The 576,716-nt window shown below is 39.9% G+C and overlaps 1 protein-coding gene and 1 long non-coding RNA gene across 3 annotated transcripts; one reads left to right on the forward strand and one right to left on the reverse strand.

Moving 5' to 3' along the window:
- Window positions 1-10,071: 10,071 nt before the first annotated feature.
- DOK6 (docking protein 6) lies at window positions 10,072-427,011 on the reverse strand. Its single transcript, XM_002697666.6, has 8 exons — window positions 426,810-427,011; window positions 284,207-284,314; window positions 252,578-252,692; window positions 181,091-181,210; window positions 164,893-165,082; window positions 108,919-109,057; window positions 93,800-93,917; window positions 10,072-17,759 (listed from the first exon to the last, which is right to left on the reverse strand). The coding sequence occupies exons 1-8, from the start codon at window positions 426,873-426,875 to the stop codon at window positions 17,620-17,622; spliced, it is 996 nt and encodes a 331-aa protein (XP_002697712.1). The 5' UTR covers window positions 426,876-427,011; the 3' UTR covers window positions 10,072-17,619.
- On the forward strand, window positions 17,615-24,044 carry LOC101907606 (uncharacterized). 2 transcript variants are annotated; one of them, XR_009492694.1, is made up of 2 exons: window positions 17,615-17,719; window positions 22,979-24,044. It is a non-coding gene; the product is annotated as an uncharacterized lncRNA (long non-coding RNA). The 2 variants fall into 2 exon arrangements; XR_239770.5 differs by lacking the exon at window positions 17,615-17,719 and adding an exon at window positions 17,734-17,802.
- Window positions 427,012-576,716: the final 149,705 nt, after the last annotated feature.

The following is a 576,716-nucleotide window of genomic DNA, read 5'->3' on the forward strand; positions in this document are numbered from 1 at the left end:
TCCTCTGAGACACACTGGATATTTAGACAATCTTGTCTTCCTAGACCAGAACCTTGACCTGGGCTGATAAACAGTGGTTATAAGCACAAGTTATGACTGCATAACTGTCATCCCGACATCTCTCTTCATCCAGGATAATAGTGGAGAGAGGACCATACAAGCTGGAATTGATTCTACAAAATTTCCCAGTTGGGCTGCTATCCAAAAGTCTACAAGCAATAAATGCTGGAGAGGGTGTGGAGAAAAGGGAACTCTCTTACACTGTTGGTGGGAATGCAAACTAGTACAGCCACTATGGAGAACAGTGTGGAGATTCCTTAAAAAACTGGAAATAGAACTGCCTTATGACCCAGCAATCCCACTGCTGGGCATACACACCGAGGAAACCAGAATTGAAAGAGACACATGTACCCCAATGTTCATCGCAGCACTGTTTATAATAGCCAGGACATGGAAGCAACCTAGATGTCCATCAGCAGATGAATGGATAAGAAAGCAGTGGTACATATACACAATGGAGTATTACTCAGCCATTAAAAACAATACATTTGAATCAGTTCTAATGAGGTGGATGAAACTGGAGCCTATTATACAGAGTGAAGTAAGCCAGAAAGGAAAACACCGATACAGTATATTAACGCATATACATGGAATTTAGAAAGATGGTAACAATAACCCTGTATGCGAGACAGCAAAAGAGACACAGATGTATAGAACAGTCTTTTGGACTCTGTGGGAGAGGGCCAGGGTGGAATGATTTGGGAGAATGGCATTGAAACATGTATATTATCGTATGTGAAATGAATCGCCAGTCCAGGTTTGATGCCTGATACAGGATGCTCAGGGCTGGTGCACTGGGATGACCCAGAGGGATGGTATGGGGAGGGAGGTGGGAGGTGGGGTTCAGGATGGGGAACACATGTACACCCGTGGTGGATTCATGTTGATGTATGGCAAAACCAATACAATATTGTAAAGTAATTAGCCTCCAGTTAAAATAAATAAATTTATATTAAAAATAAAAGGATATGAGGTGGCAGATTACAGATTTTTAATCAGTGCCCAGAACATGGCAGGATAAGAAGGCTGTTATGTTTGGGTTTGTGTCTGTAAAAGTTGAGGGTATTGGTTTTAAGCATTAGAAGCAGATGCTGACTGTGTTATAGGGAAAAAAAAAAAACAACCACAAAAACCAATTAATTTATTTGAGTGATACAGACTCATAGCAGTTCCAGGATGTTGATGGAATAAGTTTGGAAAACAGAAAATAAGAGGCAACTCCAGGGGTCCATAAGCAGGAAACCACTTTGAGCTATGGTAACTTTCTTTACTCACTCCAAAATTTGATCTCAACTGATTCTGTATCTTTCTGCAAATTCAGTCTTAAGATGATCTTCTTCTTATTTAATCATTTATTCATAACAGCATTTATTCCAGATATTTAAAAATGCTTATAGTGAATAAGACCATTATCCTTTAAGGGCTTCCTTGGTAGCTCAGTTGGTACAGAATCTGCCTGCAATGCAGGAGACCCCGGTTAGATTCCTGGATCTGGAAGGTCCGCTGGAGAAGAGACAGGCTATACACGCCAGTATTCTTGGGCTTCCCTTGTGGCTCAGCTGGTAAAGAATCTGCCTGCAATGCTGGAGACTTGGGTTTGATCCCTGAGTTGGGAAGATCCCCTGGAGAAGGGAAAGGCTACCCATTCCAGTGTTCTGGCCTACAGAATACCATGGACTGTATTTTTTAATATCTGGGATATTAAATTAAATTAATATCCCAGATATTAAAAAATACAGTGAATAAGACCATTACCCCTTAATCTCATGACTGAATAAGACTGAGCTCTCCAATTTACTCTCAATATTATTAAAATTTCTTGCTACAGTTTTTGATGTGGCTTCAGTTGAACTAATTTATCTTACTTTGAAATTTTATCATTTCTAATGAAGATCTTCAGAAGCAAATTTGAATTTCTTCAGCTCACGTGGTAAAAGGACAAAGAGATACAATGGCTCAGTAGTTTGTAGAGACATACAAACTTCTTCGAGCCTTTTTATAATCTTGGATGTCTGTTTGATCATCATTTCAATGGTTAATGAATAGCAAGCTATTATAAATTTGGTTTATTGACAAAAATATCATTATATTCTTTTGCTGTGCACTGTCATTCTCAAAGCACTTTCTTACGTTATTCCATTTAATTTTTAAACAACTCTAAGATGTAGGCAAGATAAATATTATTATCCCAATTGACAATTAAGGCAAAAAAATCCAGAGACACTGTGTGCCCAATTGTGTTCTGTCAGTTGGTTTAACTGAGGAACTCTTACATCCCAGAATCTCCTCTTTTAATGCGGTTATGGGTTAGAATCGGCCTACATGGAGCTTTAATGAGATGTGGGCCACTGCACGTTGCTCTCTGTAGGTCATTTTGGGCAATGTTGATGAACAGCTGGAGACGGTCTAGCAAGTTCTGGTTTGCCTTTGCCCGCCTCTATTGTATGTCTTATTTTTCTTATCTTTTCAAAGAATCAAATTTTGGTTCCATTGATTTTTTTTCTATTATTTTCAATTGCATTGATTTCTGCTCTGTTTTTAAAATTATTTTCTTTATTCTGCTTGCTTTCGGTTTATTTTGTTCTTTTTCCTCTGGTTACCTAAGGTGTAAGCTTAAGTTATTGATTTTAGATTCTTCTTCCTTTTCAGTCTTGGCGTGTGTGTGTGTGTGTGTGTGTGTGTGTGTGTGAGTTGCTCAGTCATGTCTGATTCTTTGCAACCCCATGGACCACAGCCCACCAGGCTCCCCTGTCTATGGGATTCTCCAGGCAAGAACACTGGAGTGACCTGCTATTCCATTCTCCATCAGACTTGGCATATAATTCTATAAATTTCACTTCATCCCCCAAGTTCTCTGTGTGTGTTAGTGACTCAGTTGTGTCCAACTCTTTGAGAACCCATGGACTGTAGCCTATGAGGCTCCATGGAATTCTCCAGGCAAGAACACTGGAGTGGGCAGCCATTTCCTTCTCCAGGGAATCTTTTCTACCCAGGGATCAAACCCAGGTCCTCTACATTGCAGGAAGATTCTTTACCAGCTGAGCCACTCTGGTAAGCTACAATTTTATTTTTATCAAATTGAAAAATTTTGGATTTCTCTTGAGGCTTCTTGGGTTATTCAAAAATGTGTTTTTAAAATCTCTCTATATTTTTGGATTTCTCTGCTATATTTCTCTTATGGAACTCTAATTTAATTTTATTGTAGCCTGAAAACATTATTTGTATGATTTCTCTTCTTTTAGATTTATTAAGGTGTGTTTTATGGTCCAGAATATGGCCTACCATGGGGAATATTTCATGTGAGCTTGGGAAGAATGTACATTCTGCTGTTGGATGTAAAATCCTGTAAGTGATCAGTAGATCAAACTGACTGATAGCGCTGTTCAGGTCACCATACTCTTTCTGATTTTCTCCCCGTTTGATGGATCACATGTGGATAGAGGCAGGTTGCAGTCTCCAACGATAGCTATGGATTCGCCTGTGTCACCTCGCATATAAGAATTTATAAATGTCACACAGACATCTTATCAGCTTTTGCCTCATGGATTTTGATATTTTGTTATTAGGAACATATGCTTTCAGGACTGTCAATTTTTTTTTTTTTTTTTTGAAGAATTGACAACCTTATCACATATGATGTGCTTTTTATCCCTGGTAACATTCCTTGTTCTGAAGTCTGCCTTGTCTGAAGTCAAATAGTCGCTCTGGCTTTCCTTTGAATAGTGGCGGCATGTTCTGTCCACCTCCAGCTGCAGACTGAATCATGGCAAACACCCGCCAGGAGCCCTCACAGTGGCCTGGATGCTATGCTCTGGACATGTGCATCCATGTCCCCCGCTTGGCTGTGGTCATTCCTGCCCCTGCATGTCCTTTGGCCTAGAGCCTGGTCCCCACAGCTGGCTGTGCCTTCGAGGTGAGACTTCAGGGCTCCGTGATTCTGACCAAGGGTTGGGAGGCCTTGGCATTGACGGGGGCTTGCTTGAAAGATGGCGTGAACCAGCTCCCGTACTGACAAGTCTAGAATGAGGGCCTCTGGCAACTGGTGGGGTGCCCTGGTGTTTCTCATCCAAGGGCTCTCATTCTCACCCCACCCCTCACCCCACCCAGGAGCTCCTGGGATCAGGAGACATGGGCCTCCATCTGGGATGAATGTTACTGGCATTGACTTGGGCCTTTTCTGGGTTCCCCTTCACTGCCCTGACCCTCTGCACATCCCAGCTTGTTCTCTACCTGAGCTTCTACGTGGACCTGCCTTTTACTCCCCACCAGTACACAACCATGGTCACAAAGTGTGCCCTCCTTCCCTTCCTGGGGGGCTTCACAAAGAAGAAAAAAGACAAAAGTGTACTGAGTACTCCTGGGTGCTCCTCAGAGAGATTGCCTCCTCCTAGCTCTGTTATCTGCGGTCAGCTGTGGTTACACTGGATCCCTGCTGGTGCGATGGTACATGGTGGGGAAGGGGGTTTCTACCATCGTATGATTAAGTCTCCATCTTTCAGTCACCCTGTGACTTTGTAAGGTTCACAGCTATCTCCCCAGTGGAATCTCTTGCCCTCTACCCCAGGTCCTGGCTGCAGAGTTTCCAATCTATTTGCATGATGGCCTGGCACCTGCTGACTAGGTTATTACGATTATGATCTTTATTTCTCTCCCTTAGGTGAGACAGGAAGACTGCAGGAGCTGGGAGTAGGCTTGAGAATTGGGCTCTGATTGTGTCCTTTCCTCTGGAGTGTTGTTGTTCAGTTGTTAAATCATGTCTGACTCTGCGACCCCCATGGACTGCAGCATTCCAGGCTTCCCTGTCCTCAACTCTCTCCCGGAGTTTCCTCAAATTCATGTCCATTGAGGTGGTGATAATATCTAACCATCTCATCCTGAGTTGCCCTCTTCTCCTCCTGCCTTCAGTCTTTCCCAGCATCAAGGTCTTTTCTAATGAATCAGCTCTTCGCATCAAGGGGTCAGAGTATTGGAGCTTCAGCTTTGGCATCTTTCCTTCCAGTGAATATTCCTTTGGAGTGTAGGTCTTTGTTACAGAGAAGGCTCTCAGCTTATTTCCCAGTTTGATCCTGTTCTTTCCTGAATAGATCTGTGAGGGGGTCTTGGATCCTCTTGGTGAGAATTTGGTGGCTTTTGGGTCCCTCTCAGACTGTGGTCCCCATGAGTTTCTCACACTCATATTAGTCCACAGCTGTATCCAGCAATTCGTCCAGCTGACGAGGTGTCCCTGTTAGTTCTCTGCCACAGCACTCTGTGTGAGGAGATGCTGCTTGCTGTAGGTCTCTGGATGTGTCTCTCTTGGCAGATTTTGGGGCGGAGGTTTGCCTTGGAACCTCAGTTTTCTGATAGGTTCAAGAAAAAAGAGATTTTAGTTTGTTCAGCTTTTTCTTATTGTCGTCATGGCCATTGCCAAGTGCTTTCTATGTTGGCATTAAAGCCAAAGTCCTTACCTGAGTGCTTTTAATACGTATGTTTCCTGCTATCTTGGTTTCTGACCTGTTTTTCCATCCTGATCTTGTGATGCTTCAGTAGGGTGGTCCACACTTCTGACTTTCTCTGTTCCATACTGATTTCTGGCTTCCTTTCATAAGCTACAGATCTAGCTGACAAAAATTTTTATGGCATATTAAAATTGAACACAAATAAAACATAGAATATAATCGGAAGGTTCGTGTGGATCATATGGTCATACTCAGTTTCCCTGACTATTCACATCAACATCAGGCCTCCTAAATTTTTAGTCCAAAAAGAATCAAAAGGGGAGGGAGATTCAAGAGGGAGGGGATGCATGTATACCTATTGCTGATTCATGTTGATGTATGGCAGAAACCAACACAATATTGTTAAGCAATTATCCTCCAATTAAAGATAAATTAAAAAGAAACAAAAGGTAGTAAAGAGACAGTCTATCTCAAGTCACAAAAAGACAGTAACATGTCAAGTCTACCAGGCAGCAAAAACTAGGTCAGAGGCCCTGTCAGTAACACCTACCCAGAGAACACAGCCTGTCTGAGGCACCAGACTTAATGATTTTTTTTTTTTTTTGGATTCTACTAAAATGAATGAAATGTGAGTCAGGAAAGTGTTTCCCTGGTTACATGTATTAAGTATTAATTTATTTTAAAGATTAGTTGCACAAAAGGTAAACGAGAGTCAGAAGAATGCCTGGCTAAGAAAAAAGAAGGCAGTCACAGCGTGATCGGGGTGTATCTATGAACATTAGGTGTTCATGCAAGAAACACACAATGGAAGGCAAGGCAAACAAAACAGAATGGCAACCTGAGAAAGTCCATACATCTGGAGTTACACAGTCCTAGTTAGTTATATGCTTTTATAAATGGGTGAGAGAGTCACTTTAACATGAACAATAGACCCATCACAGTTGCCTTATAGCTTCTTCACTCCATAGGGCCATAAACCAAAACACTGCAAAGATTTTTCTCAATAGATTACTGAACAATTTCTTCTAAAACGTTACCCTCTTTCTCTTTACATGTTAATGGAGTGGTATTGAAGTTGAACATTTCTATTAGACTGAAAAACAGACAACCCACTACTGCCCAAGTCCTGTTACCATCACTTCCTGATCAGAGAACAACATTAATAATGACCACCAGTGGTTACTGTAAGAATCACATGTCATTTAAGCTTTAGGAAGAGATGGTGTCTAGACAGGAAATAAAAAGACAAAGATGATGTCTTTTACTCAAGAGTCATCAGCAATGACCTAAATTATTTGAGAGCTCACAGTGTTCTGACTCATTCAAAATAATGCTCCCACCTCTACCCATCAGCCCAACTTAAACACTCAGTTAAATATAGCATATAAATATTATTGCTTAAAATATCACACATCATAATATAAAGTCTCTTTGGGGCTACAGTGCCTCTTGGATAAATATACATCTTACGTCTATATTGAAGAGCTGGGAAGGACAAATGTAGCACAAAGGATGGAATTTCTACATTTTGTTCATGTATGTAGTGAACAGTTTGTACTATAGGCAATGTTGATTTTACCTGAGATATCAAATATCACCCCGTCTAAGTTGTGCACAGTGTTAAAAGTAGCAGTGGACAAGCTTTCCTGTGTCATACCTAGTCCTACCATTTACTATTTCTAAATTTACGATGGTTTATTTTAGTTACATTCCTTAGAACTCTCAGTGGTCCATGCAATTTAAAATTTAGCATGTCGTTCCCTGTCAGCATTCAGGAAGAGGGACCAATGGTGAGGAAGGGGGTGGGGGTGGGCAGCTGAGCAGAACATTTCCAATAGCTCCTTTGTGGCATTGTTACTTTAGATTATATCCTGACAGTGAGGTGGCTGTAGTTAGAGTGAGCGAAATGGATTATTTCTGGCTAATGGACCTAATAGGCTTCCCTGATGGCTCAGAAGTAAAGAATTCACCTGGAATACAGGAGACGCAGGAGACGTGGGTTCAATCCTTGCGCTGGAAAGATCTCCTGGAGGAAGACTTGGCAACCCACTCCAGGATTCTTGCTGGGAAAATCCCATGGATGGAAGATCCTGGCAGGCTACAGTCCATGGGATCGCAGAGTCAGACGTGACTGAAGCAACTGAGCCCAATGGCCCTAATATTTATCATTTTGGATATCAAACTCTACTTACGTCTCTGAAATAAAAATGTATTTGTTAAAAAACTATAAACTTCAAAAATAGCAAGGTACTTAAAACATTTTTTTAATGAATATTGAAACAAGGAAGGATCAAGGGACATTAGCTGAACAGCGCTAAACTGAATATACCTGCTTCATGACTTGAAATGCATCCATTTCCTTAAATAATGAGTTCCTTAAAGGAGGATCCAAGTCTTATTCTCTTTTGAATACCCAGCTCTTAGAAGATTCAGTTAATGTTTCTTAAAATTAAATTTTGAGATAGTAGGTTTTTTTTTTCTTTTAGCTACCTTATAATCAAAGTTTGCAAATATTCAGAAGAGTATTAGGTATGTAGAACAGGTCTCTGTAAAATTCACACAAACATAGAAAGTGATGGAGAGTGTGTATTTGTCTTATGTACATATTTGCGTCAGGAGGAATAGGGAATTTTAGAAAAAGTGGTTTAACAAAATTTATATGACTGAAATAGCAAGAAGTAATTTTGGAGTTATGTTAGACTATGTTGCTTAATAATTTCCTGTGATTAAAAAAAAAGGTGGGTCTAAATATTTAGAGAGAGAGGGATAGAAAAGAAGGAAGAGGAGGCGGGGGAAGAGGGAGGGAGAGGAGGGGAAAGGTGGGAAGGGAAGGAGAAGAAAAGAGGGTGGAAAAGGAGGGGGAGGAGGAGAGGGTGGGAAAGAAGGGGGAGGAGGGAGAGGGTGGGAAAGAAGGGGGAGGAGGGGGAGGGTGGGTAAGGAGGGGGAGGATGGGAAGGGAGGGGCAGGGTGGGAAAGGAGGGGGAGGAGGGGGAGGGTGGGAAAGGAAGGGGAGGAGGGGGAGGGTGGGAAAGGAGGGGGAGGAGGGGGAGAGGATGGCAAAGGAGGGGAAGGAAGGTGGAAAAGGAGGGGAAGGAGGGGGAGGGTGGGGGAGGAGGAAATGCAGAGAAACAGTTTAGAGAAAGGGATTTGGGGAGCCTGATGAGGCTGGTCCTTCTTCCTTTCCCTGTGCCCTTATTTCTAGTCATCTCAGGTTTTCTGTGGAAGCCACACGCTTTGCCATCAGAGCTCACACCTGGCACTGATGTGTATCAAGAGTATTTTCAAAGGAGGCGAGAACAAGAGCCAAGAGGTAGGGGCTGCCCTGTACTCACGTTCTGTTGGTAGCAAGTGTTCAGGAAGTACTTACCCACTGACTGGCCTTTGCGATTATACAAATCAAGCCTGACTTCCTAAAATACCTAGATATTAGGATAATTCATGTTTCCATGAATATTTAAATACTCTAGTTCTTGCTCAAACACTGATTTTAAAAATTACCATATGGATATCAAAATTAGGTATATTGGTCTAACATTTTTCTTGCATACTTGGAAATAAAGATAGCAGTTTTTCCATCTTGGGAGAATTACCAGATTTGGTTTTTGGTACATTACAAAAATAGCATAGTAATTGCTTTGGGGCTGTACCCTCTGACCTGCATTTATTCAATGTCTTATGTTGGCTCTAAACTTATACAAGCTTTTGTAATTTTCATACACTTTCCCCAGTAAACATGATCCCCATGATTTTAATAGTGACAGAAAGGGAAAGAAAACTCCATCAAGTTCACATCAGTTTGTTCTGAAAGCACATGGAAGTCATAGACAGAAGAAGCTGTTTCGTTCAGCATTTAGAAAGAAGGAGTGTTTGCACCACCATCACCCTCCTAAGCGTTTGCCAGCCTTCTACTGGCTGCACAGAATTGAAAACAATCATACATTTTTCATTGCTTTCCTCCAATTCATGACCTTGTCCAGACCTGCTTGGAGCAGGACATTTCAGCACTATGACTGACCTCGTAATTCAAGCTTCCTCTCCCATTTTGATTTCTATGATATTATGGAAGCTTCACTTTCTCTCTATAAAGCCGACTCTATAAAAGGACAAAAATATTCCTAACTAATTTGGTAATAGCGAATAAGAAATGCCCAGCTAATATTTAAAGATTAAGTTTGAGAAAGAGATTCTGCAAGTCTAAATCCAAGTCACAAAGGATTCTGTGTTGCGAGAGAGAAAGTAGTAAAGAAAGCCACTGATGTCTAGCACAGTCATGACCACACACATTTCACTTTGGATATTCAATCCTTTTCTACCACATGCTCGTTTTCAATAATTTTCTTTATTTATTAGAGAATGAGCATAGTTCTGGAGGAAAGCTGTTTTCTAGTTGTCTGACACTGTGAAAGCCACTTAAAAATTCTGGATATGGCTTCACTAGTAAATGTGTTGATTGCCAGTGTCATTTTCAACATTAATATTCTATGATTCTGTCAAACCAGAGTCAACCTAATAAAAATTATATTATACCAGAGTTAGGAAAACACTGGAAATGCATAATAAATTCTCAGTAACCTTACATTTAATAAAGGCCTTCTTTTACTTTATTTTGAAAATAGCAAGCCAGTAAGTGAAGGAATAAGTGACATTTTAAAGGTCAGCAGAATGTGATTGTCAAAATTCTGTTTAATTACATAGTTACAGCTCACCACACAATAACAAAAATTAAGGAAATCATATACTATTACAGTTCCAGCAATATCAAATACTTTGTGAGTAAAAACCATCAATTTAGATGTTCAAAATCTTGATCATGCAAAATTGTATTCTTGAACTGCTTTTTCTTTTTTACAGTGGGGTGGGGGAAATTTTAATACTGTGCAACTATAACATCTTCCTGGTAGTCATATCTTTTGTAAATTTCTTAAAATTATGAGTAAGATGTTAATAAGTTTTCTCTATTAAGAATTGAGATATAGAAACTATGAATTCAGAAAGTGGTAATTCTTGAGCTATGCATTTCATGTATTTTCAAGGGGAATAATCACACAGACAGATTTTTAAATAATTTAATTTCCTAATTTTATTATTGCCGCATTATAATAATATTTTCTGTTCTGCCAGAAATTCACATTTAGTTTCCAGGGACAGCTCTTTATTTGCGTTCCTTTTCCAAAGGTGGCCCAATGTTAAGTACAGATGTCCCCAAACTGTTATCTGGGATAAATTGTGATTCAAGATAAAGGATGTCAAATCACATATTTTCCAATAGAAGCAAATTTGCAATGGATATTTTATTTCTTAACAAGGGCCTAGTGTCCAGTTATTTACCAAAATGCTCATAAACAGTAAATGGAATCAATGACAAATGACATATGTTTACAATGTACAGTATAAAACTTCACAAAGTATATATAAATTAATTTAAAAGAGTTTTACATAAAGGAAACATATAGCACATAATTTAATATAGTTTGAAGATTCATAGGGGTGAGGAATTTACAAGATGGGATAATTCTGTGTGGACCTAAGAAAAAGATCATTGTAGTGGAACATAGAGAGTAGGTAAAAAGTCAAAACTGTGTGTGTGTGGAGAGAGTAAGAGGTTCTCTGCAGGTCCCAGGAGGTCTCCTGTCATCTTCAGTAAAGATGATACTGGCTTTCATGCATTATTTATTGTCAAGGGGTAGGCTGATTCGTTGCTATGATTTATATACTGCCTGCTATAACTAAAATAATTGTATCATAACTGTAAAGAAATTCTATTCAGGCTGTCACACAAAGTGGGAGCTCCATTTTGCTCCACTCTGCCCACTGATACAGCCATATATATTTTTGATAAAAGAAAGCATTGTTCCTTGAATTATACAATATATATGTAAATCTAAATTTTATTAATCAAATTATTTATCAACCTATATCAATCATACTAATTTCTAATTCATATTTAATATTAAGATACCCCTGTCATTTTCACTTTTCCTGACTTTTCAGCTTCTGTCAAATAGTTAACGATATTGAAACACCATAAAAACCCTCTCATAATTTTTTTGAGAGAAATCCTACAGTGACTTTAAAAAAAACAAGTTTTCTTTTTCTCCTGATTTAGGTTTTAAATGTCAGATTCCTGAAAATAAGCAACTCTTATCTTATGTGGATCATTTGAGTGTTAAGATAGTAATTAAGTTCCAGCATGAACACAACTACAGAGATAGCATGGAGACCTTGTGCCATTTGACTCACAATTCTGTGTCTACAAAAAGGGTTGAATTTATGTTCCTTAAAACCATCCTAAAATCAGAGCATGGACTGAAAAAGCTAACTGTGTCAGCTACTAAACCTACCAAAATAACTATTAGAAAATTTAAATCCAGTCATTTTTCTTCAAACCACAATAGCAGGCAGAGAAAACAAAGCAAAATAAAAACTTACTAGGTAGAATTAGTAGAATAAAGTTGGTGTATTTTGATTACAAATGTATTTTTCCTCTCCTTTAAGTGTATACAAGATGTTAAAATCTTCAACAAGAGAAAAGTGTATGAAAATCACAAGTAAAATGTGTTTTTCATATTATGTAATAATTTAACTTATTTACTTATCTAAAGTTAATTTAAATAATTGCCTACTGAAGTGTGTAAGAAAAAGCTTGATATGTAAGGTATTTTAATGTAAAAAAATGCCATTCCCCAAATTTCAGTTGAAAATGGAAGCTTTTTGAGTTCCCAGGAAAAAAATGTAGCCTGGATATTATTATCTAACAAAGATGTGACAAAGTGCTACAGAGTGATAAAGATGCCCAAAACAATAATCATAAATATATATGATGAACTAGTAGGAATACAAAACATAGACATCTACTTAATTTTTTTTTGTTTAACTATCACATTAGGATAAGTAAATCTGGATTTCCAACAAAGAACTCAGTGATAATATAAAAGTAATAAAACTTATCCTAATCACTCATGACCTACAACCAGTCTAATGAATTGCCTCATCAAGCCTTTCTATTGAACTAGTGGTGATGGGTTCAGGAAGAGTTAGAAACATCTGAAAAACAGGGAGAGACACTTACACGTGCAAGGGCCTATTTACTTAGAGGCCACGCAGCATTTCTCAGCTCCCACCATGTCTAACTGGGAGACGCCATGGAGCCAAGGAAGCATTCCTGGATTAGAAGCCTGGAACGAGGCAGAACTGTTCCTGACCATTTCTTTGCCTTTACATGAATTACAATACCAACAGGTTTGGGTTTTCTCCTGAGCAGAGCATAAAGTGGAAATGTTCTTCTACGTGATTGCTTTCAGAGCTGGCTAGCATTCCATCTATCTAGAAAGGACATCTAACATCTAACGATACTTCCCCAAGAAGTATCCTGTGTCTCCACTAAGTTGTAATAGTTGTAGAAATGTACAACAAAGATCCACATTCTCAGGTAAGAAAGGGAGGATTTGTGGTCATTTCAGAGAGCAAAAGTGGGTGACTCTTTCCAATACACTATAGGGAACACACACGTGAGGCTACTGACCTTTTAATTAGCCCCCAGGCAGTGTCGTGGCTAATACACCTTCGTGTTGAAACTCAAATGAGGTTGACAGTACAGAGATGATCCTTGTGTTACTGAAGAGACGTTTAACCATGGGTGTTTTGTGATACACATTCTTTTGTGTGCAATAATTTTCACTAAACCAAAGGAAGCACACTTGATACGTGTTGTCTTTCTGTGGTAACTTCAAAACCTGATAAACCGAAGTCTTCTTTCAATTGCATACTTAGTGTGAGGTGACACTAGTAAAGGCCACATCTGTGACACAGAACTGAGGTCAGAATGTGAAGACAGAAGTCCTGGGGTCATGCTGGACACTTCCTTGCAGTCTTTGTCATTTTGTCTGAACTGTGGCTCTCCTGACTCGTCCCGCCATCTTGTTCTGCCCGCCTCTAGCCGACACTGCACTCCACACATTACATGGGCTAGAAGTGCATTCATGTGGCATATCACCTACTGTAATTATTAACACAGGTCCAGGGGCACATTTTTATCTATTTTGAGGAGGCCAAGGTCAGGGGATTGTAAAGTATATTAATGATTGGTAAAGTAATTTAAAATTGCAAGGTATTCAAAGTCATGTTCGATTTGGAGAAAATGTCTAATTTTCACTTTGAGCAGTTTTCAGTATATTTGCTATAAGACACAAAGTGTTAGAGGCCTAAGTTCAGCCCCACTGAATGTAGACTGCACATATATTGCGCTGTGTTTAAAAATAAAATCTGGACTATAATTTTGTTTACAAGAATATAATTTTCTCAGCTTCTTTTCACTGTAGCATTAGTGATCCATTTTAGTAAATGGCTAAAATAATCTAGGGAGGAAGGTACTCATGCTTTTTACTGATTTTCTGAGATTCTGGCCAAAGAATGAGGGGCAGACATCAATTTTTATGTTTTTAATATCTACTCTAAAGATACCACATGCAATAAATTGGATTTGTAAAAACTACTAACAGTGTAAAGTTATTTATCCATCCACTGCTTCTATGCTGGACAAAAAGAATACGTGGTTAATCATTTTATAGGTGATAAATTATTTTCAAAACATAACTGCCCAGTGAAGACAGAGGAAAACTGTACAAGATACAAGGACTAGCACTTTTTCACTACTTGGTGAAAAAGGTGAGGTTTACTTTTAATAAATACATTTCACTTTATTTCACATGCTCTATCAAACAGCATCTTCCCTAACATATAAGTAAATAGGTATTTCTTATTTCATTAAGTTCAAATGGCGGTAGTGGCCAAAACCTACTCGTTCATAAGTATTTATTGCATAAACAATTTAGTTCTGAGTGCCTAGTATCATTTGATGAATAAGTGAAAGGAATGTTTTCTTTTCACTCCCACCAGGATAGAAAACCATCGGGTCACAGTTATTTTGTACTTTTCTGAATAAATATAACCTCATGGCTTGGTCGTGTGTACAGCAATTAATATTATCAGAAGAAAAAACAGGGACATAAAAAAATAAATCCCTTCAGATAATCTTTCCATGAAGTATGTGTGTCTTCCAGGCTTTCTCTGAGCTCAGAAGAGCCTTTGTGACTTGTGTTGGGTTCCTTGACCATGGGTTTCTTCCAACCCAATGTGGGACTTCTGACCACCTTCACCCACCTGTCTACAACTGGATGGAAAGCCATCTGAGTTTCAGAAGGAGTCAAAAGATGTTTTTGGTTCGTAACTGTCACTACCTCACGATGAAAAAGTCACATGTATATTAAAGAAGAAGATAGTTTCTGAAGGCAGAGAAATGCAAAATGTAGAGGCATCTTCAGTCAAAAACCTACAACCTCGAGTGAGCTGGATACACGCCTATGACCCCTCTTCTGACTGCTATGGTTCTGGCTTTACAAAGTTCCAGCAGACTGGTTCAGTAACTTTTCATCTTTGGTTTGTGTAGAACATTTATCTGCTTGTCATGTTGATTACAATGTGCATTGCCTTATGCCAAGTATATTAGGTTAATATAAATTGTTCTATCTGTTCATTTAACAGTTTTGACTTAGCTACAATTTTAAGTATAGCTAGAGGAGTAGGCTAGAATAAGTCTCCAAAAATTTACCATGAAATCTTTTATAGCATTATTCTCGTGATGAGATTGAGTTAACGACACAGGAAGGAAATTTCTCTCTCACTGACTCTTTATGACATGATTCTCTGAATGAACTGGCCCAAGGTTATGCCTGATCTTTGGGACTCCCCTGTTACACTCACTGGTAATGATCACAAGCAAATGGTGTTCTGGAAACTACTTCATGCAGGTATCATGTCTCCCGCCAAACAGACACAAGGGCAGACTCGTCTAATCAGCAGAATCTCCCCCTCCCGCCCGCCTCCCCAGACCTGCTTTCTGTACTGCTGGCACATTAATAAAGCTGAGACGTAAACCAGGACCTCTGAGGGTCTCCCCTAAGTCCCTTGTAGAAACTTGGGGTCTCTAGGCAACAGCTCGACCGAGTGAGCCGCAGGAGGCTTGCTGTGAACGCGGCACCACTAGGAGCTGGGCTCAAATGGTCTCAGCCAGGAGTCGTTCTGATGTGTTTCTTTAATGGCATTTCCAATGCAAATGCCACGTGCTCAAGTAATTAGGAGGTGTTCAACCCTGGAAGCTGGGACTTCAGGGAAGGCTGTATGAACATCAGCAACCAGTCTTCTGCTCTTCTGCTGTGTCAGCAAAAGTCACAGCGCAGAGCGTTTGAGTAATTTTCTTTTTACCCCTGAAAGCTTAGGATAATTATTTTTCACAGCCACATTAACTCTTATGATTAGCATCTTGATGGCATTTTCAAACTCATCTGAGAGATGTGGAGAGCCTAGGTAGTGGCTATAAGTGTGAAATTTATCAAGGAGGGACTGGATACTGCTTTTATCTAGTAGTAACTGTCTATAATGAACTGTCAATCTGCATTCAAGCTATGGCCATGGATGAAAAAGTCTTATCACAGGTCAGCAAATCAGGTACCCTTTCAATAGACTAACTCTGAAAGCTTAAACAATTTTGATATTGAAAAAAACATCAGGTTTTCATCTTACAAGACTAGGATCATGGTTCTTTAAATCCACCTTGGAATGTTGGGAGCTGACCATCTTAGGCATGTGGCATCAGACAATTCAGGCAGAATGATTTTTATTTTTACTTAAGTAAACTCCAAACTAGAAAAAAATATCTATGTTGACTTGAATTAGCCAAACTTCCCCAGTTCATGTGGGAATCACCACTTCCTTTTAAACCTTATAGGTCTGTCATTAGTCTCAGGGATGAAAAAACTTTTTGTTGTTGTTGGATACATTTTCTCTTATAATCCCAGCCAACCCATATCCAGTCAAATGAGAGTAAAACCCAGCCAATTCTGGTTATGTAGTAATTACAAGCCCCTGATGGCTCTCTGAGAATAGCATCTCTGACACTTAAGAATGATACCTACCATCCTTTCCATGCTCTTCTTCTTTTGACTGCAAAATGTCTGAGTTCTTTTAAAGTGTATTTTTATCCCTTAATCAGATTGTCATTTAGAGTCCTTCATTTCCTCCAGGTTAAATGGAAGCTGATTGGGGATCACACCCTATCTTCCCATGTAGCTCAGAGGGGGCCCAAGGGAGAAACATCATCAACAACAAGGGGTACTTAAACGGAAAGACAGGGCCGTGACGTGATGTGCAGGACAGCCAGACCGGTCCCTTCGCTTCCAGAGTAGTTTCCCGTTCTCACATTGTCGCCTCCGTTTGTCATAGGAGCAGACGTGAATACATAAATACTTTGCTAATAAGAAGCCTTTTTTTTTTTTTACAGGACTATTTTAAAAATAGTTATTCAACATAACAATCTTAATTTTAATGCACCAAATTACAGTTTTCAACAATTTAAGTGAGCATATCCTGTCACTCTCGGCACACATGGATATATACGTGTTAGATATAGATGGATACAGCAATATCCATATCTGTATTTGTCTACAGACACACACGCACACACACAGCACACACACAGAATAGAGCTACAAGGCCCTGGGTAATAGTGTTCTAAATTTCGTGTTCCCTTAATTGTCACTGGGCTTACTTATATGGAGAGTTGTGGTACCATTTGTAGAGCTTACTGAATTTGTCCCTGTTGAAACTCTCCGAGCCACACAGCTTGTGGCAGGTCACCTTTCTGCCCAAAGACAGACCTCTCATCAGATGGGGGGACTGAGCCCAGAGTAATAATGCCAGGGGTAATGCCCTCACCCAGGTCCAGTGCAGTCCAGCTTGGCAACTTCTCACCCTGCCCAGGTTCCTGCTGCTGTCAGACCCAAAGAATTTTATTTAAATGACTGTTCAGACGATTTGGATTCTATTTTTGTAAAACACCGACCCCCCCCCCCACCCCCACCCCAAGAAACTCAATAAATAAAGGACTTAGCCACAGAATCAAGGAAGCAGAACTCCAGTTTTGAACCTTCTACCGGGACTGGGGCCAGACCCGACCCAGGTCAATGTTCCCTGCGGTTGGTCCTCCGGGAGGCAGAGGGCGCGCGCCCCGCAGGCAGGCAGGCGGTCCGGACAGACGGTCTCTCTGGTCTCAGCCTCGCCCTGGGTGTCACTGGATGAGGCTGGAGCTGTAGCTGAAGCCGTAGCTGCTGGAGCGCGACAGGGCCGGTTGCGTCTCCTCGCTCTGCTCCGAGGCGTAGCTGGGGAAGGTCTGCGCACGTGACATCTTTGAGGGCCCGAACCCGTGACCTGGAGGGGCACAGAAGGAGAGCTGTACCGGAGGGCTGGCTCGGTACTGGGGGGCTGGCTCGGCACCAGGGGCTGGCTCCGAGGGGCAGCGAGTGCCCAGCGGCTGGTTCCTGGCGGGTGGCTAGGATGTGGTCTTAAGGGCCCAGTTTTGGACCCGGGTGCTATCAGAAATTCTGGATGCCGGAGAGCTAGGGAGAACTTTCCAGGGATCTCAGACTTCTACTGTCCTTCAATCTTGGAACAAAAGCACAGAATCTCCCCCCACGACCAAAAGCTGCTTTTGGTGGAGAACCTGTAAACGCTTTCTTTTCTTTGATGGTCCCTTTTCAGCATACAGGAACGAATGACACACTCCTTAAAACCTTTTTGAGCAGTCAACTTCATTTTATCCTAACCAGTGTCAGTTATCAGGAAAAAATACACAGGGGGATAGCGTTTCAGTACCCCGGGTTTGTGAGTAATGGTACCCACTTCATGATGCAGTTATTAACCCAAATGATAAACCTCCATGGTTATTCAGTTCGGTTCAGTCGCTCAGTCGTGTCCGACTCTTTGCGACCCCATGAATCTAGAGTGGTCTAAAAGCTAACTCTTGCAGAAAATTTATTAAAAAAAAATTATAACTACGATTGTATAGCACAGATGTACCCCTGCAGTGAGAACTTTGTTTAATGCAAAATCCAAAGGTAATTACTGGAAAACTAGTGGAATGCTAACATCAGGAGAAAGGATGCGTTCTCGGGCCTCTCGTGGACTTCCCAGGTGTGTGTTCTAAATGAGTTAGGATTGTTCTTCCCACGTGAGGATGAGTATCTGATGGATGAGCTCAGTGTGCAGAGAAGATGGAATAGAGGTGGTGTGCTGTGCTCTCGGAGCTTCTGCGTCACACAAAGCAAGAAACGTGCTGAGTCTGGTTTATACGTTTTCTGGTCTCTGTGGCGAGAAACCCAGGGAAGACGGTCTGTTAACACAGAAAGAGCAAAATCTGCTCACTCCCAGGTGGGGCTGTCCTTTGCAAGCTTCCGTGCTTAAAGCCAGTCTCATCATCGTCGGGTGTGTCTGACGACTCAGAACCCTATCCTTGTTGAGATCTGGGGAGGAAATGCGGGTGCATCGGGTAATAATAAAAAGCTAATTAAAGTTGCAGAATCTCCTAACATTAAGAAAAATCGTGAGAGTGGAGCCTTCCGTTCTAGATAAATACCCTTTTAGGGGCACTGTTAGCCTGGTTCTCTGGGTGAGCCTCAGAGCGGGGCAGGGCGGAGAGGGCCCCACCGCCCCTGCCAGCCTGCGCGTCTCCCGGCGTCCAGATCTTCCCACTCCCTCCCCTGCCTCTCCGGGTCCAGAAACCCCGTCTCCTCTCTCTGCTCCTTCAGGCCCGAGGGTGGCGGGGTGCCTTGCTCCTGCCTGTCGCTCACACGTCCTCATCGGCTCAGTACCTGGATCCACAGCTCATTTGTGGGTCCCGTCGTTACATTCCCATAAAACCTCAGCTGAGCGTGTCTTCTCTTTCCTGTCGGACCGTGAAGATGCCGTGAGGAAAGGGAAGCCGGGTGTAGGGGGTAAGATGGAGCCACCAGAGGCGAGGTCAGGAGTAGGGGCTAGGGAGCTGGCCCCGCGTGACCAGCTGTAACTGCTTTTGAGAGACTACTGGTGTCTGGGTATGTCGGTTCCTTCTCTGCACGGTCTGTATGACAGCAGTGGTATAATATGGCTTTTTGAGTCTGAAATCAGTGTGTATCAATTAAATTCATACATGTTAAATGCATCGTCCCCGGTGGCTCAGTGGTAAAGAGTCTGCCTGCCACTGTAGGAGATGTAGGTTCCATCCCTGGGATGGGAAGATCCCCTGGAGAAGGAGTTGGCAGCCCACTCCAGTAGTCTTGCCTAGAGAATCCCATGGACAGAGGAGCCTGGTGGGCTACAGTCCATAGGGCCGCAGAGTCAGGCATGACTTAGCGACTAGACAATAACAAGTCTGTCATCATAGCAAGAAACAGATGCCATGAGGGCCCTCCTCCAGTAGGGCCACCATAGGGGCAGTCAGTGAAGACTTCCCTAAGGAGGTGGCCTTTTTACATGCTGCTTGTATGACAGGGTTAGGATACACTGACCTGATATTGGAAACTTCGCTTAAAATTTTACAGTTTGCTTCCTTATCTCACCATTGACTTGCTGGATGATAATTCATAGTTCTTGTAGGAGGCGAGACTGGCATTCATGAGCAAAAACCAATTGGAAGCCCTAATGTTAAGACATGTTACTGGCCTTGGTTTTACACTGTTACTTAAAAAAAATAGAAATATCTGAAAGAGAGCAGTGTGAGAGCACACCTTTAATTCACATTACCTGTGGCCTGAAGGCCAAGGTTGGAGTTGTGAAGATAGAAGCGTCTTTGCCCACGCATTCCGGGTTTTGACCCTGGAATCTTGGTGTAAAACTTCAGTCATTTAAGAAACATTTGCCAAGCAGCTACTAAAACAGTTCAAGATTCCACAGGGAAGACAAAGTAGTGGAAACCACGGTCCCTGAGTTTCTGGGGTCCACCAGCTGCTTTGGGACGCTCCTTAGACAGGGACAGGCAGCAGCAGACATCCAGGGCAGGGTGTGTGCAGCCAGTGTGGCCTGGGAGCGAGGCAGGATGCCAGCGCGGCCCACGGGCTTGGTTCCAGGGCTGTACACGTCAGTCCAGCCGTCACAGTGACCCCTGCCCCAGACTGTGCAGACCCGCCGTCCCCTCAACGGAAACATACAGCCCTGAGTTCAAATCCAGCCCTACTGTCCCTTTTGGAGCCTCATTTTCTTGCACAGACAGAACACACTTTCCTAAGGTATTTTTTTTTGGGGGGTCACGCCATGTGGCATGCACGATCTTCATTCCCCAACCAGGGATCGAACCCCAACCCTTGCCCCCTGCAGTGGAAGCACAGAGTCTTAACCACTGGATCACCGGGGAAGTCCCTTTCCTAAGGCATTTTGAGGGTTAAACAAAACAACATGGGCTTCCCAGGTGGCACAATGGGAAAAGAATCTGTCTGCAATGCAGGAGACCCGGGTTAGATCCCTGGGTCGGGACGATCCCCTGGAGGAGGAAATGGCAACCCACTCCAGTATTCCTGCCTGGAAAATGCCATGGACAGAGGAGCCTGGCAGGGGTCCTGCGATCACAAACAGTTGGACATGACTGAATACACACATATACTTTCAAACAAAACAACATACAGGAAGACACCTGGGGTGGTAGGTGCCTAATAGTTTCCCCCCTTCTTTCTATGCTGAGTGTATCCACACTTCTGTTTGACTTCCTATTCAGTGTCTATACTTTCTCCATCATCGCAGTGTGCTGTCCTTATTATGACAGGCTTTGAATATTCTCATTCAGTCATCTTGAAGATTTCTTCATCTCCTCTACAGTTTCTAGTCTAATTGGAAATGAAATGGTGAATTTTTCTTACCTCAATCATGTCTTTACAGACAGTTGATAACTGATGTTATTTAATACTTATCACAAAAATAATATACCTCAATCCGAGCTGAACTTATGCTTAATAAATGCTGTTTGATTTTGGCAACAATGAGTATGAGAAGAAAAGAGAGAAATAATTAATCATTTTCTCAACATTCATTTGAATTCTGCCCCTAGACACTGTTGATGAAAACAAAACAAAAAACAGAAATCAACTTTGTGGCTTAAATTAAAAACTTGCTGGAATAGACCTGTTCACTCCACTCAACAGAGACTCTATTTCAGTTCTTCCTAAACTTCCCCTCCGGTGCCTTGTGCTCAGTCGTGTCTGACTCTGTGCGACCCCAAGGACTGTAGCCTACTAGCCTCCAGGCAAAAACACTGGAGTGGGTTGCCGTGCCCTCCTCCAGGGGATCAGGGATTATTATTCTCTTGACTTTTTCTCTGGGAGGTATTTGTACTTGCTACCGAAATTCTTTAAGATTACATAAAATGATTAAATATAACGTGTAATTTTTCATCTTCAATTATCAAAAAAGGAAAATTTTAAAGGTTTCATGTCACCATGTTTCTGATATAAACTGTCAATTTGCATTACACTAATTTACATTCCCACCTAGAGGGTATTAAAATACTTTTTATCCTAATGTTAGATAGATCTGGATTATTAGATTAAAAACTTTTGCCAACCTGAAGGATAAAAAATTGCATCTTGTTTAATTTCTTTTTGCTACAATTAAGTGTTTAAATTTTGTAGTCAAGTGTTTGTGGTTTCTGGTTTTGTGTCTTGAAATAAGTCTTTCTTTATCACATTATTAAAATATTTTCTTACAAGTTGTTTTTACATTTTCATAAATTTCCTCTACTATCTTCAGCTTTTTAATTCACTGTGAATCTCTCTTGGTTCATGCCCTGAGGATCCTGTGTTGTGCGATGGTTGATCGTGTTAGCTCTGACGGAAGAGGACGTGGCTTTGAGTTCTCGCTCTGTTCCTCGACTCTTCTGTCCCTCAAGTGTATAATGGCAGTTGTAATAGTTTCTGTCAATAGGATCATGTTTTAACTGTGTTAATTCATGATAGCACAGTCTCATAGTGTATTACATTCGTGTGTGTGTAACACAGGATTAACACTGAGAGCAGGGTATTCTGTGGTACACACATGCAGCCCACCAGTTCAGTCTTCACAGCCGGCTACTGAGGAGAAGCAAAGCCTTTGCAGTAACACCTGCCACTGATCCATTGTTATGAGGTTCATGAGTCTCAGTGTGAGTATTTTTCCAAAGGCTTTATGAGATTTTTTTTCAATCAAGGAACAAAGGTGTCTCATTTCTGGGAAATACTTCTGAATTATTATTATAATTTTTGTTAATTATTTCCCTCCCACCATTTTTCTCTGCTCTCTCTCCCACCTTTGTTCTTTTTCTAACCTTCTATTATTTATATGTTATAGTACTGTTCTGACAATTTCCCAGTCTTTTCCATCTTCACTCTCTTTTCTGCTGCTTTATTTTGTGGATTTGAGGTTTACTTTACCTTCCAAGCTTACTAAATTATAAAAAAGATTCTGCTGCTCTAATTTTAATTTGAAAAACCTTTCTTTTCCCTTTGTCCTTCCCTGTCTTGTTCTCTTTTCTTTAGTATACATTCATATTTTTTGTTATTCATAATGGCACTTTCACTCCCAAAACGATGGACCTTTTTGGCTTATTTCATAAGTAGATATTTAAATATTCTTTTTTTTTTTTTTTTTAGGTTCTCAGCCTTTTAATGCATTTAGCATCTGAGGGATGTAGACTTCTCTGAAGATTTTGGGAACCAAAACACCTGGATTCTAGAGGCTCGTGCCAATGGTTATCTCAGACACTCCCTCTCCCTCTGTCTCTGTCTCTGAGAAGCGGCACACGGCTGTTCATTTCCTGACGGACAGCTCCCGGGACTTGGATGTTTGTGATGGATGCCCTTTATCTTTGGAATCCCTTCCTTCCCACACTGGCAGAATCCAAATCTCTGGGCCTTCCACAACTCATCTCTTTAAAGATTAGAAAATTTTGAATGGAAAAATGCATAGTATTTAATCCTATGTAGTACCCTCCTCCAGTTATGAGAAACTGATGAGTTAGCAGCTGCATTCTCATGCTGGGGAAAAAAAAAAAATCAAACACAATATCCTTCTAATACTTTAATTTGCTTTAAAGATGGTTTAATTTGATTCATACAGAATTATGTTTTTTAATACCCATTTCATAAATTTTCTAGACCAAAAATAGTCTTCTGTTATTTTGGTTGATGTACCATTTATTTATTCCTGTTGCATACATTTTATTTCTCTTGTATTCTAATTACCTACTGGGATCTAATTTTATACAGCTGTGATATTAATTTTCTACAACAGTAAAATTTAGTTGAACTCTGTCAGCAGACTGCATTTGAGTAGCTGTGGAATTTGTAAGCAATCTGTGGCAGCTAATAAAATGGTAAATATTAACATGGGATAATCAAAGTTGAAACAGTAGAGAATATGTGAAAAAAATGTATTAATGGTGCTCAAAAAGGAATGGGACAATATTATAAAAATAAAAGTAGATATATTTAGTTTTTGAGCTATAAATTTTTCATTGCTATTTTCAAGAGTTTAGGTATAAATTTTTAATATAATGTTAATATAAATTTGTTTAGTTGCTAAGTTGTGTCCAACTCTTTTATGACCCCATGAACTGTAGCTTGCCAGGCTCCTCTGTCCATGGAATTTCCCAGGCAAGAATATTGGAGTGGGATGCCATCTTCTTCTCTCTTAATATAAATGAGTTACATATTGATACACCTTTGTTTCCATTTTGAACGTATTTATAGAAAGTTTTAGCAATCAAAGAACTATTAAGGATCATGAAGTAGGGTGTGCCCAGTTTAAGCTGAGATCTGCAGAACTAGTATCTGAAGCATTTTAACACATTTACTATCTAGTCACATTAATTGCCTGCAAAGTAATTACAAGAATACATATCAGCTGATCATCCTTAAGATGACATCTTAAGGAGAAGAAGGAGAATTTCATTTGCTGTAATTCTTCTCTAAAGATTTTAAACGAATGCATAGAAACACTTTTCCAAGAGAGTGGTGCTTTCCTATATAGTATATGAGATTTATTATGAGAGTTATAAATTAGAGATTTGATTTACGACAGAAATATTATAGAAAAAATTGAATGTCACATAAGTTTATGCAGGAGGAAGTTTGCAAAAAAAAAAAAAAAGACTAGATTGAGGGCAATAAACAAGTTGATTGAAAATTTACTGTCAGGTTTTCATAGAATGCAGTGCAGTTTTATTCTGCAGTGGATACACACTGAGCTTATGTTTAGTCTGAGGACTCTGAGATGAGTTTGAGGGTGTGTGTCCAGAAACCTGCTTAGCACTCAACACATCTGATTTCTCATCTCATCCTATGAAGAAATTTGCCTTGAACTTCTCCTTTTAGTAAGGATTAGGTTGATTTTTCAGAGCTCTGGGAAACATTCTGATAACCACAAACAAAATTATGTCTTCTTAGATTTTCTAAAAATACTTATTTGACAGCGTTGGGTCTTAGTTGCGGCCCCTTAGTTCCCTGACTAGGGATCGAACCCACAGCCCCTCTATTGGAAGGCAGATTCTTAGTCACCAGACTACCAGGGATGTCCCTGTCTTCTTAGATTTGTAAATATTTTGTTTGTCTGCATTAGACCACAGTACCCAAATAGTCATGGCTTTCAGACTCTGTATCTCCTCATTAGGAATCAGGCCCTGGTGATGCTCATGATGAAAGATAAAGCTCTAGATGGTGAGTTGTAGCAGGTGAGATGGAAGCATGGAGAGAGCACACCCTGGGGAGTTTGTTACATCTTATGAAGCCGACTGGATATTTTTTCTAAAGGATGAGGAAGACTTTTGAATGATTTAAAGATGAGCGAGTGGATCAGAGTTGCTGGCTTACTCAATGAGACTACAGAGGAGCTGTTCGTAATCCTTTCCCACCATCATGCAACTGAGAGATAAAATTTAGCCCCAGAGAAAACAATTTCTCAGAGAAGGTGTTTCGAAGGTAGAAAGAAAGAAGCCTCTGATTTTATGTACATTTCCTTCGGTTTACTTATCATTCTTCCTTATTATCTCCAGCTAATCAGCATTCCTCCAAGTCCAATAACAGAGATGAAAACTGCTGGTACCAACTTGCACAAGAATGAGGCCAAAATGGGTGGGAGTGGTGAGAAGTGAGGATGCTTATTCTTGCTGAGAAAGACCTACGAGTACCTCTCAGGATAATTATATTCACTATTTTAAGTTTCCTCATGTAGTCAATAAACTGTGAGAATTTCAGAACCTGGAAATCTGAAGCCTAGAGTTTCCGGTTAGCAGCGCTTCCTGGTAGGTCGATATTGCAGTGATTTCTCTAGTTGTTTTGAAAATAGCCAGATAAATAGAGAATAGGAGATCTGTGATCCATGAAAATGGAGTTAGGGAGTACAGAGCAAAGGAGGTGACGTGGACATTTCTTCTCTTTTATGAAAAAGTACTGCAAACATTTCAAAGTACTTTTCTAGGCAGGCTGAAAAATTCTTGGTATGCATTTTACCATCAGTGTACCCAGCAGACAGCAATGAAAGCCATCTTAATTCCCAGTTAGTTTTTAATTTTTTTTTATTTTTAAACTTTACAAAATTGTATTAGTTTTGCCAAATATCAAAATGAATCTGCCACAGGTATACATGTGTTCCCCATCCTGAACCCTCCTCCCTCCTCCCTCCCCATTCCATCCCTCTGGGTCGTCCCAATGCACTAGCCCCAAGCATCCAGTATCATGCATTGAACCTGGACTGGCAACTCGTTTCATACATGATATTTTACATGTTTCAATGCCATTCTCCCAAATCTTCCCACCTTCTCCCTCTCCCACAGAGTCCATAAGACTGTTCTATACATCAGACACACCATACACCATACACAAAAATAAACTCAAAATGGATTAAAGATCTAAACGTAAGACCAGAAACTATAAAACTCCTAGAGGAGAACATAGGCAAAACACTCTCTGACATACATCACAGCAGGATCCTCTATGACCCACCTCCCAGAATATTGTAAATAAAAACAAAAATAAACAAATGGGACCTAATTAACCTTAAAAGCTTCTGCACATCAAAGGAAACTGTTAGCAAGGTGAAAAGACAGCCTTCAGAATGGGAGAAAATAATAGCAAATGAAGCAACTGACAAACAACTAATCTCAAAAATATACAAGCAACTCCTACAGCTCAACTCCAGAAAAAGTTTTTAATTTTTTAAAAATGAATTTTATTGTGTTTTTTGGCTGTGCTGAGTCTTTGTTGCTGTGCCGGGTTTCTCTGTTTAGGGTGAGCGGGGGCTACTCCCTCGTTGCGGGACCTCCTGTGATACTGGTTGCAGAGCACCAGCCCCCGGGCATACGGTCTTCAGTAGCTGTGGCTCCGAGGCTCGGTAGTTGTGGCGCATGGGCTCAGTTGCCCCGGAACGTGGGATCTTCCCAGACCAAGGAGTAAACCCACGTCCCCAGCACTGGCAGGTGGATTCCCAACTACTGGACCACCAGGGAAGCCCTTTTAATTTTTAATTAGTTATCTTTAACTCTGTGAGAGATTGAAATATATTTTAATCAGTTTTTTTTTTTTTTTTTTACTATTAAGTACTCATGTCAAAAGGCTGAACGATGCTTGTGGAATTATTGCCATTGTATAATGTCATGTTGCCTGTAGTCATGTCACTGAAAACAGGCCAGGACAGGGAAGGGTGGGGAGCACAGCCTCTGAGGCTGGTACTGGCCTCAGCGGGTGACCTTGGGTTGGATACAATCGGGCATTAAGTAGCCGAGTGCTCGGGTCATGATATTACTGATCATTAATACTGATCACTAATTGTGTCCCAACAAAGGTCCTTCTAGTCAAGGGTATGGTTTTTCCAGTGGTCATGTATGGATGTGAGAGTTGGACTGTGAAGAAAGCTGAGCACTGAAGAATTGATGCTTTTGAACTGTGGTGTTGGAGAAGACTCTTGAGAGTCCCTTGGACTGCAAGGAGAACCAACCAGTCCATCCTAAAGGAGATCAGCCCTGGGTGTTCTTTGGAAGGAATGCTAAAGCTGAAACTCCAGTACTTTGGCCACCTCATGCGAAGAGTTGACTCATTGGAAAAGGCTCTGATGCTGGGAGGGATTAGGGGCAGGAGGAGAAGGGGATGACAGAGGATGAGATGGCTGGATGGCATCACCGACTTGATGGACGTGAGTTTGAGTGAACTCCGGGAGTTGGTGATGGACAGGGAGGCCTGGTGTGCTGTGATTCATGGGGTCGCAAAGAGTCGGACACGACTGAGCTACTGAACTGAACTGAACTGAACTTAATTATGTCCCAGGAAGCAGCAGAGGTTTCACTTGCACTGATTAACTTAATCCATCTGGTAGCCCTGCAGGACTGACCCTCTTGCCCTCTGCTGGCTCTAAACTCTTCACTGACCCCAGAAGTTTGTCTACCTCACAGTTAGCACAACAACCAGAGAAAAGAGTATGCTTTTGCAAACAAAAACATATTTTAGAGGCAAGAGAGCAAGCAGACCTCATGCCTTTTTTTTTTCCCTTTTAATTTCTCTCCATCATATTCATTTTCTAAAGAGCACAGGATAATCTGAATTACTTGTATTTCATGTTTCTTGACAATAAGAATATGGAGATTCACTTTTTTTCCCCCAAGAGTCTATATTTCTTTATATGTTTTACTTCAATTTTATAATTGTAGAAATCAGAAATGTTAGTTTTTATCAATTTAAAAAATACATATATATTTAACAATCACTTACTAGAATAGGCTCAATGGTAGAGAATCTGCCTGCAGAGTGGTCAGGATGCAGTTTCGATCCCCAGGTTGGGAAGATCTTCTGGAGAAGGAAATGGCAACCCACTCCAGTATTCTTGTCTGGGGAATCTCATGGACAGAATAGCCTGGTGGGCTGTAGTCCATGGGGTCCCAAAGAGTTGGACATGACTGAAGTGACTCAGCAGCAGTAGCAGCTTCTAGAAATAGGATGCTAAATCTTATAAAATTATCAGTAACCCCTTCGGATTGATCTTGGATTATGTTCACAATGGTGAATTGGTCATTGTTACTGAATTCACTCATTTTCACTACTGCTGTGGAACATAATATTTTAATGAAAACCATTTATGTTTACATAATTAATAACACTGACTTAGTATAAATTGATAAACCATGTAAAAATTAAAATTTTCTAATTAAGTCAGAGACAGAACAGCTTTATGGTTGCTTAAGTCTTCATACCTCTATGTCTATTCTAACTCTTATCATTTTCAAAAAATTTCTAGTTCTGGGAAATTTGGCCAACTCTTTAAGGAAGCATACTAGTTTATATTCTTTCCTCCATGATAGATAAAAGTAAATTACAAAGACCTTGAAAAGAAGTGAAAAAATAAGCATTGAAAATCATTGGAAAGAAATTTAGGAAAATAGTTCAAATTGGGAGATTTTTCTAAGTACAAAAGCAGTTGAAGTTCAAATACAGGATCATTTGTCACTGTTTGATACCACATCTAAAAGGATTAAATTTTGAGTTTAACCCCTCAGAAGCTGGACAGCATTCAGTTCTTTGAAGCCTCAATTTTAATGACTTTCCCAGGAAAGCATTCGTTAGCTACTATTTACATGTCAAAAATTAAAAGACACTTACTCCTTGGAAGGAAAGTTATGACCAACCTAGACAGCACGCTAAAAAGCAGAGACAGTACTTTGTCAACAAAGGTCCATCTAGTCAAGGCTACGGTTTTTTCAGTAGTTAGGTGGGTGTGAGAGTTGGACTGTGAAGCAAGCTGAGCACCAAAGAATTGATGCTTTTGAACTGTGGTGTTGGAGAAGACTCTTGAGAGTCCCTTGGACTGCAAGGAGATCCAACCAGTCCACCGTAAAGGAGATCAATCCTGGGTGTTCATTGGAAGGACTGATGTTGAAGCTGAAACTCCAATACTTTGGCCACCTGATGCGAAGAACTGACTCATTTGAAAAGACCCTGATGCTGGGAAAGATTGAGGGCAGGAAGAGAAGGGGTCAACAGAGGATGAGATGGTTGGATGGCATCATCAACTCAATGGACATGAGTTTGGGTAGACTCCAGGAGTTGGTGATGGACAGGGAGGCCTGGCATGTTGGGGTTGCAAAGAGTCAGACATGACTGAGCAACTGAAATGAACATGTCAGAAAACATTTCAGCTGGGTTGATTCACTGAGGGGTCCTGACAATGGTGGTGAGTAGCCTTGAAGTGGTCAGAAAACTATTTTTGTTAAAAAATTTATAGGAAGTTACTTTTTTACCTAAGACAAGTCTACCCAATGTGAGTGCATTGTCTACTTTCTTTGCTTTGTGTGGGTATATAAGTATAAATTTATATGGGCTTCCCTAGTTTTGCTAGTGGTAAAGAATCTGCCTACCAGTGCAGAAGATGCAAGAGACATGGGTTCAAGCACTGGGTCGGAAAGATCCCCTGAAGGGGGGAATGGCAACCCACTCCAGTATTCTTGCCTTGGAAATCCCATGGACAGAGAGCCTGGCGGGTTACAGTCCATGGAGTCACAAAGAGTTGGACATGATTGAGCAACTGAGCCCATACACACATAAATTTATATTTGTGTATATATACATATATACACACAAATGTATATATATATATATGTGTATATATATATATATATATTTCAGGCTGGTAATACTGTTTTCTGACGATTATAACTTTGGGTCTTAAGTCACGTGTATTTTTAAAACACTTTTTTTCTGGTAGACAACTCATTCCAAACATGAATCCAATGAAATGATAATGAAAGAATCAGGGAAGATGTGTGTAGCAACTAAGACAAAGAACAGGTATCTCGCAGGAGCTGGAAACGGAATCATAGACCAGGGACCAGGAGGACGCTGAACAAAGAGAAAGGAGAGCATTTCCACTCGACCCCGTGAATTCCATGCAGTATTGTGTGAATTCAGCCACAGCAAACAGGCCCTCCTGTTTCCTTTCATCAGGAGGAGAGTAGAAATTGTAATTCTTAGAAAGAAAATGAAGCCGAGAAGTTTAGCTGCGTAAGAAACATATTCCTCTCAGCCTGGGAGACGGGAGCTGGGACCTTGAGAACTGCTGCTTTGGGCAGAGCAGCAGCCTCTCCCTGGTGTGCGCCTCGAGCAGAGTTATCGGACAGCAGTGAAAATGGTTTCGGCAGGCTTAGAAACACGACTGAGATGGCAGAGTACTACACCTTTTAGAAACTCTGAGGAGAAACTGGATGGGGCACACGGGAACGTTAAATAATCCGGGTGTGATAGACTTGAGCTCAGCATCCTGACTGTAACTGAAGCCTGAGGTTCCTCTTTATCTGTGGGATGAGAAGCGTCCTAGAAACCCCGAGAGCCTTGAAGCAGAAGTGAGACAGTGTAACTAAACCAGCAAAGGGGGTAGATCCCCACATGTTGCGTTAATGCCTTCATTTCTGCTTCCCTTTTATTTGAAATGTGTTTCTAGATATCGTTGAATTGACTAAATAACTAGGCTCTGATACATTGAAGAGATAATTTTTTTTCTAAAAATGGAGGAGGGAAAGGTGAGTTGCTTTGGGGGTTCTTGTCTGGAAAAGCCCAACAGCTGGAGGTCTGATGGCTGCAAGTTCTCTGTCACCTACGGACAAAGAATGAGAGGCTTTAAAAATGAAGAAAACGTTCGTGCCTCTTCATCTTGGCATTGGTCGCTGAAACAGGAGAGCGTGGCCAGGAGACAAAAGCTTGTCTGCTACTGAGAAAGGGTGTTTCAATACTGAACCCAGCATTCTTGCCCGATTTTCTGTACTCCTGCACTTGCTGTTTCAGTGAGCGGCACCCATCAACCCGACAGCCCGGGTCAGCGAGCTGCAGCCCGTCTAGTCTGCGGGCTCTGCCACCGTCAGCCACTGAGTCCTGCAGCTTCTTCCTCCCCAAAGCCTCGTGAATCCACGTGCTTTCTTCATGCTCATTCCCTTTACCCTAAATTTCCCACCATGTTTATGGCTGCAGCCGCCCAGCTGGTCTTCCTGACAGCAGTGTCCCGCTTCTCGGTTCTGTTCTTTGCGGGGGTGACTGTGAGCATCGGGCGGCCCCTCCCCTCCACACCTGTCCGGGATAAAGGCAGACTCCCCTGTGCAGCACCTACGTCCTCAGGGTCCTCAGTGCTGGTGACACGGGCGTGATTAGAGGGCTCTGTACTCAATCCCCACGTGCAAAATCCATCAGTTCCTCCCCTTTCCAGTAAAACTCCTTGTAAAAAACATTGTTTGGTTTATAATTAAGCTCTAGACTTCCTCTAGGGCTTCCTTTTCGGGGAGGGGGGATGTATTTCCCTTTTATTTATTTATTTAAATTAATTTTTACAGGCGTGTAGTTGGGATGAGGCTGGGAGAGCAGGCGTGGAGGTGGAGATTGGGAAAAGTTGAAGCTGGAGAAGTGAGTGTGGCTCAAATTGCGTGAATATACGTGGAACCCAGGGCTTTCTTTTAGCCAGACTGTTAACCCTCAGACTCTCTCTTATGTAACATATGTTTATACACGTCGGAACTTCCCCTGATGACTCTCTGATTTCAGCCGTCCTCCACCCCACCTCGGCTCGCCAGCCCCTTTCAAAAGGACACACAGTTCCCCAGGAAGGCAGCTCCCGGCCCTGTGGCCTGAGCTCCTTCCCTCTGTGGCAGCGCACCCCCTCACCCTCCTTTGCACCGACTCTTTCAAACTCGTTTCTGTTTTTCTTGAAGAATTCACGTAGGAAGCCTCCGAGAGTCCTGCACACCATCTCACCTGGCCTGATCCTGAGCCGCTGTATGGTACTCTTACCCTCTCCTGTGTACCCAGCTCACCTCTTAACTCTTTGCCTTGGTATCTCCTCTGTGAGCTTATCCTGAACGTGAGGAAAGAAGGTCTATTTACCTTTGTGTCTGTGGAGCCTTGTGAAAGGCCAGACTCACAGAGGGCACTCAGTAAATGTTAATGCATAAAACTGTGAGAAATGCATGCCACAGCTCTATGCAGAGAAGGCAGACTCATATCTCATGGATCTCCTTGCACATGTTTGGTGGTCCATAATTACTTTGTTGAATCAGAATAATTGAACGATGTGGCCTGGTTCTGGCCAATGGGGAAATGATAATCCTTTTAAAAATGAGAATTCAAATAATAGTGTAAGACTAAATATGATTGTCAAATGTATGCTATAGGTGTATAGGAGAATGAGGAAATGATTATTTTTAGCTGCCTCATAATATACTGATCCCAACAAATGTACCAGTTTAAAAGGTTTTTCACAATCCAAACAGATGTGAGTTGAGTGGAAAAATGAGCAAAGTGAGAGTTTGCTGGTAGACAGTCCTCCCTGAGCCTCCTGCCCCTCTGCGTGTTTTGTGAGCAAAGGCAGGGAGGGCCCTTGTTATGAAAGATGGAGCAAGCATCTCCCTGTGGAGAAGAGGGAAGATTATGTCCCTCGCAGTAAGGATGTCTCCCTCTGGGACAAAGGGTGGGCTGGATCATAAAATATTAGGGTTCCCTATGCTGTGGTTCCTCTCCTGTAACACAATGTTCTTCATATGTGGGTGTCACCTGGCCCTCTCTGCACCTCCCTGTGAGAAATGGGACTCAGGAAACCAACAGAAATGCCAACGCACTGGCTAATACTATTGCTCTAAGTAATAAAGCTTCCTGGCTCTCTGATCCAGGCAGCTTTCCTCTTCTTCCGACATCCATGGAACTGCGGCAGGCCGACTGGGTAGCTGGTGCAGGGGGTGAAATCTTAGACCCTCACAGTTCTCGACAGTGTTAATAAATAGTGATGCTTAATGCTTTTTTACCGTAAGGGTGGGCTTCCCTGGTGGCTTAGATGGTAAAGAATCTGCCTGCAATGCGGGAGACCTGGGTTCAATCCCTGGGTTGGGAAGATACCCTGGAGGGCATGGCAACCCACTCCAGTGTGGTTGGATTCTCCAGCCTGGAGAATCCGCATGGACAGAGGAGGCTGGCAGGCTACAGTCCACAGGGTCACAATGAGTCAGACACGACTGAGCGACTAAGCAGAGCACAGTATAAGGGCAGTGGCTCCCAGTTTCTGTTAGATTTTTACATTGACTTATTATTTAGTAAGACTTTGCTAAGTTTCAGTGAAATTCTTCCTCTTGTGAAATCATCATGGCTTTGTGAAGTAATTTCATGATAGTGACCAGCAGGACAGTTTCAGAGAAAGAGCTGACTAACTCCTTGACATGTGAGGGAGAAAGAACAAATATGGATATGTTGGAATTCTTACTGGAGAACAGAAAAGTAGCTGAGTGGTTCGCTTACCACTCAAATTCATGGGACAGAAATAATTATTCATGAAAATTCATTTCCAATAAAGGTAGTCCAGTCACCTAAGAAGAATTATCCAAACTGTTTCTTATAAGGCACATAGATTTTTGTTGCTGCTACTGCTTTGATGCAGGGAATCTCTTTTTCAGATAATTTTTTTAAACAATAGTATACTCTCAATGTAAAAATAAAATGGGGGATAAAAATCAGAGTGCTTATTTGATTTTCCCAGTGAAAAAAGAAATACTTGTTTTAGGACAAACACAAAGCAGAGAAAATGAATGATTCCTGCAGTTTTAGAATGAAGCTTTTATCTTGTTAGAGCCTTTGTTAGGAGCAGCGAAAAGCAAGTTTAAATTCTGAATATGGAAAATTGTTCTCGAAGATTTTCTGCCCTTTAAAATTGCTCTAAAAGATGATTGCTACATCACAATAGGGAGCTTTAAAGATAGAAAATAAAGAGAATACAGGGTAAATAGCCTGCAAGCTGTGATGGTTAACGTTCAGGGGATGAGTCACTGGTGAATATATCACTTATCAGAGTTCTTTGGTGAATATAGTTTCCTTTGTTTCCTTGACAGTCAAACTGAACTGAGACGATGCAGCCAGTATATTTCAGAATGTCCTGTTAACCACTGTCAGAATGTGGAGCGGACAGCAGAGAAACGTGGCCCACACAGGAAGCATGGAGCAGGGGTTGTGAGAAGCTGGTTGACAATCAGACAGCTCTGTCTATTGATAACTTTCAGTTAGCGACTCAGTTCATAATTCTTGAGCATTTTAACCACTACGTGTCATTTTCACAGGATGGTTGACATGTGAGTCGATTGAAAAAATTTGATCCTATAATAAGTGAATGGTCGATGATTGTCATTCTGATATTCACAAACTTTTGAATGATTTTCTCTTTCGTTTAATAACAAAAGGTCCTGGCAGTGTTTATGTATTGCATCTGTATGTTTAAATTTAAATTTACCAGTTAAAGTTAGCACAGGCTTCCCTTGTGGCTCAGCTGGTAAAGAATCCGCCTGCAATGCAGGAGACTTAGGTTCGATCCCTGGGTTGGGAAGATCCCCTGGAGAAGGGAAAGGCTACACACTGTAGTATTCTTGCCTGGAGAATTCCATGGACTGTATAGTCCATGGGGTCACAAAGAGTCGGACATGACTGAGCAACTTTCAAAGTCAGCACAACTTTAAATTTCTTGAGTAGAAAGAGATATGGTATAAAAACAGTAATCAGTGTGTGTTCAGTGGCTCGGTCACGTCTGACTCTTTGTGACCCCGTGGACTGTAGCCCACTGGCTCCTCCATCCGCTCCTGGTGGTTCTGCCAGACACCCGTGTGTACTTTGTAAGAATATTTTTTGCTTCTGTAAATACAGGCAGACATTCTCTGATACCAGTGCCAATGACAGTAAAACCAAAACTCTTGTATGTGTGCAAAATGTTTCTTTTCGGTCTCTTTTCACGTTGTTTCATGAAGCCTGCCCGGTAGAGAACTACTTGTCGGTGTCCTTGGGGTTGTGCTGCGGTGTCTGGCAGCCTTGCAGGAAGGGGGCACCTGCAGGCTGGGTGGTCTTTCCCGAGTGTGAACCTGGCTGGGCCACAGCCCTGGTTTCAATCAAACACTAACTTAGGTGCTGCTCAGAGGAGTTTCGCAGGTGTGATTAGAGTCCACAAGGAAGGAGATGATCCCAGAGAATCTGGTGGAGCTGATTCCATCAGGCGAAAGATCAGCACCGAGGGTTTTAGTCCTGCCTGTTAACAGCGGCTTCACATTTGATAGTCAATAAAAAAGTGATACTCACAAACTTTTGAATGATTTGCCTTTTTGTTTGACAACAGAAGGTCCTAGATGTGTTTACATATTGCATCTATGTGTTTAAATTTAAATTTACCAGTTAAAGTAAGCACAACTTTAAATCTCTGGGTGGAGAGAAATATGATATAAAAACAGGAATCAATATATGCTCAGTTGCTAAGTTGTGTCCGACTCTTTGCGACCCTCTGGACTGCAGCCTGCCAGGCTCCTCCGTCCGTGGGAGTTTGCCGGCAAGAATACTGGAGTGGGTTGCCATTTCCTTCTCCAGGGGATCTTCACATCCTGGAGTCCCTACCTGCTCTTCCTGAGGTTGTGGTCTGTGGGTCTGTTTTAAAAATAATTCTATTGTTTGTTTATTTTGGCTGTGCTGGGTCTTCGCTGCTGCAGGCGGCCTTTCTCAAGTTGTGGTGAGAGGGGCTATTCATGGACCGGCAGCAGGACGGTCACTGTGCATGAGCTTGTGATGGTCGGGGCGCTGGACTGAACTCAGCGGTTACAGGACTGTGGTGGACTGAACTGTGTCCTGCTAGATTCACTGGCTGAAGCTCTAACCTTTATTGTGACTGATTTGGAGATAAAGCTTTTAGGATGTAAGTTAGTTGAATGAGCTCATAAAAGTGAGTCCTAATCAGATAGCACTGGTGACTTCACGAGAAGAGGAAGCAGTCTCTCTATCTCCACTCACTGAGGAAAGGTCATGGGAGTTCACAGCAAGAGAGCAGCCGTCTACAAGCCAGGAAGAAAGCTCTCACCAAAATCTGACGCTGCCGATGCCCTGATGTTGGACTTCCTGCCTCTTCCTGCCTCCTTCCTGCCTCTCTCACACCAGAAGTGTGAGAGAATCAATTTCTCATGTTTAACCACTCAGTCTACAGTATTTGGTTATGGCAGCATCAGTAAATTGTGGAGGGATTGATTTTAGGGCCAAACATCCTCAAGGACCATTTTCATTATTGTCTCATTTATTAAGAAGAAAACTGAAGTTTTTTCACTTAACAAAGAGTTAACACATCTGAACTGATCAGCAGTAGTGATCAGCAGTGATTGCTGACTGGCTACTGGAGGTGTACAAGGCGTTTCAGGAAAGAATAAGAAAGAAACAGATAGGTTGGGCTCAAAGAACAAACACCTACTGTGCAGGAACAGTCAAAATGTAACACCGTTAAAAGTTTAGTCTGCACATCCTTCTGATGCTTGTCGAAGCTGTGGGTCTTCTGTCTGGTCACGGGGACGTGCGAGGATTGTCTCCTCCACAAATAACATGCCAAATGCACGATGTTTTCCTTCGGGGTTTTCTTCAGGCTCACGCTGGTGGACGCAGCTGTCACTTTTGCTGCAGTGGCCTCCTGCAGCCCTCACTGGGGCCTCTGCTGTGGCCCTGGCCATCTCTTCCTTTCCATGGTCCTCATGGCCTAGCTTTCAAAGGTCAGGAACAATTCCTAAACCAGCGGCTCCAGAGACCTCCTCTACAGTGGACAAATTCTCAGACCAAGGGCAGGATTTGCTGATCTGGATTTAAATCCTGTTTGCCTGTAACTGGAAGTCACTGAAAGGCCCCAGGTTTTGCATTTTTTAAGCGGGGGTAATATCTACCTTGTGGCTTAGGTGAAGTAGAAAGTGTTTTAAACAGAGTAACCCATGTGAGGGCTTCCCAGGGGGCACTAGTGATAAAGAATCCACCTGCCACTGCAGGAGACTTGGGTTTGGTCCCTGGGTCGGGAAGATCCCCCCAGGGAGGAAATGGCAATCCGCTCCAGTATTCTTACCTGGAGAATCCCATGGACAGGGGAGTCTCGTGGGCTATAGTCCAAGGGACTTCAGAGAGTCAGATGCAACTGAGCACATGCATAACCCATGAGAAGTTCTTTGCACAGCACTTACTCCTGTAAGTGTTGCAAACACATTAGCTGGTTATGTTTATGACCATGGAATAAGATACCCCAGAGCAGCAGATCTCCAACCTTCCTGGTCACAAAACATCCGTTCACTGCAAATCGGCTTTACGGCTGTGGAGTTAATTTGCTAATTTGCTCATGGGGAATGGGTCTAATTATTGTGATATGTGTGGCCACTGTGTATTATTATGCACAGTTCTTGTTTTTTTCGAAAAGGAGCACACTGCACTGGAAGTGGAAAATGGTCAGTTCTGTTGGCTGAGAGACATGTAGGAGCGGCTACTGTCATCCAATGTCCAGCATGTCAGACTGGACAGGGGCCGGGCAGTGCCCAGGGTGTTCACTGCTGCAATTTGATTCTTCAGCAACACAAAGTAGGAGCAATGGGATTACCAAGGGCCTCCTAATGTATTCAGGAGGTTGTTTTATGTTTTAAAAATTATCACTGGATGGAGGATATGAATTAGGATGTTTGATCTGTCTCTAAAACTGCTATTTGTTGTTGTTCAGTTGATAAGTCATGTCTGACTCTGTGACCCCATGGACTGCAGCATGCCAGGCTTCCCTATCCTTCACCATCTCCAAGTGTTTGCTTAAACTCGTGTCCACTGAGTCAGTGATGACATCCAACCATCTCATCCTCTGTCACCCCCTTCTCCGCTTGCCCTCAGTCTTTCCCAGCATCAGGATCTTTTCCAATGAGTTAAATCTTCACATTAGGTGGACTAAGTATTGTAGTTTTAGTTTTAATATCAGTCCTTCCAGTGAATACTCAGGGTTGATTTTCTTTGATTGACTGGTTTGATCTCCTTACAGTCCAAGGGACTCTCAAGAGTCTTTTCCAGCATCATAGTTCAAAAACATCAGTTCTTTGGTGCTCAGCCTTTTTTATGGTCCAACTCTAACATCCATACATGACTACTGGAAAAACCATAGTTTTGGCTATATGCACCTTTGTCAGCAAAGTGACGTCTCTGATTTTTAATATACTGTCTAGTTTGGTCATAGCTTTTCTTCCAAGGGGCAAGTGTCTTTTAATTTCATGACTGCAGTCACCACCCAAAGTGATTTTGGAGCCCTCTCCCCAAAATAAAATCTGTCCCTGTTTCCACTTTTTCCCCATCTATTTGCCATGAAGTGCTGGGACTGGATGCCATGATCTTAGTTTTTTGAATGTTGAGTTTTAAGCCAGTTTTTCAGCCTCTCACTTTTATCAAGAAGTTCTTTAGTTCTTCTTCGCTTTTCGCCATTAAAGTGGTATCATCTACATATCTGAGGTTGGTGATATATATCCCGGCAGTCTTGATTCCAACTTGTGAGTCATCCAGCCCAGCATTTCACATGATGTTCTCTGCACATAAGTTAAAGAAGCAGGGTGACAATATATAGCCTTGACATACTCCTGTCCCAATTTTGAACCAGTCCGTTGTTCCATGTCTTATTCTAACTGTTGCTTCTTGTCCTGCATACAGGTTTCTCAGGAGGAAGGTAATCTGGTCTAGTATTCCCTTCTCTTTAAGAATTTTCTATAATTTGTTGTGATCTACACAATCAAAAGCGTTCAGTTCAGTCACTCAGTCATGTCCGACTCTTTGCGACCCCATGAACTGCAGCACAGCAGGCCTCCCTGTCCATCACCAACTCCCAGAGCCTACCCAAACTCATGTCCACTGAGTTGGTGATGCCATCCAACCATTTCATCCTCTGTCACCACCTTCTCCTCCTGCCTTCAATCTTTCCCACCATCAGGGTCTTTTCCAGTGAGTCAGCTTTTCGCATCAGGTGGACAAAGTACTGGAGTTTCAGCTTCAACATCAGTCCTTCCAATGAACACCCAGGACTGATCTCCTTTAGGATGGACTGGTTGGTTCTCCTTGCAGTCCAAGGGACTCTCAAGAGTCTTCTCCAAAACCACAGTTCAAAACCATCAATTCTTCAGTGCTCAGCTTTCTTTATGTTCCAACTCACACCTCCATATATGACTACTGGAAAAAACCATAGCCTTGACTAGACAGACTTTTGTTGGCAAGATAACGTCTCTGGTTTTTATGCTGTTTAGGTTGGTCATGACTTTCCTTCTAAGGAGTAAGCATCTTTTAATTTCATGGCTGCAATCACAATCTGCAGTGATTTTGGAGCTCCCCCCTCAAATAAAAGCCACTGTTTCCCCATCTATTTGCCATAAAGTGATGGGACTGGATGCCATGATCTTAATGTTGAGCTTTAAGTCAACTTTTTCACTCTTCTGTTTCACTTTCTTCAAGAGGCTCTTTAGTTCTTCACTTTCTGCCATAAGGGTGGTGTCATCTGCATATTTGAGGTTATTGATATTTCTCCCGGCAATCTTGATTCCGGCTTGTGCTTCATCCAGCCCAGTGTTTCTCATGATGTACTCTGCATATAGGTTAATTTAGCATAGTCTATGAAGCATAAGTAGATGGTTTTTTTGAATTCCCTTGCTTTTTCTATGATCCAGCAGATGTTGGGATTTGACCTCTGGCTCCTCTGCCTTTTTAAATCCACCTTGTACATCTGGAAGTTCTTAGTGCACATACTGCTGAAACATAGCTTGAAGGATTTTGAGCATAATTTTGCTAGCATGTGAAATGAGTCCAACTGTACGATAATTTGAACATTCTTTGGCATTGCCTTTCTTTGGGATTGGAATGAAAATTGACCTTTTCCAGTCCTGTGGCCACTGCTGAGTTTTCTTCATTTGCTGGCATATTGAGTGTAACACTTTAATAGCATCAAGATATTTGATGATGACTTTTCTTAAGTCATAGTGTTTTATTTTTGGATAGCATAATCATATCCATAGAAAATAGCATTTTTCAGAAATCCTAGAGGACATAAAATGTAGGAGAAAATACAGTTGTATGAATTGACACCTGTGGAGATTATTTTTCATGCAAATATGTTTAATCAGTGAAATGAAAATGAAACCAAAAAAGAGAATTTTAACCAAATACTGATACATCTCAAGGCATATTATCTATTCAATAGAAAGATAGGATTGAATCCTATAATATTTCAGTTTTTAGGTTATGAACTGTAAAATATCAGAATTTCATGGCATACAAGCCTAAAATACATACATTCAGATTTTTAAAATGTGATTATTACAAAGTTCTTTTGGTCATCTGTCAAACTTGGTTTGCTTTCATTTGCATGATTTATTCCTGTAACCATATTCTTACATCAGAGCATGGCCGTCATGTAGGAGCTGCAGCGCTGATCATATTAACTCTGCAGATGCTTAGACCTTCTTCCTGGTCCCAGGTAATGGCTTCAGTGCCAATTTTAGCACACAGCTCCATAATACAGTATTGTTTATATTGATTTCTCTGTCTAAGGAATCCCTAGTGGCTCAATAAAGAAATCTTCCTGTCAATGAAAGAGATGCGGGTTCGATCCCTCGGTTGGAATATCCCCTGGAGAAGGAAATGGCAACGTGCTTTCCCGGAGAATCTCATGGACAGAGGAACCTGGCGGGCGACAGTCATGGGGTGGCAGAGAGTCTGACAGGACTCAGCGACTGAATCACCACAGCTGTCTGTCTGGCTGCCTCTTAGTTGCGGCACAGGGACTCTCTAGTTCTAACCCGCGGGCTTAGTAATATCAGCACCCAGGCAGAGTTGCACCTCGTCACTTGGAATCTTAGTTCCCAGGGACTGAACCTGCGTCCCCTGCATTGGAAGGTGGATTCTTAAACGCTGGGCCGCCAGGGAGGTCCCTACGGTACTGTTTTTTATTCACATTTCTTTTCTCTGATGCGTTTCCAATCACAGAAGGAATGCCTGTTCACTTCAGGCTGAGAGACCAAACGATATGAAGCCCACCTTCCCGTCATCCTCCATTTCCCTGCTGAGGTGCGGCCTGTCTCTGTGCAGGTCTCCCTCAGGGCCTCCGACCACACCTGCCCCTCGGCCTCCCTCCCTCCTGGAGCTTCGCTTTCCTGCCCCCTCGGCGGCTTCCCCAGGTGCACCAGGCCCGGGTGTGCCCCCGCTCCTTTCTGCTCTGGTCACAGTGCCGGGCACCCGGGGACCAGCCCGTTTCCCCTTTCATTCTTACAGAGGTCAGACTTTCAGACTGCCTGCAGTGATTTCAGAATTATCGAAGAGAAATGAAAATCCAGCCCCGACTCCACTGTACCTTTCCCCCTTATGCGGCCACTCTGGCTCTGCTGGTCTCGTGCCCCCTAAGGGGCTGTGGCTTCATTTCTCACAGCACCCCTCCCCCTTGTCTAATGTAGTTTTTATTATTATTATTATTATTTTTTCCTTTACAATATTGTATTGGTTTTGCCAGCTTTTAAAACACGTATTTGTTGTTGAGGTGCCGCTTTGCCATCAGGAACTTCTCCTTCTGCTCACCGCTTTCACTTCTCTTCCTGGTTGGTACTAGTTTCTGATTGCCGGCTCTTATATTTTTAATCAGCTCTTCTAATTGCTTTTCTCAAGGCCACCCAGCTCTAGGCCAGGGTCTGTCCCTTCCTCTCTCCTGGGGCGCCGCCCATCACTACCCCAGTACCTGCTCCCATCACTTCCGGGTTACATCCTGTCCCCTCCTCTCTCCTGGGGGCCCTCCCATCACTCCCCCTGCCCCTGCTCCCATCACTTCCGGGTTACACCCTGTTGGCCACAGGTCTCAGTTTTGATCAAAGTAGGAAAATGTTTATATGTGGTTTTCAGGCTTCAGATATTTTCACAGATAATTACTTTTTAAACTCTAAAACCAGTACTGAGAAGTACGAGGGAAGGAGTTGTCACTTGGTACTTGGAGTGACACCCTGGGGGCTGGTGTGAACATGGCTAAGGTCTGTCCGGTGCCCGTGAGCCCACAGCCCAGATTGCCGAATTCCTGGTTGTGTGTCTGCTCCCTCGCATCACGCTCTAGGTGTCCTCTGAGCTCCGCTTCGTGGCGGCTGGAATGTCAGATGTTTAACGACAAAGCTCTGCTTAGTCCCCTTCCTGCATTTTACTCCCCAAATGAGGTCCAGTTCTGCCACTCAAAAAGATGCAGTCATCTTTGTGAATGGTACAGGATATTCTCTGGGAAGTCAGGAGATCTGAGAGTCCTTCTGACTTTATTGTCCAGTGATTGGTGTCGACCTGCCATTCAAAAAATGGAACAAAATGGGATGGGGTTGTTTGGGATTTAAGCATTCATCAGAGTCACCTGAAGGTTTGCTGCACATGGTCTCCTGGGCTCCATCCCTAGAATTTCTGACTCAGTAGGTCTGGACTTGCATTGCTGACAAGTTGCCTGATGTGAATGCTGCCGACTTGGGGAAAACACTGTAAGAACTACTTTGTTTGTTGTTTAGTCGCTTTGGTCGTGTTCCACTCTTTTGTGATCCCATGGACTGTAGCCCACAGGCCTCTCTGTCCATGGGGTTCTCCAGGCAAGAATACTGGAGTGGGTTGCCATTCCCTTCTCTAGGGGATCTTCTGGACCTAGGGACTGAATCCCCTTTTCCGGCATTGGCGTCATGTTCTTCACCACTGAGCCACTTGGGAAGAACTGCCCATGTAAATTCTAAATTCCCTTAAATACCAACCAGTTGTGATTGGGAGTGACAGCGCTCACCATCAGTGAGCTGCTGATGACACTGCGTCCCTTGGCACTTTTGATGATGGTCAACTGGAGGCTGGAGATAGAGGATGTGTTAATGACACCCCCAGCACTTTCTGCAGGTCTGCCTGAAGCTGGGTGTGAATCCAGTATTGGTTCTCTTTTCCATTTGAATGTATGATGAACTTGGATGGCTAGTGTTTGTTTTAGAAATTTGTAGAGACATAAAAGCCAGTCTGCATGCAATCTGATTCCTGAATGAGCTTGTCACTTAGCATAATAGTGTCATATAATAACCTGCCTGGTGGTGTAAGTCTCCAGTTACCTTGCCTGCCTTGTACAATACTGATCCTTAAGGTTGATGGTAATGGGACTACAGTGACTGATGAGTGGGATTTTATTCTGTAATTCTGGGTCTCAGAAAATTAAACAGAAAAGGAATTTATTTGGGTTCTGTAGCTGGTTTCTAGTCAGGGCAGGAGCTGCAAAATTTATGTTTCTTATCTATGATTCTGCTAGGTTCATGGGTTCTGAGGGAAATAATCCTATTTTCCTGCTTAATAAATACAGGGTAAACTCATTAATTACACTGAGATTAATCTGGCATTTAGCACAGACACTAAAAAGAGCACTGCATTGAGTATTTGACCTTTTACAATATTAACAGTTGGAATGGGCTAAAATTTAACATACAGCACAAGTCCAAAAATAGAATTAGCAGCAGGCTCCAGAGAATTTTTGTATTTCATTCAGCTGTCTTCCTGTAAGAAATTACAGGCAGTGAAACCATCTAAGAAGACATAAATAAAACTGATTTTCTAAACTGTGTGGATACTATTAAATATATCATTTATTATACTAATTATATAATAGTAATTCTCTTTGATGTTTACTAGGTTAGAGAACTAAAAAGAGGCCAGATAAGAAAGACATTTAAATGGGTGTAATGCAAATTTCAATTTATAACTTTGAAATACATCCAAGAAATTTTGAAGGAAAAGTAAACAGTAAGGCTACACAACCTTTTTGTTTGGTTGTGTTTGTTTTTTTAGTACACACATCCACACAACATAAACCAAATAATAATTAAGGGAAATTATTATAATACCATGTCCTTTAATAATAAAATGAAAAACCTTGTTTGAAAGGACAAATACAATTAATGACTTTTCTTCAGAGTTTATTCATGTATTTGTACCCTAAGAAGTTTCAGTTAAGCCTGTGAACCTTTGGCTAAAGTTCAAGAAAATGTTTATTGCTTGTTAATGGACAGTGCTCAAATGTTATCATGTATGTGCTTTCTATCAGATCTGGATTTGTTTGGGAGAAGATCTGTTTGGAAATATTCTGGCCTGTCTGACTTTTTTCTTCCTGTGTGTAAGAGAGCCATCTTAATAGTGCTGTGGTTTATCTGGAAAACTGAATGAAGATGACTGAACTGTAGAAACAAGTTCAGTCCAAATTATAGCACCAGCTATTTTGCATGCGGCTTCGTGTATTGAAAAAGAGCCATCTCTGTTTTTTGCATGGATTTTGCATGGATTATTTCATCAATATTATTATTATGTCTTCCTCATCGCTCACTTCTTTCATGGAAACTCTCAGTGGGCTTCATACCCCTCTTCTCCTATCCTCATCCTCCCCTCACAGGACATAACAGGTGAAATAAGACCACTGTCGAGGTGCTCATGAACTTCCCTCCTCTGAGGTGGAAGTACGTCCCTCGGTGATGAGTTTTAATGTCTCACCAGCATGTACGCCTCCCTTTAGATTATAAACCATAGGTGCAGGAGCCGTGTCTCTTTATGTGCTGTCCATGTTCTCACTTGTGATGGCACTTAATCATAAGAATTGTCAAATGAGCGAGTTTGAAAGTGCTCTTCCAAATGCCTCAATCTTGGCAGTAAAAGGATTAACTAGAGCTTGCCCTGCAATGTCGCCCTGATGTGCTTCCAGGGTGTAAGGAGTCCCCTTACCTTCTGAGCAGAAATGTATTTTGACCCTTCCCCTATTGCTAAACTTCTCCATTCTTTATTTTTATCCAGCCCTGCAGAGACTCCATTTGGTAGATACCCTGCACCAAAGTCAAAGTTAGAAAAAATTTATGACACAGAAAACGCCAATACCAGTTGGCAGTCTGTGTTAATATCTAAGGTGGCAGAGCAAGCATATGTGAGACTAAGGAAATTCGTGGCCTACGATTTGCTGAGGAAGCTTAAGAGGTAGTTTGGGTCTAGTAATAAGATACCTAAGTTATGGGGATATGAAGTGCAGCATGGTGACTGTCACTAACAATACTGGATTGTATTTTGGAGGTGCTAAAAGGGAGATGTTAAGGGTCTCATCACAGGAAAGATACTGTGGTGTTTAACAGCAAAATAAACAGAAAACCAAACCAAAAACCATAAACACGAAACAGTCTAAATGTCTGACAGTGGGAGTTGTTTATATGGATTAATCTACAGACCTACTGCTTGGAATATCAGTTAGCTATTGTAAGTGATGATGTACAAAGATATTAATGATGTGGCATTAATATCAGCCATGGCACACTGTTAAGGAAAAGGCTGATTAAAAAGTAGTATTGAAGGTAAGATGCACTGAGTAAAAAAATCAAACTAAACAAAAAGACTGGATATATCTTTATACACAAATACAACATGATAGTCTCTGGGAGATGGTTTCAAACATTTTATTTTATTCCCATTTCTCATTTTTTTCTCAGTGCTTTATTCTTTCCCCAAATTTTCAATTCCCATACTTTGTTTTAATCAGAAGTATTTGTACTTACAGATAGATGTAAAATAGTAACTTGCTTGAATAAATATTCTTGGAGAGTTTATAATTTTGTAATTGTATTGCCCTAAAATATGCCAGCTACTGTTTACTGCCTAGACAACTGCCCATTTTGCCTTTTCTCCTTGTGGTAAGAAGCCAGGGTGGAAATATTTTGATCTCAGGGAAGTCAGGATTTTGCTTCAGCCAAGGAGGTAAATAGTGACTATGATTAGTAAGCTCATCACAGCAGTTCTTTCCTCTTGGCCCAGTTACTAACTTTCCTAGCCTCCCTTGTCCACAGAGATGCCCAAAATGTCAGAATTCTGGCCCATTAAATGGAAGATGTCTGCATGGAAATTTGGAGAGATTTCCTTCACTGATTAAAAAATTAATAAGCCTCATAATAGAAAAGCTTCTTGTTTCTTCCTTTTGCATTTTGAAAGTGAATGTGATGCCTGGAGCTCTGGCAGTCATCTTGTGAGCAAGAGTAACAAGCGTGAAGGTGAAAGGAAACTGGCTAAGCACAACAGAACAGAAGCGTTGAAAGAGACTGGATCCCCAATGTCATCACTGAGCAGCTAAACCCTCTAAACTAAGAGCCTCCAAATGACCAGGCCTTTTTATATGATAAATGAACTATTGGTGTAAACGTTAGTTAGTTTTTAACTTACTTGCAGCAAAAACTTTCCTAAGTATTACATGAGGTCCACTAGCAAAATTAGATGGTGGGATTGTAGCTAACTCCCCCCTTATAAACACATTTTTTGAAAATGTATTTGAAAAGAGAGAATGTTGTAAACAATGTATTTGTTATAGTACAGTCTGGAGTTGTTTTTCTTTCTAATGTGTTTGAGATCATGGCATCTGGTCCCATCACTTCATGGCAAATAGATGGGGAAACAATGGAAACAGTGACAGACTTTATTTTTTTGGGCTCCAAAATCACTGCAGATGGTGACTGCAGTCATGAAATGAAAAGACGCTTGCTCCTTGGAAGGAAAGTTATGACCAACCTAGATAACATATTCAAAAGCAGAGACATTACTTTGCCAACAAAGGTCCATCTAGTCAAAGTTATGGTTTTTTCCAGTGGTCATGTATGGATGTGAGAGTTGGACTATAAAGCTGAGTGCTGAAGACTTGATGCTTTTGAACTGTGGTGTTGGAGAAGACTCTTGAGAGTCCCTTGGACTGCAAAGAGATCCAACCAGTCCATCCTAAAGGAGATCAGTCCTGGGTGTTCATTGGAAGGACTGATGCTGAAGCTGAAACTCCAATACTTTGGCCACCTGATGTGAAGAGCTGACTCATTTGAAAAGACCCTGATGCTGGGAAAGATTGAGGGTAGGAGGAGAAGGGGTCAACGGAGGATGAGATGGTTGGATGGCATCACTGACTCAATGGACACGAGTTTGAGTAAACTTGGGGAGTTGGTGATGGACAGGGAGGCCTGGTGTGTTGCAGCCCATGGGGTCGCAAAGAGTCAGACATGACTGAGGTGAACTGAATGTGTGTGTTAGTCGCTCAGCTGTGTCCAGCTCTTTGTGGACACAGCCCATAGACTACAGCCCATAGACCGTAGCCCACCAGGCTTCTGTGTCCACGGGATTCTCCGGGCAAGAGTACTGGAGTGGGTTACCATTGCCTTCTCCATCTTTCCTAGTAGTGGTCCCTAAAATGTTGTTCCCCTTGAGATCCAGCCAACTGGGGGCTACTCTGTGTTTGTGAGGGGACAGAGGTGGGCGGCGGCTTCCTGCTGTCCTCGGGTACCTGGTGTGGGAGATACTGATGCACCTTGCAGTAGCACAGTAAGTCTCGGGGCAGCGCTGGCCCGACAGGCTGCCTGCTCCAGGCTCAGCGGCCAGCCTTCATCTCAGGATTCACCTTTCAGCTCACATGAATACTACAAATGTTGGTTTTGAAAAGTAAAAAGAAAAAAAAACTTAAGTGGCCTTTAAAAAAATTTTATTTTTGGCTGTGCAGGGTTTTGTCTACTTGTGATGAGCAGGGGCTACGCTAGCTCTGTCACTGCAGTGGCCTCTCTTATTGCTCAGCACCGGCTCTGGGCACACAGGCTCCAGTAGCTGCGGCACGCGGGCTCAATAGTTGGGGTGCACGGGCTTAGTTGCTCCGTGGCATGTGGGATCTTTCTGGATCAGGGACTAAACCTGCGTCTCCTGCTTGGCAAGTGGATTCTTTACCACAGAGCCACCAGGGAAGCCCCAGTGGCTTCTTAAAACTATGGAGAAATAGTTGTCTTTTTTGAATTTTGTTTTTTACTGGAGTATACACTGCTTTCCAATGTTGTGTTAGTTTCTGCTGCACAGTGGAGTGAATCGGTCACATGCATACATATATCCCCTCAAGAGGGAGGGGGCAGACACGTAGAGCACGGAGCTGAGCACCTGTGTACACAGCAGCCTCCCACTAGCCATCTGTCTTACATACGAGGGGGTGTGTATGTCAGTCCTGCTCTCCCTGAGTTTTCATCTTTGATAGTTTTTCGACAGTTAAACAAATTCCCAACTATGTGGTAGTGAAACAAGAGTCCAGTATTCTCTAGCACAGCTGCTGCTGCTGCTGCTAAGTCGCTTCAGTTGTGTCCGACTCTGCGACCCCATGGACTGCAGCCTACCAGGCTCCTCCATCCATGGGATTTTCCAGGCAAGAGTACTGGAGTAGGGTGCCATTGCCTTCTCCGTCTCTAGCACAGAGGTGACCTCAAATGGGCAGTGTTCTCTGTGGATTAGCCTAACATGTGATGAAAAGTTTAACAGCCAGAGTCAGAGATGCGGTGATAGTTCTTGTATCCACTCGGGCGACTGTTTTCCTACTGCTGCTTAATGAATGGGCACAGACTTAATGGCTTTAAAAGCATTGACTATTGTAGCAGTCCTGGAGGTGGTCTGAAGGGCATGTCCCTGCACAGAAAGGCCAGCAGGTGGCGCCAGCTCCAGCCTGTTTCCTTGCCTCGGCCTGCTCCTCACTGGAAGCTTGTGACCCCAGAACCTCATCTTCCCCACCTCTGCTCCCACAGTCAGCTCACCTTGCTCCTCTTCTGTAGCCACATCGGGTCTCACCAGTTCATATCCTTAACTGAGTGGCCCCTGCAGAGTCCCTCTGTCATGTCAGGTCCTGGGGATTTGGACATGATGGGTGTCTTTGGGGAACCATTATCCAGCCAACCACAACAGTCAGATCATTAAGTAAAAATAATACTGACAACTGAGCCCATATTGTTTTCCATGCATTATTCTAAGACCTTGAAAATGGTTAAAGTGAATATTTAGGAGAAAAATATTAACGCACTTTAATACTTGTGTCTTTATGTGATTAAGTACTATAATTATTCTCATTTGACAGATGAAGATAATAAAGTATAGAGACACTAACTAGTTTACCTGAGATCATAATGCTAAAAGAGGCAGAGTGGTTCTTCAGTCCTAAACAAGAATCCCTACTCCTTCTCTCTGTACCACATGCCACCTTGACCTCCTGTGACTGGAGTTTCATGGGGTGATGGGAGGGTTAGTAGAACTAGATAAGCTCTGTATTTCAGGTTCTAATGGATTCTTTCCAACCCAAGGTCATAAATACATTTTGCCCAGTGAGAAAAATTCTAACAGTATCTTATTGTAGCAACAAAGTCATTAAAGCATTCATTATATTCTTTGGAAAGAGTGTAGTGTAGGGGGAAAGTCACATTTTTTGAAATACAGACTTCACTGAAATGTTAATAATGACATGTCTAAGCTGGCCCAGAGTGAGCTTTTCACAGGTGGGGTCTGAGAGGCCAGATTATGTATCAGATAGCTGATGACGAGTCACTGCAAAAAAGAAACTCCATGTTTTTCAGAGGCCATGTTCATAAATGAATTTTAAAAATCTAGCATTCTGAAACTATTATGAAGCCAACAAAGGAAAAGTCTGGAGAAAATAAAACACATGAACTTTTTTTTTATAAAATTATCAATTGAGAAAATAAAGTAAAAACACTTTTTGTGTTAAGGCAAGCCTATTTAGATATGTATACAGATAGAGTGCATATGTTTAATAATAGCACTTAATATCTTTCCCAGAAACATAATGGGCAATTTCTGAAAAGAGGAACTAAACAGAGGAAAAATAAATGTAGATATAATTTAACTTCTTTGTTATAAGCAATTTGAAAATATAATGGTGGAGAGCAGAATGTAATTGTAATGTAGAATGTATTTTAAAATCCCATTTATTGAGAAGCCATTTGGTAAGTGGTGTACCTAAAGGAAAATATTCACATACTTTGAAATTAGGGAAATTCATAGATTAGTGGCTTTAGAGTTCATTTACTGTTTCAATGCAATACAAAAAGGAAGCCAAATTGGCTCCAAATGTTGTGTTTTTATAGCACATGTGGAGATAAAGAAAAACTAAGACTAGTAAAAATAACTCCATAAAGATAAGCTGAATGTTTCTTTCCTGCTGATTTCAGTTTGTTGCCTTAAAATTGTAATAGGCTGGGGACGGACTCCCACCCCTTGAAAGATGGCTGTTATAATTACTCCTCTTTGCTTTTACATTCAAGTCACGGGGCTTGGGGACTGAAGCTGTGCAGCTCAGTTTAGCGGATTTCTCAGCTGACGATAGCTAAGATCCAAGCAGTCAAGTGTGAAGAAACTGTAACAGAGGCTAGGTCGTCAGGCCGGCATGGATGCAGATGAGATGGGCTCTCGGCGGAGAACCACACCTCGGGTTTACTACACTGTGTCCTCCGCAGATGATGGAAGCAGCCTCGTTACTCAGGACGGTGATTCTTCGTGATCAAACCATTATATTTCAATGCCATGGCCAAAACTTGTTACAGTAGTTTCGTTTGGAGAGCTAACGCACTTGTTAGGGGCACTTCCTGAGCTTGGATGCTCATCAGGAAAATATCAGAGGTGCTCAAGCAATGCTAAGGAAGTATAGGTATCTTTCCTTTAATATGGAAATTGACCGAAGAACACATCATACCTTTTATGACCTTTTTCAGAATGAACAGTTTCAGTGACTTTAGAATGGTGCTTTTCAAAGCCCATTTGTTGCCTTTTGGGTCATAGGCAAGCCAAAGTTAATGACTTCATTTATGTATGAAACAAGGTTAGGTGTTTCCAGATTTTAAAATATTGAATCTTTTTCACATATTGCTGCTGACAAAAATTTTTCTAAAAAAAAGAACTGCTAATTTTGAAATACCTTAATGAATTTTGAAAGAATATGATTAAAGTATTTAAAATTCAAGTGAGGATTTCAGTCCTAAGATGGTGGAGGAATAGGACGAGGAGACCACTTTCTCCCCCACAAATTCATCAAAAGAACATTTAAACGCTGAGTAAATTCTACAAAACAACTTCTGAATGCCAGCAGAGGACATCAGGCACCCAGAAAAACAGCTCATTGTCTTCGAAAGGAGGTAGGAAAAAATATAAAAGACAAAAAAAGAGACAAAAGAGGTAGGGACGGAGGTCCGTCCCAGGGAAGGGAATCTTAAAAAGAGAGAAGTTTCCAAATACCAGGAAACACTCTCACTGCCGAGTCTGTGGCGAGCCTTGCAAGCACAGAGGGCAACATAACAGGGAGGAAAAATAAATAAATGATCAAAACCCACAGATTATGAACCCAATGGTAACTCCCCCAGTGGAGAAGTACCGCAGACGCCTGCACCCGCCACGAGCAAGCGGGGGCTGGGCAGGGAGGCGCGGGCTGCATTGCTTAGAGTAAGGACCGGGCCTGAATGCCCCAAGGGAAATCTGAGGGAACTAACTTGGGCTAGCAAACCAGACTGTGGGATAGCTACCACGCGAAAAGCCCTACCTAAGAAACTGCCAGGCCCACACATAGAACAAAGGACTGAACAAAACTAGATGGCTGCAGACCATCCCCCTCCTGTGACAGGCAGCCAGAGCCAGAAGGGGGCAATCGCAGCCCCAGAGAGACATTATCTACCAAACTGCAAGCAGGCTTCTTTGCTAACTAAGACTTCTTGGGGTTCTGGACAGTCAACATCCACCTGAGAAGGTGCGCCGGTCGTACACCCAGAAAACCGAGTGGCAGGGATGGGGGAGGCGATAAGTCGTAGTGACTGCGCTCGCCAAACATCTCATCACCTGAGCTGCTCGGACCTGGGAAGGGCACAAAATGCAGGCCCAATGGAGTCTGCGCCTCTGAGGACTACCTGAGTGCCTGAACCTGAGTGGCTTAGACCTGGGAGGTGCATGTAGCTCAGGGCAGGCCTCGGACGGTTCCTGGCAGAGCAACCTAGAGCCTGAGCAGTCTGGGTAGGGAGGGCACGTGCTCTGTGAGTGGGGGCAGGCCCAGTGTGGCTGAGACACTGTGAGCGCATGCAAGTGTTATTTGTTTGCAGTGTCCCTCCCTCCCCACAGCGCGACTGAACAAGTGAGCCTAAAAAAGTGTCCACCACCGCCCCCTTGTGTCAGGGCGGAAATCAGACACTGAAGAGACCAGCAAACAGAAGAAGCTAAAACAGAGGGAACTGCCTTGGAAGTGACAGGTGCAATAGATTAAATCCCTGTAGTTAGTACTGACTACATAGGAAGGGGCCTATAGATCTTGAGAAACATAAATCAGAACAAGGAACTATCCGAAAATGAACTGACCCCACAGTGCCCACAACACCAGAGAAAGTCCCAGATATATTTTTACTATTTTTACGATCATTATTTTTTTTTTAATTTTTAAAAAATTTTAAGTCCTCTATTACTCCTTTAATTTTCATTTTTATAAACTACTATTACTTTGCAAAAAAAAAAGACCCTATTTTTTAAAGCAAACTTCATATACATATTTTTAAAATAATTTTTGTGACTTTGATTTTTTTTTCTTCTTCTTTTCTTTAATATTGTATTTTTGAAAATCCAAACTCTACTCTAGATTTTTAATCTTCGCTTTTTGGTATTTGTCATCAATTTTGTACCTTTAAGAACCCAATCTTTACTTGGGAGTGAGATTACTGGCTTGACTGCTATCTCCCCCTTTGGACTCTTCTTTTTCTCCACCAGGTTGCCTCTGTCTCCACCCTCCCCCTTCTCTTCTCTACTCAACTCTGTGAATCTCTGTGTGTTCCAGACGGTGGAGAACACTTAGGGAACTGATTACTGGCTGGATCTGTCTCTCTCCTTTTGATTCCCCCCTTTTATCCTCCTGGCCACCTCTGTCTCCTTCCTCCCTCTTCTCTTCTCTCTATAACTCCGTGAACATCTCTGAGTGGTCCAGACTGTGGACCGCACATAAGGAAATGATTACTGGCTAGCTTGCTCTCTCCTCTTTTGATTCCACCTCATCTCATTCGGGTCATCTCTAACTCCCACCTCCCTCTTCTCTTCTCCACATAACTCTGTGAACCTCTCTGGGTGTCCCTCACTGTGGAGAAACTTTTCATCTTTAACCTAGATGTTTTATCAACGATGCTGTATAGACGGAGAATTCTTGAGACTACTGTAAAAATAAGACTGAAAACCAGAAGCAGGAGGCTTAAATCCAAATCCTGAGAACACCAGAGAACTCCTGACTCCAGGGAACATTAATTGACAGAAGCTTATCAAACACCTCCATACTTACACTGAAACCAAGCACCACCCAAAGGCCAACAAGTTCCAGAGCAAGACATACCATGCAAATTCTCCAGCAACACAGGAACACAGCTCTGAGCTTCAATATACAGGCTGCCCAAAGTTACTCCAAACCCACGGACATCTCATAACTCATTACTGGACACTTTATTGCACTCCAGAGAGAAAAAATCCAGCTCCACCCACCAGAACACTGACACAAGCTTCCCTAACCAAGAAACCTTGACAAGCCTCCCGTACAACCTCACCCACAGTGAGGAAACTCCACAGTAAAGAAAACTCCACAAACTGCCAGAATACAGAAAGGCCACCCCAAACTCAGCAATATAAACAAGATGAAGAGACAGAGGAATACCCAGCAGCTAAAGGAACAAGATAAATGTCCACCAAACCAAACAAAAGAGGAAGAGATAGGGAATCTACCTGATAAAGAATTCCGAATAATGATAGTGAAAATGATCCAAAACCTTGAAATCAAAATGGAATCAAGATAAATAGCCTAGAGACAAGGAAAAGGTTTAACAAGGACCTGGAAGAAATAAATGATACAATTAATGAATAATGCAATAAATGAGATCAAAAACACTCTGGAGGGAACCAACAGTAGAATAACGGAGGCAGAAGATAGGATTAGTGAAGTAGAAGATAGAATGGTAGAAATTAATGAATCAGAGAGGAAAAAAGAAAAAGGAATTAAAAGAAATGAGGACAATCTCAGAGACCTCCAGGACAATATTAAATGCCACAATATTCGAATCATAGGAGTCCCAGAAGAAGAAGACAAAAAGAAAAACCATGAGAAAATACTTGAGGAGATAATCGTTGAAAACTTCCCTAAAATGGGGAAGGAAATAATCACCCAAGTCCAAGAAACCCAGAGAGTCCTGAACAGGATAAACCCAAGGCGAAACACCCCAAGACACATATTAATCAAATTAACAAAGATCAAACACAAAGAACAAATATTAAAAGCAGCAAGGGAAAAACAACAAATAACACACAAGGGGATTCCCATCAGGATAACAGCTGATCTTTCAATAGAAACTCTTCAGGCCAGGAGGGAATGGCAGGACATACTTAAAGTGATGAAAGAAAATAACCTACAGCCCAGATTACTGTACCCAGCAAGGATCTCATTCAAATACGAAGGAGAAATCAAAAGCTTTACAGACAAGCAAAAGCTAAGAGAATTCAGCACCACGAAACCAGCTCTCCAACAAATGCAAAAGGATCTTCTCTAGACAGGAAACACAAAAAAGGTGTATAAACTTGAACCCAAAACAATAAAGCAAATGGCAATGGGATCATACTTATCAATAATTACCTTAAAATTAAATGGGTTGAATGCCCCAACCAAAAGACAAAGACGGGGTGAATGGATACAAAAACAAGACCCCTACATATGTTGTCTACAAGAGACCCACCTCAAAAAAGGGGACACATACAGACTGAAAGTGAAGGACTGGAAAAAGATATTCCACGCAAATAGAGACCAAAAGAAAGCAGGAGTAGCAATACTCATATCAGATAAAATAGACTTTAAAACAAAGGCTGTGAAAAGAGGCAAAGAAGGACACTGCATAATGATCAAAGGATCAATCCAAGAAGAAGATATAACAATTATAAATATCTATGCACCCAACATAGGGGCACTGCAATATGTAAGACAAATGCTAACAAGTATGAAAGGGGAAATTAACAATAACACAATGATAGTGGGAGACTTTAATACCCCACTCACATCTATGGATAGATCAACTAAACAGAAAATTAACAAGGAAACACAAACTTTAAATGATACAATAGACCTAATTGATATCTATAGGACATTTCACCCCCAAATAATGAATTTCACCTTTTTCTCAAGCGCACATGGAACCTTCTCCAGGATAGATCACATCCTGGGCCATAAATCTAGCTTTGGTAAATTCAAAAAAATTGAAATCATTCCAAGCATCTTTTCTGACCACAATGCAGTAAGATTAGATCTCAATTACAGGAGAAAAACTATTAAAAATTCCAACATATGGAGGCTGAACAACATGCTGCTGAATAATCAACAAATCACAGAAGAAATCAAAAAAGAAATCAAAATATGCATAGAAACGAATGCACAACCCAAAACCTGTTCAGTTCAGGTCAGTTCAATACAGTCGCTCAGTCGTGTCCAACTCTTTGTGACCCCATGAATTGCAGCACGCCAGGCCTCCCTGTCCATCACTAACTCCTGGAGTTCACTCAGTCTCACGTCCATCGAGTCAGTGATGCCATACAGCCATCTCATCCTCTGTCGTCCCCTTCTCCTCCTGCCCCCAATCCCTCCCAGCATCAGAGTCTTTTCCAATGAGTCAACTCTTCACATGAGGTGGCCAAAGTACTGGAGTTTCAGCTTTAGCATCATTCCCTCCAAAGAAATCCCAGGGCTGATCTCCTTCAGAATGGACTGGTTGGATCTCCTTGCAGTCCAAGGGACTCTCAAGAGTCTTCTCCAACACCACAGTTCAAAAGCATCAATTCTTTGGCGCTCAGTCTTCTTCACAGTCCAACTCTCACATCCATACATGACCACTGGAAAAACCATAGCCTTGACTAGACGGAACTTTGTTGGCAAAGTAATGTCTTTGCTTTTGAATATGCTATCTAGGTTGGACATAACTTTCCTTCCAAGGAGTAAGTGTCTTTTAATTTCATGGCTGCAGTCACCATCTGTAGTGATTTTGGAGCCCAGAAAAATAAAGTCTGACACTGTTTCCACTGTTTCCCTATCTATTTCCCATGAAGTGATGGGACCAGATGCTGTGATCTTCATTTTCTGAATGTTGAGCTTTAAGCCAACTTTTTCAGTCTCCTCTTTCACTTTCATCAAGAGGCTTTTTAGTTCTTCTTCACCTTCTGCCATAAGGATGGTGTCATCTGCATATCTGAGGTTATTGATATTTCTCCCGGCAATCTTGATTCCAGCTTGTGCTTCTTCCAGCCCAGGGTTTCTCATGATGTACTCTGCATATAAGTTAAATAAGCAGGATGACAGTATACAGCCTTGACGAACTCCTTTTCCTATTTGGAACCAGTCTGTTGTTCCATGTCTAGTTCTAACTGTTGCTTCCTGACCTGCATACAGATTTCTCAAGAGGCAGGTCTGGTGGTCTGGTATTCCCATCTCTTTCAGAATTTCCCACAGTTTATTGTGATCCACACAGTCAAAGGCTTTGGCATAGTCAATAAAGCAGAAATAGATGTTTTTCTGGAACTCTCTTGCTTTTTCTATCATCCAGCAGATGTTGGCAATTTGATCTCTGGTTCCTCTGTCTTTTCTAAAACCAGCTTGAACATCGGGAAGCTGGTTCATGGTTCACATATTGCTGAAGCCTGGCTTGGAGAATTTTGAGCTTGACTTTACTAACATGTGAGATGAGTGCAATTGTGTGTTAGTTTGAGCATTCTTTGTGGGACACTGTAAAAGCAGTGCTAAGGGGAAAGTTCATAGCAATACAGGCATTCTTCAAGAAACAAGAAAAAAGTCAAATAGATAACCTAACTCTACACCTAAAGCAACTAGAAAAGGAAGAAATGAAGAACCCCAGGGTTAGCAGAAGGAAAGAAATCTAAAAAATTAGGGTAGAAATAAATGCAAAAGAAACAAAAGAGACCATAGCAAAAATCAACAAAGCCAAAAGCTGGTTCTTTGAAAGGATAAATAAAATTGACAAACCATTAGCCAGACTCATCAAGAAACAAAGGGAGAAAAATCAAATCAATAAAATTAGAAATGAAAATGGAGAGATCACAACAGATAACACAGAAATACAAAGGATCATAAGAGACTATTATCAGCAATTACATGCCATGAAAATGGACAACGTGGAAGAAATGGACAAATTCTTAGAAAAGTACAACTTTCCAAAACTGAACCAGGAAGAAATAGAAAATCTTAACAGACCCATCACAAGCAGAGAAATTGAAACTGTAATCAGAAATATTCCATCAAACAAAAGCCCAGGTCCAGACGGCTTCACAGCTGAATTCTACCAAAAGTTTAGAGAAGAGCTAACAGCTATCCTACTCAAACTCTTCCAGAAAATTGCAGAGGAGGGTAAACTTCCAAACTCATTCTATGAGGCTACCATCACCCTAATACCCAAACCTGACAAAGATGCCACAGAAAAAGAAAACTACAGGCCAATATCACTGATGAACATAGATGCAAAAATCCTTAACAAAATTCTAGCAATCAGAATCCAACAACACATTAAAAAGATCATACACCATGGCCAAGTGGGCTTTATCCCAGGGATGCAAGGATTCTTCAATATCCACAAATCAATCATCAATATAATAAATATCAATATAATAAAAGAACATTAACAAATTGAAAAATAAAAGCCATATGATTATCTCAATAGATGCAGAGAAAGCCTTTGACAAAATTCAACATCCATTTATGATAAAAACTCTCCAGAAAGCAGGAATAGAAGGAACATACCTCAACATAATAAAAGCTATATATGACAAACCCACAGCAAGCATTATCCTCAATGGTGAAAAATTGAAAGCATTTCCCCTAAAGTCAGGAACAAGACAAGGGTGCCCACTTTCACCACTAGTATTCAACATAGTTTTGGAAGTTTTGGCCACAGCAATCAGAGCAGAAAAAGAAATAAATGGAATCCAAATTGGAAAAGAAGAAGTAAATCTCTCACTGTTTGCAGATGACATGATCGTCTACATAGAAAACCCTAAAGACTCCACCAGAAAATTACTAGAGCTAATCAATGAGTATAGTAAAGTTGCAGAATATAAAATCAACACGCAGAAATCCCTTGTATTCCTATACACTAATAATGAGAAAATAGAAAGAGAAATTAAGGAAACGATTCTATTCACCATTGCAACGAAAAGAATACAATACTTAGGAATATATCTACCTAAAGAAACTAAAGACCTATATATAGAAAACTATAAAACACTGGTGAAAGAAATCAAAGAAGACTCTAATAGATGGAGAAACATACCATGTTCATGCATCGGAAGAATCAATTTAGTGAAAATGAGTATACTACCCAAAGCAATCTATAGATTCAATGCAATCCCTATCAAGCTATCAATGGTATTTTTCACAGAGCTAGAACAAATAATTTCACAACAAATAATTGTATGGAAATACAGAAAACCTCAAATAGCCAAAGCAATCTTGAGAAAGAAGAATGAAACTGGAGGAATCAACCTGCCTGACTTTAGGCTCTACCACAAAGCCACAGTCATCAAGACAGTATGGTACTGGCCCAAAGACAGAAATATAGATCAATGGAACAAAATAGAAAGCCCAGAGATAAATCCACGCACCTATGGACACCTTATCTTTGACAAAGGAGGCAAGAATATACTATGGATCAAGGACAATCTCTTTAACAAGTGGTGCTGGGAAAACTGGTCAACCACTTGCAAAAGAATGAAACTACAACACTTTCTAATACCATACACAAAAATAAACTCAAAATGGATTAAAGATCTAAACATAAGACCAGAAACTATAGAACTGCTAGAGGAGAACATCAGATCAGATCAGATCAGTCGCTCAGTCATGTCCGACTCTTTGCGACTCCGTGAATCGCAGCACACCAGGCCTCCCTGTCCAACACCAACTCCCGGAGTTCACTGAGACTCATGTTCATCAAGTCAGTGATGCCTCCGACATACATCACAGCAGGATCCTCTATGACCCACCTTCCAGAATATTGGAAATAAAAGCAAAAATAAACAAATGGGACCTGCAGCAAGCCAGGCTTTCTTCCTGCAAACTTATCATATGCAAAAGCTTAGGTGATTTGCATCATCTTCTGGCCCGGAGGCCTGTTAACATTTTAAGACCCTTTCTTCAGAAAACTTATTTTTCTCTAAAGGTGATTGGTCAGGAGCCACCCTCCAAAAGCATTAGATAAAGTTGCATTCCTACAGAGCAAAGGTGTGGTGGGCTATAACAAGAAAAAGAATTAACTCAAGGGTCCCAGGTTACAAACATTAAAGCTACTACTTACACTAATTCTATTAATCAATACACTGCCAGGGACACAGCAGGTAAGGGATATGGAAACTTAGCAGCAAACATTGGCCCAACAAGTGAAAATCCCTTCACCAATACAATTTTTAATCAATCTTTTAACTGCTCAAAGGAATCTGTGTTTAGACAGTTTAGAACATCTCCTGCCTCTCACAGTTGGGAGGCTCTGAACAATCACATGTGGCCGGAAAAACCTATTCAGGCAGGCTAGAGGATTTCCAAAGGAGTTTGTAGGTTAAACACTGTCACACGCAGGAATTATTAACTGGAGCTGTAAGCTAACTCTTTTTTCAGAGAGAGGTAGTGGGGGACAGCCCCCCATAAAGTCAGAGGTATAGTTGAAAGCACAAAGCAGAAAGTAGGCAGACTCTGGTTTTTGGGGGTAGATGGGGGACTCCTGAGGCTCGATCCCACCTTTGCGTATGCCGAGCCTCCTTCCTCATGACCTTTGTCATGGGTGGGGTTCCTCACGCTGGCTCCCGGCAGTGATAGAATTCCAGTTGAGCTATTCCAGATCCTGAAAGATAATGCTGTGGAAAGTGCTGCACTCAATATGCAATATGCAATATGCACTCATTATGCAATATGCCGGCTCCCGGCAGGGACCTAATTAAAATTAAAAGCTTCTGCACAACAAAGGAAACTATAAGCAAGGTGAAAAGATAGCCTTCAGAATGGGAGAAAATAATAGCAAATGAAGCAACTGACAAACAACTAATCTCAAAAATATACAAGCAACTCCTGCAGCTCAATTCCAGAAAAATAAACGACCCAATCAAAAAATGGGCCAAAGAACTAGACATTTCTCCAAAGAAGACATACAGATGGCTAACAAACACATGAAAAGATGCTCAACATCACTCATTATCAGAGAAATGCAAATCAAAACCACAATGAGGTACCATTTCATGCCAGTCAGAATGGCTGCGATCCAAAAGTCTACAAGCAATAAATGTTGGAGAGGGTGTGGAGAAAAGGGAACCGTCTTACACTGTTGGTGGGAATGCAAACTAGTACAGCCACTATGGAGAACAGTGTGGAGATTCCTTAAAAAACTGGAAATAGAACTGCCTTATGACCCAGCAATCCCACTGCTGGGCATTCACACCGAGGAAACCAGAATTGAAAGAGACACGTGTACCCCAATGTTCATCGTAGCACTGCTTATAACAGCCCTGACATGGAAGCAACCTAGATGTCCATCAGCAGATGAATGGATACGAAAGCTGTGGTACATATACACAATGGAGTATTACTCAGCCATTAAAAACAATACATTTGAATCAGGTCTAATGAGGTGGATGAAACTGGAGCCTATTATACAGAGTGAAGTAAGCCAGAAAGAAAAACACCAATATAGTATACTAACGCATATATATGGAATTTAGAAAGATGGTAACGATAACCCTGTATGCGAGACAGCAAAAGAGACACAGATGTATAGAACAGTTTTTTGGATTCTGTGGGAGAAGGAGAGGGTGGGATGATTTGGGAGAATGGCATTGAAACATGTATAATGTCATATAAGAAACAAATCGCCAGTCCAGGTTCAATGCAGGATACAGGATGCTTGGGGCTGGTGCACTGGGATGACCCAGAGGGATGGTACGGGGAGGGAGGTAGGAGGGGGGATCAGGATGGGAAACATGTGTACACCTGTGGCAGATTCATGTTGATGTATGGCAAAACCAATACAATATTGTAAAGTATTTAACCTCCAATTAAAATAAATAAATTAAAAAAAAGAATTAAAAAAAAATTCAAGTGAAAAAGTTTCCTTTTAGCTCACAACTCCATTTTCTTGCTTCTTGGTCAGAATATTAGGATTACGAGTAGCAGTTAGCAGTAACAGTAGAAGAATGATCATAGCACTGATTTTAAGTTTATGATGTGCTAGGATTTATGGTTTCTATAAGCATATTAAATTCTGTTTACAAGCCAGTGACTTGCTAAAAAGATTTTTAGTTCTATTTTGCACGTTAGCAAACAGATTTATGGTAGGTATGTTTTCCGCCCATGACTGCAGAACTAGTACTCCAGTAAGGTCGGTTTGGCCTCAAAACCAATGCCCTCATTCCCTCCAAAATGCTAAAAACACATGAATTGAAAATGGTTGTCTCTGTAAACTGAAAACTTAGGGGAAAAAAACAATAAGCAGGGTGTTTCTTTCTAAATTTTATAATATTAATAATAATATCAATGAGTAACACAGTATTGTTTCAGTTTATTAAAGAGATTCCAAAAGTATACAAAACAGAAAATAAAAAAATTCTGTTCTCCTCAAATCTGGTAAGATCAACTTATGGCATTTTTGATAATCAAATTTTCACAAAGATTTGAAGACATTCTAATATGTAAACATTATGTAATTAATAGTTAATTTTTTAAATTATGATTTTATTTTTTGAGTCATTTTAACATCACAGCAAAATTGAAAGTGCAGAGATCTCCGATGCTCACTGCCCCTACACAAGCGTAGCTTCCCCTGTTATCAACACCATCCACCAGATGTTACGTTTGTCACAGTGGATTAGCCTAATTTATTTTAGGGTTCACTCACAGTGTTGTACATTCTGTGAGTTTGAACAAATGTATAAAGACATTTATCTACAACTATGGTATCATACTGGAGAAGGAAATGGCAACCCACTCCAGTGTTCTTGCCTGGAGAATCCCAGGGACGGGGGAGCCTGGTTGGATGCCATCTATGGGGTTGTACAGAGTCGGACACCACTGAAGCGACTTAGCAGCAGCAGCAGCAGCAGCAGCAGCAGCAGCAGCAGCATGGTATCATACAGAGTATCTTTACTGACCTAAAAATCCTCCTTGCTCTGTCTGTAAACCTCCCCTCGACTGACCTTGGCAACCACTGATCTTTTTGCTGTCTCTATAGTTTTGCTTTTCTCAGAATATCATATAGTTGGAATCATAATTACATAGAAAGCATAGTTTAGTGAATTACTATAAAGAGAACACAATTAAAACCATCATTCAGGTTAGGTAACGTAACTGTGTCTTCCGGTCCCGAACCATTCAATTAGCCCATTCTCCTCACAGTCCTTTCCCTCCAAAATACCCCCTGTCCTGACATTTATAGTCACCACTTCCCTATGTTTCTCCACAGTGTTACCACTCAAGCGTGCATTCCTAGACACTGCAGTTCATTCTTGCCCATTTTAAAAAGCTTGACTATATCTTTTATGTCTCTTTCGGTCCACAGGTTCTCTTTCTCGCTTTATTCACCTCACCATTTATCCGTTAAAGACCCTGGACTGACTGACCTGTGGGGCTGAGGGGCCCACAGGCTGGACTCCCGGTGTCACATTTATGTATGTGCGGGTCAGCATATTCTGCTCCTCTTTGTTTGTGGAAAATTAGCTGTATATGGAAACGTGATCAGATATATAAGATTGACAGCTTATAAGTGATTTTTGATCAAGATGCCAAATCAATTCAGTGGGGGAAAATGAAATCTGTTTGATTTTTGAACAGCTTGTACTAGAACAACTTAGTATCTATAGAGATTTGAAAAAAAAAAATCCTCTTCCTACTTCACTCTCTGTAGAAAAGTCAATTTGATGTGAATCAAAGGCCTAATTGTAATAGTGAGACCACGGAGCTGCTGGAAGAAAACCAGAAGACAGTCCTTGTGTTCTTGAGGTGAGCAGTTTATTCTCAGACAGGACTTAGCACAAAGCACAGGAGAAAATGGTGTGAAACGGAGCTTTCCAAAGTTAAAAACTTCTGCTCCACAAAGGACCACAGTCAGAAAGTACAGAAGCAAGCCACAGTAAGGGAGAGAGTTTGCAATATTTATACTTGACAGACCGGAGAAGGCAATGGCACCCCACTCCAGTACTCTTGTCTCGAGAATCCCATGGACGGAGGAGCCTGGTAGGCTGCAGTCTATGGGGTCGCTATGAGTCGGACGACTGAGTGACTTCACTTTCACTTTTCACTTTCATGCTTTGGAGAAGGAAATGGCAACCCACTCCAGTGTTCTTGCCTGGAGAATCTCATGCACAGAGGAGCCTGGTGGGCTACAGTCCACAGGATCACAGAGCTGGACATGACTGAAGTGACTGAGCACGCATAGTCTACCAATGATTTTCAAAACAAGTCTTGATAATTTATTGTCCTGCCAATAATGTAGAAGATATGTGTTTGATAAAGTTCAGTATTCTCATTCTTTTGATTTTTGGCAGTCTAAGAGTCGGACATGACTGAGCGACTTTACTTTCAGTTTTCACTTTCATGCACTGGAGAAGGAAATGGCAACCCACTCCAGTGTTCTTGCCTGGAGAATCCCAGGGACTGCGGAGCCTGGTGGGCTGCCGTCTATGGGGTCGCACAGAGTCGGACACGACTGAAGAGACTTAGCAGCATACTTGACAGACAACTTCTATCAGGAAAATACAGAGAACACCTACAAATCAAAAATAACGAGACCTAAAACCCAGGGTTGAAAGAAGCAAAAGGCTTGAACAGAAGTGGGCACAGGGAAGGATGTTCAGCTAAACACTCATGTCACTGCAGATAAAACACAGATCTAGAGCAGCACACCCAAGGAGAATCACTGAAGGTGAAATCTTGAAACACCAAGACGGGATGGGAAACTGCTGTAACTCCACGCCCACCTGAACGACTGATATAGGAGAGACGGACAACATCAGATGTGGAAGAGCAGCTGGAACTCTCCCAAGTGGCTGGTGGGAATGTAAAGTAACAAAGCTTGGGGGTTTCCTACAAAGTTAAACACACATCCAACTTATTACCTAGTGATTCCTCCCCGATTATTTACCCAAGAGCAATGAAAACATATGTCCAGAAAGACTTGTACAAGACTGTTTTTCAGTTTCACTCATGATAATGAAAACTGGGAATCATTCACAAGATGATCAGCAAGAGGATTAACAGATTGTGCACTGGACAATGATGGGACAATAGTCAACTAAAAAAAAAAAAAACAAAACAAAACACTACACCGCATGGCACTCTAAGTGTCAGAGCCGTGTTGTGAGGGTGAAGCCAGAGACCATGATATACACTGTCTAATTACATTGTTAGAAGTCTAAGGACAAGTTAAATTTCCATGGTGATCGAGGTCTGAAAGGAGTTGTTTTGCGGTGGGGAATTTGACTGGAAAGATACACAAATGAACTTTATGAGGTGATAGAAATGTTCTGTGTTTAGATGGTGGTTATGTGAGTGTAATTTCAAACCTCAAAGATCTGAACTTAACCATCTGTTTATTGTATGTAAATTATGACTATAAAAAATTGTATGGGAAAACAAGTCAATCAAGTTGGTTTATTGTAAGAGCCTGTATCGAAGTCCAGAGTGTAAGCTGTGATTAAAATCTGCATCAAGAATCATGTTGAAAGAGGAAAATTGTATGGAGGCAACACCTTATTTTTCAGGCTTAAAGAGTAATAGGTAATTAAAGGTAATAGATAATTAATGAAGGAATGAACAGAAAGAAGAAATGAATATAAGACAGTGATAGGTGAGGAAATAAAAAGATACTCCTGGCTACCTTCCAGAGAAAATAAACTATGTAATACTATTTGTAATACAAAGTATGAAATAGTGTCACCAAAGAAAAAGAAACATTATGGCAGTTCAACAGGGAAAAATGCTGTATTCAGCTAGGGGGATCTGTGATAGAGAAAGCCTTAGTAGAAGAAGTAGAAGATAACTTACCTATGGAAATTTGCATTAACAACTAACCTGTATTGTATATTTTAAACATTAGTATATTAAAAATTTTGAGCTATCTTTCCCCTAGCACTAAAAAATAGAAGATTCTGGCCCTACCTTGATGTATAAGGGTATTTTTTAAAGGTTAATGTCATCTCAAGATGTTAGCATCCTGAGGTGACATTCTGACATTTTTATAGGCATCCTGAATGGAAATAATAAAGCTAAAAGGCAACTCAGAAAATGAGACATGGCTTATCTAGTATGTGGTAAATAATTTTCAGGTAACAAAAATGTGACAAAAATGAAAGTAAAGCAAACAGTGATACAGACTTTCCTAATTGTTCTATTTTTTTCACATTTAATATGCATTTGGTGAGTGACATTTTCTGACTCCAGTGATGGTGGCATTTTATTCCCATAAAAAGGATACAGCTGTTTTCTTAAAGAATTCTAGAAGAATTATGCCACAATGAATTTCTACATCATTTGTCTTCTTCCTTTCAGTTAGTGAGAAGACTGATCCCTCAGGCTAGGTTTTGTGCAGGAGTAAATCACTGGTTTCTAATTCATTTCTCTAAAGTATAGGCAGTGGCCACAGGACTGGAAAAGGTCAGTTTTCATTTCAATACTAAAGAAAGGCAATGCCAAAGATTGCTCAACCTACTGCACAATTGCACTCATCTCACATGCTAGTAAAGTAATACTCAAAATTCTCCAAGCCAGGCTTCAACAGTACGTGAACCATGAACTTCCAGATGTTCAAGCTGGATTTAGAAAAGGCAGAGGAACCAGAGATCAAATTGCCAACATCTGCTGGATGATAGAAAAAGCAAGACAGTTCCAGAAAAACATCTATTTCTGCTTTATTGACTGTCTGAAAGCCTTTGACTGTATGGATCACAACAAGCTGTGGAAAATTCTGAAAGAGATGGGAATACCAGATCACCTGACCTACCTCTCGAGGAATCTGTATGCAGGTTAGGAAGCAACAGTTAGAACTGGACATGAAACAACAGACTGGTTCCAAATAGGGTACGTCAAGGCTGCATATTGTCAACCTGCTTATTTAATTTATATGTGGAGTACATCGTGCGAAATGCCAGGCTGGATGAAGCACAAGCTGGAATCAAGATTGCTGGGAGAAACATCAATAATCTCAGATATGCAGATGACACCACCCTAATGGCAGAAAGCAAAGAACTAAAGAGCCTCTTGATGAAAGTGAAAGAAGAGAGTGAAAAAGATAGCTTAAAACTTAACATTCAGAAAACTAAGATCATGGCATCCAGTCCCATCACTTTATGGCACATAGATGGGGAAACAATGGAAATAGAGAGTTTATTATTTTGGGCCCCAAAATCACCACAGTTGGTGACTGTAGCCATGAAATTAAAAAGATGCTTACTCCTTGGAAGAAAAGTCATGACCAACCCAGATAGCATATTAAAAAGCAGAGACAAAAATAAATAAATAAAAAGTAAAAAGCAGAGACATTACTTTGCCAACAAAGGTCCATCTAGTCAAAGCCATGGTTTTTCCAGTAGTCATGTATGGATATGAGAGTTGGACTATAAATAAAGCTGAGCACCAAAGAATTGATGCTTTTGAACTGTGGTGTTGGAGAAGACTCTTGAGAGTCCTTGGACTGCAAGGAGATCCAACCAGTCCATCCTAAAGGAAATCAGTCCTGAATATTCATTGGAAGGACTGATGCTGAAGCTGAAACTCCAATACTTTGGCCACCTGATGTGAAGAACTGACTCACTGGAAAAGACCCTGATGCTGGGAAAGATTGAAAGCAGGAAGAGAAAGGGAAGACAGAGGATGAGATGGTTGGATGGCATCACTGACTCAATGGACATGCGTTTGAGCAAGCTCTGAGAGTTGGTGATGGACAGAGAAGCCTGGTATATTGCAGTCCATGGGGATGCAAAGAGTTGGACACGACTGAGCGACTGAACTGATTGCCAGTTTCCAGAAAATAATTTCCAGAACTGACTGCCAGTTTCCAGAAAACTCAGCCATAGCGAGGCTGAGTTGTCATGAGACATGAGCTGATTTCAAGAATCTTCCTAAAAAATATTCACATGGACCTAGGGTGCTTTTAACCCAAAGTGTACCCTCTGCACAGGATACCACCCTCTGCAGGAATCACGCAACAGCAAATAGCTTCCTTATCCTAGGCTGCCCCAAAAGTAGGCCATGAGGATCAGAAGCCATGGCCACCTACAGCCTTGTCGCTGGCTTGACAGTTGGGGGTTCTGACTACACTCCCTTCTCTGGAACAATGCTGAGCCCCTAACTGGACACATACATTTCCTACATTCATTCATGGCAGGAAATTTCAACGAGTTGCCAGTGACTTTTAAAATTTTTCTGTAAACTATTTAGGAGCGAGATTTGGTCTCTTTTGAAATGTATCGAGCTCAGTAAATTCTACTTCTAAGGATACGTGCGTTCAGACGTTAGATCCTCCCAAGCTGACAGCGTTCCCTCCAAGACAGTGGTCTTAGGCTCTAAGAAGGCTAACATTTTGGGTTGGCCAAAATGTTTGTTTGAGATTTCCTGCAACATCTCACAGAAAAACCTGAACTTTTTGGCCAACCCAGTATACACATGAGAGCCGACAAAAAAGATGTCATTTCTGCCAAATCCATGTGTTAGACTTACACGCAGCCTTCCCAGCTGGCTCAGTGGTAAAGAATCTGCCTACTGATTCAGGACATGCAGGAGACACGGGTTTGACCCCTGGGTCAGGATGATCCCCTGGAGAAGAAAATAGCAACCCACTTGAGTGTTCTTGGCTGGAAATTTCCATGGACAGAGGAGCCTGGCGGGCTACAATCCATGGGGTCTCAGAGTAGGACAGGACTGAATGACTGAGCACCATGTCTGTGCGCTCAGTCCTGTCTGACTCCTTGTGACCCCATGGACTGTAGCCTCCCGGGCTCCTCTGTCCGTGGAATTCCCCAGGCAAGAACACTGGAGTGGGTTGCCATTTCCTCCTCCAGGGGGTCTTCCTGACCCAGGGATAGAAGCTGTGTCTCCTGCATTGACAGGCGGTTTCTTTACTGCTCAGCCGCCAAGCCCCTCTTAGACTTACAAAGAGTACAGTGATTAGAACTGAGGCCAGGTGTAAATATCCCTGGAGGCAGATTCACAGTGACAACTTTTCCATTGTGTGGAAAGGCAGAGTTAAGGTTAGAGGAACTGGGACCGTGGGTCCCAAACATCCTGAAAAGCAAGTCAGGCTCACTGGTGTTTCCAGGGCCTTTCTCCGGGTTTCTTCTCCGCTTCCCGTCATCCTGTCATGAGGCCCACCGGAAGTGCCAGGGACCCACAGCTGTCTAAGCCACTACTGGGACTTCCCCTCACTGCCCACCACCCAGGTCACTGCTGTGACATCTCATTTCTCCTCTCTCAGAGACACTCAGGCAGAAAGTTCATTCTTCTAGAAAGTGCCCCAAGCCCTGAGTTACAGGACAACTGTGGTTCACAGGGATGTGACCAGCTCTGTCTCTACATGGTCGGATTACTCAGAGGAAGAATAAGCCTGGACAGATACACAGAGCTGTTTCTCCCTGCTTTCCCACTTATCAGCAGGTAGTTAAAAGGGGATTAAACTTCTCGTTAAAGACGCTTACTTTGAGTGCAGCAAAACTTTCTATTTATCCTGCCTGCCAAATGAGTAAAATTCCCAAACTGTGGTCTCATTGAGTGAGTCCATTTGTATAGAAGGAACTTGGTCATACAGAAGACCGGGCCCTTTGCGTGGGGTACAGTCAGCACTCGGGAAACATGTTACATAGACACAGCATCAGAACTGGACCCCTCTTCTTACATTACACAGTGTTTTCTGAGCTTTTTAATCTTTATCTCTGCTTTCTCTGATGCTCAGCTCACACCATCTTTCAGTGGACTGTTATTAAATCTTGCAAACTGTTTGTACCTGCTGTTTCATAGTTCAAAATAAATAAATTCTTAGCTTTACAGAACTATCCCCACATCCTTCATCACACGTTTAAAGAGACTGAAGGATTTCTACAACCACTGTGAAACATATACTGAGTGAGGTAGATTGAAGGGCTGAGCATACCAAGCTCACTGAACCTCAGCTACACCTGGTCCACATTTTACAAGAGAACTGTACAGTTCCGAGAGGTGGTCAACTTGTCTAGGGTTGTGTGAGAAGCTAATGACAGAAGCGAGACGAAAACCCAGGTCTCTCAGCATCTGGAATAACTGTCAATAGGATCTGAAGACCACAGGGTCAGGGAGTATAGCGTTGCTCTAGTCATTCGGCCCGCCTGTTCTGAAATCCTGAGCTTCTATCTTGATCTGCAAACGAGGATGTGTTGTCACTGCTCCTACGGCCAGTGATCTTAAGCCAAAGTCGTGCTTCATTTGACGAAATGATATCGCTGGGTTTTAAAGCTGAAAAATCAAAATGCTGGGGAAAAAGCACATTTTTGTGCATTTGAAAAATAGATATTCATTTTCCATAGAATTACTTTCTCCTTTACCTTCCCTGGTGGCTCAGAGGGTAAAGTGTCTGCCTGCAATGTGGGAGATTGGGTTCGAATCCGGGGTCAGCAAGACCCCCCTGGAGAAGGAAATGGAAAGCCACTTCAGTACTCTTGCCTGGAAAATTCCATGGATGGAGAAGCCTGAGAAGCTATGGTCCATGGGATTGCCAAGAGTCACACATGACTGAGAACTTCACTTTACCTATCTACATTAATACATACCTCTGCTAGGGAGGTAACACGTAGCCCAGAACACCACAAAATATTTTGCAGAAACCAGGCTAAAATGTTTTGGATATCTGGTAGATCTACATGCTGTTGAATAGTCCTATACAATAGTGCTGTCACTGAATAGCCACACTGGTGTGCTAGCAATGATGATGGGACCCAAGTGATACGGAAAGTGGGCGGGATCCAATGACCATGAGACAAAAACCTTCTAAGACTTGTTTCAATAGACCATACTCATTTTCAGTGAAGACTACTCCTATTTTTCTATAATTTGCATCATGTAAAATTTATTTCCTAAAGGATTATTTACCAAAATGATCATGGACGACAAAACCTAAGTGAGCTGTGATGTGTTGTCATTACAAAGCTCAAGAACTGACTGTTTTTATTCTTGATGGGTGAGATTCACTCACACACCAGGATCTGGTTCAGCTCCGTGTGACTGCACATATGCTAAATATAGACAACTGAGATCTAAGTATCTTCCATAGAGTTTAAAAGGAATTGCAAACATTCTTATGTAGAATGTTGGCTTCAGCTACGCGGCACAATCAGTTATAAACATGGTCTAGATTTTGTCATGTGATTCTCAAAAACAGCACATTTTAAATGGCAGAGATGCCCAGTGCCTCTTTGGCCAAATGAGAAGACATCCTCTCCTTTGAGAAGATCCCTGACCACAGGTAACAGAGGGCTAGGGGTTTAACCTGCGCTCTGTTCAGCTGTGAGGACGTGGGGCTTGTCATCCGCTGCGGCCACAAAGGGAAATTGGTGGTGCTTTTCAGGAACAGGCATGTGACTATGTCACAGAGGAGAGGTGTTTTTGCCTCTCAGACACAGTATCTCCTCAGACTCGCCGCATTGCAGCTTCTGCTCACGTGCTCACAGCTGTGTAGGGACCTTCATGGCAGAATGCCTGCTGGATATTCAAATTAAGAAGAAAAAGTGTTTAAAAATTTATGCTGAACATGAGACTCAGATAGTCCCAGCTGAAATCTTAGGGGTTACTCACAGTTACATTTGGAATAAAACTAAGTTTAATATATTTAATCTGGTTGGATATGACTAGTAAATTGATACATATTTCAGGAAAAGTATTGCAAAGTATACCTGTGTTAATGTTCCTTAAAATGTTATTTTTAGCAACTCTGAAAATCACAACCATAGTCGCAGTTACACTCAGTTATTAAAGAATAAATCTAGGGGGTCTGATGAGCATAGGGATTGCAGTTGACTGTATTATGTACTTGCAAGCTGCTAAGACAGTAGATTTTGAATGTTTTTTGTGCAAAAAAGGGTAATTATGTAAGGTGGTGGTGGCGTTAAGAAATGCTATGGGAATAATCATTTCTCAGTACAAAGTATATCAAATTAACACATACACCTTAAACTTTCACAATAGTATATCTCATATATAAAGTTTTTAAAATTAAAAACAGATGTACAGTTAAAATGGGTGATTTTGTATTTGGGGTTACTGGAGCCTACCAGGCTCCTCTGTCCATGGGAGTTTCCAGGCAAGAGTACTGGAGTGGGGTGCCATTGCCTTCTCTGCAACAATATAAGAGATGATAATTTCGTTTTTAAAAGTTTTTTAGTTACAGACACACACACATCTTACCAAATGGTCACACATCTGTTTATAGTGTATTTTGTGAAAATTTGAGGAACTCTACCAATGTCTTGGGCTGGCCAAAAAGTTTGTTCGGTTTTAAGTAAAAGATATTTTTCATTTTCACCAAGAACTTTATCCATCAACATATTCCCTAATGGGATGAACTTTTTGGCCAACCCAATCACTTAAGCATTTTTAGGATAGAGAAATTTAAATGGGGAACAAAAGAAAACTAAGATATATCCTATCTATATCTATACCTAAGATGAACGGTTTACTTGTAAAACCAGTTTATATAAATGTTATTTATTTGACATAATAATTTACATAAATTCTATCAATAAGTACTAATTACTCTAGTGAAAAGAATTCAGAATTGGGGTGAAAACTGTACTGCCTTCATTTTTCACAAATCAGCATACACACTTGGACTTTTATGATGTCTGTAAACAAAATATATGGGCTTGGTTTTGATTTGGCAACTTTTTAAAGTAGCAAAACATTATTTACCTTTAAGAATGGCATCGAATGTCGCTCTTCTCTTTCCTATTGTAAGATATATTGGGCATGCCAAGCAGGTTGAAGTGAGCGGAAGAGAGGGACTCCATTGTGTTGTAATGTAATAATGAAGTACATTATTTCTGTACTTACGAATGCCTTGCCAGAAGTGAAAACACAGGGAAGCGAAACCAATTTTTTATCCTCCTAATTTACAGAGTGGGACATTTTACAGAAGTAAAGGAGACAGCCATTTCTGATCAAGTGCTCCACCCTCGTTACCTGGCAGTGACTGTTGCTAACATGGGTGTGTTTAGGAGGCGTGGTGACCACAATCAACCCTCTGACTGCACTCGGCGTGGTGTTTTACAAGCCAGCTCCTCTGGCCAGTGTTCCAGATGATCAGTGAGGACCTCTTGGACGGCTTTATTCAGAAGCGCCAAGCTTAAATGGATCCCATGCTTCACGTGGCTTTAATGCTGGCATCTCCACCTACTCCTTCATTTCTATTTGCTGCAGAACACTGGAAACTTCCCTCCTGCCCCTCTGTTCCCCCACATGGCGTAAATGGAATGGAGCCCTCTAATCTCTTCTCATCACAAGGAGCCGTTTATGCTCCTCAGCTGGGCCCACCCCCACAGGAGTCCGTCATTACTCTGAGTGTCTGAGCTAGGCGGTTGCTCAGGGGTGAGGAGGGCGCCAGAGACCCCTACGTTCCTGCTGACACAGGTGCGCCCCCTGGTCCAGTGTGGTTCTGCTCCCTGGAGGGCTGGTTAATTAACCTGCTCTGTGAAGAGAACTTCACGACCCTCAGTTCAGGGGAGACTCACATCACCTTCAGTTTTTCTAAAACTCGTTAGCACTTAAGAGAAAACTGAAGTACAAGACAAGGTGTTGATCTTTAGAGATTTGAGGGTTGCAGACAGGGTCCTCTCCTGTTTAACCAGTGTCTACTGAGTGGGTTCAGGAAGACTGTGCCATTGGAGGGTTTCCTAGAAGTGCCAGTGACTCAGCACTTCCTTCAGAAACACTCTAACAGAGGCTCACAGACTTAGAGAACGAACTTCTGGTGGTCGGGGGAAAGGAAAGGATAGTTAGGGAGTTTGGGATGGACATGTACATACTGCTGTATTTAAAGTGGATCAGCAACAAGGCCCTACTGCATAGCACGGGGAACTCCGCTCAATGTTATGTGGCAGCCTGGATGGGAGGGGAGTTTGGGGGAGAATGGATACGTGTATATGTACAGCCGAGTCCCTTCACTGTGCACTTGAAACTGTCACAATGCTGTTTCTTGGCTATGCTCCAATACAAAATAAAAAGCTTAAAAAAATACTCTTACGGATGTTAATAAGTAAACAGGAACCAGGGTATGGATACCCTCAGAAGCAAGTGTAACTTTGAAGTTGAATGTATTTAAAATACACGTGGACAGAAAAGGGAGGAGACTAGAGATGAGTTATAACTTTTCAAGGTGAGACTAGAAAGATCCTTTGCTCCTCTGTTGGGCTGACTTGGGTTTCCCCAGACCCTGTAGGGACCCAGACCCCCTTGCCTCTGCTCACGGGACCGCCTTCTGCATAAGAGTTTGACAACAGGTTCTGAGTGATACTGGAACCACCTTTTTTATGGCCACTGTAGAGCAGCCTAGGGTCCCACTGCTGGCAGTGATGGAGGAATGGGCTGAATTTACTTGCTGATGGTGCTGTGCATGCTTAGTCGCCCAGTTGTGTCAGACTCTTATGACCCCGTGGACTGTAGCCCACCAGGCACCTCCGTCCATGGAGATTCTCTAAGCAAGAATGCTGGAGTGGGTTGCCGTGCCCTCCTCCAGGGGATCCTCCAAATCCAGGGATTGAACCCAGGTCTCCTGCTTTGTAGGCAGATTCTTTACCATCTGAGCTACAAGGGAAGCCCAAGAATACTGGAATGGGTAGCCTTTCCCTTCTCCAGGGGATCTTCCCAACCCAGGAATCAATCCAGAGTCTCCTGTATTGCAGGAGGATTCTTTACCAGCTGAGCTACCAGGGAAGTCCACTTCCTGATTCAGTTCAGTTCAGTTCAGTCACTCAGTCGTGTCTGACTCTTTGTGACCCCATGAATTGCAGCACGCCAGGCCTCCCTGTCCATCACCAACTCCCAGAGTTTACTTAAACTCATGTCCATCGAGTTGGTGATGCCATCCAACCATCTCATCCTCTGTCATGCCCTTCTCCTCCTGCCCCCAATCCCTCCCAGCATCAGGGTCTTTTCCAATGAGTCAACTCTTTGCATGAGGTGGCCAAAGTACTGGAGTTTCAGCTTTAGTATCAGTCCTTCCAATGAACACCGAGGACTGATCTCCTTTAGGATGGACTGGTTGGATCTCCTTGCAGTCCAAGGGACTCTCAAGAGTCTTCTGCAACATCACAGTTCAAAAGCATCAATTCTTTGGCGCTCAGCTTTCTTCACAGTCCAACTCTCATATCCATACATGACTACTGGAAAAACCATAGCCTTAGACTAGATGGACCTTTGTTGGCAAAGTAATGTCTCTGCTATAAGCAACTAAAAAAGTAGATACAGTATATGAAACAACTGACTTTGGACAGTAGGTCACATGAGAATGTGACCCCAGACAGAAGTAGAACCCGTGAGGTCCGCGTGAATCCTCCTCTTTGCACACGGATTCCCTGGCCTTTCTCGTCGCCACATGGACAAGGGTAAGAGTGTGAATGGAGGCCCACAGCTCACTTCTAAATGTTCATGTGTTATAAATAAAGCCAGCACATTGTCAAAGCACAGACGCTGTAGCCCCTGATCTTGACAAATAAACATTATGACAAACCAAGTGTATTGATCTTGCTGCGGAGAAGGCACCCCACTCCAGTACTATTGCCTGGAAAATCCCATGGACGGAGGAGCCTGGTAGGCTGCAGTCCGTGGGGTCGCTGAGGGTTGGACACGACTGAGCAACTTCACTTTCACTTTTCACTTTCATGCATTGGAGAAGGAAATGGCAACCCACTCCAGTGTTCTTGTCTAGAGAATCCCAGGGATGGGGGAGCCTGGTGGGCTGCTGTCTATGGGGTTGCACAGAGTCGGACACGACTGAAGTGACTTAGCAGCAGTAGCAGCAGCAGCTGGTTACAGTTATTTGAGAAATCGGATCTCGGTAGTTTTCTAATTCGGTTGATTCATATGAAATTGCTTTGGGACTACAAAAATGGTCATCACGTGGCTCAACTTTGTATATATTAATATATGGTTTTTATATGAATAAATGTCTGCAAAGTATCAAAGTTTACTGATTTTAATGATTGAAATAATCCCAAGTACTTATTTATTTTTTTTAGCACAAGGAAACTAGATATAATAAGGTAATGAAAATGGAAAATTTACAAACATGAAAATAGTAACAAACTCTTAAGGAGTGTGAGAATGAATAACAAGCTTGTTTTTTAAAATCATTTGTGACCTATTGTAGTATTTTCTTAAAAATAGGAATGGTTCAATAAAATAGAACTTGCTCTTTCCTCCTGGTGCAGCTTCTTCAGGGAGATGAATGAAGCTTTAGAAAATATTAAACACATGAAATTTCCAGATAGCTCTAGGTTTAAAAAATTTTCTCTAGACATAGAGAGAAAAAGAGGAGCTCACTTCTTCAAAATATCTATTCTTTATTTGGTCTCTACGTGCATTGATTCTATGCTCACATGCTCACTCATGTCTGACTCTTTGCGACCCCATGGACTGTAACCCGCCAGGCTCCTCTGTCCATGGATTCTCCAAGCAAGAATACTGGAGTAGCCGTTTTCTTCTCCAAGAGATCTTCCCCACCCAGGGATTGAACCTGGGTCTCCTGCTTTGCAGGTGGATTGTTTACCAACACAGCCACCAGAGAGAAGCCATTCTCTCTATAATGTTTCCATTTTTTTTCCCTTTGTAATTAAGATGCTTTATTAATTCTGGACCATAATAAAACAGCTACATTATTCTTTCTGATCTCTTATTCATCCTAAGCAAATTCCATATCACAAATGTGAATAATGGACTGTCCAATTTTGCAAAGAACTCCTTTTCTTTAATGAAATCTCTCTCTTCTGTTAGAAAACATGTTACTTTGGACTTTACAGGTGGTCTAGTGGAGAAGGCAATGGCAACCCACTCCAATACTCTTGCCTGGAAAATCCCAGGACAGAGGAGCCTGGTAGGCTACAGTCCATGGGGTTGCAAAGAGTCGGACACGACTGAGAGACTTCACTTTCACTTTTCACTTTCATGCATTGGAGAAGGAAATGGCAACCCACTCCAGTGTTCTTGCCTGGAGAATCCCAGGGACGGGGGAGCCTGGTGGGCTGCCGTGTGTGGGGTCGCACAGAGTTGGACACGACTGAAGCGACTTAGTAGTAGTAGTAGTAGTAATAGTAGTAGTAGTAGTAGTGGTTAAGAATCCACCTTCCAGTGCAGGGGGAAGGGGTTCGATCCCTGTTCAGGGAACTAAGATTTCACAGGCCATGGGGCAACTAAGCCTCAGTGCCGTAACTAGAGAAGCCCTTATACCACAACTAAGACCAACACAGTCAAACAAATAAATAAGAGAAAAAAGTAGAGCACGGGGGAGCATGGCTACCATGACCACCTCTTCTAACGGTGGGGCCCGGTCACCTCTCTATAAAACAAGAAAGAAAAGAAAATATGTAATTTTAGTTGTTTACAACAAAGTTTTCTTTCAAAGGTAAATACCATGTCAAGGTAGTCATTTAGATGAAAAGGTCATTTTTACTTTGATAAGTTTGCTTTTGACGGAGGAAATGTCACCATCTTGGAAATTTATCTTCCAAACTATTTCCTTTTGTATAACTCAACATGATGATTTTAATCATACAAAATTCAACTAAAATGATCGTTATTGTATAATCACATTGATTATCATGTTAAGTGTACTTTTTAGCCTAGCTTACCCATCTGTAGTGGAGACATTTATCTGCATAATATAAAAAATATCTATTTAGTTACACTGATAATGGAGTGTTTTTCATAATTTTACCAATATCTATATAGGTATACAATATACCTATGTGTTATATAGGTAAAAACCTTTGTTATATATAGGTATCCTATATATCTATATATATATAGGTATATTGCTGTGCTGTGCTTAGTCACTCAGTTGTGTCTGACTCTGTGACTCCATGGCCTGTAGATTGCCAGGCTCCTCTGTTCATGGGGATTCTCCAGGCAAGAATACTGGAGCGGGTTGCAGGCCCTCCTTCAGGGGGTCTTCCCAACCCAGAGATTGAACTGGAGTCTCCTGCATTGCAGGTGGATTCTTCACCAGTTGAGCTAACAGGGAAGCCCATAGGTATATTATATAGCTAAAAATCTATATTATAGTTTTGCCTTCTCTGCATAATCATAAGTTTAGATAAGTAAATCATAACATCACTAACATTTACTTCTGACCACATGCAATGTATCTCTGATTAGCACTGATAAAACTGAGCTAGTTTACTTCAAGTTAATAATAATTTTGCAAGTAAAAGTATCCTGTGAACAGACGGTGGGTGACAACTTCCATATTTTGTTCAAGACATCTAGAGAAAGTCACAGGGGAAAACATCACAGTCAAGCTTACCCACCAAGACTATGTGCTTCACTCTTCTCTTGGAAAACACTTTTTTTAAATAGCACTAAAGAATGATTTCTCTCATTTAAGAGTGCAAATTATTTAAGTTAAGGAAAATAATCTTCTGACATCCTCTGAACATTCTAAAGAAAACAAGCAAATGGAAGTTGGAATTTGGAAACTGTTCACAAAGTATTTGCTCTTGTTAGCCAAGTGCCTGCAGGTATAGCAGAGACACAGTGCACAGCATACTATTTCCAACAGATGGCCACCTGCCACTCTGTGAGCAGAGAAATCCACAGAAACCTCGCCAGGCTAAACTAAGGAATCCCACAGTGACCACATGTGACTCTACAGGAGACAGACCACGGATATCCACACCTTTGGGGCCAGTGAAAAACTAGCTGACCCCAAACACAGAACTTTCCCCATTCTATACGCTTTCAGAAATCTACAACGTGATTGCCTGGTTTTCACTTAAAGTCCTAGCCCTATTTTATAATTTGCCCTGATCATGGAGTCAGTTGTACAATGAACTCTCGTACACAGCAGGAGATATTGTGTACTGTTCTGTGTTGTATGCAAATAGGTTGTGTCTGCCCCAGTTTTTTATTCTATGTTAGTGACACATAACCTTCATTCCTAATTATAATTTTAGAATTACATATTTATGTTTAAATATATTAAGTAATATATTGATATTAAAATATAATATCATATATAGGATACTATATGTTATATTAACATATATTAATGTATTATAGTGTATTGTGTTAATATATTATAATTAATATATTAATATGCTTCATATATTATTATTTATTCATATGTAAAGGTGGGCCCACACTTTCATGTCCTATTGTTTATACAATTATACAATCATTTATATAATTCAGATAAAAATAAGATATTTTCTTTCTCCAGTAATAGTACAGTAAACAAAATGCTTTGGCTTTGCAGGTGGCTCTAATGGTAAAGAACACACCTGCTAACGCAGGTAGACATAAGAGATGCGGGTTCAATCCCTGGGTTGGGAAGATCCCCTGAGGAGGGCACGGCAACCCACTCCAGTATTCTTGCTGGAGAACCCCATGGAGGGAGGAGCCCGACAGGTTGCAGTCCATAGGGCTGCACAGAGTCAGACATGACTGAAGTGACTTAGCATGCACGTAAGGCCTCATTATAGCTAGTGTGAAAGGGAAATGACTTAAAAATATTTCCCTGTGTAAGCAAAAGCTGATTCTATTACAAGTAGCAAACTTGGGTTGACTTGACTCCTATCATTAGCTGGGAGTAGTGGGCCCAGCTGCAGCTAGGGAGCTGGCCGACCACAAACAGGATGCTAACACTGGATTCAGATGATTTTTTTTACAAATGTGAAAATATGAAAAATATGTCAAATGTAGATTCACAAGACAGAAAAGGTCAGGTTCAGGTTTGAAGGACTTTGAAGGCAGAAGTTGCCGGGACACTAACATCATTTACCAGAAAGAAAACCAAGGAAGAACTTCCTAAATATGAAGTCAAGTGAATTATGGTACAATGGCAGGTTAAACACACACACACACACAGGGCGGGGAGATGGAGAGGGAAACCGAGCAGGACCCTGTAGGGCTCCTGGGCACAGACTCTGTGTCCCCTATTTCTCGTTTGTTGAAAACAGACCCCAATCTCTTGACCTTCCCTGAGTATCAAAGGGCAGATGTGAACAGTTGCTAATCAGGGGAGGGAGAGGATGCAGAGACAAGGAAGAGCAGTCAGGAAACAGCAGTGCCGCCTTGGGACAGGTCCCTGCTCTGCCTCAAGGGACACACATAATGGTATCTTCAAGCTCTTTATAGCACTAATGAGGGTGAAAGGGGAGAGTGAAAAAGCTGGCTTAAAACTTAACATTCAAAAAACAAGGATCATGGCATCCAGTCCCATCACTTCATGGCAAGTAGATGGGGAAAGGGTGGAAAAAGTGTCAGACTTATTTTCTTGGGCTCCAAAATCACTGAAGACAGTGACTGTAGCCATGAAGTTAAGAGACGCTTGCTCCTTGGAAGAAAAGCTATGACAAACCTAGACAGTGTATTAAAAAGCAGAGACATTACTTTGCTGACAAAGGCCCATAAAATCACAAGATGGCAGAGTAGAAGGATGTGCGCTCATTTCTCAGGTGAGAACTCCAAAATTACAACTTGCTGCTGAAACCATCTACAGGAGATTGTTGGATACCACCAAAAAAAGATACCCCATGTCCAAGGGCAGAGGAGAAACCCCAGCAAGATGGTAGGAGGGGCGAAATCTCATTTAGAATCAAACACCATACCTGCCAGAGAAGTTCAGAGGGCTCAAACAAAACCTGTGTGCACCAGGAGACCCCACAGAGACTGAGCCAGACCTGCCTTTGAGTGTTTGAGTGTCTCCTGCGTAGGCACAGGTCAGCAGTGGTCCGCTGCAGGGGCAGGGGCTCTGGGTACAGCAGTCCTGGGTGTGGCATAAGACCTCTTGGAGGAGGTCGCCAATAACCCCACAAAAGAGCCACCAGAACTTACACAGGACTTGGGGAAACAGACTCTTGGAGGGCACAAACAAAACCTTGTGCACACCAAGACCCAGGGAAAGGAGCAGGGACTGCACAGGAGACTGACCCAGACTTGCCTGTGAGTGTCCAGGAGTCTCCGGCAGAGGCCTGAGTTGGCAGTTTTGGCCCTCTGCAGGGTTGGGGGCATGTAGTGTAGCAGTACCTGCATGGGACCTTTTGAAGGAGGTCACCATTATCTTCATTACCTCCACCATAGTTTGGTCTCAGGTTAAACAGCAGGGAGGGCCACAGCCCTGCTCATCAGCAGAAAATCTGATTAAAGATTTACTGAGCATGGCCCCGCTCATCAGAACAAGACCCAGTTTCTCCTACAGGCAGTCTCTCCCATCAGGAAGCTTCCATAAGCCTCTTATCCTTATCCCTGTCAGAGAGAAGGCAGACTGAAAACCACAATCACAGAAACCTAACCAATCTGATCACATCGACCACAGCCTTGTCTAACTCAATGACTATGAGCCATGCTGTGTAGGGCCACCTAAGATGAACGGGAAATGGTGGAGAGTTCTGACAAAGTGTGGTCCACTGGAGAAGGGAATGGCAAACCACTTCAGTATTCTTGCCTTGAGAACCCCATGAACAGTATGAAAAGGCAAAAAGATAGGACACTGAAAGATGAACTCCCCAGGTCAGTAGGTGTCCAATATGCTACTGGAGAAGAGGGGAGAAATAACTCCAGAAAGAATGAAGAGACGGAACCAAAGCAACAACACCACCCAGTTGTGGATGTGACTGGGGATGGAAGTAAAGTCCGATGCTGTAAAGAACAATATTGCATAGGAACCTGGAATGTTAGGTCCATGAATCAAGGCAAATTGGAACTGGTCAAACAGGAGATGGCAAGAGTGAAGATCAACATTTTAGGAATCAGTGAAGTAAAATGGACTGGAATGGACGAATTTAACTCAGATGGCGATTATATCTACTACTGTGGGTAGGAATCCCTTAGAAGAAATGGAATAGCCATCATGGTCAACAAGAGTCCGAAATGCAGTACTTGGATGCAACCTCAAAAATGACAGAATTATCTCTTCATTTCCAAGGCAAACCATTCAGCATCACAGTAATCTAAGTCTATGCCCCAACCAGAAATGCTGAAGAAGCTGAAGTTGAACGGTTCTATGAAGACCTACAAGAACTTCTAGAACTAACACTAAAAGAAGATGTCCTTTTCATTACAGGGGACTGGTATGCAAAAGTAGGAAGTCAAGAGCTACATGGAGTAACAGGCAAGTTTGGCCTTGGAGTATAAAATGAAGCAGGGCAAAGGCTAATAGAGTTTTGCCAAGAGAACTCACCGATCATAGCAAACACCCTCTTCCAACAACACAAGAGAAGATTTTACACATGGACATCACCAGATGGTCAATACCAAAATCAGATTGTTTATATTCTTTGCAGCCAAAGATGGAGAAGCTCTAAACAGTCAGCAAAAAGAAGACCAGAAGCTGACTGTGGGTCATATCATGAACTCCTTATTGCCAAATTCAGACTTAAATTGAAGAAAGTAGGGAAAACCACTAGACAGTTCAGGTATGACCTAAATCAAATTACTTATGATTATACAGTGGAAGTGACAAATAGATTCGAGGGATTAGATCTGATAGAGTGCCTGAAGAACTATGGATGGAGGTTTGTGACACTGTATAGGAGACAGTGATCAAGATCATCTCCAAGAAAAAGAAATGCAAATGGTTGTGTGAGGAGGCCTCACAATGAGCTGAGAAAAGAAGAGAAGCAAAAGGCAAAGGAGAAAAGGAAAGATATACCCATTTGAATGCAGAGTTCCAAAGAATAGCAAGGAAAGATAAGAAAGCCTTCCTCAATGATCAATGCCAAGAAATAGAGGAAAACAATAGAATGGGAAAGTCTAGAGATCTCTTCAAGAAAATTAGAGATACCAAGGGAACATTTCATGCAAAGATGGGCCCAATAAAGAAATTGTATGGACCTAACTGAAGCAGAAGATTTAAGAGGTGGCAAGAATATATACAAGAACTATACAAAAAAGATCTTTATGACTCAGATAACCTCGAAGGTGTGATCATGCACCTTGAGCCAGACATTCTGGAATGCGAAGTCAAATGGACCTTAGGAAGCATCACTACCAACAAAACTAGTGGAGGTGATGGAATTCCAGTTGACCTATTTCAAATCCTAAAAGATAATGCTGTGAAAGTGCTGCACTCAATATGCCAGCAAATTTGGAAAACTCAGCAGTGGCCATGGAATGGAAAAGTCAGTCTTCATTCCAATCCCAAAGAAAGGCAATGCCAAAGAATGTTCAAACTACTGCACAATTGCACTCATCTCACACGCTAGCAAAGTAATGCTCAAAATTCTCCAAGCCAGGCTTCAACAATATGTGAACCATGAACTTACTTCCAGATGTTCAAGCTAGATTTAGAAAAGGCAGAGTAACCAGAGATCAAATTGCCAACATCCGCTGAATCATTGAAAAAGCATCCAGAAAAACATCTATTTCTGCTTTATTGACTATGCCAAAGCCTTTGACTGTGTGGATCACAACAGACTCTGGAAAATATTTAGAGATGGGATTACCAGACGACCTTACCTGACTCCTGAGAAATCTGTATGCAGGTTAAGAACCAGCAGTTAGAACTGGACATGGAACAACAGACTGGTTTCAAATCGGGAAAGGAGTACGTCAAGGCTGTACACTGTCACCCTGTTTATTTAACTTATATGCAGAGTACATCATACAAAATGCTGGGCTGGATGAAACGCAAGGTGGAATCAAGATTGCCAGGAAAAATATCAGTAATCTCAGATATGCAGATGACACCACCCTTATGGAAGAAAGCAAAGAGGCACTAAAAAGCCTCTTGATGAAAGTGAAAGTAGGAGAGTGAAAAAGTTGGCTTAAAACTCAACATTCAGAAAACTAAGATCATGGCATCCAGTCTCATCACTTCATGGCAAATAGATGGGGAAACAATGGAAACAGTGAGAGACTTATTTTGGGGGCTCCAAAATCCCTGTAGATGGTGACTGCAGCCATGAAATTAAAAGGCATTTGCTCCTTGGGAGAAAAATTATGCCAAACTAGACAGCATATTAAAAAGTAGAGACATTACTTTGCCGACAAAAGCCCATCTAGTCAAAGCTACAGTTTTTCCAGTAGTCATGTCTGGATGTGAGAATTGGACTATATAGAAAGCTGAGCACAGAAGAATTGATGCTTTTGAACTGTGGTGCTGGAGAAGACTCTTGAGGGTCCCTTGGACTGCAAGGAGATCCAACCAGTCCATCCTATAGGAAATCAGTCCAGAATATTCATTGGAAGGACTAATGCTGAAGCTGAAACTCTAATCCTTTGGCCACCTGATGCAAAGAACTGACTCATTGGAAAAGACCCTGATGCTGGGAAAGACTGAAGGCAGGAGAAGGGGACAACAGAGGATGAGATGGTTGGATGGCATCACTGACTCGATGGACATGAGTGTGAGCAAGCTCCGGGAGTTGGTGATGAACAGGGAAGCCTGGTGTGTTGCAGTCCATGGGGTGCAAAGAGTTGGAGATGACTGAGCGACTGGACTGAACTGAACAGATGGTTTTCAGTAGTCATGTATGGATGTGAGAGTTGGTCCATAAAGAAGATTGAGCACCAAAGAATTGACGCTTCTGAACTGTGGTGTTGGAGAAGACTCTTGAGAGCCTTGGACAGCAAGAAGATCAAACCAGTCAATCCTAAAGTTAATCAACCCTGAATATTCACTGCAGGGACTGACACTGAAGCTCCAATACTTTGGCCACCTGATGTGAAGAGCTGACTCATTGGAAAAGACCTTGATGCTGGGAAAGACTGAGAGCAGAAGGAGAAGGGGTGCCAGAGATGAGATGGTTAGACATCATCACTGACTCAGTGGACATGAGGTTGAGCAAACTCTGGGACACAGTGAACGGCAGGGAAGACTGGCGTGCTGCAGTCCATGGTGGGCACAAAGAGTCGGACGTGACTTAGTGACTGAAAACAAGAACAACAACAAAACTTATGCAACCACAGTTTAAAGTTTTAAAATATTGGATATTTGCAGTTTGAAGTAGTAAACTTTGAATTAGCATCTATTATTTATAGAGCAGTGGGGTAAGTGCCAGAACTTTACTGAAGGCCAAATTCCAGCTTAAATTTATATTAACTCTGCAGTATAATTTTAACATCCATTGAGGAGGGCATGGAACTCACTCCAGTGTTCTTGCCTGGAGAATCCCCCGGACAGAGCCTGGTGGGCTACAGTCATTAGGGTTGCACAGAGTCGAACATGACTGAAGTGACTTAGCATGCACGCATAATTTTAATGATGTGATTTTCCTGATGTTTCTTATTTTTTCTTATTACCCAATCATTATCAAGTCTCCAGATGTCATGTTGTCTGGCAGACAAAAGAAAACAAGGGGAGAGGGGATACTTGAAAAACAAGTATTAATGTTAAATCTAGAATTAGGGGTGGGGTACATTTAGTTGAAGGGTAAGAGGTAGAGATGAGGTTAAAAAAAACAGAACAGAAAACAGAATCAGGAAGAAAAATACAAGTGAACTGTTTTTCCTCTCAAGATTCTTCTATGTCGTTTCTGGTTTGTGAGGCATAGCTTAATAGGTACATTTTCAAGGGAAGTGATAAACAGTGGACAGCAATGAGCCAAATGGTCCTGTGTGTGTGTAGACGTGTGTGTGTGTGTGTGTGTGTGTGTGTGTGTGTGTGTGTGTGTACATGTTTGAGCATATGCACCCAAATCCATGACAGAGACAGCTGACCTTCTGTCATGGTTGTGTTAACCTTTCCTTGAGCTAATATTATGTACCAATTTTATTCCCTACAGAATAAAATGGAATATATTTTTTCCATAAAAGTTTGATCAATATAGAACTACATGTGTTACCTATTATGTTTTAGAATATTTCACGGTGGAAGCTTGATGGAGGAAAATCAAGTAGAGAGATCAAGTTTCAGGTTTAATTCAAGTCTGAAACTAAAGTTTCAATTCCAGGTTTGAATTAGAGAGTAAAGCAGTCTGTTTGAATAAGGCCCTTGCTAGATCATCCCAATCCAATATACTATCTGGAAGCTCTACGCCTTTTAGTAACTACTTTTTATACCTAATAGACCAGGATTAAGTGGCTGACTGTTGTATTTCACACTGAGTTATATTCCGATTTCACTGTGCTAGACTTAATTAACTAAATCTTGCCTTTCACCTGTGGTCCAGCCAATAGAATGTACCCCGTGATGAACCCAACTTGGTAATAATGGGATCAAGCAAAGCTGGTCTACCTGGGGAGAGAGGCTGTGCCTGGGGCAGGAACCAAGTGCTCAGAGAGGTTCTCAGGAGACTGGACGGTGAATCATCAAGAATGGATCTTGGGTAGGAGGGTGGGCTGTGGTGGGTTCACCTCTTCGTCACCGAGCTAGATAAAGTCCTTCAGGAGTTTTTAACTCCCCAGCCTGGAAAACAGAGTTCAGTTTTCCTCAGGCTACATGGACTGTGTGATGCAAACTTGGGAGGAGTGTCACCTCCTTAGAGGGTAAGAGCTGGTTTATACTGACGAGGGAAAGAAAAAACCAATGAAGACTTAAGTCTGACTTTGTCTCTTTTCCTCTTGCATCAAAAACTTAGGGTTAGGTTAGAGTTAGATTTAGTTTTTCTCAAATTTCAGAAGCTGAAAATGTATTTCTTTTTTTAATTTTTAATTTTACCTTCTTTTTAAAAATTTTTTCTCTAATTGGAGGATAACTGCTTTACAATGTTTTGTTGGTTTCTTCTGTGTGACAGCGTGAATCAGCCATAAGTATACATATATCCTCTCCCTCTTGAGCCTCCCACTCCCGGAATACTATTACTTAAAGCTAGATTTTTATAATGTCCTTAGAACAAAACAGAATTCTTCATGCATAGTGGAAATTCTATAATAACATTTTAAAGTAAAAAAGTGGAATAAACTGGAGTAGGATAGCATGCTTCTCTTTGTCTGGGAAAGAAACTTCTTAGCGTGAATTTAATTTACTTCAATATATTGACAACTGTTAACGACTAGGGAACCTTTACACCTCATGTGGACAATCTCATTTAAGCACCGTAATAAGGCACTATTATCCTTGGTTTAGAGATGAAGACAGTGACGCTTAGAAAGATTACGTAAATGGCCCCAAGACACACAACTTAGCTCTGGTAAATATTCAAACTCCGATTAACTTAGCTTCCAAACTCAAGATTGTAGCTTCTGCAGGTAGAGCCTCTTCATCATGACTGAGCCCCCTTTGGTGGCGCCATGGGGATAAAAAAAAAAAAAATCAAACTTGCTACCTCACAACCAAGTGGAAGAAGCAGGTTTGTAAACAAATGCATTGATGTATGAAATTTAGACCTAAACGTCTGGGAGCCTGGAAGAGCGAGTGATGGGCTGCGCGTGCAGTGAGGACAGTTCACTCTGGGACTATTTGGAGCATTTTCATCTGATGTCTATTTTGGGGGTGCAGATCCCCAGCAGTGGATCTCACCCTTCGCAAGGTAAGGCCATGCGGCAGGTGTTCATGTGCTGCACTCAGTTGTGCCCGATTCTTTGCGACCCCGTGGACTGCAGCCCACCAGGCTCCTCTGTCCATGGGATTCTCCGGGCAAGAATACTGAGTGGGTTGCTGTTTCCTCCTCCAGGGGAAGCTTCCTGACTTGGGGATCGAACCCACATATCTTACATGGGCAAGCAGATTCTTGACCGCTGAGCCATAGGGGAAGCCCAACATAAATGTCCACATAGATGAAAACTGATGATTCTAAAAACTGGCTCTTGTTTGTGGTAGAATCTCCAAAGCCAGGCTCGGGCCCTAGGGAAGATGTGTGATGTATTTGGCTGCCCTGGACCCATCGTGACTGACTCACCTGACAACGTGCAGATCACATTCTGGGAAGACAGAACGTGGCTCAGGCAAGTTCCTTTCTACCACTGGTGCAGATGTCTCTGTGTGTTTTACTTGCTGCAGGAGGCTTTCATTAACTTTGCAATTTGGAAAACATCATATCATGAAAATTTAAACAGAAGACCTCGATGGAAGCAATTTAAAAACCACGCGAACTCGAAATTGAATGGGCAGTAAAGGAGGACAGAGGGTCAGAGTCGACGAAGAGTAAGTAAATCCTTTGATTTACCTCCCTCGTCTCGGCCAGAACTCTATTTACTGTCTTCCGAAGGTTATCTCTAATTCTAATTGCCTGTTTGCATCCTGTCCTTGGGAGAAATTGGCGCCGCGGATGCCCTTTCGGCGAACATAAACTGCCTTCGTGTAACCAGGTGCGCTGCTGTGCTGACACTGGAGGTCTGGAGCTAATTACAGACTGGGGGCGGGCGGGAGCAGGGGGGACGCCATTCAGCACTGGCACGTGAGTATTAATCAGTGTTAATGAAAGCAGAACTCCAAAGTTATCACCTCTACAAATGGCACCTCCAATGGTCCTTAATTCAAAGAGCAAAGCTGTTCAGGCTGTTCAAAAATGAGTCCCAGCCTATCTCATAAAAACTGGTGCAAAAAAAGGAGTTATTAAATGTATCAGGGAACGTTGACGGGTAACACCGAGTGCCCTAAGCCGGCGCATGGGGCTCATTTCGGGCCCATATTCTCGAGGCCCCTTCCATCACTGTGGCGTGTGGGAGAACTCACCCCGGAAGGCAGCGGCAGGTGGAGACAGAAACCTGGCTACCAGGGGCAGGAGCCTCAGCATCTCCTGGCGCCTCCGGGGCCACCTAAGTGAGGACCAGCAGCTGCGAGCATCGGTGTCCAGTGAAAATGGCAGTCCTGAAGCAAGCAGCAGACATGCCAACTGCTCAGGCAGGCAACCTGACTGTGCTGGACAAGGGCTGAGAACTGTCCTCGGAGAGCGGTATTTACGCCACCCAGCCCAATAGCTTTTCAAATGCATCTTCTATGGCAACCCGCTCCTGTATTCTTGCCTGGAGAATCCCATGAACAGAGAACCCTGGCAGGCTGCAGTCCGTGGGGCCGCAAATAGTTGGATATAACCGAGCGACTAACACTACTACTACTAAGTTTAAAGTGGGAACACTTTTAATAAGAGGTGTAAGTAAAGATGACATCAGCTTCATGTCTGATGCAAACTTAATTCCTCCCAGAATCTACTTTAAATTTGTACTTATGGCAAGTTTCTTTGTTAAATGCTGCATTGTATGTTAAATGCTGCTGCTTTTTTGTTAAATGCAGCATTTCACCATTGACCTACAGGTTTCAGACTTTCCCCAAAGCTCTGTGCTCCAGAGCTCTGAGTGATGAAAGCCCCAAACCATTTGACATTCTCTGGGCGTCTCTGGTGGCTCAGATGGTAAAGAAACTGCCTGCAAGGCAGGAGACCCGGGTTCAAACCCTGGGCCAGGAAAATCCCTTGGAGAAGGGAATGGCAACCCACTCCAGTATTCTTGCCTGGAGAATCCCACAGACAGAAGAGCCTGGTGGGCTATAGTCCACGGGATCACAAAGAGTCAGATACGACTGAAGCAACTGACTCTGCTCCATAATCTGTTGTGTACGTAAGTAGAATGGTGATTAAAAGTCATGTTGATATATGGCAAAAACCATCACAATATTGTAAATAATAGAGTAAGGGAAACTCTGACCCCCTTATTGGAAGCAGCTTCCTTGTCCCTTTTGTTTGTTCATCCCTGTTTTCCTTAGACTTTAATCATAAAGACTAGATTGTTAGGCAACATTTAATGTAGCTCCTGATTTCTGCTTTCCTAAATATATACCTTAGGGCTTCCCAGGTGGGCAGTGGTAAAGAATTCATCTGCTAATACAGGAAACTATGGTTTGATCCCTGGGTTAGGAAGATCCCCTGGAGAAGAAATTGGCAACCCACTCTAGAATTCTTGCCTGGAAAATCCCATGGACAGAGGAGTCCATGGGGGCTAGAATCCATGGGGTCACAAAGAGTAGGACACGACTGAGCACACACACACGAGTGTACACTTAATCTAGCCTGTTCATTCCTTTCCTAGATTAGAAGGAATAATTAAGTAGTTAAAGAAGCTAGGTCTCTACCCTTAGCTGCTTCTCCTTTGCAAATCTGCAGGCCGGCTGTACTGGCAAGACAGCATCCCAAGGATGATGGGGAGAAGTCAGCAGGCCTGTAGGCAAGAGAAAATGATGAATAATCTGACCTCCTGCCTCGATGATTAACTGAGATTGTTCCCCCTCTTTTCCCTTTAAAAGCTGTCATGGCTGAGCAGAATCTTGAGAGTTGTTTTCCAGACATGAGGCCACCATCTCCCCAGATCACCAGCTTTTCTGAATAAAGTTCTTCTCTACCGAATTTTTCTCCTCGATTTACTGGCTGTTGAGTGGTGAGCAGCTGAACCTGTGCTCGCTTACATTATGGACTTTTTTTTCTTTTCCTCCCTCCCTTTCTTATTGCTCCTCTGAGTGTTTCTCATCTTTCCAACACATTTTCTGCTGAAGGCCTTAGAATTAAAATCACAGTTCTGATACGAGTGAAACAAATGGTGTGTTTTAAGCCTTCATTTTTAACCAAGAGTTCCTTGAGACTAGAAAGAGCATCATGAGAAGGTGTTGTGACATAAATGTTTTTCATAAATGCAGAAGTTAGAGACATAGAAAAACTACCTTCTAATAAGAATCAATCATCCTGATTGCCCACTAAAAATAGAGAAAAGTCTTTATTAACACCCTCTGCAGGAAGGGGAGTCAGAACCCATCACAGCCGTTTAGGGGCAGAGATTTTCAACAGAAGCAGCCTTGGACTTAGCTACTTAAAGCTGAATTATTCTGTTTGTCAATTTTTTTTTTTTTTGACTCCAGAGAGCAGTCCAACAGGAGAGCCGTAAGAGCCCACTCTTTCTGAGCGCCTAGTGGGAGATCTGGAAGATTACATTGCACCTCTTTTCCAGACATTAGCATAAACACAGGATGTCAGTATTGATATGTCAATCTTTTAAGTCTATCTTGCCTCTATGGTTATAGAGTAGATGACAGAAATGAATACAGTAAAACCAAAGAGAGTGCAGTTTTGAGGGTGACAGGCAGCTGAAGTTATAGGTAAGTCCTGTAGAGAATGGATTTGTTTTCACCAGGATTTTTTTCCCCACTTCCAGTACATGTGCTGTTTATTAATGAATTCCAATCTATTAAACTTTCAGCATATTAACTTTCTCCCTGTTACCTTCTGAATGAAAGCCTGACGCATTTAATTCATGTTGACCTCAGCTTCACACTGAGAATGCTAACAGTATGGTGGAAAGGTTCTAATGATATTTTTATTCCTCGATGATGTGTCACCCACCAGTGCCAGAGGTGTCCTCTGACTCTGGACGGTCAGTGATGACAGCTGCTTGACTACGTTCCCCTCCTTGTAAAGAGGTGGTACCACTTTAAGGAGCACCAGTGAGGAGTGAGGTGCCAAAAACCACACTTGTATATGTAGTTTAGTGGGATGAGGGGTGATGAGATTGTTTCTATTTTCCTTCTCTCTCTTTTTAAACAACACTTTAGTTGGTAAAGAATCTGCCTGTACTGCAGGAGACCTCGGTTCAATTCCTGGGTTGGGAAGATCCACTGGAGAAGAGATAGGCTACTCACTCCAGTATTCTTGGGCTTCCCTGGTGGCTCAGCTAGTAAAGAATCCACCTGTAATGCAGGAGACCTGGGTTCGTTCTCTGGGTTGGAAAGATCTCCTGGAGAAGGGCATGACAACCCACTCCAGCACTCCAGTATTCTGGCCTGGAGAATTCCATGGGCTGTATACGGGGTCACAAAGAGTCGGACGCAACTGAGCAACTTTTTTCACTTTTACTTTATTTGGGCTTCCCAGCTGGTGCAACAGTAAAGAATCCGCCTGCCAATACAGGAGATGCAAGAGACATGGGTTCGATACCTGGGTCAGGAAGATCCACTTCCTGAGGTGGTGGATGAGAAGGAAATGGCAACTCATTCCACAATATTTTTGCCTGGAAAACTCCATGGACAGAGAAGCCTGGTGGGTTACAGTCCATGATGTTGCAGAGTTGGACACAACTGAACACACAGGCAAGAGGTATGCAACACAAAAATAAATGCCCAGCAGAGTGAACTGTACTCTGCATTGAATGCATTCTATAGTTATCTGATTTACAGTAATTACCTTCATCAATGCATTTTTTTTTTTTTTTGTTAGCCACAAACAACAACCAGAGAAGAATGTGACATTGAGAGTGAAGGAGTTCAGAACGAGCCTCTCCAAAACGTGCCACTTTGGCAAGTGGATTATTTTGAGCCAAAGACAATCAAGGCCCAGAAGACTCAGGAAGAGTTTTTAACCTCCCGCTTAATTGCCTAAAAGAATCCAGACTGAGCGCCTGGCTCAGATGCAGAGCTGTTACCAGAGATAACTTTTATCAGAAGGACCAATCTGTGTGGCAGAGCAAACATCTAATTACCAAACACCTGCTGTTCTTGTCGCCTGTGTCCTGCCACCCGCCTCTGCCCTTGGAAGCCCTAGGCCCTGTCCCTTCCCTTAGCTTAGAACACCGTATAAGCCTCAGCCACCATTCTTGGCTTTGGGTCTCATGGGAATCCCTAATGTATACCATTACATTTATTTTTCTCCTGTTAATTTCACATCAATTTAATTATTAGACCAGCCAAAGAACCCTGAAGGGTAGAAAGTACATTTTTTCCTCCCCAACACAATCATCTAAATAGATCATAACTAATAAGGCATTTGAAACCCTTAACTGGAAATATTAGTGAGATAAATCATAGAGTATCTAATCACTTATTGATTCTGTTTTATTGTGTAAATCACCGCTGTCCTCCAACAAGTCTCATTGCAATGTTTTCAGCAATTTCACTGCCTTTTGGTATTTTTTGTTGGGCGCTTATGACATTATTTTGGAAGTTATCCACCTAAATCTTAATACTACCTTCAGAGAAAAGTTTTCTATGTTACCATGAAAACCACATTCTTTTATTTGCTGGAATTATAGACCAAAACCTTGTTAGAACCCAAAGTTATCAGTAGAGTTGTTCCAACCCATTTCCAACTTATTTGTAGTAGTATTTCTACAACTTATTTGTAGTAGCTTAGAAATTTAATTGTTTTTATTTTCTTTGAATATTCCATACTTTTAGCTTTCTTCTATTGAATATTTACAGATATATGATTACATTTAAATAAAAATAACTTTATATTAAAAGCATATTTTCTAGTTATTTCTAACCACAGGAACAAGCAAGATGGATTTTACAAGATCACGACTCTGGCAATTTAAGTGTGTAGTGCTGGCATTTCTGGAGGGAACCAACGGAATGAGAAGCATGTCTTCTCTGATTCATGAACTGTCAAAGCAGTTTCCCCTCCCTTTCCCAGTCCTCTAATCCTTATCCTATTAAAGATCTTCTCATACAAATACATAGTACAAAAAATAATCACGACCTGTTAAATACAGTAGTCAAGTTGGTGGTAAGACAGTTCATTGAAAATATCAAATGCAATTATCTTCCATAAATGACTAAAATGGTTCTGCTTTTTCCTGCAGAATGTATCTTAATCATTCATCCCCACTCATTGAATCTCATTATCCTAGGTTTGAAACTCTGGCAAGCAAATATTGCTTAAAAAATAACACTATTTCAGGTTGCTTGCTACCATTTTTTTTTCCTCTCAAAACATTTAGTGTTGTTAATATGAGCAAAAGTTAATGCATAAAAAGAAGAATATTCTGAGTGCCTAATTACGCTGAAGGTTATAACGGTCATTCCTTCACCTGATATTTACTGGGTAGCTCCTACATTCAAGCCTCTTGTGCTCAAAAAAAAGGTTTGTCTGATGAGAGCTTTCAGTTGTGTGTGTTTGGTTTTGTTTTAAGCCTTATTTTCCCTAGTTCGCGCTTCCTCCTGTCTTGGTCAGTTATTAGTTTCTTGCAGCTGAATATTTTATTTGAAGGATAAGTTTAATGCATTAAAGACAGAAGGGAAGAAACAGGAAGAGAACCGTGGAAGCAGAGTTCTGCTGTTATTGATTAAATACCTTCTGTTATTTATTATTATACTGTTATAATTATAAAAAATATATTTATTAATACACTGTTGATCTGATTCATCTGCTAAGCCATGTCTATGCAGTCAGTCAACCATTTACCATTAGGAAAAATACAGAAGCAACGGACTTACGCTCCTCTCCTCCTGCCCTGCTCCCTCCCAAATGGTTTCCATGTCAAGGATTCGGCTAAACCTTAAAACTATGAGAGTTCATGGAGCATTTCATGACGGAGCCAGTAGTCAGCCTCCTGAACAGAGAGTCAACCCTCTTATGGCAAAAAGATGCTAAGAGGGAAACCCTTTGTAAGACTCAGCAGGAAACAGATCCTGCTAGTAGCCACTTTTAGCTTCTGACAATGTTTTGTATCATTTTTTCAGTCCAACTCCTTCGCCAAAGCGGCTCCTCGGCCCTTGGTTAGCTTTGGGATAATTTTTACCGTGAGTCTATGAAATAATAACTTTAGAAAAGCCACGGTAAGTCTCAGAGCTCCCACTGTGGCTGGGGACAGCAGATAAATGGAAATGGAGGAGAAGCAAGCAGGGCAAATACAAAGCAAACTTCGTGGCTCCTGGTTTCACCCCCAGGAAGCCCACTTGCCTTGCAAACTGTAGATTTCTCCAACGCTGCTCTGCCGGGTGATGTGGTGCCAGTAGGCACTGCGAGGAAGAGAGATCGATTTGGATAACGTCATGGGTTCCGTCAAGCTTGTCTGAAGCTAAAAGAAAAAGAAACTGTGTCTCAGGCTTTACTTAAAATATTCAATTGAAATCGGCTCTTGAAAAAGTTCAGGGTTAAACATGAGTGACATATAATAGACTCTGTTACAGGTTCCTGCATAACATGCTGTTTCAAGATATCACTTTTGCGGGGGGGGGGGGAGTGGGGGGAGGGGCTGCGCTGGGCGGGCTTGAAGGATCTTAGTTCCCTGACCGGGGATTGAATCTGGGGCCACCGCAGTGAAAACGCTGAGTCCTAACCACTGGATCGCCAGGGAAGTCCCAAGATCATCATTTTTAAGTAAGGAAAGTCGTGACTTAAAAAAAGATGAAATGAACACTTGTAAACAATTAATCTCATTAATTCAGAAAGGAATGAAAAGATGAAAGACCGATTCCAAGAATTCAAGGAGCTTACAGTCTGTCAGGAACGCGGGTGAAGAACCACAGTGATGATCCATTCTATTCCACCAGACAAGTTTATCTGCATTTCTATAAGCAAGAACTACCGGCATGACTATCAGCGCTCTACAGTTTACTGGACTGTAAAATAACTCAACAAATGGAGGTGCAACCCCTGTCAGAAACAGGTGCCCAAAATAGCGGCAAACGCAAGACAGCATTTCCTTTTCACCCGTTTGAGTGTCTGTTGGGCTGCACCCCCAGAGCTATTCTAGGCTGAAGAAAGAGCCCGGAGTCAGAGACATCAGTGGTTTAAAGGCCACGGTCCCCAACCTTTTTGGCACCAGGACCAATTTCCTGGAAGAGAATTTTCCCACAGATGGGGTGGGGCGGATGGTTTGGGGATGGTTCAAATACATTTATTGTGCACTTTATTTCTATAGTTATTACGACAGCTCCATCTCAGAGCATCAGGCATTTGATCCCAGAGGTTGGGGGGCCCTGGTTTAATGGATGGGGAAGCTCACATGCTGGAAGCAAGGTCCTGGAGCGAGGCCCCACCGTGTGTGGTGAACACAGCAGCAGTGTTTGCTGGGGAGGGGGCGGAGGTCGCCAGTTACAGTGGGATGGATGTCAGGAGGGCTCGTTAGTTACCAGGGCAACCAGCAGAGGCTCCAGAGGCTTCTTAGCACCCCTTTGATTAGAGCAAGCACGGGGCGGGGGGGGGGGGCCGCTGGGGGGAGTGTCCCAGTTGACTCTAGTGGTAAAGAACCCATCTGCCAAGGCAGGAGACTCAGGTTCCATCCCTGGATTGGGAAGATTCCCTGGAGGGCATGGTAACCCACTCCAGTATTCTTCCCTGGTGAATTTCCACCCTCCATAGGGTCACAAAGGGTCGGACAAAACTGAAGTGACTTAGCACGGGGCCTGGGGCAAGTGCTTAGGCAGGTCAGTTATGCGAGCAGGTTGTAGGTGAAGCAGACACCAGCCAGGCAGGGGACGGACAGAGAGCAAGAGGACAGCCATGCTGAGGGGCCTGACCACACAGCATTGTACGTTGTTCCTGACACCCGCTCCCAGCCTCGCCCGATGGCTCCTTCCTCAAACAGACCTTATTCCTCACTCTTTCAATAGAAAAAGTGCTTTCCCTGAGAAGTTCTGTGATACAAGGGTGGTGCCTGCCTGGGTGCTCAGTTGCTTCAGTCGTATCTGACTCTTTGTGACCCCATGGACTGTAGCCCACCAGGCTCCTCTGTCCATGTGATTTTCCAGGCAAGAATACTGGAGTGGGTTGCCCTGCCCTCCTCAAAGGGGTGGTTTCTTTTCTTATTTGAAAGATAAACTTCAGGTTAGCGACAGAGATCCACACAACATCACATCAAGTGATGCTCAGACACATGATTATTTCAAAGAGAATGATACTTTATATTGCATTTTTAAGAAGAAATTCATTGTTATTGATTCACAGTATTTTCTTTAGAAGTCCTAGAAATGGTTTTGTTTGGCCTTGGTGCACATTTCTCTGATGTAATCTGAGCCAATGTGCACTTTCTGACAATGGGTGATCCTCTAATTAATAACACGGCACATGTCCCCTTTATTTAGTGACTGACTCCTGGCAAAACTGGGAGTCATAAGGTCACCTTGGAGTCTCATTTGCTCGCTGGTGGGGGACCCTGCCCCGTGCGGCTCGTATGTCTGCATCCAGAGTTGCTGCCCTTCCAAGAAGGTGCCGTCCAGGGTCCCTGATATGATGTTAATAATAGGGCCTTAAAGCTACATAAAACTAGGAGGGTTTTAAATTTTAACTAAAGATGAAGCCATAGGATTGGAACGTATTTGTTTGATTTCACTTTTTAGTAGGGAGGCATTTCTAGAACTGCTGTATCTTGCCACAGAAGTGCCCTACTTGGTGAATCTGAGAGTCTAACTCTCTTGAAGGTCTTTTTCTTTTTTTTAAAGGATGGTTCCAAACATAGCAACACTGCAGCCAATTTTTCAAAATTTGCTCTATTTCAAAATTTTTCTTTTTTATTATGAAATGGGTATACTAACACACTGACACCCCACGGTTGGTAGACAGGGGGTGTAAGTGCCGTGCTAAGTCCCTTCAGTCGTGTCCGACTCTTTGCGACCCCATGGGCTTCCCTGGTGACTCAAATGGTAAAGAATTTGAAGCAGCTGCCATGTGGGAGACCCGGGTTCGATCCCTGGGTTGGGAAGATCCCCTGGAGAAGGGAATGGCAACCCACTCCAGTATTCATGCCTGGAGAATCCCATGGACAGAGGAGCCTGGCGGGTCACAGTCCATGGGGTTGCAGAGTCGGATACGACTGAAGCACTTGAAAGTGAAAGTGTTAGTCCCTCAGCCGTGTCCGACTCTTTTGGGACCCCGTGGACTATACCCGCCAGGCTCCTCCATCCATGGGATTCTCAAGGCAAGAATACTAGAATGGGCTGCCATGTGCTTCTCCAGGGCATCTTCCCAACCCAGAGATTGAACCCCTGTTTCTTAAGTCTCCTGCAGTGACAGGCGGGTTCTTTACCACTAACGCCACCTGGGCTGTTAGGGAGAAGCCAAAATGTCTGGGTTGCAGAAGGGCAGGGGAGGACTGAAGACCAGTGCATATTATTGGAAAGCCTGCATTCAGAAACGGGGCTTCTAGGTTCCAATCTTATGCCTGGGCTGGCTGGCGACTGCTCTGACTGATAAGGTCTGGTCCTGTGACACTGTCTGTTTCCAGCATGCCCTTTAAGACCCTGAAGGCAGCCTCTTCTTGCCTCCTTTGTTCTGAGTCACCAGGTGAGCATCACTGCTCTGAGGCTGCCATGGGCTGAGGAAGCCCCGGCTCACTGTGTCCCAGGCCATGTAAATCGAGGTTTGATTCCCAGAAATCCAACCATTTTCCTGGACTGGAAAATCCAAGTCCAGGAGAATTCAGGGATTTGCTTGAGGTAAAATCCTGCATGCAGAACCCACAACAGAAAACAGTTCTCCAGACTTCTGAGTCCACTGCTCTTTATCCTATTTACATGCTGATCTCTCCTGGGAAGGCGAGCTTCCTCCTGCACGAATGACAACATGTGACAACACAGCCTTGTGCTTTGAGAGGATCTTTGCTGCCAAGAAGCAGCAGGAAGGGCCTGACCACTGATGTGATTTTTGTGAACGTACAGGCTCCCAGCACCTCTTCCCATTTTACTAACAATATTATCCAGCTTACGCCACTGCCTCCTGCAATTTCCCTTCACTGTTCTGGGACCCTTCTGGCCCTTGTGATAAAACTTAATGTTTATTTGTGTTCACCTACATAAAATTTATGTGTATTTTTTTAAAAAACTGTTAAAAATCAATTTTCCTTTTGTGCTGACTCTCTCTAATTATTGCCTTGAACTTAAAAAATCATATTAGGACTCGAGACACAAATCTATGTGATTGGGAGAGAAGAAAGTCACCATTTATAGACGAGCAGTTAGGAGTCATTCTCTATGTGCCTTGACCTATGCAAATTGGTTTCACAGGTTATCTCCACATAAATTATCAACAAATGTGCCATCTGACTTTTATAGATAAGGGAAATGGGGCTCTGGAAGGTCATGGGACTTGTTCACGGTGCCAGCCAGTGGGCGATGCCCCTGGGGCTTGGAGCCCATGACGTCCTGCCCTCTTTACCACAGTTCATTGTAAAATTATTGATTGGAAACTTCCTATTCAAAAAGCAGGTAAGATGAGAATTACACCAGTTGGGTCAATTCCACTGGACTGAGGTAGGAATGTTAGTACCTCTCTCCTATGTTCAAAAATAGAAGACCATGATTTGTGCAGCAGAGTCACAGAGCTAAGTCTACTGGCTTTGTGGTCCACAACTTGTTATCAAAGATCAACACCACAGTTGCCTAGCCATTTGATTTCAGGCAAGGTATGTAAACTTTTTTTTTCCCCCAAGATTCAATTTTTCTTTATCTCTAAATTAAAGATAAGACACATTAATATAATGTGCCTTCAGTGTTGTGAATATCTTATAAGATGATGCTTTTAGTATGAAAAGCACACTCATGTCCAAAGTGCTCAGAAAAGACGACCGATCTAAGAGCTCAATAGAAGTAAAAAAACTCATTCTACCCTCTCCTTCCCCTGCTCTATTTGTAAGTCCATAGACATGCAGCTTATCAGAAACACATAACCCAATCAAAAAATGGGTGTAAGACCTAAACAGACATTTCTCCAACAAAGACATACAGATGGCCAACATACATAAAAAAAGATGCTCAACATCGCTCATTATTCGAGAACTGCAAATCAAAACTACAGTGAGGTATCACCTCACACCCATGAAAATGGTCATCATCAAAAAATGACAAACAATACATGCTGGGAAGGGTGTGGAGATAAAGGGAAAACCATCTTGCACAGTTGGTAGGAATGGAAATTGATACAGCCACTCTGGAGGATCCTTAAAATACTAGGAATAAAGCTACCATATGACCCAGTAATCCCACTACTGGGCATGTACCCCGAGAAAACCAGTCTTCAAAAAGACACAGCTTCTCTGTATGATGAAGAGAGTTAAAACATGCCTCACATGGGCAGATATGCAGACCAGGGCCTGGTTTGTCTGAGACAAGGGGAATGGGTGCGGAAACCCTGTAGATGAGATGCACAGAAGATATCCAGGTGGTGGGGCAGAGTGTTCATGTGACATGGGACATGCAGGTCAGCATAAGAAAAAAACACGCTGCTTCATAAGGAAAAGCTCAACACCAGGGCACTCCCTCAAGAACAGTTAGTTTTATTTGTTCTTGGAAAAGAGCTCATGAAACTCGAAAGCTGCACAGAAATCGAAGCCCAGGAGACCATACGCCAGCCAAGCTTGGAACTGTTAGGATTCGTTCAGACAGTCCTCTGAAGTTGGAAAGTTTATGGATGATTGGTTTCTCACAGACTTGACTTAATTCTCAATAGGGGACACTCTTAATCTTCCATTTTATTCAACATAAATGGGGAAAAAATAGAATATACCTTGCTGAGTATAAATGCTCACAAATAAAATGTAGTTTCTATGGTCATGTATTGGAAGTTGTTAGGTGACGTTTAAAATTGGACTTTGTGAGATAGTATTTTCATTAACTTGAAACAAAATAGATGTCATCAGTACATATTTTAAACTGCATATTGACCAAAATACTTTCACAGAATGTGAAAAAAAGCTGGACTTTGGAGTAACATCAGAAATTATTACAAACATCTACATAAATACTTTGAATGCCACTCTAACCTGTACTCATTAAAGTTCTTTTTTTTTTTAATGTTTATCAGCTTGCATCTTCTGCCTCCTTTTTTTTTTTTTTATGGCATTTTGTTGTTGTGTTTTATTTTATCTGTTTATCTTTAGGCCATGCCATGCAGCACATGAGATCTTAGTTCCCCAACAGGGATGGGATCCGTGCTCCTGCAGTGGGAGCGCCCAGTCTTAATCTCAGGCCCACCAGGGAAGTCTCAGTAATGATTTTAAGAATATATATTCTTTATCTATCTATCATCTGCAAGCAGATACATTTACAGAGCTACCCTTTGAATCTAAGGAATATGATGAATAAATTAAATTAAAACATTAATTAAACATTAAATTTCATAGGTGTTTTAAATAAAAGTTTTGCTGTCATTTGATTTTGACGTATATAGAGGCTGTAATATGTGTATGTAATTAATTTCCAGTGTATGCATACAGTGAATTCTGGGATGAACTTTAGTGGTGGTTATAAAATTTTACCCATTTAAAATGAAAGGTTTTCCTTTTGCCATGTTATGAATTACCTCATAATTATTGAGCTTTCACTAAAGACCAGGTGGTAGTCTAACCCTCTGAAGTGGATATTATTGCTCCTCCTTCCTTCTTTTAAGAAGAGGTAGCCAAGGCACAGGAGAGCCTAGAGGAGCTACTACACGTTCAAGGTCAGGACGGGCAGCGATGAGGAGACACCCCTCATCCAAGGTAAGAGAAACCCAAGTAAGACGGTAGGTGTTGAAAGAGGGAATCAGAGGGCAGACACACTGAAACCATAATCACAGAAAACTAGTCAATCTAATCACACTAGGACCACAGCCTTGTCTAACTCAATGAAACTAAGCCATGCCCTGTGGGGCCACCCAAGACGGGTGAGTCATGGTGGAGAGGTCTGACAGAATGTGGTCCACTGGGGAAGGGAATGGCAAACTACTTCAGTATTCTTGCCTTGAGAACCCCATGAACAGTATGAAAAGGCAAATGATACGATACTGAAAGAGGAACTCCCCAGGTCAGCAGGTGCCCAATATGCTACTGGAGATCAGTGGAGAAATAACTCCAGAAAGAATGAAGGGATGGAGCCAAAGCAAAAACAATACCCAGTTGTGAATGTGACTGGTAATGGAAGCAAGGTCTGATGCTGTAAAGAGCAATATTGCATAGGAACCCGGAGTGTTAGGTCCATGAATCAAGGTAAATTGGAAGTGGTCAAACAGGAGATGGCAAGAGTAAACATCAACATTCTAGGAATCAGCGAACTAAAATGGATGGGAATGGGTGAATTTAACTCAGATGACCATTATATCTACTACTGCAGGCAGAAATCCCTTAGAAGAAATGGACTAGCCATCATGGTCAACAAAAGAGTCCGAAATGCAGTGAGTGAGTGAGTGAGTGAAGTCGCTCAGTCGTGTCCGACTCTTTGTGACCCCGTGGACTGCAGCCCCCCAGGCTCCTCCATCCATGGAATTCTCCAGGCAAGAATACTGGAGTGGGCTGCCATTTCCTTCTCCAGAGGATCTTACTAACCCAGGGATCGAACCCAAGTCTCCTGCATTACAGGCAGATGCTTTAACCTCAGAGCCATCAGAGTGGGTACTTTGAATATATTCAATTAAATTATATTATTTGAATATATATTGAATATATTCAATCAAGAATATATTCAGTGAAGAATAGCAAGAAGAGATAAGAAAGGCTTCCTCAGCAATCAATGCAAAGAAATAGAGGAAAACAACAGAATGGGAAAGACTAGAGATCTCTTCAAGAAAATTAGAGATACCAAGGGAACATTTCATGCAAAGATGGGCTCTATAAGGGACAGAAATGGAATGGACCTAACAGAAGCAGAAGATATTAAGAAGAGGTGGCAAGAATACACAGAAGAACTGTACAAAAAAGATCTTCACGACCAAGATAATCACGATGGTATGATCACTCACCTAGAGCCAGACATCCTGGAATGTGAAGTCAAGTGGGCCTTAGAAAGCATCACTATGAACAAAGCTAGTGGAGGTGATGGAATTCCAGTGGAGCTCTTTCAAATCCTGAAAGATGATGCTGTGAAAGTGCTGCACTCAATATGCCAGCAAATTTGGAAAACTCAGCAGTGGCCACAGGACTGGAAAAGGTCAGTTTTCATTCCAATCCCAAAGAAAGGCAATGCCAAAGAATGCTCAAACTACCGTACAATTGCACTCATCTCACACGCTAGTAAAGTAATGCTCAAAATTCTCCAAGCCAGGCTTCAGCAATACGTGAACCGTGAACTTCCAGATGTTTAAGCTGGATTTAGAAAAGAAAGAGGAACCAGACATCAAATTGCCAACATCCACTGTATTATCGAAAAAGCAAGAGAGTTCCAGAAAAACATCTATTTCTGCTTTATTGACTATGCCAAAGTCTTTGACTGTGTGGATCATAATAAACTGTGGAAAATTCTGAAAGAGATGGGAATACCAGACCACCTGACTTGCCTCCCGAGAAACCTGTATGCAGGTCAGGAAGCAACAGTTAGAACTGGGCATGGAACAACAGACTGGTTCAAAATAGGAAAAGGAGTACGTCAAGGCTGTATATTGTCACCCTGCTTATTTAACTTATATGCAGAGTACATCATGAGAAATGCTGGGCTGGAAGAAGCCCAAGCTGGAATCAAGATTGCCGGGAGAAATATCAATAACCTCAGATATGCAGATGACACCATCCTTATGGCAGAAAGTGAAGAGGAACTAAAAAGCCTCTTGATGGAAGTGAAAGAAGAGAGTGAAAAAGTTGGCTTAAAGCTCAACATTCAGAAAACAAAGATCATGGCATCTGGTCCCATCACTTCATGGCAAATAGATGGGGAAACAGTGGAAACAGTGTCAGGCTTTATCTTTTTGGGCTCCAAAATCACTGCAGATGGTGATTGCAGCCATGAAATTAAAAGACGCTTACTCCTTGGAAGGAAAGTTGTGACCAACCTAGATAGCATATTGAAAAACAGAGACATTACTTTGTCAACAAAGGTCTGTCTAGTCAAGGCTATGGTTTTTCCAGTGGTCATGTATGGATGCGAGAGCTGGACTGTGAAGAAAGCTGAGTGCCGAAGAATTGATGCTTTTGAACTGTGGTGTTGGCGAAGACTCTTGAGAGTCCCTTGGACTGCAAGGAGATCCAACCAGTCCATTCTAAAGGAGATCAGCCCTGGGTGTTGTTTGGAAGGAATGATGCTAAAGCTGAAACTCCAGTACTTTGGCCACCTCATGTGAAGAGTTGACTCATTGGAAAAGACTCTGATGCTGGGAGGGATTGGGGGCAGGAGGAGAAGGGGATGACAGAGGATGAGATGGCTGTATGGCATCACTGACTCGATGGACGTGAGTTTGAGTGAACTCTGGGAGTTGGTGATGGACAGGGAGGCCTGGCATGCTGCGATTCATGGGGTTGCAAAGAGTCAGACATGACTGAGTGACTGAAATGAACTGAACTGAAATGAAACTGAGCCAAGGCACAGAGAAGGTAAGTGACTTGCAGGAGGTCACACAGCTCTGCTGGTCTTTCCCTAGAGTCTCCCTGGTTACCAACCATGCTGTGCAGCTTCCACATAGTGTGTGTGCATCCAGGGATTGACAACTACGCTCACATTCTTTAAATGTAGCCTTAAAGATCTTCTCATGAAATTCTTACATCAATTTCTTAGATTTTAGTTTGTCCCTACTGGCCTACTCCCCCATACCCATTTTATAGCATTGTCTCAAAGAGGACTTCGTCTGATTCTTTGGGTTGTATGCATATATGTCATATATGTCTGTATGCTGAGTCATTTTGACTGACTTTTGAAATCTGTTTTTTTTTTTTTTTTCCTCTTTTAAGGAAATTACTCTTGTAATTCAGCTTTCCTGGTGGCTCACTGGTAAAGAATCTGCCTGTCAATCAGGAGACTTGGGTTCGATCCCTGGGTTGCAAAGATCTGGAGAAGGAAATGGCAACCCACTCCAGTATTCTTGCTTGGAGAATCCCGTGGACAAGAGGAGCCTGGTGGGCTACAGTCCCCAGGCTCGAAAAGAGTTGGACATGACTCAGTGATGAAACAACAACACCACTCCTTAATTGCCAAGAGCAGATTGTATGCCTCTGAATAAGTAAGAGTACTATCGTTTAAAGAAATGAAAAAAGAACGATATTTGTAGATTTCTCTGCTGCTGCTGCTGCTAAGTCGCTTCAGTTGTGTCCCACTCTAGCGACCCCATGGACTGCAGCCTACCAGGCTCCTCTGTGCACGGGATTTTCTAGGCAAAAGTACTGGAGTGGGATGCCATTGTCTTCTCCAAGATTTCTCTACTATTGTTCTATTCTAGCAATATAAATAAAAGAAACAAAATTGTGTCTTTTAAACACAGTTGAACTTTTTAATGTTAGACATTAATTTTCCTTATACCTTATCAATTGTAATCAAGTTGATTATATGTTATATACATATATATGATATATAATATATTTTTTGAAGTGACATCTAGAGTCATAGCAACTTCTAAAGAAAACAAAAACACACAATCTAAATAAAATTTTGACCATCACACTATGTCTCAGCATGATGTATTAGAAAAATTACATACTGCCTTCCTGTCATTTCCATCTCATTTGTGTATTTATTGCAGATATAAATTAGTATTTTCTTTGTTTTTGTTTAGAAACTAATTTTCCTTTAGTGTTTTGAAACATCAGGAACGCAGGCCCATGTTAGTTATCAACTATAATAATTTGTCCTAACTGAGCTTGTGTTAGTTTAATCAGTGTCAGCCAATCAGTAAAAGCAAATTTCACAAAAATGCAAACAGCCTTTCCCAGCAGGGAACTGGTCATTGTCAGTAATAATGAAGGCTCTTTTCTGCTGGTTAATAATTGATAATACTGAGCAAGAGAGTCAAGAATAGAACTTTGAAGAAAGAATTCATAAGCAGATATTCCTATATTTTGGTAGTAACATACCATTTGCCATCATAAATCACACATTATAGAATTTCATAGCCTACTATGACTAAACCTAGAAAAGAGATTGCAAAAAATGTTAACATTTTCCTGTCTATAGCTCATAAGATTATTTTGCTTCCAAATTCTTCACCTTTTCAGTATGGGAGAACTAGTTTTTTTTTTTTTTCTCCATAGCTGATAGAGATTCACATAAAATGTGGGTATGAAGAATGCTGTCACTCAAAAGAAAGCCAAACTGCCCAGGACAGGTCCCATTCTGGAAGCTTTCCTATTTCTTCAAAATTTATAAATGGGCACATGGTACTCCTCGCCTTGTTAGACAGGGACTCGAAAGGAACTGAAAGATGTAATTTAGTGACAGTTGGGAATAACAGCTTAGAGTCTTCAGAATACTTACGACAAGTATTATGGTATTTTATACACTCCAGGATGCCATCATTAGAAAGACACATGATTTTATGGAGCACTAGGGAAGAACAGAGCTGCTAATTAAACCGTTAACTCTCATCTGACTTGAGAGACACTAAACTGTGGAAAAGATACCCAGCTTGGAATTCATGCCATGGAATAGCATTTCCTTGGTCATAGAGCTATTTAGATAAGAACTATTTCATAGGCTGGTAGCAGTCAATACTTGGGTAAGATCTGTGATCATGTATAAATCTGGAAGGGCAAATACACTAACTTTGAATCGGAGTCTAAGTCAGTTGTACGTGAAACCAGCTTCGTTCTCCCCTCTCCCTTTGCCCTCCTCTGAGGCAGGCGGCATTAGACCTAGTACCTGCCAATGGGGTGGCTGGAGAGGCAGACAGTGCTGCCTTCTCACCAGAAATTTCTTTTCATCTTACATTATAAAATGGAAATAAGATGATTTGTTTTTAAATGCTTACTGTTCAAAAGGCTTACTGTTTGGGGAACGGTAAAAGTTTCCAGTTTGTTAAATGTGTGACTTTAACTCTCTTTTATTTCTAGTAACAAATCAAGTAAAATGACAGATCTTAGAGAAAGAAAACTATTTGTTTTCTAGGAAGGACATTCTACTTGAGGCTTTTGTTGTTTTTCTCCATCCACTGGAGCTTCGGAAGACCACAGAAGTGACAGTTTTGGACAGCAGCCCCTTTAAGCCTGCCCGTGGTGTGTTTTAGGCATTACCTGTGGTTTGCTATCTTGCTCGTATTTCAACAGCACCGATGCTGTTTGTCCTTAAATTGTGCACAGAGCTTTTCAGGTGACGAGGAAGCAAGAATGACTGAGAACAGGAGCATTCCAGACACTATGTTTTTAAAGGACAAACTGTAACTTTTGTTATAGGGGGTTCTTTGCTTTTAAATCACTTACATTGTTATGAAGTTAGAAATGACTGAGGATAATCCCCCCTTCCTTCTCTTAGTTTTGATAAAGTATAAGGGAAAACCTGTATTTTAAAAATTCCATTTATGTCTTCTCATCACGTCCCTGTGGACATTTCATAGCACTTGTAAAGCTTAAGAACATACAAAGCAAATTAAAACAAGTTTCTTTTACATTATTTGTGTTTGTGTGCGTAGTATTGTATGTGTATGTGTGTAACAGATCCATTGAAATCCAAAAGTAAATTATTTCAGGGCCTTTAAGGTCTTGTCGATGATGAAATCAGCCCACACTCACCCTCCACGGGCAGGGCCACGCAAGCACCTTTGAGATGTGTGTTCTGATGAATGGTTGTTATCACCGAAACAATGAAAACTTTCCGAAAATGTTGCACATGCAAAGTAGAGCACCTTTGTTTTTGACAACAGACTTAGAAGAACTTGGAGTGTTTTATCTAAGATTATGACCTCCATAAAACAGAAACAAATTCGAGAGGTGCCATTGGTTTAAATACGTAGCTTTAATAATTTTCCCTGCATTCTCAAATAATTTGAAAGTTGGTAGTCACACTTTTTCACCCGATTTAAGCCACTGCATGATCAAAGATGCCCTGAGCCTGCTATTTTAATATCTGTCCCCTTCCCCTTCCATCTTCGAGCACCCAGATCTATGGTGTACCCCGATCCTGGTTTCCACTGCCTGAGATCTCAGTCAGTGGACCTTCCATCTGTACCATCCCTGTCAGAGCAATAGCCTCCCTCCTCTCCCCTTGCTTGTCAGTGTTACAGGATAAGACAAAGTACAACCGCATCAAAGGCAAAGGTGAATTACATTTGGTGTTGCAAATCTTTTGGCACAAGGTACAGGTGTGCTTGAAAGGGATGAACATATACTGAGCTGCTGCTGCTGCTGCTGAGTCGCAGCAGTCATGTCCGACTCTGTGCGACCCCATAGACGGCAGCCCACCAGGCTCTGCCATCCCTGGGATTCTCCAGGCAAGAACACTGGAGTGGGTTGCCATTTCCTTCTCCAATGCATGAAAGTGAAAAGTGAAAGTGACGTCTCTCAGTCGAGTCTGACTCTTAGCGACCCCATGGACTGCAGCCTACCAGGCTCCTCCATCCATGGGATTTTCCAGGCAAGAATATTGGAGTGGGGTGCCATTGCCTTCTCCTGGGAACAAAAATATCGTGTCTTCACCACCACTGCAGATCTTGAAATTACTCAACATCACCATCATAATAATGAACCTTTCACAGTACCTCCTGTGTGCCAGGTCTGTTCTCAGCACTTTGTATGTATTAATGCACAGATACCTCATTACAACCAAATCAGTAGAACAATTCTATACTCATTCTACAGACAGAGGAAAATGAGACATTTAGAGGTTAAATGAGCTGCTCAAGATTACACAGCCCATGAGTAGGAGAACCAGAATGGGAAGCCAGTACACTGAGTGCTGTCCTTACTGCAGACAATTATGGTTGCCTGGAAGAGTGCTTGGACTCTCCTTTGTGAAAATACTGTCTAAGAGCCTCTACTTAGGAGCATTTTGCCTGCTCAGAACAACCAGAAGTAAAGAAGAACTACACCTGTTGATGAATAGCAAATGACCTCACAGTTGTTAATTTTAGCTGAAAATGATCACTAGCAGATTATAAATATGGGCTGAAAATGATTATGCAAGCTACTCAAATAATTTGAAATTTGGCAGTTACATTTTTTTCTCAAAATTTAAGCCATTAGAAAAATGTCATATTAATTAGATAATTATTAAAATAATTTAAATTTAACTTAAATCTTTCTAGAGACTAAATCCTACCAACCTCCTGGTGGTGCTTCATCAATTAATCCCATAGTCTCATATTAATAATCCTCTTTATGTTCTTGCTACTCTTTTACCTCCCACTGAAGGCCAAGTGGAAGCGTGACTTGCACTTGCCACCCTTAGATATTAGGAAGGCTCTTTAAACCATATCTTGGATAGAGAGACAAAAATGTATATGTAGTATTGACAAAATTTGAAATGTATTATGAATAATGTAAAATCATTTCTTAAGCCACTTTGTTTTCTTACATTTAAAAGATAATTTTACATTTCAAGTTATTATGTATTTGAAATTTTTTAAAGTCCAAATAAAATAATACTAGCTAGAAAGCCCCATAGTCTTTTAATGGAATAGAATTATGAGTATTTTTCTGGGTAGTTACCCACCTATTTCTCAAAACTCCACTTTTGTCTTTTCATAGATGGGTTCTAATGCATCCCTATCAATTCTGCAGTAAGACAATATTGATCTCTTTTGATGATCAATGACCAATAATAATTCTTTTGTTTGCTTTTCAAAGAAGTTAGTAGTAAAGCTTATATTGTTTTTCAGATACTTGTAAATTTTGCTATTTCAGATTCTTTATGAAATTATTTCTAAGCTTCACCTCAAAAGTACAGCATAGTTCCAGGACAGGATAACAGATACCTGGTAAACAGTATAAGTGCCTTCTGCAAACATTTTAGTATTGGCTCTGAAACATGGACAGAAAGAGCTAGAAGTTTCAGAGAATCTAAAATAAATACAAAGAGAGAAAGAAAAATTGAATGCTTTCTGGTAGAAACCTATTTTCCTTGTTCTTGTGGGTCCACATTCGCATCTCTGATTGTCTGGCTATGTGTGGAGATATGCAGACGGCACCACTCCCTGTTTGACTCTTTGAGCACTCCATCCCTCTTTGGGTAACCATGGCAACAGGTCATAGGTACATACACAAAGTGCATGGCTCCCTGCAGCGGCCACAAACAGCTTCTTTTGTCATAAGCTGAATCGAATATTTGAGAGATGAGGTTCGGTAATTGGGACAAGCTCTCAGCGCCACGGGTGGGAGTGAACACTGAGGCGCTGTCCTGAATGGACCCACATATACACGATGTGCATTGGAGCTCAGTGACATTCATTTCCAAGCTGTTAGGTTACCAAGGAAGGGGCCTTACCCGGGCCTTCTGCTCCATTTCTAGCATTAATCTCTCATGCTGCTCAGCTATGGCCAGTGTCGCAGAATGGACCTTCTGATAGATCATTTCTCCTTCCCTTGTTTGAAAAGTGAACAGGCCTTCTCCTGTGTCACACATTCTGTGAGGACAGAGACAGGGAAACAGATGGGTCTTCATGTGCTCAAGTGCGCAACAGTTCTCCTCGCCCTGTAACCCCCTCCGCCTTGACCCACACAGACATGAGTGAAGCAGATTCATCCTGGACCAAACCAACCAACCAACCAGCCGGCTAACCAACTGATGCATCTATAAATGGTGCACGAGGATGAAGCTAAGGGTGAATATCCATGCACATTTGGAATTTTAAAGATGAAGTGTTCACAGCAGTGTAAAAGCAATTTCAGTTATGACAGTGCATGTCTTACCAATATTTAAAGAATAAAAACAAACTGTTAAGAACCTTCACATTGATATCATAGCACTATCTCCTATGACTTGATAGCTCTTGAAATGTTAAGAACAAAAATCTGCAATTTTATACTCATTGCAGCAGGAACCAAGAAGCAGACTTTAAGGACTTGCATACATAGGTTGAAGCTTTTATTCAAACTGAAGAATCCTTACGTAAATCTCAGTATACACTAAGAGACAACATGGAAGAGAGGAGATTCAACATGGATGTAGGAACATTTGTTTGAACCTTGGCTCAGCCACTTACCAGCAGTGTGACCTTGAGAAAGATAACCCTCCTTTCAAAATCTCCAGCAGGAAAAAATTATAATACACATGTCATAAGATCATTATGACAGTTAAGAGATGATACAATATTTTTAGTGTCATTTAGCATGTATTAAGTGCTCAAAAATGTTGGTTATTATTATTTTCATCATAGAGAAAATATGAAACTAATCTCAATATCCACCATAGAGAATCTGTTGGTTTAAATATAATATTTTTATCTGATGGACTATTACAAGCTATTATCATGTCATTTTTGAGAGCACATAACATTGAAACTCTTTTTCTCCTTTCAGCCATGCCGCATGGCTTGTGAGATCTCAGTTCCCTAACCAGAGATTCAACCTGGACCACAGCAGTGAAAGCACAGGATCCTAACCACCTGGCCACCAGGGAACTGCCTAAAATTCTTACAATGTAAATTCAAGAGGAAAAAAAAATCAGAATACAAATTCCTTTTCAATTATTTAACTATGAGTACTTTTTAAAATGGGGTTTCCTAGGTGGTGCTAGTGGTAAAGAACCCACTTGCCAATGCAGGAGACTTAAGAGACACGAGTTGGATCCCTGGGTCAGGAAGATCCCCTGGAGGAGGAAATGGCAACCCACTCCAGTATTCTTGGCTGGGAAATCACATGGAGAGAGGAGCCTGGCAGGCTACAGTCCCTGGCGTTGCAAAGAGTAGGACATGACTGAAACAGCTTAGCACTCATGCACCTTTAAAACAATTTTTTCTTGGAATAAAACCACTGACAGTTTCTCAGCAGCAAGATTATGGATATATTTTACTAACCAAGACTAATTCGACTTTATTTTTTTGGGCTCCAAAATCACTGCAGATGGTGACTGCAGCCATGAAATTAAAAGACGCTTACCCCTTGGAAGGAAAGTTATGACCAACCTAGATAGCATATTCAAAAGCAGAGACATTACTTTGCCAACAAAGTTTCGTCTAGTCAAGGCTATGGTTTTTCCTGTGGTCATGTATGGATGTGAGAGTTGGACTGTGAAGAAGGCTGAGCGCCGAAGAATTGATGCTTTTGAACTGTGGTGTTGGAGAAGACTCTTGAGAATCCCTTGGACTGCAAGGAGATCCAACCAGTCTATCCTAAAGGAGATCAGTCCTGGGTGTTCTTTGGAAGGACTGATGTTGAAACTCCAATACTTTGGCCACCTGATGCGAAGAGCTGACTCATTGGAAAAGACCCTGATGCTGGGAAGGATTGGGGGCAGGAGGAAAAGGGGATGACAGAGGATGAGATGGCTGGATGGCATCACTGACTCGATGGACATGGGTTTGGGTAAACTCCGGGAGTTGGTGATGGACAGGAGGCCTAGTGTGCTGAGGTTCATGGGGTCTCAAAGAGTCAGACACGACTGAGAAACTGAATTGAACTGAATTCTAAAATAAAAAAATTAATTAATATTTTAAACCAGCTTTTAAAAATAGTTGGAGGCCTTCAGGAAGAGGCACTGAGTATCATTATGATGTTCCCATTCAGACTGGATATTAACAGGACTGCCGTGTTGTTGTTTTCAGGCTGTAACACCAAAAGATTTGCATGAAATACTCATGAGGCCAACTCCCATCTTCCAGCACCAAAGAGATTTTAGATTCTTCTCTGTGATTCTCTGAGGAGTTTCCGTAGAAAATAAATGTCTCAAGAGGCTTTAGAAATTACAGAGGCTGCGACTGCCAGCCCTTAGGGCCCCATAGAGCCAGCACTTAGCTTCTGTCAAAGAGATCTTAATAAAATTCACACAGCGTGAAATGGAAAGTCTGAGGGAAAAATGAAGAGTTTTCACAAAGTGAAACAAATGAGCTTTCTTTGTTGATTCCGAGGAGTAAAGAACTCCAACAGGAAGAGCAGGCAAAGCATTGATAAGTGGTGAGCCCATCTCGTTTGAGGTTGAGTTTCGTTCATTGTCACTGGAAAAACACTGCTTATTAGCCTTTGGAAATCGGATAATGAAGATACAAATTATTATTTTATACCCAGTCACTGAGATGCACAGGTCTAACTCTTTGCCACTTCCTGGGACTTAACTATGCCTAGTGGGGATGTCTGAAGGCATACAGAAGGGATTGTGTTTTTTTGCCCCCAAACTCTGAAATAAAAATTTCATCCATTGGTCAAGAAACCAGGAATTTGAACACACTGGCTTAAAAAAAACAGAGAACTTTTGGGTAGAAGATGCTGTTTTCTCAACATAGATACCCAAAGCCAAGCTGAAATTACACTTCTTCAGTACAATTGGCTTAGATTTATGACTTTTGTCAGCAGTGTTGGAATAAACAGTTTACGTTTTTCCTAGTTACTATTTAAAACATTTACTCTTGGGAGTGGTAAGGAACAGATAAGATCTTTTTCTTATATGTCTAAACAGTTTTGTGGTAGCAAGCTAGTGCTAGAGAGGACAAGATGAGACATGAAATCATTGTGATGACCGATGCCTTGCTCCTCAACGTGGATCAGCATCACTGGGAGCTGTTCAGAGTGCTGAAGTGGAACGTTCATTTTGACATTTTTATTTTGTTTTGCTTTTTTTTTTTTAATTGAAATATAATTGCTATGACAAAGGATGCAAGAAGATACAATGGAGAAAAGAGAGCCTCTTCAATAAGAGGTGCTGGGAAATCTGGACAGCTGCATGTAAAAGACTGAAATTAGAACAGTATCTAACACTATACACAAAAATAAACTCAAATGGGATTAAAGATGTAAATGTAAGACTGGACACTATAAAACTCTTAGAGGAAAACACAAGAAAAACACTCTTTAACATAAGCCACAGAAAGATCTTTTATGATCCACTTCCTAGAGTAATGAAAACAAAACAAAAATAAACAAATAGGAACTAATTAAACTTAAAAGCTTTTTGTACAGCAAAGGAAATCATAAACAAGATGACAGCCCTCAGAATGGGAGAAAACATCTGCAAATGAAGCAGTGGGCAAAAGATTAATCTCTAAAATATACAAGCAGCTCATGAAGCTTGATAAGAACAAGCCAATCAGAACCTGCATTGTGACAATATGCTTTGCACACACATTATAGTTTGAAAAGCATATAGAACTCTTTCCATAGGTCACCATGTCATCCAAGGGAGTGGGGGATGATATTTGGGACACATAAGAGGAAAAATTAGGAGTGATATTTGTGCAGTTTAAGACTGTGACCCATGGACCTGAAAGAAAGGAAGAAGTATGACAAAATAAACAAAAAGCATAACAGAACACTTTCCTTAACTTGGGAAGAATTAAGATAGAGGAGTAGCCCACATAGTCAACAAAAGAGTCTGAAATGCAGTACTTGGGTGCAATCTCAAAAATGACTGAATGATTTCTGTTCATTTCCAAGGGAAACCATTCAATATCACAGTAATCCAAGTTTATGCCCCAACTAGTAATGCTGAAGAAGCTGAAGTTGAACAGTTCTATGAAGACCTATAGGATCTTCTAGAACTAACACCCGAAAAAGATGTCTTTTTCATTATATGGGACTGAAATGCAAAAGCAGGAAGTCAAGAGATACCTGCAGTAACAGGCAAATTTTACCTTGGAGTACAGAATGAAGCAGGGGGAAAGGCTAACAGAGTTTTGCCAAGAGAATGCACTGGTCATAGCAAACACACTCTTCCAGGAATAAAAGATAAGACTGTACACATGGACATCACCAGATGGTCAATGCTGGAATCAGACTGATTATATTTTTTGCAGACAAAGATGGAGAAGCTCTATACAGTCAGCAAAAACAAGTCCGGGAACTGACTGTGACTCAGATCATGAACTCCCTATTGCAAAATTCAGACTTCAATTGAAGAAAGTAGAGAAAACCACTAGACCATTCAGGTATGACCTAAATCAAATTCCTTACAATTATACAGTGGAAGTGACAAATAGATTCAAGGGATTAGACCTGATAGAGTGCCTGAAGAACTATGGACAGAGGTTCATGACACTGTACAGGAGGCAGTGATTAAGACCATCCCCAAGAAAAAGAAATGCAAAAAGACAAATGTTTGTCTGAGGAGGCCTTACAAATAGCTGAGAAAAGAAGAGAAGTGAAAGGCAAAGGAGAAAAGGAAAGATATATCCATTTGAATGCAGAGTTCCAAAGAATAGCAAGGAGGGATAAGAAAGCCTTCTTCAGTGATTAATGCAAAGAAATAAAGGAAAACAATAGAATGGGAAAGACTAGAGATCTCATCAAGAAAATTAGTGATACCAAGGGAACATTTCATGCAAAGATGCACACAATAAGGGAAAGAAATGGTATGGACTAACAGAAGCAGAAGATATTAAGAAGAGGTGGCAAGAATACACAGAAAAACTAGACAAAAAAGATTGTCATGATCCAGATAACCAGGATGGTGTTATCATTCAACTAGAGCCAGACATCCTGGAATACAAAGTCAAGTGGGCCTTAGAAAGCATCACTATGAACAAAGCTAGTGGAGGTGATGGAATTCCAGCTGAGCTATTCCAAATCCTGAAAGATGATGCTGTGAAAGTGCTGCACTCAATATGCCAGCAAATTTGGAAAACTCAGCAGTGGCCACAGGACTGGAAAAGGTCAGTTTTCATTCTAATCCCAAAGAAGGGCAATGCCAAAGAATGTTCCAACTACCACACAATTGCAGTCATCTCACATGCTAGCAAAGTAATGCTCAGAATTCTCCAAGCCAGGTTTCAACAGTACATGAACTATGAACTTCCAGATGTTCAAGCTGGATTTAGAAAAGGCAGAGGAATGAGAGATCAACTGCAAACATCTGTTGAGTCATCAAAAGAGCAAGAGAGTTCCAGAAAACATCTACTTCTTTATTGACTACACCAATGCCTTTGACTGTGTGGATCAGAACGAACTGTGGAAAATTCTTCAAGAGATGGGAATACCAGACCACCTGACCTGCCTCCTGAGAAATCTGTATGCAGATAAGGAAACAACAGTTAGAACTGGAGATGGAACAACAGACTGGTTTCAAATTGGGAAAGGAGTACGTCAAGGCTGTACATTGTTACCCTGCTTATTTAACTTATATGCAGAGTACATCATGAGAAATGCCAGGCTGGATGTAGCACAAGCTGGAATCAAGATTGCTGGGAGAAATATCAATAACCTCAGATATGCAGATGACATGACCCTTACAGCAGAAAGCGAAGGAGAACTAAAGAGCCTCTTGATGAAAGTGAAAGGAGTGAAAAAGTTGGCTTAAAACTCAACATTCAGAAAACTACAATCATGGCATCCAGTCCCATCACTTCAAAGCAAATAGATGGGGAAACAATGGAAACAGTGAGAGACTTTATTTTTTGGGGCTCCAAAATCACTGCAAATGGACTATAGCCATGAAACTAAAAGACACTTGCTCCTTGGAAGAAAAATTATGCCAACTTAGCATATTAAAAAGCAGAGACGTTACTTTGCCGACAAAGGTCCATCTAGTCAGAGCTATGGTTTTTCCAGTAGTCATGTCTGGATGTGAGAGTTGGACTATAAAGAAAGCTGAGCACCGAAGAACTGATGCTTTTGAACTGTGGTGTTGGAGAAAACTCTTGAGAGTCCCCTGGACTGCAAGGAGATCCAACTAGTCCATCCTAAAGGAAATCAGTCCTGAATATTCATTGGAAGGACTGATGCTGAAGCTGCAACTCCAATACTTTGGCCACTTGATGCGAAGAACTGACTCACTGGAAAAGACCCTGGTGCTGGGAAAGACTGAAGGCAGGAGGAGAAGGGGACGACAGAGGATGAGATGGTTGGATGGCATCACCAACTTGATGGACATGAGTTTGAGCAAGTTCTGGGAGTTGGTGATGAACAGGGAAGCCTGGCATGCTGCAGTCCATGCAGTCGCAGAGAGTCAGACAAGACTGAGCAACTGAACTCAACTGAATTGAAAATAGAGGTGCTAGTTACATCTGAATATCCTAGTTCCCACCAGTAACACGCACATTCCTCAACTGCACTGATGTGAAGAATAAGTGACAATAGGGACTATGCGTGTGTGTCCCGACTGCGAACTTGAATTCTTTTGAAATGTATAAACAATGATGAATGTTCTCTCTCTTTATACTTAACAAGGTAGTTGCACCAAATTAATACTTCGTATCTAAAATAAAAGGTTAAAGAGTAGAATCTCTAAGATCACTTTCAGCTTTAAAACAGTCTGGGGCCACATAAAAATTCTCAGAAATAAATAGCAATGGGCTTAGTTGCTCAGCCACGTCTGACTCTGCCTGCCAGGCTCCTCTGTCCATGGGATTCTCCAGGCAAGAATACTGGAGTGGGTTGCCATGTTCTCCTCCAGGGGATCTTCCTGACCCAGAGATTGAACCTGCATCTCTTACATCTCCTGCATTTCAGGCAGGTTCTTTACTTACCACTAGCACTATGTGGGGAGCCTAAAGATATAGATGAACTGACAGCTCTGGGATTCAAATCGATGACCCCGAAGAGACTGGAGCCTTAATCCAGCACCTTAGACTGCTTGGCCATGCTACCCTGCTTGTGGTAGATTGTTAATATATTCTGATGTAACAAGAATAAAAACAATCTTAGTCTTTTCGTTAAATGGCTCTTTTCCAAATTCCATTCCTCTAGGGATTTAAGAGGGCATGCTCCCTTTAGCTCACCTCACCACTCTAGTCCAGAACCCCTTGACATGGCAGTGCTGTCAGTCTTGTCTCCACTGTGTTCTCCTGTGGCACTATTTACAGCAGCCCTAATGTGTGAGCAGCCTAAAGGTGCTGACCGATGGATAGGGAAGTTGTGGTACAGATGTACACTGGAATATTCCTCAGCCATAAAGGGAATGAAATTGGGTCATTTGTAGAGACATGGGTGGGCCTAGAGTCTGCCATACAGAGTTAAGTAAGTCAGAAAAACAAATATCATGTATTAACAAATACATGTGGAATCTAGAAAAGTAATACAGGTGAATCTATTCGCAGGGTAAGACTAAAGACACAGACACAGAGAACACGTGGACGTGTGGACATGGTGCGGGAAAGGAGAGGGCGGGATGAATGGGGAGAGCAGCTCCGACAAATGCCCACTACCAGGTGTGAAGCAGGTAACTAGTGGGAAGCTGCTCTCTGGTACAGGGGGCTCAGCTTGGTGCTCCGTGGTCACCCAGAAGGTGAGATGGGAGTGAGAGGGAAGGAGATTCAGGAGGGAGAGTATATATGTATACAGTGACTGAGCCACTTCCTTGTACAGCAAAAACTAACACAACATTGTAAAGCAATTACATGCCAACAAGAAAGAGAGAGAGAACCAGAGTTCACTGTGAAGGTCTGTAGTCACAGGAAACTGAACTCCAGGGAGACATCCTGCTATGGATGGGTTCAAAGTTCCCTTCAAGGGGAGAAACAACCCTAAAAGACGGTGCCATGGAGGCAATCTCACTTGAGAAAAAGCCCCTGTCATGTAATCACTACACCACTGCCCTCCTTTTCTTGTCCTTGGGTCTCAAAATCAGCTCTTTATTATTTTTTTTCCACTTTTCCCCTCTTTTTAGTTTATTTTTTTTATTGAAGGATAATTGCTTTACAGAATTTTGCAAACCTCAGCATGAATCAGCCATAGGTATACATATATCCCCTCCCTTTTGAACCTCCCTCCCATCTCCCTCCCCACCCCACCCCTCTAGGTTGATACAGAGCCCCTCCTTGAGTTTCATGAGCCATAGAGCAAATCCCATCGGCTCTCTATTTTACTTATGGTAATGTGGTTTCCATGCTACTCTTTCCATACATCTCACCCTCTCCTCCTCTCTCCCCATTTCCATAAGTCTGTTCTCTATGTCTGTTTCTCCATTGCTGCCCTGTAAATAAATTCTTCAGTACCATTTTTCTAGATTCTGTATATATACATTAGAATATGATATTTATCTTTCTCTTTCTGACTCACATCACTCTGTATAATAGGTTCTAGGTTCATCCACCTCATCCGAACTGACTCAAATGCACTCCTTTTTATGCCTGAGTAATATTCCATTGTGTATATGCACCACAACTTTATCCATTCTTCTGTCGATGGACATCTAGGTTGCTTCCATGTTCTAGCTATTGTAAATAGTGCTGCAATGAACAATGGGATACATGTGTCTTTTTCAATTTTGGTTCCCTCAGGGTATATGCCGAGGAGTGGAATTCCTGAGTCATATGGTGGTTTTTCTCCATACAGTCTTCCATAGTGGCTGTACCAGTTTACATTCCCACCAACAGTGCAAAAGCGTTCCCCTTTCTCCACACCGTCTCCAGCACTTATTGTTTGTAGACTTTTTTTTATCATGGCCATTGTGACTGGTGTGAGGTGGTATCTCATTGTAGCTTTCATTTGCATTTCTTTAATAATGAGCGATGTTGAGCATCTTTTCATGTGTTTGTTAGCCATCTGTATGTCTTCTTTGGAGAAATGTGTTTAGGTCTTTCTCCCACATTTTGATTGGGTTGTTTGTTTTTCTGGCATTGAGTTGTATGAGCTGCTTGTATATTTTGGGAATAATCCTTTGTTAGTTGTTTCATTTGCTATTATTTTTTCCCATTCTGATGGTTGTCTTTTCAGCTTGCTTATAGTTTCCTTTGCTGTGCAAAAGCCTTTAAGTTTAATCAGGTCTCACTTGTTTACTTTTGTTTTTATTTCCATTACTCTAGGAGGTGGGTCATAGAGGATCTTGCTTTGACTTATGTCACCGAGTGTTCTGCCTATGTTTTCCCCTAAAAGTTTTATAGTTTCTGGTCTTATATTTAGGTCTTTAATCCATTTTGAGTTTATCTTTGTGTGTGGTGTTAGGAAGTGTTCTAATTTCATTCTTTTACATGTAGCTGTCCAGTTTTCCCAGCACCACTTATTGAAGAAGCTGTCTTTGCCCCATTGTATATTCTTGAATCCTTTGTAAAAAACAAGGTACTCCTAGGTGCATGGGTTTATTTCTGGGCTTTCTAACTTGTTCCATTGGTCTATATTTCTGTTTTTGTGCCAGTACCATACTGTCTTGATGACTGTAGCTTTGTAGTATAATCTGAAGTCAGGCAGGTTGATTCCTCCAGATCCATTCTTCTTTTTCAAGACTGCTTTGGCTTTTTGGGGTCTTTTGTGTTTCCATACGAATTGTGAAATTTTTTGTTCTAGTTCTGTGAAAAATTCCATTGGTAATTTGATAGGGATCAAATTGAATCTGTAGATTGCATTTGGTAGTACAGTCACTTTCACAATATTGATTCTTCCTATCCAGGAACACGGAACATCTCTCCATCTGTTTATGTCATCTTTGATTTCTTTCATCAGTATTATAATTTTCTGTGTACAGTTCTTTTGTCTCCTTAGGTAAGTTTATTCCTAGATATTTGATTCTTTTTGTGCGATGGTGAATCGGGTTGATTCCTTAATTTCTCTTTCTGATTTTTCATTGTTAGTATGTAGAAATGCAACTGATTTTGTGTATTAATTTTCTATCCTGCGACTTTGCTAAATTCACTGATTAGCTCCAGTAATTTTCTGATACTATCTGTATGGTTTTCTATGTACAGTATCACATCACCTGCAGTGAGAGCTTTACTTCTTTTCTGATCTAGATTCCTTTTATTTCATTTTCTTCTTCATAGCTAGGACTTCCAGAACTATGTTGAATAATAGTGGTGAAAGTGGACACCCTTGTCTTGTTCCTGATCTTAGGGGGAATGCTTTCAGCTTTTCACAACTGAGAATAATGTTTGCTATAGCGTTAGTTCCTCAGTCGTGTCTGACTCTTTGTGACCCCATGGACTGTGAGTCACCAGGCTCCTCTGTCCATGGGATTCTCCAGGCAAGAATCATGGAGTGGATTGCCATTCTCTTCTCCAAATGTTTGCTGTAGGTTTATCATATATGGCCTTTACTATGTTGAGGTCGGTTCCTTCTATGCCTATTTTTGAAGAGTTTTAATCATAAATGGGTGCTGAATTTTATCAAAGGCTTTTTCTGCATCTATTGAGATGATCATATGGTTTTTATCTTTCAACTTGTTAATATGGTGTACCACATTGATTTGTATGTTGAAGAATCCATGCATTCCTGGAATAAACCCAGCTTGATCATGGTGTATGAGCTTTTTGAAGTGCTGCTGAATTCTGTTTGCTAAAATTTTGTTGAGGATTTTTGCATCTATGTTCATCAGTGATATTGGCCTGTAGTTTTCTTTTCTTCTCTTGTTTTTTTTTTTTTTTGCATTGTTTTTGTGTGGTTTTGGTATTAGGGTGATGGTGGCCTTGTAGAATGAGTTTGGAAGTGTTCCTTCCTCTGAAATTTTTTGAAAGAGTTTTAGAAGGATAGCTATTAGCTCCTCACTAAATGTTTGATAGAATTCTCCTCTGAAGCCATCTGGTCCTGGGCTTTTGTTTTTTGGGAGATTTTTGATCACAGCTTCAATTACAGTGCTTGTCATTGGGTTGTTCATAGTTTCTATTTCTTCCTGGTTCAGTCTTGAAAGATTGAACTTTTCTAAGAATCTGTCCATTTCTTCCAGGTTATCCATTTTATTGCCATATAGTCTCTTACAATCCTTTGTGTTTCTGCATTGTCTGTTGTAACTTCTCCTTTTTCATTTCTAATTTTGTTGATTTGACTCTTCTCTCTCTCTCTTTTTTTTTTTTTTTTTGATGAGTCTGGCTAAAGGTTTGTCAATTTTGTTTATTTTCTCAAAGAACCAGCTTTTAGTTTTATTAATTTTTACTAGTGTTTTTTCATTTCTTTTTTATTTATTTCTGCTTGGATCTTTACGATTTATTTCCTTCTAATTTTTTTTGTGTGTGTTTCCTTTTCCAATTGTTTTACATGTAAAGTTAGGTTGTCTATTTGATGTTTTTCTTTTTTCTTTAGGTAGGATTTGTATTGCTATAAACTTACTGTTAGACCTGCTTTTGCTGCATCCCATAGGTTTTGAGTTGTCGTGTTTTGTCATTTGTTTCTAGAAATTTTTTGATTTCCCTTTTGATTTCTTCAGTAACCTGTTGGTTATTTAGAAATGTGTTGTTTAATCTCCATGTGTTTGTATTTCTCACGGTTTTTTTTCATGTAATTGATATCTAGTCTCATAGTGTTGTGGTCAGAGAAGATGCTTGAGATGATTTCCATTTTCTTAAATTTACCGAGGTTTGATTTGTGACCCAAGATGTAATCTATCCTGGAGAATGTTCCATGTGCACTTGAGAAGAAGGTGTATTCTTCTGCATTTGGATGGAATGTCCTGAGGATATCAATGAGATTCATCTCATCTAATGTATCATTTAAGACTTGTACTTAATTATTAATTTTCTGTCTTATTGGTGTGAGTGGGGTGTTAAAGTCTCCTTCTATTATTGTGTTACTGTCTGTTTCTCCTTTTAAGTCTGGTAGTGTTTGACTTATGTATTGAGGTGCTCCTATGTTGGGTGCATAGATATTTACAATTGTTATGTCTTCCTCTTGGATCAATCCCTTGATCATTATGTAGTGTTCTTCCTTATCTCCTGTAATCTTCTTTATTTAAGGTCTATTTTGTCTGACATGAGGATTGCTACTCCAGCTCTTTTGCTTCCCATCTGCATGGAATATATTTTTCCATCCTCTCGCTTTCAGTCTCTGTGTGTCATGAGGTCTGAAAGTGGGTTTCTTGTAGACACCATATCTGTGGGTCTTGTTTTTGTAACCATTCAGCCAGTCTGTGTCTTTTGGTTGGAGCATTTAATCCATTTATATTTAAAGTAATTATTGATATATATGTTCCTATTGCCATTTTCTTAATTGTTTGGTGTTGATTTTGTAGATCTTTTTTCTTCTCTTGTATTTCTTGACTACATAAGTCTCTTTTACATTTGCTGTAAAGCTGGTTTGGTGGTACTGAATTCTCTTAACTTTTGCTTGTCTGAGAAGCTTTTTATTTCTCCATCAATTTTGAATGAGATCCTTGCCAGGTACTGTAATCTTGGTTGTAGATTTTCCCCTTTCAGTTACTTTAAATATCCTGCCATTCCCTTCTGGCCTGCAGAGTTTCTGCTGAAAGATCAGCTGTTAAATGTCTGGGGTTTCCCTTGTACGTTATTTGTTGCTTTTTCCTTGCTGCTTCTAATATTCTTTCTTTGTGTTTAGTCTTTGTTAGTTTGATTAGTATGTGCCTTGGTGTGTTTCTCCTTGCGTTTATCCTGTATGGGACTCTTTGTGCCTCTTGGACTTGATTGATTATTTCCTTTTCCATGTTGGGGAAATTTTCAAGTAAAATTTCTTCAAAAATTTTCTCATACCCTTTCCTTTTCTCTTCTTCTTCTGGGACCCATATAATTTGAATGTTGGTGCATTTGATATGGAGACTGAAGTGACTTAGCAGCAGCAGCAGCAGCAGCAGCAGCAGAGGTCTCTGAGACTGTCCTCAGCTCTTTTCATTCTTTTTACATTATTCTGCTCTTCAGAAGTTATTTCCACCATTTTATCTTCCAGCTCACTGATTTGTTCTTTTGCTTTTGATTTCTTCTGGAGTATTTTTAATTTCTGTCATTGTGTTGTTTGTCTCTGAGTATTTATTCTTTAATTATTCTAGGTCTTTGTTGATTGTTGCACTTTCTCCATTCTGTTTTCAAGATTTTTGATCATCTTTGCTATCATTATTCTGAATTCTTTTTTGGGTAGTTTGCCTATTTCCTCTTCATTTATTTGGACTTCGGTGTTTCTAGTTTGTTCCTTCATTTGTATAGTATTTCTCTGCCTTTTAATTATTGTTTTTTTAAACTTATTGTGCTTGAGGTCTCCTTTCCCTTAAAGGTTGAATTCTTTCTTCCTCTTGGTTTCTGCCCTTCTAAAAGGCCCAGTGGTTTCTGTAAGCTTTGTATAGGATGAGATTTGTGCTAAGTTTTTGTTTGTTTGTTTTTCCTCTTATGGGCAAGGCTGAGTGAGGTGGTAATCCTTCTGCTGATGATTGGGTTTGTATTTTTGTTTTGTTTGTTGTTTAGATGAGGCCTCCTGCACAGGGTGCTACTGGTGATTGGGTGATGCTGGGTCTTGTGTTCAAGTGGTTTCCTTTGTGTGAGTTCTCACTATCTGATGATCCCTAGGGTTAGTTCTCTGATAGTCTAGGGTCTTGGAGTTAGTGCTCTTTCTCCAAAGGCTCAGGGCTTGATGTCTGGTCAGGAACAAAAATTCCACAAGTGGTTTGTTATGGCATTAACTGAGAGTAAGACAAATATCCAAAAATTAGAAACCAATGATGAATCCTTGACAAATGGCAGTTACAAAATCAGGCAAATAATATTTAAAATAATGGAATATACACATATACACATACACTCTTGAGCAAAGTCAAAACAGTCCAGCAAACAGAGGAAATAAAAAATTATATTTACCAGTTAAGAACAAAACTAACTAAAGCACAAACTGGAAAACAAAACTAAAGCAAGGTGCCAAGTGGGGAATAAAGCAATGAAAACAAAACTAATAAGTATGTTGACAGAAAAGGAAAGAAAGAATAATATGTAAAGTTAAATAGAGGTAGATAAAGATTTATATATATTAAAGATTAACTGCAAAGGGAAAAGAACAGTAGGAAAAGCAAACAAAGGAATAAATGTAGAAAAAATAAAAATAGGTTTAAAAAAATTAAAAATTAAAATTAAAAAACAAGAGAGAGGAAAAAAAGGAAAACTCCACAGAATTGAAAAAGCCCAACATAGAAGCCGAGGTTTATAACAACAATAAAAAATGTGACTGAGGAAAAAAAAAAGCTCAAAAGTTTAATTAGATTTCATAGTGCCAATAAAATCGACAACTACTACAGAGGGGGAATAAAAAGGAAAGAAGAAATCCAAAAGAATCTACATAACAAGTCAAAACATAAGAATAACAAATGTTTTTCTTAAGTCACCGCTGTCAGAGTCCTTTCCCGCGCTGGGAGTCACAGGCCACCTCATCTCCCTAGGATGCCCTCCAACACTGTGCTGGTCTCTGGACCTGCTGCAGGGGCAGCCCAGGTTCTAATCTGGTTCTACTCCTCTGTGTTCTTGACTCCAACATCCACAGCTAACAGAACTAGTGTGTTTTCTTTTGTGTGAGCTCTCAATGACCTTTTATATATTCCATAGACACAGTCTGCCTAGTTGATCGTGTGGATTTAATCTGCAGCTTGTACAGCTGGTGGGAAGGTTTTGGGTCTTCTTCCTTAGACACACTGAACCTGGGTTTCAATTGTGGTTTTATTTCCACCTCTGCATGTGGGTGTCCACTGGGGTTTGTTCCTGAGGCTGCTCTGGAGGGCTTGGGTCTGCTCCAGTGAGGGCCAGGTGTGGAAGTTTTGCAGCTGCTTGGGTCGCAGGGGCTCTGGCAGCACCAGGAACTCAGGGGAGTTGGCGGCTAGGGCAGCAGGAAATATAGTGCTCTAGAAGGGTATGGCAACCAGTATTGGCCAATACGCTCCAGTTTTCTTGCCTGGAGAACCCCCATGACAGAGAAGCCTGGCAGGCCACAGTCTACAGGGTCACAAAGAGTTGGACACAACCAAAGGAACCCTGTGTGCATGGACACAAGACTTTTTTCCCTGCGGCAGCACTGCCCCAGTGAGAGCTGAGCTTGAAGGTGGTGCAGCTGCTTGGCTTGTGGGGACCCTGGCAATGCCAAGTGTGCAGGGACACAGACTGCTTCCGTGGCAGGAGTTATGGCCCTACCAGAGTCTTTTTTCGGCCTCTTGTAGCTGGTGATCAGAAGGCCTCTTTGGCCAGACTTTCTCTGTAGCTCCTCTGGATCAGGCACTTAGAGGGCTCCCTTGCCTGGGGTCTTTCTCTGTTGTTTGGCGCATCCAGCACATAGACAGGCCCCTCTGGCTGGGGTCCTATTCTGTAGATCGGTGCATCAGGCACTTAAAGGGGCACCTGCGTGGGGTCCTGCTCTGTAGTTCAGTGCATCAGGCTTTTGATGGGCCAGGCTCTCTATTGTTCAGCTGTTGATGCTGGCATGTGAGGAGAGAGAGGCTATGGTGATGGCTCCATCCACTACACGTGATTCAGCAGTATCGTCTTGCTTCCATGGCTGCCCAGCGTTCCTCCACAGGCATTTCCAACCACGGTCTCCTCCCTCACATCGCCTCCATCCCATCTCTCCACAGTCAACAGTAGCCCTCACCCTGGGACTGCTCCACAATCCCTAAACTCCAGCTCCCAGCCGCTGCACCTTCCAAGGGATCTGCATCCCTGTCTGGGGTATGTATGGTTGCAGCAAGGACTGTCTGATTCTCATTCCATTTAGGCTGCCACAGGTCAGCTCTTTCACTCTAAGCCTCAAATGTTTCTCCTCTGATTCAGACAATTGCCCTGATGTGCAGATCAGACCCCTGCTTCAGTTCCCCACCCACCGAGGGCAGGTCCAGTCCTTCTAACACTCCTGTTTTCCCCCCTAGTTTCTTCATTCTACCGAGTTTCATGTGGGTCTATATATTCCTTTCCACTGGTCAGGTCCTCCTGTCCGCTTTCAGGTGGTATTCTGCATGCACTTCTGTGTCTGAAGCTATATTCCTGATGTATTTGTGGAGAGAAATGTACTCCACGTCCACCTACTCCTCTGCCATCCTGTTCTCTCCAAACTCAGCTCTTTATGAATGAGTGATGTCAGAACTCCAGCCTTTCTTCCAAACGACAAGCAAAAGAATGTTGCCAAGAAGGAAACAGTTTAAGAAGTGAAAATGGATGCTTTTAAAATAATTCTCTATGGGTCTTTAGATAAAATTTTGCTACAGGTGAATCTGTAGACCTCTGGCAATTCTGTCCATCTTCACACTGTGTCATTTCATTCCTGCAGTATGTTTTGTGATTTTGAATCTATATTTAGTTACTAGATATTTATTCTCTGTTCACACAGAAATCCTAAACTCTCGACAATGGTGTTAAAACAGGAGCACTTTCCTGAAAACCCAGTGGTGCTTCTTTCATTATTGAAAATTTAATGTTTAATTATGGAAAGGAATGAAATTTTTAAAAGCACAGCTCTTCTGGAGAACAGTGCAAACCAATTAACACTTTTCCCTGATAACAGTTTAATCTTTATTGTCACTCAACAATGCTAGCATTTTACTTCTTCTTCTTCTTTTTTTTTTAGCAGCTATGAAAAAGGTTGAAGTTTCTGTCTAAACCTTTGGTGAGTCAGATATTGCTTTATGGTAAGAAATTATAAGCAATATTGACAAACAGACGAAAGCAAGAGTAAGGAAAGTCTAGAAACAGACTCAATTCATACGAGAGTTAAACATGTGGTACAGTGTCATCTCATGTCTGTGGGGGAAAGCTGGACTGGTTAATAAACTGTGTTTGGACAACAGCCATTTGGAAAAATATTTCAATCCATATTTCTGCTTCCACTGATATAAATTCCAGAAAAAACAACAACAAAAAAGTAAGAGAAAAAAGTAGGAAAGAATTCCTATTTAAAGTTAGAAGATAGCAGGGTTTCAAGCTACAACCCAGTGCAATAAGTGACAAAAGACTGATAAATCTGCCTGTGAAAGAAATCATGAGCTAGCAAATGGCAAATTAAATACTACAAAAAATATTTGAAATTCACAACACTGGTAACTTCTGATGCCTGTAAGTTAGGTATACTATCAGTAAGTACTTTGTTCACAGGGTTTGTTTGATCATTAAATGAACGAATACAGGTAAATTTTAAAACAGTGTTTATAATTTATTGTAACTCATGAAATAGTACTTCTATTATTATTATTATTACTACTACCCAAAAGGATATGTAAAACATTGCTAAATTAGTGGAAAAAAAAAGGTGACTATAATGTTTATAGTGTGCTAACAGTTTTGTAAAAAAAAGTACACGGGGAAGAATTTATATAAATCTTCGGTTATATGTACATTAAACTGGGGAAGAATGCACAAGAACTGTCTTATTAGTCCGGGATGAAATGAACATGACTGGCAGTCCATGAGTATGGGAGACACACTTTCCACTGATTCTTCTTTATGCAAACTGTCATATTAAATAAAGGAATGCTATCAATTTATTAATTTAATTAAATTAAAATTAGACCACATTAAAATTTAAATCAAAGGTCCAAAGACCCTCCCTCACAGGGTTTTTGTGCAGATGTGGTGCTTACAATGTTCTCAGCTCAGTCCTTTGGCAAATAACAGGCTGCCCTTGGCAGTCATGGGGGACTGGCTCCAAGGGTGGATACCCAAATCTAAGGATGCTCAAGCTCCTTATATAATGTGATGCAGTACACTCAGCCCTCAGTATCAGCGGTTCCCCATCTGCGGATCAATGCTCAGTTGGTTAAATTTGTGGATGTGGAACCCGCAGATAATAAGTGCCAACTGTGCACTTTACAGTTAAATTTGTACAATACTGTAGTAGTGACTTAAAGGCCTCCCTTCCAGCTTAAACACACACACCATATATACATTTATATGCACATTTACTCTCCTTCCAGTGAGCACAGGCATCTCATCTGATTTTCAAGGGGACCAAGATTATGCAGAGTTCTGGCTTATAAATGGGCTTCCGTGGTGGCTCAAACAGTAAAGAATCTGCCTGCAATGTGGGAGACTCGGGTTCGATCCCTGGGTCGGGAAGATCCCCTGGAGAAGGGAATGGCTACCTACTCCAGTGTTCTTGCCTGGAGAATCCCACGGAGAGAGGAGCCTGGAGGGCTGCAGTCCATGGGATCTCAAAGCGTCGGACACGACTGAGTGACTAATACCACCACCTGGGTTGTAAAGCACTGAGACAATACCCACTACCCATAGCAATGCTGCTGCTGCTGCTGCTAAGTTGCTTCAGTCGTGTCTGACTCTGTGCGACCCCACAGACGGTAGCCCACCAGGCTCCCCCTTCCCTGGGATTCTCCAGGCAAGAACACTGGAGTGGGTTGCCAGTTCCTTCTCCAATTTATGAAAGTGAAAAGAGAAAGTGAAGACGCTCAGTCGTGTCCGACTCTTCACAACCTCATGGACTGCAGCCTACCAGGCTCCTCCGTCCATGGGATTTTCCAGGCAAGAGTACTGGAGTGGGGTGCCATTGCCTTCTCTGACCCATAGCAATGAGAGGAAATGATAATAGCCGGCTTTTGGGGAACACCTATAGCGCCAGGCATGGTGATAAATGCTGTGTGTCCATTACCTCGTTGAGCTTCACAACACTCTACAAGGCTCTCACCATTCTGTTTTACAGAAAAACACCATGCTACGGAGGCTAAGAAATTTGCCCAAGGTCACTAAAACCGAGGTGGCTGAGCCATGATCTGAACCCAGCCATATGATTTTGGAGTCTAGGCTTACTACCACTTAGCTCGGTTTCATTCATTCAAGATGAGCAGCAGAAAAGCATGCACAGTTCTTTCATCATGACACTTTTCATAGTGTCATGACAGACCATAGGACAGGGCTTGGGATAAAACATCTTGAAAGCACTCTCCTTCTTTGCTGCAGTTCCATTTCTATCAAATCAGGTTTTCAAGACACATACCTCAACGGCATGGAGGAGGCCATGGCAACTTACTCCAGTACTCTTGCCTCAAGAATCCCATGGACAGAGGAGCCTGGAAGGCTACAGTCCATAGTGTTGCAAAGAGTTGGACACGACTGAAGTGACTAAGCACACACTCACACACATCTCAAAGGCATATGTGCACCAGGAAAATGCACACTAAGGTAAATTGATCAGAACTGTTAAATTGGACTCAAACATGCCCTGGACTCCCAGCTTCTTGTCAAGTCCTTTGTAAGGAGGAAAATATAATAGAACATCTGCCATCTGTCTCCTGACTGGAGACATGTTTAATGCATACAGTGGCTCTTCCTGCTTTTATCACTGTTAGTACCTTAGGGCTACAAAGCTGTCTATCACACAAGCTGAGAAACTCAGTCCTACAAGGAGATCTAGATTTTAGCCCAGGCTCTGTTGCAAATTAGCCTGAAATGACATTTTTGATCCTTTATAAAACTAGGTTACAGTGAAAGAGTTGATATAAATGATCTCTAAGGTACGAATTTCTTCCAATATTCTACAACTCCTCCACCCGTGTACTCAGTGATGACCAAATTATAATCACACTAATTAAAATATCTCCACCTGTACACATATTTTCAAAATTTTCCTACTATTCTATTCTATTTACTTTTTCTTATTGCCAAATGTTCTCTCTTGGTTTTTCATCTCCATGAAAAAGCTAGCTGAGTCTCCCCGAAGCAGTCTGAAGTTCTGGCTTCATAAAATCCTTAAGAAGATACACATATAAGATGTTCTTTTTCTTACTTTCCCTCCTACCTCCACAATTGAGAACTGAAAAGTCCACCAGGTGAGGATGTAAATAAGCCATAACACTTTAGTTGCTATTTAGAACCTCAAAATATAATCCTAGGGCTTCCCTAGTGATTCAGTGGTAAAGAATCTGCCTGCCAATGCAGGATGGAAGTGGAAGTGTCAGTCGCTCAGTTGTGTCCGACTCTGCAGCCCCAGGGACTGTAGCCCTCCATGCTTCTTGCCTGGGGCTCTCCAGGCAGGTGGATTGCAGGTGGATTCTTTACCACTGAGCCACTAGGGAATACTGATAACTGTATTCCCTTAGAGCAAAAGAACAAGTAATCAGCATTTAGAAATTATATTTTATTCTCTTTGCTCCAAGTGTAGTTAATTAAAATAATTTTTTAAATTATTTGAAAGATACTTTCACTGTTTCAAGTGACTATGGAGGAAAGTGCTTAAATTATAGCTAAAAGAGAAAAAAAATCAAGATTATACTTGATTTATGTTGGTAATATTGCCTTTTCTTCCTTGCTTATATTTGGTGATGGTTTAGTCGCTAAGTCATGTCCAACTCTTGTGACCTCATGGGTTGTAGCCCACCAGGCTCCTCTGTCTATGGGGCTCTCCAGGCAGAACAATGGAGTGGGTTGCCATTTCCTTCTCCAGGGGATCTTCCTGACCCAGGGACTGAGCCCAGGTCTCCTGCACTGCAGGCAGATTCTTTATTGACTGAGTTACCTGCTGCTGCTGCTGCTAAGTTGCTTCAGTTGTGTCCGACTCTGTGTGACCCCATGGACTGCAGCCCACCAGGCTCCCGGTCCCTGGGATTCTCCAGGCAGGAACACTGGAGTGGGTTGCCATTTCCTTCTCCAATGCGTGAAAATGAAAAGTGAAAGTGAAGTCGCTCAGTCGTGCCTGACTCTTCGAGACCCCATGGACTGCAGCCTACCAGGCTCCTCTGTCCATGGCATTTTCCAGGCAAGAGTACTGGGGTGGGGTGCCACTGCCTTCTCCAGACTGAGTTACCATGGAAGCCCAATTGCTTATATTTATTCACTTGATGGCACTTTTTGAGGAGCATCAGTTAATAATGTGTCAGGTTCTGTATTAGCTTCTAGGTAGTATTTTATAAATGATATTTAAAAAATAAGTAAATAATAAACATTAACTCATGAACTGCATTTGCTTTCATTATCTATCTATCTACCCACCTCCCTACCTACCTATCTTTCTGTGTGTTTACTTTTTCATTTAAAAACTCAGCAATTGAGTAGATGGCAATATGAAATACATGACACAATAATAGATTTTGAAGAACTGAACTAGTTATCAAATTGCCAACATCCACTGGATCATAAAAAAGGCAAGAGAATTCCAGAAAACCATCTGCTTCTGCTTTATTGACTATGCCAAAGCCTTTGATTGTGTGGATCACAACCAACTGTGGAAAATTCTGAAAGAGATGGGAATACCAGACCACCTGACCTGCCTCCTGAGAAATCTGTATGCACGTCAAGAAGCAATAGCTAGAACCAGACATGGAGCAACAGACTGGTTCCAAATCAGGAAAGGAGTACGTCAAGGCTGTGTATATTGTCACCCTGTTTATTTAACTTCTATGCAGAGCACATCATGAGAAACACTGGGCTAGATGAAGCACAAGTTGAAATCAAGATTGCTGGGAGAAATATCAATAACCTCAGATATGTAGATGATACCACCCTTATGGCAGAAAGTGAAGAGGTACTAAAGAGCCTCTAGATGAAAGTGAAAGAGGAGCATGAAAATGTTGGCTTAAAATTCAACATTCAGAAAACTAAGATCATGGCATCTGGTCCCATCACTTCATGGCAAATAGATGGGGAAACAATGGAAGCAGTGAGCAACTTTGGTTTTTTTTAGCTCCAAAATCACTCCTGATGGTGACTGCAGCCATGAAATCAAAAGACACTTGCTTCTTGGAAGACAAGCTATGACCAAGCTAGACAACATATTAAAAAGCAGAGACATTACTTTGTCAACAAAGGTCCATTTAGTCAAAGCTATGGTTTTTCTAGTAGTCATGTATAGATGTGAGAGTTGGTCTATAAAGAAAGCTGAGCACCAAAGAATCGATACTTTTGAACTGTGGTGTTGGAGAAGACTCATGAGAGTCCCTTGAACTGCAAGGAGATCCAAGCAGTCCAACCTAAAGGAAATCAGTCCTGAATATTCATTGGAAGGACTGATGCTGAAGCTGCAACTCCAATACTTTGGCCACTTGATGCGAAGAACTGACTCACTGGAAAAGACCCTGGTGCTGGGAAAGACTGAAGGCGGGAGGAGAAGGGGACAATGGAGGATGAGATGGTTGGATGGCATCATCACTGGATGGACGTGAGTTTGAGTGAGCTCCGGGAGTCGGAGATGGACAGGGAAGCCTGGCATGCTGCAGTCCATGGGGTCGCAAAGAGTTGGACACGACTGAGCGACTGAACTGAACTGAACTGGTTATTCTTATTGTGTTAAAGTTTTCTCTAGAGGCTTTTAGTTGATAGATCACTGATGCAGTATAACTTTTAGACTTTTACTGCCACTATCAAAACAAGCCACCCAGTCAAATGGTACAACACATATCATTCTAAGACACTGAGGGAGAATACTGACTGGTATTACAAAGGATGTGGGCATATCTGTAAACTACAGCTTTTTCATTGGTTTAAAAACAGAAATTAAAATTAATACCCTTTACAAAAATGAAACTACTAAAATTTTTAAAATTAAAGAATTTCAAATGTAGACACTTAGATTTTTTAAAATAATTTCTGATGCCATCATTCCAGGTCAGTAAACTTTAAAGCTTAATTTGAAACTTCCTTTATAGCTTAAATTGCATTCTTTAAAAGTATCTGAAGTGAACATATGGTGAGCAGATAATCTAAATTACCTTCAAAGTAGAAGTTAAAAAGTGAAATCAGTATTTCCCCTCAAATAAAAATATCAATTATTTTATATCTCTTGATATCATTAATCTTAGGTACAAGATTTTAGTGCTCATTAAGGTTCAGATTGAGGGTAGCCCCAGTGGCTCAGTGGTAAAGTATCCACCTGAAATTCAGGAGATGTGGGTTTGATCCCTGGGTCAGGAAGATCCCCTGGAGGAGGGCAGGGCAACCCACTCTAGTGTTCTTGCTGGGAAAATCCTATGGACAGGGGAGCCTGGCGGGCTGCAGGGCGTGGGGTCACGAAGAGTCAGACATGACTGAGTGATGAGCACACACTAGTATTAAAGAAGCTTTTGTCATTGTCAGAAAACCACAGGAAGAGCCCAAACCTAAGAGGTATTCTCAGATGTTGAGCGTAGAGGTTAGATGTGCTAGAAGAAGCCCCAGTGACCCAGATTTCAGACACTTCAGAGAAGAGTCCACCTGGAGGAGGATTGGGGGGCAGGCGTATTCGGGCGCTGCAGTCCTTTCTGCTGTGACTGTTCACGCTGGGAATAGGGGAGGATGAATTAGTAAGCTACAAGCGATCTCTCGGATGAGATTCAGGCTTGGTAAGAAACAGGAGAAATAGTATGGGGGGAGAGAGAGCAGCGAATCAACAAAAAATTAAAGAAGAAAAAAGATGCTCAGGAAAGGTCAGTGAGTCAACTGGTGATAAACATCCACAAGGAGTGCGTGGAAATATGATTATTTAAGCGGGAGCGTCCTTCAGTGAACAAGCTGGCTAAATCCTGAGGACACAGAAGGTTCCGAGAGCCAGAGAGGAGGGAGTGCGGATCAGAACGAGCCAAGGAAGTAGCCAGCTTTAAAATGTAAGCATTATTTTCAGAGTTCCATCATCAGAGAATATTCTGGATTCTCCCGGCTGGTCCTGTCCACAGCCCTGGCTGATGTACTGACTGCATTGCCCTGATATTTTAAGGAAGTGGGTGCGTGAGACCATCCAAGTCTCCTTGTTTATTAACAACTTCAGCTACGAAACCCGGAGGGTAATGACATCAGGGTTAGATGCTCAGGTGTGAAATGAGAGACTTGGCGAAAAGGTGAACAGATCTGGGTGAAGGTGTGCAGCCTCTTCCTGAATTTTTAGCTCTGCTTCATTTTGTCTGACTCCAGGTATACTTTGTTTCATGTGTTCAGGATAATGGGGACTGATTCTATACATTAAATAAATACTATAGGTGATACTTTGCACATTTCAGCTTGAAACTATTTCTTTTAGAGCACGTCATGATGGTTTCCTGCTCCACCAGATGGAGACGAGAACTAAGGGCCCCACAGAACCTTCTCACAGGACCAAATGCTCATTAGCTTGTTTATTCAATCAACAAACACTTATTTGTCCATCACTGTATGCAACGCATACAGTGCCTGACTCTTCACCCGACTCTGCAAATGGTTGTGTAGAGCTGGGTGGTGATTTGGAAAAGAAGCCCAAATGAATGAGATTCTGGAACTTTATATGAGTACTTTATACTCTATCTGCCACCTCCAGTTCACTAATGTCTCCAGGCCTGGACCCAAATACATTCCCTTCATGTTTCCAGAAATATCTTCAATCATTAATTAAACATCTTCAGGGAATTTGGAGGTCTGGTGGTAGGAATGAATTAATCACTTAGAGTAACTGAGACGTATTTATAGAAATAGAGATATGATTTTTCTGGAAAGGGCAATTTCAAGTCTTTAGTGGTAGAAACCACTGGTTTTAACTAGCCAGGGGGCTGCCTGAAGATATCGGTGTCCTAGTGGGTCAGGTGGAGGAAAGGAGCAGACACAAAAAATCCCAGGTAACGGATGATGCCATCTTAACATTCCTCATGATTCTGGCAGGAGCTGGTTAAGGCGCCTCATGTAGATGACTGAACAATTGGACCTTTCGTAGGTTCTTTGGATTCTCTGTAGCAGAAGGGGCGGGCAGAGATGGGAGAACGCAGAGGAGCTGACTGCCAGTATCCTCTTCTCTAGCTGCCAGCCCCACTCAAGATGAAATACCAGGAAATGTCAAGGAGGTGGGAGTTTACTGGACTGTTTTCACTGTTCTCAGTCCAGCCCCAACTGCTGTAAAGAAATGGAATAAAAATGCCACAGGGCAAAGCAGTTGAGAGAAATTTACTCTTTCACCCTTGAGATCTAATGGGAATTCAAACAGTATACATTTTATTTCATTTTTTTAATGGTCAAAGCCCTTGGCTACTTCTTGTAAATATCTATCATGAATGGAGGCAATCATAGTGAAAAATATCCCTTTCTGCTTTGCTAGTAGCTCAAGCTCCATGAAGCTCTCATTTGAAATGCCACCTTCTCTATGGACAAAAATCATTTGTTGCTAAGGAATAGCTATATGATTTCCCTTTTCTTATCACATAAAAGGATGTTGCATGTGTGTGTGCTAAGTTGCTTCAGTTGTGTCCGACTCTTTGTGACTCTATGGACTGTAGTCCGCCAGGTTCCTCTGTCTATGGGATTCTCCAGGCAAGAATACTGGAGTGGGTTACCATGCCCTCCTCCAGGGGATCTTCCCAACCCAGGGATAGAACTCATGTCTCTTATGTCTTCTGCATTGGCAAGTGAGTTCTTTACCACTGGCACCACTTGGGAAGCCCCATGAAAGATGTTACAGAATCTCAACATTCTGTGTTGCTTTGTTGTCTACCATTCTAGATGCATGAGCTGTAAAGTTATCTTATGTTTATAGTATAGTATACTATGAATTATATAAACATAGGATATGTTATTCAATTATATAAACGCATTTACATAACTCATTTTTTTTCTATCTAGGGATTGATCCCTGGTTTTAACTCCCAAGGACTGTTCATCTCGCTGTTTTCATTAGGTTTACCTACAGATTAAAGGCAAGAGGAATTTGCAAGGTAGTGAACAAAGGAGCGCTGGAAAACACAACTCTTCCAATTCGTGTTTGTGTCAGAGGAAGCAGTCAAGGTTTGGGGACCAGGGATAAGAGTCAGAGCAGCGCTGGGTTGCATGGGCAGCGGTGGGTGGAAGCCACAGGGATAAGACAAAGCCTGGAGCAGATACCCAACATCCCAAGAGAACACACAGAGGAGCCAAGCAGCTCAGGCTCAGCCTGGAGGCCTTGGGAAAGTCAGCTGACTTCAAAGTCAGGTGCTCGTCAATAAAAACCATGTCTTTTTTTTTCTTGTTGATAGCAACTTTCTTCATAATTGCCAAAGAAGGCAATGGCAACCCACTCCAGTACTCTTGCATGGAAAATCCCATGGTCGGAGGAGCCTGGCAGGTTGCAGTCCATGGGGTTACACAGAGTCGGACATGACTGAAGTGACTTAGCAGCAGCAGCAGTCTTCATAATTGCTAAATCTTGAATGCAATGAAAATATCCTTCATTAGGTGAATGGATAGATGAACAGTGTAAAACCATTTGTCACACATTCTAAAGGTTTGCTATGAGGATCAAAATGCGGAAGCATCAGGGAAACTGTCAAGGACTATGAAACGAAGGGCATTATTATCAACAGTGTGATTCTGCGAGAAGGTTCGGCCAGGGCACTCCTGCATCTGGGGAGCCCCTGCTTCCTCCTTGGCGATGTCTTCTGGCTGCTCTGGAACAGCACCTGCCTCTTCTGCACCTCCCGGTGAGGCTGCATTGTGAATGTTTGGAGATGATGCTTCCTGTTCTCAAACTGACGCTCGCAAGGCCTCTGGCAGGCTCGATCGCACCCTGATGAATACTCTGTCCAACTAGCAATTCTCCCCGTCAGAGAATTTGCCTGTGAAAAACAGTTTCCTCTGGTAAAGGGGCAGCTTCCCACTGCGGAAACACGCCACTTGCTCCACCAACACAGACAACATTGGAGAAGGGAACAGAAAGCGCTTTGCTGCTTCCCCAGCTCATGTAAGGGTCATTTCTCAACCCGTTTCGCCTGCAGTGGAAGGTTTGATTTGTATGGCTCTAACAGTGTTGCCTTTTTGGAAATTCAGCATTTCTCAAGGGCTGTGCTGTCTTCCCCCTACACCAAGTTTCATTATGTTTAGTGCAGAATGTGTAAATGATGTAGTTAGAATTGCAGGCAAAATAACCTATTCCCAACCCGCGGATTTCCAACCCAGGGATTGAACCCAGGTCTCCGGCATTGCAGGCAGATTCTTTACCAGCTGAGCCACAAGGGAAGCCCTAAATAACCCATTACCACACCTATTGTCAACTTTCTGCGTATTTAATAGAAATGCAGGCTGTAAAACTATGGTCATCAGGACTGGCCTGAATAAAACAGCTTGGTTTCTGACTGTGGATTTGGGCGACTTTATATATTTTTCTCTGGGGTTCTATTTAAAATATGGTAATTCACCTTGGCACGAAGAGTAAGAAAACAATTTCTCTTAGTGAGAATGATTTCTTAGTGTTCCTGTTACTGTGAGTTCACTCTGAAGCAGGTTTACAGGTAAGGGGAGTGATGGGGCATACTTCCTCAGGATGGTGTGTTTTTATTTTAGATTTTGGTGCCAAATACTTGTCATTAATATTTTAAATTAACATTAATGTGATAGAATCTAACTTTATGAGGCATGACTGCCTGGGGAGCATGCCCTCAACAATGTGGATCCTTCAGAAAACTGTGATAATGATCAGAGAAATTCTGGAGCTGCGATTTAAAAACTGGATGCTCAGTACATTCGAAACGTCATGACTGTCCAGTCCCTGCCAAGTCTGAGAGGTGCTGAGAAGATGGGCATTTTGGGGAGAAGACATGGCAGTTGTCACTAAAGCTGAGTCACCGGTGTCCTCTGAGGTTTAGATCAAAGGCTGGGACCCGAGGCTGGCATCTGATGCTGGTGTCTCTACATCAAGGGGGAGTTGCTAGACTCCTTGAGGGCACTCATTTGAAGTTAAGAATAATAACTTACTTGGAAAGCACTCTCTCCTATAAATATGAATGGAAATTTCAAAGGTATAAATGTGAATATGTTCCTAAAGAACATATTCAGGGTAGCACTGCTTTTCAGCAGTGACCCAGACCCAAATATATGATTTCGTTTTACTGTTGTTTTTCAGTTGCTAAGTCATGTCCAATTCTGTGGCCCCATGGGTTGCAGTAAGCCAGGGTTCCCTGTCTTTTACTATCTCCCAGAGTTTGCTCAAACTCACGTCCATTGAGTCGGTAATTGATGCCATCCAACAATCTCATCCTCTGCTGCCCTCTTCTTCACCTGCCCTCAATCTTTCCCAACATCAGGGTCTTTTCCAGTGAGTCTGCTCTTCACATCACGTGGCCAAAATACTGGAGCTTCAGCTTCAATCCTTCCAGTGAATATTCAGGGTTGACTTCCTTTAGGATGGACTAGTTTGATCTCCTTACAGTCCAGAGGACTCTCAAGAGGCTTCTCCAACACTGTATTTGAGAGCATCTTCCAGTAAAGAATCCGCCTGCCAGGAGATGTGGGTTCAATCCCTGGGTTAAGAAGATCCTCTGGAGAAGGAAATGGCAGCCTATACCAGTATTCTTGCCTGGAGAATTCCATGGACAGAGGAGCCTGGCAGGCTACAGTTCATGGGTCGCAAGGAGTCCCACATGACTGAGTGACTTAACACTTCATTTTATTACTTGGAATTAAATTAAGATCTTCACTGAAAAGAGATATAAGATAACACTGCATCTTCTCTGAGGGAGCTTTTAATTCCCTCCCAAGTTACCATGACATTCCAAACCGATGGATACCCTTGAAATGACCATTTTTTAAAATTTATTTTTAATTGGAGGATAACTGCTTTACAATACTGTGCTGGTTTCTACCATCCTGTTTTTATTCTAAAAGCTCTCTCACAATTTAAGACTCTTTGTTTAAAGACAGGTCAAGCAGGTTTTACCCAGTAGCTCTCACTAGAGAGGATAAACTTTCAATGATCCTTTGACTTCATTCTACTTAAAAAGACAACACTGTTTATATTGTTTATATTTTTATGCTGTCTTTTGTAACCTCAAGAAAAATCACTCTTTGGTATTTATTTTCTCTGTTTTTATTGTTCTCATCAATAAATGTATGAAATACATACTTTAAGTAAATTTATAATAATGCCTCCGCTGCATTTAAAAAATTCTTTCCAAGGGAGCTGGCTTAGGAAAGAACTAATATAATTAGCATTTTTTGATGGATGGCTCGTGTCAAGACAGAGAGATGAAAATGCTTGCTGCAGTGAGAGAATACACCTGAACGTGCCCTGCATGCAACGGAACAAAGTGACTGAAGACAGTGAATTAAGCTTATTTTTTTTTTGTTTTACATAACCGAAGAATTATTTTTCCTGGTTTTAGAATTTATATTGTCATAAACACATTTTTATTGAAAAACCTCATCTTTATTTCTATGTTAAGTTTTGGCTAGATCTATACCTAGTTACTCTGGTGAGTACTTCATGGAGCGCCTGCCATTGGAAGAGGAGGTAAGTTAAAACAAAACAAAACAAAAACCTCACTCCTCAAGTAAATATTGAACTTAGGCCACAAACATCTTCAAATAATTAAGCAAATATTTTTTGTGTATCAGCTATGTCCCAGGAATATATATGCTTGTTGGCCAAAGGAAAAGTAGGGATATATTTTACAACACTTACTAAAGTGATCTTCTGAAAGAACATTTTAATCTAGACATTTGTGTAATATCCTAGGTACGTGGCGATAGGCTCTTCTTATTTATGGCCTGATGGAGGCAAGCTTCGAAATTTATGTGCAGTTTTTATGGTGGTGAACACAAACAACATTAAGATGAAAATTATAAGAAAGTCAAGATTGAATCTCAAATACATTTTTGGGGCAAGCTGTCCATGGGGCATTTCTAAGATATACAAGTCATTCTTTTAGGTTGTATTTACTCTTTTATATAGAAATTCATGCTTTAGATTTTAAAGTATGTTCATTTGATTACAGCTGTCACTCTCGATGAACTGTCTTACAGGAAATCTTCTGAAGTTTTGATTTTGATTCCAAGGGAATGAGATAATAAAATCACCATGTTAACTATATTTTAAAAACCAGAACACAGCAATTGTGAAATTTTGGAGCTATATGAAGAAATAAATGAATTAAGTATTGTGTGTCTGTGTTAAGACGCTTCAGTCGTGTCCGACTCTTTGCGACTCTATGGACTGTAGCCTGCCAAGTTCCTGTGTCCCTGGGGTTCCCCATGCAAGAATACTGGAGTGGGTTGCCATGCTCTCCTCCAGGGGATCTTCCTGACCCAGAGATTGAACCTGTGCCTCTTATGTCTCCTGCATTGGCAGGTGGGTTCTTTACCACTAGCGCTACCTGGGAAGCCTGAATTTAAATATTCTGAAATAGAATTCAGAAACATTTGAATATGAAATACATTTCTTAAAAGTAAAGGTTTAATATTTTCATACTAAGCTTTTATTAATAATTGCAAACAACATGTATACAGAAAATGTGATGAAACAAAATATAATTGTGGTGCTCAATAATACATCCAAAAGCAAATGCCAGTATAACTACCACCCAGTCAAAATTTAAAACATAGTTAATTAGCATCCTAGGTGTTTGTCCCTCCCAATTCCTACACCTTCCGTGTTACACTATGATTTAACCAGATGTTTATGGCAACAGTGTTTGGGATTGTCTTTAGTTTTTCATGTAATTACGCATCATAAACATCGTAGGTTGGCTTTCCAGGCGGCGCTCAAGGTAAAGAATCCGCCTGCCAATGCAGGAGACATGAGATGAAAGAGAGGTGGGTTCAGTCCCTGGGTTGTGAAGATTCCCCTGGAGGAGGAAATGGCAACCCACTCCAGTATTCTTGCCTGGAGAATCCCACGGACAGAGGAGCTGGGAGGGGCTGGCAAAGAGTCAGACATGACTGAGCACAAACGTTGTCGGTTAGCACTGATGATTTTCCAATTTCATTCTTTTGTGTTTAGCTTCTGCTTACTCAAAATGATATTTTTAATCTATGTAGGCATGTAGACTGTTGAATGTTCATTGTTTCTGAATTATCCTATTTAATTACATAAACTACTTCTCCATTCTAGCGCTAAAGCACAGTCAGGTTATTTTCATGTTGTGGTTCTTACCACATATATAAACACTTGAATCCATGTCTCTTGGCGGACACGTGCAACATTTCTATTTGGTACATAACTAGAAGTGGAATTGCTTGGTTGTGGAGTATGCGTATGTTCCCGGTAAAACAGATAAACTCGTGATTGTGCAAATCTCACTTACTACAAAGATTAAGAGTTCCAGTTGCTTCACATCCTTACCAATGCTTGGCATTGTCTTTTTTCACTTTAGCCATTACTAAGCGTGTTCAGTCTTATCTCATTGAAATCTGAATCTGTAACTCCCAATAACACTGCGGAATGACTGTACTGTTTTTATTAACTATTTGGATATCCTCTTTTGTCTAGTGCTTATTCAAAATACTTGTCTGTTTTTGTACTGACTTGTCTTTTCCTCACTGCTCTTTTATTATATTGTCTGGATAAGAGCGCCTTATCAATTATATATATTGCAACCAATTCTTTTCACACTATGACTAATTTTCATGCCTTTAATGATCTTTTGATGAACAGCATTAATATTCTTAATTTTAATATGGTCCAAACTATTAATTGTTTTGTTAGTATTTTCATTTTATTTAAACAAGTATATCTCCTTTGAGTACATGAAGATATTATCCACTGGTTCTAAAAATTATATTAACTTTTTCTCTCATATTTTAAACACAATTTGTCTGTAATTAATATTATTAGTGTTTATATATGTGAGGCTGGATCAAGTTACTTTTTAGTCCCTATAGTTATCCAGTTGACTCAGCACCATTTATTTAAAACACTGCCTATTCTCCAGTGTTCTCTACTACTACCTTTGTTATAAAACAAAAATCTATATAAGGGTTTGTATGCTTCTTCCAATGGGCAAACATGTATTCCTCTGCTAATGCTACACTGCTAAAAATAATTTAACTTTATAATAGGTCTAAATATCTGATAGGACTTGCCTTCTCAGCTTGTTCTTCAAGAATGAATTGGAAAATTCATACAACTTGTCCATTTTCATTTCCAGATATCTTTTAGAATCAGCTTTTAAAGTTTCACATCTTCACTTATTTCATTTATCTTTATTCAATATTTCATTTCTAATCTTCTATCTGTGAATAGTTTCCTTTGGCATGAAGTCTATCTTTTTGTATGTTTATATTTCCTTTGGCAAAAGGTCTGCTATCTGAGTTGGTTTGCATGAAACATTTTAATGTTGCATTTATTCTTGAATAATTTTTTCCCAAGAATAGAATTTTGAGTGACAGTTATTTCTCTTTAGTACTTCATAGGTATCATTCCATTTTTTTCTGGCTTTCATAATTTCTGTTGAGCTGTTAGCTATAAATCACACTGCAACCTATTACTTTAGAAAGAAAGTAACCTATTTCTTTCTAAAGGCAGTGATCTTTTTATTTATCTATCTTAGGTTTAGTAGAAATTCTTCACTCTATGATATGATGCTTTTTATTTTTGAAAATTCTCGGCCATTATATCTTCAAATTTTGCATGTGTCCGATTTTTCCTGCTCCCTTACTCTAGAACTCCAATAAAGTAAAGGATCTGCCTGGGAATGCAGGGTGACATGGGTTTGAGCCCTGGTCTGGGAGGATTCCACATGCTGCGGAGCAAACAAGCCTGTGTGCCACAACTATTGAGTCTGTGCTCTAGAACCTGGGAGCCATACCCCCTGAAGCCCCTGCACCCCAGGACCTGTGCTCCAAACAAGAGGCCATGGCAATGAGAAGCGGGAGCACCACAGCTAGAGAGGAGCCGGTGCAGCAGTGAACACCCGGCACAGCCAAAAATAAATAAGTAAAATTATAAATAGAACATGGAATAAAGGCTTTAACATTAATAGAAGTAGTTTGCTGCACTAGGAGAGTGCTGGAAGGCTTGGGTCACAATGAAGGAGTTACCTGTAGAGAGGGATGGGGAGGGAAAAACGCATGCTGCATGGAAATTGCCCATTTTCCTCAGTTTTCAGACAGCTGCTGCGTGCTCCTACTCCAAGAGTACTTACTTCAAGAGTATCTACTCTTTCTCTATATATATGTAAGCAGATATATCCCTATCTATTTATCTATCAAGAGATCATTCATAAGTATAACACCATAACATCTTGTGAAGCCAGTAGCTACTATGCTTAAAAATGCAAGTCAGATGATAAAGTACATAAATACCACCAATAAAGTCTTCTGTTTGCTAACTCATGGTTCCATGCTTAATCTTTAAAGCATGTTTTGCTCATGAGAATTAATGTTAATGTAAACCACTCATCACCCACACGGAGCCCAGGATTTCAGATGTTGATTACATTTTGCTTTCAACAATTTAGTTCTATTCTTTGCTCTTCTAAGACTATATAATTATTAAGGTGCAGAATATAGTAAACCATTATTTTGTACTCCCTATGTCTTAGCTCTTTAGGTTTTGAGCAGACTCCAGTTTTCTTTTTTGTCAGAGTCTAGTATGTTCATGCATCACTTTGGATGGTTATCCTGGTTCTCTTTCCCAGTACTGACCCAGGTCAATGCTATCTTTGATCTCATTAAAAATTAGAGGTAAATAGAGCACTAGTGCGCTGGAGATGAAGTAAGTGTCCATACTGAATACTGCTGAACTTATCTGACAGGTGGAACTCGTGCCTACTATAAAACACCAGGCAAGTTCTCCTCTGTTTATGAGAAGTAAAGACATTAAAGGGCTTCCCAAGTGGCGCCAGTGGTAAAGAACTGCCTGCCAATGCAGGAGACAGAGGAGACATGGGTTTGATCGACAATCCCCTGGAGGAGGGCATGGCAACCCACTCCAGTATTCTTGCCTGGAGAATCTCATGGGCAGAGGACCCTGGCGGGCTACAGTCCCTGGGGTCGCAAAGGATTGGACACGACTGAAGTGAGTTAGCATGCACGCACAAAGCCATTAGTACAATGGAAAGTGATTACTCACCCCACGAGCATGGCATAAAACATGCTTCCTTTTTAAAACTAAATAGGGGCCTCATCATAGTAGTGGAGAAACAATTTCTGTAACAATTTAAAAATCTTGTTCTTTCCAAACCCTGCCTCAGTTCCTTCCTTGATAAAACGTACTCTATTGTTAATCCCAATTCACAGAAGAGTTCCTGCTTTCTGAATAGTGACTCAAACAACTCAACACTTCCTCTGGCTGCGTGGAAACTGCCTGCTTCCCTCAGCTGTCACACAGCTGCTGTGTACCCTTCCTTCCCTTCTGTCCACCCCAGACCACTTCAAATGCACCAACATGCAAATCTACTCCTCATGTTTCCAAGGCTCCATGTGAACGCCTCAGATTCCTTTGTTCTTATTCCCATCTGCTGGGGTGACAAGGATTCTACAACTTCCTACTGATTGTAAATACATTCTTTCTGATTGTAAAGAAAGAATTACACTTCTCAAAGGAATAAACCTTAAAATATATTACTGTATTAACTATATATTTTCTTGTTCTGATGCTTTGATTGTTATTATACAGTCTTTAAGTCATGCCTGACTCTTTGCAACCCCATGGACTGCAGCACGCCAGGCTTCCCTATCCTTCACTATCTCCTGGAGTTTGCTCAAATTCATGTCCATTGAGTCAGTGATGCTCTCTCTCCATCTCATCCTCTGTTGCCCCCTTTTCCTTTTGCCTTCAATCTTTCCCAGCATCAGGGTCTTTTCCAATGAGTTGGCTCTTTGCATCAGGTGGCCAAAGTATTGGAGCTTCAGCTTTAGCATCAGTCTTTCCAATGAATATTCAGGACTGATTTCCTTTAGGATTGGCTGATCTTGCTGTCCAAGGGACTCTCAAGAGTTTTCTCCAGCACCACAATTTGAAAGCATCAATTCTTCAGTGGTCAGCCTTCTTTGTCATCCATACATGACTACTGGGAAAACCATAGCTTTGACTATATGGACCTTCATGGGCAAAGTGATGTCTCTCCTTTTTAATATGCTGTCTAGGTTTTTCATAACTTTCCTTTCAAAGAGCAAACGTCTTTTAATTTCATGAGTGCAGTCATGATCTGTAGTGATTCTGGAGCCCAGCAAAATAAAACATTTAGGGTTTTGCAAACCCTAGAGGGACAGCCCCTCCCAGGGTTGGCTGATTCCTAGAGATGGCAAACCACCTGTAAGGACACTTCTCAAATGCAAACCAACCAACCCAGAGTCCACATCCCCAACCACTTTCTCTATGGGGCTCTCACACCTGGGCCACTACTCACCTGCCCTAACAAGCCCAGGGTCAGTACGAACACCTGGGACAGCTCCCCACTGAACTGATTCAAACCAACCAACCCCAATCCTGCTCACGCTGTCTTACCAGTCTAACAGTCAAGACACTTGCCTCACCTTCCTTTTCTCCCCCTGCCTCCTGGTACTTTCCTTGTGCTCCCCTTGGCATGGTGTGTCCCCTCCTCTGGGGAACTGTCAGTTCAGTTGCTCAGTCGTGTCTGACTCTATGTGACCTCATGGACTGCAGCATACCAGGCCTCCCTGTCCATCACCAACTCTCGGAGTTTACTCAAACTCATGTCCATTGAGTCAGTGATGCCATCCAACCATCTCATCCTCTGTCGTCCCCTTCTCCTCCTGACTTCAATCTTTCCCAGCATCAGGGTCTTTACCAATGAGTCAGTTCTTTGCATCAGGTGGCCAAAGGATTGGAGTTTCAGCTTCAGCATCAATCCTTCCAATGAATATTGAGGACTGGATTTCTTTTAGGATGGACTGGATGGATCTCCTTGCAAGTCCAAGGGACTCTCAAAAGTCTTCTCAAACACCACAGTTCAAAAGCATCAGTTCTTTGGTGCTCAGCTTTCTTTATAGTCCAACTCTCACATCCATACATGACCACTGGAAAAACCATAGCCTTGACTAGATGGACCTTTGTTGGCAAAGTAATGTCTCTGCTTTTTAATAAGCTGTCTAGGTTGGTCATAACTTTTCTTCCAAGGAGCAAGCGTCTTTTAATTTCATGGCTGCAGTCACCGTCTGCAGTGGTTTTAGAGTCCCCCCAAAATAAAGTCTGTCACTGTTTTCATTCTTTCCCCATCTATTTGCCATGAAGTGATGTGACCAGATGCCATGATCTTAGTTTTCTGAATCTTGAGTTTTAAGCCAATTTTTTCACTCTCCTCTTTCACTTTCACCAAGAGGCTCTTTAGTTCCTCTTTACTTTTTGCCATAAGGGTGGTGTCATCTGCATATCTGAGGTTATTGATATTTCTTGGGAACCATCAGTGACCAATTATCTTTTCAGTGGCATTCATCTCCTGATCTGTAGGCCTCACCATGCTGTGTTGTGCTTAGTCACTCAGTCTGAACCTATTCTTTGTGACCCCATGGACTGTAGCCCACCAAGCTCCCCTGTCCATGGAATTTTCCAGGCAAGATACTGGAGTGGGTTGCCAAGCCCTCTGCTGGGGGATCTTCCCAACCCCTTCCCAACCAGGGATCAAACCCAGGTCTTCCACAATGCAGGTGGATTCTTTACCATATGAGCCACCAGGGAAGCCCAAGAATATTGGTGTGGTTAGCCTATCCCTTCTGCATGGGAGCTTCCCAACCCAGGGATTGAACCGGGGTCTCCTGCATTGCAGGAGGACTCTTTACCAATTGAGCTATCTGTGAAGCCCAGGCCTCACCATATTTAGATATTAATAAAACCCACTAAAATGATTACCCATGTACTCCGATTCTTTTGTTTATGAGAACTTCTTGGGTACAATATGAAATACATTTCCCATTTTTTCCTATCATTTTTATAAAATATTTATTTTTTAAAGCTTATGTTTTATTCACAGACAAATAGATTTTTAAATGTGTTTTAATAAATACTTCTGCATATTATTGTTTGTATTTCAAAAGCTTTTTGTCATAAGATAATGTATCACATGGGGCTCCCCAGGTGGTGCTAGTGATAAAGAACCCACCTGCCAATGCAGGAGACATAAGAGATGCAGTTTCGATCCCTGGGTTGGGAAGATCCCCTGGAGGAGGGCATGGCAACCCACTCCAGTATTTTTGCCTGGAGAATCCCAAGGACAGAGGAGCCTGGCAGGCTATAGTCTGTAGGGCTGTAAAGAGTTGGACTCGACTGAAACGACTGAGCATGTGTGCACTGTATTTTTTTGTATAGGGTTTCAAATTTAGTAATATGTCTATATTTGGAGTCCAGAAATTCATGGAATCAAATGAATCAGTCTCTGACTGTGATGCAGAAAGTGTGAGAGAACGTTCCTTAAAAGCAGAGCTCACTGGTATATGTGAAACAAGAAACTACAATATGTTTAAACTTCTGAAACTGGTATATAGATAAAAGAACTGTAGTAGATTCACACCAACTCCACTCTCGGGTATATATTCACAGAAACACATGGTCTGAAAGGATAGATGTACCCCAGTGTTCATTGCAGCACTTTTTAAATAGCCAAGGCATAGAAGCAACCTAATTGGCCACTGACAGGGGAATGGACAAAGAAGATGTGTTTTATATATATATATATATATATATATATTGGAATATTATTGAGTCATTAAAAAGAATGAAGGGCTTCCCAGGTGGCTCAGGGGTAAAGAACACACCTGCCAATGTAGGGGATGCGGGTTTGATCCCTGGGTCAGGAAGAGCCCCTGGAGAAGGAAATGGAAATCACTCCAGTACCCTTGCTTGGGAAATCTCACACAGAGGAGCCTGGCAGGCTACAGACCATGGGGCCACAAAGGAGTCAGACACGACTGAGAGACTGAACAACAACAAAGATGGAGTAATTCCATTTGAAACAACACGGATGGACCTAGAGATTATCATACTGAATGAAGTCAGACAGAGAAAGAGAAACATTGTATGATATAGCTTTTATGTGGAATCTAAAAAGAAATGATAGAAATGAACTTATCTACAAAACAGACTCACAGACTTAGAGAACAAACCTATGGTTATGGGGAGAGGAGAGGGATAGTTAGGGAGTTTGGAACGAACATGAACACTCTGCTATATTGAAAATGGATAATGAACAGGGACCTACTCCATAGCACATGTAAAACTGCTCAGTGTTGCGTGGCAGCCTGGATGGGAGGGGAGTTTGGGGGAGAATGGATATATGTGTTTGCATAGCTGAGTCCCTTTGCTGTCCACCTGAAATATCACCACATTGTTAACTGGCTAGACCCCAATATAAAATAAAAATCAAGGAAGAAAGGAATAGACTCGTGTATATGAAGCACTGTGCGTATGTGTTAGTTGCTCAGCTATGTTCGACTCTTTGTGACCCCATGGACTGTAGCCCACCAGGCTCCTTTCATGGGATTCTCCAGGCACAAATACTGGAGTGGGTTGCCATTTCCTTCTCCAGGGGTGAAACACGATGGAAGAATCTAAAAAGTCATTACGCTACGTGAAAGTAGCCAGACATATATTGAAATGATATTCTGGAAAAAAAAAAAAACAAAAAAACTTTAAGGATAGCAATCAGGGGATGGGGATGAGGTGGGTGGTTTTGCTTGCTTGGTATTCATTTGGAAATTAGAAATAATTCACAAATGATTCTTAGCAAAAATAGAAGAATTTAAAATGCCACTGTAGTGCAGGAGCTGTAAGTAACCAGGGGAGAGTAGTTCTGTCAATTTTGCAGAGCCTGTCATGGTAAAGCAACTCTGAACAACTGAAGCATCTGAGAATGTTCTTGAAACAACACAGGGACATTTTAAAGGCGGACACTTATAGGAAAAGAATTGTAAGGGTGTATAGCAGAATCAGCAAAACCTGTACAAATAAAGACAGAAAACAAAACTTGAGTAGGTTGAGATTTTCACCATTTCTATAGTAAAGAGGAAACAGAAAGATCTATATTATTAATAGAACTTCACTGTGACACATTTGTATTAACAGTTTGTCATTTACAACTGTAATCAAAGTCAGTGATCTACTGAAGCACCCCCCGTTTCTCATTACATGGTGCCATTGTGCCCCAAAATTTTCAGTGAACTCCTCCAAGTGGAGCTTTGTAGAATAATATGGACTAAGTGGGCTTCAAATAAGGAATCCCCTCAATATTCAGGTAGGTAGAAAAAGAGACAGAGTTTTATCTGGAAGAGTTCTCTGTTCACTCTGACCCCCTGCCCCCCCCCTCCAAGAAGAGAGAAACTAGTTTTTACCCTGCTATGTAATGAATCCATTTGAATAGTTGGGATTTGACTGCTGAAATGATGTTGCTGAAGAATTCCTTTTCCTTTCTTTAGACTTTATATTCACAAAAGTGAAAGTGTTAGTCTCTCAGTTGTGTGTGACTCTTTGTGACCCCTAGGACTGTAGCCTGCCAGACTCTGTCCATGGGATTCTCCGGGCAAGAATATGTCTCCAGGGGATCTTCCAGATCCAGGTATCGAACCCGGGTCTCCCACATTGCAGGCAGATTCTTTACTATCTGGGCCACTAGGGAAGCCCATATTCCCAAATAAAGTAGCTAATTCCAGCAGAATTACGAATGGTTTATCTTCTGACTCTTGCTGAGTGAACCAGTTTCTGCAGACTGTTTTAATAGCAATACAGTGAATGCAAACATAGTCACCAGAGAACGCATAAGTAGAGCGGGTTCAGAGTGGTAACAGGGAAACAAATAGCCAGTCAGTGGGGACTTCCAATGCCTACATGGCCCATCTGACTTGTTTGAAACACAATCCCTTGACAGAGCAGCAGGGTGTGTCGTTCAAATGTAACATTAGAGACAGGCTTTTATTTCAAAGGCTGTAAAATTGGAAGAATTCATTCATCTGCAGAGCCTAATGTCAAAAGTTGTGCTTCTCATTCCCCACCAGCCCTGTGGTTAACAATGCACTTGACTGACAGTTCTGCCATGCAGAACAGGGTGTGCGTGTGCATGGGGGTGGGTGGGGGCAAACTGACGCCTCGGCTTGAAAAGCTGTCAGTCCCCACACTGCCTCATCTGTTAGCATGTGTGCACAGCAAGCTGGGGTCCGACTCCTAATTTCTCTTTTAAAATAGAAAACTCTAGTGTCTGTTAAGTTCAGATATTGCCTTAAAAACTTAAAAGACACAATTGATCTAATTATTAATAACTGGGGCTCCTGCATACTGCATAGCATTTAATGCTAAAAATGACCCTACGGCCTCGGCAAAATTCATCTCCAGTTTTCAGATGAGAATCTGACATTTAAAGGAGTTGACGCACAAGAGAATTTTAATCCAGAATCGATTGCCTGAGATTTCATATTCTAGTCTAAACCACTTTCTTACATGAACTTAATGTGAGAAATTTATAATGCCACGGTGCCAAAGTTGGTCAGATAAAAAGGTTCTTTCAGTCTAGTGCTTTTTCCTAGGGAACAAGTTTTCCAAATTACATTGATCACAACAAATATAACAAATAAAAATAAATATACAGAATGAATTTGTGGCAAGATTTGATTTATGCACATACATATTATTCATATCCAATCCTTCTTGATTCATATACCCTTGGAATAATTCTGTAAGCCAATGAAAACATAATTCAACTTACCTAAGTTCTTTACATGTTGACAAATATACTCATCATGTCTTGGAGAATGTCACTGCATTCATAAAATATTTATTACATAAAAATATTGCTAAATATTTAATAATCAAGATGAATTGCCCTTCAAAACCTCCTTCTCAGCTCTTTTTATCTAACTAAGATGGTATATTGGTATTCACATCTATTTGAAACATCTTTTTTATTTTTCTTCTGATGCATGTGTGTGCTTAGTCATGTCTGACTCTTTGTGATTCCATGGACTGTAATCTGCCAGGCTCCTCTGTCCATGGGATTCTCCTCCAGGCAAGAATACTGGATACTGGAGTTGGTTGCCATTTCCTTCTTCAGGGAATCTTCCTGACCCAGGGATCAAACCTGCCTCTCTTACGTCTTTTGCATTGGCAGGTGGGTTCTTTACCTCTAGCACCACCTAGGAAGCCATATATATTGCTAAACATATGTACATTTAGGGATTGATCATTTATAAGAAGTATTAATGAATCATAATGTCTTTCTGAATGTATCTGACTTATTCCCTGTCAACCATCTTTGAGCATATTGGGGATGAGCTAATCCAAAGGATCAGACCATCAAGAGATTTTACTGAAAATAAAATCTTACCCCAACCAAGAGGCACAGCCAAGGCAGGAGAAGTGGTTGAGCCACTCTGCACCACTGAGAAGCTCCTCAGGACCTCCCCCCAGTGCTGACGTGCACAGTCTGCTTCAGACTATGTGAGTTCTTGGAGTGATGTGTGCGGCAGGCATACCCAACAGGGAGGTAGGAAAGGCGCAGCTCTATTTTCTACCCCAAATATGTAGTTCAGGTGGTATTTAGCCTAGTGAGCACTGACTCAAGTCCACTGGTTGTAGGACTGTTGACTACAGGCAGCCTTAAACCAGGAGCATCCTGCTAAAAGCATCCTACAGATAGAGATATCCTTAGTCTATTTACTAGCAGGTCACTAAGCATGCTTGGGGTTTCCCAGGGAGTGCTGGTGGTAAAGAATCCTCCTGCTGATGCAAGAGATGTAAGAGACAGGGGGTTTGATCTGTGGGTTGGGAAGATGCCCCAGAGAAGGCAATGGCAACCCACTACAGTATTCGTACCTGGAGAATCCCATGGACAGAGGAGCCCGGTGGGCTACAGTTCATGGGGTCACAAAGAGTCAGACACGACTGAAGTGATTCAGCACGCACGCACACACAGTAACCAAGTATACAAGACTAGACTGGACTGGACCATTTGCTTTCCTTCTGTCCCCCGGACGTTCCTTCAGTGTTACTCAGGAGAGAAACGGATCCCAGACCAGGAGCTTTATTAACTCCTCTCTCCACAGTGGGATACATTGTTGAATCTGTAATTTTTTTAAATTATTTTTCTTGGACCCTTGTCTCCTGCATCAGCAGGTGAATTCTTTACTGCTAAACACCAGGGAAGCCAAATAATATTTATGAATTTTAGATCTCATTAAATTAGAGTCATGGGCTTCCCCAGGAAGCTCAGTGGTTAAGAATCTGCCTGCCAATACAGGTGACGTGGGTTTGATCCCTGCGTTGGGAATATCCTCTGGAGAAGGAAACGGCTACCCACTCCAGTACTCTTGCCTGGAGAATTCCATGGGAAGAGGGGCCTGGTGGGCTATACAGTCCACAAGGTTGCAAAGAGTTGGACACGACTGAGCACAATCCATTTTTATGCTTTTTATTTGTCAGGCTTTTCTCAAACCAGGTAACACATTCTAGGGATAGATTGTGAGCTAGGTATACTATATATCCCTTCAAAGAGTAAGGGACTCAGTGACATTTTTTGTGTAAGAAAGAATAACAGACACATTTTAGTCTATATAACCTGGCATGTAAAGTATTTTGAAATTTCTAAATTAAAATTTTAGTAAATGTAGGACCCTGTGGCTTCATATATAAATTGATGTTATACATTCTTCTGTTTCAGAGTTCTAAGAGATTGTTTTTTTTTTTTTAAGTTCATGAGTGGTTTATTTGACTTAAATTTTTTTAGATAGAAATGCTTTATTTATCAAGATACACATGCCTTATGTGGTCTTCCCAGGTGGCACTAGTGGTAAAGAACCCGGCTGCCAGTGCAGGAGACAGAAGAAACCCAGGTTCAATCCCTGGGTTGGGAAGATCCCCTGAAGAAGGACTTGGCAACCCACTCCAGTATTCTTGGCTGGAGAATCCCCATGGACAGAGGAGCCTGACAGGCTACAGTCCACGGGGTAGCAAAGAGTCGGACACGACTGAGCGACTGTTTATTTACATTTATGCTTTATATGCTTTTGCTGCACTGCATGCAGGATCTTTGGTTCCCTGACCAGGGATGGAACTGTGCCCTCTGCAGTGGAAGCGCGGAGTCTTAACCACTGGACCGCCAGGGAAGTCAGAGACTGTATGCTTAGGGAGACTGACTTCACGTGAAATTTTAACAAGTTTTAGGAGGGAAGAGCTTGGAGAGAGTTTGACATTTTGGAGGGGCTGGATCAGGACGTGTCAGGTAGAAAAGAGACAGGGACAGCAAAACAGATGCAAAAGTGGATAATATTCATTCAAGAGAAGGGAGAGAAAGGGGAGAGGTGTGGCGAGGGAAGGAGGGAGGGGAGGGGAGAAGGCAGAGGTGCAGAGGGAACCTTCTGTGAACGCAGAAAGGCAGGAGGAGTCCCACACGGCGGGGAGTGTAATAATGAAAGGAGGACACAGGAACAGCCTTCCTTTCTGCCCAATTCACCATCACTTCACGAAACAGGAATATGTTTTGACCGTATCTGGAGACTAATACACTTGTTATTTAAGTCACGGGCAACTTAGACACCAAAGGAATGAAAATAATACTCTTTCTTCATCTCTGTTAACTCTTACCATGATTTGTGGCACAGCTTATTTGTCAGATTTTGTTGTAATAGGATCCTTCGTTCCTATTAAGTGAAGAAAACACCTGACAATTGAAAACAATAACTGAGGTTTTGTTCTCACCTCCTGAAGTAGCGGAACTGTCAGTACTATCTCTGCTGTCTCACTAGAGTCAAAAAAGCCTGCCTTAGAGATTTCTTATTCCCTGCTTAACTAGAGTGATCCAGAGAGTCCCAGAAGCGGAGCCGGGCTTCGGGTCTTGCACGCGACACTGCCCTGCTGTCCAGGGATGGCCACTGCCCTGGCTCACCCCGCTGACTTTGATGGCAGACCCCCGGCTCGTTGCTAGAAGCAGCCTCTCCTCTGACAGCGGGGAGGTTGACAGGCTGTGCGGGACTTTGTCATCCGTGTTCAGTCTATGGGATAGAGGATCTGTGTGGGTCACTGTGGGAGCATCCAGGTCAAACGACTGTGTGTGTGTGTTAGAGAGAGAGAGAGATGTGGAAGGTAGGTTAGGAGGCGGGCAATTCCAGGGGGACAAGGCGACAGGGACAGAAGTGAAAGTGAGCCGGATCGCAGAGGGTATGACAGGCGCCCAGGACGCGTGCTGGAAGGAGGGGCGCCCAGCTCCTTACGGAGCCCGAGAACGTGCCAAAGAGGAGGCGCACAGCAGAGGAGGGCTGCGGCCGTCCAGGGGAGCCCCGAGGCCCCCTGTACGGCCACTCTGAGAACAGGACACGAGCGACGGCAGAAGCGGGGTCTGAAGCGGACGGGCCCCGAGCTGGAGCACCGCCTGGCTCGGCGTGGGGCCGGCGGGGCCCTGAGCCCGCGGAGACCCGACGGGCAGGAGCCGGGCCGCGTGCAGGAGAGCGGCCGAGGTGCGGCTGATGGTAACCGGGCGCCGCGTGCTCACCGGCGTCCTCCCTTCCTGCTGCGCTGGGTTCTCTCGCTCTCTTCAAAAACTGTATCCCACCTTCTCCTGCATCAAGTCTTGACTACCTTTCTCTAGCCTCACAGTCAGTTACCTTGCTTCCTATTTGACCGAGAAAACAGACACGATCAGAAGTCCACTTCCACACGCCTCTATCCGATCCTCAAATGCCTGCCTCCCCTTATTCCTTCATTATATCAGCCTCCATCACACTTTCCTGTTTGAAATGATTTTTTTTTTAACTGTAGCCACTCACTCGTTCAGTTCACTAGATCCCGTTTCCTCTCAACTCAAAGATACTGGCTAGTGATGTTTCCCTCTTTCTTCTATTATTTTTTTCCTCTTCATAATATGACTCCATGTGCATGCAGATGTTTTTTAAAAAATATAGCTTGCCTTCAAAAAATTTTAACGTCACATTCTTTTCCAGCTACTTCTGTTTCTGTTATCTTCACAATAAAATTTCTTGTGGCGTTGTCCTTGCTGACTCCACTTTCTCTCCTCTCATTTTCTTTGGAACCCACTCCAATCTTCTTTCCCCACGACTCCACTGAAATAGGTCTTTCCAAGGCCACCAGTGGCCTCTGATTTGCAAAATCAACATAACACTTCTCAAGCTTCATCTTACTCATCCTGTCTGCAGCACTTAACATGGTTAATATTATCTACTTCTTGAGGCACTTTTGCTTCCAGAGTAAGTAATAGATGTTTGTATCTTCTCTTCTCAAAAGTGAGGCATCCAGGTATATAACTTAAAAGCCATCTACATGCTGGGGATTCTTTCCTGATATACAGACACATATATACAGCCACTTTCTGAAATTCCCCCTGGAGGTCCACAAGGTATCTCCAACTTACCAAGTCAGAAAACAAACAAGACTCAGGCTGACTTGTCATGGATTATTATGTTATCTTTTAAATGCATAGAAAGAAAATGTAAGTAAAATCAGGTAGCCAAGGAATTTATAAACCCTTTGTGCACATACTTGGTCCAACTCTTCTGAATCAACCCAGAATTATCAGTGTCCTTTGCTTTTCTTTTTTTCACAAAATATTATTCCATTTGTCACCAGCAAGTTAGTGATACACATTTCTTCATTAAAGAGTATGCTGCTTTTGACTTTAAAATTTTCTTCCAAACCTCTGACACCTACTCTACAAGTTTTATGCTGCCTGGTGGATATTTTGTCTACCAGATGGTGTTCACAGTAAGTTTTGTTTTTCTCAAATGGCCCTAAAGGTTTCTTGAGTGAAACGTTGGAGAGCTGACATGGAACTGAAATATAATTAAACTCAAGAAGTGAAGCACCAACATTACACATAGGTTCAAGAGAAGGGATGAAAACTCTGGCATCCATGACTAAGGCTGTGAACCTGCGACAGTGGCAACTGTATCACTTCCGCCCCCTGCTGGCCACCATCGGATGATGCCATTCAGTGTAAGGTGCAGTAGTAGCTGGGGCTTCCCAAGTGGCTCAAGGGTAGAGAACCTGCCTGGCAATGCAGGAACTGTAGGACACGTGGGTTCGATCCCTGGGTTGGGAAGATCCCTGGTGAAGGAATGACAACCTACTCCAGTATTCTTGCCTGGGAAATCCCATGGACAGAGGGGCCTGGCGGGCTACAACACATAGGGTTGCAAAGAGTCAGACACGACTGAGCTGGCCATGAGCACACCGTGAGCACACATGGAATTCTCCAGGCAAGAATACTTGAGTGGGTAGCCAGTCCCTTCTGCAGGGGATCTTCTCGACCCAGGGATAGAACCTGGGGTCTCCTGAATTGCTGGCAGATTCTTTACCGTCCGAACCACCAGAGAAGCCCAGTAGTAACTACACATATCTCAATTCCAGACATGTGAAAATAAGTGCATCTTTTGAATGAAGGAATCAATAAGCAATAAAAGAATGGTCCAACTGTTCTAAAGAAGCTAGCCTGTGTCTCCTGTGAGATGTAAATCTCATTGGTGGGATGTGGAGATGTGCCACCATCCAAAGAGATCAAACCGGAACTTCTCAATGATTTTCTTCCTCTTGATTCCAGCAATCATTCCTTGATTGAATGACTATTATTAAAGTTTAGGAACTTTCTAAGGAGAATTAAAAAACCTAAAAGGAAGGCCAAACCTGTCATTGGAATCTCTATAGACCAATTAATGAAAAGCAATTCACACTAAAGCATGTGTGGGTTCAATAAAAATGTACTGAACTTTAAAGTTAATGGAGCAAAAACTAAGATCAGAGCCTCCATTTCTTGATAAGAACAGTTTCCTAAGTAATTTAATTAATGCTTTATCCTAGGGGGAAAAAATTAGTCCCAGTGTTGTAGTGACAAGAGATTTAGCAAATTAGACACACACACAGAAGACACCAGCATCCTCAAAGTCTTTGTCTTGGCTTTACTTCTCTGGAATTAAAGAAGAGCTTATATAGACATGTGAATTTTAACATCACATATATCCTTGATGTAAATTTTCCAAGAAGGAGACCTTTCTTCCCTCTGCTCTAATAGTTAAAACTCAATTGAATACGATAACTTAATCTTTTTGTGACATCGAAAATCCCATTAATTTTCTAAGATGCTTCCAATCATTTGTCAAATACCATAATGTTTTAGAGAAACAGAGATGAGTAACACATACTCCCTGTCTTTAGTGAGCTCATAGGGTTCTTGGAGAGACCAATGGACCAATGGCTATAATATAAAGTAGGAATTGTAATAAAAGGTTTAGTGAGTAGGTATTGAAATCACAAAAAAGTTGTGGATTAGGAAAATAAACCACACATTCCATAGGGTCACAGAGAGTCAGACACAGCAGAAGCAACTTAGCACAGATGCTCTCACAGGCTGTGTAATAATAATAAAGCTAACTTCAAACCTCAATGCCTTAATACAACAAATGCTTACTTCCTCATTCAAGCTATGTCTTATACATCTCTGGGCAAATCACCAGGGCACAGTGGATTCAGAAACTCAGGTGGCTGAGATCCTATGGTTAAGACATCTCAACACTAGACCATTTCAGCTGCACAGTGGGTAAAAGGGATGGGTGACCCCATGGACTGCAGCACACCAGGCTTCCCTGACTTCACTATCTCCCAGAGTTTGCTCACACCCATGTCCACTGAATTGATGATTCTATTCAACCATCTCATCTCAACCACCTCGTCTATCTTGTCCCCTTCTCCTCCTGCTTTCAATCTTTCTGGCATCAGGGTCTTTTCCAATGAGTCAGCTCTTCACATCAAGTGGCCCAAAGTATTGGAGCTTCAGCATCTTTTGAATGAAGTGCATCTTTTGAATGAAGATGAACATTCAGGGAATGATGTCTCACGTGGCTCCACCTAATTGCAAGGGCAAAAGTAAATACAGGGGAGGAGGTGGAAATTAAAAGACACTTGCTCCTTGGAAGAAAAGTTATGACCAACCTAGATAGCATATAAAAAGAAGAGACATTACTTTGTCAACAAAGGTCTGTCTAGTCAAAGCTATTGTTTTTCCAGTAGTCATGTATGGATGTGAGAGTCAGACCATAAAGAAGGCTGAGAGCCAAAGAATTGATGCTTTCAAACTGTAGTACTGGAGAAGACTCTTGAGAGTCCCTTGGACTGTAAGCAGATCAAACTAGTCTATCTTAAAGGAAATCAATCCTGAATATTCATTGGAAGGACTGATGCTGAAGCTGAAACTCCAATGTTGTGGTCACCTGATGCAAAGAGCTGATTCAATGCAAAAGACCCTGATTTTGGGAAAGTTTGAGGGCAGGATGAAAAGCGGGTGACAAAGGATGAGATGGTTGGATGGTATCATCAACTCAATGGACATCATGAATTTAAGCAAACTTTGGGAGATAGTCAAGGACAGGGGAGGCTGCTGTGCTGCAGTCCATGGGGTTGCAAAGAGTCGGACACAGTTTAGCGACTGAACAACAACAAACAATAATATTGGAGACTGTACACTTAATCTCTTCTTTTCTTTTGGCTGTTTTAACTTACTCTTGTCACTTAAAAGACTTCCTTAACTTTATCTCTTACTCTTTTGTGACTCACCATACTTATCTTTTCAATGTTGCAGGGTTTTAATTTTTTTCAAATCCCTTTCATCTTCGCTTGCAAGTTCTCAAATTATCCCTGAGATCCTTTCTTTGTAGTATCCTGACAGCCAACAAACATTTTGTTTTCTAACTTCTTCCCCTCAATACTGTTGGGAAATACAATTAGAAACAAAATCTTCCAATCTAGAAATCCTCTCCACAAAAGAAAGAAAACATCCTTGTTATTGTTTTCATGTTAAACCAGAATATGATACACATCTCAGGCAATCTGCTGAGAGTTGGCAAAGACAAAAAGACATCTCGCCCTTTTTATAGTCAAAAGCAGATAGAAGGCTCTATGTACATGTTCTCAAGATAAACGACACTGGTCTTAAGGGATGAGAGGGCTTCATAGCACCATTTTCCAGACAGAGTTCATCCTCAATTCACCTGGTAACTGCAGTGACAACCCAGACTAGCTAACTGGCTTTATCTAGAGGAAAAACAAACTTTTCACACCTTTATGAGAGAAGGGGGTTTTGCAATGTGGAGTCAAGTGCCAATGCAGTTAGGTTCCTCCCCTCCCACAGCAACTGGGGGTTAGGGGCGTTCCCTTCTTCAATGTTTAACTTTCACAGGTGTGGCTCCTGAGTCCCTGAAATAAAGGCACTCCCAGTTCTTAAAGCTGACAAAAACCTATTGTTTTCAAAAGGATTTATATACATTTCAAAGAGAGAAAACTTAGGGCTTCCCTGGTGGCTCAGACAGTAGGAGAGACCAGGGTTCGATCCCTAAGTTGGGAAGATCCCCAAGGAAATGATAACTCACTGCAGTATTCTTGTGTGTGAAACCCCTGGACAGAGGAGCCTGGAGGGCTGCAGTCCACAGGATCACAGAGTCTGACATGACTGAGTGACTAACAGCACTTCAAAGAGGGAAGAAAGTACTAACAATTTTACATTTTCTAAAGTAAAGGTTTTAAGAAAAAGGGAGGGGATAGCAATCTTTCCCCCATTTTTAACAGAGGATGACACTCCCTAATTTTTAGGTTTTGTTTTTTTTTTTGAGGAACTGCCCTACTGCTTCCCATAGGGGCTCTACAAACCTTACCTTCCCACCAACAGTGCACAAGGATTCCAAGTTTTCTACAATCGCACCAACTCATTGCTATTGCTGTGATTATTATTATTTTGATCGTAGCCCTCCTACTGTGTGAGGAGGCATCTCATCATAGTTTTAATTTGCATTTTCCTAAAAGTTTCTTTTAGGTGCTTTTAGGACTTTCTTTTCAGGTGCTATTGTCTGTCTGCATATCTTTGGAGAAATGCCTACTTAAGTCGTTTGTGCATTTATCTTTTGTGTTGTTTGTTTTTGTTGTATGAACTTTTTGAAGTTCTCCCTATATTCAGACATTAACCCCTTATCAGATATAAGACTTGTAAATATTTTCTCCCATTTTGTGAGTTGCCTCTTTACTCCATTGATATTGTCTTCTGATGCACAAATTCCTTAAACTGTTAATAAGTTCCAACTTGTCTATTTTTTCTTTTGTTGCCTTTTGTGTCATATTCAAGAAATCACTGCCCAATCCGAAGCTGTAAAGTTCTGCTCTATATTTTCTTCGAGGAGTTTTATAGTTTCAGATGTTAAATGTAAGTCTTCGATTTGTTTTGACTTAATGTTTGTCATACACAGTGGTGATGGGCCAACTTCATCCTTTTGCATGTTGATATACAGTTTTTCCAGCTATTTGTTGAAAAGACTTTCACCATTGAATTTTGGCAGCCTTGCCAAAAATCATTTGAGCATATATGTGAAACTCTTCCCTTCTTTAAAATTTATTTTTAAATTAAAACATTTCCACCTAGCAGCATTCACTCTTTGTGCTAGACAGTTCTCTGGGGTTTGATAGATGTATAGCATGACATATCCACCACCACCATCAGGATACATTTCAGTTCCACCGTCGCCCTGACATTGCCCTTCTGTCGTTTCCTCATCAGGTTGTTTCCCTCCCTCTGCACAGCACCCTCTCCATGGCGATCACTGGTCTCCCTCCTGACCTTGTAGCTTATCCCCCATGCACGTGGCATCATACAGTAGGCGGTTTGCTGGATCTGGCCTCTCACTTAGAACAAGGCATCTTTGATGCACTCATTGTATATGTCATTCACTCCTTTTTGACGCTGAGTAGCTCTTGCCTGGAAAATCCCATGGATGGAGGAGCCTGGTGGGCTTCAGTCCATGGGGTTGTGAAGAGTCACACACAACTGAGCGACTTCCTTTTCACTTTTCGCTTTCCTGCATTGGAGAAGGAAATGGCAATCCACTCCAGTGTTCTTGCCTGGAGAATCCCAGCGACGGCGGAGCCTGGTGGGCTGCCATCTATGGGGTCGCACAGAGTTGGACATGACTGAAGCGACTTAGCAGCAGCAGCAGCAGCAGCTCTCTATAGATTTATCATAGTTTGTTTACCCATTCAGTGAAGGATATTTGGTTTGTCTAGTTTTGGTCAATCAATGATGAATAAAATGGCTAGCAACATTCATGTACAGGTTTTGATATGAGCATGTATTTTTATTTTTTGTGAGATAATATCAAGAAGTAGGACCCTGCATCAGATCTTCAGGCAATGTTGAGTTTTTTTTTTTTTTTTTTAAACTTCAAAGTTTCTTTCCAAATCACTGTAGCATGCTACATTCCCACCAAATATGTGTTCCATCTGCTGTGCATCGTTGTCTGCATTTGGCATTGTCAGATTTTCCTTTTTAACTTTAGCCAATATAATAGATATGCAGTTGTATCTCATAGTAGTTTTAATTTGCATTTCCCTAATGAATAATTGGAGAAGGAACTGGTAACCCACTCCAGGAGTTTTGCCTGGAGAATCCCAAGGACAGAGGAGTCTGGTGGGCTAGAGTCCATGGGGTCCCAAAAAGTCAGACACGACAGAGCAATTAACACACACACACACAATGAACAATTAGGTTCGGCATCTTTTAGTGTGATTATTGATCAATCATATGTCTTTTTGGTGAAGTATATGCTTACACTTTTTGCCTGTTTTTAAAGCTGGGTTGCATTTTTTCTTATTTTTGACTTGGAAATTCTTTGTATATTTCGTATTTTGGATACAAGTGCATTGTCTAATATGTGACTTCTGAATATCTTCTCTAGATCAGTGTCTGGACTTTCAGTCCCTTAAAAGTGTCTCTTGCAGAGACAAGTTTTTAATTTTGATACAGTCTAATTTATCTTTTGTGGGGAGGGTAATAATGCTTTGGTATCCTATTTAAAAACTCTCTGCCTTACCTTTTATTTTAACTGAGTGGTCATACATAAGAGGAGGAGGGTTTCTCTCTGCATGACTGATGGAAAAGCTTTTTAAGGACTGAACGAGCCTCTATGACATCAGGGAATCCTTGATTATAGCACATAGAGCATTTGCTTCCATTCACCATCTTCCTGTGGGAATTGTACTGCTTCTTATCTCCAATTGTTAAAAATCTGTAACCAGATTGTCCCCAGGCTTCTCAATAGAGACAATACTATCAGAGTTAGTAAGATATATATTTTAAGCACCAATTGTTATATTAAGTGTTTTGCTGAATAGGGAGGTTATGTTTTGAACAATAATTTTATAAAAATGGATTTGGGGATCTTTTGAATCTTGTTCTGCAGGCCTTTGAGCTCATCCTGAATTTTGCTTACAATATTTATGAAGTTTCATGAAGTGAAAAAGCCTCATCAGCAAATAAAAAAAGTGGTTTTATCTTCCGTGCACATTGTCATGACTCCTGTGACGTCCTCTGCAGGTCTGGATATCTTGTTTTGATTTTTTGATTAAATAAACTTGCATGGTAAACTGGGTTGCTTTTCACTTTTAAAGTGCTCTTTTATGAGTAGCTAGCAATTACTCTAAGCAGTCAGGAGGCTGTGACTTCCTCTCCCCAGGCCACGCCCTCTGAGTGAGGACAGTTCCCAGCGAAAGCTCCCTGGTCCTCCTCTCCCGTCCTCACCCGCATGGGTGTATGATTACAACTGTTGGGATGCGTGAGGTGTGTTCCTCCAGGAAGAATGATCTTGCTCCATTTCTACTGTTCATGCTTATATTTTATTGGTACAGTAGAATTTAAAATGCATTGTTTTTTTTTTTTTTTTTTTTTGTGGGAGAGCAGGTTGTACTTTCTTTTTTTAAAAATATAAATTTATTTATTTTAATTGGAGGCTAATTACTTTACAATATTGTATTGGTTTTGCCATACATCAACATGAATCCGCCACGGGTGTACATGTGTTCCCCATCCGGAACCCCCCTCCCACCTCCCTCCCCATACTAGGATGCTCTGGGTCATCCCAGCGCACCAGCCCTGAGCATGCTGTATCAGGCATCGAACCTGGACTGGCAATTCGTTTCACATATGATATTATACATGTTTCAATGCCATTCTCCCAAATCATCCCACCCTCGCCCCAAAGCTCGTCAGTAGGGAGCCCAGAGCCTGGGCTCTACAACAAGAGAAGCCACTGCAGTAAGCCCGTGCATTGCTGCCAAGGGCGCTCCCGCTCACAGCAACCGGAGAAAGCGTGGGCAGCAACAAAGACCCAGCGCGGCCGAGCAAATAGGCAAAGTTGTAAAGGCCTGTTGATAGAAAAAAGGCCAGTTCGACACCCAGTTTTATCACTTTCCAGTACATGCGGTAGTACAAGTCAACGGCTAGAAACTGCCTCCAGATGCTGTGCCGCGTGCAGACAGGAACAAATAAAACACAGAAGATGGAGATCTTGAGCTCAAGGTCTACTGTGTTGACAGCACAAAGCTGACCTGCCAGTTTCTCCTTTAAATTGTCCCGTGTCATCACCCATGCCCCCCACACCCCTTCTCCCAGTCCTGACTCGGGGAACTGGGTCGAACATGGACAAAACCTTCTGCTCTTGGTTACCTTTAACAGGAGTGAGATCCTCTGGAGTTTACAAAACAGATGCACAGAACAATGGTCAATATTCCAGGGGCAAGGGACACCCAAAACTCAGAGAAGGAAAAACATACAAATGAGCAGTACCCACAAGGACAAACCTTTAAACGTAAGGAAGCAAAGGAGAAAAGAAAAAAAATTTAACAAGATATCCAAGTCCTCTCTTAAAATAGAAACATCTTAAATCATCTTTTTAATGCCTGTAGTTATGGGGTCAAGAACGCTCTTTGCACCATTAGAGGGTGTGTGAATTGAAATTGCTTTGAAAGCAATTTGCTATACTGTGAAGAACCTTGAAAATGTTCACAGCTTTTGACCCAGGAATTCTGCTTTTAAAAGGCTCTGCTAAGAAAATAATCAGATATTTGCACATCTTTTCACAGATGGTCAGTGTGGCTTTATTTATAATAGTTCATTTTGGGAACACCCTAGTGTTAAATTAATGACAGTACAGCCATATGTTCAGATACCATATGGTCACAAAAATATTGACCTTATAGAACTTTATAGAAGATTACTTCTCAGTATAATATTAAATGAAAATGCATTGATTTTAAAATACATTGGAAGGAAGTACAGCAAAATATTAAAAGCCATTTTCTCAAGATACAGAAATAGTAAGTGATTTTAAGCTTTTCTTTCCAACTACTCCCTCAAAAGCCTGGCTTGACTTTTAAAATCAGATGATATAAAGTATTTTTTAAAAAATATTCATGTATTTCTTTGGCTGTGTCAGGTCTCAGCTGCCTCACGGGGCTTTGGTTATGTGTGCTGGCTCTCTGTCCGTGACACATGCAGCTGTGTCAAGCAGGCTCAGTTGCCCATGACATGTGGGATTTTAGTTCCCCAAACAGGCATCAAACCTGCGCTCCCAGCATGGCATGGAGGATTCTTAACTACCCGGTGGAGCCAGTGGTAAAGAACCTGTCTGCCAATGCAGGAGACGAGAGACACGGATTCAGTCCCTGAGTCGGGAAGATCCTCTGGAGGAGGGCATGGCAACCCGCTCCAGTATTCTTGCCTGGAGAATCCCATGGACACAGGAACTTGGCAGGTTACAGTCCATAGAGTCGCAAAGAGTCGGACACCACTGAACCGACTTAGCATGCAGACCACTAAGGAAGTCCCAATGTCAAGTATTAAAACATCTCAATACTAAGGAAAAAGGGAGACCCTCAAGGAAAACCTAAAAAGTGCAAGGCCTGCCTCAGGTTACAAGAACAGGCTTCTTCCCTTACTGTACCTACCTAGGAATCAAGGCCCGCCGTCGCACACAGCTTCAAGGACCACCCTCAAAACCCCGTCCAGAAATGCTCACAGCTGTCTCCCCTTCCTTGGCCTCATTCCTCCCAGGGGGAGTGTTTTGTTGTAAAAGTGACAAATGCTCACTGTCAAACCTCAAACAGTGTAAAAGTATATAAAATAAGAAGAGTAAATGCCCTCCTGCTTTCCCCCCAATTTTTTCCATGTTAAAAGCACTGAAGGATAATTTGCATGTAACGATATGCACTGATAGTGAGTAGACAGCTCCATAGCTCTCGACAAATGTCAGGATACAGGGCACAGTCACCCCCCCACAGGTCCTGTGTGTTCCCTAGAGTCCATTCTCTCCCGACCCGAGGCAACCATTCATTTGCTTTCTGTCGCTATATATCAGTTTTGTCTGTTGCAGGATTTCCTACCAATGTTACAACAATGATTTTGAGATTCATCCGTGCTGTGTGTGTCATGGTAGGTAGAATCCTGTTGCATAACTATCTTAATTTGTCTACTCAGTCACATGGTGACTTCATAATTACCTTATAAGACCACCGATTCATTTTTAGAACGTGATCAATCATATCCCCAAGTGTGAATACATTAAACACTTCTTATATAGAATCCCCAAACCTAAGTCTTATCTTGGATGAATGACAACAATGTCACAAAGGGGTCACAACATGATGACTTGATACAGTTGATTGAAGCTCATGTCTGAATCCATATCTGTGAATAATGATTGCGAAGCAAGCATTTATTTTAAGACATTTATGGATTCCGACCATATGCTGTGATCAAGAAACCAGTGTATCTGTCTTGACATACTACGTTTAAAATCTGAGTCACACATTCCATAAATTATGGATTTGCCAACTTTCTTTTCAGTCATTCTGAATTAATATCAATATTTATACTTGACTAATGCTATTAACATAAACATCTGGATAAATGAATATTGCATTAAATTATCTCAAACTTAAAAAGTAATATTTAAGCAATTTTATATAAGACTCCTTTCAACATTTTTCCCTTAAAAAATAATCCACAAAAGTAATGCCAGCCAAGGACATGTTGACTTTTATGGAAATCCTACTGCACCAAAAATATAGGAGGATGCACCCAAAATCTCACAAATATACTACATGATAAAAAATAACTATGAAACTAGTTTGATGCCAGCACAAGAGACTGAAGTTATTTTGAATGGGGTAATTAACCTGCCATAGAATTAACACAGTTTCATCCAGATTATCAACAAGGATCTGAAGAAATTATATTTTTGGTGACCTCTAACCTTTACGAAAACAACCATCTACCTGAGCACAGAACCTTGGTCCCAGGCCCCTCCTGCATGTTGCTTCTGCCCTCAGAGCTTACCTGCCCGACTCAAATGTGAACCACGTCGAGTCCCGCCCATATCTCCTCAGTGAGCTGAGGGGCCACATCACCAGCTTGACCTTGGCATTGTGGATATCCCAGAGATAGATATTCTCGTGCGTGATCTGCATTGTGCATTCGCCATAAATGTCCAGATTTGGCGTAGGCATAAGGTACACATTGAATCGTTCTGCAAAGAAACAAGGAACGGAGACAATGAAGTGAGAGGAGGTGTGACTTTTACAGTAGCGCTCTGTTAACCTGTATACCTACCCACAGCCTGCAGAAAGGGTCACCACGTTCCTTGGTGACACTGATATACATTGTGAAACACTCTCTTTTTCCATGTTGTGGGAAAAGGGATTAAATGTATTCTTAATCATTCAGTCGTTTACTCATTCTTCAACTTCTTGTGGCCTGCATCCTGTGTGTGTGTGTGTGTGTGTGTGTGTGTGTGTGTCTGTGTGTGTGTGCATGTGCATGTGCTCAGTTGTGCTTAACTCTTTGAGATGCCATGGACTGTAGCCCACCACACTCCTTTGTCATGGGATTTCCTGGGCAAGAATACTGCCATTTCCTTCTCCATGCATCCTCTATGGTGGGGATTAAACGGTTAAATTGTACCATGGGAACATAAGGGCAAAAAGCTAATTGGAGTCTCTGCCCAAACGGTGTTACTGTCTGCTTCTTCACGCAATCTTAAGTGGATATCATATAAACAATTCCAGGGAGGAATGCCTTATCTAATTTACACAAGAACTTACTCAATTTTACGTCTGCGGCATGAAGTGTTTAATGCCCCCTCAGACTGATTCTCCAAGCACAGAGTACTCATGATCAAATTCAGCATATGATAAATGCAGATATTCATGACTGCCTTCTGCAGAACTTCAGCCATTGTTTCAGTAAGCAAAATAAAGCCACATAAATGCTTTCATTCCTGGATATTATGTAGTTGAAAATCTATTAGGCAATGATTCCAAACCCTTTATAAATGTCTGTGTATGTCAAACACCACTGCAAAATTCTGCAGCCCTCGATTCCCATTTAAATGCATTAGAATATACTTTATTTTGAAAGATAAGGTCAGTTGGTAAGTTCCAGGAAGTAAAGAACTTGGTATGACCTACAAAGTGTCTTTATAAAATATCCTTAATTCCTAGCATCTTATCTTTGGTGTATAGTAAGTGATCAATAAATATTAATTAACTAATAGTTGAATGAACTAATAAAATGTTAACTAATAAAATAAGTGAAATAAATATATCCCATGATGAAATAAATATATCCTTGTCAATCTTAAAGAAAGATAAACTCTGAATATTCATTGAAAAGATTGATGCTGAAGAGGAAGCTCCAATACTTTGGCCACCTGATGCAAAGAGCTGACTCCTTGGAAAAGATCCTGATGCTGGGAAAGACTGAAGGCAGGAGGAGAAGGGGCAACAGAGGATGAGATGGTTGAATGGTATCACCGACTCAATGGACATGCGTTTGAGCAAACTCAGGGAGATATAGAAAGACAGGGGAAGCCTGGCATGCTATAGTCCATGGGGTATCAAAGAGCGGACACGACTTAGCGACTGAGCAACAATATGAAGAATATCAGGACTTCCCAGGTGGCTCAGTGGTAAAGAATCCGCCTGCCAATGCAGGAGACGCAGGTTCAATCTCTGGATCGGGAAGATCCCCTGGAGTAGGAAATGGCAACTCACTTCGACATTCTTGCCTGGGAAATTCCATGAACAGAGGAGCCTGGCAGACTACAGTCCTTGGAGTCGAAAAGAGTCAGACAGGACTGAGCTACTAAACAATGATGAATATGGGCTGCAAGGATTGAGGAATTACAAAAAAATGAGTCATGACAACAAAAAGTTTAAGAATTACTAGCAGATACATCTTCGTGAGTTTGAATTTAATTGTGAACAGTGCTTTAAAGGCAGAGCTGTCGCATGAATTATTTGGAGAGGCATAATTGTGCAGCTGCAGTTGGTCAAGTACTGAGATATTTTCGAATATGCTGCCATCCATCAGGATGCTACGGTCTTAAACACTGTATGTTTGCTGGTCCTGAGCTGCAACTGTCTATATAATGGAAAGAATTGTTCCAGTTGCAGCTATTTTGTAAAGCAAAGATTTTCTGGTGCCAAGTTGGTTATATTTAACTTAAGCACAATAGTTTGAAATTTAGTAACTATATGGACACTATTTATGTTCAAGTGTCTAAATATTTTGGGACCAAAAATAATGATTCAATATTTTACTTAGATTGTTTCTCATGAAAGTATTATGGATATATATTTCATATAATAATTATTTGAAATATAATTATTTCAAATAATTACAATTATTTCCTAAAGAAAAAGGCAAAATGAGGTAAGTTCTATAGCTGAGAAATGAAGAAAGAACACTGTCCCATCAGTTATTTTCAATGAAAGCCTGTATCTGTAGCCCCATGTTGTTACTGTTCATGCCTGACTGTTAGAGTCAGGCCTGACTCTTTGCGACCTCATGGACTGCAGCACGCCAGGCTTCCTTGTCCTCCACTTTGTCCTGAACTTTTCTCAAATTCATGTCCATTGAGTCGGTGATGCCATCTAACTATCTCATCCGCAATTGTCCCCTTCTCCTTTTGCCTTCAGTCTTTCCCAGCATCAGGGTCTTCTCCAATGAGTCAGTTCTTCGCATCAGGTGGCCAATGTATTGGAGCTTCCGCTTCAGCATCAGTCCTTCCAATGAATATTCAGGTCTAATTTCCTTTGGAATTGACTGGTTTGATCTCCTTGCTGTCCAAGGGACTCTCAAGAGAGTCGTCTCCAGCACCACAATTTGAAAGCATCAATTTTTTGGTGCTCAGCCTTTTTTATGGTCCAGCTCTCACATCCAAATATGACTACTGGGAAAACCATAGCTTTGACTAGACAGACCTTTGTCAGCAAAGTGATGTCTCTGTTTTTTAATACGCTCTCTAGGTTTGCATAGCTTTTCTTCCAAGGAGCAAGTAAGTGTTTTTTAAGTTCATGGCTGCAGTCACTGTCTGCAGTGACTTTGGAGCCCAAGAAAATAAAATCTGTCACTGTTTCCATTCTTTTTTCCCATCTATTTGCCATGAAGTGATGGGATGGGATGCCATGATCTTAGTTTTCTGAATGCTGAGTTTCAAGCCAACTTTTTCATGAATGATATCTGCCTGCAATTTTCTTACACTGACTTTTTCTGGCTTCAGTATCTGGTTATAGTGGCTTCATAAAATGAATTGTGAAATAATCCTTCCTCTTCTGCTTTCTGAAAAAGTTGCATAGGACTAAAATTATTTCTGGAATCAAGAGTGCACAGTATGTGACTGGAGTTTGTGTATGGGATGTTGTACATTTTTCATTTTAATTTCTTGAATGGATACAGGGATCTTTAGGTTTTTAATTTTTTTTCTTGAATCGTTTGGGTAATTTGAATCTCTATTAAGCAATAAAAGTTTTATTTACAAAGTCTATAATCAGAGATAATATTTTCAATTTTTCTTTCATGGCAGATGGAAATTAAAAACATTTTTTCCCATTTTCTGCTCTGATTTTAACATTTATTATAATCTGAGCTCTGAGAATGTTATTACTACAATTAGGATTTTAAACTATGCTCAAAGAAAAATGCAGAACTTTACAAAATATATTTTAAAAGTGAAAGGCTGAAAATTAATGATCTAAACATCTGCCTAAAAGATTTGAAAAAGAATCCTGCAATTAAACCCAAAATGGTGGAGCAACTAACAGTGATTAGACATAGTGAGTGAGAGCAGAAATTAATACATTTTAAATTATACTGAAAAAAGTTTTAATAAATAAGTTAATATCTGATGATGCCAATTAAGAGGGAAAAAAGCCATAAATAACCCACAGGAAGTATAAAAGGAGCTAACACTACAGTATAGACAGATATTAAGAAGGTATTACAAGGATGTTGTTATTAAATTTATGTCAGTAATTTTGAAACTTTGTAAGAAATGCAAGAAACTGTGCAAGAAATCATTCAATCATTTTAGGAATGATTTTCCTAAAATCACTGGTAGATGTTCTGAAGCTAATTATAATCAATAGTTTATTACCCTGAGTTTTCAAACTTTAGTGCATATTAGGGTTCCTGGGGTTATTAAATTACAGACATCTGGCCCCACATCCCAGAGATATTTATTTTAAAGGTGTGGGTGGGGCCCAGAATTCTCTTGTTTAACACACACTTGATGTGAATGAATTGAAGACATTCACAATATGCTAAAGAAATACGGACTTTCCTGGTGGACATTGTGTTACTTGCTTTCAGTTCAGTTCAGTTCAGTTCAGTCGCTCAGTCGTGTCTGACTCTTTGAGACCCCATGAATCGCAGCATGCCAGGCCTCCCTGTCCATCACCAACTCCCGGAGTTCACTCAAACTCATGTCCATCGAGTCAGTGATGCCATCCAGCCATCTCATCCTCTGTCGTCCCCTTCTCCTCCTGCCCCCAATCCCTCCCAGCATCAGAGTCTTTTCCAATGAGTCAACTCTTCACATGAGGTGGCCAAAGTACTGGAGTTTCAGCTTTAGCATCATTCCTTCAAAGAAATCCCAGGGCTGATCTCCTTCAGAATGGACTGGTTGGATCTCCTCGCAGTCCAAGGGACTCTCAAGAGTCTTCTCCAACACCACAGTTCAAAAGCATCAATTCTTCGGCGCTCAGCCTTCTTCATAGTCCAACTCTCACATCCATACATGACCACTGGAAAAACCATAGCCTTGACTAGACGGAACTTTGTTGGCAAAGTAATGTCTCTGCTTTTGAATATGCTATCTAGGTTGGTCATAACTTTCCTTCCAAGGAGTAAGTGTCTTTTAATTTCATGGCTGCAGTCACCATCTGCAGTGATTTTGGAGCCCCAAAAATAAAGTCTGACACTGTTTCCACTGTTTCCATCTATTTCCCATGAAGTGATGGGACCAGATGCCATGATCTTCGTTTTCTGAATGTTGAGCTTTAAGCCAACTTTTTCACTCTCCTCTTTCACCTTCATCAAGAGGCTTTTTAGTTCCTCTTCACTTTCTGCCATAAGGGTGGTGTCATCTGCATATCTGAGGTTATTGATATTTCTCCTGGCAATCTTGATTCCAGCTTGTGCTTCATCCAGCCCAGTTTCTCATGATGTACTCTGCATATGTTAAATAAGCAGGGTGACAATATACAGCCTTGACATACTCCTTTTCCTATTTGGAACCAGTCTGTTGTTCCATGTCCAGTTCTAACTGTCGCTTCCTGACCTGCATATAGGTTTCTCGGGAGGCAAGTCAGGTGGTCTGGTATTCCCATCTCTTTCAGAATTTTCCACAGTTTATTGTGATCCACACAATCAAAGGCTTTGGCATAGTCAATAAAGCAGAAATAGATGTTTTTCTGGAATTCTCTTGCTTTTTCGATGATCCAGCAGATGTTGGCAATTTCATCTCTGGTTCCTCTGCCTTTTCTTAAACCAGCTTGAACATCTGGAAGTTCACAGTTCACGTATGCTTAAGCCTGGCTTGGAGAATTTTGAGCATTACTTTACTAGCGTGTGAGATGAGTACAATTGTTTTACAAGCGGTATTAATCCTTACTACCATCCTGTGGGATGTGTACCAACAGTATCATCCTCAAGGGCAGGAATCTGAGATTTAGAGCACTTTAGTTCCTTGACCCTGGCCCCAGAGCTCATGAGAAGTGGACAAGAACTTGATGATGTACTAAGCTTGGCCACTTATGTTCCTCAGGCTAAGGGTCTGACTTTCAAGCTTTACATGATAGTTTTACTGTAGCAGGAAAATAACAAATCATCAAAAGTTGTATATATCCAAAATGATATTAGTGAACACTGATATTTCTTTTCCTTTCTCTTTTTTTGTGTGTGTATGTTTGCGCTTGTTTTCTGTGAAATGAGGGGTCATTTAACCTGGTTTCTCATCATAGTTCAATCAATCAAGCTTTCTTTGTGTGACCAAGAACACAGCATACGTATGGCTGTTTCACGTTGATGTATGACAGAAACCAACACAGTATTGTAAAGCAATCATCCTCCAATTAAAAATAAATTAACTAATTTTTAAAAGATTTAAGAAACACAGAAAAATAAACAATGATTGATACACCTTGTGGGTGTGAGTTTGTCTCGCTTACTACTCTGTGAGCTTCTTAAAAGTAATGGCCCTACTTTGTATGAAGGGAATGGCAACCCACGCCAGTATTCTTTCCTGGAGAACCCCATGGACAGAGGAGCCTGGTGGGCTACAGTCCATGGTCGCAAGAGTGGGACACGACTTAGTGACTAAACCTCCACCACATTTCCTCAGCTTAGTTCTCACACAGCATAGCCTCAAAATTCTTTGATGAATGAATAATGAATGAGTGAATGACATACAAGAGTGTCTGAGTGGAATGTAGGGAGCATGGTTACTAGGGTAACCAAAGTAAATAATTTACAAACAACACTGGAATACTGTTTTGCTCCCGGAGAAAGGTTATACACATATTCTTTGGCTCAAAGTAGGAATTCATGAGAATTCTAGCCCATTTCTAAGCAGGGACTCTTGGTCCTGGGGAAAAAAAAAAAAAAAAACCAAACCCTCAAATCTGACTCTGAATTAACCAGATGTAGTCTGAGGTCATTTCTTCATTTTGTTCTAGAGGGTGATCTCTTGCATGAACAACAAAACAGATCCTTGAATCCACTTGCAACTGTAACAGTAGGAACTTCCTATAAGTGCTGGCTTCTTGGTTGTGATACTTACCTCTGTTACTAGTGATTAGTACGTTACATTTGTTTCCTAGGATTGCTATTATGTATTGTGAGACTCCTTTCTAAATAAATATGACTGTAACACTGCACTGCAATATTTCTAAGGTCAGCATAAAAAAAAAAAAAAGTCGCTCAGTCGTGTCCGACTCTTGCGACCCCATGGACTATATACAGTCTATGGAATTCTCCAAGCCAGAATACTGCAGTGGGTAGCCTTTCCCTTCTCCAGGGGATCTTCCTAACCCAGGGATCGAACCCAAGCCTCCAGCATTGCAGGCGGATTCTTTACCAGCTGAGCCACAAGGGAAGTCGTGAGGTCAGCCACAAGGTCAGCACAGGCTATCTTAAATACAGCTGAAAGATGTGAAGATTGTGAAAGCTGTAAGAAGTTAAAAGCTCAGATTGTCCACTTAATATGCACTCTTCTGTGTTATCTGAAATCTAAGAATAAGTGCGTGTGTGTGTCTGTGTGTGGGTAGTTGGCTGTGGCGTGCTAGCCTCCCTTACTTTCCCGTATACTGTGCCAGATTCTGAATCAATAGGAAAACAGCTGACAACACTAGATAAAGATGATTAATGCAAAGAATTTAATCAATAACCACTTTTATCTTAGCAACACACGTTATACCTTTAAAAATTATTTGCAGGGTATATGGTGGTGGTTTAGTCGCTAAGTCGTGTCCGACGCTTGCGACCCCATGGATACAAGAACCCACCAGGCTCCTCTGTCCGTGGGATTCTCCAGGCAAGAGTACTGGAGTGGATTGCCATTTCCTTCTCCAGAGGAACTTCCTGACCCAGGGATCAAAACCAGGTTTCCTGCATTGCTGCTGCTGCTAAGTTGCTTCAGTCGTGTCCGATTCTGTGTGACCCCATAGACGTCAGCCCACCAGGCTCCCCCGTCCCTGGGATTCTCCTAGCAAGAACACTGGAGTGGGTTGCCATTTCCTTCTCCAATGCATGAAAGTGAAAAGTGAAAGTGAAGTCGATCAGTCATGTCTGACCTTAGTGACCCCATGGACTGCAGCCCACCAGGCTCCTCGGTCCATGGGATTTTCTAGGCAAGAGTATTGGAGTGGGGTGCCATTGCCTTCTCCCTCCTGCATTGCAGGCAGATTCTTTACCAACTGAGCTACAAGAGAAGCCCCTGCAGGGTATATGAACTGGGCAAACTCCAGGATGATGAGGGATAGGGGAGCCTGTCGAGCTGCAGTCCATGGAGTTGCAAAGGGTCAGACATGATTTGGAGACTGAACAAAACCATGCCCAGTATGTTAACAATGCATATATATGGCACCTAGAAAAATGGTATTAATGAACCCATTTGCAGGGAAGGGATGGAGATGCAGACAGAGAATGGCTTTGTGGATACAGTAGGGGAAGGAAAGAACCGAACATGGAGAAAGAAGCATGGACATATATACACCACAATGCGGGAAACAGATAGCTGGTGAGAAGTTGCTGCGTAACACAGGGAGCCCAGATAGGCGCCCTGTGACGGTCTGGAGGGGTGGAGTGGGGAGGGGAGGGTGGCTCAGCAGCGATGATATATGTGTAATTACGGCTGAACTGTGCTGTTGTACTGCAGCAAGCATGACAACATTGTAAAGCAATTTTCCTCCAATTAAAGAATAAATAAACAATTCACACAAATGTTTATTCTTAGCTAGTCTCAGAGTAAATAAGACCAAGCTGTTTGAAGAGTCAGGAAAACCTTCAAGGACAAGTAGCAATTTTGAATGTCAAGATATATGCTGTGGTCGGGACTGAGCAGTGGGTCTTCTCTAGGTGATGGGACCCCATAAGACCACCATGAGCCACGAACGATACAGTAATTTATGACATCAATTCTGCACACATGTGTGTCTCATTGCTTAGGAGTAATTTCAAACTGAATCCAAGCCCATCATTGATAACATATTAAAATAATGTTTCTGATGAAAAAGAAATGGTAGAATTTAACTCTGAAATGCCTTAAGGAGAAACCCCTGAATCTGTAATAACAAATTGTTCATAAAGGAATGATTCTAACCTGAATGTATTAATGACTTCATGCATGTATCAGGAGGTTAAAGTTTTGTTTATATGAAGAGGTGTTATGATTGAAAACTGTGGAAGGACAGTTTTACAAGATAACATTGTTTTAAAAAAACACTTGCATTAGCTAAACCAACAAACACTTTCCCTGCATGCAGTAAAATGAACAGGTGTCCTGTCTAAGAAACAGGTGTGTCCCTAAAGCAGTTCTAGGGCTCAAGGGAGAGGGTTCACGTTGACTAACAAGCACTCTTAGTCTTCAGCATGAGATTTTACAGATTACTTCTAGTTATTTCAGGGCGGATCTTGAAATGGAATTATCATATTTATGGAAGAAGTCCATTGATTAGGAAGTGACAAAACTGGGGAATGCCAGTAACAACCTGTGCCGATCTGTGTGTGTGTGTGTGTCTTGGCAGCATGTATACACATATTCACTGGGATTTTTGAGCTACCAATAGTTGAGGCTGCAATTTTGACATTCTGTTGAGGTTTATGCCTTCCGCATTGTCCTGTGGTATAAATCACTATCTTACAAAGTTGTAGCTAGACTTCAATGGGCCAACAGAAATGGAGGAAAAGTGCTGTTATCTGGACTTGACAAAGCATTTTAAAGAAAGTGTATATAGACTGGAAGAGATGGAAGGAATGGCTATGTCCACAGCCTTGGGAGTCAGGGAGAAATTCACCCATGTGGAAGGTGTTTCCTGGGGAAAAGAAATCCTCCCAGCTAAGATTTTCCTTTGAAAGCTAAATATGGAAGAGTCTCAATGTGTGTGTATGTGAGCGTGTGTGTGAGTGTGTATGTGAGCATGTGTGTGAGTGTGTGTGTGAGGGAGTGAGTGTGTGTATGTGTGGGTGTGATGTCTGCCAGTTTCCTTTAGGGTATCATGTACTTTCAGGAAGTCATTTAAATGGATCAAACACTACCTTCTCTAACTAAATGTTACTATATACTAAAAGCACATATTACCCTTTGTATGAATTTAGGATTATTTAAAAAGCACTGGATGACATTATAACTTTCAGTTCAGTTCAGTCGCTCAGTAATGTCCAACTCTTTGTGACCCCATGAATCGAAGCATGCCAGGCCTCCCTGTCCATCACCAACTCCCGGAGTTCACTCAGACTCACGTCCATCGAGTTGGTGATGCCATCCAGCCATCTCATCCTCTGTCGTTCCCTTCTCCTCCTGCCCCCAATCCCTCCCAGCATCAGAGTCTTTTCCAATGAGTCAACTCTTCGCATGAGGTGGCCAAAGTACTGGAGTTTCAGCTTTAGCATCATTCCTTCCAAAGAACACCCAGGACTGATCTCCTTTAGAATGGACTGGTTATAACTTTAGGTCTTCTCTAAACTATATGCAGGAATTAATTTTTGATTTCTTTATTTTTACTTGGACTTAAACAAACATACTTGTGCTTTTTTTTTTAAATCTAAGCATGAGTTAGTCTTTATTTTATATTATCTCCTATAACCATCATGATAACACCATAAATCAGTATTAGTTTATTTTCACATAGTAGCAAACTGAAATTAGAAGTGACTAAGGAACCTGATCTATTTAAGGGGTGTAGCCCACATTCAAGTTGCATCCTAAAGAGTTTACTTACTAGGCTAAATCTGCTTGTGCTTCTTACACAGCTCTGGCTATTTAATTCTGTGTTTATCCTATTCTAAAACATTTATATTAAAATTTTACCTTTATATAGTAGGTAAACTACTTTGACATTATTATCAAATCAGCAATAAAAATTATAATAACCAAAAGAGTACATTATCTATTTGGATAGGAACCATATACAACCCCAGGTTTTTAAGGTAAAAGTGTATAATTCACACCAAACAAGTTGCACACAGCAATGACTCCACCCACAGGCCAAATTTATTCACTTTCTTCATATTTTCTGTATGTAGTACTTGATGAATGTTTATTGGTAAAGGGTTTTTTCCTTCTTCTCTCAAACTGAGAGTGAGCAGAATATTTTAAGCAATATGATTATGGATGTTCTGTACTTAGCACAGTTCTCAGAAAATAAGTCAGAGAGATGAAATCCAAAAAAGTGTGGGAAAGAAACTGAAATATCAAAAGGAAGCTAGAAAAAGAGTCACAGGAATGCCTTCGTGACTTTCTGAAACTAGTAACATGGGCAAAATTTGCGCCTGTATATGTTCATGATTAGTTAGTAGGGGAAAAACATTTTTTTCAGTTCAGCAAAAACACAAAAAGCAATGATTTTTAATGGTCTATGCTGGGAGGGATTGGGGGCAGGAGGAGAAGGGGATGACAGAGGATGAGATGGCTGGATGGCATCACTGACTCGATGGACGTGAGTCTGAGTGAACTCCAGGAGTTGGTGATGGACAGGGAGGCCTGGCGTGCTGCGATTCATGGGGTCGCAAAGAGTCGGACATGACTGAGTGACTGATCTGATCTGATCTGATCTGATGAGATAGTGATGGTTATCAGAATATTATTGTTTATAACGAAATCACCATCCGTGTTATAGTGATGCATTTTCACCTGTGCTGTCCAGTGTATAACCACAGACTATTCCAGCATTTCTTTTAACAACTAGTGTCAAGCTTCACCAATATCCCTCATTATTTTTAAAAACACTAGTCATTAGAAATTAAAAACACTGGAAAGTTTCTATTTTCATACCACTAGATATTCCAGTGATGATAGTTAGTTTTAAAAATGGAGGGGAAAAAGCTCATTACACTATTCTGATTTCATTATTCAGAGGCTTTGGACGAGAAGATGCAGCATAAATTATTAAGAGACATCAGAAAAGTTAAATTAGAGAACAGTGCAGTAATATGTCATATAGACCTCAATTCTGTTATCTACACTCTGAGTTTTCAAGCATTCTACTTCCTCAGGTGTAGCACAGACTTCCCTTGTGGCTCAGCTGGTAAAGAATCCGCCTGCAAGGCCGGAGACCTGGGTTCAATCTCTGGGTTGGGAAGATCCCCTGGAGAAGGGAAAGGCTACCCATTGCAGTATTCTGGCCTGGAGAATTCCACGGACTGTATAGGCCACAGGGTCGAAAGAGTCAGACACAACTAAGGGTCTTTCACTTTCACTTTCAGTTGTAGTATGCAAGTGTATAGGCAAGAACACTGGAGTGGGTTGCCATTTCCTTCTCCAATGCATGAGAGTGAAAATTGAAAGTGAAGTCGCTCAGTTGTGTCCAACTCTTAGGGACCCCATGGACTGTAGCCCATAGGCTCCTCCATCCATGGGATTTTCCAGGCAGGAGTACTGGAGTGGGGTGCCATTGCCTTCTCCGAGTATGAAATTAGAAGTGATCAAATAGGAGATGGCAAGAGTGAACATCGACATTTTAGGAATCAATGAACTAAAATGGGCTGGAATGGCTGAATTTAACTCAGATGACTATTATATCTACTACTGTGGTCAAGAATCCCTTAGAAGAAATGGAGTAGCCATTATAGTCAACAAAGGAGTCCAAAATACACTACTGGATGCAATCTCAAAAACAATAAAATGATCTGTTTCCAAGGCAAGCTATTCAATATCTACATGGTAATCCAAGTCTATGCCGCAACCAGTAATGCTGAAGAAGCTGAAGCTGAATGGTTCTATGAAGACCTACAAGACCTTCTAGAACGAACACCCAAAAAAGATATCCTTTTTATTATAGGGGACTGTAATGCAAAAGTAGGAAGTCAAGAAATACGTGGAATAACAGGCAAATTTGGCCTTGGAGTACAGAATGAAGCAGGGCAAAAGCTAACAGAGTTTTTCCAAGAGAATGCACTGGTCATAGCAAATACCCTCTTCCAACAACACAAGAGAAGACTCTACACATGGACATCACCAGATGGTCAATACTAAAATCAGATTTATAATATTCTTTGCAGCCAAAGATAGAGAAGTTATATAGAGTCAGCAAAAACAAGACTGGGAGCTGACTGTGGCTCAGATCATGAGCTCCTTATTGCCCAAATCAGACTTAAATTGAAGAAAGTAGGAAAAACCACTTGATCACTTGGGTATGACATAAATCAAATCCCTTACAACTATACAGTGGAAGTGACAAATAGATTCAAAGGATTAAATATTATAGAGTGCCTGAAGAACTATGGATGGAGGTTCCTGACACTGTACAGAAGGCAGTGATCAAGACCATCACCAAGAAAAAGAAATGCAAAAAGGCAAAATGGTTGTCTGAGGATGCCTCACAATTAGCTGAGAAAAGAAGAGAAGCAAAAGGCAAAGAAGAAAAGGAAAGATATATCCATTTAAATGCAGAGTTCCAAAGAATAGCAAGGAGAGATAAAGCCTTCCTCAGTGATCAATGCAAACAAATAGAGGAAAACAATAGAATGAGAAAGACTAGAGATCTCTTCAAGAAAATTAGAGATACCAAGGGAACATTTCATGCAAAGATGGGCACAATAAAGGACAGAAATGGTATGGACCTAACAGAAGCAGAAGATATTAAGAAGAGGTGGCAAGAATACACAGAAGAACTGTACAAAAAAGATCTTCACGACCCAGATAATCACAATGGTGTGATCACTCACCTAGAGCCAGACTTCCTGGAATGCAAAGTCAAGTGGGCCTTAGGAAGCATCACTACGAACAAAGCTAGTGGAGGTGATGGAATTCCAGTGGAGCTATTTCAAATCCTGAAAGATGATGCTGTGAAATTGCTGTACTTAATATGCCAGCAAATTTGGAAAACTCAGCAGTGGCCACAGGACTGGAAAAGGTCAGTTTTCATTTCAATCCCAAAGAAAGGCAATGCCAAAGAATGCTCAAACTACTGCACAACTGAACTCACTTCACACGTTAGCAAAGTAATGCTCAAAATTCTCCAAGCCAGGCTTCAACAGTACATGAACTATGAACTTGCAGATGTTCAAGCTGGATTTAGAAAAGGCAGAGGAACCAGAGATCAAATTGCCAATATCCGCTGGATCACTGAAAAAGCAAGAGAATTCCAGAAAATCATCTATTTCTGCTTTATTGACTATGCCAGAGCCTTTGACTGGATCACAACAAACAGAAAATTCTGAAAGAGATGGGAATACCAGACCACCTGATCTTCCTCCTGAGAAATCTGTATGCAGGTCAAGAAGCAACAGTTAGAACTGGACATGGAACAACAGACTGGTTCCAAACTGGGAAAGGAATAGGTCAAGGCTGTATATTGCCACCCTACTTATTTTACTTAAAAGCAGAGTACATCATGAAAAATGCTGGACTGGATGAAGCACAATCTGGAATCAAGATTGCCAGGAAAAATATCAATAACCTCAAATATGCAGATGACACCACCCTTCTGACAAAGCAAAGAACTAAAGGGCCTCTTGATGAAAGTGGAAGAGGAGAGTGAAAAAGTTCCTTAAAACTCAACATTCAGAAAACTAAGATCATGGCATCTAGTCCCATTACTTCATCAAATAGATGGGGAAACTGGAAACAGTGAGAGACTTTATTTTTTGGTCTCCAAAATCACTGCAGATGGTGACTGCAGCCATGAAATCAAAAGATGCTTGCTCCTTGGAAGAAAAGTTATGACCAACCTAGACAGCTTATTACAAAGCAGAGACATTACTTTGCCAACAAAGGTCCGTCTAGTCAAAGCTATGGTTTTTCCAGTGGTCATGTATGGATGTGAGAGTTGGACTATAAAGAAAGCTGAGTACCAAAGAATTGATGCTTTTGAACTGTGGTGTTGGAGAAGACCCTGGGACTGCAAGGAGATCCAACCAGTCCATCCTAAAGGAAATCAGTCCTGAATATTCATTGGAAGGACTGATTCTGAAGCTGAAACTCCAAAACTTTGGTAACCTGATGCGAAGAACTGACTTGTTGGAAAAGACTATGATGCTGGGAAAGATTGAAGGTGGGAGGAGAAGGGGATGACAGAGGATGAGATGGTTGGATGGCATCACCAACTCAAAGGACATGAATGAGTAAACTCTAGGAGTTGTTGATGAACAGGGAGGCCTGGTGTGCTATACAGTCTATGGGGTTGCAAAGAGTTGGACACGACTGAGCAACTGAACTGAAATGAACTGTTGCTATAGACTGAACTATGTCTCCCTAAATTCATAGGTTTAAGCCCTAACTCCCAAGGTGGTAGGATAGGAGATGGAGGCTTTGGGAGTAATTAAGTTTAGAGGAAGTCATGAGGATGGGACCCTCATAATGAATTAGCACCCTTGTAAGGAAGGACAGGAGACAGCTTGTTCTTCTCTCCCTCTCCCACATGGGTCCACAGCAAGAACTTGGCCTCCAAAGCTGTGAGGAATTAACTCCTGTTGTCCAAGCCACCCAATCTGTGGTATGTTGTTATGGCAGCCTGAGCAAAGATATAATATTCTCCCCATTCCCTAAAATATACTGAAAAACAACATAAGCCAAGATTGTTTATTTAGACTCCAAATCTATGACAATGCTTTAAGAAGAAATGTAGGACTACTACTGTTCATTCAAAACCTTATGTACAGTGAGTTAATGTATTGATTGTTTATTGAAATAAATGGCAATGTCACAGAGCAAGAATGTAGGGGACCTGGGCTTTACCTTAGCATTTTTCTAGGTGGTATGCAGTCTTGAGACAGATCCTTAATAGCTGAGGTTGATCAGTATACTTTCCTCTAAAGTATTGGTCTGATGTACCCCAGTGTTCATAGCAGCACTATTTACACAGCTAGGATATAGCAGCAACCTCAATGTCCAACAAACACGAATGGATAAAGAAGCTATGGCACATATATACAATGGAATATTACTTAGCAATAAAAAGGAAGGCACTTGAGTCAGTTCTAGTGAGGTGGATGAACCTCAAACCTGTTACACAGAATGAAGTAAGTCAGAAAGAGAAAAACAAATTTAGTATATTAACGGATACCTATGCAATCTAGAAAGATAGTAATGATGAACATATTTGCAGGGCAGGAACAGAGACATAGAGAACAGACTTTGCACACAGTGGGGGATGGAGGGGGTGGAGCAAATTGAGAGACTAGCATTTAAACATATTCATCACCATAAGTAAAACAGAGAGCTAATGGGAAGTTGCTGTATAATACGGGTGCTTGTCCCCAAACTCAACCTGGTGCTTTGGGACAACCTGAAGGGGTGGGATGGAGTGGGGGCTGGAAGGGAGGTTCAAGAGAGAGGGGGCACATGTATACTAGTGGCTGATTCGCGTTGCTGCATGGCAGTAGCCAACAGAATATTGTAAAGCAATTATCCTCCAATTAAAACTGATTTTTTTTTAAAAAAAAAGGATTGGTCCAAAACATTTCTGAAGTCCTTTCAGTTCCAAAGTTCGACAACTCCCCGTGCACTTTAAAGGGAAGGACGGAGCCGCACACTTACCGTTCTGCTCCCTCTGCACGCCTGCCGCCAGGAGATCGGGCTCCCCGAGGCTGATGTCATTGAGCCGGGTCCCCAGACACTCCATGCAGAGGTGTTTGCACCACTCCTCAGCTTCCAGCTCTGAAAAGAAGCACAGGCCATCAGAGTCAGCCAAGGCTGCCTGGGAAGAATGAAGAGGACTGCTTCCTGAACCAACTACCCCGGCAAGTGGTGAGCCTTAAAAATCCACTTTAAGAAAGCTAGAAAGCTGTATTCAAGAAGTGAAATAAAAGTCTCCATGACTGTTGCCCATGATTTGACATTATAACATTGTATCTATTGTATATTAAAGATATTTTAAGTTATCCCTATGTAATTTATCTTATTTATAAAGAATAGACTGAGAAGATTTGTTTACTATCCAGTATACTTAAGATTGATTTAGTTTGGGGAGAGAACGTACTTAATTTAAATATTAAATATAAAAATTATGAAATATATAATATTTAATTAAATATAAAGTAAAAATACTTAAGTGAATAGCTGGAAAACGTCAAACTAAACACACGAATGTCTTCCTGAATGTAACGTTGGTTTGTGCAGACAGAAGGTCTGATCCTCGAGCCATTCTGAACTGCCGTGGATCACAGATCAACAAAAGAACGTAACCATTTTTTTTTCTACAAACATCAGAAGTTTTTAAAGTAAGGGCCATCCTTACTTTAAAAAATTAGGGATAGGATATTGAAAATAACTTTCCCCTTTAGAAAGCTCCAATTGCCTAAAGATATTAATTAGATCACTCTCTTTTTACTGCCGTTACTCTGCAACTTCTTTGTATCTGTGTTTTTCCTTTGCTGAAAACATAAGAGTATCTCACACCTCACAGAGTCTTGTAGTATCAAATGCTTCCACAAACATGGATGAATTTGAACTTAATATAAGACCTAGGTGGGCGAGATGGTTAAGGATATCCTAGCATGGGTCAGCACCAAGACAGAATTGGAGGCAAAGAGTTCTAACTATTTTTGTATCCAAAGGAGTATGAGGTTAGAAATTTGGGGCCAAGCCCCCAAATCGATTCACAGAAATTGAATAAGAGCTTTCTATTGACATCTGACCAGAGAATAGAACTCTGTGGGAGACTGTGGGTTCTTTTTACTTTCTAACAATATTCCATGGTCTTGATAAAAGAGGAATTTCTGACTTTTCATGTAGCATAATTCTGTACTAGAGCCATTTAATATAGCTTTCCTTTAAAGTTCTTGCTGTTCTCTGTGGATGACACTCCAGCCCTTGCCTTGGCATTTTAAATCCCCATAACAACGTCATCTGTGACAAGGTTTCTTGACTCTAGGGATTTGAGCACCAACTTCTCTGCTCCATGGCCAATGCCATCAAACCTGGCTAACACTTCCTTCCTGTGCTGGGTCACTCTGCCTTAGCATCAAGAACGAGTTTGATCAATGAGATGGCAAGCCAAATTTGTCATTTATTTTTACTTTATGAAGAGCATGGAATATTGTTAGAAAATAAAAAGAACACACAATCTCCCACAGAGCACTATTCTCCTAAAAACAACAGTTCCCATGTTCCAATCACAAAAGTGGTTTTTCTTTGCAAAAGGAATGGTTAGAATCCTTCAGGGATGGTTCTCTGTGATGTTAGTCACTGCGCCTGCATACATCGAGGAGAGAGTAGATTCTCATGCGGCCTGGTTTGGGTGGTGGGCTTTTCCTCAGGAATCTAGAAATAAATCTAGAAAATGAACCTTCCCATTCACTCTATGATGTTGTTTAGTTGCTAAATTGTGTCTGACTCTGCAACTTCATGGGCTGTAGCCCACCAGGCTCCACTGTCCACGGAATTCTCAGGCAAGAATTCTGGTGTGGGTTGCCATTTCCTTCTCCAGGGGATCTTCCCAACCCAGGGATTGAACCTGCGACTTCTGCATTGGCAGGCAGATTCTCTACCACTGAGCCACCAGGGAAGCCCAGGGCTACTATAATGACAAAAAAGCATTGCTGAGACTCACAGCTTTCTTAAAAAAAACCCTTTTCTTCTAGAAACAGAATGCCAGCATTCATAGAAAAAATGTATGGAAGCAACAACAGCATATATTGAAAATAATTTTTATTAGGTATATGAGTTTCGACATATAATTTATGAAAGTTTTGAAAGCTTTCCTAACAACGATCAGAATCTCAAGCCAATTTCCATGACATGTCTCTAGAAGTCCTTGACATTTCTGGGAAGGGACACAACATGACTCCAGCTTTTGCTTTTTACATTTCAATGTTTTGAATGTTTCTCAGAACTACAATACTTTAAATCACCAGTGAAGTCACATGCAGGTAACACCCCATCTGCAGGACTACCTGCTAATATTTCCAGGACCCCAAAGATGGAAAGAAGAGTATCTACTATGCCATTTGAGGTGAAAATAAAAGTGTTAAATATGACAAAGCATCTTTGCACCAACGTTCCTTTTAACTGTTTCTGGTCTCATGGTCCAGTGGTTCACACGGCATGGTCCTAGGATTCTCATTATCAAGATTTCCTGGGAGTTTATTGAAACTGGAGATCTGCCCATCCCAGCCCTTGCTTGTTTGTTTAGTCCCTCAGCTGCGTCTGAATCTTTGCAACTCTATGAGGGCAGGAGGAGAAGGGGACGGCAGAGGATGAGATGGTTGGATGGCATCACCGACTCATGGACGTGAGTCTGAGTAGGCTCTGGGAGTTGGTGATGGACAGGGAAGCCTGGCGTGTTGCAGGCTATGGAGTTGAAAAGAGTCGGACACGACTGAGTGACTGAACTGAACTGAACTGAATTGAGGGCTGTGGCTGAGCCTGGAGGAGCCGGGGCTCCAGGACCTGGGCTGAGCAGTGAGCAGGGAACCTGTTCAGGGACTTGCAGGGCAAGCAGCAAAGGGAGGGTGTGTGTGAGTGTGTGTATTGGTGTGTGTCTTTGTGTGAGTGTGTATCAGTGCATGTGAGTGTGTCTAAGTGTCTATCAGTGCACGTGAGTGTGTATATGAGTGTGTCAGTGTGTGAGTATTTGTGAGACTGTGAGTGATGAGTGAGTCCGTGGGTCTGTGTATCAGTATGTGAGTCCGTGAGGCATTTGTGTCAGAGTATGAGTAAGCATTGTGTGTCTGTGTGAGTGTGTGTCTGCACCGATGTGCTGGAGGAACCAGGCTGCATGGAGGGTGGCCAGGACTGAAATGGGGAGGCAGGTCTAGGGGCCACACCGCTGCCCGTGACCAGTGCGGGTCAGCCCTGAGGTCACGGTGAAGTCTGAGAAGCAGTCGGCACTCCGGCCGTCCTCTTCCAGGTTGTGTCTGGTTCAGTTAGATCAGCCCCAAATGTGCACGTCACGTCAAAAGTATTCACTTTTGTAGTCTGCACACTTGATCTAACAGTCTTGTTGCAGACAAGTACATTTGTTTGAGAATTATACAAGGCTTTGTGGTTTAAAACCTGTTTTTGATGGTCACCTTTCAAATAATTAGAGCTGTGCTTTTTATTTGTTCTTTCTTAGGCAAATGCTCTGTATTGAAGTCCTTTAATATCTTTTATTGCACGTTAGTTTACTTTGTCCCATCCTTATTTAATTAGCGTTTTTCTCCCAGTTAACCTTACATCTTTCACCTTTCTATTTTCACAGAACTGAGCAGATTAAACACAAAGGCAATAATCTCAACCCACTGCATTTTTAAATAATTATTTTCCCATAAATTCAGTGCCTTTTGTCTTCATTTTATCTTTCAAATGTCTATCTTGCTCTATACATAGTGTGTAAATAATGAAATTTCTTTGTGGAGAAATAAAGGCAGAAAATGTTCTACAACGTTTTCTGCATTTTCCTCTTCATGGTGGAAGTGCTTTTTCATTTACATGTCTTTTTCGGGTAGCCTGCAGCTATGCTCAAATTCTTAATTCAGATAAATAACTTTTCTCTGGCACAGAAACCTAAATAACATTTTCATTATGTATAGGATTCGTTAAATGGAGAAATCTGGCAATTTCCAAAAGAGAAAAGCTGAAAGATGTTTATGAATAACAAGACAAATAGTAGAGAAGGGAGACTAAACTAACTGAGTGAATTATGAGACAAATGGGCTTATTGATTGTAGGGAGAATGACCATCAGCAGTCCTGCAGAGGAGAGATACAGTCATAGATGGATGGCCACTCCTGAGTGTCTTCCCATCACTTCTTTTTAGAATTCTGGGGAAAGTACAGTTATATTCCTCTGCATAAGAGGAGGTCTTTATACCAGACTCTTAATAAATACTTACTGAACAAATGATTAAATTTAAGTTTTATCACTTTCACTAAATTTAGGCCTTAGGATAAAGACATGAGGGTTAAATGATCCAAAAGGAGCTTTGAAAACAGTGAAAAATTTTCTCCCATGTATACAGAAAACAGGCTGTCAGCTAAAATCATATAGCAGAATTAAAAATAGCACCAACTCAGTTTCATGGTAATTTATTGTAAGATGCAGGCAAGACTAGCTTTATGTGGAAATAATAATTTAGTCCTCATTAAATTTGGCTTTTATTGAAAATCTTATCAAAATTTAGGTAAAATAATACTGCTTTGTCTTCAGCAAAATCAGGAATTTTTAAGTATATGTAATTTTTATCTGCTGGGCAGATTTGCTATAATTTGGTGATAAATGTTGTTTTTGTGGTATTAAAGTCTTCTTAGATACATGCTTTTCTGGAAAATGAAGAAAAAAATTGTCTCCTGATGTAGACTGTTGCTTAAAGACTACAAAGAACTCTCTTATTGTTATTTGAAATTTATAGAGCCATTAAAGTATACATTTTGATGATACTTTTCATTCTTAAAAATTGGCACCTACTTGTTACTAAGCAGGAATCCCTTAGAAGAAATGGAGTAGCCATCATGGTCAACAAAAGAGTCTGAAATGCAGTACTTGGATGCAATCTCAAAGACGACAGAATGATCTCTGTTTGTTTCCAAGGCAAACCATTCAATAGCACAGTAATCCAAGTCTATGCCCCAACCAGTAATGCTGAAGAAGCTGAAATTGAACGGTTCTATGAAGACCTACAAGACCTTTTAGAATTAACACCCAAAAAAGATGTCCTTTTCATTATAAGGGACTGGAATGCAAAAGTAGGAAGTCAAGAAACACCTGGAGTAACAGGCAAATTTGGCCTTGGATATGGAATGAAGCAGGGCAAAGACTAATAGAGTTTTGTCCAAGAGAATGCACTGGTCATAGCAAACACCCTCTTCCAACAACACAAGAGAAGACTCTATACATGGACATCACCAGATGGTCAACATCGAAATCAGATTGATTATATTCTTTGCAGCCAAAGATGGAGAAGCTCTATACAGTCAACAAAAACAAGACCAGGAGCTGACTGTGGCTCAGATCATGAACTCCTTATTGCCAAATTCACACTTAAATTGAAGAAAGTAGGGAAAACCACTAGACCATTCAGGTATGACCTAAATCAAATCCCTTATGATTATACAGTGGAAGTGAGAAATAGATTTAAGGGACTAGATCTGATAGATAGAGTGCCTGATGAACTATGGACTGAGGTTCATGACACTGTACAGGAGACAGGGATCAAGACCATCCCCATGGGAAAGAAATGCAAAAAAGGAAAATGGCTGTCTGGGGAGGCCTTACAAATAGCTGTGAAAAGAATGGAAATGAAAGCAAAGGAGAAAAGGAAAGATATAAGCATATCTGAATGCAGAGTTCTAAAGAATAGCAAGAAGAGATAAGAAAGCCTTCCTCAGCAATCAATGCAAAGAAATAGAGGAAAACAACAGAATGGGAAAGACTAGAGATCTCTTCAAGAAAATTAGAGATACCAAGGGAATATTTCATGCAAAGATCGGCTCGATAAAGGACAGAAATGGTATGGACCTAACAGAAGCAGAAGATATTAAGAAGAGGTGGCAAGAATACACAGAAAAACTATACAAAAAAGATCTTCATGACCCAGATAATCACGATGGTGTGATCACTCACCTAGAGCCAGACATCCTGGAATTTGAAGTCAAGTGGGCCTTAGAAAGCATCACTACGAACAAAGCTAGTGGAGGTGATGGAATTCCAGTGGAGCTATTTCAAATCCTGAAAGATGATGCTGTGAAAGTGCTGCACTCAATATGCCAGCAAATTTGGAAAACTCAGCAGTGGCCACAGGACTGGAAAAGATCAGTTTTCATTCCAATCCCAAAGAAAGGCAATGCCAAAGAATGCTCCAACTACCACACAATTGCACTCATATCACACGCTAGTAAAGTAATGCTCAAAATTCTCCAAGCCAGGCTTCAGCAATATGTTAACCGTGAACTTCCTGATGTTCAAGCTGGTTTTAGAAAAGGCAGAGGAACCAGAGATCAAATTGCCAACATCCGCTGGATCATGGAAAAAGCAAGAGAGTTCCAGAAAAACATCTTTTTCTGCTTTATTGACTATGCCAAAGCCTTTGACTGCGTGGATCACAATCAACTGTGGAAAATCCTGAAGGAGATAGGAATACCAGACCACCTGACCTGCCTCTTGAGAAACCTGTATGCAGGTCAGGAAGCAACAGTTAGAACTGGACATGGAACAACAGACTGGTTCCAAACAGGAAAAGGAGTACGTCAAGGCTGTATATTGTCACCCTGCTTATTTAACTTCTATGCAGAGTACATCATGAGAAATGCTGGGCTGGAAGAAACACAAGCTGGAATCAAGATTGCTGGGAGAAATATCAATAACCTCAGATATGCAGATGACACCACCCTTATGGCAGAAAGTGAAGAGGAACTCAAAAGCCTCTTGATGAAAGTGAAAGTGGAGAGTGAAAAAGTTGGCTTAAAGCTCAACATTCAGAAAACGAAGATCATGGCATCTGGTCCCATTACTTCATGGGAAATAGATGGGGAAATAGTGGAAACAGTGTCAGACTTTATTTTTTTGGGCTCCAAAATCACTGCAGATGGTGACTGCAGCCATGAAAGTAAAAGACGCTTGCTTACTGGAAGAAAAGTTATGACCAACCTAGATAGCATATTGAAAAGCAGAGACATTACTTTGCTAACAAAGGTCCGTCTAGTCAAGGCTATGGTTTTTCCAGTGGTCATGTATGGATGTGAGAGTTGGACTGTGAAGAAAGCTGAGCACCGAAGAATTGATGCTTTTCAACTGTGGTGTTGGAGAAGACTCTTGAGAGTCCCTTGGACTACAAGGAGATCCAACCAGTCCATTCTGAAGGAGATCAGCCCTGGGATTTCTTTGGAAGGAATGATGCTGAAGCTGAAACTCCAGTACTTTGGCCACCTCATGAGAAGAGTTGACTCACTGGAAAAGACTGATGCTGGGAGGGATTGGGGGCAGGAGGAGAAGGGGACGGACGACAGAGGATGAGATGGCTGGATGGCATCACTGACTTGGTGGACGTGACTCTGAGTGAACTCCGGGCGTTGGTGATGGACAGGGAGGCCTGGCGTGCTGTGATTCATGGGGTCACAAAGAGTCAGACACGACTGAGCGACTAAACTGAACAGAACTGTTACTTAACTGGCCTTGTGGATGCATTATGGACTTTTCTGTTTCTCTTACTTTTTCTGTAGTAGGAAGACAAGAAGCCAGTGACAACCGACCTGCTCGCTTCAGTAAAGACAAGAAGCAGGTTGAGCTCACAGAAATGAGCCCTGTCTGCTGAAGTCCAACCTAGGATTGATCAGTTTGGAGATGCAGAACTTTCCATTTTCTAAGAGATCCCTCTTTGTTTGGTTCCTTCAGACCCAATTTTGGATTTCACATCTTTCCTCTACATCTCCATTTCATTCTGTGTTTACTGTTATCATAGCGTTTATGAGGTGGTATAGTGGTTTAGTCATTCTGTCATGTCTGACTCTGCGACCCCGTGGATCCTAGCACGCCAGGCTCCTCTGTCCATGGGATTTTCCAGGCAGGAATACTGGAGTGAGTTGCCATTCCCTACTCCAAGGGGAACTTCCCGGCACAGGGATCGAACCTGGGCCTCTTGTATTTCAGGCAGTCTCCTGTCTTGCAGGCAGATTCTTTACTGACTGAGTCACATGGGAAGCCCCATAGCCTTTATACTACTGAGCTATTTGTCTGTCCTTCCAACCAATATATTCTGAGATTGGAGTGAGGGAGACACTGATATAGTCTAGAGTGGGTGCAGCACCTGGATATGGAAACTAATAAATAAATGTGGAGGGACTTCCCTGGTAGTCCAGTGGTTGAGAATCTGCCTTCCAGTGCAAGGAAAATAGTTTGATCCCTGGTCCTGAAACATTCCACATGTCATGAAGCAACTGAGCCTGTGCGCTTTAACTACTGAGCCCATGCTCACTAGAGCTGGCGCTCTGAGACTCGAGAAGCCACTGCAACAGAAGTCCATGGACTGCAACCAGAGAAAGCCCATGCGCAGCATGAAGACTCAGCACAGCCACAATGAATAAATGAATGAGTAGATAATTTTAAAAAGACAGCACAGCCAAAAACAAATAAATGAATGATTCAATAATAATTTTTTTTTGTTCTAAAAAAGAGCTTTTGTCTTAGTCACGTTCTCAAAAGGCCCAAAAGCAATTCCTTTCTATGCAGCAAACATGAAGTACTTGGGAGCAGAAAGGAAAACATTTAAGAGGAGAATTGTGTGTTGGAATACAGAAATGTGGCCAGTGCTGTGATCAGCTCTGGAAGACTGTGACAGAAACCACACAGCGCTCTGAGACAGTTTCTCTTGGCGGAGCGCAATTTATTACAGGAAGCCTTGATAGCGTCTCAGAGTATGGAATGGTACTTGGTCAACAGCCCCAGTGAACCTGGGCTTGTGTTATCCTCAGAGCTCCCAGAAAGGAATGCAGCCTTGCCGGCCCTTCAGTTTCTGCCCAGTGAGCCTGCTGTTAGACTTCTGTCCTTCAGAATTCTAAGATGATGAATCTGTGTTGGTTTAAGCTGCTACATGTGGTGTCCTTTTTAATGTAAGAAACTGAACAACAAAACAAACAACAAAGGCCAATTAGTCTCTTCCTTTCTACCAGGAAATCCTCCAAGCAAGCAAATTAATTTAAGGGGATGTGATCTGTGAAAAATTAGGAGGGTATGTAGATCTGGATGGAACATGATGTGATTACATCTGCTTGAAGCTTAAGAAATAAAATAATGAGGAAAGATTTGCTGCTCAACAGTGGGGTCAGGAAGTCTCAAAATAGAGAATGCAAGAACTGCCAAGAATTAACCAAGAAAAAGCAGGGGGGTTGGGGGAGGGCTGCTGAAAGAGGACGGAGGTGAGGTGGAGCAATCACTGGAAAGATGAAACTCAGCTAGAGCCTGAAGGTTTAAGAAAGGACAGGGTAACTGGGTACATGATCTACAGGGAAGGGATGTAAAGAATGAAGAGACATCATATAAAAGGTTAATGTGACTTAAAGGGACACACTGGGTTTAGAGGATCAACAGTGGTTTTTGTGGACAGTCTTCCAATTATGTAGCCTTTCAGGGAGGGAAAAAAAGGCCAAAAAGAAGAAGTAGCCTTCAGCAACTGGGTGGGGGAGAGGAAAAGAAGAAAAAGTAGGAAATGTACATAAGTGATACCGTGCAGTATTTGTCTCTCTCCGTCTGGCTTATGTCATTTACCACAATGCCTTCAAGGTCCATGTTTTCACAAATGGCAGGCCTTCCTTCTTTTTAAAGGCTGAATAATATCCCATCACACATGTACCACATTTTCTTTATCTGTTCAACTGTCGATGGACATTTAGGTGTTTCCATACCTTGGCTTGTGTGAATAATGCTGTCATGAATAGGGGAATACATATATCTCTTTGAGATAATGATATCTTTTTCTTTAGATATATAACCAGAAGTAGGAAATGGCAACCCGTTCCAGTATTCTTGCCTGGATAATCCCATGGACAGAGGAGCCTGGTAGGCTACAGTCCGTAGGGTCACACAGAGTCAGACATGACTAAGTGACTGAGCACCAGCAGGCAGGAATATAGATCATGTGATGGCTCTATTTTTGATTCCTTGAGGAACTTCCACACTATTTTCCATAGTGTGTGCACTAAGTTGTATTCCTGCCAACAGTGTACAAGGGTTCCCTTTTCTCCACATCCTGGCCAGCGGAGAATTTGTTATCCCTTGCCTATTGCATATATGGTCAGTTAATTTTCTAAAAAGGCACCAAAAATACACAAAAAGTTCTTCTTTATTGAAGTAAACTTTATAATACCAGTGAATGAGATTGAAAATCCTCTTATGCTTAGATTCAGCTAAAGCTACCAACTCAAAATAGTTAAATATCCTCACATTCTGAAAACATTCTGAAGAGATCCATGACTCTCTCATCCATTCACTCATGATCTAGAGGTAGAAATGTAAGACCAAGTGGCCGCCTTTGCTTGCAATGCCTCCTGATACCCATGCTGGAGTAAACCACCACTACAGAGACTAAGGGCAACGATCTGAGTACAGATTTGGCAGCCTAGAGAGAGGACCATGGAGATTCCTCTAATTCTGAAAGGGAGGCGCCACACACCCGATTCCTCACTCAAGCCGAGGGAGGGTGTGCTTCTGTGCATCTCTGGGTGTATGTATCAGGGGAGGCTGTATATCCGTGGTGATACAACCTCTCCTACATATTAGTGGCTAAAGCTGCTATTTTCACTCCTGGGCTCGGAATCTCCTTATTGAATTTTCTGTTCTACATACTTGTCAATTGTATGAGGAGAAGGACTGGAAAGAGACCCAAAGCCGGCATTGGAGGCCGACAGACATTCTCAGACAATGGACAGCAAAGATAAAACTTTAGTGTGTCCCAAGTGGACCCTGCTGAGCCCTAAGAGGGCTGCCCACTGGCTAGACAGGAGATCCAGGGACAGGAAGCTCTGCACACACCCTGGTGGTGGTCGCTGGCAGGGGTCAGCAAGGGACACTTGGCGGTGGAGTGCAGGAAGGTGGCCATCTGCTCGAAGAACTCCCAAGACCCACCCGAACAGACCCTGCAGCTCAGAGACCATGCGTGTCCACAGCTCCCATGCTGGCCGATCAAACAGGCAGCGGGGTCCCTGCTTCCATCCTTCTTCTCTGGACCCAACACTACAGTGAAGCCAGAATGTGGGGGCGAGGAGACCACGGAGAGGTTACGCCCCATCTTCCCTGAAGCCTGAGCGGGGAGAGGGAGCTGCGATCTAAGTCAAAGTCTGGCAGGCCTGGATTTTAAGACCAAAGTGACCTGGGAAGGAGATGGGAAGGGCAACCTGACAAGAGACAGCGGAAGCTACACTGAGAGAAAACACCAACCCCCCTGAATGCGGACTCTTCACTCTTCTGGTTCCATGCAGGTTCCCCAGTCACATTCTGATCAAAAAAGGAAATATCCTTGCTTAAAGTAATTTCCTTAATAGGGAGCAAGAAAATATAATAAAATGGTGCTTTAAACTATGAAGAGTTTAAAGAGAGTTTATATAAGAATAGAGAGGCTTAACAGACAAAATTGATCAGGAAATATTCTCTGACATTAAGATTGGGATTTATTAAAAGCTCCACTTCAGTCAGTACAAAACACATGACTGTTTCAGGGGGGAAAGGATAGCAAAACTCCCAATTCTTTTTGGAAATATTGTTGTTTAGCTGCTAGGTCCTGTCTGACTCTTTGCGACCTCATGAACTGTTGCACGCCAGTCTCCCCTGTTCTCCACTACCTCCCAGAGTTTGCTCAAATTCACGATCAATTTGTTGGTGATGCTATCTAACCATCTCATCCTCTGCCACCCTCTTCTCCTTTTGCCTTTAATCTTTCCCAGCATCAGGGTCCAAGGGACTCTCAAGGGTCTTCTATACATCTTCAGAATGTCTTAGTTAAACATTTTCCAAACAGCAGTGCTCCACAATGTGTCTGTACTGTCATAATCAACCTGAGGATAACACAGGGACCATCGGTTATTATCTCTCACTGGTGTCTGTTTTCACATCCCAGGTGGATTTTAGATTGAAGAGACTTCCTATGCTCAACTGACTTGTGAATTTTAAATTCTCTTGCGGGATCTTAAAATAAAACTAGGGAAGGCATGGCCCCAGAGCATAGCAGGACTTGGAGGATGGGGTGAATGCAAAATTGCTTCTGAGTACAGCGTGGTTTAGGGATTTCCCTGTGGCCAAAGGGATTGGCTGAATCCATTCCACTTTTTAGCCAAGTCCCGAAGGGCGACATTGCCCAGCGTATCTGCAGGTACAAGTTGGCTTTCACTTTCTTGTCTTTGTTAATAACTGCACTATCTTTTAAGTGACTTGAGAACCGAAACACTGTTCCAAGGAGATAGCGTGAAATAATTTCCGAGCGGCTTAGGGATGTTTCCCAAAAAAACATTCATTCTTTCATTTTCTTCATTAGCTTTGAACTAAGATGAAAAATGTCACCTTGAAAGCTGGATCCACCCTACTGCTTAAATTCATTTGTCCCCAGTAAGTATTTCTATGAAAGCAACTATTTTAACTCTGCTGAAGGTCAGTTTTGTAGCAATATGTTTAGTATGGCTGTTTGATTATTGTAGAGTTGGTGAGAGAACAATGCTACGTTGACATGGCACAAGAAAATGCTTATTTATGGATCACAGTTGATTTTTTCCCTAAAGTACAGATTTTCCACCTGATGATAAAAAGTTTCAAGTCAACTGATGCACACTCATGGAAAATTTGGTTTGGTTAGAATGAATCAATGTGAAACTGTGTACACAAATATTTTCTATTCTAAAGAAATCATCTCTCAACAAAGACTGGAAGATAAAAGACCCAAATAAACAAGAAGGAGAGTACTTAAAATTTGGAGAATATAGTTAAATTAGAAGAAAAACATTTTCAAGGAAAGACTCTCTTTACAGGAAATGACAGTAAAGAAAGCAGTAAGTTGTATCAGGATCAAGCATTTAACAAGTACCTAAAAGTACATGCTGAATAAAACATGAGTCTCAAGTCAGAGTGTGGGAGAAAGGAGAGAAGAAAACAGATCTGCTCCTGGAATTCTGAATCAAAATGCTTCGGGGGGATTCAATCCTGAGTTTATTTAGAACTAGGCTGAAAATAGGCTAGCTATTTCTCTTCCTATTACTGTTTGTCTCTGTGCTAAGTCCAGAAGTCAGCTTCTCAGAGTAGTCACGAGGTGAATGCAATTCTGATTCGGACAAACAAGTAAGAAGACATCTGTAATGTGCATTTACAGCCTGGCGTGATTGATGACCATCTATCGTGTATTTTATGAACTCTTTCTAGCTTCCTTCACACTAAATCTGTGTTTTTATTCAGTTTTAAAAGTTAACCCAGTAAATTAAGGTTATAATTTAATAAACAATTATTTTAGGCAAGAAAACCAAAATTAACCAGATGATCACTAATTATATTACATTTTGATATTTTCTGATAAAAACGAGCTAAATTTTACAACCATTATCCCAACGACTGCACAGAGAGAATTTTGACTTGTTATCCAGAGTGTAATGGGAAGGGGCTCCACTTTCTGTTCTTTTACCTTTTCACCCCCTCAACCAACCTGGACGTCTAGCACCGTGAATCTGTTCTCTCTCTCTACAAGCCTGCTTTGGTTTTTTTTGTGTTTTGTTTTTAGATTTTACATATAAGAGATCATAAGGTGTTTGTCTTTTTCTGCCTGACTTATTTCACCCAGCACAATGTCCTTTTTTTTTTTTCCCTTATATCCTACTAGTTTATTGCTTTATTTTTTTGTTGAAATATAATTGCTGTACAATTTTACATGCATTACAGGTATACAATGCAGTGATTCATATTTTAAAGGTTATACTCCATTTATAGATATTATAAAATACTGGCTATATGTCCCATGTTATACAATATATCCCTGTAGCTTTGCCCCTCCCCCATTCTTTTTTTTTTAATTTTATTTTATTTTTAAACTTTACATAATTGTATTAGTTTTGCCAAATATTAAAATGAATCCGCCATGGGTATACATGTGTCCCCCATCCTGAACCCTCCTCCCTCCTCCCTCCCCATACCATCCCTCTGGATCATCCCAGTGCACTAGCCCCAAGCATCCAGTATCGTGCATCGAACCTGGACTGGCAACTCGTTTCTTACATGATATTTTACATGTTTCAATGTCATTCTCCCAAATCTTCGCACCCTCTCCCTCTCCCATAGAGTCCATAAGACTGTTCTATACATCAGTGTCTCTTTAGAGCAGAAATAAATGCAAAAGAAACAAAAGAGACCATAGCAAAAATCAACAAAACCAAAAGCTGGTTCTTTGAAAGGATAAATAAAATTGACAAACCATTAGCCAGACTCATCAAGAAACAAAGGGAGAAAAATCAAATCAACAAAATTAGAAACGAAAATGGAAAGATCACAACAGACAACACAGAAATACAAAGGATCATAAGAGACTATTATCAACAATTATATGCCAATAAAATGGACAACATGGAAGAAATGGACAAATTCTTAGAAAAGTACAACTTTCCAAAACTCGACCAGGAAGAAATAGAAAATCTTAACAGACCCATCACAAGCATGGAAATTGAAACTGTAATAAAAAATCTTCCAGCAAACAAAAGCCCCGGTCCAGACGGCTTCACAGCTGAATTCTACCAAAAATTTAGAGAAGAGCTAACATCTATCCTGCTCAAACTCTTCCAAAAAATTGCAGAGGAAGGTAAACTTCCAAACTCATTCTATGAGGCCACCATCACCTTAATACCAAAACCTGACAAAGATCCCACAAAAAAAGAAAACTATAGGCCAATATCACTGATGAACACAGATGCAAAAATCCTTAACAAAATTCTAGCAATCAGAATCCAACAACACATTAAAAAGATCATACACCATGACCAAGTGGGCTTTATCCCAGGGATGCAAGGATTCTTCAATATCCGCAAATCAATCAATGTAATACACCACATTAACAAATTGAAAAATAAAAACCATATGATTATCTCAATAGATGCAGAGAAAGCCTTTGACAAAATTCAACATCCATTTATGATAAGAACTCTCCAGAAAGCAGGAATAGAAGGAACATACCTCAACATAATAAAAGCTATATATGACAAACCCACAGCAAACATTATCCTCAATGGTGAAAAATTGAAAGCATTTCCTCTAAAGTCAGGAACAAGGCAAGGGTGCCCACTTTCACCATTACTATTCAACATAGTTTTGGAAGTTTTGGCCACAGCAATCAGAGCAGAAAAAGAAATAAAAGGAATCCAAATTGGAAAAGAAGAAGTAAAACTCTCACTATTTGCAGATGACATGATCCTCTACATAGAAAACCCTAAAGACTCCACCAGAAAATTACTAGAAACTAATCAATGACTATAGTAAAGTTGCAGGATATAAAATCAACACACAGAAATCCCTTGCATTCCTATACACTAATAATGAGAAAACTGAAAGAGAAATTAAGGAAACAATTCCATTCACCATTGCAACGGAAAGAATAAAATACTTAGGAATATATCTACCTAAAGAAACTAAAGACCTATATATAGAAAACTATAAAACACTGGTGAAAGAAATCAAAGAGGACACTAATAGATGGAGAAATATACCATGTTCATGGATTGGAAGAATCAATATAGTGAAAATGAGTATACTACCCAAAGCAATTTATAGATTCAATGCAATCCCTATTAAGCTACCAACAGTATTCTTCACAGAGCTAGAACACAATGTCCTTGAGATCCATTCACACTATTGCAAATGGCAGGATTTTATTATTTTTTATGGCTGAATAATATTTACACACACACATATACACACACATATATACATATGTGTATATATATATATATATATATATATATATATAGCTGTCCAGTCTTCCTAAAATCATCTATTGAAGAGACTATTCTTTCCTAATTAGAGGGGGTTCTTCCTGAAATTTTAGTTCTGATGATTGTATCATTTGAGAGAGAAACATGAAATTATTTTAGTGATTGCATTAGGATCAAACTCCCCACGAACGTCAGCCTCCTGCATTGGTTTGCTCCATCCTAAAACAGACAACGAGAGAGCGAGGATTCCAGCCTCTGAGATTTGTATTTCGGAGTCAAAACTTACAAGCCGGTGTTAATCTTCCATTCATTAATTTTTATTCAGGTAGACAGAGACACTGCATCCTACTCCTCTTACCCTACAAAGCAACACATTTAACTGCTGATTCAAGTCCACATCCCCAGATATGAACAACTGGTTTCCCTTCACGCACAGTGTCTGTCTCAGAAGCGCAGAAAACATCCAGAAGAGATTTAAAAGTGGCCTTCAGGGCTGCCCCGGTGGCTCAGATGGAAAAGAATCCACCTGTAGTGCAGGAGACTGGGATTTGATTCCTGAGTCAGGAAGATCCCCCAGAGAAGACAATGCAACCCACTCCAGCATTCTTGCCCGGAGAATCCCAAGGACAGAGGAGCCTGGCAGGCAGAGTCGGACCCAGCTGAATCACTATCAGTTTCAGGAAGGAAGTCCATTGGGGCCTTTCCTGTCGGCCACCAGCACATCTATTTCTCACACACGGAACAGCCGCTCCCAAGTGGACCTGGGGATGTGCTGAGGGTGAAGAGACTCCACAGCAGAGGCACCTCCCTCCCCTCTTCACATGTCAGGGATACACCCCGAGCCTCCACATCAGCTGACTCAGTTCTACCCTTCACTGCTTATAACGCAACATGGGATTTCTGACTGTTCATCCAACTATGCTTAAAATCTGGTACTTACTCAATGTCCAGAAAGATAGTCTCCTAGCAAGTAATTGCAGGTCCACCCAGATTGAGGTCCCTTTAGCCATTTCCAAGATACGCCCAGACACACCAGGGCTGTAAAGCTCAAGGCAGTGCGTGTTACTGTTGTCTGAGGCTCTTACTATGGTCACTGAATTTAACGGTTGCCCTGCTCCTGTCCACAGTGCCATTGACTTTATCTCAGGTGGCAACTGACAAAATTCCACTGGTAAATGTGAGCACTGTGCATAGTTTCTCAGGGAATTGACTCTTAAATAAAAACACAAAGGAATGCATCGTGCAGAAACACGTACCATTATGTGATTATCTTCTTTTGCAAAATAACAGCATGTATAACCTTCTTTCTCCTGTGTTCCTGATCACTTCATCTCCTTCTTATGGACCCTATTTTTTAATACTTTACCCTGCCTCCTTTTTAAAACAATCACCTTTTGTAATAGGAAAGCCTGGATGTTGCTAGTTTCTTCTGAAAAGTCAGAAGCAGAGAAAGTGGAGGTGGACCCATGGTGTTAGGAGCTGGAGTGGTGGGAGCCCAGGCTGCCAGGAGGCCCCTTTCTGTGTGAATTCCAGGGCAGCAGAACCAGATGTGGTGATTGCACGTGTACAGAGTTCTACCATTCGACTGCAGAGTATGAAGGAAGTTTTCAAACTCTGTGTATTTGCTTTTAATATGTTTTCAAATGTTCAGAGTAGGAAAAAGTATCCCCTTAAGGGAACTAGAGGGCATTGGAAAGACTGATGCTGAAGCTGAAACTCCAATACTTTGGCCACCTGATGTGAAGAGCTGACTCATTGGAAAAGACGCAGATGCTGGGAAACATTGAAGGCAGGAGGAGAAGGGGATGACAGAGGATGAGATGGTTGGATGGCATCACCGACTTGATGGACATGAGTTTGAGTAAGCTCTTGGAGATGGTAAGCCTGGCAAGCTACAATCCATGGGATCGCAAAGAGTTGGACACGACTTAGTGACTGAACAAGGCACAATTCATCTTTTCTCATTCCTTTTGTTTCTATCACCTGGGACCTAACTTTTGTGTGTGTTTATCTTATAAGCAGCACATAACCAGATTTTTCAAACCAATGTGATATCTCTTTAAAAAAAGAGGTAGATATTTACATTTATTTGGATTTTTATCAACCATTTCAAGTTTTCCACTTGTAACTCCCCCCTCGCCACCCACCATTCCTTGCTCTCTTCTCTACCAAAGGTTCTCAGACTTTGCTGAGCCTTCGAGTCACCTGGACAGCTTGTTCAGTGGATTCCTGGACCCCCACTCACAGAGTGAGTTCTGAAGTGGAGCCTGAGAACCTGCACTTCTTACAAGTTCCCTACTACACTGCTGGTGTGGAGATCACACCATCCGACAGCATTAGCTGCATTTTCTTTATTTTCCACCCTTCTCGTGTAGAAGAAAAAAGTGATCTTAAAACAGTTCAATAATTTCCTCTCCTCTTTGAACCATATTATTTTCCAACATTTGTAATTTAAGTCTCTTACCTTTAAAGTCCTAAAATAGTGATTATTTTTAGCATTTTATGTCGAAGTTACTCCAAACTTAGCAATTATTTATATTCTTAGTCAACATTTATTGGACTTGTATTAATACTATTAACATGTGAAAGTGCTTTGCAAGTATCGACTTGTTTCCCTCTTGTAAGAAACTCGTGATGCAATTGCTATGATCACTTTCATGTTTATTTTATATGTAGGAACTGAAGCACAGAGAGGTGAGTGAGTTTTCTCTTAGCCACGCAGCACGGCTGGCTCTGGCACCTACGTCCTTAGCCACCCTCATCACTGAGCCATGCGACCTTCTGTTTTCAGTTCCCTTCTTCCTAAAGAATACATTTTCAGTACTTCTTTCTGTGAAGTGTCAGGTTAATACATTTCCTCAGTTTTCATATTTCTGAAAATGTCTCTCTACCTTCACTCTTGAATGACATTTTGACAGTTATTTTTCTCCAGCATTTAAAAAATATTTTTCTGGTGTCTTGCTGCTGACATTGAGGTCATGTATTCATCTGCCATTTCTTGCTAAAGGTAGTGTGATTTTTTTGGGGGTGTTGCTATTAAGATTTTTTTGCTTTATATTTAATCTTGCATAAGTTGGTCTGATGTCAACGCTTGAAGACACATATCTTTCTTCAGCTCTGAGATTTTTTTTTCAGCTATTTTGAGTTTTGGCTCTCTCCTGTTTCTTTCTTGGAAATCTTGTCAGATGTATGTTTAGCATATTTTGGATATTCGCCTTCTCTTTCAAAGAAAGTTATGTCCCATAACCTAATATTTCTGTCTCTTTGTATTTTGTGCTGCATTCTTAACTTCCTCAGATTCATCTTCTAATTAACTTGTAATCTCTTCAGTCTATTTTTTCAGTCCTTTCTATTTCAGTGACTTAAAAAATATCTAGAAATTCTAGTGGTTTATTTTGTCTACATCCTGTTTTTATATTACTATGTTCTTCTGATGTGATGTATATTTGTTTATCATACTTACTTATTTTAAATGCAAGTATAATATTTAAGACTCTTTTTAAACGTTTCCTATTATTTCTGGTTCTTAGGGTGCTAATATACCTTTTTTCAATCAGCTGACTTTTTTTCATTGTGACTTTTTCATATGGTTTGTACTGTTTTATTGTAATTTCATCTTCAGAAAGTTTTTCTCTCCTCTGGAAATCTTATAAGCCTGCTATTCTTAAAATGTCTGAACAAAAAACACTGTTTCAGTTTTGCCTCCTTCAAAATCCTACAGCAGTAAGCACTTCTGGATAAACTCTGAGTCTAATCCCAGCTTGGGATTCTTTCCTTATGCAAGTAGCTTATATTAATACATTATATTCATCCGTGGGGCGAGCTCTCATTTCTGTGATTCATTTCCACCTCACCTCTGAGATGAGTGCCAGCCCTTCTCACTGCCTTCTCAATCCTTTGTTGATCAACAAAGGAATCTCTGTCCTACTTCACAGAGGAAGTTGAAGTCATCATTACAGAAGACTTCCCATTACAAAATGTACAAACATCTGCACTCGTCTTTTCTACGAAGCCCCCTGCTAACAACAGAGGAGCCAAGAACAGCAGAGGTGAAAGAACAACGAAGGGGCTGGAAGGCACAACAGAGCCCGTCAACACCTTACAGACAGTAAAACAAACTGGCCGAGAGGCAGAGTTAGAAGCTGCGGAAATAATTAGACTATCAATCAGTGGCGTGAGAAAAATACCAGAAGACACTGTCAAATAATATTTAAAGACTTCCAGTGATGAAAGGCAGGAATCAAGCTCCCTTTTTGAGTACCAAATATAAAGAGATGACTCAGAGATCTTTCAGTGAGAGAAAAAAGTATGCCACAAGCAACAATCACCTATCAAAAATGGCTATTTCAGCTGTGGCATCACAAGCAAGAATGCAGTGGAAAAATGTCTTCAGAATTATAAGATAAATTATTGTCAATCTAGAATCCAATGCCTAGATAAATTATAGATTAAACATTAAAGTAAAATCAACAGCTTTTCCTCATATATATCCTCAACCAAGTTCCAAATACTCATGTATCTTTTCTGGACTGTTCCTTCTGGCCCTCTCTGACACTGGTGTGTTTGTCTACTCCATCACTCCCAAAACATAGTTATAATAACCATGGCTTCTTAATATGTTTTGCTATTGAGTGGAACAAGTCTCTTCTTCTCCCCTGTCTTTATCCAAAATTTTCTTATTTTTTAGTATTTTCCTTTTTTAATTTTGGTAAGAGCACTCACTGTGTTCTTATTAAGAGGTCTGTCCTCTTAATTTTTCAAGTGTACAACACAGTATCATGAACTGCAGTCACGCTGTTGTACAGATCTGTACAAGTTATTACCTTACTTGACTGAAACTTTATACTCCTTGGATAACAAGGGTTTCTCCCCTTCACTGGATATGGTCATTTTTGATCCGTTTATACCGAAGTATCACTGAAAATTTGAGAAGCAAAGACACAAACTTGTGAAAGTCTTTTCAGTTTTCTATTATTCCATATTAAAGGCATAGCAAGTAACTTCCAGACATTTTCTGCACGGCTCCTTTCTGTTTAGGGCTGGCGTGGCTCAGCCGGGATGGGGAAAAGATGACTGGACTGCTGTCCACTCCCTGGGGCAGACGCTCTGTTAACAGAACAGGAGTCCATGATTGGGGCAGGCGGTATCCTGACCTTTGTCACTTCCCTTACTCTCCTTTGTGAGTGTACTATGGTCCACAACACACCCAGAAGCAGGACTCCCTGTATTTTATTCACAGATATATAAAATCAACAGTGCTTTCTTTCTTCCTTTTTTTTTTTTTTTAACAAGAAGGGAACTTTATAAGGAATTTTCAGAAATTCTTGTCTTACATGTGCCTGTCTCATTGTCTTACTTTACTTAAGAACAAGACAGGGGACACAGAGTGTTAATCCTAGGTACTTTTTCTTGGAAAGGAAATCCATTCCTTGGTGGTTTGGGGGCATCTAAACAGGGGACTCTTAACGGGTGTCTCTTGAAAGATCTATGTTAGAATCAGTGCTTTTTTTTTAATTGTGATTATTAGGGTTCCAGTGCACAAACAGATGAATATAGGAAGACTAAACATAATTTGAACTTCCAGATGTTCAAGCTGGTTTTAGAAAAGGTAGAGGAACCAGAGATCAAATTGCCAACATCCGCTGGATCATCGAAAAAGCAAGAGAGTTCCAGAAAAACATCCCTTTCTGCTTTATTGACTATGCCAAAGCCTTTGACTGTGTGGATCACAACAAACTGTGGAAAATTCTGAAAGAGATGGGAATACCAGACCACCTGATCTGCCTCTTGAGAAACCTGTATGCAGGTCAGAAAACAACAGTTAGAACTGGACATGGAACAACAGACTGATTCCAAATAGGAAAAGGAGTATGTCAAGGCTGTATATCGTCACCCTGCTTATTTAACTTATATGCAGAGTACATCATGAGAAACGCTGGGCTGGATGAAGCACAAGCTGGAATCAAGATTGCCAGGAGAAATATCAATAACCTCAGATATGCAGATGACACCACCCTTATGGCAGAAAGTGAAGAGGAACTAAAAAGCCTCTTGATGAAAGTGAAAGAGCAGAGTAAAAAAGTTGGCTTAAAGCTCAACATTCCCTAGTGCACTGGGACGACCCGGAGGGATGGTATGGGGAGGGAGGAGGGAGGAGGGTTCAGGATGGGGAACACATGTATACCTGTGGTGGATTCATTTTGATATTTGGCAAAACTAATACAATTATGTAAAGTTTAAAAATTAAATAAAATTAAAAAAAAAAGAATTATGCTAGCTACACAGCTATTTAAAGCAACTAAATTTTGGGGTTGTTTTTTTTTTTGGCAAAAAAAAAAAAGCTCAACATTCAGAAAACAAAGATCATGGCATCCGGTCCCATCACTTCATGGGAAATAGATGGGGAAACAGTGGAAACAGTGTCAGATTTCATTTTTTTGGACTCCAAAATCACTGCAGATGGTGATTGCAGCCATGAAATTAAAAGACACTTACTCCTTGGAAGGAACGTTATGACCAACCTAGACAGCATATTAAAAAGCAGAGATATTACTTTGCCAACAAAGGTCCGTCTAGTCAAGGCTATGGTTTTTCCAGTGGTCATGTATGGATGTGAGAGTTGGACTGTAAAGAAAGCTGAATGCCGAAGAATTGATGCTTTTGAACTGTGGTATTGGAGAAGACTCTTGAGAGTCCCTTGGACTGCAAGGAGATCCAACCAGTCCATTCTGAGGGAGATCAGCCCTGGGATTTCTTTGGAAGGAATGACACTAAAGCTGAAACTCCAGTACTTTGGACACCTCATGTGAAGAGTTGACTCATTGGAAAAGACTCTGATGCTGGGAGGGTTTGGGGGCGGGAGGAGAAGGGGATGACAGAGGATGAGATGGTTGGATGGCATCACTGACTCAATGGATGTGAGTCTGAGTGAATTCCGGGAGTTGGTGATGGACAGGGAGGCCTGGCGTGCTGCATTTCATGGGGTTGCAAAGAGTCGGACACGACTGAGAGACTGAATTGAACTGACTGAAAACGTAATTTACATTCTATAAAGACTTACATAATTTACATTCTATAGAGACTTACATATTTTTATTCAGGTCTTGTATGTTTCTCAAATTGTTTACTTTGAGGAATATGATGAGAGTGTCATTTCAAATAAGTAAATTTGTTTTTATTACCTTTTATAAATACGTATTGCTTCTTTGTAAGTCTTTAATTTCCATGTATTGATTTTTTATCAAGCCACTTTACTAAACTCATTAAATACATTTTGATTGATTTTATTTTGCACTTTCTAATTCTATAGTCAGGATTTTCTGTGACTCAACTATTTAAAAAAGATAGTCATGCAGAAGAATTTCCTCATTGCAACATAAATTAATTGCCAAGCTCTGAAAGTATCTATTGAGGTTGACAAGTTTCTTCATCTTAAAAGAAGTGGGCAAACTCCTGCCAGTGAAAGGGATGCAAACACAGGACATGTCCCAGACGAACGACCCCTTTCTCATCATTACTGTGGATTTGTGCAAATTCAGGCCATTCAATGAAGAGCATCAGTTTTTAGAGCTCTGACCAGGGATTTGGTTTATATCGTCACTAAGTATTTCTGTGACAGCTTTGTTGTGATTATTTTTAAAACAAATATAAAGTTACTATTTCTCTTTTCTACATGTAGACGAGCCTTTTAAATATAATGAGTTGACAAGTATTGAAAAAGTACTAACCTCCCTCTCATGCCTGAGGTTTGCCTGTATTCCTAAAGAGAGACACAGTCACAGACCCTCAAATGGGGAGTTGTATGGATAATGAGAAAAGTTAGGGGCACTCTGGTGCCAGGAAATGATTAGGCTATGCCATCTGGATAACGCTATGCTCCAATAATATCATATCCAGTGGGACTGTGTGCTTAACAGCGTAAACTTTGTCTCTCTCTCTTTTAGTAAATTCAGCTCATGTTCTCTCTCAATTTATTAGGTTTTAAAAAATACTGTACATCTGAAATTGGCCAGGGATTTGACCTCCTGCATAGAAACCAAGAAAGAAAAAAGAATTTACTACTGTTTCCAATTGCTGATGGGAATAGGAGGCTGTTCTGATTACTTTCCACGGCCCAGGTCTAGGTACAAGCAGACGTGTATTGGCACTCAGTCAAGGAAAACGTGCATGCTCCAGACTGCAGAATCCCAGGCACCGAGGTGCTTACTACCAGTTACTATGGGATATTCAATGCACTCATTCCCACACCCTCACACTGCCTAATTCTTAGTCCTTATTCTGAAGATACTAGAGCATCACGGCAGCATGAGATGCTCCTTTTGTCTCTTCCTTTCAATCAACAATTAGTAAGGCCTCCATAAAGTAACAAAGGTGCCTCTATCCAACATACCAGGATGCTGGAAAACTTCACCCACCTGCGCATCTGAAGGTGGGTGACCGGGAACACACGGAGGAGGCGGAACCGTGGGAACAGGGGATGAGGTGCCTCCAGTGCTGGACCCCAGCAGCAGCAGCTGAGCCCACAGCCCCAGAGAATCTGGAGCAGCAAGGGAGGCAGTGCCCCCGACTTCAGCCTTCTGGCTGCGGCAGCACACGGCACGGGGAGATGGCAGCAGTGGCTGTGGCGCCTATGACCCCTTCCTACGGCTGCAGAGGCTCTAGCAACTCTGCCCCCTATTCCTCCAGGGACAGCTCCTATGGACCTGATAACCTCACCACAGAGGACACATGTATGACCCAGCACCCCCTCGCCCCTTTCTTCCCCTGTAGCAGCAGAGCCTATGACACAGGAGACCCCAAACGTAGTGTAGGTGCCTGCCATCCCTGTGCCCCAGGTGACAACCCCGGTGACACCTGTGGCATCAAGGTACCAACTACCCAGAGGCACAAGCAGTGACAAGATGCTCCAACGCCACCAGAAGCAGCCCAGGTAAGGGACACCAAACACTTGCCCCTAGCGCCGCATACTGGAAAAGAAGAGAAAGGACCCTAACTACTAACCTGCTGAATCGTTATGTGTGTATGCAGACTCAGTCACTCAGTTGTGTCCGACTCTTTGCAACCCCGTGGACAGTAGCCTACCAGGCTCTTCTGTCCATGGAATTCTCTTATAATCAGGTTATAAAAGCTTCAGTTAAAGAAGAATGGTGTTTGCTATTTCAAAGAGGAACAGCAAGAAGAAAAACTCTTCAGGACTTTTTAGAACCTCAGTAACATGGCATCCGGAGAAGGCAATGGCACCCCACTCCAGTACTCTTGCCTGGAAAATCCCATGGACGGAGGAGCCTAGTAGGCTGCAGTCCATGGGGTCGCTAAGAGTCAGACACTACTGAGTGACTTCACTTTTACTTTTCACTTTCATGCATTGGAGAAGGAAATGGCAACCCACTCCAGTGTTCTTGCCTGGAGAATCCCAGGGATGGTGGAGCCTGCTGGGCTGCTGTCTATGGGGTTGCACAGAGTCGGACATGGCTGACGTGACTTAGCAGCAGCAGCAGCAACATGGCATCACAAAAAGAAAATGACAATTCTTCAGAAACCAAAATAAAAGTCATGGAATACTGCGATCTGATAGAGAATTCAAAATCCCGACCCTGAAGAAACAATGAGCTACAAGAAAACTCAGAAAGGCAGTTTCATGGGCTCAGGAATAAAATTGGTGAACAGAAGAAATACTTTACTAAAGATACTGAGACTTTAAAAAAAGAACCAAAGAAATTCTGGAACTAAATAACTCAATGAGATGAAGAATGCATTAGAAAGCATTGGAAGTAGAGAAGACCATATGGAAGAGAGAATTCGTGAGCTTGAAGACAGAAATCTAGAAATAATACTGATAGAAGAAGAAAGAGAATTAAGAGCTAACAAAATGAAAAAAAATTACAACTCTCTCCAACTCTATTAAGAAGAGCAACATTAAGATAACAGGTATTCAGAAGGAGAAGAAAGGAGAGCTGTGTGTTTATCTAAAGAAATAATAGCAGAGAACTTCACAGACCTGGGGAAGAAACTGGATATACGAGTCCACTGAGCTAAAAGAACACTCTCAGAAGTCCATGACAGAGAATTTTAAAGGTAACCAGGAGAAAAAAAGGATGGTAAATGCAAAGAAATCACCCTAGAGATTTCTCAGTAGAAGCCCTACAGGCCAGGGGGGAGTGGAATGACATTCTCAAATATTGAAAGATAAAAACTGTCATCTAAGAATACTCTATAAACATGATCTAGATACAGGCTTTTGTAAACAAACAAAAACTGACAGAGATCATCAACACCAGACCTGCCTTAGAAGAAATGTTGAAAGGAGCTCTTCTATTTGAAACAAAAGGCAAAAGCACACGAAGCTTTGAGTAATACGAAAACAGACAGAATCGGAAAACTGCAACACTATCCCAGATTTAGTTGCTAAGTACTTAACTATAGCATAACTGTTAAAATAACTACAGCTACCTTAGTAAAAATAACTATAGCCACCCAGGCAAGAATACTGGAGTGGGTTGCCATTTCCTTCTCCAGGTAATCTTTCCAACACAAGGATCGAACCTGTGTTTCCAGCATTGGCAGGCAGATTCTTAAGCAGTGAACCACCAGAGAGGTCCTATAGCTATTTCAACTTGGTAACAAATTCCCGACAAAAAAGAGGAAAGAATATTTCTTAACTCATTTTAAGAGGCCAACACTACCCAATACCAAGAGCAGACAAGGACAACACACACAAAAAGGAAACTACAGGTCAATATCTATGATGAACAAAGATGCAAAAATCCTGAACGAAATAGTGGCAAAGTGAATGAAATAACAATTCCAAAGATCACACACCATGATCAAATGGGTTTCACTCCAGGGACGCAAGGATGGTTCAACATCCACAAATCAGTGTGACAACACATTAACAAAATGAAAGATAAAATGCATATGGTCATCTCAACAGATGCAGAAAAAAAGATTCTGATCAAGTTCAGCATCCCTTTAGGATAATAAATTCTCAATAAAATGGGTATAGAAGGAATGTACTCCAACAGAATAAAGGCCAAATATGATAAACCCTTAGTGAGCATCATACTCAGTGTTAGATAGTGAATTTATCCTTTCAATCCTTTATTTTCTCGACAGAAAAGATAAAGAAAATGTGCTTTGGTTTTGTTTGTTTGCTTGTTTTCAGGAGCAAACACACTGTTACCCCGGTTTGCACTTAACTTACAAATATTCTGAAATTCAGCACAATATCATTTTGAATTTAGTTTTTAAATAGTTACCTCAGCTATTATAGTACAAAACTGTAGGAAACTAACATCCTTATGAAGATGTGAATGTGGTCATAGTTTTCCTTTCTAGGTGTATGGAGACAAAGGTAAAACAAAAATTTGAAAGTGCTTTTCAACAAGAAAAAGAGAAAAAAATGGAGGTCCCAAGTTTCGTGATGATTCTAAACTTAAGGATCTCATGGCCTCTAAGTCACTGTATACTGGTTCTAAAACAAAGCCGCACATGCACAAACGGATAAAGACGAGCTCATTCTCACTCTCCTGGGTGGTTCAAACCACTGCCTTTACAAGCAGGCTCCAGTTCGCACTGTCCCTGTCTGCGGTCAGAGGAGGCACTTTCTGTGGCCCGTTCATCCCATTTTCTACCTTGTGGTCGCACTGCTTCTACTGCCACATGCTATTACCCTGAAGGCATGGAGCTGGTTTCCAACACTTCTGTTTTCAGACACGTCTTTTAAACATGTAGGATGTAAGCTTCCATGTCACCGAAGTCTCCCTAATGCATTTGAATCCTCTTTTCCATACCTTCACCTAAAAGTTTATAGGAACACAGGAAGCACTTGGGCTAAGTGGGGAGTAGTGTGTTGAAGAAACAAGATCATACTGTGTGTGTGTCTCTCTCTCTCTCACACACACACACACACACGCACACCTTTCTCCAAAGTCTTAGGTGTCTTACTCCCCGTTGTGATATTCATCTAGCTTCGAATCTCATTTCTCTGTTTGTACATTCATATAACAATATCATTAACTATGAAGGAACTAAGATTTAGCTTCTTTATTTAGATGCTATATATAAAAAGCAGGGACATTACTTTGCCAACAAAGGTCCATCTAATCAAGGCTATGGTTTTTCCAGTGGTCACGTATGGAAGGAGAGTTGGACCATAAAGAAAACTGAGTGCTGAAGAATTGATGCTTTTGAACTGTGGTGTTGGAGAAGACTCTTGAGAGTCCCTTGGACTGCAAGGAGATCCAACCAGTCCATCCTAAAGGAAATCACTCCTGAATATTCACTGAAAGGACTGATGCTGAAACTGCAATACTTTGGCCACCTGATGCAAAGAACTGACTCACTGAAAAAGATTGAAGAGACTGAATCTTTCCCTGATGCTGGGAAAGATTGAAGGCAGGAGGAAAAGGGGACAACAGAGGATGAGATGGTTGAATGGCATCACTGACTCAATGGTCATGAGTCTGAGTAAGCTCCGGGAGTTGGTGATGGATGGGGAAGCCTGGCACGCTGCAGTCCATGGGGTCGCAAAGATTCGGACATGACTGAGTGACTGAACTGAACTGATATCAATTCCACCTGTTACCCTTTCATGGATCCTGGCTGATGACCAGAAATGCTTGGGTCAGAGAAAAAGGACTTTACTACTGAAGACATAGCAGTCAGCATCAGTATCAGGAGGTTTTGAGTAGCTAAAACACTTTTAACAAAGAATAATAACATCGACAGATTCACTCCATTCAACATTAAGGCTTATGATGTAACTATAGTAATCAACGGTACAGTCTTAGCAGGAGGTAGATCATGGCTCATGGACTTACAAGTAAAAAGCAAAACTATAAAACTAAATAAAAAGCAGAAAAAATCTTGAACAAAGACTAGACAAAGAATTCTTAGGTTTGATGTCAAAAGCATGACTCATAAAAAGAAAAAGTGGATACACTGGGCCTCGTCAAAGTGAAAAGCTTTTTTCTCTTTAAAAGTTCATGTAAAGATGATGAAAATAAAAGCTACCCACTGGGAGAAAAAATTTATAAACCACTTATCTAACAAAGCACTAATATCTAAACAGTATAAAGAACATTCAAAACTTAACAGTAAAAATATTTTAAAAATCTAGTTAGAAAATGGGCAAAAGATGCAAACAGATATATGAATGCATGAATGACAGATAAGAACATGACAATGTGTTCAGCATCCCTTGCAATTAAGGAAATATAAATTATGAACACAATGAGGTATCACTACACACCTATCAAAACGGCTAAAATAAATAACTGTGACAACAATAGATGCTGGGGGGCATGTAAAATGGGACAGGCATTATAAAAAACGTGCATCTACTATTTTAACCAGCAGTTGATCTCTTGAGCATTTATCCTAGGTAAACGAAAACTTATGCCCATGCAAAAAGTTATACATGAGTACCTATATCAGCTTCATTGTCAAGGCTCCAAACTGGAAACAACCCATAGGTCCTTCCGCAGGTGAATGAGTAACATATTTCAATAAAATCACATAGTGAACCACCCAGGAGCAAACGACTGACACATGCAGGGAGGGATCGTTCTACCTGTTACATGAATATAACAAGATATTTTCAAAGGGACCGTGTTGAGTGACAAAAGACAGTCTCTAAAAGTCACATACTGTACGATTCCATTTAGGTAACACTTTGAAAGTGAAAATTTAGAGATGGAGGTCAATTACTTTGGGTTAGAGGCAGGGGTGGGGTGGGGTAGGATAAGAGATGGGTGTGGTCATAAAAGAGTAACAGGAGAAATCCTTGTGATGTTGGAGCGGGTCGATATCTTGATTGTGATGGTGGATACACAAACCTACCCAGGTGACAAGTGTATAAAACTACACATACACACACACACACAGAGGAGAAAAATCTGAATAGACTGGTGGATTATAATGATGTCAGTATCCTGGTTGTGATATTACACTACAGTTTTACAAAATGCTCTCATATTTATTTCAACTGCACATGAATGTGCAATAATGTTAATAAAAATTTCAATTAAAATAATATAAATGGTTTATAACATTGAATATAAAAGGAATCCATGAGACCATAATGCTACTAAGATCAGAAAGCAATCAAATAAAAATACATAAATAATAAGGAAAAATTCTTCTTTACATACTGAGGCCACCTAAAGATAGAAGTCATAGTCAAATCTCTGTTTTGAGGTTATCAGTGTGATATTTGATTCAGACAATGATCACCGATGGATATTTAATCCACTGGGCTCCTGTTTGTGAGGAAAACATATTAATTACAAAGGGAAAGAGTTACTTTTACAGAAGGGAAATTTGTCAAAGTCTACCATCTCCAAGGGACAACAGCTGTAAACTCCCATAAGGGGACAAGCTGACATTGTGCACCTTCTAATGACAGGCTGCGAGAAAGAAGTCAGATCACTTACACAATTATTCTTGAAAACATGTTTAACCTGAGGGAAAGATGCAACAAATCCAGGTTGAGGGGTATTGTAAAAGACAAGTTCCTGTTCTCTTCCATCATCTCAATATCTTGGAAGACAAAAAGGAAAAATGAAAAAAGGCAGGGAGATTAAATAAAGGAGATTAAAGATGACAACCAATGCAATGAGTCAGTTTTGGGAGAACAGAATACGAAACAGGGACTGTATTATTTTATCAGTATCAAATGTCTTGTATATGATAATGCACTGTTGTTTAGTCGCTAAGTCGTGTCTGCCTATATTGTGACCCCATGGACTGCAGCCTGCCAGGCTCTTCCGTCCATGGGATTCTCCAGGCAAGAATACTGGCGAGGGTTGTCATTTCCTTCTCTGGGGGATCTTCCCAACCCAGGGACAGAACCTTCATTTCCTGCATTGGCAGGCGGATTCTTCACAGCTGAGCAACGTGGGAAGCCCTGGATAACACACTGTACTCACATAACTTTTTTTTTTTTTTTTAATATTGAAGTATACAGAGTGGGTATGATGATGTCTACAATCCTCTTTCAAAAATTCAGTTGAAAAATTCAGAGAGGTACACAGAGACAGGGAAAGGGAAAAGAAGTCAGTTAATATTGTAAACCCACGGCCACTGGGCTCAAGTGTAAATTCTATTTCTCCAATTTTCCTCAAGTTTGCAATTTTTCAAAACACAAAAATCCAGGGGCTATTAAATTCCCCTAAATAAAAATTTAAAATATATTGGCATTCTTGCTCTCGACAGAGTAAAGGAGGGTGGCTGGGAAGGAAGAGAACAGAATACATAATTTCACATCTCGGGTAATTATTCTGCAGAACACTTTTTATGTTTTCCATGCTATTGCTGTGCATGGCAAGATGGCTATGATAGCAGTTGGCTGTTTGGAGATTTAGGATCCTATGTCATTAAACACTGATATTTAAGGAGCTAGTTGAAAATTCAAGTCAAGAAACCATATTTTAAAATAATAGTCATAAACACGTACCCTAATGTTCACAGTAGCATTGTTTACAACTGTCAAGATATGGAAGCAACCTAAGTGTCCATCAACAGACAATGAATACATATATCTTCAGTCAGTCAGTCAGTTCAGTCACTCAGTTGTGTCTGACTCTTTGCGGCACCATGGACTGCAGCATGCCAGCCTTCCCTGTCCATCACCAACTCCTGGAGCTTGCTCAAACTCATGTCCATTGAGTTGGTGATATCATCCAACCATCTCATCCTCTGTCATCCCCTTTTCCTCTTTGCCTTCAATCTTTCCCAGCATTAGGATCTTTTCTAATGAGTTAGCTCTTCGCATCTGGTGGCCAAAGTATTGGAACTTCAGCTTCAACATCAGTCCTTCCAATGAATATTCAGGGTTGATTTCCTTTAGTATTGACTGGTTTGGTCTCTTTGCAGTCCCACGGACTTTCAAGAGTCTTCTCCAACACCACAGTTCAAAAGCATCAATTCTTCAGTGCTCAGTTTTCTTTATGGTCCACATCTTACTCACATACATATACAATGGGATACTACTGAGCCATAAAAATAATTAAATTTTCTCATTTGCAGCAACATGGATGGCATTGGAAGATATTATACTAAGTGAAATAAGTGAGATAGAGAAAGACAAGTACTGTATGATATCACTTATAAAGTGAAATCTGAAATAAAACAAACTAGTGAATATGACAAAAAATAAAATAATAGTCACTTTGGGGTAGTGTTCTTATTGTAGAGATTCTAACGTAACAGAATTACCATGGGCAGCTGAAATCTAGCTCACAAGACAAATCATGATGATACAAATATACAATAATAACAAGTTTGAAGTACTTTCACGGTTTATCATCTGTTTCTTTAAACAGTTTCTAAGCCTCGTTTCAAACTTACTGAATTAAAAACTCTGTGGGTAGCTCTGGACTCTAAAATTTAATCTAATTCTTCAATAACATTAATCAGCTGAGGTCTGTGAACCACTGGCATAAGGTGTTATTGCTATTGTTCAAATATAAAAATAAATGCAGTTACGTTGCCCATTACATATTTTTGTATTCCATCTAGTCAATGGTTTAATTGAAAACTGTTCATGGAATAACTTTGGCACTACTTCCTGTTTGTTTTATCATTAAACATGTGTTTAGTTTTTTATGGAGATAAGCAGAAAACACGTATTTTAAAGCACACAGAGGGACTTTCTTGGTGGTTCAATGGTTAAGACTCGGCTTCCACTGCAGGGGGCGCTGGTTCGATCCCTGGTTGGGGAACTGAGATCCCACAGGCCCTGTGGCACAGCCGAAAAAAATTCTTAAAAAGTGTTTAAGAATAGCTATGAGATATATTTCACATCTGTTAAATTGGCTAAAATAAAAAAGAAATAAAAGCCAGTGGAAAGCATGTAATTTTACTAATCTGTTACTGGGCAGCCAACATTGTTTAGAACAGGTGAAGGAGAATAATGCACAGCATTCTGAAAGAGATGTCGGATGGTTAAATGGTTGTATCTTTTTATGCTCTTGAAATAAGACTGCATTTTTTCACGTCTTGTTAGCCACTCATTAAACACAGACACTTGGCCATTTTCTTTAGTAAAGTTTGAGTCCTGATTCTACAACTATGATAGCCCACCTACAATCCAATGGTCCCTTCCATTCCCCTCCTTGGTCTCCTCCTCTCTTTGTTCCCAAAGTATGTTGTTGTTACTTCTGTCACTCAGCTAAGAGGTGACTAAGCTGCTCTGAGCAGGGAGGTTTTTCAGTTGTTGCTGGCCATGCAAAAATGAACTGCCGTGCCGTGTTCTCCATTCATCAATATACACTACCATATGTAAAGTAGATAGTGTGGATTTGTTACATAACTCAGGGAGCTCACACCCTGTGCTCTGTGAGAACCTGGAGGGGTGGGATTGGGTGGGAGGTGGGAGGCAGGGGCCATAGGCACACCTATGCCTGATTCCTGTTGATGTATGGCAGAAACCAACACAATACTGGAAAGCAATCATCCTTAAGTTTAAAATAAATAAGACAAAGAAACAAAGCTGAGCTATCACACTGCTGTAGAAACCATGCTGCCAGCTTGGAAACAGAGACTCTGAATGGCTGGGCATTTTATCTGGTGGCATGGAGTGGAATACAGCAGTCTTTCTGACTCCAGAGTGCTCTTACACTTTGCCTCTACAAGGTAGCTGTTGTTTGGTCACTAAGTTGTGTCTGACTCTTTGTGACCTCATGGACTGTAACCCACCAGGCTCCTCTGTATGGGATTTCCCAGGCAAGAATACTGGAATGGGTTGCCATTTCCCTCTCCAGGGATCTTCCCAACCCAGGGAATCACACTCGTGTCTCCTGCATTGGCAAGCAGATTCTTTACCTCTGAGCCACCAGAATGAGATAAACATTGCTTATCAGGAAAACTCAAACTGATGAGGAAGCTTAAAGACAGTCAGATTCTCTTTGAGATAAAATCTGAGAACACTTTTCAAAGAATAGATAGAGAATTGACAAGGAAAAGAGTGGGAATACCAGACTGGGCATGTCTGTGAACAGCAATTTCTCAGGCAGCTGGCAATAAGACAGTAGCCCTCAGTAGGGCCAGAGAGTGAGTCTAGCTTGGCATGCAAAGGGCTTGGGGACCAGCCAGATTATTCAGATTTTACTAGGCAATATGGAAACATCAAAGGCTTTTTACTAGAACTATGCTGTAGGTTAATCAAACATTTTCATTTGCAACAAATTGAGCAGAGATGCCGGTATCAGGAGAACTAGATAAAAATCACCAAGAAACATTTGCTCAGTGCACTCATGGTCACCTGGAAACCAACTGTTGACCCTCATCATCAATTAATAGGGCCATGATCTAGCTACAAAAATCAGAAAAGGACGAGAGACATTGTGGGAGATCATTCTCCTCTAGGTTAGGGACAGGAAAGGAACAGTAATGTAAGGCGTGGAGAAACTCAGATATTTCTTGGCCAATTAATAATGATGTCATGTCTCATGTGTTCTGTTGACAGTCACGTTTTTCTCTTTTTTTTCTTTCTGTCTCTCCTTCCCCTCCCCACACCCACCCCCTTTCTTCCTTTTTTCTTGAATTCATTCAGTCCCCTCCAAGCATTAGAAGCCGTGCTTTGGTTAGTCCCTAACTGGTAAGGAGTAAAACAGTAAATAAGGCATCTCATTAGGATCCTGTTGTGTCTTACAGCAGAATTAGAAAAGTGTTAATGAAGACCAGCATTCACAGAGATGCAAAGGTGTTGGCCAGGTTGTCAGAAATCTGTACGAGAACAGCTGGGAAAGACTTTATAGAGGAGACAGGTGAGGAGTCAGTTCCACTGACTTCACAGGAACCCCTTTACCAGATTCTCCCCAGCCCCTTCCCTCATCCCCATGAAGCATGGGCTCTTGGCCTGGTTTTCTTAAGTTACAGAAAGGGTTCTTCACGGCTGCAAAGTGTCTGCACTACAGCAGTTACAGGATTGGAAGATACTTAGACTTTTTGCAAATCTGTTTCTTGAAGTGGCTCTTAAGGGTCTTGCATTTCCTTCTGTTCACACACTACTGGAGAAATGGACTCCCTGATGAAGTTTTTTCTTGGTTCATATATGCTTCTAGCTTCTGTTATTACCTTTCTTTTACTCCTCTCTCCTCGACTGTAGGAGAAAGGGCACAGAATTTGACATTTAAAAATCCCAGTTTCATTTACCAGCTGTGTGACTTGAGCCTGTTTTTTTCAGCTACAGAATAAGGACAAAAGACCTACCTCCCAGGATGGCAAATATCAAGTGAGAATCATGGATCCTGTCAGTGGTGCAGCAGCACATTAATTCTTATTACTATTTAACAGCTTTATAGAACCTCATTTCTAATTAGCCATCATCTCTCTTGTAATATCACATATACATCACCTGTATGTACGTATATATATGTGTGTGTGTGTGTGTGTGTGTGTATATATATATATATATATATATATACTTATCATTTACATTTTCTTAAGCAGGCATCTGGTCCTTTAGAGCAGGGGCCCCCAACCTCCAGGATCTAATGCCTGATGATCTGAGGTGGAGGTGATATAATAATAATAGGAATAAAGTGCACAATAAGTGCAATGTGCCTGAATCATTCTGAAACCACTGCCCTCTCGCCAGTCTGTGGAAAAACTGTCTTCCATAAAACCCGTCCCTGGTGCCAAAAAGGTTGGGACCGTTGCTTTAGAGGATGAGCCTGCATCTTTCTTTGAGCTACTCTAATAAATAGCTAAAGAACCAGGAATAAATCATTTAAGAGTTCACATAGCAACCAGGAACATAAACTGAACCACAAATCAATAATATAAATCATATTAATCTGCTAAATCAAATCGAAGCCAAACACTAAAGTCCTCTTGACTCAACCTTGACCTGACATGTTTGGGAAAAGTCATTATTAATCAGTTAAACCTGATTTATTTATGGAAATAAACATTTGTGGTTTCCTAATATTACAAAGCAAGATAATTATACCCTAGGCCAGTGTTTCGCCAACTTGTCCCTTGGCCAAAAAATAACCTGATATATTTGTAAAGAATGAAGATTCCTGGGCTTCACCCTATATTAGAATCAGAAAGAAAGGAGATAACAGAATCTATGGAAAAGTGAAAGTGTTAGTTCCTCAGTCTTGCCCATGCTTTGCAATCCCATGGACTGTTGCCTGCCAAGCTCCTCTGTCCATGGAATTCTCCAGGCAAGAATACTGGAGTGGGTTGCCATTCCCTTTTCCAGGGGATCTTCCCAACCCAGGGATCAAAGCCAGGTCACCTGCATTGTGACAGATTCTTTACTGTCTGAGCCACCAGAGAAATGCACCAGTTCATCCCAAAGGCCAGGTGATTCTTATAACTCGGGAGATATATGACAGAGTGCATTAGAGAAGCAGTTGGCCAACTATAGCTTGGAGGCCAAATCCAGATTGTTCCATGCTTTTGTAAATAAAGTTTTATTGGAACAGAGTCACATTCATTTGTATTGTCAATTGCTGCTTTCACGCAGCAATAGCAAAGTTGAGCAGTGTCAACAGAGACTGTATGACTCACAAAGCCTAAAACATTACTGGCTCCTTATAAAAATGGTTTGCCAACCCCTACTCTAGAGAAACATCTAAGGCAATAGGAAGATCATGGATTAGGGAATTAGGAACTGTAAGTTTATAGTTTACAGTTCTACAAAAACCAGTGGGCCCTAGGTAGGACATTCAGTCTTTGAGAAACCAAAGCTTGTGATCTGAAAATAGCTGAGCACAGGTAAAATGTAGATCTGCCCTTAGGAGATCACAGAAAGAAGTCTTTTCTTTTTTTTCCTGAAAATTTAGAAGTTTTCCAACTAAAATATCAAGATTCTTTGATATTTTGCTGCAAGTACTACTAAACCACCAAAATAAATATGTAACTCAATCAAAGGCTCTGAGAGGTAGCTCTATAACCCTTTGCTGAATAAAAAAGGAGAAATCATTTATTGAGTGATTGATAGGATACTTCTCTCAAGACATGTAAATATGGGAAGAAGTTAAAAATTTTTTTGTGATAAAATGTTTAAGAACTACCAAATTAGATGTTCTCTAATGTCCCTCTGAATTCTTAAATGCCATGAACACAAACACACCGCATGGATACTTCAAAGGTATCATGATCACTTTTTTTCTTCCTGAATGATGAGAAGGCCAAGGCACTGGGGAGGGAAGTGGGTGAATGGTTAAAACAAAGATTAAATGGAGTTATGTAGGCACATAAGTCTGGTAACTGCTGAACTGAATAAGGATAAAAGTGTCTTTCATTGCTTTTCTACTCTCTTTTTGAAGCTTTAATATGTAAATGTGCCTGATGAATCTTCAAAAGGGGAGACAGTATATTGTATTTCCCAAACTCATATAACCATGAAGACTCATTTTTCTGAACATCTCTTATGACCTCTTTTCTACAGAAAACACTGCTTTAAATAATGATGATCAGTGGGCTCTTACGTTGATTTATGATAGAATAAAGCTGAGTGGCAAGAGCAATTTGGTTGTAAGATCAAGAGGATGGGGGGCAGTGGGGAGAGGTTGGGGGTTTCTATCCTGAAGGCTCCAGGTAATGCCTCTGGTGCCAGGCAGTTGGTGCGGCATTGGCGTGAGGCAGGGGCTCTGCATTCAGGACGGAAAAATAAAGTCTTTTAAGTCTACACACACACCCAATCATCACAGAAACCCATACTATGTGCTACACTGGTCACTCCACCTACTTACACCCTCACTTCCCAGGCTGTATTTTTGCCTCTCTGACCTTATTTTGGCTTTTAAAATGACTATGAACATCTCTGAACTGGACTTCATTTGCATAAGTGCACGTGCTTTGCAGTTGTTCAGGCGCTAAATTGTGTCTGACTCTATCGCGACCCTATTGACTCTATTGTAGCCTGCCAGGTTCCTCTGTCCAAGACATTCTCCAGGCAAGAATATTGGACTGGGTTAGCCATTTCCTTCTGGGGGAATCTTCCCAACCCAGGGATTGAACCCTTGCCCCCTGCAATGGCAAGCAGATTCTTTACCATGAGCCACCAGGGAAGCCCCGAGAATTGGGCAGTTAAAGCTTTAAGGATATTTCAGCTTTGGATCACCTGATGTGGGCGGGCATGTTAGGAAATCAATACAAAATGAATCAGCAGTAAGGCTCCAGCTGAAGTTAGAGTCACTTTAGTGTGATTCTTTGACTCTTCTCAGCATTATGCCCTTGGCAGAGAACAGATTAAGCTGTTACTGTGGGAAAGATAGATTTTATTGCTGGTACAGCGCACACAGCATACAGAAGGTCAGTAGGATGAGGGGCCGAGAGAGCTTGGATCTTGAACCTTGGTGGTTCAAGAAAACCAAAGTGACGCTGATAAAAAGAACATCAGAAGGCTTACACTACCTGATTTCAAGACTTACTATAAATAAAACCCTAAGTAATTAAGACAGAGTGGCTTTGGCATAAATACAGACAGATAACATCAAAGAGGAAGAGAGAACCCATAAAGAGACCCATACATGGATGACTGATGGTTTTATTTTAAAGCATTAATATATTTCAAAGAGTAAGACAGTCCATTTAAAGCATGGTGTTGGAACAACTGCGTATCTATATAGAAAAATGAACCTCAACTCCTTTCTCACTCCATACACTAAAATTTGAATGGATGATGGCCCTACAAGTGAAAGCCTTGAGTCCACACCACCAACTCCACACTGGTGTCCACACTGACTCTTCCCCTCACTCACTCCTCTCCAGCCACACTGCCCATCTTGGTGCCTAGGCATGCGCTTCCCTCTGTCTGGAATCTCCAGGTCTGCTCGCTCATAGCTTATTCCTTGCCCAAGTCAGGTCTTTGCTCAGTTGTCACCATTTCAGGTAGACCTTTTCTGAATGGGCAATGTGGGAGACCCAGGTTCAGTCCCTGGGTTGGGAAGATCCCCTGGAGGAGGGCATGGCAACCCACTCCAGTATTCTTGCCTAGAGAATCCCATGGACAGAGGAGTCTGGTAGGCTACAATCCATGGGGTCACAAAGAATCGGACCCAACTGAGCGACTTACACTTTCCCAAATACCTCACTGAAAACTGTCTCTGTACCCTTGGTCACCTCCCAGTCTCTAACCCTGCCATGTTTGTGTTCATTGCCCTTATTATTACCTGGAATTACATGTTCATTTTTTGACTTGTCTGTTGTCTGTCTTCCCATCCAGAATGTTTTCTCTGGGTCTGAATTTTATCTGCCTTGATCATTTCTCAAACCCCAAGCAAAGAGTAGGCAACCCGTAACTATCTACTGAATTAGTAACAGTAGCTGCTATCTGCTGAGTCGTGTCCTACTCTTTGTGGTCCCATGGACTACAGACCACCAGACTCCTCTGTCCATGGGATTCTCTAGGCAAGAATACTAGAAGGGGTTGCCATGCCCTCCTCCAGGGGATCTTCCCAACCCAGGGATCGAACCGGCATCTCTCATGTCTCCTGCATTGGGAGATGGGTTCTTTACCAGTAGCATCACCTGGGAATCCAGTTCACCCAAGGCCACACTACAATTCTGTGTAGGACATAGTACTGAACTCAAGTTATCTAACTCCCCGTTCAGATATTTCATTCTTGAATTTGTTTTTCAAGAGGAGAAAATATGGAACCACACTGCACCTTTTTGGCTGGAAGATAGCTGTCAGATATTCCTCTAGTTGAACTTTTGAACTGTGGTGTTTTTGAACTGCAGTGTTGTAGAAGACTCTTGAGAGTCCCTTGGACTACAGGGAGATCAAGCCAGTCAATACTAAAGGAAATCAACCCTGAATATTCATTGGAAGGACTGATGCTGAAGCTGAAACTCCAATACTTTTGCCACCTAATGTGAAGAACTGACTCATTGGAAAAGACCCTGATGCTGGGAAAGACTGAAGGCGGGAGGAAAAGGGGACGACAGAGGACAAGATGCTTGGAGGGCATCACTGACTCAATGGACATGAGTTTGAGCAGGCTCCAGGAGTTGGTGATGGACAGGGAAGCCTGATGTGCTATAGTCCATGGGGTTGCAGAGTTGGACACGACTGAGTGATGGAACTGAACTGATTCCTCTACTCATGATTAGAACAAAGTCACTGCTAAATTAATAGCCTATTTTTCTTCTGTATTCTCATGTAAGTTTTTCAGTATTGTTTTCTCTTATTTATTCTTTTCTTTTTTCCTAAAGACTAGAACTGGTGAGCCAATGACAGCCATTCAAAAATGTTCCCATATTCATTATTTGATACAGAAGTTTATGTTTTGTCTTGAGTTAAAATACTTGTTACATGGTCTCACAAACATCCTCCAATACAAACTACTCATTGTACCATGTCTCCACTTTTGCCAGAATTCAAGAGTGGAAATGGCAACCTGGGTATCACTGAGTGATGAGTTATATGGCTTTCTTTAATCCAATAAGTAAATAGCTATGTTTTATGAGTAAAAACATTTATTTAGATATAATCTGCTTCATCTAAAATAGATTTGAAAGAAAAATATTAATTTTTTTAAATTTAAAATTCCTGGTCAGTAAATATTTGGCATATAATTCTAAACTGAGGCCAAAATAATCTACAAGCTAGAACTTGGCTGCAGAATTGATTATAAGAGAAGATAAATGGAAACCTACGGGGAAAAATACACTCTGCAAGACAAAATGAGCTACAGTCTCAAGAAGTTTAGCTTCATGGTTAGCAGTATAAGTTTTGCAAGGAGTCTTTGGGCTTATATTCTAGCTCTGTCAGTTATAAAATGTATGAGTCTGAGCAATTTCTTAAACTGCCTTACCAACATTTCCTTGTCTGTAAAATGTGAGTGTTCATTGCAGGTGAGTAGTGTGAGGAAAAGTAAGTTGAAAGTGAAAGTGTGAGTCGTTCAGTCGTGTCCGACTCTTTGGGACCTCATGGACTGTAGCCCGCCAGGCCCCTCTGGCCATAGGATTTTCCAGACAAGAATACTGGAGTGGGTTTCCATTTCCTTCTCCAGGGGATCTTCCTGACCCAGGGATCGAACCCGGGGTTCGATCATGCTATTCTAAACTGTCATGCTATTCACTGAAGGCCTCCAGTCACATATTATCTGTCAGTGCCTCAAATTCCATTTACAAATTACTGTCAGGATTCTGTTGGCCAGCCATTTGCTGGAGGTATCCATCAGTCTCAGAAGATACTGGGCTTAGACATTAACAATTACATCTTCTGTAAATCCATAGTGATTGGATTTTCTCATCCATGGGGACAATTAGCAAGCATGCTTTTCCAGATAATCTCTTTTTGGTGTATCCATGGTTGATGCTTGATTGAGGAGAAATACTGAAAGGCATTTTTAAAAGTCAAGACAAGAGTTGCTTTTTCAAAGCAGATTTAGCTAGAGGAAACTTATTAGAAAAGAATAATTCCCTGGCAAAGAAATGCATCCTAATTCAACAATGAATACCACATTGGATGTTGCTTATTTAACGATTTTAGTTGACTCCTTCAGACTGCAAAATAACCCTCAGTTACTGGCATTTTTAAACATTAAAAGTTACTTGGGGGCATCTACTTTTTACAGCTTTAAGAAATTATCTGAAGAAAAGGCCTACAAATTTACATTTTCCTGAATAACACACAGTATTCAGCAATACCCAAAACATTTTGCAGAAGCATTTCATGGGAATTTGACAAAGATTTGTAATGTACAAGGCAATACATGCAGTCAGAGTATAATTTGACCATTCAGCAGAGAATAAAAAAAAAAAATCCAAAATAATGCCTGGAGCTTTGAAAAGAGAAATGGATATAATGATTAATGCTCTGTGAGACTTGGGGGACATTTCCTCAGGAAGAATCATATATCTACCCCCCATTATTATGATTTCAATTTTTTATGGCACTTTACATGGTAACAGCGAGGCTCTTAGTCTAAATTCAGCCCTTTGGCTATCTTCTGACAGTCTATTTGTGTTCTGATTTCATGAATAATAAATGACTGAATGTGAAGAAATATATAGCCTTACTCACGCAAAAAGTTTTAAGATAAAATACATTTAAACACTTTGCGTGTTGTTTAGTCACTAAGTCATGTCCAACTCTTTTGCAACCCCATGGGCTGTAGCCTGCCAAGGCTCCTCTGTCCATGGGATTTCCCAGGCAAGCATCCTAGAGTAGGCTTCCATTTTCTTCTCCATTTAAACATAAATGCTACTAATTTTTTTTTTTCTAAATCCAAAGGAATAAAATTTGACAAAGTGAGCCATTTTCCACCCTCTCCCCACACCATCCCAAAGAAGCATGGTGTAATAAAAAGAGCAACGGAGTCAAGAAGTCATTTTCCAGCTGGTCTTGGAAACACCATTAAAATGATCAGAGTTGGGCTGGATCTTTCAGGCATTTCTTGAGTGCTTTACTGTTCACTAGTAGAGATATGCCAGGGGGATATGTGTTCAGGGTAGACTTGCCTTGTTGTCGTTCAGTTGCCAAGTTGTGTCTGACACTTTCTGACCCCATGGATTGCAACACGCCAGGCTTCTCTGTCCCTCACCACCTCCCTAATAGGTTGTCAACAGGAACTAAAAAATTATTAAAACATGACAAATGCAGAGTTGACTGTATATTACAGTTTCTCTCGGAATTGTGCTGGAAAGCCAAAGGTAATTAAGATCTGGGGCTGAAGGAAGGTTTGAATTGGGGTGCAGCATCCTCAGGACCCATATGTCATCCCAGAATCAGTCTTTCAAGATAGAAATGATGGCTTCCAGCCCTTAACTACACGGGGATGGGCTTCAACAAGGAATGATGGATTTCAGCCCGTAAGTACACGGGGCAGGCTTCAACAAGAAATGATGGATTCCAGCCCTTAATTATATGGAGACAGGCTTCAACAACCTCCATTTAAATGTATCGGTTTCTCTTCTTACTTCCATGTTGACATGATTTATCTAGTTTTTTGTTGTTGCTCAGTTGCTAAGTCATATCCGACTCTTTGTGACCCCATGGACTGCAGCACGCCAGACTTCTCTGTCCCTCACTATCTCCTGGAGCATGTTCAAATTCATGTCCACTGAGTCAGTGATGCTATTTAACTTTCTCATCTTCTGCTGCCCTCTTTTCCTGCCCACAATCTTTCCCAGCATCAGGGTCTTTTCCAATGAGTTGCCTCTTCACATCAGATGGTCAAATTATTGGAGCTTCAGCTTCAGCATCAGTCCTTCCAATGAATATTCAGGGTTGATTTGCTTCAGGATTTACTAATTCGATTCTAGTTCCATAGAAATTGTCAATTCAAGTCTCTAGCTAATGGGAACAATGTTGTCCCCATTGAGCGATCCAAATGGAAACTTGTATAGGACCATGAATCTATTGTGGTTGGCAGTTATAAAAGAAAAATATTAACTAGCTCCTCAATGCCAACTTCAGATGATGGTTTTTATCCCACTTCTAAGTAAATTAATAGCACAATAAAATTATATTGCTAATTTCTCTCTCAAAAAGAATGACAGATGCTGGGAGAAAGATGAAGGAAAGGAGTCTGTCAGGCTGCCACTCTTCTAATTAGGTACAGAATGTGGGATGCAAAATACGTCAGGAACAAGTTTAATATGTGACCATGTAGTATGATAGGGAAAAATATATCAGAGGTGAGCAATAATCATTTCTGACATCTTATTCTGAAGCTCAGCGAGCCTCCATCTGAGCTTTTGTTCACTGAGATTACAGAAAGACTGCCACTTGCTGTGTCTCTGAAGACCATAACACTCTGCTGCATTGCTCCAGGGGAAGCAGGCTATAAAGACCATAAAATGAAGCTACTGGATAGGTTTGGAGTTGCCCCAAAACTCTCAGAACAGCTGCCGGGTTAATTTGGCAGGAACCATAATCCTCAAACTGGCAGACCCTCAACATTCCCTCTGATTATCTAGGAGACCCTAAAATATTTCAGCCTTTGTGAATAAATTAGCAGTTGTTTTCCTACTATAGGATCATTTTTTTCCAGCCAAGGAATAGGTGCCCTCTGGTGCTGTGATTAAGCACTTAACCTTGATGCCTGACAAAGCATTTTTTTTTTTAACTTTATGTCCTATATACTCATTTAAAAATTTTTATTTTTAACTTTTTATTTTGCATTGGGGTATAGCCAGTTAACGATGTTGTGATAGTTTCAGGTGAACAGCAAAGGGGCTCAGTCATACACACTCATGTATCCATTCTCCCCCAAATTCCCCTCCCATCCAGGCTGCCACATAACATTGAGCAGAGTTCCCTGTGCTCTACAGTAAACTGTTTGTTACCCATTTGAAATATAGCAGTGTGTACACGTGTTTGCCAAGAAAATGCACTGGTCATAACAAACACCCTCTTCCAACAACACAAGAGAACACTCTACACATGGACATCACCAGATGGTCAACACCGAAATCAGATTGATTATACTCTTTGCAGCCAAAGATGGAGAAGCTCTATACAGTCAGCAAAAACAAGACCAGGAGCTGACTGTGGCTCAGACCATGAACTCCTTATTGCCAAATTCACACTTAAATTGAAGAAAGTAGGGAAAACCACTAGACCATTCAGGTATGACCTAAATCAAATCCCCTACAATTATACAGTGGAAGTGAGGAATAGATTTAAGGGCCTAGATCTGATAGATAGAGTGTCTGATGAACTATGGAATGAGGTTCGTGACACTGTACAGGAGACAGGGATCAAGACCATCCCCATGGGAAAGAAATGCAAAAAAGCAAAATGGCTGTCTGGGGAGGCCTTACAAATAGCTGTGAAAAGACGAGAAGCAAAAAGCAAAGGAGAAAAGGAAAGATATAAGCATCTGAATGCAGACTTCCAAAGAACAGCAAGAAGAGGTAAGAAAGCCTTCCTCAGAGATCAATGCAAAGAAATAGAGGAAAACAACAGAATGGGAAAGACTAGAGATCTCTTCAAGAAAATTAGAGAAAAAAAAAAAAAAGAGAGAGAAAAAAAAAAAAAGAAGAAAATTAGAGATACCAAGGGAACATTTCATGCAAAGATGGGCTCGATAAAGGACAGAAATGGTATAGACCTAACAGAAGCAGAAGATATTAAGAAGAGATGGCAAGAATACACAGAAGAATTGTACAAAAAAGATCTTCATGACCCATATAATCACGATGATGTGATCACTTACCTAGAGCCAGACATCCTGGAATGTGAAGTCAAGTGGGCCTTAGAAAGCATCACTACAAACAAAGCTAGTGGAGGTGATGGAATTCCAGTGGAGCTATTTCAAATCCTGAAAGATGATGCTGTGAAAATGCTGCACTCAATATGCCAGCAAATTTGGAAAACTCAGCAGTGGCCACAGGACTGGAAAAGGTCAGTTTTCATTTCAATCCCAAAGAAAGACAATGCCAAAGAATGCTCAAACTACCGCACAATTGCACTCATATCACACGCTAGTAAAGTAATGCTCAAAATTCTCCAAGCCAGGCTTCAGCAATATGCGAACCGTGAACTTCCTGATGTTCAAGCTGGTTTTAGAAAAGGCAGAGGAACCAGAGATCAAATTGCCAACATCCGCTGGATCATGGAAAAAGCAAGCAAGTTCCAGAAAAACATCTCTTTCTGCTTTATTGACTATGCCAAAGCCTTTGACTGTGTGGATCACAATAAACTGTGGAAAATTCTGAAAGAGATGGGAATACCAGATCACCTGACCTGCCTGTTGAGAAACCTCTATGCAGGTCAGGAAGCAACAGTTAGAACTGGACATGGAACAACAGACTGGTTCCAAATAGGAAAAGGAGTACATCAAGGCTGTATGTTGTCACCCTGCTTATTTAACTTCTATGCAGAGTACATCATGAGAAATGCTGGGCTGGAAGAAGTACAAGCTTGAATCAAGATTGCTGGGAGAAATATCAATAACCTCAGATATGCAGATGATACCACCCTTATGGCAGAAAGTGAAGAGGAACTAAAAAGCCTCTTGTTGAAAGTGAAAGAGGAGAGTGAAAAAGTTGGCTTAAAGCTCAACATTCAGAAAATGAAGATCATCGCATCTGGTCCCATCACTTCATGGGAACTAGATGGGGAAACAGTGGAAACAGTGTCAGGCTTTATCTTTTTGGGCTCCAAAATCACTGCAGACGGTGATTGCAGCCATGAAATTAAAAGATTCTTACTCCTTGGAAGGAAAGTTATGACCAAACTAGACAGCATATTGAAAAGCAGAGACATTACTTTGTCAACAAAGGTTCGTCTAGTCAAGGCTATGGTTTTCCCAGTGGTCATGTATGGATGTGAGAGTTGGACTGTGAAGAAGGCTGAATGCTGAAGAATTGATGCTTTTGCACTGTGGTGTTGGAGAAGACTCTTGAGAGTCCCTTGGACTGCAAGGAGATCCAACCAGTCCATTCTGAGGGAGATCAGCCCTGGGTGTTCTTTGGAAGGAATGATGCTAAAGCTGAAACTCCAGTACTTTGGCCACCTCATGCGAAGAGTTGACTCATTGGAAAAGACTCTGATGCTGGGAGGGATTGGGGGCAGGAGGAGAAGGGGACGACAGAGGATGAGATGGCTGGATGGCATCACTGACTCGATGGACGTGAGTCTGGGTGAACTCCGGGAGTTGGTGATGGACAGGGAGGCCTGGCGTGCTGCGATTCATGGGGTCGCAAAGAGTCGGACACGACTGAGCGACTGAACTGAACTGAACTGTACATGTCCATCCCCAACCCCCTAAATATCCCTTCCCCCCAGCCCAGCAACATAAGTTCATTCTCTAGGTCTGTGACTCTCTTTCTGTTTTGTAAGTTCATTTCTATCATTTCTTTTTTAGATTCCACATGTAAGGGATGTCATATGATATTTCACCTTCTCTGTCTGACTTCACTCAGTTTGACGCTCTGTAGGTCCATCCATGTTGCTGCAAGTGGCGTTATTTCATTCTTTTTAATGTCTGAGTAATATTCCATTGTATAAATGTATCATATCTTCTTTATCCATTCCTCTGATCAAGCATCTTAATGTTCCCCTCAGCTGGACTCTAGGCCTCTGTTATCTTGCTTTCCATACCCTGATTACAGAATCCAGATGGCCTAAGCACAGAGGTCCTTCTCTCCCTTTTCATAGAGCATTCACTTTGTCCTTTTATAGGAGTTAAGTCTTTTTAAGAGTGTGATTGCTGGTTTTACTCACCAAAATTATTTGACAGAATCTGTTTGAGATGGAACCACCTCCTCGTGTCTGTGAGAGGGAAACAGCCTCTCTTCCCTGGACTCTTGCTCCAAGTTGCACTACCACCTCCCAGAGATGAGTACGTTTACTTTTCCTCTGGGTTAGACCAGTTCTTCCTGATTCTTGGTGGTTTTCTCAATAGCACTTATCACCAACCTATTAAATATTTTACTTATTTGTTGTGATTATTTTTTTTAGCCTCCTTCAACTAGATTATGAGCTTCCCTAGTGGTTCAGACAGTGAAGAATCTGCCTGCCAATGCAGGAGACCTGGCTTTGATCCCTGGGTGGGGAAGATCCCCTGGAGAAGGGAATGGATACCCACTCTGGTTTTCTTGCTGGAGAATCCCATGGACAGAGAAGCCTGGCAGGCTATAGTCCATGGGGTTGCAAAGAGTTGGACGACTAAGCATATGCACATGTCAGGATGTCAACTAGATTAAAAGCTCTTTGCAGACATGAATTTCCCTCTGCTTGTTCACAGCTGTATCCTTAATGTCTGGAATCAAGCCTTTACGTGGCATACATTTAATAAATAAATTATTTTTGAATTAATGAAGGAAGAAATGTAGAAAGGTGCACATATTCTTTTCATTGTTGTCAACTAACTTTACACCTAAAACAACTGGAAAAAAGAGATTAAAAAACCCTCAAAATTAGCAGAAGGAAAGGAATCATAAAGTTCTGAGCAGAAATAAATAAAAAGAAATGAAAGAAACAATAGTAAAGATTAATAAAACTAAAAGCTGGTTCTTTGAGAAGATAAGCAAAATTGACAAACCTTTAGCCAGACTCATCAAGAAAAAAAGAGAGAAGAATCAAATCAACAAAATTAGAAATGAAAAAGGAGAGGTTACAACAGACAATGCAGAAACACAAAGGATTATAAGAGACCATTATGAACAATTAACTATATGGCAATAAAATGGATAATCTGGAAGAAATGGACAGATTCTTAGCAAAGTTCAATCTTTCAAGACTGAACCAGGAAGAAATAGAAATCATGAACAATCCAATAACAAGCACTGAAATTGAAGCTGTGATAAAAAAAAAATCTCCCATGCCATATATGCCATATATGATAAGCCAACAGCAAACATTATTCTCAATGGTGAAAAACTGAAAGCATTCCCCCTAAGATCAGGAACAAAACAAGGGTGTCCACTTTCACCACTATTATTCAACATAGTTTTGGAAGTCCTAGCTACAGCAATCAGAGAAGAAAAAGAAATAAAAGGAATCCAGATTGGAAAAGAAGAAGTAAAGCTCTCACTGTTTGCAGGTGACATGATAAAGACAGTATCAGAAAAATACTAGAGCTAATCAGTGAATTTAGCAAAGTTGCAGGATACAAAATCAATACACAGAAATCACTTGCATTTTTAAATACTAACAATGAAAAATCAGAAAGAGAAATTAAGGAATCAATCCCATTCACCATTTCAACAAAGAGAATAAAACATTTAGGAATAAACTTACCTAAGGAGACAAAAGAACTGTACACAGAAAATTATAAGACACTTATGAAAGAAATCAAAGATGACATAAACAGATGGAGAGATATCCCATGTTCCTGGGTAGGAAGAATCAATACTATGAAAATGACTATACTACCAAAGCAATCCATAGATTCAATGTGATCCCTATCAAATTACCAATGGCATTTTAGACAGAACTAGAACAAAAAAATTTCACAATTCAAATGGAAACACAAAAGACCCCGAATAGCCAAAGCAGTCTTGAGAAAGAAGAATGGAACTAGAGGAATCAGCCTTCCAGACTTCAGATTATACTACAAAGCTACAGTCATCAAGACAGTATGGTACTGGCACAAAAACAGAAATATAGACCAATGGAACAAGATATAAAACCAAGAAATAAATCCATGCACCTATGGGTACCTTGTTTTTGACAAAGTAGGCAAGAATATACAATGGGGCAAAGACAGCCTCTTCAATAAATGATGCTGGGAAAACTGGACAGCTACATGTGAAAGAATGAAATTAGAACACTTCCTAACATTATACATAAAGATAAACTTAAAATGGATTAAAGACCTAAATGTATGACCAGAAACTATAAAACTTTTAGAGGAAAACATAGGGAGAACACTTGATGACATAAATCAAAGCAATATCCTCTATGACCCAAGTCCTAGAGTAATGGAAATAAAAGGAAAAATAAATAAGTGGGACCTGATTTAACTTAAAAGCTTTTGCATACCAAAGGAAACTATAAGCAAGGTGAAAAGACAACCCTCAGAATGGGAGAAAATAATAGCAAATGAAACAACTGACAAAGGATTAATTTCCAAAATATACAAGCAGCTCATACAACTTAGGACCAGAAAAACAAACAACCCAATCAAAAAGTGGGAGAATGACCTAAACAGACATTTCTCCAAAGAAGTCACTAGATGGCTAACAAACACATGAAATGATGCTCAACATCACTCATTATTAAAGAAAGGCAAATTGAAACTACAATGAGATATCACCTCACACTGGTCAGAATAGCCATCACCAAAATGTCTACAAATAATAAATGCTGGAGAGCGTGTGGAGAAAAAGGAATGCTCTTGCACTCTTCGTGGGAATGTAAATTGATACACCCACTATGAAGGATGGTATGGAGATTCCTTTAAAAACTAGGAATAAAACCATCATATGACCCAGAAATCCCACTCCTAGGCATATACCCTGAGTGTTAGTTGCTTAGTCGTGTCCAACTCTTTGCGACCCCATGGACTGTAGCCCACCAGGCTGCTCTGTCCATGGCATTTTCCAGGCAAGTGTACTGGAGTGGTTTGTCATTCCCTTCTCCAAGGCATATACCCTGAGGAAACCAAAATTGAAACAGACACATGTATCCCATTGTTCACTGCAGCACTATTTACAAGAGCTAGAACATGGAAGCAACCTAGATGTCCATCAACAGATGGGATAAAGAAGTAGTGGTACATAAACACAATGCAATATTACTCAGCCATAAAAAGGAACACATTTGAGTCAGTTCTAATGTGGTAGGTGAAACTAGAGCCTATTATACAGAGTGAAGTGAGTCAGAAAGAGAAAGATAAATATTGTATGCTGCTGCTGCTGCTGCTAAGTCGCTTCAGTCGTGTCTGACTCTGTGCGACCCATAGATGGCAGCCCACCAGGCTGCCCCGTCCCTGGGATTCTCCAGGCAAGAATATTGGAGTAGGTTGCCATTTCCTTCTCCAATGCATGAAAGTGAAAAGTGAAAGTAAATATTGTATACTAATGCATATATACGGAATCTAGAAAAATGGTACTGAACAACTCATTTGCAGGGCAACAAAGGAGAAATAGTAATAGAGAATATACTTATGGACATGGGGAGAGGGGAGGAGAGGGCGAGATGTATGAAAGAGTAACATGGAAACTTACATTACCATATGTAAAACAGATAGCCAATGGGAATTTGCTGTATGGCTCAGGAAACTCAAACAGGGTCTCTGTATCAACCTAGAGGGGTGGGATGGGGACGGAGATGGGAGGGAGTTTCAAAGGGAGGGGATATATGTATACCTATGGCTGATTCATGTTGAGATTTGACAGAAAACAGCAAATTCTGTAAAGCAATTATCCTTCAATTAAAAAATAAATAAATTTTAAAAAAGAGTCAATGTGGATGGATTGGGGGGGTTAAAGTTATAAGGTGAGAGGGCAAAGGGCAGAGGTTATGTTAACCAGTTTTTCAAATCAGGAGTGAACGGTGGAATTGGGTGTTATCTGAAGTCAAGGGTGTTAGCAGCATCTTTGATGTGAAAGTGAATAGAGGTATGGGGCCAAGAAAAGAGGTATGGGGCCACATTTCCCTACTCCAAGTCTCAGAATTCACTTAGTTCAAGTCATGAAAATACTTCCCTGGTGGGTCAGATGGTAAAAGCGTCTGCCTGCAATGTGGGAGACCCAGGTTCAATCCCTGGGTTGGGAAGATCCCTTGGAGAAGGAAAAGGCAACCCACTCCAGTATTCTTGCCTGGAAAATGCCAAGGATGGGGGAGCTTTGTAGGCTACAGCCCATGGGGTTGCAAAGAGTCGGAAACAACTGAACAACTTCACTTTCACTTTTCATGAAAATACTTAACATTTTAGTGACTTTGTTTTCACAGAAATCATATTTATGAAATCAAATTTTGAAACAAAAATTAAATAGGCTTCAACATAATAGAGCCTGAGTATGTGAACATTTTCTCATAGAGAGCCAATATTTGAGGTGATCACTGAGTCCTGGTCCAAAGAAAGCATATGAAAATGATAACAGTGCTGCTGTTACTGTCATAGAAAAGAGCTAAATGATCTGCATCTTTTCTGAAGCTAATTTAAGACACCTTGGGGGAAAAATACTTCTTAAGCTTTGACTACTTCTTTCTATCTTCAGGATTTGAACTTTTACATAGGAGCATGTCCACTTGATGTTAAACTTATGAAACAAATATAAATATTTATTATCAATAACAGACATAAGGAGTCTGGGGCAGGGTTGGCTGATGTTGACGGGCCCTTGTCATGTGTAGGACCTGCTGTAAAATTTATTCTTAAAAGCAGAGTCTCAACCAAGACAACTGAAGGTGAGTCGCCCTTCTGAGAAACACTATCAGAGAACTGGATCAAGCCATAGATTTTTATTTCCCTGACAAATTATAAAACAAACTTACTCTCTGGCCATAAAACATGCTCCTCTTAGGATTTTGACTCATGAAAAATGTAATAAAACCACTCCAACTTGTGACCTTAAAGTGAATTCTAATTTGGTCTTGACACTAATAAAGAGTTTACTGCATCCTTAGGTCACCTACTCACACTGCTTTATAGCCTTTTAAGTGGCACTTGGGGTATTACCTATGTGATAAGGACATGGACAATGGTAGGGAAAAAAATAGAAGAAAACTAGTTTTCAGATCTTCTGTAGAGTTGCCTTGTCGAGTTGTTCTAGAATGCATTTCAGCCTTCAGTATATTTTAGTAATGACTTTAAGAGCAGTACTTAAAAGATAAAAATTTATAGGTGATACCCAGTAGAATGAGATGTAGGGAAGCTTTAAAAAAGTACTGACCTTCAAAAAAGTTTGGAAAAGCAGATAGGAGGAAAAAGGACCATATTTATAAAATTAGGTATAACTCCTGCAGCATAAAGTAAAAAAATGCACAGAATACTATTTTTTATGTGCAAGTTGGGAAGAAATTGGCTTCTAGTATGTAATCTAAAGTGATTCAAAAATCAAGATTCATTATAAAATGAAGAGCAAATGAAATGGCATAAGAGAAATAAATACTTAGTGATAATTAATTTAAAACTATGGCCCCTAAAAATAATCAGCAATTCTCTCATGAAATTCATGGCTAAGCTTTTGTTTGGTTAATTGGATATGGTTTAGGTGAAACAGAGCAAGACTCTATGGTTCTTGTCCCCCACATCCTCCACCTGCCTTTTTTCCTGTGGAAAAACTTTAGCAAAGAACAAGTTTAATCAGAGAAACGAGAACATGCAGACACAAAGGAAAACAGTCAAAGGAGACCGAATAATAATAGTTTAGTCATTAAGCATAGTCAAGGACCTTTAGTTCCTTCTCAAGGGCCATACATAATATTCTGAGCCATATCCTATGAGGTATCTTATAGACACTGAAATCCCCACCAGGTGGAAGAAGTTAATGACATGATGACCAGACTGTAGCTATGACATAAGCTGCTGCAATTCTGAGAATTGGTCTCAAAGATATGAGAACAAACTGCCCTGGAGGTTGACTATACTTAAAACAATCAAGATGATGCAGGTCAGACCACTGATAACCAATTTCAAGATGACTGTCAGAGCTGAATGTGCTGTTTCCACATGTAGCTTCCTCCTCAGCTTATAAATCTCTTGCTCATTGATTGTCAGTGATGGGGGAGTTGACAGGAGAGTTGTCCGCCCCATTCCATTGCCGGCATCCAAAATAAAGCTAACTTTCCAACTTACCTTTGCAACAATTTGGCCTCTTTACTGGTTTCTGAGTGGCGAGCAGTGGACCTGGGTTTGTAACACAAGAATCTAATGGAAGGTCAAAGATTAAAGGGAGAGATTTAACATTTCCCTGGGTTCCTATCTGGTTTTAGATTACCAATGAATAAAGCTTGCAATACAATCCTGCTGCTGGCATTTGCTATAAGAAAAGCTTGCTATATTTTAAACCTATGTTAGGTCATTGTCTTTCTCAGCTGATCGGTGAGAGGAGTAAAAGTCATAATGATTTACTAAATCTTCTGGCACCAAAAGGGATGATGACATAGCTTTAAACTAACCTTTTTAAGGATAGATTTCAGAAAGGGGGAGAGAATTTCAGGGGCCAAAAATTAAAGCAAATCCACTTCTAAACTGTCTTTAGATTTATCTAAAAACATCACTTTTCCAACAAAGGTCCATCTAGTCAAGGCTATGGCTTTTCCAGTAGTCATGTACGGATGTGAGAGTTGGACTACAAAGAAAGCTGAGCGCTGAAGAATTAATGCTTTTGAACTGTGGTGTTTGAGAAGACTGTTGAGAGTCCCTTGGACTGCAAGGAGATCTAACCAGTCCATCCTAAAGGAAATCAGTCCTGAATATGCATTGGGAGGACTGATGTTGAAGCTGAAGCTCTAATACTTTGGCCACCAGATTCGACTCATTAGAAAAGATCCTAATGCTGGGAAAGATTGAAGGCGGGAGGAGAAGGGGACAACAGAGGATGAGATGGTTGGATGGCATCACCGACTCAATGGTCATGAGTTTTAGCAAACTCCAGGAGATGGTGAAGGATAGGGAAGCCTGGTGTGCTACAGTCCATGGGGTCACAAAGATTCAGACACACCTGAGTGACTGAACAACAAAAAATAACTCCCCAAATAACGAAATGACACTGGTTCCTTAGTCTACAGCAAAAATTGAGAGAAAATTGAGCCAAAAGTGGTGTAGTTACCAGAACGGGCTTACTCTATGCTAAGGACTATATATCTACGACATCTTTCTGTATATGTGTGTTTGTGTGTGTGTTCTAATACATTTATTAGAACCCAGTCTAATATTCTTGCCTGGAAAATTCTATGGACAGAGGAGCCTGGCAGGTGACAGTCCATGAGGTCACAAAGAGTTGGACATGACTGAGTGACTAACACACACACACATACACATATACTTTATATCTATGCTGCTATTCGTTAGCAGCACTCTAAATTATTCCTTTTTGCAGATGCTGACATCAAATTTAAAATATATGTAATGTAGCAACTAGGACTATAGTTTCCTAATTCACAAACTGGCTCTGCTGCTGCTGCTAAGTCACTTCAGTCGTGTCCGACTCTGTGCGACCCCATAGACAGCAGCCCACCAGGCTCCCCCGTCCCTGGGATTCTCCAGGTAAGAACACTGGAGTGGGTTGCCATTTCCTTCTCCAATGCATGAAAGTGAAAAGTGAAAGGGAAGTCGCTCAGTCGTGTCCAACTCTTTGCGACCCCATGGACTGCAGCCTACCAGGCTCCTCCATCCATGGGATTTGCCAGGCAAGAGTACTGGAGTGGGGTGCCATTGCCTTCTCCACAAACTGGCTCTGCTGCTGCTGCTGCTGCTGCTAAGATGCTTCAGTTGTGTCCGACTCTGTGTGACCCCATAGACAGCAGCCCACTAGGCTCCTCTGTCCCTGGGATTCTCCAGGCAAGAATACTGGAGTGGGTTGCCATTTCCTTCTCCAATGCCTGAAAGTGAAAAGTCGCTCAGTCATGCCCGACAAAGTTGCTCTAGCACTTACTAATTATGGGCATCATCCCAGCTTCCCTGTGCCTTTACTTCATCACCTCTAAAATGGGGATGACTACCTATTACAAGTTCTATGAGAATTGCTGTGAGATTAAAATGGAGCCACAGCGTAGAACACAGTGCTGAAAACACAATGCATGCACGGCTGCTCAGTTGCTTTAGTCCTGTCAGACTCTTTGCGACCCTACGGACTGTAGCATTCCAGGTTCCTATGTCCCTGGGATTCTCTAGGCATCCCAGGCAAGAATACTGAAGTGGGCTGCCACTTCCTTCTCCAGGGGATCGTCCTGATCCAGGGATTGAACCTGTATCTCTTGTGTCTCCTGCATCAGCAGGCAGGTTCTTTACCACTAGTGCTACCTGGACACCTACCATCATCAAAGGGATTTAATATGTTGCTTGGAGTCACAGAGCAAATAATTGGCTGAATGGGATTCATCTGTTTCCTCTGCTTACTTTCTTAGAAGACAGAGAACTTCTCTTGGAAATATGATTGCACATATTATGAGCCAATATTAACTAGACAATACAGATATTTAATAAATTATTTAGACCTAGGTTGAATTTTACTCTCCTAGTTATGCTTTAGTTAGATTTTAACACCTTATCCATACACAGGAAAACTTCCCCAATATAATACATGGAAGTTCACAATAATTATCATAGTCTATAAACAAAGTGGAAATAGGAAATAGGGAGAATGGAAATTCCAATGTGAATGGCTTTATTTCACTTTTATATGATTCAAGAGTGGTAGTGATAAACATGAGTGATTTTTTTGCTTCCCATTTGGGTCAGTTCAGTTCAGTTGCTCAGCCGTGTCCAACTCTTTGAGACCCCATGGACTGCAGCACGCCAGGCCTCCCTGTCCATCACCAACCCCTGGAGCTGCGCAAACTCATGTCCATTGAGTTGGTGATGCCATCCAACCATCTCATCCTCAGTTGTTCCATTCTCCTGCCTTCAATCTTTCCCAGCATCAGGGTCTTTTCCAATGAATCAGTTCTTTGCATCGGATGGCCAAAGCATTGGAGCTTCAGCTTCAACATTAGTCCTTCTAATGAATATTTAGGTCTGATTTCCTTTAGGATGGACTGGTTGGATCTCCTTGCAGTCCAAGGGACTCTCAACAGTCTTCTCAAACACCACAGTTCAAAAGCATCAATTCTTCAGCACTCAGCTTTCTTTATGGTCCAACTCTCACATCCATCCATGACCACTGGAAAAACTATAGCCTTGACTAGATGGACCTTTGTCAGCAAAGTAATGTCTCTGCTTTTTAATATGTTGTCTAGGTTTGTCATAGCAACAAACCTATAAATTCCTATCTTCTTGAAGTTCACAAGTGAGAGCTGACTTCAAGGTCAGTGGTTTTGTTTGTTTGTTTGTTTTCACACTTGTATCCCTTAAACACTAACAGTAGTTGTTGCACCTACTAGTTGTTCGAATCTCTGAATCTCAATTTTCTTTGTGTCATTATGCAATTTCCATTCAATGCTGCAAGCTCTTTATCTGAAGAGGCCATGGTGATCTGCATTGTCTAATTTGCTGCTTTCGTCTGCCTCACTATTTATAAATGATATTAGTATGGTTTGGACTTCCCTTGTAGCTCAGCTGGTAAAGAATCTGCCCGCAATGCCGGAGACCTGGGTTCGATCCCTGGGTTGGGAAGATCCCCTGGAGAAGGGAGAGGCTACCCACTCCAGTATTCTGGCCTGGAGAATTCCATGGACTGTATAGTCCATGGGGGTCGCAAAGAGTCGGATACGACTGAGTGAATTTCACTTCACTTCACTTCACTTCACATTAGTATGGTTTAGTGAACGATGACTATGTCGTTAGAAATAGTCCACCTAAAGACAGAAAAACATAGCTTGACGCAAATGGCAGCAGAGTACTTAAACACAGAATCCTAAAACACAGAATCCTATTGCTCATTTCATAGCATTTTCTGTGACACACTAAAGAAAGATGCTTGTGGCTACAGACATTAACAGGCAGCTTTGTGATATATTCTGCCCCAAAATTACAGTTATCAAAACAAATAAATCCTTCAGATGTCAATGTGATGTGTGTCCATAATACAAAGCTGAAATTCACAGGAGACAAAGGTTATCAAACTGTGGACTAGATATAATTCTCCAGTCTCTATGTTCTCTCCTTATAGAGCTGATGAACTTCATAAAGATACAGTGACGGGTTTATAAGCTAATAAGAAGGTGTGGGCCTGGAAAAAACAAAAAATAGGAAAGACTTAAGAAATTTAATAGATGAGACATTCCTTAGCATGGTACCAGGCTCAGTCAATGTTATGTGTTTCTAGCATCTAAATCTGTTGAAACATGAAAAATTCAAAAGAGAAGTTAACACAGTATGTTACTGTACTTAAGAGTATTTGCAAGTCATAAAATTAAAATAATATATTTAATTATTATAAAATTATTATAATATTATATTGCTTTATCTTCTACTTCATGTGGGCTCAGTCATGTCTGACTCTTTGCAACCCTATGGACGGTAGCCCACCAGGCTCCTCCGTCAGTGGGATTCTTCAGGCAAGAATACTGGAGTGGGTTGCCATTACCTCCTCCCGGGGATCTTCCCAACCCAGGGATGGAACCCAAGTCTCCTGCATTGGCAGGTAGATTCTTTACTGCTGAGTCAACTGGGAGGCCCCATTATAAAACAATAATATTTTCCTATTAAAAATCATATTCTCCCAATAAAGAAACACAAATACAATAGGATAAAGTTTTAATGATATTATTTTAAATATATTTTAAAGTCATTTTCTCTTTCAAAACATGTGATTGGTAACAACATAGTTTGTGTGAAACTAGTATGTGCCAGCCATCATCTTTTCTTGTTTAGGAATTAATTATTTATCATAAGTGAAATTTCCAAATAACTGAAGTTTGTATCTTTCATTAAATCTATTTTCACACATTCCAGCATCAGACTTCACTTCTTGCTTTTTTCAGTTTACTCCATTGAGTATCTCAGCTCCACATCCTTGAACTCTATCACAACTACCAATCTACTACTGATTCTACCTTATTTTCAAACTCAGTCACCCCCTGATGGCCTCACTCTCATCCTTATTCAGTTTAAACTCTAATGTCAACCATGATAATCACCCCAGGCCCCCAAAGTCAACTTCCTTGACTCTCTTCCTTGCTGCTTCTTATTCACTTGCCAAAACAAGACAGAAAAATACATATGTTCCTAGGCACTCTGAATAGAGAGAAAAAGAGAAAGGCATACAATTACAAATGTTAGTAATGAGAAGAGAACTATACAAATGAAAGAAAATTAGAATAATAAGTTACATAGTAATAAGAGCTAACACTAACAAGCACTTATGAAGCCCAGTTAACCTGCTCAGTGATCAACAATTTTAGTACCTTCTGTAATTGTCCTTTTAAAGATGACAAGGGCAAGGTTTATGGAAGGGAAGTTCCTTTCTCCCAAACACACCACTAGAAAGTAGAAAGCCAGTATTTGAACTCAGGCAGTTGATGACGGAGGCTGTGGTCTCGCCTGGTCAGATACAAAGAACTCTGAAAACCAGGATAAAACACACAGTGTTTCAGGAAAATAAAATTACCACAATGCCCGCAGCTGGAAGCAGAAAGCCTGCCTGGCCAAGAAGTCTATAAACAAAGTAACATGGTTTCAGAAGCAACGTGGAAATAATATTTCACTTGTTTTCTAAACTGTTGGAGAGCTTAAAAACATGAATACTTGGACATTCATTTTTATAAACATTGATAATATTCTGATGTCAAACCCTGTCTAGGAAAGTAACAAAAATTCATAGACCGCCCCCCCTCAACTGTGAATATAGTTGTAAAAATCCTGTTAACAGAAAATTGAATTTAAGTCTATTAAGAATAATGCTTCAACATGTCCAACTGAAGGGTCTGACTCTTGAAACATAAAGATAATATTCACTACCATTTGTCAAATGCTTAATACATGCCAGGTGTTGTTCTTTTGATACTAAATCTTCATTACTCCATGAGGTGAAATTGTTATCGGTCCCTTTTACAGAGGAGGAATTGGGAACCAGGGAGCATCTGAACTCAGACAGGGTGGCTCCAGAGTATGATTTTGGCCATGACTTCGCAGGAAACATATTATCATAGTTCATCCTACTAACTGTTGGAGGAAAAGAGCCATGTAATTATACTGCTGACTTTGAGGGAATCGACATATTTTAAGAACATGACTATTCTATCAGAAATAGAGCATAATACAGCCCTGTAGTGATATAAAATGAAGGACCTAGGATCATAGCAGTTCACAAATATGACAGTGAGGAAAAATAGCAACTTTCCAAAGACTAGAGTATGAAACACAGTTTTACAAATTTCAAAAATATGTAAAGTAATAAGCCATGATTCTAGAAATAAATGTAAACATAATAAACCTATAATTCACAAACGTTTAATAACTAAAACATGTAATTACAATTTTAGGGATTATACAATGACAACAAAAGTCTATGTCACCTACTCACAGTGTACTTGACTTATTTATTCCTTAAGGTGGTTGTTGGGGTCAGCTGTTTATAATACTGTGACTTATATTGTTGTTTATGTATGTCATTTTAATAATACATATTAACATTCTAATAAAGTAATAAAATCAATACATACAAAATAAACAACTTTTAAATTTTTTTAATTAAAATTTATTTTAATTAGAGGCTAATTACTTTACAATATTGTATTGTAGAGAATAAAGATATAAAGAGAACATCATTGATATTTCTTAACCAAAACAAAGTCATAAATATGAATTTAAGTATTTCATGTTTTATGACACACAGACATATTTGGGTGTATATGTGCCTGTGTGTTTGTGTGTGTTTATACACTTGTTCAAAATATTGGATCGCCTTATAGTACATTTTATGAACTGAATTATTCACTTAATAAATGATCTCCATCTTTTCAAGTTAATCAATACAAATTTACATCATAAGTTTTAATTGCTGCCAATTAATTTTTTTTTAATCAGTGACAAACTAGTGGACAATTACTGTATTAAGTTTTATGTTTCATTAAAAAGCACTGTAGTGATCTTCCTTGAACATAAATTTGTCTATATCCTAACTTTGATCCATGGTGCTTATTTGCTTATAACTTGATATCTTTACTGGCAAATCCCTATTTTATAGGTTACCTGTGGGACTCCTGAGAAGTTATGTGCCACTGAAGGAGAATTACCAATACTGAGTCATTTTAGATAAACTTCTGAGCTTGTGATGTCCAGAATCACAAAAGTGGTATAATGTTACAAAAATTCCAGGAAGAGCAGAAGAGGAAGCCTAGGAGAGGAAGTCTCCTAGACATTTTTATTTTCTGGCATTTGAATATTTTTTAAATTAATGACTTTTTACTAAAAGTTTTGAATTCTGTTTCCCCAGTTTGCAGGAGCTCAGGCATTGTCTGCTGCTCCCAAGGCACAGCTGTGAGGACCAAGGCATGTCCCATGTTCATTATAGAGATGAACGAAGGCTCCCAGGTCTTGAAAGCTTTTTCCTCATTCCTTCTTTTTGTGGTACTTCCTTGCTCCTTAGAAGAAAAGCTATGTTCAATCTAGACAGCATATTAAAAAGCAGTGACAGTCCTTTGTTGACAAAGTTCTGTCTAGTCAAAGCTATGGCTTTTCCAGTAGTCATGTATAGATATAAGAGTTGGACTATAACGAAAGCTGAGCACCATAGAATTGATGCTTTTGAACTGTGGTGTTGGAGAAGACTCTTGAGAGTCTCTTGGACTGCAGGGAGATCAAACTAGTCAATCCTAATGGAAATCAACTCTGAATATTCAATGGAAGGACTGATGCTGAAGCTGAAACTCCAATACTTTGGCCACTTGATGCAAAGAACTGGACTCATTTGAAAAGACCTTGATGCTGGGAAAGATTGAAGGCAGGAGGAGAAGGGGACGACAGAGGACAAAATGGTTGGATGGCATCACTGACTTGATGGACATGAGTTGACCAAGCTCCAGGAGTTGGTAATGGACAGGAAGGACTGGCATGCTGCAGTCCATGGGGTCACAAAGAGTCGGAAACAGCTGAGTGACTGAACTGAGTTTCTCTGTCTTGTAAGCTGAAATATGCACTTGAATAGTTGTTATATTTTGCTTAGTGCTTACTTCTATTTTCAGTACATAAAGCAGCCTTATTTTTGGAGACAGAAAGCCTGTATCCCTTTGATAATCAGAAAAAAATGTTTCTAAAAAATAACTTTAATTTGCTCCATTTGGACATGTTCAAAACAACATCCAAACTCTGGAGCTCCTCTCAGCTCTTTCCATTCCTCTTCCTTTGCTCCCAAAACTACTTTGAAAACATGAAGAAATTTCATCATTTCTTGTTTGCATTTATACTCGAAATTATTTTTTCTCTCCATTGATCAGCTGAAAGCCATTCAAAGTCCTCCACAAACGACATATTATATATATATAATATGGAAATATTATATGTATATAGGGATGTCTTTACTTTTTTATTCTTTATTCATTTATTCAGTTGTGCTGGGTCTTTGATCTTTGTTGTGGCATGTGGGATCTTTAGTTTCAGCATGTGTGATCTAGTTCCCTGATGAGGGATTAAATCCAGGCTCCCTCCATTGGGAGTGCAGAGTCTTAGCCACAGAACCATCAAGGAACATCCCTATTGACATATATATATATATATATATATTTAAACCTGATTTGGAAGAGCTCTGCATTAGTACTAGGACTGACAATTAAACAGACTGGGTGGTTTAATACTGTGTGTGCTCAGTCAGGCCTGACTCTTTGTGACCTCATGGATGGTAGCTCATCAGGCTCCTCCGTCCATGGGATTTTCTAGGCAAGAATACTGGAGTGGGTTGCCATTTCCTTCTCCAAGAGATATTCCTTACCCAGGGATCAAACCTGTGTCTCCCACATCTCCTGTATTAGTGTGTGGATTCCTTACCACTGAGCCACCATTGAACATTAATTGCTTAAAACATTTTCTAGAAAGCTTAAAGAAGAAAGTCTTACATATTTTTAAGCTTTTTTTTTTTTTTAACTGAGATGAGTTGCCTCTTTAAGAAACATACTCAGTTCTAAGCCTTCATTCAGCACTTCAAATTAAAATTTTTTTCTGAATAAAAATATTCAAACCACTTTTCTGCTTCAAAGATTTCAAAAGTCTGGCACCCAATTATAGATGGCTTGCTATCTCAGAAAGAACAGTTCCATATGACAGAATAACATATGGTACAATTTTGGAGTGACACATCAAAGGTAATAGTCTTTATGTAAATCCTGAAAATAAAGCAAAAGTACATTTTCTTAATGTGCAGGAATAAGGAATGACAATGATGCCTCCCCATCTGATCATTTTCCAGCTGACACCCTGTGGTAATTGTTCATAAAACTTAAAAAATATTTTGTGCAGTCTTGCCTGGAGAGCAGTTAGTTCTAACTTTCTTCAGCTTGATTGACTTTGGGGGAAATCTACTTGGTTCGCTCCAAGAAAGAGCATGAGAGTTGGCTAGGGCTTCACGGTATGAAATGATGGGTAGAGAACCACGCAGAGGCAGCCCCGCAAAGGGGCAGCATGCTGGACCCAAAGACGGAGTGACAGGGTGAGAGAGGGTCCTGATACAGCAGATGGCCAGTCAGCTGAAGCTCATTTTAGTGTGCACAAAGTTCAAAAGTAGGGATCTAAAGAGGGTGAGGGCCTCCCAGGAGGCGCTAGTGGCAAGAAACTCACCTGCTAGTGCAGGAGATGTAAGAGACTCTGGTTCTAGCCCTGGGTTGGGAAGATCCCCTGGAGGAGGAACTGGCAACCCATTCCAGCATTCTTGCCTGGAGAAGCCCATGAGGAGAGCCTGGTGGGCTACAGTCCATGGGGTCAAAAACAGATAGACACAACTGAAGTGACTAAACAAAGGGGTGAAGAGAGGGTGGGATGAATTGAGAGATTAGCACTGACATATATATACTATCATTTGTAAAACAGACAGCTAGTGGGGAGCTGCTGTATAGCACAGGGAGCTCAGCTCGGTGCTCTGGGATGACCTAGAAGGGAGGGGTGGGAGAGGGAGGGAGGCTCAAGAGGAAGGGGATATATGTATACATAGAGCTGATTCATGCTGCAGAATACAGCAGAAACTAATACAATACTGTAAAGCAATTATACTCCAATAAAAATAACTTTACATTTATCTTAAAAAAAGAAAGTAGGGCCAGGGTGAAACTGAAAAAGCAAACCACTGGAATTGGAACTTAAACAGAAGACTCTAGGGATATGTGTTAGGTTTTATTCTCCAGTTTTCAATTTCTAGAGTTTATCAGTCTTTAGTGAGTAAACCAGGATATGTCAGTATCATACATGTTACACTTAATGGTATATGCTTTTGTTGTTGTTCAGTCTCTAAGTCCTGTCCAGTTCTTTGTGACCCATGGACTGCAGCATACCAGGCTTCCCTGTCCTTCACCATCTCCTGGAGTTTGCTCACACTCACGCCCATTGAGTCAGTGATGCCATCCAGTTATCGCATCCTCTGCTTAATATAACTGTTAATCAGCTTATACATTTTCTTCTCATAACAAACTAACTTGTCTTCATTTTCAATGTCTGAAATCAAAGAACCTCTTTCAGGTGATGGTGTGTAGTCCCATTCACCTTCAGGCAGTTCAGCTGCACAGTCGTGTCCGACTTTTTGAGACCCCATGGACTGCAGCACGCCGTGGGGTCGCAAAGAGTTGGACACGACTGAGCGATTGAACTGACTGAAGGTGAATGGGACTAATGCAGTCATCTTAAATGGCATCAACTCACCTCAGCCACAATTCTGGTGTCTACGAAGGGACTGCTCTGGACTGAATCTATAAGACCACCCCACTTATCTCCATTACACATCAGTACCTTGACACTGTAGTGTAATAAGTCATTAAATTTTGCTTAAACCAATTCTATCTCTGATTTGTTAACTAGCGTACCAACCTTATAAAACCATGTCCAAATTTTACAAGATGCACATAGTCTTGTTATGAGAGGGTGCAACTGCAGGTTTGGCGTTTTTATTCCATGTGAGTCTGAAGGAGCATTAAAAATTCAAAGTCTCATTACACTGTCACTGCTACACAGCATATACTTTCTCTAAAGAAATAACTTGAAGACCGCAACACATTTCAGATCACATAGGGCCACTAGCTTCTGTTTTTTTAATCACTTCTTCCAAATCTCATAGCAGGATAGCTACGAACCAGATGGTTATAAATGGGCAATTCTATTCTGCAGTGACTGAGTCAGCTAGAAATATAAGTTGTGACAACTTCATTCAAGTTGTCTTTTGTATCGAACAATCGATAAACCAAAAAGTCTCCCATTATCCCCAAAGTAAATAGACTGCTCATAAAAGAGCTTTCCTGACATCACTTGAACCTGAAGAAGTATATTTATCCACAGACCATGTGACTGAGCAGCTGCAGGGAACTTTTTTCTAATGTCACACCCTAATTTGACTTCTTAAAGTGTTAGTCACTCCATCATGTCTGACTCTTTGCGACCCCATGCACTGTAGCCCACCAGGATCCTCTGTCCATGGGATTTTACAGGGAAGAATACTGGAGTGGGTTGCCATTTCCTTCTCCAGCTGCTGCTGCTGCTGCTGCTGAGTCGTTTCAGTCATGTCCGACTCTGTGCGACCCCATAGATGGCAGCCCACCAGGCTCCACCATCCCTGGGATTCTCCAGGCAAGAACACTGGAGTGGGTTGCCATTTCTTTCTCTAATGCATAAAAGTGAAAAGTGAAAGGGAAGTCGCTCAGTCGTGTCCAACTCTTCGCAACTCCATGGACTGTGGCCCACCAGGCTCCTCCATCCATGGGATTTTCCAGACAAGAGTACTGGAGTGGGTGGCCATTGCCTTCTCCAGCAGATCTTCCTAAACCAGGGATCGAACCTGAGTCTCCTGCATTGCAGGCAGATTCTTTACCATCTGAGCCACCAGGGAATTTGACTACTTAAATGCAAAACAATTGATATCTTCCTTCTAACTGGATAAATACCAGCTATTATTTTAAGCTATGCAAACCAGATTTTAACAACTGAAAGTCATATTTGACTATGAACTGAACAATCATCAGAATTTGTTAGTTGTTGTACTAGCTTACTTTTATCAAATTAAATTTAATACTACAAACTTGAAAACTTCTATAACTTGGGGGCCATACTTGAGGTATAGAACCTTTTTGAGGAGACTTTCCTTCATTCTTAAGCAGAAATTGAACCCTATAATATTATTATCCTATTATTATAACTGCAATTTAATTACTATTAAGTAATCTACATGGTTCAAAGGAGTTCTTAATCAGAAAAGGGGAATTTAGAAAAATCAAATAAAAAACATTTTTGGTAGAATAACACACACATATTTTATTATAATATTAATGAATAGTAATTGGACTTTTAGTAGTCCAAGAACATATTTTACTCCAGTGCGTCTAAACCTTTAATGCAGATGTGTAACCAGTTCATTTCTAATGTTCACAGGTCCAATGCCACAGGTGGGAGGCAATACAGGTTTTGCAACTACATATACAATAAAAATGTTAGTCAAAAATGGCTTAAACGTGTGCCTACTGCCTGTCAATCTAAATTTAAGAATGACTTTTGACTACATCCCTTTTGGACTTATTTGTGGGAGGAAAGAGTACTGGAAACCTGAGAAGCAGAAAAAATCATAGAAAATCCTCTGGAAAAAGATGTCTTCTTAAAACAGTATAAAATATAAGATACAGGTATATTTTACTGACAAATATAAAGAATTACAGGGAAAGACGTTATTTTAAAATATAATATTTTCTTAGAAAGAAAGCTATAGGATTTGGAAAATACAATGTGAATAAACTGAAACAGGTATTAACTGATATCCAGGTATTCTAGGTACAAGGTATTACTTGTGAAAAAAATTTTAAAATTTTAATGATAAATATATCAATATATTGGATTTGGGTTTTACACAAATATTTTTCATTTTATTGTGGGAGAATTTATTCAATTATGAATATTCCATTATATATTATGAATGAGAGAAATTATAAAAATAACTGTATTACAGAATAAACTCAATGCTTCAAGTAATTAGGAAATTAACTAGGTTGTTTAGAATTTAAATATTATTTGTTTTAAATAAAGGAGATAACTTTTTTTTCCAAATGAGATAACTTTTCAGATTTTCATATACTGACAAAGACATAGCTGAGTTGCTTTTTCCTTTTCTCTTTTCCTTAATGAAGATAACAGAAACTATTACCCAACCTCTGGGTTTCCAACATTTAAGCAATCTGCTTATTCACTGGAAGGACTGATGCTGAGCTGAAACTCTGATGCTTTGGCCACCTGATGCTAAGAGCTGACTCATTTGAAAAGACCCTGATGCTGGGAAAGATTGAAGGAGGGAAGAGAAGGGGACGACAGAGGATGAGATGGTTGGATGGCATCACTGACTCAATGGACATGAGTTTCAGTAAGCTCCGGGAGTTGGTGATGGACAGCGAAGCCTGGTGGGCTGCAGTCCATGGGTTTGCAAAGAGTCAGAGACGACTGAGCGACTGAATAGAACTGAAGCAATCTGCTCCATTAGTCACTAGGAAATGAACATACTCCAAAAAAATAAGAATGAGCAAAGGCTCTCTCTTCAGGGAATAGCAAATGCAGAAATTTTCATTTGTATTCAAGACTGTATTACTCACAGTAGTTACAGCAGACCTGGTGGGCCGTGGTGATTTGCACACACACCCAGGACACTGATCACCATCCCCCACTCACCATCACAACACAGAGCAATCTGTTACTTGGCAATATAAGCAATTTTTTCCCATGGGGCAGTCAAATTAATCTCTCAAACTTGTTTTGAAAAAGGAGAATGATAAACATATCATGATAACAAAACTCAAGTATAAATTTTACTCATTGACTAATTCAACAAATGTTCCTTAGCATGGTGGTGGGGGAATTTTTGTGGCGTGGGGGAGAAAGACACCAGAGTCATGTTTTCATTGAGGTTAAAATCCCACAGAGCAGAGAGATTCTGAACAGAGTACATGAAATCCAAGTTCCACTGCTGTGGGGGCAGGAGGCATGCCATCCTAAGCTGAGGGTGGAAGGAAATGGGGCGGTAACTGGGTGAAGTGTGTGTGAGGGTTCACTAGGCTGGGGGAGCCCGTGCAGGGACCACAGGTTAGGAAGGGCCAAGACGCCCATATGACTGAGTGCACACGTGTCTCTGTGCTCGTGAATCATACACAGGCTGCACAGGTACACATTTAGATTTATTTTTGTTGCTTGTTGTGATTACTGTCAGTTTCTTTATAGAATATTAGGATATACCACTTCCTATTTCTGCAATGCTCTCTCTACTCTGTTTTTAACTTAAAAATACATCATCATCTAGATGGCTGGTGGGAAACTGCTATGTAACACAGGGAGCCCAGCCTGGCACTCTGTGATGACTTGGAGGGGTGGGATGCAGGGAGGGGAGGGAGGCTCACAAGGGAGGGGACATATATAATTATGCATGGCTTGCATTGTTGTAAGGCAGAAACCACCACAGCATTGTAAAGCAACTTTCTACCAATTAAAATATAAATGAAAAAATATATCATAGATGACCTTACAGATAACTGATATAGATCTAATATTTTATTGCAAATTTTACTGAGATAATTGTAGATTCACACACAGTAGTAAGAAATACTACACAGAGATCCTGCGTATATTTTGCCTGCTTTCCTGCAGTGTACTTTGCAAAAGTATACAACATCATAACCAGGAGGCTAACGTTGGAAGACCACTGATTTTATTCAGATTTCCTCAGTTTTACTTGTGTGTGTATGAAGTCTGACACAATTGATCACTCGTGTGGGTTTGTGTGTGCACCACCATCATCGAGATAACCACTCAGTTCCAACAGAAGCTCATGTCACCCTTTTATGACCACACAGTCCTGCTCTCCGCACACCCAACCCCATCCCTAACCTCTGGCAACTAAAATGTCCTGCATTTGTAAAATGCTTCCTTTCACAGATGCTGTATAAATGAAAACACAAAGTGTATAATCTTTTGGGACTGACTTTTCTTCACTGGGCATAATTCACTTGAGATTCCTCCAGATTGCTATATGTATCAAATGTTTGCTCCTTTTTACTGTTGAGGAGTTCATGGGGTCGGTATACCACAGTTTGTTGAAGCATCTCTGGGCTCTTTCCAGTTTTGGACTATTATGAATAAAGCTATTATGAGCACTTTTTGTACAGGTGTGCGTGTGTGTGTGGAGTATGTTTTTTTTTTTTCTTCCTGAGATACATGTTCAAGAGTGAAATTGCTGGATTGTGTATAAATTACATATTTAATTTTATAAGAAGCTGCCACCCATTTTCCAGGGTGGCTGTACCACATGACATTCCTACCAGCAACGTATGAGTGATCCAGTGTTCCTGAAACCATACGAGCATTCAGTGGTCTCACTAATTTTTTTTTTTTTTTTTAGCCATTTAGACAGATGCATAGTGTTATTTCCTTATGGTCTAATTTGCATTTCCCTGATGACTAACTTTTCAAAAACTTCATGGCTACATTCACATATGCATGTGCCTGTGCTAAGTCACTTCAGTCGTGTCTGATTCTTGTGACCCCATAGACTGTAGCCCGCCAGGCTCCTCCGCCCATGAAATTCTCCAGGCAAGAATACTGGAGTGGGTTACCATGCCCTCCTCCAGGAGATCTTCCCAACTCAGGGACAGAACCCATCTCCTGTGTCCGCTGCATTGGCAGGCAGATTCTTTACCATTGCGCCACCTGGAGCCCTCACATATGCATAATTTCATACAAATGGGACAGTCTGTATGCTGGATATTTTTCTCTGTTCACTGTATTTTCTTACTTTTCCTTTTTGCTTGCTGATTTTACCCATCTTCCTTTCTATCCCACTTCATTATCATCTCCTCTCACCTAGAGAATGCTTGTGAAGACCCACACTCTTTCTCTCACTTTTTCTTTTACCAAATGTGATTATTCAGTACATACTTCTCTGCTGGTTGTTTTGCCTGAAGAACTACACTTCACAAAATGCCTTTAAGTTAATTGGGTTATTTAGAATTCTTTCCAGTGATTGTATAATATTTCATGATAAGGATATACTATAATTTATTCAACAATTTTCTTGATAGGCATTCAGCAATTTTGTTATCATTACACATAATGTATAATACACCAAATATGTTCCCCAAAAGGTTCACTGAGTCAAGGGTATACATGTTTACAACAGCAGTTGTCAGTTTTCTTGAAAAAATAATTGAAACAATTCACATTCCCACTAGCCATTATGACAATACAATTTTATCTGCACTTTCATTCCAAATAAATGTGAGAGCTCTTTTTAATCTTGACTTTAATCTTGTTATTTTGATTTTCACAACTCTAACTGCTTTTCAGTGTAGTCTGTTTCCATATAATTTTGTCATTTTAATAAAAGACATAGACTACTGCATCTTAGTATCTATCTAAAAAACATAACTTCCAAGGAAAAGTACTCAAATTCCTTATCAGTTTTTAAGTACTTCCTTTTTTCCCACTGGTATGCCATGAAGTTAAGACAATTTAAAAAAACTGTGCCATGACTTTTTAAACATTTTTACTACCATCTAAAAGCAGACTGTTACATTTACATATTAAAAATGGTTTAAAAAATAATACCCTCAAATTAATCATAATTTAAGCTAGCTGAAAACTCTCTGCAAGAATTGCACACAAAAGCGTTCTTCACTTTTACACTTAGATCTTGCCTCAGCCTCACTGTCAGGAAACTCTTCTCTTGGAATTTAAGGCCATTTTCTTTGAGTGAAGAGACCTTCATTTCTCAAAATTCTACCATGAATCCACCACCAATGACAAAGTATTTAAAATCTTCCAATTTCAGACTTGGGGCTTACAGCTGTGAGCCTAAATTTCAGAATTATGGCAGAAACCAACACAATGTAAAGCAACTGTTCCCCAGTTAATAATAAATAAATTAAAATAAAAAATAAATTTCAGAATTATGTAGAAACATGATTCAATATCCTTCTTATCTGAAATAATAGCCTCCAGTATGTCTCTGTACCCAAAACGCAACTCAGGACAATTAAAAACTGTAAAACAACAGTGAAAATTGAAACATACAAACAACAGAGAAAATGATCTTTTATCTGTTTTGGAAAACTAGTTTTCTGGGAATTATTAGATTTAATCTAAGACATTATTTAAGAGCTCAGAGAAAACTGAAGTGATCAAGTAGCAAGACAGTGAACAAGAAGGCACAGATATTAATATATGATTATTAACGGATATTAATATATGACACCAGCAAGGCTGGGACAGATTCTATTATCACATGGGGATTTATATTACCAGAAAGACTTCTATTCAACCACCACAAAAGTCAATTCTAAATGATGAAATGAGGTCAGATGGCAAGTGAAGAAAGTATATAAAAAGGATAAAGGCATTCAAGGAAAGAGGAACACTTTGACACATTCTAATTCAATTTAGCAAAACTAAGATAAGTGTAGGTGAGTAGGTGTGAGCAATTTATTTAGGCAAAGTGACCTTATCAGTCTTGAATAATATAATCCAGTAATAAGTACACCTATAAACTTTAACCGTAAATACAGAAGGTTTACTACCTTTTAAAAGTTACTTAACAAAGCATCTCCTAAAAGACTTAACCATTATTTTAAATTCACATCTTTCAAAGACTTAGTGCTTTCTGCTTCCATCCAGTATAAAATGAAAACACCATTCCATTGAGAAAAATCTTTAAAAAACTATAATAAGCCAACTAATATACTACACAGCACAGGGATTCCAGGGCTTCTCTGGTGGCTCAGCTGGTAAAGAATCCACCTGCAATGGGGGAGACCTGGGTTCAATCCCTGGGTTGGGAAGATCCCTTGGAGAAGGGAATGGCTACCCACTCCAGTATTCCAGCCCAGAGAATTCCTATGACTGTATAGTCCATGGGGTCACAAAGAGTCGGACACGACTGAGCATGTGTGTGAGAAAGTTTCACTTTCACTTTTCACAGGGATTCCAAAATGAGAAACACTGCGAGTTCCAACGATTAACTGCCTAGTGTCTCAATAATGTCAGAGTGCTTTATGAACTGGGATGCTAAAATTCAATCTGAAATGTACTTAACTTGTAATACTAAGGATCCATGAAAGCAACCAATTGCTCACAGGTCTGCTCTGGAGTGTCTAGGGACCGTGGCTGTGCCCCCGTGCCACACTCTTACACTGTTAACGCCTTACCAACTGCCTCCAATGGCACTTGGCAAGAACCAGAGCACATGTCAGGAGCTTGCTCTAACAAACACCCCCACAGGCATTGTTTGCTTAATTCTCCAAGCTTGAATGGAAACCTCAGAAGTCAGACCACCTGGGAACAAAATCCAGACACAGCCAGATAATAAACAGGCACCGATAACATCTGTAGCAACAGAGAGACCAAGCTTACTAACAGTCTTCCACAGCACATTCTCACCACGATAAGCCATGCAGTTCATAGGTGGATCTTAATGCATCTGGGCTATTGTCTCAGAAGCAGCTCCAGGTCTTCAAGCTGGAGACAGGGCTGTGATTACTTACCTGATTCACAGGCAAATGTCTTTGACGTTTCATCATGAAAGATAATTGCCACTGCATGCTTCTTTGTCTCTCGAGGCAGCCTGGTTATGTTTTTGATGTTGTGCAGTTCAGTTACCTTGAACAAAAAAACATTTTTAACTTAGCATACAGTACATGCTCTATGCTGGGTGCTCACACAAAATGATCCATTATTATTGTCCTAAGTCACTTTCCAATGGATATTTTTACTTGTTTCTAATTAACAGGAATCAAATACCATGCAGAATGAAAACAAAAAACTTTTTCGATGCCATCAACTGTGGTTATTTGCTTTGCTCAATTTTGAAAGAGTCTAAAAATTATGTAGAAGAATAACTCTGAAAGCAAGGACTCCTGTGTTTTTTTAAAAATTGCATCTTTTACAAACAATAGCCAGTATGGCACACAGAAGATTCTCAATAAATTTGCATTAAATATTTATTGGATTTAACATCTCAACTGTCTCCTAAAACCCACTCATCATGCAAGTCCCTGGTAGAAATGCAGTCTAACTGACACCTGTCAATCAGCAGACTGTGGCTCTAAAATTCTGGAAACATTACATATAAACAATGAACTTCCTTCCCAGCCCAAACCACACAGTGTTCACGGACCCTTATATTCCTGCTCGCCACCCGGTTCTCTCACCAAGGCTCATTCGTGATTTATGGACCCAGGTTAACAACTCTACTCTTTTGGCAACTAATAATTTTATTGAACAAGTATTTTAGCTCTCAATTGTATGGGTACAAGGCTTTCTGCTGTAACTTGTGCATTTTTATTTCTCTCCACAGTCCCTAGAAATGAGCAGTTTGTCTACTTCCTCACTTACTCTGCAAATACAACTTTACAATAATAATGTTGTGTGAGTTCATTTCCAAAATGCACTTCTCAACATGCTACTTCAGTATTTCTTCTAATAAAAGATCCAACAGGTTTGTTTTCATTTCCATCTATATAAATACTTAAAAACTTCTCTTTAAGTTTCTTTGACCTATGTGCTATTGAGAAATACATTGTTCACTCTCCAAGTATTTCAGAATTTTCTAGCTATTTTCTATTACTGGTTTCTAGTTTCACTGCATTCTAGTTTAATTTCATATAGTAGAGAGAAGGTACGCTACGGTTTCGGTTTTTTTTTTAAATTGGTTATGTTCTATAGCCCAAACTACTGTTCAAACTACCGCACAATTGCACTCATCTCACACGCTAGTAAAGTAATGCTCAAAATTCTCCAAGCCAGGCTTCAGCAATACGTGAACGGTGAACTTCCAGATATTCAAGCTGGTTTTAGAAAAGGCAGAGGAACCAGAGATCAAATTGCCAACATCCGCTGGATCATTGAAAAAGCAAGAGAATTCCAGAAAGCCATCTATTTCTGCTTTATTGACTATGCCAAAGTCTTTGACTGTGTGGATCACAATAAACTGTGGAAAATTCTGAAAGAGATGGGATTACCAGACCACATGACCTGCCTCTTGAGAAACCTGTATGCACATCAGGAAGCAACAGTTAGAACTGGACATGGAACAACAGACTGGTTCCAAATAGGAAAAGGAGTACATCAAGGCTGTATATTGTCACCCTGCTTATTTAACTTCTATGCAGAGTACATCTTGAGAAACGCTGGGCTGGAGGAAGCACAAGTGGGAATCAAGATTGCCAAGAGAAATATCAATAACCTCAGATGTGCAGATGACACCACCCTTATGGCAGAAAGGAAGAACTTAAGAGCCTCTTGATGAAAGTGATGGAGGAGAGTGAAAAAGTTGGCTTAAAGCTCAACATTCAGAAAACTAAGATCATGGCATCTGGTCCCATCACTTCATGGCAAATACATGGGGAAACAGGGGCTGACTTTATTTTTCTGGGCTCCAAAATCACTGCAGATGGTGACTGCAGCCATGAAATTAAAAGATGCTTACTCCTTGGAAGGAAAGTTTTCACCAACCTAGAAAACATATTAAAAAGCAGAGACATTACTTTGTCAAAAAAGGCCCATCTAGGCAAGGCTGTGGTTTTTCCAGTAGTCATGTATGGATCAGAGAAGGCAATGGCACCCCACTCCAGTACTGTTGCCTGGAAAATCCCATGGATGGAGGAGTCTGGTGGGCTACAGTCCATGGGGTCGCTAAGAGTCAGACATGACTGAGCGACTTCACTTTCACTTTTCACTTTCATGCATTGGAGAAGGAAATGGCAACCCACTTCAGTTTTCTTGCCTTGAGAATCCCAGGCACGGGGGAGCCTGGTAGGCTGCCGTCTATGGGGTCACACAGAGTTGGACACGACTGAAGTGACATTGCAGCAGCAGCAGCAGTGGCATGTATGGATATGGGAGTTGGACTATAAAGAAAGCTGAGCGCTGAAGAATTGATGCTTTTGAACTGTGGTGTTGGAGAAGACTCTTGAGAGTCCCTTGGACTGCAAGGAGATCCAACCAGTCCATCCTAAAGGAGATCAGTCCTGGGTGTTCATTGGAAGGACTGATGTTGAAGCTGAAACTCCAATACTTTGGCCACCTTATGTGAAAAGCTGATTCATTGGAAAACACCCTGATGCTGGGAAAGATTGAGGGCAGAAGGAGAAGGGGAGGACAGATGATGAGGTGGTTGGATGGCATCACTGACTCAATGGACATAGGTTTGGGTGGACTCTGGGAGATGGTGATGGACAGGGAGGCCTGGTGTGCTGCGGTTCATGGGGCTGCAAAGAGTCGGACATGACTAAGCGACTGAACTGAACTATGGCCCAGAACATGATGCATCCTGGTAAGAGTTCCATGTGAGCTGAGAAGAGTGTGTATTCTGCTGTTTGATGACATACATGTCCATTACATCTAGTTAATTGATGGTGGTGTTGAGTTCACCTATGTCTTCACTGATTTTCTGCCTGTTGGATCTGTCTACTTCTGAGCGAGGGGGGTTGAAGATGCTAACTATGACAGTAAGTGCATCTATTCCCCTCGTTCTATCAGTTTCTGCCTTATGTCGTTTATTGATCTGTTGTCAGGTGCACCCAGATGTTATGTCTTCTTGTAGGACTGACAAATTTATCAATATGTAATACTTAATAAAAACCCTTGCTTTGTAGTCTGTTTGTCTGAAATTAAAACTTACTCTTGTTTTCTTTCGATTAATGTTAGTATAGCATATCTGAAGAGGAACTAAAGAGCTTCTTGATGAAGGTGAAAGAGGAGAATGAAAAAGCTGGCTTAAAACTAAACATTCAAAAAACTAAGGTAATGGCATCTGGTCCCATCAATTCATGGCAAATATATGGGGAAAAAGTAGAAGCAGTGACAGATTTTATTTTCTTGGGCTCCAAAGTCGCTGCACACAGTGATTGCAGCCATGAAATTAAAAGTCACTTGCTCCTTGGAAGGAAAGCTATGACAAACCCCAGTGTTTTAAAAAGCAGAGATTCCTCTATTTGACAAAGATACATAGGGTCAAACCCATGGTTTTTCCAGTAGTCATGGACAGATGTGAGTCAGTCACTTCAGTCGCTCAGTCATGTCCAACTCTTTGCAACCCCATGGACTGCAGCACGCCAGGCCTACCTGTCCATCACCAACACCCGGAGCTTACGCAAACTGATGTCCATCAAGTCGGTGATGTCATCCAACTATCTCATGCTCTGTCGTCCCCTTCTCCTAATGCCTCCAATCTTTCCCAGCATCAGGGTCTTATCTAATGAGTCAGTTCTTCACATCAGGTGGCCAAGGTATTGGAATTTCAGCTTCAGCATCAGTCCTCCCAATAAATATTCAGGACTGATTTCCTTTAGGAGTGACTGGTTGGATCTCCTTCCAGTCCAAGGGACTCTCAAGAGTCTTCTCCAACACCACAGTTCAAAAGCATCAATTCTTCAGTGCTCAGCTTTCTTTATAGTCCAACTCTTATATCCATACATAACTACTGGAAAAACCATAGCTTTGACTAGACAGACCTTTGTTGGCAAAGTAATGTCTCTGCTTTTTAATAAGCTGTATAGGTTGATCACAGTTTTTCTTCCAAGGAGAAAATGTCTTTTAATTTTATGGCTGCATTCACCATCTGCAGTGATTTTGGAGCCCAAAAAGTAAAGTTTCTCACTGTTTCCATTGTTTCTCCATCTATTTGCCATGAAGTGATGGGACTGGATGCCATGATCTTATTTTTCTGAATATTTTAAGCCAACTTTTGGGCTTAGTTTTAAGCCAATTTTTTCACTCTACTCTTTCACTTTCATCAAGAGGCTCTTTAGTTCTTCTTCTCTTTCTGACATAAGGGTGGTGTCATCTCCATATCTGAGGTTATTGATATTTCTCCTGGCAAACTTGATTTCAATTTGTGCTACTCTGCATATAAGTTAAATAAGCAGGGTGACAATATACAGCCTTGGTGTACTCCTTTTCCGATTTAGAACCAGTCTGTTCCATGTCCAGTTCTAACTGTTGCTTCTTGACCTGCATATAGATTTCTCAGGAGGCAGGTCAGGTGGCCTGGTATTCCCATCTCTTGAAGAATTTTCCACAGTTTCTTGTGATCCAAATAGTCAAAGGCTGTGGCATAGTCAATAAGCAGAAGTAGATGTTTTTATGGAACTCTCGCTTTTTTGATAATCAAACAAATGTTGGCATTTTGATCTCTGGTTCCTCTGCCTTTTCTAAATCCAGCTTGAACATCTGGAAGTTCATGGTTCATGTACTTGACTTGGAGAATTTTGAGCATTACTTTGCTAGTGTTTGAGATGAGTGCAATTGTGCAGTAGTTTGAACATTTTTTGGCATTGCCTTTCTTTGGGATTGAAATGAAATCTGACCTTTTCCAGTCCTGTGGCCACTGCTGTGTTTTCCAACTTTGTTGGCATATTGAGTATAGCACTTTCACAGCATCAAATTTTAGGATTTGAAATAGCTCAACTGGAATTCTATCACCTCCACCAGCTTTGTCGCAGTGATGCTTCCCAAGGCCCACTTGACTTTGCATTTCAGGATGTTTGGCTCAACGTCAGTGATCACACCATTGTGGTTATCTGGGTCATGAAGATCTTTTTTTGTACAGTTCTTCTGTGTATTCTTGCCACCTTAAGGATTCTTGCCATCTCACAGATATAAGAGTTGGACCACAAAGACGACTGAGTGCCGAAGAATTGATGCTTTTGAACTGTGGTGCTGGAGAAGAGTCTTGAGAGTTCTTTGGACTGCAAGGAGATCAAACAAGTTGATCCTAAAGGAAATCAACCCTGAATATCCACTGAAAGGACTGATGCTGAAGGTGAGGCTCCAATACTTGGCCATGTGATATGAAGAGCTGACGGATTAGTTAGAAAAGACTCTGATGATGGGAAAGATTGAAGGCAGAATGAGAAGAAGGCAGCAGAAGATGAGACGGTTTGACAGCACCACCGACTAAATGGACATAAATTTGGGCAAATTCTGGGAGATAGTAAAGGACAGGGAAGCCTGGTATGTTGCAGTCCATCAGGTCAAAAGAGCTGCATGTGACTCAGTGACTGAACAACAACAAAGTATGATTTTCTATATCCACATATTTTTAATTTATAGATGTCTTTACATTTATGGTGGGTTTCTTTATGATAGTGTATGGTTGCACCTTGTTTGATCCACTCTGACAATCCTCATCTTTTAATTGGTGCATTTAAGCCATTGATATTCAAAGTAAATATCGGTGTAACTGGACTAATATATAGAATATTTGTACCTGTTTTCTATTTCTTGTCCCTCTTCTCTGTTTCTATTTTATCTTTCACTCTTTTTTCTGTCTTTTGTAGTTTTAATTGTGAATTTTACATGATTCCATTCTTCCTCCTTTCTAACATGTCAGCTATACCTTTTTTTTTTTTACTTTTTTAGTTGCTGCCCTAGAGTATGAAATATAAATTTACAGCTAATGCAATTCCAAACCACACTATATCAAACTACACATATATCAGAGATATATACATATATCAGAGATATATACATATATATCTACTTATCATATATATATATATTTATAAATGTATACAAAATCAAATACATTGTTGTTGATGCTATTTTGAACAAACTGTCACCTGTTAGATCAATTAAGAATAAGAAAAAATGAAACTTTTTTATCTCCACTCACACCTTTTTGATGTTTTTCCTTTCTTTATATAGATCTGAGTATCTAACCTGCATTATTATTTTCTCTAAAGAAATAATTTTAACATTTTTTACAAAGTCAGTCTTACCAGCAATAAATTCAATTTTGTTTGAAAAAGTCAATTTCTATTTCACTTTTAAAGATAATTTTACAGGGCATATGGAACTCTAGGTTGATGGATATTTTTCATCTTAAAACATTAAATATAGTTAGCTCTTGATATCTTAGGGTTCCACATTGTCAGATTTGACCAACCTTGGATTGGGTACTACTTTTACGATCCACGGTGGTTGAATCCAAGGTTGTGGGACCTGCAGATATGAGACTCAGCTGTGCTTGCTATTTTATGTAAGGGTTTTAGGCATCCATGGATTTTGGTATCTGTGGAGGATATTGGAACTGACTCCCCATTAGATACCAAAAGATGGCTGTGTTTCACTCTAATCTGTTGCTTGTATAGTTTCTGAGGGAAAGGTAAATGTAATTCCTCTTTGCTCCTCTATGGAGAAGGTGATTTTTCCTCTCTCTAGTTTCTTTCAGGATTTTTTCCTTGATTCTCCATAGTTGAAAGTGCCTAGGAACACTTTTCATTCATTTTTTTTTTTTTTTGTGGGGAGCAGTAATCCTGCTTGGGGTTCACTGAGATTCCTGGATCTGTAGTTTTGTGTCTGACATTGATCTGGGGAAATTGTTAGTTATTATTGGTAGAATTTTTCTTTCTTTCTTCTCATGCTGGTACTTCCATTGTGCATATATTATGCCTTTTATAGATGTCCCAACAGTGCTTGAGTATTGGTTTTATTTTTACTGTTTCAGTCTCTGTTCTCTCTGCTTTTCAGCTCTGGACGTGTCTTTTTATTTTTTACTTATGGCTGTTCTGGGTCTTTGTTGCTGCACAGGCTTTTCTCTAGTTGCAGCAAGTGGAGGCTACTCTCCAGTTGCCCTGCAGGAGCTGCTCACTGCGGTGGCTCCTCTTGTTTGCAGCACAGGGTCTAGGGCACAGGCTTCAGCGGCTGCAGCACATGGGCTCAGTGGTTGCAGCTCCCGGGCTCTAAAACACAGGCTCAACAGTTGTGGAGCACAGGCTCATCTCCTCAGCATGTGGGATTCTTCCAGATCTGGGATTGAACTCATGTCTCCTGCACTGGCAGGTGGGTTCTTTACCACTGGGCCACCAGGGAACCCTGGAAGTTTCTACTGAGACATCCTCAAGCTTGTAGATTCTTTCATAAGCCATGTCCAGTGTTTACACATTCATCAAAGGCATCCTTCATTTCTGTTACAGTATTTTCTTTTTGGTTCTTTAGACGTTCTGTCTCTCTTCTGACAGTTCCCATCTGTTCTTCATACTGTCTACTTTATCCATTAGCACCCTTAGTGCAGCAATCATAGTTGTTTTAAAGTCCTGGTCTGATAATTTCAACTACCCTGCCTTTTCTGATTTTGATGTTCCATCTATCTCTTCAAATTGTACATTTTGAAGAGATATTTTCAAATATCTTTGAAATACTATTGGTATTTTACCTTTTGGTAATGCCTTGTAATTTTTTCTTGGTAGTCATTGATTTTTTTTTTTTTTGGTAATATTTCCTTTTAAAATCTGTAATGATGTGGACTTCTAGCCTCATAAAATAACAAGCTTATCACTCAAGGTTGCTGTGCAGTCTGTCCAGAGGGGCCCTTATGGTCTCTGTCACAATAAATTTACAGTCTATAGTCTACATGCTGGAAAAATTATTTTAATATTTAGAAAATATTTATTTTTCTCTCTCCTTGTCATTATCTCACTTAACATACAAAACTAAAATTGGTAAGGTAAGTGATTTCAAGTTAAATAAACTAAAAATGGTTTGCTTCATATATATCATGTATAAAAACACCTACATATGTGTATATATGCATTCATATGTGCATTTATACATATACTATATCTATTTATTTATTTATCTAAAAAAAACTCATTTTCTCTTCCACGGAAGAAAAATTAGGCACTAGTATCTTAAAGTGTCAGATCCTGGGGAGAAAGATGAGAATTTTTTTGGAACAATGATTTGTATATTATATTTGAAGTACATTAAAGCATACTCTCAACAATAAACTCTTAAATTTTTAAATCATTTGATGATTGATTCAAGTAATAGTTAACCCAAATTTTATTCTAAAATAGTAGATTAAAGATATTTTAAAAAGAGACATTATTTCCAAGTGTTATGAATTTTAAATAAGAAAATGATCTTACTAAAATTAAGTAGTCTAAAAGCAATGAAGATCATGTGTTGCCTAAGAACAGATACTATCCATGTTAGGTGAGTATAAAAGTGATATGCCACTATATAAGATATATTATATATAATATCAAGTTGTGCCAAACAATATCATAAATACATTTATTATTCTGCTCCAAGGCCTTTTCCAAATATTTTTATTTACAAATATAAAAGAATATTGGAACTAATATTGTGTAGGACATCTTTTTTTCACCTCATAGCAAAAAATCAACAGAGCAAATTAATAAACAGCCTAGCAAAATGCAGCAAGCACTAGAGATTTTCTAACTTTTGTGCCTCAGGCAATCTGACAAACAATGTAGTTCAAACGAAGTGTTTGCTCTTCTGTAAAATTCACATTTAGAGATGCAGAGAAGCTCTTCAAGCAGACATGGTTACAGTGGTTTCCGCAACAGTGTGAGGCTTTCTGTTGATCAGTAGTGCGATGCTACCCACTTCAGTGTGTGCCCTAACAAACTGAAGTGATACCAGGAAGCAGAGCACTCACGGGGGCATAAAATCTCACCTCTCAGATTGTCTTGGTTAGGAAGTTCGAGAGTTCTGTTAGATTACAAAATGTTACAAAATCATACCGGAAGATTTTCTAAGGACTTGGTATACCTTTGGAATTTGCATGTATGCATGCTCAGTCGCTTCAGTTGTGTCCGACTCTGCGACTTTATGAACTGTAGCCCGCTAGGCTCCTCTATCCATGGGGATTCTCCAGACAAGAATACTGGAGTCGGATGCTATGCCCTCCTCCAAGGGATCTTCACAACCCAGGGATCGAATCTGCATCTCTTATGTCTCCTGGATTGGCAGGTGGGTTCTCTACAGTTAGCACCACCTCAGAAACCCCTTAGAATCTGATATATCTTTAATTTAAAATATATTTTAAAAATATTTAGAATCATAGCAATTCAGGTCAAGATATATCTGAATCTCTTGTCCTCACTTTTCACTTTCAGTACTAAATGATTTTATGACCCAGTACAAAACTGTTTGCATTTTCTTAGAGGAAGGTAATTTTTAAAATAATATCTTTAAATGCTTTAAAACAAAAAATATTTTTATTGGTCTACAACCTAACAGTGTGACATAAAACTGTGAACTTATTATTGAGTGTGAAATCCCTGTGTGCATGCTAAGTCACTTCAGCCCTGTCTGATTCTTTGCGCCCCCATGGGCTGCAGCCCACCAGGCTCCTCTGTGGGATTTTCCAGGCAAGAATACTGGAGTGGGTTGCTACGTGTTTCTCCAGGGGATCTTCCAGATCCAAGGACTGAACCCATGTCTCCTGCATTGGCAGGCGAATTCTTTACCACTAGCACCACCAAATCCTAGAGCATTTCAATAATATATATCTATAAATTATTACATCATTTAATAATCCAACCCATATTTCTGAAATGTTAATTTTTTATATTGCTCTAGTAGGACAAAACATTAGTTTAATAAGAAGGCATTAAAATAATTAAATATGATATTAGCAGAATTTAATTAAAGGAAAAATTACTTGAAAATAATTCAGGTTGTTCAAGTCTAAGTCAATAAATGCCATAGTCAATAATTTAAAATACTGAGGTCTAGTAAGTGTGCGTAGGTATATAGAAACAGCATGTTGTACACTTTAAATATATACAATTTTAATTTTATTATTTTAAAAAGAATACAGTAACTGGACTTTCTTGGTTACTCAGTAGGAAAGATTTTTGCCTGCAATACAGAAGACACAGTTTTGATCCCTGGGTCGGGAAGCTCCCCTGAAAGAGGAAATGGCAAACCCTCTCCAGTATTCTTGCCTTGGAAATTCCTTGGACAGAGGAGTCTGGTGGGCTACGGTCTATGGAGAGTTGGACACAACTTAGCGACTAAACAACAACCTTGTTTGGAGCCACTGCCTTGATTCCTGCTGCAGTTTTACCTATTATTGCCTTTGCTCTAAAACAAAGTGAAAATAACAAGTAATAAGTTAGTGTTATGATGAAAAGAGTGCTGTCTGCGTGGACAATTCTGAGGTCCACTGTTCCAAACACAGGCTTCTCTCGAGCCCACAACACCTGCTCTGTCCTGAAACTCTGCCAATGTCTATTTCACACACACTCCCCTTACCCCTACTCCACAACTTCACTATTGCTCTTTCTCATCTCAACTATTTCCATTTGTTTTTCCATCTGCCTTCATACCCTTCATCTTCCATTGTCTTGTTCACACTGGTTTTAGACTTATATTTTTAACCCAAACGTTTTATCATGCCCCTTCATTTATCGTGCCTTCAGTCAGTTAGTCAGTGTTAGACGCTAAGTCATGTCTGACACTTTGCGACAACTGTAGCCTGCCACGCTCCCCTGTCTGTGGCATTCTCCAGGCCAGAATACTGGAGTGGGTGGCCATTTCCTTCTCCAGGGGCTCTTAACCCAGGGATCGAAACTGGGTCTCCTGCATCGCAGGCAGATTCTTTACCGTCTGAGCCACAAGGCATTAAAACCATTTAATTACACCTTAAAATTAAGTTCTCACTCTTTAGCAAGGACTTGATGACTTTAATGACTCAGTTCCTTCCTGGAAATTGAATCTCATCTTTGTCTACATTAACCTTGAACACAAGTTAGTGTCCAGCCATGTACAAAGTCTTTCAGTTGTTTTGAATAGAAATGTGCTCTTTAAACGTGATGCTAAAGCTGAAGCTCCAATACTTTGGGCCACATGATGTGAAGAGCTGACTTATTAGAAAAGACCCTGATGCTCAGAAAGATTGAGGCCAGGAGGAGAAGGGGGCGACAGAGGATGAGATGGTTAGATAGCATCACCGATTTAATGGACACGAATTTGAGCAAACTCCAGAGATAGTGGAGGACAGAGGAGCCTGGCGTGCTGCAGTTTATGAGCTTGCAGAGAGTCGGACATGACTTAGCAACGGTAAAACAACATTCAAAGGTTACAGAGTCTTTTACAGAATAATCTTCTTGGAGCTTCCTTCAGCTTCCTATCAAGCTCACAATCATTTGTCAAGACCAACAAGCCTCCCTTAACCTTCCCTGAATGACTCATGCACAGTTAATAGCCTGTTGCTGACGGTGGTCGTAGGTGGCGTTCCTCAAGCCCTTGACAGTGTGATCTGAATTCAGATGGCTTCCTGACTCATTATGCAATCTGGTTGTGTTTGTACAGTGGACTCAGTAAGTAAATTATTGAGTTGTTCCTTTATTAATTCATGTCATTTATTTATCAATTCTCTACATAACTGGACTTCTATATAGGGTTTTTTTTTTTTCATTTTAAATATATGCTTTTCACAGTGAAGACCAGTAGACGCCTATTAAGTGATTGGCTCTTTCATATCTGATGAGAAAAGAAAAGATTAAAGATAAAGAAAAGGGTAGCATACAGCTGCACTGGGCTATATGTTCTGAAATGAAGGGCATACTTCTGTGTATCACTTAATAAGACCAAACAAAAGAGAAGCTGCTTCACTTGCAGATGAAAATAGTTCATTAGATTTTAGTCACTCTACCATTACTTAGTTTGTAGAACTTTCAGGAGGAATCTGATATGGGCTGAAGGGCATAGTGATATTTTCTCCAATTAAGCCCAAGTTTTTCAGAGGGGTCTTCTTTGCATACTTAGCAAAGTTCAGTTCAGTTCAGTTCAGTTCAGTCACTCAGTCGTGTCCGACTCTTTGCGACCCCATGAATTGCAGCACGCCAGGCCTCCTTGTCCATCACCAACTCCCGGAGTTCACTCAGACTCACGTCCATTGAGTCGGTGATGCCATCCAGCCATCTCATCCTCTGTCGTCCCCTTCTCCTCCTGCCCCCAATCCCTCCCAGCATCAGAGTCTTTTCCAATGAGTCAACTCTTCGCATGAGGTGGCAAAGTACTGGAGTTTCAGCTTTAGCATCATTCCTTCCAAAGAAATCCCAGGGCTGATCTCCTTCAGAATGGACTGGTTGGATCTCCTTGCAGTCCAAGGGACTCTCAAGAGTCTTCTCCAACACCACAGTTCAAAAGCATCGATTCTTCGGTGCTCAGCTTTCTTCACAGTCCAACTCTGACTGTATGACATGTATGACATCCATACATGACCACAGTCCAACTCTGACTGTATGACAGGTATGACATCCATACATGACCACAGGAAAAACCACAGCATTGACTAGACGGATCTTTGTTGGCAGAGTAATGTCTCTGCTTTGGAATATGCTATCTAGGTTGGTCACAACTTTCCTTTCAAGGAGTAACTGTCTTTTAATTTCATGGCTGCAGTCACCATCTGTAGTGATTTTTGAGAACAGAAAAATAAAGTCAGCCACTGTTTCTACTGTTTCCCCATCTATTTCCCATGAAGTGATAGGACCAGATGCCATGATCTTAGTTTTCTGAATGTTGAGCTTTAAGCCAACTTTTCACTCTCCACTTTCACTTTCAACAAGAGGCTTTTTAGTTCCTCTTCACTTTCTGCCATAAGGGTGGTGTCATCTGCACATCTGAGGTTATTGATATTTCTCCCGGCAATCTTGATTCCAGCTTGTGCTTCGTCCAGCCCAGTGTTTCTCATGATGTACTCTGCATAGAAGTTAAATAAGTAGGGTGACAATATACAGGCTTGACGTACTCCTTTTCCTATTTGGAACCAGTCTGTTGTTCCATGTCCAGTTCTAACTGTTGTTTCCTGACCTGCATACAGGTTTCTCAGAAGGCAGGTCAGGTGGTTGGGTATGCCCATCTCTTTCAGGATTTTCCACAGTTTATTGTGATCCACACAAAGGCTTTGGCATAGTCAGGAAAGCAAAAATAGATGTTTTTCTTGAACTCTCTTGCTTTTTCGATGATCCAGCAGATGTTGGCAATTTGATCTCTGATTCCTCTGCCTTTTCTAAAACCAGCTTGAACATCAGGAAGTTCACGGTTCACATATTGCTGAAGCCTGGCTTGGAGAATTTTGAGCATTACTTTACTAGCGTGTGAGATGAGTGTAATTGTGTGGTAGTTTGAGCATTCTTAGGCATTGCCTTTCTTTCGGATTGGAATGAAAACTGACCTTTTCCAGTCCTGTGGCCACTGCTGAGTTTTCCAAATTTGCTGGCATATTGAGTGCAGCACTTTCACAGCATCATCTTTCAGGATTTGAAATAGCTCAACTGGAATTCTATCACCTCCATTAGCTTTGTTCATAGTGATGCTTTCTAAGGCCCACTTGACTTCACATTCCAGGATGTCTGGCTTTAGGTGAGTTATCACACCATCGTGATTATCTTGGTCATGAAGATCTTTTTTGAACAGCAAAGTTAGGATGAACAAATTAAGGTTAATTGTAAAATGTAAAAATCACCATACTATTATGTTATATATCTTTCCCCTTAGACTAACTGTGGATATTAAGCTATTCACATTCAACACAGGTTTAACTCACAAGCATAAAACAAATTTTCACTAATTAGTATAAGATAAATAACTGAAAAATCCTGTTTGGTCAATTTTTTTTTAAATTTTAAAGTATCTCATCAGTTAACTGTCATGAAAATTGAGATTAGATACTGCCTATTGAGGCATTCAATTTATTTCTTTAAAGATAATTATATTTTGAAAAGTTAAAGAACTTAACTTTCAGATTTTTTTCAAGTATATTCAAATGAGCCAGAATACAAACTGCACTCTTCTTTCTTATTAATCTTACTAATAATTCTTATCTCTCCTGACATTTTACTAATCTCCTATGGTTGTTTTAATTAGGTCAGAGTTTTTATTTTTGGGAATAAACACTTTAGAAGATAGTTTAATAAAATTCTCTTCATTAGGATAGAGAATATTGATTTTCCAGTAAGAGAAAAAGGTGAAAAACGTACTAAAGTTTTAGATTATTTCTATTATTACATGTCAATCTCTTTTGAAAGCCCAAATCCTAAGTGTTCATAATTATAATTTAATTATTGGTGTTACCCTATATATTGTATGCTTTAATATTCTGGTCACAATATTTGAATAGAAAGTGTATAATTGCTTCCTTCCAAAACTTTTGTATCTATTTTCCAATAGCTGCTTCCTTACATTTATCTATCACTGAAAAATATGAAATGTGTACCACTGAAAAAATCAATATAACTCATTTTTTAAGCTCCTTGTGACACGCTTTCATGTTTACTGTGTGACAACACCAACAGGTTCATAATCAATAATCACAAGTTCTGTTGTCAGCTGGCACAGTGGTAAAGAATCCGCCTGCCAATGCAGGAGACACAAGAGACAGATTTGATCCTTGGGTCGGGAAGATCCTCTGGAGAGGGAAATGGCAACCCACTCCGGTATTCTTGCCTGGAAAATCCCGTGGACAGAGAAGCCTGGTGCACTACAGTCCACAGGGTCACAAAGAGCCAGACACACCTGAGCTTGCACATGCCACTCAAATATTAAGCTATATTGTGAAATGCATCTTCTAGAGAAAATGATTATGGATAAAATTACACTAGAATTGGAATTAATCACCGTTGCTGTCCACTCAGCATCCAGTCCCAGCCCTTCATTCCGAACAGAATCTGATTTTGTTCGTTGTGTGCCCCTATGTCACGTGACCCAAGTACCCCGGCAGGCATTGCTCACTTTCAGTGTCATGGTAGAATCTGTTATTCCTAGGGTTATAATCTCCTTGCTCATGATTAGTTTAAGAAAGACAATATGACCTAAATATAACCAGTGTCTTGTGCATAGAAGTCTTCTGGTGGCTTCAGAGAAATGTTTTCTAATCTGGAGGTAACTGCCAGATGAATTTAGCCCCTTCTCCAGGGGATGCTGTGTTGTCTGGGTGTCACAATTCAGAGATGCCACAGCTATCATTCTAGTAGACTGAAGATGAGGGCAACCATACAAATGGCAGAGCAGAGACAGGAAAGAGAGGGAAAAAAAAGAACGCACGTCCTTAATTTTCATTCCTGAGCAAGAATCAAGAATGAACCTACCCTGGAGCCATTTTCTTTTTCTGGACATGCTGTAATATGTGAGCATGCTTGTCTTTAAGTTGTTTGAATTGGGGATTCTGATGCTGGGAGGGATTGGGGCAGGAGGAGAAGGGGACGACAGAGGATGAGATGGCTGGATGGCATCACTGACTTGATGGACGTGAGTCTCAGTGAACTCTGGGAGTTGGTGATGGACAGGGAGGCCTGGTGTGCTGCAATTCATTGGGTTGCAAAGAGTCAGACATGGCTGAGCGACTGAACTGAACTGTTGCTTTCAACCAAAATCATTCTAACTTAACAACACTGAGAGCTGAGCTGCCCTCACTTCACCAAAGGAAACGGCTGTCCTCTTGGGGTGGCCAGCACAAGCTAGAGTGATGACCAGAACCTGATCACACCTTCTGTTTCTCACACTGGTGCTCTTTCCACCAGTTTATGCGATAGCTACTGCTCTGAAATCCATGCTATTTAATAATGGCAAACAATGGCTAATGGGGACGTCATCACAGGAAGGAGAATTCAACTACAAAAAAGCCTCAGAGTGCAGGGAGGATGAAAGGTATCCCAGGAAACTCTTTATGTTATTACTCCAAAATTATTTTGAAGTTGTCTATTACAGAAAAACAAAACAACAACAACAACAAAAAACAAAAAGAAAATCTATTTTCAGGGCTAAGAAATGCAGAACATCAGTAAAAGGAAAAATAAGCACTAAACAGGAAATCTCTATAGCTCTTTCCTCCCTCCTCCCTCCCGCCAGCCCCCATCCTGGTCTCTCTCTCAACATGTTTCACTGACTCTAAAAACAAAAAGGCATGAAACCACTCTGTCAGCTCTAGCATCATTCTCCCTCTGAGAGGCAGAGCTTTGCTACACAGATACTAGCAGAGACACCACAGCTTCTAGGACTTCACTCAGCAGATGCACAACTTTAGATCTTTTAGTGATAGTAATGGGTTGAATAGCACCCCCTCCCAATGGTATGTCAAGTCCTACACCCCAGAACCTGTGAATGAGCACTCATTTGGGAAAAGGGGTCTTTGCAGGGGTGATTAAGGGTAGGACCTTGAGAGGGGCGCACCCTGGATTCTGTGAGGACACCAGAGCTGATGAGCAGAGTCCTGAGAACAGAGGAGCAGAGGGAGCTGTGAGGCATGACGCAGTGGACACAGCCACGTGCGTGTAGGCTGAATAGACCCCTGGAGCCGACAGAGGCTGAGGATTCTCTCAGAGGCTCTGGGGGTGCAGCCCAACCAACACCCTGACCCTTGACTTCTGATCCTTAGAAATGGGAGAAAATAAACTGCAATTTTAAGACAAATCTGCAGTAGCCTGTTAGGCTAACCTAGGAAACTTACATGATTCAGTTCAGTTCAGTTCACTCAGTCATGTCCAACTTTTTGTGACCCCATGGAGTGCAGCATGCCAGGCCTCCCTGTCCATCGCCAACTCCCAGAGTCTACCCAAACTTATGTCCATTGAGTCAGTGATGCCATCCAACCATCTCATCCTCTGTTGTTCCCTTCTCCTCCTGCCTTCAATCTTCCCCAGCATCAGGGTCTTTTCAAATATGTCGGTTCTTTGCATCAGGTGGCCAAAGTATTGGAGTTTCAGCTTCAGCATCAGTCCTTCCAATGAGCACTCAGGATTGATTTCCTTTAGGATGGAGTGGTTGGATCTCCTTGCAGTCCAAGGGATTCTCAAGAGTCTTCTCCAACATGATTACACAGTATTATTTGAATTTGGACAGCCAATTTGTGCTTTAAAGTCAGTTGTCTTGAATGAAGGTAAAATGACAGGAAGAAAGTGACAAAAAATGTGTATACAGACCTATTTCTCTAGTTAGATATTAGTTTTCTAAGAAGCAAAGAACATATATGTACTTACCTTGAGTCACCGAAAGCATAGCTAACATCAGAAAGTGTCTAAATGTAGTTCTTAAAATTGATAGACTCCATGAGAAAAATCACATGGTTACCTCAGCAGGCTAAAAAAAAATAACAGCATTGATACAGTTCAATACCTTTATGAGAAAAAAAACCCCATAAATATATGAAAAATAGAAAGGGATTTTATTTAAAATTGATTCACCAAAACTTATTTTACTTTATGGACAAGTTCTAGACACAGTCCCTGCCTACTGGAAGTATGGCAGAGGGGCTCTTGATCAGGTAGCACAGGTCCTGGACAGGAAGGTAAGAAAAAGACTAAGAAAGGAGGAGATAGAACTATCCATATTTGCAGAAAATATGATCACTGATATGAAAATACTAACAGCATTCGTAGGAAAAAACTATTAAAACAACAAAAGTATACCGCAGTTATCAAATATAGTTAACGCAAGAGACTAGCAGGATCTGTATACAGTAACAATTGTTAATTAGAAAAAATTACCTTCACTATAACAAGAAAAACTGTAAAGTACCTACGGATTTTGTTGGAGAAAAATTTAAAACTTAAAGAGAGAAGCTAAAGTGAAGTGAAAGTGTTAGCCGCTCAGCTGTGTATGACTCTTTGTGACCCCACAGACTGTAGCCCACCAGGCTCCTCTATTCATGGGATTCTCCAGGCAAGAATACTGGAGTGGGGTGCCAGTCCCTTCTCCAGGGGATCAGAACCCATATCTCCTGCACTGCAGGCAGATTCTTTACTGTCTGAGCCACCAGGGAAGCCCAAAGTAAAAAAAGCATATTCCATGCCCTTAGATAAATTGCTAAGGTACCTTTATAAAGCAAGAACTGAGCATGTTTGGGAAACAATTGCTCTAACAAATGCTATAACACATGCTATCATGTGATCTGGTGGCAATTTAAAACAAGTGGCATGTTAGTGGTCCAAGAACAAACATGCAGGCAGTACAGAGTAGAGAAATCAGAGAAAAACGTAAGAGACTCTCAAGAGTCTTCTCCAACACCACAATTCAAAAGCATTAATTCTTCAGCGCTCAGCTTTCTTCACAGTCCAACTCTCACATCCATACATGACCACAGGAAAAACCATAGCCTTGACTAGACGGACCTTTGTTGACAAAGTAATGTCTCTGCTTTTTAATATGCTATCTAGGTTGGTCATAACTTTCCTTCCAAGGAGAAAGCGTCTTTTAATTTCATGGCTGCAATCACCATCTGCAGTGATTTTGGAGCCTAGAAAAATAAAGTCAGCCACTGTTTCCACTGTTTCCCCATGTATTTGCCATGAAGTGATGGGACCAGATGCCATGATCTTAGTTTTCTGAATGTTGAGCTTTAAGCCAACTTTTTCACTCTCCTCTTTCGCTTTAATCAAGAGGCTTTTTAGTTCCTCTTCACTTTCTGCCATAAGGGTGGTGTCATCTGCATATCTGAGGTTATTGATATTTCTCCCAGCAATCTTGATTCCAGCTTATGCTTCCTCCAGCCCAGCATTTATCATGATGTACTCTGCATATAAGTTAAATAAGCAGGGTGACAATATACAGCCTTGACGAACTCCTTTTCCTATTTGGAACCAGTCTGTTGTTCCATGTCCAGTTCTAACTGTTGCTTCCTGACCTACATAGAGGTTTCTCAAGAGGCAGGTCAGGTGGTCTGGTATTCCCATGTCTTTCATAATTTTCCACAGTTTATTGTGATCCACACAGTTAAAAGCTTTGGCATAGTCAATAAAGCAGAAATAGACGTTTTTCTGGAACTCTTGCTTTATCGATGATCCAGTGGATGTTGGCAATTTGATCTCTGGTTCCTCTGCCTTTTCTAAAACTAGCTTGAACATCTGGAAGTTCATGGTTCATGTATTGCTGAAGACTGGCTTGGAGAAATTTGGCCAGTCCTGTGGCCAGGACTGGAAAAGGTCATTTTTTTCTTTCTATCACACTAGAAAAACAAAAATAAGGAAGGAAGGAAAGGGAAGAGAGGGAGAGAGAGACAGAGGGAGGGAAATCCACTTTCCATAGAAAGTCAACTGAATGATATGTGAAATTCTAGCAGGTCAACTGCTATTAATTATATGACAGTTACAACTTCCCAGTGCTCTGAGTTAGTCTTTTGCTCAGCTCTCCATGGCCTAGTATGTGATATCTCCTAATATAGCTAGTGGGAACAATTATGTTTCTCTAGTAAAGGATACAGAGTGGGAAAGAGTATGATCACTGTTTTAATTGTTTAGTTGCTAAGCCATGTTCGACTTTCTGCAACCCCATGGACTGTAGACTCTGCTGTCCATGGAATTTCCCAGGCAAGAATACTGGAGTGGGTTGCCATTAGAGTGAAAGCAATATTCCAATTATTGTTCGAATGTGATTCAAGTGCATAAAATATCCAAGCTTGGGGATAATAATGGGTCTGACCTCGTGAGTTTACTTGCAAGGTAGAACTGGAATAAAAGAAAGCAAAGTTGACTTTTAGGTACACCTAAAAGTCGGGTGTACCAGCTTTAAGACTAGGAGAACTTCCTGGTAGCTCCAGGATTAGGACAATTCCCACTACACCAAGAAAACCTTTTTATGAAAGGGTAAAAGGATTAGTGGAGAAATAGTCTAGTGCAAATCTGATTAAATTTTAATTTTATAGTACCCGGATTTCTATGATTAACTTGTTTCAAAGGAAAACTAGGGGGAAAATAGTTGCATAACACTTAACAATCTCTCTCTTTTTTCTCTCTTTGTCTCCAAATAAATGGGGGAAAAACATTAATTTCCCTGAATATTGTACATAAGGAATTCAATCACCTCTTCAGGATAGACATCAAATTATGTATAAAAATAATTTTGATTTCAAAATTAATTTTACACATAATTTAACAAATGCAATAATTATCATCAAAACAAGAATTTCACTGACTCTCAAAGCCTATGGTTCCCTAAACTAAGAATATGTTCTCTAAATAAAATCAGGTTAGAGGCTATTATTGGTTTGTAACTTAAGACTGTTTCATGGGCAATTAAAATTTTACCTTTTGTTACTGAAGTATTAGATGTAAAAAGGATTTATAATTTTTAAAATATTATATAAATTTGAAACAAATATTAAACACCATTATTTATAAAATAAAAGATGCTGTATAGTTATTTATAGCAAGGTACAAAGTCATAATTCAAGAATAAAGTCTCACTGAAACATCCTTAAAATTCTAAGTTGTAAATAAATATGCATTCATTACTTAAAATATAATACATAACATTCCATTAATGATGCTGCTGCTAAGTCGCTTCAGTCGTGTCCGACTGTGCGACCCCATAGATGGCGGCCCACCAGGCTCCCCCGTCCCTGGGATTCTCCAGGCAAGAACACTGGAGTGGGTTGCCATTTCCTTCTTCAATGTATGAAAGGGAAAAATGAAAGTGAAGTCGCTCAGTCGTGTCCGACTCTTCGCGACCCCATGGTCTGCAGTCTACCAGGCTCCTCTGTCCATGGGATTTTCCAGGCAAGAGTACTGGAGTGGGATGCCATTGCCTTCTCCATCCATTAATGATAGAAAAACAATTTATCCTCAGTGAACATTATGCAATTACCATTTCTCCTGCTGCATCTGTCAGATATTACACAATTAAGTAGACTTTGTTAATGGGTAAAAAAGAGATTTTTAAAAACTCCAGATGCATTGATGATATTCTGAAATAATAATTAAGGGCATTGGATCTAAATCCATTATATATATGTAAAAATGCTTCAGAAATGATGGAAATAATGTCATAACTAAATCACACTGTTGAATATTCTTTCTCAAATTACTATCTGATTTACCATGGAAAATGGCTTGTTTGAAACTATAAATTACTTTATCATGCAAATTGGTCTCAGAATTTTTCTAAAGTTGGTATGAAAAATGTCCCTGGTTTCAAAGATGCAAAATCTGAGGCAGAAATGACTTGTACAACCATAACTGTTTTACATTTACACATCATCTTATATGAAATTGTCATCTCACTTTCTGAGCTATAATATTATTTGCATTTTACAGATAGGAAAGTGAGAGAAAGACATTGTTTAAACCACACTATGCTTTCCCCTGATGTAGTACCACTGTGGATGACACACAAGTGAGTAGTTTAAAAAAGTGAACAAAGACAGTAATTTTCCTAACATAAATCCTACTGCTGCATACTCTAAATCAAGCCCAGAATACTCTTACAGGTATTTTCTAAGAGCGTGATTCCTATTTCTCACTGAAGAGATGACTCTCATGGCCCAGTAGGTAATAAACAAATCCTGATGACTGAGTGGTTGCTTTTCTAAGACTTCCTTAAACCACAAAGAACAATCATTACTGAAGATTTCTTAGATGCTGCAAAATTTCAACTGGCCTTGACTCAAATATTACCAAGATCAAGTCTAACTCTGCAAGTTCCCTATTATTTTGAGAGCACAACTTCACAAATTCTCTCCATCCAGAAGTCTTTACCCATGGCCTTTCTTGCTGATGTCCACCTCTGTCAGTCAAGTGCATCCAGCCTTGGGCATAGCCCCCCTTCATCTTACCCTACATCAAACCAACATTTTGCATTCCATTTCTATGAGTCTTCCCTGAATGACAAGCACTAGTGCTCAGATATTATGAGACAATTAATAAATGACCATGGATTAACTGTGACTGCCACAGGAACCAAGGTGTGTGTCCATGGAAGCTTCTGTTCAAGAAACTGAGATGTCTTCAAAGTAAGGGATTATAGGAGGATGAATGAATGAATGAGTAAATACACAAGTGGATACAATGCCTTAACCCGAATAAGTGAATATCACTCTGGGAACTTCTGGTTTCAGGAGGATCCACACTGATGATTATTCTTCACATGGTGCCCGGGAGGTGCTCATCTAAGCATTAAGCCATTTCTTCATGGAATCAAAGTGAAAATCTTCAAGACACCACATTGTACACAGGGCTGCTTTCACACTTCCCGATGCTTTTGCTTCTAGCAAAGGGATATGCTCTATTTATAGATGGCTAGTCTTCATAAGGACATTTTCATCTTTTCCCCAGTTCTCTTGGATGTTTACATATAGTTAAATATTGACAACTCCAATAGGAATAAAGAGGATGGAATAAGATGATGTTTTCAACGTCAGGTTGTCAGGGATTTAGAAATAAGACTGGTCCCAAAACGAGCATTGCTTTTCTTGCATCACGTAGATTGGGAACTTTGCATAGGTCTATCTTCATTCATCCTTCTAAGGGACTTTATTTATATTTTCCTCCCCACAGACTGCACTCATATTTACTTTGTTAAAATTTCTATAAACTGTTTCTTTTTCATCTGCTTAGGAAATTAAGGAAAATTTATTAGCTGATTCTATGTAAATTGCTTTAGCTCAGTTTTCATTGAGGATAAATTTGTTTTGAATATCTGTTATGACAATTATATACAGCCACATTTTCAACCCTAATGCATTTTTAATAACTCGCTTCAGCAGCTAGTGATTTGAATTTCAAATTTCTTTCTACCAAGAAGTAAAAAAAAGTACATACCATCTTATGGCAGTTTCATATAAAAATTGATTTATGCTGCAAGATCTCTCTCACAGTAAACATATCAAATGTCTAAATGAGATCATTAATACTCATAAGCTCTAGAATATGTATGTTCCACATAGAGTATAGCATTAATTTAAACTTGGTGCAGAAATAATTGTATCTTTAGATTATTTTTCAGATGCCCCTCACTTAGGTTGGAAACATTTCATTTGATTTTTTAATTAATTTCTATCGAACATTACAGAGTATTTTAGAGCATATCAAAATAACTGACTAATCACAAGTGTAAGGTATTTCAGTTCAGTTCAGTCACTCAGTCATGTCCGACTCTTTGCGACCCCATGAATCGCAGCACGCCAGGCCTCCCTGTCCATCACCAACTACCAGAGTTCACTCAGACTCACATCCATCGAGTCAGTGATGCTATCCAGCCATCTCATCCTCTGTCGTCCACTTCTCCTCCTGCCTCCAATCCCTCCCAGCATCAGGGTCTTTTCCAATGAATCAACTCTTTGCATGAGGTGGCCAAAGTACTGGAGTTTCAGCTTTAGTATTTAAACATTAACAAATTGAACAATTTGGGAAATCCATAAAGGTCTATATCTTTAGGCCATCTTGAAAATGAAGTCTATTTTTTTTTTTCCCCCAGTTCTGGTGATCTGATAATTGGACTGACCATCAATGCTTGAGGGAAAACAAAGATTTTTAAATATGCCACATGTTTTCACACAGAGACCTTTCTTCGTTGACCTGACTATCGGAGGCTGTTGCTGTTGTTCAGTCTCTATGCTGTGCCCAACTCTTGGTGACCCCATGGACTGTAGGGCACCAGGTTCTTCTGTTCTCCACTGTCTCCCAGAGTTTGCTCAAATCCATGTTCCTTGAGTCGGCCATGCAATCTAACCATCTCATCCTCTGGGTTGTCTCCAATCTTTTGTCTCCCCTTTGGTCTTCAATCTTTCCCAGCATCAGGGTCTTTTCCAGTGAGTCGGTTCTTATCATCTCATGGCCAAAGTACTGGAGCTTCATCTTCAGCATCAGTTCTTCCAATGAACATTCAGAGTTAGGATGGACTGGTCCTTGCTCTCCAAGGGACTCTCAAGAGTCTTCTCCAGCATTAAAATTCCAGAAGACTTTAGAATTATCTCTTTAGAATTGTTACATTTTTCAGCTAGTAGTATATTTAAAGACTCTTGGTAGTGACTATACATTTTATAAATAATACTGGTTAGGATTTTCATGTTTATTTTACTAGCAGTTTCTCATTTAAATGGGACTTTTCATAATATTCTAACATTCCTTGAATTAGCTGGGTTTTTTTTTTTTCAGTCCAAGTTTCCACTTTTTGGTTTGTAACTCTAGATAAATTTATAATTGAAATATCTGTGAAATATCTTGATGTCGCCCTAAGGTTGGAACTAAGGTCAGTGTCTTTTAGAGAAAATGGTTTATTTTATACTGATAAGGGGCTTCCCTGATAGCTTAGTTGGTAAAGAATCTGCCTGCAATGCAGAAGACCCCAGTTCAATTTCTGGGTCAGGAAGATCAGGTGGAGAAGGGATTGGCTGCCCACTCCAGTATTCTTGGGCTTCCCTGTGGCTCAGCTGGTGAAGAATCCTCCTGTAATGCAGGAGACCTGTGTTTGATCCCTGGGTTGGGAAGATCCCCTGGAGAAGGGAACAGCTACCCACTCCAGTATTCTGGCCTGGAGAATCCCATGGTCTGTATAGTCCATGGGGTCGCAAAGAGTCAGACACAACTGAGTGACTTTCACTTTCACTTCACTTCAAGGCTTTTCTCATCTTCATAAGAATTCTGTTCAGTTGATCTCTTGGGTAGTTTCACTATAATCTGGCTGCACTTCCAACTGTTTAATAGTAGATACCTGTCGTGTCCGACTCTTTGCGACCCTATGGACTGTAGCCTACCACGTTCCTCTGTCCATGGGATTTTCCAGGCAATAGTCCTGGAGTGGATTGCCATTTCCTTCTCCAATATACCATATATAAATACCTCAAAATCTAACATGTGAACAATGACCTCTTCTTCACCCTGTCTCTGTGAATAGCACGGCCACCCATCCCTCATCCAGTTCCTGAAAGACATCAAGTCTCACTCCTCTCTCTTCTATTTCCCCGATATCCGATCAGTCACTAAGTCTTTTTTCTTATTGCAGGTGCTTTACAGTGTTGTGTTAGCTCCTCCTGTGCAATGATGTGAATCAGGTATATGTAGATGTGTGCCCATCCCTCGTGGACCCCTCTCTGCTCCCCAGCCCTGCCCCCGGGTCACCCCGAGTGCGGCGCGGAGCTCCCTGTGCTGTGCGGCAGGTCCCCACTCTGTTTCACACGTGGCGGTGCATGCATGTCAGTGCCACTCTCCCAGTTCATCCCACCCTCCCCACCCTCTGATTTACATGCCCGTTGTCTACATTTGCATCTCTATTCCTGCCCTGGAAACAAGTTCATCTGTACCATTTTCTAGATTGCACAGATATGTACTAATATATGATATTTGTTTCTCTTTCTGACTTACTTCATCCTGTATGACAGACACTAGGTCCATCCACATCTCCAGTAAGTCTTCCTAATTCTCCTTGACTGTACCTGGAAAATATCACCAAAATCTATCTCCTCTCCATTCACTTCACTTTTCTCCATTCAGGAGCATGTTGTCTATTTTGGGGAAATGACAATATTACAGCATTTAATTACATTGTTTCTCTGTGTATCTTCTATTAGCCTATCCATTTGACGTGATGTCACACAAACTTGTTTTTTTCTAAATACATATTTGATGATACGAAAAACCATTTAAAACCCTTCATAACTGCTCTGTTGCTTAAAGGACAAAGGTTAAAGTCACATGGAAGGCGTTTATGACCCCTCACTGACCCCATCCACGTCCTTCGAGCTTACCATCCATCCTCCTCTCAAGCTTTGCCAACACTAGATAGATTCCTCAGATTGTCTTCAACTCACCACACAGTGTGACTTTTCAGTATGTTTATTCACCTTTTCTCCCATATAATGCATTCCTCTCCATTATTTTGCTTTGTTAAAAACAGAGCAATCTAAAGAAGCTCCTTGGAAAGTCCTGTCCTCCAGAGGTGACAACTGTTCCCTTGTACTTTTATTACATTTCATCGTATTTCATTATAGTTAGCTATTTGTAACCTTACTTTCTCAGATTGTAAAAACTTTAGACAATAATGATAATAACTCAACATTTTCTGACTGCTCTAGCCTCAAGGAGTTCACAGGTAGTATCTTATTTATGGCTCAGCACTCATGGAGAAGGAGGGCAACTCTCCCTCCTGGGAAAAGAAGAGCATCTTATCTTCATCTTCTGAACTGCAGTGTCTACTTTGTCACTGGACATTGTTGTCTCACAGAACAATGTGTCTTGCTGTTGCTGCTCAGTCACTAAGTCGTGTCTGCCTCTTTGTGACAACAAGGACTGTAGCATGCCAGGCTGCCCTGTCTTTCACCGTCTCCCAGAGTTTGCTCAAATTCATGCCCATTGAGTCAGTGATGCTATCTGACCATCTCATTTTCTGCTGCCCGCTTCTATTGCCTTCAACCTTTCCCAACATCAGGGTCTTTTCCAATGAGTCAGCTCCTTCCATCAGGTGGCCAAAATATTTTACATATCTTATTAAAATAGCACTTTATTTGTTATACTGAATTGGGTTTGATCGTCACTTCCCAATATTCAGGGCAAGCCTCTTTTCTTTTGTAGCAGAATGGAAATTACTTTTATAGGCAAGATGCATCTGTACGTTCCTTATCTCATCCAATGAAAGCAACTATTTACATGGAAACTTTTTACTTTAACTTGAGCAACATCAGAGTTGCCTAAAGGGGATATAATTTTGATGGGTAGGTACAACTTTATTGTGTGTGAGTGATAAAGAATGGCAGTATTGAATAATAGAAGAGATGATCAATGAGACTTTAAATAATGCTAGCTGTATATTAAGGAAAAAAAAAAGAAGTAAAAATCAGTGTCATGGAGCTAGTTAAGACTGTAGGAAGAAGAAGAGAAGTAGTGAGGTTGACACAAATATTTTGGTTTGGATGCCTAAGAGACATTTCAAATTTAACATATACAAAGTGTAAAGCTTGTGATTTTTTTTTTTTTTTTACTCTAAGCCTATAATAAGATAGCCAGTCAAGCATTAGGCAAAACTTGCTAAAACAGTATTAAAATAAAAGAAGAGACCATTTATATATTTTCCTGAATACACCCTTTAAGATTTCTTATTACTGATGAATCATGACGAAATTGTTCTTCCATATCAAAACTGGTCTAACTTCATGGTATTACTTTGCAATCACCAAAGAAAAAATAAGATGAAATTTCTGAAAGGAAATTTAAATCACTAGGAAACAGAATTAGGCTTTCGAATGCTGTGAAGGATAAGTTGTAATAATAGAAAACTTTAATCTTCATAACACAGCCACCAGAAAAGTAAATTTTAGCTGTCACATACACTGAATCTAGTTATTAATGTGCTTTAGGAAGCTCCAAGCTACAGTCAGTGATATCTGTTTAGTTATTTATTAGAAGATGAACCATTCCTATTCTCACTGTGCTCCACAGGATCTTTCGTGACTCAATCTTCACAGACTGGAGAAAGCTCACATACATAAATTGTGTTTGTTTTAAAAGCGTTAGTGATAATTTTCTAACATTAATTTTTATTTAACCCATTTATGTCTACAGTCATTTTCTTCTTTTTTTGTTAAAATGAAATCTTTCCGGTTCTGTTCAAGACCAAACCCTATCATTATACAAAGGAAACATCTAATCATCACATCTTTGGTCTACTAGATCATTCCCACTGGCATACAAGGATATTAAATACGTTTCATATTTTAAAAACATCTGTTACACACAGGCTCAATTTTACCGCAAAACATCTTGAAAATAATTGCCTGGGTCGCTGTCTGTTTCTTCCCCCTCAATCTCATGTAAGCTATTCCAAGTGAAATTAGTCCCCATATTTCATTGAAAAAATTCTTGGCAAAGCCATTGAAGACCATGTTAAAAATCCACCAGTCCCTCTTCTGTCACCTTTCTCAATCTCTACAAGACACAGATGAACATTAGTTCAGAATTTTTTTAAAGTGTATGTTCAAATGTTTTTGGCACAGTTTTCTCTTAGTTTCCAATGGTCTACCCTTCAAGTTATTCTTCTGCGCTTACTGCCTGCTGTTCTCAGCTTTCTCTCCTGGACCCTCCACCTCTGCTAATCCTTTAAGTGTTGGAATGTTAATTATCTCCTTTTCCTTCATTTTCTCCTAATGACATTTTATCCAGTGCTCCAGAGTAAAGTACTATCAACATGCCAATGACAGTCAAATGAATAACTTTAATAGTGACATTTCTCCCACCCAAGCCCACATCTGTTTATCTAACTGATTACTTGACATATTAGTTTGAATACCTAATAAACATTTCAGATTTAATACATGCTAAGTGAAATCTTCTGATTTGTACTCAAAGGCTGCTCTTCTGTCTTCCTCATCGTCATAAAATGTACCATTCCTCATCTCTGTTGCTCAAGTACATGAGTCTAACCCTTCTTTTACACACTACATTTAATCCATAAGTACTTCCAGTCTGTTTTCACAAACTATACCCAAAATTTGTCCTTTAACCTCCAACTTCAATACTATCAAATTCATTGAAATTACCATCATATCTAATCTAGATGAATAATGGCCAATATTTGCTAAATTAACCATATGATATCTTTGTCTAGTTTTGGTTTTCAGTTTTGGTTTTATCAGTCTGATAAACTGAGTTTGAAAGGGTTTCCTCTTTATATTTTCCTTAAGAATTTACGTGGATTCTTTTTTCACTTTAAATATGTTATAGTATTAACAAGTGAAATGATATGGAGATCAAGTTTTTTTGGTAGGAATATTATTGAACTATAAGTTAAAAGTTTTTATTAGATCTTGAACTACTGAATAAGCCTGGGTGGTTTGTGTCTTTCGAGGAGTTTGTCTATTTCATTTAATTTGTCAAAAATTTTAAATCACATTTGCTCACAATATACTCTTATTATCCTTTTAATATTTGTAGAATTTGTAGTGGATAACCGCTCTACTCATCCCAGTCTTTGATTTTTTAAAATGTTTTTTTCTTGATAAATTTGGTTAACAGTTTATCAAGTAAATTTCTTTCTTTCTTTCTTTTTTTTTTTTTTTAAGAAGCAGCTATGGACTTTCCTTCTTTTTTAAGGAAGCAGCTATAAAATTTCCTTATTATTACTTTGGTTTCTATTTCATTGATATTTTCTCCTCCATTTATTGTTTCTTTGTAATGTAGGAACTTACAGATATACATTTCCCTGTAATTACTCATGTAGTTCTATATTCCACACATGTTGATACTTGTATTTTATGATTTTTGAGTTTAGAATATTTGCTAATAGCCTCTGTGACTACTGCATTTCCTTTTTGATTATTACCCCTTGGAATATGTTAATTCCCAAATAATTAGAGATTACTTGATAACACCAACTTCTAATTTAAATTATTTATGGTCAGAGAACACACTCTTTATGACTTCAACTCTTTTCAATTTATTAAGACTTACTCATATTGAATTAAACTTATCTGCATATGTGTGTCTTTTTACTGGAATACAAACTCTTTCAGGGTACGTGTATCTCAGTATCCCCAGTGAAGAGCCCAGTGCAAGGTATAAATCAGATACCTTATCTCACTCTAAACTATTAACCCTAATAAGTGATTACAATACTGGAATATTGCCATTTGTCAAGTAAAAGACGGCGGAGTATGAGGATTCCAGATGCACTGGCTAGAGAGTGGGTAGCCAGGATACATCAATGACCAGCAGGCAAGTATTCTAACCAGATCCAAAGAACATATACTATGCTCAGTCTTTGAAAATTTTACTCAAAAACTAAATGTCACAGACTTACCTGGCAGTTTCTTATTAAGTCAGGTTTAAAACTATTGCCACGATCTTTATCATCATACAAAATATCAACATGACTTCAGGCTACAAGTATCTTTTCCTCTAAAAATAGACATGTAATATAATGATTTTAAAATCCATGTACTCAAGAGAAAACCAAACTCCCATAAGCTTATAAGTGCTTTGGCAGGAACTTAAAACTTGGATTCTCCAGTCGTAAATGTGTATTAATATATAGAATACCTCATAGAGAGTTAAAGAAGTTCACGTTTTAAGCCTTATGATACAGGTTCAAGTCTAATACAAATGACTGCCAGCTATTTGTGTAATATAATTGGTTAGCACATGATTGCTGAATAACCTATTTTTAATAGATTTTACTTTTTAGAGCAGTTTTATGTTCACTGCAATGCTGAGCAGAAATTACAGAGATTTCCCTTTTACTGCCTGCGCCCATGTACACGTGGGCTTCCCAGGTGATGCAGGGGTAAAAAATCCATCTGTCAATGCGGGAGACACAAGAGATACGGGTTCAACCCCTGGGTCAGGAAGATCCCCTGGAGGAGTGCATGGCAACCCACTCCAGCATTCTTGTCTGGAGAGGACCATGGACAAAGGAGCCTGGAGGGCCACCGTCCACGAGGTCGCAAGAGTCAGATATGACTGAGCGCGCACACACACACAGACAGCCTCTCCCATTAGTAACATCCGCACCAGATGGCACATTTGTTATAACTCATGAATGAATCTACTTTAATACAACATAATCACTGAAAGTTCATATTTTAGAGCAAGGTTCACTCTTGGTGTTGTATATTTTATGGCTTTGGATAAATGTATAATGGCATACATTCACCGTTATAATAAAAGGGCAGCTTCACTCTCCGTAAAACCTTTGTTGTTCAGTTGCTAAGCTGTGCCCAACTTTTGTGACCCCAAGGACTGTAGCAAGCCAGGGCTTCCCTGTCCTTCACAAAAAATCCTTGGTGCTATGCTTATGTAGCCCTGTCACCCTCCACATCCCTGGAACACACTCTATTTTTTAATAAAAGAAGAAATTAGAACTGTATATCACATAAAATAAATTCCACAGACTCATTACCTTATTCAGGGTAACTTATTCCATGTTGCCGCATGAAGGAATTAAAGTCTTTCCTGAGCTTATGCGGGCATTCTGTCAAAAGGCAACGCTGCTCCACAGTTCTGCATTCTGATCGTGAATCCTCCACCCTACTATCAAATACCTAACTCGTTTTGACATTATCACCAGAGATAACTTTCAGCAGTACATTCAGCATCATTCTATGGTGATTTCTTACATATTTTTAACTTTCAACTCATACTCACATATTTTTAGGAAATTGATATTTGACTCATAGGATTTATGCCACATCTCTGCATATCAGCATGCACAACGATCACTTTCTTGTTAAGCTGTAAACAGCAAGTGCTTTGTACATTAACAGTGTCATTAACACTGCTCACACCAGCCTCAAAAGTTTTATCTCCTCAACATTGCCCACAGTTAAAATCAAAGTAACAAATGCACAATTAACCTGAACAGAGGGAAACTGCCTACTCAGCACCTTGGGAAATGATCTGGTTGAGTTATGAGGCATCTCATTTTGCAAAGTAGCAATAAAAACGAGCCTTTCATTTTGCAGAGGGAACACTGGCATTTACAGTAGATGATTAAAATAAAGGAGAAAAATAACTTTTGCATTTTATCAGCACAGGGACATTTTATCCTAGCCATGCATTATGGCCTCTGCAGATTTTATCTATCAAAAGAAATGTCTCCACAGTTGTTGCCAAGGGTCCAGTTATTCCCCAGAGATTCTAGAGACCGTGACTTACCTTATGAAAGTTCCTGAAATATGCTGCCTTCTCATCGGGAAATTTTTCTAGCCTTCTGGGTCCTTTACTAGATGCCTTCTTGAAAACCAACCAGCATCGTCTGAAAATCTGAAAGGAAATAAAGGAATCTTATTCTCTCTCTTTTTACATGCATTTAGTAGCATCAGAGGTTTATCTATTCAGCTAAGCCAGTGGGAATAAATTGTTTTAAATGCACTTATTTTACAGAGAGAAAAAATTGGGATCATAGGCATGTTATTCTTTCAAATATCAGCAAAACTTTAAAAGAATATTAAATATAAAGTTGTATGTGAAAAAATTTTTTGTTGTGAGATTTTCAGTGCACTGGTTCCAATCCTCTTCAGTCTAATTAAATCATCTGGGTATCAACACCATATAAAATTATTACCATTCTAGTGACACACAATTCTGTTTTCCATGATAATAAAGTAACAATTTACTAACTTAAGTACTTTTATAATGCTCAATTTCCTATCTTTGGAGAGACATCACGTTTAAAAATTAACTTATCTTGTACTATTAATTTTTAAAAAACCTAAATGCTCATATATTACTTTGAAAATGAAAGAGAAATGTTTGTTATAATGGATACATCTGTTTCATCCTTTTATACTTTCATAGCAACTAGTATTAATTAAATTCTTATTGGTGGAACAAACATTTTAAAATAAATTTTAAATGAATTAAAAAATTTAGACACATTTAATCCTCATATTCAGGAGAAGGCAATGGCACCCCACTCCAGTACTGTTGCCTGGAAAATCCCATGGATGGAGGAGCCTGGTAGGCTGCAGTCCATGGGGTCGCTAAGAGTCAGACACGACTGAGCGACTTCACTTTCACTTTCTACTTTCATGCATTGGAGAAGGAAATGGCAACCCACTCCAGTGTTCTTGCCAGGAGAATCTCATGGACGGAGAAGCCTGGTAGGCTGCAGTCCATGGGGTCGCACAGAGTCGGACATGACTGAAGCAACCTAGCAACAGAGGCAGCAATCCTCATATTCACTATATGAGGTTGCCAGTACTTTAGGATAAAGATAATTAAAAAGTATCAGGATTTGAACATACATCTGTCTGTACAAACATCTCTTCAGCTTTAGTTAAACAAAAAAATAGGGCTATGTATTACACAAACACAGGCCCTTCTCTCTGGACTTCCTCCTGACTTACAGGACTCATTCTTAGACTATCAAGTCATGCCCACCTTATCACCCTCCCTCCACAGGCATGTTTAAGGCAAAGTAATTAAAAGAGTCTCCTTTTCAACCACGGAAGAGGTCCAGAAATACAAATTTCCTATTTCAAAGTTTTATAGAAATGCATATTTTTGCAGGAGTTAATATTCTCCATTGCCGGAAAATCAGATCACTCTATTTCTTTTCTATTTCTTTATTTAAACTGCAAAGTGGCTATGCATGAGCAGGTTAAGTAGCTTCAGTTGCGTTTGACTCTTTGCAACCCTATGGACTGTAGCTCTCCAGGCTCCTCTGTCCATGGGATTTTCCAGGCAAGAATACTGGGGTGGGTTGCCATGCCCTTCTCCAGGAGATCTGCCCGACCCATCTCTTAGGTCTCCTATATTGGCAAGCAGGTTCTTCACCACTAGCACCATCTGGGAACTAATACAGGCCAGATACTGTAATTCCTCTGGAGTGTGCATTGTTTGTTTTCACTAGAAAACAGTCTTTACCCTGTTCAAAGGCACTCAGAACAGTCACATGAAGACCCTTTCATCATAAAAGCAGAATAAATAGAATAACAATTCAAATACACAATTTCACTTTATTCTTGCCAACTTTTCTGGCTCCTTCCTGGTGGCTCTGCAAAGCGAGTGAAGGGCAGCCCCGGACTTCCAGCACATCTGACCACATCTCTTCTCCACCTGGTGGAGATGTGTCTCCTCCCATCACAAGTCTCCTAAACCCTCACTGGAAACAAAGAGTTAGGCTTTCAGAGCTCCAGCTGTTCTTTCTACATGCTTGTGCTTCACACGCAAAGTTCTAGTTATTTATTTGTGGACCCCTTATTAATCTCCATCCCAAAGTAAAACATTAAAAGATGTAATATAAATGTTGATAGTAATATGATGTCAGCATATGGTTTGTTGGATTGCTCAGCCCAATGTGATGGCTTGGAGGTGGGGCCCCAACGGGGGTAATTAGGATTAGAAGAGATCTTGAGGGTGGGGCCCTCAGGATGGGATTAGTGTCTTTATGGTTTATGTCCTTATGTAAAGAATCTGCCTGCAGGATACCACCTGCAGGGCAGGAGACTCAGGTTGGATACCTGGATCTGAAAGATTCCCTAGATAAGGAAATGGCAGCCCACTCCAGTATTCTTGCCTAGAAAATGCCATGGACAGAGGAGTCTGGCAGGCTACAGTCCATGGAGTTGCAAAGAGTAGGACATGACTGAGCAATAAGACCATCACCATCAAGACTAGACATCAGAGGGCATGCTCTCTCTCCATGCCTCCCAGAGAGGTCACGTGGGCATGTGGTGAGATGGTGGCTGTGAGCAAGCCAGGAAGAGGGCTCTCCCTAGAACCTTACCACACTGGCCCTTGATCTTGGACTTCTAGCCCCCAGAACTGTGAAAAAAATAAATGTTTGTTGTTTATGTCACTCAGTCTTCGGTATTGCATTATGGCAGCTCACAATGATTAAGACAGATACTTCTCCAGATTTTGTTTTATTGGCAGAGTAGCAGTCATAGTAGTATTGTGAAAGTGAAAAAGAGTTACATGAATCTGAGTAGAAATTTGAGAGATTGGAGGTATGTAAATAAACATATCATTTGCAAAGTGGGACATATATAGATTATCAGTATTTATCTCTTGATTATTTTTAGTGGATTGGGAATTCTAGTTGAGGTAGAAAGATCCTGTTTGAATGGAACTGAGACGTGAAACTCTGGTAATACAGTTTCTATTCTTTCCTACAGAAGAATTATTTTCCCTGTACCCTATGCACTTTATTGCTCAGAAACCATCAGTTCAGTTCAGTTCAGTTCAGAAGCTCAGTCATGTCCGACTCTTTGCGACCCCATGAATCACAGCATGCCAGGCCTCCCTGTCCATCACCAACTCCCGGAGTTCACTCAGACTCACGTCCATTGAGTCAGTGATGCCATCCAGCCATCTCATCCTCTGTTGTCCCCTTCTCCTCCTGCCCCCAATTCCTCCCAGCATCAGGGTCTTTTCCAATGAGTCAACTCTTTGCATGAGGTGGCCAAAGTACTGGAGTTTCAGCTTTAGTATCATTCCTTCCAAACAACTCCCAGGGCTGATCTCCTTCAGAATGGACTGGTTGGATCTCCTTGCAGTCCAAGGGACTCTCAAGAGTCTTCTCCAACACCACAATTCAAAAGCATCAATTCTTCAGCGCTCAGCCTTCTTCACAGTCCAACTCTCACATCCATACATGACCACAGGAAAAACCATAGCCTTGACTAGACAGACCTTTGTTGGCAAAGTAATGTCTCTGCTTTTGAATATGCTCTCTAGGTTGGTCATAACTTTCCTTTCAAGGAGTAAGCGTCTTTTAATTTCATGGCTGCAGTCACCATCTGCAGTGATTTTGGAGCCCAAAAAAATAAAGTCTGACACTGATTCCACTGTTTCCCCATCTATTTCCCACGAAGTGATGGGACCGGATGCCATGATCTTTGTTTTCTGAATGTTGAGCTTTAAGCCAACTTTTTCACTCTCCACTTTCACTTTCATCAAGAGGCTTTTGAGTTCCTCTTCACTTTCTGCCATAAGGGTGGTGTCATCTGCATATCTGAGGTTATTGATATTTCTCCCAGCAATCTTGATTCCAGCTTGTGCTTCTTCCAGTCCAGCGTTTCTCATGCGCAGCCGGGAGGACCAACCCCATGCCCAAGGAGCTGTGGCTGCATGGGCGCAGGAGGGCCTAGAGAAGCTATCCCATGTTGAAGGTCAGGAAAGGCGGCAGTGAGGAGATACTGCTCATCCAAGGTAAGGAGCAGTGGCTGTGCTTTGCTGGAGCAGCCGTGAAGAGACACCCCCCGCCCAAGGTAAGAGAAACCCAAGTAAGATGGTAGGTATTACAAGAGGGCATCAGAGGGCAGACACACTGAAATCATACTCACAGAAAACTAGTCAATCTAATCACACTAGGACCACAGCCTTGTCTAACTCAATGAAACTAAGCCATGCCCGTGGGGCCACCCAAGATGGGAGGGTCATGGTGGAGAAATCTGACAGAATGTGGTCCACTGGAGAAGGGAATGGCAAACCACTTCAGTATTCTTGCCTTGAGAACCCCATGAACAGTATGAAAAGGCAAAATGATAGAATACTGAAAGAGGAACTCCCCAGGTCAGTAGGTATCCAATATGCTACTGGAGATCAGTGGAGAAATAACTCCAGAAAGAATGAAGGGATGGAGTCAAAGCAAAAAGAATACCCAGCTGTGGATGTGACTGGTGACAGAAGCAAGGTCTGATGCTGTAAAGAGCAATATTGCATAGGAACCTGGAATGTCAGGTCCATGAATCAAGGCAAATTGGAAGTGGTCAAACAAGAGATGGCAAGAGTGAATGTCGACATTCTAGGAATCAGTGAACTGAAATGGACTGGAATGGGTGAATTTAACTCAGATGACCATTATATCTACTACTGTGGGCAGGAATCCCTCAGAAGAAATGGAGTAGCCATCATGGTCAACAAAAGAGTCTGAAATGCAGTACTTGGATGCAATCTCAAAAACGACAGAATGATCTCTGTTCATTTTCAAGGCAAACCATTCAATATCACAGTAATCCAAGTCTATGCCCCAACCAGTAACACTGAAGAAACTGAAGTTGAATGTTTCTATGAAGACCTACAAGACCTTTTAGAAATAACACCCAAAAAAGATGTCCTTTATATTATAGGGGACTGGAATGCAAAAGCAGGAAGTCAAGAAACACCTGGAGTAACACGCAAATTTGGCCTTGGAATACGGAATGAAGCAGGCCAAAGACTAATAGAGTTTTGCCAAGAAAATGCACTGGTCATAACAAACACCCTCTTCCAACAACACAAGAGAAGACTCTATACATGGACATCACCAGATGGTCAACACCGAAATCAGATTGATTATATTCTTTGCAGTCAAAGATGGAGAAGCTCTATACAGTCAACAAAAACCAGACCAGGAGCTGACTGTGGCTCGGATCATGACTTCCTTATTGCCAAATTCAGACTGGAATTGAAGAAAGTAGGGAAAACCACTAGACCATTCAGGTATGACCTAAATCAAGTCCCTTATGATTATACAGTGGAAGTGAGAAATAGATTTAAGGGACTAGATATGATAGATAGAGTGCCTGATGAACTATGGAATGAGGTTCAGGAACCATGGTGATGTTCAAATGAAGTCTTGTAATGTTCATGGTAATACACAAATACACTTACAGCAGTGTCCCAGCTATGGGACAACACTATTTTCTGCTAAAGAGAGAAATAAACATTGTCAGGAGGCGTAAGTATTTCAATTTAGGCACTCGATATTGCTATAGAACAAATCTGATAACGGATAATGAGGGAAAATAGATTTGGTATTTTCGATAGTATCTTATCTCTTTGCTATTACATTAACAGGCAACCACATATAGATAAAACTGATTGCTAAAGACCTGATGTAATAGACTGTTTACCAAGCAAAGGCCCTCAAGTTATTATTTCCTTGCTTTGGAATACTGCTAGATTTATAAAACACTAGCAAAAATGTAAAATATTTCACCCAACTTCTCCTAATATTAACATCCTCAATAAACATGATACATTTTTCTAAAACTGAGAAATAAACATTGGTAAAATGCTATTATCGAAAATATGGATTCTTTTCAGAAATCAGTTTTTTTCCACCAATGTCTTATTCCACTTTGGGTTCAGTCCAGGGTTTCCCTGGTGGCTCAAAGGTGAAGAATCTTCTTGCCAATGCAGAATACACAGGTTTGATCCCTGAGTCAGGAAGATCTCTGGAGAAGGAAATGGCAACCGCTCCAGTATTCTTGCCTGGGAAATCCCATGGACAGTGGAGCCTATCCATGAGGTCTCAAAAGAGTCAGACATGACTTGGCGACTGGACACCAGCCAGGTGACCTGCTGCATTCAGTGTCCCATCTCTGTGTGTGGACAGTGCTCCCGTGGCTGGCTCTTTGCAAACCCGTGGACCCTCCAGGCTCCTCTGTCCGTGGGATTCTCCAGGCAAGAATACTGGACTGGGTAGCCTACTCCAGGGGATCTTCCTGACCCAGGGATCGAACCTGTGTCTCTTGTGTCTCCCGCATTGGCAGGCGGGTTCTTTACCACTGTGCCACCTGGACTTCCTGTCTCCTCCCTTGTCTCCTTAGTCTCCTCTGATCTTTGATAGTTTCTCAGCTTTTTTACTTTGTTATGGAAGACTGCTGGTCAGGCATTTCACAAAAAGTTCCTCAATTTCTGTTTATCTCAATAAAATTATTTTTGAAATTTCTAAAGTCTAATGAAAATCTCACAATAAAGTGATTAAAATGAAATAATTTACTGGGAAAAATAGTATGAATTATAATGACTGTGGACTAGTTATATTTTGATGTTTATTTGATTTTTAAATTATTTAATAAGTGCTAATAAATGCAGAGGGTTTCATTTTTGGCTTTTATTGTCATGTTTTTTTCAAAACATTTTGCTCTGTGATGGGAGTCAGATAATAAAACGGGACTTGGTGCTTAGAATTTGTAAGTGCCATTCTGTGTCAATGTGAAGTCAAATTCAGCATGCGTCAGCACTCTGAAAGCCACCTTCAGCCCAGAAACACGCAATTCATGGGAGTATGAGGAAATCACCTCTCTGTTCCTCTTTACCAAGCAGGATTTCAAAGTGTGCTGTGCTCTGCTTTAGGCCCTATAGCTGATGCATGATATGATTATGTTGGCAAAATTCTGGACATACGCAGCAAAAATGACTGCTTTAGTCCAGGAGGGCTGTAAGCTCTTGTGGCACAGTGGTAAAGAATCTGCCTGCAATGCAGGAGACCCGGGTTCCATCCCTGGGGTCGGCAAAATCCCCTGGAGAAGGAAATAGCAGCCCACTCTAGTAATCTTGCCTGGAGAATTCCATAGACAGAGAAGCCTGGCAGCCTACAGTCCATGGGGTCATAGAGTCAGACACGACTGAGCAACTAACACTTAGACCTCCAGGAAATCACTACTCTGAGAAGAAAAAATAAAGGAATAGGTCTTATTTTGCTTATTTTTCGAGTGCATGAAAGAGATCCACACCAATTAAATAGGTATTTTTATTTTTGTTCCATGAGACAGGACATATATCAGTGCCCTTCATTAGCAGCGTGTGGGTGGGCAGACACTGCTTGGCTTTTCAAGGACATGCGAACATGCAGGGACCATTTGGCTGGTTATCGACAGGACTAATTGCCTGCAGGAAGATTCACCTTCTCACGAGTCCTGTCCCTTCTCTGAAGACATGCCTGCCATTGCTGTTTAAGATGCTGCTTCATTCTCTCCTGGTGAATTAACCCATATCACCTTCTCATTCAGAGCTGTCTCCTAAACATGTCAGTGGTCTCACCAAACAGGCTCCTGGATACCCTTCAGGTTTTCCTTCTAGAAAATTCCATGTTGCTGCTAGGAGTGCAGGAATCCCCAGGATGCAAAACTGCTCCACACCTCAGTTTTCTACCACATTAGCCAGCCAGCCAGCTTGCTATAGTCAAATACCCCCGGATTCCCTGCCACCTGATGAAAACCCTTTTAGCTCATAGCAATCTCTTTCTTTCATGCTGTCTCCTCTCCAAAGTGATTTTACACAAAGGGCATCCTTTTTCCATTTAAGATGCACTGTGATGTAGGCGGTTTGATTTCTTGGCTGGAGTTCCTAGCCATAACGATGCTATTTACCCAGAATCCATTCCTAAGATTTAACTTGACTAAAAATTGGATTTAATGGGCCTGTTCCATCACAAGATGGTGACCTAATGAACTCCGCACTTCAGGTAGGATTTTGGTTAAAACACTTGGGAGAATTTTTCATTATACAAGTTGTCAAATGTGAGGGTCCATTGCCCTAAGTGGAGTGATATAAATTACATTTCTGGGGATTTCAGAGAATACAGAAGACAGTGGCATATCCAGAGCATCTTACATTTGTTTTCCCTTCTGAAAGCAAGATACTATATACATGATTACTTGGGCTATAGGATTCAATTGTTTACTTATAGCTGCATATAAGATGAAAACATCAAGACAACAAATAAACAACCAAATAAGTAAAGCCCATTCAGGAATAGTTACTGCAGGCTCATGCTATGAGTAAATTCAATTACGTAGTCCTGGGTCTTTGTCCTCTCACAAAACGTATATGGTACTATGAAAGACACACTGTGTTTTTGCAAAAACAGTTAATACACAGGATTAAGCTTAATGCACAGATGAGTTTAGCTTCAGCTATCTTTTCAGTAGGGATATGAACTTTCAATATTGACTTATATTTAATTGCTGTCAAATGTATGCCAATATTAGAATCAGTCTTAACCATTCATTCATTCAAAAAAATACTTGAGAGCTCTTTGTTCTCTGGATATAGTAGTAAAAAAAAAAAAAAATACAGATTAAAACAGTAACAGCAACCAAAAGCACAAAACTTTCCGCCCTTATGGAAACAGTTTCTGCCTCTTGGAACATCCATTCAACTGGGTAGCCAGAGGATGGTAGATAAATAAGTGCATTTGTAAATAGTATTTTTCAGTCGTGCTAAGTGCTATGGAGGGGTGACGAGGGAAGGCTCACCCATGAGCCCACATTTCAGCAGTAGAGTAAGTGAGAGAAAGGGTGATGCAGACATTTGGGGAAAAGTGCTTCAGTAAGACAAAACTGCAAGAGCAAACGCCCTAATGAGGGAGTCTGCCTGAACCATTATTCCAAGAACTGCAAAGAGCCAGTGTGAAGGGCAGTGAACCACAGTAAGGATTGTAGGAAATAAAAAAATATGGGAGAACCAGGTCAGGAAAGATCTCGGCTTTAAGAATTCAATCAGACTCATCAACTCTTTCTCTAAGTTATAGTAGATGCTCTTAAACTGAAGTCTAAGCAAATTTAGGATTATAAATTAAACAAAAGTCACAAACAATGAAATTTAAAAAACAGAGGTACAGGGTCAGAAATCTTAGGCATTTCAGGTTGATTTCTTTTAAATTCCTAGATTTTTCAAGGCACATGTCATCTCTAAACTGCAAGACCTGTGGCTGTCAATCTGCAGTGTCTACAGTCCCGTGGCTTCTGGATGTCCAGAGAACAGACTACTAGAATCAAGTCAAGCCGCTGTGAGTCCTCCTTTGTATACACTTGCAACTCTGGATATAGTTCACAGCCTACTGAGTTCCCTGAAACAAACGCAGTGGCTCTCTGATAAATGTAAACCCAAAGGGTTTTTCTCCACCTGTGAACTGATTAGAAATACTTAAGAATACAAAAGCAATGAAAAGAGGTGAGCCAAAGGTAACTTTAAAGGTATTATAGGGGAACCCTGGTGGCTCGGACAGTAAAGAATTTGCCTGCAATGCAGGAGACCTAGGTTTGATCCCCCAGTCAGGAAGATTCCCTGGAGAATGGAACAGCAACCCACTCCAGTATTCTTGCCTGAAGAATTCCATGGACAGAGGAGCCTGGCGGGCTACAGTTGATGGGGTCCCAAATAGTCAGACAAGACTGAGCAACTAACACTTTTAAGCAGCACACAGTGTAAAAAAGCAGAGTATATTTTTGGGGATGGGGAGATATAAATACATTTTCTTAAATATCCACAAGTCTAAATACACTCATTTTTATCTGTAACTTAATTTAGCAAAAAGCTAGTATCTCATAAAATATAAGAATTCATATCACTAATTCAAAGATTGTTTTCATTAATATTTTAGTGTTTCAAAAATACTTCTACTGGCCATTTGACTGTAAAAAGCAGAGGTCATTAAGGATGAGAGGAAGCAGTGTATATGGCTATCATTTACATTTATATATAAATGCATTTGCCCTTGCATCTATTTGCCTTTTAAAATCTCAGTTTACATATGTATATAAATAATATATATAAATATGCAGCAATCTCTATGTAAACACTCACCTATTTAAATATAAACCCACAGGACAAAGAAATTAAAAACTTCTTTCCTTTCTCCTTGGAGCATAATTTAAGTTTAATTTTAAAAGAGAAAGTTCTCACCAATTTTGTTTACTCAAAACTTTGCACCATTCACCATTGTTAGATGCAAAATATAAATATTGCTGTTAACAGTGAAATATGTATATCTCATTTTTTCTCATTTCATGGTTGGAAAGTCCAAAATAAGTGTTCATCTTTTCTGTTTCTAATGTCTTGCTTTCTCTTTATCTTAATAATCCAGAAGAACAGTTGGAAATTCACAAAAGGCAAACGACGATTCCCCCAAGTCTCACCACTGCCAATTTTTGTGGAGGCCAACTGTTTTTTGTTTTCTGCCCGAATATACATAGTTCTCTCTACTGCATTTGTCTACCAGGCCATCCATGAAATGCTGGGAGAGAATACACACATGGTTGAGAGTCACAGCCAGAAATGAAACACTTCACAGCAGCACCAAGTTTTAGGTGGAGAGTGTGAAATTGTCATCATCATCATGAGAATGAAAACCAGTTGTAGAGCAGACCTGGGACGCACTAACCCAAGCAGGCAGCAATTTTTAGAAACCATTACAGCACTGGAAAGGATGTCTACAATTATTAACCCTCTCTTCTTGCTCCCCACTTTCAGACATGATACAGAACAAAATACCCTTGCACTTTGCTCAAAATGTCCAGGAAAGAACCATGTCTTCTGGCTTTTAGTTTATCTAAAATCAGAGTAACTCTTTGGCTCTATCAACTTAGTTTTTGGAAATTGACCGTGTTTTATTTTCATCAGTCAGCTGTAGAGACATAATGCTACTGTAAGTGAAAACTCTATTCCCAGGTACAACCTGTATGCTTCTGTTTTATGGACTCAGCTACTATGGGGCTAAGGAAGTACAAGTCAAACATGCAAATCACAGCTCAAAAGATTTCCTCTTCAGTTTACTTCTCCTTTTGGGTTTTTTAAATTATATTTCCTCCACATGTTAACCATATTTTTAGTCACATAAGCTTCAGATATTGGTGCTGTCATTAATTTCCCCCTTTACCTGCACCATCTCAAAATCTGCGGGCAAAATACAAAAACGAAAGGCTCCTGTGATGTAGTAAGAATGGGCTGAATTGAGGCACACACACACACACACACACACACACACACACACACACCCTTAGGAAAGAAACAAAAGATACAAATACAAATGGCAGAAGACCTTAAAAGCCAAAGAGAGTTTTCATTTCATGCAGCAGAAAATGGAGTCAACAGTTTATTAAGGGAGTGATATAATGGGACTAATATTTTTTAAATATTAGATCAGTAGCAGGGTTCATATAATGGTGCCCTCAGTAGCTCAGTTGTGTCCGACTCTTTGTGATCCCAGGGACTGTAGCCCACCGAGCTACTTTATCCACGGAATTTTCAGGCAAGAATACTAGAGCAGGATGTCATTTCCTACTCCAGGGGATCTTTTTGACCAAGGGATCAAATGACAATAGAATAATTTCTTTAGATAATCAGTACTTTCACACCAGAGGAGATGAGAACTCAACCACTGCTGAGGGCAGCAGAGAAAGAGGAGATGAAATCCAAGATGCAAAACATTACAGGAAAAATTTGAACTTCATAATAAACAATACAAGTGAAGAATTAAAGACTATATCTAAGTTTTTATACCTAGATAGCTAAGTGAATGATGGCATTTATGCAACTGTCACAAAACCTAGAAATGAGTTTAGTTTTAGATATGCTGTTTAAACGATATTTAAACAACTGTGCTACCAAAACTGTTCTGAACAAAGTTAAAAACTGCAGTCTTCTGCAAAATGGATGCTTTCCACACTTCCTAAGAATAACTTCTCACCATTAAACTATATCCTCCTTGTGAAAACAGAAAACTTCAGTTTCTGGACATAAATTTGCAGACTTATTCAATGTTGATTCAACACCCAGTCCTTTTTTGAACACTTACTGCCTCTTTAAAACTATAAAGTGCAATATACTTAAAATGTTGAATCAGCAAACACGTTTCCATTACTTGTTTCAAATTGGTGTATCAACCTGACTTAAGTCTACATACCTGTTGAACTGTCTTGAATAAAACGTTTAAACCCAGAATAGAATTATTCCATGCCTCTTGTAATCCACTATTTTTTAAAACTAATGGTGATATTCAGACTTTGGTTTTCAAATGAGGAATGTATAGGAAGGTTTCAACTGATAAGACATGAGTTTTCTGGTAACAAATTTGATTATATCTGAAGGTACTCATTTCATTGTAGAAAGCAGACCCCTTTCAGGGCCCGAAAGGGGCTCTTGTCTAACATTTGGGAATGAATTTTCCAAGGAGACATACATGCTGACAAAGCAAGAGACTTCACTGGGAAGGGGCGCCGCAGGAGCAGAAAGCCAGAGGGTAATGGAGCCCAGGAGGACTGCTCCGCCACGGGGCTCACGCTCTCGGGTTTTATGGCGATGGGATTAGTTTCCGGGTCATCTCTGGCTGGACAGTGACTCAGGGGCCTTCCTGGTGGCGCCTGCATCTCTCAGCCAAGGTGGACGCCAGCAAAGAGGATTCTGGGAGCTGACAGGATGTGTGGCGTCACCTTTTGACCTTTCCCAGATTCCCCCAGTTGGGGGTGGCTTGAGAGTTCTGACTCATTGGAAAAGACTCTGATGCTGGGAGGGATTGGGGGCAGGAGGAGAAGGGGACGACAGAGGATGAGATGGCTGGATGGCATCACCGACTCGATGGAGGTGAGTTTGAGTGAACTCCGGGAGTTGCTGATGGACAGGGAGGCCTGGCGTGCTGCAGTTCATGGGGTCGCAAGGAGTCGGATACGACTGAGCGACTGAACTGACTGACTGACTGAGAGTTCTTTGTCCCTTACCAGGACCTCCTGTCGTAAAATAACTCACATGAACGGTTCCTATGGTGCCTGACCATGGTTGGAGGCATCAGTCAGTGTGCTTCCCTTACCAGTTTCATTTCAGTCCGCCATAAATAGCTGTCAGATTTAGTAATGAACTTAAAGAATTATGAAAATGTCAGATGTAAGAGAAGTTCTGTAATGATCTTTAAGAAATTCCAGAACTTGTAGGGTCAGTAGTTACTAACCATTAAATTCTCATTTTCATATGTGTACCGCATATGACATATCCTGGGCTTCCCAGGTGGCGCTAGTGGTAAAGAACCTGCCTGCCAATGCAGGTTACGACGTTAAGAGATGTGGGTTCGATCCCTGAGTTGGGAAGATTCCCTGGAGGAGGAAATGGCAACCCACTCCAGTATTCTTGCCTGGAGAATCCCATGGGCAGAGGAGCCTGGTGGGCTACGGTCATAAAGAGACGGACTTGAGTGAAGCGACTTAGCTCACTCACACACATGACATATCTTAATGTACATCCTTCCAATCAAAAACTTTTATATATCAACTATATCTGTATACCTTTATTAACAACATTAATTACTGTTTTTATATTTCACATTGTGCAAGATAGTATAAAATGTTATGTATGAAACATTATAAAACCTAACACATCCAATTATATGACAGAGCTTGTTGATATACTATTTTGCTGTTGACAGCCCTTGCTCTCAAGGGCTGGAAACCAGCCAGTGAGGAAGAATTACCCATTTATTCTGATAAACTGAAAACTTCAGCACAGCTACAACATTTCATGTCTAAAAACTCAAGTGATGAGAGAGACAAAAAAAAAAAAGCTAGTAAAAGAAGAGTGAAAAGAAGAAGAATCTGAAATTGACTTTCCTTCTAAAGCCTCCGAAACCTACAGGCAACACGGGGCTTGCTTGTCAGTATACCCACGAAGAACTCTTCAATCCAAGTGCTTAGTTATAAATAAATGTTTGGAAAATACCCATTTGAACAACCTTTGTATCCTTTCATTTTAAAATGAAATTTTGTCCAGAAATAAGTGATTTTTTTTAAAAAAAAGATCAAGAATAAAGTATCAAGATCTAAACTAAATGGTTTTGAAAGTATGGGTTCCTTGAAGCCTTAGGCGTTAATCCACGCTCAGTAGCTGAACAGAAGCTTATTTCCTCATAGCATGAAAAAGACATGAAAGCTTCAGGAGTTTGAAAATCCAGGGAAGAAATAGCTTAAAGGGTGACTGATTGCAAATGTATAAAGCTCGTTTTGAAATGAAATGTCTTAAGTGAGAGGTTTTACTCAGAAAAGAAAATTAATTTCTTTGCAAAATGTACACAGTGTTTCTTATCTACTTTACACTTTTTTTTTTCTACTTTACATTTTTGTGTCTCTCATGTGCCCTAATTTAATTTTAGCTGCTGTTTAAAAAATGTACTGGCTTTCTGTTTAGAGCTACATAATTAGATTCGGATGCTCTTTTCTTGGGTTAGTGTTATTTGAATTTTGTGGTTTAACCTGACTTTTTCTCTTTATTCAACATGTTGGGCATCACATCAATCATGCAGCAGCAGCAATCTTGACTTTCAGTAATAGTGACGATAAAGGTGGCACCTCAAACGCAGAAAGGATAACAAACATTTTAAATTTGAAAAAAAAAAGTATCAAATCTGCATCCATGACTTTGACCCAGCATTCTCTCATTCTAAATTTTACACCATCAATTCATTTGCATTCATAACAATGTTATGTGGATAAATGATATACTGCAGGGTTGCTGGTAATAGCAGAGTAACCACAATACCTGTTGATAAGAACTTGCCAAATACACTATAGTACATTTACAAAATGGGGTAAGACAGCTTTTTACATTCTGATTGAAAATATCTCCAGGTTTTGTTTATGTGTGGAGAAATGCCTTGCTTTTTCATACACATGTGTCTTTTGCACGAGAAAGAAAGAAAATGAAAAATACTCTGCCACATGTTCTTGGATCCCCATAAAGAAACACTAGAACCACGAAAAAGAACTTTAAAAATTGGTTCCACGACAGAGCTGATGGGTAGGGTCTAGGTCTACCAAAATGAGGGTGGGAGAGATACTTCTCAATTCATGAATTATGTGCCACTAATATTCCTTACCTCTCTGGTAAGGAACATTAAAGTGTGGTCATCAAGGGTTTAAAGCTCCATAGACACATTTTGACTGCTGAAAGAAAATTTATATAGGCAGCCAATGGAGGCTCCACAGTCACATTTGCATTTTAGAATGGCTGACTCTGGCAGTGGGGTGCAGAGTAGGTTGATGAGGAAATGCCTGAGGCATGGAGGTCTCTTAGTTTGGCTTTACTTCTAACAATAATTGACATTTAGTACCCAAATATGTCATGTTAAGCACTTTCTCACTCAACCCTCACATCAATATTGTGTGGTAATGACCGCGATTATTTCCATTTTACTGATGAAGCAACTGAGGCTCAAACAGTCTACCAGTCTTGGAGGACCAAGGACAACATGTTGCATGGGGGAGGGGAGAGAAGGGGGAGGGGGAAAAAGAAGAAGGGGAAGCTGGACATTTAAAGGGGAATGGAGACACTGTATTGTACATTTGAAAGTTGCTAAGAGAGTAGATCTTAAAAGTTCTAAACATAGGAAAAAAATTGTAACTATGTGCAGTGGTGTATGCTAACTAGTTTTGATAGTTCTTTGCAAAATATATACATATATCAAAATCACTGTTAAACTAATACAATTTCATATGTCGACCATTGGTGTTGTTCGGTTGCCCTGAAGCATGCCAAGCTTCCCGGTCCCTCACCATCTCCCAGGGTTAGCCCAAGTTTATGTCCATTGCATCAGTGATGCCATTCAGCCATCTCATCCTCTGACCCCTCCTTCTCCTTCTGCCCTCAATCTTTCCCAGCATCAGGGACTTTTCCAGTGAATCGGCTGTTCGCGTCAGATGACCAAAATACTGGAGCTTCAGCTTCAGCATCAGTCCTTCCAACAAGTATTCAGGGTTGATTTCCCTTATGATTGACTGGTTTGATCTCCTTGCTGTCCAAGGGGCTTTCAGGAGTCTTCTCCAGCACTACAGTTCGAAGGCATTGATTCTTTGGTGCTCTGCCTTCTTTACAGTCCAGCTCTTACAACCATACATGACCACTGGGAAGACCAGAGCCTTGATTATACGGACCTCTGTCAGCAGAATAATGCCTTGGCTTTTCAACACACTGTCTAGGTTTGTCATAGCTTTCCTGCCAAGAAGCAATCATCTGATTTCATGGCTGCAGTCACTATATGCAGTGATTTTGGATCCCAAGAAGAGGAAATCTGTCATTGCTTCCACCTTTCCCCTCCTATTTGCCAAGAAGTAATGGGGCCGGATGCCATGATCTTAGCTTTTTTAATAATAGTTTTAAGCCAGCTCTTTCACTGTCCTCCTTCACCCTCATCAAAGGGCTCTTTAGTTCGTCTTCGCTTCCTGTCATTAGAGTTGTATCATCCGCATATCTGCTGATGTTTCTCCCACCTATGTCAGTTGTGTCTCAATTAAAAGTATACATAGAGATAAAGGGGAAGAGTGGGAACTGGGATAGATTGGGAGTTTAAGATGGACAGGTACACACTACTACATTTACAGTGGATAACCAACAAGGACCTACCATATAGCACAGGGACCTCTATTCAATATTACGTAACAACTTAAATGGGAAAACAACTGGAAAAAGAATAGAACAGGTACATGTGTAACTGAATCACTTTCCTGTACACCTGCAACTAATAAAACATTGTGAAACAACTGTACTGTGATACAAAATAAAAAATTTAAATATGTAAAAAATAATAGAAGGGAATGGAGGAAAGGAATTCCCAGGAAGACAATCAGAAAGGAAACAGGAGTAACTGAAGAGCTAATATTCAGTAATTAAGACAGTAGGAGTATAAGGGGTGATGAAGTAGAAGAGAAACCTTCTAAGGTGCCTATTTTAACTATTCCTTTGGAGGAAAATAAAAGGCAATGTGTAGCCTGCATGAAAGAAATGACACTAACAATGAGACAGCAGGTCCACGGTGGTCTCTGCTGTAATGTAAATGTTATAGGATTTGCTTATTTGTCTCCTCACTCTTTGCATATTTATCTTCTATGTAGGTTCTCATACATCAAAATAACATTTCTACTGTCAAAATGTATTTTTCCAACCAACAAGATACCTGGAAAAAGAGCATACTTAACTAGTTTTCAATAAACTAATGACAGCCCTGTAACCTCACAGTATCTGTCATATGTCACAATAGTAAAATCAAATTGAACATAGCAGGTTTATTTTGAAATCTCTGCTTTGATACAAGTCCTTATGAAAAATCCTTCAATCATTCCTTTATAAAAAATAATAACACAAAAAGCTCCTAAGAAGCTTATTTTTACCAGAAGCTCTATCTCTGATACATCTTAGACACCATGGACTATACTATAAATGCAATTTTAAGATGTACTGTTATAAAAAATCATACAGAAGCAAAGAAAATTCCCTCTGCAAAAGAGATTTCATTGCATCTTGGCCTGGCAACCACTGATGATGTCTCTGAAATGTATTTGCCAGATAGCAGTCATAAATTATTCTTATTCAAAAGCATAAAATCAGAACAGGAATAGAAGCCTGCATATTTGTATAAAATTAACAGCCTTCTAGATGTAAAGGACACAATGGACATGAGTTTGAGCAAACTCCGGGAGTTAGTGCAGGGAAGGCTTCACTGTCAGGGAAGCCCGGCAAGCTGCAGTTCACGGGGTCACAAAGAGTTGGACACGACTTAGTGACTGAACAACAAGACATAAAGGAATAATCCAAGTCTTTATCAGTATATCTTATTCATACTAGTGTTAGCTGCTCAGTCATGTCTGACTCTTTGAGACCCCATGGACTGTAGCCCTCTAGGCTCCTCTGTCCATGGGATTCTCCAGGCAAGAATACTGGAGTGGGTTGCCATTCCCTTCTCCAGGGGATCTTTCCGACCCAGGGATTGAACGCAGGTCTCTTGCACTGCAGGTAGATTCATTACCATCTGAGCCATCAGGGAAGTCTTATCCATATTAAGTGCTCAATAATTCTCTGAGAGTATAGATCCTTAAATACAAATCAGCTCAATAAATGTTCACAGAACACTGACTATAAGCCACTGTACCACTGCATTGTACTGGCCAATGCGTTAATGAATGGATCCTGGCTTGACGGAACATGCAGTCCAGTGGGGCAGACCAGCATGCAAAGACTAATTTCAAGTCATTAAAGAAAGCACCACAGTAGTGATGCTCTCAATGCACTGAGACATAAAGGAGCATTTGATACAGCCTGAGAAGAAAGGCTGGATGAAGAAAAGCTGATTAGAGAGAGAGAAGCAGGCAACATCAGCAGCAGGAAGTAAGTCTTTTATAAAATCAAATTGAAATCATATGATGAATCATTTTACCTGTAATTACTTGAATAGGATTTAAATAATACCTCTTTCTTGTATGTTAATGTGTATATTCTTTTGTCTGTATGACAATTTTGATGAATTAATTTCAGATATATGAAATTGGTCCCTCGTTCTTACATTCATTAACTAGCTACGTGATACTGGACAGCTTTCCGAACTGCTTGAGCTTACTTATTCTCAACTGTAAGATGGAGTTGAACTAAGTCACTTTAGTTCTTTAGTCACTTCAGTTCAGTTCAGTCGCTTAGTCGTGTCCGACTCGTTGAGACCCCATGGACTGCAGCAGGCCAGGACTCCCTGTCCATCACCAACTCCCGGAGTTTACCTAAATTCATGTCCATTGAGTCAGTGATGCCATCCAACCATCTCATCCTCCGTTGCCCCCTTCTCCTCCTGCCCTCAATCTTTCCCAGCATCAGGGTCTTTTCAAATGAATCAGTTCTTCACATCAGGTGGCCAAAGTATTGGAGTTTCAGCTTCAACATCAGTCCTTCCAATGAACACCCCGGACTGATCTCCTTTAGGATGGACTGGTTAGATCTCCTTGCAGTTCAAGGGACTCCCAAAAGTCTTCTCCAACACTACAGTTCAAATCAATTCTTCAGTCCTCAGCTTTCTTTATAGTCCAACTCTCACATCCATACATGACCACTGGAAAACCCATAGCCTTGACTAGACGGACCTTTGTTGGCAAAGCAATGTCTCTGCTTTTTAATATGCTGTCTAGGTTGGTCATAACTTTTCTTTCAAGGAGCAAGCGTCTTTTAATTTCATGGCTGCAGTCACCATCTGCAGTGATTTTGGAACCCCCCAAAATAAAAGTATGCCACTGTTTCTATTGTTTCCCCATCTATTTCCCATGAAGTGATGGGACCAGATGCCATGATCTTAGTTTCCTGAATATTGAGCTTTAAGCCAATGTTTTCACTCTCCTATTTCACTTTCATCAAGAGGTTCTTTAATTCTTCTTCACTTTCTGCCACAAGGGTGGTATCATCTGCATATCTGAGGTTATTAGTATTTCTTCTGGCAATCTTGATTCCAGCTTGGGCTTCCTCCAGCCCAGCGTTTCTCATGATGTACTCTGCATAGAAGTTAAATAAGCAGGGTGACAATATACAGCCTTGACATACTCTTTTTCCTATTTGGAATCGGTCCATTGTTCCATGTCCAGTTCTAACTGTTGCTTCCTGACCTGCATACAAATTTCTCAAGAGGCAGGTCAGGTGGTCTGGTATTCCCATCTCTTTCAGAATTTTCCACAGTTTATTGTGATCCACACAGTCAAAGGCTTTGGCATAGTCAATAAAGCAGAAATAGATGTTTTTCTGGAACTCTCTTTGATGATCCAACAGATGTTGGCAATTTGATCTCTGATTCCTCTGCCTTTTCTAAAACCAGCTTGAACATCTCGAATTTCATGGTTCAAGTACTGTTGAAGCCTGGCTTGGAGAATTTTGAGCATTACTTTGCTAGCATGTGAGATGAGTGTAATTGTGTGGTAGTTTGAACATTCTTTGGCATTGCCTTTCCTTAGTCACTTAAGAGTCTTTTAAAACAAAACACATCATAATTTATTGTGGATACATTAACACATGTGAATACACAGGCTATATCTCTGCCATTTATTGTTCAAAGTTAAAAATGATTAAGAATAGTGATGTGAGAATTTTTATAAGATAATGATATTATAAAAATTTCAAATAGTATAAAAGTGCATAGAAGACAGAAAGTCATCTAGCTATCAGAAATAACTGTAATTAATAAAGTGACCAACATTCTATATGGATTCTTTCAATGAAGTCAGAGAATTTTACAAAAATGAGATATTTAATAAAACTATATTTAATAATAGCAAAATATTCATTCTACTTTTCTGTATTAACAATATATATTTTATTGTTCATTTGCTAAGTCATATATTTAGCAGGTTGTATTTCATTAGTCATATTTTTACATATCCAATTGTATGGAATTTAATTTGCACTTTGGTAATAATTGAATAAATTATCAAAAGATAAATGTACTCAAAACTATTTAAATTCTCTTACCATAGATTCTCTATTCCTGAGTTAATTACTTCCATGCAGTTTTCAGTGGGCCTGATTTTATTGCCAAGTTATTTGTTCTAAGAAGGATTTGTAGGTGTAATTCCTTGAATTCTTACATACTTGAATTCTGTCACATGTCCTCTTTATATTCACTGACTATTTAGCTGGATTGAATTTTGCGGTAAATGCCTGATTCTGTGAGACTTACAGACATTGTGTAATTATGTGGATATTGCATCTGGCACTGGTCCTTTTCTATGACATCTCCATTTATTGTCTGGCAGGATTTTGACTTCATTATTATTAGTTTTTTAAATTTAATTTTATTTTTAAACTTTACAATATTGTATTAGTTTTGCCAAATATCAAAATGAATCCGCCACAGGTATACATGTGTTCCCCATCCTGAACCCTCCACCCTCCTCCCTCCCCATACCATCCCTCTGGGTCGTCCCAGTGCACTAGCCCCAAGCATCCTGTATCGTGCATTGAACCTGGACTGGCATCTCATTTCATACATGATATTTTACATGTTTCAATGCCATTCTCCCAAATCTTCCCATCCTCTCCCTCTCCCACAGAGTCCATAAGACTATTCTATACATCAGTGTCTCTTTTGCTGTCTCGTACACTGGGTTATTGTTACCATCTTTCTAAATTCCATATATATGCGTTATTATACTGTATTGGTGTTTTTCCTTCTGGCTTACTTCACTCTGTATAATAGGCTCCAGTTTCATCCACCTCATTAGAACTGATTCAAATGTATTCTTTTTAATGGCTGAGTAATACTCCATTGTGTATATGTACCACAGCTTTCTTATCCATTCATCTGCTGATGGGCATCTAGGTTGCTTCCATGTCCTGGCTATTATAAACAGTGCTGCGATGAACATTGGGGTACACGTGTCTCTTTCCCTTCCGGTTTCCTCAGTGTGTATGCCCAGCAGTGGAATTGCTGGGTCATAAGGCAGTTCTATTTCCAATTTTTTAAGGAATCTCCACACTGTTCTCCATAGTGGCTGTACTAGTTTGCATTCCCACCAACAGTGTAAGAGGGTTCCCTTTTCTCCACACCCTCTCCAGCATTTATTATTTGTAGACTTTTGGATCGCAGCCATTCTGACTGGTGTGAAATGGTACCTCATAGTGGTTTTGATTTGCATTTCTCTGATAATGAGTGATGTTGAGCATCTTTTCATGTGTTTGTTAGCCATCTGTATGTCTTCTTTGGAGAAATGTCTATTTAGTTCTTTGGCCCACTTTTTGATTGGGTCATTTATTTTTCTGGAGTTGAGCTGTAGGAGTTGCTTGTATATTTTTGAGATTAGTTGTTTGTCAGTTGCTTCATTTGCTATTATTTTCTCCCATTCTGAAGGCTGTCTTTTCACCTTGCTAATAGTTTCCTTTGATGTGCAAAAGCTTTTAAGGTTAATTAGGTCCCATTTGTTTATTTTTGCTTTTATTTCCAATATTCTGGGAGGTGGGTCATAGAGGATCCTGCTGTGATGTATGTCGGAGAGTGTTTTGCCTATGTTCTCCTCTAGGAATTTCCTCTAAAGTCAGGAACAAGACAAGGGTGCCCACTTTCACCATTACTATTCAACATAGTTTTGGAAGTTTTGGCCACAGCAATCAGAGCAGAAAAAGAAATAAAAGGAATCCAAATTGGAAAAGAAGAAGTAAAACTCTCACTATTTGCAGATGACATGATCCTCTACATAGAAAACCCTAAAGACTCCACTAGAAAATTACTAGAACTAATCAATGACTATAGTAAAGTTGCAGGATATAAAATCAACACACAGAAATCCCTTGCATTCCTATACACTAATAATGAGAAAACAGAAAGAGAAATTAAGGAAACAATTCCATTCACCATTGCAACAAAAAGAATAAAATACTTAGGAATATATCTACCTAAAGAAATTAAAGACCTATATATAGAAAACTATAAAACACTGGTGAAAGAAATCAAAGAGGACACTAATAGATGGAGAAATATACCATGTTCATGGATTGGAAGAATCAATATAGTGAAAATGAGTATACTACCCAAAGCAATTTATAGATTCAATGCAATCCCTATCAAGCTACCAACAGTCTTCACAGAGCTAGAACAAATAATTTCACAATTTGTATGGAAATACAAAAAACCTCGAATAGCCAAAGCGATCTTGAGAAAGAAGAATGGAACTGGAGGAATCAACCTACCTGACTTCAGGCTCTACTACAAAGCCACAGTTATCAAGACAGTATGGTACTGGCACAAAGACAGAAATATAGATCAATGGAACAAAATAGAAAGCCCAGAGATAAATCCACGCACATATGGACACCTTATCTTTGACAAAGGAGGCAAGAATATACAATGGATTAAAGACAAACTCTTTAACAAGTGGTGCTGGGAAATCTGGTCAACCACTTGTGAAAGAATGAAACTAGAACACTTTCTAACACCATACACAAAAATAAACTCAAAATGGATTAAAGATCTCAACGTAAGACCAGAAACTATAAAACTCATTATTATTTTTTAAGAATTCTTTCTAGGTGTTATATAATTCCTAAGACATTTCATGTTTAAGAATATAAGTCCATTCCACTGACATTTGGGTAACAATTTGGCCACGTACTAATACAATATTTTTTGGAAAACATTTCTTATCACTCAGAACTTTGTAGGTGTTGATATACTATATTCTAGAATCCAATGTTGCATAAGAAAAATTTATACTCATTTGAGTGATCCCATTGTCAGTTGTTTTCTTCTCTGGATGGAATTCTGAAGAACTCAAGATATTTATTTCTTAGTACAGTCTAAGAGTAAAGACACTAATAATAAAACACAGAGGTAATATCTTTAAAATCAAGAACATGATTAGCATGTCCATTGTCATATATGTTACATATAATTCCTAGAAAGTTTATTAATCAAGAAAAAACGATACAAGTGTTAAGAAAACATCAAGGAAACAGAGTGATCATTATTTATAGTTTATAGAAATTATATTGCCTGCATTAAAAAAAACAAGTTATAATAATCATAATTTTTAAAATTAAAATTATAATTTTATAGGTCAGTCAACCACAAGATCAATATACAGTAATTAACTACTTTTCCATTAATCAACAGGTGTAGAAAATGCAAGAGGAAAATATAAGCTTTACAGCAGCATTGAAAGTATAAAATGAGCATAAACCTAAGAACGAAAAGTGGTTAAGAGTAATACAGAGCAAATATCTAACTTTGGGGGGCTTCCCAGGTGGTTCATACAGTAAAGAATTCACCTGCAATGCGTGAGACCTGGGTTCGATACCCACATTGGGAAGATCCCCTGGAGGAGGGCATGGCAACCCACTCCAGGTATTCTTGCCTGGAGAATCCCCATGGACAGAGGAGCCTGGCATACTACAGTCCAAGGGGTTGCAAACAGTCGGACACAACTGAGTGACTAAGCATAGCACAGGTGCTTCAGTGGGAAAGAATCTGCCTGGCAATGCAGGAGATGCAGGAGGCTCAGGTTCGATTCCTGGATCAGGAAGATCCTCTCAAGAAGGAAACGGCAACCCACTTCAGTATTCTTCCCTGGAAAATCCCTCAGACAGGAGCTAGCTCTGGCTACACTCCATGGAGTCACAAAAAGTCAGACACAATTGAGCACACACATACACATCTAACTTTGGGGGATGACATTAGAGTATTAAAGAGATGGGAGGTATGAGCATATGATGATTCACACTGATTCTCTTCACACTAATCTATAGGTGCAATTTCAACCAAAACCTCTACCTGGTATTTTATGCAACTTTGTCAATCTAAAATCATGGCAGTGTTAAAGAAGAATGAGGTAAAGGGTTTTCCCATTCTGCTATGAAGACTTAAGGTGGAGGTGAGGTAATTAAGACATGTGGTATTGATACAGAGACGGAGAAAGGGACAAGTGGAAACTATTATGGGGTCATCGACTGGCAGACACATGTGGGACACTGACGCACGACAGAGCTGGGATTCAGAACAACAGAGTTACAGACTGCTCAGCAAATGGTAATGGGAAAACTCATTATTCACATGGGAAAGACAAAGACTATGTTTCCAACCTCTCACCTTGTACAAAATCAGTTCCTGGGAATAAATACGGTAAATAAAAGAGGCAATGCTTTAACAATTTTAGAACCAAATAAAGGATAACAAGTTCATTACATACTTGAGAAAGAATATTTTAAGCCTTACATCAAACTCACAAGATATAAATGCAAATGTTGAGAGACATAACTATATTGAAATTTAAAATGCTATTTGTCAAAATATATCATTAATGCTTTTTAAATTCCTGGAGATGATATGTGAAACAGATAAGAGATGACAATATGTATACAACTTATTATGCACATCTGGATATTTTGAGTGAAGGCCAGTAGTAAGTAAGGCAGGACACATGAAGAAATACACAAAAGGTATTTAGCTGCAGATAAAAAAATTCTTCTAGATTTGTGGACAATATTTAAATATTGATTTTTTTTAATTCTTTAAACCTATGAGTGGTTTAAACATTGCAAAAAAAAAAAGACTTTAAGAGAAGAAAAATTTAATTTTATTCAGTTCACATCAGAGCATTTTATCATCCTAGTTCCTGCTCTCTCTCAAACTTGCGGAAACTAAATATTATTGCTTGTAAGTTACAGGAGTTTCTCTGTCTCTAATAAGAATCAGAAAGAATCCAGACTTTATTAGAATTTATTGTTCTAATGGGATCGCTTTAATGCACCAGAGATTAGTTGGCTACTTGAGGTAAAATTCAAGGCATTCAATTCAAAATTTTCAGCATGTGGGCAAGGTATGGCCAAGAATCACTGTTAGGCTAAATTAGAGCCTGAATTGAAACACACAGAAAGAACAAGGACTGCGGCTGGGAAAAAGAATGGAGCGACGAAAGCAAACCGGGAGCGGACGCAAATACAACAGATGTTCCCAAGGTGGAGGGCAGAACCATAAACACAGCCTGGCGTGAGAGAGGCCAGAGTGCAAAACTCCTTAGCACCTGGTGAGAGTATCGGATTGCATTCATGTATCAGTAATTTTACCTCACATTTCTCTAAATTTCCATATGTCCTGGCTCTCAGAGCAATCGCTTTATGTAGCTGATAATTATAGAGCATGGCTTTCCCATGCTGTGGACTGACCAAATAACACATTCACATACTCAAACTCTCAGGAAGTATATACAAATAGAAGGTTCATTTTGAATACATTTTATATTAACTGCATCAAAATTTAAAAATAATTTTGTCTGATTCTTATTTATTAGGATGAAAAAGTAAAAGATGTTTGTTTAAACATCATTCATCTAATGAGATCATCTAAATGATTCTAGCTTTAATTTCATACATGAGAAAAGGTGGACAAAATAACTGCCCTAAAATTATCACTTTGTAATTAAATATTAAGAATTAGAATTTAATTCTGCTGATCTTGAGCTAGTATTATCCCCTTATTCCATATATCTTCCCATTAAAAAGTGAGACAGTAATATAGTTCTTCATACAGGGTACCTTGTTGATTGGCTAATTTAATTTTTATTATATATAAAATGTCACACTTAGATGAACATTTAATAATCATAAAGAAAAATTTTCATATATAAAATATATACAATTTTGTTGCTGTTCAGTTGCTCAGTCATGTCTAACTCTTTGTGACCCTCATGCACTGCAGTACGCCAGGCTTTCCTGTCCTTCACCATCTTCCAGAGCTTGCTCAAACTCATGTCCATTGAATTGGTGATGCCAACCAACCATCTTGTCCTTTGTCGTCTCCTTATCCTCCTGCCTTCAATCTTTCCCAGCATCAGGATCCTTTCTAATGAGTCGGCTCTTCACATCAGGTGGCTGAAGTATTGGAGTGTCAGCTTTAGCATCGGTCCTTCCAATGAATATTCAGGGTTGATTTCCTTTAGGATTGACTGGTTGGATCTCCTTGCAGTCCAAGGGACTCTCAAGAGTCTTCTCCAACACCACAGTTCAAAAGCATCAATTCTTCAGCACTCAGCCTTCTTTATGGTCCAACTCTAACATCCATACATGACTACTGGAAAAACAGCCATCTTGCACTTACACCATATACAATAGTATATAGAAGTAATATGGGCTGTATAGGTTTCCCGGGTGGCTTAGCAAAAAGGAGTCTGCTTTTCAGGAGATGCAGGTTTGACCCATGGGTCAGGAAGATCCCCTGGAGAAGGGAATGGCTACCCATGGCAGTATTCTTGCCTGGAGAATTTCATGGACAGAGGAAACTGGCGGGCTACAGTCCATGTGGTCAAAAGTCAGACACGACTGAGTAATTAACACTTTCACTTTTTTTCCACCTGTGAATTCATGTATAGGATTAAGCATCTTATTTTCTATGTTACAGAGAAATATAATTCTGGAGAACGGAAAGAGACGAGATCTGGGTTAAACATGCTACTAACAGCAGCAGAACTTGCAAACTAGTTCTTACTGTCTTACTTAGGCACTGTCTTACTTAGTGCCTCTTCAGTTTTGCTAGATTCAGATTCAAGACAAGGATGAGTCATCTCACCAGAGGACAAATGTTCTGGCATGGACAATGATGCCTAGAAGTAAACAGAAGGCATAAAAATTGGAAAGGAAGAAGAAAACTGTCTTTATTTTCAGATAATATAATTTTATATTTTAAAGTGCTAAGAGATGTCTAAAGAACAAGAGCTAACAAAATAACTATATTGAAAACACGAATTCTACTGAAGATCTGAAATAACAAAGGTGACTGCTTTTCTGTATACTAGTAACTGACAATGGGAAAATTAAGCTTAAAAGGTAAAGCAGTATAAAATACTTGGAAAAACACATACCAAGATCTAAGAAAGACCTCTATACTGAAAACTACACAATTCTTGAAAGAATTAAAGAAGCTGCACACAAAGGGACATTGCCAACAAAAGTCTGTATGGTCAAAGCTATGGTTTTTCCAATAGTCATGTATAGATATGAGAGTTGGACCATAAAGAAGGTTGAGTGCCAAAGAATTGATGCTTTTGAACTGTGGTGTTGGAGAAGACCCTTGAGATTCCCTTGGACTGCAAGGAAATCAAACCTGTCAATCCTAAAGGAAATCAACTTGAATATTTATTGGAAGGACCGAAGCTGAAGCTGAAGCTCCAATACTTTGGCCATCTGATGTGAAGAGCTGACTCATTAAAAAAGACCCTGATGCTAGGAAAGCTTGAAGGCAGGAGGAGAAGGGGCTATAGTTATGTATTTAACAACAAAATCTGGTGTACAATTGCAGTTTTCCAATTCTGTTCATTTTCAAATCTGTTGTTCGGTCGCTGAGTCATGTCTGACTATTTGTGACCCCATGGACTGCAGGATGCCAGGCTTCCCTGTCCTTCACTGTCTCCCAGAGTTTTCTCAAACTCGTGGCCATTGAGTTGGTGAGCCATCCAACCATCTCATTCTCTGTTGTCTCCTAAGCCTAATGGTTAACAGGTACATACTATTTATATTCTCGAATTTGGTTTTTGGCTTTACAAATATGCTACCTACAAAGTAAATTGTGATTTGTTTTATTCCATTTAAAATCATCTTAAATACTCTAGTTATAGCTAGGGCTTATAGCCTACTCAGAATGCAATGAAGCAAGGCCATTCTGTGTGAGTCTATGTGTCTTTCAGTATCCTGCTCTGTCGCTCAGTCGTGTCCAACTCAGCGACCCCATGGACTATAGCCCACCAGGCTCGTCTGTCCATGGGATTCTCCAGGCAAGAATACTGGAGTGAATTGCCATTTCCTTCTCCAGGGGATCTTCCTGACCCAGGAATGGAACCCACATCTCCTGCACTGCAGGCAGATTCTTTAGGACTGAGCCACCAGGAAAGCACCCATCTTTCAGTATATAATCAGCACACTGAAAGTTATTCAAAAAACTATATCCTATCTTTCCCCAGTTTTTGTCTTGAAGGGACTAGGCACATGAATTCTTAAATAAATACATTTGATTGTCTTAAATATATCAGCATTTACTCAAAACCAACTAAATCCAAGACCCAGAATATTCAAAGAAGGGATGAACAAGGCTTGGTTCTATGCAGATCAGCTACAGTAACCATGAAATAGTATAGCTGCTATAATTTAGGTAAACACAGAAAGATCTGGAACTACAAACAAACTGTGTTTTACTCCATTGCTTTTCTTTCCAATTATTTTAAGTCCTTCTAAATAACTGAAGAACAAAGGTCTTAAGTGATACATTTTGTTATAATAATACATCACATTTAACATATCCACAGGTCAGACAAAAAACTGACTTCCTCTGTCCTAGAAAACTTATAATAACAGATCCATACATGGCTGATCTGATTATATGAGTGGTTCTATTCAATCTCTTGCTGTTTGAAGACATACATGTATACAAATATACCCACAAAGGGATTTTTGGTGGTTCCCTCCATCTTCCAGACATCTGCTGGTAATCAAATATTTCTACTAAAGTATAAAAGACCAATGTTTTAGGAATTTTAAAAAGAAAGATAATTTCCTTGATTTCAAACCAAGGGAGAAATAACTTAAAGAGAAAATAAAGCAGTTTGCTTTAATAAGAATCTTATGAAATTTAAAAGTTATTGTATAATAAATTTATGAATTATATATTTTTATTAAATACTGAAAACAAAATAATGAATTTGTCTATATGGAATGTATTCTAACGTGTACTTTTTATTTAAATAAAATAATTACTGGTTTCTTTCCTGTAGCTGTCAGGTTAGTGATCATATTTGCATAATAGGAATCTATTCTATTTTTTTACTCTTTTCTGTGAATAATTCTTAGTATCTTATTTTTATTCAATTTTACTGAATAGAAAAACCTGTTGTTATAACGTTGGTTATTGTTGAGTCGCTAAATTGTGTCCAAATCTTTTGTGGCCTCACGGACTGTGGCTCGCCAGGGTTCTCAGTCCACAGAATTTCCCAGGCAAGAATACTGAGTGGCCATAAGGCTCTTTGCTGAGAAAACAATGCTTATTTTGAGAAATATTCAATCACTACTGAAATCTTATCTTTAAAACAGTTTTAGCTCCATATATATCTTAAGGCCATTGACAGGGAATACTCATTTAAAGAAAAGTATCACCTAATTTGTTAAGAAAACTATTATCTGACCCCATGTATCCAATTACAATTTTGAATGATGATGAAATACATTCTGACCAGAACTGACAGGAAAAGCCTCTATTTTCTTTTTTTTTTTTTTAATGAGAAAATGTCCCTTCTTTGGCTATTGTTTCATGAAGTAGTGCTACGTAGACTGAAAATGGTACTGAGAACTTTGCCAGTACGTCTTGATTAAAGTTCCTCCTTCCCAGGGTATTAACTGCAAAACTGAAAGGGGATGAGAGCTCTGTGTTTAAAGAGGGCTCTCAAGTATCACTGAATTCTGACAGAAACCTACCAGATGTACTTTCACAAGTAACACCTAGTGTTTCCAACAGACAGGCATGACCTTGTTTTGCTGTGCTTCACGTTGTTGCGATTCTCAGACATTGCATTTTCTTTCCAAATTGAAGGCTTGTGGGAACTTTGTGTTGAACAAGTCTGTTGCTGCCAAGTCGCTTCAGTCGTGTCCGACTCTGTGCGACCCCATAGATGGTAGCCCACCAGGCTCCCCCGTCCCTGGATTCTCCAGGCAAGAACACTGGACTGGGTTGCCATTTCCTTCTCCAATGCATGAAAGTGAAAAGTGAAAGTGAAGTCGCTCAGTCGTGTCTGACTCTTAGCGACCCCATGGACTGCAGCCCACCCGGCTCCTCCGCCCATGAGATTTTCCAGGCAAGAGTACTGGAGTGGGGTGCCATAGCCTTCTCTGGAACAAGTCTGTAGGCACTGCTTCTCCAACAGCACTCTTTTTAAACTAAGGTATGTACACTGTTTTTTATATATAATGCTATTGCACACTTAATAGACTATAGTACAGTATAAATATATAACTTTTATATGCACGGGGATTAAAGAGTAGAGCATGGATTAAAATCACATAGAAAATTAACAAATTTTAATGTAAGTGTATGTCATACAAAAAATTCTCTTGTTTCCTTATCAAATTATGATAAGTATTAAAGTCTTTATTTTATTAGTAGCCAATTAGGAAATTTGATTTGGCATACATTTATTTTCAAGGGCTCAGTTTAAATTAATATTAAACTATGAAATCAGCAGGTTCTTCCTGATGAGTGCCATTAGCCTACAAGATTACTGCCTGATGAAAATTGGCTCCTCTATGAAAAATTCATTCATAAAGTTTAGAAATTCTTAAGAAATAAAAGGTTACATTTATTAATAACTCTGATTGGTAATGCCCTTTTAAAAGCAATTCTCAAATAGGAAAATTAACCAATGGATTTATTCATTTATTTGTAAAATACCTGTTGGTAATAGACTTACTTTAAATCTGTAAAGATGAGCCAATTCAAATTTCCTAAGCAAAAATTAAAAACAAAAAGCTATTGTATTTTTCAGAAAATCACTCTAGGGTACAATATTGATTTTCTGCTTAGTCAACATATAGATGAAAATGTTATTAACATGCTAGCATACATGCATTGTTTTCATCAATTTATAACCATTTACAAGAATCCATCAAAATGTTATGCTTTTATTACTTGCTGTCATTATCTTCCAAAGAAAACATTCTACACATACCTGGACAATTAATTTTCTCATTAACTTTGAACAAATAGTGTAAGAAGAGCCTAAGAGTCTAGACTGACTCTTTCTGGGATCCCTCACAACGAAAGTAAGGTAGTGAACCAGGTGTCAACACGCAGCCTCCTAGGGCCATGGTTCTCTAAGTGTGGTGCCCAGACCAGCAGTTTCAGCATCACCTGGGAACAAATGACGAATCAAAATCCATGAGGGTGAGGTCCAGCAGCTTACATTTCAACAATCCCTCCCAGTGATTCTGACGTATATGAAATATACTATTTAAGAATGTATTTTAAGGGACTTCCCTGGTGACCCAGTGGCTAAGACTCTGTGTCCCAGTGCAGAGGGCCCACCGTCATTCCTTGGTCAGGGCACTAGATTCCATATACCACAATTAAAGATCCTGCTTGCCACAATGAAGACAGGGCACAGCCAAACAAACAGACCAATAAATAAAATTAAAAATAGCTCATCTGCAATATCTTTTTAAAAAACAATGCATTTTAAATAGAACATTAGATCATTCTTTGAGTCCACACACAAAAATAAACTCAAAGTGGATTAAAGACCTAAATGTAAGACTGGATACTGTAAAACTCTTAGAGGAAAACTTAAGCAGGACTTCTGACATAAATCACAGCAATATCTTTTTCCATTACCTCCATAAATCACAGCAATATCTTTTTCCATTACCTCCCAAAGTAATAGAAATAAAAACAAAAATAAAGAAATGGGACCTAATTAAAGGCTTTTGCACAGCAAAGGAAAACATAAACAAAACAAAAAGACAACCCGGACACAGGGAGAAAATGTTTGCAAATGTTGTGACCCACGAGGGATTAGTCTCCAAAATTTAGAAACAGCTCCTGAGGATTAATATCACTGAAACAAACAACCCAATCAAAATATGGGCAGAAGACCTAAACAGACAATTCTCCAAAGAAGACATTGCCAGGAGGCACATGAAAAAATGTTCAATATTGCTAATTATTAGAGAAATGCAAAGCAAAACTACAATGAGGTATCACCTCACACCAATCAGAAATGGATATCATCGAATAGTAAATCCTGGAGAGGGTGCGGAGAGAAAGGAACTTTCCTACACTGCTGGTGGGAATATAAACTGGTACAGCCAGTGTGGACAACAGTATGGAGGTTCCTTAAAAAATGAAAATAGAGTTCCCATATGATCCTGAAATCCCCCTCCTGGGCACATGTGGTCCAATAGGATACATACATCCAAATGTTCACTGTAGCACTGTTTACACAGGTAAGACACAGAAGCAAGCTAGATGTCTGTTGACAGAGAAATGGATAAAGAGGATATAGTACATATATACAATGAAATATTACTCACCATTAAAAAGAATGGAATAATGTCATTTGTAGCAACACGGATGGACCTGCTGCTGCTGCTAAGTCGCTTCAGTCGTGTCCAACTCTGTGCGACCCCATAGACGGCAGCCCACCAGGCTCCCCCGTCCCTGGGATTCTCCAGGCAAGAACACTGGAGTGGGTTGCCATTTCCTTCTCCAATGCAGGAAAGTGAAAAGTGAAAGTGAAATCGCTCAGTCCTGCCCGACTCTTAGCGACCCCATGGACTGCAGCCCACCAGGCTCCTCCATCCATGGGATTTTCCAGGCAAGAGTACTGGAGTGGGGTGCCATTGCCTTCTCCTTGTATGGACCTAGAGACTGTCATATTGAATGATGTAAGTCAGAGAAAGAAATATAGTTTGATATTGCTTATATGCGGAACCTTAAAAAATGATACAAATGAACTTATTTACAAAACAGAAACACACTTACATACTCAGAGAAAGAACTTATGGGGGGAACGGTGTGGGGGGAAGGACAGTCAGGGAGTTTGGGATTGACATGTACACTGCTGTATTTGAAATGGATAACCAACAAGGACCTACTGTATAACACAGGGAACTCGGCTCAGTATTATGTAACAACCTAAATGGGAAAAGAAATTTGAAAAAGAAAAGATATGTGTATTGGGTTCGCCAAAAAGTTCACATGGGGTTTTCCATAAGCTGTTATGGAAAAACTCAGATGAATTTTTTGGCCAACTCAATATATGTATAACTGAATCACTTTGCTGTACACCTGAAACTAACACAACACTGTTAATCAACTCTGCAGCTGCTGCTGCTCAGTCGCTTCAGTCGTGTCTGACTCTGTGTGAACCCAGAGACAGCAGCCCACAGGCTCCCCCGTCCCTGGGATACTCCAGGCAAGAACACTGGAGTGGGTTGCCATTTCCTTCTCCAATGCATGAAAGGGAAAAGTGAAAGTGAAGTCACTCAGTCGTGTCCAACTCTTAGCAACCCCACGGACTGCAGCCCACCAGGGTCCTCAGTCCATGGGATTTTCCAGGCCCAAGTACTGGAGTGGGTTGCCATTGCAACTCTACTCTGATATAAAATAAAAAGTTTAAAAAATGTATTTTGTTTAGCAATAATAATGAGCAAAGATTTAAAGGAAGAAAACAGAGTCTTTGGGGGCAGAAGGTACTTATGTTGTGGTGTACCTGGGGTGATATCTTGTAACTACTGCCTTATATAGCAGAAGCTGGGACCCAGCAAGTATTTGTACTCCTTTCCAACTCGAGGGCAGGATTCCTTAAGTGAGTGTTACGTGCATAAATAAGTGGAGACTGCAGAGGGAAGCTTCTTTAGAGAACACAGCTTGGAGTTCACTGAGAAATGAAAGCAAGGTCTGAAATGGAGGTATAAAATTGTGCTGATGATGGGAATTCAAAAGAACTGGCCAGCGGAAAAAGTTGTAAAGTGATGAAAAGAGTTACTGGTTAGTTGGACAGGAAAGTAAAGTAGAAAGAAAGGGAAACTGCAATTATTAAAAAAAAAGACTACAATGAAATTTATGGCACTTTCAAGAATGCTTGGTGTATTACTACAATTTGGTTTAGGTGGTAGGTCATCTAATTTACTATAGAATTTTATGTAATTTCCTTTCATTACAGATGGCAAGGAGGATATAAATAGAAGTGTTCAGAAAGAGAGAGAGAAAGAAAAAAAAGAATCATAGGGAAAACAGGAGTACTGAACCAATACACAATGTTCATTGCAGGATTTGACCACAAAAATCCAGAAATGCGGGTGGTTTCTGTCTGGTGATTTATGCAATGCTTGATTCCTTTTATACTGCTAGATCAATTGCGTTTTGTTCTTTGGACCTGACAGGGCAACAGAATTTCACGTTTGGTTTCTTTTTTCCTGGAGAGAGGTGATAGTGAGCAACACAACATAAGCACTGCCAGTTGCTCTAAAGCAATGCTGGTTTTGATAGTTTCCAACCGAGAGGGATGGTGAGCAGTGTTACCTATGTCATGATGATGCTGCAGGTTAATTAATGCGGTCCAGGCAGGATTACAGCATGAATGATGAACACTTAGATGATGGAGATCCAATTTTATTAAATCTCACATTTAAACAGAAAGTTTGACCAATAAATGCTGGGGTGGAGGACTATTTAGAGATCCTTAGCATTGTAACAACTGGCAAGATGAGAGCCTTCCTTGAGAGAAGAATTCTTATAATCAGTGAGTTAGGCTACACTTCGGGGAATTTCCTGGATCAATGCCGAACACAAATTCCCTTGCACTAATTCCCTTTGATTCAGAGGTCTAATATACTGTTAGAACCCCTTGAGGAGTAATTTGTTTCAAAGTTATTTTCTGCCTTATACAAACTCTAGTTATTTTGTGTGCTAAATCACTTCAGTCTTGTCCGACTCTGTGTGATCCCATGGACTGTAGCCCACCAGGCTCCTGTGTCCATGGGATTCTCCAGGCAAGAATACTGGAGTGGGTTGCCATGCCCTCCTCCAGGGTTTCTTCTTGACCCAGGGATCGAACCCATGTCTCTTATGGTCTCCTTCATTGGCAGGCAAGTTCTTTACCACTAGTGCCACCTGGGAAGCCCCTGGTTATCTTCAGTTCAGTTCAGTTCAGTTGCTCAGTCGTGTCCAACTCTTTGTGACCTCATGAATCGCAGCACGCCAGGCCTCCCTGTCCATCACCATCTCCCGGAGTTCACTCAGACTCACCTCCATCAAGTCAGTGATGCCATCCAGCCATCTTACCCTCTGTCACCCCCTTTTCCTCCTGCCCCCAATCCCTCCCAGCATCAGAGTCTTTTCCAATGAGTCAACTCTTCGCATGAGGTGGCCAAAGTACTGGAATTTCAGCTTTAGCATCATTCCTTCCAAACAATTCCCAGGGCTGATCTCCTTTAGAATGGACTGGTTGGATCTCCTTGCAATCCAAGGGACTCTCAAGAGTCTTTTCCAACATCACAGTTCAAAAGCATCAATTCTTCGGTACTCAGCTTTCTTCACAGTCCAACTCTCACATCCATACATGACCACTGGAAAACCATAGCCTTGATTAGATGGACCTTTGTTGGCAAAGTAATGTCTCTGCTTTTGAATATGCTATCTAGGTTATCTTAGAAAATGTTAAATTCTGAAGGAAAAATGATTAGAAAATATTAACTGATACTGTATCCGAGAGAATAGAAGATAAGAACATTCTTCCTAGAGTAACCTCAAAGCTAATCTGGTTTCACTGTTAATTTACTATGATATTAATAATTTATATATCTCAGTCTTGGTTTATGCATCTGTAAGATAAAGCATTTGTATTAGAAGACAGTTTTACAATTATGCTTACCACTAAGTTTAAGGTTCCTTAAGTGTGACTATTATTAAGGTATAGAAAACAGAATCACTAGTTTTTATGTGGAAAATCAAATCAACAAAAGCTCAGCATTTGCCTTATAAAAGTAGGCTCCCTATTTTTGTACAAGTCAGTAGTAATTAAAGGATTTTCAATTAAAAGTATGTATATCTAAGATATATTTTCTTAGACTCCAAAATCACTGCAGACAGTGACTGCAGCCATGAAATTACTTACTCCTTGGAAGAAAAGCTACGACCAACCTAGGCAGTGTATTAAACAGAAGAGAAATTACTTTGCTGACAAAGATCTGTATAGTCAATGCCATTGTTTTACCACTAGTCATGTACAGAGTGAGAGCTGGACCATAAAGAAGGCTGAGGAACTGAAGAATTGATGCTTTTGAACTATGGTGCTGGAGAAGACTCTTGACAGTCCCTTGGACTGCAAGGAGATCCAACCAGTCCATCCTAAAGGAAATCAGTCCTGAATATTCACTGGAAGGACTGATGCTGAAACTGAAGCTCTAATACTTTGGCCACCTTTTGGGAAGAGCCGACTCACTGGAAAAGATCTTGATGCTGGGAAAGACTGAGGGCAGGATGAGAAGAAGGGGATGACAGAGGATAAGACTGTTGGAAGGCATCACTGACTCAAAGGACATGAGTTTGAGTAAGCTCCAGGAGATGGTGAAGGGCAAGGAAGGCTGGCATCCTGCAGTCCATGGGGTTGCAGAGCTGGACTCAGCTTAGCAACTGAACAGTAACAACAGTCTCTAAGATAGAACGTAGAATGTGACTAAATGATATAAATGTCTGAAATGACCTCACTGAAGCGGATGCTTTTGAACTGTGGTGTTGGAGAAGACTCTTGAGAGTCCCTTGGACTGCAAGAAGATCCAACTAGTCCATCCTAAGGGAGATTAGTCCTGGGTGTTCACTGGAAGGACTGATGTTGAAGCTGAAACTCCAGTACTTTGGCCACCTGATGCGAAGAGCTGACTCATTGGCAAAGACCCTGAGGCTGGGAAAGATTGGGGGCTGGAAGAGAAGGGTATGACAGAGGATGAGATGGCTGGTTGGCATCACCGATTCAATGGACATGAGTTTGGGTAAACTCTGGGAGTTGGTAATGGACAGGGAGGCCTGGCATGCTGTAATTCATGGGGTTGCAAAGAGTCAGACACGACTGAACGACGGAACAGAACTGAACTGAAGTGGATGAGGGAATAGGTGCTGAATTAAGTAACTCTGAAAAGGAGGGGGAGACTGTGAGATTAACAGGAAAAAGAATAATACGAATCAAAGACTCTTATGGACAAAGCTGCTTCCCACAGAAGTTGTCATTGTTGTTCAGTCACTAAGTCATGTCCGACTCCTTGTGACCCCATGGAGTGCAGCATGCCAAGCTCCTCCAATCTCCACTATCTCCTGGTTTGCTCAAACTCATATCTGCCTACAGAAGTACAGGACAATCATTCTGAAACTATTATACTTGTAACCTGGAATTAGAAAATTAGGCAAAGATGGTGGTGGTAGGTACCAGGTTTCTTTCTTACTGTTGGAATGGGAGGTCTCAGATAAGCAAGGGGAGGAGATAGAATGATCGACATGATGATAAATGAGATACGGAGACATCAGTAGGAATTCGTTTCACTTAATATAGAGATTCATGTTTATAGTTATAAATATTTACACATATGAATACATACATGGGTTAGTATATACCCCTATATTCCCTGTTCTCCCAGCAACTTAATGGAAAATATATATATTCTTCTCAAGGGTACATGAAACACTGTCTGGGATAGACCATACATGGAACCATAGAAGAAACCTTAATAACTTTAAATGGAATGAAAAAGTCACACAAAGTTCCAAGACTACAATGAAATGAAATTAGGAATCACTAACAAAAGAAATTTGGCAAATTTCTATATGACTCTCCAACTCCACTGCTAGGGCAATATCCAAGAAGAATGAAAACACAGGTCCACACAAAAGTCTGTGCATGAATGTTGACAGTAGCATTATTAACCATAGTCAAAAAAGTACAAACAACCCAAATGGCCATTACATGATGAGTAGATAATCAAAACGAGAGTGGAATATTATTTGGCAAAATAAAGGAACAAAGTACACATACATGCTGCAGCACTGATGAACCTTGAAAACATGATACTAAGTGAAAGAAGTTGCAAAAGACCACATATTATATGATTCTATTTGAAATGTACAGAATAGGTACATCAATAGAAATCACTCACCAGCAGCTGTCTAGGCTTGCAGGAGAATTGCAAAAAAAATGGAAGTGACTGGTAATGGTTATGGAATTTCTTTCTGTGGTGATGACAATGTTCTAAATTTGATTGGGTGATGCAGGAACAAATCTATGACTATTCCATCAATCATTAAATTGTACACATTAAAGGGGTAAATTGTAAGGTTGTGATTTATTTATCAAAAAGCTGGTACTAAAATATAGCAAAGAAAGGAGAGGTATGTATAAATTTATTACAAAATGTTTTTTATAAATATGACTTACTGAATAAATTTTAAATTGTGTAGCTCAGTGGTATTAAAACTTTATGTGGCCCATACAAAGTACAGACCACGGGCCAGATTTATGCATGACCCAAATGGCACAGTGGTAAAGAATTTGCCTGCCAATGCAGGAGGTGCAAGAGACATGGGTTCAATACCTGTGTCAAGAAGATCTCCTGCAGTGGGGAAATGGCAACCCACTCCAGTATCCTTGCCTGAAAAGTCCTATGGACAGAATAGCCTGACAGGGTACAGTTCATGGCGTCGCAAAAAGTCAGACACAACTGAAGCAACTTAGCACACACAAGACCCAAGAATAATTTTTACATTTCTAAATGACTGAAAAATAGGAGAAGAATATTTCATGACAGGTGGAAATTATATGAAATTCAAATTTCAATATCCATTTCATTGGGCCCTAGCCATGTTCATTCATTTATGCACTGTCTATGGTAGTTTTTACAATACAGTGGCTCAGCTGAGTGCTTGTGACTTTATGGTCCACAAAGGAGCCTAAAATATTTACTATTTGGATTTCTGCAGGAAAAAAATGGCTATATTTCCCAGTCATGGTGAGGAGCCCAGAGCAGGGAAATATATAGTTAAATGCAGTAGTGTGTATCAGAACTAAAGCAGATGCAGAAAGATGAAAAAGAGATATTGAATTCAAATTAAACAGCATAACAGATTAATTACACGTCTCCTGTGCTTTCCGCATGGCAAGTGGATTCTTTAGCACTGAGCCACCAGGAACTCTAAAGTAAACATTACTTAGAATCTACTTAGATAACTGAAGGCCCTCATGCCATATCCACACTCTCCAGTTCATTAAGTCACTACACATTCTTACTCAGGAAAGACAACGTAACTGACAAGCTTCACCACCCAACTTTGGAGAAGTGCTCTAAGTACCTTAAACTGTACAGCCAAACCTTGGAGGTATTATGGGTTTGATTCCAGATCACCAAAATAAACAGAATATCACAATAAAGTGAGTCCACATGAATTTTTTTATCTCCCAGTGCCTATATGAATTATATTCATACTATACTGTAGTCTACTAGGTGTGCAATAGAATTATGGCTGAAAAAAACATGCATTAATTAAATATATTAATTAAAAAATAATCTACTGGCAAAAAATGGTCAACTATGCCCTCAGTGAGTTGTAATATTTTTTCAATAGCTACATCACAGATCATTGATCATGGTAACAAATACAGTAACAAAAAAATTTGGAATCTTGTGAAAACTACCATAATGTGACACAGACACAATTGAGCAAATGCTATTGAAAAATAGGTGTCGATAGACTTGCTCGATGCAAAGTGGCCACAAAACTTCAATTTGGAAAAAAATTCATGATTTGTGAAGTGCAACAAAGCAAAAAACACAATAAAACAAAGTATGTCTGTACAATAACACATGAAATAGAAGACGGTTTAATAAAAGACACTTTCTGCTAAGGGGTTGTGACACACAAAACATTTGGAAAATACTGCTTGTTCATTTCTTATGTTTAGGTTGCTTAATCTAATAATACTTTCAAGTTTTTAATTTTTAATAATTCACTCTGTAACCTCCATTCTTACCAGAACTGTCCAGTTTGACCAAAATAGCAACAAAATCACAAAATTAATGTGTTCCTCAAACACAAAATAAACACAAAGATTTCATCCATATAAGGGTACAGAAGTTACTGAGTAAGACATACACGGATGTGAATAGAATCTTTGATAAGAGTTAGACTTCTTCACCTGTGCATTTGGAGACATCACCTCTTCACTGCTTCAGCTGCTGAAAAACTGAGATGGAAGTTGGAAAAACATTTGAATCTATAAATTTAAGAATCAGGAATAACTTTAGATCAATTTTCAAGTCAATATTTAACTTTTAAATCATGTGGACGTAATACATTTGCAGATGGTGTGCTCAGTCGCTCAGTCATGTCCAATTCCTTTGCAACCCCATGGACTAGCCTGCCAGGCTCCTCTCTCCATGGGATCTCCCAGGTGAGAATACTGGAGTGGGTTGCTAGTTCCATCTCCAGATCTCCTCAACCCAGGGATCAAACTCATGTCTCCTGCACTGGCAGGCAGACTCTTTACCACTATTGCCACCTGTGAAGTTCCATTTGCAGATTATGAGCAGATAATTCCTGTAGCTCAGATGACCATAACCATTACCAGAACGAACAGAAACTTCATGAAATTACCAACAGCACAAACATCAATGCTGCTGACACAGCAGTTCTCCTTTGGCCCAGTTAAGAAAATATACAAAAAAACATAAAAAACAAATAACACCAAAGAATCAAGGGGGAAAAAACCTCACATAAAGAAAAAAAATGTTTTTCTTTCACAGCAGATCAATATCTACAATGTCTGAAAAAACCATTAAAGTGAAAATATTTTTAACCATCAAGCAAAGCATCTGTTTTGAAATCAAAATGGAAATGCTGGAATAAACCAGTGGATCATATCTATGGCATTCCAATCCCAAAGAAAGGCAATGCCAAAGAATGCTCAAACTACCGTACAATTGCAATCATCTCATATGCTAACAAAGTAATGCTCAAAATTCTCCAAGCCAGGCTTCAACAGCATGTGAACCGTGAACTTCCAGATGTTCAAGCTGGTTTTAGAAAAGGCAGAGGAACCAGAGATCAAATTGCCAACATCCACTGGATCATTGAAAAAGCCAGCGAGTTCCAGAAAAACATCTACTTCTGCTTTATTGACTATACCAAAGCCTTTGACTGTGTGGATCACAACAAACTGTGGAAAATTCTTAAAGACATGGGTATACCAGACCACCTTACCTGCCTCCTGAGAAATCTGTATGCAGGTCAGGGAGCAACAGTTAGAACTAGACGTGGAACAATAGACTAGTTCCAAATAGGAAAAGAAGTACGTCAAGGCTGTATATTGTCACCATGCTTATTTAACTTATATGCAGAGTACATCATGAGAAGTGCTGGGCTAGAGGAAGCACAAGCTGGAGTCAAAATTGCTGGGAGAAATATCAATAACCTCAGATATGCAGATAATATGACACTTATGGTAGAAAGTGAAGAAGAACTAAAGAGCCTCTTGATGAAAGTGGAAAAGGAGAGTGAAAAAGTTGGCTTAAAACTCAACATTCAGAGTACTAAGATCATGGCATCTGGTCCCATCACTTCATGGCAAATAGATGGGGAAACAGTGGCTGACTTTATTTTTGGGGGCTCCAAAATCACTGCAGATGGTGACTGCAGCCATGAAATTAAAAGACACTTACTCCTTGGAAGAAAAGCTATGAGCAATCTTGACAGCATATTAAAAAGCAGAGACATTACTTTGCCAACAAAGGTCTGTCTAGTCAAAACTATGGTTTTTCCAGTAGTCACGTATGGATGTGACAGTTGGACTATAAAGAAAGCTGAGCACTGAAGAATTGATGCTTTTGAACTGTGGTGTTGGAGAAGACTCTTGAGAGTCCCTTGGACTGCAAGGAGATCCAACAAGTCCATCCTAAAGGAAATTAGTCCTGGATATTCATTGGCAGGACTGATGCTGAAGCTGAAACTCCAATACTTTGACCACCTGATGTGAAGAACTGACTCATTTGAAAAGACCCTGATGCTGGCAAAGATTGAAGGCAGGAGGAGAAGGGGATGACAGAGGATGAGATTGTTGGATGGAATCACTGACTCGGTGGAAATGAGTTTGAGTAAGCTCTATGAGTTGGTGATGGACAGGGAGGCCTGGCATGCTACAGTCCATGGGGTCACAAGAGTCGACAAGACTGAGTGACTGAACTGAACTGAACTGACTGATGGCATGCTTACACTAAACTACTCTTAGAGAGTTAAAATTGAGATTTGTTTCTTTGGAGGATAAACAAGGCTATAAGTTATTTTTCAAGTGAAGTACATATTATGCATATTGCTTGATTTTTCTAAAAAATAATTGGGAACTACTCATGGAACATAAGCATTAAAATAGGTTCATTTAAATTTTTCAATCAAATCACCTCATTCCTCATCCACATTTCATAAAATACTAATTTTACATCAAGTTGGTGGCTCTGTGTATGACTTCTGTTGGTGGACTGTGTCATTCATGAAGATGAGCTTTATTGAATCAAAGGTTAGAATATGGGCTTCAGTGAAACATTTGTGGGAATCTGAGAGGCATTACATAACAAGTCACAAAATAAACAACTTAGTAATAAATTTATGTTACATGTTTCCAGCCACTCCTACCTTCTGTTTTGCCAGGCCACTGACCTCCTGGATCCTACCCACAACCCCCAGCTTTCTTTTTAGACTCTTTCTTTCCCTTTCAGAGCAATTAACCCCTGTCTCATTGCCTCCTTTCTTACCCATCATATCCATAGCCAGGTTCAAAAAACAAGACAAGCTCCTGTTGCCATGATTTATCTTCCTTTGAAAGCAGAAAGGGAATTAAAAAGGATAGATTTATTTTCCTCTGTCACATTTTTGAACTGTAATTCAGTAAGTTTTGAAAAGCTAGAAGATAATTCAATAACGTGGAACAATATTCCACATCTCAGAAGATATCATGAAAGCTAGATAGAATCATATCTATAAATTTCACATGAGAACTATTACTTTTGCCCAAACCAAGTCAGTTACTGACATAAAAATGTTTATGTGACAATAATTTATTTTAACTAATGAATCCAGAATATAGACAATCAATAACTCTATTTCTCTTGGAAAGAATAATTTAGTTTTGCAAGTATCTATGTATTTTCTCCTAAAAGAATAAAGGTCCATTATAAACTTTTGTTCCATAGAAAATTTTGAGCCTCTGGGTTATCTTCTCATTGTCTGTTAAAAATGTACTTAAAATACCATGTTTGACTTAAAAAAAATCCTTTCTTAAAGGTTGCTGCAAAGATGGAAATAAATCTACAAGTTTAAAAAATGATGGTAAATTTCAAGATATTAGATACAGCAAACTTTCTAAAAGAACCCACAACACTGTCAAAATAATGTCAAATGATTTGGTTGACTTTTGTCTCATGTGACTTAAGATAAGGATCTTTGATGATTGCTGTTGTTCATTTGCTCAGTCATGTCCGTCTGTTTGAGACCCCATGGACTGCAGCATGCCAGGCTTCCCTGTCCTCTATCTCCCAGAGTTTGTTTAAACTCATGTCCATTGAGTCAGTAATGGCATCCAACCATCTCATCCTCTGTCATCCCCTCTCCTCCTTCTCTCAGTCTTTCCCAGCATCAGGTCTTTTCCAGATGATAAAGAAACTAAATTATATATACTACCTCACATAGTGTCAGAGGTAAGTATATATTATTATTTAAAACACGCAACAGTAAAATAAAATCTCAGACATTTATTTCTGTAGGGTTTAGATGCTCAAGTGAAATTTGATAGTATGTATAAATATTTAAGCAAAATTTTAAAATGCAGAATATCACTTTGCAACTACAGTGACATCTCATATATAGAATAGATATTTTATCAGAACAATCCATTAAAGACTAAGCTTTATGGACTAACATCTTTTAATTCATCAGTGTGTTTATTGTTATTACCATCCCATAGTCCATATTTCATTAATTGCTTTTATATCCTGCTTGTCAAAACATGAACAATGGAGTGAAGGGACTATGTCTTTTTAATCATTTTATCCCACACAGTTTAGGTAGGACTTCCCATATTTCGTAGTGGTAAAGTGAGCTCAATTGAACAGAAAGAAAATGTCCTGGCTGACCCCACCCTATTACACAGTTTTCTAAAGCAAAATTAAAAAAAAAAGATCTGAACCAATCAGTGATTCAAAGAAAGACAGAAATTAAGAATTAAAAACCTTGAGTCTATGACATACATAATACTCAAGTATATTTAAAAATATACAAAGAAGAATGATATGATTTAAATCACTTTAGCTTACTCTAATAATACTTTACCCAAATCCAATAGTGTAATAACTATTTTTAACCAAGGTAATTTAGTAACTAAGTGTTTTAAATAAGCAAATATACTTTCTTGAAAAAAAATCATCTTTAGAAACATGATTGAGGGTAACTAAAGCTGCAAGGAACTATACAGTGCACGCATGCTAAGTTGCTTCAGTCATGTCTGATCTTTGGACCCCATGGATTGTAGCCCGCCAAGCTCCTCTGTCCATGGGCTTCTCCAGGCAATGCTGGGGTGGGTAGCCATGTCCTCCTCCAAGGGTCTTCCGGACCCAGGGATCAAACTTGCGACTCTTACATCTCCCGCCTTGCAGGCAGGTTCTGTACCACTAGTGCCACCTGGGAAGCCCATAAAATGCATAAATTACCCTTAATGCAATAAACATTAAGGTTTTCATATATAATGAATTGAGATTAGAATTCAATGGATTCAAAGGTATTTCATCTGCACAGAGTTTTATTTATTTCACTGGTCTTACTTTAATTATGCTGCTCAGACTAACAGTGTCCTAGACACATTTTTGGCAGTGTTATTTTGTTCAATTAAATTGTAATAAGCAATAAAATTTACCTTTAAAACTGGAAACTAAAAAACTCCAAAGTCCTACATTAAATTATGTAACCTTTCTACTGAAGGCTCTATTATATTAACAATGCCAATGTGACAGTTTATATTGATAAATAGTAACACTAGCTTTCTTTATAATCATATTTATGCCATTTATACAAGATTTATTATGTTATTTCAAACACTTTCAAGAAAACTTTTTCTAGTTGTAAAAGTAATATGATGCCATTATTGAAAATTTAGAATATTAAAATTTATAAAAATCATATATTTTAATTTACTTCCAAAGTAGCTTCTTTCAATATTAGTATACTTTTCCAAATTATATTAACATTTTTCCAAGATTGTGGAGCTCCTTTTTAATGGGCTTTTTACACACTCCACTTTAATCAACATCTTCCTAAAAATCTAAGCAATCTCCCAAAATCTTAATTTTTAATAACTCCATACAAATCCAATAAATAGATTTAATTTATTTAAATTTTGCTTATATTTGTGGCATTCAGTTAATTTTTATGGTATATGTGAATAATGAAAATAAAGCATTCTTGTATCTATTTTCTTCTGCTTCTTTATTCCAATTGCTTAGTTTTACTAGTAAGTGACTATAACTGAAACTTGGCACTTGAAGGCTTTTTTAAAAATTCAAGAGGAAATATTAAATTATCCCCCCCAAAGTCTGCCCCAATATACATTTATCTTCACAGTTTGTAATTATGTTAAACACAATTTTATGTTCTAAATAATCAAAACATAAATATTTCTTCTATATTTCTTCGCATATAATGAAACTTTAAATATATAATTTTCAAAGTTATACTGAGTCAATGTCTTTCACTGGGTTTATCCTATCAAATTACCCTTTCTGCATAGCATGATTTTAATGTTTAATCCTACCTTTTATTCTTTTAAGACATTTTCTGTTCTCTTTAGCCAAGAAGATGAAGCTCTGGAAAGATTCAGTTCAGTTCAGCCACTCAGTCGTGTCCGACTATTTGTGACCCCATGGACTGTAGCACGCCAGTCCTCCCTGTCCATCACCAACTCCTGGAGTTTACTCAAACTCATGTCCATTGAATCGGTGATGTCATTCAACCATCTCGTCCTCTGTCGTCTCCTTCTCCTCCCACCTTCAATCTTTCCCAGCATCAGGGTCTTTTCCAGTGAGTCCAGTTCTTCACATCAGGTGGCCAAAGTACTGGAGTTTCAGTTTCAGCATCAGTCCTTCCAAAGAATATTCAGGAAATATGATTTCCTTTAGGATGGACAGGTTGGATCTCCTTGCAGTCCAAAGGACTCTCAAGAGTCTTCTTCAAAGATTATCCACATATTATCTTGCCAAATATCTATGAATTTTCTGCTGCTGACTCCTCTTTTAATTTTCACATAAAATTTTCAAATTCAAATACCTTAACTACAGTAATAATGATTCTAGGCAAAATGATCAATGTTGCTACTGAATTTACACATTAAAGTGGTTAAAACATGATGTACTGAAGTGCTTTCTCATAAATGAGCATAAAAAGGAAGATGCCTAAGAAGGAAGAGCAGGATAATAAGCAGATAGACAGGGAGGAGAACCTGCGCTGGGGGCAGGACACATAAAAAAGTAATAATAATAACAAAAGGAGAGGGATGAGGAGGGCTGGAAAGGACACCTCACTCTCTTTCTAGGCATTCTGTGTTGGAATATGAATAGTTTTGGCTTCTCAGGTGGTGGTAGTAGCCTCAGTACATCTGCAGGTGTTCTGTGAACTCCTCTGGAATAGAAACTTAAACCATGTTGGAAATTACAAAGCTTCAGAAAAGTGAGAATTGATGATCAGTGTATGAAACCAAAACAATATATACTAAAGTGAGTACTGGTGAAAATTAAGCATGGTCTAAAGAATATGGAAATGTATAACCATAATCTGTCTGAGAACATTATAAGACGTATTAGTGTGCTTGAAAGCTCTACAATGATGAAACATTCTCTCAATTATAAGGCTTCCTAAACTTACTTACTGGAGAAGGCAATGGCACCCCACTCCAGTACTCTTGCCTGGAGAATCCCATGGATGGAGGAGCCTGGTGGGCTGTAGTCCATGGGGTCGCTAAGAGTCGGACACGACTGAGCGATTTCACTTTCACTTTTCACTTTCATGCATTGGAGGAGGAAATGGCAACCCACTCCAGTGTTCTTGCCTGGAGAATCCCAGGGACGGGGGAGCCTGGTGGGCTGCCATCTGTGGGGTCGCACAGAGTCGGACACGACTGAAGCGACTTAGCAGCAGCAGCAAACGTATTTAATTACAGAGAGAGAGAGAGAGCCTATTATTATTCTATGAACCTAGTGTTACACAAAAGGCTTTATTTTTCCTCAAAAAAGGCTGACTTAAAGTTACTCAGCCAGGGAAAGTGAAGTCAAAACACTAGTGCCATGTATGTTCCACATCCATGTTATTTCTCTGTGGGCTTCTCTGATTTTTTTCTCTCCTCTGTCTCATTTTAGACATGTTTATTTTTCCAAATTCATTCTATTTTTGTTTCGTCTGAGGTGTAGCAGAAACAAAGAATATTAAAAATAGCTTGCATGGTCTTTAACTCATGCCCGCATCCCTCATTTATTCAGTATATCATCGGCTTCGTGCTAACGATGCCCTCAGAGGGCTCAGAAACAGAGGGAGACAAGACAAATGACTGACCGAGCAGTAACAAAAAGGGAGCTTATCTGGTGACTATCAGGAAACACTGAAGCTGAAGGGATGCTGAATTTATTATCAGGTTCACCGTAGAACCAGAAAAAAAATAGCTGATCTTTCCTCTTATATGCATTAGAAAGGTTATCTGACTGCAAACATATAGGCAATCTCTCTTCATTTATACATATTTATATAATACAATGCTTTCAGGCCTAAAGGAAGTCTCAGAAGAAATGGTAGACGTGATAAATTGTACACAATTAAACATGTTGGAAAATAATTTTGGTGGAAAAATACTTGTTTCATCTCTGTGTTTTCAATATTACAGTGAAAATAAGGTAAGCATGTTAAAAAAGAAAAAGAAAAAAAAAGAACCAAAACAGAAGACTTATATTATCTTGACCTTAACAAGAGAATCCACATACAAAGAGCCAATCTGAAGTCACTACAAATTCACCAATCATTCTAAAGTTTACCCACCACCCACCATGTCATCCCATTAATTTAGGGGAACTTCTAATTAGCCTGAGATTATAGACAGAAGACAGAGCTGAGTGTTGTTGAATGGCGCCACCTACAAAGGCATATGCTGATGACCCATGTGTCCAAAAGAATGGGGAACTCTAGCCATGAGTGGTCTCAAAAGGAAGGGAACACACTGCTCAGTTATTGGGTGGGGCGGGGCACATAGGGAAGCGACTTTGTCTTTCCTGCTGGCAAGAGATATAATCTAATCTTTAGATAAAAATGGATTCTTAAAAAAAAACAATACCATAATTTCTATGAGAAAAATGATGTGTAATAAACTAATACACTTGTAGTTCAAATGACATCAATTATGATTTTGAAAGTTAATGAACTAATCCCCTTTCTGTTTATTAACATCAAGGGTATCTATATAGGTTATATGGACTCTGTTTTCATTTTAAAGTTTCTGAAAACATTACATGGTTTATTCATTACCTTTCAGGATTCAGTCAACTATTTGGCTAGTAAACAATTTTACAACATGATATCCTATTAAACTTTTTAGGAATTCACCTCTCAAGAGGAAAAAAATCTAAATGGGAAATGATCTTACACTTTATTCCTTTTGCATATTTGACTCTTGAGTGACTGTTGCTTAATGTCTTAAAATATATATTCAACAAATTATATGCATTGACAAGAAGTTAAAACCTAACCAGAGAGAATATGTATTTTACCTTAAAATGGACTTGTGTGTGTGCATCCTCAGTCATGCCCAGCTCCTTGCGACCTCATGGACTGTGGCCCACTAGGCTCCTCTGTCCATGGGATTCTCCAGGCAAGAATACTGGAGTGGGTTGCCATATCCTCCTCCAGGGGATCTTCCCCACTCAGGCATTGAACCTACATCTCCTGCACTGGCAAGCAGGTTCTTTACCATAGTGTCAACAGGGGAGCCCAAAATGGACTTAGCATTTATTAAATTTTAATCTGTCAAATGTTACCATAAAATGAGAAATACATTTGATTGCAGAGAGCTTAGTTTCTAGAAGACAATGCAATTATCTTCTAAAGATAAAATATATTTTTACTAGTTTACTAGCTTTTTAAGATAAAATTATAATACTGCAGTCTTACGATCCTAAGAAATGTGTTGGTCTTCTAGCAAGTAAGAACTATTTATCATTGCATTTTTTATAGCTAAGCTATTTAGTCAAATTAAGATCTCATGATAAAAAAAAATGATGCTACACTACCTCTCTACTGCTTTGCTACCCTAGAATTTTACCACAATGCATATATTGACAAAAGTCTCTTCTGTTATGCAAGATTTTCTAATGATAAAAATGTCTCTTTGTATTTTATCAAAGAATGAAATGTAGGCATTGGACCCAAAAAGAAAATACTGTTCTTCATCAGTGTTAGGTTGGATAGAAATGAAATGATTTTCTCTTTGTTTGGAGATTGCTTAAAGCTGGAAATCCCCTTTATCTGGGGTGACTGCAACTTTCCATAAGCAAAGTACGGTCCCTACGTGCTGGGGTCAGCTGTACCAAAGGGTGTTCCTCTGTCAAAACCCTAAATTAATCAAGTGCCAAACCTGACTGCACATATGTAACTCTGTCAGACATACACACTTACATTCTTATATGTGCACGTACAGACAGACAGGACTGAGCGACTAAAACAACAACACCGAAGAGCACTGAGGCAAGGCAGACTCAGAGACTTGGAAAACAAATGTATGCTTACCAAAAGGGAAACACCGGGGAGGGATAAGTTAGGAGTTTGGGATTAACACATGCACGCTAGAAGGAAGTGTTAGTTGCTCAGTCCTGTCCTCCTCTTTTGTGACCCCGTGGACTGTAGCCCACGAGGCTCCTCTGTCCATGGGATTTTCCAGGCAAAGATATTGGAGTGGGTTTCCATTCCCTTCTCTGGGGGATCTTCTGGACCCAGGGATTGAACCTGGGTCTCTGAATTGCAGGCAGAGTCTGTGCCGTCTGAGCCACCAGGGAGGCCAACATACACGATACTATATATAAAATAGACAACCAATAAGGACCTACTGCATAGCACAGGGAACTCTACTCACTATTCTGTAATAATGTATATGGGAAAAGAACCTGAAAAAGAATGAATATTTGTATATATATAGATGAATCACTTTGTTGTATGACTGAAACTAATACAACATTTTTTTTAATAATTTTTTTTTAAAGAGGATGCTTTTTAATCCCAAAGACAGTGGGGGTGGGAGGGTGATAAAAAGAGTGAACATAAAAATCAACTAATATCCACTATAATCTGCATTCCTGTGACTGTCAGGATCAACTTAAAAATCTGCTCAACCATAACCCAATGGGTACTACCAAACAAACCTCTCTTCCATTCTGTATCCAAGCTGTACCAATTCATGGTATTTCTCAGGGTTATCTAACATTCTGCTAAAATGTGTTAATATAGGTGTAATAGGTTTAGTCTATTGGATGCTTAATTTGGAACAAAATTACATGAGTCACATTCTAGAAAAGATTTAGTGAAAGACAATGTTAAGATAGCTGTATTGTATATCTGCAAGGCAAATTGTTTAAAATTTTGTAGGGTATTTCCTAAATATGGATGAGATGCGTCCGAGGTAACAATCAGTGGGATCACCAAATTTGAAACTTTCAATATGTCATGTGCCTTACCCAAATATTGCTCCTACTTGTGTTATTGTTATTTTATAATAACAATAATAAATTGGAATAACGACAATGTGCCTGTGTGTATAAGACTGCATCTCCCTAAGTGAATATCTGCATAAAGGTGATAAAATCGAAGGAAGGGTTTATAGACTTTGAAGTTCTCTTACTTTTTTTCTTAACATGAGGCCTTCAAGTTTTTGTCCTTAATTCCTAGGCAAGTAGTTACTGTATCTTAACTCCCCAATGAAATTAAGGCTGAGATAAAAAGAATTGAAAAGAAACAGTCACACAAACACAGTATTACAGATCTGTACCTTGTTCCTCATTTGGAATGTAATGCATCCCTAAAATAGGGGACTGTCATAATGTGTAGAGCAGTGTGCCAAGATATAAACAGCAGGTGATATGGGAGAGTCGTGGTTCAAGGTCATGAAGAGTTACATAATGATATAATAATAGGGTGTGAAAGATATGGGAGAAGATATGAGAGAAGCCATGGAAACAGGAGTCACCTGTTTGCATAAATCACCTCTCCCTCCAAAATTAATTTCCTCTGCTAATGTTTTGTTTTAATTTTGCATTTCTTATTAATTAGATACCATTGCCAGAGTATTTGTACTCTTCCCTAATCTGCCCACTTAACTTCACCCAGTCAATCAATTCTGAATATTCACTGGAAGGACTGATGCTGAAGTTGAAGCTCCAATACTTTGGCCACCTGATGTGAAGAGTCGACTCATTGGAAAAGAAACTGATTCTGGGAAAGATTGAAGGTGGGAGGAGAAGGGGATGACATAAAAGAAGATGGTTGGATGGCATCACCAACTCAATGGATATGAGTTTGAACATACTCCGGGAAGCAAAGATCAATAAATCAAAATTAAAATAATTTTTTAAAATGAGTGCAGTAATGTAATCCCGTGAGTTAAAATTAGTTGTTAAATGGGTTTATAAAATGAATCACTGATCAAATGGACGAAGTCAAATCTGATTTCCTTTCTCTTTTATAACAATTTAGGATCATAACACTTACTGCATGTTGAGTAAACATAATTTTAAAAATGCTTATACTTTGTATTGTTGCCAATATACAGATATATACATCCTTTTGGATAGAATACAAATTTGTGGCATTCACATTGGTAATATCCTTTCAGAAAACCTTTAAAAAACTTAAAAACAATTGGCTCAGTATTTGGCACTGAAATGTAATAAGCTAAACAATAAAACTCCTAATCATTTCATTCATTAAAAAACATTTGGCATTAATGTTTTAAAAGTAATTAGTGAAGAAGTTAATATAAATGCAGGCGTCAATATTCACAAAAGCAAAACTGATGGGACAATCAGTGAGAAGCAAGGTACCCTATCAAGTGATTAAAGATGTTTTCATTATTTAATGGTGGGTATTACCTAAAAGCAATATTGTACAATTCTAACATCACCAAAAAGAAATATACTAGTAATAAAGAATTAAACAGACAATACCCAGCAGCTTCAATTCAGTGTAATAAATTTACATTTTATTGCTTTTTGTGCTTAATAAGAATTCTGGGATTCATTTGTTGAAAACATTTTCAAATTTTAGCCAAAATAATTCTAAAATAATAATAAGCTCATGAAGCACAAATTACGGTATTAATCTCCTAGGAGAGTAATCGTAGGGTAAACTTGACACTGAATTTTTCCATTAGACTTCTGTGCTGCAACATTGATTTAATAAAACTACCATCCAGACAGAGCCGTTCAACCTAAGTGAACGTTACTAGCATAAAACTGTTGCTGCTGCTGCGGTTCCCATAAAATGTCTTGGAAATAACGACAGCATTGCACATCCATTTGCTGGTGCATAAATGCACAGGACCCTGAGAGCATCAATAACAGCATTAATTGCAATTTAGTTGTATTCGCCCAAGAATAAAATCCTATAGGGAGTGCTTTATTTAAACTGGAGGAGTCATATTTAATATAACCTTATATATTACTCATATTTGGGGAGTGTTGGGGAATATTTTATGGGCATGAAGGAAATTAATATGCTTTAATCAAGCATGTCTATATAAAGGTATATTGCTTCACTCTGTATTATGTAATTTCATATTCCAAGTCCTCAAATTTTTATTGTAATAAAACTGAGATATTAATGGAAAATTGGGGAAAACACTTAAATATTTTTCATGTCTCAAAATCCCTAGATCACAAGATCTATAAACGATCAAAAATTCTTTAAAGTTTATCTGAATGACCCGTGTCTTGAAAACATATGTTAGATGTTAAACTATCATAAAGTGATATTCACATAATCATACATAAAAAGATGCTTCTTTTCTTTAAGAAAGAAAAATATTTCCTCTTGAATAGATTGCTAATGAGGACAATCTCAGAGACCTCTGGGACAATGTTAAAAGCCCCAACATTCGGATCATAGGAGTCCCAGAAGAAGACAAAAAGAAAGACCATGAAAAAATGCTTGAGGAGATAATAGTTGAAAACTTCCCTAAAATGGGGAAGGATATTACCACCCAAGTCCAAAAAACCCAGAGAGTCCCAAACAGGACTCTCTGGGTTTATACCCAAGGCGAAACATCCGACACATATTAATCAAGTAAAAAAGATCAAACACAAAGAAAAAAATGTTAAAAGCTGCAAGGAAAAATAACAAATAACACACAAGGGGATTCCCATAAGGATAACAGCTGATCTTTTAATAGAAACTCTTCAGGCCAGGAGGGAATAGCAGGACTTATGAATGATGAAATGATGAAAGAAAATAACCTACAGCCCAGATTACTGTACCCAGCAAGGATCTCATTCAAATATGAAGGAGAAATCAAAAGCTTTCAGACAAGCAAAAGCTGAGAGAATTCAGCACCACCAAACCAGCTCTCCGACAAATGCTAAAGGATCTTCTCTAGACAAGAAGCACAGAAAGGGTGTATAAACTAGAACCCAAAACAATAAAGTAAATGGCAACAGGATCATACTTATCAACAATTACCTTAAATGTAAATAGGTTGAAAGCCCCAACCAAAAGACAAAGACTGGCTGAATGGATACAAAAACAAGACCCCTATATATGTTGTCTACAAGAGACCCACCTCAAAACAAGGGACACATACAGACTGAAAGTGAAGGGCTGGAAAAAGATATTCCATGCAAATAGAGACGAAAAGAAAGCAGGAGTAGCAATACTTGTATCAGATAAAATAGGCTTTAAAATGAAGGCTATGAAAAGACACAAAGATGGACACTACATAATGAACAAAGGATCAATCTAAGAAGATACAACAATTATAAATATATATGCACCCAACATAGGAGCACTGCAATATGTAAGACAAATGCTAACAGGTATGAAAGGGGAAATTAACAATAACACAATAAAAGTGGGAGACTTTAATACCCAACTCACACCTATGGATAGATCAACTAAACAGAAAATTAACAAGGAAACACAAACTTTAAATGATACAATAGACCAGTTAGACCTAACTGATATCTGTAGGACATTTCACCCAAAAACAATGAAATTCACCTTTTTCTCAAGTGCACATGGAACCTTCTCCAGGATAGATCACATCCTGGGCCATAAATCTAACCTTGGTAAATTGAAAAAAAAATTGAAATCATTCCAAGAATCTTTTCTGATGACAATGCAGTAAGATTAGATCTCAACTACAGGAGAAAAACTATTAAAAATTCCAACATATGGAGGCTGAACAACACGCTGCTGAATAACAAACAAATCACAGAAGAAATCAAAAAAGAAATCAAAATATGCATAGAAACAAATGAAAATCAGATCAGATCAGATCAGATCAGTCACTCAGTCGTATCCGACTCTTTGCGACCCCATGAATCGCAGCACGCCAGGCCTCCCTGTCCATCACCAACTCCTGGAGTTCACCCAGACTCACGTCCATCGAGTCAGTGATGCCATCCAGCCATCTCATCCTCTGTCGTCCCCTTCTCCTCCTGCCCCCAATCCCTCCCAGCATCAGAGCCTTTTCCAATGAGTCAACTCTTCTCATGAGGTGGCCAAAGTACTGGAGTTTCAGCTTTAGCATCTGTCCTTCCAAAGAAATCCCAGGGCTGATCTCCTTCAGAATGGACTGGTTGGATCTCCTTGCAGTCCAAGAGACTCTCAAGAGTCTTCTCCAACACCACAGTTCAAAAGCATCAATTCTTCGGTGCTTAGCCTTCTTCACAGTCCAAATCTCACATCCATACATGACCACAGGAAAAACCATAGCCTTGACTAGACAGACCTTTGTTGGCAAAGTAATGTTTTTGCTTTTGAATATGCTATCTAGGTTGGTCATAACTTTCCTTCCAAGGAGTAAGCGTCTTTTAATTTCATGGCTGCAGTCACCATCTGTAGTGATTTTGGAGCCCAGAAAAATAAAGTCTGTCACTGTTTCCACTGTTTCCCCATCTATTTCCCATGAAGTGATGGGACCGGATGCCATGATTTCATTTTCTGAATGTTGAGCTTTAAGCCAACTTTTTCACTCTCCACTTTCACTTTCATAAAGAGTCTTTTTAGTTCCTCTTCACTTTCTGCCACAAGGGTGGTGCAAAATGAAAATACAACAGCCCAAAACCTATGGGACACTGTAAAAGCAGTGCTAAGGGGAAGGTTCATAGCAATACAGGTGTACCTCAAGAAACAAGAAAAAAGTCAAATAAATAACCTAACTCTACACCTAAAGCAACTAGAAAAGGAAGAAATGAAGAACCCCAGGGTTAGTAGAAGGAAAGAAATCTTAAAAATTAGGGCAGAAATAAATGCAAAAGAAACAAAACAGACCATAGCAAAAATCAACAAAGCCAAAAGCTGGTTCTTTGAGAAGTAAATAAAATTGACAAACCATTAGCCAGACTCATCAAAAAACAAAGGGAGAAAAATAAAATCAATAAAATTAGAAATGAAAATGGAGAGATACAACAGACAACACAGAAATACAAAGGATCATAAGAGACTATCATCAGCAACTATATGCCAATAAAATGGACAACTTGGAAGAAATGGATAAATTCTTAGAAAAGTACAACTTTCTAAAACTGAACCAGGAAGAAATAGAAAATCTTAACAGACCCATCACAAGCATGGAAATTGAAACTGTAATCAGAAATCTTCCACCAAACAAAAGCCCAGGACCAGACGGCTTCACAGCTGAATTCTACCAAAAATTTAGAGAAGAACTAACACCTATCCTACTTAAACTCTTCCAGAAAATTGCAGAGGAAGGCAAACTTCCAAATTCATTCTATGAGGCCACCATCACCCTAATACCAAAACCTGACAAAGATGCCACAAAAAAAGAACACTACAGGCCAATATCACTGATGAACATAGATGCAAAAATCCTTAACAAAATTCTAGCAAACAGAATCCAACAACATATTAAAAAGATCATACATCATGACCAAGTGGACTTTATCCCAGGGATGCAAGGATTCTTCAATATCCACAAATCAATTAATGTAATATACCACATTAACAAATTGAAAAATAAAAAGCCATATGATTATCTCAATAGATGCAGAGAAAGCCTTTGACAAAATTCAACATCCATTTATGATAAAAACCCTCCAGAAAGCAGGAATAGAAGGAACATATCTCAATATAATAAAAGCTATATATGACAAACCCACAGCAAACATCCTCAATGGAGAAAAATTGAAAGCATTTCCCCTAAAGTCAGGAACAAGACAAGGCTGCCCACTCTCATCACTACTATTCAACATAGTTTTGGAAGTTTTGGCCACAGCAGTCAGAGCAGAAAAAGAAATAAAAGGAATTCAAATTGGAAAAGAAGAAGTAAAACTCTCTCTGTTTGCAGATGACATGAGCTTTACATAGAAAACCCTAAAGACTCCACCAGAAAACTACTAGAGCTAATTAATGAATACAGTAAAATTGCAGGATATAAAATCAACACACAGAAATCCCTTGCATTCCTATACACTAATAATGAGAAAACAGAGAAATTAAGGAAACAATTCCATTCACCATTGCAACAAAAAGAATACAATACTTAGAAATATATCTACCTAAAGAAACAAAAGACCTATATATATAGAAAACTATAAAACACTGGTGAAAGAAATCAAAGAGGATGCTAATAGATGGAGAAATTTACCGCGTTCATGGATTGGAAGAATCAACATAGTGAAAATGAGTATACTACCCAAAGCAATCTATAGATTCAATGCAACCCCTATCAAGCTACCAATGGTATTTTTCACAGAGCTAGAACAAATAATTTCACAATTTGTGTGGAAATACAAAAAACCTCAAATAGCCAAATTGATCTTGAGAAAAAAGAACGGAACTGGAGGAATCAACCTGCCTGACTTCAGGCTCTACTACAAAGCCACAGTCATCATGAAAGTATGGTACTGGCCCAACACAGAAATATAGATCAATGGAACAAAATAGAAAGCCCAGAGATAAATCCACACACATATGGACACCTTATTTTTGACAAAGGAGGCAAGAATACACAATGGAGAAAAGACAATCTCTTTAACAAGTGGTGCTGGGAAAACTGGTCAACCACTTGTAAAAGAATGAAACTAGAATACTTTCTAACACCATACACAAAAATAAACTCAAAATGGATTAAAGATCTCAATGTAAGACCAGAAACTATAAAACTCCTAGAGGAGAACATAGGCAAAACACTCTTTGACATATATCACAGCAGGATCCTCTATGACCCACCTCCCAGAATATTGGGAAAAAAAGCAAAAGTAAACAAATGGGACCTAAGTAAAATTAAAAGCTTCTGCACAACAAAGGAAACTATAAGCAAGGTGAAAAGACAGCCTTCAGAATGGGAGAAAATAATAGCAAATGAAGCAAATGACAAACAACTAATCTCAAAAATATACAAGCAACTCCTACACCTCAATTCTAGAAAAATAAACAACCCAATCAAAAAATGGGCCAAAGAACTAAATAGACATTTCTCCAAAGAAGACATACAGATGGCTAACAAACACATGAAGAGATGCTCAACATCACTCATTATCAGAAAAATGCAAATCAAAACCACTATGAGGTACCATTTCACGCCAGTCAGAATGGTAGCGATCCAAAAGTCTACAAGCAGTAAATGCTGGAGGCGGTGTTGAGAAAAGGGAACCCTCTTACACCTTTGGTGGGAATGCAAACTAGTAGAGCCACTATGGAGAAGAGTGTGGAGATTCCTCAAAAAACTGGAAACAGAACTGCCTTATGATCCAGCAATCCCATTGCTGGGCATACACACTGAGGAAACCAGAAGGGAAAGAGATGCGTGTACCTCAATGCTCATCACATCACTGTTTATAACAGCCAGGACATGGAAGCAACCTAGATGTCCATTAACAGACGAATGGATAAGAAAGCGGTGGTACATATACACAATGGAGTATTACTCAGCCATTAAAAAGAATACAATTGAATCAGTTCTAATGAGATGGATGAAACTGGAGCCTATTATACAGAGTAAAGTAAGCCAGAAAGAAAAACACCAATACAGGATCAGTTCAGTTCAGTTCAGTCGCTCAGTCATGTCCCACTCTTTGCAACCCCATGAATTGAGCACACTAGGCCTCCCTGTCCATCACCAGCTCCCAGAGTTTACCCAAACTCATGTTCATCGAGTCGGTGATACCATCCAGCCATCTCATCCTCTGTCATCCCCTTTTCCTCCTGCCCCCAATCCCTCCCAGCATCAGTCTTTTCCAATGAGTCAACTCTTCGCATGATGTGGCCAAAGTATTGGAGTTTCAGCTTTAGCATCAGTCCTTCCAAAGAACACCCAGGACTGATCTCCTTTAGTATGGACTGGTTGGATCTCCTTCCAGTCCAAGGGACTCTCAAGAGTCTTCTCCAACACCACAGTTCAAAATCATCAATTCTTCAGTGCTCAGCTTTCTTCACAGTCCAGCTCTCACATCCATACATGACCACTGGAAAAACCATAGCCTTGACTAGACGGACCTTTGTTGGCAAAGTAATGTCTCTGCTTTTGAATATGCTATCTAGGTTGGTCATAACTTTCCTTCCAAGGAGTCTTTTAATTTCATGGCTGCAATCACCATCTGCAGTGATTTTGGAGCCCCCAAAACATAAAGTCTGACACTGTTTCCACTGTTTCCCCATCTATTTCCCATGAAATGATAGGACCAGATGCCATGATCTTAGTTTTCTGAATGTTGAGCTTTAAGCCAACTTTTTCACTCTCCTCTTTCACTTTAATCAAGAGGCTTTTTAGTTCCTCTTCACTTTCTGCCATAAGGGTGGTGTCATCTGCATATCTGAGGTTACTGATATTTCTCCTGGCAATCTTGATTCCAGCTTGTGCTTCTTCCAGCCCAGCATTTCTCATGATGTACTCTGCATATAAGTCAAATAAACAGGGTGACGATATACAGCCTTGACGTACTCCTTTTCCTATTTGGAACCAGCCTGTTGTTCCATGTCCAGTTCTAACTGTTGCTTCCTGACCTGCATAGAGGTTTCTCAAGAGGCAGGTCAGGTGGTCTGGTATTCCCATGTCTTTCAGAATTTTCCACAGTTTTTTGTGATCCACACAGTCAAAGGCTTTGGCATAGTCAATAAAGCAGAAATAGATGTTTTTCTGGAACTGTCTTGCTTTTTCGATGATCCAGCGGATGTTGGCAATTTGATCTCTTGTTCCTCTGCCTTTTCTAAAAGCAGCTTGAACATCAGGAAGTTCCCAGTTCACGTATTGCTGAAGCCTGGCTTGGAGAATTTTGAGCATTACTTTACTAGCATGTGAGATGAGTACAATTGTACGGTAATTTGAGCATTCTTTGACATTTCCTTTCTTTGGGATTGGAATGAAAACTGACCTTTTCCAGTCCTGTGGCCACTGCTGAGTTTTCCAAATTTGCTGGCATATTGAATGCAGCAATTTCACAGCATCATATTCCAGGATTTGAAATAGGGTGAGATAAGTATTAGGCATATGTTTAAATACTGTATTAAACTTCTTATATACTGTCTATTCCCTCCTTAGGTTAATTTCAAGTAAAGTTGTATTTCTTAAAGAGTTGTTGTACCTATTTTAAGCAATTCTGGTGTCCTCTTCTTGCTTGTAGTTTATTAAATGGAATGAGATGATTTGGATAGCTTCAATTCAGACTTGGAAATTTGCACTTAATAGATTTTTTGGACTCACATATCTCTAAAAGATTTTTTTTTTTTTTTGGAGACTAACTACTCATCTAGCTGACAAGATTAAATGACAGTCCTCTGCATTACAGGTACCTCACTAACTCTCAGAGCAGACGTGAGTGTCACCTAGATTGGTAATCAGTTAAATATTTGACATGAAAACCTATTGTATTATAACTTTCCATTGTGACTCTATGTGGAGGATATGACTAAAGATTCATCATCTGAATCACTGAAAACTCACAGAGTTTCTTTACTTCTCAAAAGTTATTTTTCTTGAAACAATTTTTAACTATAAATATAACATTTCCTCTATTGTTCAAGAAGAAAAGTGACTGCTTATTCTTTTTTCTGTCTTGGAATAAAAATTCAGTCTAAAAAATATTACTCAATACAAATGACATGTTTGTCAAATTATATTTCTAAATTTCCTTTTTGTAAATGAAATTAAAGATTTGTATTCTTTGTTAAGGTGATGGTATTGGTTAAGGTAAGGCACATTAACCAAAAGGAAATTTCTGTTTTTATAAATACCACATATATTGAGCTGAAAAATAAATATTTGTGCTGTTTTAAGACACAGTGTAAAGCGAACAATGCAAAGAAATAAAGGAAAACAATAAAATGGGACAGACTAGAGATCTCTTCAAAAAAGCTAGAGATACCAAGGGAACATTTCATGCAAAGGTGGGTTCAATAAAGGACAGAAACAGTATGGACCTCACATAAGCACAGAAATTAAGAAGAGGTGGCAAGAATACACAGAAGACCTGTACAAAGAGGTCTTAAAGACTCAGATAACCACAATGGTGTGCTCACTCACCTGGAGAGAGGCATCCTCGAGTGTGAGGTCAAGAGACCCTTAGGAAACATAGCTACAAAAAAAGCTAGTGGAGGGGATGGAATTACTGCTGAGCTATTTCAAATCCTAAAAGATGAAGACTGATAAAGTGCTGCACTCAATATGCCTGCAAATTTGGAAAACTCAGCAGTGGCCACAGGACTGGAAAAGGTCAGTTTCCATTCCAATCCCAAAGAAGGGCAATGTCAAAGAATGTTCAAACTACTGTGCAATTGCACTCATTTCATATCCTAGCAAGGTAATGCTCGAAATCCTTCAAGCTAGGTTTCAACAGTGTGTGAACCGAGAACTTCCACATGTACAAGCTGGATTTAGAAAAGGCATATGACTGCAATGCAGGAGACCTGGCGTTTGATCCCTGGGTTGGGAAGATCCTCTGGAGAAGGAAATGGCAACCCACTCCAGTATCCTTGCCTGGAAAATCCCATGGATAGATGAGCCTGGCAGGCTGTACAGTCCATGGGGTCACAAAGAGTCGGACATGACTGAGTGACTAACACACACAGAAAAGGCAGAGGAACCAGAGATCAAACTGCCAACATCCGTTGGATCATTGAAAACACAAGAGAGTTCCAGAAAAACATCTATTTCTGCTTTATTGACTATGCCAAAGCCTTTGACTGTGTGGATCACAACAAACTGGAAAATTCTTCAAGGAATGGGAATACCAGACCACCTTCCCTTCCTCCTTAGAAATCTGTATGCAGGTCAGGAAGCAACAGTTAGAACCAGACAGGCTATTTAAGACGGGTAAGGCAGGGTTAGGAAGGTGAGAGCCAGCACAGTGAGTATATTTCTGTGCATTTGACAGCCTTCCTCCTCTTTGGTGGGTCAGATGGTAAAGAATCTGCCTGCAATGCAGGAGACCCAGGTTCGGTCCCTGGGTCAGGAAGATCCTCTGGAGAAGACAATAGCAACCCACTCCAGTATTCTTGTCTGGAGAATTTCATAGACAGAGGAGCCTGGTGGGCTACAGTCCACAGTGTCGCAGAGTTAGACACAACTGAACAACTAACATTGACTGATCATTATTAACTAATAGCTGCTCATATTTTGACCATTATCCTTAGTTGCTCTCTCTAGAGCAGTGGCTTTCAAATTTTAGCGTGCATTAAAATTCCCCAGAATGCTCATTTCAAGACATTTAGTGCTCTACCAGCAAAGTCTATGATTCTACAGAATCATAGGCTAGGAATTTGAGCTCTAACAAGCTCCATGTGATACTAATGCTACTATTCCAGAACCAGCATCGTTACTGCTCTTAGGTATTTAAGGAAGTGATGTGTCTAACACTTTTCCATTGTGTATGATATAAGTTTAAATAAACAATTGGATGTCATCAAACTCTCATGTAAAAATATTGTGATTTTTATAACTTTAAATATTTTAAACTGTGCATTTTCAAAAAAGGAAATGTGTTATTCTTCCTACAGGCTGTATGTCTCTCTACATAAGATAATTAGAAATACAGATGCACAACACTCAACTCTTCAGTTTTCTGTCTGCTACTGGCCAGATGATTATCTCTGAACTAAAAAAGAGATAGATTTGGGAATGAATGCTTTCTTACAAATATAGCCATAATGAACCTATCTGAGCTCTCAGTTTAGAGATGTCTATTCTTAATATCTCTTTGGTTCTCTGCTGCACATTGATTGCCATTTACTGAATGATAACGTCTAGCCAGTTGGCAAAAAAAAAAATAATGATGATTTATATATTTAGATAGCATGTTACATTTCTGAAACATGTGTAGGCAACCTACTACACACAAATTCAAATTCAACAGATACAATAAACAACCTCCTACTACATAAAAATTCATATTCAACAGATACAATAAACAACCTCCAAGACCAAAGCTGTGTGCAAAATAACACCATGATAAATGATTACTGCAATTTAGAAAACCCTCAGTCATGCTGGAATTAATACTCAGCACTGATTCTTAGTTCTTCCTTAGGAAATGTACAGATAACAAACTAAATCTTTTGCCAACTTATGATCCTAAGTACATCACACAAAGGGCATACAGTACACTAATGGGAACAAAGAGATGATATTTCAGAATCTCAAATTTAGCCCCATGCCGTTTTATTGAAATTTCAGAAAACACTTTTTCTAAGCCTGAAGATATTTTCAGAATAAGTATTCAAGAACACATTTTTAAAGAAACCCATGATATAATGTACACAAAACATGTATTTATTGTGTCATAAAATGATAGGCAATATAATTTCTCAGTTGTTAGCTTTTTTCCTTCTGTGAAGGGCATTTGAGCCAATCAAGACAGCAAAGTGCAAAAGCTATACATTTCCTCTAGGAATTAGTCAAGAAAAGTATTCACTAATGATTTAAATAAACTCAGCAGATGTTCTGTACTGATAACATTGTTCAGTTTAGAGAATTTCCATTTCATTGGTGTTATTACTATTAATAGCTGACATTTACTGAGTGCTTAGTATATGCCATGCCATGTGTAGTAATTTTACATTTCAACAAACTTTTTATTTCAAGAAGTAGAGAATACATAACTTTCAGTGCCTAGTATACAACTGATTTGGAAAGTCATGTATGAATTTATATAATCACTGAGTATATAAATATATTTTTTTCACATTCCTTTCAATATTAGAAATTATGTATACAAATTTTTCTTACCTTTCGGTATGTATTCTTATATGTTTTGTGGAAGGAGAAAATTCTTATGTAATTTGTTAATACTGTTTTAGTGAAACAGCTAACTGTATTCCTATCTTAATTAGTATATACACTCAAGCAATGTTGCGAGCAACCCCAGAGAATCATTTCTATAAAGAAATACATTTAAGTATTGAATCCAATTAAACTTCCGCAACCCTGAAAATTATAAATATATAATGCTAATACATTATCTCGACATATGATGGGGGCTTCCCTGGTGACTCAGATGGTAAAGAATCCACCTGCAATGCAGGAGACCTGGGTTCGATCCCTTGGTTGAGAAGATCCCCTGGAGGAGGGCATGGCAACCCACTCCAGTATTCTTGCCTGGAGAATCCCCATGGACAGAGGAGCCTGGTGGGCTACAGTCCACGGGGTCACAAAGAGTCGGACATGACTAAGTGACTAAGCACACATACGCAGACAAATGATAGGCTAACTTTGTCTACTAAATATCTAGGGAATTTTAAGAGAGTAATGTTTGCTATTTGTTTAAAAAGTAAATCCAAAAGAGAAAAATAATTTTTCAATGATGATTTTCATTTTCTTTAGTATATTCTTACTGTTGTATTTCCTATTTTTTACAACAAATATCTATTTAATATATAGTTGGAAAACACTTAGGCAAGTAAAGTTTATTCACTGGAACCACTAAACTGGAAGTGACTGAGTAAACATCTACTCCAGTGGTCAATCTTTTCTGCCATCGTTATTTATTTTCAAATAAAATATTTCTTGGAAGCCAAAATGAATAAAAGCAATGAACCTTCCAGTTTTGCAAAATTCTGTTGTTTGTGAAAAACAATTCTTTACTCATAGAAACTCTAAACATTTCTGTGTTCTGACAAACACCCCCAAGATCCCCACGCAGACACCATTTGCAGTCCTCCTGATTTCCTGGTCAGGTTTGTTGTTATTTAGCCGCTTAGTTGTGTCTTTGTGACCCTAGGAATTGTAGCCCACCAGGTTCCTCTGTCCATGGAATTTTCCAGAACAGAATACTGGAGAGGGTTGCCATTTCCTTCTCCAGGGGTTATTCCCAACTCAGGGATTGAAACTGTATTGCCTGGATTGGTAGGCAGATTTTTTTTTATCACTGAGCTAGCAGGGAAGCCTCACAATTTCCTACCAATATTTATTTCATTCTAGAGTCTATTAGATAGAAGAATCATCTCTCCTCAAACTGAGATGCATATTTGAATGTGTTATCCTCTGTTCACTAATCTTAATTCAAAGCCCATTTCTAGAATTTCCTCCTGGAAGCTGGGGGACCCTCTGACAACCGTGACCAAGAGCATCTGACACAATGAAGCAGTTCTAGTCCCAGGCAAGGCAGTGAATGGTCTAGGAGCTTCTCTCCAGTTTGCTGAAAGCCAGCTGGCATGTAAAGGTGTGACTGTACCAGGAGAACCAGGCTTGAGGAGCTTGAGCCCCAACAAGGAGGCTGTGGAGGTTGAGGTGGCTAAAGGAGAGGAGAAATGTGAACCAAGAAACCAAACAACCTGGAAATAGATCCCAGCCTCAGGGACTCCCCCTGGCACCCCATCCATCCAGAACAATCCACTCAGCAAGCCCTTCCCCATGGTGGCAAAATTTGAATAAAATAGAATCATTGTTTCTAGCCTCTAAATTGTGGGGTAATCAATGTGGTAGCAATAAATAAGCAAAACAAATGATGTTTCTGTTGTTCTGAAAATTTTGTGTTATATGAGCCTATCTTAATTTGTCCAGGCATGAACTTATAAACATATAACCAGTTCCATGTGGTTAAGTATTCAAGGCACATGGCCCAGCAGCTTAATGCCTCTTTCTTGTTGCCAAAAAGGTTACCCCAGGCTTAAAAGAGCCTGGTACCATACCAAAAAAAAAAAAAACAACAACCCATAAAACACCAGCAACTTCTTATTTTCAATGTGCAAAAGAAAAAAGCAAGAAAGTTTAAATATATGAATCTTTATCTGGTTGTCATATTTTCCTGCACACAATTTCTATCTAGAATAGTAAGTATTGAGTTTATTTCTGAAAATTTTTGTGATTCAATACATTACATGCATACTTGATAAAATAAGAGAAGTCTAATATATATAAATATAAAAAGCATTTTCCTCAAAGGTCACAGGAAGACTATTTCTCAATTGATTTTCCTCTATCTTTATTTTTTTAATTTTAATTTTAATTTTTTTAAATTTTATTTTTAAACTTTACAATATTGTATTGGTTTTGCCAAATATCGAAATGAATTTGCCACAGGTATACATGTGTTCCCCATCCTGAACCCTCCTCCCTCCTCCCTCCCCATACCATCCCTTTGGGTCGTCCCAGTGCACCAGCCCCAAGCATCCAGTATCGTGCATCGAATCTGGACTGGCGACTCGTTTCATACATGATAATATACATGTTTCAATGCCATTCTCCCAAATCTTCCCACTCTCTCCCTCTCCCACTGAGTCCATAAGACTGTTCTATACATCAGTGTCTCTTTTGCTGTCTCGTACACAGGGTTATTGTTACCATCTTCCTAAATTCCATATATATGTGTTAGTATACTGTATTGGTGTTTTTCTTTCTGGCTTACTTCACTCTGTATAATAGGCTCCAGTTTCATCCACCTCATTAGAACTGATTCAAATGAATTCTTTTTAATGGCTGAGTAATACTCCATCGTGTATATGTACCACCGCTTTCGTATCCATTCATCTGCAGATGGACATCTAGGTTGCTTCCATGTCCTGGCTATCATAAACAGTGCTGCGATGAACACTGGTCTCTTTCAATTCTGGTTTCCTCAGTGTGTATGCCCAGCAGTGGGACTGCTGGATCATAAGGCAGTTCTATTTCCAGTTTTTTGAGGAATCTCCACACTCTTCTCCATAGTGGCTGTACTAGTTTGCATTCCCACCAACAGTGTAAGAGGGTTCCCTTTTCTCCACATCCTCTCCAGCATTTATTGCTTGTAGACTTTTGGATCGCAGCCATTCTGACTGGCGTGAAATGGTACCTCATAGTGGTTTTGATTTGCATTTCTCTGATAATGAGTGATGTTGAGCATCTCTTCATGTGTTTGTTAGCCATCTGTATGTCTTCTTTGGAGAAATGTCTATTTAGTTCTTTGGCCCATTTTTTGATTGGGTCATTTATTTTTCTAGAATTGAGGTGTAGGAGTTGCTTGTATATTTTTGAGATTAGTTGTTTGTCAGTTGCTTCATTTGCTATTATTTTCTCCCATTCTGAAGGCTGCCTTTTCACCTTGCTAATAGTTTCCTTTGTTGTGCAGAAGCTTTTAAGTTTAATTAGGTCCCATTTGTTTATTTTTGCTTTTATTTCCAGTATTCTGGGAGGTGGGTCATAGAGGATCCTGCTGTGATGTATGTCGGAGAGTGTTTTGCCTATGTTCTCCTCTAGGAGTTTTATAGTTTCTGGTCTTATGTTCAGATCTTTAATCCATTTTTAGTTTATTTTTGTGTATGGTGTTAGAAAGTGTTCTAGTTTCATTCTTTTACAAGTGGTTGACCAGTTTTCCCAGCACCACTTGTTAAAGAGATTGTCTTTAACCCATTGTATATTCTTGCCTCCTTTGTCAAAAATAAGGTGTCCATATGTGTGTGGATTTATCTCTGGGCTTTCTATTTTGTTCCATTAATCTATATTTCTGTCTTTGTACCAGTACCATACTGTCTTGATGACTGTGGCTTTGTAGTAGAGCCTGAAGTCAGGTAGGTTGATTCCTCCAGTTCCATTCTTCTTTCTCAAGATAGCTTTGGCTAATCGAGGTTTTTTGTATTTCCACACAAATTGTGAAATTATTTGTTCTAGCTCTGTGAAGAATACTGTTGGTAGCTTGATAGGGGTTGCATTGAATCTATAAATTGCTTTGGGTAGTATACTCATTTTCACTATATTGATTCTTCCAATCCATGAACATGGTATATTTCTCCATCTATTAGTGTCCTCTTTGATTTCTTTCACCAGTGTTTTATAGTTTTCTATATATAGGTCTTTAGTTTCTTTAGGTAGATACATTCCTAAGTATTTTATTCTTTCCATTGCAATGGTGAATGGAATTGTTTCCTTAATTTCTCTTTCTGTTTTCTCATTATTAGTGTATAGGAATGCAAGGGATTTCTGTGTGTTGATTTTATATCCTGCAACTTTACTATAATCATTGATTAGTTCTAGTAATTTTCTGGTGGAGTCTTTAGGGTTTTCTATGTAGAGGATCATGTCATCTGCAAATAGTGAGAGTTTTACTTCTTCTTTTCCAATTTGGATTCCTTTTGTTTCTTTTTCTGCTCTGATTGCTGTGGCCAAAACTTCCAAAACTATGTTGAATAGTAATGGTGAAAGTGGGCACCCTTGTCTTATTCCTGACTTTAGAGGAAATGCTTTCAATTTTTCACCATTGTGATTTTCCTCTATCTTTAGACTTTTAATCTGAAATGTATCTTAAATATTAAACAATGGAAACAAATGTTTCACAGAGGAAATAAATGCAGAGGCTTAAACAACACTACAGAAATTTCTGTCAATGATTTAAACTTCACTGTCAAATATTTACATAACATAGTTTAAATGAAAGCAAAAACTGTGCACTTGCTATGAATGAAGTGTCCTTTTACCAAAGGATAATTCTCTTTAAGAGCTTGTTCAAAATCTATTGTGGATGATTTAATAAGATTTCATTATTTCGACTCTTTTGATCCCAGCAACTGTAAGATTTTTCTGCATTTTCACAGTTCCTTTATTAACTGTGATATATATGTGTGTCTGTATGTGTATGTATGTATATATATATATATATATATATAATTTTATACTTTCTGCATTCACTATGAAAATAGTACTATAAAATTATTAAACCACAAGCATCCCCTGCTTTTCAAAGGTTCCCATTATGCCATTTCACTTTTACAAAAATCCACATTAGTAGCTATTTTCAATAACCAAAAGAAATCTGAAGAGGATTTTTGCTTTCACTAAAGGTGAAAAGCAAAAACAGGATTCAGCATTGGTTTTCCAAGGAGCCAATATCTGGCGTGCTACAGCCCATGGGGTCGTGGGGTGTCGAACACAACTGAGCAACTGAACACAAAAAATAATACAGAGGAAGCATCCACCTAGAGAAGCGGGACTGGGGCAGCCAAGCTCTTTTCCTGGTAACTCTCAGCATCTCAGCGTCAAGCTGCCACAGCTTTAATCTGTGCCTATAAGCAATGGCAATCCACTCCAGTGTTCTTGCCTGGAGAATCCCAGGGACGGGAGAGCCTGGTGGGCTGCCGTCTATGGGGTCGCACAGAGTCGGACACGACTGATGTGACTTATCAGCAGCAGCATGAGCATCTGTGCTTTATCTTGATCTATTTTCTGCCTCCGTTAGCAAGATGTATCCTAATGTAATTGCTTCTTCTCTTTACACTGTTTTGGCTTCTGAAAGCTTTCATAGGAACATTCTACCTTCAGACAGTGTGGGAAAGCTGTACCATGATTTATGCTCTTTCAGTGATTAAGGTCGTTATTTATCATCAGTGATTTCCTCATAAAACCACAACTCTCACACACACAACCATGTGCTCACGCTCAGTCACTTCGGTTGTGTTCGACTCTTTGTGACCCTATGGACCAGCCTGCCAGGCTCCTCTGCCCTGGGGATTTTCCAGGCAAGAATACTGGAGTGGATTACCACGCCCTCCTCCAGGGGATCTTCCTGATCCAGGGAACAAACTCGCATCTCATGCATCTCCTGAACTGAAGGTGGATTTTTTACTGCTGACCCACTGGGGAAGCCGTTTATGACATTACAGATTAGAAAGTTAATTTTTAGACTAGAATTAGATGATTAAAATACTCAAACATCAAGTAAACAAGAACATGCTTGTCACAAGTGGATTCAATCGCTAAGAAAAGTCCTTCAAAGGTATATGCGCTCATATTTTGTTGAAATTTTAAAGACAATGTTGACAAGAAGCTCAAATTCCATCTTTTTATACCATTTATCTTAAAACCAATTAAATGATAAATATGAAGTGATTTTCTATTGGTTTTCAAATGATCCTTCAGTACCAAAAGTTTTTTGGGGGTAAGGGAGATGGCAGGAAAACCTTCCTCACAATTGCAATGAATGAAACAGCAGAGGGTATCTCTGTTCTAGGGGATAGAGGCTGGGGACTGGGCCTATTTCTGCCTCTGACCTCCCTCTTCTGCTGAGATAACTCCAGTGTATCTGGAGTCAGAAGCATCAGTATCACTGATGTCAGAAGCGCCGGTATCACTGATGAAAAGCACTGTATCTTTTGGACTGAACAATGAGTGGGTTTAAACAAAACATCAATCAAAAGTCATCCACACTTGCTCACGGCATTCCAGCAAGACACACGGCACACCAGTGACCTGAGCACTAGTTGGAAACTATTTTCAGGTTATAAACAGTGTCCATTCTTCGAGACAAGAGAGACCATTCACCAAGCATTTTACCTGCTCTCCCTGCTTCCTGGCCCTTTGCCCTTATGGGAGCCATATGGTGACTCATCTATAAATCAATGTCTGCCACCTTCAGCTCAGGTAGGGAAAAGTCCCCGTGAGATTCCATAGCCTCCTAAACATCTGTGATGGCAGCCAAGAAGACCTGCGTCAAACGGACATGGCGGCACTTTCATCAGCTGGCTCCCTGGTGACCACACAAAGCAGGGCCCGAACCAGCCCAAGGTGTTTGTTACACATTTGCTTCAACTCTTCAAACAGAGGAATGATCTTCTCTCCTAATTAAACTCTCTTAATCTTCCACTACTTTTTGACAGTGTGACACAGAGACTGATAATCAGCCATCTATCTAGTAGAATTTTTCAAGAATGTGCCTGACCTAATCATTTGTATTGGAGTCACTCTATCTCCTTCTCCAAGTGCTGTACAAATTCTCTATTTTTCAATATTCATATATATTGCTGCCTATAGGGCTTGGACTTCCCTGCTCAGTTGCTAAATAATCCACCTGCAATGCAGAAGACCCCAGTTTGATTCCTGGGTTGGGAAGATCCGCTGGAGAAGTGATAGGCTATCCATTCCAGTATTCTTGGGTTTCCCTTGTGGCTCAGCTCGTAAAGAATCTGCCTACAATGCAGGAGACCTGGGTTTGATCCCTGGGTTGGGAAGATCCCCTGGAGAAGGGAATGGCTACCCACTCCAGTATTCTGGCCTAGAGAATTCCGTGGACTGTATAGTCCATGGGGTCACAAAGAGTCAAACATGACGGAGTGACTTTCACTTTCACTATATAGGTCTTAATAGAAATTGATTTTTTTAATCTAAAAAAATACTTTGAAGAATCAATGACTAATGAAATCATTCAACAAGTATGTATTGAACAATTCCTGAAACATGGTAGGTTGTCATTTGGTATCTGTCTTAAATTAATAGATAAAAGTGTGACATGATTTGGGGCTTGTGAACATATAAATATACATTGTGAATATATATGTATATATTATGTGAATACACATGCATATATAACATATATATATATTGTAAATATTTTACTCTAGAGATATAGAAAGAATCTGAGACTGTTCATGGGAATATTATTAAAATTATTTTTCTTCTGTGCTATAAGAGGTGGAGGGAGAGAAAACTATAAAAGCTGTCATTCTATGTTTAGGAAAAGATATGCAGTATGTTTGCATTTAAAATTTTCAGTAGAATCAGAGAATATTTTGTCTGATCACTTAAACCAGAGCAGAAAAGTGTTTTTTCTAGAGCTTTACCAATTCTATCTTCCTAAGAAGGGTGAACCAGATGAAGCAGTGGTCAACAAGGCCTTTCTTTACTCTTCTGAAGGATCTCAGTATTCAGTTCAGTTCAGTTCAGTCGCTCAGTCATGTCCAACTCTTTGCAACCCCATGAATTGCAGCATGCCAGGCCTCCCTGTCCATCACCAACTCCCGGAGTTCACTCAAACTCACGTCCATCAAGTCGGTGATGCCATCCAGCTGTCTCATCCTCTGTCATCCCCTTTTCCTCCTGCCCCCAATCCCTCCCAGCATCAGAGTCTTTTCCAATGAGTCAACTCTTTGCATGAGGTGGCCAAAGTATTAGAGGATGACAAAAGTGTCACCCTCCCATCTCAGATGCAGACTTGAGGGGAAGGATCACATGGACGATGGACAATGAGGATTAGACCACAGGACATCTGCTGCCCGATTTGCTCTACTTTCCGGGCCAGTGGGACAGAATTAAATAACCACCTGCAGCCATGACCTTCCAACTGTACAAGGGAAAGGGCCAGTTTTTTCTTTTTTTCTTATCTATTAATAAGCTTTATAAGGTACATTAAAAGTTAATATTTTAAAAATTATGTTTACATTTTACATTTTAAAAATTCAACCTAAAATCACTCTGCCAAATGACTATGAAGTCTTCAAGCCTGGTTCTCACTTTTGGCCCTAACTCACCTGGACTGAGAATGTGAGCTGTGTGTCCCAGCTCCACCCCAGCCACATCACATGCTGAAAAGTTGATTCAAGAGTCCCAAATCAGACCTTAAAGGTGAGAAGAGGATATGCTGTAAAATTCAGTTGATCCTCATTATCCAAGAATTCTACACTTGAGAATTCATCTATTGATATTTTTATAATCCCAAGATCAACTTGGGTCAACCAACACTCACACATATCCAGTTGAGGTCTTATAATACAAGGCTCCATCTTCTTTGTCTCAAGTCTCTTAACTATAAACTAGTATATTTTTTTTACATTCTATTTATTTGCCACGTTTTTCACATTTGTGTGCATTTTGCAGGTGATTTCATTGTTTAAAATAGCCCCAAGCACAGCGCTGAAGTGCTGCCCAATGTCCCCGATCAGGCACAAGAAGGTTACAACATGCCTTAGGGAGGAAACAGGCATGCCAGATAATCTTAGTCCAAGCATGAGTTACAATGCTGTTGGTGTGCGTTGTTCAGTGTTAATGAATCAACAATATATGCTGGAGTATCTTTAAACAGAAACACACTAAAAACACATTTAAAACACATGTATGTATGGATTGCTTGATGAAAATGCTGTGACCAGTCATTGGCAGGGCCCAAGTCTGTATTTCTTTTAAGAACAATGGTTCAGTATTAGGTAATTCAATGCTTTTTGATGACTTTATAGAATGTAACTACCATGAATAACGAGAATTAACTGCATACACAACTCTTTCCTTAAATGACTGTGGCAGAGTCATTTTTTTCAAGCCACACTAGAAGCTGTGTAAAAATGTAGTTTAAAAATACACTTAAATGTTAATTCTCCATGAGTTAGAAACAAAAAATTTTTAAAACATATTATCTGAGGATGGGCCAAGCTTAAAATCCTTTTAGACTTAGCTATACTAATTTTTTAATTAACTTAAGAAATACAAAATACAAAAACCAAAAATGTCTGGCAGAATTTTAGGACTGTACTGTCAAAGAAAGATAGTTTCTAAATTTAGGCTTCATTCTCATCACCAGAAATAAATCAACAGAGTATCTCCATGCATACTTATGAAGCTGAGACATTTATTTGGATTCCTTCTATAAAATAAATATTTCAGTTGCTTACAGAATAGAAACTGTAAATTTTTTTACAAAGCATACACATATTACATAGAAATCAGTTTGTCAAAGTGTCTTCTAAGAATAGATTTCTATAAACCAACAGTGGCTGATATATTCTTGTAAGACACTTTGAGAAACTGATTTGTATTCTGATAGCCCTAATAGCTCAGCTGGTAAAGAATCTGCCTGCAATGCAGGAGACCCTGGTTTGATTCCTGGGTCAGGAAGATCTGCTGTAGAAGGGATAGGCTACCCACTCCAGTATTCTTGGGCTTCCCTTGTGGCTCAGCTTGTAAAGAATCTGCCTGCAATGTGGGAGACCTGGGTTTGATCCCTGGGTTGGGAAGATCCCCTGAAGAAGGGAAAGGCTACCCACTCCAGTATTCTGGCCTGGAGAATTCCATGGACTGTAGTCCATGAGGTTGCAATGAGTTGGACACAACTGAGTGACTTTCACTTTCACTTTTGAGGTAAGGCTTGGGCCTCAGGCTTTATAAATTAAGCAAACAGGGCCTTTTCTGGTGGCTCAGTGGTAAAGAATCTGCCTGGAGTTCAATCCCTGGTCCAGGAAGATCCCACATGCCTCAGGGCAACTAAGCCCACGCAACACAACTACTGAGCTACAGCAACAACTGCTGAAGCCTGCATGCTCAGTCTATGCTCTGCAATAACAGAAGCCTCCCCAAGGAGAAACCCACACGCCGAAACCAAGAGTAGCCCCCATGCTTCACAACTGAAGAAAAGCCAGTGCGGCAATGGAGACCCAGCACAGCCCAAAATAAAAGAAAGAAATAAAATTATTTTAAAAATAAAATAAGCAAACAGTAATTCAAAATACATTAAGGTCACAGGATGTCAGCAAAGAGCAGAATACCTCAACCTGTTAGCTGATACAATTAATTAATCTGGATTAATTCTTGAGTAGTTAAATATTCTTGCTTATTTGGAAAATTTTAAAAAAGATGTAAATAATCAAATAAACAAACCCAATCTGGCATGCAGATTCCTGGACAAAAAACATTATTTTAATCATTAAAGAAAAGCAATTAACTTCTGTAACTAGTATGAACAAAACACGAAAGCCAGTGTCTTTCTTTTCATTTTGTTATGTCAAGTATAAGTAAAGCCTGCAGTCTGCTAAGGCACTGTTTTCTTTAAGCAAGTGTATCCTGCACAATGTGACCTAGCAACCTGGTGGGAACAGTTTCTGGAGGTTTGAGCTTCACCTGCAGCTACCAAAGACAAAGGACTTCAAAGACTCTCATGTCACAAATGTTTAGGAGACAGGAGTGGGCAAGAAGCAAAATCATTTGATGATATAAATTTAGAGAATGACATTAATTATAGGAGAAGCTACAGAAATATTTTAAAAGAGCTACCTCATTTCCCTAAAATAATTTAGTCAAGGATGTATAACCAATAAATGAAAAATGTGTTATGTTCTTGTCACTGCTGTATTGTATTCATATCTTTGAGATTCATCTCAAAGTGAGATAAAATGGGGCAAAAAAGAAGAGACAGTTTCCCATTCGTATCATTTACGAGCTTTAATCTTATATATTACACATTAATAGGCTTTTAAAAAAATAAGAGCACAGTCTATAAGCTATTATTGAAAAATTAAACTCCATAGTTCATCTTTAAAATAGAGAATACCATTTTAAGGTAAGTTATCACTATCATCAAATACATTTTACTATTTCTATTAATATGTGATTAATAACAATCCATTCAGCTATATTAGTATATCAACAAATAGACTGTAACATCTCATTAGTTCAGATGCTAAAGAATTAAATGAGTTTTAAGTGTGCCAGTTTATTAATAACTCTTGAGGTGGACCTGCTCCCTCTTGATTTTTGTCTAAATTTATTAGGGGGTTTGATAATTAAATTAAGATCAGGTCATTACCACATACTCACATGAGACTCAACAGATGCAAATGAAATGTTTAATCACATTAGTGTCATCCTTCATTCAAAATACTTTGTGAATTTTAAGCATTTCCTTAAATTATTTTTATATCTCTACTTAAGAGTGTTAAATACCTTTTTTCCTCATAGGAAGAAATTACAATTCCATGTTGACTGATACTATAGATAGCAAAGCATATTTCCTTTTTTTATGACAAATGTGCCAAAGTTAATGAAGAAATTCCCTGGGGAACAACGTTTTAACTTATATATATTAACTTCAGCTGCTCCGTCATGTCTGACTCTTTGTGAACCCATGGACTGCAGCATGCCAGGCCTCCCTGTCCATCACCAACTTCCAGAGCCTGCTCAAACTCATGTCCATTGAGTCGATGATGCCATCCAACCATTTCATCCTCTGTCGTCCCCTTCTCCTCCCGCCTTCAACCTTTCCCAGCATCAGGGTCTTTTCAAATGAGTCAGCTCTTCATATCAGGTGGCCAAAGTATTGGAGTTTCAGCTTCAACATCAGTCCTTCCAATGAATATTCAGGACTGATTTACTTTAGGATGGACTGGTTGGATCTCCTTGCAGTCCAAGGGACTCTCAAGAGTGTTCTCCAACACCACAGTTCAAAAGCACCAATTCTTCGGCACTCAGCTTTCTTTACAGTCCAGCTCACATCCATACATGACTACTGGAAAAACCATAGCTTTGACTAGATGGATCTTTGTTGTCAAAGGAATGTCTCTGCTTTTTAATATGCTTTCGGTTGGTCATAGCTCTTCTTCCAAAGAGCAAGATTTCATGGCTGCAGTCACTACCTGCATCTTTAATTTCAAGGCTGCAGATGTGATTTTGGAGCCCAAGAAAACTGTCACTGTTTTCACTGTTTCCCCATCTATTTGCCATGAAGTGATGGGACTGGATGCCATGATCTTAACCTTTTGAATGGTGAGTTTTAAGCCAGCTTTTTCACTCTCCTCTTTCACTTTCATCAAGAGACTCTTTAGTTCCTCTCCACTTTCTGCCATAAGAGTAGTATCATCTGCATATCTGAGGTTACTGATATTTCTCCCTGAAATTTTGATTTCAGCTTGTGCTTCATCCAGCCTGGCATTTTGCATGAGGTACTCTGCATATAAATTAAATAAGTAGGGTGACTACATACAGCCTTGACATATTCCTTTCCCAATTTATTCCAAAGAGCTCACAATTAGATCTCTAAAAATGGAGTAGGTAGCCATTCCCTTCTCCAGGGGATCTTCTAGACCCAAGAATCAAACCTAGGTCTTCAACACTGCAGGTGGATTCTTTACTGTCTGAGCCACCAGGGAAGCCCTTACAAATATATTATGGTGGGTATGTTACAGAAACATATTTGCAGTGAAATACAAGTGGAGTAAAACACTGTACTCCTCTAATCCTCAGAATCCTACAAAACTTGCTTCTGTATTTACTATCATGTATCAACTGGTTTACAATATGCATTACATACTGAGGGCAAGGTATGGAAATCTCATTCAATAATTACTCCAGGTAGCCCTGTTAAATGCACTACATGCTGCTAGACTGTAAGGAAGTAAGTAAGTGTTAGTTGCTCAGTCATGCCTGACTCTTTGCAACCCCATGAAATGCAGCCCACTAGGCTCTTGCGTCCATGAGATTTTCCAGGTAAGGATACTGGAGTGGGTTGCCATTTCCTTCTCCGGGGGATCTTCCTGACCCAGGGATCGAACCCAGGTCTCCTGCACTGCAGGCAGATTCTTTACCAATCCCCACTTATATTATCCCATCTTCTCTGGATTATTCCAGAACTCTTTAGTGAATTCCATTCTCATATTTTTAACTGGAATCCTTCTGGATAAAACTGTCCATTATGAAATCAATATCCCCACTCCTCTCTCCCACTAACTAATCCCTTGTTCTTTGTTTATTCTATTTTTGTTTATAGAACCACAGGTTGCTAGGACAGACTTCCTGCATTTGTTTTTCAGTTAAACCCTTCCCTACCTTGTAACATAAGCACTGAGTGGACTAAACATTCACGAAGTAGTTTAGCAAAAATGAAACTAACAAAATATCTAAATTGGATATGTACCAAAAATACAGCCTAACTGAAATCTATACCATCATCTGGCAATCTATTCCTACAACTGAAAAAGCATCAGGCAACTGAAGAAAAATAAGTAGTTGAAATGACATGAAACCAAAAACATCTGCACAGCAAAGAAAACAATCTCTGACACCAGAGACTCCAACAGGATGACCCTGTCTCTACAGTCTTTGAGACTGATGCTCTCACTTGAAATGGATCTGTAAAACCTGTGTCTACACTTGAGACTTGATGGGATTCCCCCAAAGATGAAAGATCTTCCAGCCTTTATTTCAAATAGCATTGTCACCACTGGGTTATCACACACTCTATGCAACACAGCAGTACACAGTCATCCCTCCACCACACCCATCTTTAAACATAATACTATCCCCATGCCACAAGCAGTCTGTTTGGAAGGCTGCCATGCAAACAGCTTCAGGGATGGGATCATTAAGAAGACTCATGTCCTCAGGACCTCCACTGACTTGTTCCACTGGTCCCCTCCTGAGTTCCCCTGTCTCACTGCGCCCTGGTCAAGCTCTGCACCCAGAAGCTGATCTGCATGGACTAGAGAGCAAGGGCCTATGCTTCCAGCTGGTCCCAGCTGGGTTCTGACAGAGCGAAGTTCCATGAGATATGGGAGGGGTGCTTGTACTGTGTGTCCCTTCTCTCCCCCTCAGGCTTCAGCAGGCACCACTGCCCCCTCCCCAGGCCACTCCCTTGGGCGGCCCCTCTGTCATCCTCAGCTCCGATCTGGCCATCAGTCCCTTCTCTTGTTCTTCATGCCTGGGCACAGTAGAGGCTGACTCTTGCTCTCTCCTGGCTTTTGATGGTTTCTCTTACCCTCTCACCTACAGTTAAGATTGCCCTAACTCCTTCTGAGAGGGCCATCTTTTTCCTCCAGGAACCCGAAATGACAAAGTGACAGTTACGTATAGTTTTCTAAGAAACCCCCTGACTGCTGTCTCATTCTTGGGAAAATAAAATAAGAGTTCATGAGTTCTCAGATACTTGTATTCCTTACTAGACAAAGAGTTTAGGAACATCTGGAAAATGTCTTGCTCTTGTATATATTTTTTCCATATGAAAAAATTCACATATGTACATATATCTAGGAAAAAAAATTATCCCTACATGCTAAAGAAAAATTAATCAAAACATTGTAAAACTCTTACAATCTATATATGGATCAAATCAATTATACTACAGTCATGAAAAACTACCTGTGAAGAACTGAATTTAAAATGTCAGGTACCAGGCAAAGATGCTCATATTGTTAATGCCTGTTGAGTAGAGATGGAAGGTCAGTATTTATAAAGCAGAATGGAGACAGTTTCTCAAGTGGGCAGCAAGACAAGAATAGCTGTTACATATTTACTGGATGAGCTGATATGTCTAAAGGAAGACAATTAATTTTCAAGCAGACATATAACTCATTATGATACCAGTAAGTGCTTCCCTGGTGGCTCAGATGGTAAAGAATCTGCCTGCAATGCAGGAGACCATGGTTCAATCCCTAGGTTGGGAAGATTCCCCTGGCGAAAAGAAAGGCTACCTACTCCAGTATTCTTGCCTGGAGAATTCCATGAATAGAGGAGGAGCCTGGCGGGCTATCCATGGGGTCACAAAGAGTTGGACACAACAGAGCGACTAACACTTTCACTTTTCATGATACCGGTAAGAGCCAAGCCTCCTTAGTTTCAGGAACACAATTTCAGGTAAAGCTGGGGCAGTTTAAACCAGGGCTCACCTAGGGACATGTTCAATGCAATTGGCTCAGCAGCACAGCAGACACTGAATTTCTCTCTTCAAAATTTTAAATGATTTGCAAATAATTCTGTGATAAGTACTTCCTCTTTTTTTTTTTTTTTGTTTTATACTTCCAATTTCAAAGTACTGTATTTTTTACTATCTCATTATGGACAAGTCACAAAATACTAAGGAGGTATTTGTAATCAATACAATTGCATTTCCACAGGGTCTAACTGCAATGCTTTGTTTTCACTTTATGTCTTGTAAACTAGTTACTCTTTGTAAGATCGATACTTCTGGTTTTCCAAGTTTCCCAGTGAAAATAAGATTCCAATATTATCTTCTACTTAACCACAGTCTCCTTTTTCCTAAGATGATCATACATGTTATACAAGTACCTTGCTATGTTGTACTAATGCAGATTAAAATACTGAGGTATACATTGCTATTCATTAGCTATATTATTTCTTCAGTAGTGATTTGTTGACTTTTTCTTAATTTGTAAAAATCAACACCAATGTGCCCACCTGGAACTCAAAAGTTAAACATCTGGCCCAGGATTTATTTAGAAACTTTGATAAAATATAACTTTTATACAAGATAACATTTTTTTCAAATATGTAGAATAGATAATCGATGTTTAATGATAAACATTACATTCTGTTAAACATTTAGATTTGGTTCAAGTTTTTAGAAAATATCATTGGCTGTAGTATTTCTGAAGAGATTGTTTTAGTTTTATTATTGGGGAGAATTACAAGAGAACATTAATTTTTATTTTTGGCAAAAGTTACCCCAGCTCTGGATACACAGATTGGAAAACATTTCATCAGTATATCTGTGGAACTATTTTAGTTACGCTATGTCAAAAGATTTTCTTGCCCAAGATGCTAAAGGCAGTTTCAAAGGGAGTTATGTGTTGGTTTAAAAATGAAACATGGCATTAAAAAGATTTTTGACACATTTTCTAACTAATAGGCTTTTGAAATATATTAAATCTTATTGAAACCATACCAAGAGTAAAATCAAATGTCTCATAGGGAAACATTTTATTTTAAAGATCCAAGCACATATTTTCTGGATGAGCCTAAATAAAATACATGTTTGTCATATGTATTAGAAAAAAGTGAAAAGTGAAAGTGAAAGTCGCTCAGTCCGTATCTGACTCTTTGTGACCCCATGGACTATACAGTCCTTGGAATTCTCCAGGCCAGGATACTGGGGTGGGTAGGGTATTAGAATGGAGAATCCTGAATTTGCAATTTATCTTAAAATTCAGCACCAGATTATTTAACCTTTCAAATGATTTTGTGCTTCTCTAATATAGTCGCTTCTTTAATTATGCACACACAATTATACAGTCTCCAAGAAAAGAAAGAGAATAGAATGCATATGTGCCTGCATGAGAGACAGAGACGAAGGAAGAAGCCCCCCAAGCTCACACACACCTGAACTCACATAACGAAGGCTAGATTATGGAGGGTCTGAAAAGTAATTTTGCAATGGACTTCCCTGGTGGCTCAGATGGTAAAGCCTCTATCCACAATACGGGAGACCCGGGTTCGATCCCTGGGTCGGGAAGATCCCCTGGAGAAGGAAATGGCAACCCACTCCAGTATTCTTGCCTGGAGAATTCCATGGACAGAGGAGCCTGGTGGGCTACAGTCCATGGGGTCGCAAAGAGTCAGAGACAACTGAGCGACTTCACTTCCTTCCTGAAAAATCCTATTGCAGTGAAGCTTTTTCTATGGTTTTCCTTCTTTCAATAGGAAAGATAATACTACCTGAAATAAAGGGTCATTAAGTCTGAAAGATGGTTTTCTTGAATCTTCACTGTGTCTTAAAATCTTAGGTATGTTAGGAAGAAAAAATACTCATTTTTAAAAGCTCATTTTACACTGAAAAGCAAAGCATTAAGTCATTTCTGGAGGATAAGGAGGCTAAATATATACAGGTTATTACTACTGACAGGAAGGTGCCCTCTGCATTGGGAGGAAGAAAGAAAACAGGGACAAAAAAACAGGGCAGGATTCCAGAATCCACAGCCTTATTTCCCTCAAACTTCCATTAGGTGTGAACTTCAAGAAGGCTGGTGACAGAACAGCCCAGAAACAGTGAACAGGAGCTATACGCAATAGGAACATGTGTACATCCTGGTTCCATCTGTAACCCTGCAGAGGTCTCCGTGGCAAGCTATGTGGCCAAAGTGATCTCCAGCCACAGTGAAGGTCAAGAAAGGACCCAAAGCAATAGTCTTAAGTCTCTTTCCCAAGTTTGTGATGTAGAAGGGACCTCAGACACCTGCATGTTACCCAGAAAGGACATGGGAGACCTCAGTGAGGGTCTTGTTGATCCCAGAGCAGAGACTCATGGCAGTAGGTAGGTCCAGGACTGAGGCCAGAGGCACAGCAGAGTGACGCAGGAGTATCTTCAGTGGTGGCAAGAGCTTAGGTGAGTCTGCATTAACAGGGACCAAGGAATGTGATCCTGGAAATATATCAGGGACCATCACTTCACTATTGTGATTATGTAAACTAATTAGAGATACTTTAATACGTTTTTCCTTTGTTGTTCTTAAGTCGGTAACTCATGCCCAGCTCTTTGCAACCCCATGGACTGTAGCCAAACAGCCTCCCCTGTCCATGGGATTTCCCAGGCAAGAGTACTAGAGTGGGTTGCCATTTCCTTCTCCAGAAGATCCTCCCGACCCAGGGATCAAAACTGCGTCTCCTGCATTGTATTCTTTACCACTGAACCACTAGGGAAGCCCGCCGTTTTCATCACTCAACCTTTAAACTTTTAACTAAAAATAGCTTTATAATTAAAGTTATATTTAGGGTTTCCAGATTTGGCAAATAAAAATACAAACATTGCATCACACTTATACTAAAAAAAAGTCATTGTTTACTTGAAATTCAAACTTAATTGTGTATCCTACACTCTATTTGACAAGTATGTTTGTAATTAAATGGCAAGTTGAAACTCTTAAACTTGGGAAGCAAGATTAGTCTCATAAAATATAGAATGTTAATCTTTCCACCTACGTCTGTACTGGTGAAATTTTTATTGTACTATATGAGGTAAATATAAAATGTACTTTCCCTCTGATGTATAGGTTAACACTGCTATAAGACAAAAGGAGTAAATGCCAGCAATTATCTTTGAAGGGGTTTCAAACAGTGTTGAGATTCTCAACACAGATCAGAACAGGGCAGATACAATAACCTACTCTTAGAATTCTTTGTTTCTTATTAAGGAGTTCTTGAAATAGATAAGGTGTTAGCCTCTGGGCCAGGCATTTTTAAGTGAGAAAGGGAAAAAAAATGTTTCTTTGAAGAAATAGAGAGGTCAGACATGTGTGGGTTTTCCCCAAATATGAAGAAATGGAAAAGACGACAAAGAGAAAAGCGTTCCAGAAATAACTGAAGAATCTTTTTCCTCCTGACCTGAGTGAGGAGTAGGAGGAGAAGTCCCAGAAACCGGGGAGGAGGGGAAGGACCAGGCCGATTCCAAGGCCAGTCATTAAGGGAGCCCAGGCCGCAATTCCACCAAAACCTTAACCCCAGAGGCAGGACTATTATCTGCCTCCTTTTCTTCTGAGGAGGGTGAGTCCCAGGGGGGATCTTCAGCATGGGACCGAGGACAGCACCCCAGGAGGGATGAGGAAGCTGCATCCTGCGAGCATGTCGTTTCCCTGGGGTAGGCGTCAAGCTCGGAACTCGGCCAAGGTCATCAGGCAGGCTCCACCTGTCTCTGCTTGTCTCCTTAGCTGCAAATGAAGGAACATCCCAGGTGGTTTTCTGAAACTGATTTCTGGCTTTTCCTATACAGGCATTGGAGGAATCATTTCTTAGGTGGGGTCATGCTTCGGTTTCCTTGTATGTAAAACGGGGCAATTTATGTCACCTGACTGATAGCGTTGTTTGGGAAACTGGTATGAGATAATGTGTGTAAAACACTAACCACGGTCTCTGCCTAATAAATAAATGCAAACTGGTACAATAATAACTTGATGATGATTATTATCCTATAACAACACTGCAAGGTGAGTGCTGTGGTGAAATGGAGGCAATATGAGGATAATTTTTCACTTGCCATGAAAAACGGGGTAGGACAGAATTCTCTGGATGAGCACACACAGGCAGATTTCATTAGCTGCCTGCAAAGATTTGTTATTTCCTGGAACCAACCAAAAACTGTTCTCTGTTTCAGATATTAGAAGTAAATTCATTCATTTGATATTTACTGATCAGAATTTTCTTTCAAACATGACAATATTGTAACAGCAGCTTCAGTGGTCTCCCTGATTCTCTTCTGTCCCCTCCACCTCTCATCCACTTGTAACACAGCAGCCAGCTACGTGTGGTCCTGTTGCTCAGTCATGTCCAACTTTTTGCAACCCTGTGGACTGTAGCCCGCCAAGCTCCTCTGTCCGTGGGATTTCCCAAGCAAGAATACTGAAATGGGTTGCCATTTCCTTCTCCAGAGGACCTTCCTGACCCAGGGATAGAACCTACGTCTCCAGCATTGCAGGCGGAGTCTTTACTGTCTGAGCTACCAGGGAATATATGGTATATATAATACATATGTGTATTATATATTCAAAATAACTATATATAATATATACACTCTCTATATAGTTTCTACTGAATGCATTCTATTTGACACAAAATGTAGTAGAAACCCTATTAAGTCACACATTCAAGGATATGGAACATCCCTGGTGGCTCAGACAGTAAAGAACCCACCTGCAATGTGGGAGACCCAGGTTTGATCCCTGGGTCGGGAAGATCCCCTGGAGAAGGGAACGGCAACCCATTCCAGTATTCTTGCCTGGAGAATCCCATGGACAGAGAAGCCTGGCGGGCTACAATTCATGGGGCCGCAAAGAATTGGACATGACTGAGCAAGTAACGCTCCTCAAGGGTTCAGATACTCTGCATGATTTCTCATAGGATCTGGTTCATACCAGAGCATCAAATTTATTACCTGTGTTATCAATGTGCTGAGTTTAACTGAGTTTCAAAATCTAAGTACAACAAAATTTAATGGGAAGACCTGTTCAGTGACATGTTTCCATTTGTTAAGTAAGTATTCATAATTTGCTTCCTGAAATGCAGAAGCCTCCTTTACTGTATACAAGGAACATAATTCCACTGTAATGAGAAATATCAAATTCCCACCATTATATAGTGGCAACTGGATATATAATACAAGTCAGGCAGTGATACATGAATCATGATAATCAACAAAGGAGGATAAATTGTGAATTTATAATAAAGAGGTGCACAGTAAGAAACAAGGTAGATTTCTCATTTCATTTGAAAGTACTAAAATAACTTCAAAATTAAATAACTGCCTATTGCAGGCATAGGGCTGTTCAGAAGTGCCAACTGTTTTTCCATGCTATTACTCACAGTAAATTGGGGAGCCACCATACTCTTTAAATCAATTTGGTAACTATATCACCTATCACTTCTAATATAGATATAGCAAGAACAATAATTGTTAATACCATGACTAGTGGTTAATATGTACTTCATAAAAATAACTAACATGAATGAAACAGAAAACAGTACACTCAGACTTTTGGTTATTTCTGGTATAGTAAGCTTTGATTATCTGGTGGAATATAGAAGAATATTTTTTTTAAAAGGACCAACTTTTTTCAGTATATAAGAGATATAAGAAATTAACTTACTTGATAATATCTAAAGAGCTTCCCTTGTGGCTCAGAGGTAAAGAATCTGCACGCAATGCAGGAGACCCAGGTTCGATCCCTGGATCGGGAAGATCCCCTGGAGAAGAGAATGGCAACCCACTCCAGTATTCTTGCCTGGAGGATCCCATGTACAGAGGAGCCTGATGGGCTACAGTCCCTGGAGCAGCAAAAATGGGATGGAACTGAGCACACACGTGACGTGTGTCAGTAGACAGCTTTCTAGAAAACACATGTAAATTAATAATTTATACAATATTATGAGTCAAACACAGATGCACTGAATACGGACTAGGAAAGAAAACTCAGTGTTTCCTCCAGTTCAGTTCAGTACCTCAGTCGTGTCCAACTCTTTGTGACCCCATGGACTGCAGTATGTCAGGCCTTCTTGTCCATCAGCAACTCCCGGAGTTTACTCAAACTCATGTCCATCGAGTTGGTGATGCCATCCAGCCATCTCATCCTCTGTCGTCCCCTTCTCCTCCCGCCTTCAACCTTTCCCAGCATCAGGGTCTTTTCAAATGAGTCAGCTCTTCATATCAGGTGGCTGAAGTATTGGAGTTTCAGCTTCAGCATCAGTCCTTCCAATGAATATTCAGGACTGATTTCCTTTAGGATGGACTGGTTGGATCTCCTTGCAGTCCAAGGGACTCTTAAGAGTCTTCTCCAACACCACAGTTCAAAAGCATCAATTCTTCAGCACTCAGCTTTCTTTATAGTCCAAATCTCACATCCATACACGACTACTGGAAAAACCATAGCTTTGACTAGACAGACCTTTGCCAGCAAAGTAATGTCTCTGCTTTTTAATATGCTGTCTAGGTTGGTCATACTTTTTCTTCCAAGGAGCAAGCGTCCTTTAATTTCATGGCTGCAATCACCATCTGCAGTGATTTTGGAGCCCCAAAAAATAGTTTGTCACTATTTCCAGTTTCCCCATCTATTTGCCATGAAGTGATGGGACGAGATGCCATGATCTTAGTTTTCTGAATGTTGAGTTTTAAGCCAACTTTTTCACTCTTTAGTTCTTCTTCACTTTCTTCCATAAGGGTGGTATCATCTACATATCTGAGTTTATTGATATTTCTCCTGGCAATCTTGATTCCAGTTTGTGCTTCAACCAGCCCAGCATTTCTCATGATGTACTCTGCACATAAATTAAATAAGCATGGTGACAATATACAGCCTTGACGTACCCCTTCCCCCGTTTGGAACCAGTCTGTTGTTCCATGTCCAGTTCTAACTGTTGCTTCTTGTATACAGATTTCTCAAGAGGCAGATCAGGTGGTCTGGTATACCCATCTCTTGAAAAATTTTCCACAGTTTGTTGTGATACACAGAGTCATAGGCTTTGGCATATTCAATAAAGCAGAAATAGATGTTTTATTGGAACTCTTTTGCCTTTTCAATGATCCAACTGATGTTGGCAATTTGATCTCTGGTTCCTTTGCCTTTTCTAAATCCAGCTTGAACACCTGGAAGTTCATGGTTCACCCACTGTTGAAGCCTGGCTTGGAGAATTTTGAGCATTACTTTGCTAGCATGTAAGATGAGTGCAAGCGTGCAGTAGTTTGAACATTCTTTGGCATTGCCCTTCTTTGGGATTGGAATGAAAACTGACCTTTTCCAGTCCTGTGGCCACTGCTGACTTTGCCAGATTTGCTGGCATATTGAGTGCAGCACTTTCACAGAATCATCTTTTACGATTTGAAATAGCTCAACGGGAATTCCATCACCTCCACTAGCTTTGTTCATAGTGATGCTTCCTAAGGCCCACTTGACTTCACAGCGTTTCCTTGAGAAACCACAAATCAGTGTTGAAACTGCTCAGGTTTTAGTGTGTTTCACTTCTGTAACAGGACCACTTCACATTCCTGACTCAAGGCAAATTTTACCTAATTCATTGCCAATTTTCACTCATGTTAAGGTAAATATTTGCTTCCTTATATTCACATTCACCTTCTATAAATAGTCGTCTGATCTTACATGAGAGTATCAATAACTTTAGAAACTAATTTGTAATTTGCTGTTGCATATTACACCATCTTTTATCAGCTATAAAGAATACAGTATATTTTAACCATTCTTTCAAATATTTACTAATCTTATTCTCCTCTTTATAGCATTATTAAATAAGATACTGGTCTGACTAGCATTTTTCCTGTATTAAAATATGCAGACAGAATGCATCCTTGCCAAAAATAATATTAATAATCAGTAAGGTTAAAATGAGTCATGATTTCTAAGATGTTGCTGCCTATCTTCAGCACTGAGTGCCTTCACAGTCTCCCCTTCTTCCTACTTAAGTAAAAAAGGGAAGGCAAAGGAATCTTTATTTCCCTTGGTATCAATGTAAAAGTAACTTGGATCATCAACATCTTACTCATCAGAAAAGAGTATTTCATTATGAACAGGAAGTCCTGCTTCCCATCTCTCTCCTCTCTTTCTCCAATTTTTATATTGCATTATGTAAATGTAATACACAGTATTACATTATGTATATGGCTAATTAATCATGAAACAAATTAGAGGATTCTCGCTTCTTCATCCTGCTTTCTGTTTTTGAAAACCTTTCAAAGACAGAAAAATGTGTACAATTTTATTTTAAATTTAAGGGCCAAAAGAAAAATTCTAATAAGAACTTTGCTTATTCTTTTACAGTCACATCACAAAAACCCAAAAAAGTAAATTCAGTTCCTTCTGTCCTAAATGAAGACATAAGTTTATCAATATCTGCTTTCCATGATTTTGTATTATTAGAAAACTGAAGGTCCTGTGATCCAGGAATGAAATCAAACATGCTGCACAACAAAATCAGTGAACTGGTTTCCAGCTGCATGTGTTTGTGTGTGCATTTAATAATCAATTAAGTTATATTAAAATGCTACAAGGAAATATAAGTAATTTAATGAAATAAAAGTTAATTTGAAGTCCATGTGAAGAGCAATTACCCTAAAAATATGGTCTGAAATTTAAGCATAGAGATTATTTCTGGTTTTGTTTTTCTTATAAACAGATCCCTCAGGTCATGATTAGTTCTACATAATAATATTATACATCTTTAAAGACATTTCACAGTTTGCACTGTTTATTAATTTAGGCTGGCTCTGCTCAAAATTAGCCCAAATTGCAAACATTTTATGACAAATATAAGATGTCGAGAATAAGAATCTGGCCTGAATACCCTGAGCACTATCTGAGCGAAATAATTTGGGCTAGCAAACCAGACTGTGGGATATCTACCACGCGAAAAGCCAGCCCCAACCTAAGACACCACCAGGCCCGCGCACGGAACAAAGAATTGAACAGAGATAGCCAGCTGCAGACCTTCCCCCTCCGGTGACAGGCAGCCAGAGCCAGAAGGGGGCAATCGCAGCCCCAGAGAGACATTATCTATAAAACTGTAAGCAGGCTTCTTTGCTAACTAAAACTTTTTGGGGGTCTGGACAGTCAACATCTGCCTGAGAAGGTGCGCCGGTTTTACACCCAGATAACTGAGTGGCGGGGAGGCGATAAGTCGCAGCATTGGCGCTCGCCAAACACCTCATCACTTGAGCTGCTCGGACCTGGGAAGAGCACAAAACTCAGGCCCAACTGAGTCTGCGCCTCTGAGGACTACGCGAGTGCCTGAACCTGAGCGGCTTGGACCTGGGAGGTACATGCAACCCAGGGCCAGCCTCGGATTGTTCCCGGCGGAACAACCTAGAGCCCGAGCAGTGTGGGCAGGGAGGCTACACGCGCGTGAGCGGGGGCAGACCCAGTGTGGCTGAGGCACTTCGAGCGCAGGCCAGTGTTATTTGTTTGCAGCATCCCTCCCTCCCTCCCCACAGCGCGACTGAACAAAGAGAAGAAATACAGCTCCACCCATCAGAACACTGACACAAGCTTCCCTAACCAGGAAACCTTGACAAGCCACCTGTACAAACCCACACACAGCGAGGAAAAGCCACAATAAAGAGAACTCCACAAACTGCCAGAATACAGAAAGGACACCCCAAACTCAGCAATTTAAACAAGATGAAGAAACAGAGGAATAGCCAGCAGATAAAGGAACAGGATAAACGCCCACCAAACCAAACGAAAGAGGAAGAGATAGGGAATCTACCTGATAAAGAATTCCAAATAATGATAGTGAAATTGATCCAAAATCTTGAAATTAAAATGGAATCACAGATAAATAGCTTGGAGACAAGGATTGAGAAGATGCAAGAAAGGTTTAACAAGGACCTAGAAGAAATAAAAAAGAGTCAATATATAATGAATAATGCAATAAATGAAATTAAAAACACTCTGGAGGCAACAAATAGTAGAATAACAGAGGCAGAAGATAGGATTAGTGAATTAGAAGATAGAATGGTAGAAATAAATGAATCAGAGAAAATAAAAGAAAAACGAATTAAAAGAAATGAGGACAATCTCAGAGACCTCCAGGACAATATTAAACGCTACAACATTCGAATCATAGGGGTTCCAGAAGAAGAAGACAAAAAGAAAGACCATGAGAAAATACTTGAGGAGATAATAGTTGAAAACTTCCCTAAAATGGGGAAGGAAATAATCACCCAAGTCCAAGAAACCCAGAGAATCCCAAACAGGATAAACCCAAGGCGAAACATCCCAAGACACATATTAATCAAATTAACAAAGATGAAACACAGAGAACAAATATTAAAAGCAGCAAGGGAAAAACAACAAATAACACACAAGGGAATTCCCATAAGGATAACAGCTGATCTTTCAATAGAAACTCTTCAAGCCAGGAGGGAATGGCAAGACATACTTAAAATGATGAAAGAAAATAACCTACAGCCCAGATTATTGTACCCAGCAAGGATTTCATTCAAGTATGAAGGAGAAATCAAAAGCTTCTCAGACAAGCAAAAGCTGAGAGAATTCTGCACCACCAAACCAGCTCTCCAACAAATACTAAAGGATATTCTCTAGACAGGAAACACAAAAATGGTGTATAAATTCGAACCCCAAACAATAAAGTAAATGGCAACGGGATCATACTTATCAGTAATTACCTTAAACGTAAATGGGTTGAATGCCCCAACCAAAAGACAAAGACTGGTTGAATGGATACAAAAACAAGACCCCTACATATGTTGTCTACAGGAGACCCACCTCAAAACAGGGGACACATACAGACTGAAAGTGAAGGGCTGGAAAAAGATTTTCCATGCAAATAGGGACCAAAAGAAAGCAGGAGTAGCAATACTCATATCAGATAAAATTGACATTAAAACAAAGGCTGTGAAAAGAGACAAAGAAGGTCACTACATAATGATCAAAGGATCAATCCAAGAAGAAGATATAACAATTATAAATATATATGCACCCAACACGGGAGCACCGCAGTATGTAAGACAAATGCTAACAAGTATGAAAGGAGAAATTAACAATAACACAATAATAGTGGGAGACTTTAATACCCCACTCACACCTATGGATAGATCAACTAAACAGAAAATTAACAAGGAAACACAAACTTTAAACGATACAATAGACCAGTTAGACCTAATTGATATCTATAGGACATTTCATCCCCAAACAATGAATTTCACCTTTTTCTCAAGTGCACATGGAACCTTCTCCAGGATAGATCACATCCTGGGCCATAAAGCTAGCCTTGGTAAATTCAAAAAAATAGAAATCATTCCAAGCATCTTTTCTGACCACAATGCAGTAAGATTAGATCTCAATTACAGGAGAAAAACTATTAAAAATTCCAACATATGGAGGATGAACAACACCCTGCTGAATAACCAACAAATCACAGAAGAAATCAAAAAAGAAATCAAAATTTGCATAGAAATGAATGAAAATGAAAACACAACAACCCAAAACCTGTGGGACACAGTAAAAGCAGTCCTAAGGGGAAAGTTCATAGCAATACAGGCACACCTCAAGAAACAAGAAAAAAGTCAAATAAATAACCTAACTCTACACCTAAAGCAACTAGAAAAGGAAGAAATGAAGAACCCCAGGGTTAGTAGAAGGAAAGAAATCTTAAAAATTAGAGCAGAAATAAATGCAAAAGAAACAAAAGAGACCATAGCAAAAATCAACAAAGCCAAAAGCTGGTTCTTTGAAAGGATAAATAAAATTGATAAACCATTAGCCAGACTCATCAAGAAACAAAGGGAGAAAAATCAAATCAATAAAATTAGAAACGAAAATGTAGAGATCACAACAGACAACACAGAAATACAAAGGATTATAAGAGACTATTATCAACAATTATATGCCAATAAAATGGACAACGAGGAAGAAATGGACAAATTCTTAGAAAAGTACAACTTTCCAAAACTCGACCAGGAAGAAATAGAAAACCTTAACAGACCCATCACAAGCACGGAAATTGAAACTGTAATCAAAAATCTTCCACCAAACAAAAGCCCAGGTCCAGACGGCTTCACAGCTGAATTCTACCAAAAATTTAGAGAAGAGCTAACACCTATCCTGCTCAAACTCTTCCAGAAAATTGCAGAGGAAGGTAAACTTCCAAACTCATTCTATGAGGCCACCATCACCCTAATACCAAAACCTGACAAAGATCCCACAAAAAAAGAAAACTACAGGCCAATATCACTGATGAACATAGATGCAAAAATCCTTAACAAAATTCTAGCAATCAGAATCCAACAACACATTAAAAAGATCATACACCATGACCAAGTGGGCTTTATCCCAGGGATGCAAGGATTCTTCAATATCCGCAAATCAATCAATGTAATACACCACATTAACAAATTGAAAAACAAAAACCATATGATTATCTCAATAGATGCAGAGAAAGCCTTTGACAAAATTCAACACCCATTTATGATAAAAACTCTCCAGAAAGCAGGAATAGAAGGAACATACCTCAACATAATAAAAGCTATATATGACAAACCCACAGCAAACATTATCCTCAATGGTGAAAAATTGAAAGCATTCCCTCTAAAGTCAGGAACAAGACAAGGGTGCCCACTTTCACCATTACTATTCAACATAGTTTTGGAAGTTTTGGCCACAGCAATCAGAGCAGAAAAAGAAATAAAAGGAATCCAAATTGGAAAAGAAGAAGTAAAACTCTCACTATTTGCAGATGACATGATCCTCTACATAGAAAACCCCAAAGACTCCACCAGAAAATTACTAGAACTAATCAATGATTATAGTAAAGTTGCAGGATATAAAATCAACACACAGAAATCCCTTGCATTCCTATACACTAATAATGAGAAAACAGAAAGAGAAATTAAGGAAACAATTCCATTCACCATTGCAATGAAAAAAAAAAAAGATGTCTACAGCATTTCACCTACTGAATGGTATGGTTTATGCTTCTACAGTATCGTATAGGTCATTTTCCTTCATTAATTTGTCAGAGCAAAATACTTCAAGAAACATCTCTGTCTTAGCTTAGAGATGATGAAAGAGAAGTATCAATATGCATTAGCTTCAGGCTTTCAAAATCTAACAAAAAGCTCCATTTAAAAAAGTCAAACAGTTGTCATCAAACTTTCAAGATACAGATAACTCTGGGAATAGGTTTCCCCTTAAAGACTAAAGAAGTGGACCTTTAACACATAAAATTCAAAAAGCAAAATAAACATACCCCCTCCACTGTGATGTACACCATATTCACAATCTCCTGAGATAAGCTTTCAGCTACGAAGTTTTTACAAAATGCCAATCCCACATCAGGATAGGTGAAAAATGATGGGAATTCACATTGATTAGATGATTTCTTTTCAGATGTGAGTCTATCATGCAAACATGTATGAAAACAACACCCATAAGGTTATTACACTCATTGTGTTACAATTACATCTGAAGCCCAGGACTCACTGTGCACTTTAAAAATTGCCAAATCTTTAGATGGCCCAGATCTTTATGCTTTTATGCCCAGAGTTCAGAATGCTAGAAATACAAGATGAAGCACTTTAACAAAAAGCTGACAAAAGCCTATAGTAGATAATATTTTCAAACAAAAGCAGCAGTAATTACAAGGATGGCAGTTTAAGTTGTATTCAGTGTCAATAAGATGTTGGGCCCTATCCTGGTGATACAGACACACCAGCAAGAAATCTAAAGAGAGATCATGATGAAGACTGTAAGATACACACACGCATGCACACACACACGCACACAAGCCGAGGGCAAGAGACAGGGAAAGGCAATTATTTATAGCACGTAAAACCGGGACGAGCTCTGTGAACTTCTTTATCAAGTATCTTATTCAGGCGTAAGTTGGTTAAACGCTTCAGTTAAGTTTAACGAGAAAACTTTAGTATTTCATCTAACCAAACCCATTCTTAAGAAGGAAGGGGAGCGGGCAAGGCCAACAGTAGGTTGCCACGTGCTACCTGCTGGGAGCTGACCAAATCTTGCGAGGAGTGGGAACAGGAGGGAGAGTGGGCGTGGCGACACAGACTGCGTGATACAGAGCCAAAGACTAACTTGCAAGTACCACTGCGGAAGATCCTGCAACACCGGCAGAGCTGCCTGCCATCCCTTCAGGCTCAGAGAATGGAAAAGACAGGACAGTTCCTAATGGCTTGAGTTACTTGGGCACAGCGCTAAGATAATTGCTCATGCTCCCAAGAGAAACCACCTTTCCGATGTTTAAATGCTATTAATCTGGATTTGTTGAATTCTGCACAGATTTGAGGGCTTCTGTAATCTTCTAGCAAAAGGATTAATCACTTAATATCCTACATGAATGTTCTATAAAAACATTTTTTAAAAGCCGAAGCAGTTCACCAAAGCTTTCAATAAAAATAAAGACCAGAAATCACGCACAAATAGGACAGGAATTTTCTATCATTTGCAAGAATGTGCTGAATAAATACACCTCTAAATATACATGACATTTAGAATTTTTAATACCAGAATGGAAAGAAGCAATAATGTAATCAAAATATTCATGGAAAGCTGATGTTTGAGGATATATTTTGTAAATATTCTTAGTCATCATACCCAAGGCAAAGTTCTAGGACAGACAGACACACACACACACACACACACACACACACACACAGAGCAGGTTAAAAGGACCAACCATGAGGCAGAAAGGGTTGCTACTCTGGGAATTCCAAAGTGAGCAGGAACTGGGTGGAGATGAGACTTGAAAGACAGAAGTGGGATTTTAACACAATAAAAAATATTGAAAGAAGATAATACATTGTTTAGCATAGATGTCACAATTCTACCAGTTGTTTACAAATAAAAAATAACAGATTCAGTGGCTTAGTTAGAAAATCATAAATTCACAAAAGTGTCAGCTAACATAAATTTCTCATACTGCCCATGAAAAGGTACGATGATATCACACTTAATTACTATCAGATGTAATATATATATACAAACATTAATATATTTACATACAAATATAATGATCAAACTCACCTAGTAGTTTTACTAAGTGGCTTTACAATATAAAGCCATTGTATATTTTAGTTTTACATGCATAAAAACTTCTGGTATTTATATCAGATCAGATCAGATCAGATCAGTCGCTTAGTCGTGTCCAACTCTTTGCGACCCCATGAATCTCAGCACACCAGGCTTCCCTGTCCATCACCAACCCCTGGAGTTCACTCAGACTCACGTCCATCGAGTCAGTGATGCCATCCAGCCATCTCATCCTCTGTCATCCCCTTCTCCTCTTGCCCCCAATCCCTCCCAGCATCAGAGTCTTTTCCAATGAGTCAACTCTTCGCATGAGGTGATATTTATATAAATATATACTAATCAGTGAATATGTTATGGATATATTATTACATTATTGATATGCTATATTACTTTGACATATGTATCTTCTTATTGCATTATAACAGAATATAGTAATATCATTAGGCCCATTTCTGGTGATGCTAAGTTTTATCATTTAAGTTGTGAATATTCTCTTTGCTATCTTTTCTCAGTGGTTGATGATGCCAGAGTAATTTAATTACTACTTTAGTAATTGTGAGAGAATATTTTTCTATTTCTGTCACTCATTGTGTGCTTTTATTGCTCATCCTTTGGTAAAGAAGAGTTTCTCTTCTCCCCAACACCCCTTACGTTATTTATTGTGCCTGTAAGTAAGGATGGGCTTTGAGGCTTATGGGAAATGGTTAGGGGACACACAGAAACAAGCTGGAAGAGGCCGCCATGGGCCACATTAGGGTCAATTTAAGTATAAAAGTAAATAATGACAGGAATTGACTACAAACTGAGTTTTTAAGGTTCCATAAATGATATTAGAGAAATAAGAGAAAGTCAGTTTTAAACACAAATATCATACTAATAGGAAAATAACTCCATTATATAATGACCTTTATCCATAGATACAATATCAAAGTAATATTACATTCTTTAATAAAATTATCTGAAATATATAGCTTTATACAAATTACATATATGTAAGCCAAGTATCAGATGTAATGAATATACTGCTTTTGCATTTATATTGAGTTTTCTTCCTAACTGAATTATCAAATAGTATTCATTGTGCTCAGTGACAGGAAAAGTTCTAACCACAGTGAGAGGAGCCTGGTTATGAAGAGCCTAAATACAGAAAGAGAAGACACTATGCTCTGCTATAATCACCAGTAGTAAGTAGAACTGTTCTGAGCACAGGTTCTAGGGACAAGGCTGACTAGGCTTTACCCTTATTTGAGAATTTGCTACTTACTCACCAGGGGTTGCCCCAGTGGCTCAGTGGTAACAAATCCACCTACAAAGGAGATGCGGGTTCGATCCCAGGGTTGGGAAGATCCCCTGGAGGAGGAAATGGCAACCCACTCCAGTCTTCTTGCCTAGGAAATCCCATGAAGAGAGGGGCCATACAGTCCATGGGGTTGCAAAGAAGTGGGCATTACTGAACGACTGAACACACAGACACACACACACACACACACACACACACCAGACACCTGACTTTCCCCAAATATAAAAAGAAGCATGCATTAAATTATTTAAAAAGTAAAATGTCAAAAACATTGGCACATTTTAAGTATTCAATAAAGGTTAGTCATTTATTATTATCAACTGGATAAAATAAGGACCAATAAAGAAAGAAGGCAAGAAGAAAAGAGAAAGTAGATTCAAAGTAAGAAAGAGTGCAAACCATTTAGAAAAACTGGCGAGTGCTGGAAAGTATAAAAGGAAAATTTTATCTGTTACAGAATATAATAAATTAAATGGTACTTTAATGAAATAATTTATTTTTGAAACATATTCCTGAAGAAAAGCAATGTTTTGCTATCAATGCTTTATTTTAAAGCACATTTTGATGCCATAGATATGGTTCTTCATTTTAACGCATGAATGAGAAACACTTGTTTGTATATGGCAAAAATAAATCTGAAATCTTGCGTCTCCTCTGTTTCAAACATTTAAAGTTCTTAATCACTTCTTTAAACCCTCATTTTTAATCCAGATACACTGTGTGTGTGTGTGTGTGTGTGTGTGTGTTAGTCGCTCAGTCGTGTCTGACTCTCTGTGACCCCACAAACTATCCATGGGATTCTCCAGGCAAGAATACTGGAGTGGATTGCCGTTCCCTTCTCCAGAGGATCTTCCTGACCCAGGGGTCAAACTCAGGTCTCCTGCACTGCAGGCAGCTTCTTTACCATCTGAGCTACAGGGAAGATCTCAGATACACTATAGTAATGGAAATCTCTTTAAAGAACTGGCATTTCAAACTAGTTGTTCATTCTTTTGTAGAAAAAAAGATTAATGTTGTGATTATTTGCATGGGTTTAAAAAAGATAAATGAGTTCAAATTGCCCATAATTTAGCTTTTTGAATATACATGATAAGCCATTTGCCAATACAGCTGCAGGTAATTTTACTGAAAGAAAAGGATTGCCAATATTTTACATTTTATGCTGTGGCATTTGCCCTTAAAATGTTCTGCTTTTCTCATCTGCTGTCAGTTAAAATCCGAGTCTCTAAGGATCTTACTTCCCATTTCTATGTAAAACAAACAGACACAGTGATCAAATTACCTCTCAACATACAACTGTGACTCTGGACAAGTCTAATGAACATGCCACATTTACCAAAAAGGGAGACAGCACTTGGAAAGGAACTTGCTGAGATATTCTGCAGTATGAATTATTTCATATATGAATAATATATAAATATAATATACATCACAGTCCATGAATAGGGGATGTATGGACAGTCATATTAAAAGAATGAAGGTGGGCCCTTTAAGTGTTAGTTGCTCAGTCATATCTGACTATTTGCAACCCCATGGACTGTAGCCCACCAGGCTCCTTTGTCCATGGAATTCTCCAGGCAAGAATACTGGAGCGGCTTGCTATTCCATTCTCATGGGATCTTCCTAACCCAGGAATCGAACCTGGGTATCCTGCATTGCAGGCAGATTGTTTACCACTGAGGCTCCAGGGAAGCCCCTTTACACCAGATACCATACTTAACTTAAAGACTGAAGAAAAAAAAAGGAGTCAATTTTTCATTACTGCATATTAAATTACATTTTTTAAATAGTGATACAAAAGTTCATAATGTAATGTCTACCCTAAATGTGATTATTTCCAAGTGAGAATGAAAAATGCTGTTCATAGATGTATTATGAACATGAAAAGCAAACTCATCCCGCACCCACTCTTTAGCAACAAGTCCTCTGCCCAGCTACCTAAGAATAACAAAAATTAATAACTATAATTCCAGAGGACTGGACCATAAGTCAATTTTATCAATCACTAGAGAGAAAGAACTAGCCTGATTATATAACAGATAGTAAAATATAGTCGAGGTTACACCTTAATCCTGATTTCTTGACTGGTTAGCTCTTCTTTTTATTTTCAAAGTATCCTGGTTTTGGTGGTGAATCATTTCATCACCCTATATATAGTTTGTATTTTGCATATTCTACTTTTTTAAAATTTGGTCATTGATATAGAAGCTATTCAATCAGTATTTGCTAAATGCACATTAAATGTCACTTTTCATTATTGCTAATATTTGATTTTAAAGATATCACATTTCCTTACTATTCAGAACTCAAAAATATATTTAATAATCTCTCACTAGGAGCCCAGCATGGTGTAATCAACTATTAAGACCCCATATGGAGTGACGTCATCAAAATGGCAATGTAGGGAACTCTGGGGCGCTATCTTTTCACAAAAGCAACTAAAACACCAGCACAAAACTGTCAGAGTTAACTTTTGCAGAGCTCTGGATTCAAGTCACACTCTCACAATGACCAGGGGCAAACTTACTGAAGATAGATGCTGCTACATTTTCATAAGAGAGAACCCTGACATTTTTAATTGCCTGCATCCCATCTCCGAATCTGAGATTACCAGTGGCCAGGGAGACAAGAGAGCATACTCCTGGTGCAGGCTACTAGTGCCAGAAGGTACGACATGGATGCTATTCTCAAAGAATTGTGGTTGTTTTTTCTGACCTGTTTGATAGCTCCCTGAACTACTAGCTTCTCTTCTTTGCATTCAAATGGGTATATCTTTCCTTTTCTCCTTTGCCTTTAGCTTCACTTCATTCAAAAGATTTAGCTTCTTTTCATTCAAAAGATATACCTATTTGAATGCAGAGTTCCAAATAGCAAGGAGAGAGAAGAAAGCCTTCCTCAATGATCAATGGAAAGAAATAGAGGAAAACAATATAATGGGAAAGACTAGAGATCTCTTCAAGAAGGTTATAGATACAAAGGGAACATTTCATGCAAAGATGGGCACAATAAAGGACAGAAATGGTATGTACCTAACAGAAGCAGAAGATATTAAGAAGAGGTGGCAAGAATATACAGAAGAACTATACTAAAAAGATCTTCATGACCCAGATAACCACGATGGTGTGATCACTCAACAAGAGCCAGACATCCTGGAATGTGAAGTCAAGTGGGCCTTAGGAAGCATCACTACAAACAAAGCTAGTGGAGGTGATGGAATTCCTGTTGAGCTATTTCAAATCCTAAAAGATGATGCTGTGAAAGTGCTGCATTCCATATGCCAGCAAATCTGGAAAACTCAGCAGTGGCCACAGGACTGGAAAAGGTCAGTTTTTATTCCAATCCCAAAGAAAGGCAATGCCAAAGAATGTTCAAACTACCGCATAATTGCATTCATCTCACACACTAACAAAGTAATACTCAAAATTCTCCAAGCCAGGCTTCAACAGTACATGAGCTGTGAACTTCCATGTGTTCAGGCTGGATTTAGAAAAGGCAGAGGAACCAGAGATCAAATTGCCAACATCTGTTGGATCACTGAAAAAGCAAGAGAGTTCCAGAAAAACATCTACTTTTGCTTTATTGACTAAGCCAAGGCCTTTGTGTGTATCACAACAAACTGTGGAAAATTCTGAAAGAGGTGGGATTACCAGACCACCTGACCTGCTTCATAAGAAATCTGTGTGCAGGTCAAGAAGCAACAGTTCGAACTGGACATGGAACAACAGACTGGTTCCTAATCAGGAAAGGAGTATGTCAAGGCTGTATATTGTCTCCCTGCTTATTTAACTTTTATGCAGAGTACATCATGCGAAATGCCAGACTGGATGAAGCACAAGCTGGAATCAAGATTGCCGGGAGAAATGTCAGTAACCTCAGATATATAGATGACACCACCCTTATGGTAGAAAGCAAAGAAGAATTAAAGAGCCCCTTGATGAAAGTGAAAGAAGAGAGTGAAAAAGTTGGCTTAAAACTCACCATTCAGAAAACTAAGATCATGGCATCTGGTCCCATCACTTCATGGCAAATAGATGGGGAAACAATGGTTACAGTGAGAGACTTTTTTTTGGTCGCTCTAAAATCACTGCAGATGGTGACTGCAGCCATGAAATTAGAAGACACTTGCTCCTTGAAAGAAAAGCTATGACAGCATATTAAAAAGCAGAGACATTCCTTTGCCAACAAAGGTCCGTATAGTCAAAGGTATAGTTTTTCCAGTAGTCACGTATAGATGTGAGAGTTGGACTATGAAAAAAGCTGAGTGCCAAAGAATTGATGTGTTTGAACTGTGATGCTGGAAAAGACTCTTGAGAGTCTCTTGGACTGCAAGGAGATCCAACCAGTCAATCCTAAATGAAATCAATCCTGAGTATTCATTGGAAGTATTCATTCACTGATGCTGAACCTGAAACGCCAGTACTTTGGCCTGATGTGAAGAACTGACTCATTGGAAAAGACCCTGATGCTGGGAAAGAGTGAAGGTGGGAGGAGAAGGGAACGACAGCAGATGAGATGGTTGGATGGCATCACCGACTTAATGCACATGAGTTCGAGTAAGCTCCGGGAGTTGGTGGTGGATAAGGAAGCCTGGTGTGCTGCAGTCCCATGGGGTTGCAAAGAGTCAGACAGGACTAAGCAAGTGAACTGAACTAAACAACTACATAATGGCTTACAGTTTTGAATTGAGGCATTTCCAGGCTGGGGTAGCATTTGCCAAAAGCTCTTAAAGGCAAAAATACTGGCCACAGAGGTCTGAGTAGAGGGATAACAGTCAGGACAAGCAATAGACCAAAAGCCAGGGAGGAAGAGGTTGGGAAAAGAAATTTGAAGCAAAATAAAAGCTTGTAAAAGATGTGTGTATACTGGGCAACTGAGAAGACCAAGCACATGCCCAGGGCTGTACACCTAACACTAAAAAGAGCGGAGGACAAGCTATACATTCCCCTCTCTGTCACTTTCAAGGTTCCTGCAAACATAGTGAAGGCTAAGGCAGAGTTGTAAATGGTCTGGGTGAGTACTGAAGTATTGAGTGGAAGGAAGGAAATTTATAAACATGGGAGCACAGATAAATGAACTAGAGGACAGAAAAACAACAGAGAAAAATCAACAAAACCTAAGGTTGATTCTTTAAAAACATAAAGGTGAGTAAAACCGACAAACTTTCAGTTAGACTAACCAAGAAAAAAAGAGAAGAAGATTCAAATTACTGTAATTAGAAATGAAAGTGGGGACATTACTACAGACCTTGATTAGAAGAGATACTATGAACAACTGCATACTGAAAATTTAGAAAATGTATATGAAATGAACAAACTCCTAGAAACACAAACTACCAAAACTGATTGAAGAAACAGAAAATGTAAACAGATTTATAACAAGTAAGAGGTTAAATCAGAAAAATAAATGACCCAATCAAAAAATGGGCCAAAGAACTAAATAGACATTTCTCCAAAGAAGACATACAGATGGCTAACAAACACATGAAAAGATGCTCAACATCACTCATTATCAGAGAAATGCAAATCAAAATCACTGTGAGGTACCATTTCACGCCAGTCAGAATGGCTGCGATCCAAAAGTCTACAAGTAATAAATGCTGGAGAGGATGTGCAGAAAAGGGAACCCTCTTACACTGTTGGTGGGAATGCAAACTAGTACAGCCACTATGGAGAACAGTGTGGAGATTCCTTAAAAAACTGGAAATAGAACTGCCTTATGATCCAGCAACCCCACTGCTGGGCATACACACTGAGGAAACCAGAAGGGAAAGAGATACGTGTACCCCAATGTTCATCACAGCACTGTTTATAATAGCCAGGACATGGAAGCAACCTAGATGTCCATCAGCAGATGAATGGATAAAAAAGCTGTGGTACATATACACAATGGAGTATTACTCAGCCATTAAAAAGAATACATTTGAATCGGTTCTAATGAGGTGGATGAAACTGGAGCCTATTATACAGAGTGAAGTAAGCCAGAAGGATAAACACCAATACAGTATACTAACGCATATATATGGAATTTAGAAAGACGGTAACAATAACCCTGTATACGAGACAGCAAAAGAGACACTGATGTATAGTCTTATGGACTCTGTGGGAGAGGGAGAGGGTGGGATGATTTGGGAGAATGGCATTGAAATATGTATAATATCATATATGAAACGAGTCGCCAGTCCAGATTCGATGCACGATACTGGATGCTTGGGGCTGGTGCACTGGGACGACCCAGAGGGATGGTATGGGGAGGGAAGAGGGAGGAGGGTTCAGGATGGGGAACACATGTATACCTGTGGCGGATTCATTTAGATATATTGCAGAACCAATACAATATTGTAAAGTTTAAAAATAAAATAAAATTTAAAAAAAAGAGAGAGGTTAAATCAGTAACCAAACTCTACCCCTAAAGGAAATCCCAGCATCAGATAGCCTCACTGGTGAATTAAGCAAATTTTTCAAATAAGAATTAACACCAATTCATTTCTACCTTGCACATAACTGATAGAAAAGGAGTGGGGAACACTCCTATCTCATTCTATTAGAAGACTGTTATCTTGACACCAAAGCCAAATAAGGACATCATAAAAAAAAAAAAAAAAAGCAAACCAAAAAAAAAAAAACCTACAGACCAATTCTCCTTATGAAAATAGATGCAGAACTCTTCAACAAAATACTAGCGTATTAAATCCGGCAGCGTATTAGAAAAACTACACAACATGACCAAGTGGGATTTATCTCAGGATAGCAAGTGTGGTTCAACATACAAAAACCAATCAAAGTAAGACACCACAATAGACTGAAGGAAAATCCCTGTCACACAATAACCTCAACTGATGCAAAAATAGCATGTGACAAAATCCAAAACTTTATGATAAAAACACCGAATAAACTAGGAATGGAAGGAAACTTCCTTAACCCAATAAAGGGCATCTATGAAAAATCCATAGCTGACATTACATTCAGTGATGAGAAATGGAAAGCTTTCACCCTAAGATCAGGAATAAGACAAGATAGACAGTCTAATCACTAGTATTCAACATTGTACTAACCAGAACTCTTAGGCAATTAAAAACAAAACAAAGACATCCAAATTGGAAAAAAGTAAAGTATCTCTACTTATAGAAAACCTAATCTTATATATAGAAAATCCACACACAAAAAATCGTCAAAGCTAATAAACAAAATCAGTAAAGTAGCAGAATACCAGGTCAACACACAAGAAAATCAGCTATAATTCTATACACTATCAGTGAAAAATCTGAAAAGGAATTTAAGAAAATAATTTTGATTACATCAAAAATATAATACTCAAGAATAAATTTAATCAAAAAAGGACAAGACTTGTACACTGAAACTATAAAGCACTGCCCCCAAAATTCTTAAATACCTCAATAAACGGAAAGAAATCCCATGTTCATCTATCAGAGAACTTAATAGTGTTAAAATGGCCATAGCCCAACCCCTGCAAGTGATCCACATAATCAATAAAATTCCCATCAAAATCTCATTAGCCTTTTGCAAAAACTTATATTATTCAAAATCCACAAGCAATTTTAAGCACTCCAAATAGCCAAAATAACCATGATAAACAACAGAGCTGGAGGACTCAGTTCTCAACTTTAAAACTTAGTACAAAGCTACAATAATCATAAGAATGCAGTGCTGCCATTAGGACAGACATGTGGATCAATAAAATAGAACAGTCTAAAAATAAATCCATACATCTGTGGACAGTTGATTTTCTTTTTTTATTTTTTTTAAATTTTATTTTATTTTTAAACTTTACATAATTGTATTAGTTTTGCCAAATATCAAAATGAATCCGCCACAGGTATACATGTGTTCCCCATCCTGAACCCTCCTCCCTCCTCCCTCCCCATACCATCCCTCTGGGTCGTCCCAGTGCACTAGCCCCAAGCATCCAGTATCGTGCATCGAACCTGGACTGGCAACTCGTTTCTTACATGATATTTTACATGTTTCAATGTCATTCTCCCAAATCTTCCCACACTCTCCCTCTCCCACAGAGTCCATAAGACTGATCTATACATCAGTGTCTCTTTTGCTGTCTTGTACACCGGGTTATTGTTACCATCTTTCTAAATTCCATATATATGCGTTAGTATACTGTATTGGTGTTTTTCCTTCTGGCTTACTTCACTCTGTATAATAGGCTCCAGTTTCATCCACCTCATTAGAACTGATTCAAATGTATTCTTTTTAATGGCTGAGTAATACTCCATTGTGTATATGTACCACCGCTTCCTTATCCATTCATCTGCTGATGGACATCTAGGTTGCTTCCATGTCCTGGCTATTATAAACAGTGCTGCGATGAACATTGGGGTACACGTGTCTCTTTCCCTTCTGGTTTCCTCAGTGTGTATGCCCAGCAGTGGGATTGCTGGATCATAAGGCAGTTCTATTTCCAGTTTTTTAAGGAATCTCCACACTGTTATCCATAGGGCTGTACTAGTTTGCATTCCCACCAACAGTGTAAGAGGGTTCTATTTTCTCCACATCCTCTCCAGCATTTATTACTTGTAGACTTTTGGATGGCAGCCATTCTGACTGGTGTGAAATGGTACCTCATACACCAATAATGAGAAAACAGAAAGAGAAATTAAGGAAACAATTCCATTCACCATTGCAACAGTTGATTTTCAACAAGGGTGCCAGAATCATTCTAAAGGGAGGGAATAATCTCTTCAATAAATGGTGCTATTACCTGGAAACAGAAAAGAATGAACTGGAACCTCGCTCAAACCACAGGAAAAAATAACATAAAAATGAATCAAAGACCTAAATGTAAGAGTTAAAGCTATAAAACTATTAGAAGGAAACATGGGAGTAAGTCTAGATAACACTGGATTTGGCAGTGGAATCTCAGATATGACACCAACAGCACAAGCAACAGAAGAAAAAATAGATAAAACTGGATTTCATCAAAATAAATTTTTTGTGCATCAGAGCATATTACCAAGAAAATGGAAAGAGGAGAGCCTACTTTAGAATAGAAGAAAAAATGCAAGTCATATATATGATAAGGGTCTGTTTTTCCTGAACATATAAAGAGACTTTACAGTACAACAACCAAAAACAAACAACCATCTCCCCACAAAGGACTTGGGTAGGCATTTCTCCAAAGATAAACAAATATCCAACCAGGCCATGAAATGATGTTTAAGCATACACGTTCAATAAGTCACTAGAGAAATGAAAATCAAAACACTAGGGAAATTTACACCCACCAGGATGGCCATCATAATCACAGCCACAACGACAAAGAAAATATCAAGTGTTGGCAAGGATACAGATAAGCTGGACTCCTCATACACTGCAGACAGAATGTAAAATGGAGCAGTCATTGTTTAAAACAGTTTGGAGATTCCTCAAGAAGTGAAACAAGGAATTAATATTAATATATAAGACAGCAATTCCATTCATCTATATATATTCAAAATAATTTTTAAAGGTATCACCAAAAGCTTGTACACAAATGTCCACAAAAGTACTATTTTCGATCACCCAAAGGTAGAAACATCCCAAATACCCATCAACTGATGATTGGATAAACAAAATATGATATATTCATACAATGAAGGACTATTCATGCATAAATGAAATACATGCTACATAACATAGATGAACCTCATAAAAAGTCACACAGTATATGATTCTATTGATATATCCTAAATAGTTAAATGCATAGAGACAGAGGCAAACTGGTGATTGCCGGGGGCTGAGGGAGTATGAAATAGATAGTGACTGAGTATGGAATAGGGTTTTCCTTTGGGGTGATGAAAATGTTTTGGAACTGGACAGGTATAACAGCTGCACAACACTATCAATGTACTTAATTCTACTGAATGATACTTTAAAATGATTAAGTTTATACTAATATAATTTTGCTTCAATAATATATTCTTTATTAGGAAAAAAAAAAAAAACTAATATGGCAATCAGCACTGAGGAGACAGCGATAAAGATGACACAAATTCTTCCCTGTGAGGGAAGAATTTTAACCAAGTAAACCTCAGAGAAACAATTACAAAATGGGCATAGTTCATACGTGGGGTTGGAGAGTAGGGAAATGCATCCTTGGAAAATGACCACGAGTTGAATCAACACCATATGTTGCCCTTTGGCACAGTTGTGAAGGCAGCAAGTTCCTGGGTCAGATAGTCTTTGACCCTTCAAACAGCCAGCCATCATGATATATCTCTAGTGATCTTATATTGCAAGTGAACTGGCTTCTGCGGTGAGTGCCATAACTTCCAAAGCATCAGAGGTCTTTAAAACTTCCAAATTGCCTCCTGAACTTGATCCTTGATTAGTGCAGCCATTTCTCTGAAGTCATCTAAAATTATCTTAAAACTTGCATTTTTAATTCCCTGCTTACTATCCTTCCTGGCTTGCTTTACAGGTTGCAAGAAACACATACAGATTCAACTTTTTCCAGCTTAGGAAGAGTAACCCCTGACCTAACCAGAGCTGTGGAGAACTGGGTCCCCCAGTATTTATAATAACAATTACACACACTTCTATAGTACGCTACTTGTACCACTTTTCCAAACAAACGACTTACATGATTTAACTCATTTACTCATCACTCCAACACTATTTTGCAGAGGAGACTAGAGATCAAAGAGGAGATAAATATCCCCAGGTTACATTGCTAGGAAGTGCTGGATCTGGGTTTCAAGCTGACACAATCGTGCTTTAGAATCCATACACTTAACCAATATGTAAAGATTCTTACAAGGTCTGTTAAAGCCTCTGTATTCAGGAGGTAGTCAAATTTCACATTCAGACACTAAAGTCGTTTAAATACAGAGATGATTTAAAATCAACATGTGAAAATCATCTTCTTAACTCAATAGATTCTATATAATCTTTTATTTTGAAAGAAATTAATTCAGGCCCTGAACTTACTGATGCATTCATTATGAGGTAGACTATTTACGCCAAATGAAAATAATCTGAGTCATCGCCATTATTTTGAAATAAAATAAGTGTGAAATATCATTCATTCCCTCCCCCCATTTGTTTGTATATTAATTCAATACATACCTCTAAGCAATGGTTATGGGTCAGCCTTGTGCTATGAGAATGTAGTGAGAAATGCTGGAAGTGATCTTTAACCTCATGGAATTCACAATTAGTGAGACAAACACTAAAACAATATTCATATAGATGTATAATGTAAGATTATGATAGTTATTATGCGAAGAAAATGGAAGTGGCTTCAAAATAATGATAGGCATATTAAAAAAATCAAATGGAAATTAAATTTCTATTGCTGAAAAATAATTTGCCAAGCCTATTAAGAATCCTGAAAGATACTTAAAAATAAGAAGCCCATAAAAGATAATTCCAAATAATTTTGTTAATATTCATAAGATGAGCAAATTTATCCCATTTTAGGGAATGAACATAAATCAAAATAACATTAATGGTGAAATGTAATAAAAATAAAACATAAGTAAAGAAAGCCTGATTAATTATGCAAGGATTGTACACAATTCAGGATTATCCAAATCCTCTGATCCCTTATTTTGTTCCCTTACTCCATCTCTGCATATTTTAATCCCCAGCTTAAACCGTTATCTCCTTTCCAAAGTATCATTCTGAACTCTGCCCTCCTTCCAGCCAGCACAATTTGTTCTTTTCTCTCAATATCCAAAATACTTGACTGTGTCTTTCTTAAGGCACTCAAAACATTTGGTGTTGCACTGTGGGTATCAGGGTTTTAGCTCTACCTGAACCATCTCTTTGTACCACGGAACACCTGGAATGCTTTTCACAGGCAACAGCTGTTGAGTGAACAATTATTCTGTTATCCCCTGGCAGTTGATATTTCTATTATAAAAAAGAAAAACAGATTTGTAGCTATGTTTATTGCTACACCAGCCAATGCATATTCTAGTGAACCAAACAATATAATTCATTGACTCAGAAATAACATGCAAATTTAAGCTACCTACATTAACCATATTTGAGTGAGTCACTAGGGGTAGGTTTGGTATGGCTCTAAAATTTTTTTTACAAGATATACATTTCAAAACAAGCAAGTCATCTTAAGTTGTACAATAGATGTTACGTACAAGATGCTCTACTGAATTTATTTGCTCTTGTCTTCTAATGCCATCATTGAAAAAACGTTTCAAAAAGCAAAAAGGAATTGAGATCCTGAAACACCTACCACAAAATAGTACAACGAACAGAATGACATAATTTTCAGTTTCAAAAATTAAAGACAGGGTGGTCCGTGGTTAAGACTCTGTGCTCTCAAACCCAGGGGGTCCAGGTTCCATCTCTGGTAAAGGAACTAGATGTTGCATGCCCCAACTAAGAGCCTAAGTGTGGAAAACAAAGATTCTTTTGTTTGCATGCAGTGAACTAAGAACCAGAGGAGTCAAAGAGATTTTTTTTTAAAAATAAGCACAGCTACAACAGAATATTTAGCATACTTTTATACTATTTTTTGACAGTCACACAGTATTATAACAATAATTGCAATGAAATGATACTTTAATTTCACTTGATATTGATATAAGGTCAGGTTTTTTTTTGGTCTGCTATTAGTTCTGATTTAATATAAATTTAAAAAAATACACAGAATTTACCAGGAATAGAAAGTACAGAGAACTGATTTTAAAAGTTGAATCTTCATGTTTTTTTTTTTTCTATTGTAAATTCAAAGCTTAGAGTAGTCAATTAAAAAAAAAAAAAACTAGCACATTGAGAAATAGTGGGATTTGAAATACCCCAAAAGCTGCTGAATTTCACTACCCACTCACTCAGTACTCTCAACTATACAACGAATGGTTGTTTTTCTCTTTAAAGATTTCAGTTTTACAGGATCATTTTTTTGTTTCATGTTCAGCGTTTTTCATAGGCAAGGCAAGCAAAATACCTGTTTTTAATAAGAATGGACCTTCGAGGAGAACAGTGCAATTTTTTTACAGAAAGTGAGGATAATAGAGAAACCAAATTCTGTTCCTCAGAAGCAGTAAATGTTCGAAGACAGTGAAACTGTCTATAGGCGTTCTCAATGAAAAAGGCTGTAGCCGGAGAAATAAAATCAGCTACATTTTCACTACATTTATTTAAATGTAGCTCAAGTTATTGTTCAAGTGTGAAAGTACTGTAGCAAGGAGCTACTCCCATGGAGGCAATAAGTCAAAAGAAAGGCATACCTCCTTTTGTTGCGCTTCCCAGAAAGTGCACAGTTTAAAAATGGAAGGTTTGAGGCATTCCGGCCTCCAGCAGGTCTATTTGTGTCATTTTTCTAGCAGCACCTGCTCATTTCACGACTGTGTCAGTTCAGTCGCTCAGTCGTGTCCGACTCTTTGCGACCCTATGAATCGCAGCATGCCAGGCCTCCCTGTCCATCACCAACTCCCGGAGTTCACTTAGACTCACGTCCATCAAGTCAGTGATGCCATCCAGCCAACTCATCCTCTGTCGTCCCCTTCTCTTCCTGCCCCCAATCCCTCCCAGCATCAGAGTCTTTTCCAATGAGTCAACTCTTCTCATGAGGTGGCCAAAGTACTGGAGTTTCAGCTTTAGCATCATTCCTTCCAAAGAACACCCAGGGCTGATCTTCAGAATGGACTGGTTGGATCTCCTTGCAGTCCAAGGCACTCTCAAGAGTCTTCTCCAACACCACAGTTCAAAAGCATCAATTCTTCGGAGCTCAGCCTTCTTCACAATCCAACTCTCACATCCATACATGACCACAGGAAAAACCATAGCCTTGACTAGACGGACCGTTGTTGGCAAAGTAACGTCTCTGCTTTTGAATATGCTATCTAGGTTGGTCATAACTTTCCTTCCAAGGAGTAAGCATCTTTTAATTTTGTGGCTGCAATCACCATCTGCAGTGATTTTGGAACCCCAAAACATAAAGTCTGACACTGTTTCCACTATTTCCCCATCTATTTCCCATGAAGTGATGGGATCGGATGCCATGATCTTCGTTTTCTGAATGTTGAGCTTTAAGCCAACTTTTTCACTTCCCACTTTCACATTCATCAAGAGGCTTTTGAGTTCCTCTTCACTTTCTGCCATAAGGGTGGTGTCATCTGCATATCTGAGGTGATTGATATTTCTCCCGGGAATCTTGATTCCAGCTTGTGCTTCTTCCAGCCCAGTGTTTGTCATGATGTACTCGGCATAGAAGTTAAATAAGCAGGGTGACAATATACAGCCTTGACGTACTCCTTTTCCTATTTGGAACCAGTCTGTTGTTTCATGTCCAGTTCTAACTGTTGCTTCCTGACCTGCATACAAATTTCTCAAGAGGCAGATCAGGTGGTCTGGTATTCCCATCTCTTGAAGAATTTTCCACAGTTTATTGTGATCCACACAATCAAAAGCTTTGGCATAGTCAATAAAGCAGAAATCGATGTTTTTCTGGAACTCTCTTGCTTTTTCCATGATCCAGTGGATGTTGGCAATTTGATCTCTGGTTCCTCTGCCTTTTCTAAAACCAGCTTGAACATCAGGAAGTTCACAGTTCACATATTGCTGAAGTCTGGCTTGGAGAGTTTTGAGCATTACTTTACTAGCGTGTGAGATGAGTGCAATTCTGCAGTAGTTTGAGCATTCTTTGGCATTGCCTTTATTTGGGATTGGAATGAAAACTGACCTTTTCCAGTCCTGTGGCCACTGCTGAGTTTTCCAGATTTGCTGGCGTATTGAATGCAGCACTTTCACAGCATCACCTTTCAGGATTTGAAAGAGCTCAACTGGAATTCCATCACCTCCACTAGCTCTGTTTGTAGTGATGCTTTCTAAGGCCCACTTGACTTCACATTCCAGGTTGTCTCGCTCTAGGTCAGTGATCACACCACTGTGATTATCTGGGTCGTGAAGATCTTTTTTGTACAGTTCTTCTGTGTATTCTTGCCACCTCTTCTTAATACCTTCTGCTTCTGTTAGGTCAATACCATTTTTGTCCTTTATCGAGCCCATCTTTGCATGAAATGTTCCCTTGGTATCTCTAATTTTCTTGAAGAGATCTCTAGTCTTTCCCATTCTGTGGTTTTCCTCTATTTCTTTGCGCTGATCACTGAGAAAGGCTTTCTTATCTCTTTTTGCTATTCTTTGGAACTCTGGCTCCAGAATCACTGCAGATGGTGACTGCAGCCATGAAATTAAAAGACGCTTGCTCCTTGGAAGAAAAGTTATGACCAACCTAGATAGCATATTCAAAAGCAGAGACATTACTTTGCCAACAAAGGTCTGTCTAGTCAAGGCTATGGTTTTTCCAGTGGTCATGTATTGTGAGAGTTGGACTGTGAAGAAAGCTGAGCGCTGAAGAATTGATGCTTTTGAACTGTGGTGTTGGAGAAGACTCTTGAGAGTCCCTTGGACTGCAAGGAGATCCAACCAGTCCATTCTAAAGGAGATCAGCCCTGGGTGTTCTTTGGAAGGAATGATGCTAAAGCTGAAACTCCAGTACTTTGGCCACCTCATGCAAAAAGTTGGAAAAGACTCTGGAAAAGAGTCTCTGGAAAAGACATTGGAAAAGACTCTGATGCTGGGAGGGATTAGGGGCCGGAGGAGAAGGGGACGGCAGAGGATGAGATGGCTGGATGGCATCACCGACTTGATGGATGTGAGTTTGAGTGAACTCCGGGAGATGGTGATGGACAGGGAGGCCTGGCGTGATGCGATTCATGGGGTCGCAAAGAGTCGGACACGACTGAGCAACTGAACTGAACTGAACAAGTTAGAATAGTATGCAGAAACCAGGAAGGAGAAGAGAACCTTGTGTTGACTTTATCAGTTTTCATAGCAGAGAATAAAGAGATATGATCTTAAATTATCTTAAATATTATCTATAAATCTAAAGAAAAAGCACATATAAACAAAAAGAAGTTTTACCTCAGAGGGATGAAACTGAAAGAGAGGAAAAAATTCTAATGTAAAAATATATCTATAAAATTTTTCTTGAATGCAGTAATATACATTCTCTAAAAATAAAAACAAACATAATAAATTGGAAATAATTTAGGGAAAAAAGAAAAAAACAAAAATAGTTTTCAATACATTCATTAAAGTACAAAGATAATACTTAATGCTATTCTGCATCCTGAACTTCTTACCACATCATCATCAATCCTGACTTACTGAAACAAAGCCCCAGTTCAAGACCCATCTCTGCAAGGAATTCCTTCCCATTTGTCTGAAATCTACTGGAAACTGTCTCTATCCCCATAAGCACAAAACAGACAAGTGCAGTACTGTTGCCAGCAGTCAGTATTTAATTAGCCAAACTGTGAATAAGATTCATTTTTACATTCTGAAACCTTGTTGAAATACAGCAATATGTGTATCTGCTCCCTCTTGTCTCAAAATAGTATTATATTAAGAACAATGAGCTTAAAGTTTCACCCTTCTCACTCAGTTTATCTATGGGTTTGCTATCTTTTTATATATTCAGAATAACTGCAATATTAAAATTGTTCAATTTAACAAGTTTTAGGGGAAATTTTCACTAAAATTTTAATTACAATTAAATTGTAATGTATTTTTAAATTTTTAAATCTCTTTTTCTTGGGTTATTATAACTTATATAGTGTCTTATAATTTAATGACTGTGGTTTAAAGAAACAATGCTTAAAGGCAGGATGCTATTTATAATGGAGTAAAATTAAAAATAAGATAGAGAATTATTCTGTTTTGTAAGATATTAACTTAAAAGAAAACTGGATAAAGGGCATACAGAATTCTCTGTACTATTTTTTGTAACTTTCATGTAAAATTATCTCAAATAAAAAAGTTACAAATTATATAACTTTGATGCAACAATTCCACTTCTTAGACATTATCCAGGAGGTAAGGGGAATCCAACAGTAGCAAATATGTTATACTAATTATATAATATCCACAAATCACACCCATTGAAAATTGAATATATATACTATATTGTGAATATATAATATCCACAGATCATACCCACTGAAAATTGAAAATTGAAAATTTATTATGGGAAAGTAAAAATTATCTTGAAGTGCAAACAGCAGTCCTACTGTTTGCTGTGTTGTAATAAAAGTTCTGCCCTATATTTTATAATCTATATTCCCTACTGTATATAAGCCATAGTCTCTATATTTTATAATCTAATCATTAGTGCAGTACAAAGCAGAATAAGCTAAAGGCTGGGCTTCCCAGATGGCACTAGTGGTAAAGACCCCACTGGCCAGTGAAGGAGACGTAAGAGATGTGGGTTAAATCTCTGAGTCAGAAAGATCCCCTGGAGAAGGAAATGGAAACCCACTCCAGTATTCTCTCTCTCTTTTTTAATATATTTATTTATTTGGCTGTGCCAGGTCTTACTTGTAGCATGTGGGATCAAACCCAGGTCCATCTACATTGGGAGCATGGAATCTTAGCCACTGGACCACCAGGGAAGTCCCCACTCCAGTATTCTTGCCCAGAAAATCCTACAGACAGAGGAGATTGGTGGGCTACAGTCCATGGGGTTGCAAAGAGTAGGACATGACTGAGTGACTAGGCACTTAAGTCAAAATCAAGTAAGTGCAGGAGCTGGAAATCAAATCCATTCAGTCATTCACCAGTTGACATTTATGTGTCTCCTCCTCAGAGTCAACCATCGGACTGAGCACCGTGGGGGCTGGGGGTGGGGTGGTGATGGGCAAGAGAGGCAAGGTCCCTGTCCTACAGGGGCCTATGGGGATGAGTTCCCTCTATTTCATTATTTGCTAATAGTATAAACGGGCTTCCCTGGTGGGTCATGGGGAAAGAAACTGCCTGCAATGCAGGAGTTGCAGGTTCGATCCATGAATCAGGAAGATACCCTGGAGGGGGGCATGGCAACCCACTCCAGTATTCTTGCCTGGAGAATCCCATGGACAGAGGAGTCTGGCGGACTATAGCCCATGGGATCACAAAGAGTCAGACAGGACTGAAGTGACTTGAGCACACACATACAGTAGTATGGACATGGCATCACAGTATTTAGTAAATGGTCCATATTTTAGTCGTGCTCATTTTCTCACAGAAATTTAGACCCAAATGTTCTCTATAAGAACACAAAATGTTTTAAGAAATTATCACTGGTATTTATGTTCACCAATCTACAAAATGTTAATGTAAAAGTTCATAATTGCTTACTTCTTCGTTTTCACTAGAAATTAAGGTTTTTAAGTTGAGAGTTCTAATTTAAGCATGTAACTAAAACAAAAGGAATAATATGGACACACTTCAATACTCAGTAGGAAGTAGGATATGCGTTTTCAATAAAGGAGGTATGAGAAAACAAAAAAAGAAATCTGAACTCAAGATGTTTTTTAAGGTAGTCTGAAAGTACTCCTTTGAGCTTTCATTTCCATATGCGTAACATTAAGGCATTGAAATATCATGTCTAAAGGTCATTTTTAACTGCATTTCCAATATTAAGTCAAGGAAAAGGAATGAAATTCTCAGTGAAGTTTCTGATGCAACTTAATAACAAATCCCAAAATGCAAATGACAAAAGATTAAAAATCCTGGACAACTTTGGAGAGGAAGTATTCATATTAAGTTTGCTGGGGGTAGAGAGTAAGATCGAGGCTCATTACACACAAATGAACAGTGGGGAGAGAACAGGGAGCCCAGAGACAACCCCAGAGATAGAGAAACTTTGTCTATAAAAACAGTGCACTGAACCTGAAAGGAAAAGGACAGACTATTTAACAATAGTGATGAGAAAACTGGCTAAATATTTAGAAACCTGATCGTTATCTCACACTAAGAATTATTCCAGGTGAACTGACAAAGCTACACATGAAAATCAAAATTGAGAATGGTTAGAATAAAATGTAGAATAATATCTTTATGATACATAGTCAGGGAAGAAATTCTCCAAAAATAAAAAAAGCTAAGTATGGATGCGAGAGTTGGACTGTGAAGAAAGCTGAGCGCCGAGGAATTGATGCTTTTGAACTGTGGTGTTGGAGAAGACTCTTGAGAGTCCCTTGCACTGCAAGGAGATCCAACCAGTCCACCCTAAAGGAGATCAATCCTGGGTGTTCATTGGAAGGACTGATGTTGAAGCTGAAACTCCAATATTTTGGCCACCTGATGCGTACAGTTGACTCATTTGAAAAGACCTGATGTTGGGAGGGATTGGGGGCAGGAGGAGAAGGGGACAACAGAGGATAAGATGGTTGGATGGCATCACCGACTCAATGGACATGAGTTTGAGTGAACTCCCAGAGTTGGTGATGGACAGGGAGGCCTGGAGTGCTGTGATTCATGGGGTTGCAAAGAGTCGGACACGACTGAGCGACTGAACTGAACTGACTGACTGAAGTATGTATTTCTAGCTACAGTATGCTAAAGGTCAAATAATCTTAAAGATAGTCTTGCCCAATGCCTTAGAATATAGACAGAGAAATACAATCAAGGGGGACACAATCAGAAAATCAAGTATATATCTAGTAAGTAAATAAGTGAAAGTCACTCGGTCATGTCTGACTCTTTGCAACCCCATGGACTATAATCCATGGAATTCTCCAGGTCAGAATACTGGAGTAGGTAGCCTTTCCCTTCTTCAGAGGATATTCCCAACTCAGAGATTGAACGCAGATCTCCCACATGGCAGGTGAGTTCTTTACCAGCTGAGCCATGTATCTAGTAGTATAGCTTAATTTTCTGATTGTCCCCCTGACTTTAATACTTTATGGGATTTCTTATATTTTAATTCAGAATCATTTTGTATCTGATTACAGATGGTTAAAGGATGCCATTTTTAAAAATTCTTGTTTAAAAATAAGACATTGCATTAATGACAATTTAATGAATAAAATAAAATACTGTAAAATAAACTCAAATTTTCTTACATTTTAAATATCTTACAAAGTAAGCATAATTGTGTGATAATTGTAAACTAATTTCACAAGCAAATAAATTGAAAAGCAGGAAAAAGTAATATAAAAAAATAGGAGCAAAGCACTATAAACAATTGAAAACAAAGAGAGGGAAAACCACATACTGTTTAGAAATGATGGAAAAAGGCTTTGTAAATGAGGTGCCTTTTTAAATGGTCTTAGGACTTCCCCGGTGGTCAAGGGTTAGGAATTTGCCTGCAAATGCAGAGGACACAGCTGCTATCCGTGGTTGAGGAGGATCCCACATGCCTTGCAGTAGCGGGGGGCATGTGCCACAACTACTGAGCCCAGGCTCTGGAGCCTGTGTGCTGAAATGAAGCGGGGCCTCCAAGCACCACAGCTAGAGGAACCCCACACGCAGCAACAAAGACCCAGTGCAGCCAGAAATAAACAACACACTTTTAAAATGTATTTTAAAAAAGGTAAATGGTCTTAAGGACAGGTAGCACTGTGACAAGCCATGACCGTGAGAGCAGGGTAAAAGTTACACAGCATGTTACACACAAAGTGTGTACAATCAAGAGGCCACAAGTGGGAAAACCCACCCGTTTTCTAGCACACAAAAGGCACCATGACAGCGATGCTCTTCCCTTATTTTTGCTGCCTATCCTGGCTCTTTCTTGCATTTTTTGGCTTGATTTCTATACAGCATCCCCACTTCCAATACTGATCATACCAACTCACACCTCAGATGCACAATTATTATTGTATTACTCACCTGCCTAAAACTCCTTTTCTGAAAAATCAATGAATATACATCACGGTCGTAACTTACTATAACTTTAAATACCTTTTAAAATCCCCACTCCAGCACACTTTACACACAAGTGGTGCTGGGTCACTCGTGGTTCACACACAAAGATATTCCGTGACCTTTGCCCTGCCCAGGTTACTCCGTTATTCACCCAATCCTTCCTCCACACCCACTTGATGAGCCCGCCTCATTCATCAGAACTAACTCAGTCACCTCCACGGTGGGACCTTCTGGGTTCTCGGTAGCAAAATCCCCTCCTATCTTCTTCACCATCTTCCCCTGCAAAAGCTGCATGTGACTCTCCATGGCAACTGTGTGTTTCATCTTGACCCCCTTATTAAATGTGCTCCTGGAAGGCAAGATTTGTGCTCTTTGCTTTGATGTGTCCTGGGCACCTACACAGTGTCTGCACAGAGCAAGACCTCAACCCATTCAATATTCAATTAGATCCAAGATACACAAAAACAATACTTTTCCTCCAAGTCAGTACCAACCACTTAGAAAAAGTCATTAAAAAAAAAAAAAAAGAAAAAGTCATTTAAAAAGATTTCATTCAAAGCAGTAACAAAACCTTTAAAGTGCATTAAGAGTAAATACAACAAAATGTTGGAAATATACGCAGACATAAAAAATTGGACATGTTTAACAAGCTCATGGATAAGAATATTTAATAAATGAAGATGAAAAAATTGGCTCACCATACAGAAAGCAATAGACTACCAATGTAAGGCCTAAAATGAGGATTAACTGCAGGTTGATTAAAGATCGAAAGGTATACATAAATACATGAAAGCAGCCAACTAAAATAGAAAAATGGCAGTTTTATATTATCATGTGGAGTAAATTCTTAAATACACAAAAAGTATAAGCCATAAAGAAAATAAATTTGATTTCATTAAAATTTAAAATATCAGGAAGACACAAGAGACTATAAGCAAATTTAAAGGCAAGTCATATCGTGAGACAAGATAATTGTATAGTTTATTTTTTTTTGATAATTGTATAGTTTATTAACTGCATTTGAATAGTGTTCAAAATACAATGAGAACCCTTGTGAACCATTAAGGAAAAAACATCACATAGAAAAATGAGCAGTGGAATTAAAGAGATAGTTCATAAACCAGGAACATCAACTGGTCAACAAACATATGAAAACATGTTCAAACTGTAGAGAATATGTAACTTTCACACACCCACTTCCCCATGGGAGGAAAAAGTCTCATCTGAAAATACTAAGTGTTGCTGAGGAAGCAGGGCAGAGGATATCAAACTCAGAAGAGAATATATCTGGATGGATCATCTGGGAACAATTTGGCAAAATCTAGTTTGTGTCGATCTATGCCCAGAAATGGAGAAGGAAATGGCAACCCACTCCGGTATTCTTGCCTAGAAAATTCCATGGACAGAGGAACCTGGTCGCCTACAGTCCATGGGGTTTCAAAGAGTCAGATACCACTGAGCGACTGAGCATACACAAGCCCAGAAAATCCACCTCTAACTATATAACCTAGAAAAAAATGAATTGATAAAGATCTGATACAGATATATGATGGAATATTACTCAGCCATAAAAAGAAATGAAATTAGGCCATTTGTAGAGATGTGGATGAACCCAGAGTGTGTCATACAGAGTGAAGTCAGTAAGAGAAAAACAAGTATCATATACTAATGCACGTATGTGGAATCTAGAAAAATGGTACAGATGAACCTAGTTCCGAAGCAGGAATAGAGACACAGACACAGAGAATGGATGTGTGGAAGTCAAGGGAAGGGTGGGACGAACTGGGAGATTAAGACTGACATACATACATTACCATGTGTAAAACAGACAGCTAGTAGGAAGCTGCTGTCTAGCACAGGCAGCTCAGCTCAGTGCCGCGTGATGACCTAGACGGGTGGGATGGGGGAGTAGACAAGAGGCTCAAGAAGGAGGCAATATATGTGTACATACAGCTGGTTCATTTTGTTGCATATCAGAAACTTTCACAATATTGTAAAGCAACTATATGCCAATAATAATAATAAAAAATTTGTACAACTGTACTAGGAAATACAAATTGTGTGATATTTATACCAAGGAACAGTGTACAGAAGTAAAACTGAATAAACAGGAACTCCATCAAAATGACTAAAATCTCAAAAACAATCTTGAGCAAAGAGAAATATTTTTCAGGAAGTTACAGAGTGTATGATTCCAATCATGCAAAGCTGAAACTATGCAAAGCAATAGTAAGCATTATTCAAATAAATTTCAAAATGTAATAAATGTAGAAAAACTATGTATATAGCATTATAAACTTAAGTGTACTTCTGAAGTTACTGTGCTGAGATACAAAGTGAAAGTCTCTCAGTTGTGTCCGACTCTTTGCGACTCCATGGACTATACATCCCATGGAATCCTCCAGGCCAGAATACCAGAGTGGGTAGCCTTTCCCTTCTCCAGGGGATCTTCCCAACCCAGGGATCGAACCCAGGTCTCCCACATGGTAGATGGATTCTTTACCAGCTGAGCCACAAGGGAAGCCCGTGTTGGGATACAAAAGGGGCCTTGAATTGACCCATTTTATTTCTACTTTTAAAAAACTGAAGTAAATATGACCAAATATTATTTTTAAGACAGTTATATGTACTCTGCTTGAATTTTTCATAATTTAAAGAAATATGGCAATAGCTATTACTTCTAAGGATGTAATATAATAAGTTCTCTCATTTCATTGGAACAACTGGAGCAATTATTTGTGAGCAAACTGAAAACATCTAGTCAAGTGAAAATGCACATATTTTAAAAACTGCAATTCTACTTTGAACCACACTCCTTGGAGAAACTTGGATATATGGGATCAGGAAGAATTATATAAGTGTATTTGTTGAAGTATGGTTTATAATAGCAAAGACAGCAAAACCTCAGTGATGTCCATTAACAGAGGAACTGTAGTTTATGTATATAATACAGGGCTATACAACCAATGAAATAAACTAAATCTATGTAGTAACATGGATAAATATTGAATACAGTTGTTCAGTGTGTCAAAAGCAAGAGGTTCAAATGGGTCTTCAACTCCCAACATTTTTTCTATCTTAAAAATTTTGAAACAAAAAAATACAGGATTAGATTGGTAAAACATGGGTAGTCTGCATGTGTCGGTTTGTAGTATGATTCCATGTAGCTTCCAGTATGCTTGAAATATTATGTAATTAAAAAAAACTAGATTAAACAATAGTAGATATTGTCAATAGCTTTGAATTATAAGTTTTAGTTTAATTATTACTCTAGGTAACGAGAACCCTGGGAAAATTTAAGAGGGGGGAATTATATGCTTCAAACTGAAATTTAGGAAAATTAATCTGGCAGAAGTACAAGGAAAATTGAGCTGGCAGTAAAAAGAACCATTGGAAAATCTCACCAACATTTAAGCCTGAAGTTAAAAAAGCAAAATTTCAACTGGAAAGAGACCACAGAGGACAAAGACATCCCCAGTCAGCACTAGTAAGATATGGCATTTGGTTGTCTGCAGTGACTCAGAGAAATGGAAGAGCCATTATCATCTCCGAGATCTGATACTGAGTCATTTTGAAAAGACTGACAGTGTTAACAGAAATATCTACTTATACATGTTTCTATATGACAAAGTGGCTGGTTTGAGGAAAAAATACAGTATGTTCTACATAGACTCATTGCCTTGGGGGTGCAATATGGGTAATAAAAGCAGGGAAGTTTTCATAAAAATTTGGGCATGCCAATCTGGAGATTGGAAGTGAGATTAAAGTTTAAAATATCTACTTTAGATAAATCTTTTGAGAAATAGGAATAAAACCATACTGCATGCTAAGTTCGGAGAAGGCAATGACACCCAACTATAGTACTCTTGCTTGGCAAATCCCATGGATGGAGGAGCCTGGTAGGCTGCAGTCCATGGGGTCGCCAAGAGTCGGACACGACTGAGCAATTTCACTTTCATTTTTCACTTTCATGCATTGGAGAAGGAAATGGCAACCCACTCCAGTGTACTTGCCTGGAGAATCCCAGGGATGGTGGAACCTGGTGGGCTGCCATCTATGGGGTCGCACAGAGTCGGACACGACTGAAGTGACTTAGCAGCAGCAGCAGCAGCAGCATGCAAGTTGCTTCCATCATTTCTGACTTTTTGAGACCCTATGGACCATAGCCCACCAGACTCCTCTGCCTGTGGGATTCTCCAGGCAAGAATATTAGAGTGGGTTGCTGTTTCCTCCTCCAAGATATCTTCCCGACCCAGGGATCAAACCCACATCTCCTATGTCTCCCACATTGGCATGTGGGTTCTTTACCACTAGTACCACCTGGTAAGCCCAAAACTGTAGGGCTCAGGACTAAATAAGGATTCTAAAATAGGCTGAGTTTAAGAAACAGATGATTTCCCCTTGAAAATTAGTTTGTGTACTTTGCATGAGTGAAGTGAAGTCGCTCAGTCGTGTCCAACTCTTTGCAACCCCATGGACTGCAGCCTACCAGGCTCCTCTGTCCATGGGATTTTCCAGGCAATAGTACTGGAGTGGATTGCCATTTCCTTCTCCAGGGGATCTTCCCAACCCAGAGATTGAACCCGAGTCTCCCGCATTGTAGACAGATGTTTTACCCTCTGGGCCACCAGGGAAGTCCAAGTACTTTGCATGGATGATAATAAAAAAAGTTTAAAACTGAAAAAAAAAAAAAGAAACATGATTGAGAGAAGTCTTACAATGGTGAGTGCTGGGAGGCTGGGAGGAGGAGCAGAAGCCAGTGAAAGCTGAAGATGTGGCCGAAAAGGCAGAGGGAGGCACCAGTTCAGGGCGATCTCACCTTCCACGCAGATGTGACAGCAGGTATCAGGTGACGGCAGACAGCAAGATCAGGTACACTTACGGCTGAAAATCGGTAAGGTATATGTAATGGCAAGTCCAGAAGTGGAGGGCTTTCTAGGTGGTACTACCTGTGCTTCTATTAACTGAAACAAATCGGACAGTTGGAAAAAACAACCAAAATATTGAATGACAGAGAAGAGCTAGTCATCAAAGTCCATCACAGCTCAGCACTCCAGGTAAGGAAGCATGGCAGCCCAATGCAGGTGCAGCCAAGGTGTGATCACCCCGGCAACCTTCACTCTGGTTACCACGCTTTCACTCACATCAATCCGCGTGTCATTTTATCAGACTAAAGTGTCTAAAACACCTTTCATCAAGTAACTGCTCTGGATTAAAATCCTGCTGCGTTCCCACTGTTTATCAAATAAAAAATCCAGTGAAGTGTGTTGCCGAAAGCAAAGAAAGAAGTACTATTCCAAAGAGGTGAAATGTATTAAATACTCCAAAAAGATGGTATTTCTTCATTGTGGCAAGTCAAGTCAGTGCTTATTATTTAGAAACATTAATGTCAATAGATGAAATAGTGTGCGGTCTATTGCATACCTGCACTTTGAATATTTTATCTTATTTACAGCTAACAGTAACCCTACAGAGTAGTCTTTGCACGTGACAATCAATTTACAGATGAGATACAGAGCTGGAAAGTCAACAGACTCAACAAAAGGTCTTTCCAGAGCTTCTCCTCTCCATGACCCTGTGCTAATCCTTGAAGCCTGGAACTCTTGAATTGAGGCTTAAATCTTGTGAATAACCTGAAATACTGAGATTTCCTCAAGCAGAGGTTGTGGAGAATTGTTTCAGGGACCAAAAGAATGTAATCATTGCCAGAAAAGGGGGATCCATCAATTTCATCTAAGTCATAAAGTGACATGTCAGAAAAGTGAAAATCAAGGAAATGGAAGAAGACCTATTTCAGAATTATGCTTTTGCATATAGGACTATTTTTTATGATGGTTTTCATGTTTAATAATAAACAGTGTGAAAGTTGCTCAGTCATGTCTGACTCTTTGTGGACCCGAAGGACTATACAGTCCATGGAATATTACAGTCCAGTATTCTCCAGGCCAGAATACTGGAGTAGGTAGCCATTCCCTTCTTCTGGGGATCTTCCCAACCCAGGGATTGAACCCAAGTCTCCTGCATTGCGGGCAGATTCTTAACCAGCTGAACTACCAGGGAAGCCCTTAACAATAAAGACAAGGGTGAAAATTTCACAATTCTCAAACACATTTAAAGTGATGCACACACCAAAATTTCAAGGCTGCAAGATTACATGCAGCTCAAGGAAAGTGGTAACAAGATCTGAGGACCCACTGGAGACATTACCTTTGAGATTAGGAATTCAGACTCAGTGGAGACAAAGTATTAGAACAGAGACATTGAATGGCTCTCATCTACATTGGGAGGAAATCTACACAAAATAGGAGTTTCATAATTTGTACAGGTCATAAAGAAAAAGTATCACTCGTTCAGCCGTGTTCTGACTCTTTGCTACCCCCGTGGACTGCAGCCTGCCAGTTCCATCTGTCCAAGGTGTCTCCCAGGCAAGCATATGGGGTGGGTTGCCTTTTCCTCCCCCAGGGAATCTTTCCGTGTCTTTGGCACTGGCAGGTGGATTCTCTACCACTGAGCCACCAGGGAAGCCCAAAGAAAAAACACATACTATGTTCTAATCAAGGATGCCACATCGGAGGGGAGCCTCTACTGGGGTGAGAGTGAAAGGCATTGTCATCAAAATGTGTGCAGTGGTTAGCACTGGTATTCTGAGAAGAAACTAGAAATGACTGTAAAAGAATGACACTTTTGGACACATGGCGTTTTATCTTACCTCGCTTAAAATCTTCCTGTAGAGAATAAAGATGGTATCTAATCTTCCTGGTGAAGAATGTCTCTGCTCTGTGGGGTTCTGAGATGAGTAAGACCCAATGTTATTTTAATGGGGGACCATACAGAAAAGCATGTTTCGAAATGTAAAATGCTGTAAAAATACAAGTTGTTGGTATGATTTTTAATGGAAAATTCCTCTTGCTCAAAAAGTTATCACAAGGTTCTAACTCATATAACTATTTGAAATTTCACAACCAATATTAAAAATCAATATACACACAAAGCATATTCAAAATAGTAACTGAAACAAATAATACAACACAATATAAGAAATACATGTGATGTTGTAGAGCTGCATTTTTTTTTTTTTAATTTTGGTAGCCTTTAAACAAAACTTATTCTTTCCAAAAAACAAATGCACTTTGTGGGGGTTTGTTGTTACATGGTGTGTTTTTGGAGAAGCTAAATTTTAGTGCTTTCTCAAAGAATTTTCAGAAAGGGCCTTTAGATGAAGTTAAAAAATATTACAGAAAAATGAAGCACAGGGTAACATCTTTTAGGTAAGATTAAGGCATATGCTAGCTGATATATTGCTTACTACAGCCTTTGTATTGCAATTTAATTGATATTCCTAAGGCTAATTACGAACAGGAAAATTACAAAGTGCCTTCAAGACAGCAATGCCAATACTACTTTTGTGTCAATCAAAACCCTGGTAGTGCAGTTCTGAATAAATTTATCTAAAAATTTAACAAAGATGTATTGACGGCCTGTCTTTGTGCCAGGCCAGGCCAGCCTGATATTGGGTCTTACTCATCTCAGAACCCCACAGAGCAGAGACCACTACTAGACTTGCAGATTGTTCAGTCGCTAAGTCGTGTCTGGCTCTTTGTGACCCCATACTTCCTCCTTTAGCATGCTAGTCCCCTGTGATGAAAAGGACATCTTTTTTTTTTTTTTTTTGGTGTTAGCTCTAGAAGGTCTTGGAGGTCTTCATAGAACTGTTGAACTTCGTCTTCTTCAGCATTAGTGGCTGTGGCACAGACTGGGATTACTGTGATGTTGAATGGTTTGCCTTAGAAACGAACAGAGATCATTATGTCATTTTTGAGATTGCATTTCAGACTCTTCTATTGACTGTGAGGGCCGCTCTACTTCTTCTAAGGGATTCTTGCCCACAGTAGTAGATATAATGGTCCCCTGACTTGCAGGCATTGATGCAAATTTTTCTTTTCCTTCTTTTTACTGCTTCATCTTCATATATTTCATATTAATATATCCTTAGTTAATGTATATTTGAAAATAATCTTGATCTTTTTAATTGAAAAAATGTACCAAATAGGTTATAGATTCTAATTACATAGAAAAGTGATTATTTAGTACAGCTGTACATAGTACAGCTACTATGGAGAACAGTGTGGAGATTCCTTAAAAAACTGGAAATAGAACTGCCTTATGATCCAGCAATCCCACTGCTGGGCATACACACTGAGGAAACCAGAAGGGAAAGAGACACGTGTACCCCAATGTTCATCGCAGCACTGTTTATAATAGCCAGGACATGGAAGCAACCTAGATGTCCATCAGCAGATGAATGGATAAGAAAGCTGTGGTACATATACACAATGGAGTATTACTCGCCATTAAAAAGAATACATTTGAATCAGTTCTAATGAGATGGATGAAACTGGAACCTATTATACAGAGTGAAGTAAGCCAGAAAGAAAAACACCAATACAGTATACTAACACATATATATGGAATTTAGAAAGATGGTAACAATAACCCTGTGTACGAGACAGCAAAAGAGACACTGATGTATAGATCAGTCTTATGGACTCTGTGGGAGAGGGAGAGGGTGGGGAGAATTGGGAAAATAGCAGTGAAACATGTATAATATCATGTATGAAACGAGTCGCCAGTCCAGGTTCGATGCACGATACTGGATGCTTGGGGCTGGTGCACTGGGACGACCCAGAGGGAGGGGAGGGGAGGGAGGAGGGTGGAGGGTTCAGGATGGGGAACGCAGGTATACCTGTGGAGGATTCATTTCGATATTTGGCAAAACTAATACAATATTGTAAAGTTTAAAAATAAAATAAAATTAAAAAGAAAAAAACAACATTATTGAATGCCAAGCACTGGGTGAGGTGGTGGTAAAAATAAATAAATAAATAAATAAATAAAATAAATAAATAAATAAAAATAATCTTGATCTTTTTAATTGAAAAAATGTACCAAATAGGTTATAGATTCTAATTACATAGAAAAGTGATTATTTCCTTCACCACTGATTCTGAATCCGGTATGCTTCAGGTGTCATACTATTTTTCGAAAGTAATCTTACGGTTCCCCCGTCACATCTTATCCAGCTACTGAAATTAACCTGTCATCAGACAGCATAATAACTGAAACTGTTCCTAGATGCTTTATTTCGGACTTCATTTACTTTGTATTCTGGGCAGTTTTATTATCATTTAAAAAGGAGCTGCAATGAGGTATTATCTTGGGAATCAAAATAGCTAATGGCACTTTTTGGACGGGAATGTAGCCAAGTGGTCTCTTACTGGAGATATAAAAAGAAATTCCATTGAAATTGTTGCTGACCTTTATCTTCCTTTAAGTAATGGCATTTTTCTAAAATTTGGACAAGGTGGCTCACTTCGAGTTCAGAAGCAAAGGCAGAGAAGTTTTCATTGCTCTTTGCTTCCACAGTCAATGGAGTATTCAAGCCACTTGCCTCCTAGTAATTAAGGTGTCCAAGGCAATGGCACCCCATTCCAGTACTCTTGCCTGGAAAATCCCATGGACAGAGGAGCCTGGAAGGCTGCAGTCCATGGGGTCGCTAGGAGTCGGACACGACTGAGCGACTTCACTTTCACTTTTCACTGTCATGCATTGGAGAAGGAAATGGCAACCCACTCCAGTGTTCTTGCCTGGAGAATCCCAGGGACTGGGGAGCCTGGTGGGCTGCTGTCTATGGGGTCGCACAGAGTCGGGCACGATGAAGCGACTTAGCAGCAGTAGCAGCAGCAGTGGGCAAACCTAGCTCATATAAACCTCCTTCACAGAGAATAGTCACTTGCAACTGCAAAATAATCAACATTTGTATTTTTCACAAATCAAAGAGAAAGGAAGTCTATTTCAAACTAAATAAGCTTCTGCACAGCAAAAGAAACCGTCAACAAAATAAAAAGGCAACCTATGAAATAAGAGAAAATATTTGTCAATCATTTATCTGATAAGGGGTTAATATCCAAAATAAAACCTTAACAACACTATTACAAATGGGCAGAGGACTTAAATAGACATTTCCCAAGAAGACAGATGGATGTTATACAAATGAAATCACATAGCATATAACCTTTGGGGATTTTTTTTTCTCACTCAATATAATTCTCTCAAGATTCATCTTTAGGGGGTAACAAGAGTTTAATCTTTTTTATTGCTGAATAGTATTACACGATAAAGCACGCTGGCTATGACAGACCGCAGAGAAGCACGGCCGAGAGGAGCTACCCCTCGCCCAAAGTCAGGGGCGGCGACCGAGACTGCCAGGCTGTGTCGGCACAAGAGCTACCCCAAGTCCAAGGTCAGAGGCAGTGGCCAAGACGAGCTACCCCACGCCCGAGGTCAGGGGTGGCGGCCCAGAGGAGCTACCACACTTCCAAGGAGTAGCGGCTGCACTGGCGCAGGAGGGCTGAGAGGAGCTACTCCACGTTCAAGGTCAGGAAGGGTGGCCGAGAGGAGATACCTCTCATCCAAGGTAAGAGAAACCCAAATAAGACGGTAGGTGTTGCGAGGGGGCATCAGAGGGCAGACACACTGAAACCATAATCACAGAAAACTAGCCAATCTGATCATATGGACCACAGCCTTGTCTAACTCAATGAAACTAAGCCATGCCCTGTGGGGCCACCCAAGATGGGTGGGTCATGGTGGAGAGGTCTGACAGAATGTGGTCCACTGGAGAAGGGAGTGGCAAACCACTTCAGTATTCTTGCCTTGAGAACCTCATGAACAGTATGAAAAGGCAAAATGATAGGATACTGAAAGGGGAACTCCCCAGGTTGGTAGGTGCCTGATATGCTACTGGAGATCAGTGGAGAAATAACTCCAAAAAGAATGAAGGGATGGAGCCAAAGCAAAAAGAATACCCAGCTGTGGATGTGACTGGTGATAGAAGCAAGGTCCAATGCTGTAAAGAGCAATATTGCATAGGAACCTGAAATGTCAGGTCCATGAATCAAGGCAAATTGCAAGTGGTCAAACAGGATATGGCAAGAGTGAACGTTGACATTCTAGGAATCAGCAAACTAAAATGGCCTGGAATGGGTAAATTTAACTCAGATGACCATTATATCTACTACTGTGGGCAGGAATCCCTTAGAAGAAATGGAGTAGCCATCATGGTCAACAAAAGAGTCTCAAATGCAGTACTTGGATGCAATCTCAAAAACGACAGAATGATCTCTGCTCATTTCCAAGAAAAACCATTCAATATCATGGTAATCCAAGCCTATGCCCCAATCAAAACACTGAAGAAGTTGAAGTCGAATGGTTCTATAAGACCTTTTAGAACTAACACCCCAAAAAGATGTCCTTTTCATTATACGGGACTGGAATGCAAAAGTAGGAAGTCAAGAAAAACCTGGAGTAACAGGCAAATTTGGCCTTGGAATACGGAATGAAGCAGGGCAAAGGCCAACAGAGTTTTGCCAAGAGAATGCACTGGTCATAGCAAACACCCTCTTCCAACAACACAAGAGAAGACTCTACACATGGACATCACCAGATGATCAACATCAAAATCAGACTGATTATATTCTTTGCAGCCAAAGATGGAGAAACTCTATACAGTCAGCAAAAACAAGACCAGGAGCTGACTGTGGCTCAGATCATGAACTCCTTATTGCCAAATGCAGACTTGAAGAAAGTGGGGAAAACCACAAGACCATTCAGGTATGACCTAAATCAAGTCCCTTATGATTATACAGTGGAAGTGAGAAATAGATTTAAGGGACTAGATATGATAGACAGAGTGCCTGATGAACTATGGACGGAGGTTCCTCAGCGATCAATGCAAAGAAATAGAGGAAAACAACAGAATGGGAAAGACTAGAGATCTCTTCAAGAAAATTAGAGATACCAAGGGAACATTTCATGCAAAGATGGGCTCGATAAAGGACAGAAATTGTATGGACCTAACAGAAGCAGAAGATATTAAGAAGAGGTGGCAAGAATACACAAAAGAACTGTACAGAAAAGAGCTTCACAACCAATACAATCATGATGGTGTGATCACTCACCTAGAGCCAGACATCCTGGAATGTGAAGTCAAGTGGGACTTAGAAAGCATCACTATGAACAATGCTAGTGGAGGTGATGGAATTCCAGTGGAGCTATTTCAAATCCTGAAAGATGATGCTGTGAAAGTGCTGCACTCAATATGCCAGCAAATTTGGAAAACTGAGCAGTGACCACAGGACTGCAAAATGTCAGTTTTCATTCCAATCCCAAAGAAAGGCAATGCCAAAGAATACTCAAACTACCGCAAAATTGCATTCATCTGACATGCTAGTAAATGAATGCTCAAAATTCTCCAAGCTGCACTCAATATGCCAGCAAATTTGGAAAACTCAGCAGTGGCCACAGGACTGGAAAAGGTCAGTTTTCATTTCAACCCCAAAGAAAGGCAATGCCAAAGAATGCTCAAACTACCGCACAAATGCACTCATCTCACACACTAGTAAAGTAATGCTCAAAATTCTCCAAGCCAGGCTTCAGCAGTATGTGAACCGTGAACTTCCAGATGTTCAAGCTGGTTTTAGAGAAGGCAGAGGAACCAGAGATCAAATTGCCAACATCCGCTGGATCATGGAAAAAGCAAGAGAGTTCCAGAAAAACATCTATTTCTGCCATATTGACTATGCCAAAGCCTTTGACTGTGTGGATCACAACAAACTGTGGAGAATTCTGAAAGAGATGGGAAAGCCAGACCGCCTGACCTGCCTCTTGATAAACCTGTATGCAGGTCAGGAAGCAACAGTTAGAACGGTACAGGGAACAACAGACTGGTTCCAAATCGGGAAAAGAGAACGTTAAGGCTGTAGATTGTCACCCTGCTTATTTAACTTATATGCAGAGTACATAATGAGAAACGCTGGGCTGGAAGAGGCACAAGCTGGAATCAAGATTGCTGGGAGAAATATCAATCACCTCAGATATGCAGATGACACCACCCTTATGGCAGAAAGTGAAGAGGAACTAAAAAGCCTCTTGATGAAAGTGAAAGTGGAGAGTGAAAAAGTTGGCTTAAAGCTCAACATGCAGAAAACGAAGATCATGGCATCTGGTCCCATCACTGCATGGAAAATAGATGGGGAAAAGGTGGAAACAGTGTCAGACTTTAATTTTGGGGGCCCCAAAATCACTGCAGATGGTGATTGCAGCCATGAAATTAAAAGATGCTTACTCCTTGGAAGGAAAGTTGTGACCAACCTAGATAGCATATTCAAAAGCAGAGATATTACTTTGCCAACAAAGGTCCATCTAGTCAAGGCTATGGTTTTTCCAGTGGTCATGTATGGATGTGAGAGTTGGACTGTTTAGAAAGCTGAGTGCCGAAGAATTGATGCATTTGAACTGTGGTGTTGGAGAAGACTCTTGAGAGTCCCTTGGACTGCAAGGAGATCCAACCAGTCCATCCTAAAGGAGATCAGTCCTGGGTGTTCATTGGAAGGACTGATGCTGAAGCTGAAACTCCAATACTTTGGCCACTTCATGAGAAGAGCTGACTCATTGGAAAAGACCCTGATGCTGGGAGGGATTAGGGGCAGGAGGTAAAGGGGACGACAGAGGATGAGATGGCTGGATGGCACCACCGACTCGATGGACATGAGTCTGAGTGAACTCCAGGAGTTGTTGATGGACAGGGAGGCCTGGCGTGCTGCGATTCATGGGGTCGCAAAGAGTCGGACATGACTTAGCAACTGAACTGAACCTAACTGAGTATTACATGATGAGGATGTCCTACAGTTTAACCATTTATCCAATGATGGGTATCTGGCTTGTTTTCAGTTCGGGGATATTTAAAATAAAGCTGCTATGAACATTTGTATGGTTTGCATGTGAACAAAAGTCTTCATTTCCCCAGGATAGATTACTGATGGTACTGCTGATGGCTGCGTGGCCACTGCATAGTTTAAGAAACTGCCACATTGTTTTCAAGAGTGTCTGAACCAATCAACCTCCCCAACAGCAGTGTATGAGTTATTCAGGTTTTCTGTCTCCTGCCAGTATGAGGTGTTGTCACTGTTTTTCATTTTAGCCTTTCCAATAGGTATTTACTGATAACTCATGATGCTTTCACTTTTCACTTTCATGCATTGGAGAAGGAAAATGCAACCCACTCCAGTGTTATTGCCTGGAGAGTCTCAGGGATGGCAGAGCCTGGTGGGCTGCTGTCTGTAGGGTCGCACAGAGTTGGACATGACTGAAGCGACTTAGCAGTAGCAGCAGTAGCATGATGTTTTTAATTTGCATCTCACTAATGGCTAATAATGTTGACATCTGTTCATGTGTTTATCAACTTTTGTGAAGTATCAGTTCATGTTTTTTGCCCATTTCCTAACTGAATTGTTGTTTTTAAAATTTAGCTTAGAGTTTTAAGAGTTTTTTATTCACGTTTTCTGTTAGAGACATGTAGTTTGTAAATAATTCCTCCCCCCATAGCTTTTTAAAGTTCTCTTAACAGGCTCTTTCATAAAGCAAAAGTTTTCATTGTGATGAAGTTAATTTATCAAGTTTTCCTTTTAAGGGTCACACTTTTGTGTCAAGTCTAAGAACTCTTTGCCTAGTCCTAGTTCCCAAAGATTTTATGTTTTGTTACAAATTTCATACTTTTACTTTTCACACTTAAATCACTAATCTATTTTGAGCTATAAGGTGTGAGGTTTATGTTGAGATTCATTTATTTTGCCTATGGATGTCCAATTTTTCCCAGCACATTTGTTTGAAAGATATCCTTTCTTCATCAAATTTGTGTCTTTGTCAAAAATTTGTTGGGTATATTAGAAAATCTTTTTCTTCATTATATGGTCTAAATGTATGCTTCCGTTGAAGCTCCTAAACTTCTCTATGGATTAGCAGAGTAATTCACTAAATATGCTCTAAATGTCCTCGCTAGGAGTGACTACAGCAGAAAATGAATTCTAGCATCTACATGTTGCTAAGGACAATTACTTAATCATCAATGCTCTAAAAATTAGTTACTTTAGAATATATTTAGCATATATTGGATTTAGTATATTTTAAAATTTAATTGCATCACTTCCAATAATGCTGTCTTATTTGTTGGGTGTCTTAGTTGCTACTTGTGATCAAAGCTGACACTGGCTGATTCAGATGGGAAAATATTTATTTAATATTTTATTACCTCAAATCAGGAAGAGCAGGCTAGAGAACCAGGTAAAAACCACTGTATTCACAGTTGAATAGAAAATAGTGAGCTGGAAGGACTGTCGGTAGTAAACCTCTATTTTGAATCTCTGAGACACAAAACTATGGCAAAAGAAGGAAAAAACCAAAAGGCACGGGACATGTGGAACAAATGATTTAACATGCGAGGAGAAAGAACAGACAGAATTACTGTGTGAAAAAGTAATGGTAGATCATCTTTCAGAGCTGCAGGAAGACATCAAGCCATGGAATAAGCAGCACCATACACCCCCAAATAATGAACAGAATAAACACTGCACCTCCACATTTCATAGCAAACCCTCTGAAAACCAGGAAAAGAGGAAGTTACAAAGGGCCAGAAGAAAAAAGACCAATCCTTTTCAAAAGGTAACAGGATGCCTGACAACCGATTTCTCAATGCAAACAATAATAGGTTGAAGAACGGGTTCTTCTCCGTGCTGAGGAGAAAAAAACAAATACGTCAGTGATTCTCAGTCAGAGCTAGCCACTAGAATTATCAGCATCTTTCCAAGACACTAAAACTCACTCCATTTGGTCTCCTTGTCAAAAGTCCTACTTGACTGCAATCCTTTCTATACACCCAAGATTTGTGGATGTTGCTAATTTGAGAATGAACATTTAACCTTTCCTCTAAACACATTAGTGACTTTCCAGACTCTCAGCGTAGTGCAAGCCCCTTTAGTCTGGTCCTTTACTTCAACGTTCCATACCCATCCTGGGGACGCCAATATACAGTCCCTCCCAAGTACTGAGAATCATTTTTTTGGTTAAGGGCTAAGTAATGTACAGATTTCAGCAAAGTATCAGGGTGCAACAGTATGTGTGTTAAGTAGCCTTTGGAGTTGTAAACAGTTGCTATGTTCTAAATGTACAGAAGAGTACATTTCATACTTATTCATAAGTTTGGTACCTTAAAGTTATACATCATGATTTGTAACTGGATGTACTTTTATTTGAGGCTCCCTTGAAAGGTCCATCTAGTCAAAGCTATGGTTTTTCCAGTAGTCATGTATGGATGTGAGAGTTGGACTATAAAGAAAACTGAGTGCTGAAGAATTGTAGTGTTGAAGAAGACTCTTGAGAGTTTCTTAGACAGAAGGAGATCCAACCAGTTCATCCTACAGGAAATCAGTCCTGAATATTCATTGGAAGGACTGATGCTGAAGCTGAAACTCCAATACTTTGGCCACCTGATGCAAAGAACCGACTCATTGGAAAAGACGCTGATGCTGGGAAAGATTGAGGGCAGGAGGAGAAGGGGACGACAGAGGATGAGATGGTTGGATGGCATCACTGACTCAATGGACATGAGTTTGGGTAAGCTCTGGGAATGGGTGATGGACAGGGAAGCCTGGTGTGCTGCAGTCCATGTGGTTGCAGAGTCAGACACGACTGAGCGACTGAACTGAACTGATGGTTCAGATGGTAAAGAATCTGTCTGCAATGCAGGAGACCTGGATTAAATCCCTGGATCAGGAAGGTCCCCTGGAGAAGGGAATGGCTATCCACTCCAGTATTCTTGCCTGGAGAATCCCATGGACAGAGGAGCTATAGTCCATGGGGTCACAAAGAGTTGGACACGACTGAGCGACTAACACTTTTGGGGACTTCCCCAGTGGTTCAGACAGTTACAAAGCTAATACTTAAAAAATTCCAAAGTGTAACAAAGTCAATAAAAGCATCAGTAAAATGACATGGGTCCTTTCTACAGAACAGTCCCTAGGGTCTTTAAAGCACTCAGAGAGATATAATTCCTTTTTCCTAGTAAGTTAAATGAAAGGCATAGCTTTTTAGGCAAGTTCAAATATGTCAAAAGTATTTTTTCATTTTTTTTCTTGAATAACATGTGAAAAGTTTTACTAGACTTATATAGACAGAGATATAGAATTTTCTCTTACTGACCGTCACCCTTTAAAAGTTGTAATTTTTTAAAAGACACACTAAAATTCAATGTTAAATACCAAACATTTTTCCAAATAAAAGTATAATGTGAAGATGTAACAATTTATATAATAAATATAAGACATTTTATGAACATTTTATTCTCCTGGAGTAGGGCTAGGTGCCTTTACATAGTTAGGGAAGATAACAATTCATCACTAACTAACGAAGGCTAACAACTCGTTTGGAAATATATACATATTCTACTTAATATATAACATAAATTATATGTATGCATGTATTTAAGTATGTGTACATATGTACATTCATAGACATATACACATGCATATTTTAAAGGTTAGTGAATGGTAAAAAAATGTATTTCATATTTACAAAAAAATCAAGAGAAAAATAACTATACATGTTTACACATGTAATACATCATATATTTAAACATTTAAAAATATAACTCAGAATGGCATATAGCCAATTTTAAAAATTAGGAAACTAAGAAAAGGAACATCATTTAAGTATGCATAGTTCAATTCCTGCCACTTAAAAGCTGCTGCTGCTGCTGCTACGTCGCTTCAGTTGTGTCCGACTCTGTGCGACCCCATAGACAGCTGCCCACCAGGCTCCGCCATCCCTGGGATTCTCCAGGCAAGAACATGGAGTGGGTTGCCATTTCCTTCTCCAATGCATGAAAGTGAAAGGTGAAAGTGAAGTCGTTCAGTCGTGTCCGACTCTTAGCGACCCCATGGACTTCAGCCTACCAGGCTCCTCTGTCCATGGGATTTTCCAGGCAAGAGTACTGGAGTGGGGTGCCATTGCCTTCTCTGCACTTAAAAGCAGCTGGCTACAAAAATAAACAAATAACTGACCCCAGCCTCTTAGATAGCGTTCACAGTATATTTCAGTGCTGTCTGATGTTAAAGACATTGCGCAGGTTCTTGCTGAATAACTGTGTCATCCGTTGATTTGCCAGATCCCAGTAAATGTGCATTATTTTTTAGTTGTGTTTTTCTTTAAATAAAGTCACTTTCCATTGGGTTAGTTCAAACATAAGCTTTTATATAACAACCTTAAATAAAAGACCATTTTTCATAAATAAAGGTAATGATAAAATAAACAGATTTAATTATTTTTAAAGCATTTTAAACTCTACCGGAACAGTGTCAGTTTTTGAAATTTGTTTTCTTTTCTTAAAAGGAGAGATTATCTGGGTTTTAGATGGTACAATGGAAATAAAATCATGGCCATTCAAAGTGGACTAAAGAAATATCAGTATGGAAACTCCTTATTGTGGCAAAGATTCTCTTACTACACAGCAGTTTTTCTAGCTTTACTGAGATATAATTGACATATAATATTGTATAAGTTTAAGGTGTACATCATAATGATTTCATATGCATATACAGTGATCTGATCAATGCAATAAGTTTGTGTGCTCAGTCACTCGTCATGTCCTACTCGGGGCGACCCCGTGGACTATAGTCTGCCAGGCTTCTCTGATCATGGAAATTTTCCAGGCAAAAATACTGGAGTGGGTTGCCATTTCCTTCTCTAATTCACATGGCTTATTATGATCCAACTGGAACAACACATTAGAATAAAAATACTTCAAGACAATGGAAATTATTTCAAATACATAGACTTCAGATTAAACTTTTTTTTTTTTACATTATTTTATACTCATCCACGATGTCAACATTTATGGAGCACCTCTGAAATACTCTTAAGGAAACTGGGAATGTAAAACTTATAGAGATAGTGATCACTGTTTGGTTACCCTAGGTACAATTTATTTTGGTCATCTGGAAGATCTCCCTGAGTGCTGAGCATAATCTTTGTTATCTGAGGGAACGTCATCTTCTAAAGTTCAGCTTGCCAGCAGTCATGTATAAACCTATCCAGACAAAAGCTGAGATGTGAACTCTCATATCTCACCCCTGATTTAATGACTTCCCCCAGGTATTGCATGGGCATAATCATTTCATATCAAAATCCAGCAAAATGTTTTGGTTTGGTTTTTACAGTTAGGCTTACTTTTATTTTCTGTGCTTTCTGGCTTAAAGGTTTGAAAATGCAAAAAAAACCAAACAAACAAACAAAAAAAAAACCCAAAAACTTAGTCATGCCCATATGCATAGGTAGGAATGTTTTTTTAAAAAGGAAAAAAAAAATCTCACTAATGCAGATAACAGAGTTTCTTAGGATAGCTAAAATGTCATATACACAAACATACGGCTGCAAAGCAATTAATATAGAGAAACTGAATAGATGGTATACAAGACCATTTTCTACTATAAAATTCTAAGAACAAGTGAGACTTGTAGACAGATAGAGAAATAAGTGGCATGTACACCTAACATTAAACATATACATAACATAAAAACCTGAATATACCACAGAGAGCTCAGCTCTGTGTTCTGTGATGACCTAGATGGGTAGAACTGGGGGGAAGAGAGGTCCAAGAGGGAGGAGATATATGTATACATATAGCTGACTCACTTCATTGTATAGCAAACAATAACACAACAATGTAAAGCAATTAAACTCCAACAAAAAATGTAGAGCTAAAATAATTGGAATTTTATACATTCTAAATCCATATTTAATGAGAATGAGATAAATAATAAATCATCATGTATATAACAGATCCACTTCAGAAAGCAAAATGCCTAGCATACACAATACTCACAAATGAGTAAGGATTTAAAGGTATACCCAATACAACTTCCACATCTTAAATCCTTAGATTGAGAACTCATACCTGTGGTAATGATCCAGAAAGTTCTTTCAAACTTTTGAATGGTCAAAATTATTTTGCCTGTATCTTATGTTAAATATATTTATTATATCAAAACTAAGATCATGGCATCTGGTCCCATCACTTGATGGGAAATAGATGGGGAAATAATGGAAACAGTGTCAGACTTTATTTTTTGGGGCTCCAAAATCACTGCAGATGGTGATTGCAGCCATGAAATTAAAAGACGCTTACTCCTTGGAAGGAAAGTTATGACCAACCTAGATAGCATATTGAAAAGCAGAGATATTACTTTGTCAACAAAGGTGCATCTAGTCAAGGCTATGGTTTTTCCTGTGGTCATGTATGGATGTGAGAGTTGGACTGTGAAGAAAGCTGAGCACAGAAGATTTGATGCTTTTGAACGGTGGTGTTGGAGAAGACTCTTGAGAGTCCCTTGGACTGCAAGAAGATCCAACCAGTCCATTCTAAAGGAGATCAGTCCTGGGTGTTCACTGGAAGGACTGATGCTGAAGCTGAAACTCCAATACTTTGGCCACCTCATGTGAAGAGTTGACTCATTGGAAAAGACCCTGATGCTGGGAGGGATTGGGGGCAGGAGGAGAAGGGGATGGCAGAGGATTAGATGGCTGGATGGCATCACCGACTCGATGGACATGAGTTTGGGTGAACTCCAGGAGTTGGTGATGGACAGGAAGGCCTGGCATGCTGTGATTCATGGGGTTGCAAAGAGTCGGACACGACTGAGCGACTGAACTGAACTGAACTGAATTCTTGGCAAACTACTAATGCATTTCATACACGACATAATCTCTTTTCACAAAATACTTTCTAGAGATTTGGGAGTCCAGAAAAAATTTTAAATGCTCTGCTGCTGCTAAGTTGCTTCAGTCATGTCTGACTCTGTGTGACCCCATAGACGGCAGCCCACCAGGCTCCCCCATCCCTGGGATTCTTCAGGCAAGAACACTGGAGTGGGTTGCCATTTCCTTCTCCAATGCATGAAAGTGAAAAGTGAAAGTGAAGTCACTCAGCATTGTCCGACTCTTAGTGACCCCATGGACTGCAGCCCACCAGGCTCCTCCATCCATGATATGTTCCAGGCAAGAGTACTGGAGTGGGTTGCCATTGCCTCCTCCTTTAAATGCTCTAGGGACCAAAAATATGCAAATGCACACACAAAGGTTGCCATTTGTATTAATGAGGGAGATTTATAAAGGGATAAATTTTCAGAAAACGTGTCTCATGAAAACCTACTCTCTTCCATCATCAGGTAAAAGCTGTTTGTAAAACAACAGGAGAACTCAGAAGAGTTTGCAAGAAGCAGACAAGTAATCATCAGACTAGGAATGGGGGTGTCTTGAGGTTTTAATCCAGGAGGGAAAGAGGGCAAGGGACACACGAATCCATGATCGGTTGTTAGAACAAATGGAGACCCTGCAGAAGAGAAAACCCTCAACAGATGATGAGCTCATCAAGCTGCTGTTCATCAGAGACTCCAGAAGTGCGCTCTACTTTCACCTGCTTCCTCTACAACTGGGTGGGGACACAGTGATTACCCTAAGTCCCCTACATATGAACCTTCAAGTTGCAAACTTTCAAAGATGCCCGTGTGCCCCTGTGTGCCAGCTGTTGTACTGTACTACTCTACTTTTCAAGGTACTGTACTGTAAGGTTAAAAATGTTTTCTCTTTTGTGTGTTCTTTATGTATTATTTGTGTGAAAAGTATTATAAATCTATCACCATACAGTAGCATATAGCTGATTATATTAGTTGGGTACCAAGGCTAACTCTGTTGGACTTAGGAACAAATTGGACTTACCAGCACTGTCAGAATGGACCTCATTCTTACGTAGGGGGCTTGCTGTATTCCTGACCTACTACACCATGAGTAGTGGTGATGTAGAAGATGCTGTCAGAGAAGGCAATGGCACCCCACTCCAGTACTCTTGCCTGGAAAATCCCATGGACGGAGGAGCCTGGTGGGCTGCAGTCCATGGGGTCGCTAGAGTTGGACACGACTGAGCGACTTCACTTTCACTTTTCACTTTCATGTACTGGAGAAGGAAATGGCAACCCACTCCAGTGTTCTTGGCTGGAGAGTCCCAGGGACGGGAAGCCTGGTGGGCTGCCGTCTATGGGGTCGCACAGAATCGGACACGACTGAAGTGACTTAGCAGCAGCAGCAGCAGCAGCAGCAGCAGAAGATGCTGTGCTGTGCTAAGTCACTTCAGTCGTGTTCAACTCTCTGCAACCCTATGAACTGTAGTCTACCATGCTCCTCTATCCACGGGATTCTCCAGGCAAGAATACTGGAGTGAGTTGGCATGCCCTCCTCAAGGGAATCTTCCCCACCCAGGGATCAAACCTGTGTCACTCTACGTCTCCTGCATTGGCAGGTGGGTTCTTCAGCACTAGCACCACCTGGGAAGCCCCACTTACGGGTAATAATAACCTTGACTTAATACAACCTGACTCTGGAATATTCATACACACACACCCAGTGTACACAAGCTGACAAACAGTGGATGCTGCATAATTATTTAACCATTTGTTGAATGTGTAATACCACCCTATCCTGAGACACCCCTTCAATACCCACACATACCAAGCCAACCTCTCACCTGACTACTAAGAACTAGAAAAAAGCTGCATAAAATACTATCTGTGAACACCTGCCTGTGAATACGCACGTTGAAGTATTTGAATAAAATTCCTTGAGAACGACATGAGAGCCTAGAGACAGTCAAGTTTCAGAATCACGGTAGCCTATTTGCAGTCTGGAACTTGTGCACTGATGACAGTGATGGTAATGATGTGATGTCATTCCACTATGCTGCATTTACTGCTGCTACATTTTTAGAGTCAATAAGCTAAGTATAAAGTGACTAAGTTTCAGTGATTGTGTTCTATCTGCAAACCAAGAATAGCTTGGGTATTTTGTAATATATGCCTTGTTGATTAAACTTAACCCGTTAGAGGTCAGAAGAAAAACAGATAATCAAGGCTAAGAAATAAACAATACTGACCAACATGCATTTGCTTTATTTTTATTAGAGTTTTTAAGTACTGTTTTCTTTAATAAGAAAACACTCGCCACCATGGTATCCTGTGAATTATAACATTTTATTTTTTTTATTAGAGTTTTTAAGTACTGTTTTCTTTAACAAGAAAACACTCACCACCATGGTATCCTGTGAATTATAACATTAATCATGCAACAGATAAAATGGTGAGAAGAACTAAACTACTGTAAAGGCTTTTAAATCCTGCAAAACGAAAATATATCACAGAGAAAATATATTATTTCATATGTATTACAAGGAAAAATAATACAGAATTTAAAGAAATGATTCTTTATGAGTCATGTCATTGTATTTTTAATAATTGAACACCTTTAAAGATACAATGATTTAACAAGCATATTTTTAAAGGGCAAAAGTAAAATTCAGGAAAATGATTCTATTTTTTTCCTCAAAATTATTTTCCTAAATGGAAGAAAAACTGATTGAGTGAAGACAAATTTCAAAGCAAGCAAAAAAAGTGTTTAACATTTACCACTTCCTCCAACTATTTGGCTGAAGAATTATCCACAACAGGTAGCACTAGTTTCTGTTAAAAGACACATGGCAGGGGCCCTTTCTAACACTGACCTGGAAGCACCTCTGGAACAGTTGCCCCACAGGGTAGAGGGCAGAAGTGCTTTTCTGCCCTCATTCAGCGTAACGATAAGCACTAACTTGTGAGGAGTAAAGGGCATATTAAATATTTTATCTCAAAATATATTTTCATGTCATCCTTTTTATCTCTGATATGATTGGACTCATACCTAGCCCTTCTCCCTCCCCTTAGAATACTATAAAACTTGTTTCCTGAAAGCATGCCTTCTACCCATAGTAAATCAAATATCTGTGCATATTTAATTAGATTTCTATTTTGAAACTTAACCCATAAAAGAACTATTATGTATCTGCTGAGTTAAAAATATTTTGCTTACAAAAGTTCATAGTTCTGAGTCCATAAAATTAGGAATATATATTATTAACTATGAAAACGAATGCTTAGATAATTCCTATATCTCTGATTTTGGGGTATGATTATACGTTTTCATTTTTAAGGTGCACAATTAACTATCTTAATGGACCCATTTAAAACTTACTAAGCTTTACCGTATCACATGTGTGAAGTTGTGTCATTTGAACTCCCTCTTTTGAATATTGCCATATTCTGAATAGAAAAGTTTCTAAAGTTTAAGTAAATAATATTTTCCAAAACAATCAAGGCTAATGTAGCTTAATATTTTGATTTACTATTAAAACCAAGCAAAACTGTTTCAACACCAACCTGTGAAATTCATATTTCTCAAGCAGAAATGGAACACAAAAGGAGGTCCTCCGAACATAAACATGCTTTTACTGTTTTCTGGGTCGTTTACACAGGCATGGTTCTACACAGTGAGTGTGGAAACAGATGCTTTGGAAAGGAAATGAACATTGGCACCCATCTTTAGGGGGGAAACTGTGTCTGCTGAACCAAGAGGACATTTCAAAGGCTACAAATGTCAGTTACCCAAGAAGGCTTCAATACCCTTCTCCTGGATCCTATCTTATAATTAAGTAGCAAATTCGGTTTTAATTGTAGGAAATCCTGGAAAGGTCTGACGGGGGAGGAATCCTACAGATTCCAAGGCCAAGTGCGCAAAAAGGTGATTTCTCAGCGTTCTGCTCCTTATTCTGATTTTCACATACAGGGTAACTGTGCAACCAGATGCCCGTCTCCCCGAGGGGCTGAAATCACCCATCAGCTTATAGCCTGTGAGGTGTCAGACACAATGGAAATTTCAAGGAGAGGAGCTAGAGTGCTGAGCAGGCACCCTGTGGGAGACCAAAGGGCGTCAAAGGTCAAGTTCCTGAAACCCTTCTCGTCCGGCCCACCCCCACGCTCTAGCTCGGCTGATGGCTCTGGGCGCCACAGATGGAAGCACCGTGTCCCGGCCGCGCGCAGCTTTTCCTGGGGGTTCTTCCTTCCCTCTCTGGGAAAGAACGCGTTCCTTTACCCAGAGGAGCCCCGAAACCTGGCCGAGCCTCTCCCCCAAGGTGGGGCGCCAGGCTGGGGGTGGGGGAGGGTCGTCACCCAGCTCTATGCTCCCCACTTGGACAGATCTGCTGGGGCTCGAGAAGGGGTCCCGTGTGTCCTTGGGGGTACCGTCCGCATCTCGAAAGTGAAGCCAGCAGGGGCAGCACCCACAGGCAAGTCAGCCCGGCCCCATCCTCCGGCCCCCGGCACCTGCGCTCACCCACTGGCCACGCAGCGGTTCCTCGGTTCCGGCGATCCTTCTTTTAGGGACTCTGCCCTTCCTTAGTTTTCCAACGATATATTAAATATCTAGCATTTATCTTCTCTTTTTTTCTTTTTCTTTTCCTTTTCTTCCCCTCCTTCCTTCCCTTTTAATGAGAAAATAAACGAAGTCTCTCTCCTTTCTTCCCTCTCCAAGTTAAGAGTGCTCATCTCTTCAGCAGAGAAAGCAGGGAATGTTCTCGGTCAAGGCCGCGTAGCCCCAGCATCCCGGAGCTCCGCTGAACTGGAACTCGGAGAAGAGTGAGGCGGAGAGACATCCAGGGAATCGGGAAAACCGGCATCCTGGCCTCCGCACATGGAGCGTCCCTCGCACCCTGGACCGGCCCGGCCCGGTGGGTGTCAGGACTCAACTCCACGTCGCGCCCCCCCGAGGAGGCCCCCCCGCCCGGCTCTCCGACCTGCCGCTCCGCACCCACACCCCCACGTCCGCCCAGTCGGGGCAGTGCTCCGCCCAGGTGACCCCCCCTCTCCGGCTCCCTCCAGTCCACATCCCGGGTCCTCTACCACCGTCTACGCATTCCTCTTACCTCCTCCTCCGGTCACTAGTGAAGTTTTTACAACCCTCAAGGGTCTACACTGTCTCTCTCTCAAATCGGGCAGAGCATCTTTCAAAAGACCGTGAGCAGGTCTCCACAAACTTTTCGGCCGCCGCGGCTCCGGGGTCAGCGACCGTGAGCACACCCCTGGCGCGCATACCCGGGCGCAGGTCCACCTGTCCCGGTGCACCCCGAGCCGGGAAGCCTGCCCGCCGGCAACCGCAAAACTCGCCGGCTCGCCCCGCAGAGCCGCGGGGCGCTAGCCGGGCATCGAAAGAGAAATTGGAAATGGGCTGGGGCAGCGGGGACTGGGAAGCGGTGACGATTCTGGATACACACTCAGAGGAGAGTGTGTCCACGCCCTGCACACCGAGCGACTGTACCCCGAAGGCGCACACTTCCCGAGATCAGAGCCCTGTGGATGCTCTGAATGTAACCCCCACTCCGGGGCGCATCCATCTCGGAATTGATCATCCTTTCGCCTAGGCGACTTCTCAGTCTGGGTCTGAACCAGCGCCGCGCACGGGAGGATGCGGATCCGGGCGCTCCCGGCGCCCTCGCCCCATCTCCGAGCCCCCCACCCCCCGCGCCCCCCCGCCCCCGGGGCAGGTGCGGGCCCCCAGCCCGGCCGAGCAACAAGCGGGCCGTGCGCGGGGGAGCCGGGTCCCTGTCCGCCTCCGTCCCCGCGTGGGTCACCTCTCCCCGCCCCCCACCGCCAGCCGCGCCAAACGGGCGCCGGGGACGAGAAAGCCGCGCGGGCGACTCACCCCCAGCTTCCTGCTGCGGATTTTCACGTAGCCCTGCTTGACTATGTCGTTAAAGTTGGAGGCCATGGTCGGCGCGCTCGGCTTCCCCGGGTCGAGACCGCCGCCGTCCGCCGCGGGGTCCGCGCAGGTCTCGCATGCAGCCGGCCGCCCCCGAGCTCCCGCCGCCGGGGACGCGGGCGGGGTGGCGGGGCGACCGCGGGCGGGGAGCGAAGGCGGCCCGGCGCTGCGAGCCGCGCGCGCCCTCCGCGTCCCGGTCCTCACCTCCGCCCCCGCCGCGCGCCGCCGCCGCCGCCGCCGCCCCCGGCCAGCACCCTCGGGCCGGCGGCTCCCTCGGCGGCGCGGCGCCGGCCGGAGCGCACCCGCGCCGGGGAGGGGCGGGCCGGGGGGGCGGGCCGACTCGCCCGCGCGCCTCCCTCCCCGCGGCCCGCGCGGCGGCGGAGCCCGGAGACGCTCGCCAGACGCGCTCCATCACTCGCGGCTCGGGCGCCGCTCTCCTCCCGCCGCCCCGCGCCCAGCTCCCACCCCGGCAGCCAGGGCCCGCTGCGCTCTCCCCGGGCGCGGGGTTCTTCCCCGGGCTCTGGCTCTCCACGACCCGGACCGCACCCCGGGGACCCCAGGGCGGAGGTGGGGTGGGGGGGCTATGCTCCCCGGGAAGATAGGCCAAGGAAGTGAGGGCCAAACAATTGTTTATTTCGAGGGCCGTGTTTACAGTGCGATTTGATTCCTGCCGCACACACTCGCGTGCCCGGTCTGCGCCCCGTTAGGAAGTGTAAAATCGAGCTCTTCCCGATGCACACAAAGAGACCGATCGTGCGCATGTGTCTAGTCCCTCGGCTGCTGGGGAGACTGGAGAGATCAGGCGAGGCGCCGGCCGCCGACGTCCTCTCCCGAAGAGGCGCTGGCCCTGGGCTGGAGTGATGTGTGCCCGCGTTTTCCTGAACTGTGGCTAAAAGCGGCTCGTGGCTCCCGGTCTTCTAGAGGAAATGGAGACCACAGCTGCTCCCAGTGGATGCAAATGATTCATTGAAACGTTCCACTCAACAAAGCAACGAAGAACTTTGTCCCCTTAATGTAGGAACACAAGACATTCAAGTCGGCTGTTCTCTGTTGTAAAAGAAATCTTAAGCTAAAAATTCTGTTTGATAAGATTGGAGGGAAAACGACGGAGTTATCAAATGTTGGCTGAAGGCAATATAAGGATTTGTGCTAGAGGAAAGGATATTTAATACCTTAGTAGGTAAGGATGTTTCTAAGTAAGGAAAAAATGTGTCAAGATTGAAAATTTTCTAAGTGACTCAATTATAGTCAATATTGAATATAGCTTCAAAAGATCGTGTTTCCTTCTGCTTATTTGGGTGAGCAGTATTTTTCCAAGCTCTCAGATAAATTTTCTTAGCTCTATTGGGAACATAATAGTAAGAGAGAAAGGAAACTACTTGATTGAGGGGAGAAAAATACTAAAATTTGCAGGATAAAGTAACATGCCCTTCACCCTACTAAATGGATGCCCCAAGGGTGATTTTTGTCCAGACATTAGCAAGCGTCTCCATCTAAAACCGTTATAACCCGGTGGAAACTCTAACTTATCTAAACAGCACACTATTCGTATCTGCTCATCTATGTAGCCAGCACAGTTTGAAGACCTGTTTGAATGATGCAGAGGACCAGGTGCTAGGCAGGTCTCATATATCCAATCACATGGCAGTATTTCTTAGGCTGTCACTCTAGAATGAGCTCAAATTCTGACCTTTCCAGAAAACTTGCATAAACTCCCTATTGACTCCATGTGATTCCCCTTTTCCAAACACCTGGAGCATGTGCGTAGTCCTCAGGAGCTAAATATCTTCAGCTGTGTTGGACTCTTTGTGACCCCATGAACTGTGCTCCTCTGTCCATGGGATTCTCCAGGTAAGCATACTGGAATGAGTTGCCATTTCCTTCTCCAGGGGATCTTCCCAATCCAGGGATTGAACCCACATCTCTTAGGTCTTCCGCATTGACAGGTAGCTGCTTTACCACTAGTGCCGCCTGGGAAGTCCCATTTGCTCCTGTTTTCATATACATGGCTATTATTGGTTTCCATTATCTGAAGACTGTTTTAGATTTGCAGATACTTTAAATACATTCAGTCCTCTTTGCAACACAAGGAGACTTGCCATTCAGATGAGGAAACTGAAGCTCGGAGATGTTCAGTTTCAGAGGCACAATTTCAAGACAGGTTTTGTGTCCACAATAATTTCCCTGACCACTAACTTCCACCATCATTTATATAGTAATTGGTTTCCACAAATCGATTGTAAGCTGTTTGAAGTCAGGGATTAATTTTGTCTCAGCAACAATCTTAGGGCATACTCAAGGATAAGATAAAGGTTCTGGCTTTTAAAGATTATGGAAAGATGATGCCTTTGTTCATACGCTTATGTAGGTCTCTGCTACTGCTGCTGCTAAGTCGCTTCAGTCGTGTCCGACTCTGTGTGACCCCATAGATGGTAGCCCACCAGGCTCTGCTGTCCCTGGGATTCTCCAGGCAAGAACACTGGAGTGGGTTGCCATTTCCTTCTCCGATGCATGAAAGTGAAAAGTGAAAGTGAAGTCGCTCTGTCGTGTCCGACTCTTCGAGGCCCCATGGACTGCAACCTACCAGGCTCCTCTGTCCATGGGAGTTTCCAGGCAAGAGTACTGGAGTGGGGTGCCATTGCCTTCTCCGATGTAGGTCTCTATAATGCCCTAATATGATTTAACTATTTTCCTGTATTTACTTTTGATTCTTAGATAACTGGTATAGTAATTTGTGTGTGTATGTATATGTGAGTGTGTGTCTACAACAAAATTTCCTCCCCCTCTTTTTATACTGTTTGTTTGCCTCCTGAAAACACTAGGCTATGCTGTATAAATTTGTCATGTAAATTTTTCCAGATATGGATTGGTTGCTTGTATTCTCATGGCATCATTTATTTTAGTCACCTAAGTCTCAAACTATTAATGTGACTTAGACATTTGAGTACATTCTTCTTTTTATTTTCAAGAATAATTTATGAGGTGTTGTATGTATCCTACTGAATCACATCAAGGGTAACAAAATGTCTGATGCTCCCATTTATTGGAGAAATCAAGTCTTGTCAGCCTGATCCATATATTACAAAATTCTCCTTCAAACTTCCAGTTAATGGCTTTGCAGCCTCTGATGATCACAGTTTAGATATATTCTTACAGATTGCAATGCTGTGATTTTCTGATTTGATTTCATTCCTGCATTTATGAATTCTTTTCTTACAAAACTTTCCTTTGCAAACTACAGGATTGCCCTGAAATAGATTCCTTGTAAGAAAGGCAGGGACGATGCTTTATTTTTAACCTTTATCAACCTTTTTTTTTTTTCCAGAAATATTGACTAGGTTATAACAAACACAGAAGGAAACTCTGCTCCTTTTAGAATACCATCAAAGATGGTGTTTTGTGTATGTGATATGTCAACCCAACACAGTGCAAATTCTTTTCGCTGTTTGAATTCCTCCATCCTTGACCAAAAGAAGCTGCTTCAGTGAAGGCTTTTTGTGTTTCTGTCAGTTTCCCATGAACCTTAATAGCTTTGCTGTGATCAATCACAAGATATCTCAGGCTCATCTTGCACATTTCCAACTCAGGACCTGGAATCCATTATGTCTTCTAGGAACCTTTGTTCCTTTTAATGGGAAATGAAGTTCATTTCCCATAATCTGGTTACCAGCTTGTTCTTTTTGCTACTGATTCTATGCTTTTCAGTTATTGAGAAATGAAACACTTTTCTTTTAGGAATAAATCTTAAAAGAGAAAAATTCTCAGGTTGTACAAATATTTCCAGTTCAAATGAATGTTGACAGATTCGATATTTAAGGATTGCTTCTTTTCTTATGTGAAATATTTACAAATTTCCAAATTCAAACCTACCAAACAAGGTGCATTGAGAGATAATAGCTCTCATTTCTGTCCCTTCCTTCTGTTTTCTACTTCTCTTTTTAGGAAGCCATTTTTATTAGTTTGGGGTTTATCCTTCCATTGTTATTTTTGGCTATATAAGACACATGTGTGCTCCTATTTCTATTATTAGTTACCAAAAATTGCATACTGTTCACACTTTTATCACTATAGTATGCATCCTCTAAACCGGGACCTCAAGATCCCCATCTCTTGGCCTGATGGGTCCATGTAATCCACCATCTGAGTCTGGGCTGGATATTTGGATTAACTTCTAGTGGATGGAATGGCAGAAGTGATCCTTCCTAGATTAAGTTGTAAAAGACTGTGGCTTCTCTCTTGGGTGATCTTGGTTGGAGGCTCGCCCTTGGGGAAACCAGCTGCCACAATGTAAAGCAATCCTATGAAGAGGCCTGTGTCAATAAACCTGGAGGTCGACCTTCCCAGGCTTTCCAACAGCCAAGGTGACCTACCTCACAGGTGGATTCTCCCTCAGTGAAGCCTTTAAAGACACCACCCAGGCTGACAATTGGAGAAAGACCCAAAGACAATCAGCCACCTAAGTTGCTACTGAAAGTGAAAGTGAAGTCGCTCAGTCGTGTCCGACTCTTTGCAACCCCATGGACTGCAGCCTAACAGGCTCCTCCATCCACAGGATTTTCCAGGCAAGAATACTGGAGTGGGTTGCCATTGCTACTAGCTGTTTCTAAATAACAGAAGTAGTAAGATAACAAATGCTTGTCTCCATCTGCTAATTCAGGGGGTAAGTTATTATTGGTATGCATAAATGGATAAATAAAACAGATTTTGTTACCTGGAAATAGGGTGCTGCCTTAAACCAAAACTGTATAATTGGGGAATGGTTTTGAAATCCATCACTGATCTTGAGGAGGGTATTGGTGAAAGCTTTAAGTAACTTGCACACACTGTTTGCAAAATTTTGGAGGCTAAAGACACTGTGAGTGAGATCTTACAATAAAGTAAGGAAAATAATTGGAAATAAGAGGACGGATCTTTCTGGTTAGGTAGTGGAAGGAAACTTAGCAATATACCTTTTTTGCAACTATGTGGAAACTAGGAAAATATACCTCATAAACTGTGTCATCAAGATAAGATTCCCAGGCAAAGTATTGGTGGAGCAGCCTCTTTCTTCTTCCTATTTAGTAAAATGAGAGAGGAGAGAGATAAATTGAAGAAAGGACCATTAATGAAAAAGGAGCCAAGAACTGATGTTTTTTAATGTTCTCAGCCTTTCCAAGCCAAAATAGTGCCAAAATTAAGAAAGGGCTTTTGAACAAAGATCTAATCTTGGGCACTACTGTGAAAATTTTCTCTAAAGATACAGCCAAGGATATGACTGTAAAATATGTATCTTTTTAGATTTCAGAAAATTAATGATTTTAATCACTTCCTTGGCTGTATCTTTAAACCAAATTTTTTGGCAGTGTCCTGGATGAGATCCAATAAAAAGATTCACAAGAAACCCACAAAGCTCTTAAAAGAGCTATATATGCAGGAACAGTAACAGACAAAGATAATACAGAATGAGAGGCACTTGGACTCAGAAAACAAAACAAAAAGCTACCTTTCATGAAAAAGTAAATATGATTGATTACTCAGAGGCAGGAATTAAGTGTCTAGAAAGAAGAGTCAAGAATTCTGGAGAAGTATTAGCAGATGGTGATTGCAGCCATGAAATTAAAAGATGCTTACTCCTTGGAAGGAAAGTTAAGACCAACCTAGACAGCATATTAAAAAGCAGAGACATTACTTTGCCAACAAAGGTCCGTCTAGTCAAGGCTATGGTTTTTCCTGTGGTCATGTATGGATGTGAGAGTTGGACTGTGAAGAAAGCTGAGTGCAGAAGAATTGATGCTTTTGAACTGTGGTGTTGGAGAAGACTCTTGAGAGCCCCTTGGACTGCAAGGAGATCCAACCAGTCCATCCTAAAGGAGATCAGTCCTGAATATTCACTGGAAGGACTGATGCTGAAGCTGGAACTCCAATACTTTGGCCACCTGATGTGAAGAGTTGACTCACTGGAAAAGACTGATGCTGGGAGGGATTGGGGGCAGGAGGAGAAGGGGACAACAGAGGATGAGATGGTTGGATGGCATTACCGACTCGATGGACATGAGTTTGAGTGCACTCCAGGAGTTGGTGATGGACAGGGAGGCCTGGCGTGCTGTGATTCATGGGGTTGCAAAGAGTCGGACACGACTGAGGGACTGAACTGAACTTAACTGCTTCCTTGAACTTCAGGACTAATCTAGGAGCTTCCATCATTTTCTCATTTGGATTTCAGAATTGTTAGCAGCCATGATTCTGCATGCTTTTTTCTGCCTCTTTTTGAGCAGGAATATGTATAGTAGTTGTACTTTACTTTTTCCACCATTACATGTTGGAACTGTGGGAGGCAGATTCTTTGTGTTTTTAGATTCAAAAGTCTACAGTTTGAAATCCACATTTGAGAAACTGCCTGAGGTACCACACTTGAAGACCCACACTGACAACAGCACCTGTTTTATATGACAAGATTTGGTACTTTGAGCTCATATTCTAAAGAGATGAGAATCTGAGGGGTCTTAGGAGAAGGCAATGGCACCCCACTCCAGTATTCTTGCCTGGAAAATCCCATGGACGGAGGAGCCTGGTAGGCTGCAGTCCATGGGGTTGCAAAGAGTTGGACATGACTGAGCGACTTCACTTTCAGTTTTCACTTTCATGCATTGGAGAAGGAAATGGCAACCCACTCCAGTGTTCTTGCCTGGAGAATCCCAGGGACGGGGGAGCCTGGTGGGCTGCCATCTCTGGGGTTGCACAAAGTTGGACACGACTGAAGCAACTTAGCAGCAGCAGCAGCAGGAAACATAAACATATTTTGTATTCAAGGGACATGAATCCCTGGGATCCAAAGGGCAGATTGTAGTTGGCAGCTTCGAAAAGGGGTCACAGAGATCCCCACTTCCTTGTAATAGCCTCTCCTTCAGTGTGGGCTGGACTTGTTGGATGAAGCCAAGCAAACACGGTAGGGCAGGAGTGATGAGATGTCACTTTCCAGATTAGGTTATCAAAACAACACAGGCATCTTATCTCATTCTCTCAGGGATCTCTCCCCATCTTTAAGGGGCAAAATGAGCAGTCCTCTTCTTCAGTGGTGCCCTCTGAAAGTAGTACGAATCCATGTAAAAACTTGAAATACTAGAAATATAAAATACACCACAGCTTTTCATATTATTTTATGAATAATGTTTTAATGAATCTGGTTTTCCCTTGACTTTAGGATGTTTTGTTTATCAGGGGGAAGGCTGAGTTAAGCTGGCCTTCTTCCCTTGTATCATAAAGTGTTCCAAGGATGTAGCTTCTCAATGCATTCATCTTAACACATTCTGTGATTGACTTACTAAACTGGTTCTGGTACCTGTTCCCCTGTGAAGCTGGGCATGGGGAGGGGAGGGCTCCACGCCTGCTTGAAATACTCAGGATACCAGGTGGGTGTCCTGCTGTCTAACTCACTTCTGACACGGTCTACCCAGAGACGGCATCGATATTCTGAGGGTTAAGAAATCTGACTTTTACCAGACTGCACCCCTTCCTTCCCTCCGCCCACCTCCAGGCTCTAGTCACAAGTCTAAGCAGTTACCTCTACCTCTGACTGACTGCATAGACATCAGAGGTTTCCAAGCCCCCCACCACCCCGCCCCTTCTCTGGTTTGAGTTTGATTCATTTGCTAAAGTGGCTCACAGAGCTCAGAGAAACATTTTACTTACTAGGTTATTGGTTTATTCCATGGCCTCTCTGAGTTCACATTGCTCTCCCACCACCTCCATGTGTTCACCAACCTGGAGGCTCTCCAAATCTCATCATTTGGAGTTTTAATTGAGGCTCTATTTGCATAGGTGAGCTTCCCAGGTGGCGCTAGTGGTAAAGAACTGCCTGCCAATGCAGGAGCTAGAGGAGACATGGGTTTGATCCCTGGGTCCAGAAGATCCCCTGGAGGAGGAAATGGTAACCCACTCCAGTATTCCTGCCAGGATAATCCCATGGACAGAGGAGCCTGGTGGGCCACAGTCCATGGGCTAGAAAAGAGTTGGACATGACTGAGTAACAGAGCACGCACACACTCACATTACATAAGCATGAGTAATTAAATCATAAACTTTAATTGACTCAACCTCCAGCCCCTCTCTCTGGTCCCTGGGAGGTCAAGAGGGTGAGGCTGAAAATCCAAAACTCCAATCACAGGATTGGTTCTCCCAACAACCAGCCTCCAACCTTAGGTGACTTCTGGGGATTCCAAAGTCACCTCATTGACATCACTAAAGAAACTATGACCTCTTGACCTCTTAGGAATTTCCAAGGGTTTTAGAATCTCTGCACTAGAACCAAGTAGAAGACCAAATACACATTTCTTAAGTCACAGTATCAGTCCTACTGGGTCTCCTTCTTTTCTAATATTTGAACTTTTTCATGTTCATACTGTTAGAATTCCTCTCCTGGTTTATTTTTATTCTATTCCCAATAGGCTTTGCCTTTCAAAGAGGACTAAGGACTGAGGCCCAGGTCACTTACTCCACTTACACATTTTGTTGTTGTTGTTTAGTCAATAAATCATGTCCAGCTCTTTTGTGACCCCATGGACTGTAGCCTGCCAGGCTCCGCTATCCATGGCATTTCTCAGACAAGAATACTGGAGTGAGTTGCCATTTCCTCCTGCAGGAGATTTTCCCAGCTCAGGGATTGAACCCTGGTCTCCTGCATTGGCAGATATATTCTTTACTGCTGAGCCACCAGGGAAGCCCGATTTATATGATGCAATATCACAAATATCTTCAAGATTTTAAATTAATATATTGTGTTATATATACAGCTGAAAAAAGTATCTTTGATATTTGCATTTCTAGTCCATTTCTTCTTTCTAATAGTTTGAGTTCCTTTCTTTTGATTATGTTTACAAGATGTAACATTAAACATCATAATTGATGCTTTTGAACTGTGGTGTTGAAGACTCTTGAGAGTCTCTTGGACTGCAAGGAGATCAAAGCAGTCAATCCTAAAGGAAATCGGTCCTGAATATTCATTGGAAGGACTGATGCTGAAGCTGAAACTCCAATATGGCTACCTGATGCAAAGAACTGACTCATTTGAAAAGACCCTGATGCTGGGAAAGATTGAAGGCGGGAGGAGAAGGGGATGACAGAGGATGAGATGGTTGGATGGCATCACCGACTTGATGGATATGAGTTTGAGCAAGCTCTGGGGTAGGTGATGGACAGGGAAGCCTGGCATGCTGCAGTCCATGGAGTTGCAAAGAGTCAGACACAACTGAGCAACTGAACTGAATGGAACAAGATATAGGTCTATATATTCTTTTCTGATTAATTATCTGTTGTTTTTAGTAATAAGTTCCATTCATTTTGGAGCTTCCCTGGTGGCTTAGAAGTTAAAGCGTCTGCCTGCAATGCGGGAGACCCAGGTTCGATTCCTAGGTCGGGAAGATCCCCTGGAGAAGGAAATGGCAATCCACTCCAACACTCTTGCCTGGAAAATCCCATGGATGGAGGAGCCTGATAGGCTACAGTCCATGGGGTCACAAAAAGTAGGACACGACTGAGTGACTTCGCTTTCACTTTCCATTCATTTTAGTTTTTGCTTACCTTTAACATATAGCTTAAAAAATAGGCCAAAAGATTTCATAAATTCAATAACTATATTCCAGGTATATGTAGTCGTAGTCCTATTCCTAGAGTCAGCCATATTTTAAAAGTCTTATGTTTAGTTATTTGAGGGTTACTCCAAATTAAGTGAAAGCTTGCCCTACTGTTTCTTTATTTCTCAATTTCAGAATTTATCTGGTATCAATTTTTTTCAAGGATTAATGCTTTTTTCCCATATCTAGAATTATACTGTGAGAATCATTGATCTTGTAGAACTACATATTTGATCAATTGTTTAAGTTACCTAATCATCATTATTTTTACGAGAGGTTTAGTCACACATTTGATAATTTGAGAAACAATAATCTTGTAAAATATCAGAATGTAAGTAATATAGCTAATAATGTTAATAAGTTCGTAGGTGACTGTGGTGCTGGAGAAGACTCCTGTGAGTCTCTTGCACAAGGAGATCAAACCAGGCAATCCTAAAGGAAATCAACCCTGAATAGTCATTGGAAGGACTGATGCTGAAGCGGAAGTTCCAATTCTTTAGCCACCTGATGCAAAGAGCTGACTCAGTGGAAAAGACCTTGATGCTGAGAAAGATTGAAGACAAAAGGAGAAAGGGATGGCAGATGATGAGATGGTTAAATAGCACCATAGCCTCAATGGACATGAATTTGAGCAAACTCCAGGGGATAATGGAAGACAAAGGATCCGGTTGTACTTCAGTCTGTGGGGTCGAAAAAAGTCGGACACACTTAGGGACTGAACAAGAAGAATAATCTAAGTTAAAAACTTCCACTGGGTATGGCTGAATATTTCCCCAGGTGGTCTGACCAATCATTTTTGCACCAAACTCTGTCTTTAAGGGAAAGTTCACTGAAGATGCCTGCACATAAAGGATGAGCAGTGAGTTATCCTTACCCCTTACAGAATTCAGAAAGGAATGTTATCTTCTAAGGAGTTACATGGTTGGGGTCAAAACAAGAACATGATCCTTATGGTTGAGCACATGTTCTGCCATTGGGGAGGTCTGGTGAAAGCATCCTGCAGCTGCACGCTTAGAGAGGAGGGAAGAGGCCCAAATAGCTAGAGAAAAATTTTATGTTTAAATTTTTCTTATCTTGCCTTAAAATAGGATTTTTTTTTCCCCTCAACACAATCCCTTATAAAAGAAAAACATGAACAGGAATAATAGGTGGGATGTTCCTATATTGGAGTTCCACAACCCCAAGGTTGACTGCCCACTAGGACTAGAGAGATACTATCTTTGCAAATCTGTCTAGTTCAAGATAAACACTCAACATTCCCATCTCTACTAGTTTCTTAACAAATCTTTGATGCTAGTCTTACATATGATGTTCAGCTTCTCTGTTTTTCAAAAACATCTTTAATCTTTGCCACTCACATTTCATCTCTGAAACCTTATTTGTTGGAGAAATAGCAAGAGCATCAGAGCAAGACAAATTATAACTTCTATGAGCCTCAGTTTTTTGGCAATTAACCAAGGTGAATATCAATGATTTAGAGATGTCTGTTAACATTAGGTAATATGATGTCCCTGGTACAGTGCCCATCACATAGTTTATATAAAAATGAATATCAACTGTCCTCTTCTGTCTTAAATAATTGTTTTGGTATAAGGGTTTAGCCTTTCTGTATTTCTAGGGACGTTATATCTTGAATCACAGATAATCAATGTCATCTAAATGTATCACAACTGTCCTTCATTATTTTTCAACTTGAAGAGACAATTAAACTTGTTTTAGAAAAAATAGCTTATTTATTTCAAACTAATGACCAGTCCAAATATATATATACATATATATTTGTATATGTATATATATATATATGTACATATATATATTTGTATATGTATATATATATATATATATATATGTATATATACACATTCATTGGAAAAAACCCTCATGCTGTGAAAGATTGAGGGCAGGAGGAGAAGGGGGCAACAGAGAATGAGATGGTTAAAAGGCATCACTGACTCAATGGACATGAGTTTGAGCAAACTCGGGGAGATAGTGAAGGACAGGAAAGCCTGGTGTGCTGCAGTCCATGGGGTTGCAAAGAGTCACAGATGACTTAGTGACTGAACGACAACAATGATCTAAAGTTTCTTTAGTAAAATTAAAGTGGGTATCCAATGCAAACAAAATGTTTCATATAATCGGTTTGATGATCAAACGACAGATGAAAGCAGCATAACTTTAAAGCATAAGTACAAATTGCATTATCTATAACTCCATTTACTACAAATCATTTGAAAAATATTTAGAAGTTAAAGGAAAAAAAACATTTACTTCAACAAAGACTGCACTTAACTCTCTAAAGCAGACTTAGATAAATATCACAGATATTTGCTTGTTCATGGTGTGAAAAAAATTCAGCATATCCAGCGTGGCAGCCTACCCCAACCTTTTTGGCACCAGGACTAGTATTGTGGAAGACAATTTTTCTGTGGACTGGGGTAGGGGGAGGGTGGTTTCAGGATGGTTCAAGAATATTACATTTATTGTGCACTTTATTTCTGTCATTATTACATCAGCTTCACCTCAGAACATCAGGCATTAGATCCTGGAGGTTCGGAACCCCAGCAGTGAGGTATATAGAGAACCATTTAAATAAATAGAAGCAGTTACTGAATTAAAGTATGCAAAAGCAACTCATAGAGGGTACTTTCCACACATTTTTAAAATAAAGAGAATATTGATTCTAAATAAAGAGACAGCATGTTGTATAGAAATAGAGCTGGATAAATTAAGAATGTACATAAAAGATGGAAGCTTAAACCTTCCTCTGAAAGAACAAGTCAGAATCATCAGAAAAGAAACTCAGATCAGTGACAAGAAGTTTATTCTTAAGGAGCAGTATAGAACAGTCTTATGGACTCTGTGGGAGAGGGAGAGGGTGGGAAGATTTGGGAGAATGACGTTGAAACATGTAAAATATCATGTAAGAAATGAGTTGCCAGTCCAGGTTCGATGCACGATACTGGATGCTTGGGGCTAGTGCACTGGGACGACCCAGAGGGATGGTATGGGGAGGGAGGAGGGAGGAGGGTTCAGGATGGGGAACACATGTATACCTGTGGAGGATTCATTTTGATATTTGGCAAAACTATTACAATTATGTAAAGTTTAAAAATAAAATAAAATTTAAAAAAAAAAGTGAATAGGAAAAAGACAATGGGAGGAATTGTTCTGTTCCTCTGAGGATACACCAGCATATACTAAGGCTGAATGATGGCTCTCTGGCTTAGTGAGTCATAGGAGATTTTATAGACCATGGGGACCAGGCAAGGCTCTGGGTCAGTCGTGACTCAGAGAGGCAATTTCTCACCAAGTTTCACAAACCCCAGTGATTCATCAGTGTCTTCCTTCTTCAATCCCTTCTCATTACCACGGCAATTCATACAACTCAAGGGAGTCAGAAAAGGTGTCAGAGTTTATCTTCTATTCCCTGAATTTCAAATATCCATTGGAGCAAGTTCCAACCAGAACACAGTTGTAAATATCAGGTGCATAATGTCATTTAATTCAGGCAAAGCAAGAAAAACAGGATCACTGGAAAATGTCTGTAGAACTATCTGACCGCTTAAAAATATGTTGCATTTATGCTGTAATATCAGATCCCACTCCCCAGGTGGCTCATTGGTAAAGAATCTGCCTGCCAATGCAGGAGACACAGGAGGCGGGGTTTGATGCCGGGGTCAGGAAGATCCCCTGGAGGAGGAAATGGCAACCTACTCCAGTATTATTGCCAGGGAAATCTCATGGACAGAGGAGCCTGGCAGTCTACACTCCATGAGGGTGCAAAAAGTTAGACATGACTGAGTGGCTGAACACTCATCAGATTCATGGCAGATAATTAAGAAAAGAACAAATGCAAAGCTTTCTGCTTACTTGAGTTCACTTCAGTACTATTTGAATATTAGGTCTCCTTAAGATTAATTGCCGGGAGAAATATCAATAACCTCAGATATGCGGATGACACCACCCTTATGGCAGAAAGTGAGGAGGAACTAAAAAGACTCTTAATGAAAGTGAAAGTGGAGAGTGAAAAAGTTGGCCTAAAGCTCAACATTCAGAAAATGAAGATCATGGCATCCAGTCCCATTACTTCATGGGAAATAGATGGGGAAACAGTGGAAACAGTGTCAGACTTCATTTTTTTGGGCTTCACAATCACTGCAGATGGTGACTGTAGCCATGGAGTTAAAAGACGCTTACTCCTTGGAAGAAAAGTTATGACGAACCTAGATAGCATATTCAAAAGCAGAGACATTACTTTGCCAACAAAGGTTCATCTAGTCAAGGCTATGGTTTTTCCTGTGGTCATGTATGGATGCGAGAGTTGGACTGTGAAGAAGGCTGAGCGCCAAAGAATTGATGCTTTTGAATTGTGGTGTTGGAGAAGACTCTTGAGAGTCCCTTGGACTGCAAGGAGATCCAACCAGTCCATTCTGAAGGAGATCAGCCCTGGGATTTCTTTGGAAGGAATGATGCTAAAGCTGAAACTCCAGTACTTTGGCCACCTCATGTGAAGAGTTGACTCATTGGAAAAGACTGTGATGCTGGGAGGGATTGGGTGCAGGAGGAGAAGGGGACGACAGAGGATGAGATGGCTGGATGGCATCACTGACTCGATGGACGTGAGTCTGAGTGAACTCTGGGAGTTGGTGACGGACAGGGAGGCCTGGCGTGCTGCGATTCATGGGGTCGCAAAGAGTTGGACACGACTGAGTGACTGAACTGAACTGAAGATTAATTTATGTCTTTATCATAGCAGTTCTCTGAAAATGAAAGATTAAAAGTAGCCTACACAACAAAGATAGAAGATAAAATAGATGGCAAGGAGCCACAAAACGGAGAATTGTTTTTAAAAGACATAAAGATTAACACCAAGAAATGATGGCTTTGAAAGTGAAAATTTGGAAAGTTTCACTAACTATATGTCATACTTTATTATATCTTATAAGCCCATAATATATTCATGAGATGTTTGTTATTCAAATGTGACTATTTTCTAGGTAATGTTAAATGTCTCAATTTAAAAAATGTAAAAATGTATAACAGCACTATATGAAAAGAAACTATCAAATTTCAATGGACCTGTAAAAGGCAGACGGAAATAAATAACATTTTACAATTTGTAGTAATAGCTGTATGTTAATTGTAAAGCACTAGTCAAATTCCAACCACAACTTTTTTTTTTTAAACAACTACTCAGTTCGAAGTGTATTTTGGTCAAAGAAGTAGTTAAAGTTCAGTAGATTAATTAAAATATGTAATAAAGGTACATGATAAGAAAATACTATGGGCCATATACTCAAAGTTTACCAAGATATAAATTCATGGTAGTAAATTATATCATTATTAAAAATAAAGGATAAATTGAATGGAATGTATTGAGTGTACTTTGTAAGTAAGCCTTCATTAATCCTTACAGATACCCTGAAAGGTATTTATCACTCTAAAGATTAAAAAAACTCAAGTGCAGAGGGGTTAAAGTAAACTGCTACAAATACAGTTTCTATATATTTTATCTGTCTGGATTAGGAACTTGCAATTTTTACTGCTGTAATTTTCCAAGAATAGAAATAAAGAAACTATTTAACAACAATATATTTTCAGTGAAATAAAATAGAAGGATTGTTATGCTAGTTATAAGTACATGCAAATTAAAAAATAGCTAATAGTAATAGTAATATTGATGAGTCCGGGAGTGACTCATTAGTATTTCTGAAAATACTGATCTAATCATCAAAGAAGGTAATTATAAATACAATTGAAAATGAAAGAACAAAATATGTAATGATTTTTAAATGTAAAGAAAATAGTGTTACATATAAAGTTATGCTGAACAATTTAATGAATGGAAACACATCCTTAAAGATAGAATCAAAACTGTTTTTAAGGTTAACAGTTTTAATAGTGTTAGTCGCTTAGTCATGTCCAACTCTGCCACCCCATGGACTATAGCTTGCCAGGTTCTTCATTCTATGGAATACTCCCGGCCAGAATACTGAAGTGGGTAGCTATTCCCTTCTCCAGGGGATCTTCCTGACCCAGGGACTGAACCCAGGTCTCCTGCATTGCAGGCAGATTCTTTACCATCTGAGACAGCAGATTCATTCACAGTTCAACAAATTAATTAAGCTATTAATTAAAACAGCAGTTATACTCTGGGCATTGTCCTAAGCACAAAGCCTACGTCTGTGAATATTACACAGACATGACCATAATGAGACATCACCTCATGCCTGTTAGAATGGCTACTATGAAAAAAAAAAAAACCAAACAAACAAACAAGAAATAACAAATGTTGGCAAGAATACAGAGAAAAGGGAACCCTTGTGCACAGTTGATAGGAATGTAAATTGGTAAAGCCATTATGAAAACAGTATGGAGGTTCCTCAAAATATTAAACCTAGAACTTCCATTGTTGTTGTTGTTCAGTTGCTAAGTTGTGTCCAATTCTGTGACCCTATGGACTGCAACATGCCAGGTTTCCCCACCCTTCACTATCTCCTGGAGTTTGCTCAAATTATTGTCCATTGAGTTGGTGATACTATCCAACCATCTCATCCTTTGCTGCCCTCTTCTAGCATTTCTGAGTATTTATCTGAAGAAAATAAAAACACTAACCGGAAAAGATAAAGGCACCCCCATGTTCCAGCAGCTTTATTTACAATAGATGAGATATGGAAACAACCTAAATGTCTGTTAGTAGATGAATGAATACAGAAATTGTGAGATATACACATATAAATATGAGTATTATTCAGTCATTAAAAGTAGTGAAATCTAGCCATGTGCAGTGACACAGTTGGGCCTCCAGGTACTATGCTAAGTGAAATCAGTCAGATGTAGAAAGACAAACCCTGTATGTTTTCACTTACATGTGGATTCTCAGAAAGAAAAACAAACAGTACATTCATAGATATGGAGAATGGATAGGTAGTTGCCCCGGGTGAAGGATGGGAGAAATGGATGAAATTTTTTGTTGTTTTTGTTTAAATAAGTTGAATATAAAATTAAATTTTAAAAAGAGACCAACCTAGTTCAAGCCCTCATCTTTTTAAGTACGATATGAAGGAATAAGGGCTTCCCTGGTGGCTCAGTGGTAAAAAAGCTTCCTGCAATGCAGGAGATCCAGGTTCAATCCCTGGTTTGGGAAGGTACGCTGGAGAAGGGAATGGCCATGCACTCCAGTATTCCTGCCTGGAGAATTCCATGGACAGAGGAACCTGGCGGGCTACAGTCCGTGGGGTCACAAAGAGTCAGACACGACTGAGCGACTAACCTCCTGAAGCAATAAACTAACCATCATGGATGACACTGAAAAACTTAAAATTAAATTCCAGTCATTGTTTGCTGAAACCAATAAATACCTAAGACCTGATCATTTCTTGGTACATTAAAGAACAGGTTATTCATATATTGCATAGTGTGCTAGAGAAAATAACTAAAAAAGTGTTCAGATTAATTTTACATAGCTATTAGAACATTCATCCAATATGGAAAATAATGGTAAGAAAAATAATTCAAGTGAAACTCATGGTGAGATTGGGCATTCTGTCTGCAATCTGCCCCAATCAGCTCTAGTGTTGTCGTTGACCTTCCAACATGGGTCCTTTTAGCTTATGTCAGTTGGAGATCAAGTTTGGTGCAGAAGCCAAGGAAAGGTATACTCTCTGATCAAAATGGAGCCCAAGCTCCGGAACACAATGTCTCTGGAACAGGTGGTGGGCGGGGCTACTTTGTGGTGAGTCTCAACAGTTCTCACGGGACTGGTACAGTTCACGTCCAGATGAGTGTGCTGGATGCAGTGTCTCTGCACTGGCAGCCGCCATCTTGAGCTGACCGGACGTCCTGTGAAGCGCTTCTGCCCACCGCCGGCAGCTGAGGTGTCGGGCGCCATTTTGCTCCATTTTGCTCCAGGTCTGAAAGGCCGGGTGTGAGTCCTCTGCTTGCCCCATTCTTGGAGCCAGTGAAACCTGACTAAGCACAAAGTAAAACAAGGCTAGACTTTATTACCCAGATTCTATTTTTATCTCCCGAGCATTGTTCATGGGTTTGACTGGTGACACTGTCCCTTGGGGAGATTCCTCATTGTGGACAGTTTTGATAGAAGGGGTCTTCCCACCAGGGGATCCTTCCCACCTCTCAAGGAACATCAAGGTTCCCAGACCAATCTGCCAGGGTTCTGGATCCTGGAAGTACAAGCACAGGCTGCATCTGGGCCATGAGGCATTCTCTCTGGGAATCTTGTGTCTTGGCCTCAGAACAAGCTCGTTTCTCTTGTGTACCTGGCTGTGACTGGCTGTCTCTCCATTAGAGCTCCTTTGGCTCCTGTCCTACAAGTCCAATTTCATCCTTCTGACCATTCTGTGTGTCCCCAGTAGTCACCAGTCAAGGTCTTCCTAGTTTAAGATGGCTTGTGTTACTTGCACATAATACCAGCTAGCAAGATAGGAACATAAAATTTTCAATGAATATTCTAACAGTGAAATTAAAATGAAGTTATAAAATTAAGATGTTGAACTTACTTCTTTCCTCTAAGAAGTTTAAGAATGGGTTAAGAGGAAAATCTCAGTAAAATAGAATAGGCACATAGACATTTCATTAAAATGTGAAAATCTATTTGGTAAAATTCAATATCTACACATTTACTAAAAACTCTTCGTAATAGGGGGCTTCACTTGTGGTTCAGCTGGTAAAGAATCCACCTGCAATGCGGGAGACCTGGGTTCAATCCCTGAGTTGGGGAGATTCCCCTGGAGAAGGGAATGGCTACCCACTCCAGCACTCTGGCCTGGAGAATCTCATGGACTGTATAATCCATGGGGTTGCAAAGAGTCAGACATGACTGAGCCACTTTCACTGTCTTCATAATAGGAGAATTCATTTATTTATGTAACAAAGAAAGTCTTTCCTTATTTTGTAATTTTTCCCAATTTTTTTAACTAATTTTTTTGGGGTATAGTCACATTACAATGTTGTGTTAGTCTCTGCTGTACAGTAAAGTGAATCAGTTATATGTATACATGCGTGTATGGGTGCTAAGTCACTTTAGTTGTGTCTGACTCTTTGTGACCCCATGGATTGCAGAACATCAGGCCGTGGTTCTCCAGGAAAGAATACTGGAGTGAGTTGCAATGCCCTCCTCCAAGGGATCTTCCCAACCCAGGGATCAAACCCACATCTCTATGTCTCCTGCATTGGCAGGCAGATTCTTTACCACTAGTGCCACCTGGGAAGCCCCTATCAGTTCAGTTCAGTTGCTCAGTCGTGTCTGACTCTTTGTGACCCCTGGACTGCAGGAAACCAGGCCTCCCACAGCTTGCTCAAACTCCCAGAGCTTGCTCAAACTCATGTCCATTGTGTTAGTGATGCCATCTGCGCTGCTATAGGAAGCCCTATACTTATACATATATCCCCTCTTTTTGGATTTCCTTCTGATTTAGGTCACCACAGAGCATTGAATTCCCTGTGCTATATAATGGGTTGTCATTTGTTCATCTATTTTATATATCAGTTCAGTTCAGTTCAGTTCAGTTGCTCAGTCGTGTCTGACTCTTTGCAACCCAATGAATTGCAGCACGCCAGGCCTCCCTGTCCATCACCAACTCCTGGAGTTCACTCAAACTCACGTCCATTGAGTCAGAGATGCCATCCAGCCTCTGCCGTCCCCTTCTCCTCCTGCCCCCAATCCCACCCAGCATCAAAGTCTTTTCCAATGAGTCAACTCTTCGCATGAGGTGGCAAAGTACTGGAGTTTCAGCTTTAGCATCATTCCTTCCAAAGAAATCCCAGGGCTGATCTCCTTCAGAATGGACTGGTTGTATCTCCTTGCAGTCCAAGGGACTCTCAAGAGTCTTCTCCAACACCACAGTTCAAAAGCATCAATAGTATTGTATAAATGTCAATTCCAATCTCTCAATCCATTCTACTTCCCCTTACCCCCTCATATCCTTATGTTTGTTCACTATATCTCTATTTCTGCTTTGCAAATAAGTTCATCTCTATAATTTTTCTAGATTCCACATATAAGTGTTGTTATATGGTATTTGCTTTTCTCTGATTTACTACTTCACTCTGACAGCCTCTAGGTTCATCCACATCTCTGAAAATTGCACAGTTTCAGTTTTTTGTTTTTTATTGTCCTTGTTTTATGGCTGAGTAATAGTCCACTGTATGTATGTACTACATTTTTATCCATTCCTCTGTTGATGGACATTTAGGTTGCTTCCATGTCCTGCCTATTATAAATAGTGCTGCAATGAACATTGGGGTGCATGTCTTATTGAATTATGGTTTTCTCCAGGTATATATCCAGAAGTGGGAGCTCTGGGTCATATGGTAATTCTATTTTTAGTTTTTTTAAGGAACCTCCATACTGTTCGGAGAAGGCAATGGCACCCCACTCCAGTACTGTTGCCCGGAAAATCCCATGGACGGAGGAGCCTGGTAGGCTGCAGTCCATGGAGTCGCTAAGAGTCAGACACTACTGAGTGACTTCACTTTCACTTTCCACTTTCATGCATCGGAGAAGGGAATGGCAACCCACTCCAGTGTTCTTGCCTGGAGAATCCCATGGACGGAGAAGCCTGATAGGCTGCAGTCCATGGGGTGGCACAGAGTCGGACACGACTGAAGCGACTTGGCAGCCATACTGTTCATATGGCTGTACCAAATTTGCATTCCCCCCAACAGTGTATGAGGGTTCCTGCTTCTCCACACCCTCTCCAGCAATTATTGTTGTAGATTTTTTTATGATGGCCATTCTGACTGATGTGAGGTGATACCTCTGTGGGGGCAAGGACACAGACAGCAGAAGCCTTAGGAAAATATTATTATGACTATTTTGTTTGTTTTTTGTTACCAACTTCTTTCACAATCCATACTTACTGTAGAAAATCCAGAAAACAGGAGATTATCAGAAGATTAATTTACATTAACTTGTTAAAGCAGTTGGACAATATATGTGGTTATGTTAGCTTAGATAGCAATACCTTAAATGCCTTAAGGTCACAAAAGTATCATCGTGCAAGACCCCAGGATCCTAATCCCAGCTGACTCCAAGGCTTCTGCTTGTAGGGCAGGCTTGTTACACTCAGACTGTACTTCTAATTGCATTCCAAATACTGCATGGAAATCATTTGATTGATATGATGAATCACTTAATTTTTGTCTCATTGCCCAAGGAATCCATGCTAACCTTTCTTTTTTTTTTTATGAATTCTGTTGGTATTTCTGGCATATTCTATGTTCATTTTATGCTTCAGTCATTCATTTATTCATTCAAAAAATATTTATGGAGCACTTATAATGGGACGGGGTATTCTAGACACTTGGCAAAACAGTGGTGAACAAGACAGACAAGAACTTCTGCCCTTCTGGAACTGAAATTTTAGTGGAAAAAAAAAAAAAAGTAAACAAAGTACTGTAGTGTTTTAGGTTGTGAAAACCCTAAATTTAACTCTAAACAGAAGGAAGCAAAGCATTCAACACATTTCTTCCAATATCTTTACAGGAGTTGCTAGATGGCTCTTGCTGGAGGCACGGAGTAGGTACCACATTTATGTTACAGAAGAGAAATTAGACTCACAGAGATTAGATCGCTGTGGCAGGATACCTGACTTGTGAGGCATTTAGCACCAAGAATCTAAGAGTAGAGTCTGGGCTAAACCATACCTACATTATCCCAAACTCAGCCTTTCCTCACATAGGGTAAATCTGAACTGTCTTTAGGAGTAGGTTCTTATCGGGCAAGGAGGAAGAACAGATCTTAAGAATTATGAGGACATTTTCCTCATGTCTGTGGAGTAATGAAATACTGTAGCTGATGTCTGGAGAATCATTACTGAAGATATGGAAAGTAACTGTGTATCAATGTGATTCATCCAATTCAAAGATATGCTTTTGTCTTAGATGACAATCTATACTGTAAATAATCCAGCTACTGCTCTCTCCTGGGGCCTCAACTAAAATAATATATCTTCTTGAGGCTGTTTCTTTTTTTTCTTTTTCCTGGCATCTCCATGTTTTCAGACAAAAGTCAATAAATAATTTCTTTATCCTTGATAATAAAAGTAATTAATATTATATTATTGAAAATGCATTCAGTTCAGTTCAGTTGCTCAGTCATGTTCGACTCTTTGCGACCCTGTGGACTGCAGCATGCCAGGCTTCCTGAGAGTCACCAGCTCCCAAAGCTTGCTCAAACTCATGTCCACTGAGTCGGTGATGCCGTCAAACCATCTCATCCTCTATAATGTCCTTCTCCTCCTGCCTTCAATCTTTTCCAGCATCAGGGTCTTTTCAAATGAGTCAGTTCTTCACATCAGGTGGGCAAAGTGTTGGAGCTTCAGCTTCAGCATCTGTCCTTCCAATGAATATTCAGGACTGATTTCCTTTAGGATAGACTGGTTGGATCTCCTTCCAGTCGGAGACTCTCAAGGGTTTTCTCCAATACCACAGTTCAAAAACATCAATTATTTGGCATAGAAAATGCATAGATTTAATATTTTCTAATGTAAACACTGAATTACGTATCCAATATAATAAACTGAGCAGTCCATTATTATAAAGACAATTTCTGATATGCATTTCCATATATACAGTTTAGCACATATTAATTTGAATATGGTAAATACTCAATAAAAATTAATATGTGGGGTGAATCAATGTAATAATAAATTTTATAATTAGGAAAACAAGAGATAAAAAGGAAATATCAAATGTGACTGGAATCCTTATAAGAATCAGAACATTTTGAGGATAAATGTTGGACTTTAATTTCTTGTTTTTATGTGAAGCTGAAAATTGACAAAGTTTTAGAATAAAGTGAACAAAACAACTTGGCTTTCTGGCACACGGGTTAGTGTCGAATACATTGATTCTGCTCTAGGGCCAGATGACTCTTGTGAAGATTATAAAAAGGATATATTTTCTTGATTTTTATTGATTTCTTGACAAGGAATTTAAGCTTAAGAGGAGGGGGAGAAAAAAATGGTCGGATATATCTGTAATATGGATAGAATGCAGGAAATCTTGTCTGTCAAGGGATAAAGAAAGTCAATAAAAGGAAGCCTCAGCAGTTCTTGGGAGAAATTATTATAAAGCATATCAGAAATCATGTTCATGACTTTGGATGGCACAACATATGGGTCAGAGATAGCCTGAACTTGAGATTTAAATATGAGTAGAAAAATGCAATCACAAGGTATTACAGGATCCCGAGAGCTAGAATATAGGCATGTAGAAATGTACATTGTACAAAAGGAACATGTCTGACAGAATGTGCCAGTTATTGATTGCCATGGATAGAAATGCATCTAACTATGCACACCTTCATATGCCTAAGAATATAAGCATGGTGGGCTACATGTGAGTGAGGAACAGAGAAAGGAAGAGACAAAGAAATGAGAAGAAGTCAGAAAGAGAGAGAGACAGAGAGGGAAGAAGGAAGAGAGAGACTGCAGGAGAAAGAGAATAAAGGAACCAGGGAAGAACAGAAGAAGAGAAAGCTAGAGAAAAGGAGAAGGGGTCCAGAGGGAGACAGGGAGGGAAAGAGGAAGGCAGGGAAAAGGGAGAAAGAGAGAGAGAGGTATTAAAGCTATTTTCCTCAGATGGAAAAGAATAGGTGATCTAAACAGCTCCTGTTTGTGTCTCCAATAACGGATTGTGATATGAAAGGCTGTATTTTCAAAGATATGTTCAGATGAGTTCTTCTACTAAAGTCAGAATTATGATTATCTTCAAGTAAGTAGTTGGAGCGAGTGTTTGAAAAGGAGATTTGAATTTTTATGGTCTTCAAGAATAAAGCTGGGATACAGAGGTGGAATGCATAAGAAAGGATTTTTTTTTTTTCTTCATTCACTGCAGTCATTCAGAAATAGTTCTTTCTGACCTATTCAGGCGGAGAAGGGAATGGCACTCCATTCCAGTACTCCTGCCTGGAAAATCCCATGGATGGAGGAGCCTGGAAGGCTGCAGTCCATGGGGTCGCTGAGAGTCAGACACGACTGAGCGACTTCACTTTCACTTTTCACTTTCATGCATTGGAGAAGGAAATGGCAACCCACTCCAGTGTTCCTGCCTGGAGAATCCCAGGGACGGGGGAGCCTGGTGGGCTACCGTCTGTGGGGTCACACGGAGTCGGACACCACTGAAGTGACTTAGCAGCAGCAGTAGCAGCAGAGCTATTCAGGAAGAGTGTATCCTATTTCACGGGATCATATTTTGCCACCAGGGGAAGTTTCAAGAGACTCATTCTATTTCCTGAATTACTTTATAATAAATAACTTACCTTATTTCTATTCTGGGGGGAAAAAAACTTTTTAATTTTGTTTTTGTTCTCAGGTTAATCATGTAGGAAAAGATAACGAACCCTTATTGAAGGGGTGAGGATGGCAGGGTAGAAAAACCTCAAACCATCTGTCATTTGAGTGCCTGTTTTCCTCAGATCTTTCACCTGCACCTTCTCATTCAATTATCCCTGATATAAGAAAAGTGTTATTATTCCGAACCACTTGATAGGAAAGCTAAATCTGGGTAAAGCAACCCGATCAAGATCTCAACTTGTTTACTTGACTACACACTGCTTACTTTTCTCCACGGCACACTGCCTGTTTAAGTAGAATAACTCTGGGGGAAATCAGGTGCATGTGAACCCCCACCTCATGGTATCATGAAGTCCAGAACTCTTTAGAGGCATTTTGCAGGCAGAAACAAAAAGAGCTGTCTTTCATTGTCTTTTTGCTCGCTGATTCCTGAGAAGAACCACTAAGATAACTTACTCCACTAGACTTCTGTTGCATATGTGAATGGTTCTTCTGTCTCCAGCGATGAGGGACTTTGAAATCCATCTTTGAACTTATCTAGAGACATTTTGATTAGAGATACCAAGGGACATTTCATGCACAGATGGGCACAATAAAGGACAGTAATGGTAGGGACCTAACAGAAGCAGAAGATATTAAGAAGAGATGGCAAGAATACACAGAAGAACTGTACAAAAAAGAACTTCATGACCCAGATAATCACGATGGTGTGATCACTCACCTAAAGCCAGACGTCCTGGAATGCGAAGTCAAGTGGGCCTTAGGAAGCATCACTATGAACAAAGCTAGTGGAGGTGATGAAATTCCAGTTGAGCTATTTCAAATCCTGAAAGATGATGCTGTGAAAGTGCTCCACTCAATATGCCAGCAAATTTGGAAAACTCAGCAGTGGCCACAGGACTGGAAAAGGTCAGTTTTCATTCCAATCCCCAAAAAGGCAATACCAAAGAATGCTCAAACTACCACACAATTGCACTCATCTCTCACACTAGTAAAGTAATGCTAAAATTCTCCAAGCCAGGCTTCAGCAATATGTGAACCATGAACTTCCAGATGTTCAAGCTGGTTTTAAAAAAAGCAGAGGAACTAGAGATCAAAGTGCCAACATCTGCTGGATCACCAAAAAAGCAAGAGAGTTCCAGAAAAACATTTCTGCCCTATTGACTATGCCAAAGCCTTTGACTGTGTGGATCACAACAAACCGTAGAAAATTCTGAAAGAGATGGGAATACCAGACCACCTGACCCGTCTCTTGAAAACCTATATGCAGGTCAGGAAGCAACAGTTAGAACTGGACATGGAACAAAAGACTGGTTCCAAATAGGAAAAGGAGTACGTCAAGGCTGTATATTGTCACCCTACTTATTTAACTTATATGCAGAGTACATCATGAGAAACGCTGGGTGGAAGAAGCACAAGCTGGAATCAAGATTGCCGGGAGAAATATCAATAACCTCAGATATGCAGATGACACCACCCTTGTGGCAGAAAGTGAAAGAGGAGAGTGAAAAAGTTGGCTTAAAGCTCAACATTCAGAAAACGAAGATCATGGCATCCGGTCCCATCACTTCATGGGAAATAGATGGGGAAACAGTGGACACAGTGTCAGACTTTATTTTTGGGGGGGGAGTTCCATAATCACTGCAGATGGTGACTGCAGCCATGAAATTAAAAGACGCTTACTCCTTGGAAGGAAAGTTATGATCAACCTAGATAGCATATTCAAAAGCAGAGACGTTACTTTGCCAACAAAGGTGCATCTAGTCAAGGCTATGGTTTTTCCAGTGGTCATGTATGAATGTGAGAGTTGGACTGTGAAGAAAGTCGAATGTTGAAGAATTGATGCTTTTGAACTGTGGTGTTGGAGAAGACTCTTGAGAGTCCCTTGGACTGCAAGGAGATCCAACCAGTCCATCCTAAAGGAGATCAATCCTGGGTGTTCATTGGAAGGACTGATGTTGAGGCTGAAGCTCCAATACTTTGGCCACCTGATAAGAAGAGCTGACTCATTTGAAAAGACCCCGATGCTGGGGAAGACCCAGGGCAGGAGAAGGAGGGAACAACAGAGGATGAGATGGTTGGATGGCATCCCCAAATCAATGGACATGGGTTTGGGTGGACTCCAGGAATTGGTGATGGACAAGGAGGCCTGGCATGCTGTGGTTCATGGGGTCGTAAAGAGTTGGACAGGACTGAGCGACTGAACTGAACTGAAGATACTTTTTGTGTGTGTGAGAAATCATGAAGCTCACTGCGCTTTTTGTATTTTTTTTTAATGTGACCTCCTAGTAAAACTTCAGGAGAAGGAAATTCTAACCCACTCCAGTACTCTTGCCTGGAAACTCCCATGTGTGGAGGAGCCTGGTAGGCTGCAGTCCATGGGGCCTCTAAGGGTCAGATACGACTGAGCGACTTCACTTTCCCTTTTCACTTTCATGCATTGGAGAAGAAAATGACAACCCACTCCAGTGTTCTTGCCTGGAGACTCCCAGGGACGGGGGAGCATGGTGGGCTGCCATATATGGGGTTGCACAGAGTCAGACACGACTGAAGTGACTTAGCAGCAGCAGCAGCAGTAGTACTTCATCATAATACTTAATTACAGAACAGTATAAGTGTAGCATGGGTTTTTGGAACCAAAAGAAAGAACAAGAATTAGCAGTTGCACATTTGAGAAAATTTTAGAGAAGTAGATGTGACATTAAGTGTGACACAGGCATCAATGTTGTCTGATTGGAGTGGAGATTGTAAAAACAGTATTTCCAGGTTCTCAAGGTATGAAGATTAGAAAATTTAAGATGCTAAAGTAGAGTATCAGTAAGCTAGGACAGTAAGAAGAAATGGAAAGTCTGGTGATGGTGGAGGGCAGTTGACATAGCTTCTTCCTATTATATTTTTCATTGACTTAAAAATTTTTTTTATCTATAAATGAATTCTATGATTTTTAATTAGCATAATAAAATGGTGCTTGAATATTCTGTCATATAATAGGGATTCAGTAAACTTTTATTTAGCTTAACCTTTATTCCATGACTTATATAGACTTAAATAGACTTAAATATTTGTTATGTGGATAATTCTTATACCTAGGCATTAAATTATAGTATAAAAACAGTGCTTTAATGTTGCTAAGTATTTAAGTGTTCTCTGAAGGTTGTTTCTGAAAGCCTATTACTGCTTTCTTTAGGAGAGCAGTAAATTGTGAATACATTTAGCCTTGTTGTTCTTCCAAATGAAAATATGATAAAAAGGAGTAAGGCGTTCCATCTTTTGGTTTATGATGAAGGTTAGGATTTGTCCTTTGGCTGGAGTCAATGTGGAAAATAAATTCTAGATGCCACTTGGTTTTAAAAAATTGATTCTGCAGCATACTTTCTTATGAAACTCCTGCTGTACCGGAAATGGAAGAGTCATGTTAAGGTAAAGAACACTGGAATGTGTGTGAAAGGGACTGGGTGGTAGAAATGTGGGGTTATTCAATGCCTATTCTTCACAAGGAAAGCTGTGACAAACCTAGACAGTGTATTAAAAAGCAGAGACATCGTATTAAAAAGCAGAGACAGAACCTATGGTTTTTCTTGCAGTCATGTATAGGTATGACAGACCAGAAGGAAGTGTGAGCACTGAAGAATTGATGCTTTCAAATTGTGGTGTTGGAGAAGACTCTTGAGAGTTCCTTGGACAGCAACGAGATCAAACCAGTGTATCCTAAAGGGAATCAACTCTGAATATTCACTGGAAAGACTGATGTTGAAACTGAAGCTTCAGTACTTTGGCCACCTGATGCAAAGAAAAGACCCTGATGCTGGGAAAAGTTGAAGGCAAAAGGAGAAGGAGGTAGCCAATGATGAGATGGTTAGATTGTATCACTGACTCAGTGAACATGAATCTGAGCAAACTCTGGGAATTGGTGGAGGACAGGGAAGCCTGGCATGCTGCAGTCCATGGGGTTGCAAAAGTCTGACATGAATTAGTGACTGATCAATAACAACAATCCAACTGAAAGTTCAGGAGAAGTCCTGAAATAAAAGGACTCTCAGATCAGAAAAAACTGTGAAGTAGATGTTTATACTTACACAAGTATTCAAACAATGTGCCCCTTGAAGTCATATGTTCATCTGTCTCTGAGTCTATGCCTGCCCAATCTATACAAAGCCCCTTGCATCAGGAACCCACCAGAACATAAGCACTATTCACCAAAGGTGATGTAACAAAGTCAAAATATTCATTATAGGAAAAATATTTGAGTGTAGGGAATTTCTCATAATAGCCTTTAAATCATGTGCCTGACCATACTGGATGGCAGACATTATTTCCATAAACATTAATGTTACCCATCTTTGTGTTCTGTAATTATATACAGTAATATCCATATATGTTGGATGAAAGTCCTAGGAGCAAAATTAAAAAGAACTAAGAAGTGAAAATCAAATCAGTCGATCCTAAAGGAAATCAACCCTGAATATTCATTGGAAGAAGTGATGCTGAAGCTGAAGCTCCAATACACTGGCCGCCTGATGAGAAGACCGAGATCATTGGGAAAGACTCAGATGCTGGGAAAGATTGAAGGCAAAAGAAGAAGAGGGTGGCAGAGTATGAGATAGTAGGATAGCATCACTGACTATGAATCTGAGCAAAGTCTGGGAGATAGTGAAGGACAGGGAAGCCTAGCATTTCGCAGTCCATGGGGTCACAAAGAGTTGGACTGGACTTAGGGACTGAATAACAACAGAGAAATGGAAGCAATTGAATGTAAGACTTGAGAGGTCCTAGAGAAAGAGATCAGATGTTAGAAATAGGAAGAGTGTGAAAGAGTCCATGGTTGTTACCAAGCACGCTTCCTGGGTTATTCTTCTGATCTCTCCTTTTGCTATCTGTGAATAACTTGCCCATGCATCATCTTTCTTAAAATCTGGGAGGTTCTTCCTTATCTGTGATCCTCAGTGGTCTAGTCTGAAGTCGATCATGGAGAAATTTATCACAGGGGCTGGTGCAGGCATAAGACAAAGAGTAACTGAAAATTAAAGTCATGTCTTTGTAAAGATTTGTGATTTCTGTGCCAATACAACTTCCTCAAGTTTTGACGGTGTTCATGTCTATTTGCTTTCAATGCACTCTACATGAAGTTAATCATACATGTAGTTTTGAAAATTGATGACTCACCTCTTTTATTTACTGGGATTCTTGTTTGCACATCTCTCTCCCCCTCAGTTTAATGGCAATTACCTTGAGGCCATGGGAAATAATAGACTTGGAGAACAAGGAGGGCACCCTTAATTAGTTTGGTATCATTGGACTGGCTTGTAGACAATTGTCTCTCTTGTATCTTGGGTTACATGTGCAGTTGGCTTTTCCAGTCCTGGAAAGCTGCAAATTATTGGACTCTCAACCATTTTAAGTGGGAGTCCATAGCACAGAGAGCAACCTTTAGTGAAATTATATTCTTTTATTTTTCTCAATATTTGGTCAACTCTCATCTCAGCATGTCTCCTGATACCTTGTTAAAAGCATTAAGAAGCAGTCAAGATATACACATGTTGTGATTTTTTTTTGCCTACCCTGATAGCAACAGACTTATTAGGCAAAGTTTATGCTCACAAATTCTCAATTTAGCTCTATCAGAAATTCATTTGAACTTGTCCCTCACCCTCATATTCCATTATGTACCATGTCTAACATATTTTAATTTCTAATTACTTCTCAAATGCAATAATAATTTCCTATCTCCCTGTAACCATGTGGACAAGCTGTTTAGAAGACTGCTGACTGGAGGCAGAAATCATTTAGAAAATAAATTATTTTTTTTGACAGACAAACTATATTCAAATAATAATCAAGGAATGACTATATATCATAAATGTGTGGTTAGTCAAAAGTACATCTGCATTAGTTATTTCCCAAGGCTGATATTCAGCTGTATGAAATAGAAGAATAATACACTAATTTGCAAAAAATATATTCTTAAATTGATAGATTCTGTAATTTCTTTTATTTAGATCCTAAGAATGTCTCCTAATGTCTTCTTGTATGAGCTATGGCAGTGAAGATAAGTAGGGTTTTCTCTCTGGTCTTTAGGACATAAACACTGATTTGTTCATTTAACAAATATTTACTCTTGTGTATTGTTTGTTCTGTACCCACGCTGTGTTGCATCCTGAGAATACATTAGGAAAGACAGATATGGAGACAGAGTCTGATAGAAAGATGGACTTTAAAGTGATGACAACCCCATGTGAATTTATAATTATGAAATCAGAAAGGTGTTGTTTAAAACAGAGGATGCTTTACATGAAGGAACAAAGCAGAGATCTTTGTCAGACTGGGTTATCAGAGCAGACTTCTCCAAGAGACTGCTGTTTAAAGCACTTTATCTGCTTATTTAACTTCACATTCTTGTATTTTATTGACATCCTTTTGGAATTCATTTACTAGAAATGAGCAAATGAGATATGTTCTAAACAGGTTAAATATAAATTTCAGATTAACCACTTCACCTAAAAATTTCAGATGAGTCCTAAAATATCAGGAACTTATTTCAAAATATTTTCATAATCCAAATAATTGAAAGCAACTTTTATCATTTTTCATTATACTTTTCTCTTTGCTTCTTTCTTTCCTTACCCCTAACCAAGTGAAATCTTATTGTTTTGTGTAATATTTCAGAAATCACATCACTCCTCTGCTTAAAGCCCTCCAACACTTTACTTTGAACTCAGAGTCAACCCAAATCCCTTCTTTTGGGCTACAAAATCTCTTGTATGATTTGTGTCCATCTCCCTCCAATCATACTGCACTGTTTCCTCTCATGTGCTGCTCCAAGAAATGTGATCAACACTTGGGAAAACTGTTGAAGAAAGCAATTTGGATGAATATATTAAAATTAAAATTATAAAATCACTCTGACCCACTGTTTGTCATTTATGGAAATATAGACATGCTGGTACTGATAACAGAGACTTTGTACATGGAGGTTTTTTTCAACTGGAGGACAATTGTTTTACAAGATTGTGCTGGTCTCTGCCATACATCCAAGTGCATCAGGCATAGTTATGTATACTATCCCCTCCTCCTTGATCCTCTTTACTCCCCTATTCCACCCTTCCAGGTTGTTACAGAGCACCAGGCTGGCTCCCTGTGTTATACAGCAGAGCTCACTAGTTATCTATTTTACACATGATAGTATATATATGTCAATGTTACTTTCTCAGTTTGTCCTACCCTCTCTTTCCTGCGCTGTGTCCACCAGGCCTTTCTCTATGTCTACATCTTCGTTTCTTCTCTGCAAATAGGTTCATCAGTACTATTTTTCTAGATTCCTTATATATGTGTTGTGTGTATGCATGCGTGTCGCTTGCATACATATACATACATGTATATATGTATGTCGCTTCAGTCATGTTGGACTCTTTGCAACCTCATGGACTGTGGCTTGCCAGGCTCCTCTGCCCATGGGATTCCCCAGGCAAGAGTATTGGAATGGGTCACCATGCCCTCCTCCAGGGGATCTTCCCAACCCAGGAACTGAACCCGTGTCTCTTATGTCTCCTGCACTGGCAGGTGGGTTCTTTACCACTAGAGCCACCAGGAAGCCCTGTATATGCCTTAATATACTCTACTTGTTGTACATGGAGGTTTAATGCAGAAGTTCTTTGTTACAGTAAAAATCAGTTAACAAACCCTGAAAACCATCTTAATGTTCATCAGTTTGTGAAAGACCCTGGAAGGTCATTTTAAGGAAACCTTTGTTGCCAACTACTAAGACATATTTGGTATTGATTTTAGAATGCATTTTTTTTCAGGTATCTGGGAATAAATTTGTCAGGGCAAAGATCCAATGTTGTGTGTTAGAGTGGAGTTGTCACAGTGGAGATGAGAAAATGTCTCTGGTTGGTTCAAATCAACTAGACATATGGTTTTGTTCCTCTTCCTGAGTCTCCCTGTGAGCCAAGCTGAGTGTGAGCTAGTGAAGAGGTTAATATTCATCCAAGCTTGAGCTTGAGAAGAAAAGACATGGAGAGAAAGATGAGAGAAGGAAGATAAAAATCTTAAGAAATAACCTGAGTCAAAGAAAGTTAGCTGAGTAAGAGAGACATGCTTCAAGGCAGCTTAAATATATTATCCTTTATTAAGAAAAGCCCCCGATGCTGGGAAAGATTGAAGGCAGAAGGACAAGAGGGCAACAGAGGATGAGATGGTTGGATGGCATCACCAACTCAATGGACATGAACTGGGGAAAACTCTGGGAGATGGTGAGGGACAGGGAAGCCTGGCGTGCTGCAGTCCGTGGGGTCTTGAAGAGTCAGATGCGACTTGGTGACTAAACAACAATATATTAAGAAATGTGAAAGGAAAGAAGAAAGTAAAATATGGTTTAAAGTTCTTTATGTGGTAAATCATGGATAACTAGATGAACCCAGGATTACAGTTTGCATGAAATATAAATGGGGTAGATTATGCGTAAGTATATAGTTAGCTAATATAGTAACTTTATTACCAGCAATTTGTTCTTTTCTTCATAAATTTGAATATGTAAAATGAAGTTTTTATTTGGGCATTCAGTTACTGATTCTGGCAAAGGGTTGTACATCATCAAATTTGATAATGCATAGTGACAGGATACATAGTAAGGTTAAAATTGGAGTTTAGAAAACTATCATAGCAATTCTGTAGATAAATAAAGGGCAGATGGATGGAAGAGCCTTATTTTTTTGTGAGTTCAACTTAGTGTTTAGAAAATCAGGTCAGAATAGTAGCTCAGAGAGACTGATTTTTGCAGTGGAGTTCTCTGTCAGCTTTGTTTGGAGGCTGCTAGAGACTTCTCACAATATTTGTGCTGACAGTTTTCAAAGCCTTCAGCTGATTTTTAAGCTGGGAAAGTTCAACTCTCTCTAGACTTTTCAAAAGTCAGGCTCATCTGTACTTACAGATATACCTCTGTATTCCACAACTGAGTTTTCAGTGTAGTTGTTAAGAAATAACTACTTATTCATAGCTGTTTTTTAGAATTTCAAGGTAAAGGATGACAAGTGGTGTCTTTTTAATTAACAATGTTGTTAAATGTATTAACAGAGATTAGAATTGAAGGCACATAAAAATAACTCAAAGATGATTCTTTAGCCAATTATGGAAAGTACTAACTTCCATTCTGGAACTAGCTTTACTGATGCAAAAATTTGATTTAGAATGTATGCTTTTTGAAAAATAAAATACTTAGGGCAGTATTGCCTTAATATGGTAAAAGAAAATTATCTCTGGTTGCAGATGACATGATCTTATAGGTAGAAAATCTTAAAGACTCCACAAAACAAAAACAAACTATTATAATTAATAAACAAATTCAATAAGGTTGCAGAGTACAAAATCAATATACAAAAATCAGTTAATTTCTGTACATTAACAACACATTATCTGGAAAAAAATTTAAATATGAATAAAATTAAACAAGGAATGAAAGATTTCTGCACTGAAAACTATAAAACATAGATGAAAGAAAAATTTAAAAGATAAAAATAAATGGAAAGATATCCCATGTTCATAGACTTAAATAATTAATATTAGTAAAGTGTCCATTCATCCATAGATTCAACACAATTCTTATCCAAATCTCAATGGCATTTTCTACAGAAATAAAAAAGAAAGCCTAAAACTCACATGAAACTACAAAATACCATGAATAGTTAAAACAACTTTGAGACAGAGCAAAGCTGGAGGCATCACACATCCTGATTCAAAAATATATTGCAAAACTACAGTAATTTAAAACAGTACTTTACTGGCATAAAGACAAACATACAAACCAATAGAGCATCTGGATGGTCTAGAGCCATTTCACTGTCCAAAAAAAAAAAAAAAAAAATGTTCAGGGCATAAAATAAAGAAATTGATCAGTTCAGTTGCTCAGTCATGTCTGACTCTTTGGAACCGCATAGACTGCAGCACTCCAGGCCTCCCTGTCCATCACCAACTCCTGGAGTTTACTCAAACTCATGTCCATTGAGTCAGTGATGCCCTCCAACCATCTCATCCTCTATCATCCCCTTCTCCTCTCACCTTCAATCTTTCCCAGCATCAGGGTCTTTTCAAATGAGTCAGCTCTTCACACCAGGTGGCCAAAGTATTGGAGTTTCAGCTTCAACATCAGTCCTTCCAATGAACATTCAGGACTGATTTCCTTTAGGATGGTCTGGTTGGATCTCCCTGCAGTTCAAGGGACTCTCAAGAGTCTTCTCCAACACCACAGTTCAAAAGAATCAATTCTTCGGCACTCAGCTTTCTTTATAGTCCAACTCTCACATCCATACATGACCACAGGAAAAACCATAGCCTTGACTAGACGCACCTTTGTTGGCAATGTAATGTCTCTGCTTTTGAATATGCTGCCTCGCTTTTCTTCCAAGGAGTAAGTGTCTTTTAATTTCATGGCTGCAATCACCATCTGCAGTGATTTTGGAGCCCCCAAAAATAAAGTCTGACACTGTTTCCACTGTTTATCCATCTATTTGCCATGAAGTGATGGGACCAGATGCCATGATCTTTGTTTTCTGAATGTTGAACTTTAAGCCAACTTTTTCACTCTCCTCTTTCACTTTCATCAAGAGGCTCTTTAGTTCTTCTTCACTTTCTGCCATAAGGGTGGTGTCATCTGCATATCTGAAGTTATTGACATTTCTCCCGGCAATCTTGATTCCAGCCTGTGCTTCATCCAGCCCAGCATTTCTCATGATGTACCCTGCATATAAGTTAAATATACAGGGTGATAATATACAGCCTTGACATACTCCTTTTCCTATTTGGAACCAGTCTGTTGTTCCATGTCCAGTTCTAACTGTTGCTTCCTGACCTGCATATAGGTTTTTCAAGAGGCAGGTCAGGTGGTCTGGTATTCCCATCTCTTTCAGAATTTTCCACAGTTTGTTATGATCCACACAGTCAAAGGCTTTGGCATAGTCAATAAAGCATAAAAAGAAATTATTAAAGGGAGGAAATGAGTCAATTCTAGCAAACCCAGAGAAGGCAATGGCAACTCACTCCAGTACTCTTGCCTGGAAAATCCCATGGACTGAGGAGTCTCGTAGGCTGCAGTCCATGGGGTCGCTAAGAGTTGGACACAACTGAGCATCTTCACTTTCACTTTTCACTTTCATGCATTGGAGAAGGAAATGGCAACCCACTCCAGTGTTCTTGCCTGGAGAATCCCAGGGATGTCAGAGCCTGGTGGGCTGCTGTCTATGGGGTCGCACAGAGTAGGACACGACTGAAGCCACTTAGCAGCAGCAGCAGCAAACCCAGTATAAAAATATCCTGCATGTATTAAAGAAGGAAAGAAACCAAGTTAAACCAAGTGAAGAATAAGCTTGGATTTTCGGAAATCCAGCTGAACCCTCTTGAAAGGAATAAGACAATGGCAGAGGGAATTAGTGTGAGAAGCACGTTCCATGATTGTAGGAAAAAAGCAACATAAAGTAATTTATGTTTCAATGTTTGGAAGATTCAAAAATTGCATAAAAATACCTCAAGGATTGTAGCTCCTGTGTCCATGGACTTCTCCAGGCAAGTATACTGGAGTGGGTTGCCATTTTCTTCTCCAGGGCATCTTCCCAACTGACAGACCGAACTGGGGTCTCCTGCATTGCTGGCAGATTCTTTACCATCTGAGCCACGAGGGAAGCCCAAGAAAAAAAATCAGCATAAAGTAATTTATATTTCAATGTTTGGAAGATTCAAAAATTGGATAAAAACACACATATTGAAGAGCACATGCACAATTAGTGGTTCTTACAGGTTCCTTTTGGCAAAGGTTTCAAAAGTATCAAATAACAGCTACAGATCATTAATCTGAAGGTAGTTTTCCAACTAAAGGGATGAAGAAGCATCATGACTAGGAGGTAGTTCTTGTAGGATTCAAGTTTTCCTGTAATAAGAGGCAGTGGAACCAGAGTCACTGTGCCCCAGGAATTTGAAAGTTTGCTCAGAAAATTAATAGATTCTGTCTCAGATAGACATGAGTCAAAGTGCAACTTTGGATCAGAAAAATGTGAGTCAGGGGAGAAATAGAAGTTTCTGCCTTTGGTTGTAAAATGGAGATGCTTCATATGTGATCTACTGCTGTCCTCTTTTCATTGGAATTTTCTAGATTTCCAAGACACTAGTAGAATTTCAATGCCCAAGTATGAGATAGGATATAGATGTATATTTAAGTCGACCTTTTTTGCAGATGCCATATTTGCATATAAAGAAAAACAATGCTTTGCAGGATTGTTGCCTCCAAACAAATGTGAATTTATAGGCCATGGATTCTGAATAACAGAAATGGACTGGTTATCCTTCTGGCCTGGGTGATTCCATGAAGATGATCTGTAGATTCTGTGTCTTCTAAGTCTCCTGATTTTCCAACTAAAACATCTTGATCTCCTTCATTTGGTTTCTGCTGTGGATTTTGGTAACACTGTGTACTGAGTCCTGGGAATATAACTTTCCTGGGATTATTGCTGCAAGTCTCATGATGGTCCTGTTTTCCAAATTTTATGGGGATGGAGATAGCAAATTGAATATTTGGCATTGTATGAACCTTTTCAGGGCTTCCCCGATGACTCAGCAGGTAAAGAATCCACCTTCAATGCAGGAGACACAGGAGATGATGGCTCAATACCTGGATTGGGATGATCTCCTGGAGAAGGAAATGGCAACCCATTCCAGTATTCTTGTCTGGAAAATCCCATGGATGGAGGAGCCATGGGGTTGCAAAGAGTCAGACACTGCTGAGTGACTAAACACACACATACATATGAACCCTTTTAAACTAATAAAAGTGAAACTGTTGAGAGATTTGTTTCACCTCTAAGTTCTCAGGCCCTGAAGGATTCACACCCAGTGAAAAGAGAAGCCCAAGTTGCTTCTGGCTGCTGTAAGAAGCATATTTCCAGGAAGTCATCAAGAACACTTCTGCTGCTGCTGCTGCTAAGTTGCTTCAGTCGTGTCTGACTCTGTGCGACCCCATAGACAGCAGCCCACCAGGTTCCCCGTCCCTGGGATTCTCCAGGCAAGAACACTGGAATGGGTTGCCATTTCCTTCTCTAATGCATGAAAGTGAAAAGTGAAAGTGAAGTTGCTCAGTCAGTCGTGTCTGACTCTTAGCGACCCCACGGACTGCAGCCTACCAGGCTTCGCCGTGCATGTGAATGAGATGAAATAGAGTAAGAAATTGAGGAGGAAATGCTTTTCCCCTTCAAATGGAACAAAATTTTGGATTTTAGGATTTTTAACTTATAAGAACAAAATAGTTGATTTTAATGGCATTGGACTTTTATCTTTAAATTTTAACTTGAAAAGAAGTTGCATAGTTGACCTTTAATTTCTCCCTAGGAATTTTATAATCACGTAGAATTAAAATTGGGGCATATCTCAGTTGACATTTTTAAATGAGGTTTTTACCTTGGGTTTTATTCATTTCATATCACTGTTGGCTTCTGATTTCACAGTACTTAGAGGCTGGATATGACTTTGGATTAAAAAAAAAAAAGGTATAGAATGGAAATGGGATGACTGAGGAGTATTTAAATCATATGCTTTTCTCACCCGTGTTAAAGACCCAAGACTAGCAGAGTCCTAGAAAGATATTCAAAGGACCTGCATTTGGCATAAAAGGAGTAGCTTCCTGAAGATGGGGCAGGGCTGCATTAATACATGGTGTAAAATAGACAGCTAGTGGGAAGCTGTTATATAGCACAGGGATCTCAGGGATCTCAACCTGGTGCTCTGTGACCACCTAGAGGGGTGGGATGGGGGGGTGGACTGGGAGGGAGGCTCCGGAGGGACACACATAGCTGGCTCACATTGTTGTATGGCAGAAACCAACACAATATGGGAAAGCACTTATCCTGCAATTCAGTTCAGTTCAGTTCAGTGGCTCAGTCGTGTCTGACTCTTTGCGACCTCATGGACTGTAGCATGCCAGGCCTCCCTGTCCATCACCAGCTCCCAGAGTTTACTCAAGCTCATGTCCATTGAGTCGGTGATGCCATCCAACCATCTCATCCTCTGTGTCCCCTTCTCCTCCTGCCTGCAATCTTTCCCAGCAGCAGGGTCTTTTCTAATGAGTCAGTTCTTCACATAAGGTGGCCGAAGTACTGGAGTACACACATTCTCCAATTAAAAATACATTTTTAAAAAATGAATAAAATAAATATGCAGGCTTGTCTCCAACCTCAGGGAGAGCCATACCCCTCTTTAGAGCAGGAATAGTGATTAGGCACAAAGAATCCTCAGGCCAAAATCGTCTCAGATGAATGCAGGTCTCAGCCTGACAGGGAAGGCTGCTCCCTGCTTTCTCTTGTTTTGTGAAGAGGGAGCTTCTCCAGACCAACCAAAGCCAATCCACCCTTCCTTCTCTTCACCTGTAGCGTGGTGCACAAACTTCATAGATTGGTAAACTTGGAGAAAAAAGAGAAAAAAAAAACTAGGTGTGTATAGCTCAACACTGGCCTCACTTTTCCTTCTGGGAATCAGTTGCTAACAATGAGAACATAATTTAATTTCGTTGGCAAATAGATGGAGAGTGTCATAATTCTGAGGTTTGGGTGATATTTGTCTTTTCCCAAGCTGTCTGCTTCAATTTACCTTCAGTAATAAGCTGATGTTTTGGCAGACAGAGTTGTAATTGATTCTCAAACTATTTGGAATCTGATGAAGAGGTGTGATCATTACTGTTTGAAGATCATTACAGGATCTTCCCTGAGGGGCTCTGAGCAGTGAATACTATTATTCCTATTTTAAAGAAGGAATAGAAACACTGAGTTTAAAATATGATGTATAGGATCACACATATAAGTAGATAAATTGTTACTCAGTTCCGTGTAATCCTACTCTAGAGACTGTGTTCTTAACTATGTTATATCCCTCTGGTGAAAAGTTGAGTTTCTGAAAATGTATCCACAGACAAAACAAAACAAAACAAAAGTAACAGAATAAAAGCCCAGGATATTCAAGAGCAGTGTTGAGACTTTTGGCAAAATTTTTCACACTTTATTTCCCTTTCCTCTCACCTCCAATTTCTCTCATCTTTGGGATTAATTTAGCCGAGGCTTAAGGGTTGCTTTCTATCACTTACTTGGCGAGAGCTGGTTTGAGGCTTTTGTCCTTATGTGGGGGAATTATGTGTCCGGAGATTATTAATAATAGTGGGTGATACTGAAGAAGGGATAGAAAGTTATGGATCTTGGGAAGAGGTTGACCTGCCAAGATCTGTGTTTGCAATAAAAGAGGGTCAAACTCAATCTACCATGTGTTTGTCTGATCTTCCTGGCTCCCTAGACACTGATAAGGAGCTTCTGGGAGCCCTGCCTGGGAAACATAAAGAACCCGGGAACAGGGATGTGCTTCAAAAGTAGGATTCAAAACCTGCTTTCTGATAATTCCTAGCACATAGCTGTAGTTGTTTAGTTCCTAAGCTGTGTCTGACTCTCTTGTGATCCCATGGACTGTAGCCCACAAGGCTCCTCTGTCCTTGGGATTTCCCAGGCAAGAATACTGCAGTGGGTTGCCATTTCCTCCTCAAGGGGACCCAGGGATAAAACCCCTGTCTCCTAAAATGGCAGGTGGATTCTTTACTGCTGAGCTACCCAGGAAGCCCCAGCATGTAGACTTTGCCCCATATCTCGTATGGCTTTCTACCACTGGGGAGCTGCTTTCACTTAGGGTACTCTCCAGACTTCAGCCTTATGATTCCACAAAGAAACACAGATTCATAGAGGCATTCTGAATGCAGACCACAAGGAAATGGTAAATGGCAAAGTAAAGCTGCTGGAAGATATATGCTATTAAAAAAATTATTATATCTGAGATTTAAATGGAGCCTACATAAGCACAGCTACTCACAAAATAATTCTTGGAGAAAAAAAGAAATGATTTCTCAACTGGAAATTTTGGGTAATATATTTAAGTATGGTACTTTCTTAGTAGCTGCTTGGTACATAAAATGCAGATATTAATATAAAATACAGAGCAAAAATTTAGAAGACATTAATATACATATACATACATACATATATATATATATATGTGTGTGTGTGTGTGTGTGTGTGTGTGTGTGTGTGTATGTATGGGAGAAGGCAATGGCACCGCACTCCAGTACTCTTGCCTGGAAAATCCCATGGATGGAGGAGCCTGGTAGGCTGCTGTCCAAGGGGTCGCTAAGAGTCGGACACGACTGAGCAACTTCATTTTCACTTTTCCCTTTTCCCTTTCATGCATTGGAGAAGGCAATGGCAACCCACTCCAGTGTTCTTGCCTGAAGAATCCCAGGGATGGCAGAGCCTGGTGGGCTGCTGTCTATGGGGTTGCACAGAGTCGGACACGACTGAAGCGACTTAGCAGCAGTAGCAGCATACTATATATATATATATATGCATATATGTATTAATGTACATATGTATGTGTGTGCTTGTGTGTGTAAAAAGCAGAGACATCACTTTGCCAACAACGGTCCATATAGTCAAAGCTATGGTTTTTCCAGTAGTCAAGTACAGATGTGAGAGCTGGACCATAAAGAAGGCTGAGTGCTGGAGAATTGATTCTTTCAAACTGTGATGCTGGAGAAGACTTTTGAGAGTCCCTTGGACTGCAAGGAGATCCAGCCAGTCCATCCTAAAGGAAATCAGTCCTGGGTGTTCATTGGAAGGACTGATGCTGAAGCTGAAGCTTCAATACTTTGACCACCTGATGTGATGAGCCAATTCATTGGAAAAGGCTCTGATACTGGGAAAGATTCAGGGCAGGAGGAGTAGGGGACAACAGAGGATGAGATTGTTGGATAGCATCACCGACTCAATGGACAGGAATTTGAGTAAACTTCAGGAGATAGTTAAGGACAGGGAAGCCTGGCGTGCATGTTGCAGTTCATGGGGTTGCAAAGAGTTGAACACGACTTAGTGACTGAAGCCACTGAATAGCAACCCCACACATTTCCCCCAGGAAGACATTTTAGGTCCCATGAGCCCTCAGTAGGCTTTACTGAAGGAAGACAGGTGGCAGAAGATGGTGGCAAAGCTGGTTTTGCACAAGAACACTAACACAGCTTGGGATCTGATTTTAGGCACCATCCCTAATGGTAAATGCTATGAAAGTGAAAGTGAAAGTCGCTCAGTCGTGTCCAACTCTTTTCCACCTCATGGACTGTATCCATGGAATTCTCCAGGCCAGAATACTGGAGTGGGTAGCCTTTCCCTTCTCCAGGGGATCTTCCCAATCCAGGGATAGAACCTAGGTCTCCTGCATTGTGGGCGGATTCTTTGCCAGCTGAGCCACAAGGGAAGTAAATGCTGTAAGTAAGTAAGTAATTGTTAGTCGCTCAGTTGTGCCTGAGTCTTTGCAACCCCATGGACTGCAGCCCACCAGGCTTCTCTGTCCATGAGATTTTCCAGATCTTCCCAGCCCAGGGGTTGAACCTGGGTCTCCTACACTGCAGGCAGATTCTTTACCGACTGAGCTACAAGGGAAGCCCAGTAAATGCTATCAATTCAGTTCAGTTCAGTCACTCAGTTGTGTCCAACTCTTTGCGACCCCATGAATCACAGCATGCCAGGCCTCCCTGTCTATCACCAACTCCCGGAGTTCACTCAGACTCACATCCATTGAGTCAGTGAAGCCATCCAGCCATCTCATCCTCTGTCATCCCCTTCTCCTCCTGCCCCCAATCCCTCCCAGCATCAGAGTCTTTTCCAATGAGTCAACTCTTCACATGAGGTGGCCAAAGTACTGGAGTTTCAGCTTTAGCATCATTCTTTCCAAAGAAATCCCAGAGCTGATCTCTTTCAGAGTGGACTGGTTGGACCTCCTTGCAGTCCAAGGGACTCTAAAGAGTCTTCTCCAACACCATAGTTCAAAAGCATCAATTCTTCGGCACTCAGCCTTCTTCACAGTCCAACTCTTACATCCATACATGACCACAGGAAAAACCATAGCCTTGACTAGAAGGACCTTTGTTGGCAAAGTAATGTCTCTGATTTTGAATATGCTATCTAGGTTGGTCATAACTTTTCTTCCAAGGAGTAAGCATCTTTTAATTTCATGGCTGCAGTCACCATCTGCAGTGATTTTGGAGCCCAGAAAAATAAAGTCTGACACTGTTTCCACTGTTTCCCCATCTATTTCCCATGAAGTGATGGGACCGGATGCCATGATCTTTGTTTTCTGAATGTTGAGCTTTAAGCCAACTTTTTCACTCTCCATTTTCACTTTCATCAAGAGGCTCTTTAGTTCCTCTTCACCTTCTGCCATAAGGGTGGTGTCATCTGCATATCTGAGGTTATTGATATTTCTCCTGGCAATCTTGATTCCAGCTTGTGCTTCCTCCAGCCCAGCATTTCTCATGATGTACTCTGCATATAAATTAAATAAACAGGGTGACAGTCTTGACGTACTCCTTTTCCTATTTGGAACCAGTCTTTTGTTCCATGTCCAGTTCTAACTGTTGCTTCCTGACCTGCATACAGGTTTCTCAAGAGGCAGGTCAGGTGGTCTGGTATGCCCATCTCTTGAAGAATTTTCCACAGTTTATTGTGATCCACACAGTCAAAGGCTTTGGCATAGTCAATAAAGCAGAAATCGATGTTTTTCTGGAACTCTCTTGCTTTTTCCATGATCCAGCGGATGTTGGCAATTTGATCTCTGGTTCCTTTGCCTTTTCTAAAACCAGCTTGAACATCAGGAAGTTCATGGTTCACATATTGCTGAAGCCTGGCTTGGAGAATTTTGGGCATTACTTTACTAGCATGTGAGATGAGTGCAATTGTGTGGTAGTTTGAGCATTCATTGGCATTGCCTTTCTTTGGGGTTGAAATGAAAACTGACCTTTTCCAGTCCTGTGGTCACTGCTGAGTTTTCCAAATTTGCTGGCATATTGAGTGCAGCACTTTCACAGCATCATCTTTCAGGATTTGAAATAGCTCAACTGGAATTCCATCAACCCCACTAGCTTTGTTCATAGTGATGATTTCTAAGGCCCACTTGACTTCACATTCCAGGATGTCTAAATGCTATAGATCTCATTAAATTCTGTAGCCTGAACATGGGTAAACTGTGTTTCTAAAACATTTTAGCTAACCATAAACTTGATCACATTTATTTTTTTCAATAGGAGCCTATTTGTAACATTCACTGTGCTAAAAAAACAAGTCAGTAATTTTTCCAATGAACATACATCTCTAATGCTTACCTTGTGTTCAGCCACTGGCTTACGAAGAATTTTTCTTTTGGTGTCTGATGCATAAAATCCTGCTTTTTGAATGTCATTATGTTTCCTTTGAGTAAACCACTCACAAAATGTTCAATTCAGTTCATACAATTAAAGCCCATAAATATTTTCTGAGCACACACTGTCTTTCACAGACGCAACAATAATAGGAAATCGTCATAATCATAATAACCATCTTATGTTATTTAAGAATCTGCTAGGGGACATTAATTTTGAACACCACAAATAGATATATAAAAATTACTGCAAACATGACAGAAGTGTTATTTTCAAATCATAGTAATTGGTCAATTCAGCGTTTTCCCCAGGGTGGCATTGAGGTCCCAGGTGCCTTATGTAGCATTATGTCATTTGGGGGAGAGCATCTGGACTTCAGCTGGCAACTGCCCATGCTGTTAGCAGCTAAGATGTACATGATATATTATCCCTGTTGGGGTTTTAGTTTTCAAAATTACTCCATGCTGGAATCCCCTAAGAAGTCTGGATGAAATATGAGTTGCTGGGAATGTATGTATAAGAACAGAAGTACAGATGGGGATGGTCTACAGTGGGATCGCACTTTAACTCAGCTCACAGACCTCTCCTGAATATTCAGCCCACACATTTCCTGTTCTTGTTAGGAGTACACAATATTAGAAGAAGACATTTCTGTTCTGAGAGCAAATGACATAGAAGCTAACGTTCTGTAGCTATTCAACTAACCATATGACAATGAAGGGAAATGACTTATTCATATATACAAGGCCAAGATATTTTCCATCACCTACTATTCTGGAAAAAAGTGACAGAAGTTGTATTCCATTAATATAAAAAATAAATCCAAGAAAGAAGAAGCTATGGGATATACAAAATATTGGAAAACTGCATGGTTAAGTCTAAATTATTGTTGAAAGACAACTTTTTCATTTAATGCAAATAAGAAATAAATGTTTCAAACAATAAATTGGAAAGGTAGTGATCTCAAAATTAAAATTAGGGGTTACAAATGAGCAAACTTTTTTTGGGGGGGGGGGTGTATAGACAAAGGTGGACCCCGTGAACAGTATGAAAAAGCAAAATGATAGGATACTGAAAGAGAAACTCCCCAGGTCAGTAGGTGCCCAATATGCTACTGGAGATCAGTGGAGAAATAACTCCAGAAAGAATGAAGGGATGGAGCCAAAGCAAAAACAATACCCAGCTGTGGATGTGACTGGTGATAGAAGCAAGGTCTGATGCTGTAAAGAGCAATATTGCATAGGAACCTGGAATGTCAGGTCCATGAATCAAGGCAAATTGGAAGTGGTCAAACAAGAGATGGCAAGAGGGAATGTCGACATTCTAGGAATCAGTGAACTGAAATGGACCGGAATGGGTGAATTTAATTCAGATGACCATTATATATACTACTGTGGGCATGAATCCCTCAGAAGAAATGGAGTGGCCATTATGGTCAACAAGAGTCCAAAATGCAATACTTGGATGCAATCTCAAAACGACAGAATGATCTCTGTTCGTTTCCAAGGCAAACCATTCAATATCATAGTAATCCAAGTCTATGCCCCAACCAGTAATGCTGAAGAAGCTGAAGTTCAACGATTCTATGAAGACCTACAAGACCTTTTAGAACTAACACCCAAAAAAGGTGTCCTTTTCATTATAGGGGACTGGAATGCAAAAGTAGGAAGTCAAGAAAAACCTGGAGTAACAGGCAAATTTGGCCTTGGAATACGGAATGAAGCAGGCCAAAGACTAATAGAGTTTTGCCAAGAAAATGCACTGGTCATAACAAACACCCTCTTCCAACAACACAAGAGAAAACTCTATACATGGACATCACCAGATGGTCAACACCAAAATCAGATTTATTATATTCTTTGCAGTCAAAGATGGAGAAGCTCTATACAGTCAGCAAAAACAAGACCAGGAGCTGACTGTGGCTCAGACCATGAACTCCTTATTGCCAAATTCAGACTTAAATTGAAGAAAGTAGGGAAAACCACTAGACCATTCAGGTATGACCTAAATCAAATCCCTTATGATTATACAGTGGAAGTGAGAAGTAGATTTAAGGGCCTAGATCTGATAGATAGAGTACCTGATGAACTATGGAATGAGGTTCATGACATTATACAGGAGACAGGGATCAAGACCATCCCCATGGAAAAGAAATGCAAAAAAGCAAAATGGCTGTCTGGGGAGGCCTTACAAATAGCTGTGAAAAGAAGAGAAGCAAAAAGCAAAGGAGAAAAGGAGAGATACAAACATCTGAATGCAGAGTTCCAAAGAATAGCAAGAAGAGATAAGAAAGCCTTCCTCAGCGATCAATGCAAAGAAATAGAGGAAAACAACAGAATGGGAAAGACTAGGGATCTCTTCAAGAAAATCAGAGATACCAAGGGAACATTTCATGAAAGATGGGCTCGATAAAGGACAGAAATTGTATGGACCTAACAGAAGCAGAAGATATTAAGCAGAGATGGCAAGAATACACAAAAGAACTGTACAAAAAAGATCTTCACGACCCAGATAATCACGATGGTGTGATCACTGACCTAGAGCCAGACAATCTGGAATGTGAAGTCAAGTGGGCTTTAGAAAGCATCACTATGAACAAAGCTGGTGGAGGTGATGGAATTCCAGTGGAGCTATTTCAAATCCTGAAAGATGATGCTGTGAAAGTGCTGCACTCAATATGCCAGCAAATTTGGAAAACTCAGCAGTGACCACAGGACTGCAAAAGTCAGTTTTCTCATCAACCCCAAAGAAAGGCAATGCCAAAGAATGCTCAAACTACTGCACAATTGCACTCATCTCACACACTAGTAAGGTAATGCTAAAATTCTCCAAGCCAGGCTTCAGCAATATGTGAACCATGAACTTCCTGATGTTCAAGCTGGTTTTAGAAAAGGCAGAGGAACCAGAGATCAAATTGCCAACATCCGCTGGATCATGGAAAAAGCAAGAGAGTTCCAGAAAAACATCGATTTCTGCTTTATTGACTATGCCAAAGCCTTTGACTGTGTGGATCACAATAAACTGTGGAAAATTCTTCAAGAGATGGGCATACCAGACCACCTGATCTGCCTCTTGAGAAATCTGTATGCAGGTCAGGAAGCAACAGTTAGAACTGGACATGGAACAACAGACTGGTTCCAAATAGGAAAAGGAGTACGTCAAGGCTGTATATTGTCACCCTGTTTATTTAATTTATATGCAGAGTACATCATGAGAAACGCTGGACTGGAAGAAACACAAACTGGAATAAGATTGCTGGGAGAAATATCACTCACCTCAGATATGCAGATGACACCACCCTTATGGCAGATAGTGAAGAGGAACTAAAAAGCCTCTTGATGAAAGTGAAAGTGGAGAGTGAAAAAGTTGGCTTAAAGCTCAACATTCAGAAAACAAAGATCATGGCATCCAGTCCCATCACTTCATGGGAAATAGATGGGGAAACAGTGGAAACAGTGTCAGACTTTATTTTTCTGGGCTCCAAAATCACTGCAGATGGTGACTGCAGCCATGAAATTAAAAGATGCTTACTCCTTGGAAAAAAGTTATGACCAACCTAGATAGCATATTCAAAATCAGAGACATTGCCAACAAAGGTCTGTCTAGTCAAGGCTATGGTTTTTCCTGTGGTCATGTATGGATGTGAGAGTTGGACTGTGAAGAAGGCTGAGCGCCGAAGAATTGATGCTTTTGAACTATGGTGTTGGAGAAGACTCTTTAGAGTCCCTTGAAGTGCAAGGAGGTCCAACCAGTCCATTCTGAAGGAGATCAGCTCTGGGATTTCTTTGGAAGGAATGATGCTAAAGCTGAAACTCCAGTACTTTGGCCACCTCATGTGAAGAGTTGACTCATTGGAAAAGACTCTGATGCTGGGAGGGATTGGGTGCAAGAGGAGAAGCCGACGACAAAGGATGAGATGGCTGGTAGGCATCACTTACTTGATGGACGTTAGTCTCAGTGAACTCCAGGAGTTGGTGATGGACAGGGAGGCCTGGCATGCAAAGAATGGGGTTGCAAAGAATCGGGCATGACTGAGCGACTGATCTGATCTGATAGACAAAGGTTACCATCTTTGTTTAAAAAAGCAAAACAAACAAAAAATAACCCCTACATTGTGTAAAGTGTTATATTTGTGTTCAGTTGTCAAGTCATGTCTGACTTTTTGAGACCGCATCGACTCTACCCCACCAGGCTCCTCTGCCCATGGAATTTTCCAGGCAAGAATACTTAAGTGGTTAGTCATTGCTACTAAAGGGATCTTTCTGACCCAGGGATTGAACCTGCATCTCTTGCACTGGCAGACAGATTCTTCATCGTAGTTTGAAGTAATATAGGACATCTATTAATCTATCAATATATAATCTTTTGAGAAAATTAGTGCTTAACAGAGAATACACATTTTTCTTAGTATCCATAAGATATTAAAAACAATTGACTATTTACTCCACATGGAAAGTAAAAAAGCATAATAAAGCCGAAAGAGGTGAAACCATACATACTTAGTCTCTGAATATAAAATAAAACGTTTAAAAAAATGAATAGTGCAAACTACCCTTCAACTGTTAAATTTGAGAGTTAAAACATCTAAATATTTTAGGTTAATTAAAAAAAATCAAGTTCTATTATAAATAAACAAAATGAAAGCATTAAATATCAAATCCATGGAGTCTAAAATTATAGAGGCAAATTAAAACCTTAAATATCATAGAGAACAAAATAAACTGCGGATAAGCAAAAACACCTTTAAATTCAGGAACTTAGAGAAAAATAAAAATTAAAAAATGGGTAATATGGAGGATTTAACATGAAATGGAAGTTTTTAATTAAGTCCTTGGTTTATGATTTCTTAAGGTAAACAATACTTTGTTTACTTTAAGGCCAATTCTTTGGCTACCTGGTGTGCAGAGCCGACTCATTGGAAAAGACCCTCATACTAGAAAAGACTGAAGGCAAAAGGAGAACGGGAGACAGAGGATGAGATGGTTGGATGGCATCACCAACTCAGTGGACATGAGTTTGAGCAAACTCATGAGAGGTAGTGAAGGATAGGTGATCCTGGCATTCTTCAGTCCATGGAGTTGCAAAGAGTCAGACACAACTTAGTAAGAGTCAATTCCTAGGCAGGTTGATAAGAAGTCTGGGGGTGTCCAAGGAGAGAGGGGTCTGGGGTTCTCAAGGAGGAGATAGAGGTCTGGAATTCTCAAAGAGGAAGAAAGGACAAATGTTCTTTTTTCCTCTACATTCCCTAGTCTTAGTCACATAAAATGTTTTTATCTTTGAGGCTGGAACTGATGATTACACAACAAATAACTCAGTTTAAACTCTGTACTAAGGATTATATAACAGCAATGTATCCTGCTTGAGGACAATTTCTCCTTCCTGAAAACCTTCCGGCTAATCCTGTTATCTTAAAATGCAAATTATGGGAGTGGGTCTAGTAAGGTCTTTACAACCTCCAGACATTCTTTTGATTCATTGTAATAACTAATTTAAAAGTGGATAACTCCCTTACTAACACTAGGAAAGGGGGCACTCTCCGTCCCCCTTTTGATGTGTATGTCAGAAGCTTTCCCTATCCCTTTTCTTAGTTTAATAAAACTTTATTACACAAAAGCTCTGAGCGATCAAGCCTCATCTCTGGCCCCAGATTGAATTCTTCTCCTCTGGAGGCCAAGAATCCCGGCGTCTTTCGTGGTTAAGCAACAACCTTTCATTAGTGACTGAACAACAAATAGCAATGTAAACAATATAATAATGTATGGATTTATGAGGCATAGCTCTCTGGAAAATGCCACATAATTTAAGCACAAAACTGGGCATAAAATAAAGATGCATGATAATGCAAATATGTCCTGGTCCAAGGACAGGACAGGTTTCTTAAAGATCTCACCTCTTCCTCTGTCTTTCTCATGTAAGAAAGGACAAGGGAAAATATCTTTGACATCCAAGACTCCTATTTTTTTTCACTCAGATCTATTGATTATTTGTATTCTTTAATTTATTAGAAAAGTTTAATACTGAATAAATTTTCTGATATGTGTGAGTCTGATTGGACAATTTCATTTTTTATGCTGACTTGGCTAGTAAATGATGGAATTAAATTTCCCATTCTTATACACGGCAGAGCAACAAAGATGGTTCTTGTCTCTTATGATATATTTTTGTTGTTGTTTTTAGCCTTATTAATCATCAAAGACCACTGTTCTACTAAGGTTCTGAAAAGAATTCACACTCTATTTTTGTATCTTCATAAAGGTTCAGTCTATATTTTGCAACCTTCATTACATCAGAAATTCTTGTTTTCAGTGAAGAGACTCTAGACATTCTATTTATTGTATCTAGGCATACAAAATTTGCTACTAACAAATATCTAAAATAAATTCACCTTTAATAAAATACAGATATTTTATAGCAGATTTGCAAAGTTATCTTTTCCAGCATTCCCAAAACAAAATAAAAATTAACATTTGTATAGTAGTTTATAATTTACAATCAAGTTATGTGTAAACTGCCCCAGTGATAACAAGACATACCAAAGGGAGTTTCTGCAAATCATTGAAAAAGGTTTATTATGGACTTTATCGATTGATTTAATGTAATTCTAAGAATCTTACTACACTAGGATTTATCTGTACCACTTCTCAGGTGACGCTAGTGGTAGAGAACCTGCCTGCCAATGCAAGAGACGTAAGAGATGCGGTTCAATCCCTGGGTCAGGAGTTCTGCACCATGCTTTTCTCTCTTTGGTTGAAGTTTCTCAAACTCATGGTAATGTGTATTGGATTTGTAGTTGTTGTTGTTTAGTCACTAAGTTGTGTCCAACTCTTTGCAACCCCATGGACTGCAGCATGCCAGGCTTCTCTGTCCTTCACTATCTCCCTGAGTTTGCTCAAACTCATGTCCATTGAGTCAGTGATGCCATCCAACCATCTCATCCTCTGTCCCCCTCTTCTCCTCCTGCCCTCAGTCTTTCCCAGCATCATGGTCTTTTCCAATGAGTTGGCTCTCTGCATCAGGTGGTCAAAGTATTGGAGCTTCAGCCTCAACATCAGTCCTTCCAGTGAATATTCAGGAATCATTCAATATTCAGTTGATTTCCTTTAGGATTGACTGGTTTGATCTTGCAGTCTAAGGGACTCTTAAGAGTCTTCTCCAGCACCACAGTTTGAAAGCATCAGTTCTTCAGCACTCAACCTTCTTTATGGTCCAGTTCTCACATCAGTACAAGACTACTAGAAAAACCATAGCTTTGACTAACAATCCTTTATTGGCAAAGTGATGTCTCTGTTTTTTAATACGCTGTCTAGATTTGTTATAGCTTTTCTTCCAAGGAGCAAACCTCTTTTAATTTTGTGGCTGCAATCACCATCTGCAGTGATTTTGAAGCCCAAGAAAATAAACTCTGTTACTGTTTTCACTTTTTCCTCATCTGTTTGCCATGAAGTGATGGAACTGGATGCCGTGATCTTAGATTTTTGAATGTTGAGTTTTAAGCCAGCTTTTTCACTCTCCACTTTCACCTTCATCAAGAGGCTCTTTAGCTTGCTTTCTGCCATTGTTGTGCTATCATCTGCATATGTGAGGTTGTTGAATTGAGGAGATGTACCAAGGTACCCAGGGACTGGGCTTCCCTGGTAGCTCAGTCTGTAAAGAATCTGCCTGCAGTGCAGGAGACCCAAGTTTGATTCCTGGGTTGGGAAGATTTAATGAAAAAGGAAATGGCAACCCATTCCAGAATTCTTACTGGAAAATCTCATGGACAGAAGAGCATGGTGAGCTACAGTCCATGGGGCCACATAAGTTGGACATGACTTAGTGACTAAACCACCACCAAGGTACTGATAGCCATTTTATCTCTTTTTGGGAGAGTTGCCTTGCATTATGTTTTGGGGTTATGTTAATTACTCTTAAAATTCAGCCACAATCCCAGAATAATATTCAGTTGCCTAAAACCTCAATTGTTACGTAAACTTTCAACAACAGCAGTATTAAAATACTAACAGGAAGGAGGAGAGAGAAGGAGAAAGTTGATGTTCACATGCACAATTGAGGAGCAGAGCAAGCACAGCTACTGCAGTCTTCATTCCCGTCAGTCCTGAAGAGACAGTCGTGGGTATTTTTTAACTTCTTTTTTCTACTATAGCTCAGTGTTTCATTTCCTTTACCCTAATCCTTTGGTAGAGTGAACTAAACCCGCACTTCATTCAGAGTTTTCAATCTTGTACTTCTGGGTTAAAGTTGATAATTAGACAAATCAATCTGTACTACATAGCTATGAATTCAGATGACAGCAACATCATCCAACTAACATTTTCTTCAACTAACTTGCAAAATATCATAAAAGTGCATTTGAAGAAGGACTTCTGGTAGCTGAGGACAATAGGATCAGCATAGCTCTATTTCTCCAAAAATATTCTTCCTAACCCATAAATAAAACCAAGAGAAAAGTAAATTCTATACAAAACTACATCCTCAGCATAGCTTGAAGACAAAGAATGCTGAAACTACAAAATAAATAAAAAGAAAAAATGTCACCAAATTCTACCATGCTTTCTCTCAAACAAAGCTACCTCCATCCAGTAACAAAGGCAGACTAAGAAACACTGCAGTGAAGATATAAGAGGGAAGCTAATGAGAAGATGTCAGTGTAGTTTGGGGAGAGGGGAGGGAAATGCCAAAAGATTAAATCTACCCTAAATAGGAATATACTGAGAAACTGTTCATGAGGGTTTGGGCATAGAACAAAGGAAAATATTTCTAAGTATGCTCCACTTAAAGGTCTAGATGCCATTTAAAGATCCATAAACTATTTTTAAACATGCATGATTTAAAGGGATGGTGGTGGTTTAGTAACTAAGTTGTGTCCAACTATGTGTGACTCCCTGAACTGTAGCCTACCAGGTTCCTCTGTCCATGGGATTTTCCAGGCAAGAATACTGAAGTGGGTTGCCAGGTCCTTCTTCATGGGATCTTCCCAACCCAGAGATTGAACCCTAGTCTCCTGCTTGGCAGGAAGATTCTTTAGCTCTGAGCCACCTAGGAAGCTGATTTAAAGGGATAGGTGTAATTAAATGGGAATCTATTGAAATGTATAACTTCTAAATGAAGAAAAAAGGTCAAGCGAAAGGAAGAAACACCAATTGGGTGGTAAAAGAAAAAAAAAATGAAAAGAAAATTTAGGATCCTGAAAGACAAATAGCAACAAAAATATCGAAGGGCTCTTTGATAGGATTCTTAGATATAATATCAAGAGCACAAGCAACAAAAAGAAAAAAATAAATGAATACATTGGACTTTCTCAAAATAAAAAACTGTTGTGCACCAAAGGATATTAGCAAGAGATTGACAAGACCACATATGGGATGAAAGAAAATATTTGCAATTCCTTTATTTGATAGATGTCTAATATCCAAAATATGTGAAGAACACCTACAAATCAGCAAAAACAAGGGGAGGCAAATGACCCAATTAAATCATTGGCAAAATACTTGAATAGACACGTCTACAAAGACATACAGATGATCAATAAATTCATGAAGTGCATCATCATTAGTCATTAAGGTAATGCAAGCATAAGCAAACCTTAAACAAGTATCACTCCAATGATGGTAATAAAAACAATACTCTGAAAATATCACATGTTGATAGGATGTGAAAATATCAGGACACTTCTACATTGCTGGGAGGAAAGCAAAATTGTTCAGCCACTGTGGAATAGTTTGGCAGTTACTAAATGGCCTTTTTTCCACTCTTAGATATATACCCTAAAGAACTGAAAATAGGTACTCAAACTAGTATATGTACATATATCTTTAAAACAGAATAATTTATATTATCCAAAAGATGAAAGCAGCCCAAACACCTATCAATGGATGGATGGATGGATAAAGGAATTTTGATAAATACATGCAATGTAATCTAAATAACTCCAGTTTTGGTGGGATTAGGAAAAGAAACATATTTATGTTTTACCTAGGCTTTCCCCTCTGAAACAGTAAATTAAGGATAACTAGGAATAAGTGTACATGCTATTTTGGCCTGATTCTACTTTCTGAGGACTCATGGCCAACACAGATCATAAAATCAGGGATAGACCTTCTCTTGCATGAAAATTATATTTCTTAATATAGGGACATACAAAAGGAAGTATTAGGTTGGCATCACAAAGAACATCTGCAGGGTGCATCTGTTTTCCTAGTAATGTTAGAAAACTCTACAACTGAAACAAAAGAAATCTCGCACTAGTCCAGCACAGATGAACTTGATTTTAGATGAAATTTGAGAAGCCCAGACCTAAAGAGTGATTGGCAAAAATTTGATAATAAGAGAGAATGACTTTATACTCATTATCAGAGAAATGCAAATCAAAACCACTATGAGGTACCATTTCACACCAGTCAGAATGGCTGCGATCCAAAAGTCTACAAGCAATAAATGCTGGAGAGGGTGTGGAGAAAAGGGAACCCTCTTACACTGTTGGTGGGAATGCAAACTAGTACAGCCACTATGGAGAAGAGTGTGGAGATTCCTTAAAAAACTGGAAATAGAACTGCCTTATGATCCAGCAATCCCACTGCTGGGCATACACACTGAGGAAACCAGAAGGGAAAGAGACACGTGTACCCCAATGTTCATCGCAGCACTGTTTATAATAGCCAGGACATGGAAGCAACCTAGATGTCCATCAGCAGATGAATGGATAAGGAAGCGGTGGTACATATACACAATGGAGTATTATTCAGCCATTAAAAAGAATACATTTGAATCAGTTCTAATGAGGTGGACGAAACTGGAGCCTATTATACAGAGTGAAGTAAGCCAGAAAGAAAAACACCAATACAGTATACTAACGCATATATATGGAATTTAGAAAGATGGTAACAATAACCCTGTGTACGAGATAGCAAAAGAGACACTGATGTATAGAACAGTCTTATGGACTCTGTGGGAGAGGGAGAGGGTGGGGAGATTTGGGAGAATGGCATTGAAACATGTATAATATCATGTATGAAACGAGTTGCCAGTCCAGGTTCAATGCACGATACTGGATGCTTGGGGCTGGTGCACTGGGACGACCCAGAGGGATGGTATGGGGAGGGAGGAGGGAGGAGGGTTCAGGAGGGGAACACATGTATACCTGTGGCGGATCCATTTCGATATTTGGCAAAACTAATACAATATTGTAAAGTTTAAAAATAAAATAAAATAAAATAAATAAAATAAAATAAAATAAAGGGGGAAAATAAAAAAAAATAAAGTTGAGCAAAAAGCTACATTAGCTTTCAGAGTAGAATTTGTTGGTCAGTCAGAGAAAGCTTTACATACAACAGCTTATAATCTATAATAAATGCAGGACAAAAGAAAGGAAGAAGGAAGCTGAAAATTCAGAAGAAAGTATTATTATAGAATTCAGTAATCATAGAATACTTTAACACATTGGCATTTTCAATAAAATGCAAAAAAGCTCCAGTACAAAAAAAAACTTGAGAATGTAGGCTAAGATATGCATAGTCTGTAAAGGCTGCATGAGTAATCAAATAGCAGCAGATTAATTAAAATACAACCAAAAAATAACTAACAAAATTAAAATATAAATCAACTAAGAAATCCAAAAAAAAGGGCAAAGATTGGCATAACTGATAAAGAAATATGTGATCCAACCATATGCTTTTCACAAGAGACACACTTTGAGATACTTTCAGAATAAAAAGATGGGAAAAAGTATGCCAAATATATAGTACTCTAATGAAAAGTAGGATGGTTATACTAATATTAATACAAACAAAACAGACTATAAGACCAAAATTTTTAGTAGAGAAAATTGTTACTGGATAAGGACATTTTATAATGATAAAAAGATGAGTCCATAGGAACATAAGAAATTTATAAACATACATGCACCCAGGAACACAGTCAAAATGCATGAAGCAAAGCTGACAGAACTGAACAGACCAATAGATAATGAAATGGCAGCCAAGGGCATGATTCTCGTCCCTTCTTTCCCTCCCCAACACCTACCCCAACAAGTGCAGTTCAGTCCTGAGACTTGGAATGGAATGCATTGGTAGCGGTGATACACTATTATACTGTTGTTGCAACTTTCCTGAACACTACTGGGACTGGGGAAAGAGAAAATCATCCAGTTCTGTCCTATGTTCCATCTCAAGATGGTTAGATGGACTTCTTGTGATGTCATCTACCTTCTTGATTATTTATTTAAACCACAATGCCAGTTCAACTAATTAGACATTATTTATAGTGTATTTATAGTTCCTTAAAAATATCTGCCAAAGTTAACTTCATATTAAAATTCATAACCTCATTCTTAGTTTATTTTTTGTATGCTAATTTACATATGAAGTTATCTTCAGCAGATATTGTTAAAGGAGCTATCAATACACTATAAACAATCACTCAGTTGTGTCTGACCCTTTGCACCCCCATGGACTGCAGCATGCCAGGCTTCCCTGTCCTTCACCATCTCCTGGAGTTTGCTCAGACTCCTGTCCACTGAGTTGATGATGCCATCCAACCATCTTATCTTCTGTCATCCCCTTCTTCTCTGGCCCTCAATCTTTCCCAGGATCGGGGTCTTTTCTGATGATTTGGCTCTTCTCATCAGGTGGCCAAACTATTGGAGCTGCAGCATCAGTCTTTCCAATGAATATTCAGAGTTGATTTCCTTTAGGATTGACTGGTTTGATCTTCTTGCTGTCCAAGGGACTCTCAACAGTCTTCTCCAGTACCACAATTTGAAAGCATCAATTCTTTGGTGCTCAGCCTTCTTTACAGTCCAACTCTCATATCCATACACGACTCCTGGAAAGACTATAGCTTTGACTCTATAGACCTTTGTTGGCAAGGTGATGGCTCTGCTTTTTAATATGCTATTTAGGTTTGTCATAGCTGGAGAAAGGAATCACAAAACCACTCCAGTATTCTAGTCTTGAGAACCCCATGAACGTATGAAAAGACAAAGAGTACTACTTAATTTATTGATGCTTCAAATATTTTCAAATTGGTTTGATAAATGCATGTTTCCTAGTTTATATCTTATTAAGTATTAAATTTAGAAGCTGAACTTAATGACTAAGCAATAGGTATTGAAGTGAAGCATTAATTTGGAGTTATTTAACACCAAATCTTGGTCATAATAATGGTTAGATATTTTCATAGTTTTTGAGCCTAATAAAAGCTTGAAAAATAATTTACGTTGTTTGAAAATAATGGGACTTAATAAAACCCTTAATTGTACTATTTTATCACAACTGAAGGATATCCTTTATTGATAAGAGAGCACTGTAACTAACCTGCTTAGTTGGCATTACCTAATAAATTAATTTGATTGAGATTAATAGTCACTAATGTTAAAAACTTATACACTGGTAAATTTCAATGCTAATGTAATTAAAAATGTTTTCATCAGTGATATGTCAATTCATACTTTTACATTTGGATTCTAATGGTACTAAATGTGATGGTTGAATATTTCTAAGTCTATTGAAATAATTATTAATTTTTAAACAATAATTCATCTTAGCTTAATCTATGAATTAAGCATTAAAAAGTGATTTCAAGATGATATTGAATTTATATGCATATTCAATAGTTTCTGTTGGATTGTTGTATGTTTTGCAATTTGTAGAGTTGTATTTCCAATATTAAGACTTTTAAATCCATATTATATAAGAAGAGAGTATATTATAAATATATATTTTGGATAACCAAGTCATTTTTTAAATAAAACTTTTTAAATTTCTTAAACTTATAGTGAAATATATAACATTTTTATTATTCTTTCTTCCCCACAAATCCATAGATGGACTCCCTGGTGGCTCAGACTGTAAAGCATCTACCTACAATGTGGGAGATCTGAGTTCAATCCCTGAGTCGGGAATATCCCCTGGAGAAGGAAATGGCACCCCACTCCAGTATTCTTGCCTGGAAAATCCCATGGATGGAGGAGCCTGGTGGGCTACATATCATGGGGTCACAAAGAGTCAGACATGACTAAGTGACCTCACTTTCACTTTTACAAATCCATTAAATTTACTAAAATATGAATACTATTTTTAGTCCTGGTCCATGCTTCCCTGATGGCTCAGTGGTAAAGAATCTTCTTGCTAATGCAAGAAATGTAAGAGACACAGGCTTGATCCCTGGGTCAGGAAGATCCCTTGGAGAAAGAAATGGCAAGCCACTCCATTATTCTTGCCTGGACAATTCCATGGACAGAGGAGTTTGGCAGGCAATGGTCCATGGGGTTGAAAAAGAGTTGGACATGACTTCACAACTAAACAACAACAACAGCAACGAATTGTGTGACTATACCAGCGGTTATTTATTCTCACATTAATAGACACTTTGATCATTTACAGATTTGGGATATCTCATATATATTCTTTCTGTGACGTCACGGGGGCAAACGTTTCAATTTGTTAAATGGTGAATCTTTTTATACTACTATAAGAAATGAATAAAACTTCTAGTTCTTTCACATCATAGCCAATATTGGTGCTATCAGGCTTTTTAATTGTTCTCACTCTAGTGATTGTGAAGTAGTTTCTTATTTTAATTTTTGTTGTAACTGTTGTTCAATCACTCAGTCATGTTTGATTCTTTGTGACCCCATGGACTGCAGCACACCAGGCTTCCCTATGCTTCACCTTCTCCTGGAGTTTACTCAAATTTGTGTCCATTGAGTTTGTGATGCCATCCAAATATCTCATCCTCTGTTCTCCCCTTCTTTGACTTTACTTTGATTTTCACCTACATTTCCCCCCAAAATTCTGATCTAGAGTAATATTTTATGAACTTATTGGCCATTTGTATATATTATTTTTTGAATTATTCACATTTCCCCTTTGTTGTCTTGTATTTTTAAATAATTTTTCAATTGTTTGCTGGTAGCATGTAAAAATGACTGATGTTGAAAGTGAAAATCGCTCAGTCATGTCCGACTCTTTGTGACAGCAAGGACTATACAGTCCATGGAATTCTCCTGGCCAGAATACTGGAGTCGGTACCCTTTCCCTTCTCCAGGGGATCTTCCCAACCCAGGGATTGAACCCAGGTCTCCTGCACTGCAGGCAGATTCCTTATGAGCCGAGACACCAGGAGCTGTTCCTGATTATTCACAGCATACAGACTTGCAGGGCCTCCGAGTGATTCTGAATTTGAGCAGAAGCTGTTTTAGACTTTATTTTACCTTTACATTGTCACAGTTGACAGCCAAATAATATATCCATTTCTTGTCCTTTGTGATGTTTTTAATGCATTTTGTTTCTTTATATGTTATAAACCCCATAATACATTGATATCATTATCAAACAAATAATCAGTGGTCCTTGAAGTGATTTTGAAAAGAAAAACTCCATTATATGTAGAGGGCAGCAGAGGATGAGATGGCTGAATGGCATCACTGACTCAACGGACATCAGTCTGAGCAAACTCCAGGAGATAGTGAAGGACTGGGAAGCCTGGTGTGCTGCAGTCTGTGCGGTCACAAAGAGTCAGACACGACTTTAGTGACTGAACAACGACAACAGATTCACATCTTGTGCTCTGTTGCTCTTCATTTCTTCTTAGGTGCAGGTTTCCATATGTTACAATGTTCTGTCTGCCTAAAGGAATTTATTTATCCTAACTTAAAGTAATGATGTGCCGGTGATAAATTCTCTCGACTATAGTTTTTTTTTTTTTCCCCTGAAAAAGTATCCTTATTTTGCCATTAATTTTTAAAAAATATTTTCACAGAGTATAGAATTCTGGGTTGGGTTCTATCTGAGTATATTTTTCTACATCACTTAAGGCATGCTTCTCCATTGTTTCTGGCCAACCAAAGCCTTTGTCTATCTGAAAAAGCTATTTCCCCTGTCTTTCAAAGATATTTCTTCCAGGAAAAGAATCCTAAGTTGGCAGCTTTCTTTTACTAGCTTAAAGCTGTTAGTTTTATGCATAAATTTCACTTAACCACAGTTCAGTTAGGTAATACCAGTCTCTCAGCCATAGAGTTAAAATTTCAATTATCATAGTATGTTAAATGTGAGTAATGCCATAGAGTTAAAATTTTAGTTATCACAATATATTAAATGTGAGTAATTTCATAAAGTACAAATATTACTTCCAGCTGTTTAATCCAAAAATCACTATGTGAACAGTAGACACCTATTATGACTGGTGTCCAGTCACGTCAAGTCTTTCAAATTCTCCTAGTGATCGGTCACTGTGAAGCTGTTACTTCAGTCACACAAAGACAAAAGGTGTCAACTTGTGCTCCTAGAGCCTCCCAGTGATAAACTTGTATGAAAGTTTACAGTGGATACTCAAAAGAGTTTCCTCCTTTTGGCCAGTAAAGACGAACACACAGCAAAGGAAAGAAAGGGATGACATTTGCAAGTGAAATTCAAGTGGAACATAAATCAAATCATGGAAGGAATAGCTGATTGTGGGGATGTTGACACTTGTTTCTCAAGAAGCTCTAGACATGCAGCCGGAGGGATGTTGTGAAAGCTAGTTTATCAATGTAATGAGGAGAGTGTTTTTGACAAAAAGGATGAAGATGTCCCACAGGAAGTGATGTCAGTGCTGCGTTTTGTTTGTTTTATTCTCAGCTATGTTGTTTTTGTTCACTCACTAAGTCATGCCTGACTCACTGTGACCCCAGGGAATGCAGCACACCAGGCTTCCCTGACCTTCGCTATCTCCCAGAGTTTGCTCAAATTCAAGTCCATTGAGTCAGTGATGCTAGTGAACCATCTCATTCTCTGTGGACCCCTACTCCTTTTGCATTCAATCTTTCCCAGAATCAGGGTCTTTGCCAATGAGTCAGGTCTTCACATCGCTCTTCTCAGCTGTGTGCTTGCTGGGCTTTGTCACTCAGTTGTGTCTGATTCTTTGCAAACCCATGGACTGTAGCCCGCCAGGCTCCTCTGTCCACGGGATTCTCCAGGCAAGAGTACTGGAGTGGATTGCCATTATCTTCTCTAGGGGGAGTCTTCCCAACCCAGGTCTCCCACATTACAGGCAGATTCTTTACCATCTGAGCCACCAGAGAAGCCCAAGAATACTGGAGCGGGTAGCCTATCCCTTCTCCAGGGGATCTTCCTGACCCAGGAATTGAACTGGTGTCTCCTGCATTGCAGGAGAATTCTTTACCAGCTGAGTCACCAGGGAAGCCACTTCTATAGTGGGTTCTAAATAAATGTTATAATTTTAATCAATATTTTATTACTCTGTCACTGACTAGAAAATATAACTCCTTTTATTTTTTCCCAAATATGATCATTTAGAGAAAACTAAGTTCCATACATCAGGTCAGATATATAATTTTTGGTAATGGCTATCCTGATTTTTGTGTGCATGAAATAATCTTTCTATCACTAAAACAATCTTTCCATGACCTTCCCAGCAGAATCAGCTATCTCTTGTATGATTATTTTAGTGAATACCATCCCTCATCCATAAATCTTTTGTTGTCATATTGACTTATGAATCAGTTGTTCACCTCTACATGTTAAATATGCCTTTGTTAGTCAAGGACTCTGACTTTAAATCATCAAATTATCTTTGATTTACATCTTTTCTGAATGCTTACTGTGTGAAATGCATCTTTCATATATTTTATTATGTTAGACTTTGGTTTATTAACTTTATTTAGAATTAAACATTACTGAGTTTCCATGTTTCATTAGTACTGGGAGCATGAAAGAAAAAAAGTGTTATTCTGCTTTCACAGAATCCTCTGAAGGAAAAATTTATATAACATTTTCTTTTTAAAGAAATTCTTAATTATATAGTATAGACATAAAAACATATTTTAATTGGAAGATATCCAAATCATAAATTGAGAGTCATAGTCAGAAGATACACTTTCGTAAGTAAGATTTTGTTTTTTTTGGTGAGCTAAGAATTCTATAAGAATTATGGCCTTGTCATTTATAGTTTTTACAGAAAGAATCAATGATTATTTCTCTGATAGTCATGAAACTGGCATTTTCATTATATCCTCTTATTGAATATTTTTGGTAAATATTCAATAAGATTTTGGACCAAACCTTTTGGTCCAAAAATGTTTATCTTTAAAGGTATTCTATAGGGAATAGAGGACAAACCAGAGTATTGAAAATTACCTTCAAGGGTGTTTAATAAAACATAGTAAGAGATCATAGCTGAACCTATTAATGATAGTTCTCAAAACATTTTCAGATACTTAATTTAATCAAATCTAGGAAAAGCCAAATCATACAACCACAATAGGGAACGTGTACCTAGACAGAGTATAAAATAGAAAATAATAATTTCCAGTGTGCTTGCCTTGAAGATTGATGACCTAAAAGAACTTGAAAAATATCCAACATTTTTTAATTTAGCTTATTCTGTTTTCAGTGGTAGGTGATGGAGAACATTTACAGAAAACTAGACATGGATTCTGTTTTCAATAAGGGTTTGGACCGTATCATGTTAAAATGTGTGAAGTAATACCTTTTATGTAGGGGATATTAATAAAGTATTGGTTTGGCCAAAAAGTTCATTTGGGTTTTTCCATAAGATCTTATGAAAAACTCCAACAAATTTTTGGCTAACTTAATACTATGGAAAGTAGGAATAAATAATTGAAGTCTGATGGTGAATAAATAAAAAAGCTTCCATTTCTTTAAAATGGTAAGGAGGAAGCATGCTAAATGTAGAAACCAAAGCCCAGAACAAAGTGAAAATGAAGAAAATAGAAAATAAACCAAGGTATAAATAGGTGCCAGACAGACCTTCTCCTACTCAAAAACAAACAATAACAACAAAAACTATTAAAGGGATGAAGAATATAACTGAAAAATTTAGGTAGGAATCAGATTGTGGATGAACTTGGTCTTCTAGGTTTCCTATGACCTTGGAGTTGATTCCAAGACGGGATTAAAAAAAACTGAATCCAAACCATTGTATAGGCTACTATTTTTTTTTTAAAATGACAACAAATAAAGTCACATACATGCATATTACCTCTGCATTATCACTCATATTCTCATGAATTTTATCTTAATTGGTAAAACTCCATTAGAACACAAGTGGGTAGTTCTAGTTCATAATTAAACTTCTGAGTGATTTCTTAATTACTTACTTCCTTAGAGAAAGCAAATGAAATCCAGGGCTATAGAGCTGCTTTATTTCTCTGACAGAAGAGTAAATCATATGCAAGAAAGCAGAGAAGCTCCAACAGATCTCCCTGGCCTTTGAGCAGAATGGAACTCTTCACTGACAGCAACCACTTTTTAAAGAACCTCCTGGAAGAAGAGGAAATAGATGAGAATATGAACTCCATAGTCATGGCAGACACATTTTAAAAGTCCTTTCCAGTATACTAGGGTGTTTTGTCTAGTTCCAGCTGGCCAGGAGACTATTTCTGCTGTCACGATGATAAATGAACCCTGACATTCTCTGTATTTGTCATATCTAGACTCAGTCATTATAATGTGCTTTATCTGAACATTAATACAGCAGGCAAATAAAACTCCAGTAAGCACAAAACAGAGAAGCTCACCTTCTGGTAGGAGCAAATCCCTCATAAACAGAAAAGCACATATTCACCACTGCCACCATATATAAGAGTCATACATTGAAGGGGTCCAGATGACTTTCTTGAGTGAACTGTGCCCTCATTATCTTTCTTTTCATAATGACTCAAATTTTATTAAATGCAGGATCATTTATCCCAAAACCATTTTTTTTAAAGTTTATTTTTCTAATAAGCACTGTTTTTAAAGTTTTTATTGAATTTGTTACAATATTGTTTCTGTTTTATGTCTTAGTGTTTTGGCTGCAAGGCATGTGTGATCTTGGCTCCCTGACCAAGGATCGAACCTGCACCTTTGCATTGGAAGGCGAAGTCTTAACCACTGGACCACCAGGGAGGTCTCCTCAATACTATTTTTAATTTGATTTGTTATATGAAGTAGTGATAATCTTGGGGGAAAAAAGTTACTTTAACCTTCAATAAATGGATACGTGGCAAGTTAAATAAAGTTAAATAAATATCTGACTGTCATTTCCCCATTATTTCATAAAATCCTTAGCCTACACTATCCCTGCTTTGTTACTTGCACTACTTAGAAAGTTTCTTCTAAAAACTGAGCAGTATTTTTTCTTCATTGTAAATCATGCCGTTAGGACTCAGGAATCAAATTTCTCCATGAATATTGCCATTTGCCAACCTGTAAATCAAAAGAGGTTGTTTTTTATTTCTGTGTCTATTTTTCCTCCTGGGCAAAGTTACACTGGACTGCATATATTAGAAATTAGGATTCTCAAAAATCTTCAATGGGTATATGCCTAACAGTTTTAAGCTATACTTTAATTTTTGAAATCTCATTCTTTGGCTGAGCAAGCAGGTTATCATACATCTCATGTTTTGTAGTGTATGTCCAAAAAATTAGGAGGCAGAGGGGGAGTGATATTTGGGATATGAAGGGCTACAGTGAAGGAAAAGCAGTATTTGAACTTCTAGGAAATATTGTAGCACATTCTAATACTACAAGTTACCTGACAAACATGAGAAAAGTAAAAAATTTTATAGTGTCTTACTGTGCAATTCTGAGAAGTAAGAATATGAACTAAGATTAGTGAAATTTGAGTATGAACTCAGTACTGAGTGGCATCAAAGTGAGACTTTTTCTTAAGAGTGAGAAAAATAATATACTACTTCATTAGGTATTATAGTAACATGTGTGTTCTTAAAGTTATATTCCCTAGCATATAATAAATATTTTAAAATATGAGTTAGGACTTTGTGGGATATCTTTATATAAAAGTAAACTCCCTGCTTGATGCCAATAGAATATTTGTATCAACCTTAACAATTTCATAGTATGAATATTTTCTGTGAGAATGTGTAAATTATTCATATTTTATGATATTACAAATCACACACAGATAAAGGCTTTCACAAATGTGTCACTGAATATTAATCACAGAATCAAATATAGAACTCGTTTTCTTACTCAAGATCAAATATTGCAAGATAATTTTTTTTTTTATACTTTTCTTAAATAAGAAATATATTTCGTTGTTGTTCAGTCACCAAGTCGTGTCTGACTCCCCATGGACTGCAGCACACCAGGCTTCACAGTCCCTCACCATCTCCTGGAGTTTGCCCAAGTTCACGTTCAATGCATTGGTGATCCCATCCAACCCTCTCATCCAAAATTCAAAATGTTGCCAACATCAAATATGCTGCTTATAAACATGAGTATTTTCATAAAGCAGAAGAAATATATTTATAAGCAGCTTATTCAATGTTGGCAGTATCTGATTAGGCAGAAGTTACCCAAAATTTGAGAAGCTTATCCCTCAGTATCCTACAATGCAGTTTTTGCAAAAATGAGTTTTAGTTCCTCTTCTGGCCATGATGGAATCAGAGACATGATTAAGTAGTCCACAATAAACAACTGAAAACTGGACAAAATAGATTAAACAACCTTTTTCAGATACTGGATAATAAGTTGTTCAGGATTGTAATCACTGAGAAATGGGAAGTAAGGATCGCTTTATTATTGCCTTGGCATTCTGCCTGGAGGCAGTGACTTTATGCATCCGTACTTACATTTACTTACATTTGTTTACATGGTTGGGCTTCCCACTAGCACAGTGGTAAAGAAACTGCCTGCCGATGCAGGAGATGCAGGAGACATGAATTCCATCGCTGGGTGGGAAAGATCCCCTGGAGGAGGAAATGGCAAACCACTCCAGTATTCTTTCCTGGAGAATCCCTTGGATAGAGGAGGCTGTCAGGCTACAGTCCATGGGGTCTCAAAGAGTCGGACATGATTGAGCAACTTAGCGTGCATGCACGCATTTATCTACTTATTTGACAATGGGACTGTTTTAAGAATTTACATTATTTTGTTGCTGTAGTTCAGTTGTCCAGTCGTGTCCAACTGCAACCCCATGTACTGCAGTACACCAGGCCTCCCTGTCCCTCACCATCTACAGTTCACCCAAGTTCATGTCCATTGCATCAGTGATGTTATCCAGCCGTCACATCCTCTGATGCTGTCTTCTCCTTCTGCCCTCAATCTTTCCCATCATCAGGGACTTTTCCAATGAGAGTGACTATTTGCATCAGGTGACCAAAATACTGGAGCTTCAGCATCAGTCCTTCCATTGAGTATTCAGGGTTGATTTCCTTTAAGAAAATACCATCTCACTTGAAATCTTGTTATATAAAATAAGTTTAAAAAACTGAACTCCTTTTATTGAGGACAGAAGGAAGATGAATTTTGCTTTTACCACCCTGAACACATTCTCGATGACACTAGTAGCAGAACTCTAGAAAACACAGTTGGAAAAGCAAGATAAACTTATTCTAGCATATATAGACAGGTTGTAAAATCTTGGTAGCATGCATTGTTTATATATTCTATTGAATATACCAAGTTTTGAAATTAAATTATTTAATATCAAACTGAAACATATATACACCTGTTCCATGATCTAGGCTCTGTCCACATTACCATGGGGATTTGAATGAGTCTTACGGTTTGATTGACATTGATCATTCTGTTTTAACAAAGTTAGCCCAATAGTTGGAGCAATATAACTTATCCTTTGAATATGTTTTCTTTACACTGAACATGGTTACTTCTGATAGACCAGATTTGCCATTTTGGGTGAAAAGTAATTTCCATACCTAATTTATATTTTCCTGCAAAGGCAGCCCACATTGTTGATGTTTATTTTTAGTTTGAATTATCCTAATAAATTATCATTACTTGAGCATTCAGATTTAAGTAGATGATTAATGTAGAGTCTATTTAAAATGATGGATTAGAGTGATCTATAATGATAGTGTTTTATCACCATGATTTATTACACCTTTCTGCTAATATAGTCAACCTTCTAAAAATTTGTACCTTTTGGACAAAAATGTACATTTTTATCATTTTCAAATGAGAAAATCATCATTTTAAAATTAAGTATATGTTTTAGGCTATATAAAAAAAAGAAACTACAATGGCTAGCCTGGAATATAATTGTCATTTATTGAATCATTCAGCTGCTTTCCTTTTAATATACTTACTTATCTTGAGATTTCTGTAAGAAATGAAAGTGTTTATGATTAGTTTTCAGTATATACCTATATGAATTTTTAACTTAAAATCATTGTTGTGGTCTTTCTTATTTTATCTAAAATGTGTTTTAAAGCTAGAATAAATTTATTCTAATAGTGAATTATCTAATGATTTAACATTTTAAGGACTTTTAAACTTATCAACACATTAACTATATCAAATATTTTCTCTGGATGTACCTGATAGGAGGAAAGAAAAAACTAATTAAATTTGAAAACAATTTAAGTTGAATTTCCTCCAGAATCCATACCTCTTCTTAATTTTGACTCTTTTTAATAGGAAGGATTTTGCATTTTTTTGGGACATTGGTGTACTATTTATTGATATAGAAGTCAAAATGCCTAACTTCTTTAAAAAAGAATATGTACACATATACATTTATATAATAATATAATGAGTATATATGCATACACATGCTATAATGTTATATAATAAAATGATATTTTATATATAAATATTGATATATAATTATTCATATAATGTGGTGGTGGTGGTTTAGTCACTAAGTCATGTCCTACTCTCTTCAACCCCATGAACTGCGGCCTGCCCGGCTTCTCTGTTCATGGGATTCTCCAGGCAAGAATACTGGAGTGGGTAGCCAGTTCCTTCTCCAATTCATATAATGTAAATCATTCCAAAACTCAATAGTTAAATTCAATACAATTTTAATTAGAATTCCAACAATGCTTTTCTGAATAGAAAGCAAAATGTTCATTTGTTCCACTGTATTTGTTGAACATACAAATCCCACGACTGGCATTAATCTTGTCCTTGAGCCTGTAGAGGAAACAAAATGTACACCCCTATGGTGTTTATCATCTGTAAGAGGAGAAATTCATCGTAAAACTATAAAATGTAATGTCAGGTAGGGATTAGTGATATGAGGAAAAAGTAAGAAAAGATGCTAAAAGATATTAGACAGATTGGTCTGGAACCATCTCTCTGAGGAAGTGACACCTAAATCAAGACGTGAGTGAAGTACATGAATACTTAATAAAAACTCTTCAGTTACATGGAGGAGAAGAATTATAAGCAGTTAGTGCCAATGTCTGAGGTTAAAAACAAGACAAAAATGTGTGTTTTAAGATCAGCAAGGAGGTCATGGCAGTTAAAAAAGAATCAGAAAAGCACTGTAGGAATTTAATTGAAATTGTGTTGAATTTACTATTGAGCTTTGGAATAATTTACTTTATATGATGTTAAGTTTTCACATCCGTGGAATTTTTTTTTCATTTGTTGATATCATAGTAGTTTTTAGTTTTATGAAGGCCCAGGACTCAGTAAATGTATTTCTAACTACAGCATAATTTGTTGGTGTAATGGAGTATTTTTCTCATCTCTGTCCTATATTCACAAAGAGTTGGACATGACTGAGCAACTGAAATGAACTGAACTGAACTGAACTGATCTCATATTCAGTCATTTTAATAAAACATTCAAGTCTAATGAATTCTGTGAATTTAAGTATAAAATCAAAACATTAGAAAACTCAATTTCTGTTTACTTAATGTTTATAATTATTTTAGCTTAATACTTCTGTTACAATATTCTAGATAATAGCATTTAATAATGTTGGTAAACAGGCAATGTCAGTGTATTCCCAGATATTTTATTTATTTAATTTTTTCTTCTATCTTATCTTTACATAATTTTCTATGTCTTGAGGCATTTTTCCACTCAGTATTTTAAGGTTAATTCTGGGGTTTTACAGTTTTCTTCCTGTATTCCATAATACCTAATGAAGTTTTGAAATTGTGTAATGTTCTTTGAATTCCAAAAGTAGAATTACTTTGATTCAAGTGCTGCTTTGTTCCTCCCTCATCTCTGTCTTTTGAGTAACTATACCTACGTGTTCTTCTTGTGGTCTCTTTTAATGGTCCCTAGATGGATTATTTTCCTTTGTTTGCTGCTTGGGACTAAGGTGCATCTACCCGGAAACCACGTGGAGAGTCAGGCCCGCAAGGGAGCTGTGTTGTGTTCCCCATTGTGCGCTGGCCCTTTCGCAGATAGCAGGCAGAACTGACAGAGTTTGCCCCTCAGGGGATCAGAAACCTGGAGGCTGTGTTTGACTCCTGGTCTGTAGACAGGCTAGGAAGGATAGAAAAGATCATCTTCTTCAAGAAATGGTGGTGGTCAAGGCTTTTATTATGGGTCTCTGGGGCCCATATCACCAAGCTTCTCATTTCATTTCTTTCCCCAAATGCTCCTTCCTAGATCCTTGTTCAGTCTGAAGATCTGCACTTGTCTTTGCAGAGGTAGCCAGAGTTATAATCATCTGGCCATTAGCCTAGGAGCCCACAAAAAGCCTGACCTGAGAATGATCGACGGACCCCGGGTTCTCTTCGAAGTAGTCTTTTCTCTATTATTATTTTAAAATAGATTCATTTCGATATTTGGCAAAACTAATACAATATTGTAAAGTTTAAAAATAAAATAAAATTAAAAAAAATAAAATAGATGAGATTGTATAACATTTTCAGATTTGTCTAAAGTTAAAAATAAGCCACTTGGGTTTCAGTTTACATAGTTAATTTAGATGAACGAAGATAACTCTGCAATATTCCAAATGCCTTTATTGGTACCTGATGAGTAATATTCTTTTATATTTGAACTCAATCATGATTTAATAAATGTTAAATGCAGTATATATTTATATATACAGCTGAATTATCATTTTTATACAAACAGTTGATTTATAGCTTCATTTTTAAAGATGAAAAATTTTATTTACATTCCCACAGTATTGAATTTTCAGAAAACTAAAAGAAAAAAATGTTTAAAAATCAGGCAGTCCCCACTAAGTTTTAAGACATAGCTATAGCCAAGCTACCAGATGGCACGATTACAAGAAGTAATCAAAATTTTATGAGCATGTAGTTGGAACTTTAGGAGCTGTTCTATTGCTATAATGGTGCTGGAGATTTTAGTGAACTGTTAATTATGGTTTTGAAAATAAATTAATTTTAGAGAATCATGGAATTTATCCCTGAGGGTTAAAGCTTAATCTCATAATAGAGCAAAACTTTAAAATATCATTCTGTGTGATATCAATAATGTCTTTATTTAAGAAAAAGGAGTAATATAAAGAATTTAATGCCTCAGTGTGGACTAAGAAATCATCTCTCTTTAAAACGGTGCTCTGGTCCCTGGATGCTTGTTGTGTCATGATATATGATGGTCTCGCTGTTAATTAGGAAGACATTGAAAGGTTATGGGGGCTGAAGAAATGAGTCATGTCTTATGTGGGGACTCATTGTCCCCAGGCTGTCCTTCCTTCCTCAGATGAGCCCTGTTATTTTATCCATTCTGTGTGTGGCCTCAGGCAGTTCAGCAGATGCTGAACTGATAGCCAAGGTTAAACATCTTCACTTGTGCCGGGCAACTGCTGTCAGCTGATGTGAGCAACCCAATTAACTAATTTTATATTTGTTTACTGCCTCATTTCGGAATTAAGTCCTTGTATATGATTTGATGATAGCAAAAACTTCTCTGTCTTCTACAAATCAGTAAAAATCAGACTAAAGTCCTCACCTCAACATCGTGACTTGTTGGGCTAGTATGCCTTTGATATTAGTATATTCACTGCAGATTTGCCATTTTATAATTTCTAGAACTTTTCTTGGGCTTCCCAAGGGTGCAGTGGTAAAGAATCCACTTACCAATGCAGGAGACACAGGTTCGATACCTGGGTTGGAAAGATCCCCTGGAGGAGGAAATGGCAACAACCCACTCCAGTATTCTTGCCTGGAGAATTCCATGGACAGAGGAGCCTGGTGGGCTATAGTGTCTGGTGGGCTATAGTCCATGGGGTCACAAACAGTTGGGCATGGCTGAGTACCAGATAATTGCACCAGGTGATGAAGATACCATTTGTACAGGTAAGCAAGATTTTTAATGTGGTCAAAGAAATCAAGATCATTTATTTTCAAGAAATCCTCTGTGCTCCTGTATGCATTCTTTGCTAGTATACTTTTTACAGTTATAAACACTAGAATCAGCCATGGATGTTGCAGGGTAGAATATTAAGATAGCTTTTGCTAAAACATCACCGATAAAGGCATCACTGTTTATTCCTCCTGACTTCTCATTTATCCAGGTTACCCCCACTAAAGTACATTTGCTATCTTCTATTTTTGATGTATGTCCTTACTCAGGGTTGGCCTCACAACTTGCTGGGAAACATGAGGCAATAACTCAAATGTTGTCAGTGTGTCAGAAAGGAAGCCAATGAAAAATGCATTTTCTATGACAAGAGCAGATGTGACTCTGAGAATGCAACTATTGATAGAAGCTGTAGGAAAATGAAGAGATAATAGTAAAGGTTAATCTTTACTCTTGCCTAGTCTTTAAAAATTATGAAATCCAAGTGATTTCAGACAAGTTGAAAAAAAAATTAGTAAAGAGATTTAAGAATGCATTTTCTCCATAAATGTCAAAGAATGACACATCTCTTATAACACTTTTGTTTCTACAGGGAACATTGCTGCTCCCATATAAAGGGATAAGTGATTTTAAAAATAATCAAACTTTTAATTTCAGAATCACTTTTGATTTCTAGAAAAGTTGTAAAGATAATACAGAGAGTCCCTTGTGCTCAGTTACTCAGTTGTGTCCGACTCTTTTCGACTCTATGGACTGTAGCTCTCCAGGCTCCTCTCTCCATGGGATTCTCCAGGCAAGAATACTGGAGTGGGTTGTCATTTCCTCCTCCAGGGGATCTTCCTGACCCAGCAATCAAGCCCAGGTTTCCTGCATTGGAGGTGGATTCATTACCAACCGTGCCGCCAGGGAAGCCTACAAATACTATAGATATTGTTTATAGTAATTTATTTGACATATGTTTTTAGCAAATTTTTTCTTACCTGCCTTTTGACAGCAGTAGCAGTAGCATGTGATTTGTAAGGATATGCTGTACAGATGGAGCTGTATTTCTGATTTCATGATTTTGACTGAAAAAAAAAAAACTATAGTTTTACTAATTAAGAAAGAAACACACACACAATCAATAGTGGTGCTAGTTCTGGGTCCAGATGATTTTTTTCTGAATTTATAAATACAATGAAACCTTACTCTTCTCTACTCTTTAGCCCATATATGCCCAAGTAAATATTCACAATGTTACTGGACTTGTGTTAAAAAGTGCTATTCATGTATGGTTCTCATTGATGTTGGCTTTAATACAGCTTTCAATTTTTTAGTTAATTATGAGACAAATATTTATTAATTCAATTCATTTACTCAGTGTTTCAGCTCAGAGATTTCAATTTATTCCATTTCAAATTTTGAAAAGGTTAACATAATTGGTCATGAAAACTGATATTACATTTCTTTTCATTCTCTTTCTGTGCAAGAAATAAATCCTATGATTTTGAATTACATCTATTATAGAATGTTTAAATATTTTAACATTAGCTATTGCTGATAACATGGTTCTATAAAGCACAATTAAGATTTGTTTTAGTTGTTTTATTACCTTGTAAACGATATTTGGGAAAGTGGGAGGAGGAAGAGCTTATTTCAGAGTATAGGACGTCTCTTCCTGAGCCTCAAAGATATTTCAAGGGTTTTTCATTTTAGGGAATGCTGGCGGAGAAGAAATTAAATTCATTTCTCAGGATTAAAGCTAATTTAATAATTTAATAAGGGAAATGAGGACATGACATAATTGGTGAAATGTGCATTTGTGAATAGCTATCTTCACTCTATCATCTAGAGAGATCATCCTCAAACACAAATCTGGTAGAGACAGACCAATACTCTGAAAGCCTGCTTCAATATCCTTAAATATCCTAGACTGCAAACATGTTGCACTTCTAATACCACCATTTAAACAGCTATTAACACCATAAACATGTATGATCTTTGGTTCAGTTCAGTTCAGTCGCTCAGTCATGTCCGACTCCTCACTACCCCATGAACCACAGAACGCCAGGCCTCCTTGTCCATCACCAACTCCCGGAGTTCACCCAAACTCACGTCCATCGAGTCGGTGATGCCATCCAACCATCTCATCCTCTGTCGTCCCCTTCTCCTCCTGCCCTCAATCTTTCCTAGCAGCAGGGTCTTTTCAAATGAGTCAGCTCTTCGCACCAGGTGGCCAAAGTATTGGAGTTTCAGCTTCAATATCAGTCTTTCCAATGAACACTCAGGACTGATCTCCTTTAGGATGGACTGGTTTGATCTCTTTGCAGTCCAAGGGACTCTCAAGAGTCTTCTCCAACACCACAGTTCAAAAGCATCGATTCTTCGGTGCTTTCTTCACAGTCCAACTCTCACATCCATGCATGACTACTAGAAAAACCATAGCCTTGACTAGACGGACCTTTGTTGGCAAAGGAATGTCTCTGCCTTTTAATATGCTGTCTAGGTTGGTCATAAATTTCCTTCCAAGGAGTAAGCGTCTTTTAATTTCATGGCTGCAGTCACCATTTGCAGTGATTTGGAGCCCCCCAAAATAAAGTCAGCCACTGTTTCCACGGTTTCCCCATCTATTTGCCATGAAGTGATGGGACTGGATGCCATGATCTTAGTTTTCTGAATGTTGAGCTTTAAGCCAACTTTTTCACTCTCCTCTTTCACTTTCATCAAGACCTTTGGTACAACCACAATAAAGGAGTTGAGATCCTATTATTGTGAGACACTGTACTAATTTTCTCATTTGTTTTTACCAGTTATCCTTTCAATGAACAATAACTCTCAATTCCTTCCTCCATTTTGCACGATTAAGTTTTGAAGAATCTAAATAACCAGCCCCAGAGGCATCCCACTCCAGTACTCCTGCCTGGAAAATCCCATGGACAGAGGAGCCTGGTTGGCTGCAGTCCATGGGGTCGCTAAGAGTTGCATACGACTGAGCAACTTCACTTTCACTTTTCACTTTCATGCATTGGAGAAGGAAATGGCAAGCCACTCCAGTGTTCTTGCCTGGAGAATCCCAGGGACAGGGGAGCCTGGTAGGCTGCCGTCTATGGGGTCGCACAGAGTCGGACACGACTGAAGTGACTTAGCAACAGTAGCAGATAACATTTCATGTCTCCCCAAAGCCAACGTACGTTCCTTTTTCCATGCCACAGATCATGACAGGTTTTTGTGTGGTTTATACCCCCACTGACACCTTTTTTCTTGTCTACCTCTTGAATTCATATGAGTTCCTTTAGATTTATTCCAAACATCTCAGTCAGCTCAAGTGCTTTCTTCTTAGGAAAGTCCTGCAGAGTTAAATGCTCCACCCTCTCTCCTCTTAATCTATTAGAGACACATTATGTTTCATGGTAGCTTCCACATATAGAACCTCATGAAATAAGATTATAGAATCCTTCAGAGCCAAAATTGCCTATTGTTTGTCTTGATTTCCATAACATCTAGCACAGGCTTGGCACATCTATGCCAATTTTAGAATCAGAATTATTATAATGTTTGCCTATGATATCTATGTATTAAAAGGTGAAAATCAGAAGGAGTTGTTCTACATGTGCATCTGAAAAATATTTTCAGTGTTACATGAGTGGGAGAGTACATGCAAACGGAAGTTAAGAGATAGTAAATGACTGTTGCAAATAAAGCATAAGCCAAATGGAGTATATGTCAAGTGTTTTAAAAATTGAAAGGGAAAACTGTTGGAGATGATTCTGACATTCCCAGTGTCCCAAGTCTGACAAATCCACATCCTGTAGATGTAAGAAAACAGATAAAGAATATCATAATATACTCTGGTTCTTCAACTGTCATGTCGGGCTTCCCTTGACTCCAAATAGAATTTTATGAACTAAAAATTTTTTTCTAGATGAATTTTAGGAGCTGAATTTCATTACTCTGAAGTAATCTCTGCTAAGTATGAAAACTCATGCACATAACAGCCCCTTGAAATAAGGCAAATATTTTATTTCACATCTCTTCAAAATAATGAGGATTACGTGAGACCAAATGATTTGCATTCCTCTTAATACTGCTGCTACGTTTTGAATCAGGGTATTATATAAGATTTTCAGCTTCCCATCTTCTTTTATTGGTATAAGGGGTGAGTGCTATTCCTCAACGGGCCTTCATGTCATGCCAAGAAGTTTGCATTTTATGATGAACCATTGGTTTGTTACTAAAGGAGGCAAGTAGCCTGCATCTTATAAAAACCCTCTGACACGAAGTGGAAGGAGACTAGAGGTGAGGAGACATAAATACGGGTGTGTAATATTTCTGTCAATAAAGAATGGAAGCCTTAGTTAAATGCAGTTGGAAATGGAGAAAAGGAGGACATTGTACATTTGTATCTGTATGCACATATGAAAATATATGGGTTTCCCTGGTGGCTTAGTGTAAAGAATCTGAGTGCAGTGCAGGAAACACAGGTTCGATCCCTGGGTCAGGACGATCCCCTGGATAAAGAAATGGCAACCCACTCGAATATTTTTGCCTAGGAAATCTCATGGACAGAGGAGTCTGGAGGGCTACAGTATATGGGCTCAAGAGTCTGACATGATTTAGCAACTAAACAGCATGAAAATACATAATCACACACACAGGCCTCTGCCCTGAAGAACCCTGGTAGATAAAACCAAAGCATGACAATGCTCTTTCCCCTATTAAAACTTACACGCATCTGAAAATAATAACAAAACAGACATTAAAGTAAATGTTTCTTGTGAAATCATATACCCTCATCAACTATATCCAGCTACAGAATTAAATTCATAAATATTTTAGATTGTTTCAATATCGTTCTGTTCTCATTAGTCTTTCCAAAGGACAGAGACATATCAACCTCATTTCTTAATGACATTTAGAGTAAAATCTTGCATATACATAGATTGCTTTCCAGTTGTAAACCTAGGACTACGGAGCCTCCTATGAAAGAATGAAGCTTGAAGTTCCAGTCACTTTGATGCCATATTAGGGACCTGATGGGACACTGAGTGTTAGGGAATGGTTAGCAGTTATGTGTCAGTACCTGTGGGTACCTGGCAGCCCCCAGCAAGGGACGGTGATGAGAGGTGACAAGCCTATTGAACCAGCAGCAGACATGGATGCAAACAAGCGTGAGACTTGCTGGTTTCGTGATAGCACCCACCAGCAGTGAATGGGCTTGTGACTATCCCTGGGGGTCCCATGATTATTCAGTGAATGGGGACATGTGTCAGTGAGGGTGGGGTGGTAGAGACTGGTGGGGAGTGCAGCCTGTGGGGATTGCAACTTTGAGGGATACCTTATGCATCAGAGACTGCTTAGCCTGGAGAAATTTGTCTTATTTCTAAGAAAGTCATTCTCTCCATTCTCTTACGTTTTATCTTCATAGTCTTTTTCAGAGATCATATTGTATCTGCTCTTTAGTTTGGAAGTCATACACTGGCCTTGGTCCAAAGCCAATAAAATTTTTACTTGCTTAAGAATTATTAAACACGGGAAGAGGTCAGTGAGAAACCCTGGAAATCTCTTTGAAGGGGACCTTTTAATTTTCTCTTTTGTTTTTTTTTTTGACAAAAATCATCAGTGGTGTGGGCATTCTTATTTGAAAGCAAGGTTCAACGTATTTAATGTAAGATTATATAATGCCAAACCAGCCTTAAATTTCATGACAATAAAACATTCCTTTTAATCAGTCTTCCCAGTTACTTTGGCTTTGACTCAGACTGTTAAGAGAGTTAAGGTTTTGGCAGACGGATTCACATTGTTGAGTTGTCAGTGGTCTCTCCGTTCAACTTCATTGCCGTTGTGTTGGCTGATCACTTGCTAAGCAACCGACAGCAAGTACAGATGTGCCGTTTCATCAAATTGATGTTAGATATTTAAAAGGTGGATTTCATCAGACCTCAGTTCACTTGTGTTTTTAATAAACCATTCTTAAAAATTCCATTCTACATGTATAAGGATATGACTCAGAAAAGAGCAATTTAACATTATAGTTTTTAAAAAAGTGCTAGGTTTGCAATTGTGAGAAGTATAGAAATGAAGCCTGTTTCATATACTTGGAGGTAACATAAGGCCTGTATGCTGGTTCTATGAATTTTAAGGTGAACATTAAGTCTATTGAATTGTCAGCACAAAGTATTCATCACGAAATAGGCCTACTTGCAGAAATTCTATGTAGTCTAAAGTTGGAGAAAAAGTGTGAAATTAACTTAACAGATGGAAGCAGGCTAAAGTAATTAAGCATTGAGAATTCAGTCCCTCTTATAGCTGCACAGAATGTTAAATCAGATGTTTGACCAGCGAGATCAGGCAAAGAGAGAAATGTGCTTCTGCTCACAATAATCTGTATATTTAATATATTCAAAGTGCTCCTGAATTAGTATATGGACACTGGATATTACCTTGGTAGGAACCATTTTATTTTATATTATTTGAATCCTGCAAAATATGCTTATGGGAAAGTTTGAGTTCTAAAAGCAATTATCCTGTTATTATTTGTTCTCAGTATCTTGTATTTTTTTCAAACACAAAGAACGCTTCTCTAGTTAAATCCATTTAGTCAATTCAGTTGCCAAATAAAGTAAAGGACATGGGAAGAAACAGACTTGTCATTATTCAAACAAGGTGGCCCTGAATAAAATATTCTATCTACACTATGGCTTGGAAAATGCATTTCTCTGTGATTTTAAAATCATAAATTTATAATCATAAATACTATAATTTTGGCTAAGGAGAGATTTACACTGTAAACATCTATAATTTAGATATTTATAGAATATCTAATCTGATTTATTGAATTAAAATAATTTACATAAGCTTTGATTGTACTAGAGGTAGCCTTTGTGTTCCATTGTACTGAACAGACTTATGGACACGGGAGGGGGTTGGTGAGGAAAGAAAGGGTGGGATTATGGAGAGAATAACACGGAAACATACATTGCTATATGTAAAATAGATAGCCAATGGGAATTTGCTGTATGACTCAGGAAACTCAAACCAGGGCTCTGTAACAACCTAGAGAGGAGGGAGGCGGGAGGGAGGTTCAAGAAGGAGGGGATATAGGTATACCTAGGGCTGATTCAAAAAGAACAATGGACTGGTTCCAAAGTGGGGAAGGAGTACATCAAGGCTGCATATTGTCACTGTGCTTATTTAATTTATACGCAGAGTACATCATGCGAAACGCCAGGCTGGATGAAGCACAAGCTGGAATCAAATTTGTGGGAGCAATATCAATAACCTCAGATAGGCAGATGACACCACCCTTATGGCAGAAATGAAGAACTAAAGAGCCTCTTGATGAAAGTGAAAGGGGAGAGTGAAAAAGTTGGCTTAAAGCTCAACATTCAAAAAATGAAGATCGTGGCATCTGGTCCCATCACTTCATGGCAAATAGATGGGGAAACAGTGAGTGACTTTATTTTTTTGGCTCCAAAATCACTGCAGATGGTGACTGCAGTCATGAAATTAAAAGATGCTTGCTCCTTGGAAGAAAAGCTATGACCAGCCTAGACAACATATTAAAAAAGAGACATTACTTTGCTGACAAAGATATGTCTGGTTAAAGCTATGGTTTTTCCAGTAGTCATGTATGAAAGTGAGCATTGGACTATAAAGAAAGCTGAGTAATGGAGAATTGATGCTTTTAAACTGTGGTGTTGGAGACGACTCTTGAGAGTCCCTTGGACTGCAAGGAGATCCAACCAGTCAATCCTAAAGGAAATCAACCCTGAATATTCATTGGAAGGACTGATGCTGAGGCTGAAACTCCAATACTTTGGCCACCTGATACGAAGAACTGACTCATTGGAAAAGCTCCTGATGCTGGGAAAGATTGAAGGCGGGAAGAGAAGGGGACGACAGAGGATAACATAGTTGGATGGCCTCATTGACACAATGGACATGAGTTTGAGCAAGCTCTGGGAGTTGGTGATGGACAGGGAGGCCTGGTGTGCTGCAGTCCATGGGGTTGCAATGAATCGGACACGACTGAGCAACTGAACTGAACTGAAGGCTGATTTATGTTGATGTTTGGGAGAAACCGACACAATACTGTAAAGCAATTATCCTTCAATTAAAAATAGATAAATTAAAAAAATTTTAATAGCATTATCTTCTAATCAAAATTTATTTAAGCAATTAGAACAATAAAATAAAGTGGTATTTTATTATAGCCCAAAGTGTAAAACTACTTATCCATGAATCCATATTGATATAAATGATTGAATAAATAGATAAATGGGGGAGGGTACAAATCTCCCCTGCAGAAGAATTGCAAATAATTTATGTCTATATAAATAAGGTATATAGATACCCTGCTCTTGAAGAGGAGAAACTTAATTCCCTAGTTCTTTTTTTTTTTTTCCCTTCACCACCCCACATGGCATTCAGAATCTTAGTTCCCTGACTGGAGATCGAACCCATACCCCTTGCAGTGGAAGCAGTCTTTTTTTTAAAAATGTATTTATTTTTAATTGGAGGATAATTGCTTCATAATATTGTGTTGGTTTCTGCCATACATCAACATGAATCAGCCACAGGTATACATGTGTCCCCTTCCTTTTGAATCTCCTCCTACCTTCCATCCCATCCCACCCCTCTAGGCTGTCACTGAGTACCAGTTTGAGCTCCCAGCATCATACAGCAAATTCCCACTGGTTATCTATTTAACATATGGTATGTTAAATGTGTATGTTTGGAGAAGGCAATGGCACCCCACTCCAGTACTCTTGCCTGGAAAATCCCATGGACAAAGGAGCCTGGTAGGCTGCCGTCTATGGGGTCGCACAGAGTCAGACACGACTGAAGTGACTTAGCAGCAGCGAGGTGTATGTTTCCATCCACTCCCTCAGTTTTTCCCACCCTCTCCTTCCCCCACTGTGTCCACAATTCTGTTCTCTATGCCTGTGTCTCCACTGCTACCTTGCAAATAAGTTCGTCAGTACCATCTTTCTAGATTCCATATTTATGTGTTAATACATGATGTTTAGTTTTCTGTCTTACTTCACTCTGTATAACAGGCTCTAGGTTCATCCATCTCATTAGAACTGACTCAAAATGCATTCCTTTTCATGGCTGAGTAATATTCCACTGTATATATGTACTGCAGCTTCTTTATCCGTTCATCTGTCGATGGACATCTAGGTTGCTCCCATGTCCTAGCTGTTGTAAATAGTGCTGCAATTGGAAGTTCAGAGGCTTAACCACTTGACCACCAGGGAAGTCCCCAAACTCCTTTCTTCTTAAATCATAGCTGCAAATAGTGACTTCCTTCCAAAGAGTCAGTATGACAGGATAGGAGAGAGTAACATCACAGAAGAGTCTGGCACATCCTCCTCAGCCGACTCATCAAGTTCAAGTCAAGTCATGTGGATAGTATGTGTCTTTGATGTGACATGATAAAAATGGGGTGTTATCTTTGTGATCCTCCTCCCCAATCTGATTAAATTAAAATCCCAATTTTAATCAGGAGAAAACATCAGAGACATTCCAATAAAAGGACCTATTACAAAATGCTGGACCTGTAATCCTAACTATCAAAATCATCAAAAACAACAGAAGTCAGACAGACTGTCACAGCCAAGAGGAGCCAGGGGTGTGTGGTGACTAAATGTAGTATGGCAACCTGGGTAAGATCCTGCAACAGAAGAAGGACCTTAGGTAAAAATTAAAGAAACCTGAGTAATGTATGGACTCTGGATAGTAGTGGTATGTCAATTAATTGTTCATTAATTGTAACAAATATACTACAATAATGAAGATATTAATGATAGGGAATCTAGGTACAGAGTGTATGTTCTTCTACTCAGTTTTTCTGTAAATTTAAAACTGTTCTAAAAAATAAAGACAATTTAAAATAATGTTTTAAAACAATATATATACACATATATATGTATATACATATATAATATAAAGTATATGTATATATATATACATATAAAACTTTAAAAATCATCTGAAGTCATGATATAGTGTTTTGACTAAAAAGATTTCTATAGAAAAATAATAATTATATTAATTAGAGAATTATAACTCTCTAAAACAAAGCTTTTAGTGACATTTTTTTTTCTTTTTCAGTTGACAGTTGTGAAGTTGATTTTGAGGTGATTAAAATGCTAATTTGAATGCCTAAATTACAAATGAAGAGTTGATTTTATCTGCTGACAAGTTGCTAAGAAACATCCCTCAGGTTCTCAGATTTTTGTGTTAGGTGCTTCTTGCTCAGCTTAAATGTTTGTTCAAGGCAGAGGAATTTATCTTTAAGCTATTTTTGAGCCTTCTCACAGGTATGTCATGAACATTTTCAGCTTGCCCAGTCTTTGAGAGTTGAAGTAATATGTATAGCTTTGCTTTCAGGGAAGGGCTTGTCAGGTACAATATGTTATTGTTTCATTACATCCACATCTTTTCCTCTGCAGAATTCTTACAGCATTGTGTTCCCAATCACATTTTAGAAGTAATTTTCGTGAAGCTTTTCTAAGCTCTCAACCTTCCCCTTTGGAGAAGGCAATGGCACCCTACTCCAGTACTCTTGCCTGGAAAATCCCATGGATGGAGGAGCCTGATGGGCTACAGTCCATGGGGTCGCTAAGAGTCGGACACAGCTGAGCGACTTCACTTTCACTTTTCAGTTTCATGCACTGGAGAAGGAAATAGCAACCCACTCCAGTGTTCTTGCCTGGAGAATCCCAGGGATGGGGGAGCCTGTTGGGCTGCCATCTATGGGGTCGCACAGAGTTGGACACGACTGAAGCGACTTAGCAGCAGCAGCAGCAGCAGCAGCAGCAGCAGCAACCTTTCCAATCTTCTTCTTTGCACCTGTGATAGGCGGCAAAATGTGTCCCCGAAAGCTGTCCATGTTGGGACAGCTGGGACTATGTTAGGTCACATAGAAAAAGGAAACTAAGGTTGTAGATGGAATTACGTTGCTGAATCTAATCTTAAGATAAGGATGTTATCCTATATTATCCAGATACACTGAACATAATCACAAAGATCTTTAAATGTGGATGTGGGGGAGAAAGAGGACAGCCAGCAGGAGATGTGACGGAGGGACTGAGGTCAGAAGGATGCTCTGATGGCTTTGAATGTGTGGGAGCAGGTCAAAAGTCAAGGAATGCGGCAAACCTCTGGGCACTGCAAAAAGAAATGAATGGATTATCACTGTGAATCTATGAACCAGAATGCACCCTGCTGACATCTCGATTGTAACATAGTGAGACCCACCTCAGACGAAAATGATAAATAACACATTTGTATTGCTTGAAGAGACTACGTTTATAGTAATTTTTTGTGATGGTCACTGGACACCAATACAATGACCCCAATATATGTTATGCTGTGCAGGCGTTTAATAAGCATTCCTTCATGCTACTGTGCCCTTATTTTTTCATTCATATTTTCCCAAAGGACTGTAAATTCTATCAGGTCAAGAAATATATTTTTTGCAGGCAATACCATACTTGGGCCATATTTTGGTGCTAAGTACACAATTACTGATCAATAGATAACATAACACATCAGATAAATGTTTACACTTTGAGAAAGATGAGACTCTTAGCTTTGATTTTTGGTTTCCTCACTTATAAACATCAAAATTGTGTTCTCATGGTTATTAATTAGAATATTAGAGTGAAATTGAATATTAACCTGAAGGCATTATGCAGATATAAAGTTTTATAATTTATATGGCAGTTAGTTTTCTGCTTGTCAACTGCCCTTTCCCCAACAAGTCTGATAAATACTTGATAGAATTCTACCTCATTCATCTTCTCTTCTTCAGCATGAATCCTATAGATTTTCTACTTATTGTTCAAAAATAGGTACCTAATTGTTATCTTAATTAGACATAGTAAATTTGAGTTAAAGCAAAGAAAGCATAATGAATTAAAAAGAGAAAAAAGATTTTATTGTTATCCTAAGAGCTATTTCTTGCCTTCCTTTTTTTGAATTTTTTTCAAGAATGTGGCTCCTTGTTTTAAGTGTCTGCAGTATCATTCACAGTACCTTTTAAAAGATGGGTAAATGCTGCTGCTGCTGCTGCTGCTAAGTCACTTCAGTCGTGTCCAACTCTGTGCGACCCCACAGACAGCAGCCCAACAGGCTCCCCCATCCCTGGGATTCTCCAGGCAAGAACACTGGAGTGGATTGCCATTTCCTTCTCCAATGCATGGAAGTGAAACGTGAAAGTGAAAGTGAAGTTGCTCAGTCGTGTCCGACTCTTAGCGACCTCATGGACTGCAGCCTTCCAGGCTCCTCCGTCCATGGGATTTTCCAGGCAAGAGTACGAGAGAGGGGTGCCATTGCCTTCTCCAGGGTAAATGCTAGCTGGTGAGAATGGTACTATGATAGAATTATATGATTTACTCAACTCTATAAGTTAAAAAATGAGTTTGTGCTTGAATTACCCATAGCCACAGTCTCCACATATAAGCTATAGGGTCCAGTTCTCCATTTCTATTACCATGTTTTAGCCAAGCATCTTTCAGTCAGGGTTACAGTAAAGGGCAAAGTTCCAAAGCAAATATGCAAACTGTTGAAGATTTGGGACCTTATGTGAGTACCACAGGGTCTCTCCCTGAATTCCTTTCCTTTACCATGAAAACTTTATTTTTCAGTGAGGTGTCTAGAATTCTCCTGTTCTCCGTGACTTCCTGACCGAAGAAAAATATCACTCTTCTTAAGCCAACCAGGTTACTTGCAGTTTAAGGTTTTCAACTAACTCTGGGATGAAAAAATTTGGCTATGCTGGAATGAATTTCAACCATCACTGAGCAAATTAGGAATGAAGATTTTGGAACCGGAGATCTGATTTTCTAAAGTCTCTAGGCAGCAGCACATACTGCTCTCTTCTGAGACCGGCTCTGCTCTTCCTATTACTTAGTATATCAGTGTCAGAGCTCGAAACACTCTTGACCCTGGGAAAATAAGCAAAGTTTCAATATATCATATCTCTGCAAAAAGTGGAGTTTTTATAATGAGATTCCCTCATATAGTACTTTAATATCAGTGGTTTTGTAAGATTTAATCAGTACATTTTTAAAGCATGTGGAGATTCTTTAAGGATGACAGTTAACCAACAGAAAGATTTTCTGTTACCTGCTACCTTTTGTCACATTACATACTAAAAAAATATAGCTCTGATATTTGAGGGAAAGAAAAGTGTGTTGGGGGTGGGGTTTCCTAAGTGTTTTATGATGGAATAATGCAGATATATGAAATTAATTCATGAATGCAAGCAGTTTTACAATGCAGGTCATAAAAACTATATTTGATGAACAGTACTTGTTCAGAATTAATGTTCACATTTTCTCAAATTTCTGTCTGTCATTTAGATTGAAGTGATTTCACTTTAGATTTGCCAGTTCACTTAACCTCATGATTCTCTTCTATAATGTTTTGTCATTTTTCAGAATTTCAATTTCTATACGGCTTTTTGGCAGCAGTAATTCACCATCTGCCAAAAGTGCTGGAAATGTTATATTATCTCCTAAGCAAAATTTTCATATTACTTAAGATGTTCCTTGGTAATTTTGTATTGCCTAGAAACACTAATAAAAACTTTATATTTTGGGTCATTTCTAAGTTTAACTATTAAGTTAGAAGTTATGCCTCAGTTCAGTTCAGTCCAATCACTCAGTTGTGTCCAACTGTTTGTGAACCCATGGACTGCAGCATGCCAGGCCTTCCTGTCCATCAACAACTCCCAGAGCTTACTCAAACTCATGTCCATTGCATCATGATGCCATCCAGCCATCGCATCCTCTGTCATCCCCTTCTCCTCCCACCTTCAATCTTTCCCAGCATCAGGGTCTTTTCCAATGAGTCAGTTCTTCACATCAGGTGGCCAAAGTATTGGAGTGTCAGCTTCAGCATCAGTCCTTGCAATGAACATTCAGGACTGATTTCCTTTAGGATGGACTAGTTGGATCTCCATTAAGTCCAAGGGACTCTCAAGAGTCTTCTCCAACACCACAGTTCAAAAGCATCAATTCTTTGGTGTCAGCTTTCTTTAAAGTCCAACTCTCACATCCATACATTACTACTGGGAAAACCATAGCTTTGACTAGACGGACCTTTGTTGGTAGAGTAGTGTTTCTGCTTTTCAATATGCTGTATACCTAGCTTTTCTTTCAAGGAGCAAGTGTCTTTTAATTCCATGGCCATGAGGTTATGCCTGCTTACTATTAATTATATCTTCCAGTACATGGAAACCAATCTATAGACTATTTGTAGTAAACTTGCTAAAGCTGATTCCAAAAGCCAAATGAGTCATTTACAGTCTAAAGACTAGAAAAAGAGGAGAAAACTGAGTCATTTTAAGCTAGTTGTGTCCAAATGTTTCACTAATTATTGTTGGGAAGTGTGAGTCATAATGATCAACACTCCATCATCATTTTAGGACACATAGACAAATTAAAAAACTATTATACTGCTTGGCTATATTAGCTACCATGTTTCCTACTGAGTTTCAATGCTAGAGTCAATTTTTGTCCAATTAATTGCCATAACAAGTTCCAGTTATCAATTCAGTACATAGTCTCTTTCAATTTCTTCATTTTAGGGTTGCACAAATGCTCAACAATCACATGTTCATGTGTGCTCAGTCAGGTCTGACTCTTTGCTACCCTATGGACTGTAGCCTGCCAAGGTCCTCTATCCGTGAGATTTTTCAGGCAAGAATACTGGAGTGGGTTGCATTTCCTCCTCTAGGGGATCTTCCTGACCCAGGGATCGAACCTGTGTTTCTTGCATTGGCAGGTACATTCTTTACCACTGAGCCACCTGGGAAGCCCCAACAATTACATAGCCATAAGAAGAAACTCGTTAGCCTTAAATATTAATAAATTCATTCTCACCTAAGGAGCATTTTACCATGAAGCTACTTTGGTCTTCAGTTTCTGTTGAAACCCAGAAGTATAAATTATACATTTCAAAGGAGGATTCCAGACTTCTTTGTAATTCATGCAAAGATGGTTTCTGCAAATATCATCAGTCAACCAAAGAGGATAGAAGAGATAAGAAAAGCACTGGAGATTAAGGAAGATTAATTGAAAAAAGTTGTTACTCTACTGGGAGTTCTCTCCGAAACCAAAGCCCAGAAAAGGTGCTTCAGCAGGGTGACCTAGATTCTTTGATATTGTTTTCCCACAGTGAAAGTGAAAGTCCGAATCTTTGTGACCCCATGGACTGTAGCCCACCAGGCTCCTCCATCCATGGAATTTTCCAGGCAAGAATACTGGAGTGGGTTGCCATTTCCTTCTCCAGGGGATCTTCCTGACCCAGGGATCGAACCCCGGTCTCCCACATTGAAGGCAGAGGCTTTTCCCGTCTGAGCCACCAGGGATGCTCACAGTGAACACGTGTTCAGTTCATGACTGAGAAACAAACACGCAAGAAGTTGGCTCTGTAACTTGTAATGGCAGGAAAAGGAGCGATGTTAGCGCTAGACTCTGTGAAGTCAGAGGTCTGTGAGTGCTTCCCAGAGATGAGAGAAAATCAGCGTGAATTTGCTGTAAAACTCATCTTGGAGGGCATCCTGGAGACCAGTGGGAACTACAGTAAGAAGGAGAAAGAGAAGGAAGAAGAGGAGAAGGAGAAGTAGCCTTGAAAGCATACATCCAGGTGCTCAGAACCTCCGGGTAGAGCGATAATGGGAAGAACTGCTGATCTCCACGGACCCGCAGTACATCGGATCAGCAGGGAAAATGGCAGCTCCTTACAGGACCAGAACATGCACGTGTGCTTCTCTCATCCTCCCAACAGCCTGAAATCTAAAGAGTCTCAAAATCAGAGTCAGCAAGGAGAGTGGAAACGCAGATGGAGAAAAAGGCAAAGCAAACACCTCCGCCCCTTTTCTTGACTGGTTTCCAGCAGCCAGAGTTGGGGGAGAGGGCTCCTTTGAATGCAATTCGAAGATTTACTCATAACTGGAATCAAGTATATTATTTATGTGAACCTTTTTGTGAGTAGAAATAACCGAAGCTCCCGTTATCATCTGAAAATAGCCAGAAGACTCATGAGCAACTATTTTATTTGTTGTCTAATGGAGCAGGGAAGAACTAGTGTCTAAAATAGATTGCTATGGACTGTGGAGAGAGGAGATAAAATGCAGGGCTTTTAAAATTTGATCCTGTGAGGCCTGCTTTTTAACTCTAACAGAGCACGTGCGTGTGTGCTAAGTTGCTTCAGTCGTGTCTGACTCTTTGCAACCCCATGGACCATAGCCAGCCAGGCTCCTCTGTCCATGAGTGTCTCCTGGCAAGCATACGGAGTGGGTTGCCATGCCCGCCTCCAGAGCATCTTCCCCACCCAGGGATCAAACCCGTGCCTCCTACATCTTCTGCATTGGCAGATGGGGTCTTTACCACGATTGCCACCTGCCACCTGGGAAACCCCTAATCAAGCACATTCGGGGTAAAAATGAATGGGTAAGTGAATGAATGAATGAATGAGCAAATAAACAAAACCAAATAATAAACACTTTCTAAATCCAGTTTCCTCTATTGGTATATTCACCTAGCTCCTTATATTAACTGTTCAATTATAGCCCATTTTTTTTTCTGAAAATATTACTTTATATGTCTTTCTATTGAAATGTTTCCTATTAATTTTTAAAAAATTATTTGGGTCTATATAGTATCAAATTATGTATCTCAAGGAAACTTTAAAAAATCAAAATTTCTTTGATTTAACAGCTTTTCATATATTCATCCTCAGATATATTTATGAATTTGCCATGGCATTGTTATTTATGCTTTTAAGATTTCTTTATTATGAGATATATAAAGCCATAGATATTTAAAGCCATAGATGTGACATTAAATTCTGTGAGAAACACCACTTTCAAAATTATTATTACATTTAAAGTCATCTTTAGAATCAATCATTTGATTAAAATGAAATCATTTTAATTTTGTATTATTTAACTTTATATGTACTTTATATTACTTTAGCTTTATAAAATGTAGCCTTATAGATACATTAATATTTAGCTAAATTAATGGTGTCCTCTTTATGCAAATAAATAGAATATATATGAAATAAATAGAATTATATTAACCAGATAATTCTGTATACTATATAACATAAGGGAAAAGGGGGCATTATCATTTACGCTTTTAAGATTTCTTTACTATGGGGCATAGAAACTATTTCAAGTCATAGGTGGAATTTAAGTGACAGTAAATTCTGTGAACAAACTAGTTGGGGAACAACATCCACCCCTTATGGCGAACGTGAACATCTGTGGTGCTGACCCCGCATTCTGCCTCCATTCACATCGTCAGAGGCAGCGCTGGGACTCCAGGGAAGTTTCTGTCCTGGACATCAGCTCAGTATCTGAGTGTCATTGCTTCTGGGCACTTCAACACTGGAGCACGTGTACTGACCCACGGACGCCTGGCATGTTGCAGTCCACGGGGTCACAAAGAGTCAGACACAACTTAGCAACTGCACAACAGCAACAACATACTCACTCATGCATATGCAGGTCTGTCTATGTGTGTCTGTAAATATGTATTTATGTCTGTCTGTCTGTCCATCTATCCATAATGAGTTCATACTGACACCTCTGATTTCATTGCAGTACCACAGAATTCTTATTGATCTTCCCTCTTTCTCACACAGAGAAATTATATTTTCAGTCTTCATATACACATAAAATAGATTACCAACTAGATTACAACATTTATGCACAGCTTCTGTTTTTAACCTTACAGTGTCTGTTCAAGACACCATTTAAAAACATTTCTTAGATTAGTTCTTTCCTCACCTTCCACTTTCAGCATGTTTATATTATAAATTTGTAATAGAGTTAGGTTTATTTGTTAGTGTTCATATTCCTTTTGTGGGATCCTGCCAAATCCTACTTGGTTTCCTTTTTTATTTATATATATTTTACATTAAAAGCTGCTTCCCTCTCAGGCTCACACTGTCTCCCACACAAGTTCTATGTTGTCTTTGTGAAGTCTACAGTATGGGTTTTTATTTAAGTTGGTCATTCAAGTGAAATTGATCTGGATGCTGCAGGTGTACAGAATGTGTTAGGCTGTCTGGTTAACCTGTCACATAGTTACTGAACAAGAACCACGACTGAAGGTGTGTTTAAAGGAAAGATGACTGCCAGTAGATCTAATAGTAGATCCTCGGCTATTAGAAGGTAACTCAGAGAAACAATAAAGGCATGGATCAATATTTTACTTTGGCTTGTGAATCTTTTTTATATAATGGATACTTGGCTCCTAAAAAATGTCCTTTAATTTTCAAATGATATATCTTTCTCTTATGGACTGCACTTTTGTGTTCTTCCCCAAATGCATATGTTTAAACCATAACCTCCAATTGGATGGTATTTGGAGGTGGAGGCTTTGAAGGTAATCAGGTCACAGGAGGGGGGGAACCCTCATTATAGGATTAGTACCCTTAGAAGACGAGACAGAGGGAGCTTGCTTTCTCTCTCTGATCTCCACTGTGTGAGGTCATAATAACAAGCTCATCCTCAGTAAACCAGGAAGACGGCACTCACCTAAAACCACCCACGCTGGGCCCCTTGGGCTTCCAGTACTGGGAGAAATGAAAGATTGTTTTCTCAGTCACCAAGTATAACGTATTTTTGTTATAGTGGTCTGAACCACTAGATAAGAAACCAAAAATCAGGGTTTAGATTCTAACCCGCTTGATTCGGAAGACTTTGGTGGTTTGGAATTATATTGGTAGTGTGCAAAAGACACTAAGCATGATACAGTAGAGACGAGGTCTGTCAAAGTAATGAAATAGTTAAAGAGGAAAGTGTGAAAACAACTTACAGGATATTTTGATAAGAACCAATCCCAGAAACTTCAGGCTGTACAGGGTCAAACTGAATCATCCCAACAGGGGCTTTTGAAGACATTACTGTCATGACCAGCAAGAAAAATTCAAGTGATGAAGCCATACTTCGTTTTTTCTAACATGAATTTAACTTTGTTACACATCAGAAAATTTAATTGCTAAGGTGAGCTGCCATTGGATAGGTGTGGATGTGAAATATTAATAGGTAGAAAAAAAGACGCCTAATCTAGTGACAAGTTCAAAATGGTATGATGCCTTCTTTACTCTTAGAAATGATTCTAAGATTCTCACTGAGAAAGAGAAGCTCTAGATTTTCTGTGTGTCATTTTCCTGTAAGTCTTGCTGGGAAAGTTTTTCCAAATGTGATAAAACTTGTAAATCAACTATATTCCAACAACAACAACAAAAAGTTGTTTTTTTAATGTGATAAACTGAGCGAGTAATTTAGTAGTGTATTTTGGTTTTGATATTTCAGGGCTTTATTTTATATAGAATGCTTCATTGCAGTTATGTTCAAGGTGACATCCCTCTAATAATTTTAATGCCCAGAAAAATTATTAAGAGATCACCATTTACCTTCATGAGTAATTTTATCTGAAGTTAGGAAAACAATCTAAATATTAGGTTATATGTACTAAATTGAAGAGGTACATATCATATGCATTTATAGAGAACTATTTGCTAACCTCACTGTAGCATAAAGCCAATGTCTTCAACATTATTTCCCAAAATAACATCTTTTTTTTAGTCCCCAAGTGTTCCTCTCTACCTCTCCATTTCTCCAAAGAAAAAAATATTGATGGTATTGGCAACTAAAAGTTGAAATTGGAAACCAAAGTATACACTTTTAATGTCCAGAAGAAGAAAAAAAGCTGCATGGGTTTAAAAATAAATGCTTGCTCTTATCAGTGAAATAGAGGGAGAGGGTTGAGTCAACCAAACGTTCCAGGGTTGCATCCGCCAGAAGGAGGGGAGGCATGTCCAGGTGAGGGGAGAACTTGAGCCGTCCGCTGTCTTCATCACAGACTTTCAGTTACACATCGTGCTTCCATCGTGGCTCAGCTGGTAAAGAATCCGCCTGCATTGCGGGAGACCAGAGTTCCATCCCTAGGTTGGGAAGATCCCCTGGAGAAGAGAACAGCTACTCACTGCAGTATTCTGGCCTGGAGAATTCCATGGACTGTATCGTCCACGGGGTCACAAAGAGTCGGCCATGACCAAGTGAGCGATTTTTTTTGTCTTTCATGTTACTTTATATGACTTCTGTCTCTTCTTTGGGGAGCTTCTTGAGAAAAGTATCAAGAATTGTTGAACTTAGTGGTTACATATAAAATTTTTAAATGTAATTCCTTGGGAATTAAATATCGAGTTAATTGTCCTTTTTGCAACAATGAGCATGAGAGTGCAGATATTTTTTGAGATCTTGATTTTAATACTTTTGTATATATGCCCATAAGTGGGACCGCTGGATTATGTGGTAGTTCTGTTTTTAAATTTTGAGGAAATTCCATTCTGTTTTCATAGTGTCTACACCATTTTGTTTTCCCACTAACCATGAATAAGAATTCGAATTTCTTCACACTCTCACCAATACTTATCTTTTTTCTTTTTTGATAATAGTCATCCTAATGGCAAATAGATGAGGAAAAAAGGAAACAGTGACAGACTTTATTTCTTGGGCTCCAAAATCACTGCAGATGGTGACTGCAGCCATGAAATTAAAAGATGCTCCTTGGAATAAAAACTATGACAAATCTAGACAGTCCTTTAAAAAGCAGAGACATTACTTTACCAACAAATGTCCATATAGTCAGAGCTATGGACTATAGTCCATAGGTCCAGTAGTCATATATGGATGTGAGAGTTGGACCATAAAGAAGGCTGAGGGCCAAAGAATTGATGCTTTCAAACCATGGTGCTGGAGAAGACTCTTGAGAATTCCTTGGACAGTAAGGAGATTAAGCCAGTCAATTCTAAAGGAAATCAACCCTGAATATTCATTGGAAGGACTAATGTTGAAGCTGATGCTCTAATACTTTGGCCACCTGATGCAAAGAGCTGATTCATTGGAAAAGACCCTGATGCTGGGAAAGATTGAGGGCAGGAGGAGAAGGGGACGACAGAGGATGAGATTGGAATTACTGACTCAATGGACATGAGTTTGAGCAAACTCTGGGAGATAGTGAAGGACAGGAAAGGCTGGCATGCTGCAGTCCATGGGGTTGCACATAGTTGGACAGGACCTAGCGACTGAACAACAAAATCCTGATGGTATGAAGTGATATCTCATTGTGGTTTTGATGGGCATTCCCCTGATGATTAATGATGCCGAGCATCTTTTCATATACCTGTTGATTATATGCATGTCTTCTTTGGAGAAATTTCCATGCCAGTCCTTTGTCCATTTTAAAATGTTTTGTTGTTGTTGTTTTAATTTTGTTTTTTTTTTTTTGCTATTGATGTATAGACCTTTGGTTTATATTTTGGATATTGACTCCTTATCAGATATATAATTTGCAAATTTTTTTCCCATCCCTTAGTTTGCTTTTCACTGTGTTGAATTTTTCTTTTGCTGTGCAGAACTTTCTAGTTTGATGTAGTCCCACATGTCTCTTAGCTTTTGTTGCTTATCCTTTTGGTATAAATCATTGCCTAGGCTAATGTCATGAGTTTTTCCCTTGTTTGTTTTTTTCGTAGGAGTTTTGCAGTTTAAAGTTTTACATTTAAATCTTTAACATCTTGCCTTTAAAAAAAAGGAAATCCTGACATACGTGACAACTTGGATGAGGCTGGAAGACATTATTGTAAATGAAACAAGCAAGTCACAGGAGGACAAATACTTCATGATTCCACTTATGTAAGGTGTCTAGAATAGTCTAACCCACAGAAGCAGGGACTAGAATGGTAAGTGCCAGATATTGAGGAGAGAGTAAAATAGGGAATTGTTCGGCAGATATAAAGTTTCAGTTATACAAGATGATTAAGTTCTAGAGATCCGCTGTACAACACTGTGGCTATAGTCAATACTGTATTGTGTCCTTAGCATTTTGTTAAGGGAGGGGATCTCATGTTAAGTGTTCTTACCAAAATAAAATAAGTAAATAAGGTTAAAACATAGAGATGGCCAATAAGCATGTGAAAAGATGCTCAACATTGCAAATCAAAATGACAGTGAGGTTTCACCTCACACTGGTCAGAATGGCCATCACTGAAAAGTCTACAAATAATAAATTCTGAAGAGGGTGTGGTGAAAAGGGAACCCTCCTTCACTGTTGATGGGAATGTAAATTGGTGTAGGCACTATGCGAAAAAATATGGAGGTTCCTTTAAAAACTAAAAACACAGTTACCATATGATCCAGCAATCCCACTCCTGAGGATATATCTGAAAAAGATGAAAACTCTAATTCAAAAAGGTACATGCGTCCCAGTGTTTATAGCAGCACTATTTATAATAGTTAAGCCTAGGATGGAACCTGAATGTCCATTGGCAGGTAACTGAATAAAGAAGATGTGGGGAGTGTGTGTATGTGGGTATATACACACACATACATACAATGGAACACAACTCAACCTAGAAAAATAATGAAGTTATGCCATTTGCAGCAACATGGATGGGCCTAGAGATTAGCATACTAAGTTGTAAGTCAGAGAGAGACACATATATGACATCACTTATATGCGGGATCTAAATGAAAAAATCATACGGATGAGCTTATTTACAAAACAGAAATACAGATATAGAAAACAAACTTATGATTACCAAAGTGGAAGGGCGAGAGGGATAAATTAGGAGTCTGGGCTTAGCAGATACACACACTGCTATATAAAAAATAGATAAACAATAAGGACCTACGACATAGCACAGGGAACTGAATTCAATATCTTGTAATAAACTGTAATGGAAAAGAAAAAAAGAATTGTACGATGTAAATAGGAAATAAAATACTGTTTTAAAATGTTAATGCCACAAATCAATTTAGAACATACCAAGTGAATGGCCAAGTTTTTCATGTTGAATCATAACATTCAAATTTTTAGTTCATCTGGAATTAATTTTGTTCTATGAAGTGAAGTTAGACTAACTTGATTAGGTTTTTCCTGAAGAAGAAGAAATTATATCTGTACTATTCTGACTTTTGGTTTCTATGCTTTTCTCCCTTGGTTTCTATGATTCATTTTACATATATTATGCTATATTAACTTGAAAAAAGGAAATCTCCTGGTGATTTTAAGGAGGAAATGTTGCTTAATATTACAGTTACTTCTCTAATCATCTCTCCATTCCACTGCAATTTATCCACCGTAAATTTCACCTCAACAGCCATTCTTATAGATCTGTTTTGGGAGTGGTGGTGATTATTTTCTTTTGAATTTAAGTATCTGAAAATTCACCTTTCCAGAAATCTCTGGCTCCATGTTTTGTGTGTGTGTGTGTGTGTGTTTTATACGGACCATTTTAAAAGTCTTTATTGATTTTGTTGTTGTTTGATCACTAAATTGTGTCCGACTCTTTGGCAACCTCGTGGCCTATAGCCCACCAGGCTCCTCAGTCCATGGGATTTCCCAGGCAAGAATACTGGAGTGGGTTGCCATTTTCTTCTCTAGTGGGTCTGCCCAACCCAGGGATAGAACCTGGGTCTCCTGCACTGACAGGCAGATTCTTTACCACTGAGACACCTGGGAAGCCCCACAATATTGCTTCTGCTTTATGTTTTGGCCATGAGGTATATAGGATCTTAGCTCCTAGACCAGGGACAGAACCTGTACCCCTTGTATTGGAAGGGGAAGTCTTAACCACTGGACCACCAGGGAAGTCCCAGCCTCCATGCTTTTTAAGGGAAGAAAATTTCAGATTAAATGAAAATTCCTCTGATTCTCAACTTAACTCTTACTGAGCAATCAGTCTCTTTCTTAAATTCACCTCAATAAACAACAGGATTAAAGCATGAAAAATATGGTGATTTATCTGAATTCTTCATTCAGTTTCCCAGATTGGTCTTTGAGGATTGTCTACAAATGACCCAAATTCTAGCCAAGAGCAGCTCTAGTTTATAGCCACTCTGAATGTCACCTTGTTATTGCAACATATCCAATCCCCCAACTCTGGTACTTGGTACAGGGGTGTTGAAAAAGTGAAGCCATTTCTTTTCTGTTGTTTTTCACTTGAATGACCAAAAATATTTTATTTTTACCCAAAATAACAGCAGCACACTGCTAGGTTTCTGCCTCAAGGTCACGTAAATTTCCTAGTCCATATTCTAAAGTTGTCCACTGGCAAGTTGATGGATTTACTCTCCGGGGACATTGTCCTTGTCTGTTAAATTTATAACAGCAAGTATGAAGTGACATGTCTTTTACGTCTAGAAGAGGAAGACAGCTAAGCCTTCTGCAAATCCATGGCATTTCTGAAGTTTCTGGGCATCCAGTGACTTAGGCCACAAGGGTAGATATGTGAAGAGCAAGGAGCTGTGTCTTGAACATCACACCAGGAAGAAGGTGTAGGAAGATCAGTGTAACGTTTTAGATTTTAAGTGACTAGGACCACCAAGTGAGTGACTTTCTCCAACTCATTTCTCTTATGACTCCCATAGCTGTTTACTACAATACAGGGAAATCTTTACATGTTCAGTCATGCTTAAAGTATCTAGAAGAGAGGTGATGAATTTGAGGCAAGAATTTTAATAGGAGAATTACAAGAAATATCTCTTTGGGAAATTGGAACAAAGACATATTTTTCTTCGTGCATGCTAAGTTGCTTCAGGCATGTCTGACTCTGCAACCCCATGAATTGTAGCCCACCAGGCTCCTTTGTCAATCGGATTTTCCTGGTAAGAATACTGGAGTGGTTGCCATTTCTTTCTCCAGGGAATCTTCCCAACCCAGGGATTTGAACCCGCATCTCCTACAGCTCCTGAGTTGGCAGGTGGATTCTTTACCTCTTGCATCACCAGGGAAGTCCCTATTTTTTTCTTTATATGTGCAAATAATTCACATTTTGGAAAATAGAATTTGGCTTGCTTTAGAATCTACTGGAGTCTAAATACTTGATCACAGGTTATTAGATAGCTTTTAAACCCAAGCTACACATTAAGCTGGCAGATAAATTATACATCCTGAAGCAAAGTTGATTTACCCCAACAGAGTGATATGTGTCCTCAAATTGTTTCCTTATTAAATGGCATCAGTATGAAACATTTGATGCCAGTGTCACTGAAAACACAAGTTTCTTAAATTAGCAAATTCCTCAAACACTTCGTGTAGATGTATCTGTGGTTGTAAAAATCTGAGTCCTAAAAATAAACACTTTCTGGAGTTTCAAAAGAGGTTTCTTATTGTTATAAGATACAAAATAGTAATTCTTTTTACAAGGAAAGATTTTAGTATTCTGAACATTCACAGGAATGACCTCAGAAAAGACATCCTGGACATGCATTTGAGCAGGAAGTTGATTGCTCATTCTGCCTGGAAGGTGAGTTAGTGTGCAATCAGGAAGTGAACCTACAACTGGGCAGGTCCACAAGAGAGCTGGGAAGAAGAGGAAGAGGCAAAGTGTTTGACACACAGTAGACGCCAGCCTCCAAGACAATGACATTATTACTGTCTCTTAGTTACTGATGACCTAATATATAACCCAGTCCTTGGAGACTTATAAGCAACCAAATGTTTATAAAAGGCATGCCCACCCCCCCTAAATTATCCAGGAAAAATAGCTTCCTAATAACAGCTTGGAGAAGACTCTTGAGAGTCCCTTGGACTGCAAAAGACCCAACCAGTCCATCCTAAAGGAAATCAGTCCTGAATATTCATTGGAAGGATTGATGCTGAAGCTGAAACTCCAATACTTTGGCCACCTGATGCGAAGAACTGACTCATTGGAAAAGACCCTGATGCTGGGAAAGACTGAAGGCAGGAGGAGAAGGGGATGATAGAGTATCAGGTGGTTGGATGGCATCACGGACTCATTGGACATGAGTTTGAGTAAGCTCCGGGGGTTGGTGATGGACAGGGAGGCCTGGCGTGCTGCAGTCCATGGGGTCACAAAGAGTCGGACATGACTGAGTGACTGAACGAAACTGAACTGAATAGCAGCTTGTGGTCATTCTAGTCATCACTTTCTGGTTGACCTATATATTTTATAGGTCATGAGATGGTTCCTTATGATTTCATACCTTTTAGAGTATCCTTATAATAAGTAAATAATTCTGTATCAGCTAAGATAGTATGCGTGTGTCTTTTTCTTTCAACACAAAATAATCTAACTTGTACAAATTAAGTAGAATAATGATTTTTAAAATATTAACATGTGCCACTTTCTTAGAGCTTCTCAGGTGACTCAGTGGTAAAGAATCCACTTGCCAATGCAGGAGATTCAGGAGATGTGGGTTCAGTCCCTGGGTCGGGCAGATTCTGTGCAGAAGGAAATGTCAACCCACTCCAATATTCTTGCCTGGAGAATCCCATGGACAGAGAAGCATGGCGGCTACAGTCCATGGGGTCACAAAGAGTCAGACACAACTGAGTGACTGAGCATGCACGCATGCCATTTTCTTAGACTCTGAAAAGAAAAGTGTTACATCTGCAAAAGAAGGGGCTGTAATTTACTCCGGGACTTTCAGATACATAAACACTTATATATTATATGCCAGGTGGCATATTCTTAGCAACTAAATGCATAATCAAGATTTTTAAGGAAAATGTCAGGTTTCTTTTTTCCATTTTCAGACAAGACCTTGGAAAATAGAGGGAGAGGGATTTTATGTTGGCACAGGAGATGTCTGAGTTAAGTTTTACCCTGTACCTAAAACTGCTGAGTTGAATTTTAAAATGAAGAGATACAGTAATGTAAACCTTGAAATGTTGAGGAATCTGAGAGCAGCAGAAATAGTTCTGTATGTCCTACAGTGTATATAAACTAGGTAGACAGTTTTGAGAGAGAAATCTACTCCATTGTGAAGGAGCAGCAGGGAATAGAAACATCCGTGTGGTGTCTTCAACACATTCTTCCAGATGAAGAGAGGTTTCTAATGAATGTAGAATACTTGGCTGTTAGAGACTGTGCATGTGTGTGTGTGTGTGTGTGTGTGTATGTGTGTGAGTGTTAGTTGCTGAGTCATGTCCAACTCTTTGCAACCCCTGGCAGGCTCCTCTGCCCATGGAATTCTCCAGGCAAGAATACTGGAGTGGGTTGCAATTCTCTTCTTGCAGGGATTTTCCTGTCCCAAGTCTCCTGCTTTGCAGGCAGTTTCTTTACCATCTGAGCCACTAGGAAAGCCCAGAGAATGTCAAATGGTTTGGGGAGTTCATAACTCAGAACTCTGGAGCACAAAGCTTTGGGGAAAGTCTGAAGCATTTAGGTCAATGGCAAAATGCAGCATTTAACAGAAAAGAAGCAGCATTTAACATGCAGTGAAGCATCTAACAAAGAAACTTGCCATCAAGTACAAATTTAAAGTAGATTCTGGGAGGAATCAAGTTTGCATCAGACATGAAGCTGACGTCTTTCCTTACACCTTTTATTAAAAGCGTTCCCATTTTAAACTTAGTAGTAGTGTTAGTCGCTTGGTCATATCTGACTCTGTGGCTCCATGGACTGCAGTCTGCCACGGTCCTCTGTCCTTGAGATTCTCCAGGCAAGAATACTGGAGTGGGTTGGCATTCCCTTCTCCAGAGGATCTTTCCAACCCAGAAGCTGAACCTGGGTCTTCTGTGTTTCAGGCAGATTCTTTACTGTCTGAGCTATAAGTTCAGTAATTCCTTGTTGGTCAGCTGAACCAGCTCTTTTATTTTAGCTGGATCTCCAAACTGCACCAGAGAAAATCATTCATGGTTATTCCTCTCAGCAACCAGTGTTTCATTTTTACAACTTAAATATAAGAGTTATAAAATATAAAAATTGTAAATTATTGAAAGCTATATGAACAGTTAGATCACAGCACTCAGGACCAGGCCTGAGAGAAGAAGGGAAGGTTAGGCAGAAACAGGCAGCGTGTAAGATGTAGAAGTTATTCTTGCAGTCGTGATCCATTGTGAAATCACCTCTCAACAGTGTTTAACCTGTTGGGAATTAGAAACCACAGAATGAATAGTGCTTTTCTTGTAGTGCTATATCCTATCATTTCAACCTTGGGACCCTAGTGTATACACGCCTTTGTGATTAACGTTGTGTGTCTTCCACTGGTGCCAAGATGATTCCTTTTAATATTAGGTTTCGGTCTTACTACTAAGTGTTAATTTAGGTCTGACAAAACTTAACAGAGAATCATTCCACAATATTCCTCCTTGCCACTATACGTATGTATGTATGTATATATACACACACACACACACACACACACACACACACACACACACACACGAATATATAATGTTAACCATATGTATATGTATGCATGTGTGTGCTCAGTCACTCAGTGATGTCCAACTCTTTGCAGTCCCATGGACTATGGCCCATCAATCTCCTCTTGTACATTGAATTTTTCAGACAAGAATGCTGGAGTGGGTTACCATTTTCCTCCTCTAGGAAATCTTCCTGACCGGGGATCGAACATGCACGTCTCTTGCATCTCCTGCTAGGGCCACCTGGGAAGCCCCATGTATATGTGTGTGTATATATCAGATCTGATCAGAGTAGTCACTCAGTCGTGTCCGACCCTTTGCCACCCCATGAATCGCAGCACACCAGGCCTCCCTGTCCATCACCAACTCCCAGAGTTTACTCAAACTCATGTCCATCGAGTCAGTGATGCCATCCAGCCACCTCATCCTCTGTAGTCCCCTTCTCCTCTTGCCCCCAATCCCTCCCAGCATCAGAGTCTTTTCCAATGAGTCAACTCTTCACATGAGGTGGCCAAAGTACTGGAGTTTCAGCTTTAGCATCATTCCTTCCAAAGAAATCCCAGGGCTGATCTCCTTCAGAATGGACTGGTTGGATCTCCTTGCAGTCCAAGGGACTCTCAAGAGTCTTCTCCAACACCACAGTTCAAAAGCATCAATTCTTCAGCATTCAGCCTTCTTCACAGTCCAACTCTCACATCCATACATGACCACTGGAAAAACCATAGCCTTGACTAGACGGACATTTGTTGGCAAAGTAATGTCTCTGCTTTTCAGTACGCTATCTAGGTTGGTCATAACTTTCCTTCCAAGGAGTAAGCGTCTTTTAATTTCATGGCTGTAGTCACCATCTGCAGTGATGTTAGAGCCCAAAAAAATAAAGTCCGACACTGTTTCAACTGTTTCCCCATCTATTTCCCATGAAGTAATGGGACCGGATACTATGATCTTCATTTTCTGAATGTTGAGCTTTAAACCAACTTTTCCACTCCCCACTGTCACTTTCTTCAAGAGGCTTTTTAGTTCCTCTTCACTTTCTGCCATAAGGGTGGTGTCATCTGCATATCTGAGGTTATTGATATTTCTCCCAGCAATCTTGATTCCAGCTTGTGTTTCTTCCAGTCCAGTGTTTCTCATGATGTACTCTGCATATAAGTTAAATAAGCAGGGTGACAATATACAGCCTTGACGTACTCCTTTTCCTATTTGGAACCAGTTTGTTCCGTGTCCAGTTCTAACAGTTGCTTCCTGACCTGCATACAAATTTCTCAAGAGGCAGATCAGGTGGTCTGGTACTCCTATCTCTTTCAGAATTTTCCACAGTTTATTGTGATCCACACAGTCAAAGGCTTTGGCATAGTCAATAAAGCAGAAATAGATGTTTTTCTGGAACTCTCTTGCTTTTTCCATGATCCAGCAGATGTTGGCAATTTGATCTCTGGTTTCTCTGCCTTTTCTAAAACCAGCTTGAACATCAGGAAGTTCACAGTTCACATATTGCTGAAGCCTGGCTTGGAGAATTTTGAGCATTACTTTACTAGCGTGTGAGATGAGTGCCATTGTGTGGTAGTTTGAACATTCTTTGGCATTGCCTTTCTTTGGGATTGGAATGAAAACTGACCTTTTGCAGTCCTGTGGCCAATGCTAAGTTTTCCAAATTTGCTGGCATATTGAATGCAGCACTTTCACAGCATCATCTTTCAGGATTTGGAATCGCTCAACTGGAATTCCATCACCTCCACTAGCTTTGTTCATAGTGATGCTTTCTAAGTCCCACTTGACTTCACATTCCATGATGTCTGGCTCTAGGTCACTGATCACACCATCGTGATTATCTGGGTCGTGAAGATCTTTTTTGTACAGTTCTTCTGTGTATTCTTGCCACCTCTTCTTAATATCTTCTGCTTCTGTTAGGTCCATACAATTTCTGTCCTTTATTGAGCCCATCTTTGCATGAAATGTTCCTTTGGTATCTCTGATTTTCTTGAAGAGATCTCTAGTCTTTCCCATTCTGTTGTTTTTCTCTATTTCTTTGCATTGATCGCTGAGGAAGGCTTTCTTATCTCTTCTTGCTATTCTTTGGAACTCTGCATTCAGATGCTTATATCTTTCCTTTTCTCCTTTGCTTTTCGCTTCTCTTCTTTTCACAGCTATTTGTAAGGCCTCCTCAGACAGCCATTTTGCTTTTTTGCATTTCTTTTCCATGGGGATAGTTTTGATTCCTGTCTCCTGTACAATGTCACGAACCTCATTCCATAGTTCATCAGGCACTCTATCTATCAGATCTAGGCCCTTAAATCTACTTCTCACTTCCACTGTATAATCATAAAGGATTTGGTTTAGGTCATACCTGAATGGTCTAGTGGTTTTCCCTACTTTCTTCAATTTAAGTCTGAATTTGGTAATAAGGAGTTCATGATCTGAGCCACAGTCAGCTCCCGGTCTTGTTTTTGCTGAGTGTATAGAGCTTCTCCATCTTTTGCTGCAAAGAATACAATCAATCTGATTTCTGTGTTGACCATCTGGTGATGTCCATGTATAGCGTCTTCTCTTGTGTTGTTGGAAGAGGGTGTTTGCTATGACCAGTGCATTTTCTTGGCAAAACTCTATTAGTCTTTGGCCTGCTTCATTCCGTATTCCAAGGCCAAATTTGCCTGTTACTCCAGGTTTTTCTTGACTTCCTACTTTTGCATTCCAGTCCCCTATAATGAAAAGGACATCTTTTTTGGGTGTTAGTTCTAAAAGGTCTTGTAGGTCTTCATAGAACCGTTCAACTTCAGCTTCTTCAGCGTTACTGGTTGGGGCATAGACTTGGATTACTGTGATATTGAATGGTTTGCCTTGGAAACGAACAGAGATCATTCTGTCATTTTTGGGATTGCATCCAAGTACTGCATTTCAGACTCTTGTTGACCATGATGGCTACTCCATTTCTTCTGAGGGATTCCTGCCCGCAGTAGTAGATATAATGGTCATCTGAGTTAAATTCACCCATTCCAGTCCATTTCAGTTCGCTGATTCCTAGAATGTCGACATTCACTCTTGCCATCTCCTGTTTGACCACTTCCATTTTTGCCTTGATTCATGGACCTGACATTCCAGGTTCCTATGCAATATTGCTCTTTACAGCATTGGACCTTGCTTCTATCACCAGTCACATCCACAGCTGGGTATTGTTTTTGCTTTGGCTCCATCCCTTCATTCTTTCTGGAGTTATTTCTCCACTGATCTCCAGTAGCATATTGGGCCCCTACTGACCTGGGGAGTTTTTCTTTCAGTATCCTATCATTTTGCATTTTCATACTGTTCATGGGGTTCTCAAGGCAAGAATACTGAAGTGGTTTGCCATTCCCTTCTCCAGTGAACCACATTCTGTCAGATCTCTCCACCATGACCCGCCCATCTTGGGTTGCCCCACAGGCATGGCTTAGTTTCATTGAGTTAGACAAGGCTGTGGTCCTAGTGTGATTAGATTGACTAGTTTTCTGTGATATAACATATATCTATATATCTCTTTCTATATATATATATAAACATGGAATATCTTCAGAAATCTATCAAAAGGAAGTCAATTTTCACTAATGTATAAATTATTCCAACATACACTTGCCCAAAGGCAGCAACTTACCATTAATGAATTATTATATTAGAGAGACTTCAGGTACCAAGACATTTGAGTGTTTAAGACATTTCTGAGTTTCCATTCATGAAGGTATTTGTCCAAGAAATATTTGTTGAATGACTACTATTAACCAAAATTATTCTCAATATTCGGTATATAATGGCAAATATTGGAAGGACTGATGTTGAAGCTGAAACTCCAATACTCTGGCCACCTGATGGGAAGAGCTGACTCATTGGAAAAGACTGTGATGCTGGGAAAGATTGAGGGCAGGAGGAGAAGGGGACTACAGAGGATAAGATGCTTGGATGGCATCACTGACTCAATGGACATGGGTTTGGGAGGACTCCAGGAGTTGGTGATGGACAGGGAGGCCTGGCGTGCTGTGGTTCATGGGATTGCAAAGAGTTGGACATGACTGAGCAACTGAACTGAACTGAATGGCAAATAAGATAATTTTAAAAAGTTTATAGAATAGTTGAAAAGCATGACAATCAACAAATAAAGTAAAAAGATAATTTTCAATTACCTCAAGTGATATGAAGGAAGTAAATTAGATAATGTAATCCAAGAATGATTGTGAAGAGACCACTTTAGATACAGTGGTCAAGTAAGGTTCCTTTCAGCACAGATATTTGTAATAGCAGAAGAATGAAAAGGCACAAACCATTTGAAGACTCCACAAAAGAGCATTTTAGGTAGGAGGAACCAAAAATTACAATGTAAAACAATCCTGAGAAATACCATTTCTTTAAGTTATATGGTGAATAGATAGGTAGAATGTAAGAGTGGAAAGATCTATAGATCAGTTAAGAAGCTAATACAGTAATCTCAGAAAGAGAGCATGGTGTTTTGAAGTAGGATTAAGAGGTACTTAAGATATATTTTGAAGGTATAAGTCACAAAATTTAGTGGTGGAATGGTTTGGGAGCTGGGAAGGAGGGAATAATAGAAAGAGAGATACAGCTATTAGGAATGCGTTGAGCTGCAAGTACCAGAGTACCTGACTGTAGTGGTTCAACGTATGACGGTTACAGGAAATCTGGCAGCAAGCGTTGGCTGGCAACAGTTCCATTCTTTACTAATTCCATCAAAGATCCATGCTATATTCCAGGTCCTAAATCCTTTACTGGAGGAAATTTTACTCATCTATTTCCTGCCTCTCTGTCACATGAAAGCAAACACAACTTTAGATATCATGTCCACCTATTGAAAGAAGGGAAAAGTAAAGAGATTCAGCGCCATGAGTTACATCTATTCTTTTGATCAGGACCATAAAAGTCAGCTTAGAAACCTCAAAATTTCTTGCTCTCTTTTACATTGATTGGAACCTGGTCACTTGGCAACCTCTGGCTGTAGGAATGAATGGGAAACATGTATTTCTTGTTTCCTAGACTATAGAAGGAAGAGTAAATGAAGAAAAGGGGATTGGTCAGTATTAGGAGTTGCTGATGAAGTGTTGTCCATAGGAGGGTTCAGCGACAACATCCAGCTTTTCAGCTTGATCTAAACAGGGAAGCTGTTTAGGAAAGAGGAGGGAAGCAACACTAGAGGGGAACAATAAGTCAAAAGTTTTGTTTTAGATGTGATATAGCCATATGAATCTGATACAACCCTTAAAAAACCGTGTGAGAATGTTAAGGAGAATACAATTGGATACGATTCTAAAGGATTGGTCAGAGCTAGAGGCTTCTTGGACTTCACAGGTAACACTAGTAAAGAACCTGCCTGCTGATGTAGGAGATGAAAAAGACACTGATTCGATCCCTGAACCAGATAGATCCCCTAGAGGAGGGCATAGTAACACCAATATTCTTGCCTGGAAAATCCCATGGACAGAGGAGCCTGGAGGGCTGCAGTCCATAGGGGTGCAAAGACTTGGACACGACTGAGGTGACTTAGCATACAGATGCAGAGGCTTCTTAGTTGTTGTTGGTTAGTCATTAAGTCCAGCTTTTTTGCTACCCCATGGACTGTAGCCCACCAGACTCCTCTGTCCATGGGATTTCCCAGGTAAGAATACTGGAGTGGGTTGCCATTTCCTTCTCCAGGGCATCTTCCTGACCCAGAGACTGAACCTGCCTCTCGTGTGTCTCCTGCATTGGCAACCAGATTCTTTACCACTGAGTCAGGACAACATAAATCACATGCATGGATTTCAAAAATCTGATCACGTCTAAGATCTGCTTTCCCCATCTAGTTCATTTTATTTTCTAATATTAGAAAGGAAAGGAGTAAGGGAGAAAGGGAGGAAGGAAGAAAAGAGGGAGTTAGTAAGATACGATTTTTCAGAGGAAAGAAAACAAAGGCTATATCTGCATAAAATCAGATGGTAATTTTTGTGGGGGGATTAATTTGAGATTTTAATTTTTGTTTTTTTGATAATGGAATGCCTAAAAAATTTCAGATTATGGCTGGATAAAAGGTAAAAAATTTTAATTTATAAATATGTGTTTCAGATCAGATCAGATCAGTAGCTCAGTCGTGTCTGACTCTGCAACCCCATGAATCACAGCACGCATGTGTTTGGACAATGGTTAATATTAGAATATATACATTCTACTATATAGTTTGGGCTTCTCTGGTAGCTCAGATAGTAAAGAATCCGCCTGCAGTGTGGGAGACCTGGGTTTGATGCCTGGGTTGGGAAGATCCTCTAGAGGAGGGCATGGCAACCCACTTCATATTCTTGCCTGGAGAATCCCCCATGGACAGAGGAGCCCGGTGGGCTACAGTCCATGGGGTGGCAAAGAGTTGGACATGACTGACTAAGCACAGCACAGAACTATACAGTTTTATATGTAAAACCTTTTCATTTAATCTATATGAAATATGTTACAATTGCTAACTGCTAAGTCACTTCAGTCGTGTCCAACTCTGTGCGACCCCATAGACGGCAGCCCACCAGGCAACCCCGTCCCTGGGATTCTCCAGGCAAGAACACTGGAGTGGGTTGCCATTTCCTTCTCCACTGCAGGAAAGTGAAAAGTGAAAGTGAAGTCGCTCAGTCGTGTCCGACCCTCAGCGACCCCATGGACTGCAATCTTCCAGGCTCCTCCATCCATGGGATTTTCCAGGCAAGAGTACTGGAGTGGGGTGCCACTGCCTTCTCCATATGTTACAATAGCAGATAAAATAAATAACATTTAAGTAGTTAAAGGCAAAAAAAAAATTTAAAGGTGCTATTGTGTGAATTATGTGTGTGTATATATACATATGTATGTATATACTTCAACTACTGTACAAAGCCAGTCTTTCTGATGAGTAGCAATTTTTTAATGAATTCAGGTGATATTACACTGAGCTATAGAAATGGGAAAGTTGTGCTTGTTCTACTCATCCTAAATCTTAATAAAAAGCAGTATTTAAAAGCTTGTAAAATCCTCACCTAGTACATTTTCCCTCTTCACAGCATTTTAATTTTAAGTATTAGTGTTTTTCATTTTCATGGAATGTGGGGGTCTTGCAACTCCTTATTCTTTCATGTTTTTCCCATTGAAAATATGTCCCACAAAAAATGATTTTGATATTGAATTGTTTTGGATTTCCTTTCTTCTGATCCCAGTCCATGACTTCTTGAAAAAAAAAAAATAGGTGAAATGACAATGAAGGAAAAATAATTACTAAATCCATATTTCAACTCATTTTGTATTTAAGCTCAGAGGAAACGCCTAGATGTATTTAATTACAATCATAGGACAGTAATTGCATACATTAGAATCTGCTAGAGCATCTTTCATTTGTTTTCAGATTCTGTATGAAAAGGCATAAAAGATAACATTATAAATATAGTTGTTTGAGTTGTTTGATGGGTCTTCTGAAATGTCTGTCCTGTAGTCTAATTTCATTCTGCTCCATGGTACCCTTTTTTAGGGTCTTGAATGTTTCACCTTACTGAAACATTTGTGGGGAATGTTACATTAATTAATGTAACATTAAATTTGATTAATAAATTTTTTCATTCATATTATAATATTAATTAAGCATCTAACATGTTCACGGTATCAGTGCTAGGATACTGGGGACTAGGCTTGTAGTTTGTATCAAGATATTTAACAAATACTGGCATAGGCAAATATGATAAATAGATATATTAAATTTGAGTGCTGTAAGCTTTGTATAATTGAAGATAAGATAAAATTCATTGCAAGCCTTTAAGGATAAAGGAATCATTTAAGCCAAGTTATAGAAAGTATATGGTGCATTCAGAATGAAATGTAATGCAGTAAGTCTGGGGGATACAGAGCAAATTAATAGGATGAAAAATTGAATAAAAGTTTTGCAGACATAGTTTGGTAACTTTGTAAAGAATTAGGAAGTTAGTGTGTTTGCATGATGAGTAACTATTTTTTAACAGCGCACTAAGAATTATCCAAGATGGTGACAAACTCTGAAAGTGTATCACTTCAGAGCCACATGTTTGAATAATGTGGTCCAGATAGCATTCTCTTAACACATCTCTGGTTCCTTCACACAGCATAGTTTGTCTCATTGAAATGCAGGCATGAGGTTAAGGGGACTCTGTAAATGAATACCTAATCCAGGGATTCAGAATTGTCCAAACATAAGACTTAATGCTTTCTAAGAAGCCTCAGAGACTAGAAAGAATTCCAGAGATGATTAATATTACCCAATTCAAACTGAGGATGGTTAAACATGTATGTTTTCTATATGAGGACTTTAGAAATGTTTATGTATACAATAAATGTGTGTGTAAGGACAAGCAGCGAGGTTCTCAGTGGGCCATGTCTAGACCAGCTAGAAAGGATGTGAAAAATGTCAAGTGAAGAATGTCGGTGATCCATGAGGTCTAAGCATCTAATCTAAGAGGGACCAGCTTGTGAGTAGGGCAAAGAGCATACCTACATCTGGAGCGGACAAACTCCTTCTGCACACACCCTACCCATCCACATAATATTACCTACTCACGTCACCTGAGATTATGATTTTTAAGGAGGAATGAGAGGGAGTGTATCATGTGGATAGTCTCAGTCTTAATGTGTATTTGTCATGACCACCACCCTGTTTCACCATAAATCTAAAGTGTTAACCATCCTCTTTAAGAAACTACAAAATGGGTGAATTTGTCCAAGTGTACGAATACTGCTCTAACTTTTCTCTATAACCTTTTATCAGCAGCAACAATAGAATCAAATCTTACTGTATTAGCTCAAATGCTTTATTTCAGCTTTTATTCTAATTTTATTTTTGCCATTCTACCATTGGATGATTTTAAAGTATGTTCTATGTTTGATTGTAGACTATGTGTACAATTTAACACCCAGCACTATGTAACTTTAATAAGAAATTGCTTACCTTTTGTCTTGAAGATAACAACTAAGAAATAGAATTCTTATACTTCCTTTTGTTTTTATTCACAAAGCAAGCATAACAAAATAAGTGTGATGAGAGCATACAACATCCAGAATAAAACCTAAAGCTTTATTGAGGTAAAGGTTTTATCGGGGTATAATTGCTTTCCAGTGTTGCATTGGTTTCTGCTGTTCAGTGAAGTGAATCCATTCTAAGTAAGTAAGTATTAGTCACTCAGTCGTGGCTGACTCTTTGTGACCCCATGGACTGCAGCTCACCAGGCTCCTCTGTCCATGGGACTTTCCAGGCAAGAATGCTGGAGTGAGTTGCCTTTTCCTTCTCCAAGGGATCTTCCCAACCCAGGGATCGAACCTCGGGTCTCTTGCATTGCAGGCAGATTCTTTACCGACTGAGCTACAGGGGAAGCCTATGCATACATATATCCCCTTCTTATAGGACCTCCCTCCCCACACTATCCCACCTCTCTAGGTCATCACAGAGCATCAAGCTGAGCTCCCTGTGCTGTACAGCAGGTTCCAATGAGCCATCTGTTTCACACATGGTAGTGACTATACTGCAATCTCCCAGTTCAGTGCCCCCACAACCATGTCCAGACATCTATTCTCTACATCTGCATCTCTAGTCCTGCCCTGCAAATAGGTTCATCTGTACCATTTATATTGTATATTAACATGTATATGCACAAGCTGGGATCGAGATGGCCAGGAGAAATATCAACAACCTCAGATACGCAGATGACACCACCCTTATGGCAGAAAGTGAACAGGAAGTGAAGAGCCTCTTGATGAAAGTGAAAGACGAGAGTGAAAAAGCTGGCTTAAAGCTCAACATTCAAAAAACTAAGATGATAGCATTCAGTCCCATCACTTCATGACAAATAGATAGGGTAAAATTGAAAACAGTGGCAGATTTTATTTTCCTGGGCTCCAAAATCACTGTGAAAGGTGACTGCAGCTATGAAGTTAAAAGATGTTTGTCCCTTGGAATGAAAGCTATCACCAACCTAGACAGCATATGTATATCATATGAGAAATGAATTGCCAGTGCAGGTTCGATGGAGGATACAGGAAGCTTGGGGCTGGTGCACTGGGATGACCCAGAGGGATGGTATGGGGAGGGAGGTGAGAGAGGGGTTCAGGATTGGGAACAGGTGTACACCGGTGGCGGATTCATGTTGATATATGGCAAAACCAATACAATATTGTAAAGTAAAAAAATAATAATAATAAATAAATAATTAAAAAAAAAAGACATCACTTTGCCAGCAAAGATCTGTCTAGTCAAACGTATGGCTTTTCCAGTGGTCATGTATGGATGCGAGAGTTGGACCATAAAGAAGGCTAAGCTGCCGAAGAATCGATGCTTTCAAACAATGCTTTGATGCTTTTTTTGGAGAAGATTCTTCCCTGGTGGCTCAGAGGGTAAAGGCATCTGCCTACAGTGCAGGAGACCTGGGTTCGATCCCTTGGTTGAGAAGATCCCCTGGAGAAGGAAATGACAACCCACTCCAGTACTCTTGCCTGAAAAAAATCCCATGGACAGAGAAGCCTGGTAGGTTACAGTCCATGGTGTCGCAAAGAGTCGGACACAACTGAGCAACTTCACTTTCACTTTCTTGAGAGTCCCTCGGACTGCAAGGACATCAAACCAGTCAATCCTAAAGGAAATCAGTCCTGAATATTCATTGGAAGGACTGGTGCTGAACCTCCAGTACTTTGGTCACCTGATGCGAAGAGCCAAATCATTGGAAAATACTCTTGTGCTGGGAAGGATTGAGGGCAGGAGGAGGAGATGACAGAGGACAAGATGCTTGGATGGCATCATGGGCTCAATGGACAAGAGTTTGAGCAAACCCTGGGACACACGGAAGAACAGGCAACACTGGTGTGCTGCAGTCCATGGGGTTGCAAAGAGTCAGACACAATTTAGCAACTGAACAACAAAATGAGTAAAAAATGCTAATCACTGAGTCCGAATATATTTGCAATTACTACTTTCACCAGTGGAAAAGAGGCTCTTTTAGTTCTTTTCCTTAGGGGAAAATTATATGAAAGAAGTTACAAATTATTATTTGTAAATGCCATTGTGGGCCAAATTCTTGGAAAAGAAAAATAAATGCTATATTTCTTTTCATGACATAGTTAACTCCACATTAATTAAAACATTTGACAATGCTTAAAAGTTTCTATACCGGTAGGCTGAGAAAATTGATGTGCTACTTGTTAAGTTTTACCTTAAAGAAATTTCAGTTTATATGAACACACTGAAATGCCTGTAAGAATTTTTTTCTTATTAAATATGAAGAATGGGAATTTTTCTATGAAAGTCTCTGTCTTATTATTTAAAAATAAGAAACACAGTAATGCCTGTTTTATGACAGATTTTTTTAAAGTTATCACAATATATGGAGAAGAATCATTTAAAGATTGTATTAATCACCAAAAATGATAGTGATAGATGTTTGAGTGTTTAATGTTAAATAAATGATTTCAACATTTAATCTTCTCTTTTATGCCAAGTAGGAAGCAAAAAAGTTGAGGATAAGACAACGTAATACAATTTTAAGTCATTTTTGGAATTATTGCTTTTCTTTCAAAGACAACATTAATGAGCTCTATTTCCTCTAAAAAGAAATGCTGAGATTACATTTACTTTTCTCCCCCCCCAACCCCAGCAGCACTTAACATTCCTCGTTTTTATTTGCTTTGGCTTGTTCTGCTTTCTTTCTCTCCATATCATCTATAATGCAAAGCCTGTCAAAATGGCATGGGATGCATTTCTTAGAACGTAAACCACTTTAGAACTATCTTTGTAGCCGAAGATAAAATGAAGCATAAAAAGCGTGTAAATTGATTTAACATTTCCCCCCAAATAAGAGCATTTAAAAATCCTGAACCTACTATTGTGCATGCTTTAGGCTTAGAGGATTCAAGAAGAAGAGAAAATGCCACTGCTCAAATTTTTCTTCACCTTTTGAAAACGTTTTTGGAAAATGTGATTGTTCCCATTGTGAATAGAGATCCTCGAGCAAGAAGATCTTTTAGAATTAAGCATATTTGGACAAATGCCACCTTCATCTTAAAAGGAAGAAATGAAAAACGGAAACTGAAGTGCTCCCAAAACTTTATACTTAGGTACATGATCATACTAGGGTTAAATAAAACAGTAATGGGTGTATGGGATAACTTAAAGATCTGAGAGGAGAAGGCGATGGCACCCCACTCCGGAACTCCTGCCTGGAAAATCCCATGGACGGAGGAGCCTGGTGGGCTGCAGTCCATGGGGTCGCTAAGAGTCGGACATGACTGAGCGACTTCACTTTTCACTTTCATGCATTGGAGGAGGAAATGGCAACCCACTCCAGTGTTCTTGCCTGGAGAATCCCAGGGATGTCAGAGCCTGGTGGGCTGCAGTCTATGGGGTCGCACAGAGTCGGACACGACTGAAGCGACTTAGCAGCAGCAGCAGCAAAGATCTGAGAATGTTTTGAGTTCATTCGTGATCAGATAGAGCTGAGATAAATTTGAGAACAGAAATTTCCTATTATTCTCACACAAGTTTTATTATGAATAAATCTATGACAGAAGGGTTTTTGCTGTAATACAGTGTTATAAAAATTCACATGTGAATTAAATTTTGCTCAAAGGTTAACCAAACTAAATAGTTTGGAATATAATGTTTAGGTAATAAATGTGCTAAATTAGCTCTACTTTCACTGGACTTCAGGCTAGAACTGTATTCATTTGTTGTGAGGTTGCTATTTGTATTGGGGACAGTTGGCACTGGGATAAATTATTTATTGAAAACCTAAGCTCTGGATACTGAGAAAACTGCAATATATTTTTTGTGAAAAAGAACAAATTGAAGGCCACCGTTTTTATTAATAACAATTTTATAATAATATTAATAAATTCCTCAACAAAGTCAAATCAAAATCCTAGTCTGTTGAAGCAGATAATGAAGACTGTGATTAGTGGAAGTCAAAATACAAATGTAATGCCATACAGTACAATGGGGGCTTCAGATGGTGTGGTCTGGATTTGGTTTATAATGAAAAAAGAAAGAAGTGAATTAGGGCCTTGGAACAAACGAAATATTAAGAAAGATTATTCTGAAAGATAGATTCAAATCTGGAAGATGATTTGGAGAAAGAGTGGCTTATCTTAAATAAACAAGACAGATTAAAAAAATCAGAAATAAAGCCCAAATCAGCATTTGTTACTATAGCAGTATACACATAGAGGTCAGAAAGACCTGCCACTAATATATTTTAAAAAATGCATATTCTGGACTCAATACAGAAAGTGAACCTAAATAAATATGAAACAACTTTCAATATAAACAGGGACTTGTTTTTGTAAGAAACACATAACATGGGCCTATAAAATGAAGATGATTTAAATAAAAGACACAACAGCAATATATTCTGTAGCTTAGAACATATTACCTTTTTTCATGTATCCTTATGAACTCGTGTCTTTTGGGCTTTAATCATTTTTTAGTTAAGGTTTGTATTCATCCTTGGACGCTCAACTGTCAACACTTTGTCAACGGGAGTCCCTTTATGCGCACCTTTGTTACAACTCCTTGAACCTTGGAATAATATTCTGCTTTCTGGCACCAGCATATGTTTCAGGCTCACATTTGACAGACAGAATTACCTGTATCTTCATGGAACTCTTGATCTTCTTAGTAAACAATGCAAACTTAGGGTAATAGTATCTTTTGACCATTTTGGTGGTCAGAGGTAAGACTCCTGGAAATTACATGCTCTTTTAAAGACAAGAATTCACATTGGAATTTCAATTCAGTTCTAATATGATAGTGTTCCACTTAAAATGCTTAATGCTGTAAGTGAACTTCATTTTTCTATATTTAAAACACTGATTACTAAAAAGTTTCAAAATACAGCCATCTCTTGCTGTCTGTGAGGGATTGGCTGCAAGAACCCCTACAGATACCAAAATCCACAAGGCTCAAATTCCTTATGTAAACTGGCATGGTGTTTGTGTAAAGCTTAGTATTGGAACTAAATTCTTTCTATTAAAGCTTTTAAGTTGATTGTTATTTCCTGTAGAGCTAAAGCTTTTCTTTATGCTATTATATGATAGCCTTTTACACCACATTGAATGTATCATCAGTTCAATTCAGTTCAGTTGCTCAATCATGTCTGACTCTGTCACCCCATGGACTGCAGCATGCCAGCATTCCCTGTCCATCACCCACTCCTGGAGCCTGCTCAAACTCATGTCCAATGAGTCCATGATTCCACCCAACCAACTGATTTTCTGTCATCCCCTTCTCCTCTTGCCTTCAGTCTTTCCCAGCATCAGGGTCTTTCCAGTGAGTCAACTCTTCGCATGAGGTGGCCAAAGTACTGGAGTTTCAGCTTCAGAATCAGTCCTTCCAATGAATATTCAGGACTGATTTCCTTTAGGATGGACTGGTTGGATCTCCTTGTAGTCCAAGGGACTCTCAAGAGTCTTCTCCAACACCACAGTTCAAAAGCATCAATTCTTTGGCACTCAGCTTTCCTTATGGTCCAACTCTCACATCCATACATGACCACTGGAAAAACCATAGCTTTGACCAGATGGATGTTTGTCAGCAAAGTAATGTCTTTGCTTTTTAATATGCTGTCTTGGTTGGTCATGGCTTTTCTTCCAAGGAGCAAGCGTCTTTTAATTTCATGGCTGCAGTCACCATCTGCAGTGATTTTGGAGCCCCCAAATTAAAATCTGTCACTCTTTCCACTTCTTCCCCATCTATTTGCCATGATGTGATGGGACTGGATGCCATGAAAAAGCTAACTTTTTCACTCTCCTCTTTCACTTTCATCAAGAGTCTCTTTAGTTCCTCTTCACTTTCTGCCATAAGGGTGGTGTCATCTGCATATTTGAGGTTATTGATATTTCCCCTGGCAATCTTGATCCCAGCTTGTGCTTCTTCCAGCCCAGCATTTCTCATGATGTAGTCTACATATAAGTTAAATAAGCAGGGTGACAGTATACAGCCTTGATGTACTCCTTTTCCTATTTGGAACCAGTCTGTTGTTCCGTGTCCAGTTCTAACTGTTGCCTCTTGACCTGCATACAGATTTCTCAAGAGGCAAGTCAGGTGGTCTGGTATTCCCATTTCTAAGAATTTTCCAGTTTGTTGTGATGCACACAGTCAAAGGCTTTGGCATAGTCAGTAAAGCAGAAATAGATGTTTTGATGGAACTCTCTTGCTTTTTCAATGATCCAGCAGATGTTGGCAATTTGATCTCTGGTTCCTCTGCCTTTTCTAAAACCAGCTTGCACATCTAGAAGTCACAGTTCATGTATTTTGAAGCCTGGCTTGGAGAATTTTCGGCATTACTTTACTAGCATGTGAGATGAGTGCAGTTGTATGGTAGTTTGATCATTCTTTGTGGACATTTTACTAAACATCTCTTTTTCAATAACATGATGCTTCGACTTCATATATCTTTGTTCTTTTAAGCATTCTTATTCTAAATACAAAATTCCCTATCATGAAATCCAGAATTTCAGATGCCACTGGAAAAGTATAGATATCTATTTCCATGATAAACTCTTACTTTCACCAACAAATTAACAATGTTAGGAAAGATAAAGCTTATATAAACTCTGTATAAAATTAATGTTTATTTTTTTAGATTGTATAGATTTAATTTATAGATTCACATTTTTAAAGCATTATTTTATAAAATTCAAAGTCACTTAAATCCTAAAACATTTTGGTGCTAATACTAAAGCCCTATTACATTTATGCAGGGGTTTGTATACTTTGATTCAGTGAAGAAATGCAAATTCTACCAGGAAATTAGTATATGTTATGTCTCAAATACCCAGTTTTTTTTTTATTACTAGTAACTGTGTTCATTTCCATGAAAAAAACCCCAAAATATTCTTCTAAAATAAATAAGACAAAACAGTAAGTTTTCAGTTTTATTGTACTATTCATGCTTTTTCAAATTTAAATGGAATTTAATATTCTTCTTGAAAAATGAAGGGACTAATAAATACCTCTTTAACCGATGGATGAGGTTTGGAGGAAACGTTGATCACTCTTTAAAATCTGGATTTTTGCTATTAGAAGATTTAAAACTGACTCTTGAAAAAATAAAGACCTTTCAGCCTTTGAGTAGTTAATCCTTTTATCATTTCCTTGGCTTGCAGCCTGCTTCTATCACTCCATTATTTACATTTCTTTCGAAATATAAGATTGTGCTTTTAAAAAGAGAGAGCATTTTTAGTTTAATAAGCTTAATCCTTATAATTTTTAACTTCAGAAAAATGATTCACAGCCATTCTGTCTTTTTAGCTGGAAACAGTACATCTAAGCAAAGAACTTAAACATCGGTCTTCATAGTTTTACTAACAGAATGTCTTTTTTCCATTTTTTAGAAACTTTTTTTTGGAGGCAGCTTTTCCAGTGTCTTTGGTTTGGCATGCTACGTCGATTCTGCCCTTCTGCACCTCATCTCTCATCAGGACACTGGCCTGTATGAACCTCAACACCAGGGATTCTCATTTCCTGTTGGCCAGTGGAAACCCTAGAAGAAGGTCAGAGAAAGGGAGTGGCAAGAGATGAGGACTTTCACTTCCACTCAACGCTTCAAAGTCACCTTCGGCTGGAAGCATCTCTAGGACCATGTCCCAAGATGCATCCTTCTGGGTTCTGGTGACTTCTCTCCAGGAGCACCCAGCACTGCTAGCTGGAGGTCACTGCCTTGTCCTGTGATTCCGCCACACTCTGCTCATAATTTGTAAATATCATCTTTATTAAACTTTCCCTAAAGAATACTAATTTAATTGTACCACCACTATCTGTTAGGTCTATGACTGTTCCAGCAGTCTTTCCAAAGATTCCTTCTTGAAACATGAGTTTTCTGAAGAATTTTTTTAATTCAATAAGCTTATGCTTGTTTTTAGAGGAATCACAATACTTCTAAGTTCTTTTGGGTGGTCGTAAATCCTTAGGATGTAAAATAAAAGAGCATTTCAGATATTAAAATGTAGTGACTTGCAGTCACACATGTTTAATTTGGTTTCTACTCAATGATTCTTGATTAGGATATATTATTTCAAATACACATAATCCTTTACTATTGCATCCTAAATGATAAAGCCTTCTTTGAAAGGAAAATTTCCCCATTTTTGCTATTTCTAAGTTTTCAAATTTAAGATTCAAAATCTTAAGAAATTAATTTAAATAAAGTAGATTTCTTCTCAGGAGGATTCTTCAGTTTGTTTAATAACAAAGGGTGTCCTTTAGCTTATGGAATGGGTTTTACGTGGTGGGTTTTAAAGAATAATTTTTCCCCTCTGACATATCTCCTGCTGATTTGAGACCTTTTGTTACAGTGCCTCCATGGCTTAATTTTGTATTTAGATAATATGGTAGAAGAATTGCTGACATTCAGGGGATTGGAAGCTGAGCAAAGTTGTTTTAGGTAGTGTTGGGGCAGAGTAGGAATTAGAAGCTGGGGATCAAAAAGATGAATGGGTCTTCCCATTGTTAGGGGGAAGAAAGTACACTGTCGGTCTTGCTTTGTGTCTAGAAGCAACGCTTGGTGTTTCATGAGCTTTGCACTTTCTCTTTTATAATTTTAAAAAATATTATTATTATTTAACTTAGTGTTAATTTCCTGTGGTTGGCTGGGGCCTGAACTTATCAATGTAAGGTTTTGGTCTTTTACCTTTGTAGGTTATTATGATTTTAGCAAACAAAGTATCTACCTGCATTCTCTCCCTTTTCCCTCTCACCACTTGGTGTTCTGCACAGTTTCGTGATCATTCTTGGGTATCTGTGGGAAGAAGTCAAGGATTTTAAAATATCTTTTGTGGGCACCACTTTCCACTGAACCCATGGGACAGTAGTAGTGGAGCTAAGACTTACCAGGTGTCACATAAAGTCATATTTTAACACAATTTCTAATATATTCAAACCTCATCATAAGTCTACAAAGCAGATGCTATTATTTTCATCCCCTTTTTAGAACTTGTAAAAAATTAATAAACATGAACTTCAATTAAACAGAGACAAGAGACCTGAAGGGGAAACTCTCACACCCTAACCACTAAAGCAAACAGGAAGATGGGGCTCAGCCAATGAGAGATGATGACAGCTCAGCCACGGACTTTTTGTTTACTGTAGCTCCCCCAAATTCCTTCCCCCCCACTAAAAGAATTTTGTCCATTTACACAAGGGACTTTCATTTGACTTACTATGGTTGCAGACCCAAAATTGCATTCTTTATTAATCCTGAAAAAAACCTATTTTTGCTAGAGAAATAACTGTCAGTTTATTTATTTTAGGTCAACAAGTTGAAACACAAAGTAATTTGTTCATGGTTTGAACTAAGGCACTCTTGGGTACAGGCTTCCCTGGTGGCTCAGGGGTAAAGAATCCTCTTGCAATGCAGAAGATGAAAGTTCACTACCTGGGTCAGGAAGATCCCCTGGAGAAGGAAATGGCAACCCACTCCAGTATTCTTGCCTGGGCAATCACATGGACAGAGGAGCCTGGTGGGTTACAGTCCATGGGGTCATGAAGAGTCAGAGACGACTGAACAACTAAACCACCACCGCTCTTGGGTACAGAGTCTGTCTGTGACCTCTGTCTGTAATTGGTGAATTTACATGATTTACATTCAAAGTGAAATAATATATCCAACAGGATACAGTGGTATTACTATCTACCACATTTGTTACTATTTTCTCTTTGTTACCCTTGTGCTTTGTTTCTAATTTTGTCTTCCACTCTTTTTTTGCCTTTTGTGGTTTAACTGAGCATTGTATACGATTTAATTTCTCTTCTTAGCATATCAGTTATACTACTTTTTTTTTTTTTTTACTATTTTTACACTGAACAAACTTATCTGTGAGATGAATTAAGAATAAGAAACATAACAGATTTCACTTTTACTTTCACTTACTCTTTTTTTCTGTGTACTTCCTTTACTTTTGTAGATCCAAGTTTCTGACCTATATCATTTTTTCTTCTCTCTAAAGAGCTTCTAACATTTCTTTCAAGGATGGGCTAGTGGCAATAAAGTGCCTCAATTTTAATTTGTCTGAGAAGGTCTTTATTTCTGCTTCAGTTGCCAAGGGTAATTTCACAGGATAATTTTCTATATCTTTGATCTTCTGTAGTTTGAAATGATTTGTCTAAGCGTAGAGTTTTTTAATTTAAAATTTTATTGAAAAAAATTTTTAAATATAAATTTATTTTAATTGGAGGTTAATTACTTAACAATATTGTATTGGTTTTGCCATACATCAACATGAATCTGCCACAGGTATACACGTGTTCCCCATCCTGAACCCTCCTCCCTCCTCCCTCCCCATACCATCCCTCTGGGTTGTCCCTGTGCACCAGCCCCAAGCATCCAGTATCGTGCATCGAACCTGGACTGGTGATTCATTTCTTATATGATATTATACATGTTTCAATGCCATTCTCCCAAATCATCCCACCCTTGCCCTCTCCCACAGAGTCCAAAAGACTGTTCTATACATCTGTGTCTCTTTTGCTGTCTCGCATACAGGGTTATCATATCCTCTGTTTTTGAGAAGCTTCTTGGACCTGTGGTTTGGTGTCTGATGTTAACGTGGGGAAATTCTCAATTATTATTATTATTTCATATATTTCTTCTGTTATTTTCTTTGTTCTCCTTTGGATATTCCCATTTCTCATATGTTATACTTCAGCAGTTGTCCCACAGACTTTGGATGTTCTGCTTTTTCAGTCTGTGTTCTTTTTGCTTGTCAGTTTTCAAGGATTCTACTGCTGTATGCTCTAGCTCAGAGATTCTTTCATCAGCTATGTCCAGTCTCCTGATAGCCCCTCAAAGGCACTCTTCATTCTGTTGTAGTGGTTTTTATCTCTAGCATTTCTTTTTGTTTTTTTCTTGTATCCCCATCTGCTTACATTGCCCATCTGTTCTTGCATGCTGTCTACATTTTCCATTAGAGCCCTTAGTATATCATCTTAACTGTTTTAAATTCCTAGTCTGATAATTCCAGCATCTCTGCCATGTCTGGTTCTGATTCTTGTTCTGTTTCTTCTAATTGTGTTTTATGTCTTTTGATACACATTGTAATATTTTGTTGATAGCCAGGCATGATGACTGGTTACAAGGTACTCTTGTAAATAGGACTTTAGTCGTGGGGTGGTCAGGTGTGGGTGAAGAATTTGCTAGTCGGATAATTATGTCTCAGTCTTTTAGGGATGCTATGCCTGTGAACTGTGAACTTCACAAGTGTTTTTAATACTTTTTCTGCTTCTTAAGTGGAAGAGAATGGCTAAAACAGGCAGGAGTTGGGTGTTTCCCTCCTCCCACACGCAAGTCAGGAGCCTGCTGGAGTGGGTATTTACCTTCCCCCAGGTGAGTCAGATTCTGATAAGAACCAGAAAGTTGGTCCGAAGTTAACTAGCTTCCCCTGTGGGCAAGTCTTAAGGAGACCAGAGTGCTTTCGGGTAATTCAAAATGGCTCCTCTCTCTTTGTTCTGCAGTTATTGTGAGAGGATTTTTCTCAGCGATTTCCTGTGTGAATCTGGTCTAGACCCTGGAAGGAAATCCCCAGGGTTGTGGGGGTCCCCCTCTGCCTGAGTCCCCCTGGAGTTTGTCAATAGAGTTGTCCACATTGAGCCTGCGGCAGTTCGTCGATTACAGTTCTTGTTTTCCTATGTTGACGCTGGTCCCTGTGGTGGCTTCTGCTTGTTCCCCTCTGCTTGGATAAGTTGTTTCCTTCTGTAGTTACCTGTTGGTTTGTTCATCCTCATGGGCAGCAGTTTGGTTTGTTTCTTTACCTCATACGGAGTCTAAAATAGTTGATATTTTCATTCTCTTTATTTATTTATTTTTCACTTGATTTAGGATAGAACGGGGGTTTCTGAGTTCCTTACATGCAGAACCAGAAATGGGAAAGCCCCCTTTATATACTTTTAAATATTTCATTCTTTGTTTGGTTAAATATGTAACCAATTTGTTTCTTAGTAACCCATGATCCTATCTTAAATAACTGTAAAGCTGTTATATTCCAAAAGAAGAAAAAAAAGTATACAGAAAAGCACACAAATTATATATATTCTTACATCTCTGATATTTTACAAGCCCCAAAATCTAATTCCCCAGAGAATATCCTTTGTGACTAAAACCACCTTAAAAGCCCCTGGAAAATAAAAAAGATTTGTTCTTTCACCTTGTAAAAAGAAAGGTGTTAGATACCATTAAGGGCTTGCATGGAAAATGTCATGTCTTTAGGTTAAATTGATATAGGTAAAATATTATTAATATAAATCAGAAATTGTAAGTTGTATGGAAATCTAAAGGATTGTCAAAGCTCTTGTTAACTTGTTTGTGTCAGAAGCCTAATGCTTGAAATTAGATAGTATTGTGCCATCAGGTATAAGTTTATTTATTTTGTAATTTTATTGACAACTTTTCTTCTTTAGTTTGAATCACGTATCTTCTAGGATAATGGTTTTCAGCTGGGGTTACACATCCCTTATCTATGGAGTTTTATTAATATGCAGACTTAACAGAAGCTCTTGATTATCTTGATGTATTAATAATATATTCTAGTGATAAATCAGTATAGTAATGGCATATAACCTAATGATATTATATATTTTATCTGAGATCTTTTTCCTCTGTAAAAATTATATTCACCCATTTTTATATATTAGATATAGTATGTAGTCTTCTGAAATCCATTTCTTGGATTGGTTTCGTTTTGCACACTTGAGAAGTAACCACATTTCCATGCTGCCTTCTTTTCTTAATGAGCCCACATCAAGTCTTTCACTTTTGAAAATTATCAGCAAAATATAACCATAGCCATTTTACTGTTTTAAATAGTTTTAACCAATTATTTTTTACTATGGCCAAAAGCCCTCATGTATACAAAGCTTGGCATATTGTGAAGCCATAGAAATACTCTCTAGAATCACTATTGGAGCATGCTATTAATGCTCAGTTCCGCAGTGTAATCCCCTAGTCCCTATTCTGGAGCCTGATTTTTTATTTTTTTTGCCTGATATAAATCTTGGAGATTAGCTTCTGCCTTACACTCATAAACTGGAAGAAAAGACTTTTTCTATATTCCAACTTGAGAGAAGACTGAATATGAATCAATGATATACTGGCCAATAAATAATTGTCTCACTCTACCACTAATTGATTTATCAATTAGAGCAACAGAGAAAACCTAGTTTTTGGAGGCAGTTTAATTCTCCAGATCTTCAAGCTTAGCCCAGGAGGAGTGGGTAGATAAGGTCCATTATATTACTTGAGAGGCCAGCCAACCACTATTTCCTGAAATTTCACATTTGATAATTCATCAGTTGCTATCTTGAAGGTTTTCCTGTTTTCAAGCTCCTTTTACAAACATTTATCCCTGAAGGAAGCAATGATTTAAAACCATTTGAGAAAGATCACTGACAGCTCTGTGAGACCAAGATAGGGTCCATAAAGGCAGAGAGAAAAACCTGATAGGAAACTGAGAATAAAAGTTACTTTTACCAAGTTCAAATTTTGCTCGCATTCTGATACTTTTGATTGAAAAGGGGATGTTTAATTGAATTACATAATTATAGTATCATGGCATTTTAATTCTGAAAAGAACCTTAAGTATGAGTAGTCCTACCCTTTCATTTTAAAAATGAGGAAGAGTTCCATTAATTAAAATATTGCAATTCAACCCATAGGAAAAGAACCTTTCTGTATTTATTACTGCTCAAGCATAACCAAAAATGCTCCTTAGAAAGTAAATTTGTGATCAAAGTAGTGACCCAAATTGTTTTTTTGTAGAGTAGTAACTGTGAACTGTGGTAAAACTGAAACTCTATCTTATCAGCAAAATGATATTTTATTTATTAGGACAGCAGTTTTGGGCAGCGCAGAGAGACTAGATTTGGTTAGTTCACAGGACAGGAATATTAGCTGTCTGATAGGCATACTTTAGGATTTAATTATTCAGTCAACTTTCTTAGAATAATGCAACAAGCTCACTTTGGGAATTAAACTTGAGATGAAAGAGAGAAAAGAACTTTAGCTCTTATAATGTAACAGTATTTTATCCTACTTATTTATTTTGTGTTAAATTCCTGGCTTTCTGCAAACTGAGAGAAGCAAAGTAGTGTTATCAGAACTTCAAAGGGCCATCAAAGGATGCACCATTAACTGTGGGCAGAATGACAACAAAGATGTAGAGAAATGCACTCGATTGCAATTTCCTGAGTGACATAAAATTGTATAAAGTAAGCTTGGAGCCCAAAACAAGCAGTGAAACTTCTTCCCTCATAGCTCAGTTGTTAAAGAATCCGCCTGCAATGAAGGAGATGCCGGTTCAATTCCTGGGTCAGAAAGATCCCCTGGAGAAGGGAAAGGCTACCCAAACCATTATTCTGGCCTGGAGAATTTCATAGGGTTGCAAAGAGTCAGACATGACTGAGCAATTTTCACTTCACTAATTCATTAGAAAGTGTTATACCTGCAACTGGGCACTTCATGGTACAGTTTACCAACCAGTAAGGCATGTACTCAAAACAGTAGTCAAAGTCACAATATATACACAGATCCAGCAAAGCTGCAGTACCTTTAAAAGGGCTATAGCTAGAAAACATGATGATAAAATTAACCTGATATGTAGATGATACCAACCGTTAAGCTCGCTTCATAAATAAACAGCAACCTTGCTGAGTTCAATAGGATGAAGCTAACAAATGTGTAGAGGAGATGGTGCAACCCCTGAATCTGTTTCATGGTAACATCCCTTGTCCACTGTGTCTCTCCACCCATAGGCTACACCTGTGCTGCTGGTGATAAACCCAGTGTGTTACACCCCTAATTCAATGGCATGACCAGTGACTTCTGGCCTCTATACAGGATAGCTTATAACACTCTTTGGAGAATGGGAACTTGGGAAAGTGAGAAATTGACTATTTAGTCATAGTCAGTTGAAGTCATAACAATGTGCAAACTTAAGTGATAAGGAAGAGGTTGATATAATAAAAGGAACAGAGTCAACAGGTAGAAAGAAGTTGTGCCATCATTAAAAAGATTATTTTTTTGGCTTTCAAGAGTACAGGGTTCTTGCCAGATTTTCAATTCCTACTTTAGATGGGAGATGTATGGCAATATGGAGTTCCTGGTCTTGAATTTCCTTCTATCTGACTCACTTCTTCCCTTAATTCCTTGCCCAAATCCCCTTTTCTCTCTATGCTAAGGTAATTAAGTGAATGTCTATGCTCTTAAACTGAACAGAGCTCCATGTAGTTCAAATACAAATGGGAACAGCATTATAAGAAGAGAGAAACAAATACCGAAGCTCATGATTGCATCAAAGACAACTGATGCCTTTTGGTTTAACTAGATGGTTTCTTTCATTCTATGCTTGACTTTTTCAGAAACTTTACAAAATTTTATATTTTGCTACAGAGTTCTGGAATTTCAAACCAATACTGGCATCAAATACCTTCTAGTAGTTAATAAAGTTATCTTAAGATGTGTTATTTAAGAAATAGAAGCAAGTTGCAGTGGATCTGCAATTTTAAACAAATCTGTTTAAGAACCGCATATGCTTAACATTTTACCAAATCTACTATAACACAGATAGAAAATCAAGTTAGATACTTTGGAGTGGGGAAACAGATCTTTATTGAGTCACCTTCCTAGATCCATACCTAGAAATTAGTTTCAGATTACCTAGAAAGGTGATAGGAACTTTAGCTTGCAGACATTTACTGTATATTAAAATGTGCAAAGAAATAGAGGAAAATAACAGAATGGGAAAGACTAGAGATCTCTTCAAGAAAATTAGAGATACCAAGGGAACATTTCATGCAAAGATAGGCTCGATAAAGGACAGAAATGGTAGGGACCTAACAGAAGCAGAAGATATTAAGAAGAGGTGGCAAGAATACACAGAAGAACTATACAAAAAAGATCTTCATGACCCAGATAATCACGATGGTGCGATCACTCACCTAGAGCCAGATATCCTGGAATGTGAAGTCAAGTGGGCCTTAGAAAGCATCACTATGAACAAAGCTAGTGGAGGTGATGGAATTCCAGTGGAGCTATTTCAAATCCTGAAAGATGATGCTGTGATGCCAGCAAATTTGGAAAACTCAGCAGTGGCCACAGGACTGGAAAAGGTCAGTTTTCATTCCAATCCCAAAGAAAGGCAATGCCAAAGAATGCTCAAACTACTGCAGAATTGCACTCATTTCACATGCTAGTAAAGTAATGCTCAAAATTCTCCAAGCCAGGCTTCAGCAATACATGAACTGTGAAATTCCAGATGTTCAAGCTGGTTTTAGAAAAGGCAGGGGAACCAGAGACCAAATTGCCAACATCCCCTGGATCATGGAAAAAGCAAGAGAGTTCCAGAAAAACATCGATTTCTGCTTTATTGACTATGCCAAAGCCTTTGACTGTGTGGATCATAATAAACTGTGGAAAATTCTGAAAGAGATGGGAATACCACACCGCCTGACCTGCCTCTTGAGAAACTTGTATGCAGGTCAGGAAGTTCCACGGGACGTGGAACAACAGACTAGTTCCAAATAGGAAAAGGAGTACGTCAAGGTTGTATATTGTCACCCTGCTCATTTAACTTCTATGTAGAGTACATCATGAGAAACACTGGGCTGGAAGAAGCACAAGCTGGAATAAAGATTTCCAGGAGAAATATCAATAACCTCAGATATGTAGATAACACCACCCTTATGGCAGAAAGTGAAGAGGACCTAAAAAGCCTCTTGATGAAAGTGAAAGTGGAGAGAGAAAAAGTTGGCTTAAAGCTCAACATTCAGAAAACAAAGATCATGGCATCTGGTCCCATCACTTCATGGGAAACAGATGGGGAAACAGTGCAAACAGTGTCAGACTTTATTTTTGGGGGCTTGAAAATCTGCAGATGGTGTCTGCAGCCATGAAATTAAAAGACGCTTACTCCTTGGAAGGAAAGTTATGACCAACGTAGATAGCATATTGAAAAGCAGAGACATTACTTTGCCAACAAATGTCCGTCTAGTCAAGGCTATGGTTTTTCCAGTGGTCATGTATGGATGTGAGAGTTGGACTGTGAAGAAAGCTGAGCACCAAAGAATTGATGCTTTTGAACTGTGGTGTTGGAGAAGACTCTTGAGAGTCCCTTGGACTGCAAGGAGATCCAACCAGTCCATTCTGGAGATCAGCCCTGGGTGGTCTTTGGAAGGAATGATGCTAAAGCTGAAACTCCAGTACTTTGGCTACCTCATGTGAAGAGTTGACTCATTGGAAAAGACTCTGATGCTGGGAGGAATTGGGGGCAGGAGGAGAAGGGGAAGACAGAGGATGAGATGGCTTGATGGCATCACTGACTTGATGGATGTCAGTCTGAGTGAACTCCGGGAGTTGGTGATGGACAGGGAGGCCTGGCGTGCTGAGATTCATGGGGTTGCAAAGAGTTGGACACAACTGAGCGACTGAACTGAACTGAAAAGGTACAAAATCTGAATTGTTTTCTCTATTTTCTGTTCTCTGTGGCCTTCATCAGGGGTGATCAGGAAACAAGGTTAAGTTCTTTTAGGGTTAATTATGTTGGACTTTCCTTTTTTCCCATGCACAAGCTTAATTATATTCATCATCACTTAGGTCTCTATCCCATGTAGCCAATTGGGATTGGGATTCGGTCGTGATAAAGTGGAGAATTTAGTACTTTAGACCGGGCTTCCCTGGTGACTCAGACAGTAAAAAAAAAAAAAGTCTGCCTGCGAAGCAAGAGACCTGGATTCGATTTCTGTGTCAGGAAGATCCCCTGGAAAAGGAAATGGCAACCCACTCCAGTTTTCTTGCCTGGAGAATTCCATGGACAGTTGAGTTTGGTGGGCTACAATCCATGAAGTCGCAAACAGTCGACAGTTCAGTTCAGTTGCTCAGTCGTGTCCAACTCTTTGCAACCTCATGGACTGCAGCACACCAGGCTTCCCTGTCCATCATCAATTCCCAGAGCTTACTCAAACTCATGTCCATCGAGTCGGTGATGCCATCCAACCAACTCATCCTCTGTTGTCCTCTTCTCGTCCTGCCTTCAATCTTTCCCAGCATCAGGGTCTTTTCCTGAGTCATTTCTTCCCATCAGGTGGCTAAATTATTGGAGCTTCAGCATTAGTCCTTCTAATGAATAATCAGGGGTGATTTCCTTTAGGATTGACTGGTTTGATCTTGTATTCCAAGGGACGCTCAAGAGTCTTCTCCAACACCACAGTTCAAAAGCATCAATTCTTCAGCACTCAGCGTTCTTTATAGTCTGGCTCTCACATCCACACGTGATTACTGGAAAAACCATAGCTTGGACTCGACAGACATTTGTTGGCAAAGTAATTTATCTGCTTTTTAATATGCTGTCTAGCTTCATCATAGCTTTTCTTCCAAGGAGCAAACTTCTTTTAATTTTATGGCTGCAGTCACCATCTGCGGTGATTTTGGAGCCCAAGAAAATAAAGTCTGTCACGCTTTCCATTGTTTCCCTATCTATTTGCCATGAAGTGATGGGACCAGATGCCATGATCTTCGTTTTTAAGCTAGCTTTTTCACTGTCCTCTTTCACTTTCATCAAAGGTTCTTTAATTCCTCTTTGCTTTCTGCCATGAGGGTGGTATCATTTGCATATCTGAGGTTATTGATATTTCTCCTGGCAATCTTGATTCCAGCTTGTGCTTCATCCAGCCTGGCATTTCTCATGATGTACTCTGCGTATAAGTTAAATAAGCAGGGTGACAATATACAGCTTTGACCTACTCCTTTCCTGATGTGGAACCATTCTGTTGTTCCATGTCCAGTTCTAACTGTTGCTTCTTGAACTGCGAACAGATTTCTCAGGAGGCAGGTAAGGTGATCTGGTATTCCCATCTTTAAGAATTTTCCACAGTTTGTTGTGATCCACACAGTCAAAGGCTTTGGCATAGTCAATAAAGCAGAAGTGGATGTTTTTCTGGAACTCTCCTGCTTTTTTGATGATCCAGTGGATGTTGGCAGTTTGATATCTGGTTCCTCTGCCTTTTCTAAAACCAGCTTGAACATCTGGAAGTTCACGGTTTATGTACTGTTGAAGCCTGGCTTGGAGAATTTTGAATATTACTTTGCTAGTGTGTAAGATGAGTACAACTGTGTGGTAATTTGAGCATTCTTTGGCATTGCCTTTTTTTTGAGATTGGTGTGAAAACTGACCTTTTCCAGTCCAGTGGCCACTAATGAGTTTTCCAAATTTGCTGGCATATTGAGTGCAGCACTTCCACAGCATCATCTTTCAGGATTTGAAATAGCTCAACTGGAATTCCATCACCTCCACTAGCTTGTTCATAGTGATGCTTCCTAAGGCCCACTTGACTTCACATTCCAGGATATCTGGCTCTAGGTGAGTGATTGCACCATTGTGGTTATCTGGGTCATGAAGATCTTTTTTGTACAATTCTTTGTATTCTTGTGACCTCTTTATATCTCCTGCTTCCGTTAGGTTCATACCATTTCTGTCCTTTATTGAGCCCATCTTTGCATGAAATGTTCCCTTGGTATCTCTAATTTTCTTGAAGAGATCTCTAGTCTTTCCCATTCTATTGTTTTCCTCTATTTCTTTGCATTGATCACTGAGGAAGGCTTTCTTATCTCTTCTTGCTATTCTTTGGAACTCTGCATTCAGATGGGTATATCTTTCCTTTTCTCCTTTGCTTTTCACTTCTCTTCTTTTCACAGCTATTTGTAAGGCCTCCTCAGACAACTGTTTTGCCTTTTGCATTTCTTTTTCTTGGGGATGATCTTGAACACTGCCTCCTGTACAGCATCATGGACCTCTGTCTGTAGTTTTTCAGGTACTCTGTCTATTAAATCTAATGCCTTGAATCTATTTGTCACTTCCACTGTATAATTGTAAGGGATTTGATTTAGGTCATACCTGAATGGTATAGTGATTTTCCCTACTTTCTTCAATTTAAGTCTGAATTTGGCAATAAGGAGTTCATGATCTGAGTCATGGCCAGCTCCTGGGCTTATTTTTGCTGACTGTATAGAGTTTCTCCATCTTTGGCTGCAAATAATATAATCAGTCTGATTTCTACATTGACCATTTGGTGGTGTCCATGTGTAGAGTTGTCTTGTGTTGTTTGAAGAGTGTGTTTGCTATGACCAGTGTGTTCTCTTGGCAAAACTGTTAGCCTTTGCCCTGTTTTATTCTATACTCTGAGGCCAAATTTGCCTATTACTCCAGGTATCTCTTGGCTTCCTGCTTTTGCATTACAATCCTCTATGATGAAAAGGACATCTTTTTTGGGTGTTAGTTCTAGGTGGTCATGTAGGTCTTCATAGAACCATTCAATTTCAGTTTTTCAGTATTACTGGTTGGGGCATAGACATGGATTACTCTAATATTGAATGGTTTGCCTTGGAAACGAACAGAGATCATTCTGTCATTTTTGAGATTGCACCTAAGTACTGTATTTTGGACTCTTTGACTATGAGGGCTACTCTGTTTCTTCTAAGGGATTCTTGCCCACAGTAGTAGATATAATGGTCATCTGAGTTAAATTTATCCATTCTGATCCTTTTTAGTTAATTGATTCCTAAAATGTTGATTTACTCTTGCCATCTCCTGTGTGACTACTTCCAATTTACCCTGATTCGTGGACCTAACATTCCAGGTTCCAATTCAAAATTGTTCTTTACAGCACTGGACTTTGCTTCCATCACCAGTCACATCCACAACTGGGCATTGTTTTAGCTTTGGCTCCATCACTTCATTCTTTCTAAAGTTATTTCCCTCACTGATCTCCTGTAGCATATTGGGCACCTAACGACCTGGGGAGTTCATCTTTCAATGTCCTATCTTTTTGCCTTTTCATACTGTTCATGGGGTTCTCAAGGCAAGAATACTGAAGTGGTTTGCCATTCCCTTCTCCAGTGGACCACCATTTGTCACAACTCTCCACTATGACCCGTCTGTCTTGGGTGGCCCTACACGGCATGGCTCATAGTTTCAATGAGACAAGGCTGTGGTCCATGCGATCAGTTTGGTTAATTTTCTGCGATTGTGGTTTTCATTCTGTCTGCCCTCTGAAGGATAAGGATAAGAGGCTTATGGAAGCTTCTCGATAACAAATAGCACACACAAAACAATCTGAAGGCTAAGTATCATAACTCTGGGTAACCTACAAGAAATAAGTTTAGGCAGCACCATTTGCTTCTTTGTAAACATTGTACCAGCAAGTTGGAGAGGTTGTGAGCTAAAACCAGATTCGGACCTTTCTGGGTTCCCAGACAAATACCTTCTAGCAGCAGTTCCACCATGACCCTTAACACATGCCCACTCTATGAGTTTAGGTAAAAGCTGTTTACTGGGTACAGTACAGTCACCACTGACATTCCTTAGACTCCATAGGTGGTTTGTAAAATGAAGATTGTGTAAACTAAGTATTTCCCTTGACAGTTTCTTAGAAAATCTCCACATTGAAGTGTAACATATGATTTCCCACTAAATTTTCTCTCCAGTATGAAGCCAATTACACTTTTTAGTTGAGCATCCTGAGAATTAGTCACCATGTATTCAGGTGATATACTAACAAAACTGTGTGCTTTTAACTGATGGATTCACATTCAAATCTTGAAATGCTCATGCTATGAATAGTCTGAAGAAGCTGAACACGGCTAGAATGAGCACTGATTCACATCTCCTCTCACATTCACACTGGGATAGGTGCTCATGGACTAGCATGCGTGTGTGCTCAGTCACTCAGTCATGACTGACTCTGTGACCCCGTGGACTGTAGCCTGCCAGTTTCCTCTCTCCATGGAGTTTTCCAAGCAAGAACAGTGGAGTGGGTTGCCATTCCCTACTCTAGGGGATCTTGATGACCCAGGGATTGAACCCATGTCTGTTGCATCTCCTGCATTGGCAGGCAGATTCTATACCACTAGAACGACCTGGGAAGCCACTCATGGACTAGAAGGCATGCAAAATCCTCACCATTAATTCCTACTCTCTTTTCTCTCTTGGAATTACACAGCGTTTACTTAGGTTGAACAAGTATATGTTATCATTTCACTGTCTAAACAATATGAATGGCACTGTTTTAAAAATCTGAGAGGAAAAATAAAGAAATATAAGAGGTAGTCTTTATTCTTTGGAGAGAATATGAGTACAAACATAAAATAAGTAACCATGATTGCAAAGGGATTTATAATAACTAATTTATGCAAAGATAAGTGATACAGAGAAAAGAATCAACACAACTTCAGAAATGGATTGTGTAGGGCAGTGAGGAAGATTCTGAAAGATCTATCCTGTTTTTGAAGAGGCTACAAAAAAGTTGGAGGCCATCTTGGCCATTTATGACCATAACTTGGCATTACTCATTAAATTTTATTCTCTGCTAATACTGGACCAATGTACTTGGCTGCATTTGAAACTATGATCAATTTTTTTTTTTTGGCACATGGACTAGCTCTTCCATCATGCCAATTTCTAGCCTGTGCGCGTCATACCCAATCTTGGGAATTCTTATGAGAATCACACTTTCTCTGTTTCTACTTCCTACTTCATCTATGTGCTTTGTCAAAAGTTTGTTACTTACCAGCTAGAAACAGTCATAGTCTTGAATGAAGATGGCATAGTTTGGAAAAAGAGTCTGAAGACAGATGACCTGGGTTTGCCATCTGTGGTGCGCTGTGCTCAGTTGCTCAGTCGTGTCCAACTCTTAACTACAACTACTAACACATATTAGATATGTAACTTAACTTCATTGCAAAATTATTAGACCCTGTATTCTTTAGTTTAACTATACCTTAAACATAACAGTATCTATCTACCCTTGGGGTTAATATGAGACTTAATGAGGTAATATTTGTAAAATGCTGTTAAATATACAGATACTCAGTTTTAAATGTTGGCTCTGATTTATGTTATTCTCTAAGTAACTAGAATATTACTGTGCATTCTCATTAATGAGCACTCTTGAAACTGATAAAAATCTTCTTATGGTAAATGATACATACAAAGGCACTTTACATATTGAAATAATTTAGCTATTAGCTGAAATGCAATTTATTTGTTTCATTAAGCATTCCTTACCAAAGGGCTTGCTTCTCTATTAATTCTTTCCCTTGCTGTTATAAATACACTTAATTACTTTCTTCAATTGACACAGTCTTCCTTATTTCTGAAGAACATATATCACCCGTCCTCTTTGAAAAAGCCTTCCCTGATAGCTTTCAGGCTCGACAAAGTATTCTGTTCTCCTTCCATACTTTCTGGGATGAATTTTATCATGACACTTTGAGCATTATACTGAAATGATCTGTTTGGCAGTTTGTAAGCAGACTGAGAGAATCTCCAGGGAAGGGTAATTTGGTTTTCTCATTTGTATCCTTGACACCTTTTGTAGTGCCAAAATGTAAGGGACTCTTCAGTGTTGAATTGAAATTGACCTTTGTTATGATCACAAAGATTACAAAGAATATTAAGAGAACTTGCAAGATTAAGGTCTGCAATACAAAGGCATATTTGTTACCACAGAGAATTCTTTCTAAAGAAATCAATGAAGAAGCCTTGGGAAAGGATGCAGCACAAAATAACTTTGTTTTTATTTCTCAATGTAACATTATCCACTTAAAATGAGGAATGGTAGAAAACCTCTAAAATTGCTTGTGGAATATTGAGCCCTCTTTTACAAATTATTCTTCAGAGAATTTAGATCTTTGCAGGAATGCTGGTTTCTGTACTTACAGGAAATTATACATCTTTTTTCAATGTTAATTTTTACATCAAATAACTCCCTTGTACAACCACATCATAAAATGTTCAGTCTTCTTGTACAAGTAATTATTTATGTTAATTGTAGTCATTAGAATTGAAATTGATGAGAAAAAGTATAGTCAAAAGATAACATCTGAACATTTTAATAGTATGTGTTAAACATTAAAGTTAATAAGAATATTAAAAGATGTGTTTAACAATGTAATTAGATGACAAGAATATTTCAATTATCTTCAAGTAAGTACAGATCTTACAAAAGCTTGGAACACATACCAAAAAGCAGAAAAAAACGAACAGTTTACTGAAGGCATACTTTAAATACAATTTAAATAATCGACTAAAAGATCACCATCAAGGGATTTCCCTGGTGGTCCAGTGGTTAAGACTTCGTCTTCCAATGCAGGAGGTACAGGTTCCATCCCTGGTCTGGAAGCTGAGATCCCACATGCCTCACAGCCAAAAACCAAAAAAAAAAAAAAAAACATAAACAGAAGTAATACTGAAACAAACAGAAGTAATACTGAAACAAATTCAGTAAAGATTAAAAAAAAAAAAAATCACCCCCAAGCTTGAAGTGACCACAAAGTTTTGGGTTAAATATGAAAGCAGGCCTGATATTTGCTATAATATTTTCTAGTAAAAATATATAATTTTTATACTTATAAAAATATAAATATATTTACTGTATAAATACTTTCCAAGAAGTAGAATAATTCAGAGGCAAGAAAATCATGCATGGTCCCTCAAAAAAAATTTGTTTAGGTTATAAATTGCAAATCAAAGTCTTACATTGAATTTAATTGTTTTTGAAAGATTTGACTTTTCTAGATCAGTTTTGCACCACATGTCATAAGAATTCCCCAAAGTCTGTACACTTGTTGGTTTTTATACTCATGTTTGATAGGTAACTATATGTTGGCAAAGCATATAGTTAAAATTACATTTAATTTCTAAAATATTTGACTGGCTTTTGTTTATTAATAGATACATTTTATGCTTACTTGTCATAAAGACTTTCATTAATTAGACTATCCCATTGTTAATTAAATGAAAACAACTAAAGAGCTACATATTAAGAAATTTTTATATTAGTTCCTATTATAAATCCTATTTTGAAGTTAGCCTAAATTACCCTCCAACAGAATTTTGGGATTCCGGCTAGAGTTACTGGGAAATTAGATTTATTAGATTCAAAATTTGCTTAGCTGGTTTTTTTTTAATTGAAGGATAGTTTCTTTAAAATGTTGTGTTAGTTTCATGTATACAGCAAAATTATTCAATTATACATTTATATGTATACTTTTTCAGATTCTTTTATTATTTTTGTTGCTGTTCAGTCTCTAAGTTGAGTTTGACTCTTTGCAACCTTGTGGACTACAGCACGCCAGGCTCCTCTGTCCTCCACTGTCTTCTGGAGTTTGTTCAGATTCATGTCCATTGAGTTGGTGATGCTATCTAACCATCTCATCCTCTGTCACCCTCTTCTCCTTTTGTGATCAATCTTTCCAAACATCAAAGTCTTTTCCAATGAGTCGGCTCTTTGCATCAGGGAGCCAAGTACTGGAACCTCAGCTTCAGTCTTTCCAATGAATATTCAGTGTTGATTTCCTTTAGGATTGAATGGTTTGATCTCCTTGGAGTTCAAGGGACTCTCAAGAGTCTTCTCCAGCACCACAATTGGAAAGCACCAATTCTTTAGTGCTCAGCATTCTTTCTGGTCCGGCTCTCACATCTGTACATGACTACTGGAAAATCTGTAGCTTTGGCTATACAGACCTTTGTCGGCAAAGTGATGTCTCTGCTTTTTAATGCACTGACATTTAATAATATGACAAATAGATTTGTCATAGCTTTTTACACATTATTGCAAGATATTTAATGTTTCCTGTGCTATACAGTAGATCCCTATTGTTTATCTATTTTATATACAGTAATGTGTATCTGTTAATCCCAAGCTCCTATTTATCCCTCCCTCTTCCCCCTTTGATAACCATACGTTTGTTTGTTATGTCTGCGAGTCTGTTTCTGTTTTGTAAATAAGGTCACTTGTGTCATATTTTAGATTCCACACATAGGTGATATTATATGATCTGGTCTTTGTCTGACTTACTCCAGTTAGTAGGATAATATCTAGGTCCATCCATGTTACTAAAAATGGCATTATTTCATTCTTTTTGTTTGTTAAATTTTATTTATTACCTATTAAATTTCCTCAAGTTATTACATCAGATCATGTTGAATAACTCATACACCCTAAATGCTGTTTGGTTTTCTGAGTCATTCCTGAGGAATTGTCAAACCCAGAGGCTGAAGGAGGTAGGCAGATACTGAGAACATAACCCAGATACATATTCAATTCTGGGAATTTTTTGTGAATAGCTAATAGGGTTTCTAGTCTGTCCAGGGTTCTAGATGTATTTTCAACCCTGAACCATCAACAGTCATTTGCTGGGTTTTACTTCCCGGGCACATGGCAGCCTCAGGTCACATGCAGTCCTTAGATGAGAAGGATGTTGTTAAGCTGGATGGCTTATGGGATATGGGTCCTGGGATGTGGACCCCAGTGGCTCAGGAAGAAACAGGCTCAGAGTCAAACCCTCCAGCTTGACTGTGATGCAGTTTTCCTCACTTAGGTCTGCCTCCAGCCACCTGCATCTTGATTCATCTCCCTCGGCCAACAGTGAGTGTTTCGTGTGAGGCATTAGGGTTGTGGTGGGTATACCAGGATCCCTTTTCCTCTTTCCTGCTTCCTAGTTTCTCATCTGTCATGTGACCGTTTGGGGGGCTGTAACTTAATATTACATTATCGTCAGCAAAATAGCAGTGGGAAGATGATTTCTGTCCTGCTGGCCAAAGAGCTGTCTGGATAAGAGCAACTTGTCTTTTTCTTTACTCTCTGGTCATATGGAAGGCCAGATGTCACAGGAAGTGTTTTACAACTTGCTGACTCTGTGAATGTTCCAGAAAATATAAATGACTCTAAAACTTAAAAAAAGTATTCATGTATAAAGGTCTATTGTTTTTTTTTTTTTTTCTTTTTTGGATTATGGCCATGTTGAGTGTTCACCCATAGAGTCACTGACAGAAAAGCGTTTGGACTTACCCTTTGACCTTGAGACATGTCCATGTAGGGAACTTTGTAGGGGGGAAGGGCTTCTTAAAGATGACATAGGAAGTACTGTTCCCCCCATGGCTGCCGTCAAGCTGTGCTCTCATTGGCCAGTAGTTATTGGGAGTAAACCATCTCTGAAGACCAAAGGACAGGGAGCCCCAATCTATAAAGAGTTCCTAAGAGCCTCCTAAAGCCTTGCATGGGACACAGAAAAAGCTTTGCATGTGACACAGAGTACAGCCATCTTTTCTGAAGTAGGCTGAAACTGGGTGCTGCATGGAAGTGGGAAGAGTAAGAAGTAACTCCTGCTGATCTTTCCTCCTGGAGGCTGGACTCATGGTCCACCAGTTGAGTTCAGTCGCTCAGTCATGTCCAACTCTTTGCCACCCCATGAATCGCAGCACGCCAGGCCTCCCTGTCCATCACCAACTCCCAGAGTTCACTCAGACTCACATCCATCGAGTCAGTGATGCCATCCAGCCATCTCATCCTCTGTCGTCCCCTTCTCCTCCTGCCCCCAATCCCTCCCAGCATCAGGGTCTTTTCCAATGAGTCAACTCTTCACATGAGGTGGCCAAAATACTGGAGTTTCAGCTTTGGCATCATTCCTTCCAAAGAACACCCAGGGCTGATCTTCTTCTGAATGGACTGGTTAGATCTCCTTGCAGTCCAAGGGACTCTCAAGAGTCTTCTCCAATACCACAGTTCAAAAGCATCGATTCTTCAGCACTCAGCCTTCTTCACAGTCCAACTCTCACATCTATACATGACCACTGGAAAAACCATAGCCTTGACTAGACGGACCTTTGTTGGCAAAGTAATGTCTCTGCTTTTCAGTACGCTATCTAGGTTGGTCATAACTTTCCTTCCAAGGCGTAAGCGTCTTTTAATTTCATGGCTGTAGTCACCATCTGCAGTGATTGTGGAGCCCCCCCCAAAAAATAAAGTCTGACATATTTCCACTGTTTCCTCATCTATTTCCCATGAAGTGATGGGACCAGATGCCATGATCTTAGTTTTCTGAATGTTGAGTTTTAAGCCAACTTTTTCACTCTCCACTTTCACTTTCATCAAGAGGCTTTTTAGTTCTTCTTCACTTTCTGCCATAAGGGTGGTGTAATCTGCATATCTGAGGTTATTGTTATTTCTCCTGGCAATCTTGATTCCAGCTTGTGTTTCTTCCAGCCCTGCATTTCTCATGATGTACTCTGCATATAAGTTAAATAAGCAGAGTGACAAAATACAGCCTTGACGAACTCCTTTTCCTATTTGGAACCAGTCTGTTGTTCCATGTCCAGTTCTAACTCTTGCTTCCTGACCTGCATACAGAATTAGGCCAAATCTGTGTTCAATCAATTCCTTTTCTCCCCCATTATTTAAAAAAAATTATTTTTAATTGGAGGATAATTGCCTTACAGTGTTGTGCTAGATTCTGCTGTACAGCAACGTGAATCAGCTATGGGTATTTATATATATACTCCCTGCTTCTTGAGCCTCCCACCCCACACCCCACTCATTTAGGTCCTTGCAGAATACCATGCTGAGCTCGCCTGTGCTGTGCTGCGGGTTCCCACTAGCTGCCTGTTTCACATGTGGTAGTGTGTCTGTGTCAGTGCTTGTCTCTCAATTCACCCCATTCTCTCCTTCCCCCGCTGGGTCCACAAGTCCATTCTTTATGTCTGTGTGTCTCTTTCTGCCTTGCAGACCCTGCATCAGATTGGATCAGATCAGTCGCTCAGTTGTGTCCAACTCTTTGTGACCCCATGAATCGCAGCACGCCAGGCCTCCCTGTCCATCACCAACTCCCAGAGTTCACTCAGACTCACATCCATTGAGTCAGTGATGCCATCCAGCCATCTCATCCTCTGTTGCCCCCTTCTCCTCCTGCCCCCAATCCCTCCCAGCATCAGAGTCTTTTCCAGTGAGTCAACTCTTCACATGAGGTGGCCAAAGTACTGGAGTTTCAGCTTTGGCATCATTCCTTCCAAAGAACACCCAGGGCTGATCTCCTTCAGAGTGGACTGGTTGGATCTCCTTGCAGTCCAAGGGACTCTCAAGAGTCTTCTCCAACACCACAGTTCAAAAGCATCAATTCTTTGGTGCTCAGCTTTCTTCACAGTCCAACTCTCACATCCATACATGACCACAGGAAAAACCATAGGCTTGACTAGATGAACCTTTGTTGGCAAAGTAATGTCTCTGCTTTTGAATATGCTATCTAGGTTGATCATAACTTTCCTTCCAAGGAGTAAGCATCTTTTAATTTCATGGCTGCAGTCACCATCTGTAGTGATTTTGGAGCCCAAAAAATAAAGTGTGACACTGTTTCCACTATTTCCCCATCTATTTTCCATTAAGTGGTGGGACCAGATGACATGATCTTCGTTTTCTGAATGTTGAGCTTTAAGCCAACTTTTTCACTCTCCACTTTCACTTTCATCAAGAGGCTTTTGAATTCCTATTCACTTTCTGCCATAAGGGTGGTGTCATCTGCATATCTGAGGTTATTGATATTTCTCCTGGCAATCTTGATTTCAGTTTGTGTTTCTTCCAGTCCAGTGTTTCTCATGATGTACTCTGCATATAAGTTAAATAAAGAGGGTGACAATATAAAGCCTTGACGAACTCCTTGTCCTATTTGGAACCATTCTGTTGTTCCTATATGCTGCTGCTGCTAAGTCGCTTCAGTCGTGCCTGACTCTGTGCGACCCCATAGACAGCAGCCCACCAGGCTCCCCCATCCCTGGGATTCTCCAGGCAAGAACACTGGAGTGGGTTGCCATTTCCTTCTCCAATGCATGAAAGTGAAAAGTGAAACTGGAGTCGCTCAGTCATGTCTGACTCTTCGTGACCCCATGGACTGCAGCCTACCAGGCTCCTCCACCCATGGGATTTTCCAGGCAAGAGTACTGGAGTAGGGTGCCATTGCCTTTTCATATATATATATATATATATATATATATATATATATATACGCATTCATATATGGCATTTGTTTTTCTCTTTCTGACTTGTTTAACAGGCTCTAGGTTTATCCACCTAATTACAACTGACTCAAATTCATTCCTTTTTATGGCCAAGTAATGGTCCATTGTATGTATGTACCACAGCTTCTTTATCCATTCATCCGTTGATGGACACCTAGTTTGCTCCATGTCCTGGCTGTATAAATAATGCTACAGTGAACATTGGGGTAAATGTGTCCTCTTGAATTAAGGTTTTCTCAGAGTATGTGCTCAGTAGTGGGATTTCTGGGTCACAGTATTTTTATTCCTAGTTTTAAAAAGGAATATGCATATACATCCTCTCCAAAACAAGTTGATGACTCATGTGGCCCAATCTCAGATGAAAAGGCTGCATGTGCCTCTGTGAAAATATCAGTGGAGACTTAAAAATACTCTTCAGCAACACAAGGTTAGTAACATCAGCACCAAAAATTCCTGGAAGTGAGGAGTCATTGTCAGCAGTCACAGATCCTGAATGAGAGATATTAAAAACAAAACAAAACAATCAATAAATAAAAGAGAAAGATGGATCAAAGGTGAAGAAAGTGTGGGGAGAGATTATAATTAGAAACCACTGAGAACAAAATAACCTAAGACAAAAGGGGAGGCAAAACCCAAACTAGCTGGCTATTTATATCATCCCCAAGAAAAAGAAATGCAAAAAGGCAAATGGTGGTCTGAGGAGGCCTTAAAAATACCTGAGAAAAGAAGAGAAGCTAAAGGCAAAGGAGAAATGGAATGATATACCCATTTGAAAGCAGAGTTCCAAAAAGTAGCAAGGAGAGATAAGAAAGTCTACCTCAATGATCAATGCAAAGAAATACAAGAATAGAATAGAATAGGAAAGACTAGAGAGCTCTTCAAGAAAATTAAAGATACCAAGGGAAGTTTTCATGCAAAATGGGCACAGTAAAGGACAGAAATGGTATGGACCTAATAGAAGCAGAAGATTAAGAAGAGCTGGGAAGAATACACAGAAGAACTATACAAAAAAGATCTTCACGACCCAGATAATCACGATGGTATGATCACTCACCTATAGCCAGACATCCTGGAATGTGAACCAAGTGTGACTTAGGAAGCATGGCTATGAACAAAGCTAGTGGAGGTGATGGAATTCCACTTGAGCCATGATGATGTGAAAGTGCTGCACTCAACATACCAGCAAATTTGGAAAACTCAGTAGTGGCCACAGGACTGGAAAAGGTCAGTTTTCATTCCAATCCCAAAGAAAGGCAATGCCAAAGAATGCTCAAGTTCAGTTCAGTTCAGTTCAGTCACTCAGTCGTGTCTGACTCTTTGTGACCCCATGATTCGCAGCACGCCAGGCCTCCCTGTCCATCACCATCTCCCAGAGTTTACTCAAACTCACTTCCATCAAGTCAGTGATGCCATCCAGCCATCTCATCCTCTGTCGTCCCCTTCTCCTCCTGCCCCCAATCCCTCCCAGCATCAGAGTCTTTTCCAATGAGTCAACTCTTTGCATGAGGTGGCCAAAGTACTGGAGTTTCAGCTTTAGCGTCATTCCTTCCAAAGAACACCCAGGGCTGATCTCCTTCAGAATGGACTGGTTGGATCTCCTTGCAGTCCAAGGGACTCTCAAACTACCTCACAATTGCACTCATCTCACATGCTAGTAAAGTAATGCTCAAAATTCTCCAAGGCAGGCTTCAGCAATACATGAAATGTGAACTTCCAGATGTTCAAACTGGTTTTAGAAAAGGCAGAGGAACCAGAGATGAAATTGCCAACATCCACTGGATCACCAAAAAATCAAGAGAGTTCCACAAAAACATGTATTTCTGCTTTATTGACTATGCCAAAGCCTTTGTCTGTGTGGATCACAGCAGACTATGGAAAATTCCTAAAGAGATGGAAATACCAGACCACCTGACCTGCATCCTGAGAGATCTGTATGCAGGTCAAGAGGCAACAGTTAGAACTGGACATGGAACAACAGACTGGTTCCAAATAGGAAAAGGAGTATGTCAAGGCTGTATATTGTCACCCTGCTTATTTAACTTATATTCAGAGTACATCATGTGAAATGCCAGGCTGGATGAAACACAAGCTGGAATCAAGATTTCTGGGAGAAACATCAGTTACCTCGGATATGCAGATGACACCACCCTCATGGCAGAAAGTGAAGAGGTACTAAAGAGCCTCTTGATGAAAGTGAAAGAGGAGAATGAAAAAGCTGGCTTAAAAACATTAAAAAAAAATAAACATCATGGCATCTAGTCCCAACACTTCATGGCAAATATATGGGGAAACAATGGAAAGTGTGACAGACTTTATATTTTTGGGCTCCAAAGTCACTGCTGATGGTGATGGCAGCTATGAAATTGAAAGATGCTTGCCCCTTGGAAGAAAAGCTGTGACCAACCTATATATCATATTAAAAAGCAGATGCTCTACTTTGCCAACAAAGGTCCATCTAGTCAAAGCTATGGTTTTTCCAGTAGTCGTGTATGGATGTGAGAGTTGGAATATAAAGAAAGCTGAGTGCTGAAGAATTGATGCTTTTGAACTGTTGTGTTGGAGAAGACTCTTGAGATTCCCTTGGACTACAAGGAGATCCAACCAATCCATCCTAAAAGAAATCAGTCCTGAATATTCATTGGAAGGACTGATGCTGAAGCTGAAACTCCAATACTTTGGCCACTTGATGAGAAGAACTGACTCATTTGGAAAGACTCTGATGCTGGGAAAGATTGTAGGTGGGAGGAGAGGGGGACGACAGAGGTAAGATAGTTGGATGGCATCATGGACTCAATGGACATGAATTTGAGCAAGCTCCCGGAGTTATTGAAGGACAGGGAAGCCTGGCGTGCTGCAGTCTGTGGGGTTGCAAAGATTCAGACACAACTGAGTGACTGAACTGAACTGACTTATTTACATCATGACCCAGTGTGTGCTAAGTCACTTCAGTCATGTCTGACTCCGTGTGACCCTATGGACTGTAGCCTGCCATGTCCCTCTGTCCATGGGATTCTCCAGCAAGTGTATTGGAGTGGGTTTCCATTTCCTTCTCCAGGGGATCTCTCTGACCCAGAGATTGAACCAACATCTCTGATGTCTCCAGCAGTGGCAGGCAGATTCCTTACCACTAATGCCATCTGGTAAACCCATCATAGGGCAGAAACATTATTTATTATTAAAACAAGAAAAGGAGATTATATCAATCCAATGAGGATGAGAAACAGTTTAGTGCAGAGACAGATTAAAGAATATGGTGGGTGGCTTAGAAGGATCACAGACTCAGGTATTCTGACTGCTGTGAGAAAGGATGGTTCAGCCCTATATAATATCAGCTGTCAGTGCACAGCAGAGGGAGTGCAGTGATTAATTTGAAAACCCCTGAGCTGCTGCAAGTGTGGAGCAGGCGGTGTGTTAAGGCTGTGATATAGGAAGTGTCCAGGTGGCCAAGTTTCTGTGTAATGAGGAAACCTGTTTTCAGATTGTACTGTAAATAAGAAGCTACCCTTCCCCCATCCAGAGTCCCTGCCAGCCTGCCGAGGAAGCAGATTTTACATCTCTCTACATCTGCAGCCAAGAAGGGCACCAGCTAAGCCTGTGTAAATAGAAAGCTACACACATAAGTCAGAGAGAGAGAAGTCATTTCTCAGGGGTCAGCGTCGACGGAAGCCAGAGATTGGTACTCCTTACATACAGGAAAGCATTAACTGCACGGGGTCCAGCTGAATGTGGGGCAGGATGAGAGCAGAAGTCAAGGACGAGTGGGCCAAGAGGCTGGGGGGATCCGCCTGTCTGATGGGTGCAGTGGAATATCAGCCAAACCTAGAACCAAGTAGATCTTGACTCTGTCTAAAGAGCTCAGCTAAGGACTCAGCTTATTTCTTATGGAGGAAGAAATAGATTCTCCCCCGAGGCCTCTACTTTGTAGCACATGTGCTTGGTGGGCAGCCTATTCCCACCAGGCCATCTGCAGTGGTTGTTAAAATCCTTACTGGTTGGTAAATAGCTGCTGTCCTGAGCCACAGTTCCTTTCCACATGCCCGGAAGTTGGATTTCTGGAGTTTTTCAAAAGTTAGTTCTTGGTTTCAGTCTTCAACTTCTTTAGGTGACCCAGGTCACTGTTGACATCAGAGTAACAAAGCTGTCTCACATTGGTGGAATTTCTTGGGTGCTAACCTTTCCACTATGTCAGTGATCAATTCTTCCAATGAAATAGTTTTGGAAGATTCTCTTTCAGAAGCTTGTGGTTATAGTAATCTTTTGGTTCTGTCCTCTCTTGTTGGCCTGTTGTAGATTGCTCTTGATTTTGTTTGCCATATCCAGGGGTGGATACTGTGTCTTCATCAAGATAAACGTGTCTTCTCTTCTCCCACTCCGGCTCTGCCTCGACCACCACACTATTCACAGAGCCAGGTCACCATACGACCAACACACGTCCTTGTGTTGTGCCAGACTCCGTTGTTTTATTAATGCAGCACAGAGGCCAGGCCTCTGTGGAACAGTTAGTAAGGATAGGCTTGGAAATGTCCACCCTGAAGGACTGTTCTCCACTCATTACTCATTCAACACAACATAGAATTTTTCATAAGAATAAAATAAAGCTAATATAATCTGCTGCTGCTGCTGCTAAGTCGCTTCAGTCGTGTCCGACCCTGTGCGACCCTATAGACGGCAGCCCACCAGGCTCCCCCGTCCCTGGGATTTTCCAGGCAAGAACACTGGAGTGGGTTGCCATTTCCTTCTCCAATGCATGAAAGTGAAAAGTGCAAGTGAAGCTGCTCAGTCATGTCCGACCCTCAGCGAACCCACGGACTGCAGCCTACCAGGCTCCTCCATCCATGGGATTTTCCAGGCAAGAATACTGCAGTGGTGTGCCATTGCCTTCTCCATAATATAATCTAGTTATTTTATATTCATTGAAGTAATTTCTTCCTCAATATCTATGACAATGGGTCATTAAATCTATTCTTTTTTTCTATCAATGAAAACACTTTATTAGAATACCAAAGTTCTCACCCAGAGTTTGGTCATGTAGGGGTGACCTATTTTTATAGTTGCATCTTAACTCTAAGTATTGATGCTTCTTTTCAATTATTTTTTAAATTTATTTTTTATTGTAGGATAACTGCTTTACAATGTTGTGTTGGTTTCTGCCCTACAATAACATGAATCAGCCACAGGTATGCATAGGTCCCCTCCCTCCACCTATGGAATCTAGAAAGATAGTAATGATTAAACCTCTTCTTAATTATGTCCACTAATAAGTATTCCACTTCACTATGATGAATATGTTTATAACTATAGACACACACACACACACACACATACACTCACTCACACGCTTGGCCCTCCATAGCTGTGGATTCTGCATCTGTAGATTGAATCAACTGTGGGTTGAATATATGGGGGTGGGGGACGGGAATTCCAGAGAGTTCCAAAAAGGAAAACTTGAATTTTCCATATACTGGCAACTATTTATCTAGCATTTTCATTGTGTTAGGTATTATACAAAATTTGGATATGATTTAAGGTATACAGGAGGAATTACTGATAAATAGTTTACATGCAAATACTGTGCTATTCTATAAGGACTTGAGCATCCTTAGATTTTGGTATCCACAGGGACCCTGAAACCAATCTCCAAGGTATACCAAGAAATGACTGCATGTATCTTCAATATCAATTTTTTTTGTGGATGAATTGAAGTCTACTTCTCAGTAATTTAAAATAATGCAATAGATATGTTCATCTAGCCTCTGTCACAAGTCATCTCTACAACAGAGTTAGCCAGCTTCTTTCTTTCTCTTTCTGACTTACTTCACTCTGAATAATAGGCTTTAGGTTCATCTACCTCATTAGCACCAACTCAAATGCATTCCTTTTTATGGCTAAGTAATATTCCATTGTCTGTATGTGCCACAGCTTCTATATCCATTCATCTGTCACTGGACATCTAGGTTGCTCCTGATAGATTATAGTGAACGGTGTGGCCAGATTCATGGTCTCTGAAGGAGAAGATTTAACTCTGGGACCAAAGACAGTCTCAGTTACTCAGAACTTTGTGTAGATTTTATTTAAAGTGAAAGTGACAGAAAAAGCTTCTGACATAGACATCAGAAAGAGGGCAGGAGACTATCCGCCACAGTAGTTTAAGTGGGACCTTATATACTTCTCAACTAGCTGCTGAGAATAGATAAAAAGAATACCTCAAACTTGTAAGTGTTCCACTGCTGCTGCTGCTAAGTCGCTTCAGTCGTGTCCAACTCTGTGCGAGCCCATAGACAGCAGCCCACCAGGCTCCCCCATCCCTGGGATTCTCCAGGCAAGAACACTGGAGTGGGTTGCCATTTCCTTCTCCAAGTGTTCCAGTAGACCCTTTCCCAAGGCATACATCCTAAGCTAACTTTGGCACAAGATTAGTCAGGGAGAACAGGGTTCCAGGCAATGTCTCTGGTGAGATACTCCATTGCTGTGCATTCAGGGGTGCAAGTCCTGAGAAACAGGTTCCCAGGCAAGATTTGTTACAATCATAATTATTAATATAGAGCCTAAGGAAAGCATTTCCATGAGTAAGACATTGTGCTGCGTGATCCTAACAAAAGGCCAGTTCTGGGGCAAGATACGTTATTGCACAAGGCTTAAGGGCAGCCTGAGTGAGAATGTTCACCACCTCCTCAAAGGGCCTTGGACGGCCTGCCTAAGCTTTAACTCTGTCACTCTTATATCCTAGCTATTGTAAATAATGCTGCAACGGATACTGGGGTACATGCAAGGTAGGAAGGATGTTCACGAGGGAGGGGACTTATGTGTCCCTGTGGCTGATTCATGTTGATGTATGCCAGAAAACAGCACAATATTGTAAAGCAATTATCCTTCAAATTTAATTTAATTTTAAATTAAAACATTTTAAAAAGCTTATTTGAACTCGGATGCTGGAAACAGGCTAATCCCAGAGTGTCACAAATATCTAAGACATTTTTTTTCTCCTCTCAAAGGGTTCACAGTCCCCTAAGAGAGGCAGACAGACACACAACTAACTAACTAGATTACTCTGTGGAAAGACAGCGGTCACCAAGGTGCAGAATGTGATGGCACCACAGAACACATCACCCAGACCAAGTAACCATGGAAGGTGTCACCAAGAAGTAAGGAAGCCGTGCATCTTGTGAATTTCAGAGGAGTTAGAACAAGCAACAGGGAATGAGAAATGCTGAGGGTTCAAAGTGAACAAAGACACAGAAGATAACACTAAGCCTTTTCAAAAGGACAAGCACTTCAGTGCTGAGAACTCAGACTCGTTGTGCCCCTAGGCTTCCGTCTCTGAAGTCAACTTTCTTCTCTACATGGCCACGAGGGGATCCTGTAGCTCTGCAACCCTCTTTCTTGTCAACAGAAGTCATTGCTGTCCCTGAGCTTGTGCTGAACTTTCATCTTAATTTATGGCACAACCATCGTGATGAAAGCACAGGCTGGAAAGTCAGACTGATGCTCAGCCACTTCTACTTGATTGGTTATCAATGGGCTATGTAACTTCTGTGGACTTTAAAAGCTTATTTGTAGAGTGGGTATACATAAAGCACCAACCTGAATCTCTAGAGTGTGAAGGATGAAGTAATCCACTGAATGACTACAACTTTGAAATAAGCATTCTATGAGTAGAGTAGCATGGTGCCTTGTCCATCATGAATAAGAAAGCAAAGTGTTAGTCACTCAGTTGTGTCTGACTCTTTGTGACCCCATGGACTGTGGTCCACCAGAGTCCTCTGTCCATGGAATTCTCCAGACAGCAATACTGGAGTGGGTTGCCATTCCCTTCTCCAGGGGATCTTCCCAACCCAGGGATAGAACTCAGGTCTCCTGCATTGCAGGCATATTCTTTGCTGTCTGAGCCACCAGGAAAGCCCTCAATAATGAAGCTATTGGTATTATTTATCTTTATGATGATAACATTAGTATTAATACAAATCGACATGTTAATACCATTGTTATCTAACTATCCCTTTTATTTATTTTTATTTTTTTAAATTTTATTTTATTTTTAAACTTTACAATATTGTATTAGTTTTGCCAAATATCGAAATGAATCCACCACAGGTATACCTGTGTTCCCCATCCTGAACCCTCCTCCCTCTGGGTCGTCCCAGTGCACCAGTCCCAAGCATCCAGTATCGTGCATCGAACCTGGACTGGCGACTCGTTTCATACATGATATTATACATGTTTCAATGCCATTCTCCCAAATCTCCCCACACTCTCCCTCTCCCACAGAGTCCATGAGACTGATCTATACATCAGTGTCTCTTTTGCTGTCTCGTACACAGGGTTATTGTTACCATCTTTCTAAATTCCATATATATGCGTTAGTATACTGTATTGGTGTTTTTCTTTCTGGCTTACTTCACTCTGTATAATAGGTTCCAGTTTCATCCATCTCATTAGAACTGATTCAAATGTATTCTTTTCAATGGCTGAGTAATACTCCATTGTGTATATGTACCACAGCTGTCTTATCCATTCATCTGCTGATGGGCATCTAGGTTGCTTCCATGTCCTGGCTATTATAAACAGTGCTGCGATGAACATTGGGGTACACATGTCTCTTTCCCTTCTGGTTTCCTCAGTGTGTATGCCCAGCAGTGGGATTGCTGGGTCATAAGGCAGTTCTATTTCCAGTTTTTTATGGAATCTCCACACTGTTCTCCATAGTGGCTGTACTAGTTTGCATTCCCACCAACAGTGTAAGAGGGTTCCCTTTTCTCCACACCCTCTCCAGCATTTATTACTTGTAGACTTTTGGATCGCAGTCATTCTGACTGGCGTGAAATGGTACCTCATAGTGGTTTTGATTTGCATTTCTCTGATAATGAGTGATGTTGAGCATCTTTTCATGTGTTTGTTAGTCATCTGTATGTCTTCTTTGGAAAAATGTCTATTTAGTTCTTTGGCCCATTTTTTGATTGGGTCATTTATTTTTCTGGAGTTGAGCTGTAGGAGTTGCTTATATATTTTTGAGATTAGTTGTTTGTCGGTTGCTTCATTTGCTATTATTTTCTCCCATTCTGAAGGCTGCCTTTTCACCTTGCTAATAGTTTCCTTTGTTGTGCAGAAGCTTTTAAGTGTAATTAGGTTCCATTTGTTTATTTTTGCTTTTTTTCCAATATTCTGGGAGGTGGGTCATAGAGGATCCTGCTGTGATGTATGTCAGAGAGTGTTTTGCCTATGTTCTCCTCTAGGAGTTTTACAGTTTCTGGTCTTACGTTGAGATCTTTAATCCATTTTGAGTTTATTTTTGTGTATGGTGTTAGAAAGTGTTCTAGTTTCATTCTTTTACAAGTGGTTGACCAGTTTTCCCAGCACTTGTTAAAGAGATTGTCTTTAATCCATTGTATATTCTTGTCTCCTTTGTCAAAGATAAGGTGTCCATATGTGCATGGATTTATCTCTGGGCTTTCTATTTTGTTCCATTGATCAATATTTCTGTCTTTGTGCCAGTACCATACTGTCTTGATAACTGTGGCTTTGTAATAGAGCCTGAAGTCAGGTAGGTTGATTCCTCCAGTTCCATTCTTCTTTCTCAAGATAGCTTTGGCTATTTGAGGTTTTTTTGTATTTCCATACAAATTGTGAAATTATTTGTTCTAGCTCTGTGAAGACTGTTGGTAGCTTGATAGGGATTGCATTGAATCTATAAATTGCTTTGGGTAGTATACTCATTTTCACTATATTGATCCTTCCAATCCATGAACATGGTCTATTTCTCCATCTATTAGTGTCCTCTTTGATTTCTTTCACCAGTGTTTTATAGTTTTCTATATATAGGTCTTTAGTTTCTTTAGGTAGATATATTCCTAAGTATTTTATTCTTTCCGTTGCAATGGTGAATGGAATTGTTTCCTTAATTTCTCTTTCTGTTTTCTCATTATTAGTGTATAGGAATGCAAGGGATTTCTGTGTGTTGATTTTATATCCTGCAACTTTACTATAGTCATTGATTATTTCTAGTAATTTTCTGGTGGAGTCTTTAGGGTTTTCTATGTAGAGGATCATGTCATCTGCAAATAGTGAGAGTTTTACTTCTTCTTTTCCAATTTGGATTCCTTTTATTTCTTTTTCTGCTCTGATTGCTGTGGCCAAAACTTCCAAAACTATGTTGAATAGTAGTGGTGAAAGTGGGCACCCTTGTCTTATTCCTGACTTTAGGGGAAATGCTTTCAATTTTTCACCATTGAGGATAATGTTTGCTGTGGGTTTGTCATATATAGCTTTTATTATGTTGAAGACAACGGAATAAACTGAAACTCTTGCCTCTCCTTTATTGTCCTCCTTTCCCCTGTAGGAATATGTCACTATGCAAATGCTCCTGCCCTGAAATTTCTGTTCATTTTTTTTTACCATGATAAATCTTCCTCTAATATATGTACATATAATCTTATACTTTTGATGAGTCTGGGATCCTTAGACATACTTCCCTTGGAGGACACATGAAGGCAGGAATGTGCAATAACTGATGAATGTTTCATAAGTACTGTTCAGTTTATGCTGATATCTAAGACATGTTATGCTTGCGATGGTTGAGATGATACCAATAATAAAAAGAAACACCACAAATGCAGAGACCCTCCTGGGATGGTGAACATTACTGGAGATAAAGCTTTCCCTTGACCAGCGCTTTTGACAATACTTCTAAAATCAAAGGTAAGCAACACTTCCTTCTTTGTGGAATGTTTTGCATTATATCACATTTGGAACCAACTGTCTTTGGAGTGATCCATATTAGATGCAGCTCTATCTCGGTATAGCCTGCTGAGCTCTGGGACCCGCAAGATGGAGCAAAATTCCCAGGAAAGTTATCTCTGACTTCCCGGCCAGGCCCCCTGCCTGTCCCCACACTTCAGCCTTATTTGCTGACTTTCCGGGACTTGCCTGTCACTCTGTGCTCTGGAAGTGCTGATAGCCTCAGCCTGACCCCCATGTGTGCTGGGGTGGCCTGCACCCATTTCACAGGTTGGCTCCTGCCCATCCAACAGGAGAAGGCTGAGGACAGGATCTGGAATTTGCTTTTCTTCGAACACATTACATTTTGCTTTATTTACATTTGTTGGGGTATCTGCTATTATGTCTGTCTCAATGGCACCCCACTCCAGTACTCTTGCCTGGAAAATCCTATGGATGGAGGAGCCTGGTAGGCTGCAGTCCATGGGGTTGCTAAGAGTCGGATACAACTGAGCGATTTTCCTTTCACTTTTCACTTTCATGCATTGGAGAAGGAAATGGCAACCCACTCCAGTGTTCTTGCCTAGAGAATCCCAGGGATGGGGGAGCCTGGTGGGCTGCTGTCTATGGGGTCGCACAGAGTCGGATACGACTGAAGCAACCTAGCAGCAGCAGCAGCTCCTGCTGTGTTATGGACACAGCTCTTGATTTTGTCACACTGTTTCTGCAGTTTTCATTTCACCAAACAGTTCTCTCTTTTTTCCCATTTAGTCATAGGCCCTTTTGTTGAATAAATTTTGTCTCTGTTGCTATTCCAACCATGTCTAAGAACCTTGTCTCAAACAGGCCCAGAGAATAGACATTGCATCCTGTTTGTGTTCTATGTTGTAGGCAGAATTAGCCTTTCACGCTTCCTAGCAATTCGACCACTTTGCAGAGAATTCACTTACATTATTCTTTTAAAATTATGTATTTTTTATCCATTATTTTTTCTAGTATGTGAGGCTATTCAAGAATAGAGCCCTTTTAATTATTTTTAATCACTCCAACCCCTAGTGCAGTGCCTACCTGAATGAATATTGGCTGAAGTTAAAAATATACTAATAACAACATCATTTTGTACTTTGCAGTCAGTTAATCAGTGAGCACTTCACTCAGGGATCGGGGCTTAACACAAGCTCTTCGGATCTATGTAAGGATTCCATGCATGGCCAAACACTCTTTGAATCAAGACAAACCACAAACGCTTATGTTTTCTCCCCAATACTGTCTTACATTTAAGGCTAGCTGGAAATACATATGCACAAATTAAGCTTCTCAAAAGGCCACTACCATGAGATAAGCACTCTGTTATCTTCAAACTCTGCTTAAAAATCTGGATGCAAGAATGCTGACTATTGACTACACAATGCATAATTAAAGTTCTGCTCAGCAAATAGAAAATCTAATTTAAGAAAACTGTTATCATGCCCCCTCCCAACCCCAAAATCATTCCCTTGCTTTAACAAATAATTCTTTTCTGTTCTCACTATAGTACATGTATTATTGGACTATCTTGTATGGTTTAACACTAAATAAATAATCACTGCATGCAGAGTAAAGAGCAGGATATAATTCTTCTAGAAGGTAATTTCCCCTTAGATGTTATGGGTTAGAAAAAAGGATAAAGTTCTATGTGTTTAGGGGGTGTTGGTCTTTCTACTGTTAATAGGTGATTTTTCTGGTTCAGCTGTCTACTCTTCATGCTCATCACTTCCTCCACTTACTCTATCCATCTCTGTATCAGCTAAGTTTGCAAAGTCCAGTTGCTGGGGGAAAACACTTCCCCTGTGCCATATACAGATGACATTTGTAAAATAATTTGGTTGCATTGGGAAAGGGAGTGCAGAAAAGATTTAAGGTTCATTACTTTCAGCATATGTAAAA

The sequence above is a fragment of the Bos taurus genome, chromosome 24 (assembly GCF_002263795.3).
Source record: "Bos taurus isolate L1 Dominette 01449 registration number 42190680 breed Hereford chromosome 24, ARS-UCD2.0, whole genome shotgun sequence".
In the NCBI taxonomy this organism is placed as follows: Eukaryota; Metazoa; Chordata; class Mammalia; order Artiodactyla; family Bovidae; genus Bos; species Bos taurus.

Excerpts from the sequence above, each read along its gene's own strand:
- DOK6 (XM_002697666.6), bottom strand. The coding sequence starts at position 426,875 with ATGGCCTCCAACTTTAACGACATAGTCAAGCAGGGCTACGTGAAAATC. Across the intron at positions 252,693-284,206 it reads ATTTCAGGAACTTTCATAAG|GTAACTGAACTGCACAACAT; the intron begins GTAAGTCACGGT and ends TTTTTGTTCAAG. Across the intron at positions 165,083-181,090 it reads CGTGCAGAGGGAGCAGAACG|AACGATTCAATGTGTACCTT; the intron begins GTAAGTGTGCGG and ends GTTTCTTTGCAG.